At 37.6% G+C, this 427,925-nt stretch overlaps 63 protein-coding genes, 4 long non-coding RNA genes, 3 other non-coding genes and 4 pseudogenes across 147 annotated transcripts; 36 read left to right on the top strand and 38 right to left on the bottom strand.

The window, feature by feature from the left end:
• The first annotated feature begins 552 nt into the window (after positions 1-552).
• Positions 553-1,528, top strand: LOC131015530 (EG45-like domain containing protein 2). The gene is made up of 3 exons (XM_057943936.1): positions 553-755; positions 973-1,252; positions 1,362-1,528. Exons 1-3 carry the CDS (start codon positions 641-643, stop codon positions 1,366-1,368), a joined length of 402 nt encoding a protein of 133 aa, XP_057799919.1. The 5' UTR covers positions 553-640; the 3' UTR covers positions 1,369-1,528.
• Positions 1,529-4,967: 3,439 nt separating this feature from the next.
• Positions 4,968-6,550, bottom strand: LOC131015531 (probable sugar phosphate/phosphate translocator At2g25520). The gene has a single exon (XM_057943937.1). The coding sequence runs from the start codon at positions 6,334-6,336 to the stop codon at positions 5,278-5,280; it is 1,059 nt and encodes a 352-aa protein (XP_057799920.1). The 5' UTR covers positions 6,337-6,550; the 3' UTR covers positions 4,968-5,277.
• Positions 6,551-9,837: 3,287 nt separating this feature from the next.
• On the top strand, positions 9,838-9,909 carry TRNAG-UCC (transfer RNA glycine (anticodon UCC)). Its single transcript has one exon. It is a non-coding gene; the product is annotated as a tRNA-Gly (tRNA).
• Positions 9,910-9,966: 57 nt separating this feature from the next.
• Positions 9,967-12,416, bottom strand: LOC131015533 (probable L-type lectin-domain containing receptor kinase S.5). The gene is made up of 3 exons (XM_057943938.1): positions 11,789-12,416; positions 10,983-11,705; positions 9,967-10,892 (listed from the first exon to the last, which is right to left on the bottom strand). Exons 1-3 carry the CDS (start codon positions 12,174-12,176, stop codon positions 10,042-10,044), a joined length of 1,962 nt encoding a protein of 653 aa, XP_057799921.1. The 5' UTR covers positions 12,177-12,416; the 3' UTR covers positions 9,967-10,041.
• A 145-nt stretch (positions 12,417-12,561) lies between these two features.
• Positions 12,562-17,371, bottom strand: LOC131015534 (DEAD-box ATP-dependent RNA helicase 15). 2 transcript variants are annotated; one of them, XM_057943939.1, is made up of 12 exons: positions 17,183-17,371; positions 16,929-17,074; positions 16,445-16,545; positions 15,676-15,848; positions 15,283-15,514; positions 15,081-15,199; positions 14,475-14,531; positions 14,212-14,396; positions 13,792-13,936; positions 13,600-13,683; positions 13,461-13,524; positions 12,562-12,901 (listed from the first exon to the last, which is right to left on the bottom strand). In XM_057943939.1, exons 2-12 carry the CDS (start codon positions 17,042-17,044, stop codon positions 12,891-12,893), a joined length of 1,287 nt encoding a protein of 428 aa, XP_057799922.1. In that variant the 5' UTR covers positions 17,045-17,074; positions 17,183-17,371; the 3' UTR covers positions 12,562-12,890. The 2 variants fall into 2 exon arrangements, with proteins under 2 accessions (XP_057799922.1, XP_057799923.1); XM_057943940.1 differs by having other exon boundaries at positions 17,161-17,310.
• Positions 17,372-19,613: 2,242 nt separating this feature from the next.
• On the bottom strand, positions 19,614-20,849 carry LOC131015536 (probable carboxylesterase 17). The gene has a single exon (XM_057943945.1). It carries the CDS (start codon positions 20,588-20,590, stop codon positions 19,694-19,696), a length of 897 nt encoding a protein of 298 aa, XP_057799928.1. The 5' UTR covers positions 20,591-20,849; the 3' UTR covers positions 19,614-19,693.
• An 855-nt stretch (positions 20,850-21,704) lies between these two features.
• On the bottom strand, positions 21,705-21,777 carry TRNAR-CCU (transfer RNA arginine (anticodon CCU)). The gene has a single exon. It is a non-coding gene; the product is annotated as a tRNA-Arg (tRNA).
• A 1,096-nt stretch (positions 21,778-22,873) lies between these two features.
• On the top strand, positions 22,874-28,377 carry LOC131015535 (RNA-dependent RNA polymerase 6). 3 transcript variants are annotated; one of them, XM_057943943.1, is made up of 4 exons: positions 22,874-23,035; positions 23,730-23,867; positions 24,136-26,890; positions 27,237-28,377. In XM_057943943.1, exons 3-4 carry the CDS (start codon positions 24,176-24,178, stop codon positions 28,107-28,109), a joined length of 3,588 nt encoding a protein of 1,195 aa, XP_057799926.1. In that variant the 5' UTR covers positions 22,874-23,035; positions 23,730-23,867; positions 24,136-24,175; the 3' UTR covers positions 28,110-28,377. The 3 variants fall into 3 exon arrangements, with proteins under 3 accessions (XP_057799926.1, XP_057799925.1, XP_057799927.1); XM_057943942.1 differs by having other exon boundaries at positions 22,927-23,044; XM_057943944.1 differs by having other exon boundaries at positions 23,027-23,212.
• Positions 28,378-29,836: 1,459 nt separating this feature from the next.
• LOC131015537 (ethylene-responsive transcription factor WIN1-like) lies at positions 29,837-31,211 on the bottom strand. The gene is made up of 2 exons (XM_057943946.1): positions 30,847-31,211; positions 29,837-30,501 (listed from the first exon to the last, which is right to left on the bottom strand). Exons 1-2 carry the CDS (start codon positions 30,924-30,926, stop codon positions 29,988-29,990), a joined length of 594 nt encoding a protein of 197 aa, XP_057799929.1. The 5' UTR covers positions 30,927-31,211; the 3' UTR covers positions 29,837-29,987.
• LOC131015538 (uncharacterized) lies at positions 30,428-31,167 on the top strand. Its single transcript, XR_009098568.1, has 2 exons — positions 30,428-30,556; positions 30,615-31,167. It is a non-coding gene; the product is annotated as an uncharacterized LOC131015538 (long non-coding RNA).
• A 1,666-nt stretch (positions 31,212-32,877) lies between the features above and the next one.
• Positions 32,878-34,405, bottom strand: LOC131015539 (kinesin-like protein KIN-14C). The gene is made up of 4 exons (XM_057943947.1): positions 34,178-34,405; positions 33,596-33,717; positions 33,336-33,512; positions 32,878-33,249 (listed from the first exon to the last, which is right to left on the bottom strand). Exons 2-4 carry the CDS (start codon positions 33,698-33,700, stop codon positions 33,175-33,177), a joined length of 357 nt encoding a protein of 118 aa, XP_057799930.1. The 5' UTR covers positions 33,701-33,717; positions 34,178-34,405; the 3' UTR covers positions 32,878-33,174.
• A 3,980-nt stretch (positions 34,406-38,385) lies between these two features.
• Positions 38,386-41,213, top strand: LOC131015540 (uncharacterized). 4 transcript variants are annotated; one of them, XM_057943950.1, is made up of 6 exons: positions 38,386-38,604; positions 38,710-38,865; positions 40,211-40,472; positions 40,672-40,759; positions 40,831-40,897; positions 40,976-41,213. In XM_057943950.1, exons 2-6 carry the CDS (start codon positions 38,857-38,859, stop codon positions 41,027-41,029), a joined length of 480 nt encoding a protein of 159 aa, XP_057799933.1. In that variant the 5' UTR covers positions 38,386-38,604; positions 38,710-38,856; the 3' UTR covers positions 41,030-41,213. The 4 variants fall into 4 exon arrangements, with proteins under 4 accessions (XP_057799933.1, XP_057799934.1, XP_057799931.1 ...); XM_057943951.1 differs by having other exon boundaries at positions 38,433-38,604; positions 40,216-40,472; XM_057943948.1 differs by having other exon boundaries at positions 38,442-38,604; positions 38,710-39,605.
• A 3,309-nt stretch (positions 41,214-44,522) lies between these two features.
• Positions 44,523-48,199, top strand: LOC131015541 (EIN3-binding F-box protein 1-like). The gene is made up of 2 exons (XM_057943953.1): positions 44,523-45,000; positions 45,582-48,199. Exons 1-2 carry the CDS (start codon positions 44,976-44,978, stop codon positions 47,531-47,533), a joined length of 1,977 nt encoding a protein of 658 aa, XP_057799936.1. The 5' UTR covers positions 44,523-44,975; the 3' UTR covers positions 47,534-48,199.
• Positions 48,200-48,553: 354 nt separating this feature from the next.
• On the bottom strand, positions 48,554-51,778 carry LOC131015542 (protein WVD2-like 5). 4 transcript variants are annotated; one of them, XM_057943956.1, is made up of 9 exons: positions 51,477-51,778; positions 50,636-50,820; positions 50,317-50,550; positions 50,179-50,243; positions 50,001-50,072; positions 49,770-49,869; positions 49,624-49,695; positions 49,429-49,539; positions 48,554-49,152 (listed from the first exon to the last, which is right to left on the bottom strand). In XM_057943956.1, the coding sequence occupies exons 2-9, from the start codon at positions 50,813-50,815 to the stop codon at positions 48,817-48,819; spliced, it is 1,170 nt and encodes a 389-aa protein (XP_057799939.1). In that variant the 5' UTR covers positions 50,816-50,820; positions 51,477-51,778; the 3' UTR covers positions 48,554-48,816. The 4 variants fall into 4 exon arrangements, with proteins under 4 accessions (XP_057799939.1, XP_057799938.1, XP_057799940.1 ...); XM_057943955.1 differs by having other exon boundaries at positions 50,636-50,892; positions 51,477-51,738; XM_057943957.1 differs by having other exon boundaries at positions 50,636-50,965; positions 51,477-51,738.
• Positions 51,779-53,030: 1,252 nt separating this feature from the next.
• On the bottom strand, positions 53,031-56,472 carry LOC131015543 (putative L-ascorbate peroxidase 6). Its single transcript, XM_057943959.1, has 9 exons — positions 56,138-56,472; positions 55,659-55,774; positions 55,309-55,379; positions 55,131-55,173; positions 54,945-55,041; positions 54,665-54,748; positions 54,095-54,216; positions 53,937-54,003; positions 53,031-53,678 (listed from the first exon to the last, which is right to left on the bottom strand). The coding sequence occupies exons 1-9, from the start codon at positions 56,383-56,385 to the stop codon at positions 53,576-53,578; spliced, it is 951 nt and encodes a 316-aa protein (XP_057799942.1). The 5' UTR covers positions 56,386-56,472; the 3' UTR covers positions 53,031-53,575.
• Positions 56,473-57,618: 1,146 nt separating this feature from the next.
• On the top strand, positions 57,619-60,906 carry LOC131015544 (uncharacterized). Its single transcript, XM_057943960.1, has 4 exons — positions 57,619-58,128; positions 58,261-58,416; positions 58,945-59,322; positions 59,899-60,906. Exons 1-4 carry the CDS (start codon positions 57,754-57,756, stop codon positions 60,817-60,819), a joined length of 1,830 nt encoding a protein of 609 aa, XP_057799943.1. The 5' UTR covers positions 57,619-57,753; the 3' UTR covers positions 60,820-60,906.
• On the bottom strand, positions 59,826-63,667 carry LOC131015545 (uncharacterized). Of its 2 annotated transcripts, XR_009098569.1 has the most exons (5): positions 63,216-63,667; positions 63,006-63,120; positions 62,798-62,912; positions 61,758-62,618; positions 59,826-60,820 (listed from the first exon to the last, which is right to left on the bottom strand). XR_009098569.1 is itself a non-coding variant. In XM_057943961.1 (4 exons), exons 1-4 carry the CDS (start codon positions 63,314-63,316, stop codon positions 61,960-61,962), a joined length of 990 nt encoding a protein of 329 aa, XP_057799944.1. In that variant the 5' UTR covers positions 63,317-63,667; the 3' UTR covers positions 59,826-61,959. The 2 variants fall into 2 exon arrangements, 1 of the variants encoding a protein (XP_057799944.1); XM_057943961.1 differs by having other exon boundaries at positions 59,826-62,618.
• A 2,490-nt stretch (positions 63,668-66,157) lies between these two features.
• On the top strand, positions 66,158-67,806 carry LOC131015546 (glycosyltransferase BC10). The gene has a single exon (XM_057943962.1). The coding sequence runs from the start codon at positions 66,515-66,517 to the stop codon at positions 67,706-67,708; it is 1,194 nt and encodes a 397-aa protein (XP_057799945.1). The 5' UTR covers positions 66,158-66,514; the 3' UTR covers positions 67,709-67,806.
• A 1,108-nt stretch (positions 67,807-68,914) lies between these two features.
• LOC131015547 (uncharacterized) lies at positions 68,915-72,660 on the top strand. Its single transcript, XM_057943963.1, has 3 exons — positions 68,915-69,809; positions 70,740-71,592; positions 71,677-72,660. The coding sequence occupies exons 2-3, from the start codon at positions 71,197-71,199 to the stop codon at positions 72,526-72,528; spliced, it is 1,248 nt and encodes a 415-aa protein (XP_057799946.1). The 5' UTR covers positions 68,915-69,809; positions 70,740-71,196; the 3' UTR covers positions 72,529-72,660.
• Positions 72,661-76,582: 3,922 nt separating this feature from the next.
• Positions 76,583-79,526, top strand: LOC131015548 (putative clathrin assembly protein At2g25430). Of its 2 annotated transcripts, none has more exons than XM_057943965.1 (2): positions 76,583-77,104; positions 77,317-79,526. In XM_057943965.1, the coding sequence occupies exon 2, from the start codon at positions 77,349-77,351 to the stop codon at positions 79,260-79,262; it is 1,914 nt and encodes a 637-aa protein (XP_057799948.1). In that variant the 5' UTR covers positions 76,583-77,104; positions 77,317-77,348; the 3' UTR covers positions 79,263-79,526. The 2 variants fall into 2 exon arrangements, with proteins under 2 accessions (XP_057799948.1, XP_057799947.1); XM_057943964.1 differs by having other exon boundaries at positions 76,584-77,104; positions 77,312-79,526.
• A 1,185-nt stretch (positions 79,527-80,711) lies between these two features.
• On the bottom strand, positions 80,712-85,179 carry LOC131015549 (probable LRR receptor-like serine/threonine-protein kinase At1g56140). The gene is made up of 19 exons (XM_057943967.1): positions 84,326-85,179; positions 84,072-84,228; positions 83,912-83,983; positions 83,735-83,806; positions 83,585-83,656; positions 83,423-83,494; positions 83,260-83,331; positions 83,082-83,153; positions 82,933-83,004; positions 82,729-82,806; positions 82,593-82,664; positions 82,451-82,522; positions 82,303-82,368; positions 82,166-82,225; positions 82,037-82,081; positions 81,900-81,964; positions 81,454-81,833; positions 81,178-81,373; positions 80,712-81,094 (listed from the first exon to the last, which is right to left on the bottom strand). Exons 1-19 carry the CDS (start codon positions 84,405-84,407, stop codon positions 80,931-80,933), a joined length of 1,941 nt encoding a protein of 646 aa, XP_057799950.1. The 5' UTR covers positions 84,408-85,179; the 3' UTR covers positions 80,712-80,930.
• A 71-nt stretch (positions 85,180-85,250) lies between these two features.
• Positions 85,251-86,693, bottom strand: LOC131015550 (auxin-responsive protein IAA29-like). The gene is made up of 4 exons (XM_057943968.1): positions 86,274-86,693; positions 85,914-86,119; positions 85,669-85,759; positions 85,251-85,596 (listed from the first exon to the last, which is right to left on the bottom strand). The coding sequence occupies exons 1-4, from the start codon at positions 86,483-86,485 to the stop codon at positions 85,518-85,520; spliced, it is 588 nt and encodes a 195-aa protein (XP_057799951.1). The 5' UTR covers positions 86,486-86,693; the 3' UTR covers positions 85,251-85,517.
• A 2,083-nt stretch (positions 86,694-88,776) lies between these two features.
• Positions 88,777-91,619, bottom strand: LOC131015551 (uncharacterized). The gene is made up of 2 exons (XM_057943969.1): positions 90,608-91,619; positions 88,777-89,616 (listed from the first exon to the last, which is right to left on the bottom strand). Exons 1-2 carry the CDS (start codon positions 91,354-91,356, stop codon positions 88,959-88,961), a joined length of 1,407 nt encoding a protein of 468 aa, XP_057799952.1. The 5' UTR covers positions 91,357-91,619; the 3' UTR covers positions 88,777-88,958.
• Positions 91,620-96,771: 5,152 nt separating this feature from the next.
• LOC131015552 (putative F-box/FBD/LRR-repeat protein At3g49040) lies at positions 96,772-99,114 on the bottom strand. Its single transcript, XM_057943971.1, has 5 exons — positions 98,926-99,114; positions 97,808-98,677; positions 97,555-97,743; positions 97,437-97,466; positions 96,772-97,350 (listed from the first exon to the last, which is right to left on the bottom strand). The coding sequence occupies exons 1-5, from the start codon at positions 98,959-98,961 to the stop codon at positions 96,976-96,978; spliced, it is 1,500 nt and encodes a 499-aa protein (XP_057799954.1). The 5' UTR covers positions 98,962-99,114; the 3' UTR covers positions 96,772-96,975.
• An 8,670-nt stretch (positions 99,115-107,784) lies between these two features.
• On the bottom strand, positions 107,785-110,480 carry LOC131015553 (uncharacterized). 2 transcript variants are annotated; one of them, XM_057943973.1, is made up of 5 exons: positions 109,264-110,480; positions 108,950-109,067; positions 108,454-108,795; positions 108,151-108,339; positions 107,785-108,060 (listed from the first exon to the last, which is right to left on the bottom strand). In XM_057943973.1, the coding sequence occupies exons 1-5, from the start codon at positions 110,424-110,426 to the stop codon at positions 108,004-108,006; spliced, it is 1,869 nt and encodes a 622-aa protein (XP_057799956.1). In that variant the 5' UTR covers positions 110,427-110,480; the 3' UTR covers positions 107,785-108,003. The 2 variants fall into 2 exon arrangements, with proteins under 2 accessions (XP_057799956.1, XP_057799955.1); XM_057943972.1 differs by having other exon boundaries at positions 108,448-108,795.
• A 4,155-nt stretch (positions 110,481-114,635) lies between these two features.
• On the top strand, positions 114,636-117,478 carry LOC131015554 (putative F-box/FBD/LRR-repeat protein At3g49040). Its single transcript, XM_057943974.1, has 5 exons — positions 114,636-114,758; positions 114,919-115,764; positions 116,566-116,724; positions 116,813-116,842; positions 116,929-117,478. Exons 1-5 carry the CDS (start codon positions 114,723-114,725, stop codon positions 117,316-117,318), a joined length of 1,461 nt encoding a protein of 486 aa, XP_057799957.1. The 5' UTR covers positions 114,636-114,722; the 3' UTR covers positions 117,319-117,478.
• A 2,333-nt stretch (positions 117,479-119,811) lies between these two features.
• On the top strand, positions 119,812-121,940 carry LOC131015555 (putative FBD-associated F-box protein At5g56690). 2 transcript variants are annotated; one of them, XM_057943977.1, is made up of 5 exons: positions 119,812-119,972; positions 120,148-121,032; positions 121,111-121,269; positions 121,360-121,386; positions 121,474-121,940. In XM_057943977.1, the coding sequence occupies exons 1-5, from the start codon at positions 119,937-119,939 to the stop codon at positions 121,834-121,836; spliced, it is 1,470 nt and encodes a 489-aa protein (XP_057799960.1). In that variant the 5' UTR covers positions 119,812-119,936; the 3' UTR covers positions 121,837-121,940. The 2 variants fall into 2 exon arrangements, with proteins under 2 accessions (XP_057799960.1, XP_057799959.1); XM_057943976.1 differs by having other exon boundaries at positions 119,843-119,972; positions 120,145-121,032.
• Positions 121,941-125,772: 3,832 nt separating this feature from the next.
• Positions 125,773-128,047, bottom strand: LOC131015556 (uncharacterized). The gene is made up of 5 exons (XM_057943978.1): positions 127,614-128,047; positions 127,305-127,404; positions 126,858-126,957; positions 126,368-126,462; positions 125,773-126,278 (listed from the first exon to the last, which is right to left on the bottom strand). The coding sequence occupies exons 1-5, from the start codon at positions 127,846-127,848 to the stop codon at positions 125,969-125,971; spliced, it is 840 nt and encodes a 279-aa protein (XP_057799961.1). The 5' UTR covers positions 127,849-128,047; the 3' UTR covers positions 125,773-125,968.
• A 4,749-nt stretch (positions 128,048-132,796) lies between these two features.
• Positions 132,797-136,101, bottom strand: LOC131015557 (UDP-N-acetylglucosamine transporter UGNT1-like). Of its 3 annotated transcripts, XM_057943980.1 has the most exons (10): positions 135,596-136,096; positions 135,197-135,273; positions 134,950-135,102; positions 134,718-134,851; positions 134,365-134,495; positions 134,245-134,289; positions 134,068-134,165; positions 133,612-133,719; positions 133,224-133,280; positions 132,797-133,146 (listed from the first exon to the last, which is right to left on the bottom strand). In XM_057943980.1, the coding sequence occupies exons 1-10, from the start codon at positions 135,738-135,740 to the stop codon at positions 133,072-133,074; spliced, it is 1,023 nt and encodes a 340-aa protein (XP_057799963.1). In that variant the 5' UTR covers positions 135,741-136,096; the 3' UTR covers positions 132,797-133,071. The 3 variants fall into 3 exon arrangements, with proteins under 3 accessions (XP_057799963.1, XP_057799962.1, XP_057799964.1); XM_057943979.1 differs by having other exon boundaries at positions 132,797-133,280; positions 135,596-136,099; XM_057943981.1 differs by having other exon boundaries at positions 133,146-133,280; positions 134,093-134,165; positions 135,596-136,101.
• A 1,822-nt stretch (positions 136,102-137,923) lies between these two features.
• On the top strand, positions 137,924-141,176 carry LOC131015559 (E3 ubiquitin-protein ligase KEG). The gene is made up of 5 exons (XM_057943983.1): positions 137,924-138,223; positions 138,753-139,122; positions 139,225-139,316; positions 139,405-139,878; positions 140,054-141,176. Exons 2-5 carry the CDS (start codon positions 138,757-138,759, stop codon positions 140,994-140,996), a joined length of 1,875 nt encoding a protein of 624 aa, XP_057799966.1. The 5' UTR covers positions 137,924-138,223; positions 138,753-138,756; the 3' UTR covers positions 140,997-141,176.
• Positions 141,177-141,229: 53 nt separating this feature from the next.
• On the bottom strand, positions 141,230-144,470 carry LOC131015558 (uncharacterized). The gene is made up of 2 exons (XM_057943982.1): positions 144,114-144,470; positions 141,230-143,701 (listed from the first exon to the last, which is right to left on the bottom strand). Exons 1-2 carry the CDS (start codon positions 144,162-144,164, stop codon positions 141,464-141,466), a joined length of 2,289 nt encoding a protein of 762 aa, XP_057799965.1. The 5' UTR covers positions 144,165-144,470; the 3' UTR covers positions 141,230-141,463.
• Positions 144,471-144,876: 406 nt separating this feature from the next.
• LOC131015560 (PX domain-containing protein EREL2) lies at positions 144,877-150,897 on the bottom strand. 4 transcript variants are annotated; one of them, XM_057943988.1, is made up of 10 exons: positions 150,384-150,897; positions 149,620-149,730; positions 148,999-149,097; positions 148,752-148,838; positions 148,364-148,472; positions 147,440-148,236; positions 146,366-146,530; positions 146,031-146,276; positions 145,501-145,722; positions 144,877-145,380 (listed from the first exon to the last, which is right to left on the bottom strand). In XM_057943988.1, the coding sequence occupies exons 1-10, from the start codon at positions 150,471-150,473 to the stop codon at positions 145,201-145,203; spliced, it is 2,106 nt and encodes a 701-aa protein (XP_057799971.1). In that variant the 5' UTR covers positions 150,474-150,897; the 3' UTR covers positions 144,877-145,200. The 4 variants fall into 4 exon arrangements, with proteins under 4 accessions (XP_057799971.1, XP_057799969.1, XP_057799970.1 ...); XM_057943986.1 differs by having other exon boundaries at positions 144,877-145,389; XM_057943987.1 differs by having other exon boundaries at positions 146,031-146,282.
• A 2,364-nt stretch (positions 150,898-153,261) lies between these two features.
• Positions 153,262-154,085, bottom strand: LOC131015562 (14 kDa proline-rich protein DC2.15-like). Its single transcript, XM_057943990.1, has one exon. It carries the CDS (start codon positions 153,848-153,850, stop codon positions 153,473-153,475), a length of 378 nt encoding a protein of 125 aa, XP_057799973.1. The 5' UTR covers positions 153,851-154,085; the 3' UTR covers positions 153,262-153,472.
• Positions 154,086-154,673: 588 nt separating this feature from the next.
• Positions 154,674-157,768, bottom strand: LOC131015561 (vesicle-associated membrane protein 711). Its single transcript, XM_057943989.1, has 4 exons — positions 157,395-157,768; positions 155,963-156,153; positions 155,489-155,652; positions 154,674-155,075 (listed from the first exon to the last, which is right to left on the bottom strand). The coding sequence occupies exons 1-4, from the start codon at positions 157,609-157,611 to the stop codon at positions 154,988-154,990; spliced, it is 660 nt and encodes a 219-aa protein (XP_057799972.1). The 5' UTR covers positions 157,612-157,768; the 3' UTR covers positions 154,674-154,987.
• A 1,949-nt stretch (positions 157,769-159,717) lies between these two features.
• Positions 159,718-167,542, top strand: LOC131015563 (uncharacterized). Its single transcript, XM_057943991.1, has 10 exons — positions 159,718-161,373; positions 162,238-162,711; positions 162,832-163,133; positions 163,536-164,261; positions 164,342-164,620; positions 164,780-164,941; positions 165,047-165,988; positions 166,060-166,275; positions 166,587-166,847; positions 166,926-167,542. The coding sequence occupies exons 1-10, from the start codon at positions 160,020-160,022 to the stop codon at positions 167,202-167,204; spliced, it is 4,995 nt and encodes a 1,664-aa protein (XP_057799974.1). The 5' UTR covers positions 159,718-160,019; the 3' UTR covers positions 167,205-167,542.
• A 140-nt stretch (positions 167,543-167,682) lies between these two features.
• LOC131015574 (ER membrane protein complex subunit 7 homolog) lies at positions 167,683-185,956 on the top strand. Its single transcript, XM_057944003.1, has 8 exons — positions 167,683-167,686; positions 183,222-183,320; positions 183,474-183,517; positions 184,350-184,458; positions 184,722-184,785; positions 184,861-184,977; positions 185,065-185,164; positions 185,610-185,956. The coding sequence occupies exons 2-8, from the start codon at positions 183,244-183,246 to the stop codon at positions 185,702-185,704; spliced, it is 606 nt and encodes a 201-aa protein (XP_057799986.1). The 5' UTR covers positions 167,683-167,686; positions 183,222-183,243; the 3' UTR covers positions 185,705-185,956.
• On the top strand, positions 170,040-172,310 carry LOC131015570 (ACT domain-containing protein ACR2). Its single transcript, XM_057943996.1, has 8 exons — positions 170,040-170,263; positions 170,354-170,425; positions 170,516-170,567; positions 170,646-170,760; positions 170,846-170,913; positions 170,989-171,597; positions 171,691-171,795; positions 171,871-172,310. The coding sequence occupies exons 2-8, from the start codon at positions 170,355-170,357 to the stop codon at positions 172,186-172,188; spliced, it is 1,338 nt and encodes a 445-aa protein (XP_057799979.1). The 5' UTR covers positions 170,040-170,263; position 170,354; the 3' UTR covers positions 172,189-172,310.
• Positions 172,201-175,404, bottom strand: LOC131015569 (probable glycosyltransferase At5g25310). The gene is made up of 4 exons (XM_057943995.1): positions 175,020-175,404; positions 174,371-174,522; positions 173,029-173,380; positions 172,201-172,944 (listed from the first exon to the last, which is right to left on the bottom strand). Exons 1-4 carry the CDS (start codon positions 175,263-175,265, stop codon positions 172,279-172,281), a joined length of 1,416 nt encoding a protein of 471 aa, XP_057799978.1. The 5' UTR covers positions 175,266-175,404; the 3' UTR covers positions 172,201-172,278.
• On the top strand, positions 176,728-182,806 carry LOC131015567 (synaptotagmin-4-like). The gene is made up of 14 exons (XM_057943993.1): positions 176,728-177,027; positions 177,120-177,222; positions 177,312-177,364; positions 177,442-177,562; positions 177,658-177,779; positions 177,871-177,972; positions 178,056-178,130; positions 178,204-178,283; positions 178,358-178,508; positions 178,572-178,802; positions 178,880-179,170; positions 179,249-179,362; positions 179,468-180,192; positions 180,306-182,806. Exons 1-13 carry the CDS (start codon positions 176,923-176,925, stop codon positions 179,609-179,611), a joined length of 1,692 nt encoding a protein of 563 aa, XP_057799976.1. The 5' UTR covers positions 176,728-176,922; the 3' UTR covers positions 179,612-180,192; positions 180,306-182,806.
• Positions 179,993-182,806, top strand: LOC131015571 (uncharacterized transporter C405.03c). Of its 3 annotated transcripts, none has more exons than XM_057943997.1 (8): positions 179,993-180,579; positions 180,958-181,335; positions 181,423-181,640; positions 181,753-181,823; positions 181,903-182,004; positions 182,079-182,196; positions 182,269-182,404; positions 182,483-182,806. In XM_057943997.1, exons 1-8 carry the CDS (start codon positions 180,499-180,501, stop codon positions 182,543-182,545), a joined length of 1,167 nt encoding a protein of 388 aa, XP_057799980.1. In that variant the 5' UTR covers positions 179,993-180,498; the 3' UTR covers positions 182,546-182,806. The 3 variants fall into 3 exon arrangements, with proteins under 3 accessions (XP_057799980.1, XP_057799981.1, XP_057799982.1); XM_057943998.1 differs by having other exon boundaries at positions 180,046-180,579; positions 181,756-181,823; XM_057943999.1 differs by having other exon boundaries at positions 180,176-180,579; positions 180,971-181,335.
• Positions 185,957-186,157: 201 nt separating the features above from the next.
• Positions 186,158-189,543, top strand: LOC131015573 (hydroxyproline O-galactosyltransferase HPGT3-like). Of its 2 annotated transcripts, none has more exons than XM_057944000.1 (12): positions 186,158-186,681; positions 186,767-186,830; positions 187,447-187,496; positions 187,578-187,768; positions 187,866-187,926; positions 188,041-188,113; positions 188,413-188,536; positions 188,621-188,708; positions 188,778-188,828; positions 188,944-189,015; positions 189,095-189,207; positions 189,310-189,543. In XM_057944000.1, exons 1-12 carry the CDS (start codon positions 186,548-186,550, stop codon positions 189,330-189,332), a joined length of 1,044 nt encoding a protein of 347 aa, XP_057799983.1. In that variant the 5' UTR covers positions 186,158-186,547; the 3' UTR covers positions 189,333-189,543. The 2 variants fall into 2 exon arrangements, with proteins under 2 accessions (XP_057799983.1, XP_057799984.1); XM_057944001.1 differs by having other exon boundaries at positions 186,619-186,681; positions 186,767-186,825.
• Positions 189,544-189,897: 354 nt separating this feature from the next.
• On the top strand, positions 189,898-193,061 carry LOC131015566 (cysteine--tRNA ligase, chloroplastic/mitochondrial-like). Its single transcript, XM_057943992.1, is given in 12 exon segments — positions 189,898-190,369; positions 190,454-190,517; positions 190,707-190,868; positions 190,941-191,111; positions 191,253-191,534; positions 191,674-191,736; positions 191,738-191,800; positions 191,913-192,008; positions 192,010-192,117; positions 192,296-192,382; positions 192,384-192,398; positions 192,654-193,061. Coding segments are annotated over 12 exon segments (1,701 nt in total). The 5' UTR covers positions 189,898-190,001; the 3' UTR covers positions 192,876-193,061.
• LOC131015568 (heparanase-like protein 3) lies at positions 192,967-195,542 on the bottom strand. Its single transcript, XM_057943994.1, is given in 9 exon segments — positions 192,967-193,424; positions 193,500-193,599; positions 193,677-193,802; positions 193,885-194,074; positions 194,157-194,331; positions 194,333-194,537; positions 194,650-194,833; positions 194,914-194,950; positions 195,023-195,542. Coding segments are annotated over 9 exon segments (1,599 nt in total). The 5' UTR covers positions 195,260-195,542; the 3' UTR covers positions 192,967-193,079.
• A 3,713-nt stretch (positions 195,543-199,255) lies between these two features.
• On the bottom strand, positions 199,256-204,940 carry LOC131015564 (topless-related protein 1-like; annotated as a pseudogene).
• A 1,058-nt stretch (positions 204,941-205,998) lies between these two features.
• LOC131015582 (uncharacterized) lies at positions 205,999-207,326 on the top strand. The gene is made up of 3 exons (XM_057944016.1): positions 205,999-206,290; positions 206,624-206,682; positions 206,773-207,326. Exons 1-3 carry the CDS (start codon positions 206,150-206,152, stop codon positions 207,134-207,136), a joined length of 564 nt encoding a protein of 187 aa, XP_057799999.1. The 5' UTR covers positions 205,999-206,149; the 3' UTR covers positions 207,137-207,326.
• LOC131015580 (protein WHAT'S THIS FACTOR 1 homolog, chloroplastic) lies at positions 207,325-209,213 on the top strand. The gene has a single exon (XM_057944014.1). It carries the CDS (start codon positions 207,837-207,839, stop codon positions 208,971-208,973), a length of 1,137 nt encoding a protein of 378 aa, XP_057799997.1. The 5' UTR covers positions 207,325-207,836; the 3' UTR covers positions 208,974-209,213.
• A 144-nt stretch (positions 209,214-209,357) lies between these two features.
• LOC131015579 (probable anion transporter 5) lies at positions 209,358-211,632 on the bottom strand. The gene is made up of 2 exons (XM_057944013.1): positions 211,155-211,632; positions 209,358-210,797 (listed from the first exon to the last, which is right to left on the bottom strand). Exon 2 carries the CDS (start codon positions 210,790-210,792, stop codon positions 209,491-209,493), a length of 1,302 nt encoding a protein of 433 aa, XP_057799996.1. The 5' UTR covers positions 210,793-210,797; positions 211,155-211,632; the 3' UTR covers positions 209,358-209,490.
• A 152-nt stretch (positions 211,633-211,784) lies between these two features.
• LOC131015581 (uncharacterized) lies at positions 211,785-214,781 on the bottom strand. The gene is made up of 8 exons (XM_057944015.1): positions 214,242-214,781; positions 213,634-213,718; positions 213,473-213,541; positions 213,241-213,353; positions 212,674-212,785; positions 212,462-212,605; positions 212,216-212,390; positions 211,785-212,091 (listed from the first exon to the last, which is right to left on the bottom strand). The coding sequence occupies exons 1-8, from the start codon at positions 214,291-214,293 to the stop codon at positions 211,966-211,968; spliced, it is 876 nt and encodes a 291-aa protein (XP_057799998.1). The 5' UTR covers positions 214,294-214,781; the 3' UTR covers positions 211,785-211,965.
• A 153-nt stretch (positions 214,782-214,934) lies between these two features.
• LOC131015575 (protein PHOX1-like) lies at positions 214,935-218,983 on the bottom strand. 2 transcript variants are annotated; one of them, XR_009098571.1, is made up of 4 exons: positions 218,522-218,983; positions 216,285-218,316; positions 215,954-216,193; positions 214,935-215,357 (listed from the first exon to the last, which is right to left on the bottom strand). XR_009098571.1 is itself a non-coding variant. In XM_057944004.1 (3 exons), the coding sequence occupies exons 2-3, from the start codon at positions 218,287-218,289 to the stop codon at positions 216,048-216,050; spliced, it is 2,151 nt and encodes a 716-aa protein (XP_057799987.1). In that variant the 5' UTR covers positions 218,290-218,316; positions 218,522-218,983; the 3' UTR covers positions 214,935-216,047. The 2 variants fall into 2 exon arrangements, 1 of the variants encoding a protein (XP_057799987.1); XM_057944004.1 differs by having other exon boundaries at positions 214,935-216,193.
• A 384-nt stretch (positions 218,984-219,367) lies between these two features.
• On the bottom strand, positions 219,368-227,111 carry LOC131015577 (calcium uptake protein, mitochondrial). 2 transcript variants are annotated; one of them, XM_057944012.1, is made up of 7 exons: positions 226,978-227,111; positions 222,300-222,367; positions 221,432-221,655; positions 221,169-221,252; positions 220,686-220,899; positions 220,032-220,328; positions 219,368-219,807 (listed from the first exon to the last, which is right to left on the bottom strand). In XM_057944012.1, the coding sequence occupies exons 2-7, from the start codon at positions 222,318-222,320 to the stop codon at positions 219,586-219,588; spliced, it is 1,062 nt and encodes a 353-aa protein (XP_057799995.1). In that variant the 5' UTR covers positions 222,321-222,367; positions 226,978-227,111; the 3' UTR covers positions 219,368-219,585. The 2 variants fall into 2 exon arrangements, with proteins under 2 accessions (XP_057799995.1, XP_057799994.1); XM_057944011.1 differs by lacking the exon at positions 226,978-227,111 and adding an exon at positions 222,471-222,918.
• LOC131015576 (uncharacterized) lies at positions 224,146-227,498 on the top strand. 6 transcript variants are annotated; one of them, XM_057944009.1, is made up of 6 exons: positions 224,146-225,429; positions 225,628-225,733; positions 225,881-226,069; positions 226,192-226,398; positions 226,522-226,696; positions 227,047-227,498. In XM_057944009.1, the coding sequence occupies exons 1-5, from the start codon at positions 224,300-224,302 to the stop codon at positions 226,672-226,674; spliced, it is 1,785 nt and encodes a 594-aa protein (XP_057799992.1). In that variant the 5' UTR covers positions 224,146-224,299; the 3' UTR covers positions 226,675-226,696; positions 227,047-227,498. The 6 variants fall into 6 exon arrangements, with proteins under 6 accessions (XP_057799992.1, XP_057799993.1, XP_057799991.1 ...); XM_057944010.1 differs by having other exon boundaries at positions 226,522-226,683; XM_057944006.1 differs by having other exon boundaries at positions 224,198-225,429; positions 225,628-225,742.
• Positions 227,499-243,681: 16,183 nt separating this feature from the next.
• On the top strand, positions 243,682-244,661 carry LOC131015583 (uncharacterized; annotated as a pseudogene).
• A 2,819-nt stretch (positions 244,662-247,480) lies between these two features.
• Positions 247,481-250,591, bottom strand: LOC131015584 (uncharacterized; annotated as a pseudogene).
• A 1,233-nt stretch (positions 250,592-251,824) lies between these two features.
• Positions 251,825-253,632, top strand: LOC131015586 (40S ribosomal protein S11-like). 2 transcript variants are annotated; one of them, XM_057944018.1, is made up of 6 exons: positions 251,825-252,027; positions 252,121-252,161; positions 252,301-252,401; positions 252,997-253,141; positions 253,221-253,310; positions 253,397-253,632. In XM_057944018.1, the coding sequence occupies exons 1-6, from the start codon at positions 252,016-252,018 to the stop codon at positions 253,485-253,487; spliced, it is 480 nt and encodes a 159-aa protein (XP_057800001.1). In that variant the 5' UTR covers positions 251,825-252,015; the 3' UTR covers positions 253,488-253,632. The 2 variants fall into 2 exon arrangements, with proteins under 2 accessions (XP_057800001.1, XP_057800000.1); XM_057944017.1 differs by having other exon boundaries at positions 251,863-252,027; positions 253,221-253,632.
• Positions 253,633-254,617: 985 nt separating this feature from the next.
• Positions 254,618-263,734, top strand: LOC131015587 (uncharacterized). Of its 4 annotated transcripts, none has more exons than XM_057944020.1 (16): positions 254,634-255,011; positions 255,535-256,177; positions 256,264-256,352; positions 256,486-256,584; positions 257,014-257,656; positions 257,788-258,825; positions 259,232-259,289; positions 259,691-261,489; positions 261,714-261,852; positions 261,966-262,077; positions 262,401-262,550; positions 262,628-262,807; positions 262,891-263,004; positions 263,082-263,264; positions 263,385-263,429; positions 263,505-263,734. In XM_057944020.1, exons 1-16 carry the CDS (start codon positions 254,916-254,918, stop codon positions 263,637-263,639), a joined length of 5,523 nt encoding a protein of 1,840 aa, XP_057800003.1. In that variant the 5' UTR covers positions 254,634-254,915; the 3' UTR covers positions 263,640-263,734. The 4 variants fall into 4 exon arrangements, 3 of the variants coding, with proteins under 3 accessions (XP_057800003.1, XP_057800002.1, XP_057800004.1); XM_057944019.1 differs by having other exon boundaries at positions 254,635-255,011; positions 257,785-258,825; XM_057944021.1 differs by lacking the exons at positions 254,634-255,011; positions 255,535-256,177 and having other exon boundaries at positions 256,281-256,352; positions 256,493-256,584; positions 257,785-258,825.
• A 195-nt stretch (positions 263,735-263,929) lies between these two features.
• Positions 263,930-266,985, bottom strand: LOC131015589 (hydroxyproline O-arabinosyltransferase 1). The gene is made up of 8 exons (XM_057944023.1): positions 266,131-266,985; positions 265,871-265,938; positions 265,586-265,787; positions 265,411-265,508; positions 265,259-265,328; positions 264,632-264,703; positions 264,385-264,498; positions 263,930-264,292 (listed from the first exon to the last, which is right to left on the bottom strand). Exons 1-8 carry the CDS (start codon positions 266,377-266,379, stop codon positions 264,233-264,235), a joined length of 933 nt encoding a protein of 310 aa, XP_057800006.1. The 5' UTR covers positions 266,380-266,985; the 3' UTR covers positions 263,930-264,232.
• LOC131015592 (uncharacterized) lies at positions 266,822-272,347 on the bottom strand. The gene is given in 20 exon segments (XM_057944027.1): positions 266,822-267,058; positions 267,131-267,188; positions 267,458-267,621; positions 267,996-268,014; positions 268,016-268,069; positions 268,152-268,245; positions 268,363-268,473; positions 268,562-268,587; positions 268,589-268,652; positions 269,078-269,133; positions 269,206-269,309; positions 269,843-270,042; positions 270,125-270,245; positions 270,402-270,495; positions 270,632-270,727; positions 270,838-270,941; positions 271,204-271,340; positions 271,767-271,873; positions 271,875-271,933; positions 272,009-272,347. Coding segments are annotated over 20 exon segments (1,956 nt in total). The 5' UTR covers positions 272,241-272,347; the 3' UTR covers positions 266,822-267,002.
• A 765-nt stretch (positions 272,348-273,112) lies between these two features.
• LOC131015588 (homeobox protein knotted-1-like 3) lies at positions 273,113-276,150 on the bottom strand. The gene is made up of 6 exons (XM_057944022.1): positions 274,713-276,150; positions 274,397-274,517; positions 274,119-274,318; positions 273,919-274,050; positions 273,671-273,816; positions 273,113-273,469 (listed from the first exon to the last, which is right to left on the bottom strand). Exons 1-6 carry the CDS (start codon positions 275,289-275,291, stop codon positions 273,463-273,465), a joined length of 1,185 nt encoding a protein of 394 aa, XP_057800005.1. The 5' UTR covers positions 275,292-276,150; the 3' UTR covers positions 273,113-273,462.
• Positions 275,835-276,684, top strand: LOC131015593 (uncharacterized). Its single transcript, XR_009098576.1, has 2 exons — positions 275,835-275,968; positions 276,144-276,684. It is a non-coding gene; the product is annotated as an uncharacterized LOC131015593 (long non-coding RNA).
• A 1,328-nt stretch (positions 276,685-278,012) lies between these two features.
• Positions 278,013-281,310, bottom strand: LOC131015591 (vacuolar protein sorting-associated protein 55 homolog). Of its 3 annotated transcripts, none has more exons than XM_057944025.1 (5): positions 280,948-281,310; positions 279,881-279,989; positions 279,735-279,774; positions 278,542-278,626; positions 278,013-278,416 (listed from the first exon to the last, which is right to left on the bottom strand). In XM_057944025.1, the coding sequence occupies exons 2-5, from the start codon at positions 279,977-279,979 to the stop codon at positions 278,224-278,226; spliced, it is 417 nt and encodes a 138-aa protein (XP_057800008.1). In that variant the 5' UTR covers positions 279,980-279,989; positions 280,948-281,310; the 3' UTR covers positions 278,013-278,223. The 3 variants fall into 3 exon arrangements, with proteins under 3 accessions (XP_057800008.1, XP_057800007.1, XP_057800009.1); XM_057944024.1 differs by having other exon boundaries at positions 279,881-280,032; XM_057944026.1 differs by having other exon boundaries at positions 279,881-280,007; positions 280,948-281,281.
• Positions 281,311-284,735: 3,425 nt separating this feature from the next.
• On the top strand, positions 284,736-300,504 carry LOC131015594 (CHD3-type chromatin-remodeling factor PICKLE-like). 2 transcript variants are annotated; one of them, XM_057944028.1, is made up of 31 exons: positions 284,736-284,973; positions 285,094-285,248; positions 286,523-286,660; positions 286,770-286,924; positions 287,231-287,392; positions 287,947-288,188; positions 288,276-288,371; positions 288,448-288,584; positions 288,674-288,886; positions 288,977-289,084; positions 289,713-289,763; positions 289,849-289,948; positions 290,618-290,760; positions 290,837-290,934; positions 291,070-291,208; positions 291,289-291,458; positions 292,121-292,187; positions 292,275-292,397; positions 293,682-293,791; positions 293,874-293,952; positions 294,602-294,799; positions 296,415-296,565; positions 296,655-296,757; positions 296,899-296,973; positions 297,677-297,738; positions 297,841-297,917; positions 298,413-298,537; positions 298,996-299,458; positions 299,630-299,756; positions 299,951-300,024; positions 300,104-300,504. In XM_057944028.1, exons 2-31 carry the CDS (start codon positions 285,096-285,098, stop codon positions 300,362-300,364), a joined length of 4,200 nt encoding a protein of 1,399 aa, XP_057800011.1. In that variant the 5' UTR covers positions 284,736-284,973; positions 285,094-285,095; the 3' UTR covers positions 300,365-300,504. The 2 variants fall into 2 exon arrangements, with proteins under 2 accessions (XP_057800011.1, XP_057800012.1); XM_057944029.1 differs by lacking the exons at positions 284,736-284,973; positions 285,094-285,248 and having other exon boundaries at positions 287,220-287,392.
• Positions 300,505-300,861: 357 nt separating this feature from the next.
• On the top strand, positions 300,862-304,026 carry LOC131015598 (Golgi SNAP receptor complex member 1-1). Its single transcript, XM_057944032.1, has 5 exons — positions 300,862-301,304; positions 301,828-302,058; positions 302,456-302,623; positions 303,469-303,582; positions 303,703-304,026. The coding sequence occupies exons 1-5, from the start codon at positions 301,266-301,268 to the stop codon at positions 303,814-303,816; spliced, it is 666 nt and encodes a 221-aa protein (XP_057800015.1). The 5' UTR covers positions 300,862-301,265; the 3' UTR covers positions 303,817-304,026.
• A 104-nt stretch (positions 304,027-304,130) lies between these two features.
• LOC131015597 (uncharacterized protein At2g39795, mitochondrial) lies at positions 304,131-305,910 on the bottom strand. The gene is made up of 3 exons (XM_057944031.1): positions 305,535-305,910; positions 304,593-304,918; positions 304,131-304,437 (listed from the first exon to the last, which is right to left on the bottom strand). The coding sequence occupies exons 1-3, from the start codon at positions 305,763-305,765 to the stop codon at positions 304,278-304,280; spliced, it is 717 nt and encodes a 238-aa protein (XP_057800014.1). The 5' UTR covers positions 305,766-305,910; the 3' UTR covers positions 304,131-304,277.
• Positions 305,911-305,964: 54 nt separating this feature from the next.
• LOC131015595 (aspartate aminotransferase, chloroplastic) lies at positions 305,965-310,065 on the top strand. The gene is given in 13 exon segments (XM_057944030.1): positions 305,965-306,125; positions 306,289-306,351; positions 306,510-306,575; positions 306,791-306,985; positions 307,123-307,161; positions 307,252-307,341; positions 307,472-307,580; positions 307,657-307,766; positions 308,578-308,721; positions 308,985-309,008; positions 309,010-309,152; positions 309,366-309,630; positions 309,723-310,065. Coding segments are annotated over 12 exon segments (1,380 nt in total). The 5' UTR covers positions 305,965-306,125; the 3' UTR covers positions 309,855-310,065.
• A 174-nt stretch (positions 310,066-310,239) lies between these two features.
• On the bottom strand, positions 310,240-317,924 carry LOC131019177 (sister chromatid cohesion protein PDS5 homolog C-like). Its single transcript, XM_057947863.1, is given in 18 exon segments — positions 310,240-311,069; positions 311,157-311,231; positions 311,425-311,468; positions 311,573-311,659; positions 311,747-311,798; positions 311,889-311,962; positions 312,823-312,933; positions 313,020-313,995; positions 314,374-314,459; positions 314,546-314,599; positions 314,966-315,019; positions 315,218-315,312; positions 315,428-315,548; positions 315,550-315,567; positions 315,644-315,770; positions 316,063-316,244; positions 316,353-316,556; positions 317,495-317,924. Coding segments are annotated over 18 exon segments (2,919 nt in total). The 5' UTR covers positions 317,600-317,924; the 3' UTR covers positions 310,240-310,615.
• Positions 317,925-318,668: 744 nt separating this feature from the next.
• On the bottom strand, positions 318,669-320,147 carry LOC131015600 (U-box domain-containing protein 13-like; annotated as a pseudogene).
• LOC131015601 (uncharacterized) lies at positions 319,421-320,426 on the top strand. The gene is made up of 2 exons (XR_009098578.1): positions 319,421-319,558; positions 319,691-320,426. It is a non-coding gene; the product is annotated as an uncharacterized LOC131015601 (long non-coding RNA).
• A 420-nt stretch (positions 320,427-320,846) lies between these two features.
• LOC131015599 (chaperone protein ClpB4, mitochondrial) lies at positions 320,847-326,106 on the bottom strand. The gene is made up of 10 exons (XM_057944033.1): positions 325,799-326,106; positions 325,456-325,674; positions 325,151-325,388; positions 324,838-325,033; positions 324,458-324,512; positions 323,657-323,807; positions 322,993-323,301; positions 322,428-322,693; positions 321,407-322,336; positions 320,847-321,324 (listed from the first exon to the last, which is right to left on the bottom strand). Exons 1-10 carry the CDS (start codon positions 326,048-326,050, stop codon positions 321,031-321,033), a joined length of 2,910 nt encoding a protein of 969 aa, XP_057800016.1. The 5' UTR covers positions 326,051-326,106; the 3' UTR covers positions 320,847-321,030.
• A 4,539-nt stretch (positions 326,107-330,645) lies between these two features.
• LOC131015602 (uncharacterized) lies at positions 330,646-347,944 on the top strand. Of its 12 annotated transcripts, none has more exons than XM_057944035.1 (28): positions 330,646-330,873; positions 330,959-331,063; positions 332,013-332,188; positions 332,912-333,155; positions 333,239-333,306; positions 333,387-333,456; positions 333,538-333,720; positions 333,796-333,881; positions 334,688-334,767; positions 334,880-334,931; positions 335,135-335,288; positions 336,526-336,613; positions 338,786-338,888; positions 339,106-339,193; positions 339,574-339,671; positions 340,227-340,406; positions 340,493-340,744; positions 340,922-341,017; positions 341,212-341,306; positions 341,384-341,447; positions 343,324-343,414; positions 343,499-343,572; positions 344,899-345,144; positions 345,234-345,307; positions 346,449-346,555; positions 346,901-347,019; positions 347,318-347,395; positions 347,514-347,944. In XM_057944035.1, exons 8-28 carry the CDS (start codon positions 333,822-333,824, stop codon positions 347,718-347,720), a joined length of 2,406 nt encoding a protein of 801 aa, XP_057800018.1. In that variant the 5' UTR covers positions 330,646-330,873; positions 330,959-331,063; positions 332,013-332,188; positions 332,912-333,155; positions 333,239-333,306; positions 333,387-333,456; positions 333,538-333,720; positions 333,796-333,821; the 3' UTR covers positions 347,721-347,944. The 12 variants fall into 12 exon arrangements, with proteins under 12 accessions (XP_057800018.1, XP_057800019.1, XP_057800021.1 ...); XM_057944036.1 differs by having other exon boundaries at positions 333,803-333,881; XM_057944038.1 differs by having other exon boundaries at positions 332,013-332,193; positions 333,538-333,881.
• Positions 347,945-353,460: 5,516 nt separating this feature from the next.
• On the top strand, positions 353,461-354,390 carry LOC131015605 (uncharacterized). The gene is made up of 3 exons (XR_009098580.1): positions 353,461-353,867; positions 354,130-354,197; positions 354,320-354,390. It is a non-coding gene; the product is annotated as an uncharacterized LOC131015605 (long non-coding RNA).
• A 3,689-nt stretch (positions 354,391-358,079) lies between these two features.
• Positions 358,080-372,222, bottom strand: LOC131015606 (uncharacterized). 14 transcript variants are annotated; one of them, XR_009098589.1, is made up of 11 exons: positions 371,862-372,211; positions 371,170-371,766; positions 370,656-371,067; positions 369,952-370,077; positions 369,000-369,079; positions 368,395-368,533; positions 368,211-368,310; positions 367,654-367,711; positions 358,850-360,531; positions 358,498-358,730; positions 358,080-358,356 (listed from the first exon to the last, which is right to left on the bottom strand). XR_009098589.1 is itself a non-coding variant. In XM_057944047.1 (3 exons), the coding sequence occupies exons 2-3, from the start codon at positions 371,423-371,425 to the stop codon at positions 370,919-370,921; spliced, it is 405 nt and encodes a 134-aa protein (XP_057800030.1). In that variant the 5' UTR covers positions 371,426-371,766; positions 371,862-372,211; the 3' UTR covers positions 370,553-370,918. The 14 variants fall into 14 exon arrangements, 2 of the variants coding, with proteins under 2 accessions (XP_057800030.1, XP_057800031.1); XR_009098588.1 differs by having other exon boundaries at positions 358,080-358,716; positions 358,850-359,500; positions 371,862-372,221; XR_009098587.1 differs by having other exon boundaries at positions 358,080-358,730; positions 358,850-359,500.
• Positions 372,223-384,006: 11,784 nt separating this feature from the next.
• LOC131019255 (small nucleolar RNA R71) lies at positions 384,007-384,113 on the top strand. Its single transcript, XR_009100175.1, has one exon. It is a non-coding gene; the product is annotated as a small nucleolar RNA R71 (small nucleolar RNA).
• A 5,603-nt stretch (positions 384,114-389,716) lies between these two features.
• Positions 389,717-391,900, top strand: LOC131019178 (uncharacterized). The gene is made up of 3 exons (XM_057947864.1): positions 389,717-390,164; positions 390,243-391,837; positions 391,870-391,900. The coding sequence occupies exons 1-3, from the start codon at positions 389,808-389,810 to the stop codon at positions 391,898-391,900; spliced, it is 1,983 nt and encodes a 660-aa protein (XP_057803847.1). The 5' UTR covers positions 389,717-389,807.
• Positions 391,901-419,136: 27,236 nt separating this feature from the next.
• Positions 419,137-426,477, top strand: LOC131015819 (DNA gyrase subunit A, chloroplastic/mitochondrial-like). Of its 19 annotated transcripts, XR_009098689.1 has the most exons (16): positions 419,143-419,615; positions 420,039-420,176; positions 420,615-420,716; positions 420,838-420,882; positions 420,966-421,064; positions 421,156-421,242; positions 421,868-421,938; positions 422,243-422,351; positions 422,478-422,540; positions 422,854-422,919; positions 423,049-423,137; positions 424,105-424,173; positions 424,717-424,937; positions 425,154-425,316; positions 425,422-425,602; positions 425,681-425,747. XR_009098689.1 is itself a non-coding variant. In XM_057944249.1 (14 exons), the coding sequence occupies exons 3-14, from the start codon at positions 420,690-420,692 to the stop codon at positions 426,337-426,339; spliced, it is 1,035 nt and encodes a 344-aa protein (XP_057800232.1). In that variant the 5' UTR covers positions 419,137-419,615; positions 420,019-420,176; positions 420,615-420,689; the 3' UTR covers positions 426,340-426,477. The 19 variants fall into 19 exon arrangements, 10 of the variants coding, with proteins under 10 accessions (XP_057800232.1, XP_057800233.1, XP_057800230.1 ...); XR_009098688.1 differs by having other exon boundaries at positions 425,422-425,747; XR_009098691.1 differs by lacking the exon at positions 425,422-425,602.
• Positions 426,478-427,925: the final 1,448 nt, after the last annotated feature.

Here is a 427,925-nt window from a genome sequence, read left to right on the forward strand (position 1 = left end):
AACGTAATTTATATGACAACTCCATCAGCTTACTCTTAATATAATAAAATAAAAATAAAATAACTCACTTGTTTTTTCAATTTGAATAAATAAGTCAACAATTGTCACACGACACCTATATATAAATAATATTCCTCCATGGCAGATTCGATCTTCGATTTATTTCAAATATTATATTATAGCTTATAATTTAGAAGATTGTCAAACGTGTAAGTTTAACTTTACTTTTTGCTAGTCATTTTAGTGGACAACTATGAAAGTCATATTAAAATACATGTGATCATAATCTTACACTATAGAAAAAGATATAAAGCTTGAACTTGTAGCTAAGCACTAATGCTTACTTACTTACTAGTTTAACATATATTTTGACCAATCCTAACCATATTAATTGCTTTATATTTGCTCATCTAGAAAAAATGACTTTATATTTGCATTACACGTGCGCCAACTTAGGTCCAAAAAATAAATATAATTTCATTAACAAATTACAAACTTGTACATTTAATTTCTACCCACCCCCAACTATAAATATGGTCCAATCCATAACCATTTCAACCACACTTACCAAATATATATTCATTCAAGTTTGATAAACACTTCTTTGCTTCTTGATTCTTGATTCAATTTCTCAATCACTATGAGTCCAAAACTAGCCTTTGCCATTGCAACAATCCTAAGCATTTCATGCAACGAAAAAATTCTTGTTTTTGGCGACATTGGGACAGCTAGTTCCTACAACCCTCCTTACACACGTGAGTCTTGGTTCAAACGAGAACTTTCTTATCGCGAGCATTGCAGTAATTTGTACGTATTGTGCAATGTGAAGTTATTGCATAACACGTACATACAATTTACTGCACTGAACGTGTACAAGTAATTACAGTTCTCATTTGAACCCTTTCACATCTCGTTTTATTGAACGTGACCAATTTTATCGTGTTCGTGAATTTAACGTATGTTGTTGTGCAGCTACTAGGTGCAATGGCAATAGAGGCGACCAATTCCCCTCGGGCAACCTGTTTGTGCAAGTGAGCGAGGGGCTGTGGGACAACGGCGCTGCTTGCGGCCGCCGTTACAGACTCCGGTGCCTCAGCGGCAGCAACCGGCCGTGCAAGGAGGGCACGGTGGACGTGAGGGTGGTCGATTTTTGCACCCGACGGCCGTGCCCGTCGACTATAATGATGTCGACCGATGCCTTCGCCGCCGTCTCAAGATCCCCAAACGCTAAAATCAACATTGAATTTATTGAGTACGTTATTCTATCTAACATCATATAAATTCCTCTATTTTTTACTTAGTTGCCCTATAAATTGTGGAGATTGATAAACTAATTTTTAATTGTATTTTTTGTTTTGCAGGATTTGACACGAAATATGGACATTAATTTGTGGACAGACTTCACAGTTTGCTAGCATGTTTAGCTTATTAAATTTGGATGCTGATTTAATTTGTAGCATTCTTGTCGCTTATATTAAATTTGTATGAATTATTACACAAGATATATAGTATTAAATTTTATGAATTATTATACAAGATATCTCACACATTAGAGAAATGGGCTTAGGGAAAGAAATTCGGCCCAATGGGCTGCTCCAGATTCGTCATATATTAAAAGCCTTTTTCTTTTTTGGAGATGTTAACTGCTTTAAAAAAAGGCTTGATATCAAACAAAATTCAAATTAATTTGCAAAATTAAACTCATCCCTAAAATTATGTAGAACTTCAACCGATAGATTAAAATGGTGGGATATATTGAAGATTCTTAGAATCTTTCGACGTTTTAAGGTTGAAAATGGAATCTTTGTTGATTGCTGTGGTTGTGGGCCTGTGACAGTAATGGGCTTGACTATAAGCTAGGGCCCGATGGGCTTGTCTTCAATCATATGTCTATTTTTAGTTTTCGTGTAGGGTAGTTATAGAAGTTTTTCGTATTAAATACATATGAAAAAAAATGTCCAAAACTGTTACTTAACGAATTATGAAAGTAACATTACAATCGATTGTAATGTTACATTTTAAACAAGTGAGGCTTAGAGTGACATAATGTGGATTATAGATTGGAATTTCCAAATCAAGAATTTTAAAACTATATATATATATATATATATATATATATATATATATATATATAGGGTGTGGTTATAATGAGAACCACACTTATCGTGTGAACATAAGAACCATTAAAATCAATGCATCTGCTATATAAATTAATGCATTCGCTATTAAATTTAATGCATCCGAAAATAATAAAAATTTTGCTCCCTTCAGGATTCGAACCCAGGATCTGCATTCATCCACCAAGATGATGCATCCACCGTAGATCTTGATGATCGAATGGCTTAAAATGGTTATCCGTTCTAATTTTATTTAGTGGTTCTTATTTGAACCTCTCCCTATATATATATTAGCAGCCATCACTGTATAAGTTAGGTGAGAAAAACTTGGCACTATAAAATTCAAGAACGTCGCCATCAAATAATTTTCTACACAACCAAACAAAATCCAAAAAATGTGAAAAAAAGGGCGAGAAACCCTTCAAGGAAAAGTTCAAGCCTCCTTTTAAGGTCACAATCTTAATATTAATGGTAAAAAAAATGGGTTTAGATTATACCATTTACTTTTAAATTAATATATTTTGTTCCTATTCACAAATTATCGTTGTAAGTATAAGAAGTAAAGTATAATCTTTCTCTACGTTAGGAAGAATGAAAAATCATGTAGTAGATTATTAAACGGGTCAGAATTTATCGGACCAACTGTTCATATTTTCGGATCCAACATAATAAAATACTCATAAAATTATAATTATGTTTGAATCAAAATATAAGTACATCTAACTCAAATGACCTCACACAATTCTTTGTGTTATTGAAAGTACTACAAACTTAGTTGACATTTAATCACATCTTATGTACAAACCTAATTCTTAAATTTAAATTTTGTCACTTTTCAATCCCTCAAAGTTAGAATTTTAATTGCTAGAAGCATGTGGGTCGTGCTAGCCCATGTTTAATTGTACAACAATTTATGCGAATCCCATATGCAAAAGTCAACTATCCTGCCTAATTAGTACCTAATTATACTTACGAGTTAATCAAATTAAATCAAGAATAATCCCATATAGGTTGCTAGTACTTCCAAATAGTATTAATTTAATGTGTGACTGATTATGGTTCTCACTCTAGCAAGTATGAGATTTGCTTTTTTACAAATACTTATTTTTGTTTGACCTCTCAACTTATCTTGTGGAAATTTTATTTGAGAAAAAATACACCAGAATAATTATTAGATATTGTGTGTGATATTATAAAAGCATCACTCAATGTTATTGTCTATTTTTGGTTTTTGTCTATTTTACAAAAGCCCATTTTTAATATGATTATTATCATTATCATCAACCTCCGAGTTACTTCTTGGGCCTTGCATCGAATTTCATTTTTCCCTCACAGAAGAGAAAAAAAAAAAACAAAAAACAAATTTTGCCAAAACTAAATTAGAATATTTGATAGTCAAAGTATAAAATGTCAGCTAAATACATCAATGCCTATTCCTTTGGGGAAAAAACTTCCACCGTCTAAATTTTTTCTTGGCATTTTTTATCAAGACAAAATAGTTTTAATGCCACAATATATTCTTGGCTTTTTTTTTATCAAGACAAATTAGTTTTAACTCCACAAAATACAACAAAAGGAGTCTATTTCAATTTATCCAATATGAGGTGTAGCCATTTACAAACACACAAAAACACACACATAAAGCCAATCAAGAATCAGGGTACTTTGATTAAAAATTATTTAATTTTATCTATCATTTATTTTTATACTTAGGGTGTGTTTGATAGGGATTATTAGGTGAGATAGATAATATTTCTCACCATTTTTGTCTGTTTGATAGACTATCTCAATAATCTTCCAGGCCCGCAAAAAAGGTGAAGCCCGCACCAAAAACACTGTAGCCTTGAGATTATTCATCCGCCGCACCCCCCGTGATCAATAATATCACTTTGAACAGTAATAGAGATTAGGTTTTGTGTTTCCAATTTTCTCCCTCAAATAACTCCAAAATCGGTATTTGCTTATTTCACTCCAAAATCGATTTTCTCCCCGAAGAGGAGTTCTTCACTGGACGAACCAGATTTCGTGTCAAATCTCCCTAAAGTGCACCAGTCAGTGAATTTTTCTAACTTTTTCCTTTCGAAATCAAAGTTCAAATCTTTATTTTTCATACCTCGCCAAAGTAAACACATGATGTGGATTCGTCTTCTCCATCACCAGAGCCCTCATCGACCCCCGCCCTCGCTGTCCACAAAATTGAAAAAGAAATGGTGTGAAGATATTGGGGCATGGCGACGACGGTGCGATTGGAGCATGGCAGCGCAACTGAGCAGCGTGATTGGGTGGTGTAATTAAGAGACAGAAGTGTTGGCGCGGCGGCGGAGTGTTGGGGAGCGGCGGAGTCGGGAGGGATGCGGGAGGGGGTGTTGGGGCAGTTGATAATTTCTGCTATTCTTGAGAAGAATAAAGGGATGGGGGTTGGGGGTGAGCCTGTGCTGTGAAGAAGAAAGGGGAGGGGAGGGGTGGTGGGTGGGGGTACGTGTTCTAAGGGAAAAGTGGTGGGAGTAGGCTTTGGACATTTGTGTTTGTGATAGTCTGATTGGTCCTTTTTTTCTTCTTCTTAAATTAAGGTCAATAAGGTAATTTGTTAATTTAATCTTAAGTTATATATTGTCTATCAAACAAAAAAATTAGTTATGTCAAGAATTCTATTTTAACTATCAAACAACTATAAAATATTAACAATCTCATTCAATCTATATTATTTATCTAAGTTTTATTTATCATCCCTTATCTCATTTCAGCTATCAAACACACCCTTAGTATCTTGTTTCTTACATATTTCAAAGCTTACATTTTTATCCCAAGCCCAATATTCAATCCATAACAATAGTGCTCAAAAACAAAATATTTGAACTTGCAAAATATAATTAGAATTAGAACAAATTTGATGTAAAACAGAAATGGAACAAAATGGTGAAAATTAACATGAAAAAAGGGGAAATTTGGAATGAGAATTCATCCAAACACTTTTTTATGCTAATAATGTTACATATAAATGGGAGTGTGTGAGCAAGAAAAAGAAAAATATGGAAATTCAAGGAGAAATTACCAGATTGAATCTTGCCCTAATCCCCAATTTTCTTCTTCTTCTTCTTCACATTATTCCAACAAAAACCTCTGCTAATCCGTTTCCTTAATTTACATAAAAACCCCAAATTCAAGCTTGCGAATCATCCTTCTTCCCCATTCCAACCGCATCCCCTTCTCTCTCGGTCAGTAGCTTCGCTGCCTCCTCATCCGTGGCTGGAGGCTTCTTCTGCGCCTCCTTCGCCTTCAGCGCCTGCAACTTCGAGTGGTTGTAGTAGGCTACGCCCATAAACGCCAGTCCGTAGCCGATCAGATTCACCGGCGTGACCGTGTCCTTGATCACCGACCACGAGAACGCGATGAGGAGCCAGTCCTTGACGACTCCGGCGACGTTCATGGTCAGGGCCGAGGTCTTCCCGACGAGGAGGAACACGGCGAGGTTGAGGGCGAAGGCGCAGAGCGAGTTGGTGCCGAAGATGAGGAAATCGAATTGGAAGGCGGCGGTCTGCTGCCTGAGCACGGGGAATTCCACGATTAGCCACGGGATCGAGAGGAAGACCAGGCAGCTGGGGGCGACGTAGTAGAGGGACGTGATTGGATTGAGATTGATGCCTTTGGAGGTGAGGAGGATCTGGATCATGACCAGCCGCGTGGCCTCGAAGGCGACGGCGCCTAATTGGAGGAAGACGCCCCAGGAATCGTATTTCGCCTCGCCGTAGGCGGCGATGGCGACGCCGACGGAGATGGCGAGCATGTTGGACATGGTGGTGGGCTTGTAGGAGTCCTTCTTGAGGAGGATTCCGATGGAGTAGACGGCTACGGGCATTAGGGCTTTGAGCATCTGGATGAAGGAGACGGAGAGGTAGATGTAGGCGGAGTTGGAGAGCCAGAGGGAGAGGGAGTAGAGGGCGCCGATGGGGACGACGGAGGAGAGGTAGACGCGGCGTGAGAGGGCGGCGGGCTCGACGAGGCGGAGGAGGCGGACGGCGGCGAAGGCGAGGGAGGAGCAGAAGGCCATGTGGATCATGGTGAGGGAGATGGGGAAGGGCCAATTGTACAACTTGCGATCCAGGATGTACTTGTTGTAGACGATGACGGTGAAGGAGAGGAAGATCCAGATCGCCACGTACATGTATGAGAGCATGATCTTCTTCACCACGCCGTCGGAGAGGGCTCCGCCTTTCCCCATTGCTGCCGGCGGCGGTGGCGGTCGAGATTTGGAGGGGTTTTGCTTTCTAGAGAGAGAGAGAGGGAGAGGAGAGAGACTAGGTCAGCTGGAGTGTGGAGTCCAATTTGAATGGGTTTTCAAATTGGGGTTGAAATTAGGAGACGAGAGGGGTATAATTGGGATTTCACTTTAGGAGAGAGATTTTGTGGGTTAACCAATAAAATTAGTATAATAAATAAATAAATAAATGTGGATTTTGTGAACACTTGACTAAACTTAGGTGAAATTAAACAATATCAATTGAGGGAAATTAAAGCATATTTGCAAAATGAAGACTTTTTTTTTTCTTTCAGTAATGTCACATTTAATAAAAAAAATTAAATAATATCAAGAAACGTCGAGTTTGTTGGGTTTTTTACACTAATAAGTGCAATGTATGTATAATTGTGCCTTTTTAGTACCTTCTATAATGAAAGAAATTATGTGTTTAAGAAAAAAAGAAAAATTAATGACTGTACGAGCTCATTAAAATGTAATTTAAGATTTAGATTTGGCATTCAAAAGATTATTTGTATGTTATATCTTAAATGTAAACGTACATTTAGTATATTTAATTTTTTATAGTACAAAATCTATCACTAAAATTGAGTGTGTTAAGGACTAATAACATGCAAAATTTTGGGGGGTTTCTTTACCATACTAATTAAAATTAATCAACAATAATAAATATGAATATAAATGTAATAAATATAAATATAAATATAAATAGTCAATTGTGAATTTTGTGATATAGACACGGTAAAGTTGTGGGCCTATTGAAATATCAGATTATAAATATTTCTTTGTTACTTAGAATCAGACCGGATATGCTGAGAATAGGCCCATAAAATTAATGCAATCATTGTTTTTTTCCTTTCTTATTTGAAATTAATTAATTTTATTAGATCGAGAAATATGTGCATTATTTTTAAAAATTGCAAGGTGGCCATTCCATGATTTAACGTACCCCCAAGTAAAATAAAAAAATAAAAATGGTGTGTGTAAAATACTTGTATATAAAAAATTACCATTTCATTATCCAGGCAATTATATATATACTTTTCTTTATCAATAAAATAATGAAAAAGGAGATGGGAAGTAGGATTTTCATGGCAAAGTATTCACATGGTTGGCACCAAAACTTATAATTAAAATAATTTGGGGTTCACATGGCTTGGCACACTACTCTCTCTCTCTCTCTATATATATATATACTCCCTCCGTCCGCCAAAAGTGGATCACTTTGGCTAGGCACGAGATTTAATAAAATTGGTAATGATTTTGATGTAGTGGAAAAAGGGTCCCACCACTTTATGAGATGTGTGGTTGAAATTGAATTTGGGGTGGTTTTTTTTGTAAATAAAGAGTGTTTGTAAGGATAAAAGATTAAAGTGGATGGTGGGACCATTTCTATAAAAGGAAAGTGGTACACTCTTTGCGGACGCCCAATATAGTAAAAATGGTCCACTTTTGGCGGACGGAGGGAGTATATATATATATATATATATATATATATATATATATATAGGGTTAGCTTATATTGAGATTTTAAATATTTTGAGATTTTGAGATAAATGAACATATCAATAAATTCTTTGAACATAATCAATATAACTGATGAACATATGAATCTATTTAATTTATTTAAAAAACACGCCACTTGTAGGGATTGAACCCTAGACCAACGCGCGTTCATAAAAATTAATTGACAAGTTCATCAAAATGTACTTATATGTTCATTTATCTCAAAATCTCAAAATATATATAAATCTCAATTGAACCAATTCCTATATATATATATATATATATATATATATATATATATATATATATCATGAAGACAAAAAGGGCAATATAGGAGAGTTTGAAATTGCGTAATATGTATGATTTTCTGCCGAAATTATGCTAGCCTCTCTTTGTCATTTCCAACACCATACAATTTTATAATTTTATTTGCCAAAATATGCAAAAACTCATAAAAATTTACCTCTTAGGTCGAATTTGTCAAAATAATTATCTAAACTCATACCTAATTGAGTATTTGTAATATTAATGATGTTTTATATTATTTGAATCCAAAATTTGATCGAATGCACCCATGATTGTGATTTTAATTATGATTTATATTATTTTATGATTAAATTCACCACATGTGATTTATCCCGCATGACTATTTAAAGTTGCATAAATTGTGTGATTTAATTAAATACTATTACGCAATTATTTAATATGGTCTATTCGATGAAACATTTAATCATTGAATAAGCAACTTACTCATGGATTACCAAGGCCCACAATTTTCTTTAAAGATTTTTGGATAGTTATATGAAATTGAGCTCTTTGATTTGTTGTCACACTTCAAAATTCAAATCATGTATAGTAGTGAAAATTTATAGGGAGACAAAGGTGAGGCTGCCATGGAAAAGAAAGTTAGGTTAGGATCGTTGAAACTAGTAGAAAAAATGATTTTTATATGTGGTTTGTTAGAATTATACATTCATTTTATCTAGAATAAAATATAAAATAGTAGGTTTTTTGTTAGCTGGCATAAGAAAATTAGCCAAGTGAGAGAGGGACAGAAAAGGGAAGTGGTTGGAAAAGGCCAATAAAAAATTATAATGGCTGTCAGTTTTTTTTTTAAAAGTGTTTGACCACAAATTTTATCAAATTAAATGAAAATATAAAGGTTGTACTACCATTATTATCCATCAATAATCACTATATTGCTAAATTGATTTCTCCTTCTTTTTGTTAGATAATAGTTGACTCAAGAATTTAAGAGGGGAGAAAAGAAAAAGAAAAAAAAAGAGAGCTTATTTTGGAGAATTGGGTGTAAAAGACTTGGTTAGTCGTATCTAAATTTAATTTATGCGTTTACTTTATGTGATATGAAATATAATGTTTTTTTTTTAAAAAATGGTAAATATGATCAAACAAGTTGAAATTGTTCCATCAAAATAAATGAATGATAAATTTATATTATTTTTATCTGTTTACCTATCACTTAAAGTAAACGAACCAAATTATTTCTAATGCATTTAAGGATTGAAATAGTATATAGGAACTGACTACCTACTACCACATTAATGGATGTTAATTAATAAAATTTGACCCTTTATTCTTTAATTGTTTTCTCTATTTGCTCTATCAAAGATTAAGTCCAAATGGAACTTGTCTAACTTATAATGAATTTATTTTGAAAATATCAAAGTCTCCTTTTTCTTAATTTCTTCATTCAATGACAAAGAAAAAGTGAAAAGTTCTCAATTTTTACTAAAAAAGAGAGGCTAGGATAGCTTCCCTCATATGTAATAATCTCCAACCATATTAAAAAGATAAATCATACTAATAAACAATCCATATACAATTGGCTCGATTTATAAAATATTGGTAGAATTTCGACATACAACATTTCATATTTTGTCACGAAATCCTCTACTTTATTTTACATTTTAATTAAATAATGTATGTTATAACATCCATGCGTTTGTAGTCCAACGGTTAGGATAATTGCCTTCCAAGCAATAGACCCGGGTTCGACTCCCGGCAAACGCAACTTTTTGGAAAATTTTCAAGAATTTTGGTAACTTTTTTGGCAATTAATGTCATGAATTTTATGTCAAAGATGATTGTAGTATGTTTTTGGCAATTTATTTCATTGTCTATACAACACTATACTAACAAAATTCACTTGGTAAAGCATCCATCGTACTGTATCGTGATCTCATCTGGCGAATCATCCATCGAACCTCCACTGTAAACCCTAGAGCACCCGAGCTCGGCCGAGGAAGACGGCAACGACAAGCAAACCTCGGTCGGCCTTGCCAAAGGCACCTCCATTAATGGCTCATCACCATTGAGAAAAACTTGCACCACTTTCCTCATCTTAGGCCTCTCCATTTGATTAGGGTTCAAACAAGCCAACCCCACAACCAAACTCCTTCTCACTTGCTCTTCATGGCACCGGCCGCTCAACGCACGATCCACACACGAGAGCAACGCGCCCTTCTCGTGCAAATTCCACACGGTATCCACCAAACTGAACTCCTCCATCACACCTCTCGACCTCCTCCCACACACCATCTCGAGCACCACCATCCCAAAGCTGTAGACGTCCGACTCTGGGGTAGCCCGCCCTGTGTAGCTGACCTCAGGTGCCAAATAGCCAATAGTTCCAGCAACCATGGTTGCCACAAAAGCATCGTTTCCAAGCAATCTTGCTAGGCCAAAGTCGCCTAGATGAGCATTGTAGTTGGAATCAAGCATCACATTGTTTGGCTTCACATCTCTATGGACCACAGGATTCTCACACTCCTCATGAAGGTACAACAGAACTGAGGCCAACCCTGATAGAATCTTGTACCTAGTTTCCCAATTTAGAAACTCCTTGCCTATGTAACGGTCTAAGCTTCCGTTTGGCATGTATTCGTACACGAGTAGTAGTTGTTTCCGATCATGGCACCACCCTAGTAGCTGCACCAAGTTCTTATGCCTCAAACGCCCTATTGTGCAGATCTCGGCTAAGTACTCCTTCTCACCTGCAGCAGTAGTAGACGAAACAATGAATCTTGATGATCATCGGTAACTTTCCATAAATAGTAAGAAAACAGATTCAAGAAAACAACTACCTTGGCTTGAGGTTGCATTGATCTTTTTGACAGCTATGGTAGTAACAGAGTCAGAATTAGGCAAAATGCCTTTGTAAACACTTCCAAATCCACCTGTTCCAAGCAGATTCTCTTTGTTGAAGCCATGAGTAGCCTTTGCAAGCTGCTTGTATGTGAAGAATTTAGGGGCGTTTGCTGCATTCTTGGCCAGCTTTTCAATGTCTCTTACTCCCTCAAGCCTCGCCTTTCGCCTCCTTCTAGCAGCAGCCAAGGTCAGTATAGCAGCAAATGCTAGCACCACAAGAGTTGGGATTAAAATGTGCAATACTATTGTAGGCTTGTTCCCACCAATCCCTTGACCTAGAGAGCCTTCTGGCAACGCATACATAGTGAAATTCCAATCAAGAATCTGATGAGTTTCGGATATATGACCAGTTGAGCCGGTGAAGCCCACGTAGGCTTGCTGAGGGACGGTATCTTCCATGATGATCTTCTGCTTCAAGAAACTCACCATAGGTTCGTCTGCATATGCCACGTGCACTTGGAGGATCTTTTTGAGGCCATCATAGTCAATCTTGACTCTAATGTTTCTCCCACTCTTGAGATCAATTCCTACATCATTTAGGCTTCTTACAGCCACTGGATGCTCGACATCAATGGTGTCGATTGCAATGTGGTTCTTGTCTATGTCCCGAGGGTTCTTGTAGGTGTCGAACTCCACAGCTAGTTGTCGAAGAAAACCACCTGCACTTGCAAAAACAGTTAAATAACCAAAACAAAAAGGCCTAAAAAAACTAACATGTTGAAGCAAATGCTAAATCACTAACCTTCTGTTGAAGGATCCATGATGCCTATGTAGGAGCCGTAGCTCTCCGGTGGGGACGGCTTGTCATCCTGCGCGATGATGAACGCCACCCCGTCACCGGAGAGATTTGAACCCGACGTGACCCTGATGGTGAAGGAGGTGGAGAAGGATGCCGGCCATGCAAGAATAGGGTAACGGAATAGAACCCGTCCCACAAGGCTCGTCTCTTGCGCCCCGTTCGGGGTGATGGTTAGGCTTCCGTTGCTACAGCTTACTGATCCCAAACAGATCAAACTGCCTCCCTTCTCACAATTTGATGAATCAAACGTTGGGAAGGAGAAGTTTTGGGATCCCACAAAGAAGGGAGAAGCTAGATGGATTAGCAAAATAATAAGTAGAATTAACACCATTCTTGTGTGTGTGAGAAAGAGTTTGTGAGACAAGACTGTGTGCTGATAAATAAAGGAGTTCAGCAGAAGCCTAATCCATTCTTATCAGCGGAAGATTATGGCGTCGTTATCCTATAAGTGTGATTAGTGGAGTCAAAACTCTTGTTACAATGAAAGATTCTTGAATCTTGTTTGCTTATGTTTCAACACAAGACAAGACTAAGAATTCACTAGATTTGACCAATCAAATCTTGAAATCCACAGTTACCACCTCGGAATAACAAAATTGCAATCAATGATAAAATTGGCAAAATGAAAAGGGCATTAATGATATAAAATTCCTACATATATAATACACGAAAGAAAAGTAAAATCACACAAATTAGCTGCTAAAGCAAAAGAACTATGATCACCAATATCTTAGTTACTATGATAGCTATCATAAATCTCAACTAAAAACAGCTGTGAAATACACGGGATAACAGTCTACCTGACTAAATTATAAGTACATATTGATCATTCGAAACAAATATGAATTCTCTCGGTAAGGCAACAGGCCCGCAAGGAAGTTCAACGGGTCCAGCAATGCGTAGCATAGAAGAGCACACCGTCGACTATTCTAAATAATTGTGTCTCAGATAATCAGGGGAATTGAAACTAGAAGATAACAACCGGATGTGCCTCATATCTACCCTAGCAGATATCTGGTTTCTGGATTCTTGAACGGGGGGCTTCTTAGGACGGCACTGCATAAGATAGAAACCTGTAAGCTAAAGTATTGATCCCTCATATCAGTTACAGAATATATACTCGGACTTGACATCACCAGACAGCAGAGAATGCAAAGTTCAGGTAAATATAGATCAACCAGCACTCAGCAAGTTATGTTTCGGGTAGAGGAAAAGAAGATAACAAAGTAAACCAATAATCAGAAGTTTTATAACAGTGACTATAATATGGCAAATTGTCGGCATGAGAATAGCAATAGCAATTTGCCAATGTACTACTTAGCCAACACATGATCGAGTATTTGAAGGATTAACTGATCACACAAGTTCAAAATTAATCAATCCGTTGAATTAAATACTAGATTAGCCCTATATTAGTTTCATCCATCTATCTTATCACCCAAAGTAAACAATCCTTTAGAATAAAACAAGCTGACTATCATCTCAGTTCAAGTAGACAAGTGACTCAGAAGTAACAGGCTGCTTCCTCTCAAATGCCAAAAAAATTTAGGCTAAAACTTTTTGTTTTTTCAGAGGGGTTGGTTGGGGGGGGAGGTGGAGAGTGGCCAAAACTTACTGTATGTCGAAGTATCGATTTGCTCAGGAAGCTCCTTAATATCAACTTCAAACCTCTCCTGAACCTGCAACACAATAAGCTTAGCATGTTAGCAGCCAAAAGTAATATTTTCTAGAAAGTTAAGCATCAAAATACTAACTTGATTGAGAACATCTGAATCAGATGCAGACGAAACAAATGTTATGGCAAGCCCTTTTGTGCCAAACCTCCCAGCTCTACCAACCTAAAAATTGAAGAGCAAAAATGGTGAAACTCATGTTAGTAATTCAAAATCAATATGCACAAAATTGACAATGAAGGGACAAAAGGAAGAAAGAAACAAATAATATACCCTGTGCAGATAAGTGTCTGCGGAATCCGGCATATCATAGTTGATTACAATGTTAACTCGCTCTATGTCGATTCCTCTACCAACCAAATCTGTAGCTACCAAAATCCTCTTATGGCCTTCTTTGAAACCCTTGTACCGAGTTAATCTGCATGCCCAAATGTCAAATCATTATCTTTTGCTCATAAAGAACATACACTTGATATTTGTGCCTTTGAATTGTTAAAGTCATTTCCATGAAATCTTTTAACACATTATACACAACTCCCAATTGTCAACAACATAACATCTATGAGCTCAAAGAAGCATCTAAAACAAAACAGAGTAAGTGAGGCTTCTTAGAGAATCCAAAATCAATACAGTAAACCTATTAGAAAAGTGATGCAAATCAAAAGAAAGGACTTGGCAACAGAGAGCACACACCTTTCTTCCTGGGACATGCCAGAGTGAATGCATATAGATGGGAAGTTACACTCCACAAGCAACTTATTTAGCTCTGCAGCCCGGGTGACACTTTTGACAAAGATGACAACTTGATTGAAATCTAAGGCATCAAGCAGATCATTCAACTTCCGATTTTTCTCCAGCTCACTCAATTTGATGTAGTGCTGCCATGAAGAGACACCAAGTAAGCAAAATAATAATTTAAAAGTCCACATACAGCACTAGGAATATCAAATCCGAACCTGTACAAGACCATGCAGAGTCAACTTGGCTTCATCATCCACATATATTTCCATTGGCTGAAATGAAGAAATGTCACAGTAAAGCATATTAGGAGCCATCTGAAGCTAAGGTATCCACTATGAAATGAATGACGATCAAAAAAGGTCCGATTTGAGGTTCTGCGCCATCAGACACATCTCCTTGCAGATACTTCACACTACTCGTGCCAACTGAATGTCACCAAGACTGTTCAAACAACTATTGCGGAATTCATGAGGTAAGTAAACACGACTTTCACTCTGAACCCCTGCTCTCTTAAATGTCCCACTGAAAAGGGAAACTTAAAAAAAAAAAAAAAAAAAAAAAGAAGGAGGATCCCAAAATGACAAGTAAAACATCAGCAACAATGAGAGCAGTGCCTATGGAACTCAGCCACCTCTTATGCCAACCTATTCAATCTTTGAAATGAACCACCACTTCGTGTCAGTTGGACAGATTAACACGACATGCTTTAAGCATACAGTGCATCAGCCACTGCATTCAAGACCTACTGTCCACAGCAGAAATCTGGGGAAAAGGGAACATGGTAGACGTCTAAAATTCAAGGACTGGCCACAGGACATTACATCTTGCATGAATTTCTTGCAGACCGGTCGAATCTCCTTGCTGAGAGTAGCTGAAAACATCATAACTTGCTTGTCATGAGGGGTCATCTTGAAGATCTCCTGCACATCCCTCCGCATATCTGATGTTGGATTGATCAAGTTAAGAGCAATTTCCTTTCAGTGGAGATGAAGAAATAAGGTAGCTGTCATTACAGAGGCTTACCAAGAGACTCGAGCATCTTGTCACACTCATCCAGTATGAAATGCCTCACATTTTTCAGAGAAAGTTCCTTGTCTCTAGCAAGAGCAAGTATCCTTCCCGGAGTTCCCACAACAATGTGAGGACATTCATTCTTCAGAAGATCCTTGTGTATTTTGACGTTGACTCCTCCGTAGAAAACAGCTACCTTGATATCTGGTAAATATGTGCTGAATCTTTCGAACTCGTGACAAATCTGCAACCCAAACAAAATGTTTATGTAAGGAAATTGGGCTGTCAATCAATCCACAAAACAAGTGCTTCAGTATATAAATCGAATGTAGTTTAGAGGAAGACAACATAAACCAATTTTCTTTTCAAGCACGTAATCAATAGAGTCAATTGCTAAAGACATGCCTGGTAAGCTAATTCCCTCGTATGACACAGGACAAGCGCAGCAACTTGGCCTGCAATTGGTTCAATCTGCTGTAATGTTGAGAGAACAAATACAGCAGTTTTCCCCATACCAGATTTGGCTTGGCAGATTACATCCATTCCCAGAATAGCTTGAGGAATACACTCATGTTGAACTGACGAAGAACCAAAGAAATTTGATCCAAGGAAGCCTCAATTTCAATTAAAAAAGTTTTACCATGCAACTTCTCCGAGGTAGAGTGATAGTAATGATTTACCTGAAAAATATATCATTCAAAACAATTGTAAAGTCTCTTTTCAATAATCACTATTCATTTAAATAGTCAATAGTAATAGAAACAGGAAAAGGATCAAGAACCACATTGTTGAGCGAACATCAGCTAAGTACTACAGAAGTACAGATTCTACAGAATGTCAAAACTGTTGAAAGATTGCTCCATATAAATTGACAGCATTTTCATTGGAAGACAAAATTAATAATAATTAGCAATAATGCATAGCAAAAGTTGAAACATCATGCCCCTTTGACCAGGCTAGGCAGGCAGGTTTAGGAAGCCTAAGATGCATGTATAAGAAACGAAAGGATGAGGAAAATGTCTTCACTTATAAGATTCTCATGGTTTTGGCATACCCAATACTCATACAGACTACACAATATAACTCTCATTTCCAGTCAGCACATCTAGTAAAGATTGAATTATGTGAGCGATTAACCACATAGTTTCCCAAACACAAAAAAAATGTATCTTGCCTTCTGATGGATGTTCAAATCCAGAGTCCACAATAGCACGTAAAAGCTCCGGCTTCAAGAGGAAGTCCCTGAATCCTGAACTGTGGATTCCCACATATCCCCTGTACACAAAAGGAAAATAATGCATGTTAACACCTGCATAGATATAAACCCAATTGACAGAATTTGTTTACTAGTAACCACATCCTAGATTCCTTTACATAACATTTCTCCCATTTCATGGTTAGCAAAATTCATGTGTAAAAACACCCAAATTCGAGTAAAATAACTAAAACACAGCTATTTACAAAGAACATCATCTCTCTTTCATAAATCTTACTCCAAACAAAGGGCTCAAACAACTAAACAGTTTAACAAACAAATAATATACGCGAATTTTCAGAAAAGCACCACACAAACAAGCAAAAAATTGGTGCAGGGAACACAACAAACTCAGCAACAGACAATTAAATTATGAAAATCTCTTCAGTATCACGGAACTCACTTCTTCACCGACTCGCCGTTGACCTTGGCACCGACAGAATCGGGTGCTTTCTCCTCTTCTTCCTCGTAGTCGAGAAGCTCCTCCTCGTAGGCTTCGGTCTCCTTCGTCTCGCCCATTTTTTCTGCTGCTGCTTTTGCTGCTTGAAACTACAGATCGACGAACAAAATTAAACCTTTCGCACTTCATTCAGCTCAATACATATACACATAACTCGAAACACACACACACACACTTGAAGAGGCAGCTTCGCTAACCTGCTGAATTCGATTAGGAACACGCGATTGAGAACAGTTTCGGTTGGAATTTGCGATTTCTGCAGAGAAAAATGTTAGGAAATGTACGAAATGAGATATTTTGGAGGGGGAGACAGATAGGGTTTGGCAATGGATTTCTGATTTCAATGATAGAGCTACGTGATTTGACTGATTTGCCCTTGGAAGACGAGTTTGGGCTTGCTAATTTTGTGAAGACATTTATAGTATGAATGGGCTTTTTTTAGGGTAAAAAAATGGGCTTTTTTAAAACTAGTCACAACCGTGACTTTCATTGAAGGTCACGCATATAGGACAAATCAAGTGGTAAAAAAAAATAAATGGAAAGTCATGGAAATTCCTCAACCCAGCATGTCAGCCGACCCCCAAGTCACCCTTCTCTCTCTTCATCAAGTGTTGCCACATGTCAAAGTTTAATTGGTGTAGTAAATATTATGATAAATAAAATTTAATAATCATTTTTCTGTATAAAAAATATATAAAAATTATATTAAAATTTTTATTATTTTTAGCTCTATAAATAGAACCCAATTTCAACATATTTTCACACACAACCCAAATCTCTCTCTTTCTTCATTTCACATTTCGTTGAATTTTTTCCTCACAAATTTATTTCCATTTTAAGTTATGGATCCAAATCATCCCAATTATTTTTATCCAAATTCTCAAAATGATCAAAATTCCCAAGATTATCCTACCCCTCAAGATTCTGCAAATTTTTCATCTTATCCGACTCCTCATTTTTTTCCAAATTTCGAAAATCCACCAAATTCTCAATTTTATCAATCTCAATTTTCTCCAAATCTATGCCAGATTCCTACATCTCAAAGAATTTCCACATCTGAAAATGTCTCTCGTAATTTGTTTATGGGTGTTCAACGCCCAAACAAAAATCAGAAAGGGGCAAAAAATATAGCTTGGTGTGTGAAAGAAGATGTAGCCCTTATGTCATCTTGGATCTATGCTAGCGAAGATAGCGTTCGAGGAAAAAATCAAAAGGGGGAATCCCTTTGGTCACGTGTTCATAAATTGTATCACAACACTCAAGCAGAAAATCCGAATGAGCTCAACGAACGAAACATTGAATCCATGAAAGGTCGCTGGAAACGTCTTAACGAAAATGTAAACAAATGGGTTGCTGCTTGCAGGGAAGCAAACACTCGAAGAAGGAGTGGGATGAGCGACAACGATGTTGAGAAAGAAGCTCATTCTATTTTTAAATATGTAATTTGGCACTGACACTTAAATATGTAATTTGCATTTTCTAATTGTATTTTTAAATTTCACGTATTGTACTTTGATATATTTAATTTCAGTTGTGTGTTTAATTCTTGTAATCTTCCTTTGTGATTGAGTTAAATATCAATTATAATATATGACAATGTTTAATTATAATATAATTACAAGTTTTTTAAAAAAATATATTTATTTTATTTATTAAATATAATAAATAAATATTTAATTTTAATGTATATTTTATTTTAGATATTAAGATAATTTAAAAATAAAGTGAAAAGAAAAAATATGTAGGTTGAGTTGGTGTCACCATTGAGAGTAAAAATTATGTTAGGTTGTGGGTTGTGTAGGTGGATGAGAGAGAAATGAATATTTTATTAAAAAGTGGAGTAAGGTTGGGTTGGGTGAGTGTCACGACTGTGGGTAGTCTAACTGATTGTTAATTTGTTATAAATAAATTTTAGCCACAAAGTTTTTAATGAAAATGTGTACATTACAAACAAAATTATAGAGTAAAAGAAAAGGCACTTAATTACTCTCTCCTCTTCGTCTCATTAAAGTTAGCTCAGTTCTTTTAAACAAAAAAATTAAGAAAAATGTATAAATTATATAAAAGTTATAGAATTCAAAACTTTTCAAAAATTAAATAGTCTTTTATAAATAAATCAATTTTAGTGGGACATCTCAAAATGAAAAATGGGTCAAATTTTAATGGAAAGTTGGAATTACTATAATTTAGAAGTTTGGAAGCACTCAACTAGTGAATACCACTAAAACCCAATTTTTAAATTGCTACTACGGCCTTCTTGAGGAATTCTATAAAAGAGGGAATAAATACTTTGATATATTTGAATGCACGATATATCTGTCATAGTTAAAATTTAATTTGTAAGCAATACATGTTAATTAAAAATTAATCACTAAAGTTTTGCAAAGAGAAATGGAAACAGTGCAAAACAGAGAATGATAAGAAAGGCCAGATTAGATTATATCGATTAATTGAAGTAAAACATGTATATACTAACATATATAGTGAGAACTATCTATTTTACTTATTTAATTTGGGAATTATTTATAGATAAACCGATCTTAATTCATTTATTGAGAATTTTGTTATACCCAAATCAAATCTAGGCATGCATGCAGCATGCTTGTAATTTTTTGAGTGATAATTAAATTCTTTAATAAAAACAACTTTGCATATCATTTTATTTCAACTTCGGACATGACTTACATCCATTAATGAAAAAAAACAAATCACAAACTCTGCATGAATTCCTTGATCTGGTTTTGGAGCAAAACAGCAGCCTCGGAGTTAGGATTCCATGCATGAAAAACGTGGTTTTCTCCCTCAGCCTCAATTAAACGCACGTTTTTCACGCCTTTCTTCTTCAAGAAATCCGCATACATAACTCCCCTCTCTCTCAAGAAATCCAGCCCGGCGACGAACACCGCCGTCGCCGGAAACAGCCCCCACTCCGCCTCCGCGCTCTCGAAATTGCAGCCGTAGGAATCCCGGTCCGCCCCCTCCGGCAGGCTCAGCTTCCAGAACATGTCGTTCATGGCGCCCGCCGCCCGCTCCCCCTCCGTCGGCGCCTCGGCGCCGAAATACGGGTGGATCGGCAGAATCCCCCTGATCGGAATGTTCGCCGGGAAATTTCCGCCGCCGGCGAAATTCACAGCGAGGTGGTGGGCGATGTTGCCGCCGGCGCTGTCGCCGGCGAGGAAGACGCGGGAGAGGTCGGCGTTCCGGAGCCACGGCTCGCCGGCGCCGGCGCCGGAGAGCCACTCGAGGGCGGCGGAGCCGTCGTCGTAGGCCGCCGGGAGCTTGTTCTCGGGGGCGAGGCGGTAGTCGACGGAGAGGACGATGGCTCCGGCGGCGGCGGAGAGGTTCTCGAGGAAGTGGTGGTAGCCGAGCCACGTGGTGGTGCCGATGCAGAAGCCGCCGCCGTGGAAGTAGACGAGCACTGGGAGCGGCGGCGTGGAGGCGGAGGGGGCGGCGGGGAGGAAGATTCGGGCGGTGATGGGCTTCGAGGGGTCGACGGTGACGTCCTTGGAGGTGGCGGAGCACGCGGCGGTTTGGTGGGCGGCGCGGACGACGGAGCCGTCGGAGAAGACTTGGAGGAAGCGCGGCGCCTCCGCGATTAGCGACATTGTTTAGAGGGGGATTAACTAAGGTGTTTAAGTTAATTTGATTGGTGTGAGATTGTAGATTTGTGGAGTGCTTTGATTTATGAGAGGTTTTGATTAAGGAAGATTGGAGTTTGGTGTGATTAAGGGAGAGATTAGTTAATTAATTATAGGTTGGATGCTGGCGATGCATGTGGATTTCATGAGAGAAAACATGTTGTATGATGAAGACTGAAGAGATAGGGATTATTATTCTTTTTTAATTTATTTTTTTGAGGAGTAAAAGGGATGGAAATTCATAAAAAAATATTAAGAAAGTCAGAAATGATGGTCTGAGTCCACAAACAAACAAGATGCAAGCAATTATTTTTCTTTGATGAATTAGATAATTAGTTTGATAAATAAACATAGTTATAAGCGAAAGCATCGGCATAACAATATTTTTTACCTCGGTGAGTGTTTGGAATTTTATCTAATTCGAAAGGTAGAAAAATAAAATTTGATTAAATTCTATGATTTTTATTTTTTCAGTTTCAAAATATACCCATTCAAAATTTGGACAAAACTCAACTAGATATGAATCGAGAATCCGAACCAAATTTCAAATATTTGGATCAACTATTAGAATTTTAGGTTTCTTGCTCACCTCGATGTGGTACGATGGAAAACAACAATTTTTAAATATTTATTTTTAATATCGGATCTATTACAATACAAACTCTCTTGAAAAAAAAAACTTAATCTTTTTCAGTATTAGTCGATCGGAAGACAACTTCGCCATTCCCTCCCTCCAAACAAGGGAAAATCCTCAACATTCGATGGCAACTTAATTAACAAGCCGGTGAATGGGGCAAGGTAGTGGTCGAACCAAATGCAAACTCCAAACTTCATCAAAAGAAAACGAAAGAAATTCCGAACTCCCTCGATTGAAAGAAACTTCACAGCAAAAAAAAAAATGACAATATAGTAGATCTGTGCGGCGAAAGAATTTCTCTTTGATCAAACAACGACAAAGCTCTCTACCACCAAACAACAACCAAAAAAAAATACTACGTTTGGCTCGTGCGGCGAACGAAACTCTCTTCGACCAAACAACGGCAAAATCGAAACTCTTCTAAAAATAAAATACATTGAATCGCGCGCCAGGTAGGGGTCGAACCTACGACTTTCTGCTTAGGAAACAGACGCTCTATCCACTGAGCTACAGGCGCTTTTTGTCCATTTTATTTATTTGTTTATTTATTAGTTTTTGCAACAACTTGAGACGATGATGTTTGATGTATAATTAATTAATTGTTCTTTTACTTGTATCATTAATGTTTTATAATAAAGGATAGAGAAAAAACAATGAATTAAAGGGAAAAAAAATTAAAGTTACCGGTAAATTTTATAAGTTACTAACTAGGACATGATATGGAGTTTTAATTAAATATGTTGTGGTTGCTTGCTATTTATTGAACTTTGGAATTAATAAGTTCATTAGTCTGTTAACTAAGAGCATTAGAATATCAAATAGTATAAACATAGCAACACTCAATGAAACTCTATGCATAAAAAAAGGCATAAAGGTCTACAATGTGCTTTGCTTAAATAATTTAAAAGTGTCAACAACAATTTATGGGTAAAGAATAACTAGACAATCTTATGCAAAACTCGACTTGGAATTTTAATTAAAGGTATGTGTGATGAAATGTGGTGGATGTGTTCACATAGTGAAACAAATAAAGTGATTTGATAGAGATATCAATTATATTTGAAAGAAGATGGATTGACTTGAATCGACTCAAGAAGAGGGTTATATTCGAAAATTGAAGTATGAATTATTATATTTTGTCGCTATCTTATTTCTTTATTGCTTTATTTATCTATCTACTCATTTATTTGTTCTATATTTTCTTAATTTGCGTGTTCATTTTTTCGAGACGTGATTACCGCACAGAGAAAATACTAAATATGAAGTATAATATATATATATATTTATCATTAGACTGAACTACTTATATTATATTTATGGACGTAGAACATGAACACATTAAATCAATTGATTTAATAAATTAATTGTCACAATTTATTTTAAAAATTACATAAAAAATAGTGTGATTTTACATCCATTTATTCCAATCAGCCCAAAATTTTACTTTGAAATAATAAATTTCAATAATAAAGAAGCTAGTACAAATAAATAACGGTTACGACCAAAGTAGAAAAACATTTTCCCGCACAAATTATTCCATTATCACTCTCTACTCCTTTCCTTACAAAGGAGAAAGGACAAAACGATTCCCGCGTGAGGCCCCACCCCCCCCCCCCCCCCCCCCCCCCAACCCCAACTAGTAGAGGGAAAAAAAGGCGATTGATTCAAAAAAGGGAATTGCTTCACTCATTGAAAGAGTTCTCTCTCTCTCTCTCACTTTTCACTCCTCCAATCAACGCACACACTGTGAGAAAACGACGCTGATCAGCGATAAGGTAACTGAGGTATATGCAAATTGCGGGTTTCTTTTTTTGTTGGGGGATTTGATGATATGCAGCAATTGATTGATCGATTGAAATCATGAGTTTGCTTGTGCTGTCTGAGCTCACAGTCATGGGGTGTTGGTAAAAAGTAACTGAAGCAGTGGCTCAATTGGTGGATGCCTTGTAGTTGTATGAGTAAATGCATTGTTAATTTGTTACTTAATTTGGCAATTGTCTTGAAAAGTTTTGTCAAGAATAATGGGAGTGATGAGATTGATTTTGGGATGGGACATGTGGTGTTCCTTAATGTGTATTATGTCTTCTGTTATAGAGAAACTATGTATGTAGTCTGTTTTGTTTTTCTCGTGCCGTTTCCCTTTGACTGTAAGGATTTTGTGGTGTCATTGATTGGTTTGGTGGAGTTGGTTCTCAGTTCATTCAATAGGTTTGGGCTCGTTTACCTGATATGAAATGTAGCTCACATTTGATGTAGTTGTGTGATGTATACATGGTGTTTTCCATACTTTAAATTAGATTGAAGGTTAATGCTGAGTGTATCTGTGAACGACATTGAACAAGGGTTTATTTGAATAGATTTCGTGTGATGATATATTTTGGGCACAAAGGGATTTCTTCATCCTTGTTCGCTGCTGAAATTCACAAGTAATAATGGTGATTGTTGACAAGTGCTTTCTTGCTTTTGTAGGTGCTTACTTCCGGAATCTAGATACGTTTGATCTGTCAGAAAAGATTTAAGTAATTGACTCAAACTCTGGAGGCTCGCTACAGTATATTGCTACTTGTTTATTATTGACTGTACTGGACTACAGATCAATTTGATTAGGTGAGCTACTTATAGCTGGCCAAGCGTATCCATATGTATGTAATCATGCATGTTGTTTCCTTATTTAAAGGTTTTCTGGTCAGCTCTTCTGTTGTTCATTTTCTTTTCATGCCTCTGAAATACCTTGTGGTGCTCGTGCTGAAGTGATTATCACATGCCATGATATCTTTCTATCTGTTTCTCTTGATGCCACTGCACATTGCAGCTATTGATATTCTTAAGTTCTACATCCATGTCATTTTGATGATGAATGCTGTATTTCCTGCAGATTTTGTGCTACAAAGCTCCTGACTTTTACATAAAAGACAATGGGACAGGTGGGCGATAATGACATGATTGTCACTCAAATTAGCGTTGGAGGGCTTGAGGGTTATGTCACAGCTAAGCTGCTTTCAGACTACCTTGAAGACAATGTTGGACTTGTCTGGAGGTGTCGAGTGAAGACCTCCTCCACTCCCCAGGACTCGTATCCAAATTACGAGATAGACACTGAGAATGTGCAGAGAAAAGGTGAATATGAGAAGGTTGAACCACATGCTTTTGTGCATTTCGCAGTTGCACAGTCATCAGCTTCGGCGATGAAGTTATCAGGTGCTGGAGACCTTGTCTTGGGCCGGCATATTTTAAAGGTCGGTTTGGGCCCACAAAATCCTTATCGTTTGAGGGAGAGAAGAAGAACTACAACGCCCTACAAGGTACCGGGTGTCACAGTTGAGATTGGGGCTATGAAGAGCCGAGATGAGTTTGTTGTTGGTTGGAGGGGGCCTCGTACTGGGCTTGATTTTCTTGTTGATCCATTCAATGGGACGTGCCAAATTCTTTTCACAAAGGATACTGCATTCTCCATAAAAGGTGAAGCGAGGCCGGCTGTGATAAAATGCAATTTCAAGATGGAGTTCGTACCGAGGGAAATAAATCAAATCAAGCGTTACAAAGATTTTTCTTCCGTGGTAGTTTTATTTCAGCTGGCTTCATCACCCCTGCTTTACTATAGAACGGCAGATGATGATATTGAAGAATCAGTACCGTTTGATTTATTGGATGATGATGATCCCTGGATACGTACAACAGATTTCGTTCCCAGTGGGGCAATTGGTAGGTCTAACACTTACCGTATTTCTGTCCGACCTAGGCACCTTTCTCAACTCGAGAAGGCTTTGGGATATCTTCAAAACCGTAGAGTGCCGGTTGAGAATGGAAGTCCACAAGAGCGCCTCCGTGTGCAGGATGAGCCTGATTTCGGGGTGCCAATGGCAGATCCATTTTTCTGCTTTCAGTACAAGGAAGGTCTGAATTTCAAGGTTATGTTTATGGTGAATGCCGTTGTTCACAAAGGCATAATCAATCAACATCAGACGTCGAAGCAGTTTTTTGATCTGTTGAGAAGTCAGCCAGAGGAGCTCAACTTGGTTGCCCTTAAGCACATCTATTCGTACAAGCGTCCTGTTTATGATGCTTACAGGGCTTTGGATTCTGTGACAAAATGGCTAATTAAAAACCCTAAACTCCTTCAGAGGCCAGATCAGATGGATGATATTGTTGAAGTTAGAAGACTGGTCATAACTCCATCGAAAGCCTATTGTCTTCCACCTGAGGTTGAACTGTCGAACAGAGTATTAAGAAATTACAAGAATATTTCCGATCGGTTCCTTAGAGTAACTTTTATGGATGAAGCAATGCAGACCCTTAACAAAAATGTCCTCACATACTATGCGGCTCCTATTGTTAGGGAAATCACCTCAAATCTCAACCCGCAAAGGACCACCATGTTCAAACGGGTGAGAGATATCTTATACCAAGGCTTCTATTTGTGCGGTAGAAGATACTCGTTTCTGGCTTTCTCATCAAATCAACTAAGGGACCGTTCTGCCTGGTTCTTTGCTGAAGACAGAAAAACAAGTGTTGTCTGCATCAAAACCTGGATGGGGAAATTCACGAACCGTAATGTTGCAAAGTGCGCAGCAAGAATGGGGCAGTGCTTCTCTTCCACTTATGCTACAGTGGAAGTCCCTTCTGCACAAGCTAACTCAAAGTCCGACGTTGAGAGAAACGGGTATATTTTCTCTGATGGCATAGGCATGATATCTGCTGACCTTGCAAAAGAAGTTGCAGAGAAATTGCAGTTGAGAACGAAGTTGCCCTGTGCTTATCAGATAAGATATGCAGGCTACAAAGGTGTTGTTGCATGTTGGCCTGCTGAAAACAATGGACACCGCTTGCAACTCCGTCCAAGTATGAAGAAATTTGATTCAGATCACACTACTTTAGAAATTTGTTCCTGGACAAGATTCCAGCCCGGTTTCTTAAACCGTCAAATTGTCACACTACTGTCTTCTTTAGAAGTCTGTGATGAAAATTTTTGGAGAATGCAAGAACTAATGATAGCAAGACTTGATGGCATCCTCGAAGATCCTGACATGGCATTTGATGTGCTTACTGCATCATGCAGTGATCAAGGGAATACAGCAGCAATGATGTTAGCTGCTGGTTTCAGGTCTCATACCGAACCTCATCTACGAGGTATGCTGATGAGCATTAGGGTTTCCCAGCTTGGGGACCTTAGGGAAAAGTCCAGAATTTTCGTTCATTCTGGGAGGTGGTTGATGGGTTGTTTGGATGAGCTTGGTGTTCTTGAATATGGTCAGTGCTTCATCCAGGTCTCAAAGCCATCTTTAGAAGATTGTTTTGCGAATCATGGATCAGAGTTTTCTGAGACCAAAAAAGACCTTGAAGTCATCAAGGGCCTAGTTGTAATTGCAAAGAACCCATGTCTTCACCCTGGAGATGTGCGGATTCTTGAGGCAGTTGATGTTCGTGGGCTGCACCATCTTTATGATTGTCTCGTCTTCCCTCAGAAGGGAGAGAGACCACATGCAAATGAAGCATCCGGGAGTGATCTGGATGGGGATCTCTATTTTGTCACGTGGGATGATACTCTCATTCCTCCGAGCAAGAGAAGCTGGCTGCCAATGGACTATGAGCCTGGAGAAGTTAAACTAAAGCCACGTGAAGTGACACACTCAGTAATTCACTTGCCTTGATAAAATTTATACATCTATATATCTTAATTTTTTATGTTTATATCTGCATCCGTTAAGGTAGTATCGGTTCTGCTGCAATGTGATGCATATAAACAGTCTTTCTGTTCTGCAGTATTTTACTTAATTCTAATAATTCAGTATATGACTATGACAAGATATATTGTTTCATGAGGCAGACCTACTTGGCTGTGTTCAGATTCGAACTTCATTTTGTTTGTCTTGAATAATGTGGTGACTATTCATTGCTTGCTCGGTATCATTTTCTCGGTATTATTTCTGTATGTTGAAAAAACTGTATTTGTTTTAACACTGTGCTTTTTTGATGCAGGACATCATTGAATTTTTCACTAAGAACATGGTGAACGAAAGTCTGGGTACTATCTGCAATGCTCACGTGGTTCATGCTGATCTTAGTGAATATGGCGCATTGGACGAGAAGTGCATTAAATTGGCTGAGCTTGCAGCCATTGCTGTTGATTTTCCCAAAACAGGAAAGATCGTGACTATGCCTCCAGATTTGAAGCCACAGATGTATCCGGACTTCATGGGAAAGGAAGAGCTTCAATCATATAAATCCACTAAGATCTTAGGCAAGCTCTACCGCAGAGTCAGAGATGCTTACAACCTAGATTATGAAGCATCTTCTCAACTGACTTATCCTGCGGATATCTCATATGATCAAGAACTTGAAGTCACAGGTTCAAAGGATTTTATTGCCGATGCTTGGAGCTGCAAGTGTTCGTATGATGGACAGTTGGCTGGCCTCTTAGGGCAATATAAAGTGAATAGTGAAGATGAGGTTGTCACTGGACACATATGGTCCATGCCTAAGTTCAGTAGTAAAAAACAAGGGGAATTGAAGGAAAGACTGAAGCACGCCTATAACGCCCTCAGGAAGGACTATAGGAAAGTTTTCGAGTGCATGGCCCCTGGATTTGACCAGCTCCCGGATCATGAGAAGAATGTTCTTTACGAACAAAAGGCATCGGCTTGGTATCAAGTAACATACCAAGATAATTGGGTGAAAAAGTCCAAGGAGTTACAAGAGCTGGATGATTCTGGGAAGACAGTCTTGTTGAGCTTTGCTTGGATAGCTGCTGACTATCTTGCTCGGATTAAAATCAGGCGCAGAAGGATGGAGAATGCTATCTCCAGCAAGCCCATTGATTCTCTGGGCAGGTACCTGGCTGATAAAATCTGATTCGACGTTCTTGTTTCTTGATCACACGGCTGTAAGGCCATTCTGCCGCTTATGGAAGTTAGTATCTGCCCTGCACAAAACCCCAGTTTTGCACGGGCAAGCTGTCATCCTCTACTGTTTTGCTTTTGTTTCTTTCAAGCAAGTTATTTGAAGTTGCTCTTGTTAATTTAAGTTGCCCAGTAGTACAATGGATCTGTAATCTTCTCTATGTTTTCAATCACTGATCTTTATGAATTTCTTGATTATAATATGCTCTCCATTGTCTTAACATACTCTTGGCCTTTATAAGTATTTGATTTTCCGAGTTTCTATCAGAATCTTATTTTACAATCATGTGCTTTACCTGTGACCTTTTGTCAACGCGCTACTCTTCCTCTATAGTTCTGTGAAGCTCTTCAAAGAAAGGGCATACAGTTTTTAGGTATTGGATTCTATGATATACAAGAAATACTCAATCATCTTATTCAGTCAAAAAAAAAAAATAATACGAGAGAAGAAAAGTTTATTTCTGTACTTTTAGTATGTGTCGGTATTGTACTCTGCTACGTGTGCAGCTAAAGAGTAGCGGACAGATGCATGTTGTGAATGAGATCGACGGACAAGCAATTGAAGAGATGAATGAGCCCATTGGCTACCACAAAGGTATGTGATGTTAAAGCAAGCACTTGTTGTGTGCATAAAAACCCTCATGAATGCCACAGCTATGTTCAATCATCTGTTTCATCTGCCCATTTTGAATATTCCTCACTACTTATTATCAACATTTATGATCAACCATCCAATTCCTTTGGGCCTGTGTCAGTTGGTGGGCAGTGTGATTTATGGAGTATATACCAGTTAGTATCAGCCACCTGTACTATTTTCTTCTTACATAAATTTGAAATCACCTCAAATTTGTCGACATTTTATGTCATCGTTAAAGTCAACCCTGGTTGAAGTGGGACATGAACTTTTTTGTGTATGTAAAACTGTCATAACCAAACACTTGGAAAAGTCTTCCCTGTCAACCCTCTTGCCCCATTGGAAGAGAAGACGAGAGGTGTTGATAACTTGATATTTCTTTCATCTTGTGTGCTGCATTTATTGCTCTGCTTGGACACCGTTGCAGGAATTGCTCTGATTATATTGGACACGAACGTGTACAAGGTTAGCTAACTAGTCCATGATTATGTAGTAACACTGATAGAGCTGTAACTTAGGTGCACATAACAGTTCACTATGTCTGCTGATGAAGAAATTTACCGACCTGTTTAACCTTTTCACGGCTTGTGCACGCCCCGTTTAGTATACACTTACACGGCATGCATAGATAAAACGAAACGCAAGATAGGAATACGATAGGAAGTGAATTCATTTCTACCCTAAATTGCTGTCATGATTCATCTTATGACTTGGTAAACCATCACTATTTGTTGAAAAATGTGGCTTTTTTTTTTTTTTACCTTATGAAGGTGGCTGCATGTGAGTGCATTTGCTTCATATCATTTTCTTGTATACCTAACTCACCACGTGACTACTTTGAAAATCCTCAGATATTTCAATAGTAGTAGTCTTGGCCACTTCTCTTATGGTTGATTTTAGAATTTTGTTTGGATTTCACACAAAAATTCCCACATTTCTTGTCTTTTCTTGATGGCTGTGGTAGCATAAGCTCGTTTGTTATCAGTCTGTTTTAGCTGGTAATTTAGTAACAAAATGTTGCTGCCATGGAAGAGTATGTTAGCATATGCTTCAACTGTTATTTAGCACTGTCTTATTTCAATAAAACTTATAATGCAAATTGATGTTTATGAGTCGAATTTTACACCATCCTAGGTTGAACATATGTACATGAGTTTGTGTGAAACCAGATACTACATAGTATAATATCTCCCAACACTACTTGTCTTTACCTTCATCTTGCTCATTTGAAACTGCAGGTGTTGAGCCATTCCAATACAGCAGCTCCTCAACCATCTGCAATGCCACTCTATTCTCCTCATCCATCGCGTCGCCGGCTTCATCGACCTCCGATGAAGTCGACCACGACGACTGGGACGGGGATCCGTGGCTCGGCGTGGCCTTCTTGAGCTCGACCTTCATCACCCACTGGGAGCCCGAGCCCCTCCCGGCCCGCTTCTGCCACACCCCGATGTTGGAGTTGTCGTTGTCGAGCCTCAAACAAGTGATGGAGGGAGCCGGATTCTTGCAGCATTTCTTCAGCTTGGCCCCGAGCATCTCCGACAGCACGGCCTGAGCCGAGGAAGGCGCGTCCGTGCTCTGATCCGAGCCGTCGTTCCCGCTCGGGAAGTTCGTCTTCGCATTGTGGCCGTTCATCAAAATAGCTGCTTGATCGTACGCCCTCGCCGCAGCCTCCGCTGTCTCGAACGTCCCCAGCCATATTCTCTTCTTCCTGCACACACGAACCCGAAAAACATCGTTCGTTACCGAGCACAAACCAAAATGTAGTAATATATAGTGCTCGTTAACGAACAAGTGCACTCGAGCAAGGCACGACCCGAAAAGGTAATATATAGTGCTCGTTAACGAACAAGTACACGATCGTGTGTTCGTTAACGAACAAGAGCACTCGAGCGAGGCACGACCCGAAAAGGTAATATATAGTGCTCGTTAACGAACAAGTACACGATCGTGTGTTTGTTAACGAACAAGTGCACTCGAACGAGGCACAAACAAAAAGGGATAGTGCTCGTTAACGAACAAGTACATTAGAAGGGTTGTTGTCATGTTTTCTTACAATAGAGGGTGGCGGATTTCTGACACCCATGAGCCCCATTGGCGCTGCCTGACACCTCTGAACTTGTTGGGTTGTACCATGATTCTCTCAGGTAGTTACTTCTATGTAATATATATATAGAGAGAGAGAAAGAAGAGAGAGAGAAGGAGATAAATAATGCTACAATGGGTGAAAATAAACTGCAAAAGTTGGGTAAGTGAAGTTTGAGGAGAATAAGGTAGAGGGTGTTTTAATGAGAGGTGTCGGTGGTGAAGAAGAGTTGTGGGAAGAAAGTGGCAAAACTACTTAGTTTTTTGTGGTTGCAATAAAGACTTTCACCAAACCATGAGAAATTCATAACTACTTTATTTTCATTAATCAACAATACTCCAATGGCCTCTCATGAACATGATCATCTCTTTTTGAGCACTTTGAAAGAGAGTGTTTGGCTTCAAGATAAGATAGAGACTTGATATTAATGCAGGTAAAAATGTGTACAATTAACTATCTAATATTACCACAAACTATACAAGTTCTTTTTTTTTTTTAAAAGGGCATTGTTTCTTTAGTATTCTTGAAAAAAGAAAATACTTCACTACCTAAATAGAGTCAATAGACCATTGAGAATGTTATTTCATAAAAACATCATTTCATTTCATACCAAATTCCATCTTGGGAGAAGATATTTTTTTTGGGTTCTACTTGGTATGAATTTATGATAAAATGAAATTAGATAATCTAAATATTTCTCAAAAAGAATACACATATCATTGATGTGTGTTTAATGAAATTGGACTTTCTTGAGCACCTAACTTGATGGGACAAAGGTAAGACTATGCCATGTCCCATTTTTTATGGACTACCTATTTGAAATGCAATTGCCTTGATAGGTATAACACATGCACGCAGTTAAATGAAAATGACTTAAGGTTGATTTACATATGAAAAAAAAAAAAAGTCACAATCATAATCTAGCTCTCTTTGAGTGCTTAAAACTGAATTTAGAATAATCTGAAATATATTGCGACATGATAAGACAATAGTTTTTAAAACTCTTCCTATTTCAACCAAATTATTTATTGATGTGTTTTTAGAAAATGTATCTGATCTATTTTAGTATAGTCTCTTCTCTCTCTCTCTCTCTAGGTTGTTTAAATTTTCTTTAGACTTGAATGCTAACTGTATTTATGCCTCTTTCAACTCCAATGCTAATTAGTGATCATTGCTAGCTAAGCTAATGCTCCCTATATGTTATTTTGGGCTTATGGGCCAGTTTTGTAGGTTAGATATTTGGAGAAAAAAATCACATACTTCAAACTCAAAGTTATATTACAAGTATTTATTACTCCCTCCGTCCCGGCTTTTGGTATCCAGTTGAGAACGGCACGGGTTTTAATAAAATGATTGATGTGTTGTGAGTGAAATAAGGACCCCACCTACTTTTACAAAAAATAGAAATGGATACTAAAATGTGGGACGGCAATAAAAAGGAAAGTTGGATACTAAAAGCTAGGACGGAGGGAGTATTAAATTAAATGTATGCTAATAATGTTACATAGTATACAAAGTGATATGCGAATGTCTGCATGGTACGAACTATTCTAATTAGAGTGTATTTAAACTTTAATAATTACAAATTAACAAATTATAATTATAAACCAATAAACTATATTGATTTATTGATTTAAATCCAATTGCATATTTAATTTATCAACGTTTGGTCGTGTTTGAATCCGAATATAGATTTAAACCCATAGCAGATCACCTAAATGCATCACTAACTCTAAAATGAGATAAAAAATGCATCCAGCAGATCCCCTAAATTGGATGGGGCCCACAAAAAAATTTACACCTACCTAAATTCAATCTTAAATTTACACCCACCCTAAATTTATTTTAAGCTTATAATTAGTAGGACCCACACATAATTATTGTTTTTATGTAGAAAATAGGAGATCTGGTGTATGCATTTATAAAATCGAAATCCTAAAATTAAATAGGGAAGCTTTAGGAAGGAATATAGGAGCATAATTTTGAGATTTCTGCTAGGAGTGCTTAATAATAAATTACTGTCATTCTCATGTCTGAGTTTCTTCCAACCCATCACTACCAGCAAGGTCAAGAACACAAGATTTAAGTGGTTCGATCCTAAATGATATACATCCACTGCAGAGCTCTCTTCTTCACTAATTAACAAATCACAGCTCAAGATCTGGCAAAATCAGCAGACTTTTCCTCTCACTTTTACCACTCAATCACAGAGATGATCTTGAATCTAATTCGTGTAACTGAAACTACAAAATATATACAACACTAACGAAAAGAAGATGACCGGAAACTGCTGCACTTTTAATCGGCCGTCCAATCGACCACAGCCCGCTGCCCGCGCGCATACGTGCGCCAAGGTCTTGCGCTATCACATTCCTGTATAAGTAGCAAGGATTCCAATTAGAATAAAAAGTTTGAATAAGAAAAAATCTTAAATTTTCAACAATAGAAAAGTGTGGTACCGTAATAGTTTCATGCATTTTCTTGCGAATTTTTTCCCCCTCTGCCATCTCTGCTTTTACCTTCGCAAGCTCTTCAATCTCTGCCTTTACCTTCGCAAGCTCTGCATTTCCCGCCTTTACCTTCGCAAGCACTTCATTTAATCGTCGTATTTGCTCACTTTGAGCCGAGCAAATTGACTGAAAAGAATAAATTTATCTATGAAATAAAACATTTCAAGTCTTCACCAAAAAAAAAAAACATACAGTTGAAAGAAGCAAACCTCCTGTCTCCTTAGCAACTCTTGCGATAAGTCAAGCTCGGCGGCTCTTTCCATAACCCAATCTATTAGTTGCAGAATCTCGCGTGCAAGTGTTGCGTCGTCCATTTCAATCTGTAGAGAAACTTTCTCAAAATATGAAAATTGAAATCAGATAAATCCAAATATCCTTAAGCCAACAGAATGAGAAATCTCACAACATTGCCAAACTCAAAATAGGTAACAAAATTCAAATTCGTGAAAGAAAATTTCAGCTCACAAAACCAAATCTGAAGCAAACACTAAAGAATCCAAGCAAAAATGCAGAAGAACTCCAGCTCTAAATCGAAATATTTCCCTAATTACTGCCCGAATCGAGAAATCCTCAGTTCATGCGTCTCCTAGTACTAACCCGACCGCAGCATTAAACAAAATAAATGCAGAAAGTCTCATAAAAAAGAAATGATCGAAATCATTTTCCATAACACCTTTTCTCGAATCTGCTGTTGTGTTCCCACAATTAAAAATCCATTCCTAATGTTTTCATGCTAAGTCAAGTTTGCCATCTATAAATAGCTCCCACATTTGAAATTGCAGTCGATTTACCTGCTATTAGGCGCTGGGTTGGGGAGGTGTCGGCCGAGCTGCTAAAGAGTCGCCGGAGAAAACTGATAGGCTGCACAGTGAGGCGGAGCACGGCGCAGGCTGTTGCTGTAGAGATACGACAAACGGAAGAGGCGAGCGGTGTGGGCCGGAGGGGGCGAGCGCCGGAAAACAGAGAGAGAATAGGAAGAAACAGGGATTGTGAAGGCGGCGCTTGCGTTTTGAAATTATATAAGCTGTATCACGTTTTGAAATTGTAGCCCATATAATTGAAGCCCATATTATAGAAGCCCATTTTACTTTCGGCACTTCATATATACGCCCAAATATACAATTATTCCCTTTCCTTAAGGAATACATTTGTATTTTTTTTTATTCAACTTCTATGAGTTTGAGATATTTGCCGTAAAATACATGAACTTTCAACAAATTCTGGTTTTTTCCATAACCTTTAAAATTTGAAAAAAAATACACAACATGTTGATTTCTTCTGATTTTTCCCACGAGTATGAAATACTCTCAAATAGAAGCTGAGTTTAGGGCTTTTGGTTTAGATTTTTTGATACCTAAGCATGAGGGGTAATAAAGATGTCATAATAAAGTCGATTTACATGTTTAGGTATCAAAAAATCTAAATCAAAAGCCCTAAAATCGACTTCGGGGTAATAAAGATGTCATAATAAAGTCGATTTACATGTTTAGGTATCAAAAAATCTAAATCAAAAGCCCTAAAATTGACTTCTATTTTAGAGTATTTCATACAACATGGGAAAAATCAGAAGAAATCGAAAGGTTGTGTATTTTTTTCCAAATTTTAAAGGTTACGGGAAAAACCAGAATTTGTTGAAAGCTCGTGTATTTTACGGCAAATATCCCTATTAAAAATATAGTACATATTATTATTATTAACTCAACTACCAATAAATAAAGTATGTAATTTATCTTTAACAATTATACTTCCTTAAGAGAACAAATATAGAGATATAGCATATAGGATCGAATCCCACCACTCCACTACCATGCATGTAAATATAAATTGTCACTCATATATGTTTGTAGTTATGTACATAATTTTTTAATGCCTAGAGTCTAGCCCTCTAATTAAACTATATAAATGAAACTGCTGCACTTTTAATCGGCCATCGAATCGACCACAGCCCGCGGCCGCCGTGCGTCAAGGTAATGGGGTATCACATTCCTGTATTATTAGCAAGGATTCCAATTAGAATAAAAAGTTTGAATAAGAAAAAAATCTTAAATTTTCAACAATAGAAAAGTGTGGTACCATAATAGTTTCATGTATTTTCTTGCGCATTTCTTTCCCCTCTGCAAGCTTTGCTTTTGCCTCCGCAAGCTCTTCATTTAATTGTCGTATAATTGACTGAAAAAACATAAATTTATCTATTAAATAAAATATTTCAAGTCTTCACCAAAAAAATATACAGTTGAAAGAAGCAAACCTCCTGTTTCCTTATCAACTCTTCCTTAGAGTCGCGCATGGCAGCAAGCTCGGCGGCTCTTTCCACAATCCAATCTATCATTTGCAGAATCTCGCGTGTTTCGTCGTCCATTTCAATCTGTAGCCAATTAAGAACATCACTGAATTTTTTCTTCTTCAAAAGTACTACTAACAATTACTGCACAATTAACAAAAGTATGTAGAATTTCACAAGCTATAATTCTAAACCATAAAACAAAAAACGAAACCCAGAGTGATTGGAAGCAGAAATGTATAGTATGTAGAATTTAACAAGCTATAATTTTAAACCCTAAAACAAAAAACGAAACCCAGAGTGATTGGAAGCAGAAATGTATGTGCAAGTGAAACGGCACTCACATTTGAAGGACCGGAATCGCAAGGAAGCTTGTTCTTGGAAGCCTTACTGCGCGTCATCTCCTAAGTCCTAAGCCAATCCACAAATATTGCAAGTGAGTGTTTTACAAAGAAAACTCCTAACTCCTAAATCCAATCCACAATTATAAGGATACTTATTTTCTGTTCGGATCAAATCCAAATAATTTTACTTTAAACTATAAAATCAAGCTACAATTATAGGTAAATGATACAGATACATCTTATGGAGAAATCCTAACCTAACAACAAACTTAATTCATACTCCTGCGAATTATATACAACAAACGCATCCATTCAAGTCATCTTCAATGAGATAAATGGAGTATTTGTTTATAAATTTAAAAATGTTATATACAATTCGAACAAAAAAAAACAAAATAATGTCATCCGTTTTTCACTAACTTTTAAAATATACACGATCTAGTTTTCAATTCGAATCGGAGAAGAAGAAGTACCGGAGGCGGAGGCGGCGGCGTAGGGAGGGATTGGCGGAAGAAGCTTGTTCTGTTGTGGTTCTTGGCGGGAGAGGGATCGAGAATTGGCGCTGTTGTGAAGAAACGACTCAAGCCTTTGGGCTTTTATTTTTTTGAGAGGCCTTTGGGCCTTATTTAATGGGCCTGTTTTAAATATCAAGTGTTAAAACATAAGACAAATAGCGGTAAAAACCCTGAATCACTTTTTTCTTAATTTTAAAATTTCATGTTAAAATTCTTGGACTTGAGTTTTTCCATGAAAATAATTTTCCCCCAAACTAATGTTGACATGGTAATCGGAAATACAGGTAAGCTTAATTTTTCGGCGAATCAAACGATCGTGTTTAAGTGAGCACATTAAATGTCATCATTTTATATTTTGTTTGAGGATAAAATCAAATTGAATTGAAATCCCTATTCAATTAGGGTAAAAAAAAAAAAAACCCAAAACACTCTCTATCGGTTTTACAACGGCCGCCGGCCGCCTCTCTACCGCTAACTCATCTAGTCTCTCTTTACTCAAGTGAACCCTTCTTATCCCCATCAAACACACCCACACAAACGGATACACAAGCACACAAGTTTGTACTCCCTCAAACTAAACACCATCTGAATCTCCATCTTTCCGCCCTTGGCTAGGCGACGGCGGCAGGTGCCGCTGGCAAGCCCAGCCTCCATCATCTTTCTCACCAGACGTCATCTCCCTCCGACCCGAAGACTCCGCCCCTAAGTCAGATGATTGCACACAACCGTCGACCGCCTTATTCCCTCAGCCAAACCAGACACTCTCAACAAGAAAGCTGACTCGACTCAAATGCAACAGTTGACTCATCTCAACTCAACCCACAAGACCGAGTTGAAGGTGCTTAGTCCAGATGCAAAGCGACGTCTTTTTACCCTAAATTAAATGACTCAGCATAAGTGTGTCACGTAGGTGACACGTCATTCTGAATTGGGCTCAGGCCCATATTATAGAAGCCCATTTTAGTTTCGGCAGTTTATATTTATGCCCAAATATATAATTATTTCCCTTCCCTAACGAATATTTGTAATTTTTTTTATTGAACTCCTATGAGTTTATTAAAAATATAGTACTCCCTCCGTCCCGTGAACCTTAAGGCAATTATTTTTGGCACGAAAATTAAGAAAATACTAGTATTTAGTGTGTTAAGTGTGATAGGTGAAAAAAACGAAAAGATGAATAAAAAGAAATTTTTTTGCTATATAAAGAAATGACTAAAGATTCGTGGGACGGCCGAAAAAAGAAAGTGACTCAAGATTCATGGAACAGATGGAGTATATATTATTCGTTTTATATTAAATCTGGTTTCCAATATTAAACAAATCAAAGAACATACAAACACCCAAACATAATTTTTTTTAATTATTATTATTATTATTATCACTTCTAACTCAACTACCAATAAATAAATATGTAATTTCATCTTTAACAATTATACTTCCTTAAGAGAACAAATATAGAGATATAGGGATCGAATCCCACCGCTCCACTTCCCTTAATGAAAAAAACACCATGTATGTAAATATAAATTGTCACTCATCTAAGTTTGTAATTATGTACTTAACTGCGTAAAGTCTAACCCTCTATTTAAACTATATAAATCATACACCCATTGTAATTTATTCGAGAATTCGGATTTGATTGTGTTACATACAACCGTTGAGATGATATGTGTTTCATCATAAATTTGAATTCTATTCGTTTTATTATTCTAAAAGATAAAAGAAATTGAGCCTTCCAACTTCAAGATTTTGTGATTTCTACCTTAGGAGTTAAGATAGTTATGCACACAACTATAAAAAAAGGATTTTTTTTATCAATCAAACTTTATTAAAATTCAAAAGTGCAAATATATTGGAACGAAGAATTCAATAATTCAAGAGTCAACCTCAAAGGGGCAATTAAGTAATTTCAGGTGAGGACAATTCACAAGTGGGGGCGTACAGCCCATGCTCTCTCGCTTACCCACTTCACACAACTCTCTCTCTCTCTCTCTAGAGACTGTATTCGCGACGCCTTTTCTGCTGCCATATTCGAGAATCAACACCCCATGAGCTAGCGGGTTGATCAGATCAAGAGGGTAATCACTAATCAGACAACTTGTTTAGGTTTTTTGTTCAATTTCTCTGCTGTAGTGTTTGATTGAATTGATCGATTTTTTCTTTTTTGTTTGTTTGGATTGCAGAATAGTGGGCTCTATCTTGTGGTGGATGTTTAGATCTGGGCTTCGGAAAAGGAATGATTTTTCCGAGTTTTGGTTGTAGCACTAGTGTCACCTGTGGATGAAGTATTGGTGTAGATCAATTCTCCATTGGGTTTCTCAGTTTATTGCATGCATGGGGTCAGTTCTTTTAGCTCCCCCTCCCTATCTGTTTGTTTGTGTGTGTGTGTGTGAGAGAGAGAGAGAGAGAGAGATTCTTGAATGATTAATCAATTTGTGCTAGTAGAATATCCTAAAATGTTTGATTTTTTTCAGGAATGATTGGTTTATTTAGCTGTATATTTATGTTATCTCGAGTTTAAATTTGGTGGGCAGCTGAAAATTGAGTAAAATTGGACTGTTTATTTCTGTATGTGGAATTCACCTTTCTGGAATGTAGGCCAGCATGAGGAATAAAAATAGTTGTTTGCATAAGAATTGTAGGGCACTTTTTTTCTTGAGATTTTGGGTTTACTATTTTAGATAGTCTTACTTTTGTTCTTCCTTTTGTGGTTTGGAATCTTAGTTTTGCTTGTCTATTAAGCAAGCAACAATAGTGTGTGCCAACAGAAAGTTTTGTTATGTCTCTTTCTCTTGCTTCATGCTTTTGCTAGGCTGCATGGAGTTTGTTTGAGTCATGCGTAGGTGTCTCTCGAATTCTTTTTATTAGCAATAGCATGAGAAGGCATTTGTGAATGGGGAACGGGTGAGATTAGAAAGCGTTGGCAATTATGTATGATGGGTGCCGGTTGCTTGTAGAGATGGAAACTTGTGCGAAAAGGCCTTCGTATTCTCTCTCGTGGTGTTATAGAGAGTACTTTGAAGAATTCTTCGGGTTGATTATGGAAAGGTTGAAGAATAAGTGCAGGGAGTTTTTCCTTGTAAGAGGGTACAATGAGTTCTCAACATTTTTTATTTTGATAATTTGCTTTGGTTGGTTAAATTAGGTTGCTTAGTTTTGCTTCAATCCTTCGAGTGAAATTTTGCCTTGAATATTTCCTTAAATCGGCCTCAACAGATTGACTGTTTTGCATCTTGTTATCTTGGATATATGATTCACTGCCACCCATGTCATGTGTTAGTTTGTTGGATTGATCGTCATGTTCGTATTTTTCTTAGTCTCTCATGCCTAATGCTACTGCAGAGATACCATCCATACTAAATTCTGTGATATCTTCAATTCTTGCTGATCAAATTATAGTCGTTTTTCTGAAGTGATTCTTTCAAATGGTTTATTGAGCCTAACATTGCTTTCATGGACTGCCTCACTTGATTTCTAATGCTAAACGCGTGTACTATTCATGACCCAAAACCTGAATATGAATTGATTAGCATTCCAAGATCTACTTGTGTTATTTAGTTTTTGCCAAGGGGAATACGGGTGCACGGAAACCAATTTTAGGTTACAATGTATTGGAAATAGTTTCCAATAGTTTCCACTGATACACTAATCATATGTATGGTTGACAAACCTAATTTGCAACAGAGCAGAGGTTGTCTTGGATGTTGTACCAAGCCACCGCTTGTAATTTCCGTGGATGAGCCATCGAAGGGGCTCAAGATTCAAGGCCAACGCGTGAAGAAACACAGTTTAACAGAGGACTTTTGGAGCCCCAGTTCGGGTGATATGGACAACAGCGCCTTTCCATCTCATAGAAGTGTCTCATCAATCAGCACTTCGAACCAAACACTTGATACTCACAGTAGCACAGGTGGCACAAGCAACTCCTCCGAATTCGTAAATCATGGCAAGTACTTTTACAGGGCTATGCCCTTCACTCTTCACACCACGTCATTTATGCTTCGTATTAAGGATTTAGTTTATGAGGTGGTTATAAAAACTACTGTTGGCTATATGAACAACGGGCTCTTCGGTTCCAAAGTGATTTGTCATATTTTTGTTATCTGCTTCTATTTCAACTTTTTTTCGTTTTCTTTATGTTGAAGGGCTTCTTCTTTGGAACCAAACAAGGCAGCAGTGGGTAGGAAGTAAAGGATCCCAAAAACCGGGACAAGCGCAAGAGCCTAAACTGAGGTAACGAGTTGTGTTTGTAGGCTTAAAAAAGAGAAGGGGGTTAAGGTATGATGATTGTGATGATTGTGCAGTTTCAACGCGACTTATGAGAGTTTGCTCGGGACCAATAAGCCGTTCCCTCAACCCATCCCGTTGACGGTTAGTTTTCTGTTATTGTACACAGAAAAGTTGATTGTGTGAAATGGCAGAGTGTTTATGGGGGTTGAAATGGAACAGGAAATGGTGGATTTCCTAGTTGATGTGTGGGAGCAAGAAGGGCTTTATGATTGATGAGTAGTGGCAATTGAGGTTGAGTTGGATCATATATATCTATATATATATATGTTGTGAATTGAATCAAACCTATAAAAACAGAAGCTGTTTCCTCTTGTTCTATAAAAGCTCTTAACTTTGCCAAGTTTGTAATTAGCTTGTTTTCTTTTGCTCTGTTTATTCATATTCACTTTAAAGACAACCTCTCTCTCTCTCTCCTAGTTTGTGTTCTTGTGTGATGTAGTTTTAAAGGAAATATATTGGATCATGTGAAAAAAAGGAAATTTTGAATCATATTTAATAAAAATAAAAAATAAAAATAAAACTCAAAATTCAAGTTCTGGCTATGGAAATATTATGTGGCCTTTTTTGTTTTTTTGGGAAACAAATTTAGGTAGCCAAACAAAATTGTTTGACGTTAGTTCCTTTTGAATATATTTGTTATAAAATCCATATTCGCTTTGTGATTGAAAACTAAAATTTTTAGATTCTTTTGTTAGCTTTTAGATATTTGATTGTACGTTAATTGGTCAATAATTCAAATATTTAACTGTAATTTTTTTCCAAATCTCAAACTAAACCTCCTATAGATCAAGAACATATGAGACAAGTTTTTTATAATTTTATTATATAATCCACGAAGAAAATGAAATTGATTTTGGGCCAATGAATGCAAATCAATGTTAAATTATTATATAACAAGAATAAGCACTGTGAAATATAATTGTGATGGATAATGACATTTGCATTGTGACAATTAAAATAATTGTGATGGCGCATTAGGAAAAATTGGTAGTCAATGTCTCTTATCCATCATACACGATTTTACTAATTTTTACTACCACAATTGACTCAGCCATCACCATTCACACTTAATTATTTCATTTTTATTTTCTTATGTCACATCCAACTTTATTTATTTTTCCATAAAACGAGTTATATTTTTTTTTTCTGACCGGTTTATTTGTTTGACAATGTGAAAACGTGTTTTCTTTTTTTTTTTTTCCTTTTTTTTTCGTGTCTATGATTACTTTGACTTGTTATGTCTAGTCTAGATTACAAAATGTTTTTTGCATATTATTTTTTTATATTAACATTTATTATTTTTGTTGTGCGAATTTTTACATTTTAGGCAAATAGGAAAGCTAAATGATTATTGAAAAAAATATGGATGATATATTGACCGTGTAAAATCAATTTGATAATAAATAACTTATAGAAAATAACAATTTGTTAATTATTAATTAACATCCCTTTTTCACCAATTTATGACCATACGACAAGCTCGAATTAAAAGATATTTGTAGAATATAAATTCATGACTTTTATCGACACGTTCACTCAATCAATCATTAAATTATTTAAATGATCAATGATCGTTTTAATTTACGATGGCGATGTGAATAATGTGATTGAAATCAAATAGTTTGCGTGATGTATGGATGTGAAGTTTTGTCTAATTACATTGCTTAATGAGTTACGATGATTTAATTACTTAGGTGGCCGGAGGTTAATTAAAATACAATTATAATTATTTGTTCAATTATACATTGGGATTTGCTTAGATTATGGCATTATTAAACAATATCAAGTAGCTCTTAATTTAATTAGGATTGCATTATTAACTTTTTCCCACATGACCGTAGTTTGTGCAGTCTTATTTGGTTTATTGTGTTTAATTAATTGGCCAACTGGCGTGTGGAGTGAACGATTAAGATTTGAAAATAAATCAAGATTTTCAATGATCATACTTTACTTTATTGATATTTATATGAAATATATATAATAAACATAATGATTATTATCAACACATAGCTCAATAAAATAAGTCAAAAGCAATGAAAGAATGTAGCATGTATTTGTGAGTAATTAATTAAGTAGAAATAAATATAGTCTACAAATTAAATTTGTAAATTCTCATTGGCAAAAACTAAATACTAATAATTGGAGGGGTGATAATGCAAATTGGAAAAATTAATAGAGAAGAAAGAGGAATCCACGTGTTTATTTCCCAATCCAAAAGCTCTCTAAATTATTCTTTTATTGTTCATTGAATATTGTTAGGTTCCTTTCTTGGACCACATTTTTTTTCCTTTTATTTTTTCCATGTATTTATTGCCTAATTTAATTCTTCAATTATACTATAGTTCCCACCTCCAAATAAGAACTCCTTGCCTAATTTTTCTAATTCAAAATACTCCGTCCCATTTATTTATATGGTTTGATTAATTTTTTTTCTTAGAATCATTAGATATATTAATATGCAAATAAACTTATTTATATGCCATATTTATTATTTAATAATAGATTAAAGTTGGAGTCAATAAAAATTTTAAAATAGAAAAATATTAATAAATGAGTGAAAAAAATATTATCTTTTACGAACATAAGCTTATATATTTGAAAATTTGACAAAGAAAAACAAATTTATATAATTGGGACGAAGATAGTATCAATGAATGTATATTGGGTAATTCTATTCATAGCCTCCATTTTACTCTCTATAGCCTTTTATTTAAAAATAATATTAATAATTATAGTAACTATACTATTTTGCCCTTGTAATTTAAATTTAAAATTCCGATCAATACTTAAATAATAGCTTCGTCCAGTACAGCAAAATAAACCCAAAAAATATATTCCTTCACCATTGGAATAGCCGCTAGAGGAAAGAATAGAATTGCAGACGTTGAAGAAGCAAATCATTCATTAACAAAAGATCAAAGCTATATTCAGTCATCTACTGTTTTTCTTCATTTTCTAACTTTATAATTCTATTTCTAATAACGACGAGTTTTGCACAAATCCAAAATTAATCTTGTAAAATGTAAATAAAATTTTGCATCATGTTCAACCATCTACTTGTTTTCTTCACCTTCTGACTTTCTAATCATATCCCTACTAGATCGGATCCAACAAACCAGAAAGGATAAGTTAGGATTAAAAATTAGCTATCTGATTTTTCTTTTTCAATTCTCATCTTTGATTCCTTCTTTGCTTTTAAAACTCAATAAGGTTTTTTTCTTCTTCTAACTTTCCTAATCATCTCATTTTTTTCCCCATAATACGACAATCAAATTATATCTCCTCATAGATAATAGATTGTTGTTGCGTGGTGTTTCAATTTATCTTCTGCGGGGCTACACAACAAAACTAAATTAATGATAAATGGGGTTATGAATTATAGGGTAAAGTAGTAAATTTGTAATTAATTTTTATTATTATTTTAAAGAGATAGCTATGAGGAGTAAAATGGAGGCTATGAATAGAATCATTCCATAAAAATGAAAAAAAAGAAAAAGAATTTGACGGTGTGACTATGCAAGTAAGTTGAGCCAAGTAAATGAACAATATTCTAAACTGTCAAAAAAAATTGCAATATTTAATAGGCAATGCAAAATTTCGGGGAATCCACTTGCCTACTTGTGTATCGTGCAACAAATTAAATAAATAAATAAGTACATAGAAAAAGAAAGTTAAAATAAAGAAAGTTGTTTTATTTCGTTGGATTTGGTACATCTTGAACAATTCAAAAATAATGAATGAATAGAAGAAACATTGAACATAGCGAGTAGTTTGGTTCATTGTATGTATCTCTCAGCTGCAGTTTTCTTGATTTGTTAAAGAAGAGAGAGAGAGGGAGAGGGCCCCACCTATTGACAACAAAAGATATGCGTGAGATATTACACCACACCCACACACTTTAGTGTTTTTCATGTACATTAATATATGCATTTGCATTTTCCCCAGTTTGTAGTATCCATCCACCAATCTCTTATCTCCTTCTCTCTTGCCCCTTTTTGCCCTATCAATAGGGTTTCTTCGCCTTCTCTTTCCCCTTTGATCTTTTTTTCCCTCTGATGCATTCATTGTTGATTGGGGCTCTGTTGATATCGTTTTTCTTGATTGATCTCATCGTTTTTGGGCTTCAATTCGACTTCCTTGTGGCTTTCACAACTTTCCCATGTCTAAAGTCTTTGATTTCAGTGGTATGGATTCTCATCTTTGCTGGGTTTTGATAAAAATTCAGTCTTTACTTAGCTTGTGTTTTGTTTTGATGAATCTTTGTATATCATAAATCATTAATATGTATGTTAGTTTCTGTTTATGTTTGTAATTTCAAGACTGTGTGATGTTTTTGGGTGTGTTTATATATGGAGCTCAACTTTACTGGGTTTTTGATAAAAATTGAGTCTTTACTTAGTTGATATCTTTAGTCTTATGTTTTGTCTTGTTTTGATGAATCTTTGTATATCATCAATCATAATATGTATGTTAATTTATGTCTGTGTTTGTAATTTCAAGACTGTGTGATGTTTTTGGGTGTGTTTATGTATGGAGCTCATCACTATAAAGGAAAAAAATAGAAAACTCTAAATATTGTTTCTTGTGCATATTGAGATGTAACTGCAAATTGTACTTTAGTAATCTCCTGAAGAATTAGCATGTGCTTGATTTGTTAAAACTGCTGAGAATTTGATTTAGATGTGTGAGATTTGAGGGCTTTGATCACTGAGATTATGGAAAATCAATATTTTCTGATTTTGGTTGCCTACATCTCTGCTTTCAGGTGATAATGAGTTCTTTATGTTCCAAAATCCCAAGGGATCGATCCCCTTTGTGTCTCTTGGGAGTCATGTGGATGTGTATTTTCCTCCACGCAAGAGATCTCGAATCAGTGCTCCCTTTGTTGTTACTGAAGATCCGAAGGAGCTGCCTTCGATTGAAGTGCTCCCTGATGAGTGCCTGTTTGAGATATTCAGACGCCTTGGTGGAGGCGAAGAGAGGAGCGCCTGCGCCTCTGTATCCAAGCGCTGGCTCATGCTTTTGAGCAGCATCTCCGCGGATGAGATATGTGGCTCTATTGCTCAGACCGTGGAATCTGAGGTCGTATCTGATTGTAAGAAGGCTGATGAGCAGCCTGCTAAGCCTAAAGAGAAGGTTGAAATCAAGTCTGATGATGAGGAATGTGTAGATGTCGACCCTCAGGGTTATCTGTCGAGATGCTTGGAAGGAAAGAAGGCCACGGATGTGAGATTGGCCGCCATTTCTGTTGGAACTGCGAGCCGTGGAGGTTTGGGGAAGCTATCTATTCGAGGGAATGCTTCCACGCGTAGGTTGACAGACCTTGGGCTGAAGGTTGTGTCGCGTGGCTGCCCTTCTTTGAGAGCTCTTTCTCTGTGGAACTTATCTTGTGTTGGTGATGAAGGGCTGTCTGCAATTGCGACTGGTTGTCGTTCTCTTGAGAAGCTAGACCTCTCCCATTGCCCGGCTATCACTGACAAGGCCATGATTGCAGTTGCAATGAACTGCCCCAATCTGAGATCAGTTACACTAGAGTCTTGCTCGAGCATTGGTGACGAGAGCTTGAAAGCTTTGGGCCGCCACTGCCCGAATCTAGAGTGCGTGATGCTTAAAAACTGCGCCCTAGTTGGCGACCAGGGTGTCGCTGGTCTGTTTTCTTCGGCTGGCCACGTCCTAACTAAGGCTAGTCTTCAGGGGCTCAATGTCAGCGACGTGTCTCTTGCTGTGATCGGGCACTATGGGAGTGCGATGACTGCTCTTGCACTCGGTGGCCTCGACAATGTGAATGAGAGGGGCTTCTGGGTCATGGGCAAGGGTCAAGGCTTGCGAAAGCTGAGATCTTTATCGATTGCTTCTTGCCAAGGAGTTACTGACGCGGGTCTTGAAGCTATCGGTAAGGGCAGCCCGGATTTGAAGGTGTTTAGCCTCCGGAGATGTGCTCTTGTGTCCGACAATGGAGTCGTGTCGTTAGCCAAGGCTGCTTCATCGCTTGCGAGCCTGAAGCTCGACGAGACTCATAGGATCACTCAATGTGGGGTTTTCGGCATCCTTGCTAGCTGTGGAGGTTTAAAGGCTCTTGCTGTGTCCAATTGCTTAGGGCTTAAAGACATGAACTTTGGATTCCCATTGAATTCTCTCTGCACTTCTCTACGATCGTTGGCTATCCATAACTGCCCGGGGCTCGGTGATTCCGGCTTGAGCATGGTGGGCCGGTTGTGCCCTAAGCTAACCCACGTGGATCTCCGCGGCCTTCAAGGAGTAACGGATGCGGGCCTGCTGCCTCTCGTGCAGAGGCCGGAGGCTGGTCTGTCGAAGGTTAACCTGAGTGGATGCGTTAACCTAACTGACAACGTGGTTGCCGAGATCGCTAACCTCCACGGGGAAACTCTCGAGATTCTGAATCTTGAGAGATGCAGCAGCATCACTGATGTGAGCTTGATGTCAATCGCAACGAACTGCTCTGTTCTTCGTGAGCTGGACGTCTCCGGCTGCAGGGTGACGGATTCCGGTGTCGCCCTCTTGGCTAGGGCCGAGCAGCTGAGCCTGCGGGTGCTCTCCCTCGCGGGCTGCTCGTTGGTCTCGGACACGAGCTTTCCGTCGCTGAAAACTCTGGGCAGGACTCTGGTGGGGCTGAACATCCAGCTCTGCCATGGAATAAGCTCTGCTGCTGTTAATCTTCTTCTTGAGCAGCTATGGAGGTGTGACATACTTTCTTAATGATGCAGAAAAATCAAGAACTTGAATTGCTTGGGTTTTCAAGCATTTCTATCTCTAGCGTAAGGTATTTAGAAGTTTTTGGGTCCATCATCATACGTCGTCGTACGGGTTCAGGCCGGCGTCCGCTTCTTTTTTTTCCGGCAGACTACGGCGGCCACGCTTTTTTGCAGCTTCTCTTGGCTGTTTCGAAGGTCGTCTCTTCCGAGTAACGGAAGAGGCATCCGTTTTTGTGGCCGTCCGTAGTTTCCGAGAATTTCGGACGTCGGGTGCCGGATCCCTCGGCTACTTTTTTTAGGTTTCCGGTGGGAAGCTTGTTCTCAGCCGTGGATCCGGCTAGGGTTTTATCGCGTCTTTGTGTCGATGATGTTGGGGTTGTTTCTCGGTTGCTTTTGTGGCGGCGTACACCTGTTTTCGCGGGCTTTTGGCCGTGGCAGCGATGTGGTTTTCGGGTCTGCCACGACGATCTCTTCTTCTTCTTCCTCCTCTTGAGGTGTTGAAGAAGGGGTTGTTTTTTATTTTTTTCCAAAGCCCTAGTTTTGCAGGTTTCTCTTTGTTGTGAACTGTCACTTTGCAACCTTGTTATGTTATGATGTAGTTTTTCTTTCAAATCTCACTTTATGTCTTCTATGTATTGGTAATAAAATCCCCCTTTGGATTATGCTTTTATTCGTGGTACGGCGTCGTTTTGATGCTTGAATTTTATAAATTAAAATTCAATATGTATTACGAGAGACTTATAAATTAAAATACGTATAATCAAAGACTTATGTGAGATCGTCTTATATGAGATTATCTTATTAATTAAAATAAGTATAATTAGAGACTTATATGAGATCGTCTCAAGAGTAAAACTATATAAAACACATCAATAAAAACAAGAGTTTTATAGGAAATCTTGTGAACCAAAATACACCAACAAAATTGATATAGGTTTGGATTCAAATATTGAACCTATCATATTTCTTGGTATTTTTTTAGCCATTGAAGCAAAATAACTAAAAGTATAAGAAGCCAACATCATAGTAGCAAATTAAAATTCCAAAATTTTCACTTTGGAAACATATTTAGACATAAATTAGGAGCAAGTTAACCACTTAATAAGCTTGAAAAAGCAGCAACACATTTAAATTTCAAACAAAGCAAGAACTTGATTGCTGACTGACTATGAACAACAAAGGACACTTCCAACCTTAACAACATCTGTCATTGTTCGATCGATCGCAGTTTTTATTCGAACATATCTCAAGAGTTTGAGGCGACGATGCTGCTACCCGTTCCATCGCTCACACTGCGATGGCTTCTTGCACCACGACGGGGGGTTCCTCAGCTCTGCTTGCAGCCTCGGATGCCACCACAGAATCGCTTGTTTCTTTGGCTGTGGGCCTCTTCTTCTCGTTCGACGACTTGGTGTCCTCAGACGGCAACTTGGGGAGAGACTTCCTCAGCGGCTTCTTCACATGGTCGTGGCTTGGTGCTTTGGCGAGGTTATTTTGCACGAGCTTCTCGTCCAAACTTAACCTAGCCGGGCGAGCACCCCGCTCCCTGTTTTCTTTGGATTCAGCACTAGGGGAAGTCTTCTTCCGGCCAAGCTTCGGAGATTTGGGTCTCGTAATAGGTATCTACACGAAAGTTTACGGTTAAGTTCTAACACGAACCAACGGGCCGTTTACTTTGAGTGATACATTAGACTGACTTAGAAGGACTATATGATCAAATGAATTCAAAATTGTACAATCCATTAAAGTTAAGACACGGCACAAGTATCGTCGTGTAATGAACCCATTCAAGGACTAGCAACAAGGATCCTAAAACCAGAAAATGACGAACCAGAGCGACTCATTATCGAATGCTATATTCCAGATGAAAATACGGCTGCAACGAAGACAAGAAATTACCTTCTTTAGTTCCACCTTTGGAGGTGGAGGTTCTTGATAGAAGCTTGGCATAGGCATGGCTTTGAATCCCAAAGTTTTTCTCAGCATTTTGATCTCAGCATCCTGCGATTCCTATAACAGAAAACGGTAAATCCGAGTCATTGCCTTGCTCGACTACCCTTAACTCTAGAGCGATGATATGATACGAGAGTCTACCTTACTCTTTGCCTGCAGATTGTTCTTTTCTGCTTCCTTCGCCTGAATCTTTTCCTCGAGTTTCGAATAAAACTGTTGGAACAAGATTTATCACACGCGAGATTTTATCAAATCAGTCAGCACGGATGGTGGGAGGAAAGACTAACCTCTCTTCTTTTCTCGGCCCTTTCATCACATTTGAAACTGAAACCGTAGGTTGGTAGAGCACCCGATCTGCGGGCCCTGGCATCTCCGGCAGTAGGGCTTCTACAAAGCAGTTAAGGATAAACCAGACACAAGCTTCACGTCGCGATGAAGGGAATGATATGCACGTACCTTCACCCTTCGACATCAAGAGAAATGGTGTGAATCTAACGCATTACGCATACAAAGGATACGATGATGACACTGAGATTTCTTCAGTTTTACTAGAAGGGCTTTTCCTAGGAGCCTTTAGCTTTGTCTTCTCCCTGCAGTCAGGAAACCTAAGTTCATAAACACTGTGGAAGTAAAAGTAGCGAAGCGTTTGTAATGAAACGAAATATTCATCAAATTTGGCAGTGTAAAAGAGCATACAGAAGTTCTTCAGCCTGTTCTCCGCTCGTGGAAGATGATGTTGCATCGGGACGCCCGTGTTGCTCCTTGAAATCAGAAAAGAACTATTGTAAGAAATCCACACATAAAATGTACAATGCATACATTTCTTGTTTCTACCTTAGAGCCTTGATTCTCATTAGACGATTTACTTTTTGGTCTGAAAGCTGAAGTCTGTCTCTGGCTCGATTCTGAAGCATCGCTACCATTTGAAGCAACGTAAGGTTTGCTACCCTCTTTCCTGTTTCTGCTCTTAACTGGAACTGCTGCTGCCGCATTTTTGGGGCTAGATGCTTTATTGATCTTCAGTGGCTTCAAATTCTTCAAGACCCCCGTCTCTTTAACTTCAAGCTCCTACAAGTACACTGGTGTGTTAGAGGCACTTCCCGGAGAAGGTGATCGTGCTAAACAACCGAGTAACACATTGTGAAATGCTTACCGCGGGCTTGCCCGTTGATTGGCATTTTGGAGGTAAAGACTTGACAGCATCGTCAAGGATCTCAACTTCCACGCTGCCATTGGGAGCCCCGTCTACACTTGGAGAGACGGGGAGCTGTGAAGCAACGGCGTTTTCAAATCCAGTCGCTGGAATGGCACTTTCAGTGTCCATCTCTTCCATTCAACCTAACAATGTATGTTGTAACTCACATCACAAATCTTGGAGATAAATGTGCAAAGCCTCCACCAAAATTTTCCCTTCAAATTGCAACAATGCAACAAGTTTTTTCCATTTCTTGAAATCCAATCACCAGCATTGATTCCTAATTCTCTACCATGAAAGGAGCAAATAATGCATACAAAATCAAGACTCCATCTTTACCAACAACAATGCAACACATGAACACTGAGGAATTTAAATTTAACTCAAGAGCCCAAAATTCTAATTAACCTAGCTTATATGAATATAAATCAAGATTCCATTTTTAACAACAATGCAACTAAAAAATTCAACATTCCCAATCTCTTAAACCTCTTGTAACAACCAGTGAAAAAAGGGCCCCTTTTTTCAACAAACAAATCCATGCCAATAGCAACACATTAAATTAACCAGAAAGCAGCACCTGAGCTACAAATTAGTACTTCCAAAAAAAAAAAGCTACAAACTCAGATCTCCACAGTCCCACACCCACAACAAGATCCCACACCATTAAAAGAGGTAGATTTCAGAAACCCATTTCCACTACACGAAAAGAAAAAAAAAAGAAAAAAATTATCACATCCAAACAAAAAAGCACACATTTTTTTTCACGCATTTACCTTCATATTAAAAAAGCACTCACCTTTCAAAGCATTTGAAGGAGAAAACAATTAGAGAGGGAGTAAATCATTGGAGGGTAAAGAAGATCTGACTGATTCTGAAATGGGTTTCGCCTGGTTTTGGTCAGTTGGTAGTCTGAACTTTGGAATGATGATCTTGAAATTTTCGAAATTTATTTGCTTGTTTTTGGGCATATAATAATTTAGTTTGTTTTCTCCTATAAACTCTTTTCCTTTTTGTTGTTTCTTGAAATTGAAAAAGATTTTTTTTTTTATTTTGCACACACTCTCTTTATAGAGCACAAAACAGGAAAATGTGTGTGTGTGTGTGTGCCGTCGCTTTGAGCGTATGAATCAAATCCACTATGCTCCACATCAGCTTCCGCCAAAAAAAAGTTAGCAAAGATTAATAAAAAATTATTAGATCACAAATAATTGATGAAATGATGAGTAATTGTTGATATCACAAAAAAAAAATTAGGGGTGAATTATTAAATAATTAAATGGTGTTGTTTTTTATGTTATGTTATGTTATTTGTGGCAAAAACAAATCAAAGTTGATAAATTGTCGAGTAGTTTATTTAATTATATTTAGCAATCGATTGAAAAGGTGGTGTCATGATGTTCAAACTTTATAATGCTTTTTGTCAATGTTAATTTCAATAAAATCGTGATTTCTTAAGATGAATGCAAATGTAATTTTCATACCAAAGTAGTGGATTTAATGATCCAAAAAATTATCAAGATGTATGTGGAATAATCTTAAAGACATAGACAAGTGCTGCTTCAATGTGGAAAGGCGCCGAGATGGAAAGAGACTTGAAAATTAGATTTTAAATTTTTGCAAGAATATTATTTTCCCTCAATAAATTTGAAAGGGAAAGAAAAACCTCTTTCCTTTATCTACATGATGGGAGTCGCCTTCATTCTCCTTTTATTTGAAAAAAAAAATATTTATAATTTGTTAATTTTATTTATACATATTATCATTTAAAATTTAAGTAAAAGCAGCATAACAAACGTTCTTGCTCTGATTATGATGAACCAACTTGATTATCCTAACTTTAGATTCATAATTTATGATAATTGTTAGCTCGTTTTGGTTTGTTTCCTTTTTTATTTGGGTTTCATTTATATTCTGAATGTAGTCACTTTTGAGCCATATCTATATACGATTTTTGTCCGTTTCATCTCTGTTTTTCTTTGTTGATTTCGTTGGGCGCTGTAACTTTTGGATGACGTCATGTATGAGATTATTTACATACCCGTAAATTTTTTAAGACACTTTTTTTTTGCCGATAAATGATGACATTATTGAAGCATTAAAAGTTATTTAAATTATAAACTTGCAATTAGTTGATAATGGGAAATAGTTCGAGCGCACCTCCTCCATTTATAATTAACATCAATTTAGTAGTTAGGTGCCAAAAAAATAAAATAAAATAAAAAGTGAATACGAGAATGCCCAAAATTCTTAATAATATATTCCGATAAATCGTGCAAATGGGTGGTGTGGCTTAATACAAAAAAACACATATTAGAAAGAAAAAGAAAAAAATATATAAAAAAAAGATGCATTTTCAATAACAGACAATATTTGTCTTCACGTTATACCTCTGTCACTGAATTATTAGTAGTATTCAATATTCATATCCGAATTGACTCAACATAGAGTTAAATCCTCTTGCATTTCACAGCAACTTCACCACAATAGAAGGAAAGCCATCTCTCTCTCTCTCTCTCTCTAACCAGTGGTCCAAAACACCAAGAGATATGCAAGAGGGCCATCAGAGGGGTCTTCAAAGTTCAAAAATCATAGAAAGACACTAAGACTTAAATGCAACTGTCTAGACAGAGAGGGAAATAAGGGCCCTCAAGATGATGTTTCAACCATTCTTTGAAGGGTGGGGGTCTGCTCATGCTCATCTACAACATGCATCTTATATAATTCATGATAGATTGAAGAGAGATCGTGTCGATTCGACTTACTCATCTGCTAGTACTGCACGTTGGTGGGACATGAACGCGCATTTCATTCGTCTACTATATGTTGGTATTCGAATACATCTCTTAATAAGTTAAACCAGGCGTGATGACGGACCAGTGCTAGCTCTTTCTCAGCTCACGCGGAGCTCCATTTTGCACCGGTGTTCACTAGTTTGGTGTAGGCTTTCTTGAAATCTTCGAAGAATAGGCTCTGATCCTCTGCATACTTTGAGATCCATCTGTTTGAATTAAAAAAGAAAGAAAGAAAGAAAGAAAGAGAGCAGTTAAAGTTATTGAATCTGTATGTATCCAACATTAATGACATCTTTCACAGCTTCGATTCTACACCTATATCGCTGTCGTCAATCGCCATTATGAGCCTCCATCAATCATACGTCGTGTCATAGAATTAAAAGGGGACCGGTTTTTGGCATTTGTGTTCATCAGGCAAACACGGATTAAGTGCAACGGATGGTAAGAGTGAGAAAATGGCATACCTGTTGCATTCATCATCGTCGGCTAGTGCCTTGTCTGAGGGAAGGCCAATCATGCTGGACATGCCACCTACGTGTATGAGAGAAACCAATGATGATCGCTGAATTAAAGGGAAAGAAGTAAAACAAAATGGTAAAGGATATAAAACATGCTTAATCACCTGAAGATGACCATGGCTTCTTCACAAGAATCTTGTAATAAGAGTTGTCAAATACTACTGGACTTCCGAATCCTTTGGTCCCTAAAGTGTGAGCTCCGGATAGAGCAACGAGCTCCTGGGCTCTATCGATGAAACATGAACAAATATTTCAACACTTACAGTAGCTATAGTTTTGCTGTAAGAAATAGGCCATAGATTCACACTTAATAGTAATGCTGATCTTCTTTGTTGAAAGACTTAAGTTGCATATATAAGACATGTTAAAAAAAAAAGTTACTTTTTTTGTTTGGAGTGATGCTATCAATAAGCCTGCTGAATGTTATGTGAAATTCAGCTTTAGTGACAAGTAATGTCCTTTGAAAATAAGACATAAGGAGCAATATGAAAGGAGAACAAGCAATTTCAACATTACTTCATTGTTTTTTAGTTGTTCAACATTACTGCATTAATATACTAGAAATTAGAAAAGAATTCTCAAAAGGGAAAACTGTAAATGCATTGCTAATCGATGAAGGAAGGAGCGATAACAGATGTACAACAAATAAAGAGAATCTTTATATCGATACTCACGAGAAGCCTTTCTTTTGAAAACTCTGCTTCATGGCCTTTGCATCGAGCGTTTCTTCAGGAAGCTTCCCTGTGGGATCAGGTACCCTGAGTGACAATATTCGAACTTCTACGAATTAGCCTTCCTTATACTTGTAGTAACAACTAGATATATACAACTTGTGACAAACTAGTTGCTATGATAGTTTAGAGCAATTGTGATTTCCAAAGTTTGAACAAATGCACCAATTCCTAATCATTTCATGGGCAACTACATGCTATAGACAATATTCGAATCATTTACGTTGCATCTACTCTTCCCAGTCGGACAGGAATATCTGGACCTCCACATATCAAAACAGCCTCTGCTCCAGCCATAGCTATCAGGTCTGCCCAGGATACTAGCAAACACCAATAAGAAGGAATTAGTTTGGCACATGATTACTGCTATCATATCATATCATATCAAGATTCCTTTCACCAAATATACCTGGGCGTACTGATTCCATCTGATCTTTTACTTTCTCCAGAATCTAAAAACAATGCATCCATTCAGGAGTTAGCAGACTGAAATTTGTGCAAAGGTTAAAAATAGAGACATGTGTGTGTAAGCAAATATACAGTGAAAAACAAAGAGGTTAGAGATAAGAAGTATATGGGGAGCTTGCCTTCAGTGTCTTCTGAAGACCTGCGTTTTCAGGTCTCTCGAGTTCATAAACTATCGATCCATTCATGCCACCTAAAACAACGTGAGATGATTAACTAAAAAACCTATAGTTGCTAGATAAATCACAGTGATACATTACAGGATCTATTCATGACTCTCAATGCAAATCAAAATTTTCATGTATGAGAGCAGCAAGATATAGTATTTTCACTAATAAACTAACTATCACGCATATATCATATCTCCCACACTTAAACATCACATATTATCCTTATCCCAAAAGTTTTCTTCGTTCCTCGTCCAAATTTTATATTCTTGAAGAAGAAAAGGATGAAGCACTTCACATGATACCTGTTTTATCACCCTCGTCGAAAGTTCCAGCATCATGAAAAACTAAACGAAGGAAACCAGGAGCCTTAGTCTTGGTTAATACCTTCCTGATCTCTTCTTGCAACAGGGATGCTTCACTGAATTGAAAACCTCAGCATCAATAAGCCTTCTCACTAACTAAAATTGTTCTTTTTTTTTCTTTTCTTTCTATTAAAATGTGTGTGTGTGCAGCTGAAACAATTCTAATTATTTCATCAACTCTCAAAACACTACTGTCTACCAAATTCCTTTGTCTAATAATGTACAATAAGAATACACAACATTAACATTCTACAATTCCTAATAAGCTCATAAATAAACTCACAAATTATCACCAGCTCGTTGCAAAATTTGAGGATCTAACTGCAATCACAATGAGCAAAACATATACCCTAAAAAAACAAAAACTACTATTCCATGCGATGTAAGCATATGAACTGAACTACATTAATCAAGCTTACTCAGTAGCAAAGGAGGGATTGGGGAAGGGCACCAGAAACGACGTCGCTGCCATATACATTAGCGCTCGCCTCCCGAGTTGAGAAGGTGAAGAAGCCGCAGCACAGGATACAGTGAGCCTTTTCGCGGCGAACTTGACTGCCGGCGAGCTTTTCACCGAGATCTTGAGCTCCCTGCCAGCGGAAATGGAGGCTGCTGAACTGAGCAGCGCCGGATCTACGGCGGCGGCGGCGGCGGTTGTGCACCTCATTTTTCAGTAGGTTGCTCAGCTCAAAACAGTCGATGCCTTTATCTAACTGAATTTGTTAATTTAGTTAGTCTTATTAATTTTTACAATAAATGTTTTAATCATTTTCGAAGATATATTAATTGGGCCACTGAAGCATGCCGTAATTTAGCCCATTTATTGATGGGCCTTTGTGATCTTTGCTCTCAGTTTACCCATTTTTAAAGAGAAACAGCCCAAATTTTATATGATGTAGCTTTGTTTTATGTTTTTTTTCCCCACTCATTTGATTAACATTATTAAATAAAAACGTGTGAAACTAGACTATAATGTTGAACAAAATTTATTTAAATATATAATTAATGTCCAACTCAAAAAATATGAATATATATTTATAATTAATGTCTTAGGTGTTATGGCCATGCGACAAATTCGCAATGTTGAATGAATAATGATATATGGTTGAAAAATAATTATATTTGAATCCAGAACACACCTATATATGAACTCGTGAGTCAAAACAATTACGTTACAAATTCATTCATTTCATAACATAAAATTAAAGTTATTCACTAGATGAGTTCATTTCTTACTTATCTAGTGGTTTTTTGAGTAAAGTGATTATTTCTAATAATCTCTCTAAATTTTTAGGTTTGATTTCTTTTTCTTTAACTATACAACTTTATTTTGACATATCTGTTGAAAGATATTAGAAGATATAAGATATAAATAAGATAAAAGAATTTGAGCATATTACACGGAATCTACGTCAAAAGATCTATGTTGTCATAGGACTTTGAGAATTTCAATTTTGATGTAATAAAATAAATTTTAATTTCTCCCACGTTGTAAGAAACCCCCCAAATCTCTCCAAAAAATACGTATTTCTACCGCATATTTCCTCAAACATAAATTAAGCGTATCTATATTTACCCGTATCCCACCCTTCTTACCATTTCCCTAATTTCACGCCTACATCACGTGCGGAAATTCCCTCCCGCGTCCACTTGTCCTCACGCCATTGGCTCCCTGACGATCCCGACAAACTCTGCGCCAAATAGAAGTACAACTGTGTCTCGACACCCGACCAACCGCCACACGCCACGTCACATCCTGTTCCTCGTGAGGTACGACTTCCGACGTGGCGCCTCCCCATTGGCTCCATCGTCGCCTTCCAAAATTTTGTACACGGTTGCTCAGCTCCTATTTTCTTCGTAAAATCCCCTTTTCCTTAAATAAATAAACATTTCTGTTTCCTTCAATTCCGCAATTAAAAAAGATATTAGAAAGAAATAAAGAATATTTCAATCGAGCAAATCATTCAATATATTTTTTTTTTCCACAACTTCTCATTTTTGTTTTATTTAGAGAGAGAGAGGGAATTTGTCGGAGATGGCGGTGAAGATGAGGAAGTGGTCGCCGTGGCCGCCGGCGAGGAAGTTTGCCGTGGCGGTGAGGCTAATGAGGCTCGAGGTATTGGCGGAAGACGACGGCGGCGGCGGCGGAGATGATGAAGACGGCGGCTCCGGCGAGGCGCAGAAATTTGTGGCGATCAAAATCAAATGGAAAGGCGAGCCGAAGCTTTTCCCGTTGATGCCGCCGTTTCAGCCGAGGAAGAAAATCGAGCAATCGAGCCACAAAATTATGACGAAGAATTGCGGAATCGTCGAATGGGACGAGGATTTGTGGTTCGAAAACACGTGTTGTTTCTCGGTCGTATCGGATAAGAAATTCGGACCGTGGGAGATCGCCTTCAATGTTATATGCGTAAGTATGAATGATCAATGATCGTTTTTTGTTTTTGTTTTTGTTTTTGTTTTTCGTTTTTCTTTTTTTTTTGTGTGGTTTGCAAGCTATTATTAAAAATATTAAAAAAAAATCGATGATTTTTGGAAATAGGGGGAGAAGGTGGATTCGAAGGCGAAAATGTCGACGATAGGAGGAGTTTCGATTAATATATCGGAAGTTATTTGGAAAATGGAGAGTTCTTCCATAGAAGAAAAGCTTCATCTCAATTTGCAGATTGATGGAATTGCTAGAGACGCTAATCTCACGGTAAATTTGAGTTCTATATTATTTGCTTTTTTTTTTGATTGAGTTATTTAAAACGTGCTCATAGAGTAATGTCGCGGGCACAAATTATTGAAAAAATAGTTTGTTTGGATGTAATGATCGTTTTTCATTATCATTTAACTAATAATTTGGTGAAGAAATTCATGTTTAATAGTAGAAATGAGCCAAACTTGTGTTGCATGTGAACATGGTGTACTACTAGATGTAGAAATTTGGGTTGATGTAATTGATTATGAAACTTAATTAATTTTTTTGAAAGAATTAATTTCAATGCTTAATAAAATTAAATTAGATGGGTGGATAGTTAACTAGTCTTTGTTTGAAATTTAATGATTTGAGTTATTGCCTAGCTAGTTGAGATTAGCTGCGTTGTCTCGTAACATTAAGTATTCATCTTTGACTATGATATGCCTTGATGGCATATTTATCTAGATGTTTTTATTTTAATTTGTAATCAATTGTGTTAAGCAAAATTTTAGCCTAGTTTTAATATGTGAAAATGTTTTTTAGGTGATGTTCAACTTTGTTGAGATAAGAGAATCCCAAGATTCGTCGGCAATAAGCCGAACGAAATCTATCGATGTGAAATACTTGCATGCCCATGAGCGCAAAGACAACGTGAGGGCGAGGAGGAGATCGTTGAGCCTCGAAGAGGTGTGTTTGGATGAGCCGGACACGGCACATGCCAAGTCGAGGGGCCCGGTCGTCGGGCTCGAGCCGGACAAGAAAGACCGATGGTTTACTTGGAAGAGCAGGCGATTTAGTTTCAAACGAGCCAAGACTAAAGAGGATAAACTCGAGGTAAAAGTCGATAACCGCAACGATGAGGCTCGGATTCAATCACCTAACGTTTCTTCGATAGACTCCTTCAACGACTGCTCATTGCAGGTATATATATATTTCTTAATGTTGAAATTCAAAATGATCATGTGTTAAATCTAATTTTATGATGTGTATATTTGAGTTAAAAAATAGCTACTAGTATATGACTTGGTAAAAAAAATTGCATAGTTTAGCATCATGCCGTGCTTGTTCTTTCACTTGTTATAACAAAATAATTTGTACGGTTATTTTCAAATTAAAGCTCAAACATCAAATAGAATTACAAATAACCTGAAATATTTATTTTCAAAAAAAAAAAAGCCTGAAATATTTTTCTAAATGTTAAAAAAAATCTACGAAAACTCTTTTAAATTGTCTGAAAATTGTAACTCAGGCTATTAAATTTAAGTGAACAATTCAAATAAGCATGGACTATATTTGTAATATTTTTAAATTTCAATTTAATGATTACAGCCGCATTGTCTAGTTTGACTTTTCTAAGCAAGAGTATTGACTTTTAGGCAATCACAAACACAAACCAGCTCAATTCGATGATAATAATACTAATAAACAGCAAGAAAAAGTATTTACTTGATTTATTTTAATCTATTATTGAAGCATTTTAGTTGTATCTTCTTACAGAGAGATGATTCGAGTTCAGAAACAGCGTACCAAGACAAGGCAGCTTGTCTGTGGGAAGACAAGGAGGTGATGAGCAGAGATGGCCGAGCGAAGCTCAAGGCTCCGTTTTTCTTCGCGTCGTTCGACCAACGGAGCGACAAGGCGGCCGGGGCGAGCGCCTGCACGGCGCTGGTGGCCGTGATCTCCCACTGGCTCCACTCGAACGCGGGCGCCATGCCGGGGCGGTCGGAGCTCGACGACCTCATAATGCAGGGCTCCTCGGAGTGGCGGAAGCTGTGCGACGACGCCGCCTACGTCAACGACTTCCCCAACAAGCACTTCGACCTCGAGACGGTCCTGAGGGCCGACATCCGGCCCCGGCCCGTCTCGATCTCCCACGACGAGTCGTTCGTCGGGTTCTTCGGGGCCGAGGCGTTCGACTCGCTCAAGGGGGCCATGTCGTTCGACGACATATGGGACGAGATCAGCCGCGGCGGCGGCGGCGGCGGCGGTGGGGACAGGCCGAGGGTGTACATAGTGAGCTGGAACGACCATTTCTTCGTGATGAAAGCCGAGGCAGACGCGTACTACATCATCGACACGCTGGGGGAGAGGCTCCACGAGGGGTGCAACCAAGCGTACATGATAAGGTTCGACGACAAGGCCGTGATGACGCAGAAACACGAAGCCGAAGGGGACGACGAGGTGATATGCAGTGGGAAAGAATGTTGCAGAGAATTTATAAAAAGATTTCTCGCAGCCATACCGTTGAAGGAGCTCGAAGAGGAAGAGAAGAAGAGCGCCGTCTCTTACTTCTGCCTCCATCAACGGCTGCAGATAGAGTTCAACTACAGCTGCTTGGCCTCATCCTCCTCCTCCTCCTCAACATCATCTCCCCTTTCTTCCCTAACCACATCGGCATCTTCTCCTTCGTCCGATTGAACTGTAAATCAATGTTTCACCAATAAAATGTCAAAAATACTACACAATCAAGAAAGTAATAAAGGGTTCCTGTCTTAAAAGTTTGAAGATGATTTGTTCAATCGACATCGATAGAAATGGAGCTGTCACTAGCAATAAAGAAAGATGCTCAAGGAATGTAGGGACCTACAAACTCAAATACTTCAGACAAAGTGAAAAACTTTAACTATCTCAAATAATTTATATTGCTATGTCTACTTTTTTCTCTAGTGGTGTATATTGGAGATAGACTATCCCACTTGCTTCTCAGATACAATTTCTGACAAAATATTAACAAATTTCGGATAGGGTTGTTGAGTCCCTCCGAGAACATCCAAGTGGAGCGATGGGTCTAAAGATTAAAACGATAAACAGAGAAATGATTGTTCAAGCAAATTTTGCGGACATATTAGGCCCACAATGTATCCACTTGTATCAGCACAATCGAAACAAGAAACGAAAGCATGATTTAAAAACACTCATATAAATAAAAGTAAGGGTAATGAAAATGCTATCCATTCTTTCAAAATCCACTTTATCACCTTCCAACCTAATAAAGCATAATGCAGAACTTAAACTAACTATACTTTTTTTAGATGTAGGAGGGACACACTATCCCGAAGCTTCATCCCAATATATACTGTCGGCCAAACGCCGGTAGTGAAACGAATGGAATGTCGTTAGCCTCTTCTTGCAGCTTGCTTATAAAGATGTCCATTCAAAGCAAAGCAAAGAACTATAGTTGCTTCTGCAGTTCATTAGTCATCTAAATTACACATTGAGTTTTTAGGGAAATATTCGAGCTATTCTATGTCTGCTGACGAATCCTAGAACTTCATCTGAGTTAATCCCTCTCTACGGATACACACGAACTAGTAATTCACATATTCGATACACAAACTAATTAACCTAGAATGTACCTTATAAAAGCAGATTTCTAATTACAAAAGCATCGGAGATCATCATCCGCTTTTGAGCATGCTCTCTTTCCTGCCACGAACAGAGCTGCACCTGCTGATAGTAACTGCCATTCCTGCTGTATCCTTGTAATTTATACTCGTAGTCATCTCTAACGTCAGCATATTATTCTCATCAAAACAAGCCCGATCGAAAGATTGCGGTTCATTCGTTGAGATGGCTCTTGAATTTGCCATCTTCCACTTGTAGGGACCCACTATTCTCAATACTAGCACGAGGAACTACTAAAGAACCTAGCCGCAATGTTAGGTCACAGTCGACCTCCTGCTCTTTTTCTGAAGCAAGTTCACAATTGGATGGACAACGAGCGTTCAAAGCATCAAGCTTTAAGGTGGGGAAACTTCGTTGGGGACCAATTTCACCACTCTCCATAAGCTGGGGATTCGGAAATGAAGCTGAGTTCGAGCCATCAGGTTGAAGATGATCACTATAGTGCAAAGGAAACACATGCCATAGGTTCGTTGAGGTAGAAGTTTCTCCCGATGCATGATGGTTATCACTTGGACCACAATTGTTCGGCAGCATGACAAATTTCTTGACATGACCAGGATTTCTTGTCTGAAAACCACGATCGTGAGCCTTGATGCACGAAGGTAAGGGATTCTTGGTGTCGAATGTCGAGAACTGTGGGCAATGGAGGATGAGGGGGCTAATCTTAGCAAGACTCCCATAAATTTCGGAGTTCAAATTGCTGTCAGCAACAAAGGCACCCTCTACATTTTCTGGCCTAAGGTAACATCTAGGCAGATCGTTGCGTTGGCTTCTCGATGATCTCCAAGGAGTGCAACCCAAATGCAATGCAGCTGGTCGTAGCAGAAACAAGAAATAAAGATTATATTTTTATCATGATTTTCTTGAATTTCTTGGGACATTTTTCCAATACCCAAGTTGAACACTACCTCAATCTACAAACTACATATACAAAATCCACAATATCTTCTAAAAATGAACATATATATGAACATAGAGAGTGTTAGCACACCTTCAATACAAGGCTGCAAGAATTCCCCAGTTTCAGAGCTCTCATCCCTTCGGATTATGATATCAATCGCATCATTCACTCTTTCCCAAAGTGTTTCAAGATTAGAATACTCAGCCTAAACCAAGCAAAAGGGGGCAAAAATCTGAAGTGGGTGCATAATAAAAGAGCAATCTTGGATGAAATTAAGGGCCATAAATGATAAACCTACCACAGAGTTTGCTTTACAATACATGATTTCTTCAGCTTTCAACACAACAATGGGGAGTTTCTCTTGCCACTCTCTGTTCTTCCTAGTAGCTGAGCAATGGACCTCATTCACAATCCTACCAAAACAATCCCCCAAAAAATACACCTCAAGAACACCTTCAAAACACACACACACACACACACAAGAAGGAAAGGAAGAGAGAGAAAGTACCTGAAAACTTCTTGAATTAGTGAACCCCTAATGGGGTGGTGCCTATCACTATGCCAAGCTCTTCTCACACACTCAAAGGGTCTTGGGCCTGGCCTTGGCATCCTTCCAAACAATCACACCTACAAAAAGAGGCTTCTTTTGCTTCTGCTGCTTGTCTACTTTCTCTACCTAAGAAAAAGAAAAATGGGTGAGGAGGAGAAGAAGAAAAAGAAAAACACAGGGTTTAAACAGTGAGTGAAATGACCCCTCCTCCCCCATCCAGAAAAATAAATAAATTAAAAATTAAAGCTTGATTGAGAAATTATGGGCCCTTTGCTCACAGATTACACTCAAGAAAGCTTTTTTAAAATATTTTTGTAACAAATCAATTAATTTTGAAAGAGGCAGTGGTGTGGTGTGTGTCCCCCACAGAGCCACATGCCAGCTTCCTAAAGCAAGAGATGGTTCATCTCATAAAAATCATCATTTTTTGTCACTGTCGGTGCCCCCTAACCCCAGCCTCACGCTCGTCGGCGGCGATGCATTGGTGAGATTCGAAATTGTGATTTTTCGATTGCTAGAATTTGGATTTTGAGCTGAGGTGAATTTTAATAAAAAAAAAAGAGGTTCTATTCTAATTTTCCCTAATGTCATTTAAAAAAAATTGTTGCAAGTTAAGAATAAAAAAAAATTACTATATTTTAGTGTTCCTATTTTTTTTATTCGTTCATATTTTCTAGAATTGAAAAGTTATTGTCAATTAATTTTTTATAATGATAGTATCATAAATATAAATTTGAGGGAGTAGGAAAAAAAAATAAGCCGATAGGAACAATTTCCATCTTGTCATTTGCAATAATTTGGAATTTGAGATGAGGTGAGTTTCAACAATTTTATTTTTCTAATTTTCCCTAGCACTATTCTGTGTGTTTATTTGTTGCAAATTTATCATAAAAATAATAGGGATAAAAATTATTTTTTTATTTTTATCACACTAAAATTGAGTGGGTAGGGAAAAAATGGTGTAAAATTTTCCTTCATGTTTGAGAAAAAAATATTCACCCACAAAATTCAATTATAAGAACTAACTAGAATCGAAATTAAAAACAGATATATAGGTATGATACGTCAATTAAAATGATACTATTAGATTTGACAAACTATATAAATGAATTAATAGTCATCTTTGACTGTCATAATTAAAGGTATCAGTCTAATTAGCTAGTGGAGCAGTTGAGCACTAAGACAGTTCTAAATAATAAAACATGAATATCATGTTATATATGCAAATAATTCTCTCAATTGAAATTCATACCACCAATTACGAGAACACACACATCGAATATACTCCTATATGTTTATATTTTTATGAGTCTTTGAAGAAAGTAAACATAGTGTTTTACTAATATAAATATATAATCAAAGAGATATTAATCAATCAACGAGATAATATATTATTGTTGTCTAATCGAATAATTTACTTTTCTATTGTCAAGTAATGCGTGGGAGAAATTAGATGGATTAAACATATTTTAATTAAATTGAATATTTTTACGCATTATTTATTAAAAGTGGATGATTTAAATTTTACTTCTTCTAATTTTATACCTTTATTGGTGTATTTAATATACTAGTACGCTCTCCCGTGCGATGCACGGGCTACGATTACACTAAAGCATCAATATAACTAAATTAATAGCCTTCATTTAATATAATAATTTTGGCTCGTAAAAGTCCAAATCGTATATTATTAAATTGTTATATAAATAAATAAATAATTTGTACACATAATTAAATAAATATATATAATATTTTAAATTATAATTTTAAGATATATAACTAATATTTAAATTCTAATTTTAAGATATATAACTAATATTTTATTTACAGATTCATATTAAAATTAATACAAATTTCATCCTCCCTTAATTGCATTAAAAATTACTGGAGTTTAAATAATTATAATTAAAAATCTTGTAAATTTTTCTATAATGAAAAAAATGACATATGCTTATGTTTGTCTCCAATAAACGAAAATACAATGAAAATAGAGTACGATATTCAACATTATAGATAAATGAGAGCGAACAAAAATTAATTTTAATATTTTAATCGATCATAACTTAATAATCTCAAAAAACAAATTTATAATCTTTATATCAAATTAAAGACCTTTTCACAATCTTTAATTTAACATCCATTTTGAGCATTATTTTTATAATAGAAATTAATGATTTTTAAAAAAGAATTAAAAAAAAAGATAGAAAATTTGGAGGGAAAGTTTATGAGGAGAGGGAAAAATTGGAGGTAAACAAACTCCTCTTTTATATTATATATAGATTATAGTTCCATATGATTGTGGATCAATTATATTTCGAGCCCAAACAATAAATAATATTGGACCTTCGTTTTGAAATGTAACACAACATGCATTTGTACCCAAACACATTACTAAATGTATTTATGCTAAGCCCGTTTGTGTGTAATTCGATACTTTTCTATCATCAGAAATATCACAATTATTTATTTATAATTATATATCTAAAATATAAAATTTTAAAATATACACCTCTATATCAATCTTGGAAGTATAATATGATTTTATGCTTAAAATTGATGTGTAAATCCGATTCAATTTTAAATCGAGCTTGATTAAAATATAGACTCGATATTTTTTTAGCTTAAACGGCCCATTTCAAATCGATAAAACTACAATATAAATTATATTTCGGGCGATGATATTTAATATTATAAAGCATATTATAAAATACCACGATATATAATATGCTTTAGTAATTATTCGAGGCTATAAGCATGCTTTTCTTCCCATCATCACGATTTAAACCATCCATTAAAATAAGCCACATAAAAGAAGGACTATATCCATTGCTCGTGACCCCACACAATTTAAATGTTTCACTTTAATATATACATATACATTACTTTTTGCATGCAAGCCATTTGTCTTTACACACCACAAAATGCGATACAACTTGTGACCTCAAATACCATTATCCAAACATATCATATTATCCTTCTTGAAATTGAAAAAGATAAATAAATATTAATGTGCACTTAATTAATAGGAAGTAGTACAATACTAAACACAAAATCCCAAACTCCAAAACAATAATCAATACTTTTGAAAATACTAGTCTTTTCCATTAATGTTTTTTTGTTTACAAACTCATTTTGGCTGCTCGTAATTACTCTCATTTATTTCTTGTGATTTAATCTATTTTCCATCATATATAAAAAACCCCTCCAAAAACCCTCCTTCACACCACCCCCACCCCTACCCCCACCCCCTTCTAGAAACAATGCTGCCCCCCACCCCCCTCTCCCTCCTCTGCGCCATCCTCCTCTGCCTCCCCCTCGCCGTCATCTTCACTTTCACCGCCCCTACCTCCACCACCTCCGCCGCCGCCGGAGGCGGCGCCGCCATTTCCCCACTCCCTATCACTATAACTCCCACTCCAACTAAAAGAAGCCTTGCTCCAACAACAACACTTCTACACCCCAACAGCAAGAACCTCACCACGGCGGCGGCGGCAAATTATACGCCGCCGCGGGCTCCGCCGGCGGAGGACGAAGCTGAGGATCAAGCCCTGTTCAACTTGGCTTCCCGGGTCGACCCGACTCCGAGGCCGGTGAAGAAGGTGGCTTTCATGTTCCTCGCCACCACCGCGCTCCCCCTGGCGCCGCTGTGGGAGCTCTTCTTCTCGCCCGCCGCCGCGGGGAGGTACAACGTGTACGTGCACGCCGCCGCCAACTACAGCGGGGCGTTCGCGAACCGGACCATCCCGTCGGGGCCGACGCGCCGCCACACGCCGAGCCTGATCGCGGCGGCGCGCCGGCTGCTGGCCCACGCGCTCCTCGACGACGGGGCGAACGCGATGTTCGCCCTCCTCTCGCCGTCGTGCGCCCCACTCCACTCCTTCAGCTACACGCACCGCGTGCTGACGCGGTCGCGGCGGAGCTTCGTCGAGATCCTCCGCGGCGAGCCGGGCGCGCGGGAGCGGTGGGCGGCGCGTGGGGAGGACGCGATGCTGCCGGAGGTGGGGTACGACGACTTCCGGATCGGGTCCCAGTTTTGGGTGGTGCGGCGGAGGCATGCTAAGGTGATCGTGCGCGACAGGAGGCTTTGGTCAAAGTTCAGGCTGCCGTGCCTGCGCGACGACACGTGTTACCCCGAGGAGCACTACTTCCCTACGCTGCTGAGCATGGTGGACCCGCGCGGGTGCACGCCCTGCACCCTCACGCACGTGGACTGGAGGGACAGCCGCGGGGGCCACCCGCGCACCTACGCGGCGGATGAGGTGGGCCCCGAGCTCATCGGGGCCCTCCGCCGCAGTAGGCCGAGGTACGGCGACGAGAGATCCGACGACGGCTCGAATTCGTCCGTCGCCGTCGGGAGGAGGAGGCGCGACCCGTTTTTGTTCGCGAGGAAGTTCTCGCCCGGTTCACTGCACCGGTTGATAAATATTGCAAATGATGTTATCTTTAAAGATTGATTTTTTTTAAAAAAGTTTTGTAATAATGAGAGTATAAAGTATAGTGTGATCTTAATAAAGCAACCAAAGGCGGGACAAACCCGTGCTTTTGTTTTCCACCATTCTTTCAAATTTCCCTAAATGAATTCTTTATATTCATTCTATGTTAAATAAATACTCCCTCCGTCCGCCAAAAGTAGACTACTTTGGCTGGGCACGAGATTTAATAAAATTGGTGATGATTTTAATGTAGTGGAGAAAGGGTCCCACCACTTTATTAGATGTGTGGTTGAGATTGAATTTGGGGTGGTTTTTTTGTAAATAAAGAGTGTTTGTAAGGATAAAAGATTAAAGTGGGTGGTGGGACCATTTCCATAAAAGGAAAGTGGTATACTCTTTGCGGACGCCCAATATAGTAAAAATGGTCTACTTTTGGCGGACGGAGGGAGTACTACTTTAAAGAAAGTGATTCAATTCTTTATGGACATAGAAGGAAATTAAATTTTTGTTCGAGGTACAAAGTTGGGTTTCAAATTTCTTAGCTTTTGTTGGATTGGGCCAACTCAAATTACAAAATACCTAAAACCAAGCTATGATATTGTTTGGGCCATTTATAGAAGGTGGCCCATGATCATTGTACAGCTTATTTTGATGGGAATTGGACAATGGATCTACTACATAGAAAAAAATGTATATATATCATATATGTATGTATTTCTTTTAGAAAGAAAAAAAAATGTTAGTCGCTCCGTCATTCAAACATCTTTCTTTTTTTGTTAAATCCCTCAAACTTTTCTCTTTTTATTTTAATCCGTCTTCCAAACATCTTCCTAACCTAATTTTAAAAACAATTTAACTAATTATTACACTTACACTTTTCGTGGAACTATACGCAACTAGTTGAGTATTATTTTTTACTATTCCCTTCATCCCATTATTCATGACATGTTTTCCTCTTTGGGCTGTACCATTATTCATGGTCTGTTTCTATTTTTGATAATGATTTCACACTACAAATATATGTGATTTCATACACATTTACATATTTTTACACTATAATTTTATTCTCTTAAATATTCATGTCTAAAAGAAATAGGCTATGAATAGTTGGATGGAGTATATAATAAAAGTAAATTGTTGAAAGTAGAATTTATGACTCTTGTGTATACAAATTGAGTGACTCCATCACCGACAGCTACCGAAGGAGGGGAGAGTCTACACTACACCAAGTTTTTTACACTCCCACTGTAAGATGTTGCCACGTGTTTTGTCCTACCAAACCATTTATTTTTCTGAAAATTTTTGTAAACCGGACGGCTTTTACAAAACCACCGGTTCACATGGTTTGTCATTCACATACCACGTCTCGATTAAATAACATGGTTTTCGTACATTATAAAAAATTGTACCCAGTTGTAATTCGACACATCTGCTTTGTTGATTTAACGTAACAATGGGTAGTCTTAGTTACTTTTCTTTCATCCAATTTTGTTTTTATGTTATATATTAACTATAATCTTTTATTATTTCAAAGAAAAATTGAATTACTTAATAAAAATAAAGAATTCAAAAATCTCATAATGCAATTTCGAAACTGAAGAAGAAATCCCTTGCCCCAACTCACTCATCTCTTCCGGCGAGACACCTCCGCCCCAAGCCATCCTTCCGGCGGATGACCACCAAAATCAGCCGCATAACATATCCCCAACCCCCCAACCGTAACCCAGCGCCCTTCCTCCCAACAAATTAGCCGCATCCCATTCCCTCCCCCAAACAGACCAGCCGCAATCACCTTCCCCCACCTCTAAATAAATCAGCCGACGTCCTCCCCCCTCCGGTGGGGCCCCAGGAGGTCACACCCTGTGTCAGCCCCAACCCGTCCCACCGCCCAGCACTAGCAGCTGCTACTTCTTCCCTTCCGGTGGTCCTGTCCCCGGAACAGCGCCCCAGAGGCCGCCCAAAGTCGACCTCCCTCCCTGCAACAAGCCAACGAGTGACGAAGCCCTCCCTCCACGGAAAATCGATAATGAGTAGTGACACCAAATCTGAGCCAGATGAAGGGGGGAGTTCAGTGTCGGCGACGTCGGAATCAGAGAAGGAACTTGTGGAGCCGCTTCCTCCGGTTCGTAGTTTTCGACTTTTGATATTTGAACTTGTTTATCATGATTTGGTGTTGTTTATGCTTTTGAAATTAGTTTACATCTTTTAAATTAATTAATTGGCAGTGTACATTTAAGAGAACCGATTGAGCTAACTATCTCAGCAATCCCGGAAGTAGAATGGGACAAAAAAAATGTTTCATTCATTTCGTAGTCAAACTAGCATCAGAATTTCCTATGTATCTAGACTTTGATTTAAGCTGTAACAAGCACCATTAATATACATGCAATGAAGTACATAGGTAACGTGGAAACTAAGATGATGAGAAACTAGCCTTTATTTGCTTCGAGAAAACATTAGAGTGGAAGCATATATGTCTTGCTGATACATACATACGGCCATGATACAAGAATGTTATCTCAAGATAGCATGAATACTTATGTACAACCACCTGAAGAACATCATTTGCAACAAAAAACTAAAGTTATTACACCAATTTAAAACAAGGTATAAAAGTGGATTTTCAAAAAAGAAAAAAATATAAAAGATAAGGCAGGAGAGTCTGGAAATGGAGTCCACCAACTAAGCATGTTAAAATATAATTATTAAATTTACCTCATCTGGGAAGAGACTAAATATCGTTTGTAGTGGTCCATGTTTCTGAAATTAGTGCTGTTTATACTTTTGAAATTAGTTTACATGAACAATAAAATTTATAATGCTTGAATGTAGTGGGTCTTAGATCTTGAGTCTTCAGAATTGATGAAATTGAAATTTCACTATGTATATGGCATTGTTGAAGTTCTTTTTTACACAAGAGGCACATAGCAAGATACACAGTAGGGAACACAGTTGTAGAAGTTCTTTCTGTTAAATCAATAAAGTTTTGATTGCTTTCAACTCGATTAGTTTCTTACTTTCATCATATTAATACAAATGTTTTTCATTACAGCCTAGGTTTGCATGGACAAGGCCTCTACTCCAGTCGTACAGAGGAGGAGGTATTAACCTTTACGTACGATCAGAGATTCTAAATCAGATACGTCACACATTGCTTACGATCGGGGGTGATGAAAAGGCTGTTGACAAGTTTCGAGTTTCACCATTGGGTCGTTTCATTGATTTGAGGAGGTCCGGGAGTGCAAACAATGCGCTACATTATTTGTTGGCGCATGAGTTGACTGACCCCAGCTTCCCGGATCATGAGAAGTGGTTCCACGTCGGTGGAAAGGACATTCGATTTTCAATGCAAGAGTATGCTCTTGTGACTGGATTGGTATTTGGGGGGGGAGACTGGCTTCAATCCAAATCTTCCTCATGTGATTCCACAGGATGGCATTTTCTATAGACATTTTGGGGGTCGTCGTACCACGGTTCACAAGCTGCGTGATGCATTCTGTAGTTTTCAGATGGGCAGAAACATTGATGACTACCTCAAGGCAGCTCAATTATTGATGTTCTATCAGATGGTGTTGTGTCGTGATGATATTCCCATCGAACGATGGGTGTGGGCGTTAGTCGAGGACATAGAGGAGTGGAACGATTTTCCATGGGGCGCTTATTCATTCCAGGTCTTGTGCCACTACATCAGTCTCCTCCCAAAGAAGCCAGAGCATATAGCCAACAAGAAGAAGACTTACCATTTCTTTGGACCAGTATGGGCTTTGCAGATTTGGGCATACGAGGCTATTCCATATTTGGGGCACTTGTGCGGGATCCGAGATAGAGAGGTTAAGTATCCTCGATGCTTGAGGTGGACCACTACATCCTCTGCTGCTGATTATCAGCATTTCTTCGAATATGATGTAAGACTTACCATAATTTAGTTTTTATTCTTGATTGATTGCTTGTTGTATATATATTAATTGTTTTTCATTGATTTTGTTTAGCTCAAGGTGAATGCTACTTTGGAACCTGATGAGTGGGAGACAAATGAGTTGTATTTTCTTAGTCTGGATACCCAAAATCCGTTATATGTGCGGTATGTGCCTTCTCAGCGCCACGCTTTTAAGAAGGGGCCTATTGTTGATCGAATGGCGAAGACAGCCGACAAAATGAAGTGTCGTGACACTTCCAAGGTTCAAGAATCGAGACATCACACTAAGCATACACGATCTTCACAGCAGCCAATCGTTGAGTCGGTTCGTCGTCAGACCACCAGAGCTGCATCAAAACGACGACGAAAGACGTCTCCATATAATGAGCAACGACGAAGTGAGTCTGCGCAGGAGGAGCCAAAGCCTCAGTTTATTTGTTGTCAGCACGGACTTCCCTGCAAACACTCACGTGAGGATGAGGATATTTTATTATCACGGTTGGGACAGAGAGTAGTTCAACATTTACTGATGGACGATTCTGAGACCGGGTGGATAGCTCGTCTTGCTCAGAGAGTGGCTGAGCACACCAGGCACTTCGTTGCCCCTAGAAGATCGAGCCCTCCTCCAGTACATGACCAACACGTGGATGATGCTTCTCATATATCAGATCATGACCAGCAAGATCCCATTCAGGTTCGTCGCTCCAGTACTCCACAGTCTGCTCATGTCAGCCATAGACGACCTAGGGCATCTCCAGTGCGTGATCTCAATCAGCCTCGCTTATCTGTTTCTCATCATTCTGCTCGAGGTAGCCTACCTAATAATTCTGTTTCCCAACGCTCTGCTGAAGGTAGCCACATGCGTGATGCGACTTTATTGCAAGTGGATACTGCCGAGTCCCACTGTGGACGAGGTCTACCTTAGCAAGTATCGCTATCGCATTGCACGTAGATTATTTTCTCTAGGAGTAGCTCGTTGATTTGCGATTGTTTTTTTAACTATTTTTGTGCATTTCTCAAACTTTATGGTAATCAGTCTATTATTTAGTTATTATTATGTTTTGATATGTTGATTGGATGAATCGTGCAGGAAATTTGATGGGTTAAATAAATAATTATACAACGAACATGCTCAAAAAAATTTCTTCCAATCGGGTTATCAACTGTGTAACTGGCAGTGTAATTACCTGTGTATGCAACTGTGTAGCTAAGAACACTAGTAGAATGACATAACCGTGTAACTAATTGTGTAGATGTCACCTGACTGTGTAGTCAACTGTGTAACTAAGAACACCAACCTTCAAACTTCTTTATTAATATTTCGATAAAATATTCAACACGCACCTTAGATCATGTTAATCAATATATTGAAAGTTGTAATTTTACCACTTAATTATATTCCATGTTCTAACAATCAATAATTAACGATTATTTGATGTTGTAAGTATTTGAAAGAGTTATTTTGTTTCAAGAAATATCTTCAATATATTAGTGGAGAATAGGTAATAGTCTAATTATTAATAGTTGATGCACAATTCATACTTGTGATTTTTTATCAGAATCATCAACTTTAGTGATGTATACTTATAATTGTTTTAGGGTATCCATGCACGCCAATTGCTCAAACGAATCAAACAGCTATACGAGACATACACGGTAGGGGACACAATGTCCTACATAGTAGAATGACATAACCGTGTAACTAATTGTGTAGATGTCGCCTGATTGTGTAGTCAACTGTGTAACTAAGAACACCAACCTTTAGAGTTCTTTACTAAAATGATTTTTCGATAAAATATTCAATACACACCTTAGATCATGTTAAATAATATATTGAAAGTTGTAATTTTACCACTTAATTGTATCACATGTTCTAACAAATCAATAATTAACGATTATTTGATGTGTTGTAAGTATTTGAAAGAGATATCTTGCTTCAACAAATATCTTCAATATATTAGTAAAGATACAGATAATAGTCTAATTATTAATAGTTGATGCAAAATTCATACTTGTAATTGTTTATCAGTTGCATCAATTTTAGTGATGTATGCTTATAATTGTTTTAAGGTATCCATGCACGTAAATTGTTTAAACGAATCAAAACAACTATACGAGACATACACGGTAGAGGACACAATAACTTACACAGTTGACTACACAGTACCATACACGATTGCATACACAATTATATTTGCACTAATCTTACTTCGATTTCATAATCCCCAATTGATTTTCCACTAATCTTACTTCGATTTCAATACCCCCAATTGATCTCCAACTAATCTTTACTACTCCCTCCGTCCACGAAATGAGTACTCATATTTCCTTTTTCGTCCGTCCACGAAATGAGTACTCATTTCCCTTTTTGGCAAGTGTACCCCACACATCTATTTAATTAATACACTCAAAAAGTGAGACCCTTAAACTATTCACACTACACTCCATACATTTCTTAAAACCCGTGCCGTCCACAAATGGGTACTCATTTCGTGGACGGAGGGAGTATAATTTAGTAATCTTCAATTGATTTCCCAATAATCGAACTTCGATTTCATAAACCCCAATTGCATTTGCACTAATCTTATTTCGATTTCAAAATCCCACTTGCATTCCCACTAATCTTATTTTAAAGTACGATTCTCATATTATATAACTTAGAATTAAGATGAATTAACAATGTAGATGTCTCATGACCGTGTAGTCAACTGTGTAACTAAGAACACCAACCTTTAGAGTTCTTTATTAAAAAGAATTTTCGATGAAATATTCAACACACACCTTAGACCATGTTAATCAATATGTTGGAAGTTGTAATTTTACTACTTAATTATATTCCATGTTCTACCAATCAATAATTAACGATTATTTGATGTTGTAAGTATTTGAAAGAGTTATTTTGCTTCAAGAAATATCTTCAATATATTAGTGGATAATATAGGTAATAGTCTAATTATTAATAGTTGATGCACAATTCATACTTGTAATTTTTTATCAGAATCATCAACTTTAGTGATGTATACTTATAATTGTTTTAGGGTATCAATGCACGTCAATTGCTCAAACGAATCAAACAGCTATACGAGACATACACGGTAGGGGACACAATGTCTTACATAGTAGAATGACATAACCGTGTAACTAATTGTGTAGATGTCGCCTGACTGTGTAGTCAACTGTGTAACTAAGAACACCAACCTTTAAAGTTCTTTATTAAAATGATTTTTCGATAAAATATTCAATACACACCTTAGATCATGTTAAATAATATATGTTGTAAGTAAATGATTCACTTGTTATTTCAAAAATATCAAAATATAATTATAAATTTTAAACTTGTATTTGAGATGTAAGTAAACGATTCACTAGTTATTTCAAGAATATCAAATTATAAATATAAGTTTTAAACTTATATTTGAGATGTAAGTAAGTGCTTCACTTGTTATTTCAAGTATGATTAGGGTAAATTAAATTGAGATTCTCAAATTCGAGTATGATTAGTGGAAATTCAATTGGAGATTCTCAAATTCAAGTATGATTAGTTGAAATTCAATAGGGGATTCTCAAATTCAAGTATGATTAGAAGAATTTCAATTGGGGATTCTCAAATTCAAGTATAATTAGTGGAAATTCAATTGAGGATTCTCAAATTCAAGTATGATTAGTGAAAATTCAATTGGGGATTCTCAAAATCAAGTATGATTAGTGAAAATTCAATTGAGAATTCTCAAATTCAAGTATGATAATATTATTATTAAACTATATTAAATCATATACTAATATTAACATATATTTATTTGTTATCAATTAATCTAACTCATTAATATTAAATTTTTATTATATTAGTATTAATTTTATATGAATATAAAAATAAACACGGGATGCAAATGCTAGTTGGTCTCATAATCAACAATAAATAATTATATTTTCTTAAGTAATCTTTTTAAAATGTAAGCCAAATGTGATAATATTTTAAAATACTAAATTAATTATTAAAACTAACTAAATATATAATCATAATAAATACAAAATGACTAATTTGACCCAATTAATTATGGCCATTTAGCACTACCATTCTGTAAAATGTGTCCGACAGAGAGAATTTATATATGGGCGGTCATATAATGCTCCATTTTCTGACGGCCTCTGGGGCGCTGTTCCGGGGACAGGACCACAGGAAGGGAAGAAGTAGCAGCTGCTAGTGCTGGGCGGTGGGACGGGTTGGGGCTGACACAGGGTGTGACCTCCTGGGGCCCCACCGGAGGGGGGAGGACGTCGGCTGATTTATTTAGAGGTGGGGGAAGGTGATTGCGGCTGGTCTGTTTGGGGGAGGGAATGGGATGCGGCTAATTTGTTGGGAGGAAGGGCGCTGGGTTACGGTTGGGGGGTTGGGGATATGTTATGCGGCTGATTTTGGTGGTCATCCGCCGGAAGGATGGCTTGGGGCGGAGGTGTCTTGCCGGAAGAGATGAGTGAGTTGGGGCAAGGGATTTCTTCTTCAGTTTCGAAATTGCATTATGAGATTTTTGAATTCTTTATTTTTATTAAGTAATTCAATTTTTCTTTGAAATAATAAAAGATTATAGTTAATATATAACATAAAAACAAAATTGGATGAAAGAAAAGTAACTAAGACTACCCATTGTTACGTTAAATCAACAAAGCAGATGTGTCGAATTACAACTGGGTACAATTTTTTATAATGTACGAAAACCATGTTATTTAATCGAGACGTGGTATGTGAATGACAAACCATGTGAACCGGTGGTTTTGTAAAAGCCGTCCGGTTTACAAAAATTTTCAGAAAAATAAATGGTTTGGTAGGACAAAACACGTGGCAACATCTTACAGTGGGAGTGTAAAAAGTTGAGTGTAGCATAGACTCTCCCCCGAAGGAGTGCCGAACTCAAACCACATAGTGCAAAGGACAACATAAGTTTCCTCAAATGTCAGCATCACTCTTCAAGTAGTGAAACACACATTATATTTAATATCATACCATCTAAATTAACCCATCCCAAATTTTGAACTACAAGAGTGGCAGTTATAATTAATTCAACACATCAAGAATTCAAGTGAGAGAGAGAGAGAGAGAACCTAGCGGCAACTCACACCAACTGTACCACCGGCCCATCTAATTTCAGCGATATGAATATGTGTATATATATTTCCGATTAATCAAAATCGACGGCCGCGATTCTCCCGGATCTCACCCCGCCATTTAAATCCACCTTTCTATTCCCCTCTTTTCATTTTCCAATTTTTAATTTTTTCCCATTCTTATACCTTTCTCTCTCCCCAAGTTCGGAGCAAATCTAGAGAGAGAAGCGCCACCTCCGCCGCTGATTCTAGCTCCTCCCAAACCCCAAACCCCAAATTTCACACATCACACACTTTACTGCAGCTGCAGCGGACCTTTACCTCATTTTTTTGTTAATTCTGTTTGAGCTGAATTTTCGCGGTCGCCGCCGTCGGATCTGAAATAGTTTGATTTTTGGAAGGTGAATAAATTGAAGGCTCCATTTGTTTAATTTTCGTCATTTTCTTAACCGGAAGTCTGTGTTTCCGTTGAAAAACGAGCTGGAATTTTTTTATTTTTATTTTTATTTGATTTGATTGAAATTGGTTGGTTAAGTTGCTGGAAATTTGGGATCTTTTGGCGGAATTGACTATAGCGAGTGTGATTTTGTGGTTTTTGGTGTTGTTAGCGTAGGGCGTCGACGAGATCGGCCAAGGATCAGAGCCATGGCGCCGAGCACAATACGGAAAGCGATCGGGGCGGTGAAGGATCAGACGAGCATCGGGATTGCTAAGGTGGCCAGCAACATGGCGCCGGAGCTGGAGGTTGCCATAGTCAAAGCCACCAGCCACGACGACGATCCGGCTTCGGAGAAGTACATAAGGGAGATTCTCCAGCTGACCTCGTTTTCCCGCGGCTATGTCAGCGCCTGCGTCGTCGCGGTGTCTAAAAGGTTGGGGAAAACGCGTGATTGGATTGTGGCCCTCAAGTGTTTGATGCTTATTCATCGATTGCTCAATGAAGGAGATGCCGTCTTCCAGCAGGAACTCATGTACGCTACTAGGAGGGGGACGAGGTTGTTGAATATGTCTGATTTCCGCGATGAGGCCCACTCGAGTTCTTGGGATCATTCCGCTTTTGTGAGGACCTACGCGCTCTACTTGGATCAGAGGCTGGAGATGATGATTTACGAGCGGAAGCAGAGCGGGAATGGAGGTGAGATTGAGAGATCTGGAGCTAGAGATGATAGGTATAACTATCGATCACCACCGGGATCGAACAGGGGCAACGGATACGAGTATAGTCACGAGTATCGCGAGGAGCCGTATGGAATGCGCAGATCAAGGTCGTCTGGTGATGTGAGAGAGTCGGCGCAGGAGAGGAAAGATGCTACTCCTCTGAGGGATATGGCGCCCGAGAGGATCTTCGGGAAGATGGGGCATTTGCAGAGGTTGTTGGATCGGTTCTTGTCTTGCCGGCCGACGGGTTTGGCGAAGAACGAGAGGATGATTCTGGTTGCGCTGTATACTATAGTTAAGGAGAGCTTCAAGCTGTATGCTGATATCTGTGAGGTCTTGGCTGTGCTTCTGGATAAGTTCTTTGACATGGAGTATCAAGATTGTGTGAAGGCGTTTGATGCTTATGCTAGCTCGGCGAAGCAGATAGACGAGCTCGTCGGATTCTATAACTGGTGCAAGGACATTGGTGTGTCGAGATCATCCGAGTATCCGGAAGTTCAGAAGATTACTGGGAAGTTGTTGGAGACGTTGGAGGAATTTGTGAGGGATAGGGCGAAGGCGATGAAGAGTCCGGAGAGGAAGGTGGAGGCGTTGCCGGCTCCTCCTCAGGAGGAGGAGCCGGTGCTGGATATGAACGAGATTAAGGCACTGCCGCCTCCTGAGGACTATACGCCCCCGCCACCACCTGAGCCCGAGCCTCCTAAGGCTGCCGTTCAAGAGGGTGATCTTTTGGATCTAAGGGATGAGGGAGTGACTGCTGATGATCAAGGGAATAAGTTTGCTCTCGCGTTGTTTGCTGGCCCGGTGGCCGACAACGGGAATGGCTCGTGGGAGGCGTTCCATTCGAATGGGGAGTCGGAGGTGACTTCCGCTTGGCAGAATCCGGCTGCGGAGACGGGCAAGGCTGATTGGGAATTGGCTCTTGTCGAAACCGCTAGTCATCTGTCTAAGCAAAAGGCTGCGATGGGTGGTGGATTAGATCCGTTGTTGTTGAATGGCATGTATGATCAGGGAATGGTTAGGCAGCATGTGAGCACTGCTCACTTGAGCGGCGGGAGCGCCAGCAGCGTCGCGCTGCCGGGCCCCGGGGCGAGTAAAACCCCGGTTTTGGCACTCCCTGCGCCGGATGGAACGGTCCAGGCTGTCGGACAGGATCCATTCGCCGCGTCCCTAAGCATTGCGCCTCCTTCGTACGTGCAGATGGCCGACATGGAGAAGAAGCAGCAGTTGCTGGTGCAGGAGCAGATGGTGTGGCAGCAGTATCACAGGGACGGCATGCAAGGGCAGACGAGCCTAGCCAAGATCGGGGCGGGCGGATATCAGCCTCCGATGCCGTATGGAATGCCGCCGGTGAACGGAGTTGGAGTGCCACCTGCTGGTTACTACCATGCTCCGTACTGATTTTACTGATTTCTTGGTAAATTTTTCTATACAGTAGATTTTACCAGTGTTTAAAATCTTGTATTTGATGTGATTTTGCTCAAATTTGTGCATCACTTTGGGGAAGAGAGAGATTGAGGTGAAGAGATTAGTGATTGTGGGGATTTCAATGCTGAGGGTGCATCTTGTTATTATGTCTCTTGTTTTTGTAATATTATTTGGGATTTCAGGTGCTTGTTCTAGAACACTAATCCTATTCTTTTTCTAATATGGTGATTTTGTGTATATAGATGTAGCATTAAGCTTATTTCTACTAATACATTATGTTTCTAGATTAGTATATCAAAGTTTTCTTTCTTTGGAAACAATATCATGAATCACTTGGAAGCATGTAAAGCATGGAGGGATTCTCATTTTTTTGGAAGCATGTAAAGCATCTAGCAAAGTTGAAAGCTTGAAATGGACACTATTATAGAATATGGATTTGTTTTTCCATTTCAATTGAATGGGATTTTAGAAGAATTTCTTTGCTTCCATTACATGTTGACATGAATATTGTCTTAGTCGTTTGAATTATTCTTGTTGGAAATTGAATGGGCTTATTTATCCTTTTCTTTTCTGTGTTATTGGAATTCCATATTTTGAGGTGAAATCTTGGGTTGATTGTGGAAATTGATTTCAACAAAAGCTGCTATTTGGTGCCAGGTTGGAGTTGGAGTTGTACAGTACAACATCGCTGTCGTTGAATTGGTGAAAAATTAATTTAGGTTGATTAGGTGAGAGGGGTCGTCTGTTTTGGTGCTTAATTATTTTTCATTATGAATGTGACGTGTGGACGGTTTACAACTCAAAAACTAAATATCTAATTTTAAATTAATTTGGGTTTCGAAAAAAATACTCCCTCCGTCCGCAATATCGTTTTCACATTTGCCATTTCGGTCCGTCCGCGATATCGTTTCCACTTCCATTTATAGAAGTAGGGTCCACAAACTTCCACTCACAACAATTGTGGGACCCAAACTCCACTCACTACATATCCACTACAATCCACCACTTTTCTTAAAACCCGTGCCGTCCACAATGTGTAAACGATATTGCGGACGGAGGGAGTAAAAAATTCAAATTGAGTCAGTGACAATTTTATAAATAAAGACAAATCAAGGTTATAATAATTGATGCAATATTCAAAATCAATTTTAATTTAAAAATGCATGATACTAAATTAGTTTCCCATTAATCTTTTACTTTTTAAGGGAAGGTATACTACAAGAAGGCAAAAATTATGAATTTAAAGATGAATAAATTTATAAAAAAATATAAATACTTGGTATTTAAAATTAAAAAATATATATGTTTGTTATAAAGAGTTTATAATTATAGGTGGTTTTGATTGAAATTAATTTTATGTTATATTTTATATCATATCTTTATATTATTCGATTGTAAAAATTTGATGAACGTCTAAAATAATTTGTTTTTTTTACACAATTGAAAATATATATAGATTCGGCTTCAAACAAAATTATATACACACACTCATCACTATGATGAGTATGTTATGACTTATGAGTAGCTCGATCAATTAAACCAACTTAGAACGAACGTGGTTCGTTTACTATAAACATACACACAAGGGGGATAATGCAGAACACGAACACGAACACGAACACGAACATGAACACGAGCATATTAATCTTTGGGAGCTTGTGTATAAATTTTGGATTCCTTCTTCGCCCACCACAAATATGCAACACCACATATTATGAGCAAGCCTCCTGCACACCCAAACACAATCCCCACAATCCTCCCCGCCCGCTTCCCGTCGCCCTTCGACGAATCCTCGTATGTGAGCACTGCACACGTTTGCAACCTATGAGTAACGGTTAACTTAACGTTGATGTATATAATATACGATAAAATTTTCGTTATCAAGGACCTTGAGAAACCCCAACGGCCGAGACCAGAGGGCCGAACGTGCTCTGGAGAGGAATGCAGCAAGTCCCCTTCCCAGCCCACATCAGATGGATGTCGATCAGCGTGTTCGTCACGTTGGCCTCGAACGTCTTGATCAACGCCCTCTTCGAGCCCCCGGCCTCTTTCACTATGTTGAAATCTTGCAAGACTCTCTCACCCTTGCATTGTGTGTGTGCAACCACAGTCAGTTTTGGATTACCCTGCCCGGAAAGAAAACCGAACTGAAATAACCGAATACCTGAATGTAGACGTCGAAGAGACGCCTACCTAGGCCCATCCAAGAAGCAGGATCATCATCCATCACCACCTCAGCGAAATGGAGCTCGACCCGGTAGACCCCGTTTTCTAGGCCGAGGCCGTAGTATCTGAGCGAGGCGGGTGCGATTCTTGCCGTTTTGTAGAGCTCGGAATCGAGGGTGTTGGTGATTTGGGAGTCCGTTTGGGCTACATAGATTGGCCCATTTCGGTTGGAGATGAAGACTCCGGAGCTGCTCACTGCCCATTTGTTGTTGCTGCTTGTGTACAACGAGGCCGCTCCTAGCTTCTCTGAGTCGTCGTCGTATACAACCCCCTTTGCATCAGCTTGCTCTGGACCTCCACTGTTGACACCGAATGAAGCTGCAAGACAGATGATCATTAGACTACACGCAGCCGCACACGATTGGTGAGCATAACTCGGCTTACTCGAAGGAGCTTTGTTTCTGCAGTTGGTGTTCTGTTCAAGGCACTGCAGCATGGTAGAGGCCTTCCTGCAGCATAAGTAGTGAATCAAATGAATCATTTCCCTAACTTCCTCTCTCTCTCTTGATGAGTTTACTTACTGGTTGTTGAGAGTGACGTCGTTGATGGAAGTGCCGACTGTGTTTCTGCATTCCATGAAGCAAGGTCAGAAAAGTAAAGCAGTTGAATTTTGTGATGAGCAAGTTTGCAAAGGAATGGAGATGGCTTACATGGATACATGGCTCCAATCAAGAGGGATATTTCCAGTGAGAGGATTGAAAGATACGTCTCTGCATTCGTTCGAAACGTAGACATCATTTTCAAGAATCAACATGAAACCATATATATAAGTGAGTTTTGGCCTTACAATGCATTGAGTTTTGAACCTATATCAGAAGGTAGATCCCCATTGAGGTTATTACTTCCAAGATATCTGTAAATGAAGAGAGAGGAATCAATTTCTCAGAGATGTATGCAACTTTGAACTTTTTTTTGATAATCAATGGCTCACTTACAGATACTTGAGTGAAGAAAAGTCCTTGAACGAAGCCGGTATCTGCCCCGTCAGCTTATTGAAGCTCAAGTCCCTGTCGTGGCAACCCCGTTCAAATATAAGATACAAAAACTCACAAATATACATGCACGCGCAGCACTCACAAGAATGTAAGGTTGGGGAAAGTGCTCAGCCGTTCTGGAATTGGGCCGCGGATTTGACAGTTTCTCAATGATCTGTTGTTACAAGTGAAGTGTGAGAAACAGAAACAGTAAGTGAGAGAGGATTTCAAGAGCTTACAATATGGAGAGACTAGTCAGATTCTCTAGGAAATCAAGAGAGCTTTCGCTCGCGCCAACAGTCAGGTCGCCAATTCGCCTGAACAGAATGCATGTGAAACAAGTGGAAGAGAAGAAGACAAGACATTCTTGTGAATGCATGTGAAACAAGTGGAAGAGAAGAAGACAAGACATTCTTGTGATTCACAAGGGAAAATTTTCTTACAAGTTTTCCAGTTTGGTTAGAGCACTGAAACTGTTGGGAATCGGGCCCTCAAGATTCGTTCCTTCCACTCTCCTGCGAACAAGCATGATTCAGAAACAAATCGCAAAAGAAGCAATGAAAGGAAGCAAAAGAGAAACTGCAGTGCATACAGATCTTTGAGTTCAGTGAAAGTGGCCAAGAATTCAGGGAGTTTTCCAGTGAAACCATTATCCGACATCCATCTGAAACGCAACAAAAATATCATTTACACGGTTTTACCAGAATCGAGCATGGTGTAAACGAGCTTAAAAGAATGATCTACCCCAACAAAAAAGCATGAAGAAATACATTATTTGGAGGGATGTGAGATTTGAGAGTTCTTGTGGGATTGGTCCACTCAATCCACTGCTATCGATATATCTGAAGCATCAAACGAGACTGAAGCATCACAAGATGCAACACAGAAACACATACATCTGTAAGAAAAAAGTGAGAGATGATGAATACTCACAGCTGTTCTAACAAGGTCAAATTTCCCAACTCGCGAGGCAAGCTTCCCTGCAAATTGTTCGAACCAAAACTTCTGCATCACAAGAAAAACAAAGGTGGGTGAATCACGACGAGGAGCAAGCAACACCACAGCAATGGAGAGATCATCAGCTTGTAAACTCACAAAGAGCGCAATCTGGTGAGATTGCCAAGCACTGCAGGCACCGAGCCCGTGAAATTGTTAATGCCAAGAGCCCTGCATATTCAACATTGAACATATGTAGCAAATTCTTGAAAATCAAGAGATCATGCAATTCAATAGTTTGATACTAACAAGTACGCCATTTTGGACAGCTGCCCAATTTCTGGTGGGATGGATCCATTCAACACATTCTGATTCAAGTTCCTTCACCATATAAAATGATCAAAGATATCAAATTAACTGATTGAAACAATAAAGATTGATTTTTTTTTTTTTTTTTTGCATCAAACTACATTAATCTATTATTACAAGTCCATCAACTCTGTCAGCAAGAACAGTTCTTGAGGAAGTTCACCAGAGATGTCCAAAGCATATATTTTCCTAAATCAAGTCGAAAAAGGATTCGATCTTAGCTTCAATGGAAGTTAGAGAAACACATGTACAAAGTGAAGATTGAGAATTCACTAACAAGTGTGTAATGTGACAAACTGTCCCATCACAGTCACAAGCAATTCTTGGATTAGCTGAATCAGGAGCCCAAATCGCGTTTTCAATGCACGGATCATCGCTTAAATTCAGCTTACTCCTTAGATTCCAATGATCAATTATTTTGTTGATAGCATCCACTGATCACACAATATTAAAAAACCAAAAAATAAATAAAAATTAGATGAAATGTTTTACTACTATGTAAATATTTCTAAGACGCATTTCGACAAACACCTTCAGCGGGCTCAGTTTTTTGCTGTGCAGCGACAATTTGAAGAACCCAGAATACAGTGAAAGAGAAGCTAAAAAACACCATTTTACGGAGCTAGAAAAACATACAGATCACACACTGTTCCGAGCTGAATAAAGGTGAAGTTCTTGCTTGCTATAAATTGGGTAATATTTGGGCATTTTGGAAGAATCCATCTGCATAGCATCTGCAAAATTGAATTCATTGATTATCTTACTCCTTAAATTCTGCTTGACCTAATAGAATATTCAAATGCAAGAATCTGATAGCTGCATTCACACAAGCTGCCAAACTAGACTTTTCTTGCAGAATTTGGGGTTGCTTTTCATGCAATATTCTTTATATTTGATCATATCATTTATTGTATTCAAATTAATGTAAAATTAAAAATCTAAATTGATAGGAACCTAATTTATAAAATAAGTACTATTTTTATATGCAAAAACCAAGTTGTAATATTCGTTTAGGAATTAGGATATTGCTGCCGGCTTAAAGTAAAATTAATTTCATGATTTGTAATTAATTACAACCAATTGCACCTTTCATTTTCAAGGAATAGCAATGACTACAACAGAAACTACAGTAAAATAAGACAATTAATTTCAATTATATTATATAATAATCTGATATAGTCCGTGATGTTAGACTACTTGTACTTAAATATAGGTGGGAAAGTGAAATGAAATTTTTAGTGAATTTTTTACTAGAAAATCATTGGAGCATTACTTTTATAAAGTGCTCTACATCCATACAAGCTGTTGGATTTTTGTTCTAGGAATTTAGTGACACATTACTTTTCATATTGAAAATTTTCTCACAAAAAAGTCTTTTTTTTTTTGGGTTGGGGGGGGGGGGTTGCTAGATATATATATACATTATTTAGATTTAAAGTTACAATGAATAAGTTAATTGCATGAACACCCTCATGGTTTGATTGGTGCAATGTATAGTAATTACAATTTACAAGAACACCACTAATAGAAATCTCACTTCTGCACACCATGGAATTCTTCAATACGATTTTCTTCGACTAATACTTCACTAATATAAGCTATTTTATTTTTGACTTGGGAAAAGAGTGCACGATCAAGATTGAACTTTAAAACTATTTGCTAACAGAGTAGATCTTCATTGATTGAATGTTTTCGAAGAGATATATAAACTATTTTATAGAGTTTAACGTGACAATAATCGAAAGCCCATTTTATTGTTGTTCTTCAGTATCTCGACCCGCTGAACAGATTCAACAAACTCCCTGCAATTAACAAAACGAACATTAATTATATGTTAATGTAAGAGAAGTGAATATTAATTTTTGACTACTTACTCCCATTCCACATCTCCAACTAGCATCCAATCTCCATCTTTGTCTAAGTACAATAAAATGTAATCTTCTTCATTTCTCTCAATTTTACTATCTGCACATTTATACACACCTTATAGTCAAACTCATTGCATCATACCTATTCCAACGGATTACAAAATCCGTTGAAACGATAATTTTAAAATTTCGACGAATTTTGATCGTTGAAAAGCGACGAAAAAATAAAAAAAGTTTTAGTTAGGACATACATTTAGCAAACATATCGATCAATGTGTTTGTTAAAGCATGATAGGAATCGAAATCCCTAAGATCGACTTTCCTCCCTATGGCCACGCCTTCCATCTTAACCTTCACATGCATTGACTTTTTCACCGTCGCCCCACGTCGGCGGCGGTGGGACAGCGACGAGTCGGTCGGCGACCACCCCTCAATTTCTTGACAATCGTCGTCGGTACTGTTCGTTCAAATAAAATTAAAGAAAAATGATCATTAAAAGCGAAGTATATAAATAATAATAATAATAATAATAACTAAGCGCAGTTCAATTGATAAGACATTTTTTCAACCAATAGGGAGAAATTCAAGCAATTGAAGCTAATTAGTCTTACTCGTCGAGTACGCGGTGTTTCCTCCATTTCGGAGGGCGGCCATCCTCCGCCTCCGGCCAGCCGAGCAACGACAAAGTCGTGCTCTCGAGTCCGACGCCATCTTCGAGAAACACCCGTTTTTGGCTGCGATTTTCCGTCTCTAATACGTTCGAGTCAACGTCTTGAATGATTATAGGGTTGTGGTTGGGGAGAGCAAGTCCGAGGAGTTCCATCAACACTTTTAATACTATATATAACCAATAATGAAATATAAATGTAAGTTTCACTATTTCAATGCATATGTTGAAGGGCTCTATATATAGGATACATGTAACACATTACGTACTTTTCAAAATAAACCCTATGGAGAGAGAGAGAGAAAATGGAGGGGACATAACATTGAAGTTTTGGGTAGGGGAAAAGAGGGGCAGTGATTCAGACAACTAAGAAATAATTACGTGCTAATATTTAAGGACATGTTTGGCTTCTTTAGGGTTTGCTCTTCTAAATCTTATACATATTAAATATCAACCCTTCTCTAATTGTTTTTATGTCCGCCCTTACATACCCCAACATATCTAACATTATATTTCGTATTATATAACTTCATTTATACAGTGTGTATTCATCATAATATAATTATTGTGACAAAAAATATTGTGCTTTAGTTTTAAATATATATAATGAAAGATTAATACTCCCTTCGTCCCAAGTATAATGGTGCATTTCTTTTCGGCACGGGATTTAAGGAGTTAGTGTTAGGAGTTTATTGTATATGTAATAATTAATGATTTTACTTGTATTAATTTTTTAAGTTTAAAGCCAAATATTTAATTTATTAATTTTATTTTTTCTGTTTAATTTATTAAACATTTATTTTTAACTATGCAATATGCAATCACTACGTATTAAATTTAATTTTGTTAGATTAGTGGAGTCGAGGCTTCTCAATTTATTATTTCTTACTGTTTTTTGTTTCTCATCAAATTCATGTTTACCTCGTCTTAGACCTACAATATCCTCCTAACTATTCGACTTGAATTTTTTTTTTTAAATATTAGTGGCTAATTTGAATCTTTATTAATATTTTAGAAGGTCGTGATCTTGAATCACATGGTAGCTTTGCATGGGAGGAAGACATAGGAGTCCCAGGCTATCCACCACTGTTGGAACCATGCCAACATATACATACAAAACACTAATGTTCTCACAGTTTCTAGGATTAGTCGAATCCAATGCCCCATCCTTGCACGTACATGCCCATCCAACCCTAAATTATTTAACTACTTGCACTTGCCCCAATGATTCCCACCATCGAGATCCTCGATTTTGGGTTTAGGGTTTAGAATTTCACGACGGTCGACGATCTCGTTAATTAGATTATCATATTGTGATTTCCTTATTTGTATATTAATTGTCTGAAAATTTAGATATGAGGGTTTACTATAGTTGAGGACTTTGGTTAATTTGAAATAACCAATTCTATATGTGTACATTTAATAATTCAGACAACTATCTAAGTTAAAGGGTCCAAGTGATGTTGTCTATTCATAATAAATAGGGATAGGACTTGGGAGGTCCCAACAACCTAGAAATCACAAGTTGATGTAATGATAATGAATGTGGCCATATTATTCAGTCCAAACTAGTTATCTTCTTACAAAGATACCTATATAATTGATGGATTTTTGTCATCAAGTCCTATGATTTTGCTTTGAAAATCAACTTGTTCGTATGCTAGATTTTTTTTTTTGGGTGTTAATTATAATCTCTCGCCCACGTAGTCCTATATTAAGCGTCGGCATGCAATGAATCGGTGCGAGCCAGAGTGACATAATTGTCTGTATTTATCTAGGGTTTAAGTACAGGGGTGGCGACACTGGGGTAATAGCTTAGGCGCCTTAGTATTTATTTGACAATGAATGTCAGCTCAGTTGGTTTAATGTTTCTCGTCCAATTATTGGGGGTCCGAGTCATCACTGAGGGGGAAAAGAGAACTATTATTGATTCTTTCTTTTTTTAAAATAAATATTTTATATTATAATTTTATATATTTTTGGGAAACTTTTGTTTTGAATTAGCACCTTTTATAGCAAAAAAGAAATCGAACGCTTCTATGTCACATATTTTTTTATTTTAAAAAAACATCCAAGGCTCCAATGGCTATCCTCTCACCAAAAGTTTTTATTTCCCTAAAAAAGAAGACAAAAAAAAAGAAAAGAAATGGACATGTTTTCATTCATAAAAAAAACAATTATCTTGTGTATAATTAATTCTTCGATTGATCTTTTCATCAAAGTAAGATAGCTGCGCAGGTTCATGAACCAAAATGGCTTCTCAATCGAAGATTGTTTGTCTTTATGCAGTAATTGTGGTACTAATTAATCATGTGTTGTTTCTCAAGGTTCATGTACCAAAGGTTGTTTACTTTCCTCATTTGGTTTCTTTCATAATTCCAAAATCCCCCAAAAAAAAATAAAAAAAAAAATAATGTACTTGATATGAGTAGGAAAACTTCAAAGACATTTTAATTTTAAGCAAATCATGGTTACACCTCACATCCCCTTCAAAACAACACGCAGCAAAAGCCTACAAATTTGAAGCACAAAAATGACTGCTACAAAAGATTCACTAACAGTAGAATTAACATTTCCATAATTGAAGAACACAAATATACCATTTTGTGTTTAAAAAAACAAAGACTCCTTATGCAACCATTGCATTGGCTTCATCCTCTTCGTATCCCTCTCCTGTTCCCACCTCACTGAACATATACTGGCTTTGATATTCCATCAAGTACTGCGTCGACCTCTTCACGTCGTAGAAGAGCTCGTACACGCGGCTTATATCTTCCATCTCCACAACCTTCCCCTTCCTCTTCAGGCAAGACAGCGCGGCAGAGGTGATGAGATTTATCGCATATCTCAGCGATGTGTCTTCACCGATCTTTGTGAGCAGCAACTTAGCGTCTTCGGACATCTCCACGTCTTCCTCTTGGCATCTGATGTCCAAGATCTTCCGAATGTCCTCTGCTGTGTAGGGCTGCGTGGAGATGATGAGCAGGCGGTCGAGAAAATCAATTGGGATGCCGTGTGGGGACCTGTAGTTCGTGCCCCTGATGGAAGTGATTCCCCTGTTGGTGGCCACCACTAGTATAGGCGCCATGTCGTTCTCCAATGCACGATTCAGAAACGAGAAGCACTCGATGTCGAGCATGTGTACTTCGTCAATGAAGAGGACACCCGGTATGATTTCTGCTTTTCCTTCCTCTCTCCACTCTGCTACCTTTGTGTCGATTTGTTCCCTAACTTCTGCACGGATTTCGCCAGTGTCGCCCGTAAACAGAGCCAGAAATCCCTGCGTTCTGAAATTGAGACAGTGAGCTACTGAACTAGAAACAATAGGTAAATAACTTTGTGGTGCTCATTCTCAATTTATACTGTAACTTGTAAAAATGGCGTAAATACGGCGCATATCACAGCCTAAAGTTACAGAGAACACACTATGTTTCTTATACAAAGCTACTAAGCTGAGTAGTTGTTGTGGCCCTGTGCCTAGTTACGACTCGAAGGGTAGAAAAAACTAGGAAGTCCAAATATATCAACAGGTACAGAAATGAGCCAATAAATCAAGCATGCAGGCAGCCATACATATATTAACAAGACAACACTTTCAGCAAATTATAGACCATTGTATTACAAAGAACCGGTAAAATAAAACACTTGTGTCGAACCAGAAATGACATAAAACAGCATTCTAGTAGTTCATCTCAGTCCCTTCCACTTACACTGATCGGATTCGTTCTCCCAACCATGGCTAGCAGCCTTTGGCACCTAACCAAAGATCGATTATTGATGACAACTCTTAAAAGCTCTCTCTCCAGTGTCCAGATATTAACAAACTAGTCACGAGTCACGTCCTATTGCATATTCAACGTCCTAAATAAAGTAATATTTCAAGATTCTAGAATTCCACTTGAAAGCAGGCTAAAATGTGACCAGAGGAAAACAAGTACTAACTAAAGTAGTATGATTATGACTTAAATTGAAGTGTTGGAACACAAAATATAGACTCAATCACATGACCTTACCTGCTAAATTTGTCAAATACATCATTCTACATTGTTTTGAGTCTTTGATTACCTTTGGCTTACAACTTACAAGCAACAAGCAAAGCTCCCATATAATCGACTCGTTTTGACATTGACTCAATTAGCCATATACACAAAGACAGAGAATACAAAGCCAACAAATATTCCAATCACCAAGACAAGAAACACAAGCCATTGAGCATATAGGTTCACATTTTCATCACACAATTAAACAGTGCATCACAACATGATAAACAGAAACTACCTGCTGTTGATAACATCAATCTCATGAAGCGTAACGCAATGCACCACTTCCTTCCTCTTCTGCAGCTCACCATCGGGGCACTGCACGAACTTCGTCTGAGGCCCCATTGCATCGTAATCCCTCGACCTCGAGAAAGACCTCCCGAGCTTGGTGATCTTCCCCGAAGCCTTGTCAATCCCAATCACATCACCACTCTGCACTTTCTCCTTCCCCAGGGCTTCAATCATCTTCCCGCCCAAGTCGTACACCGTCTCCATATCCGTCGTCTTGAGCGTGAGCTTCCCCGTCTTCGACGCCGCCCCGGCAACAGCCGGCCGGTCAATCTGTATCTCCACGACCTCGCCCTCGATCACCTCCGTCTCCTCCTTGATTCTGACCCCAATCGCCTTCCTGAAGGCCTGCATTAGGGCCTCGGTTTTCGACATCTCCAGCGAGAAGAGCTCGCTGCCGGCGAGCATAGCGAAGGGGGTTTCCTGCCCGATGGATTTAGCCATGCCCATGGCGATGGCGGTTTTGCCCGTACCGGGCTGACCGGCGAGGAGGACTGCCCGGCCGGCGATTTTGCCTTCCTGGACCATCTTGACGATGACGCCGGCGGCTTTACGGGCTGAGGTCTGGCCCACCATGCCCTCGGAGGAGGAGCGGGCCTCGAGGGCGGAGTCGAGGCCGAGGCCGCGGATGTGGGAATGGGCGCCGATTCTTTCAATTCGCGTCAGGTCGCGCATCTCTGAGAGCTTTATCTCCGCCATGGCTGAGCTTTCGAGGAGAGAGGGAGAGAGATTTGGAGCTCAACCGAGGAAAAGGAGGAAGATGAAAGAGGGTTTAGGGTTTTGGACTTCAAGTAATTTCGAAAATTCTTACTATTTGTTTAAGTTAAAACAAAATAAAACTAGTATGTGTGACAGTGTGAGTGTGTGACGCCTAGAGCCAGAAGGTTAATGGTACTTATACCTCAAAATTTGAGATTATGATTTATGAGTTCGAGTTAGAGGTATTTGTTGCACGGTTTTTTAATTTATTTATTTATAAATATAATCTATCTATATATATATATTAAAGCAAAAAAATAAATTTTATCATATGTGGCATCTTATAATCACTCCATTTTAATTTTCCTCAATTCTCATTCATTCTTATTTTTTTCTAAATTTTAGATATATATATATATATATATAGGGTTAAGTTATACTCCCTCTGTCCACGAAAAAGTGCCCTACTTACCCCTTTTTTTTTTTCCACGAAAAAGTGCCCTGTTTACCTTTTTGTACATTCATACCCTTTACTTTTCAATTTATTTACAACTTATGTCATTAATAAATCCACACTTTTATTTAATCTATGCAATTAACCCACACAATTAATCCCATTTATTTATTTATTTTCTTAATTTTTAGTTTATTTAATTATTTTCTTAATTTTCAGTTTATTTATTTATTTATTTTCTGAATTTCAAGTTTATTTATTTATTTATTTTTGAATTTTTAGTCATTTATTTCCAGTTTATTTATTTATTTTCTGAATTTTCAGTTTATTTATTTATTTATTTATTTCCAGTTTATTTATTTTCCATTTTATTTATATATTTATTTTCTGAATTTTTCAGTTTATTTATTTATTTATTTTCTGAATTTCAAGTTTATTTATTTATTTATTTTTGAATTTTCAGTTTATTTATTTCCAGTTTATTTATTAATTTCCAGTTTATTTATTTATTTTCTGAATTTTCAGTTTATTTATTTATTTATTTTCCATTTTATTTATATATTTATTTTCTGAATTTCAGTTTATTTATTTATTTATTTTCTGAATTTCAAGTTTATTTATTTATTTAATTTTGAATTTTCAGTTTATTTATTTTCCAGTTTATTTATTTCCAGTTTATTTACTTATTTATTTATTTATTTCCAGTTTATTTATTTTCCAGTTTATTTATTTATTTATTTTCTGAATTTTCAGTTTATTTATTTTTTTATTTTCTGAATTTGAAGTTTAGTTATTTATTTATTTATGAATTTTCAGTTTATTTATTTTCCAGTTTATTTACTTATTTATTTATTTATTTCCAGTTTATTTATTTATTTTCTCAATTTTCAGTTTATTTATTTCCAGTTTATTTATTTTCCATTTTATTTATATATTTATTTTCTGAATTTTCACCTAATAAAATAATGCCAAATAGTTAGTGCAAGATTAGTAAAAGTAACTACAATACATTAACACTACCCTTTTAGTCTTTTACACCACCTTTACACCACCTTTTTCAGCTTTCTTAAAACCCGTGCCAGCACCCAAATGGGGCACTTTTTCGTGGACGGAGGGAGTATTTTTTTTTGCACCCCACTGAGTGGACATGGGTGATGGCCCAGGGCCTTAAAAAATTGAGGGCCCAATTTTTTTAATATATCTCATTAATTATAGACTTTATGTATACTAAAAAAATACTATAAGATAACATGATTTATTGTCAAAAATTCAAAGTTCAATTTAAAATCAATTTTAAATTAATTTGATGATAATTGTGTAACATAATTTTGAGGGCACAAAATTTTAAATATATCTCATTAATTATAGACTTTATATATACTAAAAATATTAGGCAATATAACTTATTGTCAAATTTATATTATATTAAAACTTCAAAGTTCAAATCAAAATATAAAATTATGCTGACAATGCCAGTTATTTGAGATCATCAATGTCCCTAAAGAGATTGAATGATTTGACAATATCTGCTGAGAGCAGCGGTTCCCGACAGACGCATGTTTGAGCTGGGATTCGATGTGGGAGCAGAGTGGAAGAGTTGCTGGGCGCCAACTGCCACGACCCATATACGGGCGGTTTTGAATTAGTGGGGCGAAAAATTGTCCGGCAGTTAGTTTCAGCTTTAGTAGCAATTTTCAACCTAGTGATGGGGGAATGTCCATCACATATATTATTGTAATAGGTTGTGAGCCGAATGGTAGGGTGGTGCACGAACCTTGGGCATAAAGATAGGTCCTTATAATTTTATTGAGGGAATAAAATTAAAGGTTGGGGCGTGGTGTTCTCGTAAATTGATGTGTGTTGCTTGAGGTTGTTCATGAATTATGTCCGCTGCGTGTGAACTTTGATTCGTGCATACATTTGTGAGCCTCATACATTCTAAGTGTCAAAAGAGTGTCGGTGAGGGAAGAAGCTGGTCGGATTGTGGGAATTCGGCGCTGCACGGGGCGAAAAATCCAGAGTGGAAGGTTGACCCTTTGACAGTAGCCCACCCCTATATATATATATATACAAATTTATATTTTAAGCTAAAGTGTTCTAAAATGAAAAAAATATAAGTTTAGTCTTAGTAAGTGCGTTAAATTGTTATAATACAAATATAAATATAAAAATAATACCATATAGTACAAATATAAAAAAACATAATAAAATAAACAAATTTAAAAATGTTATGATTTTTGATCATGACAAATTTTAAATTTCATCTTTGCTAGGTTGTACTCCCTCCGTCCCACTTGAAATGTCTTGTTTCTTTTAGGCACGGTTATTTAGGAACATGTTAATTAGATTATTAAATAGTGGGGTGTAGAGTTAAAAAAAGGTGATGTGGGCCCCAAAATTCCAACCTTTTGAGAATAACTTTTTCCATAAAAAGAAACAAGACATTTGAAGTGGGACGGAAGGAGTATTTGTTAATTTAATCAAAATACAAATTTTAAAATTAAACTATATATTCATTATATATACAGTACTGTGCATATTTCAATAGAAATTTTGTATAAGTTATTTTAATTTATTGTGTATATATTATATCATCTTTAATTTTGTCATGTATGAACAAAATTAAAATTAAGGGTAAATTCATGAATGGGCTAAAGTTTATGTATTTATATTGCAACTTTATATAGTTGAAAAAATAGTAAAATTCACTAATAGTTTGTGGATTTACAGTCAATTAATGCCTCAAAAAAAATATATTATGAAATGCAACTTAGTAAAAAGTAATTAAAAGTTCCAAAAACACTTTCAAAACTAATAGAAAATTTGAAAGAAAAATATCTAGATATTTTGGTGGAAATTTTTGAAATAGATAATAATAATCGTTAGTTAAAAAAGTTTTGTCAAGATCTTGGTCATTCATTTTATATCCTCCAATTATAAAATGGTTTTATCTTCATTTTAATTCTATTATCTTTATTAGAGCTATTTTATATAATAATATAAGTAACTTATAAAATTTTATTTTCTAAATATAATATTTTAAAAAATATATTTTTTTTACCGTGCATCGCACGGGAGTAATACTAGTTATGTATAGAAAAAGAAATTAAGGGATTTTATATTGACGGCCAATTTTTATAATTTCGCCCACGGCCTCATTTTTCTCAGGACCGGCCCTGGTTGTGGTGTAACTTTTCACTTTATAAATAAAATTTATATCAAACAGGGAATATATATTAGCCTTTATACTGCATTCCCCAGTATTATGATTACCCCAGTGGCGGCTACAAACCCCATGATCTGAATTAGCAAGCAAGATATATCTCTCCCCATGACGCAGCCAGCAGTCAAAATCCATAGGATCAAGTAGAACTGTCTGAATTAGCAAGCAAGATATATCTCTCCCCATGACGCAGCCAATAGTTAAAATTCATAGGATCAAGTAGAACTGCGCACCAGCGACTACCTTCGTTACTTATCTACTGCATCTTGTAGGGCGAGTTCTTTTTGATGAAATTTAAGGGCTCTTTAATTTTTTGAAAGAGAGGCTCTATGTCAAAAAACTTAATGTAATGCTCACAAAAATAACAATTTCATTTAGCGCATGCCTAGGTGGGTAGAATAGCGCGCGGTTATGTTTTAGCCTATATATAATTTGATTCAGCCTATATATAATTTGATTCAAATTGAAGTACAACTGTTTCCGCTGCAATATAATTTTTGAGTTATTTTAATTGTTTAAATCTTAATATTTTATTCAAAGTACATTGGGGTCTTCTCGCCGGAAGCCCCCTTCGCAATGCTCGCCGGCAGCGAGCTCTTCTCGCTGGAGATGTCGAAAACCGAGGCCCTAATGCAGGCCTTCAGGAAGGCAATTGGGGTCAGAATCAAGGAGGAGACGACGATTTTGCCTTCCCGTTCAGGGTTTTAAAATATAATATTTTATGTTTATTAAATAACGTTAAAATAAATAAAATATAGACAAAATAATCAACTAATTATTCATGTGATCATTGTTGTAAGAAAAAGTAATTAGTGAAATAATGAAAAGTAACTCTTCAAAAACATTAGTTTCTTTTTTGTGAATAATTACTTTTTGTCATAATAATAATTATTTTGGAATAATGTAAAAAAAATACAAACAAAATAATAAATTAGAAAAAGAAATTAATCGAAAAATAAAAAAATACAAACATAGAAGAATAAAATATATAAAGAAAACAGAAAAAGTAAATAGAAAAAAAATGCTCATAAAGAAAACTAAAAAGGAAATAAAAAAAATTAAAGAAAAGAGGAAATGAAAATAAAAAGTAAAAGAAAAACGTAAAAAGAAAAAAAACTAGTAACTACAAACTAACTAATTTAAATCCCACGCACACACATACATGCGTCTATCTATATCTATATACACACATATATATTATATACATGTACCTTTTTTTTTTTTTTGCTTTGCTATAGTTATAAAAATATATATCAACATTTCTTAATCAGAATCTGAAGACCTCTTGAAATTAAGTCTAGAAACAACAGATAAATATTTAGCCATCTAAATCGAGAAATAACTGAGCAACAATTCGAAAACAACCCAAGATCATATATCAGACTCCATGATAAAGAACATCATTAACTACAACAAAACTAAGCAAAAGATCAAACAACATCAAATTGTATTAGCACTTCATTAAATGACAACTAACTAAAACAACACTTCTTTGATGTTACGTTTACCATAAAATACTTCTTCACATTTACATTTACCTACAAACCGAAAACATTTAGAACAAATATGCTGCATAAAATAATTAATTCAGTTAGAACTCCCGAATTATTTCTATATTGCAATTGCCACAACTGAATTAGGCTAATAGTAAACAACAATTTAGCTAGAGCTTGTTCAGCATCAATGGCCAAACACACACACATATATATAGCATAGCATCTTATGACAAATCCATAGATCACATTCTCAATATTTCACACAAAAAGAAAGCAACTACTTATATATTTTAAGAAGCTATAAAAGTAGAAATACAAAATGATGTATCCAATTTGAAAATGAATAAAGCATTTGTCATAATAAATAAAGCATCCATCAATAATTTAAAACACAATGTATGAGACTGTAGTAATGCTCCAAAGAATCAAAATGGCAGATTCAAAATTCATGTGACAATGAATTCAAGGCGCTCCCACTGGCACTGCTTCCACTCCTGCAGACTCGGCTTCTGCTTCCGCGTTTTGGCTATGAAACGTTGGGCGCGTCCTTTTGCTTCCTCGCGTGAGGTAGCAAAATGCACGACCTCTTTACTCCGCCTGCACTTGTCAATGAAGTAGCCAACGCCAGTATTATCATAGAAATCATTCCCAATATGAATCGCAACTCTCTCAAGTGATGGACAACTCCAAATCAATGCCACCAGCAGTTCTTCTGGAGGACCAAATCCAACGTAGCTGCTCATTTCAAGCACTTTAAGATTTCTATGAACGAATTTCCCAACCTTGAATCCTTCTATACGAGGAAGTTCGTACCTACGTGCCTGCCACGATCAAGACCAACAGATTAATACTCGAATTCTTACATAAAAATAAATCAAATTGTTCAAGTAGAGTCAGAGTGTAGTACATCATAACGACGATCTACCGAGTAGCTCAGCTGTCACAAAAAAAACACAATCAGATGAGTCGAGTCAAAGGCATGAATATATGAGGATACAAAATCAATTCAACATAAGCTTATTCACCTCAATCCTAAATTCACATAAGTGTGGAGATGCCTCAATCAATGATGTGAAGATGTCGAGGGGTGTACGTGCACCATATTTTGTATGAGCATGCACTTGCAGCCGTTTGAGAGAGCATAATCGAGGCAAAGTAGGAGGAGCAACCCAATCTCTATCTCTATTCTGATAATCAAGTGTTATACTTTCACTCTGAGAAAAAGAAGTTAAGGGTCAGAAAATATATGAGCATATATATAAAAATGAAGAAGCATACCAGGAATCGAAAATCCAATACAAGCTTCTCCAGCTGAACGAAATAGCTCGAGTGTTCATTGCGCCCGAAAACAAAGAACAAACACATAAGCCTTCTAACACATAATTCACGAAGATTGGGAGCTTTTATCAGCAGCAAGCTGTTTCCGGGTCCTCCATATGTTAACGAGACGAGACTCACAGCAGAGATCTCCAAACTCCTGATACCGGGGCATCTGGTTATCTCCAAAACTCTCAAGCTTGGTGGATCAACAACTCGAAGATTTCCTCGAATGTTGTAAGAGAACTGTATGCATAACTCTTCAAGATCGGGACACGATGCTAGAAAATAATGAACCACGTTGGTGCTGATGTGAACTTGGGACAATCTAAGGCTTCTCAGGCGGCAAAATGAATGTGATCTTAACTCCTCAAGAGTTCTCAGGCGGCAAAATACACGAGTTGGGAATGCATGTCTAACCGTTGGGCTTATCCTTCCATACAAATTTTCAAATGAGAGATTCAATTCCAACCTTTGAACTTCCTTTTGCATAGCAAAATTCAACCATCTCTCAACTGCACGAGACGTAGATGCCTTCTCATGGCTCTCCACCCCTCCCTCAAAGCTAATGATCAAGCCCTCAATATATGGAGCTAGATGAAGATCCAGCACACCATTCACCCAAGACTGAAACTCTTCCTTTTTCATGTGTTTTCCATCAAATCTAAGAGTCCCATGGCCATGGGAAAACCTCCAAAGATATCTCCATCTATGCGCGAGGACACTAGTCCTCGCAGCTCTCTTGATGCTCATGTGTGACAGAATCTTAATTACTAAATCATTAGGCAACCTATCAATATCACCACCATTATTCACAGCACCATCCATTACCTGCTTTTCCACATTAAACTAAACTTAGACTCCATTATTTCACACCAAATACATACATGTAAGACTAAACTAAGCGGATGACTACTTCAATTTTTTTTCATCACAAAAATTAAAACTCATTACAGTAATGTAAACTAAGCATATTTGCATACCAAAATTACCATCTAAACATATATATTAGCACACAATTTAAACATCATTCATACAAAATAATACGATTATGTAAATACAAATAATCGGCTACTTACCATCCGTTGTTGCTTTCGATTTCTGGATTTTTCCATCGGAAAAGACGATAAATTTTCTCTTCTTAAATCACACGACGAATTCTTCCGCGTAAACTAAAAAGATATGCATGAATGAATTTAAAGAGAAATACAGAGGTATATTATATAGTCAGAGATCGATGAATGATAAGATATGGGCTTTGAATGGGCTCTTTTTTATTTGCTCTTTTTCTCTCTCGCTCTTTTTCTTTTGAAAAAGTATAATTTATGTTAATTTTAATATAAATATATAGATGTATATGAGTTGTCAAATTATTTGAAGATTTTATTTTCCAAATTTATTTATAAATGCGTTTGCAAATTCTAGTGAATATCTACTTTCCTTCCTACGAAGACCATGTAGTGGCGTTAAGCATGCTAAGGTTCAAAATTTTCAAATTATATAACCTTAATTTACAGTAAGGTTGAACACAAAAGAAGATGAAAGAAAGAAGAGTGCATTCATGAAGAGATCTCAAAGGCGAATAACGAAGATGGACAGTGGGATTTAGGAGATGATGTTGTTTCAAAACGCGATCGATCACCGGTTAAGTCTCTTAATAAAAGGGTGGTTTCCGTATCGCAAGTTCAGCGGCTCCAGCTCCCGGGCGAGGCTCGCAGAGAGAGGCTGCTCGTCAAGATCTTCGCGGAACGTGCTGGGAGGTTTCAAGAATTGCTTGAGATACCTTCAATCTCTATTATTCTTAACTCATTAATGTCATCAAACTTGTTTAATTTGAGTAGATGAACAAGATTATGATGCTCCAAACTTCTTTGTTAGATCATCTCCCACCATCTCTTTGTTGATTCATTCATACATTCTTGAATGTAAGTTTGTTCATCTCCCACCATCTTGATTCATTCATACACTTATGCCAATTTAGGATTGAGGTGAATAAGCTTTTGTTGAATTGATTTTGTATCCTTTGACTCGACTCATCTCATTGTGTTTTTTTGTGACAGCTGAGCTACTCGGTAGAACTTGTTATTGATGTACTACACTCCAACTCTACTTGTACAATTTGGTTTAGTTTTATATAAGAATTCGAGTAGGTTTAGTTTTATATAAGAATTCGAGTATTAATCTGTTGGTCTTGATCGTGGCAGGCACGTAGGTACGGACTTCCTCTTATAGTAGGATCCAAAGGTTGGGAAATTCGTTCATAGAAATCTTAAGGTGGTTGGAGTTGTCCATCACTTGAGAGGGTTCATATTCCGATTGATTTATATGATGATCCTGGCGTTCGGTATATGATTAACGCGTGCAGGCGGTATAAACACGACGTCGTGCCTTATGCAACCTCATGCGACGCCCAACGTGAATTCATCGTCGTCACATGAATTTTGTGTTGGGAATTAGACGCAACTAATTCCGCCCGGGATCTAGTGTGACGCAATATTTTGGATATCGACCGATATGAAACGAGAGAAAAAAAAAATGACACCGATATTTTTAACGTGGTTCGGCCAAACTGCCTACGTCCACGGACCCACACCAATATATTAGAGAATCTCAAAAGGAGGAGTACAACAAAAATACCACACTGTATTTTGTATCTGCCTACGCAGAGACTATCTCTCAACTCACTTTTATCACTCGTGTATAACTTCCACACTGAAATTTTCTCTCACAAGATTTTTTTCTCTCTCTATTTCTATCTCTCTCTAGATAGCTATGGTTGTGATTTTGGTGTTGTGTTGTTGTGTTTGGGATGCTGCAGAAGATGTTTATTTATAGGCAAATGATGTGGTAGGTGCAGCTAGCCATGTTTGAAATTTGAGGTAGCAAAGTTGGAATTGTTGAGGTGCTCCTATTTGACTAACAATCTCCCACTTGAAGACTGATTTCAATCTGTCTTCACACCTCGATCAACGCAGCAGCCTTTCTGTCTTTGTTATTCTAGCAAACCAATTGAAGCTGAGCACAACTTCAATTTATCAATGGTTACTGCCTTTGTAAGCATGTCGGCTGGATTTTGAGCTCCTTGGATCTTTTCAAGTATTAACACCTCATCCTCCAACAGAGATCTGATGAAATGATAACGAAGTCCAATATGTTTCGTTCTAGAATGAAATGCTGAATTCTTTGCCAGATGTATCGCACTCTGACTATCGCTGTGCAAGACATTCTTCGTCTGATCAAAACCCAATTCTGCCAACAACCCTTGTAACCAGATCATTTCTTTGCTAGCCTCGGTGATTGCCACGTACTCTGCTTCTGTAGTGGATAAAGCAACAATCTTTTGTATCTGCGAGATCCAACTAACAGCAGTCGTGCCAATAGTAAAGACATAACCGGTAGTGCTTCTCCTGCGATCTACCTCACCGGCAAAATCTGCATCTACAAAACCTTGTAGTGCTACATCACCTCGTCGAAAGCATAAGCATCTATCAGTAGATCCACGTAGATATCTCAATATCCACTTTACTGCTTCCCAATGCTGCTTTCCTGGATTTGCCATAAATCTGCTCACAACTCCCACTGCATGAGCGATATCTGGTCTAGTACAGACCATGGCATACATCAGACTTCCAATGGCTGAGGCGTAAGGAATTTTAGCCATGAAGTCTCTTTCCTCCTTAGTCTTTGGAGAGTGCTCTTTGGATAGGCGGAAATGGTTAGCTAATGCTGAGCTAACCGGCTTAGCACTGCTCATGTTGAATCTTTGCAAGATTCGATTGACGTAGTTGGCCTGAGACAACTGCAAAACACCTTTTTGCTTGTCTCTGTAAATTCTCATCCCGAGAATTTGCTTTGCTTCTCCTAAGTCCTTCATCTCGAACTCCGCTGAAAGCTGCCTTTTCAACTTCTTGATTTCGTTCAAGTCTGAGCCGGCTACTAACATGTCATCAACATAAAGTAGCAAGATGATATAGCTGGACTCGAACCTCTTGAAGTAACAACAATGGTCAGCATTGCACTTCATGTAGCCATTTTTCTGCATGAATCCATCAAACTTCTTGTACCATTGCTTCGGAGCTTGCTTCAAGCCATACAGGCTCTTTTTCAACTTGCACACCAGCTTCTCCTTTCCTTTGACAGAGAATCCATCTGGTTGTTGCATGTATATTTCCTCCTCTAAGTCACCATTGAGGAAAGCAGTTTTCACATCTAACTGCTCTAGATGCAAGTCCTCCGTTGCGACAATACTCAGGACCGATCGGATTGTTGTCAACTTTACAACCGGAGCAAAGATATCTGTGTAGTCAATTCCTTCTTCCTGTTGGAAACCTTTGACTACCAATCTTGCCTTATATCGCTTTGAACCATCATGCTCTTCTTTGATTCTGTACACCCATTTGTTGTGTAGAGCTTTCTTTCCTTTGGGCAACTCAACTAGTTCCCACGTCATATTAGAGATAAGAGATTTTATCTCTTCTTTCATTGCAAGCTCCCACTTGACAGAATCTCCGACTTGACATGCTTCTTCATAGAATTCAGGTTCACCAGCATCGGTCAGTAACATTTGATTCATGTACTTCCTGTTCGGAACATGAGGTCGAGATGACCTCCTGGGTATAGGAGTTGGAGCTGGAACTGGAGACTGTGGTGGATCAGCCTCAGAGTTGGGCTCCTCCGTCTGCAAACCTTCATCTGTTTGCTTTGATGTACTGCACTCTGCAGTATCATCTGGATCAACGTATGTTGGATCGTCACTTGTTGTGTCGGTGGACTGCACTGCATTCCTGTCCTTGTACATCACATTTTCATTGAATATGACATTCCTGCTTCGAATGACCTTCCTGTTTTTGTCATCCCAAAAACGGTACCCGAACTCATCTCCACCATATCCAATGAAAGTACATTTTAGTGATTTGGAGTCGAGCTTACTCCTGGCATTATCACTAATGTGTACATACGCGACACAACCAAATACTTTCAAGTGAGAAAGTTTAATTTCTTTGCCGCTCCAAACTTCCTCAGGTATTCTGTACTCCAATGGTACAGATGGCCCATGGTTAACGAGATATGCCGCAGTGTTGACAGCTTCTGCCCAAAATTGTGTTGGCAGTCCTGCATGTATCCTCATGCTCCTAGCTCTTTCTGTCAACGTCCGGTTCATGCGTTCTGCAACTCCATTTTGTTGTGGTGTCCCTGGCAACGTCCTTTCTAACTTGATGCCATCCTGGTAACAAAATTTCTTGAACGCCATATCTTCGTATTCTCCACCATTATCGGATCTCAACTTCTTTATCCGTAATCCAGTTTCATTTTCCACCATGGCCTTCCACTTCTTGAACGCCTCAAACACCTCTGACTTTTGTCTCAAGAAGTAAACCCACACCTTTCTCAAGTGGTCATCGATGAAAGTCACAAAGGTAAGACTTTCCGCCAATGGATGAAACTCTTGTTGGACCCCAAACATCTGTGTGGACTAACTCAAGCTTTACTTGCTTCAGAGTTCTACCACTTGTGTTGAAACTCACCCTCTTCTGGTAGTTTCCCTTTCGAATGCATATACTTGAGCCCTTTCTGGCTCATGTGCCCAAGTCTTTGGTGCCACAAATTTGCATTCTTCTTGCTATCAGCAACTGCAATTGTCACACACGCATTCATCGCTGTGTATAGGCTGCCAATATCCTTGCCACGTGCAAGAATCATTGCGCCCCTAGTGATTTTCCAATAATCACCTGAGAAGTGTGTATCACATCCTTCTCTCGACAATTGCTTGACGGAGATCAAGTTATTCCTCAACTTTGGAATATGTCTCACGTCCTTCTCCTTCAGCCACAACATTGGCTTCGGTCTTTTTCTCGTTTCCCTTTGAAGGTAATTTACACTGCGTTCTGTAGTGCCCGACCTGACCACAGTTCCAACATTCAATAGACTTTGATTTGTTGGAATTCTTGTGGATCCTGGAGCTCTGCCTGCCATTCCTTGACTTGCTCCGTCCGCGTCCTTGACTTCTGGATTTTCCTTCAAGGGCTTATACAGGTCCTTCTGGTACAAGTAATCCTCCATTTGCATTTTCCAAAAAATTCACACCGTTGAATTTATCAATTTTGGAAATTTTATCGTCTGTCGACATTGCTCCCACTCGATCTGGACTCCTTGGATCGTTTCTGATTTTTCAGCTAACCACCGTGTTTAGAACACCTTTTGTCGACAAATCGGAACCGCCGACAAATTTCACTATTCACGGAATTCACTATTCACGTGAATAGTAACAGCGAAAAACATCAGAAAATATCTGCCACCACCGTGGCTCTGATACCAGTTGTTGGGAATTAGACGCAACTAATTCCGCCCGGGATCTAGTGTGACGCAATATTTTGGATATCGACCGATATGAAACGAGAGAAAAAAAAAATGACACCGATATTTTTAACGTGGTTCGGCCAAACTGCCTACGTCCACGGACCCACACCAATATATTAGAGAATCTCAAAAGGAGGAGTACAACAAAAATACCACACTGTATTTTGTATCTGCCTACGCAGAGACTATCTCTCAACTCACTTTTATCACTCGTGTATAACTTCCACACTGAAATTTTCTCTCACAAGATTTTTTTCTCTCTCTATTTCTATCTCTCTCTAGATAGCTATGGTTGTGATTTTGGTGTTGTGTTGTTGTGTTTGGGATGCTGCAGAAGATGTTTATTTATAGGCAAATGATGTGGTAGGTGCAGCTAGCCATGTTTGAAATTTGAGGTAGCAAAGTTGGAATTGTTGAGGTGCTCCTATTTGACTAACATTTTGAATCTATTTATCTGCCATTTTGATTCTTTGGAGCATTACTACAGTCTCATACATTGTGTTTTAAGAAATTTTGATATATATTTTTATAACCATAGCAAGCAAAAAAAAAATAGGTCCATGTATATAATATATATGTGTATGTACATAGAGATAGATAGACGCATGGATGTGTGTGCGTGGGATTTAAATTAGTTAGTTTGTAGTTAGTTTTTTTTTTTTTTTTTTTTCTTTTTACGTTTTTCTTTTCCATTTTATTTTCATTTCCTCTTTCCTTTAAATTTTTTTATTTCCTTTTTAGTTTTCTTTATGTGCATTTTTTTTCTATTTACTTTTTCTGTTTTCTTTATTACTATTTGTTATGTTTTCTTTATATATTTTATTCTTCTATGTTTGTATTTTTTTTTATTTTTCGATTAATTTCTTTTTCTGTTTTATTATTTTGTTTGTATTTTTTTTCTTTTTTATTATTTCTTTTTTATGTTTTATTAATTTCTTTTTCTATTTCATTATTTCACTAATTACTTTTTCCTACAACAATGATTACATGAATAATTAGTTGATTATTTTTTTCTATATTTTATTTATTTTAACGTTATTTAATAAACATAAAATGTTATATTATAAAATCCTAAACCCTGAACGCTAAACCCTAAACACTAAATCCTAAGCTCTAATGGGAATATTTACTTTTAATAAGTATAAAATATGCATTTGTTAGCACAAATATGTTAATATAATATTTACCTTTCGTTCAATATAAAGTATTATATTTTCTAAACTCTAAATCCTGAAAACTAAACCCTAAATCATAAAATAAATGAAAAAAAATATTGACATGAAGAATTGTACTACTAATGTTTTTGAAACATTACTTTTCTTCACATCAATAGTTACTTTTTCTTACAACAATGATTATTTGAGCAAATATACAAAATTACAAGTTGTAACGAGTAAAATAAACATTACTTTTATATATATCAATGATTACTTTTTCATACAATAATAATTATTTGATTGAATAACTAAAAATATAAAATTTTTAGAATAAAAGTAACAATCATCGTGAACAAATGTAATTATCTAGAGACGTTACATTTCATTGTAATATTAATTACTTTTTATTACGACAATAATTACTGTGTGCCTGTTCTATTAGTTGTAATATTACTACATTAAAATTTTAAAATAATTAATTAATAAATAATTTTATATTTTTAAATAAATAAGAATTTTGGAAATCCCTTGAAAGTCCAAAACCCTAAACCCCTTTCATCTTCCTCATTTTCCTCTGTTGAGCTCCAAATCTCTCTCCCTCTCCTCTCCAAAGCTCAGCCATGGCGGAGATAAAGCTCTCAGAGATGCGCGACCTAACCCGAATTGAAAGAATCGGCGCCCATTCCCACATTCGCCGCCTCGACTCCGCCCTTGAGGCCCGCTCCTCCCCCGAGGGCATGGTGGGTCAGACCTAATATGTAGAAATTCCTCTTCTCCTTCGTTCGATTCCAGCCTTTTCCATATTCGCCTTTCAATTACAGCCTTCCCCATATTCACTTCACATCCACTAATGAGACTTATCTTAATCAGTCTATATGTTTTTTTCCAAATTTTTTAATATCTTCACAAAGTGTTGCTTAAAAAAATATTTTCTTTTTTTCGCACATTTGTTTTAAATTTTTTTGTGTTTATGTCATTATTTTTGGTAGATCTGTAAATATCTACACAAAATTCATATACATACAAGTTGAGATACTTTAACATTGTTTATAAATGCCGATGAGGGCACAGAGGCACTTTTTTTTTTTAGTTTTTTTTTTTTTTTTTTGCTCTAGTGGCACTGAGGCACCCCAAATACTCGTTTTTTAGAGTTTTTTTTTTTTAGTTTTTAGTTTTTTTTTTGTGTATATGTTATCATTTTGATAGATTTATGAATGAGTGCAAGAGGACTGAATTTGGCCTCTATGGACGTTCTGGAGCCTGTTCCTTATTACTAATTAAATCCATTAAATCCATGTTCAAACTTCATTCACATTCAACTCTACATCCGACTGAATATCACTAATTTTACTTCCGAGTATTTCTATTTAGTGAAACAAAAATATATTTTCTAAAAAAATAAAATTTATGACTTACTTATATTAAATAAAAATGAATTCATTTTATAGAGAGACACTTATCAAATCAATGATCAATAACTTGATAACACATTTTTTATCTAATGAGTATCATTATTTTCATGAAAATATCTAGATATTTTTCTTTTCCAAAGTTTGTATTAGTCTATATATTGTTTTTGAAAATTTTAATTATTTTTTGTAGATTCACATTTTACAATATAGTTTGCCAAAATTGAAATTGGTGTAGTATACATAGATTTGTTAATATACTATATCTATTTATAATATTTTTATATTCAATGTATATATATATATATATATATAATTACTTTTAATATTTTATATTTTGATAAAATAACTAAATACAATAAACAATTATCCTAAAATAGACGAGCAAAAATTGTGATCTCTATATTTTTTTATATCTCTTGCATTAAATAAATAAATTTATTGAAGCAAATTAGATCAACAAACAATTAAATTTACTATCGAAATAATAAGTCTTTATGCAAAAAAATTAATGCATAATTACACTTACATTTAGGCTGAAAAATAGTTTATCCTCGTGATAGAAAGGATCCTAATTTAAAAGGAGAGTTCTTGTAATAACTCATGTATGTATCCTCAATTCATCGACGCCCATTAATTGAACAATGAGATGATCAGAGACTCTCAATGTTTAAGATGGATGCAAGCTCCTTCAAATTAGTTTTTAAAAGAAAAAAAAAAAAAAAAAGGGAAGAAGAGCTGAAGCCTGAAGGGGGAAGGGGCGCACTGACGTTAGGAGGAGGAAAGAGAGTTAATTTTTTTTCTTCGAAATTTTATAATACTAAATTAAAGAATGATATTTGATGTGGGATCAATTAAGGATAATTTTATCATTTCATTTAAAAATGATTATTTGGTCATGGTTTTATGAGTGTTGTTATATAAGAATGTTTATTTATTTTTTTTGACTATATATATATATATATTTTTCTCTAATTAAAAGATGGACAAAGAGAGTAAATAATAAGACTAAATAGAGTTTTAAATATTATGTTTTCTTCTTAGACTTGTTACTCATCTTAAGCATAAAACAAACCATCGAAATCCACCTTCACAGAACATCTTAAGCATAATATGTAACTCATCTGAAGCATAAAACAAAAAAGCAAACCATCCAAATCCAGCTTCACATAATATACGAGTATCCCCCATTTCAAACAAAAACGCAAACCATCCAGATCCACCAAACCTCCTCTCATGCTTTGTTGCCCTTGAATATTTCAAGCATACTCCCACCTTTACAGTAGCTTATCTGAAAAGAGACAAAATAAAAAGGATCATCTTCTCCACATTACTTGGTTGTCCTAACAAGATATGCATAAAAAAGACAATTATCATATACCCTTTGTATGTCTCTGTTGTCACTATTGTTCTGCGATAAGGTGTGAAAACTATCCAAGTCCGACAAATCCTTTATGAAGTGCCACTTTACAGGAAAGCTTCCACTCCTTTTATCTAAATCCATATCTCTGTGGAAATCCACTGGGCCAGTCATTTCTGCCATACCACGGAACTGGCCACTCATATTAACCTTGTTTTCACAAAGAGAGAGAGAGAAAAAAAAAATGAATAAAGGGAAATAACTAGCATACTCAAGCTCATGAAAACATAATTAATTATAATGTGAGAAAATGGTTACTCTGACAAAAAAGAAGAGGAAGATGGGGCAGATTAATGGGAATCCAGCAGCAATTCTCTGGGAATCTTTATATGCATCATTAAGCTTCTTGTTCCCATAGGGACTGCATGACCACATGTTATACATAATACTCTTGTGCACATCATCCTCACTCTCTGACTTGATTACGAAGAACTTTACATCCATATAATTCACCATATGAAAATCAACTCTCTTATACTCATCTCTAGAGATAATCATGTTTCCTTGTGCATCAGGATTTTCTGCTCTTGCTGTATCAGGATTCTCATATGAGGGAAGGGTATAGTAGTGTTGTGTGCCACCAGGAAGAAAAGAATTGTGGACAACCTGTGAGAAAAGAAGCACCTATTTTTAGTATCTTTAAACAAAATTTCCTAGGATCTTGACATAAAACAGTCACCCTATCATCCATAAAACAATCACTCTATCGTGTGTGGGAGCTAAAAAGATTGAACCAGAAAACAAATTTGAACAAGAATACCTCCGCCTCCTGCGGCTCCAACTCCATAACCTCCATAACGGCATCGTATCTCCACTCTTCCTCATCCTCCTCCTCCTCCTCCTCCTCCTCCAACTCCTTATCATCAAGGACACGGAATCTGCAATCACACATGTTTACTTAGTAAAAGAAACTATATAAGAGAAAGTTGCTTTTCATTAGAAAATTAGCAATCTAAAACACAGATTATTTATGTGAGAAAACAAACATAACACCATGCATGCATCACCTATATATTCAAAATTAATCTTTATGTAATCCTCCAGTTTCAATTGTAAAATGTCAAAAAAACGTACCCATTAGCAGCAAAATCATCGAGATCTGCATCGCAGGCTTCATCCGAAGAGTTATACACCTCATAGTTGTGTTCCTCCATAGAGTCATACTCACAAGTATACTCGTGTTCGTCCTTGCCTAAATCACCATAAGTAAGAATAGGGAATCCACCGGCTAAATCACCACAAGTAAGAATAGGGAATCCACTGATTGGCATTCCATGGGGCATACAAACGGGGCTCTCAACATAACAAAAAACATCTATTATATTGTGATAATTATAAATACCAAGTTCCTTGCACTCTTTCTTAGTCCAATCATAAACTACTAGACGCCGTTGTTCAACATCCACACTAGCTCCACGAAGAAACAAAAATCCGCCGTATATTGTCCCCTCTACTTCATCTACAGCACCACCAAGAGAGACACAAAACATATTATCCCACCCCTCTCTCCATACCCAAGCCTGAAAATAATAACCAAGTTCACTATCTCCTCGTCGCCCACAGTAAACCATACCTAACAAATCTTCATCATTAAACTTGACAAGGCTAAAACGAAAGATATGAGCCTTTCGTGGTAAAGGCAAGTAAGAGAAGCTTTCCTCACTATAGTCGAACGACATAACTCCCGAGGCAGTCGCACAAAGCCAATAACACTTACCTCTAACATATATAATTTTTTCAATACCACAACGCAACATTTTGGCCATAAAAGCAGTAAGAGTCGGAATCTCCTTCCAAGAATTATTTCTTAACGAATACAACTCAAAAGTTCGGATAGCAGGCCCTGACGGGCGGTAATTACGCTCCCAAATTCCTAGGATTTTGTAATCATCAGATTTAGAATCATAGCCTACACAACCACCAAGCAAAATGTTTACATAATCTGGAGATGGAGAGGCTTCCTTGGAAGGAATGATCTGAACCTGTTGGGTTGTGGGGTTGCAAAGATAACCATGTCCAGTGTAAAGATAACCAACAGTGCCAGGATAATCGATGAAAAACAACAAACCCCCGCAACTGTTACAAAGAGTAGATGTGCTTGGATCCAGAAAAGGGAGGTCGAAACTTTCTTCAGATATTTCAGATAAATCTCGCGGAGAAAGAGGAGTTAAATAAAACATACCACCCTTTCCATGGTTACGTTTCACAAGAAGCCGTTTCTCCCCGGAATTATTCATCGTCGATCAAAAATTGATAGATTTAGAAGAAGAATAAAGGGAATGAAATGCTCGTATATATATTTCTTTCCTGTTTGAAAGAGGCAATCATCTATATATTGTTGGAATTGTGTTAAAAATGAAAGTGGGGATTTTTGTCCCACATTGGTTTTGCTATCAAAGTAGGTGGAGACCCTTAGGCTATTTAAGGAGTTCCAAGGTCTTTGATACAATGGCACCAATCACTACCTTTAGTCTTGTGATTACTTCTAGTTTGAAATTCCTTGCTCTTTGTTTTAGAGGGGTGAGAGGTTTTCAAAGGCTTGTAAGAGTGTAGTGGTTGTGAGTCGAGAGGGTGAGAAATACTGTGTGATTGTAGAAATTTATCATATAGTAATTTTTCAGTGTGTCGTGGTTTTTCTCCGGATTTGGAGTTTCCACGTTAAATTCTTGTGTTGTTAAATTGTGTCTATTTTTATTCTTATTTCTTGCTTCTACCAAGTTTGGATGGGGAACTGATTTCCCAACAATTGGTATCAGAGCCTGGCTGAGGTCTCTTGATATTCCAAGTATGCTCTGTGGTTGCAGCATTGTCTGATCTTCCACATCAGAAAGGATTTCTTGAGAAAGATCCGGGCGGGGGTGTCTCTTGCGAGACGGCTGTTCATTTTGGTGGAGAAGCGGTACGTCAAGTCAACTTCAAGTCCAAATGAAGTTCGACGTGGAGAAATTCGATGGAATAATGAATTTTGGCTTGTGGCAAGTGCAAGTCAAGGATGTGCTGATACAATCTGGGTTACACAAGGCCCTGAAAGGAAGTCCGGGTGCAGTCAAAAAGCCCGGTGCAGATGATGACGCAAACAACAAGTCCGGTATGAGTGATGAAGATTGGGAGGATCTGGATTTGAAGGCGGCAAGCACAATTCGTCTCTGTTTGGCCAAGAATGTACTTGCAAATGTACATGGGATTTCGAGTGCGAATGAGCTTTGGGAAAAGCTGGAAGCTCTGTACCAAGCAAAAGGCATCTCGAATCGGTTGTATTTGAAGGAACAATTTCATACCTTACGGATGGATGAAGGTATGAAGATTTCAGATCACTTGAGTATTCTCAATGGCATTATCTCTGAACTGGAGAGTATTGGAGCGAAAATTGAAGATGAGGATAAGGCGTTGAACTCATCTTGTCTCTTCCACGTTCCTATGAACACATGAAGCCAATATTAGTTTATGGGAAGGAAACTCTGGTCTTTGCTGAAGTCACGGGCAAACTTCTTTTGGAAGAAAGAAGGCTGATGAGTGAAGGACGTCCTTCATCGGAAAATTCAGCAATGGTGGCCTTTAGCAGAGAGAGGAAGAAAGACTCCAAGGGCGTTGTTTGTTGGAGGTGCGGAAAACCCGGCCATACGAAGCGAAACTGTCCAGGTGGAGCTTGTCAAGGTGGAGCGGATTCGGCAGAAAGCTCCGAACAATCAGCTAACATCGTGTTTGATGATGTCCTTTGAGGACATGAATATCCTTATGGCATGTCCAATGACCATGATAGAGGATGTGACGATGTTAGTTGGACCACATGTGCATGGTTTTTTGGCATGGATGCAGGTGTGTGGTGAAAAGTATGTCGATGGCTGATGACTTCTAGGAGGGCCAAAAGCTAGAAGGTTGCACCAAAAATTTGAGCAAGGTTTTTTCGACATGTGCCGAAGTAAAATTCTTAGAATGGTTTATTCTAAGTGTTCTACTCATTTGGTGGAGTAGGTTTATTCTCTTTTGAGGATGATGGTTCTTTGTGATAAGAATCATAATTGTCGGTGAAGACAATGGTGTTTTTCTTTCATTTTTAACAAGGTGAAGATTGTTGGAATTGTGTTAAAAATGAAAGTGGGGATTTTTGTCCCACATTGGTTTTGCTATCAAAGTAGGTGGAGACCCTTAGGCTATTTAAGGAGTTCCAAGGTCTTTGATACAATGGCACCAATCACTACCTTTAGTCTTGTGATTACTTCTAGTTTGAAATTCCTTGCTCTTTGTTTTAGAGGGGTGAGAGGTTTTCAAAGGCTTGTAAGAGTGTAGTGGTTGTGAGTCGAGAGGGTGAGAAATACTGTGTGATTGTAGAAATTTATCATATAGTAATTTTTCAGTGTGTCGTGGTTTTTCTCCGGATTTGGAGTTTCCACGTTAAATTCTTGTGTTGTTAAATTGTGTCTATTTTTATTCTTATTTCTTGCTTCTACCAAGTTTGGATGGGGAACTGATTTCCCAACATATATAAGAGTATATATCAACGGCGGTTCTGGGCCTCACGGGGGCCCATCCCAGAATATATATAGATAGCGTTTTTTTATATAATTACAAGTAAAAAAAAAAAAAGCATCAGTGAATAGCAGTACATGAATAAAGGGAAATAGCTAGCATACTCAAGCTCATGAAAACATATACTATCTATCTATATCTATATCTATATGTGTGATGGAGGAGTTCAGTTTGGTGGATACCGTGTGGAGTTTGCACGAGAAGGGCGTTTGGTTGTGGGGTTGGCTTGTTTGAACCCTAATCTAAGATGAGGAAAGTGGTGCAAGTTTTTCTCAATGGTGATGAGCCATTGATGGAGGTGCCCTTGGGAAGGCCGACCGAGGTTTGCTTGTCGTTGCTGTCCGAGCTCGGGTGCTCTAGGGTTTGCAGTGGAGGTTCGGTGGATGACTCGCCAGATGAGATCACGATACAGTAGGATGGGCTTTATACCAAGTGAACTCTGTTAGTATATTGTTGTATAGACAATGTAGTGTATTCAAAAAGGTAATTTGTGTAAACAATATAACCTCTTTTCGAATAATTATTAAGCATAATATAACAATTTCATGAATTTTATGTCCAAGATGATTGTTGTTATATTACAGTTTCCGCATTTTTCTCTTCAATTGTTAGGTTGGTAGAGCTGGGAGGTTTGGCACAAAAGGGCTTGCCATAACATTTGTTTCGTCTGCATCTGATTCAGATGTTCTCAATCAAGTTAGTATTTTGATGCTTAACTTTCTAGAAAGTTTTTGGCATTTGAATTCGAAGCCGAGAAGATTTTCCTCTTATTTGCATTTGTTTCTTTATCAACAACCAGCACAATGTATAATGAAATCTATGATCATAAAAGTTTGAGAAACCTCAATCAGATTTCTTAAGAAGCTTACCTGTGAATCATGCAAAGAGGCATCATATTATATATAGTTTTCAATAAAATTCTCACAGTAACACCTTCTCTTGTCAAACTTGTTCCGTTGTCCTATGAAATTGCAAAGCACATTCAATGTGGCTAAATTCTCATCACAAATTAAGTGACCAAACTCAGCTCTGTGCTTTTGTATGTGTTGCCATTACTAAGAAATGCAGCAAAAAGTTTGTGATCAAACAAAAATTATAGTAAAAAATAATAAAATAAAATATAAACTCACACAAGAAAATTTAGACCAAAACGTATTACCTCGTTGACTTGTGCTGACAAATCTAGAGAAGCTGATGAACTTAGCTATGTTGGTTGAATTGCAAATATATTGGATTGCACGAAATGGGTACAGAACAAGATGGATATATATATAAGATTCTGCAAAGTTCAAACCATGCAAAATTGGTTAGTGTGCATGTCTCAATTAAAAGAAGAAGCTATGAATTTTCAGAGCGAGAGAAGCAAGGAATTTAGTATAAACTATTTTTAACTACTTTTATTAGAAAAAAAAAAGAGAATAAATTCGGAAAAACTTGACGTATATCAAATTTTCAGTTCACAAACCCATTCAAAGCCCATTTTTTATGGATACTTTTTTTTTAACCTATTAGGTTTATATATTACTACAAAAAAATTCATAATTCGGAATGCCCTACCTCAGCTCCCTACCATAAAATCGAAGACTCAATCCAATTTCACGTATATCAAATTTTCAGCTCCCTACCAAAATGTCAACAATGTCGAATAGTGAAACCTTTTAACGCCAAATAACGGAGGAAGGAAAGTAGATATTCACTAGAATTTGCAAACGCATTTATAAATAAATTTGGAAAATAAAATCTTCAAATAATTTGACAACTCATATACATCTATATATTTATATTAAAATTAACATAAATTATACATTTTCAAAAGAAAAAGAGAGAGAGAAAAAGAGCAAATAAAAAAGAGCCCATTCAAAGCCCATATCTTATCATTCATCGATCTCTGACTATATAATATACCTCTGTATTTTTCTCTTTAAATTCATTCATGCATATCTTTTTAGTTTACGCGGAAGAATTCGTCGTGTGATTTAGGAAGAGAAAATTTATCGTCTTTTCCGATGGAAAAATCCAGAAATAGAAAGCAACAACAGATGGTAAGTAGCCGATTATTTGTATTTACATAATCGTATTATTTTGTATGAATGATGTTTAAATTTTGTGCTAATATATATGTTTAGATGGTAATTTTGGTATGCAAATATGCTTAATTAGTTTACATTACTGTAATGAGTTTAGTTTAATGTGGAAAAGCAGGTAATGGATGATGGTGTGAATAATGGTGGTGATATTGATAGGTTGCCTAATGATTTAGTAATTAAGATTCTGTCACACATGAGCATCAAGAGAGCTGCGAGGACTAGTGTCCTCGCGCATAGATGGAGATATCTTTGGAGGTTTTCCCATGGGACTCTTGGATTTGATGGAAAACTAATGGAAAAGGAAAAGTTCGAGTCTTGGGTGAATGGTGTGCTGGATCTTCATCAAGCTCCGTATATTGAGGGCATGATCATTAGCTTTGAGGGAGGGGTGGAGATCCATGAGAAGGCATCTACGTCTCGTGCAGTTGAGAGATGGTTGAATTTTGCTATGCAAAAGCAAGTTCAAAGGTTGGAATTGAATCTCTCATTTCAAGATATGTATAAAACGGAAAGCCCAACGGTTAGATATGTATTCCCAACTCCTGATGAGTTAAGATCACATTCACATTCATTTTGCCGCCTGAGAAGCCTTAGATTGTCCCATGTTCACATCAGAAACGACGTGGTTCATTATTTTCTAGCATCGTGTCCCAATCTTGAAGAGTTATGCATACAGTTCTCTGACTACATTAAGGGGAATCTTCGAGTTGCGGATCCACCGAGCTTGAGAGTTTTGGAGATAACCGGATGCACCTATGTCAAGAGTTTGGAGATATCTGCTGTGAGTCTCGTCTCGTTAACATATGGAGGACCCAAAAACAGCTTGCTTCTGAAAAAAGCTCCGAATCTTCGTGAATTATTTGTTATAAGTGATATGTGTTTGTTCTTTGTTCTCGAGCCCAAGGAACACTCGAGCTATTCAGTTCAGCTGGAGAAGCTTGTATTGGATTTTCGATTTCAGGTATGCTCAATGGCCCGAGAAATTTTTTTTGGACATTCCGTATATTTAAGGCATTATTTTATTAAAAGACAAGCATAATAGTAATAATAAAGAACAACATTTTCATAGATTATATAATTTAAATATATAACAAATTAGTTTCAATACATTACAAATTTTTTTGGGACATTCTGTATTTTTAAAGCATTTTTTATTAAAAGACGAGCATAATAGTAATTATAAGGAACTACATTTTCATATACTATATAGTTTTAATATATTACAAATTAATTTCAATGCATTACAAACTTTTTTTTTGTCATTTCGTACATTTTAGCCATTTTTTTATTAATAGACAAGCATAATAACAATAATAACGAATAATATTTTCATAAATTATATATTTTCAATAAATTACAAGCTAGAATTAATAATAATAAAAGACAAGCATAGTAATAATAGCAAACTAATTTTTTTGGGGCATTCATCCATTTTAGGCATTTTCTATTAAAAGACAAGCATAATAGTGATAATAATGTATAATATTTTTATAGATTATATAGTTTTAAATAACACAATTATCCTTAAATTAATTATAAATGGAAGAATCTAACAAGCTAATCAACTTTTGTAAAATAAATTTCTTTTATAATATAAACATATATCTATATATATATATATATTTTTTTTTTAAAAAAAAAAAAAATTGGGAGGGGGCTTCAGCCCCCCCCTAGCCCCCCCTGGCTACGCCCCTGGGTATGCTTCTCCATTTATATATATGCTATGCTCATATATTTTCTGACCCTCTTTAACTTTTTTCAGAGTGTATATAGAGGTTATGTTGCTGCTCCTCCTGATTTGCCTCGATTATGCTCTCTCAAACGGCTGCAAGTGCATGCTCATACAGGTTGGGATTCACCCCTTGACATCTTCACATCGTTGATTGAGGCATCTCCACACTTATGTGAATTTAGGATTGAGGTGAATAAGCTTTTGTTGAATTGATTTTGTATACTCATATATTCATACCTTTGACTCGACTCATCTGATTGTGTTTTTTTTGTGACAGCTGAGCTACTTGGAAGAACCTTATTATGATGTACTACACTCTGACACTACTTGAACAATTTGGTTTAGTTTTATATAAGAATTCGAATATTAATCTGTTGGTCTTGATCATGGCAGGCACGTAGGTACGAACTTCCTCGTATAGTAGGATCCAAGGTTGGGAAATTCGTTCATAGAAATCTTAAGGTGGTTGAAATGAGCAGCTACGTTGGATGTGGTCCTCCAGAAGAATTGCTGGTGGCATTGATTTGGAGTTGTCCATCACTTGAGAGGGTTGCGATTCATATTCCGACTGAGAGGGTTGTGATTCATTTTCCGACTGATTTCTATGATGATTACTTCCTTAACGAGTGCAGGTGGCGTAAAGACGTCGTGCCTTTTGCAACCTCACGCGAGGAAGCAAAAGAACGCGCCCAACGTTTCATAGCCGAAACGCGGAAGCAGAAGCCGAGTCTGCAGGAGTGGAAGCAGTGCCAGTGGGAGCGCCTTGAATTCATCGTCACATGAATTTGAATCTATTTATCTGCCATTTTGATTAATCTTTGGAGCATTACTACTACATCTCATATTATATATACATTGTGTTTTAAGTTATTGATGGATGCTTTGTTTATTATGACACCACACGTTGTTTGTGTATTTCAAACTGGATACAACATTTTGTATTAATTTCTACTTTTATAGCTTGTTAAATTATAAAAGTAGTTGCTTTCTTTTTTAGGGAATGCAATCTGTGAATTTCTCATAAGATGCTATGCTATAAACTTTTATAGTACACCAAACTTATTCCTCCTAGAAAGACTTTAAGTAAACTGCTAAAAAAGAATCCCCTCTTGTGTGTTTTTTTTCTTTTCTTCATTCTAAGTTATCTTAAGTAAGTGGTAAGGTAATAAAGGAGTGAAACTCATAGTTTTGTCCATGAATTGCATTTATTTCTTTATCAACAACCAGCACCGAATGTATAATTATGAAATCTATCATCATAAAAGTTTGAGAAAGATACAGATGATATGCCCTCAACCTCAATCAAAGAGGCATCATATTATATATAGTTTTCACAATAACACCTTCTCTTGTCAAACTTGTTCCGTTGTCCTATGAAATTGCAAAGCACATTCAATGTTGCTATATTCTCATCACAAATTAAGTGACCAAACTCAGCTCTGTGCTTTTGTATGTGTTGCCATTACTAAGAAATGCAGCAAAAAGTTTGTGATCAAACAAAAATTATAGTAAAAAATAATAAAATAAAATATAAACTCACACAAGAAAATTTAGACCAAAACGTATTACCTCGTTGACTTGTGCTGACAAATCTAGAGAAGCTGATGAACTTAGCTATGTTGGTTGAATTGCAAATATATTGGATTGCACGAAATGGGTACAGAACAAGATGGATATATATATAAGATTCTGCAAAGTTCAAACCATGCAAAATTGGTTAGTGTGCATGTCTCAATTAAAAGAAGAACCTATGAATTTTCAGAGCGAGAGAAGCAAGGAATTTAGTATAAACTATTTTTAACTACTTTTATTAGAAAAAAAGAGAGAATAAATTCGGAAAAACTTGACGTATATCAAATTTTCAGTTCACAAACCCATTCAAAGCCCATTTTTTATGGATACTTTTTTTTTAACCTATTAGGTTTATATATTACTACAAAAAAATTCATAATTCGGAATGCCCTACCTCAGCTCCCTACCATAAAATCGAAGACTCAATCCAATTATACTTGATCCATTTATCTTTCATAAATACCTCTTTAAATTCCTTCATATATATGTTTTTGGTTTAAGCAGAAGAATTCGTATATTTTTTCGGGAAGAATAAAATTATGTCTTTTTCGATGGAAAAATTCAGAAAACGAAAGCAACAGCGGATGGTACCGATTATTCGTATTTAGTTTAGTCTTACATAATCGTATTATTTTGTATGAATGATGTTTAAATTTTGTGCTAATATATATATATATGTTTAGATGGAGATACTTGTATCTATCCTCCTAGAGATTATATAATATGTTTAAATATGCACATTAAGTTGTTTTTAACATATATGATGGAAGTCCCCAAAGGGACACCAAACGGTACGCTCTCTTGTGTGTGAACAATGAGGTCACGGGTTCGAACCGCACTGCCCCCTCCCTAAGTAAAAAAAAAACATATATGATGGAATGAGGTTGAAATTATAGTAATATAGTTCAGTAACATACTAATGTGTGATATTAACTCTATGATTGATCAATTATAAGTTTATATGATTATTTAATAGTAAAAAAATCCTTCTTTTGATATAATTTATTTGTATTTGAGTCAATCACTTATTAAAGAAATTTTCTTTCATATACATAAATATAATGATTGAATACATATATATCCTAATCTATACAGGATCACATAAATCTATTTTAATTAGACTAGTCACCGAAATAATACAATAATAAATTTCTAGGATAACAATCATTTAAATGTTAACCATATATATTTCTGTAAAATCACTTTTGCCAAATATAATAATTCGAATTACTTAAAACCTTATCTTTGAACTTCAAAGATATAATTAATGAATACAACCCAAATCATAATAAATTAAAAAAAATAAAATGGCCTCATGTAAATCTCATTTAAAAAAAATCTATATAATTGTTTTGTTACTATAATAATACTCTAAATATTAGGGTGTTACAATGTAGCTGAAATGTTACTACAATGTAAATCTCATTATTATATTTGAAGCTTGAAATATGATATTTAGATTATAAATATTACCATCTAGAGCTTGAAAGAATTAAATATTGTTTACTTTTATGGCATGCTATAGGAAGGAAAGTAGATATTCACTAGAATTTGCAAACGCATTTATAAATAAATTTGGAAAATAAAATCTTAAAATAATTTGACAAGTCATATACATCTATATATTTATATTAAAATTAATATAAGTTATACTTTTTCAAAAGAAAAAGAGAGATAAAAGAGCCCATTCAAAGCCCATATCTTATTCATCGATCTCTCTTTCATGGAGTATATATATTTCTCTTTAAATTCATTCATGCATATCTTTTTAGTTTAAGCAGTAGAATTCGTCGTGTGATTTAGGAAGAGAGAATTTATCGTCTTTTCCGATGGAAAAATCCAGAAAACAAAAGCAACAACGGATGGTAAGTAGCCGATTATTCGTATTTAGTTTAGTCTTACATAATCGTATTATATTGTATGAATGATCTTTAAATTTTGTGCTAATATATATGTTTAGATGGTAATTTTTGTGATCCTAAATATATGTATTTGGTGTGAAATAATGGAGTCTAAGTTTAATTTAATGTGGAAAAGCAGGGAATATATGATGCTGTGATAAAAAATGGTGGTGATATTGATAGATTGCCTGATGATTTATTGATTAACATTCTGTCACACATGAGCATCAAGAGAGCTGCGAGGACTAGTGTCCTCTCACATAAATGGAGATATCTTTGGAGGTTTTCCCATGGGACTCTTCGATTCGATGGAAAACTAATGGAAAAGGAAAAGTTGGAGTCTTGGGTGAATGGTGTGCTGGATCTTCATCAAGCTCCATATGTTGAGGGCATGATCATTAGCGTTGAGGGAGGGGTCGAGCGCAATCAGAAGGCATATGCATCTACGTCTCGTGCAGTTGAGAGATGGTTGAATTTTGCTATGCAAAAGGAAGTGCAAAGGTTGGAATTGAATCTCTTGTATGAAGATAAATACAAGGAACACCTATGGTCTCGATATCCATTCCCAAGTCTTGAGGAGTTAAGATCATATTCACATTCACATTCATTTTGCCGCCTGAGAAGCCTTAGATTGTCCCATGTTAATATCACAACCGACGTGGTTCATCATTTTCTAGCATCGTGTCCCGATCTTGAAGAGTTATGCATACAGTTTTCTTACCACATGATGGAGGATCTTCGAGTTGTTGATCCACCAAGCTTGAGAGTTTTGGAGATAACCACATGCCCCTATGTCGAGAGTGTGGAGATATCTGCTGCGAGTCTCGTCTCGTTAACATATGGAGGACCCGCAGACAGCTTGCTGTTTAAAGATTATAGAGATGAGAAAAGCAGCTTGCTGGTGAAAAAAGCTCCGAATCTTCGTGAACTATGTATTACAGGTGATCCGTGTTTGTTCTTTGTTCTCGAGCCCCAGAGCTATTCCGTTCAGCTGGAGAAGCTTGTATTGGATATTCAATTTGAGGTATGCTTCTTCATTTATATATATATATATGTATATATATGATGCTATGCTCATATATTTTTAACTTGTTTTTCTCAGGTTGACAGTAGAATATTATTTTGGGTTGCTGCTGATTTGCCTCGATTCTGCTCTCTCAAACGGCTGCAAGTTTATGCTCATACAAGATATGATTCACTCTTTAACTTGTTCAAATCATTGATTGAGGCATCTCCACTCTTATGCGAGTTTAGGATTGAGGTTATTCAATTTTTTGTTGAATTAATTGATTTTGTATACTCATATTTGTGCCTCTGACTCGACTCATCTGATTGTGTTTTTTTGTGACAGCTGGGCTACTCGGAAGAACCTTATGATGTACTACACTCTGACTCTACTTGTACAATTTGGTTTAGTTTTATATAAGAATTGGAGTATTAATCTGTTTGGTGTTGATCATGGCAGCCAGGTAGGTACGGACTGATTCCTGGGAAATTCGTTCATAGAAATCTGAAGGTGGTTGAAGTGGGCGGCTACGCTGGATATGGTTATGCAGAAGAATTGCTGGTGGCATTGATTTGGAGCTGTCCATCACTTGAGAGGGTTGCCATTCATATTCCCACTGATTTCTTTGATAAGCCTCACGTTCGGGGCTTCATTAACAAGTGCAGGCGGTGTAAAAACGTTGTGCCTTTTGCAACCTCACGCGAGGAAGCAAAAGGACGCGCCCAACGTTTCATAGCCAAAACACGGAAGCACAAGCCGAAGCTGCAGGAGTGGAAGCAGTGGCAATGGGAGCGCCTTGAATTCATCGTAACATTAATTTGAATCTATTTATCTGCCATTTTGATTATTCTTTGGAGTATTATTACTACATCTCATACATTGTGTTTTAAGTTAATTATTCTTTGGAGTATTATTACTACATCTCATACATTGTGTTTTAAGTTATTGATGGATGCTTTGTTTATTATGACACCACACATTGTTTCTGGATTTAATTTCAAACTAGATACAACACAATAGCTAAGCTTATGGGTATAGCAGATGTTGTAGCTATAGCAGAGCTAACAATGATGGGTATAGCTATAGCAGAGTTAAGAATGATGAGTAGGGATATTGATTTCAGGATGGGATACTCTGCCAAATGTCAAGATGCAACTAGAATTGAAGAGTAAATGAACATTCTATCAGAGCAAGTCCTACCACGAATGCGACCTGTTCCGGTTGGCACAAGATGACGAATGCGACCTGTTCCGGTTGGCACAAGATGACACATTCGCAAATGAACATTCTATCGGAGCGAATGCGACCTGTTCCGGTTGGCACAAAGATGGCACATTCCAACAAAGATGGCACATTCGCTCATTCTATCGGAGCGAATGCGACCTGTTCCGGTTGGCACAAGATGGCACATTCGCTCAAATTGGAGGATGACTGCGACGTGTTCCAGTTGGCCACATTCGCTCCACATTCGCAAATGAACATTCTATCAGAGCAAGCCCTACCACGAATGCGACCTATTCCGGTTGGCACAAGATGGCACATTCGCTCAAATTGGAGGATGATTGCGACCTGTTCCAGTTGGCACAAGATGGCACATTCGCTCAAATTGGAGGATGATTGGTGAGAAGCTTTGTAGTCTATAAATGTGCTTCCAAGTATAATTTAAATACACGTGCATGTCTCAATTCAAACTCAATTTAAAATTTATTCTATAAATGTGCTTCCAAGTATAATTTAAATACACGTGCATGTCTCAATTCAAACTCAATTTAAAATTTATTTTATTGAAAATTAAGAAGTTAAATATTATATATATATATATATATATATATATATATATTTAAATTAAATAATACAGTATAATATATTGCAAAATATACATCTAATTACTAGCATTTAATTAAAATAATTTATCGTATATAAATTATAATTTTTTTCTTGTCAAACATGTAAATCTAATTTTTATTGAGATAAAATAAATGATAAAATTTATTAATTTAGATTATATGTAATGTTAATATTATGGAGTAATATATATATATATATATATATATATACATCTACATTTAATTATATTTATTAAGATTATAATTAACTAGTTTTGCTCCTCTGTGATCCACGGTAATAGTTATTAAATTTAATTATTAAAAAGTATAAGCAATTTATAATTTTTATAACTTATACTTATGATAAATCTCACTAATACTATAGTTGTTCAAATAAAGATGACTTTTATAGTTTTATGTGAGTCAAATCAATGACCAATATCAATTAACAACATATTTTTATCAACGATCATAATTAGCTGGTTAAAATATCCACCAAAATATCCATATATTTTTTATTTAAGGTTTCTACTAAGAAAAAAAAATCTAAAACTTATTTTTTATGCATATTAGCAAAAAATATTTCTATAACTTTTAATGAATCATGTTTATTCATTAAGAAAATAAGTCTATTTAATTGAGATAGATATAGAATATCTTATCAACACGGATGAGGACAATAGAGATAAGAAGAAAATTTAATATTTTATATTTGTGTATCCGAGTGACAAATTACTTTTAATAAACTAATAAGATTGCATATAGTATTAATATTATGGGTTATTTTGTTTAAACAATTATAATTTAGAATATTTAGATGTTTTTTCCCCTTCCATACTATTATTAAAGAATATACACTCATATAGTCATATTTAGCAATGAAATTCAATTTTCGGCCACACATCTGAAAAATACAAATTATGGTCACTTTTTACAATTTCGCTCCAAAGTACCTTTGACCCTGTGAACCCTACTCTACTAATCCCAACGCAATTGTTAAATCTGTATTACATACTTTTACTAAATACTCCCTCCATCTCCTAGAAATATGCATGGTTAACCGCGACACAAATTTTAAACTATACTTAAACAATGACTTGGCGCCACCCAAATGATACTTAAACGTAGACACGCCAGATACTTAAACGATGACTTGGCGCCACACAAATGATGACTTGGCGCCTTCCACGACCACGAGTTTGGTGGCGTCCGCTACGCCGATGCTCTTGAACGTGACTTCATATGACAATGGGCCTCACTGAACACCAACTTATTCGGCGAAACACTCACCTCCACCCCGGCGCCGCCGCCATCCCTACCTCGTACACCACGTCCGCCGTTTTCCCCACGTTTTTAACCGTTCTCTTGTACATCCAAAACCTCTCAACAAATGAATCTCAAACACTCAAGTCAGAACAAAATTAGGTAGATGCTCAAATTGAAAATTAATTAAATATTGATTACGGTCACAGATTTCAATTCTGATCATGTTCCCACGTGGTCACCCAAAAAAGATTTCCAGCGGTCTTTGAACTGACCAAATCCGACAAGGTTAGGTTGGGAAACGGAGGGGACGTAGCGCCGTCCTCCGACGGACCGTTTTGTCAATATTTCCCTCGTTACACGTCGGAATTGCATGATTCTTGGGCCCTTGGTTATCTTTCATGATGGGGAACATGTGGCGAAATTCCCTCGCCGAACCACTTCCGTGCCATAATCGAGATTTCAGCTTCCCGAGCCACTTAATATGGCTAAAATGACATTGGCGAACCACTCGTCCAAAAATCGACTGACACAGATTTCAATTCTGATCATGCTCCCACGTGGACACCCAAAAAATATTCTCAACGGTCTTTGAACTGACCAAATCCGACAAGGTTAGGTTGGGAAACGGAGGGGACGTAGCGCCGTCCTCCGACAGACCATTTTGCCAATATCTCCCTCGTTACACGTCTGAATTGCATGATACTTGGGCCTTTGGTTATCTTTCATGATGGGGAACATGTGGTGAAATTTCCTCGCCGAACCGCTTCCGTGCCAAAATCGAGATTTTGGCTCCCGAGCCACTTAATATAGTTAAAATGGTCTTGGCGAACCACTCGCCCAAAAATCGACCGACACGGATTTCAATTCTGATCTTGCTCCCACGTAGCCACCCTAAAAATATTTCCAACGGTCTTTGAACGGACCAAATCCGGCAAGGTTAGGTTGGGAAACGGATGGGACGTAGCGCCGTCCTCCGACAAACCAACTACTTTCAGAGCAAGAGAAGAAGGTATGAATCTACTAAAAATAATTAATAGGTTTCAATTAAAAGAAGAAGGTATGAATTTTCAGAGCAAGAGAAGCAAGGAATTTATTATAAACTAACTACTTTTATTAGAAAAAAATTTAAGAATAAATTCGAAAACCCAAACTTGACCAATACATGTATATCAAATTTTCAGCCCATTCAATGCCCATTTTTTAGGTTATTGATTGACAAATGCTTTATTCATTGGAGCATTACTACTATGTCATATGAATTTGAATCTATTTATCTGCCATTTTGATTATTTGGAGCATTACTACGTCTCATACATTGTGTTTAAGTTATTGATTGACAAATGCTTTATTCATTTCAAATTGGATACATCATTTTGTATTTCTACTTTTATAGCTTCTTAAAATATATAAGTAGTTGCTTTCTTTTTGTGTGAAATATTGAGAATGTGATCTATGGATTTGTCATAAGATGCTATGCTATATATGTGTGTGTGTTTGTCTATTGACTAATTGATGTTGAACAAAAACAAACTCTAGCTAAATTGTTGTTTACTATTAGTCTAATTCAGCTGTGGCAATTGCAATATTGAAATAATTGTGTTTGGGATGTGATAAAATTATTACTACTATCATGGTTCCTCAATAGAGATGACTGCAAAATGACAGATTAGCTCTAAAACATAAATGCAATTATCAATAATTCCTTATTGAACAAAGACAGTGCTAATTCCACAAAACTTTCCTAATCTAACAAAGATGAAGAAAGAAGCATCAAACATCTTATTTTTGGCCATTTACCATAACCCTTTATGGCTTCTTCAATCACAAGTTAATCTGCAACTGAAACTGGATAATGAGATTTTTCACTTGACCTTCCAAGTCAGCCTCCGAGACTCATACTTGCTGCCTGAAAATCTCAAGCAATTCTTGAAACCTCCCAGCACGTTCCGCGAAGACCTTGACGAGCAGCCTCTCTCTGCGAGCCTCGCCCGGGAGCTGGAGCCGCTGAACTTGCGATACGGAAACCACCCTTTTATTAAGAGACTTAACCGGTGATCGCGTTTTGAGACAACATCATCTCCTAAATCCCACTGTCCATCTTCGTTATTCGCCTCCGAGATCTCTTCATGAATGCACTCTTCTTTCTTTGATCTTCTTTTGTGTTCAACCTTACTGTAAATTAAGGTTATATAATTTGAAAATTTTGAACCTTAGCATGCTTGACATAGTCACATAGGAGATGCAGAACATGATCAACTTACTTGTGGGGTTCATCATCATCATCATCACTGTATGATCCCTTTGATTTAATCTTTGTGAAATTATTGGTACTAGAAACACGATGAATAAACTGAAGCTGAAAGTGTAATAAAGTGAAAATTGTTTAAGCACAAGACAATGTGAAACATCAAAATTCTAGTACAAAGATGTTAAAACATAAGCAACTTTTGTGGCGATACAAGAGAGAAACAGCAAATTAAAGTTCCCAAATCCTGACCTATTATGTTTCTCTCTCTCTCATTACTACAATCAAACCAAAAGGGGTTAACAGCTAGTAACTAAATTTGTTCATATTAGAGTTTACTTTTGGTTCATCTTTATGTAAGGCTAATCGCTAGTACTAAAGCATCAGCAAAATCTTTGTGTACAATGACACAAATCTATCTTACCTTCAGAAACCTTGAACTTCTATTAAACACGCAGATTGTCCACGCAGAGACAACAGTCGCATAATCGAAAAATACAACTAACCTGATCACCATCCTTGATGCCCAGCATGCTGATATAATCTCTGTCATTCAATAGCATCTCACCTTCATGACTAAGGCAAAACTGTCCCCATACATGTTCCCTGCATAAAAATTTCAAAAATTTCCATTTGCATCAGTATAAACTCAGCTACCAGTTCATGTAGAAGAAGTTAAGCTCAAAGCAATTCCATTTAGTACTCAATGCATAATTTTCTCTTGATCAAATATTTAGAATACCTAAGTTGTTGCAACAAATCACCAATAACAACTAAAATTTGAAAGGAGACAGATTGAATTAAAAAACACAATGCCACTAGAGCTTAAAGACATTAGCATCAAAGAAAGATCTTCATTCTTCAACACTCAACAAGCTGAATCACATTTTACTCCTCCTCTCTTTTCTCTCTCTCTCACACACACACACATTTTGAAGGTAGAAACTCATTACCATGAAACTCTGGCAGGCCCCTCTTTGGGCAAATGATCAAAAGCTGCTTCAACAGCTCGCTTCAGCTCCCCAACGGTCCCCTTCTTACTCACATCAACTCCTTCACAACAAAATCATTCACACTTCACTATGTCTCAAGTTCACAATTCACATTCTCACATAATCAAATCAAAGGCAAACAGCCAAACACTGGTCCATTTCTATGAAATTAACCGCAAGCAATCATAAGCATAATTGTAATCAAACAAAAAAACTGGAGAAACGCACGAACAGATCTACAAACATAAAATTGAAGTAGAAACCACATACCGAAAGAGGATCCGTCCAATTTGAGGACAGTGAGGCGGAGCGGCGGCTGCTGAAGCCTATTGTAAGAAACGCTCCGCCTCGGGCTGCCGACGTACGCCGATGGGGGAAACAAGCGCATCGCCGATCCATTCGAGAATCGAGGCTTACAGTGATCGCTCCCGCTCTCCACCATCTGCATCATTGCGAAATTCCGCCGGAATTGGTAACGTGGAAGTCGAATATCATCGATCATCATGAAGCCACCATTTATACACCTCCCCGTCGCTCACCTCTCGCGGATCGAGGCTGGTTTATGGATCCCGAAATCGAGCTATTCCTGCGATTCCTTGGCGCAGATTTGAAGGTAGGGTATGGCTTGTGTCGAGAGAGATTCTGAATACAGAAAGAGAGAAATGAGAATAGAATCGATTCGAATTTGGCTCTCTTTTTTGCCTTTTCTGTTTTCTCTCTCTGCGCAGTGATTGACAGTTAATTCGGTTAGCACCCGCCTTTTCATTTGGGCCTATTTGTGAGCCCAATAACAGATCCGCGGCCCAAATAAAGGCCTGTTACTACCTGACTAATTTTTGTTTCTTTTTCTGTTTTTTTCTTTTTATTTTTCTGTTGAAAAATGTATCCAAATTTTAACCAATAATTTGTGAAAATTGACTCCCTTCATTCTTTCTTAGTTTTGTTTTTGTACATTATTTTTTACTTAAAATACTAGATTTGTATAAAATAGATAAGTCTTATCATAATTATAAAAAATTAAATACAGAAGAATCTCATCTTATAATATATATATATATATGTATGTATATATAAATACACAAAATTACTATATTATTTATTAAAAAATTAAAATAGAAAAGGATCTCATACATACAATCCAATTTAGAAGAATACACAAGTTTATTACTAATAATATATAAATATTGTAGAGCTGTAAACAAACCAAGCCGCTCACAAATTATTCAAAGTTCGGTTCGAAAAAAGTTCGTTCAAATTCGCTTAGAGAAGTTTGATAAATAAACAAACCAAACTTGAGCTTAGTAGTATTCAGCTCATTAGCTTGTGAACATGTTCGTTAAGTAATTTAGTTTGAAAAATATAAATTATTATTAGGTACAACTTATATTTATCTACTAGAATTAATAATAATTATATTAAATCTATAATTAATTCTATTTGTTATTAAAAAAATAATTAGTATATTTATTATTTTGAATAGAATAGTTTATTTTCAAAAGAAAATAATCATTATTTAAGATACAAATATAAAATTAGAAAGTTCGTATAGACTAAATTAAGTTCGTGAGCCTTAAAATATTCTATAAATAAAGTCTGGGATTTGATTCGATATTAAACAAATTAAACCTGAACACATCACTATTCGATTCGACTCTATTCGATTGGACCCCTGTGTGTAATATTAGTAACAAATTTGAAGAACAAGGCTCTTCTAATAATAGGAAAGTAGTTAGGTCTTTCATGTTTGGGGCCCAAGTTTATTACAAATTTGAATTTTGGCTCCATGTTTGGGGCCCAAGTTTATTACAAATCAGATGCTTTTAATGCTCAAATCGTGATTATCAAGGCAGTTATAGGTTAACAAAAAAACCTCTGAATATTAGCACAATTACACAGCAGACTTCTTCACAAACAGAAATACATTGGTTAAAGAGGTGGACTATTTTCCCGCCAAAATGGATCCTAATGGCTCAGGCCCGACGTTTAATTTATATATAGATGGTTTGAGTAGCAATTTTTTTTAAACTGTGACCGATCCTATAAAAATGAATTATTTAATATAATTAACTAAGATCTCACTTTTAAAAAAAAGAATAATAATGGATATCGAGAATAAGAGACTATAGTAACTATTATTGATATACATACAACTCATTGCATTTTAGGAAACATATACAACACGACATTTTAATAGATTATTAATTTATATGTATAGATATAATAGAGTATGGCTTCACATGTATTGCATCAATTGATTGTAAAATTCAATAAGTGATGTGGTTGGATGTTTCACCTTACTAGCATTTTGAAAAGAATTGTAACAGAAAATAAGAAGATAAATAAAATGAAAATAAAAAGAAAAATATATAGTATAAACATAAACCTTCAAGTTTATTATAACTATAAAATTGCCACTTAATTTTGAAATTAATTTAAAATTGATTTCAAATTAAAAACTCCCTTTTTAATATAGTATAGATATAGATGGGAAAACCAAATTAAATACAGTAAATAATACTAACAATTTTCTTTTTGGCGAAAATTTAGTGCCTAAGAAATTACATGCATCGATGCTCATTTTATTTAATTATTAAACTCATCACTAAATAATATAAAGTGGTTTTTATAAATATTTTTATTTCTAGGGGAAATACAATATTTGATGGATAGAAATCATGACATTCGCTATCCAAATTCATTCCATGACATTCCTTATACAATATCAGATCATTCCAGATATTTAATTCGCTAAACTCTTTATTCTTGGTTTTTCTGATTTTATATCATATCATTCCAGATATTTATTTCGCTAAACTCTTCATTCTTGGTTTTTCTGATTTTTAACGAGATGTATCATTTATAAATATTGTTATTCCAATTCTTTAATTTATTTTCTGTATTTATAGTTTGCACATTTTTTATGTGGTACTTTTGTTTTTATTTTGTTTAGTTTTTTATTATCTATACATATATTAAAACATAGAATCCTAGGGGATTGTGATTCCCGCCAAGAGCAACTTCCTTTGGCCCAAAAGTTATTGCCTAATTATCCACTGGGTTTAGAGAAAATCTACAGTTTTTGTTTTTAATATTTTAATATTGTCGCCATTCACCGACGACAATAGCAACACCACCACCGCACTTTCTCTCCTCTCCTGCTTCATTTGACAATAGTAATTGCACCATCGTTCGCTGGCAACAACCGTAAAAATGAGGTTTTTATGTCTTGCTCACGTGAACTATTTTAACAGTAAATAACTGTTGAGCTTATATTTGCATTTATGTACTTAAGAATACAATTTTTTTTAGGGCAAAGAGACTTTGTATACACAGACACACGCACATTATTGTTATTGTATCTGTAATGCGAAATGGAAATTAGACGTTATTAATGGGATGAAGGGAGTATAAAAGAATTAATTTAAATGATAATTTATTGAAGGTGGATATCTTTTTTATTGAAATTATTTGAAACTTAATAAATTCGAGTTGTAATGAATTAAAACTTATTTAATGATTAATTATTTATTAATTAATATTTATTCGGTAGTTGATTTGTGATAGTATACTTTAATTAGTGTCTATAAATAATTTATAAAGAAAAAAAATTATTTTAAAAATCACCAACATTGTACAAATAGTTTCAATAAAAAAATATTTGCATTGGAAAAATTATCTTCAATTTTTTTGTATTAGTTATTACTAATTAATTGTATCAGCTATTACTAATATATTAGCGTGTGTTAGTATATTAAGTATATTAGTTAGTTTTTTTCTAATTTAAAAGTTGTAATATTTTCTTTATGAGAATAATACTTATTATTGAAAAATGTTTAAATATTTATTTTTAAATAGATATCACTGTGTAACTCATCTGAGAAAGTAAGGTTCGTCAAGTGACCAACGACGAGAACCACTATATGGTATCACATAGTATCATGCATATAATTGAAAAAGAATATGCATAAAGATAAATATAAATATGGATATCAATCGGGCCAATCCACAAGGTTTCGAACTAGCCCTATCGAGGTACATGTCATTCGGGTGCGGGCTAATTGGGTTGAAGTGTTTTTTGCTTTAGAAATTTCTAACTTTAGCCCTAAATGTTCTGATTTCGGGCTAGCCCATCGAGCTAATTGGACTCAAAAATTTATTTTAAAAAATAATTAATAAATTTTTATTTGTGGTGTATTTTTTTATCATACAACACTATATTTGTGTTCAGTGGTGGATACATGGGAGCAAGGGGGTACAAACCCAATTTTTTTTTACTATATATATATATATATATATATATATATATATATATATAAGAAAAAGTATAATATAGTATTATAATAATTATATTAGTACGTTAAATGTTTAACAATTTACGATGATTTGTTTTATTAGTTTGTTAAGTTTATGTTATTTTTGTCTCATTTTTGTTTCTAATTAGATAAGCTTTAATATTGAATTTGAGTCAATCCTCAGGTTAAACTAAATTACGAACTATTAATAATAAAATTAATTTATTTATTTAGAAGATAAAACAATCTCTAAAAAAATATACATAATATCCATCTAATATGTTGTTGATATCAATATGTAAAAATTTGAAGGATGATAATTAGTATGATTACGTCCAAAAGAATTAATAAGAATATATTTTATAGTTAGAGGGAATATAATTATAAAAAAATAAACTAAACTAATATACTAATTTACTAATACTAACACTTTCAATCTAATATACATATAGAGAAAGGTTCAACAGAGAATTCTAAATATTTAAATAATAGAAAACAAATGAGAAAAAAAACGAACAGATTTATATAACTTTGATGAACAAATCAATGTAGCTCATGAACAGCATTTTGGCCTGAGTTTGAACCCTGCTGGTGTCGAAATTTTTATTATTTTGACTAAATACGTCCGTTAATTAGTTATGTTGATCTATTTGTAAAATGTATAGATTTATTATTCTCTCGGTAAATACGTCCGTTCATTCTCTCTCTCTCTCTATATATATATATATATGTATATATATATATATATGTCCGCGTACAATACATACACGAAATTAAATATTTTCACTTAATATTTGTGTTTAATTTTTTGTCATAATATAATATATTAGATTTATTAATTATTATATTATCGATGTTCATTTATATTATATATTTCATTAAATTTTCAATTTGATTTGATTGTTCTGTATTTTTTTTTTGTATCACTTAAATACATTTATATATTTTTATAATACTCCTATTATGTATTACAAATACGTATGAATTATCGGACGTGCGGAGCACGGGTATAATTCTAGTTAGTAACAAATTTGAAGAACAAGGCTCTTCTAATAATAGGAAAGTAGTTAGGTCTTTCAAATTACAACAATCACCACTGCAGTTTAAACATGGATAGAACAGGATTTCTTCTATACAAAAAAAAAAAAAAAAGCAAAGCAATAAATAATGAAATGGTACATGAAAAGACATAGACCAAAAATTCTGTTACATCATCAACAAGCACCACACCACTATCAAAAGTAGAGTTTTAAAAAAACAAAAATGTGGACTAAGCAACTACAGATCAGCTGAAAATCCTTCCACTAAATCTAAATGTGGAGAAGTTGCTATATATATATCATCAAAGCACATGTAGCTATATCCTATCTCATCCTAAAACTTTAATGGAGTCTCTATCATCAGCCCTACATAAATACTGTTTAGGGATCACAGTGTCACTTCCCAGTGAGCTTGTAATAGGCATACATTCCCGAGCCAACGAAGCAGATGAGCTGCCCGGTCACGTTCAGCTGCAACGGGGGTTCAGTGTAAGGATAAACAGAGCTGTTAGAGAGAGCGGAGTGAGTGAATTGGAGACGAGACTTACTAAATCAAACGCCAGCCCACCAAAAATCGCCCAGCCTAAGGCAATGGTGAAGAAGTCCTACATTATAGGAAAGAATGTAGTTTAGCACAGCGTGTGAGAGTTATGTGTGGATAGTATGTTGTAGATGAGCTCCACCACATAATGTGCAGCAATTCAAACAGTGGTATAAATAATAAATGTGATAATGGAAAGCTATAGTTGACTGCATGATTTTTCCATCACTGAGATAAGATATTGATTCAAGAATGTTGACAGATTTGGATTTTGTGATGCACATCAGCTTCACTATTAAATTTGTGTAAAGATTTCATTAACCATAAAATGTAACAAACTAAAGAAAATTTAAGAGCAAATCTTCAATAAATAAGCAGAAAAGTTTGGAACAAACCTTCAAGTTACCGCAGATTGTCTGCATGAGAGCAGAATTCAGAGTCGTGTTGAGGAACACGGTGTAGTTGAGGAAGAATGCCAAAATGCAAGAAAATAGCAATACAACCTGAATTCAGAGGAGCTGGATTATGAAGGGTAACCACAACCAAAAATGAACGTTTGCATCTCCAAAACTTTCAAGACTCTATAGCAATACAATATGCTGAACGTTTGTACTTAATAGGACAGTGAGATGCCCATGGAACAGAATCCTTTCTCAATGTTCAATCTCTACACAATCATGTCATTACAGTAACGACTATTGAAACAGTAGAATACATAAACGACGCTTAGAAATATGTACATGAATCAAATCAACAGCATAATAAGTTGGCAGAAACTATAAAGTGGTAAATGTGTGCTGTAATTAATGATCAAAATCAATGTTGTGTTTCATTCAGCCACCAAATATTACCAGGAATCCCGGGGAGAGCAAATACCGGAAATTCATTGTCGTCTCAATGTCACCTTGTACAAAGGTCCAGACCAGTAAAACTGGTCCGCACAAAATTCCTGCATGTATCAGAAAAAGTAAATTACAACTTCTCCAGAAGAAGTGGCAAATAAACATTTAAAGGATGTGGTTATGCACCATTGCACCACATTAGGCCAAAGCTGTTGAGTCCACTAGATTTCCCTGCCACAGATACAACGTCAGCAAAGTCAAAGTCAAGAATGAAGCAGCAGATGACAAAGAAGGAAGAAACAGTACCAATGCGAGCTATGGTTGTGAGGTACACTGCTGTTGAGATGTTGGCTAACACAACCACTAGATAGCCATGGGGGTCGAATGCCATGTCATGGGCTCCCGCAACAAAAGCACCTAATAGAATCAATGACACACTGGCAAAACCTAAATTATTCATCAGACAGGCAAGTGACGAAGCCATATAACTTCAAGAACTTCTGTGACCGAAGAAAATCTACTGAGTTTATAAGGATGCAAGGAAAATAAGGCTACTAGTGCATATTTTTCGGTAATATGTGTATGTGAATCAATTTATCTCTTTAAGATTGTCAAAGGAGTATATGATAAAGAGTATGAAAACATCAGTCGAATAGTACCTTCCAAGAACGGGGCGACTATACCTCTGCCCCACGAAGACGAACTCAATAATCATTGTAAAGATAACTGTAGTTCTCCTTATGGTAGTATACATTGGTACATTTACTCCCCTAACAGCCTCCATGGAGGCTAGCTTTCAAAGAAACAAAGACAAAATGTGAACAACTCGTATTTTTTTCTCGTTTCCAATGAAGAAACTAACAAGTAATTATAACTGTGAAACTGTATTACCATGTAAAATAAATAGGTCAGAGAAACAGGTGAAGTGGAGATCAATGTCTTCATCGATACCAAATTATCAGTGAGCCCTCCAGATTCATTCGCACTAAACGATATAAGCTTTAAGCGCCTTAGTGCGTAGAGAAAACAGCATGAAGATGCCATCTGCAGCAGATATGTACACCAAAGAAAACAGTCTGTAAACCAATCAATCTTTGAACAAAATAAGAAATTACCAAAAACGAGCTCTCTGTATCACCTGGCAAAGGGTAATCACATTAGCACAAGGGAAGCTGTATGAAGAAAGAGCAGCTTTATTGAACATCACCAAGAGCACTGCAAAATCGAATTGAAATCACGTCTCCATTAGCGAAAATCAACGAGTATCGAATACTAATTTATCAAACTCAACATGAATCATTACTAAGGAGAAGATTTCCTGAGGTCTAATCAATGTTCAAAAACAATTCAAATCATTCCAGACTACAAACCAAATCATGATGTACGCAAGATAATCATCCTTTTCCTTTTCATATCAAATTTCTGCAATCTCTATCCACAAATTTCGCATGAAAAGAACGCAAAACATTTCCAGCTCAACCTCATCACACCTCACATTCAAATCATCAAATTAAGAGAAAAATAATAATGAAATTACCGGCGCAAGCCATATAAGAGATGGCGGCATAGGCGCCGGCCTTAGAGATGGCGGAGGCCTTCAACTGCTTCTCGTCCGCTTCCGCCGCTGAATCAGTCACGGCGATCGGCAGCAGGGCGGCGCCGCTCATCGAATTCGTCGCCATAAAAATTGCCTTGATTTCTCGATCAATTCCGATTCTAATATGCGACCAAAAACTATCTAAAATTGCAAATTCTATGCGATTGATATAAACTCAATGCCGTCTCAAACTTGATGCACAGTGATATAGCAGTTGCTTCAACTGTAATCGGTTTTGAGAAAAATGTGGGTCAATATTTATGTAGTGTCGTAATCTGCATTAAACTCATTGTGATCTGCATTTTGGAATCTGATTATGCAATAATCTGATGCGAAAAAGGGAAGAGATTTAATCGTAATCTAATAAAAAAAAATAAGCTGGCGGGAAGGAGTTCATGAAATGAGATAGCATAGTAACGGTATTACATTTTTTGTTATATTATCAAAATATAGTATGCAGTGAATAATTATAACTATTATATTTCCAAAATAAAATATATGAGAAAAACATGAAATCGAAATTAGATGCCTTATGGCATATGAATTCTAGAAGTATGTATACAAAAGGAAAAAAAAAAGAGAAAAAACAATAAATGGGTCAATTTGACCAATCATTGTAATTTTGGTATGATGGAAATTCACTTAGTCAATCCCAATTGTAAAAAAATTATTCATATCTCATATGATCTAAATCCTCATTTTGACTAAATTTTATCTTAGCCTAATAATTAACAAGGAAAATAAAAAAGAGTATCACACGGCACATGTGTCGTTCAATTTTGAGTAATTTTGGATAATATATTTTAAATAGTCGACATAAAAAAATCCACAAATTTTGAGTATATTAATATTTTATGTAATTAAGTATTTAATGTAAATATTAATTATTTGAACCAAAAATGAAATCTTATTATACACAATTTTAGATAGTGGGCTAATATGAAGTGTGATGGGCTTAAAGTTTATATTGGGCTAGGACTAGAAATTATATCTCTCTTTCCATTTTGTGAAGTAATTACTCCCTCCTATCCTTTTTGTTTGTCATTCTAGCATTCTCAATTATTTATGTTTTAATTGACGTTTTGAAATTTTATCCCAATCTTAACCTTATTTAATATCCTGCATTAATCACAAGTAAAATGACTTTTTCCTATTTCTTCTAGTTTTTGTGATGGATCGCCTCTTTTTTCACCAAATAAATGTTGGGTTAATTAATACTCCATCAAAATAAGTGATGTTTAATAAGGTTATGTTGGGCATAATATTTTTTTATTAAAAAATGTGCTTGAGCTTAGGATGACAAACAAAAAGGATAGGAGGGAGTACTAATTAAATTGTGGGCTAGTATGAGGTGTGATGGGCTTAAAGTTTATATTGAGCTTGGACCAAGAAATTATATAACTCTCTTTCTATTTTGTGGAGTAATTGCTAATTTTGATTTGAAGATTAAATTTCAAATTGGTAAATCTATACGGAGTAAAATGTTTGTGGGCTATTCGGTTCGTTTTATATTAAATAAATACTAGTATTAAAATAAAATATTTAAGTGGAAGATAAATGGGCCACAAAAATGTTGTAATTACAAATAATAGTAGCAGTAGTATTATTTTGTTTTGACTTAATATAAATATGATTGGAAGAAATGAACTGGTCAATAGTTTTGGTTGATTAAATTAGATAAGTTACAGTGACTTGCAAATTGTCTTTTAAATAAAAGCTAAACAAAAGTTGAAGATTTTCTTACTTCTAAGTTTCTTGTACGCATCGAAAGGCCGATTGATTTAGGACACATTTATAATTAAGAAAGTAGTTGTGTTAATAATTATTATGAAAAATGATGCTTTATATGTATGTGTGTGTGTGTCTATTTATATATTAATTGCTATTGATTAATTTTTAAAATTTAGGTCCCAAAAATAGGCTAGTTAGGAATTCAACACGAATCCAGCAAATAACATCACAAAAGTTAAATTAAAGTAGTTAGTAGTTTTTAGAGGAGAAAAGTTAAGCTTGATATTGAAACTAACGTTAATTGATAATGATATTTCATTATTTTTTATTACAATTAATACGTTAAAGAAAATAGGATATTTCAATGTAATATAATATTATTACTACCAAAATGATTATCCCCAAACAAAATGGAAAAGAATGAATCTTGTATTAACTTTATCCACTTGATATTTGATGATTTACACACAAAAATAAATTGTTTTTAGAGAAAACCGACAATTTTGTGTATTAAATTGAGAAAAAAAAGGAATAAAAGAGAGATAAAATATTGAAAACACAGACAACGGTGGCGTACGTAAGAAAGCCACATCGTCTCTCTCTCTCTCTCTCTCTCATATTCTATTTAGTTCTGTTTCACTTTCTTCTCTCTCTTCTCCACTCTTTTACTTTCCCATAGCTCGTAAATATTGGTTGAATTATCGGCTCCGCAACCATGAAATGATCGCTTAATACACTGATAACTTAATTTAATTCGTCGAGATTACTGTGTTTGCTTCTTACTCAATCGATATATAGTTTTCCGTTGCACAATTTTTCTTCATCTCCTGCTATTCAGTAAGTTTTCGGTTTCATTTTGTGCTTAATTTGTGTGCCTTTTGTGTTTGTTTTGACTTGTTTTCTCCATGATTGCTTGGTGCTGAGCTAATTTAGCTAAGGAATGAAATTATGGAAAAGGGGATTACTGGTTTGGTTATTCGTTTTGTTTTTCTTTGTTGCTGGATAGTGATTATACGTTCATGAACATAATTTCTGGGTGGAAAAGGACTAATATTTATGGTAGATTGAAGATTTGTTCATCTCGTGATTGGGATTTTTGGTGTTTCCAGAGATAAAAAGAGTGATTGTGATGTTTTTCTTGTGGGAATAGAAATTTAGGATTGAGGAGTTAGGGATGTTTGTCTCTCAGTAGAGATTCTATCTTTAGCAGCTCATAGCTTTTTTTTATAAAAAAAATTTGATGTATTCTGTGTTAGGCTATGCAAGCATTGTATGAATCAAGTGGATTGTTGATTTATTGGTGTACTTTTAAGCACATTTTGTGGCTGAATGGTCTCTGAGGTTAGCTTGTTGTGGGAATGTATAGGAAAATGGCAGGACAAGTTGTTGGTAATCGGCCTGCGCCTTCGTTTGATTTTGTGATGGTTGATGGAGACTCTGGTGATGTAAGCACATTAGCTGCATCATCTCACCAGATGACCCCATGGATTGATCCAACAACGATTAAGCTCAGGCACCGGATTGGGAGAGGGGCTTTTGGTGACGTTTGGCTAGCCACTCATCACCGCTCGTCTGAGGACCATGATGAGTATCATGAAGTTGCTGTGAAAATGTTGCACCCGGTCAAAGAGGAAAACATTAGAGATGTATTGAATAGGTTGAGCGATTTGATTTTTAAGTGTCAAGGGTTAGATACGGTTTGTTTGCTCTACGGGCTTTCAGTTATCAATAAGAGAGTGAGTTTTCTGATTGACCTTTTGTGATATTGTTTGGATTCGTAGGGGAAATGGGTGATGGGGATGTTAAATCTAAAGCATGATATTGTTTTGTGCTGCTAGATATGCATTGTTATGCAATTCTACGAGGGCTCAGTTGGAGACAAAATGGCTCGCCTCAATGGGGGGAAGCTGTCGCTTGGGGATGTTCTGAGGTGATATTCGTTGTTGGTTTCAGGAAGACGTGTTGTTAGGGTTTGGACTCGTTTGTGAGTACTTACTTGGGGTTTGATGTGTTTACAGGTATGGAGTGGATCTGGCTCAGGGAATAATGGACCTGCATGCGAAAGGGATCCTTATTCTCAACCTCAAACCTTATAATTTCCTGTTGAATAGTAACGACGGGGCAGTTGTTGGAGATATTGGTATCCCTTATGTGTTGTTAGGGATTCCATTGCCTAGTACAGACATGGCTCGAAGACTTGGCACTCCGACCTATATGGCTCCGGAGCAATGGCAGCCAGAAATAAGAGGTCCTATATCTGTTGAGACTGATTCGTGGGGATTTGGTTGCAGTATATTGGAGATGCTTACTGGAACACAGCCGTGGAGTGGTAAATCGGTTGAGGAGATATACAAGTTAGTCGTGACAAAGCAAGAAAAACCTCATATTCCCAGCGGCCTCCCTCCTGCAGTCGAGAATGTCATTTTTGGTTGTTTTGAGTACGACTTCAGGAGCCGCCCTGTGATGGCAGATATTTTACATGCTTTCAAGAGGTATCATCCTTTTTCGATTCTTGATGCAAGTTTCCAGTTTATCACTTAAAAAGCATCTAATGATTGTTTTCATCTGGTCCATATTTTCGTTTTCACATACGTGTGCTATACTATTGTGTTTAACTGAAAGCTAGTTTTTGCATATTCCTAAGTCGACTTTTAAATGCATTTGCAGTTCGCAGAATGCAGTTTCCCAGGACGGAAGCTGGACAGGTCTCGGAAGTAGAATGATCAGAGACAAGCCGGGTGGTGGTGGGTATACAGAGTGGTTCCTTGCGAAGGATCACCTGCAAATCGGGGATGTGGTCCGGTCTAGGAAAGCCCCAAACTCATGCAGCCCCAAAAATATGGATGTGCCCGAAGGGGCTGTGGTGGGTTTGGAACGGGATACGGACCAAGATGGATATGTCCTGGTGAGGGTGCATGGAGTTCATGATCCGATACGGGTTCATGTTTCTGCATTGGAACGAGTCACTTTTGGCCTGGCTGCAGGCGACTGGGTTCGCCTAAAGAAAGAAGAGAAGAAGCAGTCGCCCGTTGGTGTCCTTCATTCAGTACACCGCGATGGAAGTGTAGCTGTTGCGTTTATAGGACTGGAGACCCTATGGAAGGGTGAGTATTCGCAGTTGGAGATGGCGAAACCTTATTGTACGGGGCAGTTCGTGAAGCTTAAGTCGAGCGTGTTCAGCCCGCGATTCGATTGGCCTCGTAGGCGAGGGGGTGACTGGGCGACCGGCCGGGTTTGTCAAGTGCTGCCTAACGGGTGCCTCGTTGTCAAGTTCCCCGGCAGGCTGAGCATAGGGAAAGAGGACACGAGTTGCCTCGGCGATCCAGCCGAAGTCGAGCTCGTCTCGTTCGAGACCTCCCCCGGGCTGGTGAAGAAGTATCAACATCTAGAGGACTTCCACTGGGCCGTGAGGCCACTGTTGATCGCGTTGGGGCTGTTTACCGCCATGAAAATGGGACTCTTTGTCGGAAAGAAGGTCGGGAGAGGAGGCCGGTTGAAGGTAAAGGATCCTCTGTTCCAAAACGACGTTCATGTTGCCAACGCCGGCGACGGCAACGGCAGCGGAAACGCGGCGTGGCGTCCGCCGAAGGTGGCTAACATTTTCAGGTGATGGCTCTTTACCAAAGAACCCAACTGTGAAATCTGCATAGTAGCTGTACATGAACAGGAATGGAAGCAAAGTTGATGAGTTGGAAACCATCAATTTCTCTCTGAATTAGCAAATTATAGGAACTCGACTTTGTATGTGTGAATATATTTGTTGATGGATGTCTTTTCTTTTCCTTATTTACATTATCTTGCCATTATGTGCTCTAGATTCTCATTCACTTTATAAGAGGAAAATAAAGCAAACTTTCAAGTCATTTCACAATTCATTACCAAGAAACTGCCAAAACCATACAAACTCCATTTCCCAAAGAGGAAAAGGTAAACAACTACATATTAGTGCCAAAAATTTAAAGCACAACAATCATAGAAAAATCACACAATATACAAAGAAACATTTGAGCAAGCACATTCCACTCATATATAAAAGAATGGGTTAGACATACTAAGCCTCTATGAAGTCTAAGAAATTCAAACAGCTTCTATTGGTTTTCCAGCAATACTTGCCTCTTTGACAAGATGCTGAGTTAAACTGAGAAGCCGTGAAACTTCGTCCTTGACTTCCGGCGGACACTCCTCCTCCTCGGAGTCGTCGTCCTCGGCCTCGAGGCTCTGGCCAGCTTGCTGCAGAAGCTGCCTACTCAATTCTGTAATTCTCTCTAGTGCACTTGTTGCAGCTTCAACTTCGAGTTGAGCTGCTTCTAGTTGCAGTTGCTCGATCGCGAGTTCACCGACGCTTTTGTCTCCAATTCTCTCCTGTGATAATGCATAGAGCTGTTGCAGATCATCTCTATCCTGCATCAGCCCCTCTCGTAGTTCTGTTATTTCCTTCTCTTTAGCATCCAGTTTTCTGATTGCGGCATTGAGCTCTTCACCTTTCATGATGAGATGCTTGTTTACTGCAAGGATTTCCATTTCCTTTGCTCTGAGGCTTTCTCGGGTGAAGCTGAGTTCGGTTTCAAGCTGTTTCACCTGCTGCTTAGAACTATCAGCCGGCCTATCTAGCGAAGGGGATGACAGACCGTAGTTATTCTCATCAGCCGGGGTTAGTGCGTAATGGCCTTCGCGGTTGAGTGATAGAACCACTTCATTGGTGAGATCTACAATCTTTCCCACCACAGCCTCAGCTTCAGAGGATTTTGACTGTGCATTGCTTAGTTCGTGTTGCATTGTTAGGACGTGTTCATCCTTCTCCTTGAGCTTGGAGACAGCTGCAATGAGCTCCTCTTCTCGGCTGGACAAGATCCCTTTTAGTTGAGCAATCTCGTGACTGAGTTCCTCCAGCGTCTCTCTTGCATCTGAGAGTTCCAAATTTTTCTGGTCCAGTATGAGTTGAAGGGAGACGTGTTCGGACTTTAAATGCTGGATCTTTAATCTTGCTTCTACCAGTTCCGACTCTTTAGCTTCGAGAAGAGTCTGTGATTGTTCAAATGCAGCAGTCTTGCAGTCTATTTCCTGGCGGAGAGCTGAGAGTTCGGAAACTGATTGTTTCAAAGACGCGCTCTCTTTATCTAACTTCGTCTGTAGCTCAGCAACGAGCTCTTTTTCCAATGATAGATCTCTTTTAAGCTCCTCGTTTTGAGCTTCAGCCACCCTTAGCTTCGCTCTCTCACTCTCCATTTCTACTTTGGCATCTCTCAAACTTGGCAAATAAGACATAATGCTCTGCCTTAGCTCTTCGAGTTCATTAAGCTGTTTTTCCAACAGTTGATCTTGAATTTCCATTTTCTCTCTGGAGGAAACCAAAACTTTTTGAGAAGAAACTAGCTCGCATTTCACGTCCGAGATAAGTTTCTTCACTCTCCCAAACTCATCTATAGATGAATTTGCTTCCCCAACATGCTTGAATGTTTCCTCGGCCAGCTTTCTCAACTCCTCCTGTGCGATTAGCCAGTCCATTGTCTGCTTCTCAAGGTTTGCTTCGGCAATCTTCAATTTCTCAGATTCAGATTTCTGCATGAGAATGGAACTTCCAAGCTCTTCCTCTTTCTCTCGAATTACCCTCTGGAGTTGCTGGAGCTCTACTGCTTGCTTTTCCATAACTTCGTTTGCTTCATCCAGGAGCCTGGACTTGAATCGGAGTTGTGATTCAGCATTAGCAGCTCCATCAGTCTTCTCCATCAATTCCTGTTTCATCTTTGCGATTTCCTCTTCTTTGACCGACAGTGCTAATTGTGAAGCAGAAATCTCGTCATCCCTCTCCTTCAGTTGAAGCTTAAGGTCACTGATTTCCAAGGCTTGTGAGGCTAACTCTATATTTGCTAGCCTCAGCTCCTCCTCTAGCTTTCCCTGCTTCAATGTAGCAGCCGCCATTTCCTCCTCTCGTCGCTCCAAATCCTTCCTGGCAAGATTGATTTCATTGAACTCCGACACCACTTTCCTCTCTGCATCCTGCAGATCTTCTTCCTTAATCTTCAAGGCCACTAGAGCAGCTTGAAGATCCGATTCCAGCTTACCAAGATCCACACCCAGCTCTGCAACATGGGGCGAACGAGGATCCCTACCTATCTGTTCCTCAAGCTTCTGAGTCTCAGCAAACAACCTCTCCAAAAGAACCCTAGCCGGTTCACTCGCCCCATTATCACTAATACTAAAGGGCCTTCTGCTATTTAACACCGATTTTACAGTCCACCACAACTGAGGCTCTCTTCTACGTGGCTTCAGAAACTCCACTCTCTTCTGCTTCCATTTCGGACTAGAATGGCATAACTGCAGACGACAGAGACATTCAAAGTCACGCCTCATACATACACACACTAAACACAACAACTAAATAACAAGTTAACGCAGAGTTGATGACAGCTCCCTCTCACCACCAAATCCGATTTTCCAGAAAACTAGAGATATTAAGCTGCAATTGCAAATTTACAAACAACATATCTAATGAGAGATATCAGCAACAAAGTGCATCACTTCAATTTATGATACTCGCATCTTCCCCATTCAATCACAGAAGCTCACTTCTTCGCACCGTATTGGAAATGAAATCATTCAATGCGAAGGAAAATTGGGAGATATATCATTGAATTACTTCACACAAAAGCAGCAGCTGAATACCATTGCAAATCAATTCGTACAGAATAAACACGAGAGAGAGAGAGAGAGAGAGAGAGAGATGAACCTGCGAGAGCTGAGGAGACGAAGCTAGGGGAATAGAGGCAGAAAGCGCCATACTTCATCTGCCGACCACATCTGATCTCAAGCGCACCTTCAGACACATAAACTCTGCATCTACCATGGCAGGAAATGGCACCAATAGAGAGAGAGAAGAGAGAGAGAGAGAGAGAGAGAGAGTTAGGGGTTAGTATATTATATAGAAGGAGAGAGAAAGCTTGGAGGTGGAGGAAGGAATAGAAATGGAGGGAAACGGCGCAGCTTAGCAGGCAAGAACAGAAATGGTTGCGATTGGCACGTGTGAGTTTCAGATCACCACCAAAAATCCACAAGTTTATGTACACGTCACCACATCTTATTTATGGAAATGGGACCACTCTTTTTCTATTTTCCACTTTAAAACGGACCACAACCTCAAATTATTTCATTTCAATTTTCCATTAGAGGTATTAAAAATTATTTCATCAATAAAGACCACAAATTTAAGGATTAAACCTCGTCACTTTCTTCAAAATCACACCTAACCGTTTCTTTCTTCCTTTTTCAAACTCAAAATTTTTAATTTTTAGTGCATTATTTTTTGTCTCTATTATTGTCGACCATAAGAATTGATAGAAGCCTTCTTCCTTGATTCGGTATTATCCTAAATTCAAAAATTCTAATTTTGTGAATTCTTGTTTGTATTATCGTCGACATAAGATATTTCATTGTGCAATAAATCAAAGATAATAAAAAAATATCGTCTAAAAAGTAAAGATGACAAGTGCAAGTGATGAAGAATGGAACACATTCAACAAGCTTTTCTCAACTTTGAATTATGTAACAATGGATACAAATCGGACTTCAATTTATATATATACATTGTTACATACAGCACGGTGAGGGACCAAAAATCGACACGAACACGAACACGAACGCGTTCTTGCGGGTAAAACTGCAAGCATGGGATATCAAGTAGAAGAAAACTTCCCCATGTCGTATATATTTCGACTCTACACATTATTTGCATTTGTGGTGCAACGAGGTATGGTACACGGCCCGACTGAATATACATATATGTCGACGAGTTAGCTGCTGCTGCTGCTGCTGCTATGTTAGACCTCACTTCCTACATTTACATCTGACATTTCACCTTTCTCCTTTGATTTCCTCATCTTGAGACTGTTGACTATAAGGGAGTTTACCTGCTTTCTCAACGCACCATTATCGACTAGGAGGCTCGTTAGTGTCTGCCTCGACTCCTCATCTGTGTGATTGTCACCATCCCCAGCTAACTGCTGAAACTGATCACATTTAGAAGATGAAACAAGGATGCATAAGTTTCATTGAATATCGATATTTTACTATCTCTAATTCTTCATGAGGATTTTAGCCAACCAAAGCTAGGAGTGTACCTCAGCAATGAGAAGGTCTATCTGACTTTCAGATGTGCCAACAAAATCCAGCTGATCCAATAATGATGACGGAAGGCTGTCAGCTGAATCGCCTTTTGTGTTGGTTAAATTATCGATCTTGCACTCCTGAAGCTGATCCTGAAGAATCTTGCATCTATCTAGCAACTTCCTCCAAGAGGTTCTCACCTGCTCATTTCTCTCTCTTTCTTCCTGAAGAAGTTCCTGGGATTCCAGAAGCAGTTCCAAAAGTAAGAGAAGATTAACATCTCGCTTAGACGAAGTTCGTACAGATTCACACAGCGTCCAATAATACATGCAATAGAAGAGGATATACAATGACAGGGAAACTGATATGTTAAAAGAATGCATTGTACTATATGTTTTTCAAGAACCTCTCCCTACACGTCTCACACGTAAGAGTTTGATGGGACCACAGATAGAGTTCAAACATGTTATGTAGGTAGAGTGACTGACAATTTTTTATTTTTTTTGGTTATTACAAGTCAATATAGAAGTGCAACAAAGTATACCTCCATCTCAGATTTTTCTCTCAGAGACTGCTTAAGCTGTTGCGTTAATTCTGATTGGGAGCTTCTTAGAGATCTTACTTCCTTGACAAGAACTTTGATATCAGCTTTGGATTTTACTTCCAGCTCTTGATGCCGCTTCAACAAGTCCTCAAACTGCTGTTTTGCAGAGTCCAACTCTTGTCGCAACATATCCGTCTGCTGATTGCCTGGTGAAATAGAAGGCTGAGCATCCAGCGGCCTCTGATCCTGGAACTGGAATATGTTTCTATCATTATAGAATTTTTCAAGCTTTCATAAACTACCACAGTGAAGAGTCAATAAACAGGACACGAAACCTGTTGAGAATTCAACTTCAGTTCTAGTTCCATAGATCTCCGCCTAAGTTCTTCCATATCCCACTGCATTTGAGTAGTTCTTTCTCTTTCAATTAGTATAGCCTGCTCAAGATTTTCTTTACTTTTTTGTTTAGTAGTTTCAAGCTCCACTTCCAAATCCTTCACCTGGGTAGAAATGAGATGTCATGGATTATACATCTATCATACTTGATTGAATATTAAACCATGGCAGAAAAAGGCATGTAGGCAGGGAACATTTCGTACGCTTTGCAACAAATAATCGAAGAAAAGGCTACAACCAGGATAGTAGCACTATGTAAGCAATGCTAATCTCACATGAGTATTACAATTATTTTATCGTGTTTGAGTATAATTGCTAACTACTAAAGATAACAATTGAAGTACTCAAATTGGAAAAGTAAGTGTTAGCAACCCAAGTTTTGGCAATATGTAACCAATGGTAATATCATATTAGTATCAGATTTATGCTATTGTGTTTGATTTAATAACTAACTACTAAAGATAACAATTGAAGGACCCAAAATTTGAAACCGGTGTTTGAGAGAGAACCATTTTTAAAAATTCCTAAACCATACAATTCTAGGTTTGCTGGTACCCCAAAAAACATAAGTTCTCAACTCGTTTTACAGATTAACAATTAGAATCTTGAGTAACAAGTCCTCAACATTTCGTAATTCCAAGCATGAAATCTAAATTCAAGCTTTATCCTAAAAAAGGCTTCATAAGTTAAAAAATATATTCGTTCAAAAAAAAAAAGTTAATAAAATATATTAAGGCTAAAACACAATAGCTTTCTGCTACACAGATTTGCAGCTAGACATAAATTAGAATTAACTTATAATCCTAACATTTTACTTTCCAAATCTATCCTTATGCTATTTCTCATTTCACCTGTTAAATTCCTCAGATTTAAGTGATTCCTTTCAGGTTAAAAGGATCGAGTACATACTTTAATGTAATTGACCTTTTAAGTTTCATGTATCCTAGGTATTATGCCTCAACAGACCTGAAGCCAAAATATGAAATGGGTTGAAACTGTCAGCATTCAGATACCTTTGTCGCAAGATAGTCCTTCACGGCAATTTCTTGATTCAACCTTGATATAAGATCTTCCATATCAGTTTTGGCTGTAATCAACCTCCGCTGCATTGTCATAAGTACTCTATTCATCTTCTGGCGCTGATCAACAGGGACCAACAGGTGTATATCATCTGGGAGTTGATAATCAGCGTCTCCAACAGTTCCAATAGTTCGTCCAACCTCAGCCGCACTCCCAAAATCAAAAGTCCCATGTCCATTTGAATTTGGAAATGCTAAACTTGATGACTCGCTGCCTCTTAAAGAGCTCCTGTCGCTTCCAATGCTCTCATTTGACAGCTTTCGACCATGATGAACCAATGAACTACGTTCAGCCAGATGCTCTGACATGTCTTCTGCATTATGAGAGGCTTTCAAAGAACTTCCATTACTCATGTTCTGCTCTGAGTTATGATTTACTCTGGCATGCGCTTTATGTTTAGGAAAATTCTCGAGCTTCTCTAGAATAGCATGCCCCATTGACAAGCCCTCGTCAATATTTGACATACCATACTTGACAAATTTATCTACTGGACTTGTTGCATCATCATCAAATGACAGGTCCTCAGTCCCAACTTCAGAGTTGTTATCCCTCCCAAGGCTAGGAGAACCAATATCAGATATCTCATAAGCTGTATCACTGCCATAATCTGATGTCACCGATGAACTAGCTGCTGCCAACATGCTTGAATGTGGATGAATATGAGGAGATGGGTCTGTAGTAGTTACAGAAATATGTGAATCGGAACTCTGCTGACCCTCTTCTTGGAATGCTGCAAAAAAATGTAACGAAAGAGAATTTATAACTAGCTCAACTGATGGAAATCCAAACCCGTATAGTAAATGATTGATGCAAGAAAATTACTAGCACAAAACAATATCAAATCACAGCATACTCACATGACCTAGCAGCAGCTTCTAGTTCAAGAAAGGACGCAACGACAATGCTTCTTGACAAATCAATATCTGAAAGTAAGTTTGTCATCCATTCCTCCAAAGAACTCCTTCTCTGTAAGAAAACAGAAGCCTCGAATAATATTAACAGTTGATTGAAACTAGAGAAGTAGAATACGAACAAGAATTCCAGTCTCCAAGAACAATCTACAATCTCAATCCTAGGATTTATTATTCATGTTTTATCAGAGATAAGCTTGGGCTTTGGAGATATCATAAGGCCTCAAGAGAAATCACATATTATGTGCAAGCGTCATTCCGCCCCCTCCAAAAAAGCAATGTGTTTGCAATGCAAAATATGACTTTAATAATCTAAGCTATAAGCAAGCTTTACCGCTTCCAGCATTGCCCTTGTTTTCATCCGTAAGAGACCCTTTGGTGGAGCTGGTGGAATGCTTTTCCGAGGAAATGCTCGTTTAAGCTACAAGAGAAAGTTGAGAACAATACCAGAATCAGTGATTACAACTTTATAACAGAACCCATGCAAGTGTTAAGTCCGAGAAACAAATAGCAAGGCATATTCCCCCATACAAGTTTATGTATGATGATGCCACGACCCTATCTAAAATATTTGAGCTTACAGCAGCATGTAGTTTTAGGAAATCATTGAATCTCCTCAACACAGTTCTTGTGGTCGTAATCCCCTCCGGTGATTGTATGCCAACCTGAACCCTGTAAAACTGCACCTTATAATTGTTAATTCTGGAACCACTAGGAAGTGAAAAACCTGTACAAGAAAAGGTCCTGATACAACCAGAGAGAAACAGAACATTCACTAAAAAAGGGCCTGTAGTGACAATGGATATCAATGGCAATCAAAGGAGGAGAAGAGGTTCCTCCTTTCACATATAAGTAGATAAACGAGGGAACAATCAAAATAGCAAAAGCTGATTGATTATAAGAATATATGAAATATGAAAAATCTTCCATCAACTCTTGCCATAAGTAGCACAGATATTGGCTTAAATGCATAAGACTTGGCTTTCACACCAACCAGTTCATGCTAGACGATCTTAAAAGGTTTAAAGCAAGGGCACTGCCTAGATCAACTTGACTAATGTCTTGCCACCCTTTTCTGTTGATGGAATTGAAGCAATTTTTTTAAAATTTTAACTAATATCCAATTTTTGCATAATTATAACCGAGTACAGTTTATAAATCATATCATGTAATGAACATACAACAAAACATTAGATCAATACCACTGTTGGGTCAGAATCTCTTGATTTTGCAAGTACAATCCATGAAGGTACAGTGATGCAGTAACTCCATCCTGATCGAGAATCATGAGGCCAAACACTTTCTCTCCCTGCCTGCAAAGGACATTAACATTACCCATAGAAAAGTAATAATAGTCATGTCTAAGCAGTGAAATGGAATAACGTTTATCGAAAACAATCTAATCTTAGCCCCAAGGCCTATGCTCCATAATACACGCAACTTGTTTACCACAAAATGTCAAGTATGACATCTAATGTATCAACATTTCAGGAAACTACCAGTTATAGCAAATATCATAGCAGAAAATTATTACTTTTTGTGCTAAGAAACAAGCTTTCCCTTCAACCTTATCTTGAGCTCACCGGCATATATTTCTTCTTACGCTATGATCCCAGCTGTCACTCGGATTACAACATATTTTAACCAACTGAAATTATTTAACGAATCCAATTTTGGGACTGAACTCAGCAGTATCGAATAAGCAATGCATGGAACCCAAATTTTACAGGAAACAGTCTGATCTTCCTATTTTACAGAATGAGAGGTGCATATGTTGAGCTCTCTAACTCATACAGTTGAAACTTGTACACATATCGAGCTGATCACACGATGTAATTCATGAAAAAATAAATCAAACCAGCAGCTATCGAAATCGATCAAAGCATTCAGGCAAAGCGGATCAACCCCCACTAAATTAATCGAAAATTCAGAAAATTAAAAAAAAAACAAGAGAACAGAATCATACCCAAATTCGAGGCGGAGGGCTCCAATCCATTCCCAACGGCAAAGGCGAAGTCCCATCGTGGCGGTGCTTCGGTGGACTCGGCCCCTGCATCTCCGAATCCGATCACTTCACACGGTCGTAATTCAACAAAACGATCGATCACTTCGATATATTAATCACTACAATGCTACTAAATCACTAACATCCAGCAGCAATTCAAGGCGACACTGATTAATAGGCATCAAAATGAAAGTGGCTTTAGAGTGCAATTAGGGTTTTGAGAGATTGGGATCAGAGGGCGCACGATAGCCCCCGGCAGCGGGATGAGAGAAGGAGAAAGTGGGGGAGGTGGCTACAAAGCGCAGGTGGTGCGCTGCTTCGGCTTCACGATTTCTCCTCCATTTTTGTCATTTTTCTTCTGATATGCACCACGTTTTTTAGAATATCGTGCGGCTAAAATCACCTCTAACTCGCATCGGACGGTACTGGAAAGCAGGCACCGGAGAGGATCGATTGCTTCGATGGTTTTATTTTTGTCTTGTCCTTTTTCTATTTTTTACCCCAAAACAACAAAATTCCTCCCTGAAAATTACAAAATGACTGCAAAATAAAATAAAAAATGGATTTATCCACAACATAAAGCATAGTTAAATACTACTATATCGAAAATTTGGAAAAATGGAAATTGAATAGAAAAGTTGAAAAACTAGTAATTTAGTTTCCCACATAAAGTGTAATTTATTTCCCACCTCTCCATAATTTTTAATTGATCACATGTTTTCTTTTAGTAATAATTTAATTAAACATTAATTTGGCTATATCATACACCTTCGAAAATATTCAAAATTGTTGCGTGATTTATTATTAGGGTTAATAGCCGGAAAATACACGAACTATTTTCAAATTTGCATATTGCACATGACCTTAAAAATTAGCCCCATAATACATCACCTTTCAATTTGATTGCAAATTGCACACGGCGACTTTTCCGGTTAGGCTTAAGTTTGACCGGCGATGACGTGGACAATATTTAACATTACATGGCATTATTCGTGGCTTTTTTTACACGCTGGCAAGCCACGTGGGCAAAACGACGTCGTTTTGATATTTTGAATAATTTACTAAAAAAAAAAAAAACATCCTCCCTGCCGCCTCCCTCCTCCACTCAACTGCCACCTCCATCCTTCCAGATCTGAAGCCGCCCCCTGCTTCTCCGGCGAGGCCTCTCCGACATCAACCGCGACGGGAGCAGCGTCGTTCAACCGCCACCTCCACCCTTCCAGATCTGGAGCCGCCCCCTGCTTCTCCGACGAGGAACACCTCTCCGACATCAACCGCGACGGGAGCAGCGCCGTTCAACCCCCATCTCCACTCAACCGCCACCTCCACCCTTCCAGATCTGGAGCCGCCCCTTGCTTCTCAGGCGAGGAATGCCTCTCCGACATCAACCGCGACGGGAGGAACGCCTCTTCCAGATCTGGAGCCGCCTCCTCATCTCCAACAATGACGCCGCGTTCATCATTTCCCCGTCCTCCCTCCACATCCCCGTCCTCTACTTTTCTCTCTACGTTTCGCCGTCTCCCCCTCCACCCACGACTACACAGCACTGCGCCTCTGGAGAGATAGGAATAGGGCACCAGTGGCTGCGGTGCTTGGGAATGACAAAACGAGGGCACCACCACCACCTCCGCCGCCAATACCCTAGATCCCCAAATCGCAGCCCCCTGCTCGTCGATTCCCGGCGACCGCATAGCAGGAAGGCCGCCGGCGCCGAGCCCAACCCGAAGCCCCCCCTTCTCTCCACACTCCGGCTACAACAACAGCTTCTTGCCCCAAATCACTCAACAATCAACATTCAACTTCAACAACAATTTTTTTCTTTTTCAGCCCCAAATCACACTCATCAATCAACAATAATCTTCAGCCCCAAGTTCGAGTAGGACCACCCGGCGGAGGCGGCGGCGGGGGCTGCGGGGTGAAGAAGAAGGTGAGCGGCGGAGGAGACTTGGCAGAACAACGTCAACGTGAAGCTTTTTCTTTTTTCTTCTTATTTTTTTATTTAAAATATTTGACAAAACGACGTCGTTTTAGGTGTTGTAATGTAACAACAAAACGACGTCGTATTCCTACATCGGAAAACCGTCCACGTCAACAAAATCCGACAGCCACGTCACCACCGATCAAGGTGTTAGTCAACGCGGGTGCAAATTGCAATTAAATTGAAAGGTCATGTATTCTGGGGCTAATTTTGAAGGTCATGTGCAATATGCAAATCTCAAAATAGTTCGTGTATTTTCCGGCTATTAACCCTTATTATTATTATTATTTGGCTCTAGGTCATGTCATTTGTTAGCAACGAAAGTAGTAGGAAATTTCAAGTGAAAGTACATGATGTGAACTTGACAAGAATTTCAAATTGACATTTGCAAAATTGTTATTGTAGTATTTTACAATAACCATTACTCGTAGATAGAAATTTAAGTTTACTTCCACTAAATACATAGTAATTTTCATCACTACTTTTTTAAAAATATTGTACCCAATTCCTTCGTGCATTTTATAAAAGTTATGCAAAGTGTTGTACCATTTGTCGTCAAGCCCCATTCGAGGTTAAGCCAAGACATGAGGGAATGGACTAAAACGTGAATTTACAATTCAAATGAATGTTTGTAAAAATGAGTCCAATCGTTTTGGATGTTCTCGAAGAGACAAAAATATATAAACTCGAATTTGAGATTTCAACTCGTGACTATTTTAACACAAACTTATGGGACAAAGATGTCGCTTGTTTCTTAACGTAGTTTCATTCAAATTAATCCATCATTATGTGATTGGAAAATAAGATGTGACACAATTACTCGTCCTTTTCTGTAAATTTGGACACACGCAGGATCAGATCTTCACAAGAATAACAGTAATATTCGTGCACAAATACAACACTTACATTACACAAAAGGCAAACATTGGTATTGCCTAGTTTATTGCATGAAATTAAATCACCTCAAACTTAGAGAGAGGGAGAGAGAGACCTAAAACATCAATCGACAAACACACACGCAAACAAACTAAGAAGAGAAGCAGAATACAAATCAATCTTCACTTCACTCCATTCATTGGCATTTGAAGCCGGGAGGAACGGTTTTCTGGCAAGCACTGAGCAAGACGCTGAGCGCCACGGGGACGTCCAAGTTGATGCCGAGCACGTTCGCCTTGATGGCCGTGCAGAGGCACGCCGCCACCTCCAAGTCGGCCAGGCCCTCGAGCAGCGGGCAGCACTTGTCACCCGAAGGCGGCTCCCCGACCACCACATTCACCAGGCCCAGGAGGTCCGCGCAGACGCCCAGCTTCAGCGTGTCCCGGGGGCAGAACGGGTTCACCGGGGGGGCCTTGGGCGACGGCTGCGGCTTGCACGTGCCGCAGGCGGAGGTGAGGGCGGTGGAGAGGAGGAGGAAGGAGAGGACTAAGACGGCAGCTCGGGCGGCGGCCATGACTGAAGATACTACTAGACTTAAGTGAGTGTTGGAGTAGGGTTGGAGAGAGTGAGACTAGTGTGAGAAGGCCTAAGAGCAAATCTGCTCATTATATAGAAGGAAAAGAGAGGTTTATGATTGGAGAGGAATTGAGTGGAAGTAAAGGAGAGAGTGCAAGCTAGTTGGATTTTGTAAGCTTGTGACAAGTTCACCAAATGGTACAATGCTAATAGAAACATAAATATGTAAAATTAGGACAATTTTGGCATAGTTTTATGCTAATAAATAAAGGTACAATACTATAAAGCATGGGATGTTATATTTTGGTGAAGACATGAATGGGTCCCTCAATCTGGAAAACACATGCTAAAGGAGGTAAATCTGGACCAATGATTCAACTACATGTGACTGTTTTTTATTTCTTATATAAATTCTTCTATCTATCAAGATTAGGTTGCAGTCAAGGAAAGAATCCAAAAGCTACAGGATAGAAATGCACCTATTTCACTCAATTTCTATGGGGTCTATTCCACCTCTAGGATTTCTGATACCACTATGAGTGGCCAGTGATCCAACACTAACGCACATAGATTCAAATTCATAGTCAGTCGAGCTGGCATTTATCGTTCAAGTGAAAAAAACAGCAGTGAAAATATCGTTCGAGAGTTAGGGCATGGAGTTACAGCAGTTACCTCTGTGTCTTACCAGGTTTGTGTTCCAGACCAGATGGAGAGGGAAGCTCTGGCAATGCTCTAATAGCACAGAAGCAACGCCGTGATTAGACTTCAAGAAATCTATTAGTTAGCAAACAAAACGTATCCAGAAAAGAAATGACACGGTCTCAAATGAACAACACTCTGATTGAAAAATCATGAATTACACAAATATTTATATCCAGAAATGTCGATTACAAAGCAAACCAACCATTTCGAATTTGGCTGAAAACACTAGGCAATTCAAAATATCTAGGTAGAGCTGGAGCCCTACAGAGAAAGCTTTACACACAACTAAATCTCAAACCAGGGAACCAAAAACATCAAACCAACAAATTCTCCAGACATCTCAGGGAGATGTGAAGCGGAAGAATCGCGAATATACTAAATAGAAGAAAGAGAATAGAGAAATAGCAACCAGGTCTCACTCGACCAGACCTCATTACAGGCAAGACGGAAGTGTGGGTCCATGGCAAACAAAAGCCAAAACGACATAGATTATTACCAGGAGAAGGAATATCAACGCAATCCTGCACAATACCAAGAATCAGTTGTTTAGAAACAAATACGACATAATGCAAATGTAAACATGACAAACTGTTCTATTATACTGCAAAATATTATACCAAATAGAACTTTTAAATTACTATAGAAGGAGTAGGTGGTCTTTCTAGCGTAGCAATACCCCTCAAAGTGATAGAAATTGAGCTAGTATATGGTAAACAGAGTTTTCAAGATACAGTATCTTTCAAGTTATTGCAACTAATAATAAGTTAATGATGTCATTAGATTATCTTATTTATTTTTAGAATGAGAAAATATACTGTACTTCTAAAGAGATAGTGACACTTGAAGTATAAATATACAATTTATCAATCTAGTTTTATTTTTAACCAGAGTTTTCCATAATTTACAAGCACACAGATCTCAAGTTGAAACTTACGTAAGCTTGACATTTCTCCACCAGACATTGCTTCTAAAACGGCGAGCTTGCTTCCTGAAGCGAAAAGTGTTCCCTTGCATAGTGGCAGTCTTATCAACCAACAATTCTAGCCGATCGCCTCTATCTAAAACTTTATCAATGTTCTCAATCATGACATTCCGAACCTGCAACGACGACCAATAGACAGTATAGTTATATTTATTGAAAAATAGCAGCACAAAAGACTCAAACTAGGTTACCATAAATGTGATAATTGTAATTCCATTAGCAGTGCATATAAACATGTAGCAGAAAAAAAAAGCAAATACAGATCTAATGCATTTTGTAGCCAGAAACTCAAGGCACCCATTTAAAACATATCAAGCCAGATGTAAGGTGACATCATGATTGCCGAAAGTTCATATAGAATTTGGTAGCAAAAGTAAAATTAACTATAGGTCAAGAGACCAAACAGTTATCAAAGGTGATAATTACCTGGCTCATTTCACCTTTGAGCCGGTTTATCCTGTCAGCATTGGGATCACTTGAGAAATACTCCATTTGTTGGCTGAGGACCCTTGAAAATTCATCATTCATTGCATATGGCTGAGCAGACAATACAGCTCGACCATAGGTCCGGACAAATCTTTGATGAATTTCTTCGAGAAACGCAAAAGGAATTCGCCCTGTATGGATTTCAAACAACAAGAACTTTTTTGAGATATTGGAAGGAAGGGCAATCCATGTGCTCCCTCAACCACACAAGAAAGCACAAAATGATTGTATACGAGCAGGCTTCAAAACACATAATGAAATACATTCCTCAAAGCCTCCAATCTGGAACATAGTGTGTCGATGGTATTATGAATCCAATATCATGAATCTTGACAAGTCAAACTGTTTATCCTATAGAAACAAATGCCTCCATAAATAGAGGACGGCATCCAAAAGATAATATTAATTTATGAAGAACCATCAAGGTATTTTGCTGCTAGACTTAAAGATTCCACATCACTTCAAATAACAGAGGTTCTTTATAAACTAAATAAGCAGCTAAATATGGTCTCCTCACACTAGCTTAATGAAATAAACAAGACGTTGAGAACGCGTGCAGCTTCCTTGAATAACTATAATTATGAAATAGTAAGCATCTTTGCATGCAAAACAGACAAACATTTACACCATGTACTTGTATTTTAGCAAGAAAAACATGCGTTTCAGACAATTGTACTTTATTCTCTTGTTTCTGTTAATTTAACTTTTCCACCATCATCGAGATCCAATAGCTGGAAACAACATACTTGACTTCACATACTTTCAAATAATATATGTTGCTTCATATTCAGAATGATACGATAGTGATATCCTTCCCCGTTAATCAAAAGCCAAAGTGACAGTACGGGATTTCTGATCATTCACAATGCAATAGAGTGTCCCTATAAGAACGGTTAGGCAGCACAATGTAATCCAAAATTAACAAAACCAAAAGTTTTCTGAAGTAGTTCCACGATTAACAAAAACAACCTCCCTCAATCTAAACAACCACCATTAAAAGTAAACCGAATTACAAGCTGCAACACCTCATAAAGAGACCTTTTCAGATCCATAAGAAAAAGGCTAAACGATTTTTAAAAAATCAGATAACAAAATGCACAAGAGTCGATAACTCAACCAGCTACCGATGTCGATATTCAATCCGGAATCACCTTTTGACTTCCTAAAATTTCAACCTCTACTTCTCACGAGCAGCAAAAGCAACATTCATATCAATATTAAAAATCCTAATCCTAATCATATTCGCGTCCGAATTCCAGCTCTCAATTGGCGTTCAACGACCAAAACAAACAATACACAATCAAATTCTCCACAAACAGTCAAAAAAAGAGAGAGAAAAGCTAGAGAGTGAAAGAGAGAGGTGTGAACGTACTTCCGGCGGTGTCGTCGGCCATACAGAGGACGGTGAGGCCATCGGTGCGTTTGACGTGAAAAATGTAGCGATCCTGCGAGTATGAAGCGTTGGTATCATTGTTACCGGGGATTTTTTCGAGAATTTGACGCGCGATCGCATTCGCCGTGGTGGAAGTAGCGCTGTATTCCGCCAGCACGACCGAGCCACGCGCCACCAGCGCGTAAAGTATCGTCATCCCCCCTCTCTCTCTCTCTCTCCCTCAAATGCTGCCTGCCTTGATTGATGAAATACTAATCACGTCAAAAGAGAGAAAACGACGGATTCATCCCTGCAATTTCGGAGATAAGCGCTTCAAGGAAGAAGCGCTTTTACTGACATGGACAAACGCGTGTTTGGCGAATAAAAAATATCCGCAATACATTTTAGGTATTTCTAATAAAGCAAATAGCATCAAAATCTCTGTAGATTCGTCCGTTTCGCATTTTTCTCATGACCTAAAAATTTCTTATTAAAATCCTTGATAGTAAATCCATTCTTAATTTTTACTTATTGACGTTTTTCGACCACTATTTACTGACATATCACCTATGCAAACAAAAACCTACCACCATCACCACGAAAGCTGCTGCTAATACTCGGAAATCTGCATCAGTTGGGCTTCTTGCCTCACCAGAATCTCCAATCATTGCCTGTAAAACACGACCCATTTATGTTTCTCCACTTCGGCAGTGTTCCTGTGCTGATTGCGTCGACAGCGGGTTGCAACCCACGATGCAACCAATTACATAGATAATATATATACTCAAACCAACTACTTCTACTAGGTAAGAACGTTGAGTTGAGCTCTACTCCCAACAAGTTGCGGGTCGAGATATCATCTGTCGGTCAACTTTTGGCCGAAAATACAGCGATTCATAAAATGGGAAGAAAGTTTTGGAATTGTTTAGTGAATCAATGGAGTTGTTGGGAACTATTTGTATTTTAGATTTCATTTCGCGCGATGATGATGAGGAAGACATGGAAAATTTTCGTCTTCAATTGCTTACTAATTTGTGGGTTTTTTTGGATGAAGAACCCTAATTTCACAAGATAATTAAGTTCGTACTCAATTTTTCACTTTGATTTCGATATATCCCCAAATAATATATAAAACGACGACGTTTTATGTTATTACGTAAACATTGTCGTTTGTTTCATCCGAAAATTAAGCCTACGTGGATTTCCGATAGCCATATCAGCATAAGTTTAGGGGAAGATTAATTTTATTTGAAAATTAAGAATCAGGATTAAGTTCAAGGAATTTAACAAGAAATTTTTAAGTCATAGGAAATTTGAGAAATGGGCGAAGCTACGGAGATTTTAAAATTAAGTGATAATTTTGTAAATATAATAAAATTAGATGTATATTATTTTTATTTTTTATTATATTTGTTTTTTAAAATTATGAAATTCAGCCAATTATAAAACAATTGAACGCATATTAAATTAATGATCATGATAAAAAACTTTAAATGATATACTTTATGTAAATATAAAATCTAAAATATAAAAGTTAATATTTATTTAATGATTAAAACTTTAAAATGACTTTTTATCCTGACTCTTTTTTTAAAAAAAAATAAGTCCACTTTTCAATATTTTTTTCTATCTCTCTTTTTTAACTTTTTTATTTTATTTTTCACAATATCACTTTTTTTTTGCTACTTTAAGTTCAATATAGTAAGATAATTTTATATTTTTCATTGTATTTATAATTTTTTAATTATGTTAGTGTCAATTCTATATATAAAAAAAATATAAAAACATTTTATCGGGTATTGCACGAGGGCAAATGCTAATTATATAATATGAGCTTCCATCTCCATTTCGTCATGTTCGTGATCTTCTGCACAAATTACTGTTTATTCTTGTATTTTCTTAATTAAAATAAGAATATGCATATCTACACGCATACTATTATTACTTGTTGCGACACATCTCACAATATACTATATGGAGTAGTCATTCTTTCATAACCTTCTAAATGCTTAACAAAATAATAAAAAATCAAAGTTCAATTTATTTATTTTAAGTATTAGTCATTATTATGTAATAGTTCTTGATTTTTTTAAGTATAGCTTGACAATAAGATTTTTTTTTGATAGAATGGTCAAAAATCAAGAGTGATCTTAATTGCAACAAATGGAAAGATTAACATAAAGTTCATACTTTCCATGAAAAAAAAAAAAAACATAAAGCTAATACTTTTAACTAAAAATATGTACATATATTTATATTTAAATAATAAAAATTCAATCAACCCTCCTTAAAAAGAAGAAGAAGAAAACAGAAAAGTGGAAAAAATGGAAAGAATTGATGCAATCCCTGACTTTTGTTGAAGGCGAGCATGTATTGTACTGCCACAGTCTCCTACGCACATAATCCCCTCTCTCTTCTCTCTCACACACACCAGATCTCTTTCTCTCTCCACTCTCCATACACGATGATCAATCCACAATAAAACCAGAGGGAGAGAATATATATATACATATTATATACAACAGTACAACACACACACACATATATATATATAGATATATATATAAGCAGTACTCACACACACAGAGAAGGAAACCTAGACCAAGCTGCGGAGCTCAATAAGCAATGAAACACCATCACTATGCTCAAAACGACGTCGCCGTCTCCTCATCGGACTCCGCCCCGGACTCCGTCGCGGCGCCGCCCTCCTCCAGCCGAGCATCGGAGAAGCTCTCCACGGCGGTCGAGGATCCGCTGCGCGACCACGCCGCCGCCGCCGCCGCCGATTCCGTCGTCGTCGAGCGGCGCGGCGACTGCTCCGCCCTCTGCAAATGGACAATCGCCAATTTCCCCAGAATCAAATCGCGGGCGCTATGGAGCAAGTACTTCGAAGTCGGGGGTTTCGATTGCCGCCTGCTAATCTACCCTAGAGGTGATTCCCAGGCGTTGCCTGGATATCTGTCTATCTATTTGCAAATTATGGACCCTAGGAATACAGCTTCGTCCAAGTGGGATTGCTTCGCGAGCTATCGCCTCGCCATTGATAATCTGTCGGACTCCTCAAAGTCAGTGCACCGCGACAGCTGGCACCGGTTCTCGTCGAAGAAGAAGTCGCACGGATGGTGCGATTTCGCCTCGGTTAACTCTCTGTTAGACCCCAAGGTTGGGTTCCTGCATTTATCGAATGATTGCATTCTCATAACCGCGGATATACTGATACTTCACGAGTCGTTTTCTTTCTCGCGTGATAATTACGATTTGCAGGCGAGTAATGTGTCTAATCTGGGCGGGGGAGGGGTTGTAGGGCCCGTAGTTGGGGATGTTTTGAGCGGTAAGTTCACTTGGAAGGTGCATAATTTTAGTCTGTTTAAGGAGATGATTAAAACGCAAAAGATAATGAGCCCGGTGTTTCCAGCTGGTGAGTGTAACTTGCGGATTAGTGTGTATCAGAGTATAGTGAATGGTGTGGAGTATTTGTCCATGTGTTTGGAGAGCAAGGACACGGAGAAGAACGCATTGATGTCCGACAGGAGTTGTTGGTGCCTGTTTAGGATGTCCGTGTTGAATCAGAAGCCGGGCAGTGGTGCAAACCACATCCATCGTGATAGTTATGGGCGGTTTGCTGCTGATAATAAGAGCGGGGACAACACGAGTTTAGGGTGGAATGATTATATGAAGATGTCGGATTTTATAGGCCCTGACTCTGGTTTTTTGGTGGAAGACACAGCAGCGTTTAGCACATCATTTCATGTTATTAAAGAGTTGAGCAGTTTCTCAAAGAGTGGGACTTCGATTGGTGCGAGAAATGGAGGGAATGCACGGAAGTCGGATGGGCATATGGGAAAGTTCACCTGGAGAATTGAGAACTTCACCCGATTGAAGGATCTTTTGAAAAAAAGGAAGATTACTGGGCTTTGCATTAAGAGTAGGAGATTTCAGATTGGTAACCGGGATTGCCGCCTTATTGTTTACCCCAGAGGTATGTTATGTAACACTGGTAGGGAAGGCCAGAATTGCAATGCATTGTCCATTCTCATCTCCGAGTCAAACTCTGTGCACAGTGTGGATGCTCAATTGTTGTTGATGACCATAAAGATGACTTAATTTATGATTACAATTTTGAGTGATTTGGTTATTTTGGTTAAAACACAATTGAATAATTTTATAAGAAACAATAAAGAAAATCTTGTTTTGATTGTAAGGTTGTATCAGAATTGACGAACTAGAAGTTATAATTAGATAGTTTAACCCTGTCCTATAATAAAAAATGAACGAGGGAAGGGATTTTTAGGCAATGGTAATATGATGGGCCAGTTGTTTTTCTCATAGGGACACAGTAATATATGTTGATGGAACTTGTCTGTTATCATCTACCATCAAATATAGGGCTATGCGTGATTAGTCATGCTATTTATATGGATCTGTAAATCAGTTGGTTTTGGTGCTTGAAAAGTTATGAATATATGTAGTAGTTAACTGCACTTACTTTGTTTCTAGGATTCATATCAATTCTGCCTATGGATTGTTGTTGTTTGGCATAATGTGCTGGTTGAACTTCTTGGCAGAACAAGTTATGGACTATCACTCTTAAGCTGATTTCCTTTGTTTTCAAGCTGAATATGCCAAATAAAGTGATCGTTGATATGAAAGGTCGGGCTTCCAAACAATTCGAGTCCTAGACATGGTGTTGTCATACCAGCAACTGTTTTCAGGATTACATAGGAAGTGTCAAAACATTGAATTAGACATCCCTGACACATTGAACATTCCTGATGTTAGTAGTTTCTTCTTTTCAATTCGTGGAAATTTGGTCTTGAGCTAATATGAGATTTGCCTATATCAGGGCAGTCTCAGCCTCCATGCCACCTCTCAGTGTTTCTTGAGGTTACAGATTCACGAAATACTAACAGCGATTGGAGTTGTTTTGTCAGCCATCGTCTGTCAGTCGTGAATCAAAGAATGGAAGAAAAGTCCGTTACTAAAGAATCTCAAAATCGCTATTCAAAAGCTGCCAAGGACTGGGGTTGGCGTGAGTTTGTGACACTCACTAGCCTCTTCGATCAGGATTCTGGATTTTTAGTCCAGGATACTGTAGTCTTCTCTGCTGAGGTTCTTATTCTGAAAGAGACGTCCATAATGCAGGACTTCACCGGCCAAGAAGCTGACTCAGGAAGTACTCATGCTCAAGCAGAGGGAATGGAGAAAAAGAGTTCATTCACATGGAAAGTGGAGAATTTCTTGTCCTTCAAGGAAATTATGGAAACTAGAAAAATATTTAGCAAATTCTTTCAAGCTGGTGGATGTGAGCTTCGGATTGGTGGGTGGCTCTTTAAAAGTTTTCCTCATTGCATTCAAATTATTGCAGCAGCTATTGGAATTGTGATGGATGGCTAATTCTAACTTTTTGCTGCCTGTTTTTCCTGTTCTGGTTGTACAGGAGTTTATGAGTCCTTTGACACCATATGTATATATTTGGAGAGTGAACAATCAGTTGGCAGCGACTCTGAGAAGAACTTTTGGGTCAGATACAAGATGGCTATTGTGAATCAAAGGAATCCATCTAAAACTGTTTGGAAGGAGTCTTCCATTTGTACAAAGACATGGAACAATTCTGTTCTTCAATTTATGAAGGTAACTGACATGCTAGAACCTGACGCAGGATTTCTGATGCGCGATTCTGTTGTGTTTGTATGTGAGATCTTGGATTGCTGCCCATGGTTCGAGTTTTCAGACCTCGAGGTTAGTAGGTCATCTTTTAGTCTCTATCCGTGTTCTCCTCCTGTCATCCCAGAATATTAGCAATGTTTATGTTCACAGTTGACCTGCTTACTGCTGAGTGTTGCTAGTACAGATAGCATATTTTAGATTCTGCCTACTGATATTATAGTACATCTGGAACTGGTCATTCAAGCATAAGTGTGGAGCCATGTTTGTTTATTTGGAATGAAAGGCTTGACTTTTGGCCAATTCGCTTGTTTGTGGAGATTCATCTTTTCTAATGAGCAATAGTTATGATCAGTTACCAAATATGCCTATGAGATTAAAATATCAAATTCAACTATGATCCATTAACATTACACCTTTTAACATCACATGTATTTGGTATCTGTTGCTTTGTTAACTTGGTGGTTTTCATGTCAGGTTTTAGCTTCTGAAGATGATCAAGATGCCTTGACAACTGACCCTGATGAACCCATTGATTCTGATGATAGTGATGGTTTAAGTGGGGATGAAGAAGACATCTTCAGAAATCTTCTGTCCCGGGCTGGGTTTCACCTTACATATGGAGATAATTCTTCTCAACCTCTGGTTACTTTAAGAGAGAAACTGCTCATGGATGCTGGAGCAATAGCTGGTTTCCTGACTGGACTCCGTGTTTATCTTGATGACCCTGCAAAAGTGAAGCGCTTGCTGCTTCCTACAAAGATTTCGGGCAGTAATGATGTAAAGAAAAATAATACGAATGATGAGTCTTCACCTAGTTTGATGAATTTGTTGATGGGAGTCAAAGTTTTACAACAAGCAATTATTGATTTATTATTAGATATTATGGTTGAATGTTGCCAACCTTCAGAGAGTAGTTCAAGTGAAGATTCCTGCTATAATAGCTCTAAACCTTCTCCAGATGGTAGTGGTGCAATCAGTCCACTGGAATCTGATGGAGACAGTGGAGTGACAGAATCTGGGGAGGTTTCTCTGGGGGAGAGATTAAACCTAGGAATTGGCGAGACTACAAATTCATCTGCTGTACAAAGCTCTGATCTTACTGTGAGTAATTTGCATGCAAAACCAGTTCCTGGACAACCTACTTGTTCGCCAGAGACATCTGCGGCTGGTTCGCTTGAAACTCCCTCTCTTCGGTCCAAGGTATGATTGTTAAAATACTTGAACTAGTGAAACTCTTTCCTGCGTAGTTTATATATTAATCTAGGGAAACTTCAATCTAGACGAAGTGGCCAGAGCAGTCAGAGGAGCTTCTTGGGTTGATTGTGAATTCCTTGAGGGCTCTTGATGGAGCTGTTCCACAAGGTTGTCCGGAGCCAAGAAGGCGGCCGCAATCTGCTGAAAAGATCGCTCTTGTACTGGATAAAGCACCCAAGCATCTTCAACCAGATTTAGTTGCATTGGTTCCAAAGTTAGTTGAGCATTCAGAACATTCACTTGTTGCTTGCGCACTTTTAGATCGGCTGCAGAAGCCTGATGCAGAACCTGCATTGCGTTTGCCGGTAATATAAGGAGGAAATTCCTTTTATCTTATTGTTCCTTCGATTGCATTCATGATGTATCATGTGTATTAGCTACAGTTTACATTTCCATAACTAAGATAAGTTTTAGTTGTTCTTTTACTGGGTATAGCTCATCTTTGAGAACTTGTTATTTCGCAGGTTTTTGGAGCACTCAGTCAGTTGGAATGTAGCAGTGAAGTATGGGGACGCGTTCTTTTTCAATCACTGGAGCTTTTGGCTGATTCTAATGATGAACCTCTTGCTGCCACAGTGGACTTTGTATTTAAAGCTGCTTTGCATTGCCAACATCTTCCTGAAGCAGTAAGCACAAATGAGAAAATAAGATCTTTTTTGTGTGTTTCATGATATCTTCATTCTGCTTGTCGCCATTGAGCATGCTACTAACTTTTCGAACTTGTGTTTCAGGTAAGGTCTGTACGAGTAAGATTAAAAAATTTGGGCACAGATGTCTCTCCATATGTCTTAGATTATTTAAGTCGGACAGTAGCTAGTTGTGCAGATATTGCGGAATCTATTCTTAGAGATATTGACTCCGATGATGATTCTGGTGATGATTTCTCACCAACCCATCATGGGCTTTTTATATTCGGTGAAAGCAGTCCTAAGTCTGAAAGACTACACTCAGGGGAAGCTCCTCCTGCATTCTATGGTAGTTCTCATTTTTCTGATGTGTATATTTTAGTTGAGATGTTATCCATACCATGTCTTGCGGTTGAAGCTGCTCGAGTCTTTGAGAGAGCTGTAGCTCGAGGGGCTTTTGGTCCCGAGTCTGTAGCTGTGGCTTTGGAAAGACGGTTTACTAGAGCATTGAATTTCACTCCCCAGTATGTTGCTGAGACTTTTCAGCAGGCTAATGCTGTCATGGAAGGGGAAGCCATTGAGCAAATGAGAGCGGAACAAGAAGATTTCAATTCCATTCTTGGTCTTGCCGAGACATTGGCACTTTCCGGAGACTCACGGGTGAAAGGATTTGTTAAGATTCTTTATACTACGCTGTTCAAATGCTTTGCTGATGAGCCTCAGAGGTTGAGGTTGCTAAAAAGGCTTGTCGATCGTGCTACAACAACTGCAGATGCTAGCCGTGATGCTGATTTAGACATGGAGATTTTGGTGATCTTAGTGTGTGAGGAGCAGGAAACAGTAAGACCAGTTTTGAACATGATTAGGGAGGTTGTTGAACTTGCAAATGTTGACCGAGCGGCACTTTGGCATCAATTATGTGCAAGTGAAGATGATATTCTTCGTACCCGTGAAGAAAGAAAAGCTGAAATTGCTAGCATTTCTAAAGAAAAAACTGTTTTATCTCAAAGGCTAACTGAATCCGAGGCCACGAATAGCCGTCTAAAGGTAATTATTTTCCTCCACTGCTTTTCCCTGAAAATCATTCCAACTACTAAGGCTTGCATATACAATTGCAGTCTGAAATGAGGGCTGAGGCGGATCGGTTTGCCCGGGAAAGAAAAGAGATGATAGAGCAGATGCAGGAAGTTGAGACTCAACTCGAGTGGGTTCGCTCAGAAAAAGATGATGAAATCACGAAACTTACGACTGAGAAAAAGGTTCTTCAAGATCGTCTCTATGATGCAGAATCACAACTCTCCCAATTTAAATCTCGGAAACGTGATGAATTGAAGGTTTGTTGGTTAATCACCACATGGCTTTTATAGTAATTGTGTTGGTCACCAATAAAAGATTTTTGATTCAAATCCGAATCTGACTTCCATTTATAAGATACGTGTATAATTTGTCTTGCGTAGTTGTGAAAATGATGGTTGTATATATATGTATTTTTTTTGGGGGGGACAACCTTTTTCATAAAAAACCTCTCAAGGAAGCTCAATAGATTTTGCTCATTTTCTTTACTCTTTCGTATGTATATGCCACGAGTGTTATGGCTTTGGCTAATTATGAGTGTCATACTTGATTATTTTCATGTATTTTTCAGAGGGTAATGAAGGAGAAAAATGTTCTTGCTGAGAGATTAAAGAATGCAGAAGCAGCACGAAAAAGATTTGATGAAGAGTTGAAGAGATTTGCCACAGAAAACGTGACTCGAGAAGAGATACGACAATCACTAGAGGATGAAGTTCGTCGGCTAACACAAACAGTGGGGCAAACAGAAGAAGAGAAGCGCGAGAAGGAGGAACAGGTTGCTCGATGTGAGGCATATATCGACGGGATGGAGTCCAAATTACAGGCCTGCCAGGTTTGTGCTTAAACCCAAATCCTAAATTCCCTTAGGCTGTGTCGAGAAACGAACTGATTTGTTCCTATTTGGTTACAGCAATATATCCATCATTTAGAGGCTCAACTTCAGGAAGAAATGTCGCGGCACGCCCCTCTATACGGTGCTGGTTTGGAAGCTTTATCGATGAAAGAACTCGAGACAATATCTCGAATCCATGAAGAAGGGCTGAGGCAGATTCACGCCATCCAACAGCGTCCAGCCGGCACTCCTCTTGGATTGTATCCTCCTCCAATGGCTGTCGGGTTGCCGCCTCCTCTTATACCCAACGGGCACGCGAATGTCAACGGCACCGTTGGACCCTGGTTCAACCACTAGACCACGATACGCGATGAGTGTCGAGCAGGCCATCGTCGCGATTCCTATTTTTCAAGTTCGTTTTCTTTTTCTTGGCATTTTTTAGAGCATGAGAAATTTCATGCCGATGGCAACCTGAGCATACTAATTGAATGCATTGGGCATCTACACTTGCAAATGCCTTGTTTTAGTGTTAAGCTCTCTTCCTTAATCCAAAAGGCTTTTAGAGACTAGTAATATTAATAGATGTCATACCTCAAATCTCTTCATTGAGAAATCTCAAGTTTTGATCACATATCAATTTATGTCCCAATTTTGACATTCGAACATTTAATATGACCAATCTTTCGACATTTTCAGTCATACTTTCAAATGATATTTTTCACGTGAGTTGCAACAACATTATTTGATGCCAAACTCAATTTCTCTAGATTCATACAAACACAACAAACCAAATCTTACCAAAACACAATAATTAAGCATAAAAGAAATTCAAACACACATAATCCAAAAACACAAATATCATAAATCTAATCAAATTTAAACAAAATTAATAAATTAATTTAAAGACTCAAAATAAGACGAAAATACTAGACTACTTAAAAGGAATAGAAAGGTTTGTAAACAAAAGAAATTTATCTCATAAAAGTGAAATTATAAAACAAAAATACTCCACAAGAGAGTAAATACTAAATAAGTTTGTAAAGAAGAAAAGAAAGGATCCTAATTAAAACGGACGACATCGTGTTGTGTTTATGTGAGGGAGACACAAATTAATTAATGCTTAATTTGTGGCCTACTCCTATTATGACTCTACCATATACTTAACTTCCTTATCCTATTAACTCATATAACTAATAACATGTTCACTTTTTTAGATTTAGTTCAACTCCAAGTCCCTAAACACATTGGACTAGATGTTGAGATAAGAAAGAAGATCATCTCCACTTTTCTCAAACTTGCTTTTGATGATGATTCTAGTAATTAATCAAGATTTTCATACATTAAGCTCGTTTTATGAGAAAGTAAATTGAAGAAGTCGAAAATCATATCTCTCGTGGATACTAAAAAAAACAGTCGTTAACACGGTCATCGTAAACCCAAATCCTTGTAACTCTTCTAATTTCATGTATATGCTCAACAAAATATTGGATGAAAATGAGGAAGCCTTTATCTTTTTGTTCTACATCAAACCTATCTAAAGTTGTAACAATATTTGATGCCAAACTCAATCCGTCTAGATTCAGAAAAACACTACAACTTCACTCACCTTGCAAGAAAATTAGTACGACTTGAATCATGACAACTTCGGTTATATATATATATGGTTGAAGGAATTCAAACATAACATCTAATCAAATTTAAAATTTTAAACAAAATCAATAAGAAAGAAAACACTACAAATGATGCTTCTTCAAATTTCTCCACTTATCCTTCAAGTCCCCCTCCGTCCTCCCATCAAAGGCATCCGGATTGTCGTTCAAAATCATCTTCCAACGCCCTTCCTCGAACTTGGCCACCCCGGCCATCAGCGCTTCTTCCTCTTCCACCCTCCATCTCCGGCTCCTCCTCCGCTGCTTCCCGGAGGAAGACGGCGTCGTGTTCGCCGCCGCCTTCTCCATTCCCTCTCTAAACTCCCTGAAAACCCTCTCGAAGTCCGGATTGGTCTTCACCTTTTCCACCACAACCGTCAGAAACGAGGGCCCCATCTTTTCCTTCTCCTCCTTCACGTAAGCCCTAACCGCCTCCTCGGCGCGAACCGATTCAAATCTCTCAAGCGCACCCCTGCAGGCGTCGTCGTCCCACGCCGCCGCCTCCACGTCGCGTTTCCACGACGACAGCTCCTCCGACCCCAGCCCCCCCGTCTTCTCCGGCAGCTTCACCTTGTCCCATACCCGCTTCACCCTCGCGTAAAACACCGCCTCTCCCTCCTCGCCGCCGTGTTTCAGAGGCCCTAAGGCGCAATCCACCACCACCTCACGGAAAGCTCGCCTCAGCGCGTCCGAGGCCTGATCAATCTTTCCCAAGAGTATCAGCAAATCCAGGGTGGCTTCGGAGATCGAACGCCGCGACACCTCGATGTCGAGTTTGAATAATATCACCGCCTTCTGATGAGGCGTCGGATCGGCGTCGAGATCGCGGAGGAAAGGCTCCAGCAACTGCTCACTGACCGGCTGCTGGAGGAAGTGTTCGATCTCCGCGTTTGGAACGTAGGGAACCATCTCCATAGTATTTGATCAAACCCTAGTTTGATGAAGAAACTGTAAAAAAAACCCTAGTTTGATGAAGAAACTGTAAAAAACCCTAGTTTGATGAAGGAGGGGTGAGGATAATGAGATACGAAGCCCATTTTTATAAAAGAAATTAATTGAAGGTATATGATTAGGTTTAATTGTGACTTGTGATTAACCCAAATACTTATTTTGGCATCAACTTGATTAGGGTTATGAGATGAGATCTTTCTATATATAATACTCCTTAATTAATTAATTCTAGTTCTATTACGACTCTTCCATAATTAATTAAATTAATTTTGAGGGATAGGTTAAATCTTTTACATTGATTCTATAATGTGGAATAAAATGTAACTTATTAATTAATTAAATATAAAAGAGAATTATTAGGAGATGAGTAGAATTAATGCAATTTTAGTGAGACATAGATTGTTAGCAGTAGACCACGAAAAGGTATTCCTATTATTAGAGGAGACGTGTGGACGAGAAGAATGACTGTATGACTAGCAAACGACAAAGGCTGTAAATTTATGTTAGTTTTATCCTAACAAATTCAAACTCCAACATCCATTTAGTAAATGCAAATCTCTCATTAATCGCATCCAAATTCGATATATCCAAAGACAAATTAAAGGAAGAAGCTCCCTTTGCAGTTGATTTGATCTTCCTCTCTCTCTCTCTCTCTCTGCGTTGTTTCTGCTACAGTTTCATTATGTGGGAATTGCATGTTGTTGTTGATGATGATGGGCTTTGCTCATTTGCTTCATGCAAAGCTATTATCTCATCAGGGACTGCAGATTTAACTCCTTTTGATTGAGATTCAAGTCACAAAGACAAAACTCCCAGGTACAAATTTGGTTTATGCATGCATGCATGCATGCATCTTTATTCAATACTAAATGTATATTCCATGTGTTTGTGTTTGTGTTCGTGCAGAATGAACAGAGTTTGCTCGCCTTATTTTGATCCTGATTTTGATAACCTCCCAGAGAGGATACATGGGCCAGCGTAATGAAGTTTCTTGATCTTCAACTTTGGATTTTTCCTATATATATTTTTTTCTTCCCTATATATAATATTTGTGTCTGTGGATTGCAGTTTTAGAGTGAATGTAGACAATGAAAGCTTAGAGGATTGCACGATTGTTAAGGTTTGTTTTGTGCAGTTGTTGCATTAGGGGCAATTTTATGATGAGAATGGTTGGTTATGGATGGATGAAAAATCGCAGATCGACTGCGTGAACAAGCAGAGCCTCCTCTTGGATGTGGTGCAAGCTCTCACTGATTTGAACCTCACCATATCTAAAGGCTACATCTCTTCTGATGCAGGCTGGTTCATGGATGGTATGCATATATCCTTCTTCTCTCTCATTCTACCTACCTTACTCATTGGGAGAGAGAGAGAGAGTTTGATCTTGTTTTTATGCAGTTTTTCATGTGAAGAATGAGCTGGGCTTCAAAGTTACCGATCAAAGAGTGATCAGCTACATCCAGCAGGTGAGGTGACTAATGAGTGAGCTAGCTAGCTAGCCATGGAGTTGTTTAACATTGGTGTGGTGTGACTGAGCGCAGGCGATGAGCTCAGGCAACGCGTCTAGCCCGAAGGCGAAGGCGAAGGCGACGAGTAGTTTGGCGATAGAGATGACGGGGAAGGACAGGCCGGGGCTGTTCTCGGAGATCTCAGCAGCACTGGCTGACATGGGGTGCAACATCATCGAGGCGCACGCGTGGAGCCACAACGCGCTCCTCGCCTGCGTTGCTTACATATCGGGCCAGTCTGTCGACACCCCAATCGACGACCACAGGCTCCACGCCATCGAGGACCACCTCACCACGGTCCTCCGCGCCACCACTGCCACGGAGGAGAGTGCAGAGGTGAAGCCCGCAGCAGGGCTGCCCCTGCCCAAGGGGGAGCTCGGCACCACCACCAGAGTGGAGCGCCGCCTGCACCAGCTCATGCTCGAGGTGCGTGACTTCGACAGCCCGTCGGCCTCCCTCTCGGACCACCACGGGAGGACCAGCGTGGCCATCGAGAGGTGCCTTGAGAAGGGCTATTCAATTGTCACCATCCAATGCAAAGATAGGAGGAGGCTCATGTTTGACACTGTCTGCACACTTATTGATATGCACTATGTCATCTTTCATGCCTCTGTAGATGCTTGCAGAGGCTATGCATATCAAGTAATGCATATATATATATACACATACCTTCCTTTTACCTCATAAAGAGCAATACACTCATCCAATCTTGACAAGAAACATATGTTTCTGCAGGAATACTTTGTGAGGCATGCAGATGGGCGCGCATTCAACACGGAGAGTGAGAAAGATAGAGTCATAAAATGCTTGGAGGCAGCCATAGAACGCAGGGTTTGTGAGGTATCACTTCATATTTCACATTGCACAATTCTCATCCCTGTATATATGTATATAAAGTGGTGGCTTTGGGTGAAGGGGGTTCGTGTGGAGCTGTGCGCGTACAGCAGGGTGGGGTTGCTCTCGGACATAACACGGGTGCTTAGGGAGAACGGGCTAGCAGTGGTGAGGGCAGACATTGCAACACAAGGAGAGAAATCAGTGAATGCTTTCTATGTGAGGGATACCTCAGGGAACCATGTGGATTTGGAGTTCATCAAGTCCATGAAGAGAGAGATGGGTACCTCAATAGATCTTGAAGTGATGGACGACGACAGGAGGCCACCATCGTCGCCTGAAAGGCCTAAGTTCTCCATCGGGGAGATATTCGAACGCCTCTCCCATGCTATCAAATGATGTACATACATATGCATAGCTAGCTTACCTTTCTGTAGCTGAAACAGATTCATATTTTGTACATAAACATATACACACTAGTTTTGCTTATCAAATGCGTAAATTTAACCGCCGAAGCCAAACAGAGTGCAAGATCATGTGAAACATATCAAACCTCTCAGCAGGCTGGTTTAGAACAAAATGCTTCCTTATAGCTCTCAACCCTTCCTTGAGCCTCAAAAACTCGTCTTCGGTTACTGCCATCAAAATCTCTTTCAACCGCGGTATTTCTGAAATGTTCACCTGTAATGAGAAAGCCTCCCACCTCAGGACATCACTAAATGGGAGGACATAGTGATCTGATAATATGACAGGGATGCATTCAGCATAGATGGCCTCAACAATTCTGGGGCTAGCCACTTCATAACCACTGGGGCATAAGCAGAACTTTGATTTCAGCATGTAATCATAGTAGTCTAGATGTTTAGGGAGGTACTCATAGATGTGGAGGTCTGGGTCCCTGCCCTTCCAGTGGTGGAGGAGAATCGGCCTCACCGGGCCATGAAGGCCACCGGCAAAGAATGCAAGGTAGGAGGGGCTTGAGGCAGTGGGAGGAGGAGGGGTTATCAGCTTTGGATTCACATAGCCACCGTAGAGATGGATCTCGGGCAGGCTCACATCTTTCTGAGGACTGAACCCTTCGGAGGTGTTTGCATTGCACAAGGCGCGGATTGATGTGTTGTAGAGGTACGCGTTTCCTTCTGAGGCGCGAGGTCCCTGCAGCAGGAAGCAATCATGTTCAAACTACTACAGATTATAATCAACAAATTCAAGTTAGGAGGTGCTCGTGCTCGTGCTCACCCAGTCATGGCAAGAAAGCATGAAGTGGTCAGCTCCTTGAGATGTGTTCCAGAAGGGATGCTTGGTGGAGATGAGTTTGACATAATCGGAGACGAACTCTTGGAGTGGGGTGAGGTCGTAAGTGTTAGGCTTGTAGAGATACTTCACCATCCATGTCACGCTGAACGGCATGAAGTAGAGATGAGCTTCCTCACCTCTGCTTGTCCTGAATCTGTGCCTTCCATGCTCCATCTCATGGATGAATCTCCCTTCACTCGTGTATATGTCTTTGCATGGCCCATCATGCACTATTGGCACCTCTCCTTCTTCATATACATACACCTTCAATCTCCTTTCCATTTCCTTATAACTCCTGCATGCAACCATATATGTTAACTATTATTTTTAGTTCAATAATCAATAGTGTGCATGTGTCACACAAGATACTGTTAAATTTACACACTATAATATTCCACAGTGTGTACCACTCACTACTACTAAAGCTACAATCCAAATCCTCGTAAAATTGTAGTTCAAGTGATTGAGTCATAATTAATAACCAAAAGCAAATGTCTTTAACTATGCTTAACTATAACTCATCCTCTGCAATCAAGTTCCAGACAATTTCATCTTTTAAAGAAAAGGCCTTTTTGTTTTCCAAATTTAAATGATAAAAAATCAAAATCTCAGCTGTCAAAATAGAACTGAAAAGATGATTCATATCCATGATGAGCAATGTTTTGATACAGAAAGGTAATGAGTAAAAGTAGCACGGTTTCTAAATATTGAAAATAACTATAGTGTATTGATCGTGGAGGAAATAATGAGTATGCGCACTAGCTAGCCATCCTTGACCCCCTATACATGCTTCATTAAGAAGCCTCTCCCTTTCAAAAACCACACCACACAAAATGTCATTAGTAAAAAATGACATGTACGAAATGCATGATCCTATATTTTTTCGGCCGAGTATCTTAGAAGGAAAGTCACAAAAATAAGATTCCCCAATTCCAAATTCCAAATTATTATAAAACTCCACCTATTGAATTTCCATCACGTGGATTTTTAAATTTTGTAACGACTACTAAATTTTATAGCATAAAAATTAAAGAATATATATATATATATATACACGTGTAATGGCCTAAAAATGTTTGACTAAATTAATGGCGCATGTAGAGTAATTAAGTAAGTGGAATTCCAAGCTAGTTAGTGGTGGAAATGGACTGCATTGACTCGTGCGAGTACTGCTTTGCAAGTCTTCCTCGTTATTTCAATAAATTAAGCATTTTGGTGTGAAAAATCAATTTTTACACATACTAAACGGATTTTGAAGTGCTAAAAATTGTCAAAAATCACTTACTGAAGAAATGCGCTGGGGTTTCGATAGATTGATGACGAAGATATAATATGATTGCCGTCGATAATTACTGATTTGTTTCTGATTGATGCCACTCTTCTAACTGCTGCTCTTGCTCTCGCCAGTCCTTCCTCCAACTTACCACTTTCTCTTTTCTGCATTTTCAGCATTTTCATAATAAGTTCATACAATTTTTAGATATTTTAGTTTGATGCGTGAATTGTTGAATAAAATCAACGCTAAATCGTAAAAGAAAGCAGAAGCATTTCTCGTGTTTTTCAGTTAATCACACGCCGTAAACATGTATCTTATTCAAAGTAATTAAAAGAGAAAAAGTTTTTAAAAAGTACAAAAAAAAAATAAAAACGGCATGAGATTTCATATTTCGTTTATTGCCTCATAATTTAATATCATCAACGCAAACTACATACCGCAGAAGGAAAGTAAAAATGGAGCAAGTAATAACTGCATTAGCGTAAATGACAGCTTAATCCGCAAAAATCTAGAACATTAATTGAGGCGCGCCAGATTAAGCATGCAAATCTCTATTGAAGATCAGAACGTAATTAATTAGGTTTTTATCCACCAGATTTAGCCGTGCTTAATGTTCATATTCGCCAAATCATTCACAAAACGCTAAAAATCTGCTTACTCTGGAAATCGGCTTGAATCTGGACTCTATTTCAGCAGAAACCACAGCTCTCGGCTCATCGCCGCGCCTCCGTGCAGCTCCGACTAACTGAACTTTTTTGAACTCTGCTTCGGGATCAGAATACGACCGCCACAATCCGCTATCAGCTCCGCCGGAGAAGTATCCGGAGATGAAGAAGACGGCGACGATAACTGCTGAAACTACGACGATCGAAAAAGTCACGCCGCCAGCAATTCTCATCGCCATCACTTCGATGCGCGCTGCTCGCAGTTATACGTATAGATATATATGTATCTTCGCTCAGAGTTGTGATGAGTGTGTGAAGTTGTGGAAGAGACGGTTATATATATATCTAGAGAGAGAGAGGGAGAGAGAGGAGAGAGAGAGAGGGCGCGAGATGGGCTTTGAAGTGTAAAGTGGAATTAAGGGTTTAATTAATAGTAAAGATTTGTTGGTGACTGAAATCTCATCTGCTAATTACGGTAATATTAGCTACTCATTAGCCATTACGAGCAACATAATTAATTTATTTGAATAGCAATTTAGTTATTATTTTTCTTTTTTTAATTCTGGTGGCCAATTTGGAACCTAAACATTAACTGTGGAGCTATATTTGAGTAGAATTTTAGGTGAAATGTAATTGTATATCTGCAGTTACAGAAACAACAATTTTGACATAAATACAATATTTTGCCTTATTTGATCGCGTTAGTCCCACCATTTTACATTTTCATAATTACAATATTATTTATATTTACGTCATATATACCGATTCTCTAATTTGATTTTCTAATAATGTTGACTGTCACAAACCCCACGTCTGCATTAATCACGGACTTAATTTTATTTCTTCCTTGAAAATAGCACGATCGGAAACAAATTAATTAGCACGGATATAGATTAATTATAAATATTTTTTTGTGGACTTAGATTGGCAAATTTTCTCCAAATTAAATTCCACTTTTTTTTTTAATTTAAATTTAGCTAGTGCATTCTTTATTAATTTATTTTTATTTTGGTGGCAGACAGCTTGAAACCCATAAAATCGCATTTAGTGATTAAATCATGATTACTCACCAATTGAGCCATTACCTATTGCACAAACTTCTTTTAATTAAGCTCTTAATTTAACTTAGATCTTTTAATTTAGATCTATATCAATATGGATGATATGGTGCAATATTTTAGGATGAAGTTAGGGAAACCTGTTCGCTTTCATATTATCTCAAATATTGTCAAATCAAATAACATCAATAATTAATATATTGGGCCATATATTGTTAACATGATATTTACATAGCCCAATATTTTTTTTCAAAATCAAATATGACCAATAACTAATGTTATTGGGCCTTATATAGTTGACATGGTTTGGACCTAGCTCAATATTTTTTACAAAATCAAATATGGCCAATAATTAATGTTTTGGGCCATGTATTCAGTTAACATGATTTGTGCATAGCCCAATAATTTTTTAAAAATTATATTGTACCCAAATATGCTCTAACCAACTCGATTTAAAACATAATTCAAATTCTCAACTTCTTCTACTCAATAATTAAACTACTGGAAGGGCTAGTTCGTTCGTTCAATCTCACTTATTAACATGAAAGTTTTTTTTTAAAAGGAAAAAAAAACAAGTGGCAAGTAATCAAGATTGACACGTCACTAGTCGACCGGTAATACCGTTTGGCAACCGTCGCCAAAGATCCATTCGGACAACGTTCTCGATTGCTTCGGAAATCAAGAATTATTCATCCAAATTTTTTCAGGGATTCAATCCCACGTAACAAAGTCAAATAAATTCTCTTCTGCACATTGAATCAACACTGTTGAATTATACTTCCTCCACCACATTCAAACTCAAGCACAAGAAGAAAAAAAAAGATTTTTTCTGCACAAGATGGGATTTTTCCTAGGTTACTTTCTGGGTTTTGCGGTTGCCTTCGGATTGATCGTGGGATTCGCGAAATACCAGAATCTCAGATCCAAAAAACGCACCGATTTGGTATGTGTTGCATTTTGCTAATAGAAAAACCAAACTAAAAAAGAAAAAAAAAAAGAGAGAGAGAATTTAGTTTGGAATTTTCTATGTTTCAGGCAGCAGCAATAGCGGCATTGGCTCGAATAACTGTCCAAGATTCGAGGAAGCTTCTCCCAGATAAATTCTACCCTTCTTGGATTGTCTTTTCACAGAGGCAGAAGTTGAGTTAGTTATTTAATTTCTTTTGGCTTTAATATTTTTCCATATAGTAATAATCTAAAACTAGCTTTTGATTGATCTCATTTTGCAGTTAAACTGGCTTAATCAGCACCTAGACAAAATATGGCCTTATGTTGACCAGGTTTAGTATTTTGAGTCTGTCTGTTTCCAAAAGGGCTCGAGCTCGTCTCGTTTATTAATGTATGTGGTGGTGTACAGGCAGCATCACAAGTGATAAGGGAGTCAGTAGAGCCAATTCTTGAGCAATATAGACCAGCAATTTTGGCTTCTCTCAAGTTTTCTACACTTACTCTTGGAACTGTAGCACCACAATTCACAGGTTAATATTATGATCATCTTTACTAACAACTCTAATCTCATTTAACACTTTCATTTCTCATGATTAATTATGTGATGTTTTTTGATGTGAAATAGGAGTTGCAATCCTTGACAGTGAGCCTAATGAGATAGTTATGGAATTGGACATGCAGTGGGATGGGAATCCAGATATCGTGCTCGAGATCAAGACGAGAGTGGGCGTGGCACTGCCAATACAGGCACTCTCCATCTCTCAGCTCTCTGTGTGTGTGTTTGTGTGGAAAAAAAATGCAGTCTTTTTGAAATCCCAAGTCTATTTGTGGGGTGTAGGTGAAGAACATTGGATTTACAGGTGTTTTTAGGCTGATATTCAAGCCTCTAGTAGATGAGTTCCCATGTTTTGGAGCTGTCTGTTTTTCCTTGAGAGAGAAGGTGAATCTGAATCTGACTCTGAATCTGAATCTTGTGTGTGTCCTAAAATGAGGAGAAAATTAAACATGGCATTTTGAGTGCAGAGGAATCTTGATTTTACATTGAAAGTGATTGGTGGAGATTTGTCTTCAATCCCAGGAATATCTGATGCCATTGAGGTTTGAGAGTTTTCTGCCTAGAAAAATAGTTGATTTGTGATGAGGAACATGAAGTGCTTCTTTGTTTTGATAGGGTACGATACGAGATGCAATAGAAGATTCCATCACTTGGCCTGTCCGGAAAATTATACCTATACTACCTGGAGATTATAGGTGCACCTTCGCCTCGTTTTTCTTTTCTTCAAGGAAGTATAGATGTATGATTTACATATGTGGGTTGATTTCAGCTACCTAGAGGTGAAGCCAGTGGGAATGTTGGAGGTGAAGCTGATAGAGGCTAAGGAACTCACAAACAAAGACATAATAGGCAAATCTGATCCATTTGCAAAGCTCTGCATCCGCCCGTTGCCTGATAGAACCAAACACAGCAAAACAATTGTAAGAAGATAGAATCTTGGTGTGTTTTTGCCATTTCATGTTCACTGAAGGATGTTGTTTTAGGACAACCAAACGAATCCAATCTGGAACGAGCACTTTGAGTTTGAAGTTGAGGACACTTCGACTCAGCACTTGACAATCAAGATCTATGATGATGAAGGAGTCCAAGCTGCTGAGCTCATCGGGTGTGCTCTGGTGCCACTACGCGATCTGCAGCCTGGTAAGGTGAAGGACGTGTGGCTGAAGCTCGTGAAGGATCTTGACATCCAGCGAGATAACAAGAACCGGGGTCAGGTTAGAGCTACTCTTCAATTCCCATCATCTGCATTTTTGATCATTTCTTGGACTAATGTTTGTTTTGAATTTTGAAGGTGCATTTGGAGCTGCTTTACTGCCCATTCAGCACGGAGAACGTGTGGAATCCGTTTGATCCGGATTTTAGGCTAACGTCCTTAGAGAAGGCCTTGAAGCAGTTGACAGAAGATGGTGCAGATTCAAGTGGGAAATCTGCTGCACAGAAGAAGAAGGATATTATTGTGAGAGGAGTTCTCTCTGTGACTGTGGTGTCGGCAGAGGGCTTACCAGCAACCGATCTCATGGGGAAATCGGACCCTTTTGTCGTGCTAACCATGAAGAAATCCGAGCACAGGAACAAGACAAGGGTGCCTCAGCCCCCCCATTTAAAAGATCTTCACTCCCTTTTGCATTTTTTGATTAGTACTAAATGAATTTCTTTGCAGGTGCTAAATGACACATTGAATCCAGTTTGGAATCAGACATTTGATTTTGTGGTTGAGGATGGATTGCATGAGCTGCTCATGGTTGATGTTTATGACCATGACACTTTTGGGAAGGTGAGATGGTTCATTCACATGATCAAAAGGCAGTATGTGTTCCATATTTTTGAACTCATAAACAAGTTTTTTTTTTTTTTTTTTTTTTTTTGTTCAAAAATTCAGGAGAAAATGGGGAAGTGCATAATGACATTGACAAGGGCTATATTGGATGGAGAAATAACAAATGATTTTCATTTAGATGGGACTGAATCAGGAAAGGTGAAGCTGCATATCAAATGGACCTCGCAATCTATCATCAAGGAGTAGTAGGAAGTCGAGAGAAGATGAAATTAAACAAGGTCTTTTTTTATGGACGGATACACGTGGCGTGCATTGATGATGTTTATAAAACATAGATGGATAGGGAGAGCCTATTGTTGTACATTCTCATAACTATTTTGTTGAATTTTCTTTTTCCTTAGTTTTTTGGTTATGAAAAGACATTCAAGAAAGAAAAAGAAAAATTGAAAGCAAATTTGTGATGAATAATTTATTGCATATGATTGGTACTAATCAACCTCCAGCTGACATGACTTCTAATCCTTTTTTGTGAAATTCCACATCTTTGGGCTCTAAATTAACAATAATGATGAATTTATCACATTCTTTATCATTAATTTAATGCACTTCTAACTAACACACTAATTGCCAATTGGTAATGCTCAAATGAGACTAGAGAGAGACTCCTCCCCACTTGTGATATAAATTTGGTGTGTGTGAGAGAGAGAGAGAGAGAGAGGAGGATTGAGTTGAAAGCAAGTGCGAGAAGTTTGAGAGGGTTTGACAAGCTGTAATTCACACGTGAAGGCAAAAAAGTCTCCATTTTTCAAAACTAAAATCAGATTACAGTAAGAATTAAGTGGAGATTCTGTTTTCGTTTCTATCTAAGCTCTCAATTTTTTTATCCCCACTTCTTCATTTTCATTCAATTTTGTTGCTGCACTTCGCCATCAATCTACAGCTTATCGTGATGGGCACCAACCTAACTACCAAATACTGAGTGATTCACACGCCCTTTAGGTGTCGGTGGCATTATTCCCAGATTCTGCAGTTTTTTTGGCGAAACAAGATCCCCAAGTCCAGAAAGTTGAGATCTTCGTTGTTTATCTTGGTCAAGATCAAATTTTGGAATCTGGGTTTTTGTTGAATCTGTGATGGGGTGGAGATACAGAGCTGGTTTGCTTTTAATTGCTACCGTTGTCGTTATTTGGGTTGCTTCTGCTGAGGTTACACAGGTCTTGTTTCTCTCTCTCTCCCAATTTCAAGTATTTAGGAATATTTGTTTTTGCAATTTGACATATTGAAGATATTATGTCTTGGAATCATAGATGGGTAATCACAGAAGATATGCATACAAAGAAGTTTTGACGTTGTTTGTTTTTCTGCCTATACCATTTGGCATTTGTTGAGTTGAAATGTGTTCATTTGGAAAAGGTTATTAGTGAAGAGAAAGATTGTTACAGACTTGCAATTATTAGATAGTTTAACCTTAATCTTGAATGTTGTTAGATAGTTGCAATTTTTAGATAGTTTATTGACCTCTTAATCTTGAATGTTGTTACATGCTTGCAGTTATTTAGATAGTTTAATCTTGAATGTGGCTCTTTAAACAGGATATTTTTACAGACTATAAGCAGCCATTTGCTGTGACTTACCTCGGAGCTTCTTTAATGGTGATTTACATACCTATAGCATTCATCAAAGATTGGTTATGTAATATCTTGAAGAAACGTGGTAGTCGAAAGGGTCAAGTTTCGAATGATGACGTTTGTCCCGGTCTAGGCTCTGCACAGAAAATCTTTGAAATCGAAATTCAAGGACACATTAACAGGAAAGACAGCGAGGTAGACCTTTCGGAGCATGATGAGGGAAAGCCTTTGGTTCCCAGGCAAGTAGATGATTCTAGAAGTATCAAACCCGAGAAAGAAATCACGGCCAAAGAAATCGCTACTTACGGATTTTATCTCGCCCCTCTTTGGTTTATCACGGAGGTAATTACAATTACTCCCATCTCACATCATATGCTAGGAGGAAATTGTGCATTCTGATAGCTAGTCGAATCTGCCCCTGTTTTTCAGTATTTCTCGAATGCTGCTCTTGCACGCACGAGTGTTGCAAGTACCACCGTTTTATCCTCCACCTCGGGACTGTTCACTCTCTTCTTCGGGGCATTCTTGGGCCAAGATACCTTAAATATTGCAAAGATAGTTGCTGTGTTTGTCAGCATTGGCGGTGTTGTCATGACGACCCTAGGAAAAACTTGGGCTGCTGATGAGTCGGAGCTGAATATGTCTTCGTGAGTTTTCCCCCTCCGTTTTCTTGAATCTCGAATTTGAAGTGCTGTTTAAGTTTCATGTTGTAATGTATATTTCAGGACTGATGGTTCAAACTTTTTGTTTCTGTTAAAGAAGTAGCAAACGCTCTCTTTCCGGGGATGTATTTGGGCTTCTATCAGCTACGACTTACGGTTTATTCACTGGTAACGAGCTTTCTCACTCGATAATGGAACGAGTTAGGGCCATAGTTATGTTAATTTCTTTGATGATATGATGCTGCAGTGCTGCTCAAGAAGTTTTCTGGTGAGGAAGGAGAGAGGGTCGACGTGCAGAAGCTGTTCGGTTATATTGGCCTATTCACACTCGTGGCTCTTTGGTGGCTTGGTACGTTGTAGCTTTAGGTATACGTCGGTACTATCCTCATGTGTTTTTACGTGCTGAATTCGTGTTCGTTGCAGTGTGGCCATTGACAGCTTTAGGTATAGAACCCAAATTCACCATTCCTCATTCTGCTAAGATGGATGAAGTTGTGATTGCTAATGGGCTCGTTGGGAGCGTTCTTTCGGACTATTTCTGGTACGAGCTCTCAACTTTGAAACGAAACACCAACCGCGTATAATCTTATGACTTGCTGTGGCTCGTCTCTAGGGCGTTATGTGTCGTCTGGACAACACCGCTGGTGGCCACCTTGGGCATGTCTCTCACCATCCCGCTCGCCATGGTGGCCGACATGATGATCCACGGGCGGCATTACTCCGCCATCTACATTCTTGGCTCGATTCAGGTAAACGAGCACACAAAAAACTCGTGTCAGACTGTCTGATGGGTCGAGATCCGTCCAACCTGATCTCGTGCATTGCAGGTGTTTGCAGGATTCGTGATAGCCAATCTTTCCGATAGACTCTCGAAGCTGCTGGGGTTGTAGCGTTTGCACGAGTACGAGAATCGGAGATGAAACCGGAGTGAATCGACTAACGAGGAATCGATGTTCCGGCGTCTGTATATTTGTCACCACCAACGTTGATCATGAAATGTTGTTTCATGTCTTTAACTTCATTCTTGATTTATTTGCCATTGATTTTGGAGAATTTTGGATACACACATTCATTATATGTAGCCATTGTGTTGATAACTGACTTTGGCCTCAAAAGTTTTGCAATTTAATACTATTACTTTTTTGTTCTTAGATCTATCGTTATTAAATACTCCATCACGAAGGACTCGAACACAAAACCTTCGGTCTCAGATATTGAAATGTTGTGATGGATGTTTTGAGCAATATCAAAGTTATTTTTTGGAGATTGGGTTAAACTATGTGGTTTGATTTTTTAAATCTAACAAGTGTTATGGTTTTAATTAGAAAAGTTGTATTATATTTTTATAAATAGTTTTCTCTTAATTATTATCTATGAAATTCACATCTAATACTATATTGTTAACATTATAAATGTATATTCTTAAAAAGAAATTATAAATTATAATTAAAATTTTCCCCAATTTGAATAGATTGAAACTCCAAATCGACTGGAATATAAACTACTGCCAAACAGAAAACTGAATAGACTTCTCCGTATCGTCAAAACAAACACACTCTCCTCTCTCTCTCTCTCTCTAACAATTTCCATGGCAGCTCGTTACCTTTTGGTGTCTCTCTCTCTGATCTTACTTCTTCTGCCGTCGGCATTCGGGATCTCCAATAGGTGATCCTTCTCAACTTTTCGATTTAGTGGAAATTATGTTGAACTATTTATTTAATTTATTGGAATCGATCCATTCCGTTTGGGATTCCGATGCGGGGCCGATTTTCTTATCTTTCAGCGCTAATAGGTTTCCTTTTTTTTATTTTTTTGTAGGAATTCTGAGGGCTATAGTATAAATGGTAAAGTTCGATTTCCAGGTATGCTTTCTTTTGCTACTGTTGTATCAAGGGTTTTAGACTTTCAGTTTATCCAAAAACATTATGGGGAATTTGGGATTGTGCTAAAAACTCAATTTGATGGATTGTAACTTTTTGTTTTTGGGTTCTACTATTGGGGATATATGTTTCAGGATGATGACTTAGTTGCAAAATCATGGAGTGTAGCTTACACTGGGTGATGTTGGGATTGGGAATTTGTTGTAACTTGAAATTATCTAAACAAGCTGAAAGATTAGATTTGAAAGTATTAGATTCTATGTCCTTTATAGGCGAATTCTCCATCATGTGCCTTTTATGCTGCTGAAAATTACAAGAAATCTGGAGTATTTGACTGTACTTTGAGATGCATGGTCGAAGCTAGCCAGTCGGCTAAGTTTTCCCAGTTGAAGTAAAGTGCTCAAAAAGATTCAATTGAAGTTTTATAATTCTAAATTGCAACAGTTAGATTCTTAGATTGTGCACTCTTTTAATTAATCTTAGATTGTAGTTTGGATCTGCTCAAAAAGGGGATTCTTTTTTGCAGTTCGGAAGATATTTTTGAGTTCTGTGAGACTTGATAAGAAATACTGAAGTATTCAGCTAGCACCTGATAAATGTGATACAAGCCAAAAGTTTTTAACTTTTAACTTTCTCATTTAAGGATGTCTAGCTTTAATATTATGACATTAGCCTAAATTTTCTAAGAAAACATTCATCATGAAAGAACACCCCATATCTGCCATGGTATAATCAAAAGCTACTATATGTTCTGGTTGACTGGTGAACTAACTTCGCATTTCCATGTCGGTATGTCCGATTTTTGCTCAACCAGGATTCAGTACGACAGGATTTGGTCTCCCCGCCAAGGTTTCAAATATCAAGATTATACTTAATGGTGGTGAAAAAGTTACCTTTGTGAGGCCTGATGGATATTTTTCATTGTATCCTACTATTTTGGTGATTTTGCTCGACATGATGCACTGAACTTGATCTCTAAGGTTTTTGGCATGCGTAAATGTAGTTATTTTTTTCCCTTTAGCTTGCATCATTTTCTGTCCTGGAGACTGCATCAACCTTATTAGTTGCAAATGAAATCTAGAATTGCCAAATCTCCTGATTACTGACTTGAGCTAAACTATTTTTCTTACACATGATAACTGCTTGAATAATGAACCAAAAGTTTTTTCTTTAACCATTTTTCAAGTCATAACGTGCCAGCAGGAACTCATCTTATTGAAGTGGCCGCCGTTGGCTACTTCTTCTCTCCTGTAAGCCTTCTGATTCTCTTGTTCTTTGTTGGTTAATTACTGAATGAAAAGTAATCTTAGTTTCTTTGCTTCCAGGTCCGGGTTGATGTCAGCGCCAGACATGCTGGTAAGGTCCAGGCAGCTCTTACAGAGAACAGGAGATCGTTGAGTGAGCTGATCTTGGAGCCTATGGTAGAGGAACAGTACTTTGAGGTAACCTAGATCTGGGCCTGTTTTTATTATTATTTGCTTTGGGTAATTTATTCTGAAAAGTAACATTTTTAATCTCATAATTTTCAGATAAGAGAGCCATTCAACATACTGTCCGTGCTGAAAAGCCCAATGGGTCTGATGATTGGATTTATGGTGATTGTGATGTTTTTGATGCCCAAACTAGTGGGTAAGTTTGTTATTGAGCTATGTTTCCCGATTTCTTTGAAATTTTCAATTTACACAATCCACTCTTCCAATCCATATTCTTCCTTCAGCTACTTTGCATCAGTTCATTTAGATTAAGCATCTGAGATTCGTCTATATAGTAAATAAACTCTTGAATACTTGTTTTCAAGGGAACTTATGTTATGCATTTTTAGTCGGTTCTTGCCCTAAATTTTACAATAATGATTTGTTCGCAGAAATCTCCACATATTGGTTCAAATTTTTTAAAGTAGAGGCATACTATTGAATCTACCATATATTGCTGTGATGCAACACTTTTTATACGGATTTTGTGGAAAGATGGCTTAGTTTTCCAAATTCTGATATCATCATCATCATTAACCATATGCTTTTCAATAAATTTGGCGATTCAAAGATATGATGTTGTTGTGATTTTGGTGTCGCAGATCCAGAAGAGTTGAAACGAGCTCAAGAGGAAATGGGAAGCCAAGGCGGTGTTCCATCTCTTGCAAACTTGCTATCTGGAGCACAGAGGACGTAACTGACACATCTCAACGAACAAGTATGAAGACGTCTTGTGGGTGGAGAGAGGACTCAGGCAGAAATTCAAATAGCTATTTATAGGACCTTTTGTTTTCATTAGGAAGAAATTTTTGCTACATGTGAAGTTTCCCTTGTAACATACCGTTTCTTCGACTCAAAATTTATGCGTTTGAATCTGTAGGAATGCTTAACTTTGTGCTAGCAAAGACTCAAGGATTCATTCAATGGGACAAATGCATTTGCTTTGATAGTTCTGATGGATTTTTCTTTATTATTAGATCAAATGTCTCATTTTGCCTTAAAGAAGTTAAAAATCGAGTCTTCAACATTTAATGAGAGATCCTGAAAGGAATGCTGAACTTTTTGCTAGGAAAGACTCGGGTATTCATTCAATGGGACAAATGCATTTGCTTTGATAGTTCTGATGGATTTTCTTTCAAGCTGCATCCCTTAATTAATTATTAGATCAAAATATCTCATTTTGCCTTGAAAAGAAGTTAAAAATCGAGTCTTTTAACTTTTAATGAGAGATCATGTTAAATGAACCCAAGCTCACCTCAAATTTGACGTATTATCAGATATTCAGATCTCAAATCTCATGAATTCCAAAAAAATACAAAATTGGTCGAATTGAATTTTGCTGGCTGATGAAGTAAACTAACAACTGGTTTTTCCTGCTCCAATCATAACCACAGCAAACTCATCTCTCTCTCTCTCTCACTAGTCTCCCGACATTCTTCTGTTTTTTTTTTCCTCTTCATTTCTTCTCGTTTAAATGTTGGTTGATTTACCTCGATTGATCAAGAAATCTTGATAATTAATTCACTAGTGTTGGGGGAAAATGGAGGGCAGTTTACCAGTTACAAATGGGAAAGCAGAGAGGCGATCGAAATCGAAGACGGCTCACAGCACCTCCAAATCTTCTCTTCTGATGGGTTTTCTCTCTTGCCTTGCGTGGCTCTACGTCGCCGGCCGGTAACCTTTTTTTCTCCTTTGTGATTGCTTCTACTGTTCTATTTTCTCACTCTTCTTTTATTTTTTGGGTTTTTTGTCATCTCAGATTGTGGCAAGATGCACAGAACCGGACTTTGCTTGCTGGTTTATTGAAGAAGAATTCTGGTCAGGTTTGAATTTTCTGAATCTGAAACAAAAATTTCCCTTTATTATTAGGTTATAAAGAAAATGTGTTTGATTTTGGGAGCTGGGAGTTGTGAAATGGTACGATTTGAGATGCTACTAATATGAAATGGATGCTCTTTCTCTTCCATTGTTGGTTATGATATGAACTGATTTTGAAATGTGGGTGAATGAGACAACACTATATAATGTGAATGGATGAAATATGGCGGTGTAAAGGCCGGTCTTTTGGTATCAGCGCTGTGAAAAAGGCAGAGAACGTGACATATACGACACAAGAAAGACTACCCTCGTGGTGTTGTTGAAGAATATGTGTTTTAGCAATCTTGTGCAATGTGTGCTGTTTAGCTGATTAGAGTAATTCCACATGTCACTGAATGAGACACTACCTAATGTGAATGGATGAAATATGGCGGTGTAAAGGCCGGTCTTTTGGTGTCAACGCTATGAAAAGGGCAGAGAGCGTGTCATATATGACACGAGAAAGACTATCCACGTGGTGTTATTGAAGAATATGTGTTTTAGCAATCTTGTGCAATGTGTGCTGATTAGATGATTAGAGTAATTCCACATGTCACTGAATTTGTATCATTTTGTTGGCAGCGGCCTAAGGTGCTTACCATGGAAGACAAACTGACGGTCCTTGGATGCAAGTATGTATTTTCGTGGCTACATTTAGCTTTTCTGTTGGGATGTTAAGCGTATCCACACTCAGTATTGATAAACATGTATAGGGGGTTGGAGAGGAGGATAGCCGATGCTGAGATGGAATTGACATTAGCAAAGAGCCAAGGATATCTAAAGAACCAGCTGCAGCAAAGTGGAGCTTCTTCTGGTAAAAAGTTACTTGCTGTTATTGGAGTTTATACTGGTTTTGGTGGCCGGTTGCGACGCAACATCATCAGGGGGTCTTGGATGTCACGGGGTATGTTCTTTTTTCTTTTTTCCTTTTTCCTTTCTTTTTCTGACTGAGTGCTTGATCTGAAACTCATGACACCAATTGCTTTAACTGGTGATTGCAGCTGATTCTCTAAAGAATCTGGAAGAAAGAGGAATCGTTGCGCGATTTGTGATTGGAAGGAGGTTAACCACTCACCTCCGGACTTCGTTTCTGAAGCAAATCTGCTGATAGTTGCACTAGATCTTCATCTATTTATAAACTAGAAGTTGAATATTGTCAGTTGCTTGGATTTGCAGCCCAAACCGCGGTGATAGCTTGGACCGCAGTATTGCAGAGGAAAATCGTGTAAAGGAAGACTTTCTGATACTTGTAAGCCATCCGAATACCATGTCAGTTTAGTAGATTCTCAAGTCTCGGAATGCTCATGATTTTCTTATTCCTTTTGTCTGGTATATGTCTTCATCATGCCTGCGAAACCGACATGAAAAAATGTTGTTCATGCCATTTACTGCTCATGAATAGCAGAATGACAATACACCTTGCATTTTAATGTCAAGTGATTTTTGTAAAAGTTACACGAGATCTCCATTTAGTTATTTCTGAGCTCGTATGCGTGTTTTCTATGTATTAAATGGATTCAAGTGTAAAACAAATTAGTGTTTTGCTAGGATCATCACGAGGAGGCCCAGGAAGAAATGCCCAAGAAAGTGAAATTCTTCTTCAGTGCAGCAGTCCAGATGTGGGATGCAGACTTTTACATAAAAGTTGACGACAACGTTGATCTCAATTTCGGTAAATCTGGAAATCCTGCTTTGATGTTTCTATATCTAATTTCATGAGCTAATAATGATTCTATCTTATCTCTCATCTTGGCAGATGGTCTTAATGAACTTCTCCGAAGCCATCGTGATAAAGAAAGTGCTTATATTGGTTGCATGAAGTCTGGAGACGTCGTAGTGGAAGAGTAACGCTCCCTATCTTGATTGGTTTACATAGAAGTTTCATATTTATATAAATATGGTTTATTTTGCAGGGGGAAGACGTGGTACGAACCCGAATGGTGGAAATTTGGTGATCAGAAATCGTAAGTGTATATTCAAGAATTGGTATCTGCTAAGTAAACCTTCAGATGTATGAGTTTAATCTCAGAGCCATTGCATTTTCCTTTCGAATTTCCACTAAGATAACGTCGTCAACAGATACTTCCGCCACGCAGCTGGTTCTATCTTCGTGCTCTCGAAAAATTTGGCGCAGTACGTGCATATTAACAGGTTTGTGTCCATTCTTGACAGAGAACACAGATTTATTTGTAGACATTTTCGTTAGCGTTAATGATCTCTTGGTGTGCAGTGCATCCTTGAAGGCCTATGCTCACGACGATGTTTCAGTGGGGTCGTGGATGATGGGTGTTAACACGACGTACATAGATGACACCCGCCTGTGCTGTAGCTACTCGGGGCAAGGTAACGTGTTGTTGGCATATGTCGTGTGTCGTAGTTCCATCATTTTGCATCGCGTTTAACATTTCGTATTGTTGTTGTTGTTGTTGTTCCGTGGTGGTGCAGACAAGTTCTGCTCCTTGGGTTGAGAATGGTTTAGGGCGCCGCGGCGGCGGCGGCGTTTTTTGTTCTGAACTGGAGGAGTTGCAGAGCGGCATTAGTTAGCTAGATCACTCAATTCTTTTTCTTCTCTTTCTTTTTTTTACTGATAAATTGGCATTACTTATTATAGAGGAATGCTTTTTTCTTCTTGTAATTGCTACTTCACATCTTATTTTAGCATTCTGCTTAGTTCTTCAAGGCTCTCTCTCTATATCTCTCTTATTCACACTGTTAAAGAGAAAATAGAAGTCTTTTCCTTCAAGAATAATTAGATTAGATAGAAGTAGAACTCGTGCCTTGTAAGTTGTAACTTGAAATCGCAAGACCAATTTTTTTTATTTTATTTTTTTCAACGTAACGTGGAATCTGATTAATCTCACTTTCAACTATTGCATAATGTGAGAACTCTCGACGGGTTTTCGGAAAAATTCAATCTTTTTCCCTTTGAAGCCATCGAAAAATTGAATCTTGGACCTAAATAATCAATTTTTATAGAAGAAACTGTTTTTTTTTTTTTTTGTGTCGCAAAATGTGGATAAGCTTTATATATGGGAAACTAACTAATTAACAAACGCTCAAAACTTCTCTCTCACACACTACACTACACAATTTTCTGAACCCAACTGAAAGTCTAAAAGAGAGAGAGAGAGAGAGCTATGGCGACGATACTGAGATGGTACAAACCCTTGTTTCCGCTCCGCCACCGCAAACCTCTGGCATTCGCGTCGAAATCTTTCCATTGGAAGAGCAAATTCCGCCTTCGCAGCACAATCAATTGCAGCTACAACAAGTATCAATCCTTGAATACCTGCTGTGAGGAAAAAATCGATAACAAAAATCGCGATGGTAACTCGCGGGAAGCGAAGAAAGAAGTCTGGCTGTACAATACGATGAGCAAGCAACGAGAGCTGTTTAAGCCCAAGGTGGAAGGCAGAGTAGGAATGTACGTTTGCGGCGTCACCGCCTATGATCTCAGCCACATTGGCCATGCCCGCGTTTACGTTGCTTTTGATGTGCTCTACAGGTACATTCTCCTCTCCCTCTCTCTCCCTCTCATAATTAGGGTTTATTTTTGTGAAGCTCTGAACTTTATTTTGAAATTAGGCAGATACCTTAAGCACTTGGGCTATGAGGTTAACTACGTCCGCAATTTCACTGATGTTGATGACAAGGTCTGCAGTTAAGCCCTAATTTTAAGCTGTTACTTTAGTGGAAATATTTGCAGATGCTCACTGGGATCAGTTTCATATATGAGTTGTTGTGGGGATAGGTTAACTTAATGCTGTTGCTTATAAATGGCATCTACTTGGTTACAAATTTATGACAGGATAGCTGAGTGTCCCCGTTTTCGAATTCTGTAGATTATTGCCAGAGCAAATGAATTGGGTGAAGATCCAATTAGTTTGAGCAGAAGATACTGTGAGGAATTTCATCATGACATGGCATGCCTGAACTGCCTTCCTCCTTCAGTGGAACCTCGCGTCTCTGATCACATACCGCAGATTATTGCTATGATTAGACAGGTACTCGGCTGACCATTCATTCGTGTTCGTTTTTCTGTAAAGAAACTCAGCTCTGTTTCTTCACTGTGATAGATACTGGATAATGAATGTGCATACGCAATTGATGGCGACGTGTACTTCTCCATAGACAAATTCCCTGAGTATGGTCGATTATCTGGACGTAAATTGGAAGATAACAGGGCTGGACAACGTGTTGCTGTGGACTCTAGGAAGAGAAACACAGCTGACTTTGCATTATGGAAGGTGAAATCCATTTTATCAAAGTGTTCTGTGCTTATATGTGTTTTATGGAAGATTTGATCCAAATGGGGACGAGTTTTTGGGGATTTCGAGAATATTTTTTTTTATCGAGGTTTGAGGAGGCATCATTCGCTTATTCTGCAGGCAGCAAAGGAGGGAGAACCTTTCTGGGAGAGTCCATGGGGTCCTGGAAGGCCGGGATGGCATATCGAGTGCAGTGCTATGAGTGCTGCTTATTTAGGTTATTCTTTCGACATACATGGTGGTGGAATGGATCTTATTTTTCCTCATCACGAGAATGAGATTGCACAAAGCTGTGCTGCCTGCCGTGAAAGCAGTGTAAGCTATTGGATCCATAATGGATTTGTGACCATCGATTCTGAGAAGATGTCGAAATCTCTTGGCAACTTTTTCACCATTAGACAGGTACAAGGACAAGGGCTCTTTACTCTCACAGTCTGCATACGTTCGATATCTACTAGTAGTTGTTTATTGTACTAGTATATCATAACTCCATTGATAAGTTTTTATTACTTCTAATTTTAGTAGTCGAATTAATTTTCAGGTACTAGAACTTTATCATCCACTCGCTCTGAGGCTTTTCCTTATGGGAACTCACTATCGTTCCCTCTATTAATTACTCGGATCTACTGCTTGAAAGTGCATCAGACCGTGTTTTCTATATCTATCAGGTAGGTATCGCAAGCATTCAACTCATGATTAGACATGGATTCTGTACATATATATCCCTTCTCTTTCCTGAGGTCGTCGGATTCTCATTGATGTGAGTTTTTTCGGATGCAGACATTACATGATTGTGTGAGTATCACGGCCCAGCACGAAGAGGCTGATCTGAAGGATTCAATTCCATCAGAAATTGCAACGTGCATCAACAAATTTGCAGGACGAGTGTTCGATATCAATGACAGATGATCTACATACTTCTGTGGCTTTAGCTGCAATCTCCGAACCATTGAAAACCATGAATGATCTTTTACATACCCGAAAGGTACTTTGCACTGCAGTCAGAGCAAGCAATTGATAATCGTGGTTGCAATTCAATTCCAAGTCCTAATAATTTTTTCTCTCCGATTTGTAATAAGTTAATGGAGCATCAATAGTGAAAATGATACTTCTTTTGATTTCTGAACATCCTTCTCCTATATGATCTTGGGTGTTTCGTGCAGGGAAAGAAGCAACAACTGAGAATTGAGTCACTTGCTGCTTTGGAAAAGACGGTTAGAGATATTCTTGCTATTTTGGGGCTTTTGCCAGGATAGTTATTCTGAGGTAAAATAAATTATTCTCGGTCTGCGTTTGATGAATGTGAACTCGTCACTGTTTTCTCAGAAGTTTGTAATTTTGGTCAGAGAAAGTAGTAAAAGGTACAGAAATTGTGAACTAATATTGTTTGAAGCTTAATCACTAAAACAAACTCAAGAACCAATTTGCAAATGGTGTTTGAGATATATGTCAAAATGTATGATATCCGTGTGATCATCTCGAGATTTGCCTAGTAAATTTTTCTTGCGGTTTACTATGCAGGCATTGGAGCAGCTGAAGGATTACGCTCTGAGGCGTGCAAAGTTGACAGAAGATCATGTTTTGCACAAGATTGAAGAAAGAAATGCTGCAAGAGAAAATAAAGAATATGAAAAATCGGATGCAATTCGAAAAGAATTGGCAAGTGCAGGCATTGCACTCATGGACAGCCCAGAAGGCACAACTTGGAGACCAGCTATGCCTCTGGCATTGCAAGACCAATAGTTTTTCTCAATCGAGCATCCGTTTTGGAAATTATTGTCGTCTATATAGCATAGCACGAAACAGCTTCTGTCCAGGTACTTTTCACCTATGATTCTGTAACTGGAATTTTGATTCTCCGTCAATTTTATTGCTTATTACTCTGTAGGAAACTACATTTACTTATTGATACAGATTACATTCGAAATCTATATATGTTGGCTATGGTTATTTGCAAGCGGGGAGGCTGATGGGTATCCGAGCAAATAGTATGGAGTAGGGAGCAACAGTTATAGGTAGTGAGGAGTCTACTCTTCTAGGATTTAATGGAGGTATTTGCCCTGATGAATTTAGTTGCAGTATTTCCCCATTTAGAAGCATTGTTCTGCTATGCAAGTCTCCATCTTTTGCAGTTAGATGGTATTCTTCTCTGTATCTGACTGCCTTTCGTGTTAGTCGAGCAGGCTGCTCAAGCGTCAGCTTCTCGTTTGACACACCACCATTTTCAACAGAAACCCCAACTTCAACTGTAGTAGTGTTGTCCAGATTGATCAGTAGTAATATGATTCCATTCTGTAGAATTTGCCAAAACACACTGTGAGTTTACTTAGACGAGAGCTTCTATTTCAAAATGACGTTGCATCTTACCCTATTCTTGGAACAATGAGCATAGGTGCGGATCTTGCTCGTCCCGTTGAAGTTTGTTGACAGAACTCGCCTTCCCATGAGACGATGCCAAAGAAGTGCACTACACATATTCAAAAAAAGGGATTAGGACAGCACGGGGGAGGGGAGAGTCTTGTGTGAGACAGTCGGATGAACCACCTATAGTAATCGGGGTTGGGAACATAGGTGTTGGTGTCGATTAGACCGTAGTTCCCGCCAATGAAGGACTGTCTGCAGTATGTCTTGGTATCATAGGTAGCAGACATCCCCATCTGATCCAGATACCTTTTCACAATACATGCTTACTTATAGTTAAACTTCCATTTCATTTCATTTCAATCACTCCAAATATTCATCAGAAATTTACCAGAAACTAAACACAAATGCATTTGTGACAAGATTTCTGCCACTGTTATAAGCCCCTCCAGCTTCACCAACCCATGCAACACCTCTACTTGCTGAGCTCTTCACAATGCTCTCAAGATCCTTAAATGTCTCCGCTTCGCCATCAAGATACGATGGGTCGAGTATCTTTTCAATCAAATGATCGTCCACTCCTAGTTAGGAAAACATATGTAAAAAGATTTCCATTTCCATGCTCGAGAAGAGGAAACAAAAGAGATGAGAGAGCTCAGGTACCTGGCCCAAGATTGTAAATGTGGTGTGAGACGACTTGAAGTGATCCGGAGGCTGCGTTGACGAATCTTGTGAACCAAGTTTTATCAAAGAAGCCGCCCGGCCCAAGAACCAAGGGCTTGGTGTTGAAGCCCTTATAGATCTCCTGCACTTTGCGGTCAAGTGTGATCACATCAGCCTGCGTATTGATCAGCTGCAACGCTTGCTCCTACGCCGTTGCCACTCAGTTCATTCCCAAGCTCCCACCCATGGATGGTGTAGCCATTGTTGACAGTGTGCCACATTAGAGACTCTGCATTGGTAGGATCCCAAGCTCCGGTGCATACCCCACCGGCTCCAATGGTTCGACCAGTCAGCGCGTTCAGACCAAATATGACCTTGGCTCTACAGTGCAAGAAAACAGACTGTAAGTGTCTCTTTTACAGCATATATAGCATTCTTTTGATGATGAATTACCCCACCTCACCCCACCCCACCCCACCCCACCCCACCCTACCCTGCTGTTTTGAAGAAGATGTTGAGCTCGTCCCATCGCGATAAGGGCAAGCAGCCTTGAGTGAATCCAAACATCTCAGAGCTATTCCTGATGAATTGAGTGCATGGAGTTGTATCATTTGATGTTTGGTATCTGAGTTTGTCTTGCAGAGTTCCACCAAGTCTGATTTTCAGAGGAGAAAAGGCTGCAAAAATCAGAGTATGGTTTTTCAGTTCAAATGCTTTGTTTCTAGCTAGCTTAGCTACCTGCAGTTTACATATATACCTTTCATTGAGTTTAGCAGAACCTTGTTGCTCAAATCCTATAAAAAATGAAGTGCAAAGTGTTTAATATCATAAACATGGTGGAAATCTTGAAAGCAATGCATACTAACCAGATTGAGAAGTGAAGCACTTCCCCAGCTGCAAGTGCCGTAGTCGCATTTTGTAGGCGGCCACCAGTCCATTGTAGCACAGACGAAATCTTCGTCTATCTCTGCAATGGAAGAAGATCCATTGATATGCACTGTTCCATTCGCACTCTGAGAGACGACACCTGTTGAGCCTCGGCTTGCTAAGTAGAGCCAGAAGCTTACTCCAAGCAGAGAAGCAGCCATGCCAGATATCATCATTCCTTCAATAAACCATGGTAGTGTGTGTTTATAATTTGCTATATATATATATATATGTAGAGAGAGAGAGTTAGGTTGAGGGATCACTTTCTTGAAAAATAATTCAGATGAAAGCTGTGTTTTGATGAACAAAGTGGGATGGGAAAACTACTTTAATTTGTTGCCGACATTACAAGTTCAGTGTTTTGCTGCTGAGGTTTATGTGGTGCAAGTTGAGTATATCTTAAAAAAGGCAAATTAAACTACTCCTTTCTTAGATTCCTCTCTTGAGTTGGTGAAGTTTTGACTAATCAAGATAAAGTGGTATAACAAACATTTCATGGTTTAGTGTAGTACAAGGTAAGATATCCTCAGATTAATACTATGTTTGTTTGATGTGTTCAAGATTAAGACAATTTGTGGGCTGCAATCATTTGCTGATTATGTTGATAAGATTAGAAAAAATCATCATCTTATTATTTGCATGATGAAAGAGTCTTGGTCAAATTGAAATTATAATTAGGAAGAAAAGAACAAAATAGACCAATCAACTCATTCATTTTATCTTCACTCGTAGATTATGAAGGATTAGTCTGTCATATAATTATTAGTAGTGATTGATTAACTCAACTTGTCTCTTTATAATTACTAATTTGAAGGTATACTAAGCAATTTATGATTTATTTCATTTTCACCAAATCCCTGTATACGCCAACAAAAGAAACAAATGATATCCGGAGCACATTCAAAAACTACATCAAAAGATTTTATAAAAGTAAAACAAATAAAAAATTAGAAAGAAAGATGCCAAAAAATGGGGAGGTTTTTGGTGAAGTAGAAAGATAAGTGGAGGTATTTTCATCAAAGGTTTATTCTGGTTGTGGTATCATCTAATCCTATAATTGAGCTTTTGTCATTTTTAATTGTCTTTATCTAATTGAACCCTTTAATTTTTTTCTAAGATTGAGTGGTTGTTCCTATCATAGCTTGGTCACATATAGATTGTAGGTAGGTGTTCAAACAAATTTTCTTCATCATAATAATTTATATTAATTGATTCCAACTTTTCAAGGCTGCATCTATTTATTTTAATAAAAGTAATGCTTTCATATCATGGGTGTATGATAATATATTTTAAATAAATAAACTAAGAGATGGAGGTGGGCTTGGAATTTAACTGGCTGGATAAGGAAATCCTTGCATATGTACTGTGCTCCACATATTGTAATAAATAATATTATTTCTCAATAAATTTAACTAGGGAAATTCTATAGAACATGTAAATGCATGTATTACACTCACCTCTCATAAAACTTTATTAATATAATTAGCTCACTTGCAATTAATAGAGGCAAGTCCGATTCATTTACCACCTCATTCATCATAATGATTGATCTTTGATTCCAACTTTTCAAGGTTGCATCTATTTATTTAATAAAAGGTTGCATCCACATTTTGCGACGAAAAACACAGTTTCTTCTGTTAAAATTGATTGGCAACTCCTTATTCAGGAACAAGATTGAATTTTTGGATGGTTTTAAAAAAAAGATTGAATTTTTCGATGGTTTCGAAGGAAAAAAGATTGAATTTTTTGAAAACCCGTGGAGAGTTCTCATATTATGCAATAGTCGAAGGGAAAAAGATTGATTTTTCAAGTTACAAGGCACGAGTGAGTTCTACTTCTATCTAATTATTCTTGAAGAAAAGGAGTTCTATTTTCTTGTATGGTTACTCGTGAGTGTATTTTCAACACTCTATTCTCTTAAACAGTGTGCAACTCACAATGAGAGAGAGAGAGAATATATGCAGAATTTTTGTTAGAGAAAAGCATGAACTTGCTACAAATTGCAAGATCTCTTTTGTGTAAATTTATATCTTCCTCACTCAAAACAAAAACCCTCATTTAGATACTAAAATGGATTCACCTTCCATAAAGCAAAGTCAGCTGTGTTTCAGCTGAAGTCAATAGAGTTGAAGCAATATATCATACATTTCAAATCTAATCTCTAACAATACTAACAATAAGCAATAAAATTCATGAAGAATCAAAATTCCAGTTTACCGTGTCATGTTTCTCCACTTATCCTTCAAATCCACCTCCGTTCTCCCTTCAAACACACCCCGATTCTCATTCAGAATCAGTTTCCAATACCCTTTACCAAATTTGGCAACTGCCCGCCCTTAATGCATCTTCTTCTTCATTGCTCCATCTCCGATTCCTCCTCCTCTTCTTCGAAGGCGCCGTCGCGCTGCCGCTCCCCACAACAAGCTTCCTCGCCGTGATGTTCACCGGCGTTTCCTGTTTCTTCACCGGCGTCTCTTCTTCTTCTTCTTCTTCAACGGGAAGATCAACCCCAATAACTCGCGCAACTTTCCGCAAATCCTTCCGCTTCACTTTCTCCGCCACAAGGTCTTCAAACGCCGGCCCCAATTTATCCCTCTCCTCCTTCACGTAAACCCTAACCGCCTCCTCCGCGCGAACCGATTCAAACTTCTCCAGCACTATCCCCGCACACGTCGTCGTCCCACGCCGCCGCATCGATGTCGCGCTTCCAAGCCTCCAGCATCTCCGACCCCAGCGCCTTACCGTGCTTCTCCATCATCGGAATCCTCCTCTTCCACACGCGTTTCACCGCCGAGAAAAACTCCATCGGATCCTTGCGTTGCAGAGGCCTCATCGCGCTAATCCACCGCCACCGCGCAAAATGCGTGCCGCAGCGCGGCTGGAGGCTTGCCTCCCTTGCCGGAAATCGATCTCCTCCAGCTGCTCCAGCGCATGAAGCGTGCTTTTGGAAACCGGACGCCGCGATGCGAGTTCGAACAGCAGGAGGGCTTTTTGAAGGTCGAGATCGTCGTCGGGGAGCGGCAGCGCGCCGATCAGAGAGTCCAGCGCCCGCGCGCCGATCGAGCGGTGAATGAAGAATCGAATGATCCAACCTGCGGTGACTGGATCCATGTCCATGGCGTTCGCTCAAACCCTAGCTTGTCGAAGAGGAATATGATTTGCATGCCGAATTTTTGAATTAGGGAATCTGAGGATCGAATCTACAAAAGCGGTGGGCTCACATAAAATTTTGGATAAGCCCAATAACCGATTACGCACGTTCTCATCAATGTTTTATTTAAGTTTTTGCCATATTTTATATGCTTGAATAATTATGATAAGTTTTTTTTCTTTCCTTTATTTTATTTTTAGTTGGATTTATTATTTTTTTAATTTTTTGTGCTGGGATGAACAGCTGGAATTATTAATAAAATATTAATTAAATAAACTTAAAAAATTGTTGTTGAATCTACCGTACATTGAAGTTTAAGCCCAATGAGTGATGGACATAATATTTTGCAGAAGCCCAATAACCAATTATACACATTTTCACTAATAACTTAAATAGTTTTTGCCTTTTTTATATGCTTATATACATATGATAAATTTTTTTTTCTTTCCTTTATTTTATTTTTAGTTGGATTTATTATTTTTTTTAATTTTTTGAGCTGGGACGAACAGCTGGAATTATTAATAAAATATTAATTAAATAAACTTAATAAATAGTTGTTGAATCTACCGTACATTGAAGTTTAAGCCCAATGAGTGATGGACATAATATTTTGTAGAAGCCCAATAACCAATTATACACATTTTCACTGATAACTTAAATAGTTTTTGCCTTATTTATATGCTTATATACATATGATAAATTTATTTTTCTTTCCTTTATTTTATTTTTAGTTGGATTTATTAGTTTTTTAATTTTTTGAGCTGGGACGAACAGCTGAAATTATTAATAAAATAAACTTAATAAATTATTTTTGACTTTACCATACATTAAAGTTTAAGCCCAATGTGTGATGGGCTTATAGAAGTCTGCACACTGCAATATGACGAAAAACGAAAAGCCCAATACATTTTCCTAAAATTCCAATATAAATTATGTTTTCAATATTTTATTAATGTAATCGGCTCACTTGGAATAGTTCTTGGTTTTAGAAAAAGTAAATAATAGAGGTAAGTCATTCTCATAATATAAAAAATCAACTGAAATAACCATAATCCATTCAATTTGGACGAAAATTTTTGTAGTTGTACAATCATATGTTACAAAATAGAATATAATTATTGCAATAAAACTTGATAAATATTTCATCTTCAAAACTGAAAACTCATCAATAGAAATCTAGGTATATTTTCATGGATTCTTGATGGGCCATTTGCCTTGAGATTCTTGGGGTTCGATTACGACCACGCCACCATTAGACAAACCCAACGCGAACTGGTACGGCTTATGTGGATGAGCCGCAACAACAACCGGATCCACATAACAACTACATTCCATAAAAGAAAAGAAAAAAAAAAAAAAAATCAAGATTCTTGAATGGTGTTAGCATTCAACTTGATCAAAGATTGATGAAGAGAAGTTGTGGGAGTTACCTTAGACGGGGCGGAAGGTACGAAGACGGGTCGATCTCAAGGCGTGGGGCGAGGTCCAGAGCCCCGAGTATCAAGAGGATCCCGTCCCTCATGGCAGCGTACACGAGCTGGCTGTCGCAGGAGTACGTCGCGTGGGAGATGCGCGTGCAGAAGTTGGCGATAGTCCACTGACATTCAGCAACACAACCATCATTTGCTGATGAGTTTAATTTCATGTATACACGTTTATGATGAAGATATAATATTGGTTAGTGTATATATATAGAAGACCTGCTTCACGCGTCGTAGCGTCGCAGTTTCATACACGGCGAGTTGAGTCTCGTGCACTGCGAGAAAGTGGTGCTGCTCTTTGTCCAGCTCGACGTTCGTCTCTGATGAGTCCGAGGCCAGCCAGCCAACCGAGATCTGCAACACCGTGCTCTTCTTCTTCTCCCATGTCATGGAATCCCACACAACAATCTGAGTGTCGACTCCACACGAAACGAGCACGTTGAGCTTGGTCGAGAAAGCTAGCCCGCTGATTCGCTTAGAATGCCCCTCGAGCTTACTTATCAACTGCAACATGAAAAGCTCAGCAGAAGAAGCACAAAATGGTGAAAACAGAATACAATAATGAATACATAGACACCTCATCAACGCGTATGTTGTAGATGAGAATCGTTGAGTCGTCCATGCCTATAGCTATTATGTTGTTATCCGGTGGATAGAACATGAGGCACGTTGCAGCCGGCGGTGGTGGCATCACGTTTCTCATTTTCTGCGTATCCAATTACACACACAAGATCAGAACAGAGCAATCCTTATTTCAGACAAACAAAAACCTTAGTAATTGAAGTATTATTACCTTGAACACAAGCATGTTGTACAGACTAACCATCCTTCCCGAAGCTGATATCAAATAGGAGTCGTTCTTGGACAACTGAGAGGCACGGTGTAGCTACATCCACGAGCGAGCTCTCGTCAGGGACATCATTGATCATCAACAATCCCCTCCTCGGCTGCCACAACTGCGGCTCACATTTTGTTGTCGCCTCCCCACTCTTCACCCATCTCCATAGCAGATGAGTGCCGTCTTCTGCCAATGCAAGAATGCCGTTACCTGCATGAGTGTACTGCAATCTCCGTATCTGCAACCATCAAACGTCGAACCATAACTACCTAAATCATGACAAAATTCGCGAAAATGAGCTTCTCTGTCAAAACATACCATATTAGTCTTAACCTCAGAAGCGAGTAGCACGGATTGGCAGCGACAAACTTCAACAATTTTAGAAACAGATTCTTCAACGCCTTCCGGCTTTGAATTCCACATTGCATCAAGAATTTCTCCTCCCTATGAAATCACCAAAATGTGTTCATAGCAATTCTAAACGAACAACACTTAGAAACGCGACTGGAGCCATTCGAATTAGGCCACTTACTGTGGTGCCGTTGCCACTCAAAACTCCTTGATAAGGGAAACAAGGGAAAGGTGCAGAATCTACAGATTCTTGCAGCAAGAGACGGCCGCGATCATTTGCCAATATCTTGATTCGATCATCATCAGCAGAAACAGCCAACAGATTCCCTTTCTCACTGAAGCGAATATGTGGCCTCGCCTAATAATAATGCTTGATTATGATCCAAACCACAACTAAAACATCAAATAGTATAAGAAACCTACTTGCAAACCCCCATCTGCATCGATAACTGCTAACACTTCATCCCTGTCCATATCCCAGATTTTGATCAAATGCTCGTCACCAGCAGCTAAAAACCGATCAATGCAGGTATCAAATTGAACCACAGCCGAAGAGCATTTGCTTAATCCGTGGTAGTTCCTAACGATATAGCCTTCAGCCTCATTCCATTCAACAATATAGGAGTCTCCATTTTTGCTCGTCCCACATGAAAACAGCCTACAAATTTAAATGTATTAGCATAGAAAGGCCAATAATGTGGACGCACACATGTTCTCGAATCAATCACCTTCTACTGTCGCCACCATAAGCCATTCTCGTAGGACACAAACCCGGAGCATCATAAGTGACTCTTGATCCTTTGTCATCAAACAACCATGCATTTATCTCCCCACTTATTGTGACGGAAAATAAGAACTGTTTATAGGGAAAGAGGATGAACGTTAACATACTCATTTGAACGAGTTAAAAGAAAAAAGTCGACATAATGATTATACTCTCACATGGACATTTCCCTTCATACTAGGGCATACAGAGTACACGGGAGCCCCGTGACCCTCAAACGTGTACTGTTTAGTGCCAGTCACTGCATCCCAAACCTTAGGGAGAAGAAAAAAAGTCGAAGATTAAAGGTCTATTTTTACAAGTATTAACTTTGTAACTGTGTAACTTACCTGAATCAACTTGTCATCACCACAGCTTATGACAACAAATTTTTCGTAGGGTTTAGAGAATGCTAGATCATTCACACTGCCAAGATGTGCATCGATCTGGGCAGAAAAAAGTTGGGAATAAAAGATACAACGCGTATATGGAATATAACACAAGGATGGATAAGTAATAGAAGCTACGCTACCTCCCATTGTTTCTCAAAGGAATTGCCATTTATATCGTACAGATGTAGCTCGCGTTGGGAGTATGCAACCCCTGTTATCGACAAAGTTCATGTTAAGTTAATCAGCCTCAGAAAAAAGATAAATTTCAAGGGAAGATTCGTACCAAATAGAGAACCATCAGGGCTCCATCGCACACAATTAACAGAGATGCCGGGGTTTCTTGCCACTTTCTCCTGTTTACACGTAATTTCTTTCACAACGACCACAGCGAGTAAGCAGAGATTAACGAGTGGGGAAGATGAGGCGTACCGTTAGCAACTTCTTGGCAGCAGCAACGTCCCAGATTTCTACATCCCCAGAAATTTTCCCAACTAAAAGGAAAGGCCGGCAGCAGCATGAGCTATTAACACATAACGTCTCGGAAAAAATATGAAATTAGCAATGAACGTAGTGAACCTAATAGCAGAGCCTCATGAACCGGGTGGAAATCCATGGTAGTCATGGAAGAGCCTGTATTTAGAATTCGTTCAACCGTCCTAGGAAAGTCGAGAGGAAGCTCGTTTTCAGAAGCTTGACAACGTGTGGAAATATCCGTCCGTGAGTCCTCCTCCTTCATTCATTGTTTGAAAAACATGAGGACCGCGTAAATCATAAAGACAATCCAGAATGTGATGATTTATTAGGTACCTCGTCTGTATGTTCTGTTGACTTTATGTTACCCTCGCCTAAAGCTGCAGTTACCGGATTTCCAGTATAAATTTGGGAATGCAGAGACATGAAAGTGAAAAGAATAATGTGCAGGGAGTATATAACGAAGAGACCACCTAGGTTTGCAAGATTCGCAGTTGAAACAGTAACGAGGGAATCAGTTGCCAAGGACTGGTTAGAAGCCGAATCTCCCGAGAGGGACGATGCAGACACTGCAACGGGTGGGGGCAGCTGCACGAGAATTGAATCAAACACGCCATGCTCTATGAAGAAAGTAATGGAGCTATGGTAGCTATGGTCTAAATCTTACCAACGAGGTCAGTTGATCCTGCATACTGTCTGGTCCGGGGCACTTATGGTCTGTAAAGAGGGTGTCGATGTGTGGCTGCGGGTGAGGATGTGTACAGTGAATATGCTGCCAGTTCAAACTGCATAACGTAACACTGTAATCAGTTTACCACAAATGAATAGATATTACCCTAAGAAAGGCCTACCTCTGGTTAATCAGACGCCTCAACCGTGACTTGTTTATCTGAGGAAACCTCGTTCTCCCTTGGAGAAGGGGATTTGCCTCGATCACGCCCCTAAGTTCGCCTACCACACTTTTTCTCGCGGATAACGTATCTCCATATAGGGCTAGTGAATCATTTTCCCTGTGATGTTACCATATGGTTCATATACTCACTAATATCATCAACCTCTCTTTAAGGAAATTCCTTTGTGATATGATTTTGTATTTATTATTGTATTTGTACCTCAAGTCATCTAGTGCCAAGAGCTGAGCCATCTCCTTGTACAATTCTTTGTTCGACTTTGAGAAAACACGAAGATCCTTCTTAAGAATGTCGAAGGCCGTAGAAAACTCGTGCCTGTGAAAACAGATTCCACATGTGCAAATATGAGAAAAAAACCCCAAATAACAACATTGAAGAAGAAAGCATCACCATCTTACTTGTCTAGGGCCTCAAGATACTTTTGCTTCCTTATCTCAAAATATATCTTAGTCGAGTATTTGTTGTCTTCCACCACTGTGAAGCTCGAGAGATACTTCTCCGCCTCCTCCCATTCGCCATTCAGCGCCAGCTCCTCAAAATATTTCAGATCGAAGAAATAACCTGTCTCTTGCTCAAGCCTATTTATTGCACAAGTCATCACATGAGTTGTATGGGATACATACATTTATTGAGAAATCGGAACAACGAGTAGCACGAGCCCAACGGCCAACTCACACGTGTGCAGTCTTCTTAAGGTTCTCCTCCTCACAGAATTGAAGTATCAAGAAAACGAGGTCTTTACTGAGAGACATTGCCAGCCCCTTATAAGTAAGAATTCCACAATTAATCAAGAAATTAAACACCAAGAAACTAATTTGCGATTAATCAACTTTGCAAACTGCATTGCATCAAATTAACTCTCTTATACCCTTTCCCCAATGTGGATGCATCAAGCTCAAGAACACACACACACACAAAAACACACAAAGCCCTTATATATATATATATATATATATATAGTCAAATTTAAGCACGTGTTTGTATCCTAATCATGCCCAAATAGAGGAAGAAAGACCCTTAAAACAGAATTCTTGAAGAAATAAAGACAAACTTCAACCTAAACTGCTCAACACCACACTAGTTCAGTGAAATCCAGCTTCAAACTAGTTTCTGATCAAATCGATGTCAATTCAAAGTAAACTTAAAACTTCGGATTTAACAATAATCCTTGCAAATTACAACATCTAACGAATTCTGATCAAGGCCCATATCCCATCTCCTTTCATTCAAAACAGACCACAGAAATGGAAATCAAACAAGCAGGAGAAAAAGTTGCAATTAAAAAAAAAAGCTAGAGAATAGGCAATAAAAGGCAGTGAGATGCTTACTTTTTGATAGGAAGAAAAAAGAAAAAGGGCAGCTATGATTTATGAATGGAAGCGTTTGCCAAAGATCTCCACTATAGCTACCTCGACCTTCTTCTCTCTCTCTCTCTACGAAAACATAGTAATACTACTTTATTCTCTCACTAAAATTAAGAGAGAGAGTGTCTGTGTCAGTGTTGTGTTGGAGAGGCCGTCAATTAAAAGACCGAGAAAGCGACGACCAAGTTGATAAGTTGGAGTGCTTATCAGATAAGTCGTTGAAAACAAAGACGGATAAATCCGTTAAGAAATGTTTTCACGTCGTACAAGAATCTCTGTTGGATAACTATAATAAAAATCGCACCAAAAACATATATACATGCGTCATTTATTTCAGATTCTGTACATAACTTTCAATATATATTTGATGAATTTTTATTCACAGTTATTTAAGAAGTAACATTTTGAAACTTAGTGAATGCTTTTTTAATCACATTTGTTGAAAGATATAGAATTATCAATTATAGAAAGCACATGTTTGGGAAATTTTATTTATAACAAAAAAAAGTGGAATATAATTTGGGTTTTAAATTGATTTTATTTCCAATAGTATAAGTATTAAACAATACTACTATATTGAAATTTTTTTTTCTTGAGGGAATTTTAAACAATACTATATTGGAATTTTAGTAAAATGTATGGGGCTTTTCACTTTTCATCATGTTGCAATATGCAGACTATCGTATAAGCCCATCACTCATTGGGCTTAAACTTTAATATATGGTAGAATTTAACAGCAATGTATTAAGTTTATTTAATTAATATTTTATTGATCGACTTAAATAATAATAATAATAATAATAATAATAATAATAATAATAATAATAATAAAGCCAGCTAAAATTAAAATAAATGGACAAAGAATGAATTTACCATATGTATTTAACCATGTAAAAATAAAGCCAACACATTTTTTACTATTTTAAATTATATATATACATTAAATATAAAAATATTATAAATAATATAGTATATTATATACATATAGATATAGATATGTGTATATATAATCCATGTATATTGGAGTATCAATTATCAACTATAGTTTCGCTACATTAGTTTCAATCTCGACAAAATATGTTTTGTAACAATAATCTAAAATAACTTTATAAAAAATAGTAATTCAAAGTTCCAAAAAAAATATCCAACCTAATACCAACTTTGAAAAGGAAAATGTTAATTGGGATTTGGGAATGGAAATGTTTAATTTATTTACTACTAGAATCTTCGGGAGAAGTAAAGAGAAAAAGTAGAGAACTCTAAAACCCTAGCTCCATAAAACCCCCAAATTGGAATCCACTAGGGTTTTACATCACATTCGTGTATATATTTACCCACTGTATAATGTATATACAGTCAATTTCCAGAAAATCTATGCCAATTTCCATGGAGGCTGAAACTGCGGTGGCGTTCCTCACTCAGAGGCTCTCTAGCTTCGCGATTGAGGCTTTTGTGGTTCAATTTTCCACCTGCTTTCTTTCCACGGTACAATTCACCTCGTTTGCTGTTCTATAATTCGACATTCTTCGATCGTTTGATCTAAATTTCTGTGCTTTCGCAATCTTTGTTATGATTTATTGTTAATTCGGTGTCGGTTGATAATTAATGTGCAAAATTGTTGTGTAATTTTGCTGTCTAAGGCTGTTTTATCCTCTGTTGGTTTTCAAATTCATTTGAATTCTCTTCCCTTCCCGGTAATTTTGTTAATTATCTATGACTAATTCATGTTTATTGTATAATTTGGACTTTTTTCCAGTTACTGTGATTTGATTGATGAACTTTGTGTTTGAGTTGGTTCATGTTTGTTGTTTTTAATAGATAGGAGCTGTAGCAAATGCAGCTGAAGCATTCACCAGAGCGCCAACAGTGTTGGATAGGTCTGCTCTCTCTGTCCCATTTCTAAATGTTGTTCAATTTGTAGCTTATTTAGTAAGGCACTGATGGAGGGGAGCTCTTGATGTTTGAAGGCTTTTGATGGCTGAGCTCGGCATGAAGAAGCAGTCCGAGCCCGAGAATCAAGAAGCCAGCGAAGACGAGGATGATGAAGACAAGGATGAGGACGACGAGCAGGATGAAGATGCTGGAGGGGAGGAGGATGAAGGGGATGATCAAGGTGATGATGAAGAGGATCCTGAGGACATTCCCGAGGCAAACGGTGGCGGTGCTGCAAGTGGGGATGAGGAGGAAGAAGAAGACAATGACGAGGAGGAGGAGGACGACGAAGATGATGATGATGATGACGACGAGGAGGAAGAGGTCGAAGAGGAAGAAGAGGAGGAGGAGGAAGAGGAGGAGGAGACTCCACAACCACCAGCTAAAAGGAGGAAATGAGCCTAGACATAATCAATCGTTTATGTGTTTTTGTAGTTTTGAATTTTGTGTTTAATATGTTTTTGATAGTTTTGAATTTTGTGACAAGCATGTAACTTTGATACATAGGATGTGGAGTTGGTCAGTTTTGACACATAACTAGACATCTCTTCTAATATCAATGGCCTCCACTTTCTTTTCTTTGCTTCAACTACATTTCCTTTTTCTTTATATTTATAGCATGACGATTTCATCATCAAAAGAAATGATGATGAAACATATCAATTTAGAACTTGAATAATTTAACAATTGATCTAAGATTAAAAAGTTAGTACTTCATTTCTTAATATTTTTTTACCAAATTATAGATTGTTAGTTAATCAAATTAGATTGTTAGTTAATCAAATTATGATGATTTGAGACTAAACATATCAAAAGTTAAAAAAGAGAGAGACTTGAATGTAGCAACATTTTGTATACCTTTTTTTTATATACAATATTAAATAAAGAAATTAAAAGGTAGACGCACACAAATTTTGTGTACCTTTATTTATGTGGGAAGAGGAATATTTGGCAAGTAATATTTTCCAACAAGTCATAGCTATTTTTTCACATTTATTTGAAACGAGTCACAACCAATTCGCGACGTTTTTATGCAGGCGACAAAAACCCAAGCTTTAGAAGGGGTGCACTCCAAGTGCTCGACCTATTTCCTCAGAGAATGCAGAGACTGCAGAAAGCATTTGGGATGAACAAAACGAGCGAATCCGACGTCTCATCATGCTACACAAGGATTCAAATCATGCACAAATCAACCGCAGGAAGAAAACCCAAGAAGAAGATATACCACAGGGTGCAAGAGCTCGACAGAGTCATGGATCTTCAGAAGAAGCCATCGCTAATCCTCCACCTCAAATCCATCATACAATCCCAGAAAACGGCTTCCCTTCTGCTTAGGGACCTCGAGAAGGAAGTCGGCTTCGTGCAGAAATGGACTTACATGGCCGTGATCGAGAGATACCCCACCATTTTCCGCATCTTCGGTGGCCAGGCCGACAGGTCGCCGCCGGCGGTCGCATTGACCGAGACGGCTAAAAAGATCGCAGCTTTGGAGGCGGAGGCGCGGGCGGAGATGGAGCCCTTGTTGGTTAGGAATCTGAGGAAGCTGCTGATGCTTTCTGTTGATTGCAAACTGCCTTTACAAACTGTTGATTTGATCTCCAATGAGTTAGGTTTGCCGCATGATTTCAAGAACTCTTTGATTCTGAAGCACCCTCAGTTTTTCAGATTGGATGAGGTGAATGGGAGGGAGTTTCTGCATTTGGAGAATTGGGATTCTTCGCTGGCGGTAACTGCTCGCGAGGAGAGGCTGTCGTGCCAAGACATCCCGGTGAATAAACGTGTTAGGATATCGAAAGATGGCAACTTTTTGGGGCCCTTCGCGTTTCAGTTGAAGTTCCCTGCTGGTTTTAGGCCGAATGTGAGCTATCTGGAGGAGGTCGAGAGGTGGCAGAAGATGGAGTTCCCTTCTCCTTACTTGAACGCGAGGAGGCTTGAGGCGGGCGACCCTAAATCGAGAAAAAGAGCAGTGGCAGTGCTTCATGAGCTCCTCAGCTTAACCATGGAGAAGAGACTGACCTCTGCACAGATGGATGCGTTCCATTCCGAATACCGGCTGCCTCCTCGACTGCTGCTCTGCTTGATCAAGCATCACGGCATCTTTTACATCACTAATAAAGGTGTGAAGAGTAGTGTGATTCTCAAGGAGGCTTATGATGGAACAACATTGACTCATAAGACTCCTATGATTGAGTACACAGACAAATTCATGGCTCTCATAGGTAGATCAGCTGTCTGAAGATCATGGTAAGTGAGTTCTACTATGTTTGATTGTGAGCAATTAGAGTTGTCGACAACTTGCACGTCCCTCTCCGGCTTCCCTCTTGTCTGCCTCCCGCTCCTCGCTGTCTCGTTCACTACACATTCACCATATGCTGCAGTTAATTCATCAAAACAAAGAGAATCATTCTTATGCATTTGCAAAGTTTAGAGATGAAATAGAACTAATCTTGAATGCAAATGTTTGTTTGTTTCTTTATGCACAATGTGTCCCTTTTATTTCTGCATTTTCGAAATGATAGTGTTTGAAATGAGTTTACTTGTTGAGATGGAACACAAGATGGAAAATATTGCAATTGTAAGCCTCATTGTGGAGAAGCTTTATAGTTATGTTACATATACATGGTGGAAATGAGCTCTTGAAATTTTATTATATAGATAAAATGAATTTTTAAATTCTAACACTATGAATAGGTTCAAATAAGGTCGTTTTATGTGAAAGAAATTGTGCATTAATAAACAGTAGTTTGTGAGCCTCAGTCGAAAATCCTCTCTCCCGTGGATAGTAAAAGAAACACAAGAGAACTAAACACACATAGTAAACTCGGGATAACAAAAACCGGTCTCCAGCTCTCCGGCGTGGTAAGATCCATGTCCGCCGCCTTGGCCGCTTCGAGGAGTCGACCTGTTAGGCCGACTCCGACGACCCCGGCTAACGTGCCGGCCGTGTTCGAAATCCCCATCACTACCCCTGCATACCTCGGGGCCACATCCATGTGATTCACAGCAAATCCAGCTCTCCCCAGCGCCAGGAACCCCAGCGCCACCGACGAGCAAAACACGGCCCCGTCGGGCGTCCGGAACAGGGGAAGCGCCACCAGCGCGGCCGAGGCCACCGCGAACCCCGCCGTGTTGAGCGCCTTCCTCGTGGCCGTGACGGACAAGGTCTTGGTGGTGATGAGCTTATCCGCGACCACTCCACCTATGTTTGAGAATAGGAACATGTTGAGATAAGGCAGCATCTTCGACGAGCCCATTTCTTGAAGGCTATGCTGCAGCCCGAGCTCGAAGTAGGTGGGGAGCCAGTTCATGAGCACGTAGAGAGCGTAGTGGAACGTGAAATTGTTCACCACAATAGCCCAAATGGGCAAGCTCACCATGATCTTCCTCCACGGGATCCGGTTCGAGCCGACGAGGTTGGTGCTCGGGAGCGAGGAGGGCTCGCCAAAGCCGGCAGCGGCCGCCTTGGGGTGATCGGAACGGGGAGGGTCCGTGGCGTAGGCGAACCATAGTAGGGACCATATGAGACCCAATGCGGCCTCGGTGACGAACACGGATTGCGGGCCTCGAGACTTGACGAGGCCGGGGAGGACGAGGGTGCCGAGGGCGGCGCCCAAGTACATGCCGGAGGTTGTGAGGGAGACGGACCTCGAGCGCTCAGGGGGCGGGACCCACTGGGCGAGGACAGTGTGGATGGCGGGGAAGATGAAGCCCTGCGCCACGCCGACGAGGAGGCGGGCGAGGACGGTGAGGGCGACGCGGCCGGGGTCGAGGGGGACGAAGGCGGAGGCGAGGGACCAGAGGAGGAAGGAGAGGAGGAGGATACGCCGGCCCCCGAGCCTCTGAGCCGCCCAGCCGCCGGGGACTTGGGAGCAGGCGTAGCCGTAGTAGAAGGTGGAGAGGATGAGGCCCTTGCTCGACTGGGTGGCTCCGGCGGCGTCGGCGGCGGCGGTGTAGGCGATGGAGAAGCCCACCCGTTCGATGTAGCACACACAAGTGCAGATGAAGGTCAACAGCACAATGAGGTAGCGCCTAGGTAGAGATGATGCCATCTTCATTCTCACTAGATCAAGATGAACATGGAGCAATCCAACAACAATTTTCAAATTTTAATAATTACTGAAAAATACTACGACTCAAAGCAGAGACAGCATTTGATTTACTAAAAAGAATGGATGAATTTACATACATTGACAGAATGAAGAAACTCATGGGACAACATCAAATTGCATTAGCATTTTTGATTGATTTAGAAAACTATTCAAACAGGAAACACCACCAAATTCGAAACTAAATCAACCCATTTTCTTGATTTAGTCTACACACAAATACTATCATCAAGCAAATCAAAAACAATGAAATGGGGCTCAGCAAAACCATCAACCTAAATAAAAGGATCAAGAAAGGAAATTGCACTCACCTCCGATGTGAAAAGTGCTCCCTCCAAATCGATAAAGATGAGATTTTTGTTTTGACCCAGAAAAAAAGAAGGGTAAATTTAGCAGAGCTACATTTGACGGAATGAAGAAACCGTGATTTGACCAAAATTAAATAATTTTTGCCCAAACGCTCAAATATGCTGCTGCTTCATTTAATGTTAGTAATAAATTACGAGGAAAAACAAAAAAAGGCAAACAACATCGAAGTTGAACTTCTAAAAAAAAATAAAAAATCATCAAAGTTGAAATCTTGTTCACAGATATTTAGAGCACCAAGTCAACTGACACTTTATTTACGACGTCGCAATCCTATCAAACAATCGTGCTTTGAAACATTATTATTCTTTACTTAATTACTCGCCTCAAATGATTTGGGCTTTGAAACACATTTGGGCCTCAAATAATTACCACAAAATTTATGAAATCTTATAGTTCCACCACAATTTTCTGATCATGTATATATTATTATTAACCCACTTATCACCCAAACTCATTTATAGTATATCTAAATAACTAAATATAAATTGTTATGATAATTGGATATATGTGTCAATATGAAGTCTCATGCAAAATCAATATGATATTCAAAATGAAATGGACCGAAGGAGAGATTTGTGCATGTCTCGAAATTGCTAAATAATAGTAGAATCTAGTAAAAGTAAGCTTAGTTTTGACTTAGAGATAGAATGGCTAACACAATTGCCAAGTTTTGCACTATTCATCAATGCCAATATTCATCAAGTTATTGCAAGAAATTAAAAGTGGCGATGATCTTCTTCTCATTCCACAAATTCAAGCATCGATTTTGGCAGCTGCAGATGCATAACTTACACTGCTGTCCCTTGTGGATTTGCACTGGCTCGACTGTTCGTATCGAAGGAATCGAATCTTCACCTTTGTCGAGCTATTCTTCAACATCTAGTCCCATACAAAACATCAAACGCGGTTAGGGGCTTGAAATGCTAGGCGAAGAACATAACTCATAAACACGAAAGCTTTGTAAAACGACACGAAAGGGAAAAAGGGGAGGTGGAGATATTACGTGAAGGAAAACACTAATTGGGTGTCGTCCGCATATAGTATTGTCCGTCTCCAAGAGGTAGTGCTTAAAGGAATCCGGGTCGCCTGTTTCTATTATATCCATTCCCATTTTGTCTAATGCTTCAATAGACTTGTAGATGGCTCCGTGCTTCTTATCATAGTGCGTATAGTTGAACCTACACACAACGGTTTAGAAAGGAAAGTCGACATTTTCATACAAGAAAAGGTTGCTGCTTGCAAGACATACCGGGAGCCCCAGTGACAAAAATCTGAAGACACTGAGAAGAAATTTGTAGGGTCGTCCACATATTTAGCTAACAACCGGCCGTAGACAGCTTCATTTTCAGCGCTAAGAGCACCAACCAAAATGGGAACAATCTTCACCGCATAGCTGCATCAACTTCATAATATGAGCCAAAAAAAAAAGTAAAGAAAAATCGTGGTTTACCAAAATCTTACCCCTGGAATACTTTAACTAGATAAGGCAGGTGCATTTCCATGCTATGTTCAGCCTCATCTACACGAAGATCCATCATTTCAAACTTTCCCGTAGCTTTTAGCTCCTCGTTTACTGGCAAAAGAAGTCGAGCAGATACTAATTCAAGGAGGGATATCATAGAAAACACTATATCTTGTGCAAATATACGACATTAGCAAACTACTAAGCCTTGTAGGCTTGTAGCCGCTCAAATTGCTTCAACAAGCCTACACTATCCAGCTTTCATAATCCAAATTTAACTTGTCCTTGCTATCAGTCATTTCTTTTACGAATAGTCCTAGTAGGCTAGTAGTAGCAATATATTCCAAAATGTATGGTTTTTTATTCCGATATTTTCACACACCCGAAAGAGGTCCTCCCTCGATCCATCCACACCTAATATTGTTGCAAATGGTAATTTTTGGTGAACATTCTTAAGTGACTTGTTATAAAGCACCTTTTTTTGTGAAAAGAAGAAAGCATATCAAAGCATATAACATTAGGATATGCAAAGACAGAGTCAACCAGTATGCATTGCAGGAATATACCTTCCTGATCAATCGGTAGGTCGCCTATAGGCGTCTTGTAGACTGTAGCTTTCGAAAGTGCACATTTTGGAGTGTAATAGTGATGAGATGGCCCAAGAAGAAATATCCTAGTGCTGCAAATCAGAAAACGTTTCTCAATCTCCGGAGAGAAATAATTACAAGGAGTCGAACAAGAGATACGATACTTGTATATGTAACACGAAATCTCCACAGAAGTTCGCTAAAAACCCACATGTTTGAAGGATCTATGTTTCCAAAAGCATAGGCTGCTGCACGTCCCGAATAGGAGTAACCTGCATGACTAAAAGGTACGAAAACACAAAGCCATGCTCGTATCAGAGCTGCGTCGCCATTTCATTTGTGTGCCAAGAATGATAGTTCTGAATGACTTACGGTGCAATTACACCTCTTACATCGGAAGATTTGGGCAACCCGGCAGCTCGGAGCCAACCATCGAGCTCCTCAGCTAATTCTTTCGCTGGAGATCATAGACAACATGACATTGACATCAAACCTTGTGCCAAAACAAATATGTCAAAGGAATTGCAATCAATTTACTTCATACTTGCATGCTGATCAACATTTTCTCTAAATATATCAATTAACTCCTCAAGAAAAGCAATAAATCATCCATGAATAGCAAAAACAACAGGTAGTGTTAGTTATAGCATCAAAATAACAGCCTTTCTTACACTCATGTCACTACTAACTGTCCCCATTCTTGCAAAAATCAAACAACTTAATTCAGCTGAACTTTAACAAAAATGAATAAGTTGGAGCAATTAACTGAGAGAAAGAAAAAAAATCAACCAAACTCAGGAGAAAAACACACACACAGAAATATTTCAAGATCATACCTTTTGTCCCTTTCTCGGTGGGATTTTCATTTTAAGTGTTGTTAATCAAATTCCCAGCAACATACTATTACAAAATTGGGAGAATTCGAGTTTAATTAAGCAATTGGAAGGGTGTGATTAGAAGGGGAAATTGGGTGAACTTACGATTGTCGGTGTACCAAGAGCCAGCGTGAGAAGGTCTCCTAATCTTGTCCATGGCAGAAAAAGCCCTAATGCAATTACCAATCCTTGTGTAAATCGTTGCAGGATTTCTCAAATGAAGATCAGATTCTGACGCAATGTCAATTTGCCTCGAGTCTTGACTACTCTATTTTAAAACTTTGCTTTTATTTGCTGCGCCTCACCTCCACCTACGCCTACTATGTTTTTTCTCAATTTGTTGTGGAAGAATTCATAAAAAAATGTGAACTTTATTAAAAAGAAATGTAAAATTGTTATTTGTATAACCTCATTCATATTTGAGCTATATACTAAGAATTCGACTTATGAAGTATTTATGATATTTTAATCATTACATCAAAGAATTAAAATAATAAATTTTGCATTGTGGAATAATGATATACCTTAAATATACGATGACATCATTATAATATTGTTTATGTTTTTTTAGCAGCATAGTTTTGCTTGTTAGTGTTTGGTTGTATTTTGATTTGGACATTCAATCTTTAAATTTGTTAAATTTGACCTATGAAACGGTCTAAAACAAAACTATTCCAAGAGATGTGAATTTCTTATTATCAAGTTGAATATAAGAAGGAAAAAAACATCAACAATCAGCAGCAAAAATTGAAACTTTTCCACATAAAAATGAGATAAATTGAGCACAAGACAAGAATGAAGGTAAAAGGTAAAGGCAGACTACACATAGAGACACCCTCCATATGTAAAAGTAATGTAATGTAAAAAACATGAAGTTGAAAGGCCAAGAATAAAGGCAAAAGGCCAAGCTGAAAATCTAGTATCCCAAACAAATGCAATCTATTTATATACCCACCACAAAAATACTTTACAATTCAATCCCATTTCTATATGTATGCTCTCACTCTTTCTCTCTTCTCTCTCTCTCTCTCTCAACATCTCTACCCAAAAACATTGAGAATGGACTCTTCCCAAAGAGCCAAACAACAAATCAAACAACTTTGCAACTAAACCAACAAAAAGGAAACAATATTGCCACGAACCAACAGGCAATTGAGACGCTGAAGCGTGTTTTTCGTCGCTTCAACCAAACTGAAAAGACCCACAACAACTATCTGTGACCTGCAAGATAAAATGGCAATTTTCATCAGATGAGAAGGTAACTTCCCTCAACTACAAAGAATTGTTGAAATACATCTTAACACAGTTTTGGCTAAACAAGCAACCAACAAGTTTCCATCTCTCAACAACAATTTCAAATAACAAAAAGAAAAAATCAAGAAAAAGTACTTTATGTACGCTTATCATATATTCAAGAAACGGCCCAAGTCCTCTTGGCATTATGTCAAATTGAAAATTTGAAATAAGGGTAATTTCAATAGCAAAATGTCTTGCTTCTTTTCAAATTATCCATCCATTTACAGCATCATCGAGGGGCATGGTAAGAGAAATTCATCTAAATTTATACTGCTGTGGAATACTCCATGTAGAATCTCCAATTTCTATCAAAGTGCACAATTTTGCAAAAACAAGACGTGGAACTAGTAGAACTGCCTCTTTCACACACCTAGCTCTTACTAGAAATCAATTATTCGTTCTACCATAGACATGGAGCAATCATATCATACCTTAGGAGCATTCTATCAGACATTAAATGCAGCATTTGTGGCAAGAATGAAATAGACAGAGAGAAAAAAAGTTCGGCAGCATCAACTCACCTAAAGATTCTGGGGGTAAGCAAACAACCACAGGGCATTTAGAAACAATTCTGATGCTATTGCCTTCTATTTAATCACCAACAATAAGCAAAGGTCACTCAAGATTCTCCATAACTGAATGAAGTTTGGAAGAGCGTCTTCTGAAAAGTGGTTCCATGTGGGAAGATGTCACACCAGATCGCCACCTATCAGAATCATACATCTCGTTCCACGCCTGTACTAACTCATCGACCTTGAATCCTACATTAAACAAATTAGAGGGGGAGCATGAGCAAGTGTAAGAACCATTTATGGAAAACGTCAAACAAGCAAAAACAAAACCATATTCTACCTTCTAAAGCAGTTTCATTCGAGCAATGATTCTTGATCATGACAGCAATATCTGTTGCTGATGCTCCTGCAAGTTCAAACTTTTCAACTGCAACCTCAAGGCATTCTTCCCAAGATGGTAGACTCAACTTATATTCCACGACAGAACGCTCATACAGCATTGTACCCCATAAGAGATAAATCTGGGACCTCATATTTGAAGCTTGCTCAGAAGCTTCATCTGCTGAGACATCTTTGAATAAACCATCCAATCCAAATTTTTGAAACAAAGCTTTATCTTTTTCAAATTTCGAGAGTCCATTAAGGCGCTGTTCTTCCATTTCTTCCCAGATTTGCATCCCTTTCTCCATGCTATCCTCAGCCTTGTTATATAATTCCAATATCTGTGCAGATGGGCCTATCTCCAAGTCAGACTTGCTCCCGAGCACATAATACCAGCAAAGCTTCGCTTGTTCGAATTGCTGTAGGCCAAGTGCAAGATACCCTTCATAAAAGTCTGGCTTGACTTTTAGAGCTTCCTCGTACTTCATGCCCGCTTTTGTGTATTCCTTTTGTGCCCAATCATAAGCATCTTTAACCTGCTCCAGTGAGGATTCAGTGGATTCAGCTAAACTATCTTCAGCAGTAACCATCCTCTTCCTCGCCTTAGACAAGTGAACGTTTCCCCAGTTAAACAAGGCTAAAGCAGTTAACTCCTGGAACTTGGCTGCAGCTATATCAAATAACTCTTGTGCATCTTCACTTGTAACAGTATCTTCCAATGCTTCTGCATATAATTTCATTCCCATTTCATGAATATCCAAGTATGAATCACAGTCAAACCCGACATGACTCTTGAACAGCCTTGCAAACTGGACGATCCAATCCTCAATACACGTTGGCCCTTTGTCGTCTGTATGAATGTTCTTTGTCACCACCAATGGTTTCTGATGACCTTTGCTCAATGCCTCTTCAATGCCCGTTCCTTCATAAATAGGTTCTTTGTCAGGACTAACTTCAGCGATGTACAGTCTCAAATATCCTTGACGATCAGCCAGTCCCTCAGCCACCCTCAGCTCATCAGTCGTGGTGATAGTAACCAAATCGCCTTCTTGATCCTTGTACTTGATCAGCACGCCCTTCAAACTTGGGAATCTGTCCACAACTATATCCCTTACCAAACGAGCCCCACAATTCACCGGCAACTGTGCCCATCGTATATCCTCACCATGAACCAATTTCACCGACTTCATAATTACCTTCTCTTCCTTAACACTTCTTTTATCCTCTACAACCACCTTATCCTCGGTCTTCTTTTCCTCAACTTCACTGACATTCTTCACAGCAGGCTCCACTACAGTCTTCTTTTCAAACTTGATATTTTTCTTCCTTTTACCTTTCTCTTTGGCAATTCTCCCAGAAACAGGTGAAGGCGCTGGGGCAGGCGCTGGTGCTGGGGTAGGCTCGACATTGCCAGGGGGCGAAACAACTTCCTTGTCTTCAATCTGAAGACCACTTCTCTCAATCCCCCTTTTCACATTCTCGGCAATCTCCAACGCGGTGGTGTTATTGGGCTCCATGCTCAGCACACTATTGACATCTCTCAGAGCCAAGTCGAGCCTATTCAAAGCCTCGTAGCACCTCGCCCTCCTCAGCAGAGCCTTGCTGTACTTGGGAGCTACTTGAAGCGCCAAATTGCACTCGTTTACTGCTCTCGGGTACTCACCAATCCCCATTTGCATGTAGCAAGCTGCCATGTTAGTCCGCAGCGACGCAACGTCGATATGGCTCGGGGGCAGCAATTTGAGGGCCTTCTCATACTTCAACATGGCGCCCTCGTGGTCGCGCTTCTGGTACAGCTTGTTCCCTTCCTCCTTCAATTCTTGCGACATGTTGATGAAGATGGCGGTGTCTTCATCGAAAGCCGCCTTGGAGCTGCGCTCCGCAGCTTTGGCGGGCTTCGCATTTGCATCGTCGGATTTCGACCCTATCTGGAATTTCTTCCTCGCAGTAGTAGGCTTTCCCATATCTCAAATGCTCAAATGAAAACCCACCTTAAATCACATCGAATCAAATCAATCGATTGCATTCATGAAAAGGGACCTATATGTAAAACAAATGATGGAACGCTTCCAAAAAAACAATCTTTCGTTTAATAACTAGAAAATAACAACAAAGCCAATACCAGAAACTACAGATTAAAACATAACACACAGAAAACAAAATCCGAAAACGCCAAAATGGAATAAAACCGCATACCTCGGAGACAGGAGCTTCAGGAATCAAGAGTATTGATTGATTGATAATGGAGTATTGAAAAATCGGAAGAAAAAAAAAAGGGGGCAGCAAAATTTTTGCCGGTGAATAAGCAGGGGATACGCAATAAAGCCTGAAAACGAAACAAAGGCAGCTGAGAAGAATTTCTGGGAAAGGCAAAAGAAAAGGGATGTTTGTCTTTAATTTCCAAATTCCAACTCTCTCTCTAGGGTTTCTAATTTCCACTTGGTGGTCATGCCGCCTCCTCTCTCCCCCTCTCTCTCTCTATTTTTTAATTATTATTAATATTTTTGAATTAGGCGTCAACGGGTCCGCAGTTACGCGCCAGGTCCATTACACCATTATTCAATCGTGGAGGAATGTGGTAACAGCTCCACTGTCATGCATTTTCCTATTCAGCCGGAGATGGGGGCGTGGAGCTACGCGCTCTCGAGAGGGTGGCCGTCGCCGTCGACAAACATTGTGACAGCCAATTTTAAGAGGGAAATGGACAGCGCAACTACGCTGCAATAACAAATCATTTCTGGGTGGGACCCATGTTTTTTCAAATAAACGAAAAATTGGCATATTCCACATCGATAGTGCTCTTTTCTTTTCGTTTTTTATTTTTAGAATATTTTCGGTTGAGCTCATGTATATTTTAGCAAAACGTGAAGTAGACTAGGAATGAAGAAACTTTGGGAAAACTATGATTATAGAAAAGCTAAGAAAATATGAATATCCAATGAGACAAGCACGAGGTAAACTATCATTACTCATTAGTGAAATAATTGTGATTTAAATTCCCCTATTATAGAGGGAGTGAAAAGGACTAATTTATCCTTCAAATAGTTCAAAACCCAACTAAAATCGAGTCCTTATATTAATATACACCAACAAGAAGGGAACAATAATAGTGAGATGTTTATATTATACAAAACTATACATTTCGATTACGAAATCTGCTCCCTATCAGTTCAACTGGAACCAAGAATTACAATGGAGAGATGTTAGGTGTAGCAGGTTATGACAAATAAGACTTGTCGCGATGTTGGTGAAACTCGAACTCACGAGGATAACATCTTAGCAGAAATCGAGTTTGCGTTTGAACAATGCCAACAGCATGAGAGAAAGCTAAAGAAACCTGCTTCTGTGGGATGAGCTATATCCTTTTCTCGCTTTTGCAGAACTCTCACGAACTCGTCTGAACTTAGACTTCCATCTTCGTTTGTATCGAAAACGTGGAAGATCACATCCAGGACATTGTCAGTGAGATATATCCCACACACCTGCACATGATCAACAACTTTTTCAGGCGTCTGAGTTATATATTGCGCAGACCATAATCCCATTGAGAATGAAGAATGCAGGCGATTCTTACGAGCTACCATTCAACCCAAAGAAAACGAAAAAGACAGATGCCTGATTGGAAATGTAAATGGAAAGGAACAGCGGGTATAAACTTAGAAGCAAAAAGAAGAACAGGAACAGAAAGCAGAGTACGAGCACCTACTTGTTGGGCAGCTCTCTGTAGATCATTCCTCGTCAATAACCCATTGATATGTCCAAAACTAAATAGTGCCAAAGAAAAGGGCTGCAACTTTCTCCGTATCTCGGCAAAACTTTTAAATTCCTCAGGGGTAATGCGAATATTGTGAATATTTGGCTGGTTATCTAAATCATCAACACGATCAAGCAGCTTACTCAGGTGCTTCAAATCGGCTGACGCAACCATTGACAGTGCAAAGTCCTTGGCAGATATGGTCCCTCGTAATTTGTAGTCGTAATGAGCAAATTCTAATTGCACCATCTGTAAAGTGCTCAAGAAAATTAATAAATATAACATCACAAGTAGCACGAAAGGGAAAAGGGTAAGAAATATCAAGTCTGCACTAACAAGGATTTCATGATGCTTTAATTCAGTAATTCGATTGTGATTACGACAGTAGCTACAAGGATATATCATCACTATGACAAACAAGAACTCAAGTGATGATGCCAACATAATGAAGGATGCTAGCCTTTCAGGAAATTAGTGAATATTATAGCAAGTGGCACAGAGCACTTCGGCTATTAACTGTTATACCATGAGACACTAATTCTAACGAGGTAACTACTCTGTGCCAACTAATTTGTGACTTTCAGATGGAGGAGAAGATAAACTTACTTCATCATGCAAATTTCTTAGGAATTGGACGAACACATCATGTTCAAGAAGATCTTTGCCATTCTTTCCGAAGAAATACTCCAACAAGCCTCCATTTTCCAGTGATCCATGCAATTTGTGCCCTGCACGAAGTCCAGTACACTGTACAGCACCTTGCCTATTGTGAGCTCGCATCAAAGTCATCACTTTCTTAAACTCCTCTCTGTCTATTTTGCTATTACAGATAAAGCAAAAACATATCAGCCAGGAGAAGGTTGGTGCATTTTTCCACATATAATATATTACATTGATGATGGAAATATAATCCAACTTAAGAAAGTACTATTTAAGTATAGATACCAGAGCTGATATGTGGAGGAAGAGGTTTCAACGGGGCGAGGCCAAAAAATATCCATCTACATATTTGAACTGTCCATGAAAAACCTTACCAAACCTATTTTCAAATTGTGCACAGTCATGGTCAATGGTTAAATTTGTACCTACCCGTTGCAGTCCAGGTCAAACATCTTGAATGCTACCGAAAAGCTTGATTCTGGAATACTAAGAAGCGTGACAAAGAATAAGTACCTGTTGAAGAACATTAGAAAATTTAGTCATTTAGGCAGCCATTTTCCACAGAGAATGTGTATTGCTTGAAACCATATTTTCATATGAGAAGGCAAAATGGACAAACATAACTACAAGGGAGAAATCAGAAAGTGAAAAAAATAAGGAAATACATAACACAAGCAACAGTGATAACTTACTCTTTGAATGATATTAGACCATCGCTATTTGTGTCAAAAAGCATAAAAAAGTTTGATGGCGCACAATGCAATTCACCCGGACGCCTTTCCCCTCTGAGATATCCATCTCTTACAAGGTTAGATTCAGAGGGAGGAAATACAGGAACAAGTGCTCGCATCAGATCAGCTGGTGTCATAAAAACTTCTCCATCATCGGCACGAATGGAAGCAAAATATTCAAACACCTTCAGAAGGAAAGACCGGTCATATATAATTAGCTGTTTATGTAAAATCAAGCTAGCATGGAAGTTATAAATGTCTTTAAAATAATAAAACAAACGAAAAGAAGTTCGACACCTTTGTTCCACAATGTCTACAATTGCAAGACCACCAAGAGAAGACTAAATATCTAACAATTTATAGTCACATGTGTATTCTATTCAATTAGCAGCTCAATCAATTGTACTAAATCCATGTCATGCCAGTATCACCTCCAGTATTTTGTGCTAAAGAGCTCCTCTTGATATCACAAGGAAAACAATAACCTAGTGAGCTCTCGAAAACCAGGTTCTCGCAATCCGCCTAACTATCAGTCAAATGATAGAACAAAAGGGATCTGAATGAACTTCAGGACTCTTCAACTTCAATCTTCTCAGTTAAATGAGAAAGTAAAAGCACCAACACATACCGTAAAACCTTTTTGTGATTTCTATGTAGTTATTCCAATGAATGATGTGCAACCAACAGATTAAACTCGATAATCAAAATAAACAGAATATTAGGTGTGCTCCAATCAGTTTAGCACAAATTAGGCCGAACGAATACAGTGCAGACAATTCTTACAATAATTCGAATGCAGATCCTTCATTTGGCGGATCAAAATAAATACCTTCTCAGGAGGACTCCGCATTCTAATGCGTTTCTCATAATTAAAGAATATCTTCCTTCTATATGCCTCTGCACAGCACCAAAAAACGTTCTCACATCACTACTTGGTAACCAAAAAATCAAATCAAACTTCTAAAACAAATATTCATGAAAAAATCACCATTCCATTTACCTCCGAAGAAAAATTTAGATTGACTATTTTTTTGAGCTGGTGACCATTGTGAAACGGCTGTTGATGTAGTGGAGGCGGCTGGAGCCGAGCATTCAGCGAAGGATAATTGCGGCGGAGAAGAAGAAAAGGAGTGAAGAGAAAGGGCGACGGCGGAGCTGGTAACAACCCCGGCCGAAATCCATCCTAGCAAATTGATCTTTCGATCATCTCCAGGATTCTTCTGAAACTGAGCAGATTCAGGAGTTGGTTCGGCGGCGGAGAATTGACGGAAATGGAAGCGCTGAACGCCGGAGATGCGGTTGGTCAGCGGGGAAGATCGGCGGAGAGCTGACCAAGCAGACATAATTCTTATCCAATTTGTTGAAATTTTGCGTAAACGTCTAAAATAGCTGCCGCTAAAGTCGCTAATAAGATGCCACAGTAGTAAGTCGTGTTTCCGTAACTCAATTAGATTGCGAACTAATAAATACTTAGTAAATTAAATATATATATAAAAGCTAAATTAATTATAAAAAAAACTGCGTCAATATCATATTAATAATAATTAACTTAGTTTTAATTATATTATATATATATATATAGCTATATATTAATTAATTAATATGCTTAAAGAATTTTTATATTTAAATTAAATAGATTCATGCATGTTTAATAGACAAATTCATATAATTATCAATTCGATGTAACTAATTAATATTTTCATGCATCTATCTATTCATTATCTATTCATTGTATCTAAGTATCTAATTAAATATGTTCATGCATCTACAAATTTAATGTATATATATATGGATGAGTTATACTGAGAATGTTATTTTTCGGGAGAAATGAGAATGACTGCATAAGACATTATATAGTGTTGTATAAGTTGCAGTATAATATTGCATAAATTTTTTTTACCTTGGTTCGAATCTTGGAGGGAGCGAAAATTTAATCTAATTAATTAAATTTTGTTACAAACATTTTATGCAATATATATACTGGCTTATGCAATCATTCTTCATTCTCACCATATTTGTTCATTCTCGTTTGATCTTTTCCCTATATATATATATCAACTAAAACATTGTAATTAGTTGAAACCCACCTAATTTTTTATTAGATGGAATCCACCTATTTCAAGAATAACCATATATCATACTCCCTCCGTCCCGCGAAGCGTGACCCACTTTCCTTTTTGGATTGTCCCACGAAGCTTGACCTGTTTCTAAAAATAGCAAAAAATTTACCCTTTATTCACCTTTTCACTTTTTCACATACCACACTTAACACACAAAATATCAATTTCTTAATTCCCGTGCCGAAAAGAAATGGGTCACGCTTCATGGGACGGAGGGAGTAGTATATTCATAGTTTAATTGTAGTATTTTCTAGAACCGACGGGAAAAAATATTTGCAAAGGGTGGTGGAGTGGTGGAATCTGTGAAAGCGTGTGATGCCCACATTTAATTGGAAAGCAAAAGCCCAACTATAATGAAAGCAATTTATATAAAAGAGCCCTTTTTCAGATATTTGGTTTATATTATCGTCAAAGCTGGGCCATGCTCTCTAATAATGAATATAAATTGTTGTCGGCTGCGGTCGTTTTGGTTTAGGCCTCCACCAAACAATTTATTTTTATTTTCACTTTGAAATAGTAAATACCATTATATAAATACCTATAATAATCTATATTTTGGGACCCCTATTTTCTTCGGGGCCCCGTGCAGCCCAGAACCGAGTCATATATATATTGCCTCTTTCAAACAACACGAACGTTTATGCTCAAAAAAAGGTTTAGGGTTCATTCCCTTTCTTCTTCTTCGAAATCTATCAATTTTTGATCGACGATGAATAATTCCGACGAGAAACGGATTCTTGTGATGCGTAGCAATGGAAATCGTGGTATGTCTTATGTAACTCCTCTTTCTCCGCGAGATTTATCTGAAATCTCTGAAGAAAGTTTCGACCTCCCTTTTTTGGATCCAAACCAACCTATTCGTTTTAACAGTTGCGGGGGTTTGTTGTTATTCATCGATCGTACTGACCATAGTTATCTTTGCAACCCCACAACCAAACAGGTTCAGATCTTTCCTCCTAAGGAAGCCTCTCCAATTCCAAATTATCTGACCTATTTGGCTGGTGCTTGTGTTGGCTATGATTCTAAATCTGATGATTACAAAATACTAAGAATTTGGGATCGTAATTACTGTGCGTCAGGGCCTTGTTACCCGATCCGAAGTTTTGAGTTGTATTCGTTAAGAGACGATTCTTTGAAGGAGATTCCGAGTCCTGCTTTTATGTGCAATTCTGGTATTGGTAATATTACATATGTTAGAGGCAAGTGTTATTGGCTTTCTTTGCCTGGCTCCAGAGTTATATCGTTCGACTATAGTGAGGAAAGCTTCTCTTACTTGCCTTTACCACGAAAGGCGTATACCTTACGTTTTAGCCTTGTCAATTTTTATGATAAAGAAGATTTGTTAGGTATTGTTTTCTGTGGGCGACGAGGAGCTAGTTATGAAGACCCTACGCCTTTGCCTTTGGGGAGTGAAGTTGGTTATTATTTTGAGGCTTGGGTATGGAGAGAAGGGTTGGGGTGCTGGGATACAATGTTTAATGTCTCTCTTGGTGGTGCTGTAGATGGATTAGAGGGGGCGATATACGGCCGATTCTTGTTTCTTAATGGAAGGGATGACCAAAATTGTCGTCTAGTAGTTTATGATTGGACTCAGAAAGAGTGCAAGGAACTTGGTATTTATAATTATCAGAATCCAATAGAAGTTTTTTGTTATGTTGAGAGCACCGTTTATATGCGCCGTGGAAAGCCAATCAATGGATCCCCTGTTCTTACTTATGGTTATTTAGGCAAGGAGGAGGATGAGTGCCAAGGCATATACACTTCTCCTTATGACACTTTAGAGTATGACTCTTTCGATGAAGCCTGCGATGCAGATGTCGATGATTCTGCTGCTAATGGGTACGTTTCCTGACAGTTTACAATTGAAACTGGAGGACTACATAAAGATTAATTTTGAATATATCCATGGTGTTATGTTTGTATGAAGTTAGTTTGTTAAGTAGCATAAATAATACTATGTGTTTTAGATTGCTTTTCTAATGAAAGCAACTTTCTCTTATATAGTTTCTTTTACTAACTAAACATGTGTGACTGCAGAATCCGTGTCCTTAATGATATAGAGTTGGAGGAGGAGGAGCAGGAGAGGAGATACTTTGCCGTTATTGGTATGGACAAGGAGAGGAGATACCGTGCCGTTATGGAGGTTATGGAGGTATTCTTGTTCAAATTTGTTTTCTGATTCAATCTTTTTAGCTCCCACACACCCCGTTGATGATAGTGACTGTTTTATGTCAAGATCCTAGGAAATTTGGTTTAAAGATACTAAAAATATGTGCTTCTTTTCTCACAGGTTGTGACAAATGGAGACATGCCTTATGCAAATACAAAGTTTTTCTTAATCAAGTCAGATAGTGAGGATGATGTGCATAAGAGTATTAAGCATAACATGTGGTCATGCACTCCCTATGGAAACAGGAAGCTTAATGCTGCATATAACGATGCCCAGAGAATTGGCTGCCCCATCTTCCTCTTCTTTTCTGTCAGTAACCATTTTCTCACATTATAATTATGTTTTCATGAGCTTGAGTATGCTATTTCCCTTTATTCATGTACTGGTATTGACTGGTGTTTTTTTTTTGTTCTTCTCTTTGTGAAAACAAGGTTAATGTGTTTGGCCAGTTCTGTGGTATGGCAGAAATGAGTGGCCCAGTGGATTTCCACAGAGATATGGATTTAGATAAAAGGAGTGGAAGCTTTCCTGTAAAGTGGCACATCATAAAGGATTTGTCACACTTAAATCTTTTTAGGCACACCATATTGCACAACAATGAGAACATGCCAGTGACTGACAACAGAGACATACAAAGGGTATATATAATTGTCTTGTCTTTGTCCTATGTCTTTATTATGCATATCTTGTTAGAGCAACCAAAGTATGCAGCCGTGTTTATGTGGAGAAGATGATCCTTTTTATTTTGTCTCTCTTTTCAGATAAGCTTCAATAAAGGTCTGGATATGTTTAGATTATTCAAGGGCTGTACGTCAAAGACATCCCTACTCGCCCGAGAACTCTCCCCCATGGGTAGGGAGAACTCTCCCCCATGGGTAGGTAGAGGGCAACAATGCATGAGAGGAGGTTTATGACGCGTGAAGGTGGATCTGGATGGTTTGTGTTTTTGTTTGAAATGGGGCATATTCGTGTATTATGCTTAAGATTTTCTGTGAAGGTGGATTTGGATGGTTTGCGATTTTGTTTGAAATGGGGCATACTCGTGCATGTTATGCTTAAAGATGAGTAACATATCGAAGAAGAAAACATAAGATTTAAAACTCTTATGTAGTCTTATTATTTACTCCCTAGGGAATGTCACATCACTACTTGGTAACCAAAAAATCAAATCAAACTTCTAAAACAAAAAGTCATGAAAAAATCACCATTCCATTTACCTCCGAAGAAAAATTTAGATTGACTATTTTTTTGAGCTGGTGACCAGTGTGAAACGGCTGTTGATGTAGTGGCGGCGGCTGGAGCCGAGCATTCAGCGAAGGATAATTGCGGCGGAGAAGAAGAAAAGGAGTGAAGAAAAAGGGCGACGGCGGAGCTGGTAACAACCCCGGCCGAAATCCATCCTAGCAAATTGATCTTTCGATCATCTCCAGGATTCTTCTGAAACTGAGCAGATTCAGGAGATGGTTCGGCGGCGGAGAATTGACGGAAATGGAAGCGCTGCCGGAGAAGCGGTTGGTCAGCGGGGAAGATCGGCGGAGAGCTGACCAAGCAGACATAATTCTTATCCAATTTGTTGAAATTTTGCGTAGACGACTAAAATAGATGCCGCCCTCCGTACTCCAAAATTATGCATGTCTTATTTTTAGACACTAATTCTTACTCCCTCCGTCTCACAAAAATATGAACGTTTTTTCATTTTGGAGTGTCTCATAAAAATATGAACATTTCCATTTTAGTACATCATGGCCCACCACTATTTTTTCTTAATTAATTCATTACTCTCACAACACCTTTCAAAGTGGAACCCATTTTCCACTTACTTTAATTCTCAACTAACATTTCTCAAAACCCATGCATTTCTCTTTGTTCATGTTTTTGTGAGACGGAGGGAGTATAATTTTACATTTTTAACTTACACTATTTACTTATAATCTATTTAACAATATCTTCACTGTCGGACCCTTTCTCCACTATCATTACTATAAACTTCCATACATAATTTTGGGGGACGGGGAAGTATTATTTTTGTATAAATAATTATTTATATATAAATTATTTTAAAATTTATTTAATTTAAGGTAATATAGTTAAAATTATATTAATCTGAATTATATTCCTTAATTAAATATTAACATTTTGTTAGAATAATAAATATTTTTTTATATAAATTTTTATTTAATAATATTTTGGAAAAATATCAATATTGAAGATTTTATTTCATTTGAGCATCATCTCGTCTGAACCATCATGTAGGATCATATCATCATCTAAAGCTCGGAAGACGACATCTAATGTTTAAACACCAAACTTTTGAGCATCATCTCGTCTAGACCTTAAAATACAAAAAATGAACTTTTATGCGTCAATTTTTTTAACGTCACTATGTGGAGGTTTAAAAATCAAATTTGACTTGTGAGATTGTATAATTTGAAGCTTCTAATATCATAACTAACTTGTAAACATCATTTTGTATGGAACTTGAAAAAATCTTGACAAACTTTTATGCATTATTAGCTTCAAATATTATAGTTGAGTTCCAAGAATCATCTCGTTTGGAATTTGAAAGAAAAAATGTAACTTGTGAGTATCATCGTTTAATTGGGTTCCCAAAATCATCTCGCTTGGAGAAAATTCAAATTGTATTAGTCTCAATCATTCCACCAATTAAATATAGATTTTTAATTTGGAGAGCAACAAGAGCTTCTTCTTGTATAAGTTTTATTTTAGTGAAACCTTATAAAAAAAATCAATGTGAAATGGGGTGATTTATATGAATTCTTCACTCGATTGAGATTATTATAAATTTAATACATAATTAAAGATTTCTAATGTATTTTAACATCATATCCTCTATTGTTCTTTATCTAAATTCTTCAGTTATGCATTACTAATTTAATAAGTTGTTATTATTATTATTATTATTATTATTATTATTATTATTATTATTATTATTATTATTGACGAAACTGAAACAAATAAAGTTTTTAGATATGAAAAATATATTTTTCTTCCCAATACAAATAAAATGTACGGGTATAATTTATAAAATATAAAAATAGAATTTAATTATTTTGATAGATTATAAAATAAGATTTTGTTTTAAATTAATCCGGTTATAGAATTTGTGCCTTATTATTCAAACATGTAAATCAATGACCGAACTCGTTTATAATTCACATACACGTGCATGTCTCAATTCAAACCCAATTTAAAATTAATTTTATTGAAAACTAAGAAGGTATATATATATATATATATATATATATATAAATTCATACAGTATAATATATTGCAACATATACATATAATATATACGCTTTTGAGAAATATAAAATTAATAACAAATATACATCTAATCACTAACATTCAATTAAATTCATTTATTGTATATAAATTATAATTTTTTTCTTGTCACACGAGTAAATCTATTTTTTATCTAGATAAAATAATAATAAAATTTATTAATTTAGATTATATTTAAGTTAATATTATTATATATACATATATATATATACACACACACACATTTATTATTATTATTATTATATAATTATTAAAATTAATTTTTATCGAGAAAAAATAAATAATATTCCCTCCGTCCATAAAAGAACTTCCTAGGAGGGAGTGGCACGGGTTTTAAGAAAAATATTGTTGAGTGAATAAAAGGTAGTTGAGTGTATTGGGAGTGGTGAAAATGTTATAATAATTAATGTTGGGAGTTGTGAAAAGTGAAAAGTAAGAGGATTATAAGTGGTGGGGTATAGTCCAAAAATAAGAAGTGGGGAATCGTGAATGAACCAGTAGAGATTTAATTAGTGAATTATGGATTTTACCTAGTGTTGGATTGTGAGAGTTGAGAATGAAAGCTGAATTGCCGAGAACAAAGAGAGATTGTTGTAGTATTCAAGTAAAGAGAACGTAGTTTACATAAGAGAGTGCATGGGGTATTTATAGATTACACGCTAGGGGTAAAATAGTAACTTCAATTCTAAAAGCATGATCCCCGTATGTTCAAGGCATAATGGTAAATTTGCCGGTAGGCGGACGATTCCTCTGCTCTGGCGCGTGGGCAAATCATTTCTCTGCTCTTTAGTGATTTCTCTGGCGAGAGTCATTCCTCTGGTGAGGGTCATTTCTCTGGCGAGAGCCATTTCTCTTGCGAGACCCGTTTCTCTGGTTCTAATGATTCCTCTGGCGAATCGATTTCTCAGCTCCGCATATATTACTCCTCATCAAGTAAGAAGTTCTTTTGTGGACGTCCCAAAAAAGAAAGATATGGAGTTCTTTCGTGGACGGAGAGAGTAAAATTTATTAATTTAGATTATATGTAAGTTAATATTATTATTATTATTATATATATATATATATATATACACACACACACACATACATTTATTATTAATTATATTTATTAAGATTAATGAATCTTTATATGGAATGTAATAGTTAATTAATTAATAAATGATGAAGATTATATATGGTAAATTATTGAAATGGAACAATTCTAAGCATGCCACATAGATTAAGGCTTAATCCTATTATAAAGAAGATATACACACATACACATTTATTATTAACTATATTTATTAAGATTAATGAATCTTTATATGGAATATAATAGTTAATTAATTAATAAATGATGAAGATTAATGAATCTTTATATGAATTTATGTAAAACGCGTATTAATTCACTGTATAAAGGTATAAATTGTGAAAAATAAATTTTTGCTACCTTTGGGATTCGAACTCAGGACCATAAATCCATCAAACAAGGTTACGAATCAACTGTTGGGCTGAAAATGATTCTTATTTTATATTTTAAGAAGTGTACTTATTTTAGGAGTAAAAATTTAAAATGTCAACTTCCTTATCTTTTTTTGTAAAAATGTTCTCTCTTATTATACAAAACATTTTATGCCCTATTCTTTAAATACCCTTTGATTTGATGAGTTTGTTTGGTTTTTTATGAAAGTCTTACACATTTGACCGATTTGACAGCCATTGGTCATAAAAGTCAACGATTTGACAGCTATCAGTCAAGAGTACATATGACCGGTGGGTGGCTAGATCATGTGTCCGGCCGGTGAAAACATGTGTTCGGCCGGTAAAATCATGTGTCCGGCCGGCCGGACACATGATCTAGCCACCCATGACCCACCGGTCATATGTACTCTTGACTGATAGCTGTCAAATCGTTGACTTTTATGACTGATGGCTGTCAAATCGGTCAAATGTGTAAGACTTTCACAAAAAACCAAGCAAACTCATCAACATCAAAGGGTAAATTAGGCACTTCACATAATTAGGGCATAGAATGCTTTGTATGATAAGAGATGACATTTTTACAAAAAAAACTTAAGAAAGTAGACATTTTTGCCTATTAACACTTATTAAAATAAGAACGCTTCTTAAAATATAAATTATGAACCATTTTTAGCCCTTAGATCATCAAGATCTACGGTTGATTCATCACCTTGTTGGATAAATTCATGGTCCTGAGTTCGAATCCCAAAGGTAGCAAAAAATTATTTTTCGCAATTCATGCCTTTATATAGTTTATTCATGTGTGTTATACATAAAATTCATGCATTTTTTGTGGTTCGTAATTCTTAAAATAATGGTGGTTTATTGAATAACCGCCCCCTATATATATATATATATATATATATACACACATGTATATACGTATAGGGGAGGGCTAAGATAAGTACGGTTCTTAAGATATAAAATAAGAATCATTTTCATCCCTTAGATCATCAAGATCTACAGTTGATTTATCATCATGTTGGATGAATTGATGGTCTTGGGTTCGAATCCCAAAGGTAGCAAAGATTTATTTTTCGCAATTCATACCTTTATACAACGAATTCATACGTGTTCTACATAAAATTCATTCATTTTTCCTAATTCTTATTTCTTATTTTAAGAGGTATTCTCACGGTAGCCATCCCCTATACGTATATAATAGGAACTATGTTAAAAAGTAAATAATATTAGTATTATTTACATATAGATGTATATTCATAAAATATATATGTACATATATATATATATATAGTATATTGTGAGATGAAAAGAAAATAAAAAATATTTAATGTTAAATTTTGATATTATTATACTAAATTAATTATAAAGTCATGGTATAATTACAATTAAATTGAAAATTGGTGTATTTTCTGGTCAAGCTACAAAGTCATGTTATAATTGCTAATGAGATGCGAGCTTAGTAAGTCGTGTTTCCATGCTCGTAACTCAATTAGTCAATTAGATTTCGAACTACTAAAATAACTAAAATAAGTCGTGTTTTTATCCAATATAATAACTAAAACAAGTCTAATAAGTAATAATTAGCCAATTAGAATTTTTATATAATCATTTAATTATATTTCCCTATTCTGCTAGTCTTAGACTCTTAGTCTACTAATCATTAGTAAAATAGATTCTTTTCTAATTCAGCATCTTACGAACGTGATTAAGCTTTCAAACATTTTAGTGGTCCTTTTACTTTATTTCGACTTGAAAGGGAGAAATATTTTTATATGATTATTTTGGTGGTTGTTATTTGTTTCATCGAATTTGTCATCGATTTTTTTCTTTAAATTTGATTTAATTTATTAATTTTTGGAAGAATATATATATATATATATATATATATATATATATTTATTAATTAATTTATCAATTGTTTGACCCGTTTTGGCCTGATCCGCTCGGCGGCCCATATAGGGCTCGGATAGGCTTCATTTTTCGAGGCCTGCTGAAATTTTGGGCCGGGTCGGGCCGGTCCAAAAAATTGCCTAGGCCCGTTGGGTTCATATTGTGATTTTTGAGAAATTAATGTATTTTCATTCCCGTATCGTATTCGTATTGGTGCTTGTTAGGAGAAGCTACATTGAATTCCAAAAGGACATTATAAGGAGAAACTGATAAAATAAATCTCTATCTGAAACATCATATTTTGTTCCCTAAGAAAGGAAGCAAGTATCCAATCACATACTCAGATATGACAAGAAAGTACAATGTTAATTGTATTTATTTATGAATTAATGCAAAAAAAAAAAAAAACAGAAATATGCACCAACAAACAACATCGTCTCTCATTCAAAACAGAGATAAGCCGGAAAAACAGAACGATAAAGAGACCCAATAAGCACAGGCGGTACATGATTGGTCAACTGACCACAATGATCAAACATCACCTAGATCTCATGCATATTGTGGATATGCTGTTGCAAGTAACGGTTTACTCTACTTCGTAGCCTGGATGAAATCTTCACACTAACTCCAAGCCAACCCCGAACCTTATATACTACATCAAGGGCAGGAAGAGTATCACTAGATCTAAAGCCAAAGCTATGGTGATGCAAATTCAATCCTTTATAGCACTCAATCGCTAACTCAAAATATCTGCGACCACTCAATCCACTATAAGCCCCGTGCTTATCCCATTCGTGTTGCCAAAATGAGTCGTTGCTCTGCATGCCCCTGTTATGGTCCTCATCCAGATCTGGCCAGTATGCATTCATATCTAAAATCGCTAATGAGATGCGAGCTTAGTAAGTCGTGTTTCCATGCTCGTAACTCAATTAGTCAATTAGATTTCGAACTACTAAAATAATTACTAAAATAACTAAAATAAGTCTAATAACTAAAATAAGTCGTGTTTTTTTCCAATATAATAACTAAAACAAGTCTAATAAGTAATAATTATCAATTAGGATTTTTAAATAATCATTTAATTATATTTCCCTATTCTGCTAGTCTTAGACTCTTAGTCTACTAATCATTATTAAAATATATTTTTTTCTAATTCAGCATCTTACGAACGTGATTAAGCTTTCAAACATTTTGGCGGTCCTTTAACTTTATTTCGACTTGAAAGCGAGTAATATTTTTATATGATTATTTTGGTGGTTGTTATTTGTTTCATCGAATTTCTCTTCGATTTTTTTTCTTTAAATTTATTTAATTTATTGATTTTTGGAAGAAAAAAAATATAAATATATTTATTAATTTATCAATTGTTTGACCCGTTTTGGCCTGATCCGCTCGGCGGCCCGTATAGGGCTGGGATAGGCTTCATTTTTCGAGGCCTGCTGAAATTTTAGGCCGGGTTGGGAATTGGTGCCTCCAAAATCCGTTTTTCAATTGTTCACAACTATGTGGTATTTATAGGCATGAATTAGGGCTACAAAGGGCTCGGCCCAAAAGGAGTGGGCTGGAATTAGGGCTCATTCTGACAGAGATTGCATCCAGATCTGGAGGCTGATTCTTTCCTTATCCAAACCTCAAGGGATAAGGTTTTTGGATTTCTTTCATTATCTACATCCTCTGCACTCTTCTTCTCTGGCTGAATGTCCCATCTTGATCCAGCCTAAACTTCTTCTCTGGGCGCATCCTCGGAATGATACCTCCACTTATCTGCATCATCTTTTCCACTATTCTTGTGGCTTTGGCTGTGTAGCCTAGTTCGAAGTCTATGCTTCGGTGACCCATTCTTCTTATCTCTGAAATAGCAATAACATCAGCTGTGGTTATCAATTTGGCAGTTATGTTTGGTCCTAGATTATTTAGGACTCCTAGAAAAATTCTAGCTTGGTTAACACTGTTGACCCAATATGGGATCTCAATGTCTAGTTGCACAAGTCTAGCAGCATCAGCCAAGATTTGGATTAAATTTCCACCCTGTTGCTGTTCCTACCGACGTACCAAGTTGGCTCTTTCAGCCTGCCGGGAGCCTAACTGTCCTTGGACGTAGAGGAGCCGCTCGGCGAAATTTCTAGCCTCATTCCATCTCCCCTAATTGATTATGAAACACATATTTACTAATTGATTATGAAACACAGATTTACTAAATAGATTTAAATGAGAACTTATGCTTGGTCAAGTTGATAACAAATTCACACACCATTAAGTCCTCTCTCTTTCTGGATCAATTCAGACCAAGAAAAATATCAAAGCAAATATTGTTTCATCACTATCTATTTCAGAAAATACTGAAGAAAACTCAGAGAAATGAAAGTTTATTCACAACTGTCGAAATGCACACAATTGAGTCTAACTTTTCTAATCACCTACCATAACACAATTCAGTCGAACTTTTAACACTACTACTAAACAAAAGATCCTTAAGGACTTAATGTGCACATTAAGGACTAAGTGTATTTGAAAGTGCACATTAAAGACTTGACTATAAACAATTAAACTGAAACTCACCACCATTTTGAAGTCGGCTAGAGAGAGATAGCAGGGCGAGAGCTGCACATTAAGTCCTTAAAGTTAGACTACTGCGAGAGTAAATTCAAACTCATATTTCAGATACTTGAACTGCACTCTGAAATATGAGTTTGAATTTTGGCGGTCCTTTAACTTTATTTCGACTTGAAAGCGAGTAATATTTTTATATGATTATTTTGGTGGTTGTTATTTGTTTCATCGAATTTGTCTTCGATTTTTTTTCTTTAAATTTGATTTAATTTATTAATTTTTGGAAGAAAAAAAATATATATATTTATTAATTTATCAATTGTTTGACCCATTTTGGCCTGATCCACTTGGCCGCCCGTATAGGGCTGGGATACGCTTCATTTTTCGAGGCCTGCTGAAATTTTGGGTCGGGTCGGGTCGGGCCGGCCCAAAAAATTACCTAGGCCCGCTGGGTTCGTATTGTGATTTTTGAGAAATTAATGTATATTCATTCCCGTATCGTATTCGTATTGGTGCTTGTTAGGAGAAGGTACATTGAATTCCAAAACGACATTATAAGGAGAAACTCAAAAAATAAATCTCTATCTGAAAAATCATATTTTGTTCCCAAAGAAAGGAAGCAAGTATGCAATCAGATACTCAGATATGACAGGAAAGTACAATGTTAATTGTATTTATTTATGAATTAATGCAAAAAAAAAAAAAACAGAAATATGCACCAACAAACAACATCGTCTCTCACAAACAACATCGTCTCTCATTCAAAACAGAGGTAAGCCGAAAAAATAGAACGATAAAGAGACCCAATAAGCACAGGCGGTACATGATTGATCAACTGACCACGATGATCAAACATCACCTAGATGTCATGCATATTGTGGATATGCGGTTGCAAGTAACGGTTTGCTCTATTTCGTAGCCTGGATTAAATCTTCACACTAACTCCAAGCTAACCCCGAACCTTATATACTACATCAAGGGCAGGAAGAGTATCACTAGATCTAAAGCCAAAGCTATGGTGATGCAAATTCAATCCTTTATAGCACTCAATCGGTAACTCAAAATATCTGCGACCGCTCAATCCACTATAAGCCCCGTGCTTATCCCATTCGTGTTGCCAAAATGAGTCGTTGCTCTGCATGCCCCTGTAATGGTCCTCCTCCAGATCTGCCAGTATGCATTCATATCTAAAATCGCTAATGAGATGCGAGCTTAGTAAGTAGTGTTTCCATGCTCGTAACTCAATTAGTCAATTAGATTTTGAACTACTAAATACTTTGTAATTAAAATCAAAATCAAAAAATCATGTAATCCAGATTATACACAATATATTGAAACACATTATGATCGTATCAAATTCAAGTTGAGCTGAAATAATCAGATGTTACCGGAGGCATTTTTCTCTCTCTTCACAACACAGAACTCGCTGGTGTTCGTTAGAAGTAGTGCGCGGGAATATGAGGTGAACTTAGTGTATATATATATATATATATATAAACGCAAAAAGCGCAAAAACGTGCCCCTTTGTTTTATCTTTATGTTTTTTTGTTTTCTAATTTTATTTCTTTCTTTTTTTTACATTTTTTTCCTTTTCTGTTTATATATATATCTATCAACTAATACATTGTAATTAGTTGAAACCCACCTAATTTTTGATTAGGTGGAATCCACCTATTTCAAGAATAACCATATCATAGTATATTCATAGTTTAACATATAACTAAAGTATTTATAATTGTAGTATTTTGTAGAACCGACGAGCCCTATATATTTGAGTTTTAAATTATTTAAGGCTATTATTTTAAGGCGGTTTGCAATAGGCCACTATTTTTCGGACTTGCAAAAATAGGCCAATTATTTTAGTTTTTTGTATTTTTAAACCACATTTGTGCTCGATTCAGCATTTATAGGCCACTTTTCGGGGTCAAAATGTGGCCCAAAGTAGCTTGATTGGGTACATATGTGGCCTAAGAATACAAAAAATTAAAATAATTGACCTATTTTTGCAAGTTCGAGAAATAGTGGCCTATTTTTGCAAATCGCCCTAAGATAATGGCCTTAAATAATTTTGAACTCTATATATTTATAGAAAAGTTATCCAAAAATTCATTATTTTAGTAATTTAAAAAACTTGTTATTTTATTAAGTTGTAATTATTTAAAAGATATTTAATGCATATCCACTAAACTATAAATCTTGAAATTAAACAAGCCCATATTAAACAAAAAATATTTGCAAAGGGTGGTGAGGGGTGGAATCTGAGAAAGCGTGTGATGGCCACATTTAATTGGAAAGCAAAAGCCCAACTATAATGAAAGCAATTTATATAAAAGAGCACATTAAGTCCTTAAAGTTAGACTACTGCGAGAGTAAATTCAAACTCATATTTCAGATACTTGAACTGCACTCTGAAATATGAGTTTGAATTTTGTCGGTCCTTTAACTTTATTTCGACTTGAAAGCGAGTAATATTTTTATATGATTATTTTGGTGGTTGTTATTTGTTTCATCGAATTTGTCTTCGATTTTTTTCTTTAAATTTGATTTAATTTATTAATTTTTAGAAGAAAAAAATATATATATATTTATTAATTTATCAATTGTTTGACCCATTTTGGCCTGATCCGCTCGGCGGCCCGTATAGGGCTGGGATAGGCTTCATTTTTCGAGGCCTGCTGAAATTTTGGGTCGGGTCGGGTCGGGCCGGCCCAAAAAATTACCTAGGCCCGCTGGGTTCGTATTGTGATTTTTGAGAAATTAATGTATTTTCATTCCCGTATCGTATTCGTATTGGTGCTTGTTAGGAGAAGCTACATTGAATTCCAAAATGACATTATAAGGAGAAACTCAAAAAATAAATCTCTATCTGAAAAATCATATTTTGTTCCCAAAGAAAGGAAGCAAGTATGCAATCAGATACTCAGATATGAGATGAAAGTACAATGTTAATTGTATTTATTTATGAATTAATGCAAAAAAAAAAAAAAACAGAAATATGCACCAACAAACAACATCGTCTCTCACAAACAACATCGTCTCTCATTCAAATTCAAAACAGAGGTAAGCCGGAAAAACAGAACGATAAAGAGACCCAATAAGCACAGGCGGTACATGATTGGTCAACTGACCACAATGATCAAACATCACCTAGATCTCATGCATATTGTGGATATGCGGTTGCAAGTAACGGTTTGCTCTATTTCGTAGCCTGGATTAAATCTTCACACTAACTCCAAGCTAACCCCGAACCTTATATACTACATCAAGGGCAGGAAGAGTATCACTAGATCTAAAGCCAAAGCTATGGTGATGCAAATTCAATCCTTTATAGCACTCAATCGGTAACTCAAAATATCTGCGACCGCTCAATCCACTATAAGCCCCGTGCTTATCCCATTCGTGTTGCCAAAATGAGTCGTTGCTCTGCATGCCCCTGTAATGGTCCTCATCCAGATCTGCCAGTATGCATTCATATCTAAAATTGCTAATGAGATGCGAGCTTAGTAAGTAGTGTTTCCATGCTCGTAACTCAATTAGTCAATTAGATTTTGAACTACTAAATACTTTGTAATTAAAATCAAAATCAAAAAATCGTGTAATCCAGATTATACACAATATATTGAAACACATTATGATCGTATCAAATTCAAGTTGAGCTGAAATAATCAGATGTTACCGGAGGCATTTTTCTCTCTCTTCACAACACAGAACTCGCTGGTGTTCGTTAGAAGTAGTGCGCGGGAATATGAGGTGAACTTAGTGTATATATATATATATATATAAACGCAAAAAGCGCAAAAACGTGCCCCTTTGTTTTATCTTTTTGTTTTTTTGTTTTCTAATTTTATTTCTTTCTTTTTTTTACATTTTTTTCCTTTTTCTGTTTATATATATATCTATCAACTAATACATTGTAATTAGTTGAAACCCATCCTAATTTTTTATTAGGTGGAATCCACCTATTTCAAGAATAACCATATCATAGTATATTCATAGTTTAACATATAACTAAAGTATTTATAATTGTAGTATTTTGTAGAACCGACGAGCCCTATATATTTGAGTTTTAAATTATTTAAGGCTATTATTTTAAGGCGGTTTGCAATAGGCCACTATTTTTCGGACTTGCAAAAATAGGCTAATTATTTTAGTTTTTTGTATTTTTAGACCACATTTGTGCTCGATTCAGCATTTATAGGCCACTTTTCGGGGTCAAAATGTGGCCCAAAGTAGCTTGATTGGGTACATATGTGGCCTAAGAATACAAAAAATTAAAATAATTGGCCTATTTTTGCATGTTCGAGAAATAGTGGCCTATTTTTGCAAATCGCCCTAAGATAATGGCCTTAAATAATTTTGAACTCTATATATTTATATTTATAGAAAAGTTATCCAAAAATTCATTATTTTAGTAATTTAAAAAACTTGTTATTTTATTAAGTTGTAATTATTTAAAAGATATTTACTGTATATCCACTAAACTATAAATCTTGAAATTAAACAAGCCCATATTAAACAAAAAATATTTGCAAAGGGTGGTGAGTGGTGGAATTTGAGAAAGCCTGTGATGGCCACATTTAATTGGAAAGCAAAAGCCGAACTATAATGAAAGCAATTTATATAAAAGAGCCCTTTTTCAGGATATTCGGTTTATATTATCGTCAAAACTGGGCCATGCTATCTAATAATGAATATAAATGTGTTGTCGGCTGCGGTCGTTTTGGTTTAGGCCTTCACCAAACAATTTATTTTTATTTTCACAATATATTATTAAATTATTGTACTTTATGTGAATTTATACGTATAAAAGTTTATATTATCAAATCGAATAATGAAAATATTATTTCTTTAAAATCTTAAATTCATAAATTGAAAATACAGCATCTATCATGAATTTTTATTGGAACATGTCTCTATTTATGAGGTATAAACAATTGGTAGTTCTTTTTATTAAAAAAAAAAACAAAAAAACTAATTATTGAAGATAAATTATTTAAACCGGGCAGTAAATAAACCCATGTATCCCAACCGTGGTTTATCCAAACTTGTTTTTGTCAATGAAACTTCAAGAGGCTCTCGATTAAATTGATGAGTACAAATTAATTAATGTTAAATAGTCAAATATATCATAATTTATCACCCCATTTCAATAACCCAGTCCCAGACCAGACTACAAACTAACTATACAAATCTATTAAGATTAATTCAAAAAACATCGGCCTCAAAATCATGATAGAGTTGAAAAAAAACAATTAAATTGATATTATTTGAATATTTAGCCTTGAACTAAACAGAACAAAAGCCTTGAATAAATAATCCCCCACTGAATTACTCATAATCTACGGAAAATTAGACAGATTTTACATCCGACGTCGATAATTTTTAAATGGTGACCACCAATCAACATCGAATAACCCGATTTGATTTGATTTTATTTTTGATTTTGATTCCATGTATTGTGTATATACATTGCTGAATAATAAAGTTTATAAATATATGAGTGCTGCCTACGTGAAAGATACGACTCACACAAAGATATAAAAAGATCAAATTCCATTCGTATAAGTTTTATCAATGGCTAAATTACGCTTTTATAAGTCTACAAGAGAGAGAAGCTACACTAATAATATTATAATTACTACATATATGTGTGTGTAAGTGAGAGATAGTGAGTTTCATTTCTTGTATGACTCGTGAAAGATACTCTCTCTATTTGAATAAATTAAATTAAACTAAATTACGAATAAATAAAAATTACAATTTATTCGATATCGATCATATTTGAATTAATAAAACTTTAGTGCCTCGTTTAACCGAGCATATAATATTCATGAATGGCGGTAAATTTAAGCATTTACTAGCGGCACAAAAATATTGTTGCATTGAAGTTATCAACGCCCATATCTAATCTGTATAATTGTATAGTGTGTATTTATATACAAGAAACAAATTCAAATAAATTCATAATTAGCTAAATGGACTTATCCAACCATGTCTTGTCCTTATTATGTAGCTCCACGTAATTATACACGGCACGATTTGTATGATCATCCTCCTCACTAAGAAAAAAGAAAGAAATGAAAAAGATATATATACATCGAGACAAATTAAATTATTAACACGTATATATGACCTATTTTTTTTATTATAAATAAATAAATTTTGATTTAATTTTCAACTGCTTGATCGAACTACCACTAACTTACATTTCACCAAAAGGTCCAAAACGTTACATCACCATCCCCCTCTCTTAACAAACTCACAATTTACTAATTAAAGTTACATTAATTTTCACAAAAAATCAAACCAAATGTAGAAAAGATGTGGTATTGGGTATATTCGGATATACGGTACATTTGAATTGATCCATACTCAGATCTTGACCCATATTCTAATTCAAATCCGCATCCTTGACTCAAATTGTGTAAATGACACTATTCGGTTATACCAATGTCATGTGCATAACTAAATAATGTCATTTATATGATTTGGGTTGGGATGAGGGTTTGAATTAGCACGCAGATCAGGATCTAGGTACGGGTCAACTCGAATGTACGGTACACCCGGAATGTATAAGAGATTTTGTGTTTAGAAAAATAGTCAAACTTATCGAAATGAACGATCTAATTATGCATGTATTCCAGTTTCATTAAACTTATCAGCATGAAATATCAAAAGAATGCATATTTTACTAGGACATGACTATTGAAAATGAATTTATTCATCAAAATAGCATTGAAAACATATTTGGTTAGTCGCCCTATAAGAAAATGTTACAAATCATCATTCAATCTTCAATTCCCAACTGCTGCAAACAATTACATATGCTTTTTTTTTTTTCCACAAGCTTTTGATCCAAATTGAAATTCAATCAATTCTATTCTACATTTAGCAATACCAATAACTTATGAGAAGTACATAAATGGCGCCTAACAATTTTAAAGTGGATAGAAAAAATATTAGAAATAGTGTATTGAACATGGTAGGCCATAGTGTTTTAGGTGCTATCTAACCCACCACCCCCTTTTAGATAACATCAACCTCCTCATCTCATTGTGGATAACATCAACTTGTTCAAGTCAATTTGCAATATTAATTAAACTCTATCTGCACAATAAAACTTAAATGAGGCTCATATTTAATATTATATTCGTAATTTTAAATTGTTGATGTTTGATTATATTTTATCGTAAATTTTGATATGTGGTTTTTTGTTATCGCAATAATCTTACAAAAATTAATAAATTTTATCGAATAAAACTTTTTATCCGAATTTTATTTGATTCGTTACTCTAATTCTGCACTCTCACTAGAAAACTAGAAAACAATTTAATGGAATATGTACACGAATTGCGAAGGGACTGATTCATGTTGGATTATTTTAAAACTATGATTTGAATTTGTCGAGATATTTTGCATGTCAACTTTGATTAGTCCAAATCTTATTTCCCTCTAAAAAATAATTAAATAAATACGACCTCATCAAAATATTGTTTACAATTATTTTAATGAGAACTTGCGATTCATGAAAGTTATATTGCACAAGTCTAGTTATATAAACGGATGGTGCAAGTAAGAGTTGGGTTGGACGACTACTTTGATATTTATACATTTTTGTTGTATGTTATTTATTTATTTTTTAATTTGGCCTTATATCCCACCCAAAGGTTGGAGAAAGCCACAAACTTCTCAACCCCCCAACCAATATATTAAATTCGAATTTTTTATTGCTTATATCAATGTAATGGAAGACTTTGTCTAATCTAATAATAACAAAATATAAATTTCCCGCGATAATGCTTAACTCGGGCTTTGTCAAAAAAGAAAAGAAAAATTTTCAATATGTGTCGCTTAAATAATATCATAGATGCATGATACACTTGAAACGGCACGACATTATTTAAAAGGTTAATATTGAATTATAGACTAACGTTTGATTATTTTTCTTTTCTCACTAAAGACCTAGTTTCCAAAACTAGAGTTTGCCCACTTTTCAAATCTAGTACCCAATATTTTGATTTCAAATTTAGACAATGCTTGATTATTAGTATAGTATTGGATAGTTGTGTTGGCTAAGAAAAACTTGCGTAAAATAAGCTAAATGACACTATTTTTACAATTTTTTAATTCAATAATTAGTTTTGCGCAAATTTTTTTAGTAGCTACTTACAAGCCATCTTACATCGAAAAATATGACTCATACCGGCAGTACATAAATTCGTGAATGAGACCAATTTATTGAATACAACTTTATCAAAATATCGTAAATGCGGTCTATTCGTAAGAGAATGGACTAACACTATGAGATAAATTAAAATAACTTCGAATTAGCACAATAAACAAAATTCACCATTTATTTAGGATTATCCAAAAAAAATAAATATAAAATGAATCCTTAAAACTTAAGTAGGTAAATAGTAGCTATTGTTTCTCGATTGGCGAGCCGCAAATGAACCCCACATTATAATACGTGGCGGCTAGGCCGCAACGCCTCAATGGATTTCGTTGCTCGAAACGACTCCAGCTGGAGTCGTTTAGCATATTTATGTCTGTTTGCAGCCGTTGGATGAGATTCCACACAGCAACATTTACTTAATGCTGGACCCCACCTCCAGGCCAAACTTTGCCCTTCTTTTCCCCCCACTGCCCCTCTCCTCGCGTCGAATTTACGAGATGTGCCATCGCCTTCCCCACCTATAAAAAACCCCTTTGACACCAGCTAGGTTTGCCAAACTGAAGAGCCTCAGGGCACTTTAGAAAAATATTACTAAAATATTCCCTCTTGCCTTCTCTCTCCTCTCTCTAGAGAAACAATCCCCTTCTTCAGAGATGGAAACAAGGAAAAAGCAAAAGAAAAAAATACCAGCGATGGCTACATCTTCTAGAAGGTCGAGCGGGCCGGTGTTGTCGGGGCAGCGCTCCGGCGCCCTTCGGAATTCCTCGTTCATGTCGTCGGAGTCTTCGTCTTTCATGTCGTCGTCGTTCGCTTCGTCCACAAGCTACTACTCATCATCGCCCGGAGCTGGTTTCTTCAACCAGCGCCGTGCGGCGTCTCCGACGCGCGTCAACCTCCACGGCCTATCCCCGCCGCCTCCGTCGCGGTCCGTTCGATTCACGATCGACAGATCTATATCTCCGAGGCGTTCGATCGCGGCGGCGCCGCGCAACCAGGTCGTGCAGAGGAGCGCCGGCGGCGGCAATATTCAGAAGAGGACGTGCTTGTGCTCGCCGACGAGTCATCCAGGTTCGTTTCGATGTGCTTTGCACAAAAACAGCTTCGGCTGGCGGCGGTGGGAATCAATCGATTTCCTACTCGCCGAACCGGTTGAACATGAGGAGATCTGCGATGACGAATTCTCTGGTGCGGATCGGTACCGTGGAGGGAGATCTGGTGAAGCGAGCTCTCGCGGCTTTGATCCGTCCGTCGTCGCACCAGCAGCGTCGCCGAGCTGACTTCCGACCTCGGCCGAGCCGTCTCTCGGTCATGTCCAACGCCGATGACCTCTGACGACGCGAGCCGAATTTGCAGGTTTGGCTAGTTTGAGATCTCAGCCGCGCCGCGAAAGCGTCCCGATCCGCGGCGATGTAGAAGGATGCGCGGCGACACCTGAGCAATTTTTGGAAACAGGGAAGCTGATGTTTGTGTTGGTTGTACATATGATTTCCAAACTGAAGGACATATTGGATTTAAACATAGAGCATTCTCCATCCAATTAAATGAATCTAATCGAATTTGATCGGCCATCACAAAACAATTGAGGAAGAAACTATAATTGAATCTAAATTCAAGGATCAAGTTGTGTGCGTGTTGATTTTCTGTTTGGGGCTGGTTGAGATGATTATCGACGTCATTCCATTCTCATTGCAGCGTCGCCATTCCGTTACGTGTATCGTGTCGTTTCCGTTCTATTATCCGTCAGCCGTCCGTTCCGTTTCGTCCGTCGATTCGTATAAGGTAATTTCCGTTTATTCGTTTCAATTTTTCATTTATTATTATTTGTTTTCATCTTTGTGTTGAGATCTGTAGAAGCGTTGCGTGCAACGGTGCAAGGATAGGAGACGGATTATTGTCAAAATCGAAGCTCGAAGCTGTGGACTCATTTTACCTTAGCTTGGAAAGCTCGAGAATTACTAAAAATAGACTTCTGCAGATGACTCGATCGTAAAAAAAAGTTACTGCTGATATTAACGGACCATAATATATAAAATAAAATAGTAAAAAATAAACAAACGAATACGAGGTTGGATGTGATAGGGAAATGGTGTCTAGCTGGACATGCGTGGATGTGGGCCGATGAGGAAGGATTGTGAGGGCCCAGAAATACCCAACCCAGCTAGCAACCCTCATCATCATTAAAAACGCAATATTCAATAATTAATTTAATAAATTAAAAGGAAGATAAAAGAACATAGATGAATTATGCTCAATAGTAAAAGTTCATGTATAAATTGCTTCACAAGAAATAAGTAGAATTTTATTTTATAAAATTCAACAATTTTTTTAATTTTATTATTAAATCAAATTGAAGTAATAATTTATAACCGAAAAGTAGGGCGCACAAAGCTTGTTTGCATTAAATTTTTTGGTTATTGGTGGGAATAGAAAAGAAGAGAATTCGGAATTTCACAAAGAGTCTCTTTAACGGGCATTTAATATTCAATGGCGGTTGTGTTTCTCTTTTGCTCATTGAATATAATATTAGGTGTGTAATTATAGTCAATAATCAAATTGGTCAAGTCCCGTAATTTAGAAACAAGTAATTTCGTGCCTTGATTGGTTATTTCTAGAAGCTAATAAAGTATGCACAACTTGAAATTCTGCTCACATTTCTTTTTCTTCAAGTAAATTGGAATTATTCCATTCCGAATATAGAGAAATTTAAAAATCTATATTTAGCTAATAAAATCAATTGTTTAATTGCTTGGTAATTAAGTGACAGTGTCGTCTTTTTCGGACACAAGCCACGATATTGGCTAATTAGGCGTTGATATTTGTGATTTTTTTGGATCAATTGGTGAGGGGAAAGATTCTATGCCAATTTCATAATACTAATGCAGTTTTCAAGAAATATTCAATAATGTATTTCAATAAACTTGTACACCTACTATTTTTATCGAAGGAACTCGACATTTCTCAAAAAAAAAAAAAAGGAACTCGACATTTGAAACTAGTAATTATAAATAAATAAATAAAAATTGCAAAAATCATGGGTTCAATATTCAAACTTGAACGTGTAAATTGGTATATGATTGAGAAAGCCAAGTAAGACATAGCGGCGCTAGAAGACTACGTCTCTTGAAAATGTCAAAATTTTCAAATATAAATTATATAATAAAGTCATAATTAGTTTATCATGAAGCGTGCCGACCCCCTTACGCAATAATCAAACGCCTCTCTTTTTCTAATATTTTCTATGCCAACTTGCTCGAATTGCAGTTAATAATTAGATAAAAATAGGAAGGCTTCGTTGATAAATATTTTTATTAGTTGTTAACATAGGAGAAGTATTATTTTTTCGCGTGATGTCCAATTTTGGGCTAACGGCCAGCTCACTTCTGCAGAATAAACATTATAAAATAAAAACTATGTTAGAGAAAAATGATGCAAGAATAAATTTTGGATGTATTAAGAATGGTTGGCTTGTGTTTGGCTGTTGTAGTACTATCTTTGATTCCATTATCGATCTAGCTACACGTATCAAACCGCTGTTAAACATTTGTTTTTATATAGTCATATGTAAATTTTAATGTAAAACGACAATTTTGTTTCTACATTATAATTATTTGTGTCACCAACTTAAATCACTTAAGCCATGATTTCAAGTGGTCCGAAAATTCGAAATGTCTTATTTGCTACACATTGAAAATTTTAAAGGTATAGACATTATCGAAACATTTGAAAAATCATAATATATCAAAAAGACAAATTTCAATTGGAAATCAATTTCAAAATTAAATGACAATTTGTAGTTATGATAAAATTGAAGGTTTATTTGTAATTTGCTAAAATTGTAAAATTCGACTAATTATGAAATATTTAAAATGCATGTCAAATTAAAAATCACGATAAAAAATATATTTTGATATATGTTATGTAAATATTTCATTTAAAATATAAAAGTTATATTTATTTAAAAATTAAATTTTGAAATAAATTCTCTCTCATCTCTCATCTTTTATTTTTGGAATAAATCTATTTTTCCAATTCTCTTTTTATTTTTATTTTCATCTTTTCAACTTTTTTTTTGGCCTTTTCATAATATCAATTTTTATTATTGTGAATCTTTATTATTATTATTTTTTGAATACTCAATTCAAATATATTTAATTACAACTAATCTTTTTATTATATTTATAAATATGATAATTAAGTTGATACCAATTTTATATATAAATATAAAAATATAACCCTAAAACAAATGGCCACTAATGATCAACCCTATGCCCATGGCATTGAAAACTCGCTAATTAGTAGACTCGATGACTGAAATGTAAATATATATCACAAGCAAATGAAAAAAATAATAAAAAGAACTTTGTAATAAAAACAACACTATCTACACCTACAGCAACAATGCAAACACCACACACACCTAAGTTATGGTACAAATGAAGCCAAAATCATGAATGAAGCAGCAATGGCTTTGCCTCAAGATCTAAGCATGCTTGTCTTCACCGAAACCCGGTGCCTCTCGAGGCGTGTGCGCCTTTGTATACACGCGGTGGCGCCTCTCCCTCCCGTATATAACCCAAAACAGCAGAGACAGCATGACCGCGAGGGCGACCATCACGAGCCCGATGTAGATCCACTTGCTGTACTTGCGCAGCCCGGGACAATACGTCGTCTCTATTGCTGAGAATGTTTCCCTCACAAAACTACAGTCTTGAACATTAACCAGGAAAGGGCCATACCTATATAACCCATAGCTCACATTCACACTAGCAGCCATCTGGCCGTAGATGGCTGGCGTCAGACGCCCTGTTGTCGTGCATATGCCGTTTGCTGATGTTTGGCAGACGTAGCCGCCCAACACCTGCGTTAACCCGTGGTTGCTAGAGTTTTCAAATTCATTTCAATAACATCATAAACTCATCCAGTTGTGAGGAGAGTACCTGTGTGGCATTGTTGAGGTCGACCTCACCAGGGTGCACAAGCTCGACTGCTGAGGTCTGGATTGAACGGGTTGCACACGTTTGGAACGAGGGGGCCCTGATTGGTTGTAGTAGAATGGAAGGAAGCTGGGGATGTTGTTGGCGTTTGAGATGGTGGTGATCACTGTGTTCATCAAAGTGACTAGCTGTGATGTTACTTCCTTGCTTTTGGTCAACGTCTCTTGGGCAGTCGCGTTGTCCACGCAAGGCAGGATGTCGTCAAGAGCTGTACGAGCAGTCGGGTTCTGGACCCACTGCTGCATTGCTACGCAGGTGTCTCCCGTCACACTGAAATTGGAAACCAAAGACGACAAATGATCATATAATGCAAGGCTATGCAAGATTTGGATAGTCAATTAGTGATCATACATACTTGTGCAGAAGAAGAAATATCCCACAGAGTATGAATGTCCCGGTTACAAGAATCCATCCCGTGATCACCAATCTGCAACGAAGAAACGGAGACATAAGGCAGACGTTGAGGGAAGCAAGAACAACGAGGGAAGCTAGTTCAAACTCACAGGTAAACAAGAACCTGCATTCCGAAGATTGAAAACACTGAAACGAAAACATCCCAAGAGTAAGATCAGAGAAAAGTAGGGGGAATGCTAAACTTTGTGCATCGAGTTGAAGAAACTACCAAATCCAAGAAACGTTAGAAGAAGCATAACGGCAGAGAGTATGATGAGAGCCAATCTCCTGCAAGAAAACGACCATTCACTCATCTATTGCTATGTATAGTGACTAGTGAGAGTTAAAAGTAGCACTACTTCACTTACACTGATTGAATTAGATCCTTGATCTTCTCTGAATTGTCCTCGGTCTTACTTGAGAGGGTGGTGGCCGAAGAGTTTATCCTGGTTTGGATGCTAGTCAATGTCGCCTTGGACATTAGGAGGCAGGATCGCTTGATCCACATTAATCTGCTTGGCCTGCAGCCAGATATCCCGACACATTTTTAAGGCTCTCGGACGTGGTATCTGCCTGAAAGACAACGTATTCCAAAGTGTTGATGGTGCTGGTGTGAAATTTCCCTTGGCCAGTGTACAAGATGACACATCCAATGCTGAAAAAGGTACCATCACACACTAATTTCACCTCTTAACCACAAATGCAAAGCCAAAAAAACACAGAGAGAGAGAGGGTATACTAATACTATACATTGCAGCAATGGTGAAAAGGGTGAGGAGAATGAGAGATAGGGCATAAGCAACTCGAGAATAGCCATAAGGCGGCCTTCGGCAGCAGCAGAAGTAGAGGCATGTGATAGTCAAGCAAAGCCCAAAGATGACAAACCAGATTGCACCAACAACAAAGAAGGGAACAGCAGTGTAAGCCACAGACTGCAATCCAACATCAAATTCATTATTCACATGGATATGGATCACTAGAAAATCTCTTCTTTTTCAACCAAGAAAAATAGCAGCACATTATCATACATATACTGACACAAATAGCATCAATTCTTGAACTAACTCATAACAACATGAATTCAAATACTGTATTCCCAAGATAGAAAACTAGGTAGCCTTAAACTCCAAGAACATAAAGAATGAGCTCTCAAATTCTTGAACTAACTCGTAACAACATGAAATCAAATGCTGTATCCCAAGAAAGAAAACTAAGGTGGCCTAAACTCCAATAACATAAAGAAAGAGTACTCAAATTCTTGAACTAACTAACAACAACATGAAATCAAATGCTGCATCCCAAGAAAGAAAACTAAGGTGGCTCTAAACTCCAAGAACATAAAGAACTAGCTCTCAAATTCCCTAAAAACAACATGAAAAATATTGTATTCCCAAGAAAGAAAACTAAGGTAGCTTAAACTCCAAGAACATAAAGAATGAGCTCTCAAACTCATAAAATCATCTCAGCCAACAATAAAAAGAAATTAGAAAGAAACTGAGCTTACAGCCCAGTAATGGCGGTTGCTGATGTTCCAGCCTCCTCTGTATATGTGAAAATCATCAAGAGGATCTTTCCTCTGCGTTCGCTTCGCAGCCAAAATCAGACTTGTGTTCACTTGTTCATTACTCGAATTATCAGCCAGAAATCTCCCTCTCTCTCTCCTAATCACAGCTCCATCTCTCTCCTCCCCTGAAGCTGTCTGCAGACTTGGGAAAAGGGTTTCTTCCCCAAATGCAAATGCTGATGCCGTCAGACACAAGAACAGCAGCAGAGATCTCAAGCACGCCATTTTTCAAATTTTTGAAATCTAAACGCAAAGAATGAATTTTTGTGCAGATTTTCCGGAAAGTTCTTGGTTTTGAGTTACAAAATCTGTAAATTTACTACTCTGCCTCTGTCACCTCTGTCGCTTGTGTGTGTGCGGCAACTGACATGTGGCGATTCCGAAAATATTTATTTCTTACATTTTATATTTCATTGCCGCCACTTTATAAACGAATTCTACTGATAATTACGGCATTTACTAACGCCATTTTACCTAATAATCAACAAAATTTGATGAACTGGTTGAAAAATACTACCCCACCTAAAAAACTCCACTTTTGACAAAATCTCAATTTCAGTGCGCATCTCATTAAAGAGGAGTATAAAATTGCAAGAATAACTTTTTTTAAAAAAATTGAAATTAATTAATTGAGTCGAATCAAGGAGAATTGTGGATCAGAACATGCAGCATCAATAAAGATTATAGGTCCACAAATGAAGAGTTGCATAATTAAAATTAAATGCTGCATTATCTAACTGATAAATATCTCAGTCGAATCGGCTTTTTAGCTGTCGATAATACAACGCCAAAACAGTGTCATTTAAAAAATTATACTTTAACTAACTGTTACGCCTTTGTATTTGTGTATATGATTACATCTGTAAAAAAATAATTAAAAACTAGATTAGAGAATTATAATATCATATGAAATGGTGTGAGGGCATAATATTTTACAATATCTAAACTGACTAAATCAAATAGATTAATATATTTCAAAATTAATGTACAAATTTAATTGCCAAGTGTAGTTACTGAAAGGGTCACTCTAGCGATGAACGACAATGAATTCGTGTTGAATTCAAATTTGGTTTTTTGCCAAAATTTCATAAGTTTTGTACATTTAATTTCAATATCTGAGTTCAATTCAATATCATAATAGGGAAAAAAAAATTATAAGAAAATAAAAGAAAAGGAGCGTTTGCAAAGAAAATCTCACTTCCCGAAAGAGATATGAGAATTGGAAGGGCATGTGTGTGAAGGAAGATTTGACGACGCGTGTAGCTTTTCTTTAACATATAGACATATAGATTTTGATTGAAAACGAAATAATGAAAAATACCTAACTCATCAATCATACTATACATCTGTCGCACGTTTCGTCACCATATACTTTGCATAGCATGTGTTGTACTCACCTCATATTTGATTGATTTTTTTTTTTTAAGTTTAAAATCATTTATTGCATGGCCAGTCTAAAATTTGAATTTATGCTGCTTTTCATGAAACAAAACAGTGACCTATATCTATTCACAATAAGTTATTATAATAATTATAATTATAAGTTATAATAATTCAACCTCCACGGAGAGTAGCTTTTTAATTGCAAATAATTGTTATAGTAGAACATAAATTTTGACTTGTTGAGTAATTAATTTCGAACAAAATTAAACCACATTGCAGGCCCAAAAATATAATTGAATTACGAAATAAATAAACTCAAGCTATTATTGGGCTTTTGCTGTGAAAGAAAAAAACTTGAATTGGGCTTTATTTATAGGCCCGAGTGGAAATAGACCCAATTAGGAATCCAGGCACGATGTTGAAAGTATAAATAACCAAATCCAGTTTCGCAGCTTCACTCTCAGCTGCTGCGGACTAGGGTTTTTGCTGCTACCGCCCTCCACACACACGCACACACACACTTTGATAGCGCGCAGCCATGGCGGAACAGGTAAATCCTTCTAACCACAACTCGTCTGCTACCGCACTCTCTTTCTGGTCGTCGTCTGTGCTTAACTTGATTTTGATTTGAACCGATTTGCAGACCGAGAAGGCTTTTTTGAAGCAGCCTAAGGTGTTTCTTTGGTGAGTTTGTGTTTGCGTAATGTTAGATTTATTGTAGAGGATTGAATCCTGGTTACGTCTATTTGTGCTTCGTTATTGGTTTGCCTGTAACGAGATAAGAGGTGTAATGTGTTTGGTTTTATATTTTGTTTGATTGTAGCTCGAAGAAGACAGGGAAGGGTAAGGCCCCAGGAAAGGGTGGGAACCGCTACTTTAAGAGCATTGGGCTCGGATTCAAAACACCCCGCGAGGCTTCTGAAGGTGGAATTTTGTTAATTATTTTACCTGCTATATTGTCTTTTGTTTTTATGAATTATGATATCGGGCCATTGGATGTTTCTGAATTGTTTTTCTTTTTATTATGCTTACACAACTTTTGCAGCTGTTGTAATTGTTTTGAAATTTGAAGCTTGTATGAAATGTGTTGATTTGTTTAACAGTTTATATATCTCTGTGGTTTTGAGTGATGTTGGATTTCTCTGGTTAAGGTGCTATTGATTCAGTATTGGAAGCTTGCTTTCAAGCACTAGTTTTACCATTGAGCTTAAATGAGTTATTTGATGTGGCCTTGTCCTTTTGTAGTTTAACTATGCATTCTAGCAATATGATTGTTTCTTCTACTTTGTTTTGGTAGATTATTCTGTTGACGATGAATGACTGGCTCATAATAACCTGGCATTTTTTTCTTTGTTACTAGAACTTGAAGTATCATACTGTTAATTCACCTTGTCATGTGGCTTCTTTGATGTTAATTCGTTAAATTGTTTCCATCTCCTAACATGATCATCGAATCCTCTTATTTTCTTCGTTTTGTTGCTCTTAATACTTTTTACTGAGAGGATACATCTTTTTGCAGGCACATACATTGACAAGAAGTGCCCCTTCACTGGTGATGTATCCATCAGAGGTCGTATCCTTGCTGGAACTTGCCACAGTGCTAAGATGATGAGAACAATCATCGTGAGACGGAACTACCTGCACTGGGTGAAGAAGTACCAAAGGTATGGTGTTCTCTTTTATAAGTTGCTGTTATTGTTTTGGTTGTTTATCATATCCGAGAGCTTTGACATTGAATTCCAGGTATGAGAAGAGGCATTCCAACATCCCTGCACACATTTCCCCATGCTTCCGTGTGAGGGAAGGTGACCATGTCATCATCGGTCAATGCAGGCTAGTACCATATACTCATTATCAATTTCTTGTGTTATTAGGAAATCTAGAACATACAGTTTATGAGCATTGTTATTTTCTTGCAGGCCGTTGTCCAAAACCGTGAGGTTTAATGTTCTTAAGGTGATTCCGGCTGGTTCTTCTGGTCTTGGGAAGAAGGCTTTTACGGGGATGTGAGTTAGGCGATATGAAGTTTGCTCTTAGTTGTTAAGGATTTTGAATTTCTATTTTCAGTTGGAACTGTTATGATCTACCTTGTTTTGACATTCAAAATCTTGATATTTTACGAATGTTTTCTAGTTCCAGTTCCATTTTTGTGGTAGTTCTCAGATTGAGCTTGAGCTCTGTCTACATATAAACATCAATGATGTTGTGTTTTAATATTCATAATGTTCTACTTATAATCTTATATGGGTCTGAGATTGTTTTTGGAAAAAGACTTCTTGCTATAGTTAGAATTTGCAAAATCTTATGTATTCAAACTGCTGCTTACATCCTATTTACCCGTTTCAAATGTTGATTTTTCAAATTTTAATCTATATTTTATCAATTTATCAATTATCAATTATAATGGGTAAAGCAGGAGTATCGTTGAAACTTTTTACATGTCTATTGTAGTTCCTTTTGTGTTTTAAGTATTTGTGTTGTTTCAAGTAGGCTCTTTCTTTGGAGTTGTTGAATGTCTTTTCTAACAGAAAAAGTTTTAGCTATGCACATCTAGTGGTCGGATAAATTATGATTAGGTTTGTGACAAGATTTTCTTGTGATATATGGTTGGAGTAAGCCAGGCTATGTAAAATGTAGAAGAAATTGGCCAACGTAACATTTTGGTTCAATGTAATCCGTAATGATTTAGTAGGCAAATGACTAGAGCTACTTCGTCAGCTCGATTAGAATTTATTGCCAACTTGCAATCGAAGTATATAATCAACTGAAGCCGGATTTATTTGAAAATTTCATCACAATCCAATACATTTTAATTATCGATACATTTTAATTATTGATTATTGATTTCCGACTCATATTAGTTCCACATAAGTTGACTATATATTAAATTTTTAGTGAAGATAATTATTGAAAAGTCAACTCAAATTGAAAAGATATTCTTTGACTAGGTTCGTACCAGTGGTACATTTCAAAGAAAAGAATTTGGCATCTGTATCTAGTGAGTATGCTATATTAAGCTCTCCACCAATTAATGTGAATTTGGGCCTAACGCGAAGGCCCAATTAAGTGCTCTTCGATGCCAGCACCGGTGGCAGGGTAATGGGCCCCACTATCCAGTCACTTCTTCCTTCAAAATTATCACCACTCGCGCCATAAGCCTCTCATCTCATCCAACGGTCACGATCTTTTAGTGCCGCGCACGCGTCATCATCCAACAGCTTTCTTCACATATGCATTTCTCGCTCTCTATCAGACTATCCCATCATCACTATCTCTCTCTCTGCTTTTGTTTCTATGGAATGTATGTATATCTCTGTATCTATTCCTCCGGCGTTCTTTCTCTCTCACTACGCAGCCTCCTCCTCCTCTCTCCTTGCTCTCACCTCCGCTTAGCGTGTTTTGCGGCATTAATGGAGAAAAGTCCGCGGTAGCGCAACAATGGAACACTCGAGGAAACTTGGATCGTCGTGGCGGCAGCCCAACCTTCCTCCGCCTGCTCCGCCGCCCTCTGCATTGCTTGATTCTCATGCGCAGGTGTCTTTCTTTCGCACTATTAGCTTCCACATTGTGTTTTGCTGCTTGATTTTTGCTTGCATGTTGTGTGAAATTTTGGTTGGCATGAAAATGTGCTAGGGGTTCGTGCACATTACACCTTGTGGTGTTTGATTTGTTAGGGATGTTTTGCATGTGACCTAGTTCGGTTTATGGTTGATTGTATTTTTGTCACCGGAGTGGAGTTCCGTACAGTTCCAATTTTTCAGCACAACTTGCCCTTTTCTTTACTCTCTGCTCCATTACTTTGTGCCGCTTTAAGTTTGGGGATAGTGGATATTTTTTCAAATAATCAGAGATGGAGTTATCTGATTTTTTTTTAAAAACTTTTAAGGAATAGTTTAGTTCAACTTCGTGAATGTTGTGTGGATTTCTTGTATTGTAACTAGTAGGCGTTTCTTTGACTCATTGACATGTGTAATCCAATATTCATGTTATCATCTTTGAATATATTTTCGTAGATCCTTATTATTAAATATCTCCCCTAACTTTATCTCTCCAATAGCTCTCTAATGCAGATTATCGTCTTTATATGCAATTTCTGCAAGAATCAATGTCATTAACTGGTGGAATGACTCGGGATCATATGTCATCTGACATGCATGGTCTCGACAACTTGGGCCATGCTGAGCTTGGAGCTTCATTCTTATCTCTTATATCAGGTCCAACAGCCCATGTGCCATGTGATCAGCAGCAATTGTTGGATCCAAATACAGTACCGGTCTCCAATCTACTTCCTCCAAGTCGTAGGACTGCCCATGGATGTTCTGGGGGAAGCAGAGTTTCGGTCCGGCCTGCTGTCTCATGGCCGCACAAACTGGACTTGCCAAGTTTGACTTCTGGAGAGATTTTTCCACCTTTTACTTTGTCTGCTGCCAATGCAAACTGTAGCAACAATTCTGAGATACTTCAGGCTGCAATCTTGGATGTTCAAAAATCACAGATAGTAGCATGCCAGAGCTCTCATGAGAAAGACAAAGTAAATTGTTTTTATCCTCCGACTGGGAGTAATACTAGCACTAAGAAACTCGAGAAGTATTCCCACATAACACCTTCCCAGAAAATTCCTGTAGACAACAATGCTTCTGCTTGCTGTCCCAGGTTCAATCCTTCCAACAGTTTTTTCCGTGTTTCATGTTCTGGCATAAGTAAGTTTCTCATACTCTTTTAAGACTGAAGATATAGTGGTTTCCTTCCATTTGATATAGTCTAACTGCTTTACTGATTTCAATAGGTGGAAGCTTACTTCTCAGTGATATTGGGCTTCTTGGAGTCGTTTGCACTTGCCATGGTCTGTGCATGTCAATCTCTAAATTCTCAGAGGTAATCAGATCTTATTTTTCAGTTTTCCTTCTATTCTGCTAATGCCGAGCATCCCGTGACCAGTGATTGTGTTAGTGAATGTCTAAATTTTTGTTCTTGTGGAAAAGTATTTTAAAGTGAGATCGTGCATCAGCATTCAGGTTCTTGTGATGTTGACCCTGGGAATGCAGTATTTATGGATAATGGAGAGACTATAGCTCACTGGTGGAAGGCCTTCTCATCCAGAACCGGGGTAGGTCGGTTTTGCAATTTTTAGTGCATTAGCCTATGTAATTTTCTGATTCTGACATTCAGGAGATGTCCTCTTGCTCCTGAACGATTGTATGTATGCTTGCTCCTTGTGCATACTTCCCTGAGTGGATTGCCTTGTTATGGAACTATTCCTGCTAACCATCTCTGTTGGATCATCTGTGGGGTGGGTGAGGGGGAAGTGTGTAGAGAGACTTGAATATATGCAGTCGGCATGATAGCTGCAACTGACTTCAGCCTCACCGATCTTTTTGATCTGAAATATTGCTGAACAATTTGTTTGTTTGTTATTTCTTTCTGTTGTTCTTTACATACTATTTTATAAAATTAAAGCTTGTATTGGAATTTAGAGCTGAAATTGCCAAGAATTTGAAGCATTCTGACACCAAAATAATTGTTGATTGTTTATTAGATTAGAGTATTGGAAGGGCACAAAGGATGGGATTGGCCTGAAGGAATTTCAGTGGCTTCGGGTTTGACAAATCATCCTATTTCCAGCTTGTCAAACAATCCCCTCCAATTGAATCAAGTTGGCTCTTATAGACCTTCAGCAAGTTATGAGCAGAAAAATTGTGGTGTCATAAATTTAAAGGAAAATCATAGTTGCAAGAACATTGTTGATGAATATCTATACCTTGGAACAGATAGACCTTCACGAGAATGCAGCAATTCTGTTTTCAAATATTTCATGAACAATTCTCATGAAAACCCGCCGCATGCAGTTGGTCAACATGTACATGGACTACCAAACTCAATTTCTGTACATTCAGAGAAGGCTTCTCAGCCTGTTGCTCCCACACTTGATAAAACGTGTGAAAGTGCAAATTCTTTGCTTGCCCTCCCTAGTCTTCAAGATTTAAAATCATCATATAGTGGCTTCAGTGATGGTACAAAAAATAGTTTGATTTTTGAGAGACCCGGAGTTTCTTCTAGTATTGAATTGAGGCTTGGGCAGCCGTCACAGAAAAGCCTGACATTGAATACGAAATGTCAACTTGCCATCGGGTCTAATCTAAATGGTGTACATGAGGAGGCCTCAAAAGTGTTTTTCCAGGGTAAGCTTCTTCAGACAAGTATGTGGCTTTATTTTTGCCTTCTTGCTATCACATTTATATGCTTCCACCTTCCCAGAAGTTTCTGTATAATTTGCTTCTAAATAGATCTTAATGATTGTAAAATGCAGCAGCTAATGCATGGCAAGGTAGTGGGTCGACTTGTCAGTATGCTGATATTAATTCTAATCCTTCCGAAAGAAGAAGACCAACTGAATTGGAGCATTCACGTGGTGTGAGAGGGGGCTATGGTGCAACAACCAATTGCTGGAAAGATTCATCAAATATTAGCTTGGGAACAACCAACTTAAATTCTAGGTTGCTATCATTTTCCATAAACCCCGAGACAAAGTGTCAATTCAGAAATATTTATGAGCATAGCAATGACAGGAATATCGGTGAGAATAGTTGTTATGAATCTAATGCTTCTCAAAGAGACAAAATAAATCTTCCATGGAGTTTGTCGGCTGGTACTATCAAGGAATTGGGTATGGATGTTTCAAATGCCCCAAGAAATATTAATGGGGACAAAGTAGTGGAATGTGCTTTGGATGGCTTGGTTGATGCAGCTAAATCAAATATTGAAGTCTCCAGGGAACTTAAGGGAAATGTAAGAAGTTTTAACTTGGTTCTGGGCGAGAATTCCACAGCTTTTCTAGGGAAAACCCCTGATCCCCACCATATGTCTACTATGACTGCTGATAAATCATACAGGAGAGACTTCTTAAACAATTACTGGAAGATTTCTTCTCATTCTGATATTACCCACTTCAATCGTGATCATCTCAGACCTATCCAAAATCCCATAGTTTCTGAAGAGATGCCTCTGGGGCTCACCTCCAAAAATTCAGTGTCCGTCCCCAATGAAGCTCCAACATTGCCAAAAGAAAAAGTTACTGCAATAAAAACAGGTTTGCAGTACAAGAGTGTGGAAATGCCTGGTCCATGGAACATGTTGGGATTATCTGATAGAGACAACGGCCCACCTGTGAGAGGTGTTCAGGAGCCTGAGATCATAGAAAGCCCTTGTGTACAGTCTTCGGTGACAATTGCTCCGGATCCCGCACAGTTACTTGATTCTTTGGGGATGCCAAAATTTTCAGAAATGGGAGACAAGTCAAGGTTGCCTGGTTATTGGATGGGCTATAATTGTGAGAAATTTTGTGCAAAAGGTAAACATGCTGTATCTCAAGCTTATATTCCGGCATACTTTTAATCTCTTAGGATGTACCCCCTCTGGCCCGTAAGAGTGTATCATATTTCCATTTTTGTCCGTCCCATAAGAGTGTATCACTTCCATTTTGGGACATGGCCCCACTTTCTCATTTTAACTACAACCACTCATTTCTACATAACCCCACAACCAATTCAACCACAACCACTCATTCCACTCAACACTTTATCTGCCAACTTTTTTCTTAAAACCCGCACCATCCCTTATGTGATACACTCTTACGGGACGGAGGGAATATTAAATATGTTGCTTCTTGACTTCTACTAAAAAGCATTAGTAAGCATATCTGGCATTTTACGGCAATTTATATTTGAATATTCCTATATATCTTATTATTCTACCAGGAAGATCTTTGTACACAGAAGGTTCGGTACTTCCTTATATGGAGCAGCTTTATTCAAGGTAATTGTATCTACTGACCTTTCCTTTTTTCTAGTCTGACTAACGTACCCTGAAACCTTATGCTATCTTAGATCTACACATAAATGCATATATGTAATCTTGACTTCCTCTTCTCATGATCTGATGAGCATGATGTCTTCTTTTTCTTTTTGAATGATTAGCATTTTCATGATATCACATTGTATATACATTTAAAGTCCTTTAATAAGTTTAGTCATATGGAAAACTAGTTGGGGAGTGGGGCCGAAGTGCTGGCTCTATAACAATGGACTTGGAAGCTATTACTGTTAAAAGTATATTATGAAGGGAGATGCTACTATTTTCAAATCACACGTTCCATTTTTTCGCTTCTCTCTTATGATTTACTTTACTTTCTCATAATAAATAAAATGCAAACCCAGGGAAGCTGAATGCAACTTTACTCACAGAAGGAAAGAGCACTCCTCGCCAGGTTTACCATATGCCTATGTACCTGAAAAGTGCAGCTCTGCTGCCATAGAAAATTATTTGGCTGGGCAGTATGACTTGAATGACGACAACTTCGGTAATATGGTTAAGGGAGATAGAAGTGGAGCAGCTACAAGGTCACTTCACTCAAAGTTGAACACAAACTTTAGTTTTCTGGAGACAGCTAAATCTTTTGATAAAGCTGGAAGTTCCATGGCACCAAACATGAAGAGTGCCGAATCTTGCTATTTTCAGTGGAGAGATGTGCCAAAAAAAGGAACAGGGAAATGCAGTTTGACTAGGAAAGAACAGGAAGCTGTTTCACACACTCCTTTGGGATGCCCTGCTGCTGATGTTGCTAAATCATTTGCTGGATTTGCTCCGATCCTGAGTTCCGTAAGGGAGCATGAAATATCTAATATCTCTTCTGGATGTTCTGCTCCTGATGTGACTCAGTCATCCGGTGAGGTTAATAAGAAAGAGTCTTCTACCACTGAACTTAGGAATATCAATTTTGCTGAGAACCTAGTTCTGGATAAAGGATCAGGAAATGTCAGAAGCTGTTCATCTGATGATGCACTTGATTCAGAATTATGTCCTGAATTCTATGGATCAGCTTCCAATATCAACTCGATCAAGAGTGAACCATTCAGACTAGTTCCTAGAAAGGAATCGCTTAGCCTAATTGAAGAGATCAGAGTCCAAAATTCCTTTCAATCCAAAATGCCACCGTACAAGATTAAGAGAAGTTACACCTTCCATGAAGACAGTGACTACTTACAGAATTTTGAGTTGGCTCCTAAAAAGAAGAGGAAAACAATTAAATGGATGAAGCTGGACGTCTCTGGCCACTCCTCCATCAATAACAAGTCCCCAAAATGTGCTGAGGAAGTTGGGCAGAATGCTCATTCATCCTCAGACATGATGCAGATGCAACATAAATGTGATCAACGAAGTCCTAGCAATTGTGGAGATTATGTTGAGCAAAGTGGCAAGCAGAGAAATTCTGCTTTTTCTGCTGCCAAATGGGTCTCCCGTGGAAAAGACTTCATGAAAGTGTATCGACATGAAAAGCAGCAGCAAACTAACGCACATAAAAGTTTGGTGGTTGATGATACTTTAAGAGCTGCTGAAATGTGCAGAAAGAGAAGGTTAAGACTAAAGGATGCTTCTGCTAGGCCTACAGAAGTTCGAGAAATATTTTGTAGTAGTGCTGAATTGACTGAAAAATCGACATCATTAGGTGGCTGTAGCAATTCTGTCAGTAAATCCAGCTTTGAGAAACGGATAGTTAGGCCAACAGTGTGTGGGAAGTATGGAATTATTTCTAATGGAAATCCTTCAAAGCCAACAAAAATTGTTCCCTTGAGAGTGGTTCTCAAGACAGCTGCGTCTCTTGCAGATAAAAGCAACAGAAAAGCTGACAACTATAAGAAACTCAAATCCACATCAGTGAAAGAAAAGAAGATGAGGGTTAGACATGTAAATGAAACAGTTTTGGGCAAGAAAGTTCTGAAGAGTCGAGTGAACAAATGTGGAACGCACAGTTCACATTCTACTGAACTGGAATCTAGTGACTGGAGTGACGAACTAGATACCACATCCTGCTCTGAAACTAGTGGTAGTGATTATGCGTCATATGCTTTGCGGAAAGCCAAAAACCATTGTATTACTGACAGCAAACCTGAGGATAAGCTAAAAACAAAGTTCAAGGAATGTCGTAAGCGAAGCCTTCATGAACTCTTATTCAAGGGTACTTGTTCTGAGATTTTAAATATATCTGTGCATCAGGATTTTACTTATAAAATTTGTGAGCAGGTCCTCAATGAAGTTCCAAAAGATCTCTGTTGTCCAAAATAAAACTCGCAATTAGCTCTTTCTAGTCCCGAAATTGATACTATGGATGATTTATTTATCTTTTCATTGCATAGCTTCGTATTTTACAATACAGTAATGTTTTCATTTATTTTCTGCCAGGAAATAATTCCGACGTAAGCTCTTCTTTTCTGAAAAGTTCATCATCTTTATGCCAAATAACTAGCAGTTGCTGCGGGGAGGTGATGGAAAATGCTGTGGATGGTAGAGCTCAAACAAATGCAACAAACAAGGGTGTGAGGTGAGAACTCTACAGCACTTCTTAAATCGTGCCGCTTAACTTCTACTATGCTGATACATCAAATCATGGGAACAGCGATCACCTTAGTGACCTCTAACTGTGGAATGATATAGATGCTCAGAGAAACACCTACCTGAAAACTCAGACCTGTTTTGTTGTGTTTGTGGGGGCTCAGACAAAGACGAACACAATCAATTACTACAGTGCAATAGATTTTTACTTAAGGTACATACTGCTGCTGTTGTTTTGTTTACTTAATTTCATCTTCTACACATCTTGTGTATTGAAATCATTGGCATTTTGAACTTGTAGGAAGCACTTGAGAATTGTACTAAAATGATCTTTCTTAAACTCAATGAATTTGCTTGGCACGGTATTCCCAGTGATTGAAACCAATTATATAGCCTAAAATTAGCATACAGAAATAATGCTTTATGAAGTAGTATGAAATGTGCTCTAATACTGGTTATGATTGAAGGAAACTTAGTAAGTACTTAATTGTCTTATAATGGCCTCCAAGTGTAAACTCGCGGTTCTGATTATATTAGGGGCTTCGAGATGAGGCTGAAGCTGTTGACAATAAAAATGTTAGCTTTTATCAGAGATGCTTGCCCCATGTGACATCTCATGCGATAATACCTGATAGTGACAGTGAAAGCCTTCAACCTGGAGAGAAGGTCAGCTGTGCTCGAACTGAGGTATTTAGCTCATGATATCAGTGGATATATTGCTTTTCAGATATCAACTTTTTAAGCTTTAGCAATTTATGTGCTAGGGTTACAAGGGTCGAAAACGAGAAGGATTTTTGCACAATCATTCTCGTGACACAAATCGAAGTGGTGGTTGCCTTGTTCCTCAAGATCAACTCAATGCGTGGTTGCACATACATCGGCAGAAGCCACAGAGAAAAGGGCCTCCTATGCTCTTGACTTGTAATGTTGAATTAGACTGCCGGGTAGGTTTCTTTGGTACCAGTCTTATAAAATGTTTCTACTCTGTCAGTTCATGATCTATGGTGTTATCCACCTCTATTTGCAGAAAGCATACACTCGGTATAAGCAATCAAAAAGTTGGAAACATCTGGTGGTATATAAATCAGGCATACATGCTTTGGGTCTCTACACATCACAGTTCATCTCTCGTGGGGCCATGGTCTGACCTAGCAGCATCTCTTAGTTTTAAGTTGATATGAAGATCTTAAACTTCAATCTGAGTTGTTTTCTCCCTAGGTTGTGGAGTACGTGGGGGAGATAATCGGGCAGCGCGTGGCAGACAGAAGGGAGAGTGAATATCAGTCAGGAAAGAAGTTGCAGCATAAGAGTGCATGTTATTTCTTCAAGATAGATAAAGAGCACGTAATCGATGCCACTCGCAAGGGTGGCATTGCCCGATTTGTGAACCACTCATGTCAGGTAATTGTTAGTTGTTACATAACGAATATCTCTATAAGTGCAGTGTTTTCATATAGAACATATGTAGAAATATGTATATGAAACTCTAAGAAGTTGTTTATGTCCTTGTTTCTTGAGCAGCCAAACTGTGTTGCCAGAGTAATATCTGTGAGGACTGGAAAGAAGGTAATGAAAGGCTGCCTGTACTAGTCTTGATTCGATTTTTTTGCCCGTTAAACAAAACTAATGTATGGCAAACAGGTTGTGTTTTTTGCTGAAAGAGACATATATCCAGGAGAGGAGATAACCTACGACTACCATTTCAACCATGAAGATGAAGGTGAAAAAATTCCGTGCTACTGTAATTCCGAGAACTGCAGGCGATATCTCAACTGAGGCAGACAAGACCTGCTTTATCATTTTTGTGTAAGTAAATTATGATCTGCAACCATCAATCAGCAGGAAAAGAAAAAGTGAAAATCAATTGTGTTCTTCCTTTTGTTAGGCCGAAGCTGTACCGTACATATATGTTAGCAAATCAGCTTCTCATCCAACTTTTGTGTGTGTGTATGTGTGTGGATGAAACTAAAGCTTCTGATCGTTATAACCCAACTTGCATAGCATCAGCAAGTCAATTTAACATGGGAAATCCACCATAATATTAAAGCAAGCTGAGTTGAGAAAGATTTTGATAATTTCAAAGGCTTCTGTTATTCATCTCACAAAAGAAGAAAGAGTGTGTACAGCAGAAACATATTGTTCCTCATCAACGATTTACAAGCCGCAGAGCATAATCCCCGGTCGAAAGTTGAGCAAAAGACTTAACAGTGTGTAAAAACAGAGGATATACGAACGAGCTGACAACTCTCCAACGTTATTTAGAGAGAGCTCCAATGAGGAGAGAGGCTGTTTCTCTAATCCTCATCAGCATCATACCAGTATGAGGTGAGTATCTACATGTTGACACAATACATGCAAGACTTGGGAGTTTAAGAGCCCCAATTTGGAATATTTGCAGTGGCTTCATTCACCATCTTCACCAAAGTCACCTGACCATGTCCATATCATGAATTATGCCCTATTCACATATCTCAAACAAAATCCCATACATGTATTGATTAGGAATGAGAAGTGATCATACCACACTTTCTGGGACACCAGGTGGTGGCAAGGCAAGGTTTCTTGGAGGCCACACGTTGTCGTATGATCTCTTGTCAAATCTCCACTCTCCGATCTTTCCATAAGTCATCTTACCCTGAGAGAGGTGACATGTATATCTATGTAAATTCCAAGCAAAAGTAGCAAACATGGTTTCCTACTCTATTTCAAGAGACAAATGTATAACGAATAGAAAACGAAGGAGCTAATGCTGGCTTAAGAAGATATACCTGTAAATCATAATCGCATCCGTAAGTATAATGAATTATGTAAGACTTTCCAATTGCCGTATCCCAAGGAGGCTGTAGAGAATTAAACAAGATAGTCAACTTTATAGGTCATTCATGAGTGTAGAGAACTAAACAAAAAGTCAACTTTATAGGTCATTCATGGGGGTGTAAAGAATTAAATAAGATAGGACTCAACTTTATAGGTCATTCATATTCATATTACAAGCAACTAAAGTCACAAGACAATTTAACTTAACATCTCTCTATTGAAGTTTTCTAGAGATTTTTCTATGTTGTGACAATCAGGAGAGAGTAGAATGAGAGCAAAATATATCACCAAATCAGCTGTTTATTAAGAAGCACAGATGGTCTAATATTTTGAGTGTTTTCTAAGTGCATTGGTGCATACTTCAAGATGGGCAATTAGCTCTCTTATGCATCAATGAAGTAACATTGATGCAGTTAAAAGATGAGAAGATGAGAAGATGAGAAGCAACATACATGAAAAGATGAGAAGATAAGCAACAACTGCATACCCCACAAATTTCTTTGCTATCTAAACTATAAGAGAGATTTTCTTAGAGTACCGGAAAGGAATTCAAAGAAATGACAGTAAAACTAGCCCACCTGAATCATGAACTCCTTGTACAAAATGTTACCCACGCCATGAAATGCAGACGCAACAGCATATGCATACCTACATTCACAAGTAGACAACCAATTTACATGGACATGAAAATATGTGTGTTAATCTCAGTCAGCTGGGAAGCACAGCTTACATCTCAAGGACCCATCCAAAAGCTTTATCTGCTTCAGGATCTTTCTTCATGGCCAATGAAACATTCATCCAAGTCGGAGCTATCTTTTTCAGAGCATCCTAAGACATAATTTGATACAATGTAAGTTTCCAAATGGCCTTGTAGGTAATGCAGGAAACAGGGCAGCCTAAGATACCTTCCCTACAATGACTGGTGAATTCCCAATTGGATCGATGTTAGTAATCGGTCCTCTATCCTCGGGGAAAAACTTGCGCAGGACCTTCTCGTATTTCTTAGGCTCGATGTAGAAGAAAGGGAATGCAGCTCCAAGGCCATCTCTGGACAAGTTTGGGATCGGCTTGACCAGAATGTGATCCGGCTCGGACATAAGTATGTAGCTAAGGTGCAGCAATATAAACATACTCCATTAAGATGATAAGAAGTAGGCATTAGAAGAAAGAAAAAGCAAGTGGTTTCATACTCTTCTTCAATGTTTGCTTGTTGAAGCCACTGCACAAATGCCCAAGGCCTGTTTAGGACAATGTAGCCCTGCCATAAGAGGAGAGCAATCAAATCAATTTTGACCTAGGAATACGAGCGATTCTTGTTTGTGAATCAAGTTACCCTATTCTGTAATTACTCAAAGCTAATAAAATAAAGAAAAGCTGAAAGGCGTGGATGAAAAGGCAGCGAGAGAGAGTTGAATAAAAAGCCCTAAAATGAGAGAAGAAGAAGAAAAACCTGGTCCATTCCATCGGGGAGGGGCTGAGCGACGAAGGTGGGAATCTCATCCATGAATCGATCGGGCTTGCCGGAATGGAGGATGCGGGTGTAGCCGCCCATGTCGGAATCGGGGTGGCGTAATTTCTGCTGCTTGAACCAGTAGTACATCACCCTGCACTGCCAGGTGTTGTAGATCGAGTCGGAGGCGGTGACGGCGGTGTGGAAGAGGCGTCTCGGCTTCTTGGAGGCGGCCGTGGCGGTGGGCATTTTGATGATGGGGTCAAAGGAGGAGGAAGATGACTTGATTGATGGGTTTGAATCGCCCGGGAATTCTTGCTTGAGAGAGGCATTTGCGGAGATGATGATGTTGTAGGTGATGAGCGCTGCAGAGAAGCTGATCACTGCGGCGAAGAACAAATTCCTACAAGCCCATGATTATGATGAACAAATTCCTACGAGAGAAGAGATGCTCTGGTTTCGGATTTGGTAGGCAGCCTTTTTCAGCTTCTAATTTCAGTTGACTAAATCGAACATCTAACTTCAGTTGACTAAATCAAGATGACACCCTTAAATCCTAATTAATGTAGTTGTTGTCTTAAATCCTAATTAATGTAGTTGTATTGCTACCTATTTTGTCAAAACTCAAATATTGCAAGTTTAAATGTTTCTTTTGAGAGGATTGCAAGTTGAAATCAAGAACAAGAAAAGGTTTGTTGGCAATGAGACATTAATTAGTATACAAATTTACAAGAATGTACAAGACAACGCCAACATGTATTTCTAAGAGAAGAAGTTTAGAATAGAATAGCAAGTGCAACTCCACCTAAATACATATCATCTAAGTTACACAAAAGAAAGAGGCAAACTTTAATAATCACTCATCTTCAAGCTCATCTCCCAACTACTTGTTTGATATGGGGAAACCGATCAGCCCAAGAATCATATCCTGCATCCAAACCCATCATTTTCAGTCACAAAGCTAGATGCATAAACAAGGGAGAGAGACTTGTATACATACCTGAGGTGACTATCTCATGGAGATCCGCCTCCGAGTTCCCGTCACCCGACATCAAATCCTGTAGTTACATGTAACATAACAAGATATTAAAAGAAAAGAGGTAGGATGAAAAGCATCACAAGTGAAGATCTTTCATGCAGACTTAAGGTTTCACTCACAAAAGAGCTTTAAAAAATGGTTTCAATGGCAAAAACTATCTGTCATGATCATTCATCTTGAATGGTGTTGTTCCCTCAGAAAACCAACAAATGAATGAATAAAGCATGGAGCTATATAATCACTCGGCATCTTAAGATCCACTCGCATTCCCCAAACTAAGAACATTACCTGACTGCAGGTTACCAAGCTTCTCTTCATGAGCTGGGAAAGAGCAATGAGGTCATCGGCATTGAATTCTGGATAGCGCAGAAGAGCTTCCTCGGAAGTTGAATCAAGTATTAGTGAGCATATGCTAGATGCCATCATAATCGTAGATAGATCACTTGTGTTTGCTGCAAAATCATGTCAGGAATCCTTTAAATTTCGCAAAATAATGTAATGAAGCACATGGATACACTAGAATCGGTGCATTAGCATAGTACACACTTTCTTAATGCCCAATACGCTTGTTTGAAATTTCTAAAATCAATTCAAGACATCATAATACATAATTGCTCAATATCCATATATTCAACACATCTATATCATTTCTTGTTTCTCCTCTCTCTCTATTACATTCTCGGTTTTCTTGCGTCCAACTCCATCAATATGGAGTATGCCATGCATGCAAGTCAAATTTAAGACATGACTCTGATCAATAGGACAAGTCATTTTTACTACCTTATGACATAAATACATCATTGTTTAATTATGGTAAAAAAGCTACCTGTCCAGCGCACCAATGTTCTGCAGAAGCTTGACAGAACAAGAATTCTCCAGGGTCAAATGAAATTGCTCTCTCTATTACGACACAAAATCAAAAAGTTACTTCATTTACTTTGATTTCTTTGAGTTCAATAAGGAAGTACAGAACACACTATACCTTTAACAGAAAATTCAAGATTGTATCGCATGCCAATAATATGGTACCAATATTGTCAGCGCTTGAATCACTTGAATCAATCAGAGAACTGAAGGAAGCCAACAACCTGCCACTGGGAATAGGTAAAAGAATCTCAGAAGTAATGCTGATTGTGATTTGGCATAAACTAAGAGGAAATCAAATGGAAACAAAGAAAGATATATAGTTGAAGCATTGTCTTACAGCTCCAAAAGCCCCAGCAGAGGCAAACAGTTTACATCCATCATTGTTCATTGTTATTTGACACAGCATAGGAAGCAAAAAAGAGATGGACTGAAAAGGACTGACATTAAACACACGTCAATAGGTTAGTCAATATAATGTAGAGGCCTGAAGAAGTATTAACTTATGTAATACGAGGTAGGTCAAACCTAGATTCATCCTCCCCTTCAACTGACTAACATATAACCAAGAAGGTCCTTGACCTTCTCGTTGCATGCAGGAGGTGCTTCTGCCAGATAGCTGGCACAACAGTGCAATCGAAAATATCAGATATCATCACGAGTTTAGATAACTGGCACAACACATATAAGACATCTACTGCATAAAATAAAAAACAAGAAACATCTCGTCCATCAGTTAAATGCTTATGAGTTCTGCAAATTCAGAGAGCAGTCAGCCTATCTTGAAATGAGAACCACTCCTACATTGTTATTCTACTACTCTATTTCGTTGTATCACCTTTGAGATTGTTTTTCCTTATGCATGCCATAAAAAATGTACTGTTTTTATCATCTCTATCATGAGAAAACCTTTAGTATTAGTAAGTATATAACTTTTCAATAAATTTTAGAGTAGGAATATTCCAACAACTAAGATATTAACAGTTAACTAAAGTCAAACACAGTGCTACTGAAATTAGAAAGGTAAAAGGGAAATAAAGATACCTTCCAACTACTCTAACAGAGGCTAAAAGGTCATCCCCTTTTCTATCTCCATGATCCTGCAGAAAAAATGACCAAAAAGTGATCAGGTTTGAGTTAAACTTTATTGCTTATTCAAAGAAGACTCTTGCCTTTGCATCTTGCAAATAATCAAGGACCACTCCAATTGTCTCATTGAGCCCGCCAATCATCTTGACCAAAGTGCTGTCATTAATTGTTGGGGCTGAGTTTGATTCTGCAAACACTTTCTACTGTAAGATAAATGTCAAGAGAACTTTTTGGGATGGAATGTCAAAAAACTTTTTTGACACAATAGAGCAAATGCTCTGTGCAAAGAAGTAAGTTCTCTTCACCAATCTTTTTTTAGGGTCAAATGATGAACTTAATGTGTTTCAGAATCAACTAGTGGCAGAAACCAAGAGGTATAAATGGGTTCTCTTGGATAATCACATCACTACCTCTATTGAGTAATCTATATCTCTATATATCTGCCTAGAATGCACTCATAAAAGGTTAAGTTTCTCAAATACCTCTAAACTAACAGAATACAATTGTCAGCTTTCCAGGGTTGTCCTTTCATTTATGTGTGCGTGTGTGACACATATATATAGAGAGAAAGAGAAAGAGAAAGAGAAAGAGAAACAGAAACAGAAACAGAAACAGAAACAGAAACAGAAACAGAAACAGAAACAGAAACAGAAACAGAAACAGAAGCAGCAGCAGCAGCAGGTCAACAACAGAATTCTTAGAAAATTCATTATTACACACCTTCATTTTCCCCCAATTTTGCGATGAGTTTGATAATCCTTTCTACCAAAGAGAAGGCAACACCGAGGTTCCTTAGTGTTCCAAGAAAGGTTTCAGAATTTGGAGTAGAATTCTTAGAGGCTTCATATTTTAGGTATGCTAGCTCATTTAAGAGAACAGCAATCTCGACCCTGGATGACTCCAAAACAAGCAGTATGCATCTGGAAAAGAATAGAACAAAGATAAATTACAGTATGTTAAACTGCTAAGAGGTCATGTTATGAAAGAGATGACACCACTAACCTGTCAGCAGGGAAAGAACTATGCCCATCAGGTAAGTTAGTTGGTCCAATTAGCCATTCCTCGCCAACAATGGATATGGCACACTGAGCAACAACAAGAGCATGAAGTTTCTCAGCAGGACCTGCGGATAAGAGAGTCCAAACAGATAAACTTCAACTACTACTACCAGCAGTTATGCTACTTTGCTCCTGGTTGGATATAATGGTCTTCAATTGGAAGTCAGACCTCAACTTTAGCATCTCATTTACTCATAAAATGTGTTTTTATGTGAACGTACCTACTCGATTCTGTAAAACACCCATAACACCAACACGGATATTAACTGACCAATCATCACTTGATAGTGACTGTAGTGCTGAACATAACACTCCCTGAAATTCAGGTAGTTGAAGCATGATAAGATTCACAATAAATGCATTGGAAGATGAAGAACAGATGCTACAATAAAATCTTCACTACTAAAAAGAGAGTATAAAGTTTGCTAGAATGTAAACAGAACTTCCATACCGAGTAACTTGAAGAGAGTAGAGCAGAAAGGAGGTGAAGCGCTTCGAATTTTAAAGCATTGTGTAGTCGGGCAAATTGTTTTGCTATTGCAGACACCTAGAACAAAGAGGAATCAAGATCTACTGTTTTGATAAAGTAAAGATAATTCAAAGTTAAGTATCGTGTGAAGAAACATCATAGGAATGTCGAGGAGAACATAGAATCACCAGCTTTGATAGCTCTGCTGAGTGCTCTAAATAAACATTTTCGGCAGGCAGCTTGCTTATAATGAACTGAACAAGTTTCATGGCAAGCTCCATCACATGGGAACCTGCAACACATTTATCATCAGTCAACCTCAAAAGCCTAACATCTATCTCTACAAAATTGATCGAGGATCTGACTGTAGCCAAGCCTTGCAACTAATATATGATCTATCAAAACCAGCATTTGCTTTTCTATCCGTGCCAATATCACAAAACCAAGATGTGGAAATGGCTAAAACACCAAAAATGTCTGAAGTAGAACCACTCCAATAAGCTTATGAAGTTTTAGCAAATAGATTAGTCTCTTAAAAGATTGAAACTGATTACCATCTGGTAAAGCAGGCATTTGAGATGCCAAAACATTCATGCCTCCTGATCTATAAAATGTTATAGCTCCATCTTCCTGAGCAGTAGTTACCAGAAATAGAAATTCAAAGCACTGTTCGGTGAGAGACAAATTAGATCTGCAATTCAAGAAAAAAACAGTTCAGAACCAACCATGCAAAATAACATCCCTACAACCAGAAAGAGTAGTACAGTAAGAAAAACAATGGTGCAGAGAAGTACATCCTCCAAAAGAATATGTCGTTGCTTTAAACTTCATTATGATCAACTTGTTTGAAGGAGAAAATAAAGTGATCAAGAACTCGGGCACTCATGCAACAACCGATGCTACTTTATACATGATCGAAAACTAATGAACACTGAAATGTTATGAATGTGAAGATGGCATCGTCAATACCATGCTATATCCCGAATAGTTTTTAGGTGATCAAGAACTCGAACACTATTGCATTCACAAATATAGTTTTTTTTATTTTTAAAGAACAGAATTACATACTGCCTACTCATGAAATAGAGGAGAAAAAAATAACAATAGAATTACATACTGGTTAGGAAGAAGATCCAAAACAAGGGGGATTTTGGAGAGCATTTCATGAGTAGCAGCAAGCTCGGGGACTCTGGCAAAAGCAGCGAGAATAGTGACAGAGAGCTTGCAAGTAAGCATGGCGGTCGGCATTATCAATATTAGCTCCGCCGCCTCCTTTCCCCAATCCTGCGGCAAAAATTTAATTGAGAAAACGAGCGTAACGAAACGGAAGGAGAAGAGCGGCGGTGCAGAGACAGATACCGGTGAGCAAGAGGCGGTGGAGGAAAGTGGAACCGACGGCGTTGTAGACGCTGAGGATAGTAGGTTTATCGTTTTTGTCGCAGAATTTGGTGACCAGAAGAAGGCCAGCTAGCCGTTGAGAATCGGTGCTTCCTTTCAATAGTCTCATCACATCTTCCAGTGACGGCGAAGGAGAAGGAGTCGGAGACGGCGATACTTGTAGAGCAGAAGTGGAACATTGTTGCTCCATCATCACAAGCCGCAGCTAAATTAGGCGCGAGTCCGCGACGTCTTCTCAAAGTTGCAGAGAGGAGAGAAAGAGAGAGAGGCGGAAAGACTTGAGTTTTGATTCTGGTTAATTCCAGAGAGAATGGACTAGGAAACTTATTGGGCTCTGATTTTGAAAATGGAAGCCAATTTATCAAGGCTTTGCTACAAGCCCAATAAGGGTTTTCAACATTCTTGGGCTCCAATTTGACAAATGAAGCCCAATTTACCTTAGCTTTGATACAAGCCCAACATGGATTTGCAACATTAATTTACGCTCTGATTTGCAACAAACTAAGCCCAACAAGTATTTTCAACATTCACGTCCCCCATGCGACAAATATATGAAAACAATTAATTAAAAATTTAATTAAGCATATTTAGGTATCATATTTAAGTGAGGAAATCTTTTACTCCTTTCTCTTTTCTTTTTGGAAAAAAAGAAAGAAAAACAAAACTAAATGAGAAAAATAAAAAGGTGATATTTAGGTGAGACGCAACAATTTTGAAAAAATAAATGCATATGGATGTGCGTGCTTGTTATTGTAACATGCATTTCATTATTATACAAGTATAACCCATGATAACATATGCACCTTTAACTATTTCAATTTGAATCATATAGAGCCTTTTGAATTTGACAATGCATGCCTTCTTAGTGACCCGAACTTGCATGCAAAGTTTGATCATTTTTCCAACTTCAACTGAGATTTGTTTTGCCTAATGAAGTTGCCATTTGCACTTAAAATTCCTTTTAGGTTTATCAAATAAACATATTTTTTCCTTAATTATTGGAAGACGTAGTATTAAAAGGTTTATTTCAAAAGAAAATGAAGTAGAAGAGTTGAAAGATGGAGGTGTCTCACAATCCAAAGTCATATATATACATTTAAATAAATATGTTGTTGAACATGCTGAGAATCTAGTCTCTCATTAACCTTATCTGCTACTTTTCATCTGAAACGAGATAAGATTCAAAGAAGATACCAACTACTTTGCATTGCTACTACTTTACATACATCTCCAGTTGAGATGCATAAAACTGTACTATTCATAAAGGGAAAGATGCATATTCGACTGCCAACTGTCCTGTCAAGATGTGTATACCAAGCTTTCATTTGATGAATCATTTTCAAAGGAACAAACTTGTACTAAAACAACGCCTCCTTCCCGCGCATCTCCACATCAATCAACCTTTTCCCGTGTGTTTAAACCCTACAAATTAATATCTGAAAATCAGCACTATGTTGAACAAGATACAATGAATAGATAGTATATATAGTTGGTGGCAGACTTTCTTTAATTTATTACACCTCCTGCAGGGTTAATTGGTTGTTGCCGTTCTTGCTCAAATTAAAATTTGTGGGAAATTCTGTCAAAACCCTAATTAATAGTGTAAAATGAAGTTTAATTTACCTTTTGCGTTTGCTTTTCAAGGCAGTAGAAGAAGAGGAAGAAGAAGCATTGCTGTGCCAGTTCCTCTTCCTTTGATTGATGAACCAGTTATTTATCTGCTTCAGCTGCAGACCTGTTTCTTGCACCAATCGCGCCTTATCCTCTTCCTGGAAAGCGGAATTAAACCAAAATTAAGATCGATTAATCAAACCATGCATGATCTGAATTGATTATGAGGTTAGGTAATAATTAATTAAGGAAGTAATTACAGTGGGATATGGCCACTTAGAATGTGACTGCCACCAGGCTTTTAACACTGAGGTTGTATCGCCAGGAAGCTTTCCTGCTCGTCTCTTGCGTAAGATTTCCTCCCTAATGTCCACAATCTTCTCCTTGTAGCCCTGTTGCAAGAATTAATATATGAGATGAATGTGGAGAGGGTGAAGTGAATGATCGAATATATATATACATTTTTGAGTTCATGCTTCAGCTCCTGGCGCACACGCTCCATGAGTGATCTTTCAGTCTCTGTAGGGATCAAAGGCCCAAAACCCCCCATGCTGTCACTGCCATCTAAGCTTCCTTCAAACAGGCAGTTTGCATCACTATCTACTTGCTCGTCTTCATCGTCGGACATCGTCGCCCCTGTCCCTTCCCCAGGTGAAACTCCTGCATATGTATGCATATATTATGTTATATACTGATATTCATCTAAATTAATAATTAACATTAATTAATTAATTATACCAGTTAAGCTTTGTAAGGACTGCTCGATCTCCCAGCACGCCATCACTGCTTCCATCGCATGAACACGCACATGCTGCTGCAGTTGGTCTTTGAACGAACACAGCAACAGCACATAATGCGTCTATACACAGCAACAGCAAGAGCAAACAAGTAATTAGTTTCTCAGGCGTGATCTTTTTTGTTTCAATTAAACTTGGTAATTGGGGTTTTGTAGCCTAGCTCCCTAATTTTGGAATTAGTTAATATAATAATTAAAGCATCGATCGATCTGATGAGGTATATAATAAATTGATGAATGAATGATGAATTTTGTTACCATGAATTGATCGAGTTCTTTATCATCGGCGAGATTGGCATGGCCGAGGGCGGAGTATTTGTGCACAACTTGCTGCGACTGCGCGAGCTGCGCGTCGATCCTGGGCAGCTGATCCACCGGCGTCGCAATGCGCAGGCATGCCACGTGCGCCGACAGGAGCTGCTCGTACAACGGATGAGACAAAATCTCCGCCTTGTACCGCCCGTTTTGCCAATTCACTACTCCTTCGACGCCGCTCTCGCTTCTGCTGCTGTTGTTGTACTCCGCCGCCGCCGATTCCATCATCGAGTCGCCCGACACCTCGCTCACGTTATTGTTCCGCTGCAGAATCGAGCGGGAAAGCCACTGATTGTTGGAAGCCGGCGAGGATGAGCCGGAGTTGGTGTGTAGATTCAGGAAATTGGCGTGATTAGGCTGCCGAAGGATTGCGCTGTTGAGCCAGGTCGGCGGCCGCTGGTGGTGGTCGGTCGGCTTCCCGTCGGGGAGGATATTCCGGAGAACTGATGAATTATCCGGCAAGTGATCGTCGCCGAAATGCTGGAGAGCCATTTCTTGCGATAAATGGTTGGGAAACGCCATGGATATAGCTAGCTAGCTAGCGCGCGGCAGCAATATTCATCAGAATTAAACGGAATCTCTATCGCTCTATCTCTATATCTTGATCCGTATGAAGATGTGTGTCTGTGTGTGTGAGATAGAGAGAGAGAGAGTCGTTGTCTAGTTTTCTAGAAGAAGAAAATACAAATTTTCTCCACCATTTGCCTAGCCCGGAATTGAAAATGATGAAAAAGAAAAGGTGGTTGGTTGCTAGCTAGTTGCCACGCTTAGTATTTCGATGTCACGTACAATAAATAGTTAATCATATATATGTATAAATATCTGATTGTCGTGCTAGGTAAAAAATATGTGAGAGCTGAGAAGAAGTGAAGAGTTTTCCACAAAAGAAATTACAAGATCCGCAAGAGCAGGTTTTGGGGCTCACTTCACTTATCTCTCTCTCTCTAAAAGAAGAGCGACAGTTGACAGGAAGGGAAGGGAAGGGCGGCGAGAGTAATTAGGAAGACAGCGACGCCACCTAATTGCCGACGTGTCGACTCAGTGTAAACGTGGACCACAGCTCAACAGGGACCAGCAAAAGCACGCGTTTCACCCAAACCAATCACAACTCGCCGCGTGGATCATGTGTTGGATCGTGGTCCGTCTCCGGCGGCTCCAATGGATTACATATGTTCATGTGTGGTCCGCCTACTCTATAGGTAAAAATTCTCTCTTTTTTTTTCACCACGGCCCATGTTTTCTACTCATCTTTTTCACTTTTTGTTTGATTCTATATTTCTATTACCTACCCCTTCAATTCAACTATTGTAACGTATGCCATACATAGACATCGATTGTATATATATTGCAACAAGCTATAGGTTGCTTGTGCAGGTGGATATCCTCGGAAATTCCGAATGCGGTCATTATCAAAGGTAAAAAAAATACTAGTAATGTATGATAGCGCAACCGTAGATCTACCATGGAAAGATGAAAGAGGGGGACCACCGACCACTTCAACTAAGAGGTAGGGGCGACTGAGCTTGGTTGAAAGTTGAGAGAGAGAGGGAGAAGACGACGACGTAGATCGATCGACATAGAAGAAGTGGTCCCTTCACAAAAGCAAAGCTATATTGAACAAATACAAGCTTCCGTGGTCGTAATGCGTTGAGAATGGTCCCCCCCTATGATTTTGGAACTTAAATGCCAATTTGGAAAACAAAACGAAAAAGAGCCTAAACAACCACAAGAGGTGGGCGCCCACCAACAATCCACTACCACCGTTTCCATCTAACTCACAAACACAATTCGTGATTTTTACCTCAGTATACAAACGGGACAGTAGTGAGTAGTGGCTCCTCCTAGAGATAAGGTTACTTCCTTATTTTATCAACCATATATTTCAATTACACATATACCAACAGTTGCAACTTTGTCTCTTATCACGCCATGATAGAAATAGAAGCAGAAACGCTGCGGTATCAACGAAATAATACTACTCCCTCCGTCCCATTAAAGTTGGCCACATTCGTTTCGGCACGGAGATTAAGAAATTGAGTGTTATATGTTTTAATAGAGTGTGACCTACAATTATTGACCAAATTAGTGAGTAATTGTTGACTTAATTAAAGTAATTTTGGCATTTTTAAAAAGTGGCCTACAATTGTTGACCAAATTAGTGAGTGATTGTTGATTTAATTAAAATAAACTTTTGCCATTTTTAGAAAGTGGCCAACTTTAGTGGGACACCCAAAATAGAAATGTGGCCAACTTTAATGGGACGAAGGGAGTACTACTTTATTTTAAATTACAAGAAAAATATGATCACTTGTCAACCACTAATGTGGCCGTCCACCCACTCCTTAGCGCCCACGCAGCAGCAACATACTTTAAATTTGAATTTAGACTTTTTTAATGAAATTTGAGATTGGCGTTGAGACAACAATGCATGCTCAGTAAATAACTAGATTCTCCAAATAAATTAAAACGACTAATTATAGTCCGTCGTTTTCGTCACAGCCCCAAAACAAAAAGGAAAGGGGAAAACAAAAAAGAAAAAAGAAAAGAGACATGGGCGTGACGCGTGACCTTGTCATCCTTGGGATATTAATCTTGTAGTTAGCAATCAATTAATGCGCTTGGACTGCAACTATTTTTAACTGTGGGCAATCATGTCGTGCGCTTTATTTAATAATTACATCAATACTAAGTCTATAATTTAAATAGCAACACATAGCTTATATACAAAGAAGAGTTTCCTTTTGGAGATTAAATTTCTTACTGGGATTTCCAACAACATACGAGTGTGTGTAGAGAGCAAGAGCAGCAACGGATAGTGATGGTGATTGCCTCATCCATATCCATATTTCATTGAAAATGATTCCACCGCCTTGCACTCGTCGCTCTGCCTCCAATAATTCTGCTCCATTTCTCAATTGCAACTCGGTTGTAATCAATCTTATTTATATCCATGTTATAATTGGAATGTTTGGGAGGATAAGATGATGGCTAGTTTTCACTTGACTGTGTTATTAATGGATGGGACCACCACTGGTGCCATCCATGCAAAACATGGACAACCCCCCATACCTTTATTTCTACATTCTTGGACCACCCCCCCCTCTCTCTCTCTCTCTTCCCCTAAAGATTTTAGGTGGACAAACAGGATTGATTATAGGACCTAATCTTAGCAGAGTCACATGTTGGTTAAACATAAATCAGTTATTCAGAAGGGAAAGAAGCACAGGTGTATACTAGCAGGCCTACTATAATCAAAGCATATCTTCTCAATGGCTTCCAGTGTTCTTGATCCCATCAAGAACAGCGGTGTGGTTGGAAAACAAATTGTTTATATATTTACAGACCAGCGCAGGCATGGCGAAGCACATGACGACATGAAAAACAAACCAGAACTACTAACACGAGCCAATGCATCATAAGAAGAAAGGCAAGGAGGTGGCTTCTGATCTTTAGTCTAAAACATGCTGTACGCATCATCGTCGTTCGTCCCAATAAAACACAAAATGGCCATACCAAATATGAAAAAGGATGAAAGCTCCATTGCTAATGCTCCCCAACAAATTACTCCAGCATGCTTGAGAATAACTGGTATAGCAATGCTACCAACTACTGAAGCACCAGTCAGAAACTTAGTAGCATCTATCCAACTGCAACAGAGGTTAAAATACAAAGTGTAAGCCCAGAAAAGTCTTTTAGAGCCAAGTACAGCGAGATAAAAGTACGAGTGATAGCATAGTAATGTCGTCAATTGGATTGAAAAGAAAAACTTTACCCACTACTTGATTCAGAATAAAGGGAAGAGGCGTTGGATCCAGCAAAGAAGAGTAAAGGCATCGGTAAAAGTACATACATTAAAACTGCAACAAAAAGAAAATGAAACATTACATAAACACTCAGAACCTTGAACCTTCTAGCATCTTAAGAGAGAAAACTGCAAGCCCCACTCGGAATCAACTGAAAGATTAGTTCAATGTTTAGCTTCTGCAAATGTAAATTCATGGGACCAATTGACAACACATTATAAGATCACCATAAACAGAGCCACACCAATAGACATACAGTTTTGACTTCAATACATGAAAATGAAAAGTAATCAATCAAGAATCTAGCCTCCAAAAAAAATCATTAATCTAGCACACAAGATTAGGTGTAAGAGAAGAGGTTTCCACAAGCTTCTCTTAAGAGCTTCATTAGAGAATTTAGGCAAAGCACAGATGACTAGGAGTGGGAGGGGGTCATTAGCATAAAGCAATTTATACTCTTGCAACTGATCGCCAGCCAAATTTGCTCAGGTCATTACAGATCAAGTCACACTACTGCACAGCCATAATAACAATTATTTGGACACAGCCATTTTTCACAGAAACAGTTATGAAAAGCTAGGAAGAATCAATGTCAAACCAATCATAAGAATCACAGTTAATCCCAACCACCCAGGTTTGCGATGCAAGCAAGCTGAAAGAATTTCCTATGGAAAAAACTGACATCTACTGATGGTGTGGAAACATAATTTAGTTGATAACTACTCAGAGTTTCAAGCCAGCTTTGATTTAACAAGAAAATTTTCAGGATGCCTTTCTACACTTGTGAAACATACACAGTCGTATTTGAATTCCAAATTGAATCATTCTTGTGTTCTATAACTTTTTTCTATTCTCCCTACTTCCCACTCTTTTGGTCATCCCCAAGGGAATTTTATACCTAACACCCGAATTGGCCGATGGTGCTGGTGACAATCTCACAAATTAATAAGACATCTATATATTTCCTGGACTTGCGAAATGCAGATCATGTGTTAGCAACAAACAAGCAAGATTCCTATATACTAATTATGTCAGCCTCTAACAAAAACCAAAAACTCCTAAAAGATGGACTGAATATTCATACAAGCAACAATGCAAAAAAACTGGTGACTCTATAACAAAAGCATATCCATTTGAGCAAAGAAAAACTGAATAGAGATACCTGTCAACATTGGCCACCAATTATTGTATAAAGCACAAGCCTGGAGTGTTATCACACAATCAGAAAAAGTGGCTATAGTATTTAACAAGACTAAATGGCCAAAGTCAAGGTGCCATAGGCTTCGAATACATAGTATGGAAGAATACCAGTATTTGCAGTACAATCCCCCCCGAGACAAGAATCGCTAGCAAGGCAAGTTTCCCAGTATGCAAGCAAGATCTTATGTGATAAGGCAAGTCTGCCATCTTCCCCTCGCTTGCAGAAAGAAAGAGACTGAAAAATTACTGGATATTACACCCTGCAGTATAAATTTAAATTTATCAAGATGAAGGAAAAGCAGTCATGGAACATGTGTGCCTTACACTAACACTTTATCAATATTTTTTTCTAAAATAAACAAATAAATATGGACTATATATGCATATATGGCAGAGAATTGATAAGATGGGCAATAAAATGTATTCCAGCTAAAGGGGATCATTTCATGATATTTGCTCAAATATATGCCCGCCTTCTTATCCACGAAATTAAGGAAGAGCGCCCTGAGCAGCGACAGTTAAATTGTGCTGTTGGAAGACTGATAAAGAATAGTTCAACAGCTGCTACAAACATAATCCTTTTGAGCTCAAATTAACTAGTTCCTAATATTCACTAGATTGATAATTGAATAAACCGATCATCTACAACTCAGTGAACACAAATACATTACAAGTACATTATCAAACAAACATCAATGTTATGTTAGTTCCACCAGAGGCTTTTCTTCCCAGCTCTTCCTCACATGATGAACAATATATATGTTACATTTTCCCACAATACACGCATGGAGCTGAGAAGAAGAAGGTATACATATACCTCACACAAAGCCGTCAATATCTCAAAATACACGAGAAGCCACCTAAATTCAATGAATTGTCCCATAAGCACTCAAATAATACTAGCATCCTTCACCTTTTACCTAATTGGTCATTCGTATTATAAACACTAAGGATCAAATTCCAAATAGTTTACAATCTCAATATAGTTTGTGTTACCACTAAAACATCACGGCTCTCTCTAATCAGCATTAAGCTATAATTCTTATAATCAGAGAATAAATAAACACAGTGATCCGATAACGCAATTAGTACAATTAAAGTATGTGGATACGTAAGCAGATAATGAAACTGTATAACAAACATGAATTAATGATAGATTTAGCTGAAAAACGTACTAGGTCGGACGAGGACAAGTGCAGAGTTCGAATCAACTGAAGATAACTAAACGAGTTTCGCGAATTTGATCGACTGCTTCCGTTTCGTTTGCTATCAATCGTGGCAGAGGATTGGATTCATGGCGATGTGAATGATCGCGTATGAGTAATCAGAACAAATACGGAATTGCAACTAAGCAAAGAAACACAGTAGCAACAGGTATTTAGAATGGATTTGGGAGAGAGAGAGAGATTCGAGGGTTGGGTAATTGCGTAACTCAAGGATTCTCGCGGTATAATAATTATTGGAGTAGTAGGGAACTAATTTCTTTACTAACTACCGTAGCGCCGTTGCGAATACATCAATTTTCATTTGGTTAGGATATTTAACATACTTTATACTACCTTAATTTATTAGAAGTATGATTTATTTTATATTAATTAAATTAAAATTTATTAAAATATATATTCAATTTATGATATAATATGTATTTTTGAATTTTAAATAAATAAAATACATTATTTCTTTCAAGATAAGAGAGGAAGAGGAAAGACAAATTAAGTCGGAGACTCGGAATAAACAATATATCACACATTTTGCGAGAATATTATACTTGTGAATATTTTTATATTAAAAATTATAAATTAATACATACACTATTATTGTTGTTAATTATTATATTCTACACTATAGTACTCCCTCCGTCCCATTAAAGTTGGCTACATTCGTTTTGACACGGAGATTAAGAAGGGTATTTGTTATGTTTTAATTAGATGTGGTCCACCAAAATTAAAGAGTTAATTAAGGAGTTGATTAAGTGTGGTCCACCTTCTCACTGAATCTGTTCCAGCGACGGCGACGCCGGCGACAGTCGCTCCATTCTCCTCTATCAAACCACAAATCAGACACCCAAACCAGAAATTCTCCAAGAAATTCTTCAAGCCCAAACCTATTCTCCAAGAAATTCTTCCATAAATTCTTCAGACCATTGGTGGAGGCGGTCGCCGGTGACGAGGCTGGATATCTTCCGGCGAGGTGGTGGATCCAAGAGCTGCGACATCTATTTCTAAATCCCTAGATCCCCAAATCGCAAATGCACCAACTCCCCTTCAATTCACAAATTCACCAACTCCCCTTCAATTCACAAATTCACAAACCCCAAAAAATCAAATCCATGCACAAATCTACAAATTTGTGAAGGCGGTGGAGGAAGGCAGCGCTAGCTAGGTGAAGAAATGGAGGCTGTGGAGCGGCGCTGGGTTGAGGGAGGCGGAGGCGGGTGAAGGAAGGCGAAGAGGTGGAGGGAGGCGGTGGAGGGCTAGATCCTCGCCGCCGCTCCTGCTATCGACGGCAGCGGCGTCCTTGGCGACCCATCTCAGTGCGGCTAGGCACCGGGCAAAAGTCGACGGCTCTCCCATGGTGATTTTCCGCTGTGTGTGTGCGCGTGTGCAACGAGAGAGACATGAGATAGCAGAGGCGAGGGAGAGTGAGAGGGAGGTCAGGGGACGGGGCGGCCGCCGGCAACGAGGTCGGCCGCCGGAGAAGAAGAGAGAAGGGGGTGGGGCGCTGGGGGGGTGTGTGCGTGTGTTAGTGTGTGTGTTTAAATAAAGAGGGTTTAGATTTAATTAGGAAATTTTAATTAAATGAACTAATTGGACTTAACTAAAATAAATATTTTCATTTTTGAAAAGTGGCCAACTTTAGTGGGACAAACCAAAAAAAAAAATGTGACCAACTTTAATAGGACCGAGAGAGTAATACTTTAGGAGTTGTTAAAAAGTTATCATCGATAATTTTTGAACGATCATGAATACATCAGACTTGCTAGATGTCTTGTTTAAATAAGAAAGGAACAAGCTTTTTGTTTCTTAGGCATCATTGTAGTAAAAAATTGATGAACCAATCTTTTTTGTTTTTTCCCCCTTAAACCTAATAAAATTATATGCATATCATTAAGTACATTTTTAACAAAACAATGACTATTATACTCCATATAATAGCTAGGTAGTATAATAATTGAGTGTCGTGGCGACTAGGAAAAAATGACAAGTGGTAATTAAGATAATTTACTAATATGATAATGGAATTTTTAAAGTTTTTTATATCATTTGGCACGGGATGAATGTAAAAGAAATCCTTAATATGGGAGTAATAATTTTTAAACTTTAAGTTTAAACTTTTTAAAAGACATGTTTTCTTATAACTTAATTTCGTGAAGGCATTATTGTATATCAATTCACATAAAATACCAATAATTTGAAGATTTTAAAATAATATTTAAAAAATAACATTTGATGGGGGCTTAAGCCCCCTTAGAACACTCCCAGCAAATGCAACCTACAATGCATCCACTAACCTCTGAAATTTAGGCTAAAACAATTGAAAAATGAGATTAAAAAATGCATCCAACAGATCCCTAAATGGGATGGCCGGGCCCACAAAAATTTTTAGACCCTACTAAATTCAATCTTAAAATTTTACACCACAGCCCTAATTTATTTAAGCTTATAATTATAGGGCTCACACATAATTATTATTTTTATATAGAAAATAGGAGAATTCTAGTTGTATGCATTTATACAATCGAGATCCTAAATTAAATAGGGAAGCCTTTAGGGAAGAATATAGGAGCATAATTTTGGGATTTCTGCTGGGAGTGCTCTTAGCCCTTCTTGTGTCCGCTAGTGCTTTGACAATCATTGGTGGTTTCTCGACGACAATTCTTCTAGATGCCTTTGTATGCAATTATAGAAAGATTGAAGTTGTGCATTGAGAATGAGATTGGTTCAATGCATGTCTTCACATACTCTATCCCTTACAAATCGATCATCCTAAACAAAGAGACTATAAATATGAATTCTTTTTGCAATGATGTTTTGGTAGTCTTCTTGTATCCTCGACTCCTTTGTGGTGGATGTTTTTTTATGTATACCACGAGAAGCCAACGTGACAACTCGTTATTTAGCAAATTTTGCTTATAATAATTATGGTTTAATGATTTGAAAGGCGATTTTATTGTGTGGCTTCTAGCTAGATAACGTATGCTCAGATTTTATATGGTAATGAACTATTATTTTTCATATAAAGGGTTTTTTGTATTAGCGCTTGTCTTATAGACGCGTCATGTAGGTACATGTGATAACTATATGAATGTTTTGACGTGCATGGCAATATCGTAATATGATTATTTTAACCAAAAAAATTGATAGAATAACAATTTTGCGATCGAAAAAACTAAAAAGCCACAATTATAAATGTGATAACTATATGAATATTTGACGTGCATGACAATATCGTAATGATTATTTTAATCAAACAAATTGATAGAATAACAATTCTACGATCGAAAAAAAAGTAAAAGACCACAATTACTATTGCATGTGCAAAATGTAAAGAGGTAACTGGAAAAATATACTATTATATGTGCAAAATGTAAAGTGGTGACTACAAAAATATACTACTCATGATAACATATTCTTATCAGACAACATGTACGTAAAATCGAATCATATTGATATATTATTTTGATCAACAGTTACTAATATATTTTTTAGAAAGATTATAAAATTAGAAAAAAAAGTGTATAAGAAATGCTTTATCCCTAAAAGAAACATATCCAATGTATAGTTTTTGAAGAAAATTTAAACTCCAATACTAAAACATGTAAAGACAAGACTTGATAATCGATAGTAATATATGTCTTATATGCCAAAAAAAAAAAAAAAAAAAAAAATAGGGGAGGGTGAAAGAAAATGAATCGTTTTGGGCTGCAGCAAATACATTGTTATTGGGTTGGCCCTAACAAATTCACATGAAAATACAAATCGTTTTTGTAGTTGAGTGAGAGAAGTGAATTCTCACATCAGCTGCCACACCGCCACTATAAATTACAGACCGAAGCAGAAAAACTATACTCACTCTGTCTCAATCAAGCTCGCAGGTGACCGTATCCCAATAACCCCACCATTTTCTCTCTCGCCCGCTCTCACCGCTGTCTCAATTCTTCCCTCATTCTCACTTGCTGTTCTTCTCAGTGGTGTTGCCAGGTAAGCTCGCATCATGAATTAATGCAACCTTTCTCACCCCCATTTACAATTCCAATTAATTCGACTTCGGAAAACCTTTATTTGTGTCCAATTGTGTGTGTGTGCATGTTGTTGGTGCAGAAATGGCCAGCTTGGTCGAGAGACTGCGGGTTCGATCTGATCGGAGGCCCATTTACACCCTTGACGAGTCCGACGAGGAGGCTGATTTCGTGAAAAGGAAATCTGGGGTCGGCCCTTCTTCTGATAATTTTGAGAGATTTCAACGCCCCGATGTGGTAATTCTGCCTCACGCCCCTTATTTGATGCACTTTCACGTTAATTGTGATCGATTACACGTCCCTCTTCGCCCTTCCCCTATCTATGCATTTATTTGTTGCTCTATCCCTTCCCTCACTCTCTCTCTCTCTATGTGTATACATGATTGTATATATATGTTGGTGCATGCCTTGTATGCCTGTTTCCCCAAACGAGTGTGCTGCTTAGCTGACAAGCACTCCTGCTTCATATTTTTTTTTTTGGGTTCTGACTTAATGGACCTGAAAATGGCTGAATATTGGAAGAGGGGGATATTTCCTGATGTTCCGTTACTAACTTTGCGAATTCTCTTATTTATGTAAAGTAACATACACATATTATAAGCAACAACATCGTGTGAGATCGGAATTTGGATGCCATTAATTATTACGCGTAATTGTGGGAGTTTTTTCACTGAACATAGTTTGTTGCAGCATTATTAATTGAGGTGGTTGTTCTAATGCTCTAAGAAAATGCTTTAATTGTCGTACGGGAATTGCACGACATGTGCCAATGTACCCTTCAGATATTCTTTAGGGGTTTTTGGTCGTTTGACTAGTTTCTATGTATATCCTGGTTCTATTCTCCAATTTTGGATTTAATGTATTTTTTTTCATGTTTTTTTACGCCCAGTACATGAATCTCGGCACTTAGGATACGTCCAATATATAGTAGGCATCACAACAGAGATTGTTTTAATAAATGACTAATTAATATATGCTGTTTTTCGAACTATTCTCTGTCTTGGGCGTGCAGGAATAATGCTAACATGCCATGTTATTACACGTGGCACATATCGAGTTATAACTTGTTTCTTTCACTATAATTTATAAGTCTATAGATCCTAGCAAACAACCTCCACGGCAACCTTACTTTTCATTGAACAGGCTGATGAACAAAAAGGATCAATTTAAATTAGATGGACACTTACACTTTATGCAACTCAATTAAACATACAACATAGAGGAGCTACATAATGAAAGAAAGTTGCTTCGTAAGATTGGGTAGCCGTTTCTTTGCGGTATCTAACCTTCCAAATGACGACAAAATTTCAGAATATCTTTCACTGGATTTATTAGAAGCCATGTTGGTAACTGAGAGTGCATCTCATATTTTATCAATTTATGGATTAGTTGTTGAAGTACAAATTTATTTGTTGAATAACTATACAATAATGCTTAGTTCAGATACCTTTATGTTACCACTTCATTCTTTATTTCTTTTATTTACTTATTTATTTTTTAATATTTTACAGAAGGAAGGTTTATGTCAAAGTTGTGGAAAAGATGATGATCTTTGGAGCTGTGAAACATGTACCTATTCTTACCATGCCAAGTGCTTGCTGCCAGTACCAAGAGGTCCTGTTCCTAGCAGCTGGAAATGTCCTGAATGTGTATGTTGTTGTTGTTGTCGTCTTTTTTTTTTTTTTTGGGGGGGGGGGGGTGGTGGTCAGAAACACTCACTTGTGATCTGTCTCATCATGGTTTCTTGAACTTTGACAGGTGGGCCATCTGATTGAGCTTGATAAGATACTTGACTGTGAGATGCGCCCAAGCACTGTGGATGACAGTGTTGCATCTGAGCTCGGCTCTAATCAAGTTATGATGAAACATTATTTAGTAAAATGGAAAGGACGGTCCCACCTTCACTGCGTATGGTAGGTTTTTGTTCTGGCCTTCCATGTTCATGGTTCTTTTACAATTTAAGGCCTTACACTATGTCTTCTCTCCAATCACTGCACCATTGGCAGCTTCCAGCTGTCAGTTATTTGGAGGAAGACAAATGTTTCTTTCTTAGCATTTTATTTTCCTTATTGCTCACATGGCACTTGTGTAATTTCTTTGCAAAAGAAGACCAGCCTGACTTGGAAAAAAGGAATGTGCCATGTAGCGATCATTGCAGTCTAATTCTCTTCTCACATTTTTCTTAATCTCATTGTGCTGCTGTGCGAGCATGATTTCAGGGTGCCGGAGAAGGAATTTGTGAAGGCATACAAGTCTAATCCTCGTCTAAGAACTAAAGTAAACAACTTCCACAAACAAGCTTCTTCATCTAATAACGCTGATGATGAATTTGTTCCCATCAGGCCGGACTGGACAACTGTGGATCGGATTATTGCTTGCAGGTGCTTTAATCTTTCAGATTAAATCTTGTAACTTTGCCTCAACTTTATCGTGACAGTTTAGTACTGTATTTTGGTTATTCTTGTAATTTTTCCATTTTGATCTCTTTCATTGGCATTCTAGGTTAGTCATTAAAAAATTCAGAGACGTATAGAGTTGCAACATTTGATTAATCATAAGGACAAATGATTCTGCCTACAGGCTACTCATTGAATTCTGGAGTGAAAGATTTAGTCAATAGTAGACATGCCTAGACATATTTGACAACCCTACTGTTATAACTTGGGAAATTAACTTTGAATTTGCCTCCAACTTAAACTTTAGAAAGTCGGTTTTTTTAGTGGATCCTTCATCCTTGCCTTTTGGGTCAATATTTTATATGCTTTGAGGTAAGATGTAGCTGCTGTAACAAGCATAGTAGTTTTTTTTCTTTCCCGGTGAGCAACATGTTCTGTCTATACAGTCAATTGGTTGCTTCTTGTGTTACTAATGTAATTTAGTTATGTTTGGTTCATTTTTCTAATGCCATATGCTGCCGTATTATTCTGAATGCCAGGGAAGTTGAACATGGGAAAGAATATCTTGTGAAGTGGAAGGAGCTTCCATATGACGAATCCTCATGGGAAGTGGAATCTGACATTGCATCATTCCATAGTGAAATTGAGAAGTATGACAGAATTCAGTCTCAGAAGGTGTCTGCAGGAAAACAGAAGAGCAACCTTCGTGATGCCATGGAAGTAAAGAATAAGCACAAAGAGTTCCAGCAGTGTGAGAGCAGCCCTGATTTTCTTTCTGGAGGTACATTATGCTTTTCATCGAGTTGGGTATTAGGCTAACATTTCGTCATAACTAACCCTTCATTTCGACTCTCTGATCAAATTCAAGGTTCCTTGCACCCATATCAGCTTGAAGGGCTGAATTTCTTACGTTTTGCTTGGTCCAAACAGACCCATGTGATACTTGCTGATGAAATGGGACTTGGTATGCAGTATTTTACTTGCTGTTTCAATTTCCTTCCAGCTCACAAATAATTTTTTACAATTGTTCATGAGTGCAGGTAAAACAATACAGAGTATTGCCTTCTTAGCATCCCTTTTTGAGGAGAATATATCTCCTCATCTTGTGGTTGCTCCTCTTTCAACATTGAGGAACTGGGAACGTGAGTTTGCCACATGGGCTCCTCATATGAATGTTGTAAGTACTTGTGCTTTTTGGTCAGGGTAATAACAAATTGTAGCAGATTCAGTTGTGACTGTAACTAATCAAAAGTTAAACTTTTGCAGGTGATGTATGTTGGCACTTCCCAAGCACGTACAGTTATCAGAGAATATGAATTTTACTATCCCAAAAATCACAAGAAGAGCAAGAAGAAGAAAACTGGTCAATCTGTCAGTGAAAGCAAACATGATCGAATAAAATTTGACGTGCTTCTGACGTCTTATGAAATGATTAACATGGATTCAACATCTCTGAAGCCTATAAAGTGGGAATGCATGGTGAGATGATATCACCATTAATGCTGATTGGTTTTGATCTCATCTCATCTCATACTTTGCTCTGAAAGTCTGTTCATTACCTCTTTGTAGATTGTTGATGAAGGCCATAGACTTAAAAATAAGGATTCAAAATTGTTTTCTTCATTGAAGCAATACTCTAGCAGACATCGTGTCCTGCTCACTGGGACTCCTCTTCAGGTAGGCTGATTCTATAATGACATACGTCTTTCTATTCTAACAAACATCACGACTGTGAATGATGCTATAGTTGTGCAATACTGTACCAGAGATAACAATGGAGTGTGCCTAAAAAGTTTTTAGAACCTTAATGATCTTACGTCAAAGCCCCTTTTCCATTTAAGATTAGTCAATTAGATCAAGCTCCATCCTGCTGGAGAACCAGTGATGCTCTCAGCCAAGGCTGAAGCATTTTAGATGATTGTATTCATTTCCTACGTCTATGTACTTGTCTATATTTATGCTTTCTATGAATTGAGTCCCCCTCACGGGAAGGTTATTATCACACTTGATCTTCTTCAAATTTTAATCCACATCAGTCTGGAGAGACTCGTTGGATGTAGAAGCCTGCTTGTATGCAGTTTAACTGCTCGTTACTATTAGACTTTATTAATTATGCCAGCATTGCTTCCGTGGTATTTACAATTTTGACAATCATCCGTAGTCATGTATCCAAAATTGTATCTTCTAAAAAATTCTCGATAACATCGCATGAAACATGCATTTAACTAGTTGTCTAGTTTAATCAATTCAAAAAATTTATATTCCATCTTGCCACTGTAATAATTGGTGAACTCATGCATTGCAGAACAACTTAGATGAGCTTTTCATGCTTATGCATTTCCTTGATGCTGGGAAGGTTAGTGCTCATAAGTTTAATTACATTATCAATCATGACTTGTTTATGTTTCTGCTATTTGATTTGATATCAAAATCCTTTTTAGTTTGCAAGCTTAGAGGATTTCCAGGAGGAGTTCAAGGATATCAATCAGGAGGAACAAATTTCTAGGCTTCACAAGATGTTGGCTCCACATCTCCTCAGAAGTATGAACACATACTTTATGCTTTTTGAATTTATAGTTGTAATTTTTGCATTTTCATGTAATGTACTTGTGACTTCTGATGAGTCTACGATGTTGTCAGCTTTTGAGTTTGTAATCACACTCCCGTTGTATAATCATGTCATCCACTCCCTAACTAAGATGTGAACCCATGGCTGTTAGTTATACTGCAACATAAGTGTTATGCCAGGAGCATAAGAGATTTTACCAGCACCTCAAGAGATAACAAACAGTCGGTGGGTATACAATATGTGCTGGCATTTGATGAACCTCTTACCTATCAGAATCCCGGAACAGTTAAATAATGCAAATTATACACAAACCAATATTTATGGGTATTTTTCACATTGTACTTCGAAATTTGAACCCAAATTTCTACTAATCAGCTACACCTAAAGTGCTATTGTAGATTGCATAAATCAACTCTTGTACGTAGTGTATTGGAGTATATTTCAATTGGTCTACGTCTACTTTGACTTTATTAGCTGTGAAAGCGAGATGTCTGTAGGCTTTTTAATTCTCCATTTGTTATTTGTCTCTTGAGGCTTTATATGTGTCTACAACATTATAAACTTTCAGTTATTTCTTGTATTCTTTACTCTACATCATACCCTTATCTATCATCATGTGGCTGTGGACATTGAACTTGCAGGAGTGAAGAAAGATGTCATGAAGGAGCTGCCCCCTAAAAAGGAATTAATACTTCGTGTCGAATTGAGTAGCATGCAGAAAGAGTACTACAAAGCCATCTTAACTCGTAATTATCAGATACTAACTCGCAAAGGAGGTGCCCAAGTAAGATAAAACAAATCACTTATTTGTTCTTCCTGTAACAGATAACCTAACCTAGGTTAACACTTTTGTTTGCTAGATTTCCCTTATAAATGTGGTGATGGAACTGCGCAAGCTTTGTTGTCATCCATTTATGTTGGAGGGCGTCGAACCAGAAGATACTAATGAGTTTAACAAGTAAGTACCTCACTCTGGTTTGCTCTTGTTTTTTATTGGATGAATGTCAGAAGGAGTTAGTGCCTGAATATTATGTTCTTTTTTCAGTTTATATCTCTTACATTTTGCTTCGGCTCACAATGATTATTATCCCAGGCAACTGTTGGAATCCTCTGGAAAATTGCAACTCTTGGACAAGATGATGTTAAAACTCAGAGAGCAGGGCCACAGAGTTCTGATATATTCTCAGTTCCAGCACATGTTGGACTTACTAGAAGATTACTGTAACTATAGGGTATGAGTAAGCAACTCTATAACCTCAATTACCTTGACATGTGTCGGGAAACTTCTTTTGATACATGGTTCTATTTTCAGAAATGGACATATGAGAGGATTGATGGAAAAGTCGGTGGAGCAGAAAGACAAGTTCGCATTGATAGGTTCAATGCGAAGAATTCATCAAGATTTTGTTTTCTATTATCAACTAGAGCTGGGGGTTTAGGGATAAACCTTGCTACTGCTGACACAGTCATTATATATGACAGGTAATTCTGTTTTAGGGTTCAAATACATTTGGCTGCATATTATGGCATAACTTCGTATTTTATGTGTCTGCATATTATGGCATGACTTATATCCCAAGTTTTACGGGGGGCTATGCATATCCCTAATGTTGCCTGGGGATATACTCAAACCCTGATATTCTCAATCAAGCATGTACACCACTGGTTTCCTTATTTTAAAGTTTTAGCTTTACTGGCTATTTGCATACAATAATTTTCTCTCAAGATTTTAATGCCTTAATATCATACTTAACTCAGATTGCAATCTTATCGGTTTTTTTCTCCTTGCAAATAGTTTGGAGGATGCCTAGTTTATATTTTGCACCATTTCGTGTCAACTCCCACAAACAAAGTGACACTTGGCGCAGCGGTTCTTTATTGTTATGTGGCATGAGATAGATTGCATAGCTCTACTTTCATTTGAATGAATATCTTTATAAATATGTATATTTTTATGTATATTTGAGGAAAATCTCTTTAAGAATATTCTATATGTCCTAGAGTTGCGCATTGTAGTTGTGCTTTCAATAGCCATGGTTACTTAGGTGCATCTGTATATATAATTTTCTGTTCATCATGTCTGTTTTGCTTTTGTATTTTGAGAATCCATATTTTTCGTGTAATTAATCATCCAAATTTTGCAGCGACTGGAATCCTCATGCAGATCTACAGGCAATGGCAAGAGCTCACCGTCTTGGTCAAACCAATAAGGTTAATGCTCATTTTAGATAATCTCTTGGCTTCAATTGGCTATTTTCCTTTTCAATGATGAGTCTTAACTCCTTTCTATATATGCAGGTAATGATTTACAGACTAATAACACGAGGAACCATTGAAGAAAGGATGATGCAGATGACCAAAAAGAAAATGGTTTTGGAACATCTAGTTGTTGGAAGGCTCAAAGCTCAAAACATTAACCAGGTAAAATTACCCGGGTCTAATACTAGTATATGTAGTTTGAGTATCGCATTTTAAGGCATTGAAGATTATACAAGTGGACAGTTTACATTATCGGAATGGTTTATCGCAATTGAGCTTCTTTCAATTTCATACACTGCCCTCTATTTGCAAAAATCAGCTTATATGTGAACTTTCACATATAATATTGTTGATTCTAAAAGCTCTATGTATACAGATGCGTACATGCAAACACACACAAATGTAGGCATTGATCTTTTTTTTTTTTGCTGCATTTTTAATGATACTTCTAAGCAGATTTGTAGCACATTTCTCAAGTGATATTTATTCTACGCATTATTGCCTATCTTGCTCTTAGATTGATTTGTCAAGTTTGTGGTGTAATAGGTACTTCGTTTTCTTTTTCTTTTTTTAAATAAGAAAATAGTCAAAATACATTTGTTAGGTAAGTAATACTAGTAGGTATTACAAAGGAATGGGAAATGAGAAATTTCCAAAAGGTGAATTCATCCTTACTATAAATTTAACTCTAGTAATAAGCAATTTTGATCTTAAAGATTCTTGTTTATCCTAGAAGATTCTCATATTCTTTGTAACCACTATGACCGACATAAGGCTGGAATGATGATTCCCCATAGCTATCTTTATAAACTTGTACACCGATGGTTGACACAAATTTAATGTTTCTATCTTGTATTTATATCTCACTTCAACACACTATTGGGATTAGTTATGTGTGTATTATATGTATAATAATTTTCTATACATTTCTACTGCCGCGGTATCTAACTTTCAATTAAGTTTCTACCCTGGAACGGCAGCATCACATTCATTTTTGGCTCCACTTTCACCTATTTACTGTACATTTATAATGATGTTCATATCAGTCATTTCATTTGCCAGAAATCTGCCTCTAAGTACATGTGATAGTATTAAATGCTTGCATTACTTCCCTCTATATGTTTAATCATCATGCAGCGTGCATTCATTGTGAATGAATTGGTTTCCTTTAGCCACGCAGCATCTAGATATGTGGATGTTGGAAACTTTTTTTGACAGTTCATTAAGAGGTTTAGCTGTAAAATCCTATAGGAGTTCCCCAATCTTGATGGGCAAATTCTTTGTTAAAGGAACACCACCACGAGAGTGGTTCTTCATTTATTGTATTTCTTGTAGTTTATTTGTTTTTCTCAGGGATATTTGTTGCCTTGTTCCCTATCAAATGGATTTCTGGTTTGTGTACTTTTCCGAGGTTTCTTTCCTTAAGATACTTGTATTTGAATGCAGGAAGAATTAGATGACATTATTAGGTATGGCTCAATGGAGTTGTTTGCTGATGATAATGATGAATCAGTAAAATCTCGTCAAATCCATTATGATGATACTGCAATTGATCGGTAAATTAATTTTTCTCAAATATTCATTTGGATGTTATGATTCACTTTTGTTGCCAATCTGAATTTTAAATGTTCTATGTAGATTACTTAATCGAGATCAAATTGGAGAGGAAGAGGTGTTAGATGACGAAGAGGAGGATGGATTTTTAAAAGCTTTTAAGGTTCATAATTAACCCACCTCTCTATCTTATTTGCAGTGTTTCCATAACAACCATATCATTGCATTACCATAAATTCTTGGGGGAGGGGGATTTAGTCCTTTTGGTGCTTTTCTATGTACTTTTCTCTTAGGGCGTGCTTGGTTGGCAAGAAAGTAGTGTTAATTGGTTGTGGTTCACGTGGGTCTGTGCTGTTGTGTCATGCGTTCTTTGTGTTAAATTCGGTCTATTATAATGAAATGGCAGAGATTACGTTATCTGGATTACTGTTGACAATATCTGAACTTATGGCTGGATATAATATTATCCAATTTGCTGATTATATCACAGTTGTCTATTTCAAAGTTCAAATGATGGGCAATGTAATAAATGCAGAGTCGAGAGTGAGTGTTGATATAATTAATGACTTTCCTTTCTAGGTAGCTTTTAATTAGGTTATTACTCTCGTGTGGTGGGCGGGGCTTCTCTCTTATCAGGTTGCTTTAGCATTCTTAGAAGTTATTATGGGATGGGGCTGATTTTTTCATCGGAACTTTTAGTTTTTGAAGCTTTTTGACAGTTTTCGATTCTTCAGATTTGAGTTTTTATATCTCATCTGTATGTTTTTAATTTGAATCTCCATTCTAGAGGAGTTTAATGAAATCAATTGCAGGTAGCCAACTTTGAGTACGTTGATGAAGCAGAAGTGGCAGCTGAAGAGGAGATAGCTGCTCCACCATCAGAAAGTAAAGCTTCTGTAAACAATCCTGAGCGGGCAAACTATTGGGAAGATTTGTTGCGAGATAAATACGAAGTGCACAAAGTAGAAGAATTTAACGCTATGGGCAAGGGAAAGAGAAGCCGCAAGCAGGTACTCTTTGTTGCTTATGGGAATATGACCACTTAATGAAATTCAAGAATAATGATGACTCAATTAGCTGTGCTTCTCTGTGATGCCATTCCTAATTTCATCAATATGCTTACTTGATGGGAAAGAAAAAAAATAGAAATTAGAAAAGTCCTTCTCATTTCACCAGTCACAGAGGAGAGAGAGACTGCCATAATTTACCTTTTCGATGAAGATCTGTTTGTTTCATAAATCATAATGTTGGAGTTTAGAATTGGTTAAAATAAGAGCTGATATTACCATAATTCTAGGATTTGAGCATATGACACATCAAAAGTTCTGAATAAAATCAGAAACCATGTTAACAAGCGCACAGGTTTAATTTGGATCTTGATAATAATGGTGGCTATCAACTAGAATTCATGTGTTGCACCCCTAAAAAAAGAATTTAGAGTAGCACTCCTGCGATGCAAGGATAGGTATGACAATAGTGTCCATTTTTTGGGTTGCTAGTTATTCTGTCCTACTTTGAGTGGTTCAATCGAGGTGACTTGTTTGCTCCATTGTTGAAAATTGTTATTAATATAATATAGAGTATTTGATAGTTAGATTGGATTCTGTTTTATTTATGAAATATCCAATATTATATTGGCAATTCACATTACTTTTTAATCTCAATTTGTTTTGACGTAGTATAATATGTGACATTTGTAGAAATTAGATTGTCAATATATTAAATATGGATAGTAATTAATAAATTATATTAAATATTATTTCTAAAATAATACATATACATAAAAATGAAACAATTCTTATATTCTTAATACGTATAGTTCAGATTTGCAAAACTTTTCTAGGTGCTTTATACCTGATCTAACCTTTTCAAATACAATGTGATATTACATCAGATACTTGCTATATATGAAAATTTGATAATCAATATATCATAGATATAATATTATTAAGTACCTATGAATTACATTATCATCGTATATAATAAATATTTAATAGATAAGTGTATGCATATCAATACAATATACTACCTCCGTCCACGAAAGAACTTCCTATCTTTCCTTTTTGGGACGTCCACAAAAAAACTTCCTACCTATTTTTGGACTATACCCCACCACTTATAATTACTCTTACTTTTCACTTTTTCACAACTCTCAATATAATTATAACACATTTTCACCACTCCCAATACACTCAACAACCTTTTCTCCACTTTCAAAACACTCAACAATCTTTTTCTTAAAACAGGTGCCACTCCCTCCTAGGAAGTTTTTTCGTGGACGGAGGGACTAGGGAGTACTAATGATTAATAGAGATAATGTAAATTATGTAATAGTACATTAACATTTAGTGAAGGTTGGATAATAATGTACTATATTTATAAAATCAAAAGACAGCGAGTACAAGGTAGGGAAAACTATTCTTATTACTTTTGGGTGTACTTTGTAACATACACACACACATACACACATTTTTATATATATAGTTATAGTTTTGGCATCAGTTGGAGGGTCTAAGGGGTTTCGGTACCTGAAGGGAAGGGTAATGCTTCAAGTTTCTCTTAGTGGAGGAATGTTTGTAAAACTCTTGTTTATTTTTTTCATTAGATTTTATATGGTCTATACAGATGGTATCTGTTGAAGAAGATGACCTTGCTGGTTTGGAAGATGTAAGTTCTGATGGGGAAGATGATAATTATGAAGCTGAGTTAACAGATAATGAGACAGCTTCAGCTGGAGCTGCTGCTGTAAAGAAACCTTACAGAAAAAGATCGCGTGGTATTGTCTTAACTGCTTACTAACATTAGTTGATTATAAATCACAACAAGATATCATAAATTGTTTTTTTCTTTATTTTGTATCGATAGACACTTCAGAAAAACTTCCTCTCATGGAGGGTGAAGGAAGATACCTTCGAGTACTTGGGTTTAATCAGAGTCAGAGGGCTGTGTTTGTCCAAATTTTGATGAGGTATCATTTGTTGCTCATTAAATTTATTTTAGCTCCTTCTCTTGCTTCCCATCCATCAATGATCTATCTCACTAGATGATATGCAGCCACCTTGTTCTTATGTTGAAGAATAAACAAGCTATTTGAATTTCTTTTCTGCAGATTTGGTGTTGGAGACTATGATTGGGCAGAGTTCGTTGCACGTCTAAAGCAGAAGTCCTTTGACGAAATCAATGAGTACGTAATTGGTTATGCTGATTTATTCTTCTCTACATTGAACATTGAAAATGTTGGTTGAATCAGTATCCGTGTTTGATTTGCATAAATGAAGAAAAAAATGTGTTCGATGACCATACTAGTTCCTGAGAATACCAACGCTTCCTGCTTGCATTTCTCCTTATAATTTTGATGTGAATGATCACCCTAGAACTTATTATTTCTTTTCCAGTTTCTGTAGAAGATGTTATCTAAGATAATGTAACACATCTATATCTGTGTTTTGATGATCATACTGGTTCCAGAGAAGCACCAACTTTTTCTGATTGAATTTCTTTGGAGAATTGTCATGTGCATGATCACTGTGCCGTAGAACTTTGTATTTCTTGTCCAGTTGCTAGTTTATTCTTGTTAGTTTTTCTGAAAAGTGATCTGTACAAGATGTTGTTAAAGACCATATCTATTTTTATTTTGCTTTTTGCTACTACATGTTCTTCTCTATATATTAGCAACTTGACAACTTGGCAGATGTTATTTTAGTTTGATTTGAGTTTTAAAGTTGTAGTTATGCAAAAATTTAGCTTTTCATTTAGGTTGCTAACTTTGTCTGCTGGAGCTGAAATTGCTGCTGTGAAATGCTTCACAACCTTTGTGGCAAAAAATATTTCTGAGTACTTTTTACAGGTGTACACATGGTTTTAATTTGTATGTTTCTGTTATGCAGTTATGCGAAACTTTTCTTGGAGCACATGTGTGAAGATATAAATGACTCCCCTACATTTTCAGGCAATTGATTACTTTACAAGTCTTTTCAGCTTATATCTGTCCGTGCATTAAGTTTCTTGGCCTAAGCCAGATCAACTTATTCACAGTATCCCTTGGCTGCAGATAATGTACCCAAAGAGGGACTGAGAATAGAGGATGTACTCGTCAGAATAGGAACACTAAGTCTCATCAGGGACAAAGTAAGTTTTGTATCTTGGATAAGAAATACTTATTAATGACTTGTTCTATTAGTTATTCAGTAAAATGTCATACACTTGGCCCCTCTTGTTTTATTGGATATGGAGGGGAAGATTGCTTTTATCTACTGCATGTCTGAGCTAGTTGTTTTAGTTAGAAATGATTAGGTAGATAGTTGATGGGATACTTACTTTTCTTGAGGGCAACCATAGGCGCATGTAAAATGGGCTGGGGTAACGTTTATTATTGGTGTACAATTACACCTTTATTATATGTATCAGGTGTTTCATGCTCTTGAGTAACCCCTTTTTTGTTGCATTTTGAATTGTAAGAAATGGATATAAGTTCTTACCTTTCATCTTTACTTACTTGGCCCTTGGTGTGTGTGTGTGTGTGTGTGTGAGAGAGAGAGAGAGAGAGAGACTTCTTATCTTCATACTTTTTAGGTTAATCTGTACTTTCGATCTTTGTTTGAATGTTTATATTTTGGTTTACAGTTAAAGGTGTTGTCAGAGGGCTCTACTCTTTTCAAGGATGATATTATATCCCGCTATCCAGGATTGAAAGGAGGGAGAGTTTGGAAGGAGCACCATGATAAGTTGCTTTTGCGAGCAGTAATGAAGTATTCGTTTTCCCTTCCTAGAGCTTTTACATTACTTTTTTTAGTTTTATTGTACGAAAATATAGCCAATTGGGTAGATTTTAGGAGCGTTTAATCAAAAGACTAAATTGTCCAAAGGTTACCCGACTCTGAAATAAATTGTGATGGTAACTGCTGAAAAATGGTTGGGTATGTGGTGCTTTTACTTTAAGCTATGTTAACTTCCAACAAAACAAAAATTTACATAATAAAACGAAAATTCAACTCACACATGCTTAGGTGGGAAGTCAACTTATTTAAGCAGGCTGCATGCCATTTGATTGGATTAGCCGTTCTGTGACACATTCATGCTATTGGGATGGAATGGGGTGATTTATGAGGAATGTGATTGGATATGGGATGCGATTTAGGCATATTGCTGATTCTGTGTACTTGATTATGTAAACCTGATTTGATATGATTTTATCATCAAATATCAGACATGGTTATGGAAGATGGCAAGCAATTGTTGACGACAAGGACTTGAGAATACAAGAAGTGATCTGTCAGGAGTTGAACCTTCCTTTTATAAATACACCTGCCGTAGGAGCTGCTCAAGTGCAGAATGTTACGGGGAATTCTCAGGTCCAGGTCTCTGCTTCTGGAGTTCCTCCGCCTCAAGTTCCCAACCCGGGACTTTCTCAGTCAACAAATGGTGTGAACTCAGAACATGTTGAAGCACCTGGAAATGAGACAAAAGGGACTACTGCAGGGAGCGAAGCTGCTGCTGATATTGTGCCTGGAGCTACTGATACTAGTACTACAGCCCGATCCCAACTTTTTCAAGACCAGTCCATGCTGTACCATTTTAGGGAGATGCAGAGAAGACAGGTTGAATTTATCAAGAAAAGGGTTCTGCTTCTAGAGAAAGGTCTGAATGCAGAGCTCCAGAAAGATTATTATGTAAGTCCTTTTTAATGTTCCTCTAAATTTTGTTGCACTATTTGTTGCAGCTGTGGAAAATGCTCTAGTTCTAATTTTACCGTGCTTTAATACTGTGCTGATTCATCATCTAATTTTGGTTCAGTTTGATCACATATTTTGCTTCTTTAAATAAAGGGTGATTTCTTGCAGGCTGATGAGAAGCCAAATGGAGCTCCAAATGAGTACACTGCGCGTAAGGTCACAGATGCAGAAAATCCATGTTCCGAGGCAGTAGATACCAAAATGATTGATCAGTTGCCCAAAGTTGAAATAATTTGTAAGTGATTTAAGTTCCATCCACAAGAATACCAATTAATACAGAACTATTGAGTCAGTTTCAGATATTCTTAAGTTTGAGATATTTGAAATTTAACTTGTGTTTCTTGTAAAACCATTTCTGATGTATGAGAGTATTTTGTGCTCTGACTGATTGCTCAAAGGTTGACTTGTATTAATTTTGAGTGAATGCAGCTCCTTCAGAAATCTCGATATGTGCGTGTGACACAAAACCAGAGCGCTTAGACATGGCTAGGCTCTTTAACGAGGTAAATCATTGGAGAAAAGGAAGTTTGTGCATAAGCAGCGAGCAAAATAATAATTTGGTATGCGCTTTCTCTATCGCAGATGAGCATGATAGTGAAGGACAATGCGCCAGATTCAGGTGAAGCATATGCAAGTATGGAATTGAGAAAAAAGCTTGGCCCCCTCAAAGATATGAGTGAAGAGATAAACCAGATACTCTCACTAGTCCAGCCCGTCGCAGATAGCAGCCAGGCCATGGATATAGAGCCAAGTAATGCTAATGTGGCGGATGCTGCTGCAGAAGCAGAAGCATTTGGTAATGGATCTGACCATATAAAAATGGTGGAGAAATCAAACCCTTAGGCTTAGTTGGTGGTTTTGAGATTGTTGTATGTACAACTAAATTACAGTCTTTTGTCTGTCTGTTTGTCTGTAATCTTTAACTACAGTTACGGTGGTAATAGTCTACAGTAAATCCCTTGAAAACACCTATTCAGTTTCCAGCCTTGCTTACATGTCTTTTTTTTCTTTTCTTTTTATCTATTCCTGCTTTAGATATATGCTCATTTTGAAGCACCAAGCTCTGCTGATAAAGGCTTTCAAAACTGTACAATTACTTCCTAAATATTGCACGACCAATTTACAAGTTAGACACGGCTATTAAACGCTTCAATAAATCTCATTTCTTGTAAATTCGACATTTTGATAAAAAAAAAATTGGTGCCTGTAAGTTTCTTAAATCTTGTCATTGGTTTCGGCGATCGAATTTTGAGATGAGTCATGTCTTAATTGAAATGTTCCTAAAATCGTATTTAAATTGGTTAAAAATCGAACATTATATGACAATAATCCCATATGATGTAGTAATTGCAAGTATATATCAAATGAATGACAGGTCCAAATCTAATTGTAATCCAAAGCAAATCACAATTGTTTTTTAGTGTATATATTCAGATAATAAGGATTAAGGAAAATACGAGAAAGAATAAAAAGGGTTGAATTAGAGTTCAAAGAAGAGAGAGAGAGAGAGAGAGAGAGAGGGGCAACCGACGGAGAGTGGCAGCAGCAGCGAGAGTAGTTGACAATTCGCTCTCGCTGGATGTAAAACACCAAACAACACACATTTCCTTCATTTTCACGTTTCCCCTTCTCTCTGTATCGCCTCCAAGCTCCAATTTTCTTCTTCACTTCATTTCAATTCCCCTCCTGCAATTCAATTCAATTCAATTCATTCACCAGCTACAACTGTAAACTTTGAGCAAGAATGGATCCTCCCGCCTCTTGGGACTCCTTGCGCAAACAGGTATGTCACTTCTCTTTGGTTGCGCCAGTTTTTTCTTTTTCTTTGTCGCAATTCCATTTCCTCACGCCCCCAAATTCACCCGCCTTTAGATTTTAGGGCTTCAGTCGACATGATCAGATTTGTGATATGATTGTGATGATTGGTGGTGCTTGCTAAATATCCTAGTCTCCATAGGCATTTCATTTACGATGAGATCAGCATCTGTTATGTGGATATCATCTTCAATGACATCTGCTTTGTTCACTCTTATTTTCTTCCTTTCTAATTGTGATGACTCCCTGCATTATTAATATTATCATTTTGTGTAATTTTATCCTGGATCTAATTCTTCATATACCTTTTACTGCTTACTTTCTATTAGAAACCTGATCATGGTTTTGTTTCATTCAAGTAGGTTGTTAGACTCATCACTAGTGTTAGCTTCTTCATCAATTTCATAGGGATTTGTTCTTGCTACATCTATACTCCATTTTCACTTTGTTTGAGATATGATTGTTTCTGCCCTGTGCCTGCATCTAAACAGGCGAGAAAACTCGAAACTCAGCTGGACGAACAGATGCATTTGTATCGCAAGTTAGTATCAACAAAAATTGATTCATGTAACGATAATGATTTGGAGTCTGGCATCGATCAACTCCTGAAACAGCTTCAGCAAGTAAATGTGCAAATGCAAGCTTGGGTTTCATCTGGTGGATCAGAGATCTTTTCTCATACATTGACACGACATCAGGAAATCCTTCAGGATCTTACTCAGGTTAACAAATTTTTTTTCATCCCACTATTAGTAGTGTGTTATGTGTGTATGACTTGGTGTTGAATTGTGAGGTTGCTCACTGGAGCTAAGCGCTGCTGAAGACTATACCTCAAAGTTAGATGTGAAAATTTTATTTTATGTTCCATACTCTATGGAAGATGTTTCACATAATTATCTTGTCGAAGTAGTGACTTAAGAAGGTGCAGATAATACTGTAAACCTAAAACTTTACCTGTGTAATTTTCTGAGCTATTCATGTGTATTTCATATGTTCATGATTCTTACCCAGTAATATTGCCTTTCTTGAAGTCTTTTTAGCATCTTCCTCTTTCACATGGTTGATTAAAGAATTTCATGATTCATGTTGCTTAACGTGCCTTACTTTTTGGTTCCATAGGAGTTCAAGCGACTTCATTCCAGTCATAGAGCTAAGAAAGAGCATGCATCACTTCTTGAGGATTTTAGGGAGTTTGACCGTACAAGATTAGACCTTGAAGACGGTGGTGGTTCTTATGATCAAGCTCTTCTCAAGGAGCGTGCTTCTCTCCATAGAAATTCCAGCCAGGTAACGGGTAACCTTGTCTATGTAGTGTTATAGGTGAAATGATGTTGGCTTCATGAGTCATGAGCTGCCACCAAAAGAACATCAAGATAGAGTATGTAGACTTGTCCCATTACTTGTATAACAAAATAATTATATCAGAAAATGGAAACAATTTTTTTTGTTGCAACTGAAAAAGCTACTGGTTTTGGTTGAGGAACATTAATTGTTTGCCATATGGCAAGATATAGAGAGGTAAAACTTTCTCATGCTATGTTGCTAGGCATGTCTTATGGGTAAATTATGGAGGTCCTATCCTATGTACACCCAAGAATATAAGATGTAATCACACATTATATTTGGCAGCGAAAAGGAGAAGTCAGGTTTGACAGAGATGTTGAGGCATTACCAAAAGGGTCTAGGTGTAGAGGTTACCTATTCTCTAATGCATGATGCTTACTAATGGAGAACTGAACTCTGAAGATACTGTAAGTAAGAGTATCATCTGATGGTGCATATCAAATGCCTGGTTTGACTCACAATATTACCATGGGAGGGAACAACTTATTTTGTCAGAATCACCTAATACTAATAGCGGGCTTATCTTGGTTAGCATGAGTGTTAATAATTGGATCAGTCGGCAGAATGGAAACTCGGTGCACATAATTCTCAATTGTGAAGTTATAGGTTACAATCTGTGTTGGTAACTGATGGCCTTATTATATTCAAGAAGTTTTGGATATAGTGTGTGTGAGACTTGCTTGGATTTGTGGAGTTCTCTTGCTACAGTTTGTCTTCTTAAAGCTAGTGAAGTAACTAAGCGTGGAGACAAAATTGGCTCAAGGTTTATCTGTTTCTGTTTCCTGTAGGTGGACTCTGTGATATCACAAGCACAAGAAACATTGAAGTCCCTGGTCTTCCAGCGTTCCACATTTGGGGGCATCAATTCGAAGCTTAGTAATGTGGGCAGCCGCCTTCCGACGGTAAGTAACAAACCATTAAATGCGTACAGCTAGCAAAAATCACACTGCACCATTCACTTGAAATGATCTAAATCCCAAATATGCTGGAAATAAGGCCCAAGCTTGCTCGATATTGTGCAGGTGAATCACATTCTCTCTGCAATAAAGAAGAAAAAGTCCATGGACACCATCATACTCTCCTTAGTAGCATCTGTGTGCACGTTTTTAATTTTAATTTACTGGTGGACCAAGTAGGCGAGTTTTCGCCCATCGACTCGGAGATGATCTGGAGCTGGGAAAATTGTTGTACATACCTTCTTGGTCTGCTCTGGATGACTGGATCTATTGTTTGGTTACACATGTGAGATGAAATTGTATGGGCCGCATTTTGTTCAAGAATCTTGATAAGATTTGTTACTCTGTTAAAAACTCTTCCACATCTAAAAATTATACAGCATCGCAAAATCCCATCTTTCTATGTTAGCTCATGATTCATTCTCAACGCACATTCTATCTGTGTAGAACAATGTCCTTAACTTACATGTTATGTAATCTAATACAACATGATGGGAATGAGAACGAGATGAACTATAGCCATCCAAATTGATATTCCATCCTAGTCTCCAAATTATTCCAAAATTTCCCCATTACATAAAGAACCAAATCCTACATCCTAAAAATTTGGATGACAAACATGAAGGACCAACAAGACCTTCCTATTTTTCGATATATGATTGGACTTTCCCCAACCACTGTATAAGCTCAATCCTTTTCTTGTTCATCATGTATTGATGCAAGAATCTTGAAAGGTCACTGTTTATCCCCCTAGCATTCAGGAACTCGTAGAATCCAGTTCGTAGCTCATTGCTCAAATTCCTGCGAATAACAGGTGAACTAGTGAGAATTTGGTTACATAAATTGATAATACATCCCATTATACAACAATGCTGAGCAGCAAGTAACTGAAAGGAGAGATTAGGAAGTACTAATCCTCAACATATATGGACTTAAGAAAATGGCAAATTCCATACTTTATATCAGGGCCCATGAATTGAGCTGTAGGGTTATCATGCTTGTATGTGAAAACCTTTTGAATCTCCAAAGAATCAGGCCAGGCTGAGCAGACAACTCCCATGGAATCATTTTTTTTTCCTCTCTTTATATCAACTACCATGCTAATGTGAAGCAGCACAACTTCCTCAGTGTCGTCATCGTTAAATCTTGTTTCAACGGCGTAACCATCAAACATGGTTGCATCAATCTTAATATTCTCATCGTCAGCTGATTTGCCCTTCAATATAACACACTGCTGACCAGGCAGATCTTCCACCACAAATCTGTCGAACTCTGTAACAGGCTGCAAAAGAGCATGAATGATAAATACAAGTCAGGAAGCAAATCTGAAAGTTTGGGATGATGAATATAAACAACTTTAGTTGACATCAAAATTATCCATCCCCAAAGTGTGGGCACAGTAAGAAGTCTTGCAGCTCCCTCTTTTCCTCCCACAGACCAGAAAGGCATTTTCTTTGAGTTGATAGGCAATCACACAACATCTCATAAATAGGGAACTCAAAACACATAGATGCAGACATTATGGAAGAGAGATGTCCTAGTGTCCATCAATCTTCAAAATGTATCTCTCAGTAATATAAATCAGCTTATATTCGACAAGTTAACACATCACTGTGACATGATTATGCGATGGTAACATGCTCATATTGTTGAACATACACAGTGTTGGATTCATGAAGGAGTAAACACGACAACCTGAAGGAATCTGCTGTTGAGAAGTTGCTCAACTGAAGCAGCCCCTCATCACAGATACACAGTGTTGGATTCATGAATGAAATCAAATGTAGAGTAGAGTATGACATATTAACTAATCATTGGCGGAGACGTTGCGTTGAGCTATAGAAAGTAAACAAAATTGGAGCATAAACAAGTAATTAATAGTAAAGTGAGAAAAGCACCTGATGCGGAGGAGCAAAATCGTATTGGTATTGAATCTCATTGCGAAGAATCGTCCGCAGTCTGGATTCGAGGGGCGAAGAACGAGGCGGTGATGATGATTGAGATTGAAGGGCATCGGAGGAGGCGAAGCGGCGATTGCAGCTGCGACGGCGGAGAATGGAAGAATAAGAAGAAGGAGAAGAAGAAAGGGAAGAACGCAGTGACCTCAAAAGAGCTCTTCCTCCCATCATTTTTCAACACGAAGAAGAAGAAGAAGAAGAAGAAGAAGAAAAGGGGCTTTTATTTATTTTACTCTACTCATACAGTCGTACTAATACTATCACTGCATTTGCATTTTGCTCCTCCCCTTTTCCCCTCTTTCATTTCTACTACCATTTTTCATTTTTTCTTTTCTTTTTCTCAACCTATACAATTTTTCAAAATCGAGTATTACATCCAATTATTTATTCCGATAGCGCATGTCTATAAATATAGTGAGTTTGCGGTTACTGTGAAAGCCAAAACTGTGCTCGTTTTTATCGCCCTCATTTCCTTTCTCACTCTCGTTGTTGTTGTCGACGTTAGCGGATTCCATCTGCTCCGCTGAAACGGTATTTCTTTCTGCTTTCCAACTCTTTCTGTTTCGATCTACTATCGCCTGCCTATCTTATTGTTCGCATTTGCAAAAGTGATCCGTTCCATCAACTTTTTCTTTTTCTTTTTTTTTTATCTCTTTGGTTGATTGGTTCATTTCATACTTGTTGCTACACATAGATGGCTTCAGCTTTTGTCTCGCTCACTTCAACTTCTCCGATGGCTTTGCTAGATCCTCTCAAGGTAACCATACCATCATCCACTTGTTTATTTTTCTCCGAATTTTTTTTCTTTCTCACTTCTTCAGTACCATGTTCCTATCCGTGATTTAGCGGATCGGAGTTTTGGGGGAAAATTAAAGATTTGCTCAGTTTAACTCGTTATTTCCGTGGGGTTAGCAGGCAAATTCAAGGCTTGGAGCTTCCAATCAGATGACGTTTTTGGGGAAGAATTTTATCAAGGCCAAGGTACGTCGCAGCGTTTTAGCCGCATGATGCTCAACTCTAATTGCATGAATTGTTGAAATAGTTGCTGCCGCCTCTCCAATCACTTTATCTATTTTGCCTTGAATTGCAAGCTTGCTTAATTGAGTTGGTTCTGGAAGTAGCTCTCTCATGGCTTATGGCGGCACTTATTTTGGAGATATAGATTGTTCTCTCATTTTACTTGTCTCCTCTTTCAGCCTTTCACTAGGACGAGCATGGCCGTTGCCGTTGAGGTTTCCAGGTTCAATGAACTAACAATGGCTCCTCCAGATCCCATTCTTGGAGTTTCTGAAGCATTCCGAGCTGATACTCATGAAATGAAGCTTAACCTGGGTGTGGGTGCATATCGGACTGAAGATCTACAGCCGTACGTGCTTGATGTTGTCAAGAAAGTAAGTTGCTTCATCTGCTCTTGTTTACATGTTGTACAACAACTGCTTTCTTTTCTGTAAGAAACAATTATTGCATTGCATATTTGATTGTTGAGCAATTACTAAGCAAAATGATATTACTGATAAACAAAATGTAGGCAGAAAATCTTATGCTGGAAAGGGGAGAGAACAAAGAGGTACTTAATGTTTTAACTCCACAAGGCTTAGATGTGGTCATTACTGAGTTATTGATCACTTATTCTTATAATAAGCATCACAATGTGTAGTACCTACCAATCGAAGGTTTGGCTGCATTCAACAAGGCTACGGCAGAACTATTATTTGGAGCAGAAAGTGCTGTCCTTCAGCAACAAAGAGTAAGAAACATAAAGTCCTCTTCTCGTGCATAAGAATTAAAAATCTTCAATTGGCCAAGTTGCAATAAATACAACTATATAATTTGCTTTAAGACTGGAACTGTATGAAAAATCTCTTCTTTTGTCACAGGTTGCCACTGTCCAGGGTCTTTCAGGAACTGGCTCTCTGCGGCTTGCTGCAGTGCTCATAGAGAGATATTTTCCTGGTGCTACAGTTCTGATATCATCTCCAACCTGGGGTACTTGTTAAAGTTCTAATGAGCTTTCCTGGATAAAATGTTTACGTCTTTCTTCTGACCGGTAACGTCTCTACAGGAAATCACAAGAACATTTTCGGCGATGCTCGAGTTCCATGGTCCGAGTATCGCTATTATGATCCCAAAACAGTTGGTTTGGATTTTGATGGGATGATATCTGACATAAAGGTTGTGAAATCATATTGATGCCACCGTGTATCTAGAATTGCTGTACCAATTTTCAAACTGATCATACCAAACCAATTCAGCCAAACCAAATAAAAAACTATGGTTTGTGCATGTGATGCGATGCGATGCTAGAATGCTAACTGAACTTTTGGTTTAGTTTGTGGTTTCTAAAGGATAACAAATCCAAATCCACCCGTCCCTTCGGGGACATCCAAACGGCACTCCTTAGTGTAAAGAGAGAGGTCCAGGGGTCAAACCTCACTGTCCCCCCTTTCCCCAGCTATAACCAAAAACAAAAACAAAAAGTCCAAACCTGCCCATGAACACACCTGTACCTGCATATACATTTACCTTGGTAATAGTTCATGTTTCACTAGCTTCTGGTCTGACTTTCCAGCTCATTCAAATGATGTATCTTGTTTCAGTAAAATCAGTGCCCATCATTTGCTGCATTTTGCTTAATTGCTGAAGATTTTTATTGCCATGTGGATGTGGCTATCTATTGTATTTCAAAAGTCAGTTGTTAAGAATAAGATGGAACATAAAAGGCCCTTCAGTTACCACATTACCATCCTCCTAATAAGGGACATAGGGACATCTAGGATTGTGACACTGTAGCAGCTGTATAAGTTCCAATTTTTGTGTTAAATCAGGTTCATGTACATAATTTATTCAATTCTGATAGGATAATAAATCAAGTCTCTCAGTCCAATTTTTGTGCACTTTTTCCTCATTAATCAAGAGAAATTATATAGGCCAAAGTTGCACACAATTCCTCCTACAATTTTTGGGTACAACTCTTGTATTTCAGGCAGCTCCAGAAGGATCCTTTGTGTTACTTCATGGCTGTGCGCACAACCCAACTGGTATCGATCCAACTCCAGAACAGTGGGAAGTAATAGCTGATGTCATTCAGGAAAAAAACCATATTCCATTCTTTGATGTTGCTTACCAGGTGCCCTGTTGTTAAATTCACGTCTTTGTTAGCTTTATGGATATGTGGAATGTGTATTTGAGTGTGCGTGTAGGCATGGGTATGTGTTTGTATGGTCCATGGTGTGATTCATTTGTGTTCAACTCAATACTGATTGATTTCACATCTGGGGCAACAACTTTTGCAACAAATTTATGAAAAGAACAACAGTGTCTATAGATCATCAATTTGAATGTAGGCGGTATTTCTTTTTATGGGATTATCAATTATCAATTTGAATGTAGGGGTTTGCAAGTGGGAGTCTTGACTGAAGATGCATCATCAGTGAGATTGTTTGCTGACCGCGGAATGGAGCTTCTTGTAGCTCAGTCTTACAGTAAAAACTTGGGTCTGTATTCAGAAAGGATTGGAGCAATTAATGTTGTCTGCTCATCATCTGAAGTAGCACAAAGGTAATAATAAGATGTGATGTCTTTTGATTGTTTTTGTTGAGCACAATGCTAACTGCAGTTGTATTGTATTGTATTGTATTGCATCTTTCCTCATATACGAAAACGCCTATTGGGATGTCCATCGCATTGTAATGTTGAAATTGTTAACATACTAGGCATGTGTTATAAGTTAAGCTTAGGATATTGCTACGAGTGACTTGATTGTAACTGCAGGGTGAAAAGCCAATTGAAAAGGATTGCACGACCTATGTACTCAAATCCTCCCATACATGGAGCCAGGATTGTTGCTAATGTTGTGGGGAGCCCAGATCTCTTCAACGAATGGAAAGAGGAAATGGCATTAATGGCCGGAAGGATAAAGAGTGTCCGAAAGAAACTATATAGTAGCATCACTTCGAAGGAAAAAACTTCAAAGGACTGGTCCTTCATTCTGAAACAGATTGGCATGTTCTCATTCACAGGCTTGAACAAAGCTCAGGTACAGCAGATATTTGTTTAGAATGCTCAATTTGGAAAATGTAATGACTGTGTCCGTCTTGCTCTAATATTTCTACCCTTTTGTCGAAACAGAGTGAAAACATGACCAGCAAGTGGCACGTATACATGACCAAGGACGGAAGGATATCCTTAGCCGGATTGTCTGCGGCCAAGTGCGACTATCTTGCTGATGCTATTATTGATTCATACCATAATGTCAGCTGAAATAGATTATAAAGTGCTGAGAGTTTTTTGTCAGGTCTTTAGACTTAAGTAGCCAAATAATTGGTGGTGCAATTCAACTTATGCGTTATCATCATTCTTATACTTCAATTTGCAAGAGTTTCAATCCAAGGGGTATTATTTCAATAAAGTTTCTCTGAACATTGTATTTGTACCTACAGAAAGGTGTTGAATATCGCTTTTGCTTTGCATACTTGATTATGAGTGAATAGCAAGTGATGGTTACAACTTACGAATCACAAATTCCGGAGGAAGAGTTGGCAGGTAACCCGATTTATGTCAAATGAAGTATGTAGTAGATGTTTATTTAATTCTTTCTCCAACGACACTCAACACATTCAGATACCATAAAACCTTGAGGCATTGCTTTTCAATAAATTCATCCATACTCTTCTCTAATGAAAGATTCACACCCAAATATTGCACTATTTATGTTACATAAATTGGCGGAGAGTGCTGCTAAACTCTTCTGGATTACCATACTAGTAGTGGCTGAAAAATTAATTTACGACCGAACATAACTAGCACCAAAACTCCATCCATCCGAAGATAAAACACAAGACCAACAGAAATCTACCTCCGACATAACCACTACCAACTACTATGACAAATGTTAAAGCTAAGACAGTTAATAATATCCGAGCCTAATTCACCCTACAATGCTAGAGGAACTGCAGGAAAGTCTACAGAGTAACTGGACATGTGAAAACAACCCAATGGAGGGACCACACCAACATATAACTTCACTTTCTTCGCTTCTTTCCGACCTTCTCACTTTCTTGTGATTTGGCAGAATCTGCAGCTTTCCTTTTGGCTGTTTCTGATGATTTTGCAGTATCAGGTGTTTTTTCCTTCATCCGATCAGTTTCTTTCACCTTTGATGTGCTAGATTTTGTTGTTCTTGTACCACCAGAACCAATGGTTTTGCCACCAGGTGGGGTTTTACCTTTTGACTTTGGAGTCCGTAGGTTGTCTTGTTTTGAGCGACTAGAGTGTTTGCCAACATCCTCTTTAGATTTTCCAGATGCTTTGGCAGAGTCAACTTGACCTTTGCCCCCAACTTTCTGAGATTGATCTTTGGATTTGTCATCCACAGATTTTTTACTGGCCTTTGGGTAGTTTTCTTTGGACCCTGACTCTGCTTTCCCATCGTCCTTGGATTTCCCACCAGCCTTTGTTGCAGTATTCTTTTGTTTACTGGAGAAAGCGAAAACCACCTTCCATTATTCTTAAAATAATCGTAGTAAATGCTTCATAAGGAGATTGAGAGCAAGAGAACCAGACCTTTTAGGTGAACCTTCAATCTTCTGGTGTTTGCTTGTTGTTTCAGAACTCATATTACCTTTCCTCTTTACTTGTCTGGTTCAGGAAAAGCATACTTTCAGCAAAACTGGAAACTAAAGTAGAGCATACAATTCTACAGGCTATCAAATCTCAATCTCACCCTCAGTTTCTCAAACCATACCCACTATAGAAAGCTATTAATTTGAGATGACTGATGTGATCACTGAAGATACTCAAGGTTGAAGTATTTGATAGGATAGAAACTTACACGTCGGAGGAAGTATCATGACTTGAATGTTCAACATCCTGATCCTGTTCACAGAAAATGTGAAGAATAATCACAGAAAGTAGAGAATGCAACTATAATACAACTTAAGAAGTTAATCTTCTGGTCAAGAAAATAGAAAGTCACGTACCCCATTTGAAACCACATCATCTTCAACAAAAGCCCATCGTTCTTTTTTGAGGTTCAGTGTCTCTTCATCACCATCATTATACAAGACCTACTTAGGATGGAAGCATGAAGCCAAATTAGGGTTTCTAAATCAAAAAACAAAAAACAAAATGCAACATCTAACTTTTGCACTGACCTTATGCTTCTTCTTGACAGAATCAAATGCATGAATCACACCCTCATAAAACCTGGCAATAATGAACAAAAAGCAAAAGATGTTCTCACTGTATATTAAATCACATTTAAGTACTATATGAAATGTAAAGAGAATCACTCACGCCCGATCTACCGGCCACCACACTTTAACCTTTGATCCAACCAAATTCTCCCCGTACTCTAGGTTCTCAGATACCTGGACAAGCAATAATTAACCAGAATTAGTTCAATGGTCCGAGTTACATTCAGATGCAATATTCGAGGATGCGAATGTAGATTCCGATGTGCTCCATTACCCACAGGGTTATCCTATCTAGTTAAGTCAGGCTGTAAACATATTTCATCAACAGTCAAGAGCAAACATAAATGTAAAGCATAAAGATTGACAGAAAGCAGAGACAAACACCAAATGAGTTAAATCTCAAAAATATCATAGCCACCATAAAGGTTTGACTTTCTAAAACTCATAACAATCATATGGAAACATAATCTTCAACTAATCTAAGCCCATTCTAGCTGGTTTCAACTCTAACTATTACACAACAAACATTAGTCATCTAAAATTTTGCATATAACACAGATATTTTGAGCAAACTAATCATATTATAAATTGTATCTAATAATTATTGTTTTGAAGTTCTTATTCAGCATATTTAATTTTCAATGGAAGGTATTCTTAACTACATGAAAGCAGTCTGAGATAACTTGCAAAGAAAAATTTTGAAAAAAGAAATTCCAGTGCAACTATTATAAAAATCTAGGAAAGATACAGGGTAAAGTGATAGGGAAAAATTCAAGGAGAGGACTAAAGCACAATACACCAAAATGTTTCACAAATTGATCAAAATCCCTGTAAATATTCACCAATAAATGATTGCCTAATCAAGTTTGGCAACTACTGGCTGCTCCTCATGAATTACAAGTCAAGAATTAGGATCAATGTGCTCTGTCCATTTGCACTTGAACATTATATTTCGGGGATGCTGGTGAGAGAAACTGCTAAACTTCAGTTGCATGAAAAGCTGAACAGCACCAGAAGTTTTTTAAAGTTTATACCTTCTCTTTGCCTGGAGTATGTTTCCTCTTGGCACTTGTTTTTGGAGTTTCTTTCTGAACTCCTTCGTGTTTTGTGGATTTTAATTGGGATTTCCGAGGAGTAACTGTGTCCTACAATAAGAAACACAAGATAGCTGAGAAAAAGTTTGACAGGTAAAGTAGAAACTAGTGAATAGTTCTGGAAGACCCCAACTTACTTTGCCATGGTCTTCCCTTGCAGAAGATTTTGGAGTATCTTTTTCAAAGGCAGGTTTAGGTTTGCCACGTCCACTCTTTTTTACATTTTCCTTCCTTAATGTCGATCCACACTCTTTCTTATTACTAGCATCCTTCGGTTTTTCTGCCCGGTCCAGTGATCTTGCTTCTGAATCACTTGCATAGCCGTCATCATTCTTTGATGCAACTTCTTCAGTTAATGCTTTATCCTTGTCAGACGATTCATCAGTTCGCCTTTTCCCTGAACGCCGCTGCTTCTTTACTTCCGAAATGGACTCCTCTTCAGATGCACTCTGAGGAGCAGCAAAATCTTCACCGACAAGCTCTTCTTCCCTCGTTTCCTTAATATCTTTTTCAGATAGCCTCTTATCAGGGTGGCTGCCACTTTGTGCTGGAGATGCCTCATTGACAGCCTCAACAGGTTTAGATGCTTCAGTGACAGCCTCAACAGGTTTAGATGCTTCAGTGACAGCCTCAACAGGTTTAGAAGCTTCAGTGACAGCCTCAACAGGTTTAGATGCTTCAATGACAGCCTCAACGGGTTTAGATGCTTCAATGACAGCCTCAACAGGTTTAGATGCTTCAGTGACAGCCTCAACACTTCTGTCCTCTCCTTTGTCCAAAGATTCAGCAGCTTCAACAGGTTTAACCTCAGTCGGAGAAGTATGTACATCTTTAGCTGGAATGTCATGATTTTCTTCTTCCTGCTGCACTTGCTCATCTTCAGCTTCCAACTTCTCGGGTTTACGTGCATCGCAATCATCAGATTCAGCTTTGAACGTTGCGTTTGCCTCAAGTTGGCCTTCAGAATCAACCTTCTTTGAAGTATTTGCCTCATTTGTAATTTCATTGGTCCCAGTCTCATTGATACCATTGCTCACAACTGACTTTGGTGATCTGATAGCAGTGGAATCTTTATCCAGGAATGTTGGTCCCTTCCCCATCATCCTGAGCTGCCTGCTCACAACAGTAAGATATTAAAGATTATGTAGTGAATAGCAAAAACCTCCCACATTTATAAATAAAGTAAACTGGAGTAAATCTGGCATAGGTTTACAGCTATCTCTGTCTTCTTTGATAAATTATACAACTAACTGCCCAAGATAGTAACATGAATTGTGCCAGATTGTTAAAAGTTCAATTGCACAAATGACATAACAGCCATTATCTTCTCAAAAAACCTTTTAAATCCAATTCATTTTCAATTATTTCAATCAGTATACAAATCCAAAAGTATAAGATAATAGCACAGAAACCATGGTATAAGCATGGAACAAAAGCACACAAACCACAACAAGAAGAAAGTTTAAAGATCCATGGAATAAATGCTCAAACATGGAGGATATTGCAGAAAGAGAGTTTAACATGCAACTAGTCTTCATATTGTTGTGTGTTTTTGTGGAGAGGGGGAGAGGGTGGTTCTAAGAACCCGTGCATTAAATTTGAGCATGAAAATAATCTTCAGTTATTGTATTAACTAAATGTTTAAATGACTACATCAACATACCGGAGTTCCTAGATCCCGAGCAGGAGAAGCACTGGTACAGTTTCCCTCAACTACCTATAACAGAGAGTATCACAGAACATCAAGATTAATAACAAATCCCCGAACTCAAATTGCATCATCTGAAGCATTAACCAGGGGCATCAAATAAAAAATCTCAAACAAAAACCACAGGCTTTCTGCTTTGACCAAATCCAGAGGAAACAAACTCAGAGAAATATTGCTTATTCCATGGAATAAATGCTCAGCATGGAGGACATTGCGGAAAAGAGACTTTGATGTTGCAACTACTCTTCATATTGTTGTGTGTTTTTGTGGGAAGGGGGAGATGTTGGTTCTAAGAACCCATGCATTAAATTTGAGCATAAAAAGAAGCTTCAGTTATTATATTAACTAAACTTCTAAACCACTACATAAACATACCGGAGTTCCTGGATCCCGAGCTGGAGATGCACTGGTACAGTTTCCCTCAACTACCTATAACAGAGAGTATAATAGAACATCAAGATTCATAACAACACCCGAACTCAAATTGCATCATCTAAAACATTAACCAGGGGCATCAAACTAAAAAATCTCAACAAAAAGCCATAGGCTTTCTACTCAGAGACATACTGCTTTACAAACATTGAGACTTCATGCATATCGAACAGCCACAAAATGGAGGATGTGCACCATTGTGAAACAAAGAAGAAAGAGGAGGACCCAAAAGAGGATGAAAGACATCCCATTTTCAGCAAAACGGATCAACAATACAATAATTGATACAACTTAAATGATAAATTTCCATAAAAGACAAACTAAACCAATCAACAAATGGAATACCGGCTGGGTTTTCAAGATGCTCTCATTACTATGCCCGACGGTATCAGTGTTCTCTTCGGCACACAGAAGCTACAACTTCACTATATTCATCAAATGAAGTTTCTAAAGATGTTACTGCTTGTCTTAAACAAGGTCTAAGCTTGTCAGCTGCGTTCTGAATTACTCTCTCAGCCAATTTCCTTCGCAATTGGCGTAACCTCCTGTCAATGTATTTCTGTCAGCACCTCGCTATAACATGGCATATAAGAGTTGGTAAAGAACACCCAGGAAATTGACCTGATTGTTTCTTCTCAAGGTAGCCAAAATTGGAGCAAGTAGATCTGGGGAGATATCTTCACTTTCTTCTATAACAAGAGTCATAATTGTCTCCATGGATGTAAAAATCATTTCACTGTGATTAGCTCTGTGAGCATCAAAATAGCAGGGATATAAACACTTCGGGCAGGAGTAAGTTCCCATCTCAAGCATAAATCAGTAAAAACTAGAACTCTGGAAACAGAAAACTTCTATGCATAACTTAAGAAATTACTTATCAATTGCTTTCTAAAAACTTATAACCAACTGATTCCGCTTGGCATCTTTTAATATAATGAATCCCAGATCTATCACTTGCCTTGTCCCGCAGGAGAATGAAGTGAAAGAGAAGGGTCAAAAGGTGATAGTAACAGCTGATCAGCACATGACACAGAAATTACCTAATAGCTTTCAGGAAGTGTTGGAACATGTCAACAATCATCTGATCGCATTCTAAATCCAACATGATGACGCAGGACCTTACTTTGGCCACAGTTTCTAGTATAGTGACCCTCTTTTCATGAGATCTGCTGGAAACGTCTGACAAATTCTCAAAGGATGATACGATCAATTGAAAGACATCCTGTAGCCAAACGAAGTGTCACAACCAAAACCAAGACAGATGGGTAGAGTAAGAGAGTCTGTGTGGGTGCATGTGTGTGAGAGACAGAGAGGGTATCAAAGATATCACCTTCATCTTGTCATCATCATATGGAGCATCCGGGGCAGTGATCCTGGTTATCTCACTGATGCAAGAAGCTACACCTACTTTTACGTCAATATCAGAATGCTCTAAGAGCACCTCCATGACAAGAGCCTTCATCAGTGGAGTAAGTGCATTTTGCATTGTTTTGGGAGGAGACTGCTCCACTTTTGATAGAAGTTCCTCAACTCGCTTAAATCAGATAAAATAATTTGAGATTAAAAGGGAGTAGGAGAAACATTTTGGAACCACATGAAATATGCATGTGAATCAGAAAAGAATGCTAATCACTGACAGAAGACTAATATGAACCACAATTCTTCAAAAAAATTGGAAAGTAGAATAGAAGGCCATATATTTTGTTAATGCTCATTAGAACATATTCTCTACAGATCCTGCAGCCTCAGTCAACAAAAGAAAGAAGTGATAAAAGAATCTTCATTTTGAAGTTTCAGCATGTGTGATGATAATGTGGCACAAAAACTAGAGTAAAGGAGTAAATACCAGAATATTAGAGAGACAAGCAGCATTTTCAAATAGAAATGCAACTCAAAACATGCAAATGGAATGCCTTTTTAGGTTTCCGAATGCGGCTATTGCTATAACAGAGTAGGGCAAGAGGCATTTCTGTATGTTAACAGGATTAGTGAGGAGAACGTACGTATATAAGTATCAGAAAGGTGAGGGCCAACAAATTGACATTCTTCGGAGTGATAGAGGCCATTAAATTTTGGCAGGGAACTATGGTAAAGTAATTGGCAAATATTCTTGCATCCACATAAATCGTAATATAATTTAGGGTGTCAAGCCTTCCATGTAGATATAAACCTAAACCCAGGAAAATCTCTGTCTTTCTTATAGGTCATCTGTAGAACCGCACCGCATCACTCAGTTCAGGCGTGAGGTGTGATGGGCCGATATCTACCTACGTATACTAACAATGGGCAGAGAGAGAGAATTTCCAGAAAATCAACAGAGTAATATTAGAAGAACAAAAATATTTACAGAAACACGCAGTTAAGTTAATGAAAGCAGTGATTACCATAATTACTATGACTAGTAACCTCAGAAGAAACGAAACACCCTAAGATATGCAAGCCAATCAGCATGGGAGGGCGTTGAGAGCTTACATCGAGAAGCGGGAGGAGTTCATCGAGCGACGAAGGAGGCTGAGCAAGACTTTTCCCAGCTGCGGTAAGCCGCTCTTCCAGTTCTTTGTCGGAAAGTGTAGGCATCGTCACTCTGTTATCAGATCTTTCTACGCAAAAGCAAAACGGAAACTCAAATCGAAAAGCATGAACAAATGCCCAGGAAACCCTAGGCCCAAGAATACGAAGGACAATTGTATTTGGTTTGAATATTAGGAACAACTAGTGTCCCGTTGGGAATTTTGAAATTGCAATTCTCGGAAACCCTAGAATAGAGCAGGAATTGGGATTGGGAAGTAAAGCAGAATCCGGTGAGAGAGAGAGAGAGAGTGGAGAGACAGAAATTACCGCTTGTTTTTTATTTAGGTGCAGCAGCGCACCCCCGATTTGCGAATCCAGAGCAATATCCAACACCAAAACGATTTACCTTAGATATTATACATATATATATGTGTGTGTCGCGTTTGCAGAAATTATACACACTACTATTTTCACGCTTCCATATGCTTTGGCCACTCCATTAATCGAATTTAGGATAAATATAGTGTTCTTGGGAATAAATATTGCTACTTGACAAAGACTCGCCCAATGTAACTTTTTTTATATATATAATTTAATGAATTATATGTATTTGTTAGAGAATCCAAAAATCAACTTTACTCCAGAATCAGATTATATTTTAAATTATTTTATTGAATATTCAAAACATTTATAGAAAGGGAACATTAACTTTATGGAAATTCGTTAGAAGTTTTTGCATACATAAATACTAAGGGCTTGGGGCCAATAGAGATGATTCTATCACTTTTATTTATAAATTATACTACTAGAGATTTTTTAGAATCAAACTCATTATAAGCGTAAGTTGATAGGTCAAACTCATTATAACCAATGCCCCTCATCATAAGATTAAGATGTACTAATAACGGTCATAATCAATACACGAGTCTCACTTGGACATCTTAAATAACATAGGATTTTGTAGAAGAAAATTGAGTTGTTATTTGAATATTGTCATCAAATTTAAAAACTAAATACCGAGTAGAGTATAATAATGAATATCACCAAATTGTCGGTTCCTACAAGTAACGTGGACAAAATGCGAATGCAAGCACAACCACACACAAAGTGTATCAAATTCCAAGAATCAGTATTATTGAGCAACAAAAAAGGGGCTATGTATTATCTATTAATTCTGAGGTGATAACAAGTGCAAATGAAGACAAAATCTAATAGAAATGCATGAGAATCAGAAGGGCAAGCTCTTAGATGTGGAGCTAGAAGTGAGGGAGCGAAGATGGTGAGAGGGAACGAAATCATGGGGCAGATTAGCCCTTTTCACCATCCTGTTCATGTTGTTGTGCAAACTCTGCTGGACCAACTGCTTCACCGCCTTGCTCTCTTGGCTCATCATCATCTCCTCCAAGCCCAACGACTCCTCCTCCATCGAAGAGGAGGTCGACAAGCGGAGCTGAGGCGTTTCCCTTTCCCTTGAAGCTCTCCAACATTCGAGAAGCCCTCTTCTGCGCCAGTGTGCTGCCCAGTAGAGTTAGCTCCAGCAGCGACGACACAATGCCGGCCTCCATCATCGCCTGCCTATCCCCATACGACTTGTGAGCCATCACCATTAGAATGTAGCTCGCCTTCTCTTGGCACCCGGGCGAATCTATCCAGTTGAACACATCCATCAGAATCGGGAATGCATCCGCCACGCTGCTTATCCTCTTCCGCCCCTCACCTGCCGACACTAGATTCCCGAGAATCGAAAGGATTCGCTCGCTCATCTCCATGTCTCCAACCTTGCTCACCAAGTAGGGGATCACATCGCTCTCCACCATCACACCCACATTTGAAGGTGAGATGGAGAGATTGTACAGCGCTCGCAACGAATCCTGCTTGGCTTGACTTTGCTCTGTCACTCGCAGCGTTTCAACCAAGAAAGGGATAGCGCCGGAGCAACCGATGATTGGTTTGTTGGAGTCCAGCGCGCTCAGCCCCAGGAAATTAGCAACAACTGCTTCCGCGATGGCGTCGTTACCGGATTCAGTAAGCTTGAGCATTTTATGGACGGCACCTGCTTTCACAATCGCACCTTTGTTCCTGAACAAACAAACAAAGGAGTATTAGATCTACAACCAATTAAGTTGCAGCAAAACCCTAGCTAATAATGCAATGCAGGTACTGACGCATCGTTGGCAATGGCGAGGTTGAGCAGAGCATAAAGAGCAGCAATCTGAGAGCGGAAAGTGGGATCTCGGGCGTCGAGCAGAGCAACAAGCGGCGGAATGACGCCGAGAAGGGCGAGAGTGGTGCGGGCTTGGGGATCGTCCTTGGTCAACCTCCTGACATCGGCGGCGCCGTCGAGCATTGATCCATCCAGCTGCAGTTTCCGAGCCACATTTTTGAGGGTTTGGAGCAGCTGCTCTTTCCGCCTCACCTCGTCGTCGTTTTCCCACCACTCCGGCTGCTTCAGCAGCTCCGACAACTTGTCCGATCCGGCGGCATGCGATCTCTTCTTCGCCGCCTCGGGTTTCTTCCGCTGCAGACCTCCGCCGCAGCGCACACTGTCGATTATGAGAGACCAGAGCTTGAGAGGGCGCTCCAGCACCACGGATCCGCCTTCACACTTGCCCATGGCGATCACATCCGTCGCAGTCTAGGGAATATTTGAGGTGGACTACAGCGCATAGAGAAATCAATGGTACATTACACACTAGTGTTTGATGTTTCTTTCATTAATTAATGCAGACACAATTCATTAATGGGGGTGAGCGGAGGTAGTGGAGACTTGGGGGGTTGTGGCACTGGCGGCAGAGAGAGAGAGGTTTTAGTTGATCTAGGAGATTAAAATTACTACTATACTCCATGTATGTACAAGCCCGACACTAAATTATATAATGTCCCCTTTACTTTATTAGTTTTGTCATTTTACCGTTTCATAATGTTTGCATCTTTTTCTAACTTGTCAGTCCAGCTTCTTTTCTTTTTCTAACATGCCACTTCAATCACTCAAAAAAAAAAAAAAAACATGCCACTTCAAACATCTACTTTTTTTTTTTTTTACTTCACAACCTCACAAATTATATTTCTGTAAAGCAACGACAAGTACAAGTAAAGATGATTTTTGCCTACAACTTCTCCCTATGGTAAAGAAACACATCCGATGATTTTTCTTTATCAAAGAAAGGACCCTTTATCGGTACATGCATCAGTCATGACCCAAACTCCTCTTTTTTTTTCTTCTTCTCATGTACAGACAAACTCAAGACTTCTACTTTGATGTATTTATATTTTCAAAATATGTATTTCCTCACAGAAATAATAAGCATGCTTATTTGAAGACAAAATGAGATGTCCTTCTTGAACAAATATTATTGTAGCATGATGGCCCTGTCCATCTGTTTTTCCCATCCATCACCTGAATAAAAGTTTACCCACACGGAACTCAGCAAAAACCACTCGATTCTAATTTTCATCTCGAAACACAATTTATACAAATCCTCAACCCAAGCAAAACGCTAGTTGTTTGCTACCATGGCATCCTGGGCAAACTTTTCGACCTTTTTAATGCACAATCGCTTGTTACCCTGAGCGTCTGGGGTCTGATCAAGAACAATTGAATCTTCTTCCTTGATTTCACCTCTTAAGATTTCCATTGCTATCTCATTCTCAACCATTTGTTGAATCACCCGCTTCACGGGCCTCGCTCCAAAGTTAGGGTCGAACCCTAATGTTGCCAGCACTTTAACTGCATCCTCCGTGTAATGCAAGTTGATACTCCTCTGTTTCAGTCTGTCTCTCACACGATCCAGCTGCATAAATCAAACATATACTTTACTTCCATCAATTTTACTGATTTGTACCACTAAGGATAAAATCTATAAAGCAACTTACCTGAATTTCAACAATTTTACTGATTTGTTTCGAATCCAGAGGCTGGAAAACAATGTATTCATCAATCCGGTTCATGAACTCTGGCCGGAAAGTTTGTCTTGCTAATTCAACCACCTGTCTTTTCATCACATCATATACTGCATCCTTGCTATCCTCTGTGTTTCTAAGAGTTTCAAGGATGTAATGAGATCCAATGTTTGATGTCATGATTAGAACTGTATTAGTGAAACTGACAGTCCGTCCTTGAGAATCAGTTATTCTTCCGTCATCCAAGAGCTGCAACAGGATGTTGAAAACATCATGATGCGCCTTCTCAATTTCATCAAACAACACCACCGAATATGGCCTTCGCCGGACCACTTCTGTTAACTGTCCGCCCTCTTCATATCCAACATAGCCAGGTGGTGCACCAACCAGCCGCGAAACTGCATGCTTTTCCATGTATTCACTCATATCAATTCGTACAAGCGCATTCTCCGTGTTGAAAAGATACCCAGCAAGAGTTTTTGCTAGTTCAGTTTTACCAACACCTGTCGGCCCCATAAACATGAAGCTTGCAATAGGCCGATTTGGGTCAGAAAGCCCTGCCCTGGAACGTCGTATTGCATCAGCTACAGATCTCACAGCCATGTCCTGCCCAACAACCCTTCTGTGGAGAACCTCCTCTAGCAAGACGAGCTTCTCTCTCTCAGTCTGCTGGAGGTTAGATAGTGGTATGCCTGTCCATCTACTTACTATCTCAGCAATGTCGAGATCTGTAACTTCCTCCCTTAGTAGTGACTTTCCAGATATCCGATAATCAGCAATGTTTTTCTCAGCCTCTTCAAGCTGGCGCTGGAGTGCCATCAATGTGCCATACTTGAGTTCAGCAGCACGATTCAGGTTGTATTCACGCTCAGCAGCTTCCATCTCTAGGTTAACTCTGTCAATCTACTTGCAGAATAAAACAAATGAGTCCAAGGATACTCTATGATGTAGCCAAATTTAACAGCTGACACGAGAGTTTTAACAAAGCTATTACCTCTTCTTTAATTGACCGAACTCGGTTCATAAGAATTTTCTCATTTTCCCACTGTTTGTTTAACTCCCCTTGCTTTTGTTTTAGAGCCACCAAATCATGTTCCAGCTTCATCAAGCGCTCTTTTGAAGATGGGGCTGTGTCATTTTTAAGAGACAGCTTTTCCATCTCCAACTTAAGCACTGCCCGATCCACCTCATCCAACTCAGTAGGCTTTGATGTTATCTCCATTTTCAGCTTTGCAGCAGCTTCATCAACAAGGTCAATGGCTGGCATAACAAATTTCATTTGTATGAGTGTGTGGCTGAAGTTGGATTACCTAATCTGGAAACTAAACACCCAAGAACATGTTTAAATGATTTTGCAACGACTGGAGCAAGGATTAGGTCAATGGGATGAATTATAATAGTGCTAGTTCCTTTCTGCATAACAGGATAATTAATTTGAAAGAAAGGAGATAAGGGCCTTAAGTGTTATGAGAAACAAGAATAATCTATTGTTGCTCAGACCTTATGAGCAGCATGTGAAGTGTTACACCTTACATGTGTAAACAAAACCTATGGTTTACCTTTGTCTGGTAGAAAGCGCTCTGTGATGTATCTATCCGAAAGAATTGCTGCTGATACAAGAGCATTGTCTGATATTTTCACCCCATGGTGAAGTTCATAACGCTCCCGTAACCCACGCAAAATGGAAATTGTATCTTCCACAGATGGTTGTCCACAAAATACTTGTTGAAATCTACGTTCCAAAGCAGGGTCCTTCTCAATGTATTTCCTGTACTCATTCAGAGTGGTGGCCCCGATGCATCTTAGTTCTCCACGGCCAAGCATGGGTTTCAACAAATTCCCAGCATCCATCGCACCTCCAGTAGCCCCTGACATGGAGTAATCCACTCATCACAATATGTTCAGGTATGGATAATCATGGTGACAAGACACATTTTATTTCCCAAGCCTAAACATGCATCTCAAACATCTGATCCCCTCTAGGACTAGCTAGCTTAACCATATATCCAGAAGGTAACTTCTTCAGATCAGTAATAGAGAAGTATAACTTGATGTTTAATCAGACAATGAATTTACAAGGTCGAAGCATCAAGCTTATTCATAGCAAATTTTGAACATGTCAAAGTCACCACTTGAACCCAAGAAAGCAGTTGTTTATTTGATGACCAGATACAAACTTTATGCACAAGGAATCGAGATGAAACAGTAAAACTTTTCAAATACCTGCACCAACCACGGTGTGAATTTCATCAATAAACAATATGAACTGCCCATTTGAAGCGGTCACTTCCTTCAGGACAGCCTTTAACCTTTCCTCGAAATCACCTCGAAACTTCGCACCAGCAAGCAAAGAGCCCATATCCAGAGAGATCAACTAATGCACACATATGAAAGCAAATTCCACATTAGAAGGATGAGATAGGTAAGAAAATTCAGTTGAACCGAACTGTAAATTGGTAGGGGGCAGGGAGTATTTGAATCTACTTCGTAGATGCATGTTAGGAGTGTTAAAATGATGACAATTACATATGCCCCAACCCCAACAGGAGCAGATGATTCTTAAAGCCAATAGGGTGTCTGATATTTATTGTAAAAGTTGGAGACAAATTAATCTTGAGATACTAAATTATGTTGGGAAAGTGTGATGCAGAACTGGGAAAATTGGATTCTAAAGTTCTCAAGCAAACAAATACCGGAACTTGAGCAGCCCTTCATCTCAGCACCGTCCACAAAGGTGGTTTTTAAGTTCCAAACAGATTTCTAATACAAATTTCATCATCTATATGAAAAATCAGATGAAGACTACTACATTTTAGAGTTTTGACTTCTCATTTTACTCAATGAATAAAGAAAGACATACTGTTAATGCCAAATCGATCAACAAGTGCATAGTGTCATAAAGGCTTAAAAATATTTCTACTGATGACTGATGATGCTAAAAGAGGAAGTAATGAACAAATTGCTTCTTTGCAAATAATAGTTTCATCATTGCTGCAAATGGAATCACTATGACAGAGAGACTACCTTCCGATTTAGCAAAGGTTCTGGAACATCTCCACGGACAATCCTTTGAGCTAACCTGCAATATAGGTAGATGGTGAATTACTGTTAATCCTCTATCTTATATACCTTCAATTACATATTGTTTTCAGATACAATGTATGAAATTGGAAAACATTGCTAGAATTTCTCCAAGAAGTTATTGTCTACCCTAAATCCTAATACAGGAAAAAGAAAACTAAACACCCGTAAATTAAAGTAAACCGAATCAATATCCCTAGTTCTTCCAGCAATGAGTAAGCATCTTCTGATCAAAATTTATCTTATAAAATGAATTGAGATCTATTTACAGAGCACATAAAAGACCAGATACAGAAATAAGACACAGCTCCAAAAGTTTGTACCCTTCAGCAATTGCAGTTTTTCCAACTCCAGGTTCCCCAATTATAACAGGGTTGTTCTTTGTTCTACGAGATAATATTTGGATGCACCGTCGTATCTCATCATCACGTCCAATAACTGGGTCAAGCTTTCCACGTCTGGCAAGCTCAGTTAAGTCATTTCCATATTTCTCGAGTGCCTCATATTTACCTTCTGGATCTACAAAAGATGGTTTACTAGTTAGTTTGATCACATTTTCTTCCTGTGCCTAGAAACAAACTCTTGCAATATAGGTAAAGGTTATAAAAGTAGAAGTTGCAAGATGTTAGAACATACTTTGGTCAGTTACTCTTTGACTGCCACGAACGGCATCAACAGCATCCTTCAATGCCTTGTCGCTTAGTTGAAGATTGTCGAGCAGCTTTTGCCCAAATCTTTTATCCGAAGGGAATGCCAAGACTAGATGCTCAACAGACAAAAACGAATCACCCATTTGTTTTTTACATTTCCGAGCATTCTCCAACAGAGAAGTGAAGTGAGAGCCCACAATAGGTCCGGTTGTATCCCCTGAAACCTGGCAGGAAGAAAAAAAAAATGAAGGCCAATAGAAGAATTCAACCAAATATGATGAATGGGTATACCTTGGGCTGCTGAGATATGAAGTCATCAGTCGACTGCAGCAGCGATGTGTTGTCAACACCAGCCTTGGTGAATATTCTTCGAGCAAGGCCATCCTTTTGTTCCAAAAGGGCTTTCATGAGATGCTCGGTTTCCACCACTTGATGTTTGCTGTCTTTTGCTGCATCCACAGCTCCAAGAATTCCATCCCACGCCATTTCAGTAAACTCGGAGTTGCTAATCTGTCACACAATATTGCTATCATTAACATGAAAAATGGAAAAAAATCCACAAGCACGTCACCATTTCATAATTCCTCAAGCTTTCTGGGGTTAATTTACCAAAAAAAAAAACATACTCACATACCTGGCTAGAGGCAGCAGAGGAGTAAGAGCGGATGCATGATGATGATGATGAGATCGAAGCAGAAGAAATTGTATTTTGGTTATTAGTGAGGGTGGGAACGGGAGCACGGGGATAAAAAGCAGGGGAGGCGGAGGCTGAGCGCAGCGCAGGGGACGATGCTGGTAGGGTTTGAAGACCCCTGCCGGTTGCCCTAAGCGCTGCGACGGCTGACCTGCTTAGCCGCACCGCCGGCGTGCTTCTAACAATTGCCATCGTCGCTAAAGCAAAACGGCCGAGTCCAGAAGAATGTAGAGAAATCTTTTTATAACCAGTATAATATAAATATAAATAAACTTCAGTATTTTAGGCTAGTTTCCAGCAAAATCGGCCGGTTCAGTGAGAAACCACGGTCTGGTTCGGTGAAATCGGACCGGTCGGTTCAATCGAACCAGTCAACCTACGAGCCGGTCTGGTTCGATTGGACCGGCCGGCCGGACCGCCGGTTTGGTTCAAACATGCCGGTCAGACCCGGTTCAACCGGTTCAACCCGGTGCGGTCTGACCCGGTTCGATCCATTTCTCGGGCTAAACAGACCACCTGCTTCACTCGGGCTGTTGGGCCTCAAATCTAAGGTTGGGCAGCCCTTTAAGTTCTAGGATATAGTCTTTTATTTATCTCTTATAAATTTTTATTTAATAATATTGTAAATTAATATTTAAATTAAAACTAACAAAATAATATATTTAATAAAATATTTTTAAAAACAATTATGTAAATAATTTACACATAATCTTCTTCCTTTTTTAATTTAATCTTCACTGATTTTTAACTTATTTTGAAAAAATAACTACTAAGTAATCACTACCCTTTATTTTTTAAATTTAAATGCTCATAATAATTATTTTTTTGACTTATTAACTTATAAATTTTATAATATTTATTGATTTAAACAAATTATTGTTCAATTCAACAAATTTTCAATGTAAAATAAATCGAACTACATAATATGTCAAATCAATATTTCATATATACGCAAATAACGAAGAAAAAAAATAACAAAGCGTTAAAAAGATGTTTATGTGTGTTAGTAGTATCAACTTTCAAGAAAACTAATCATGATAAGCTAACCATAAGTCGTCTCTCAAGGAAGGCTCAACAGGGTGTTTGATCGTGTTGCACACAATTAACAGAATTTAAACCTAAACACTCTAATTGATTTTACACTGGCTCTCTCTTTAACTAAAACAAAAATTAAATAAAGCTCTTAAATTATCTAGGCGAGAATAAATTACTAAAAATTAACTAAAGCATAGATGAATAAGGCTTGTAAATTATCTAGACAGAATTAAACATTAAGCATGAATGAAAACAGTAAATTATCTAAGCAATGAATAAATTGATTATCTAGAATTTAAACTAGAGCGAATATGGAAATTAAATAAAAACTACATTCAAAAAGTAAATCCCAGAATTGTCACGATAATGGAAACTTACAGTACTGAAGATCTCTGAAATAAATCTTGAACTTATACGATTAATCCAGGCTATATAATTGAAATGAAAGCAGTAAACTATCTTAGACGATGAATTGAAATGAAAGCAAAGTAAAACCCTAACTAAGACTGCTTTGAGAGGGCGGAAGATGTCACAGCCCAAAACCATTTACTTCTTTTGCAAATTTTATTTGGAAATTATTATATTTTTTGAGTTATTAATATATATATCTATGAGTCGAGTTGTGATGAATGATCTAGTCGCGCCCCTATTTAGATAAATGACTTTAAATTTTAGATTATATTCTTAGCAATAGAAATTTATTTTATACTCACATACATTAATTTAAAATTTAGCCATGAATAAATATTCGCATAATATTCTTTAATTTGGGCCTAAATAATTTAAATTCAAATGTTGAACCTATTATAGTTAGTAAGAATTTTCTTTCATGGGCCAAATTCTTTTACAATGATTCTAAAACAATTATTCAAATTTCAACATTAATGATTTCAAGGATTTGGATACCTTTCGTACACTGCAAGAAACTGGGCGATTAGCGACGGAATTTTCCGTCGCTAATCCCCAATTTTTCGTCGCTATTTTCAATCAACGACGGAAGGCCGACGACGACGGAGGCCGTCTGTCGCCGTAAAACCGGTCGCTAAACCAAATACCGACGAAATTTAAGTCCGTCGCTAAGTTACCGACGGAAATAACGACGGCGCGACCGTCGGCGGAAAAACGACGACGAAGGCGTCGTCATGCAATTATTTTGGTATTTTTTTCGAAAAACTAAGTTACCGACTGAAATTCCGTCGCTATTTTTTTTTTCGAAAATATATATATATATATATATATATATATATATATTATTTTTTTAATATCAATCTAGCTTTATTCTCCACAATTATTTTGGTATTTCTAATGTGTTTTGAACTTAATTGCATATGTTAAGACGAACTTCCCAGTGGGTCACCCATCTTAGTTGTGCTCTAATTCAAGCACGCTTAACCTTGAAGTTCTTTTCGAGTGGTCACCAGTACAGAACACGCGTATTATTGATATAACTATCACCTATTAATTCATTTAAACTCTATTTTAATATACAATATCATTTATTCATGACCTTAGAATATGCTGAAGTCATATCTAAGACTTGTGGTGCCGACGAAAGAATGACGCTAAATATACGATCGAATTTAAAATAAAAAAAAATATTAATATTATAGTTAGTTAAAAAATATATATATTATTGTTGAAAATAACAATAAATTTAAAATATTCTCAATAATTTAAAAATAAGAATAAATTAGAATATTAATTAAAAAATTACTAATATTTTTAAAAAATAAAAATAACAAAAAAAATTTAAAAATTAAAAAAAAATTATATTTAGCAACGGAATATTTTCCGTCGCTATTTTTTATGAAAAATAATAAAAATATATATTTTTTAAAAAAAATAAAAAAATAAAAAAAAATAAATAAATCATATTTAGCGACGGAATATTTCTGTCGCTAATAATTCCGTCGCTATTTCCGTCGGTAAATTTAAAAAAATGATAAAAAATAAATGAAAAATAATAAATAATATTTAACTACGGATTATTTTCCGTCGCTAATAAACGAAAAATGATAAATAATACTGCCGGTTCGACCAGACCGGTTCAGACCAGTTCGACAAGACTGGACCGCCGGTTCGGCCAGACCGGTTCGATTAGACCGATTTAGACCCGGTTCGATCAGACCAATTAATTAGGGTTTCTAGGGTTTTTAGGGTTTCTAGGTTTTTTATTGTATTTAGGGTTTCTAGGGTTTTTAGTTTGGATTTACGATTTTCGTCATATCTTCTTCGTTATACGTCCGATTTGACGCGATTTTTTTTTGCGTTAGAAACCTTTTTACAAGGGCTACAATCCTGTCTGGTTGAATTTAATTTTAAAATAGTCAAAATTTTAGGGTTTACGATTTTCGTCATATCATCTTCGTTATACATTCGATTGACTCGATTCTTTTCTGCGTTAGAAACCTTATTACAAGGGCTACAATCCAGGTTGGGTTTTCAGGGTTTCTAGGTTTTTTAGGGTTTAGTGTTTAAGTAACGAGGATGATAAGGTTTCCATAAACGTGTGAATCGCCGCAATCCGATAAGTAACGAAACGGGGCTAAGACAAGAGAATTCAAGTGGCCTCCATTGGGCTCCATCGGAGCCCCTCCCAAGAAATAATCTGCAGAACCCCCAAGAAATCATCACAAAACCCCCTCCCCTTCTTCCTAAATCTACCATAGCCGCCTCCGTCTCTTCCTATTCTGGCGAAGGTTGCCGCCGATTATACCATCACCACCGTCGCCTCTCCTTCTCTCCTACTAACCGTCTCACTCTTTGAAACATTCGACCCCCAAATCTGCACACAAAGAGAATTAATTCGCGACCCAGAATTATTTGTTTCAAGGATATATACATTCTCTCTCTTTTTTCAAGAGAATAATAGCAGCATCTTTCCTGATGGCACCATCTCTCTTGGCTGCACTATGCTGAGTAATTACAAACTTTGACCATCATTTTCTCAATAACTTTTTTATTGCTTTTGTATGGGAAAGCAGTGCAAATGAAACAGATGCATTAATGTTTCGAGAAGTTAACCATCATCAAAGTGGAACCAAAAACATCCATCTTCCATTGAAACAACAACTACAAGAATATCTCAATTAAGTTATTTACTTTTTTGAATGAATGTAGAGAACGTCATTGGACTAACACACAATTTAAAGATAAACTAATTATAATGTTCACGGCGAATTAATTTGAAATCATTGCATCAAGTTGATTATGGCTCATTTAAGATTAAATAAAAAGGAAAAAAAAAATAGGAGTGCCCAAAACCTCCATGGAAGAAAACAGATTAAAAAAATCAAGGGTAAAAAATTGAAGGCCACATGTTATCCTTCTTTCTTCTCCTACCTAGTGGGGCCGCCCCCACTTTCCTGAACTATGATTACTGCATTCTAAATTAAAGTTGCTATTATTCCGGTTCTTTTCTCTTCACAGTTTTTGTTTTGGGGGGAGGGGGCTATATATTTTTTTAGGAAATTAAATGGGGGTTGCCTAAATGTTTTTGAAAATAGTAGTAATTGAAATTTTAAAAATGGCATTATAGGGGTAAATACGTACAAATATATATATTTTTTAATGAGGGGGCTATAATGAGAGTTTTAGTGGCTATATTTAAAATTACCCATTTCGAATTCATCAAATGGGCTTTGAATATTTTGACTGGGCCCATGGGCCGTATTATGTAGTGGGCTTCAAATTGAATGCTGAGGGGGCGGCAAATGTTTTATTTGTAATTAATTTGGCATTTTAGAAAATTCAATTATTTAGTTCTCACGAAATGAAAATGTAAGGCAATGTTAAATAACGGAAATCGACTTTCGATGTCGTCGTCGGCGGTGAGGTCATGGAGAACGGCGTTCCTGACCTTGAGGGACGAAAACTCGGCGTCGCCTCCTCGCGCCACCGTCATCCGCCTCTTTGACAATCTAATTTTATCCCAATCCGAATCTCTCGTCGCTGCTGCGCCGCAGTTGCCTCGGCACGAGGTACCCTTCAACTTCCTACCCTACAAAATCTGATCCGATCTAACATTTTTTCTGCTGATTGATAATTTGATACTTGCACTCACAGCTTACATCCGACTTGATGCTATTACTGGAGTTGGCTCGCGACCTCTCTTATTATCAACAAGGAATTTAAGACGTTACTCAGACATTCGTTAAATTATCTGGATTGGTACATCTTTGTAGTTGTCCTGTTTTGCTATTTTTTTAAAGCTGATTGGATTTCCATTTCATGCTTCAGTTTTGGTGTTTTTGTGAGGAGTAGAGTGAACTACTTGTAGTTCTTTCAACTGATTGCGTCTCAGCCTCTCGTTTCGAGTTCCCTTTGTTACCAAATTAAGGATTTAAACTCATTTTATACATGTTTGTTAATTTAAATCAGTACAATTCAGCTTAAGATAAGAGTGTGAACACATTAGCATCTCTCAGATCTTTTTATCAGCCAAACAACATGATTGATCTTCTTGGGTAGCTTTTATATTGGAATATTCAAGGATAAGTATCTTAATGAGAAACAAATGTAAGCCTTGTGTATGTCAATATGTTAATTCAGTTGTGGATAAGTCACCTAAACAACTATAATTAATTACCAAAGCTATTCTTGGCCGCCTTGCATATATAGGCCCATGAAATATTCAGGGGGGTTTAGGGTTGAAAGTTAGGGTTGAGGGTTTATGGTTTATGGTTTGTAATTGATAAATCTTGAAAGTTAGTGCTTTATAGCTACGAGTTAACATTCATTTTGTGATTGCAAAACTGACAGAAGTTCATATTTTTTAAGCTAATTCTTTTCTGATTCATTTATTTTTCTTAGTACAATAATAGGATACTCAGAGTAGCCAAACAAAAGACCAATCTATATTTGGCTTTGGATTGATATGTAAAACAACTAGAGTCCTTTTTCCGTTTTTAGTTCTAACACCAATGCTACCAGTTGTAGAGTTAGTTTGTTCAAATGTTTCTCATTGTTGTAAAAGGGTTGACGATAATCATATGAACCCGCATAAATAATTTTTAAGTTAGAAACAATATGAGCTTGTATTACAAAAATTAATCAGCAATCATGTTTCTCAAAAACAAGTTTATGACATGTACAGCTGAATGTTTCTTATTTGTTGCAGATCCATGGAATCAGTCATTCCTCTTTTCTGGAAATGAACTCAACAACGTGGGGCATTGTGCTTGACTCTTTCAAGTGGATAGTGCAGATTTTCCTTGGCAGTGTTGAAACAGAGAGGGCAATTATTAGAAATGTTTCTGTAATTAAACCCACCAAGCAATGCTTAGAAAGTCTAAGGTGTGGTAATTTAACTTCCTCTCTCTACATCTTCCCTCCCCTTCTTCTTTCCATACTTTTGTAGTTCCAGAGCACACGAGAGGAAGAGTTACTCCTAAAACAAGGATAAAATGCAGAACATAAAAAGTGAGAATGTTTTCTCCCAACAAGACCAATGATCTTGTCGCTCAGCTAAGCTGATTACAAATTTATTTCCTGCATACCATCTTCATAGCTAGGTATAATTTTCTAATTAGGTATGCGTCCGGGCTCAATTTAGGCTGCTACTAATCTGCTCTCCTTCAATCACTTCCCATAGTCATGCCTTCCCATTGTTTTCTCTTCCATTGCCAATTCCTTTTCTTGATTCATCTTTTGACATGAATAGACAATCCAATGGCCCATGCTGGTGTATTCCTTCATCCCTATCACGTATTCCCATAAAAGTTTCTTTCACATGCTTAGATTGTGTAATCAGAATAATCGTACTAAGGGATGCTTGTTTTGTTGGTAACATGTTTCATATCAAGGTATGCTTGCTGCTAGTGCTTTTTCTTAGCATTAGTTTAAAGCTCCTTAAGCTTATTACATTAACTCTCTCCCAAACTCTAAAACTTCACCCTACTTTCTTCCTTTGGTTTTACACCATTTTCTGGGTTGGGTTTGCATTGGATGCAATTTTTGCAAATAAATTAGTAGATATATCACCTGTAGCTAATGCACCAGGTAATTATTCAATTTCAGGTTACTTTTCAGTTTATGTCTGACAGCTGCTTCACTCTCTGAAAATGGGCAACTGCTGAATTTTGTTCTTGAAGTGGTTGAGTATTTTCATGGGGACTTAAAGCATTCTACTTATTTAAGTGACAATTGTTCAATATCTAGAGGTGTGCGTGAAGTTCTAACAATTGCATTTGCCATGATTGGTGAAGTATACTCCAGAGTAGGTGCTTCTTTGCCTGTTGAAATCTGGAAGTCAACGGTTGTGGTAAGTGTCCATGGTGATACACTTGAAAACACTGGCTAAAAATAGCAATACTGGATCTATTTAATTATTTATTTATTTTGTAGGCCCTGAGAAAAGTTATGGACATCATGGCTTCTAAAGGTCTTTTGTTGGAGGATAATACCGTTGCCACGTAACTTTCTCTTCCTTTTTAGTCACTTTTGTTTGAGAATTTCTTCATGAGAAATCAAATGGTGTTAACATATTGATCAGGTTTTATGTTGAGCTTCTCCATTGTCTGCACTTAGTTCTTGCAGAGCCTAGAGGATATCTAACAGAACATGTAAGAGGCTACCTCTTAAAATTGGTTGCACATTTTAAATTATTCTTTGCTCTGAATTCATCCTTGCATTAAATATTTTAGGTGGCTGGCTTTGTGGCATCTTTGAGAATCTTCTTCCGCTATGGCCTTGTAAACAAGCCATTGGTTATGAATCAACCAACTAATCACATGAAGGGAGTAGGTTCGACAAGCCAAAACATGCCTTTTGAAGTATCAAATCAATCAAAAAGCAGCCCTTATAGGCCTCCACACTTGCGAAAAAAGGTTGCAGGCAATCAACAAGTAAAGATGAGGAGTGCCTGGTTTCTTCTAAACATGAATTTATTTAATCGGATTCAGATTGCAGTGATAATGATGGATCAGTAATGGATAACAGCAAAGCATATTTAACTGAGGCGAGATTAGCAGCAATTATTTGTATTCAGGTTGGTTCATTTTGTCTTAATTCTCTTAACCTATGTGTTTCTAGTTGCCCATGTTCCATGATAAATTTTATGGCCTTCACGTAGAGCATTCTTTTTCTACCATTGTTAAGCAACATCAATTTCCTTCTACATTAGAGTCAACATGGTAAGTCGTACTATCAAATTAGAAAGTTCTAGTTCTCATAAATTATTTCATCCCCATTGCCTTCTAGTTCTCAAGTGAATCGCTCGACTTTCAATCCAATATCATCAAGTGATCAAACATTGCTTGAGGCAAAGGAATCAAAACCCTATGATCTTCTTTGGAAATTAATCTGCACAAGTTTCTTGAATATGCTCATTGGGAGCATGATTTCTTGAAACTTTCGAGGATTGTGTACTTGCTCATCTCTTTGTCTTCCACCTAGAGGATGAGTACAAATTAAACCATCTGCTACTAATCTTAAGCACAATTGGTTTATTTGATGTAGATTTTGAAATTCATTCCTAGTGACACCTTTAGATGCGGCTACTACATTGTAGTCTTCTTTAGCCATTATTTTAAATGACTGATTGGCTCTGAATGCCACTTGATGCAAACTAAGATAAAGCACTCTAAATACCATCACGGCTAAGAACTCGGATAGGGAAATTGAGGAACCAAGTAGAGAACTTTGATTGAGATCTTTAGATATGAAAATATGTTACGATAGTAATAGTATTACTTAATTTATAGTAGTTCCAAGTTATATTTTCTAGTCAAATAAAACTAGAATGTTTTATTTCCTCGATGGCTCTTTCATCTAACCCTTGGATTTTGCTCGAAGGATCTCTGTCGAGCTGATCCCAAATTGTTTACAGCCCAATGGACAATGCTTTTGCCATCCAATGATGTGCTGCAACACAGGTTAAGCATGTTTACCCTCATTTCGTGTTTATGATGTGGTTGTATGTACTAAAGATTCATGTCCTATTTCTTTTTTGTTCGTACCATTTATTTACTTTTTCTTTTTATGTAGGAAATATGACACTACTCTGATGAGTTGCTTTCTTTCCGACCCTTCGTTGAAGGTTTCATTATATCGGCTGCAGTTTCTATCAAATGAACCAATTCTATGCTCTTTTTATATTTGTGTATCTTTCTAAATATCTCTGCAACCATCTATCTGTCTTTTATTTATCCAAACACTCTGGTCTTATAATGTAAATTATGTTCCTCTTTCCTTATTTGAATTTATGTACTAACTACTAAGACACTGTAGACTTTTGCTTAGGTCCGGATTGCAGCTGCTTCTACTATTATGGCAATGTTGGATGGCCCTGCTTCTATTTCCTTACAGGTAGCAGAGCTTAAAGAGCACTCAAAACATGGGTCATTTACCACACTTTCTAGTTCTCTTGGGCATATCTTGATGCAACTTCATTCAGGTATTGGGATCTAAAAGTTCGTTTGATTGTTTACATTTTAATTATAATCTGGGCAATTATTTTTGTCCCAACGGAAGGATAATTGCAAAATATTACGTTTGTGTCCAAAAAACTGATTTCCGTGCCCGGAGGATAGATGTGTCTCGCCGGGGTGCAAACATGATATATCTGAGTGTAAAGCAGAGATCACATTAACATCGTTGTCCACCGCTGCATCCACCGTCACAGTACACCACTCTCTCCACATACATTCAAGGAGCAAGTTTTGTAAACCACCAAATGAGCGGGAGGTGCTATTCCTACTGCGGTGTGGTTGGTGTTTCCCAGCACGCCGTGACCTGCAACAAAGCTCCCTGCGGCGGTACTGGAAGTGGGATTCCGAGCCCTTCTTGATGAAGAAGGCGGAGGTGGCATGCAGTTTTTGCTGAACGATGGGTGGCCGGGGTAAAGCCGGTGTCAGTCACACCGATAATCACACCCTTGTTGTAGTTGGGGTCGCCAAGCGTCGTGCAGGCCCAATAAGTTGGGAACGTGAGTAGCATGAAGTGGGTAGGTGTTTTCCGGCCTTGCGGAGATGAATCCGGTGGTCACATGGCAGTAAGAGTGTATTATATGCAATGGATTGGGTGAGGCCAAAGTGTATTATACGCGATGGATCGGGTGAGGCTGCAATGATTTTTATATAATTTCCACGTGGATATGTAACATGTGTGCCTTGGTGAGACACATCATTTTTCGGGGGCCAAAAATCATTTTTGGTGCAGAAATGTGATTTATTTGAAATGTTGGGTACTTTTTTGCAATTATCCTTACGGCGGGACACTTTTGTGATTAAGCTCATAAGTCGGACGAATCTGATGTTTACCCTTGTAACTCCCTTAAAGACATTGGTTCTTTTATATTTGTTAATTTGGGTCGGCTTTTAGCAATTAGTTGCAATTTTGGCCAATTCTAATAATAGAATTTAGTTATGTGGTCATGATGGCACATAAGGGATTTTTGCTACGAAAAAGTTAAGTTTAGTCAAATTTAGTAAATCATTGTTGATTTAAGGTTTAGTTACATATTAAGGCATGATTAATCATTTGGTTCTGATCAAATTCACAAATTGACCAACCTGCGAAGAATTGTCAAATTCTTGAGTAAATCTTTTCTTCTACTAAGCCTTTCTTGAAGTATGGCGCTCTTAGAGTTAGAGCCACAGTGCAATTGATGAAATACTGTCTTTATTGAGCAGGTACTTTGTCTTTAATCAACCATGAAACCAGTGGTAGATTGCTGGCATTGTCGTTTAAAATCCTAATGCTTTTGATAGCATCTACACCGTAAGTTTAATCTACAGAACTGAAAATTATTTTTATTATTTCCATCTGCTTTTGTTGTTTTGTCACTTTCATGTGAGTCCAAATCAACCATATTAGGTTGATTCTGTCAAGAAACAATGAGTTTACCTATTCCTAGGAGGCCTCCACAATTTAGTGAAGGCTTTAAGCTCTTATTTTTATGTGTTCTATCACAACTTGTTCTTTCTTCAAGCCTTGTTGGGCATTCAGTAATTGTGAGTGCTGTGTACTGTTACTCAGTCAGAAGGCCTAATTAGTTGTGACTAGTTTTTAGCTTTTATCCTTAACTAGCATTGTACCCGTGCGGTATGTACATTTATCAATTTATAAGACAATATTTTGATTAATCAACATACATAAATGTAATGGGATGTCAATGTAGCTCGAAATCTGTAGATTGACCAGAACAAATTGAAAAGTCAGACAGCTAGGGCTAAATTGTTATAACTTGGAATAAAAAATGGGCTAGACCGATCGGGTGACAGGTTAGTCTTGCTAACCTGGTGGATTTACGGGGGTAAGTACCTTATAACTAGACATTTATTATAGTTAAAAATTACAAAAATGGGCCAGACCTATCGAGAGCCTAGCAATATTGTAACACTGTAACATCTTATAAAATAAAATGATAATCATAAATACAATGTATAATTAGACATGTATTATAGTTAAACATTACATTTATTATAGAATACAAATATATAAAAATATTATACCTTTAATATATTTAAAATGAATAATATTTATTTAAAAAAATTGGAAAAGAAATTACTCCCTTCATCCACAAAAAAAATTTGCCACATTGTGGACGGCATGGGTTTTTATAAAATGAGAGTGAAGTTGTTAGTAAAGTAAGGCTCCCACTTTAAATGTGAGTGGAGTTGTATGGATCCTACTATTATAAAATGGAAGTGACAATTTTTTTGTGGATGGACCAAAAAGGAAATTGTAGCAAATTTTTCATGGACGGGGGGAGTAGAAAATATCAATAAATTTCTAACTGGTATTAAATTATTTAATCATAGTATAATATTACACAAAATGACCAACAAAACACTAATATTTATTTTTCATCACTATAAAATTGTTATTAGATACAACTATATAGAAAACTATATATATTACTCCCTCCGTCCACGAAAGATCTTCCAACTTTTCATTTTTTGGACGTCGACAGAAAAACTTCTTACCTATTTTTGGACTATATCTTACCACTTATAATACTCTATTTACCCTTACGTTTCACCTTTTCACCACACTCCCGATACTAATTACAACACCTTTTCTCCACTCCCAATACATTCAATAACTTTTTCTCCACTCTCTCAATACACTCAACAACGTTTTCTTAAAATCCATGTCACTCCCTCCTAGGAAGGTCTTTCATGGATGGAGGGAGTATATAATAAAATATTGAATTAGTAAATATCTGATCATGTTTACTCTATATTTAAATATTAACTTATTAATTATCAATACAATAAAAATAGTAAGAACATTATTGAGTAATAAACAATTGAAATTTTATTGGACAATGCTAATGAAAAACCTATTTGACAATTGTGAGTACCTTTTGGAGGGATAATGGCATTGTTTTAAATTTTGCCAACATTGGCTTTTATATACTCCCTCCGTCCCAGCCAAGACGCTACATTTGCTTTTCGGTACGGGATTTAAGGAGTTGTAGATTAATGTTTGAAGTATGTAATAATAAAGTGATAAAGTAGGAGAGAGAAAGTAATAAAGTGATAAAGTAAGAAAGAGAAGGTAATAAAGTGATAAAGTAGGAGAGATAAGGTAATAAAGAAATATTTAATTAGTGTTAATTAAGTGTTTAAAATTCCTTATTTTTGCCAAATATAGAAATGTAGCATCTTCGTTGAGACGGTCCGAAAAGGAATATGTAGCATCTTGGGCGGGACGGAGGGAGTATGTAATAGATAAACCACAATTTTGAAAGAGAACTTCTTACTTTTTTTGTGTTCTTGGTTTTCTGGATAGAAGACATGGGGATCCTACGTTGCTAGATGGAGAGTTGACAAAAGTAGAACCTTTTATCAGAATTACTGGCATTAGCATCTAATGCTGATTCATAAATGCTTTTTCTGTTCAAACGGATATGGGTCTAACAGTTCTTCAATGTTCAATCTTTAGATATTCAAGAATGCCACCTGAGCTGCTCTGTAGGGTTATCTCTTCACTCCAATCAACAATTGAAGAGGGGTTTCCATATCATAATGATCGGAATAGCTTGCTGGTAACTATCAAGTTTTCATCCATATTCATCAATGATATGTCTCCATTCTCTAGCTTCTTTTGTTTATTTGTCTCGTGTGCAAACTCAGTCAATTTATCTAAGTTTCTATAATTTAATTTATGCTGGAGAATTTCTGCAACTGATGGCAGTTTCCTGTACTATACTCACTATTTCCTTGAAATGAAATCTACATGATAGCTTTGGTTCTATTTTGCAGGCTGCAGCAATTATTTGCTTAACCAGAGCTCTTTCTGTGTCTGCCTCATCGTGTGTCAACAATATGCTGCTGGGAGAAGTTTCAACAGGTTTGTTGCATGTAACCATATTACAACCATACCTTTTTGTGTTTGTGAAACTATTAGAATTAGATTTGTATGTATGGTACACATTGTAGTGCAAGTTAGTGCTTTCCTAGTTGTGTTAGAACTTGCATATATGTAGGTGTTTTGACCAGTATGTGAATACAAAGAAAAGTTTCCCAAACATCATGTTTTAACCTTCGATTTTCCATGTTATCAAGAGCCCCATACGAATCTAGGGCTTGAAATATCGAAGTTGAAGTTAGGATTTCAGAATTGGAAAGCTAGGGGTGTTTTGGGGTGAAAAAGGGTGCAACCTCCCATTTCAAATCCTCATGTTACTTTCAGGTTAATTGTTTTATTTGCACGATAATATTATTGACCAGGTTGTCATCTTGAAGGTCAGAAGTCTGGAGTACTGTATACCCTGTTTCGATATTCTGAACGATTATCAAACCTATCAATAAGCTTAGAGGCACTTCAGGTGACATTTTTCTCTGCTGAATAAATGAACATCTTATTCTCTTTTTCTGAGGTGCCAATAACATGTACAATTATGTTCTATCATGCCCTACTCTTAGTTTTCCAAAAATTCCACTATTGCATACTGGTGACAACTTGTGGACATGAAATTTAGTTATTAAACTAAACATTGTGGAGGACTGTGGACATGAATGGTTTTTACTATTATTTTTCTTTGTCTAACATCTCTTTTTTACTTTCTATGAAGTCTGTGTTTTCTAAATTTATTAAAGAAACTATTTAATAGCTTAGTTCCTGAAATACAAATCTTGACGCCAAGTTTTTTCATTAGTTTAGGGAATAGATTCCATTCATCTTTCGTCACTCGTGGTTTGAACTAAATCTTGAACTACTGACCACGTCTTAGGCTTGTATTCCTCAATTTCAAATGCACATATAATACAGGAACTTTATTCGATCCCACGATAGGGAGCTGAATAATTTTAGCATTAAGTATCAATTGTTTCTTTGGTTCAGATCTGTCAGACAATTATAATGTTTAATTTGTTTGCTGCAGGCTCTTAAATCTTTGTCTCATAATTATCCAAATGTAATTACCTTATGCTGGGAACATATTTCCTCCATCATTTATGGAGTATTGAGCTCATTCTCTGATGAGTCTTCAAGACTATGGAGAGGTAATGTTGAGCAGACTGCTGCACTGTTGAAGGAGAGAGTCATGACTGCTGCTGTCAAGGTGGATCCTTTTGACGTTGATGCTATTTTGTCTCTTGCGTTTCTTTGACTCATGACTTTGTTCTCACGACCTGAACCTTTGTACAGGTTTTGGATGAATGTCTTCGGGCTATTTCTGGCTTTAAAGGAACTGAAGATCTTTCAACTGATAAATCTCTTGACAGTCCATTTACGTCTGACTATGAGAAAACAAAGGCAATCTCATCAGCTCCATCATACAGTTTAGAGACCCATGTTTCAACTATTGATGGTTCTAAAACATGTATCTTGGCAAGTGAGAGATGGTTGGAAGCAACAATCAAGCATATGCCTTTTATTATTAATCATTCTTCTGCGATGGTTAGTTGAAAAAAGATTCATTTTCTTCAAGTCTTTATCTATGGGGAATGTTTTTCATTAAAAATTAAATAATTGATGATATAAAGACCTGTTATGCATAACAGGATGTATCATTGATATGTATCGCAAACTCTATAAGTTGTGCATGTGGATCTCATTCTCCTTTTTATTTTTTAGGTAAGAGCTGCATCAGTGACCTGTTTTGCTGGAATGACTTCTCCCGTTTTCTTTTCCCTTCCCGAGGATAAACAGGAATACATAATTGAATCTTCAGTAAGTCTGTTGTAAACTTGTAGCTCTGGTATTTTGTAAGTGATCAGTTACAGCTACCCACTCGGCCTGCACTTGAGAGCTCCTATTTTCTCTTCGGAATATCTATGAAAATTTGTTCCATTAAGCCTTGAAAGGGAGGGTTGGTGCTGATTAAACTTATTTTTAATGTATGTTTCATGTATTCTTTTTTGCAGATTAATGCTGCTCTAAATGATGGGGTTCCTTTAGTTAGGTCAGCTGCTTGCCGAGCCATTGGTGTCATTGGATGTTTCCCACAAATATATCATAGGTAAACAAAATCTGGTAAGTCTCACAGTTTCATGTACTGGTAACCTGAGAAATACTCAACTTTCATTCTTTTTGCAGCGCAGAGGTCCTGGAAAAGTTTATCCAGGCTGCTGAGCGCAACACTTGTGATTCACTGGTTTCTGTAAGCTCTATTCTCTCTGGTCCTAGTTCCTTTTCTTGGTTTGTTTTGTTTTTGATTTGTTTTGTTTTATTTTGTCTTATCTTATCTGCTCTCTTTCTCTCTCTCTCTCTCTCTCTTAGACGTGCACACACACAGACACACATAAGTAGTCCTGAATCATGGTTAGTTATCACGGAGAGAATAAAGGTGCTATTTTTTCTGAGGGTTAAGGGCAATGTGCAGAGAACATGGCAAGATGCTTAGACTCTTCAACAAAGCATGATATATGAAATTTCTATTCACCATCTCATATACTTAGAAAACATTGACAATTCACCAAAAACCTTGTAGCTAAGTGTTTTTAATCTCCTTTTTATGGTGAACGACTGAGGTCCAATCCCCAACTCAAAAGATAAGTTAAAACCATGACATTTTTATTTCCTTTAATAGTTTTTGGTAGTTAGTTTTTGCACTTGCAGGATGTTTCGTTCCCGTTGGTGGCTGCCAAGTGTTGGCTCCAGGCGTGGTTCCCAGACGGGCGTTTGTGCCCTTCTTAACGACCAAATGGCCCTCTGTATGTGCCTGTCGTCTCCTATAGACAAGCCCTTCTCAGACAAAAACAGTTGCATCATACATTTTAGCTTGTCTATGTCGCCACACAATTAAGCAATCAAGTCGATTTTCTCCAATCTTGGGCGCAACTGTTCCGATTCAGCCGGCACTTCTTCTTTCCCCTTCTCAGATGCCTCAAACCGGTTATTCGACTCCATTCCTTCTGCGATTCTAGTTGTGGCGTTAACTGATCTAGCAGGTTGAACCAAATTGTTAAAAGGAGAATCCAATTTAAGAACTAGAACCCAAATAGGAATTATAACTGAATAAACAATATGTGAGTTCTGCAAACAATCAGAAGAGGAATTCTCCTATGTCCAAGTGCCAACTGCGACTTCTCCTTAAAGATAAATCCTAGATGAGTCCTTCTCATATTGTGCTACTAAGATAATTACTCCTAATCTAATGATATATATGAAGCCGCAAAGGAATCCATAGCCCATAACTAAAATAACTAACTTGCTTAAAAGAATAATAACTAATGAACTAAATTAGTAAAAACCTAAGAGTTGGGCGCAGCTATGCTTGCACCTTTCCCCTTATGACATAAACTTGAGAGGTGTAACATGTAGAATCTCCAATACTTCTTTTCACATACTATACACTATTTGCAGAGAACCTTTACTGTACTTCTTTAGTTCTTTCCCTTGAATAATTGTAGGAAAATTTGGCTTGTCCAGTAACGGCTTTGTACTTTTTCGGGGTAACACTGAACTAAGGACTGACAAAGGTTCTCCAAGCTTCAATTCACCATATCTTTAGTTTCATTTAGCACATCATTATTTTAAGAAGAAATGTATAGCATCGTATCAATAGCCAAATAACTTATGAAATACTTTAAGGAACTTTTGAAACCCCACTTCTCTTGACTTTTGAAATTGATGTTGTAGTTCCTGTCGGACTCTCCAAAAATGGGAGAGTACCTGTGTCCGTTGGGTACGGCATGGATCCGGGTGCGGAATACACACCGGGTTCTTCATATTTCGTGCGAATGTGGCAGTGAAAGAAGGAGACAGAGAGAGATTAAGTTTTTTTTTTTTTTTTTTTTTTTTCTCTCTCTCTCTCTCTCTCTGAAAATGAGTGTGGTGAAGAAGAAGAAGAAGAATAGGAAATGAGTATGGAGTACAGCTGAGCTGGATATTAATTTGAATATTTTAATTTCCCATACATTGTGCGGCAAATGCCACAAATTGGTGGAGTTTAAAAAAAATTAAAATTTTTGTTATATTCATACATTTTGTGGCAACTGTATTATTAAATTAATGCATTTAATGGCAACTTTCAGGTGCGTATTACAGCTTCATGGGCATTAGCAAACATATGTGATTCTCTTAGTCATTGCTTGGATGCACTTCATGCTAGAAGAGGTTCAATTGGTGGGCCATTGTTGGAATTTCTATATTTATTTCACTGCAATTGTTGATTTTCTTTTTCTCCAATCTATTGTCTTACCTGTGCAGGATCTAGAAAATGTTATGAATTCACATCACTGCTAGTAGACAGTGCGTTGCGTCTGGCAAGGGACAATGACAAGGTAGAAAGCCAAGTGCACTTTTATGTTTGAATGAGGCCTCAACTAAGTTGGGACAATTAAAAGTCTCTTTTCTCTATTTGCTTAGCAAGCCTTGTGATGCATCTGATGGAACTGATTCTAATTGGTCACAGAGCTTTGGCATGTCCCAACTTGTGTGCTCTATGTGCTCTTGCTTTTGCATGTCCCAATCAGTGTGAGTTCATGATGGCTCTACGTGCTCTTACTTTTGCATGTCCCATACAGTGTGAGTTTATGATGTACTTACCAAAACTAAGGATATTCTCTGTCTATATAAATATCATCATTCTTATTCTCAGGGGCATAATATTAAACGTGCACAGACCAGAGAGGAAATTTAACTGATTGAGAATGTTCAGCCAAAAGTCTGCCTCTATAGTGAAAATAAAAATAAAAAAAGAATTAGTGATCTTCCATTGAGTACCCATGGAAATAGAAATCAGGCAACCAGCCAGTACCTTCTCTGCCATGTGAAAACTTGTGTTGCCAACTGTTGCATGAAGCAACCTATTTTTACTGAGAAAACTTCCACACTTGTAAGGTTAATTAAGATACAGGTATTCAACCAGCCAGTACCTTCTCTACATGTGTATCTATTTTACGGAGAAATGTAATTGCCGCACTTGTAAGGTTAGTTAAGATACAAAAGAATTGAGATCTTTTACCTTTTGCTTGCAGAAAACATCGTTCCCTGTCAAATTTAAGATGATCCTGTCTGATTCACAAGCAACCTAAAAATAGTTTCAATGTGTTATCTGCCTGGTCATATGACGCCTCATGGATTTATTTCATAAACCTTTTCTCTTATAATAAAAATAGAATATAAAGTGCATTCTTGCTCATTTCTTTGGTCATGTAGTTTTTCCTTTATGTCTTTGGTTTTATTCCATAAACTGTTTGTAATATCGCATTTCTAGATTTTTCAGTGCAATATTACATGCCAGGTCTCAGAGGATGTCCCTCTCTGCCCCCACTAGTTTGATCTGCTATACTTTATTGCATAAATGTTTCCTCTTCTAATGCCTCTGAAACCTCTAAATTATTGTCTCTGCACATTAAAGATCACAATAATTGTTAGGATCTGTTTTTTGTATAAGCTTATCAGTTATCATAGCAATTTGTTTTGTGTTCCATCTGAACTTCATCCTTTATTTTTGTATAATTACTGTTTTTGCTGTTATAATATGCTCATTAGTGGCAATCTTGATGTTGTTTTAATACCTCAAAGCATAAATTGGGGCAGTCACCTGTTCATGGTGCATCTCTTGCCCTAATTTGTAATCCTATTTTAGTTTATATGTGGTACAGGTAAAAGCAAATGCCGTTAGGGGTCTAGGAAATCTTGCAAGATCTATCACATTTACAAAACAATTACCTGTTAATGGTGATCCACTGGATTTTATGCATTCTAAAATTGAATCCCACGGCGTACAAGGATTCAAGGATCATATGAAAGAAAGGTCACAATCAGTTCAAAGTTCTTCGGGGAGTTCTGTTTGGCTTGATCAGATGGTGAAAGCATTTCTTTCTTGTGTCACGACTGGAAACATTAAGGTTTAGTTAAATTTGTGATTAGTATTGTGTCTTTTTTATCATAAGCATATTTTTTATTCGGTATTCTTGAAACCGAGCATTGCTAACAGGTTCAATGGAATGTATGTCATGCGTTGAGCAATTTATTTTTGAACAAGTCTTTGAAGCTGCAAGACATGGATTGGTGAGTGATCTGTTATTATAGTTTTATTGGAAAGAATGGGAGGACTCCATTTACATGTTGTGCATGAATGTTGGAAGTGCTAGAAGATGAAGAAGAGCTCAAATTTTCCATTTATCGCATAGGCATCACATTGCCATAATTCTACTTCATTTATTAGGGGGGTTAAAATTAATTGGTGGAGAAATCACTAAAGTTAGGGCTTCTACTGAAGTTTGCTTGCTTTTCCCTAGTTGTTAAATGCTAGATATTGAATCTCAGAGTTGTAGACATGAAGATTTGTAGTGTGGTTTTATTGTTGCTTTAGACCTACTTGGAAGTGAATGCTGACTGGAAAGTCATTTGTTTGCCACCTTGCTTAGTTTAGAAATAATTATCACTGCCATCTAATTTGTGTATACTTTCACTCTTGTTAGTTATAAATGAAAGTACTATAAAATATTCTTTATGCTATTTTCCTATTATTATTTTTATTATTTTTTATATACTTTTTCTAGTCCACATAACTAATGTGAAATAATAGTTGCTAGTGGTGCCTGTTTTGCCATCACCTCGCTTGTCACTTATCATGTGATCGTAGGGCATTCACTTGAGGGGATAAAGTCCTATATCTGTCAAAATGGAAGAAGATTGTTTTTTTTTTTTTTTTGAGATAAAAATGGAAGAAGATTGTTAATAAGTAACAATAATGGATATTCTCATAGGTGAGAAGATTTGTAAGTAAAACCTAAAAATATAACTGTTAAGGCTTAGCCGAAGTGAAGATAACATACCAATGTGGAGATTGAATGGTCGATTAGGTCGCCAAGAGTGCGCATGTGAAAAAAGAATTTTTGGCAGATTGGTTTCAGCGTCTTATAGTGAACCACCAGATGGTCTTGGGTTATCGTGTTTTTATTTTGATCTATCTAATGTGAAGCAAAATGTCCCTGACCTAGTTCATTTTTATATTCACTTCCAGCATAGTTCTTGTGATTTTCTGGGATTTTGGTTGATTAGGGGCTTAGGAGTTTGTAGTCATGAACCAAGCATCTGTGGATTATCGTGACTTAGAAGTCATCTATTTGAGTTATTATTTTGGATGTACTCATTCATTGTAATGTAAAGTTTACATATTCTAAGTCTTTACTCGCATATTTTGCAGGACCTCATCTATATTTAGTATCCTTTTGTTGCTACTTCGGGATTCTTCAAATTTTAAGATAAGGATACAAGCTGCTGCCGCCTTGGCTGTACCAGAAAATATAAATGGTGAAGTATTAGTAGTTATATAATAACTAGAATGACTCCTTTAATGATTTCTCCTTCTTTCCAACTCCATTACCCTTTCTTGTATTGTATTTGTTTGCTTGATGCATTGTTATTCCTGTAATTAGGACCTAAAACAAACAAAAGTTGTGTGGGTTATCCTGAATCTTACCATAAAAAAGAGGGATCAAAATGGCTCTTGTTTAAACCATGCATCAAATGACTTGAAAATCAATTGATTTTTTGCTTTTTCACTTGTCCTTATATCTTTCATTTTTTTATTCATGATACTGGTTTTTTTTTTTTTTTTTTTTTTTTTTTTTTTCTTGTGTTATATTGATTTTGCAGATTATGGAAAATCATATTATGATGTCGTTAAAAGTGTGGAGCATGTTGTTGAGAACTTTAAATCAGATCAGATTTCTGAACCTTCTAACTTCAAATACCGGATTGCTCTGGAAAAGCAGGTTGGCACGGCAAATTCTCATGAACTTTGTTTTTTGCTGAGTCATGAATTTGAATGTAATAAAATCGCATAATGAAAGTCAATCGCTCTATAGATGAAAGCATTTTCATGTATTATTCTTTGCTTTTTCTCTCACCTTCGCAAGGGAAATGTGTGTCTGTGTGTATGGGTTTTTTTTTTCATTTTGACTGTTCATAGTTGGCTATTAGTAACTTGTATGCTTTTCAGAGAACACATAAATATTTTAAAGTTTTTTGTATAATACTATTGTTATATTGGTATATGTTTGTTTGTTACAGTTGACTTCAACAATGCTGCATCTACTAGTTCTTGCATCAAGATGTGACCAAGGAGCTATACAAGATTTACTTGTGAAAGTAAGACGAGTAACGTTTTCTTATGTACAACTAGGGTTATGTTTCATATCATTTGTTTATTTTGAATATAGATCAATCCGTGTCAAATATAATAATTTCATTTATTTGTTTCGTACAGAAAGCATCATTCCTTGAGGTTTGGGTTGAAGAACTGTGCTCATCTGTTGGGGATACAAGTAATTCACGTGATGAGGCAAAACATGCGTCTATTGACCAGAAAAAGGATGTTATATTCAGAACAATTCAGTCACTGATTGAGGTGTATGAAATCAGTAATCATCTCATTGCTCAAAAATTTGAAAAATTGGCCAGTAGCTTGCTCTAAATGAGTGTAGTAAGAAGACAACAAGGAATAGAGAGGTGTTTATATATAGCTTGCTCTAAATGAGTGTTGTAGTAAGAAGACAGCAAGGAACAGAGAGGTGTTTATATATAGCTTGCTCTAAATGAGTGTTGTAGTAAGAAGAGGTAGGTAACAAATGAACACTACATGTTAAAACCAGCAATATGTTCATAGGTTCTTTAGCTATGAATATTGTTTATATCTCACGAGAAATGTCTTATGCGATCTACAATACATTATATGATCTATAATGTTTAAAAGTTGAGAATTATAAAAATAATTTTATATTGAGGTAGAGTTTTAATTGTCTAGAGTCGTTAGTCATAGTAGGTTTCTAGGGCTTTTAGGGTTTGTGGGGTTTATAGGATTTTTTTAGGGTTTCTAGGGTTTATATGGTTTAGGGATTAGGGTTTACTATTTTTGTTATATCTTCTCCATTATACGACCGGTTGACTTGATTCTTTTGGCGTTAGAAACCTTATTACAGTGGTTACATTCCTGGCTGGTCGAATGAGATACGGCCAAAACAGTGAGATTTGCGTTTTTCTGTCAAGGGCTATATTCCGTTCCTTATCCAATTTTTCATGCGGCAGTAAAACGCCAATTTAGACTGCATTGGAATGCCTATCCTTTGTGCTGAACAAAGTGTTTCAATTTTCGACTCGAGGATTCAGAACAAAAAAACATTCGACACAAAAATAAAAAATTTCGCACCACCGGAGCGCATACACATGTACTTATGGCTTCCAAAAGTGAGATTGCATAGTTTGGAGTCCCCGATCACGGGTAGATCGGCTGAATACGACCTCGATCACGCGTAGATATTGGCAAAACGGTCTGTCGGAGAACGACGCTACGTCCCCTCCGTTTCCCAACCTATCCTTGTCGAATTTGGTCCGTTCAATGACCGTTGGAAATATTTTTTGGGTGGCTACGTGGGAGCATAATCAGAATTGAAATCCGTATCGATCGATTTTTGGACGAGTAGTTCGCCAATGCCATTTTAGCTATATTAAGTGGGTCGGGGAGCCAAAATCTCGATTTTGGCACGGAAGCGTTTCGGCGAGGGAATTTCACCACATGTTCCCCATCATGAAAGATAACCAAGGGCCCAAGAATCATGCAATTCAGACATGTAACGAGGGAGATATTGGCAAAACGGTCCGTCGGAGGACGACGCTACGTCCCCTCTGTTTCCCAACCTATCCTTGTCGGATTTGGTCCGTTCAATGACCGTTGGGAATATTTTTTGGGTGGCTACGTGGGCGCATAATCAGAATTGAAATCCGTATCGATCGATTTTTGGACGAGTGGTTCGCCAAGGCTATTTTAGCTATATTAAGTGGGTCGGGGAGCCAAAATCTCGATTTTGGCACGGAAGTTGGCACGGAAGCGGTTCGGCGAGGGAATTTCACCACATGTTCCCCATCATGAAAGATAACCAAGGGCCCAAGAATCATGCAATTCAGACATGTAACGAGGGAGATATTGGCAAAACGGTCCGTCGGAGGACGACGCTACGTCCCCTCTGTTTCCCAACCTATCCTTGTCGGATTTGGTCCGTTCAATGACCGTTGGGAATATTTTTTGGGTGGCTACGTGGGCGCATAATCAGAATTGAAATCCGTATCGATCGATTTTTGGACGAGTGGTTCGCCAAGGCTATTTTAGCTATATTAAGTGGGTCGGGGAGCCAAAATCTCGATTTTGGCACGGAAGTTGGCACGGAAGCGGTTCGGCGAGGGAATTTCACCACATGTTCCCCATCATGAAAGATAACCAAGGGCCCAAGAATCATGCAATTCAGACATGTAACGAGGGAGATATTGGCAAAACGGTCCGTCGGAGGATGACGCTACGTCCCCTCCGTTTCCCAACCTATCCTTGTCGGATTTGGTCCGTTCAATGACCGTTGGGAATATTTTTTGGATGGCTACGTGGGAGCATTATCAGAATTGAAATCCGTATCGATCGATTTTTGGACGAGTGGTTCGCCAAGGCCATTTAAGTGGGTCGGGGAGCCAAAATCTCGATTTTGGCACGGAAGCGGTTCGGCGAGGGAATTTCACCACATGTTCCCCATCTTGAAAGATAACCAAGGGCCCAAGAATCATGCAATTCAGACATGTAACGAGGGAGATATTGGCAAAACGGTCCGTCGGAAGACGACGCTACGTCCCCTCCGTTTCCCAACCTATCCTTGTCGGATTTGGTCCGTTCAATGACCGTTGGGAATATTTTTTGGGTGGCTACGTGGGAGCATGATCAGAATTAAAATTCGTATCGATCGATTTTTGGACGAGTGGTTCGCCAAAGCCATTTTAGCTATATTAAGTGGGTCGGGGAGCCAAAATCTCGATTTTGGCACGGAAGCGGTTCGGCGAGGGAATTTCACCACATGTTCCCCATCATGAAAGATAACCAAGGGCCCAAGAATCATGCAATTCAGACATGTAACGAGGGAGATATTGGCAAAACGGTCCGTCGGAGGATGACGCTACGTCCCCTCCGTTTCCCAACCTATCCTTGTCGGATTTGGTCCGTTCAATGACCTTTGGGAATATTTTTTGGGTGGCTACGTGGGAGCATGATCAGAATTGAAATCCGTATCGATCGATTTTTGGACGAGTAGTTCGCCAATGCCATTTTAGCTATATTAAGTGGGTAGGGGAGCCAAAATTTCGATTTTGGCACGGAAGCGGTTCGGCAAGGGAATTTCACCACATGTTCCCCATCATGAAAAATAACCAAGGGCTCAAGAATCATGCAATTCAGACATGTAACGAGGGAGATATTGGCAACACGGTCCGTCGGAGGACGACGCTACGCCCCCTCCGTTTCCCAACCTATCCTTGTCGGATTTGGTCCGTTCAATGACTGTTGGGAATATTTTTTGGGTGGCTACGTGGGAGCATGATCAGAATTGAAATCCGTATCGATCGATTTTTGGACGAGTGGTTCGCCAAGGCCATTTTAGCTATATTAAGTGGGTCGGGGAGCCAAAATCTTGATTTTGGCACGGAAGCGGTTCGAGGAGGGAATTTCACCACATGTTCCCCATCATGAAAAATAACCAAGGGCTCAAGAATCATGCAATTCAGACATGTAACGAGGGAGATATTGGCAACACGGTCCGTCGGAGGACGACGCTACGCCCCCTCCGTTTCCCAACCTATCCTTGTCGGATTTGGTCCGTTCAATGACTGTTGGGAATATTTTTTGGGTGGCTACGTGGGAGCATGATCAGAATTGAAATCCGTATCGATCGATTTTTGGACGAGTGGTTCGCCAAGGCCATTTTAGCTATATTAAGTGGGTCGGGGAGCCAAAATCTTGATTTTGGCACGGAAGCGGTTCGAGGAGGGAATTTCACCACATGTTCCCCATCATGAAAGATAACCAAGGGCCCAAGAATCATGCAATTCAGACATGTAACGAGGGAGATATTGGCAAAACGGTCCGTCGGAGGACGACGCTACGTCCCCTCCGTTTCCCAACCTTTCCTTGTCGGATTTGGTCCGTTCAATGACCGTTGAGAATATTTTTTGGGTGGCTACGTGGGAGCATGATCAGAATTGAAATCCGTGTCGATCGATTTTTGGATGAGTGGTTCGCCAAGGCCATTTTAGCTATATTAAGTGGGTTGGGGAGCCAAAATCTCGATTTTGGCACGGAAGCGGTTCGGCGAGGGAATTTCACCACATGTTCCCCATCATGAATGATAACTAAGGGCCCAAGAATCATGCAATTCAGACATGTAACGAGGGAGATATTGGCAAAACGGTCCGTCGGAGGACGACGCTACGTCCCCTCCGTTTCCCAACCTTTCCTTGTCGGATTTGGTCCGTTCAATGACCGTTGAGAATATTTTTTGGGTGGCTACGTGGGAGCATGATCAGAATTGAAATCCGTGTCGATCGATTTTTGGATGAGTGGTTCGCCAAGGCCATTTTAGCTATATTAAGTGGGTCGGGGAGCCAAAATCTCGATTTTGGCACGGAAGCGGTTCGGCGAGGGAATTTCACCACATGTTCCCCATCATGAATGATAACCAAGGGCCCAAGAATCATGCAATTCAGACATGTAACGAGGGAGATATTGGCAAAACGGTCCGTCGGAGGATGACGCTACGTCCCCTACGTTTCCCAACCTATCCTTGTCGGATTTGGTCCGTTCAATGACCGTTGGGAATATTTTTTGGGTGGCTACGTGGGAGCATGATCAAAATTGAAATCCGTATCGATCGATTTTTGAACGAGTGGTTCGCCAAGGCCATTTTAGCTATATTAAGTGGGTCGGGGAGCCAAAATCTCGATTTTGGCACGGAAGCGGTTCGGCGAGGGAATTTCACCACATGTTCCCCATCTTGAAAGATAACCAAGGGCCCAAGAATCATGCAATTCAGACATGTAACGAGGGAGATATTGGCAAAACGGTCCGTCGGAGGACGACGCTACGTCCCCTCCGTTTCCCAACCTATCCTTGTCGGATTTGGTCCGTTCAATGACCGTTGGGAATAGTTTTTGGGTGGTTACGTGGGAGCATGATCAGAATTGAAATCCGTATCGATCGATTTTTGGACGAGTGGTTCGCCAAGGCCATTTTAGCTATATTAAGTGGGTCGGGGAGCCAAAATCTCAATTTTGGCACGAAAGCGGTTCAGCGAGGGAATTTCACCACATGTTCCCCATCATGAAAGATAACCAAGGGCCCAAGAATCATGAAATTCAGACATGTAACGAGGGAGATATTGGCAAAACGGTCCGTCGGAGGACGACGCTACGTCCCCTCCGTTTCCCAACCTATCCTTGTCGGATTTGGTCCGTTCAATGACCGTTGGGAATATTTTTTGGGTGGCTACGTGGGAGCATGATCAGAATTGAAATCCGTATTGATCGATTTTTGGATGAGTGGTTCGCCAAGGCCATTTTAGCTATATTAAGTGGGTCGGGGAGCCAAAATCTCGATTTTGGCACGGAAGCGGTTCGGCGAGGGAATTTCACCACATGTTCCCCATCATGAAAGATAACCAAGGGCCCAAGAATCATGCAATTCAGACATGTAACGAGGGAGATATTGGCAAAATGGTCCGTCGGAGGACAACGCTACGTCCCCTCCGTTTCCCAACCTATCCTTGTCGGATTTGGTCCGTTCAATGACCGTTGGGAATATTTTTTGGGTGGCTATGTGGGAGCATGATCAGAATTGAAATCCGTATCGATCGATTTTTGGACGAGTGGTTCGCCAAGGCCATTTTAGCTATATTAAGTGGGTCGGGGAGCCAAAATCTCGATTTTGGCACGGAAGCGGTTCGGCGAGGGAATTTCACCACATGTTTCCCATCATGAAAGATAACCAAGGGCCCAGGAATCATGTAATTCAGACATGTAACGAGGGAGATATTGGCAAAACGGTCCGTCGGAGGACGACGCTACGTCCCCTCCGTTTCCCAACCTATCCTTGTCGGATTTGGTTCGTTCAATGACCGTTGGAAATATTTTTTGGGTGGCTACGTGGGAGCATGATCAGAATTGAAATCCGTGTCGGTCGATTTTTGGACGAGTGGTTCGCCAAGGCCATTTTAGCTATATTAAGTGGGTCGGGGAGCCAAAATCTCAATTTTGGCACGGAAGCGGTTCGGCGAGGGAATTTCACCACATGTTCCCCATCATGAAAGATAACCAATGGCCCAAGAATCATGCAATTCAGACATGTAACGAGGGAGATATTGGCACACTTGAAACCTTATTTGAGATTCAGTGTTGAATGTGGATTCTGCTTGTTCCATTTATTTGATTGTGATGACTTCCTGAATTTGTTTACGTTTTGCTTGCGATCTGTGGTTATTTATGGTTTAAATGGAAAAACTGTACCTCACAGTGTTTTTCGTTTCCATTCGTTTAGGTTAAGCTAATTGACATTGGTGTCCTTATCATGGCTTCTGATGTGTAGATATGGCTCAGTTGAAAGAGACTAAAAATGGGACACGGAGACTGGGAGATTTTCCAAATTTCCAAATCTCCATCAACTGATCCCTATCTGTGTTTCTCGAAGTGACTAGTGAGTGGGTGTCTCTGTCTGTTTGGACATCTGATGGGATTTTACCAGGCATGCGAATTACTGTGTGAGGTACTTTTGATTCAATGCACTATTTGGATACTTGCCTTCTACTGAAGAAGAAATTGATACATATGAAGGGAGTGGTGCAACTGATGCTTATGGCCAATTGCCAATGATCATTTGAATGCAGCAAAAGCAGCTCGAGTGCCATCCGTTTTTGCTGAAGTTGATTTTCTATGGTCTTTGTTTAAGAATTTATGTATGCAGTTTTCAGTGTTATGCTATTCACTTAGATGATCTCCCTAATATTGATGTTTCTCTGATTGATCAGAAACTCTACAATCATAAAACTGAAGTTTTTGCTCAAAGACTTTTAAGCATCGGAAGACACTTTCTGAGGTTAGATGGCTTGGTTTGATAGATTATTATTCAATTTATATGAAGGCACAAGGGCATGCAGCATGCTGCTAACTGCCATATTACATGCAGCCGGAAAAATGTGTTGGCAGCTTGTTTGATAGTTTTGCAAGGTTGGATTCACGTATATCTAGTGCTGGCCAAACTGCTGCTAAGATAGGAGAGCACCTGTAGGTAAAGCCTGCTGCGTAAAGATTCTAAATTTTGTTTTCTCTGCTTTTGGTGTTTATTTTCTTATTATATCATGTCTTTATTTAATACACAGACTGAATATAGTCAATACTTGTTCACTTTTCCTCTACTGATGTTTTTTTTATTATTATTATAATTATAATATGTTTTCTAAACTGTTTCTGCCTGACAATCGTGCTGGATACGAATCATCAGCTCGTGTCTCTCAATAAACTAGGCAGAGACAATGGAGAAGAATAGGCATACAGTGGAGACAATCAGCCGTCTACTGGCTCATTGTAGCTGGATGAACATGCATATTGTTCGACCACATGGAAGCGTCTTCGAGATCAGGAACGATGATGGTTATGGCGCACGATGGTCTGTAGATGGAACTAAGGTATATTTTCTGTTTGAATTTGTTTCTTCATGCATTAAGTCATGAGGTGGTTGGGCAAAATCCAACGAATCTGAGATGGTTTGTTTGCAGTTTATAGGATTTCTGGAGCCGTATGCGATTGATGGATACTCCAAGGGTTGGAAACATTAGTGTCTCTTCCATTAGACCAGCCAACTTGAAATGCATTGTTTAAGAATGTACATTGAATGTACATTTGTACCAGATGAAAAAGACTCTGTATGTTGATGGAGTATGTGAAAACGAAATGCTACTAGCCTAGTATTTAGAAATTTCTACTGCAAATGAAGGTCATGAAAAATACCGAACAAGGTACTACTCTTGAAAGCCAAAAAGGGGCAGAATGCATGCTTGGTTTCAAATCAACACATAACTCATTTTTTTCACAAAGAAAACCGTTTTAAGTCTGCATAGTTCACATAGATATGGTATAACATGCTCTAGAATGCATACCGTTCATATTTGGATCCAACATCCAATGGTTCGAAATAAACACATAAACACATATTTGAGTAAGAACAACACATATAACTTCTCAAAATGGGTGGAACCTAGTACGACCCACCCTCAAGCCCTTCCTCCTAAATATATTTCCTAGATATAATTTTCTAACATGCGCAAGAATCCATGGCTGCCAATTGAGCTTTAATTTATATATTATATAATCTATATTATTAATACAAAGTGAAAAATACTTATGTTCGACATACACTTTAAACATTCAATAACTACATATGTATTTTTTTTTATTTTAATAAAATAATATTAATGTATATTTTCATGTATATTGATATCAATATAGTTAGTTATAATGAGACTATAATAACAATATTGTTAATTATAATATACTATAGGTATACAAGTATGAGGTATATAGTTATATTTATATATCAATAATTATAGTTCTAAAATAAGTCACATTTATGTTATATAACTAATTAACTATGAGATATAAATAATTATAATTCATAAGTAGATTTTGAAAAGTAAACGAATAGGATAAATATGATCCAAGATATTAAATAGAATTTTTAACTTATACTGCATATTTGTGAAAGGAACAATATGAGATTTTTATAGTATACTGACACACCCATGATACTGTAACCATAGATTATTCTAAACCCTCATTCTAGGTCTACCTAATTGTGGGTTGATTGTTAAAGTTGAAATACAGTTTCTCAAACCCTAATAGTGATATGCAACTCAAATTTCTTACCATGCATTATTCAAAATATAAATCGCGACATGCAATTGTTCAAGTACTTAATATGCAGCATAGTAGACACTTATAGAAAGGTAATTGACATGCATGTAACAATTTAGTGCACATAATTGCTTTAGCCATCAACCACCTTAATGGAATCCATATTTTTCCATTTCCTAGCTTAATCGGTTCTGTTAATCCATGTACCATACAGGATCTTCCTCTAGTTGCTTTTTTTTTGAATAACTCCAGTTGCTATTGTTACTCTAGACATATTCAAACAAAACAAGTTCAATATAGTAGTCAATCATTAATTAAGTTAATCATCCATATCAATTTCTAGGCCTTAAGTTACTTCACTCAACCATTAAGCAAGCCTACAAGATACACGAGTTGTGAGATGGATGCGAGTTGGACTTGACCTGTTCACAATAGGGTAATTTCTATTAGCATGATTATACCTATTAGGAGAATAATTATGCTTATCTAGATTCCATGAATGTCCGCATATAAACTTTTGAGACAACATACTGTAGGGTTAAATTATTAAAGAGTTGGGCACCAATCGAGCACTGAAATTACTTACCAAGTTAACTAACATGGCATTTATAGAAAATGATTCCTGCTCGCCTCATGAACAGGCCCGGTCGGACTTGGTGGGAACTACTACATGAGCCAACACATTAGTGAACAAGACCATTCATTGTAATATTGTTTATATAAATATATTTGATTATAACTTCCAACCTTTTTATTTAGATGTATATTTCTATAATTAATTTTGTACGAAGTTTTCCGTCCACCAAAACTATGGCATTTTTTGTGTAAACCGAAAGTATGAAACTTTCTTTTCTAGGACATCGCCACACATTTATTCTTATCTTTTACCCATACAAATACCTCTTATTTACGTAAAATTCACACCTGACCCATAGTCCATACTTATTCAACGTCAACCACTCAATTCATATAATGGTGGGACCATTTCTCCACTACATAGAATTCACAAAATATTGCATTAAAACTTGTTCCCAACCAAAATGCCATAGTTTTCATGGAAGGAGGAAGTATTATTGATTAACTTCTTTATTTTGTTATAAAATGTTACCATGCCTAACGTTGCATTTGGAAAAATAATTGATGCACTACGTTCTAATTTTCTATTAATAGAAGGACGAATTCGTTTAATTTTGTATTTAACATTTTAACTAATCAGCTGATTAGTATATAATACTCAATAATTTTAATTAAATACACATAATATTCTGATTAAATCAATTGATTCGTAAACTTTTTATTATATTTCATGCCCGACCCGACCCTGCCCGCACTTCCCTCCCACGTCTGTCGGAGCAAAGTCTAATTCACTAGGAAACCCTAAACATTAAACCCTAAGATATGACGATTTTGGTAAGGTATACAGTGTGCATATTGTGTTTAACATTAGGCGTGAAAAACTCATCCTTAGCAATTGGACGCGGGGCATAATTGAAAATGTTTTGTATTTATCGATATGAAACTATACTCATACCGATTTATTCTTGACATTCTTCACAACAAATGATATTATTTGGTTAAATGTGTATATTTGGTCACAATGAAAATCATACTGCCATAAACAAACATATATCCTTACTATTTTAAAGTGATTCCCAAACCCAACATTCCCAATCCCGAAAGTAAAAATCCTCTTCATTCTCAAACCAAAGATAACCCAGAAACAAACTTTGCAATGGAAGAAGCTAGGCACCTAATCAAGTTCTTAATGTTGTGAACGTCTATGATATATTCAAGCTAACTTTGCAATTGCACGATATATTCTAATATGACCAGGTTCAGCTTCAAACTAGTCAACTTAGAGGTTTATCACTTACTGAATCTAAAAACTTCAACTTAGGTTGCTATAAAAACAATTTTTTAATCCAACACTTGCATTATATTGCTCTTATATTATCACCAAGATCCAGTCTTCAGGATAAGATCAAAATCCTAATCCTTCTAAAGAACAAATAACTAATTGAAATTTATTCTCTATTAAGAGATTGATAGAGTAAAGGTGGAGGGAACGAGAACTGAACGAAAATATTATAAACAAAAGAAAATATCGGAAAACTCCTCACCGAGGCCTACAACAATAACTGTCCCTGAACAATACTATTATTCCACATAAACAACTCCAACTATGATATGCCTATAGAATAAATAACTGATTCAATTAAAAAGAAAAAGAAAAGAAAACAGAAGTGCCACGGTCTATCAGAGATCAAGGAAAATCTCTAATTATTTCTCTAGCAATTCTTGTAAGTATGCATTTGTTTCCCCACAGAGATGATGTTGAAAGTACTCTATTCAATATGAATTTGATAAGCAAAGAGTCATATGTTATCTTATACAGTAAACTGCTGGAAGGTATTAGTTCTTGAGTGTGGTTGTTTAGCATTAACTCTTCAACTAATCACAATTCACAATAGCAGATAAGTGTGTACCTCTGGTGTATTCAGAATTTCATCCAGATGTGGAAGCTGAACTGTCGTCAACCCTCCAGCTATTCTACTTTTACCCCTCCCTCTAGCTGTCTGCAGCACACTGATAGAGTAACCAGAACTGCTCCCTGTACCAAGAACTTTTATCATATTTTGGTGCATCCACCCTGATCTTTGGCAAAGTTGGTGAAGGACAGCCTTTGGAATCCTTTTTGGATCTCCCTATGGTAATACAACTTGAATTAAGCCATACGACATATTGAAGCAACAGTTAGTCAATTTGAAGGGAGATAAATAGCTACAAATAGGTTGAAACAAAAGGGTGGGACTAAATAGGAGCACAATTTATTATTACCTTCTCCCAAATCGCTTCCATTTTCTCTAAATTTTTGTCGCTACAAAGTTCTCACAGTTTCTCTCTTTTGTTCTTCCAATATCTCATGAGGTAAGACTTGATCCAATGAACTGCCTTCCAAAAAGAAATCACCAAGTTCTGCGTCGTCTGATTTCTCATCCAAAGCATCTCCGCTTTGCATATAGATGCTTACAGAAGCGGTACCAGATGACTGTTCATGTAAGTTAAAGCTATCAAGTCCTATTTGATCAAGTGAACCCTAAACTCTGTTTCATCTACAATGTCACATTTATTAGCAGCATTGCCTCCAGAGTTATCTGAATTCTTGTCCTTTATCCTCAGTAACACCATGGGAAGAACTTACGAATCCAGATTCCAAGATATCAACTGATAGTACTGATTTGAATACAAGAAAATGGATGCACCTCATATATGTATCAAACTCATGAAACTGAAGATAGAAGATAGCAGTTTCTAATACTAAGGGCTGATATCTCCTTCTTTAGTTTCCGAATGATAAAACCTGCATCTTCTTGGCTTTTCTTATTGCCTCTATCTTTGGCATTTGCAGCATGCAGCGTGCAGCCTAGTTGCCTTGTTCCTCAATAATAGACTCATAATTGCTCCTTGATATCAGGCCCCGTAATAGTTCTGATAGAAGTAAAGAGAACACAAACACAACCGAGCTAAGAAGAATTATATAGATAATCAAAAGACAAACTACAACAGAGGAGGAACTCTCTATGCTCAAATGACAATTAGCCACTGATTTTCCAGCCAAAAGATCCTAGACAAGTCCTCCTCCAAAGGAGAGACTTCTTTTATTTCCTAGCTTGACTTCTAGGGGAAGTCAATAGTAGCTTCCAAGAGAAGCTTAACTATAAAGTGGGCTTGCTAAGCCCATGCAGGAACTAGCAGCCCAAACTTATACTTAATCAAAACATACTAAGCTAACACTAAAAAGATAATAAACAAAGCAGCTACACGCTCGCTTTCGACCTTTTACGATAAAATCTCTCTGCAACAACTCCTCCCTCCTTCCAAACAGCCTTGTCCTCAAGGCTGAATTCTGGAAATTGCCCACTGAACTCATCCTCTCCCACCCAAGTTGCCTCGTTGATCTCTTATCCTTCCATTGCACCAATAATTGATGGACACGCTCATCTCCTTGCCAAATCCAACGGTCATGCAAAATCCATTCAGGAACAAATTCGGGATCAGACTGCCTCAATTATTTGGGCAACTCGGTTTCTACTGAATGATTGCCCACCATCGTCTTAAGTTGCGAGACGTGAAAAACAGGATGTAACCACGAAGAAGCTGGAAGTAGTAGCCGATAAGCAACAGGACCAATCCTTTTCAGAATTTCAAAAGGTCCATAAAATTTTGCAGCTAACTTTACACTCCCTGACCAAAATAAAGAGGATTGTCGATGTGGTCGAAGCTTGAGAAAGACTTTTTGGCCCACTGCAAACTGCACATCTCTGCGACACTTATTGGCAGCATGAATCGTACGTTGTTGAGCACGCTCAAGATGTTCCTTGAGATGACGAAGAACATCATCCCTGGTTGTTAACTCATCAACCACTGCCCTGACTCTTATCTCAGATGGTAAGAAACTCCCAAGCTTAGGCGGAGGGCGCCCATATACAACTTCAAAAAGTGTCGAACCCGCTGAGTCACTGACAATATTTAAAGTACGTTTTGTAAGGTGAAACATTTTTCTTCCGCCTCACAAGGCGTAAGTTTTGAAACGGAGTGAGGCGGAATAAAAAACGGAATTCGTAACAAAACACATAAATTATACCTAATGTTATAAAACACATAAAGACATAGCAAATATTCCAAAATACATAAAAACATAGCAAATAATTCAAAATACATAAGTTCATAGCTGCTATTAAGTGTTTAAAATCTCAAATTAAAGTCGCATACATGAAAAGGAGAGGAGCGCAGAGAGTTGACGCTAGTTGCCGCTGGGTTTTTCAATTTTTAAAACCTTCTGACCTTTTATTTTAATTTTAATATGTTAATTACACTTAAATTATAAAAGCCCATTTAAATTAGGGTTCAATTTAACTAAGCCCATCTATTTTTGCACCTAATGCCCTGAAGCCCAGTCCAATTAAGTTCAGAAAATCAGAAAACCTAACTAGGGTTTGACGCAGCGCCTTGCAGCGCCTCACACCGCCTCGGCGAGGTGGAGGCGTACGTTCAGGAGGGAGGGGGTAAACGGCGCATGAGGAACGGTATCCTGCCGCCCCGCTTGAAACGGCATATAAGTGGCGTTTTTTTTCGTTTTTTAAAACATTGCCCGCTGATGAATGAAAACTAGTATTATAACAATACTCAAATAAATTTCAACGCCACGGTTTACTAGCTCTGTTTGCCCATCTGTCTCCGGATGGTAAGCTGAACTCATGCTCAATTTAGTTCTCATAGCCTTAAATGATTCAGGCCAAAATCCACTCAAGAAAACTTTATCCCGGTCCGACACAATAGATAATGGAACTCCATGGAGCCGAACAATCTCCCTCACAAAAACAGATACTACATCGCGCACAGTAAATGGGTGTCGCAAACCCAAGAAATGTGCATATTTGCATAAACGATCCACCGCCACCAAAATACAATCATAGGGTCCCGATCGTGGCAATCCCTCAATGAAATCCATACTGACATCCTCCCAAATTCGTGTTGGAATGGGCAAAGGTTGTAGTAAGCCTCCTGGAGCATGTGCTTCATACTTTTGCTTTTGATAGATTAAGCACTCAGCCAGAAAGTTTGTCACATTCTTCATCATGCCAACCCAATATACATTTGAAGCGAGTCGCCGATATGTCCCCCTTGCGGTGAAGCATGGAACTCAGCCAACAAGCGAGGAATGAATACTGAATTCTTGTCTAGCACCAAGCGACCCTGAAAATACAAGACATCATTAATAATGGAGTACGCTGGATAGTCTGATAATCCCACGACCAATTTTGACCGAATAACTGCCAACTTCTCATCCTTTCGAGTCTCTTCACAAATCACCGTCCACCCCATCCACGGAGGTATCGATACAGTTGCACACTTTATCTCTTCATAACTTCGAGACAAGGCACCAGCAACACGGTTAGCCACCCCTGCCTTATATCGATTTGAAAATCAAAACCCAATAATTTAGCCACCCAAAATTGTTGTGTTGGTGTTGAAACTGGTTGTCCCAATAAAAAACAAAAACTACATTGATATGTTCGCACGATAAATCTCTGTCCCACTAAATAAGGCCCACTAAATAAGGCCGCCAATGTTGACCTGCTAGGACAAGTGCCATTAGTCCCGATGCATCACACTCTATGACAAAAGGTTTGAAAAAATCAGGAGTAGCTAATACCGGGGCTGTGGTCACAGCTTTCTGAAAGCTGATTGTGATTGGGCTGTGGGTGTCCAACTGAAATTGGTTACTCTATCCTTTTGAAGCAACCAGTTAGAGGGCGAGCAATTTAACCGTAATTTTGAATGAATCGGCAGTAGTGGCCGGTTAGCCCCAAGAATCCACGAACACTCTTCACTGATGAGGGGGGCACAGGCCATCAAAAGATTGCTGAAACCTTCCCTTGATCCATCTGAACCCCTTCAAATGACAAAATATGACCCAAATATTCCACCACAATTTGGCCCCAAGCACACTTCTTTGGATTATCCACATACGCGTGCTCACGCTATAGGGACATAATTGTGCATAAGTGTTGCACATGGTCCTGTTAATCACCGTTGTACATAAGAATATCATCAAAGAAAACTAGGACAAACTTAGGGAGATAATGACCAGAAAGAGTCCTGAACGCAGTCTTAGCAATATCTTCTGAAGCAACTCAAATCTGGTGGTATCCAGATGGTAGATCAAGCTTCGAAAACCATCAAGCACCATGTAATTCGTCTAGCATCTCCTGAATAACTGGAATTGGGTACTTGTCTGGCATAGTTTGCTTGTTAAACTCTCTATAGTCAACACAAAAATGCTAACTTCCATCTTTTTTTCGAACCAATAGCACTGGGCTTGAGTAAGGACTCGAACTGGGCTGTATAATTCCAGCCTCTATCATCTCTTGCACCAATCTCTCCATTTCATCTTTGGCAGCATGACTGTATCAATAAAGTCATACTGAAACTGGAGGAGCTCCCTACTTAAAAGGAATATGATAATCAACGCTCCTGTAAGGGGGAAGTCCCACCGGTGGCTGCATAACCTGAGGGAATTCCTTCTCCATTTTTTGTCGTAGATAGTCATCGGCATCTTTGCCATTAATTGATGATTCGAGCTTAGAAAACTTAATTTCGTGCTGTGTATTTCTAACCCATACTAGCCAACTTGCCTCTATTTGTCGCACTTTACAAATTCGGGCTAATGACAAGGCACGACAAACGAGGCCCAACTCGCCGCGAAGAGTAAGAATTTTGCCGTTACGGTGGAACCGCATTGTCATCTTACTCCAATCAGCTTGTACTTCTCCAAGGGTAGCTAGCCATGAGATGCCAAAGATCAAGTCAACATTTCCCAAGTCAAAGACAACATTCCGGGTCGAACTTTTCACCTCCTAATTCGAGTGACAACTCTCGGCACACCCCAATGATAGCGGCCTTACGACCATCACCAAGACGCACTGCACAGCTTTGACTAGTGTCAATTGAAAGCGCAAGCTTGGTGGCCATGTTGCGGGATATGAAGCAGTTGCTTGCTCCACTATCCACCATAACAAGCAACTCTTGATTTGAAACAGTTCCTCTTATCTTCATCGTTTGTGGCCAATCGATCTGCTACGTGGCTGATTGTAACTAGACCCGACGGAGCTATAACTTTGGGAAGTAGGTTGATTTCGATTCCCCATCCCCAAGCTACCGCTTACCGTTCCCGAACTATTTCTTTGAATGTTCTGATTATTTTGCAGATTTGATGACGAGTACCAACTCCAATTACCACCTCCCATCGCATTATTTCTGACAAGAGTTGAAATCTTAGTGTGTTCATATCCTCGAAGAGCACCAATCTCTCTCTCCACTTCTTTAGCTATATATATGGTTTCAAATAAATCTTTGGAAGTCGTGAGCGTATACGCAAACGTATTTCATCACGTAACCCATGTAAAAACATTCCAAGACAATAGTTTTCAGCGAGGCCAGTAACATGCACTAGATATGAAATAAAAGAGCTGACATATTCACTTACTGTTCCTGTTTGAGAGGTGTACATCAGGGATTCAAATGCATTAGCCATACAGTCTTTAATTGGCTCCATGTTAAATATGGCAATCGGGATCATGTGAGCTGATGATACCAGTGAAGGGCATCCCCTTCCATTGCAATAAGCGCCACTTCCACTTTACTCACTTCAGCAGTGCCATGGAGAGTAAAATATTGCTCAGCTCTAGGTATCCAACCTTCAGGATTGCTCCCATCAAACATGGGTAGATTGATGCGGGTTGGTGCCATGAACGTCTCATGAGAAGTTGGGATTTTTTGAGGCATTATCCCCGAAAAATTAAATCCTGGTGTGGTCCCATTCGAACCAAACACATAGTTTTCTAAACCTGGTGGAGGTGGAATAGCTCCGTTCAGTCGCCCGTTGGGCCGGTTGATGCCCGGATTTTTAATACCCCAGTCTTGACGTTGCTCTCCAAACTCTTGTGCAGGATTTGATTGAGGTTGACGTTCGTGCGTGAGATTCACCATTGAGGCAGCCTGTGGCTCTCCACTCCAAGCCATTTTATTCATACCCCTACTCGACGATGCCCCGTTCGGAGCTACAGACACATTCGGGTTCAGACCTTTGTGTGGGTCGACCCCATAATTCGTAGATCTGCTGCCTGCCCCATGCTCGACAAACATAGTCACGTCTGCGCGCTGTCGATTCTCAGTACAGCTCGTCCGCTCTTCCACAACATCTAGCTCTTTTTCCCACAGTAGTCGGGTCATCATCTGTCCAAGTTTTGCCATATCTTCCTTTCTTCAATCATCTCGATTTTAGGGAGCAATTGTTCCCATTCAGCCCTAATATCACCGTTCTCTTCATCTATCTCCCCGTCTTTGACGTCTGTCTCCCCACGAGTTATACTTCGAGTCTTTGGCATCCGGCGGGTCGGACCAAATTGATAGAAGTAATGAGAACACAAACACAAATACCGAACTAAGAGGAATTATATAATCAAAAGACAAACTACAACAGAGGAGGAACTCTCTCTCTACCCAAATGGCAATTAGCCACTGATTTTCCAACCAAAAGATCCTAGACAAGTCCCCCTCTGAAGGAGAGAGACTTCTTTTATTTCCTAGCTTGACTTCTAGGGGAAGTCAATAGTAGCTTCCAAGAGAAGCTTAACTATAAGTGGGCTTGCTAAGCCCAATACAAGAACTAGCAGCCCAAACTTATACTTAATTAAAACATACTATGCTAACACTAAAGAGATAATAAACAAAGCAGCTACACGCTCGCTTTCGACATTCTATGATAAAATCTCTCTGCAACAAGTACATGTAGCATCCAGCTATAAACAGCCTAAGAAGATGGTACATATATAAATTATCCAATTGAAGCAAAAAAAATGAAAGAGAAGCAAGCATTTTATTAAATTATATGAAAAATGGATGTGTGTAACTATCAATAACCATCATGTTTAATAAATTTTTTAGGCTGACAGCATGGCATAGTTGCAAAGATATCTAGAAGACTAGAACAATAGCAAAAAACAATTAATGGCTTCCTCAGATCGTTGAATAAAACAAAATTGAAAAAAGAAAGATAGATGAAAAAAAGTCATATTTTTATCTGCATTAATTGACGCATGGTTAGTATCAATGAAATATCAAAATATTTTAAACAAAAAACGCAAATGAAATGTCAAAATATCAAGAGAAAGATGAAAACACAAAAAACAACAAATTTTTTAAATTATTAGCTCAAGAGATGCTATTCAATGAATTGCTAACAGCATAGAGTTATATATCAGTAACAGAGACCTGTCCTACAACATTAAACACTCATAACGAATAGTCAAAGAAACAACGTATTTTATACCAGCCAAGCATTAGAGAAATCGAGAATAGAGCAATACCAAAATACATGACAATCAAAAGACTAAAAAGCAAGTGGTTACTGTTCAACATTCTGACACTTAATTTGATGTGTTACGAAAAAGCATATTGCATGAGTAAAAATAGATCAAAATAGGAAATTATCCTGATATCTAAGCAAATTATCCCGAATCGGTCAGCAAATACATGATATGTAATGCTCGTGGCATATCCTGCCAAGCTTATACGAACAGCTTCCAATACACCATGCAGAAAATACGAATAATATATGATGACTTGTTCATCATTACTAATGCACACTCCATGCAAAGAACCCATATCCAGAGAGATCAATTAATGCATACATGTGTAAGCAAATTCCACATTAGAATGATGAGAGAGATGAGAAAATTCAGTTGAACCGAACTGTAAATTAGTAGGGAGCAGGGCGTATTTGAATCTACTTTGTTGATGCATGTTAGAGTAGAGTGTCAAAAATGATGACAAATACATATGCCCCAGCCCCACCAGAAACAGATGATTCTTGAGGTACTAAATCATGTTGGGACCGTGTGATGCAGAACTGGGAAAATTGGCTTCCAAAGTTCTGAAGCAAACAAATATCAGAACTTAAGCGACGGCCCTTCAACTCGGCACCGTCCACAAAAATGGTTTTTAAGTTCCAAACAGATTCCTAATACAGATTTTCATCAACTATAGTTACTATATGCAAAATTAGATCAGGGCTACTACATTTTTAGAGTTTTTACATCACATTTTACTCAATGAATGAAGACATACTGTTAATGCCTTACGATCAACAAGTGCGTAGTCTCATAAAGGCTTAAAGTATTTCTGTTGATGACTGATGATACTAAAAGAGAAAGTAATGAACATATTGCTTCTTTGCAAATAATAGTTTTACCACTGCCGCAAATGGAATGACTATGACAAAGAGACTACCTTCCAGTTTAACTGTGCTCTATGCCTCTATCTTCTATACCTTCAATTACATATTGTTTTCAGACATAAGATTCGATAATGTTTGGAGTATGTACATGTCTCTTATTTGTTTTATGGTCATATCAAAGTAAACGGTCTTTATACTATAGCAATGCATCTGCATCTGATATATAAGTTGTAACCTTCCGACTTTTGATGGAAGAACTAAAACCAACTTAATACCTGGCTAAGATTTAGCCACCCACAATTGTTTATCGCGACAGAGCACGTCGACAAAACGATCATAGGTGGAACAATGTTTGGCACGAAGAGGTCAAACATATAAGTTGTATCATTTCGAATTTCGATGGAAAAACTAAAAACAACTTAATACTTGCCTAAGATTTAGCCACCTAGAATTGTTTATCGCGGCAGTGCATGTTGACAAAATGATAACAGGTGGAACAATGTTTTGCACGAGGAGGCCTAACAATATGAAAAAATAAACTTGAACTTCTCATGAAGGAGTACAAAAAATATATAAATATGTTGGCAGGATAATTTTTTTTCTCTTTGATGGAGACAAACAACAATTCAAGGTGGAAAAATAATACCTTGCAACTTGCAAGTTGCACAAAGCTGAGATCAATTTCCATTAATCAAAGCAGGATTATTAATTTCGATCTTTAGCAATGGCTCCGACACGGAATCAATAAATTCAATACCAGGAAAAACTACACATACATGAAAAGGTAAGAGCCACAAATATGAAATAATGAATGACTAAACTATTCCCCGAGCATACTTACATCATCTTTCATATTTTCTAGATCAAGAACATTCATTCTGATAAAGTCAGGGTCCTTGCTGCAAATTAGAGCCAGACACAAAGTTAGACTTGCTAGCAATCCATTAATTATACAAACATTTTTTTACATAAAATCGGCTAGAAAGATTGGAATGTTTAGGTAAGTTTTGGCAGCGCAATGACTGATAACATCATGATAATAATGACCAGAAAATAAAAATACAACACAAAATTAAAAATGTATATTAAGATCAAAGAACATAAACAACCCATTTGATTTGTAGGAATAGCTGCATTTTTCATCTAAATATCAAAGAATTTTTAGACATTATTTGAACACCATAAAGTAAATGGATATAAACATTTGCGAACAAATATGCCCACTACTACTAGGATACTTCAATTCACTAAAATAAGTTGCAGGTAGTGACATCTTAAAATATGATCCGTGTATAAATATGAAACAAGCTAAATGAACTATTCCACAAAAATACATAATGCACATAAAACCCACCAGAAAAAGAAAAAACACAAAGCACGTACAATATCTAGAGTTACCTGCTACATCTATGAAAGAAAACTAGACCTATTGATGCCAAGAACACACCCATCAAGGCAAAAAGACCAAAGCCAGCTGTTAATCTCGGCAGACTTGAAGCTGCGTAGACAACCAAGGAAAATTTTGTCAAAATACTAAATGGATTAACATAGAAATGCATGATCGAGATCGGTAGAGATATACCCATAATAACTGAATGTATATATGTTGCAAGCATCAGGAAAATTATACACCAAAGAATTGGAGCAAGTCCTAGCTTTGAAAGTCTTCCGAGAAAGCTGTTGTTATCCCATCATTTGTAAAACAACCTTCTAGCATTTCCCTGCACATCACATCCAAGAAAATCAGTAGGTCAAGATTAGTCAGATTGAAAGAGATATAGATCGAATCAACTTTCGAAGATAAGGAAAAAGTTATAGAATAAAGAGGTTTTAAAACACTGATATATTCTAGCAAAAAAATATATTTTCTAGAGAAATAGTTTCCAGAGTACCTACAAGGAAAAATGTAAGTAGTTTATGATTTTATCGCGGCAAATCAAATCTCCTTTCTCCCCTACCATCAACCAGAATAGTGCATGCTTCTAAGTTACCCCTAATGGCAGCCCAATGAGCAGGGTGCAACCTAGATGATAATGTACACATCAGATGCTTTTGAAGTAGCTAGCCGGACACATTCTTGACAAGATGAATACAGAAAAAACAATATGACAAGGAAAGCATGATTATACATCCAGTGTGGACCTTTCAAAAAAATAAATACATCAAGTGTGGAGCATTCCAACAAACCTTCTTTATCTTGCTGCATTCTATGAGCATTCAGATATAGCAGAAGGCGAATGCAGTCAGCAAATCCCTTGTAAGCAGCCCTACAGTCATATCAATCAATAATGAAATTAACAAACTGAAATTAGCAAATTAAACCACTTAAGAAGACTAACAAGCAAGAAAGAGAAATAAAATGTCAAAGATAGTAGCTGCAAGTCTTCAACAAAGACAACACATAGGATAGTTCCCTTATGAACTTAAATTTAAAATAAACAAATAATAATTACACTTCAATAAAGTTTCCTAGAAAAATAAGAAAAAAGAAATAAATATCTTTGCCAATTGCAGAGTATAGCATATATTTGGTGTATCAAATTTGGATTATTTTATGCTCTTTCGTGCATATATTAAAAAAAGCATGGTATTTAGCGAACAATTGGCGAGCTACACTCCATTTTAACACTGATAGCAATTTAATTGAGTGTTGAAGTTTCTCTTACACTATAACATAACTCAATGCATGTGATCTATCAAAAGTCACCATGAACATGGCCCAGGTTTATAAGGAAGACATTAACATTATCTTATTGAATTGATTGCTGAAAAGAACATTAAAGAAGAATAAAAGTAGCAGATATGGCAAACTTGCTGTGAACAAGTGATAAATATCTTGGCCACAAAATGAAAAAGGAGACCAAATCAAAATACTAGACAGGGAGCCCATATCCATAAAATTACAGAGCAAAGGTGCACCCTAAGAGAATTAAAAATACTAATACCAGCAAAAATGCTAATGGTCCCCAGAAAATATATCCAATAAATCACATAATTGAAACATCAACCTTGCTTCACATAATTGAAACATCAACCTTGCTTACCTACAAAACTAATGCTTCCTCAGCTAAACTCTATAATATAATCAAAGAAAGTCTATAATGGATACAAAGACATGCCAACAGAAAATTACGATTACATTTGTCAAGTACCAGTGCAATGGGCTTCTTCCATCATTACAGGAACATCAACATCAGCATTCCACTTCTGCGACAATGTGACAAAGGAAAGCCGTTTGACCATACTGTGCTGCAACATGTGTTGTCTGCAATCAGAGCAAGTGTGAGAATGAATGTTTCAGACATGCGAAAGCCTTACATTTGCAGGAGGCTAGGAGCAACAAAAAAAAAAAGAAGGAAACATCATTAAAATGAGTATAATTGGAATCCAGATGACAGAACGACGCACAAGTGCAATCCAATAGTGCAAGAGTAGGGCCAACAAAACTATACTCAAAATTCTTAATAGAACAACTATGAAAACTATGTTCTATCAATTCCACATCCAGAGGCATTGACTTCAAGTATAGAACACCAGTGCTAAAATCAAAGCTTTAAGAACTAACTGGGAATGGACGTACTTTTGTATACCTTTTGGCTCTTGCAACTTATGAATTTCATATATTGCATAACTAAAATCTTTTATGAGGACTCCAGCTAGTAATTTTTAATAATAGTTTTGTCACTTGGAAATGGAATATTGAGGTAATTTAATATCTACTTTGGACCATATAATAAATATCAATCACAATCCTCAATATAGTTTGTCGATTGTCAAGGTTTGCGAGAAATAGTAGCAAAAAATGTTATTGTCGCCATCAGACATCTATCGACCCCTACAAACCTGATAACCATTAACATCCACTGAGACGAGCACCCTCCTGCAGCAGCGAAGCGAATGCCAAGACTAGATGCTCAACAGACAAAAACGAATCACCCATTTGTTTTTTACATTTCCGAGCATTCTCCAATAGAGAAGAAGTTGTAATCTGGTTACATTTCCGAGCATTCTCCAATAGAGAAGAAATTGTAATCTGGTTAGCATTGAAATCAGGAGCAGGATCACGGGCATAAAAGCAGGGGAGGCGAGGCAGAGCGCATCGAAGTTCAGCTACCGTAGAATATATCCACATGCCCATGCCCACCAGATTGATGATGCGGCAAGAATCTTGAATACGGGCCTGTAGCACCTGGATCCAACTTAGATACAGCATCATAACCATGCCCATGGCGAGGTTTATGAAGCAACCTTGGCGCTGCATTTGAAGAAATGGAGGATCATCTCATAGAAGAGCAAAAATAAAACAACCTGAATATTACAAAGGAAACACAATTTGAATATCGTTTCAATAATTTACCTTGGTCAAAAGTGCGAGTTACCTCCCTGGGAAAAGGATTTAAATGCTCCTTGGGCATGTGATTTGAATTTTCATCTCTAGAGCCAAACGTAGAGGGGTCAGGAGCTGCACCCCCATTCATTTTCACATAATTTGGCTCGTCGGAATGAGATTTGATGAGAGGGTGCCATTCACCAGAGCCTGACATCTGATCACTCGACATTGGCCTAACAAGATGTTGGGAACCATACTGACTTTCAAATGGAGGTTTTCCCATAGTCTCACGTGCCTCACCAAGAGTATTTAGGGAAGGTCCTTGATTACCATAAAGGGATTCAAAGCTCTTAGGGAGACCACCCAGATTACCAGGCACCTTCCCTTCAGTCGAGTTAATTGATTGTCCAGAATGAGGCAAAGTTCCTGGGCGTTGCACCCCTAATGTTGATGAAGGATGCCCCTGCAAATGTGCTTGAGACCTGGCTTCAGTGGAACAAAATCTGATAATGTCCGGGCGTCTTCTTCACGGTTTTCATTTTCCGCCCCTCCAGCTTCAATGGGTTTTCACTCATTTGCTTGCTCATATTTTACTTTTATCACATAACAGAATATAATTTGATGCTGCAAATATCATGGTCAACAAAGGGAGGAAAAGCTAGTTATCAATATTAACACATTGTGAATTTGATCGAAAATCGGGTAATTGAGAAAATGACCTTGCGATAGGTGGTCCCGTCGGGCTCGGCTGTCCAGCCGGGCTAGTGGCAGAGAGCCGTAGAGGCGGAGGCCGGCGAATATCTTCACCGCCATGGCCCTCCGCCGCCGCTCCCGGCACTTGTTGTTTTCCCGCTCCTTCCATGACGACATCTGCGATCCCCCGACCATTCTTCCCTCTCCGCCGCTGCTCTTCTTCTAGTACAATTGGTTGATTCGCGACGAAAGCATCTCCATTATGTTAATTCTTGTGCATAATTCTTGTCGCGAAAGAGAGGGAAGAAGTAATTGAGAAGCACTGAAAATGTGGAGGAATTCGTTGGGGATTTTGGGATTTGAATAATGTGGGAGTGGAAGTGGGCTACAAATTTCAGAATTTTGGGTTTTTTAAAGCAAAATCAGCCGGTTCAGTCAAGAAATCCGGTCTGGCTCAGTAAATTTGGACCGGCCGATTCAATCGGACCAGTCAACTTGCGAGCCGGCCTGATTCGATCGGACCGGCCGGTCAGATCGCCAGTTCAACCGGTCGGACCCAGTCTGCCTGGTTCGAATACCGGTCCGACCCGTTTCACTCAACTCCGTCTGGCCCATTTTATTCAAGAGTTGTTGGGCTATTTTGGGCTGATGGGCAGCCCATTAAGTTCTAGGAAAAAAATTTAATTACACATTCATTTATTTCTCTTATAATTTTTATAAAATAATATTATAAATTAATATTAAAATTAAAACTTAGAAAATAATAATAATAAAATAATTTTAAAAAAATTATGTAAATAAACTTAATCTTCTTTTCTTAATTTAAATTTCACTGATTTTTTACGTATTTTGAAAAAATAAATACTAAGTAATTAATCACTACTTGCCTAAAAAAAATTTTACTACTCTTTATTTTTAAAATTTAAATGCTCATAATTACTTTCATTGACTTATTAACTTATAATTTTATTATATTTATTGATTTAATCAAATAATTATTCAGTTTAACCAATTTTCAATGTAAAATCAAATTTTCATATATACAAAAATGATGAATAGAAAAAGAATAGAAAATTGTTAAAAAAAGATGTTTATGTGTGTTAGTACTATTAACTTTCAAGAAATTAATTAAAAAACTAAAATATAAATAAATAAAATAAACAACATATAGATATTTTAAACAATCATAACTTGTTCATTTTAAATTTATTTATACATTTCATGTATCGAATTAAAGATTTTCCACCCATTCGTTATGGGTCGGATTCATGTCAAATCAACGATGATTTTAAGCTAACTCAGAGATCTACGACTATGGTCGGGCAGATCCGCACGATCCCGAGTGCATCGTGTTTGACGATCGTGCGGTTCAGAACTGCATCCGAACGATGAATCCAATTTTATGTGCAACTTTCCTTCGTTACAAGTCGGAATGCCTTGATTCTTTCACCTTTGGAATCCATATGTGATGGGGAACGTACAGTGATGTTCCAACCACGTCCCGCTTCAGGCCGGGAGGGCATGATCGCTCGGTGCGTGGATTACCTGTCAAACTATCCTGACAATTTTTCTACGGACTAGAAATGTGGTGTGGGCCGATTGGGATTATTGTGGGCCTCTGATTTAGCTTTCCAACAGCGTGAGAATTGTCCCAATTTGTCGAGTAACGAATAAGATACGGCCAAAACAGTGGGGATCTGCGTTTCCATCAAGGGCTATATCGCGTTTCTTGCCCATTTTTTTGTGCGGCAGTCGGACGTCAATTTTGACCACACCGGGCCGTAGGCTTCGGAATAAGCTTTCCACAGACGCGTGAATCCCTGCAATCCGATAAGTAACGAGTGAGATATGGCTGAAACATTATTTCGCAAGAAACGGGGCTAAGACAACGAAATCCCAAGTGGCACATTGGGCTCCGTTTTCCGATAGACGTCCACTATTTTGGCCATAACTCATTCGTTATGGGTCGGATTCATGTCAAGCCAACACTGATTTTAAGTTAACTCAGAGGACTACGACTATAGTTGGGCCGATCCGCACGATCCCGAGTGCATCGTGTTTGAAGATCGTGCGGTTCAGAATTGCATTTGAACGATAATCGGATTTTATGCGCACCTTTCCTTCGTTACAAGCCAGAATGTCTTGATTCTTTTGCCTTTAGAACCCATATGTGATGGGGAACGTATAGTGATGTTCCAACCACGTTCCAACACGATGGTAGAAAATTTTATCACAGGACTAAAAACTTCATTGAAGTCAACCCCAGCAAGTTGTTCAAACCCGCGAGCAACCAATCGAGCTTTTAACCTGTCAATATCTAGATTAGATAGAGTTTTGACCCGAAAAACCCATTTGTTTGAGATGACCTTGTAATCAGGGAAGGGAAGTATGCGAACCCAAGTACCTTTGATATTAAAAGCTTCTAATTCTTTCCTCATTGCCTCAAACCATCCAAGATCGACAAAGCTTCATCATCAGTGATAAGAAGAGAATGCATATTCTTGCCACTCATTATTAATAAAGCTTCATTTTGAGAATCCACAATTGCAAATAAAGCCTCATGTTGAGTGTCCTGCTGTGCCAGATAAGACTTAGGTTTGAAAATCTTGTTCTTAGCCCTGGTAACCATGGAATATGTATTGGAGGTGGAAGGTGCAGGCAAGGTAGTGGAGGTAGAAGGACCAGAGGGGTCTGGACTAAGGGAGGGGAGAGATGGTGATGGAGGAGGTGATGAAGGAGGTGGTGGAGGAGGAAGTGGTGGAGGAGAGAGAGGGGGAGAAGAATCTGATGAAGAGCTAGAACTGGAGGGAGATGAAGGAGAATCTGAGGAGTAAATAGGCGGATTTATTTCAGGAAATGGAAGTATAGGAAGTATAGGAGATATGGCCGTGTAATAAGGTTTCCTGGGAGACGAGAATCAATCCAAAATGACCAATAACGAAGGAGATATGGCCGAAAGAAAAACCGAATTTCTAGGGTTTTTAGGGTTTCTCACTACTACAAATTTAGGCTATCTCTACACCCTAATAACTACGGTTTTATAGAAAAACGTAGTGTATTCGTATAGACTACGCTTTTTTTGGTGAACTATAGTGTATGAGCGCCATTTTTTAATTTTAGACTACGCTGGAGAACAAAATATAGTAAAAACTGTAGTTTATAGTAGTCTATTACTACGATTCCCATAAATCCGTAGTGTATGAGCATGTTTTTGAAATTTGTCTCTACAGTTTATGAACTACCGTAGTGTATGTCTTTGTTGTGTATAAAGTTTTGACTACAGTAGTTTTCTAGAGCGTAGTATATGGCAGGTATCTTCACTTTTGTCTACATTTGCTTTTAAAATCGTAGTGTATAATAGATTGTTTGTTACTACGATTGTAGTCAAAGTGTAGAGTATGTGCGAGTTTTGACTACAATATCTAAATCTGTAGTTTATTAACGGTTAAAAAATGTAGTGAAAATTTAATGCCATTAAACTTATTATTTTAAAAAATTAAATAATTTTACATTAAATTAAATAATATTATAACTTTATAATCTTAAGAATTTAAATAATAAAATTTGAAAAATATTACAGAAAAATTTATTAATATTATATTTTAAATAATACATTTTCTACTAATACTATTAATTGAAATATCCAAAATAAAATTAATTGTTTAATTTAGCATTTAATAAATAAATATAAGAATCTTTTACTTTAAAAAAACCTTATTATTTAAAAAAAATGAAAATGATTAATATTTTTATTTTAAACTTTAAAAAATATTTGTAAAAATATTATAGAATTTTTTTTAATATATTATTCTAATCATTTTTTATTAATACTTGTTCGCTATTTTATTTAACACGCCGCAAGTGTACGGGTGCAATTGTGTACAGTAGCAAGCAAGGTCGTATTCCACAGAGACTGAATTAACCAATTCCTATCCTAAATTATTCTACTCTATCTGGACAAACGAAATTAAGAGTTTTGTTTTTAAAACTAAAAAAATTAATAAATACTGGTAACAAAATAAATCAAGCTGTGAAACAGAGAAACAGATAAGAGAAGATTTCCCAAGGCAAAGGTTTTAACAGATTCTCCTAACTAACATGTTCAATTCAATTAATAAGACGATTCCTAAGGCAATCTCAAAGCTAGTTCATACCCACTCCCGTGGCATACAAACCGTTGATTACATGCAAGGCTACCATCCCTGGATCGCACTTCTAACATGTAACTCCTAAAAGTTCCTAGGATTAACACCCTCACAGTTATCAATTCCCTTTAGAATTAAAATAAATGTGTTCTATGTTCTTAGTTCAGGTAATAATTATCATCTCCCGATCTCAAATTAAAACCTATGATTATGCTAAATTGGTGGCCAATCAATAAAGCAAACAATTAAAACAAGAACATAGAAAGGAATAACAATCCAATTAATTGAATCAAACAGTCAGAAATTCAAACCATGTTTACTCCCTAAACCCTGGGAAAAAAAGGGATTCTAGCCACACATAGACATATGAACTAGAATACAATTCTCAGTAAAACAAATAAACATCCACAAGAAAAACCGTAGTAGAATTGAGAATCTTCAGTTCTTGCTCTCGCTCCGTTCTTCCGTCTCTCTCAGCTCTCAGGAAAAGTAAAATACTGATAAAAGATGATAAAAAGTTGCAGAGAATAAGTTCTTGGGGAGTATTTATATGCCCTAGGTCTTGTAGCTCTAAAAAATACCCAAAATCGCAAAAAAAACGAATTTTGGGCGGAAATACGGCGACTCGCGCGGCCGCATGGCTGGCCCGCGTGACAAAACAGAACTCCTGACAGCTTTGCGCAGTGATTTTGTTTTGGCTCATTCTCTGTCGTCCGAACTCCGATTTATGATCCGTTTGCGCTCACGAACTTCTCTCGAGACGAACTACAACTTGTAGTTCAGCCAATTCTTCCAAATTCCGCTTCATTATTTCTGAAAATTCGTTCAAACACAAGCAAGTAACAAGTTCTTGACCATAAACGAATATAAGCTCAAATAGACCATCAAACACACAAAAACCTCATAACTAACCATCAAATATGACACACCAAGAGGTAAAAATGCATGTTTATCAATACTATTGATTGACATATCCAAAAATTAAATGAATTTTTATAGTTTAGCAATTAATAAAATAATATAAGACTATTTTATGTAAAAAATAAATCATGTCAGGGAGTCCAGAACACCCAGCGGTTCAGTATAGAGCCTTTTTAGAGAAGAGTTATGGTCACCCAAAGTCAGTCTGTTGATCATAAATTTATTGAAAAAAACTTGGCTGTGTTGGGACAATGTGAAGTAGGAAATTTTGGAGAGTAATATCTTACTAACCACTTATCATTTTAATCTGAACTTTTGTGAGCTTGTACAAATCATGGCAACGAGTCCAGAAAACCCATTGTTTCAGTATACAGATGTCGTAGACAAAAGTTATCGTCACCCAAAGTCAGTCTGTTGAACATAAATTCATTGAAAAAATTTGGCTAAGTGTTGGGACTATGTGAAGTAGGCAACTTTGGAGAGTCATATCTCACGTACCACTTGTCCTTTTTACATGAAATTTTTTGAGCTTGTAGAAATCATGTCGGGGAGTCCAGAACACCCAGCGGTTTAGTATAGAGCCTTTCTATAGAAGAGTTATGGTCACCCAAAGTCAGTTTGTTGATCATAAATTTATTGAAAAAAACTTGGCTGTGTTGGGACAATGTGAAGTAGGAAATTTTGGAGAGTAATATCTTACTAACCACTTATCATTTTAATCTGAACTTTTGTGAGCTTGTACAAATCATGGCAACGAGTCCAGAAAACTCATTGTTTCAGTATAGAGATGTCGTAGCCGAAAGTTATCGTCACCCAAAGTCAGTCTGTTGAACATAAATTCATTGAAAAAATTTGGCCAAGTGTTGGGACTGTGTGAAGTAGGCAACTTTGGAGAGTCATATCTCACGTACCACTTGTTCTTTTTACATGAAATTTTTTGAGCTTATACAAATCATGTCGGGGAGTCCAGAACACCCAGCGGTTCAGTATAGAGCCTTTTTAGAGAAGATTTATGGTCACCCAAAGTCAGTCTGTTGATCATAAATTTATTGAAAAAAACTTGGCTGTGTTGGGACAATGTGAAGTAGGAAATTTTGGAGAGTAATATCTTACTAACCACTTATCATTTTAATCTGAACTTTTGTGAGCTTGTACAAATCATGGCAACGAGTCCAGAAAACTCATTGTTTCAGTATAGAGATGTCGTAGCCGAAAGTTATCGTCACCCAAAGTCAGTCTGTTGAACATAAATTCATTGAAAAAATTTGGCTAAGTGTTGGGACTGTGTGAAGTAGGCAACTTTGGAGAGTCATATCTCACGTACCCCTTGTCCTTTTTACCTGAAATTTTTTGAGCTTGTAGAAATCATGTCGGGGAGTCCAGAACACCCAGCGGTTTAGTATAGAGCCTTTCTATAGAAGAGTTATGGTCACCCAAAGTCAGTTTGTTGATCATAAATTTATTGAAAAAAACTTGGCTGTGTTGGGACAATGTGAAGTAGGAAATTTTGGAGAGTAATATCTTACTAACCACTTATCATTTTAATCTGTACTTTTGTGAGCTTGTACAAATCATGGCAACGAGTCCAGAAAACCCATTGTTTCAGTATAGAGATGTCGTAGCCGAAAGTTATCGTCACCCAAAGTCAGTCTGTTGAACATAAATTCATTGAAAAAATTTGGCCAAGTGTTGGGACTGTGTGAAGTAGGCAACTTTGGAGAGTCATATCTCACGTACCACTTGTTCTTTTTACATGAAATTTTTTGAGCTTATACAAATCATGTCGGGGAGTCCAGAACACCCAGCGGTTCAGTATAGAGCCTTTTTAGAGAAGATTTATGGTCACCCAAAGTCAGTCTGTTGATCATAAATTTATTGAAAAAAACTTGGCTGTGTTTGGACAATGTGAAGTAGGAAATTTTGGAGAGTAATATCTTACTAACCACTTATCATTTTAATCTGTACTTTTGTGAGCTTGTACAAATCATGGCAACGAGTCCAGAAAACCCATTGTTTCAGTATAGAGATGTCGTAGCCGAAAGTTATCGTCACCCAAAGTCAGTCTGTTGAACATAAATTCATTGAAAAAATTTGGCTAAGTGTTGGGACATTGTGAAGTAGGCAACTTTGGAGAGTCATATCTCACGTACCACTTGTTCTTTTTACATGAAATTTTTTGAGCTTGTAGAAATCATGTCGGGGAGTCCAGAACACCCAGCGGTTCAATATAGAGCCTTTTTAGAGAAGAGTTATGGTCATCCAAAGTCAGTCTGTTGATTGATCACTGATTTATTAGCAACAAATTACCGCAACTAACACGGTGTAATTGTAGCACAATTAGTCAGTAACCGAGTATCGTATCTACAAGGACTATTATAACGAATCACTCCAAGTAATCCTAATTAAACTCTAGTAATATTCAGGCAACGAAAGAAGGAAGGTTTAATTAACTTAAACTAAAACGCTAATAACAATAATTAAAAGATCGTAGGAAAATTCAAATATAAAAGACAACTGATCCTAGGGTAGTAAATTCATCAATTAAATCTACGAAATAAATCTATTAATCCTATGTACCAGTTTAATCCAGTTATGATGAGAGATCACTTAATTAATCAATTACTCTCGCTAGAGCAGCAACGATCGTAGATTAGTAAATTATCTATCTCTGCTAGGTCTCAAGAAAATCTACTAACTCCCAATAGCTCCTAAGAATAGCTCCCTATGATCCACCTATATCCGCTAGGTCTCAAGGTTAAAATCATATCATACATTCCTGAATCCGCTAAACAGTTATCTCCGCTAGGTCTCAAACCGAATAGCTAAACATGCAAACTATTGGCCAAATAATTCACAAGAAATCAAGCACCAGGAATTATGAATCATAAACTGGAAGGCACAAAGGTATTAACAAATAAATCACATAAATTCAATCAACTATTTACAAACCCTAGAATCAGCTAAAGGAAACTAGCCAGACATGCTGAAATAAAACTTAAACACAATTAAGAAGAACGCAATTGTAAAAACTGAATTAAATAAAAACTGAATAAAAACTATTGTAGCGACTTGAATCTTCAATCTTGATCCAAGCCTTAAAAACTAGAAAGCAATAAAACTCTAAAGCTAAAAACTAAAGTATGAATGCTAGGGTTCTCGGGGTATATGAATAGGTCAAAAGAGGACCTATTTATAGTTTTCAGATTTCCTTCGGATCAACATAGAAGTTGCCATGCAAAGTAGAATTCTAAAGGTAATAGAATCGTGTGAAATAAAGCAACTCTCCAGCTGGGTGCGCACTCCGGAAAATACTCCCACTCTTGCCAACTTCGCAGCTCTCGCCAGAGGAATGGATGATTTCCCTGTTATCGCCAGAGGAATGGTATCGCCAGAGGAATGGTATCGCCAGCGGAATGGGTCGCCAGCGGAAGTGTCTTCCGCTCTGACGCTTTTCTGCAGAGGAATGGGTGATTCCTCTGCTCTGGCATTCTCGATTCCGCTGTAATGGACTGATGATTTCTCTGACCTGGGCGACTTCCCTGTTCAGCGGGGAAAGCGACTCCTCTGACAGCGGGGAAGATCCTCTGGCCTCGACTCCTCTGGCCTCTTATGAGTCCTCTGGCGTTTCCGTATTTCGCTGCGATTCCTCTGGCGTTCGCGGATTTCACTGCACTGAACTTTGATTTCTCTGACTCCAGAGGAATGGTGATTTCTCTACTTTGGAAATGTCGGTTCCTCTGCCCTGGAGACCAGAACACTTGGAGAACGCCAAATTCATCCAAAATTGCATTCTTCCGTCTCGAAAGCCTAAATCTCCTGCAAAGCATAGAATACACCATAAACGCACCAATTTCCAGAAGATTATCTTAAAATACGCACATACAAACCCTTAAAAATAGAGTAAATTAAGCATAAATCAACTCCTCCACACTTAGTCTTTTGCTTGTCCTCAAGCAAAATCTATATGAATCCTAGGAAGAGATTGATTTCAACAATGTTCATTTCCATCCAATCATTCACAAAGTCAATTCAAAACTTTACAATCAACACACATCTCTCGGTCATGCAAGTAACTCAAAGTTTAAGAAGCAACAAAAGAGTAATGCAAGTAATTCGATCAGACCCAATTCTCCGCTAGAAGTGAATTCCCTAATGTGATCGCCTTTATAATCAATATCACCATTTTCACACTTTGTGTGCTTTGAGATTTCGACAGTTGAGCCATAATTCATGAAATAAAACCATTTGGATGTAATCCAAAGTCTTTTCACGTGGTTTCCCATGCTCATAGTTAGACTAGAGGAGCAGAGACTCAGAGCTATCGCATTTCAGAACAGGCCAGATGTTTCAGAGCTGGCAATTTTTTAGAGTTGGCAATTCGTCCAACATTTTCACAGATTAGATACGATCGTAGGCAATCACAATGACAACACTCCTTCTAGCATCTACCGGACAAATCACGTTTTACTAACTTACAAAAATGTTGCAACAAAACTCATAATTCTTTGCACAATCAAGAAACATATATTAAAAGTAAAATAAGAATGACCACCAAACAAACACAAACCCGAAATGCACATTGAAAACCATCTTCTCTTCCACAAATTCATAAAAATTAGCAAGATTCGAGTCCAGAAACTAAGCATAGAAAAATCAATTTCGCCCAATTTTGAAAAATATTAGCAACAAAACACCCCCCCACACTTAAAGCATGCCATGTCCTCAGGGCACAAAAGAAATAAGAATAGTTGAGAAAACGTCCCTGATTATCGGCATTGAAAAACTGAAGCATCGTGAGAGGCGGTGAAAAGGTGGGTTTGCGGTCTTTTTCAGAGGGGAGAGTGGCGCGCTGGAAAGAGTAGCGAAGAGAGTGGCTGCACTGGAACATGAAGACCTCCAGAAATCTGGCAGAGAAACACCCGCCCCAAACAAAACAAAGAAACAAAAAGAAACAAAACGAAACAAAACGAAACTGAAAGAAAGGAAAAACAAAACAAAAACGGTTGGGTTACCTCCCAACAAGTGTTTAATTTAACGTCTAGAGCTCGACGATACCTCATGGCTCATGGAGGTCGGAAACAGCACTCTAACCATTGGAAAGCTTTTCTACTCTTGGGTGCCCTTTCCACCAAAACACTTCTCCTGGCTCGGACATCCTCCACAAGCATTGCCCCATTCTCATTCTTGTTCCGAAAAATCTGGAATTTCACTTTTTTCTTCTTGGGGGTATGGGTTTTCAATGACCCCTCATCATGCTCCAAAAACAAACTCATCTCAAAATTCAGAACTTCCTTTGGTTTTGGGGTCTTTTTCTTGGCTTCATTCTTGGGCAGCTCATTTTTCTCAACCTCTTCATCCTCCGAATTTGCTAGAAAACTGTCAGCCAAATTAATCACTTCGTTCTGGGGGACTTCCTTTGGTGGAGGTTTCTTGAAAATCACAGTTTCCCCATAGGCTCCCAATGTCATCGTCCCCCTTTGCAAATCTAGCTTTGCTCCACACGTGGCAAGGAAAGGTCTCCCTAACAGCAAAGGCATCTTTGGATCCTCCGGAATATCCAACACTACAAAGTCGACTGGGAAGAAAAAATCGCTCACCTTCACAAGCACATCTTCCGCAACTCCTAGAGGTTTAGAGCAAGACTTATCAATAAGCTGAATTGTCTTGTTAGTTGGCTTCAAATCCCCCAGCTGCAACTTCCTATACACTTTGAGAGGCATGACATTTATGCTTGCTCCGGTGTCACACATCACTTTCTCAAACAATGACTTTCCAATCTTCACAGGAATATTGAAGCTGCCCGGATCTTCCCTCTTTGGAGCCAACTGACACTCCTTCACCGCGAGCACCTCCTCAAATTCATTGAAAGCATTCTTCTTTTCCATCACAGCCTTCACAATTTGCACCTCATTTGGCTTATTTCTCAAGATCTCCACGGAAGGAATATTCACAGCCAACTTTTTTAATGTCTCCAAAAATTTGGAGCTTTGCTCATCTAATCTTGGCCTCGAAGATGGAAGAGGGAAATGTGCTACAGGCTTGTACTCTGGCCTGGGAAACGTAGGAGTAGGAATATGATTCTTAACAGTAGAGGTATTCGACGATACCTTAGAAGTAGGCGGCGAATCGCGCACAATCGTCTCCAGGTCATCATCCTCTATAATCTCTACATTTTTCTCCTTGCCATCCTTACCGTCCCGCTGCTCTGCACGATCTCGCTGCTCTGCAGAGGAATAGTGATTCCTCTGATATGTATGATCCCGCTGCTCTGCAGAGGAATGGTGATTCCTCTGCTCTTCATCCTTAACTGAATTATCAACCACCCAGATGGAATGACATTGCTGATTTTGCTGAGGTTGTTGATATTGGCTCTTCGGATTGAACTGAGTATTGCTAGGAAATTGGCCTGGCTTAGTTCTGCGCAGCTGCTTGGTTGGCCATCTGACCAACTTGAGTTTCTAACATCTGCACCTGCTTAGAAAGTGCTGACACATTTTGCTCCATGTTGGAAATTTTGGTCCCCATGTTTGCCGAGTTTGCCTCCATCCCGGTCACCTTCACCAACACTTACTTCATCATCTCCTCCGGTGAATCCTTCTTCGGCTCATTGATGACTCCTCCACTAGACACAGAAAACCCAGGTGGAGGCTGCACAGCATTGTTGGGATTTGAATAGGAAAAATTTGGATGATTCCTATTATTTGGATGATACGGTGGATTGCCGCCCTGATGTCCTTGATAGTTTGGTCTATTGAATTGGTACTGCCGCTGGACATAATTAGCATCTTCCAGTTGCGACACATCAGGTAAACTCGGCTGCTGAGGAATTTTAGCTAGCAGTGCCTTTCTCTCCAACTCATACTGGTTTTGAAGAGCTTCATATTTCTCCTTAAAATCATCTCTCTCCTCATTCACAGCTGCAATTCTTCTCGTGGAATTTCTGTCATTCGGCCATTGATAACTGTTGGAGGCCATCTCTTCTATCACACGATAAGCTTCCTTTGTATTTCTATGGAGAAGACATCCACCTGCAGTAGCATCCACCATACTTTTTGTCAGACCAGTCAATCCATTATAAAAGTGAATGATTTGCTGATCCTCTGTGAAGCCATGTTGTGGGCATTTCCTGAGCAGCTCACGAAATCTTTCCCAGGCATCATAAATGGTCTCATCTCCTAGCTGGGAAAAGTGAGAAATCTCCGCAATGATTTTCTGAGCTTTAGAAGCAGGAAAGTATTTTGCTAAGAAAGCTCTACACAGATCCTCCCAACCAGTAATAGCGCCTCTCCATACTCTTGAACCACTCCTTTGCTCTGTCTCTGAGAGAGAATCCAAACATCTTCATTCTGATGGCATCCGGTGCCACTCTATTCTGCTTAATAGTGTCGCAGATATCTAGAAACTGAGTGATGTGAACATGCAGATTTTCATCAGCCATTCCACGAAACTGTTCAGCTTGCACCATGTTTATCAATCCCGGCTTCAGCTCGAATGTGTTAGCCTGCACAGTTGGTCCACAGCTGCCTCCTTGAAATTGATCAACCCGAGGCTGATACATGTGATTCAGTGGTGGCTCTGGTGGAGGAGTTCGGTTGCGCTCTCTTTCTTCGTCTAGCTGCCTCTGAAGGTGTGTCACGGCTCGCACAAGAGTTTCAAGGTCCATGTTATTATGTTGCTCTGCCATTGCTTGCTTATTCTTTTCGCGGTTGTCTCTTTTATACTGCTTGCCGATGTCCAAATTCAAGGGTACAAGATGTTCCTTTCCTTTGGATCTCGTGTTCATACACGCCTGAGACAACAAACAAAAACAGAAATTTAAAAACTAAAAATAAAATAAAAACTTATAACGCCTGAAATAATGCTTAAGTCTAATCAGAAATATTAAAGTAAATTCTAAATAGTCCAAGGAAACGGCGCCAAAAAGTTCATCACTAATTTATTAGCAACAAATTACCGCAACTAACACGGTGTAATTGTAGCACAAATAATCAGTAACCGAGTATCGTATCTACAAGGACTATTATAACGAATCACTCCAAGTAATCCTAATTAAACTCTAGTAATATTCAGGCAGCGAAAGAAGGAAGGTTTAATTAACTTGAACTAAAACGCTAATAACAATAATTAAAAGATCGTAGGAAAATTCAAATATAAAAGATAACTGATCCTAGGGTAGTAAATTCATCAATTAAATCTACGAAATAAATCTATTAATCCTATGTACCAGTTTAATCCAGTTATGATGAGAGATCACTTAATTAATCAATTACTCTCGCTAGAGCAGCAACGATCGTAGATTAGTAAATTATCTATCTCCGCTAGGTCTCAAGAAAATCTACTAACTCCCAATAGCTCCTAAGAATAGCTCCCTATGATCCACCTATATCCGCTAGGTCTCAAGGTTAAAATCATATCATACATTCCTGAATCCGCTAAACAGTTATCTTCGCTAGGTCTCAAACCGAATAGCTAAACATGCAAACTATTGGCCAAATAATTCACAAGAAATCAAGCACCAGGAATTATGAATCATAAACTGGAAGGCACAAGGTATTAACAAATAAATCACATAAATTCAATCAACTATTTACAAACTCTAGAATCAGCTAAAGGAAACTAGCCAGACATGCTGAAATAAAACTTAAACATAATTAAGAAGAACGCAATTGTAAAAACTGAATTAAATAAAAACTGAATAAAAACTATTGTAGCGACTTGAATCTTCAATCTTGATCCAAGCCTTAAAAACTAGAAAGCAATAAAACTCTAAAGCTAAAAACTAAAGTATGAATGCTAGGGTTCTCGGGGTATATGAATAGGTCAAAAGAGGACCTATTTATAGTTTTCAGATTTCCTTCGGATCAACATAGAAGTTGCCATGCAAAGTAGAATTCTAAAGGTAATAGAATCGTGTGAAATAAAGCAACTCTCCAGCTGGGTGCGCGCTCCGGAAAATACTCCCACTCTTGCCAACTTCGCAGCTCTCGCCAGAGGAATGGATGATTTCCCTGTTATCGCCAGAGGAATGGTATCGCCAGCGGAATGGGTCGCCAACGAAGTGTCTTCCGCTCTGACGCTTTTCTGCAGAGGAATGGGTGATTCCTCTGCTCTGGCATTCTCGATTCCGCTGTAATGGACTGATGATTTCTCTGACCTGGGCGACTTCCCTGTTCAGCGGGGAAAGCAACTCCTCTGACAGCGGGGAAGATCCTCTGGCCTCGACTCCTCTGGCCTCTTATGAGTCCTCTGGCGTTTCCGCATTTCACTGCGATTCATCTGGCGTTCGCGGATTTCGCTGCACTGAACTTTGATTTCTCTGACTCCAGAGGAATGGTGATTTCTCTACTCTGGAAATGTCGGTTCCTCTGCTCTGGAGACCAGAACACTTGGAGAACGCCAAATTCATCCAAATTCATCCAAAATTGCATTCTTCCGTCTCGAAAGCCTAAATCTCCTGCAAAGCATAGAATACACCATAAACGCACCAATTTCCAGAAGATTATCTTAAAATACGCACATACAAACCCTTAAAAATAGAGTAAATTAAGCATAAATCAACTGATCATAAATTTATTGAAAAAAACTTGGCTGTGTTGGGACAATGTGAAGTAGGAAATTTCGGAGAGTAATATCTTACTAACCACTTATCATTTTAATCCGAACTTTTGTGAGCTTGTACAAATCATGGCAACTAGTCCAGAAAACCCATTGTTTCAGTATAGAGATGTCGTAGCCGAAAGTTATCGTCACCCAAAGTCAGTCTGTTGAACATAAATTCATTGAAAAAATTTGGCTAAGTGTTGGGACATTGTGAAGTAGGCAACTTTGGAGAGTCATATCTCACGTACCCCTTGTCCTTTTTACATGAAAGTTTTTGAGCTTGTAGAAATCATGTCGGGGAGTCCAGAACACCCAGCGGTTCAGTATAGGGCCTTTCTAGAGAAGAGTTATGGTCACCCAAAGTCAGTCTGTTGATCATAAATTTATTGCAAAAAACTTGGCTGTGTTGGGACAATGTGAAATAGGAAATTTTGGAGAGTAATATCTTACTAACCACTTATCATTTTAATTTGAACTTTTGTGAGCTTGTACAAATCATGGCAACGAGTCCAGAAAACCCATTGTTTCAGTATAGAGATGTCGTAGACGAAAGTTATCGTCAGCCAAAGTCAGTCTGTTGAACATAAATTCATTGAAAAAATTTGGCTAAGTGTTGGGACAGTGTGAAGTAGGCAACTTTGGAGAGTCATATCTCACGTACCACTTGTTCTTTTTACATGAAATTTTTTGAGCTTGTAGAAATCATGTCGGGGAGTCCAGAACACCCAACGGTTCAGTATAGAGCCTTTTTAGAGAAGAGTTATGGTCACCCAAAGTCAGTCTGTTGATAATAAATTTATTGAAAAAAACTTGGCTGTGTTGGTACAATGTGAAGTAGGAAATTTTGGAGAGTAATATCTTACTAACCACTTATCATTTTAATCTGAACTTTTGTGAGCTTGTAAAAATCTTGGCAACGAGTTCAGAAAACCCATTGTTTCAGTATAGAGATGTCGTAGACGAAAGTTATCGTCAGCCAAAGTCAGTCTGTTGAACATAAATTCATTGAAAAAATTTGGCTAAGTGTTGGGACAGTGTGAAGTAGGCAACTTTGGAGAGTCATATCTCACGTACCACTTGTTCTTTTTACATGAAATTTTTTGAGCTTGTAGAAATCATATCGGGGAGTCCAGAACACCCAACGGTTCAGTATAGAGCATTTTTAGAGAAGAGTTATGGTCACCCAAAGTCAGTCTGTTGATAATAAATTTATTGAAAAAAACTTGGCTGTGTTGGTACAATGTGAAGTAGGAAATTTTGGAGAGTAATATCTTACTAACTGATTGGGCGTATTTATACGCATTTATTTGGGGGATTTTAGAATGTTTTCAATGCTTAATTCGTGTTAAATATAATCTTTTGGATATGGATTATGGTCTTATGTGAATTTTGATGGTATTTAATAGGTTTTGAAGAAAAGACATGATTTTGAGAAGAATTTTGAAGCTTGAAGTGGTAGAGAATGAAGGCTGTGCGGACAAGGATTAATGGGCTGGATCTTTGATTATTATTAACTGATCATATTTAAATTGTTTTGGGATTGGGAATAGTTCCAAATTTGGACCTTTGCACCACTTTTCCCTATTAGCTTTTACGTCATTAGACTAGTTGCCTAGTTGCCTAATTAGACTTGTTTTAGTTGCCTTATTAGACTAAGGTTTTGATTATTAGATAGTATATATAATGGTATTCAGCACACTTTAAACACAATACAATATATCACATAGCTTCTGCAACTTTGGAGAGCAGAATTCTGGACACAAGTTTTGGAGCAATTCAAGTTTTATTTCTTTCATCTTTTTCTTGCAATTTATTTATTTATTTCTTTTGTTATTTAATTATGTTTTCTAGCTAAATTCGTTTATTCCGGCATTGATTAGGGAAGCACTAGCGAAATTATTCTGTGAGATCTAATTGTTCTTATACTTTATTTTATGCTTGCATCTGCGATTCTTCATGTTTAATGATATTAATTGTTTTAATCCATTAGATAGTTGCAAATATTTATTGGGTTAGAATTAATTATATAGCCAATTGAACCGGCCATCCGTAATTGTGGTTTAGGTTTGATTAGTGGTAAATTGACACATCAGGGTCAAAGGAAAAGCAGTCTTAATTCAATAATCCTGCGTCAGAGTTTATTGGTTTTGAATCGGGTTTCTCTAGATATTAATGCTGTCGGCTCATTAAACTTATAGAGCGTCTCTTACGGTTGTCAGTCGATTAGAGTAGTAATTAGTGAAGCGTCTTCCTGGTTACCGAATAATTAAGGAGAAATAAGATCACGTCAGAAGCGTCTTCGGTGATTATAACTGGTTTGTTTGCATGATTTAAAGTTATTTTTGCATCCATGATCGGAATAATTGAGCTAGGGTGGACTTAATTGATTGCTGGAATTCTTTTATTAATTGTTGGAATTTTTATTCATCTTTTAGCTATTGGAAAAATTGGTTTATTTGGGTTTTATTTATTTAATTTTAAGTTTAGTATTTTCTATATTTTCTTCCCAAAATTTTGTGGGTTACTTGCAGGCTTTAATTAGATAAATTCTCGCCAGTCCCTTGGGAGATGATCTTGCTTACTGCTATCTGCGCAGTGTGGGCATACCGGCTGACTGCCGGATATTTTTGGTGTAAAACGACGCACCAAATTTTGGCGCCGTTGCCGGGGATTTGGTTTTAAGCAGGATTTTACTGATTTCAGTCTGTCTTTTATTTTTAGTTATTTTATTTTTAGTTTATGCCCCGTTCTTCTCGTACAGGCATATTAGTTTTTGATCCAGAAATCGAGAAAACCGCACGAAAGTTAAAGAAGCAAGCTAAGGAGTGGAAAAAGAGATCAAATTCTGCCCCATCAAGTCTTGAGGAACAACCAAAAATAGAAGTTCCAATGGATGACCGTGATGAGGACGATAGAGAGATCGTGGATCCTCGACAGGAAAGACCTCAACTGATCAGAGAGTTAGGCCGTCATAGAAACAATCGCCCTTTGTGCATTGTCCTTCCTGCCATTAATGGCAACGCTGAAATACGGCCTGGTTTCATTCAAGTGCTACCCAAGTTCGGTGATTTACCTGGAGAGAGTGCACACAAGTATCTGGCTGAATTTGATCTAGTTTGCTCAACTCTACGCCCTCATGGTTTTACTGAAAATAATTTGAGGCTCTTGACTTTCTCTCATACTTTGCAGGGTAGAGCGAGAGATTAGCTTTTTGATCTTCCTCCTGGTTCGATTAGAACTTGGGGAGATTTAGAAGAACAATTCTTGCGAAAATTCTTTCCTGAGTCCAGAGCTGCAAATTTGAGAATGGCCATTAGCAGCATTAAACAGAAGAAGGCGGAGAGTCTAGCCGATTATTGGGAGAGATTCCAACAGCTGTGTCGCAAGTGTCCTGATCATGGATTTTCTGACTACCAATTGCTTACTAACTATTTTTATCGTGGTATGTCTTCTTTTGATAGGAAAATTGTTGACGCTGCTTGTGGTGGAAGCTTGACCAATAAAACTTTGGACGAAGCAAAGCAACTCATCGTTGACATGGTTTCAAATGGCCAACAATATGAGGATGAGGATGATGATCGTTATAGGCCAGTGCAGAAAGTAGAAGATTCCAACATGAACGAGAGAATTGATGCTCTCACCTCTTTAGTTAGAGGACTTGCTGTCTCTAAAACTCAACACGTTCAATGTGGAATTTGCTTTGAAAATAATCATCATACTGATGCATGTCCATCTCTGCAGGATAATAATACTGAGCAAGCGTGCATGGGATCCGCTGATGAGCAAGAGATGAACGCACAAAGGCAAAGGCGAAACGACCCTTTTTCCAACACCTACAATCCAGGGTGGAGAAACCACCCAAATTTTAGGTGGAGACAGCAGGAACCAGGGATGTACGCGCCAAATCCGCCGCAGGCTGGACAGTATGCCCATACCGCACGTCCTGCACCGAGTTCTGCACCCAATATGAACGATATCATGAAGAGCCTCGCCCAGAGCAGTGAAATTGTGAAGAATTTGGTGCAAAGTCAGCAGGCATTCCAGCATGAAACTCAGGCAGCGTTGAGTAATATGGGCACACAAATCACGCAGTTAGCCACTCAGGTGAACAAGCTGCAGGCGAATCAAGGTCGACTTCCTTCTGTCACGGAGATGAATCCCAAGGAAAATGCAAGTGCTGTAACTACAAGAAGTGGGAGAATTCTAGTTGAGCCACAACTTAAGCAGCAGGACAAAGAAGAAAAGCCCGATGAAGCCAAGGACGATGCAATTAGTGAGAAGTCACCAGAATCCACCGAGCCTAGCTCTTCTAAGGTAAGTGGAAAACCTAAGGTTTCAATTCCTCAATCACTGATTGCACCACCTTTTCCTTCTAGGTTGGCTCAGAACAAGAGAATTGAAGAAGAGAAGGATATTCTGGAAATATTCAAGAAGGTAGAAATAAACTTGCCCTTGCTTGATGCAATTAAGCAAGTTCCCAGGTACGCAAAGTTTTTAAAAGAGTTATGCTCTAAGAAAATGAAGTTTGGGAATGATGCGAGAATTCGAGTGAGTGAGAATGTTTCTGCTGTTCTGCAAAGAAAATTGCCCCAAAAGTGTCGAGATCCTGGTATGTTCACTATTCCATGCATTATAGGTAATAAGACTGTTGAGAGAGCCATGCTAGATTTAGGAGCATCCATAAATGTCATGCCTTATTCTATGTATAAGGATTTGCAATTAGGACCTTTGAAAGACACTCGTGTTATCATTCAGTTAGCTGATAGGTCTACTGCATATCCCGAAGGTGTTGTTGAGGATGTCCTTGTCAAGGTCAATGATTTGATTTTTCCTGTGGATTTTTATATTGTTGATATGGATGATTCTGCTAAGCAATCCTTGATTCTTTTAGGGAGACCATTCATGAAAACTGCTAAGGCAAAAATTGATGTGGATAGTGGAATGCTTAGCTTTGAATTTGATGGAGATGTTGTCACATTTAATATTTTTGAGGCTATGAAGCATGTTGAGGATCCTGAATCTGTGTTCATGATTGATGTTATTGACCATTTGGTTGAGGAATTTGTTGAGAATTTCAGGGAGGATGAGCTTGAGCATGTTATTTTCAGTTCCCTAACTGAAGAGAACTCCAAAACTGAGGAGAATGAAGCCATTAGAGAGATTATCATGCAGCTGTACTCAACGGAGGAAATTCCAGTTCGGCACCTGTCGAGCAGGATGCCCATACCGACCAGCACAGAACCGATTTTGCCCTCTGTTGTGAAGCCACCGAAGCTGGACTTGAAGGTACTGCCCCAGCATCTGAAATATGTGTTTTTAGGAGAGGATGACACGCTGCCATTAATCATCAACAATGAACTCAGTGCAGAACAAGAGGTAAGGTTGGTAAGTCTTCTTAAGATGCATAAATCTGCCATTGGATGGACTATAGCCGATATCAAAGGTATTAGTCCCTCTACTTGCATGCATAGAATCTTACTTGAGCCTAATAGTAAGCCGTCTAGGGATCCTCAAAGAAAATTGAACCCTGTCATGAAAGAAGTTGTGCTTAAAGAAATTCTTAAATTGCTTGATTTGGGGATTATTTATCCGATTTCTGATAGTACATGGGTCAGTCCTGTTCATGTGGTTCCTAAGAAGTCTGGTTTTCAATTGGTTAAGAATGAGAAGAATGAGTTGATTCCCATGAGGTTGCAAACTGGTTGGCGTATGTGCATTGATTTTAGGAAGTTGAATAATACTACTAGGAAAGATCATTTTCCATTACCTTTCATTGATGAGATGCTTGAGCGATTGGCTGGTAAGGAATTCTTTTGTTTTCTTGATGGCTACTCTGGATATTTTCAAATTTTTGTAGCTCAGGAAGATCAAGAGAAAACCACTTTTACTTGTCCTTTTGGCACTTTTGCATGGCGTCGTATGCCGTTTGGATTATGTAATGCTCCTGGTACTTTTCAGCGTTGTATGATGAGTCTATTTTCTGACATGATTGAGAGTTGCATAGAAATTTTCATGGATGATTTTACTGTGCATGGAGACTCTTTTGACCATTGCTTGACTAATCTTGAGCAAGTTTTGCAGAGATGTGTCGACACTAATTTGGTGTTGAACTTTGAAAAATGTCATTTTATGGTGAGAGAGGGGATTGTTCTTGGGCATGTGATTTCTGCAAGAGGAGTAGAAGTTGATAAGGCGAAAATTGATTTGATTGTTAAGTTACCTTATCCTTCTAATGTGAAAGAGATTCGTGCTTTCTTAGGCCATGCAGGTTTTTATAGGCGCTTCATTAAAGACTTCGCAAAGACTGCTCAACCTCTCACTAGGTTGCTTCATCAAGATGTGTCTTTTGTGATCGATGACAAGTGCAAGGAGGCCTTTGATTTGTTGAAGAGTAGACTCACTTCTGCCCCCATCATTCAGGCACCAATTTGGGGAGAGCCTTTTGAAATCATGTGCGATGCAAGTGACTTTGCCGTTGGAGCAGTGCTAGGGCAGAAAGTTGGGAAAGAGAGCCATGTGATTTACTATGCTTCCAAAACTCTCAACCCGGCTCAATGCAATTACACAACCACGGAGAAGGAGCTTTTAGCCATCGTTTTTGCTTGTGAAAAATTTAGATCTTATTTGATTGGCTCTAAAGTTGTTGTTTATTCTGACCATGCAGCTCTTAAGTATTTGCTCTCTAAAAAAGAATCTAAGCCTCGCTTGATCCGTTGGATTCTTCTTTTGCAGGAATTTGACTTGGAGATTAAAGATAAAAAGGGAGCCGAGAACTTGGTAGCTGACCATTTGAGCAGATTGCAGACTGTGTCGGACGGTATGCCCATACCAGACGATTTTCCAGACGAACAGCTGCTGCACATCGACGGTAACACTCCTTGGTATGCTGATTTGGTTAATTTTCTAACTGCTGGAATTTTTCCTAAGGGAATGGAGACAGCCCGTAAGAATAAGTTGAGGAGCCAAGCAAAATACTTCATATGGGATGATCCTTATTTGTGGAAGACTTGTGCGGATCAAGTGATACGACGTTGCATCCCTGATGAGGAGGTTCATTCTATTTTGAATTTTTGCCATGCTCATGCTTGTGGAGGTCACTTTGGTCCCAAAAGAACGGCACGTAAGATTCTTGATTGTGGTTTTTATTGGGAAAGTATTTTTAAGGATTCTTACAATTTCTGCAAAAATTGTGACAAGTGCCAAAGAACAGGTAATATCTCTTCTCGCAATGAAATGCCTCAAGTCCCTATTTTGGTTTGTGAAATCTTTGACGTTTGGGGAATGGATTTTATGGGGCCGTTTCCTAGTTCTTTTGGAAATTCTTACATTCTTTTGGCTGTTGATTATGTTTCGAAGTGGGTGGAAGTGAAGGCCACCCGCACTAATGACTCTAAAGTTGTTGCAGGGTTCCTTAAAGCTAATATTTTTAACAGATTTGGAGTGCCCCGTGCCATCATTAGCGATCAAGGAACCCATTTTTGCAACCGCACTTTGGAAGCACTTTTTAAGAAATATGGAGTCCACCATCGAGTTGCCACGGCATATCATCCCCAATCCAACGGTCAGGCTGAAGTTTCTAACCGAGAAATCAAGAGCATCCTTGAGAAAACAGTCAACCCGAGACGAAAGGATTGGAGTTTGAGACTGGACGATGCGGTATGGGCATACCGCACTGCATTCAAGTCACCGATTGGTATGTCTCCGTACAGGCTGATTTTTGGGAAGCAATGTCATTTACCTGTTGAGATGGAGCATAAAGCTTTTTGGGCCGTGAAGGAATTCTGTTTAGATGAGAAAGTTGTTGGCAAAGAGCGGAAATTTCAACTGCAAGAATTAGAGGAGATTCGATTGGAGGCGTATGATCATGCAAGTCGTTACAAGGAACGAACCAAATTTCTACATGACAAATACATTCGAAGGAAATCCTTTGAAATTGGGCAGAAGGTTCTCTTGTTTAACACACGCTTAAGGATTATGCCAGGAAAATTGAAATCTCGTTGGTTGGGCCCATTTGAAGTTGTTAGTGTGAGTCCTCATGGAGCTGTGGAAATCCAAAGCCTCGAAACACGAAAGTGTTTTAAGGTTAATGGACAATTACTCAAGCCATACTATGCTGGAGTCGAGATGGAGTCGTTCAATGCGCTCAGCCTGACGTCTCCAACCATTGTCTAAGGATTTTGAACTTCTTTTCTGTCCAGCCAAGGACGTTAAATAAAGGCGCTCATCGGGAGGCAACCCGATTTTTCTTGCCCTTGTTTTGTTTTCGTTTTTTCTCTCTTTAAAAAAAAAAAATTTATTTAAAAAAAAAATTATTTAAAAAAAAAAAATTATAAAAAAAAAAAAAAGCTTTGGGTGTGTTTTGATCATTTTCGCAGGTTTGGGGGCCGCATTGAAGTTACTTAAGAGTTGGGGGACCAATGTGCAAAATCTGGAACTAGGATTTTATTTTGACATTAGTCAAAATTCCTCCCCAACTCTCCCCACGTTTCCCCCTCCATTCCGCCGCTGCTGCAGTTCCGAACGCCCGCCCACCACTGCGTACACCGAGTACGAGTCCTCTGCCGGCGCCTCTACCCTTTCCGGTGGCCCATTCCTCATCGCCGGAAGCTACAGCCCCCTCATCCACCTACATGATTCCAGTTCAGGGAAGTTCCTTTCTTTTGCTTTTCGTTGTTGAAGCTTTCGTTTTCTTTTAGTTGTCTGCTGTTGTTTCTGTTTTGGTCTGTCATACTCTCACACAATGAGGACATTGTGTTGTCCAAGTGTGGGGGGGTGTCTTTGTTTTGTTTGCCTTTTTGCTCTGTTGGTCTGTTGGTTTGGTCTTCGAGTCAGTTTCGAGTCCTTTGGCAATGTTATGATGGATGATGTGAAGAGTTGAAATTAGGATATTGGATTTGGTATGATAGGTTGTTGCTCTTGTGATGGAATTGTGCATATGTTCGTAGGTGTTCTTGTATGAGAAAAACGTGCAAAATTTGATCAAAATACTTGAAGCCTACTAAATTGTGAGGATTGAGCCTTAATGAGCACACATGACTAGCTCCAATTGTTTCTTTGATGAGTGATTGATTCGAACTTCTATGCTGAATTTCTGGTTTGCCCTGTTGCCATAGTCAAGACTGAGTTTGAGAATTTAATGCATGAAAATGATTAAGGCATTTAGGAATAACCATTATTTTGGCCTGAACATATGATCTGAACCTTCACTATTCCCTTAGTGAGCCCGTTTGTGCCTAATTTGCTCCTCTTTTGTTTGATTAAAACCTCACATATTTTGAGCCTAAGCCTATTTCAACCTGCTTTTGTCCTTTGAAAACATGTGAATGCACTAGGTTATGACGAGATGAGTACTCCTATCATGTTAATGTGTTGTTGATGATTCATTGATTTATTGAGAATATATGTTGTTGAAAAAAAAAATAATGGTTAAAAAAAAAAAAAAAAGAGAAAAAAAAAAGAAAGAAAAATTTCAAAGAAAAGAAAGGGTTTATTGTGTATACATTCATTCATGTTTATGTCCTATATGTATATGTTAGAGTTGATGCATACTTTTTGAGGATTGTGGATATGTTAAGGAGCTACTCTAGAGTTTTATTGATGGAAGATCCAGTGTGTTGCATGTTTTCAGTCATATATTGAGCCTTTTTGATCCTTTTTCCTTGTTTATCCCACCTATACGCACCCAAGCCCCATTACAACCAAAATGCAAGACCTTTTGATTTGTGCATTGGTTCCATATTTTGGTGGAGATAGTGACATAAGGGCAAACTGTGTTTGAAGGCATAAAGTTGTGAATTGTGTGAATATATTCTGTCCATATTTGTCTTTTGAGAGAAATTGAGTGAACTTGGTGAGGCAGGATTGAATTTGCACAATTTTGACTTGAATGAAGAACATGGCATAATTTTCTGAGCAAGAGCATGGTTAGTGGTTTGTGGATGATTGTATCTTGATCAAGATTTTGAGTATAATCTATCATATTGTTGCCAAAGCTTTGTTTTTGCTGTTTTGAGTCTTCTTTTGATCCTTCCCTGTCGTTTTGTTCTTTTTGGTGCTCGAGGGCGAGCTTTGTTTAAGTGTGGGGGGATTTGATTGGGCGTATTTATACGCATTTATTTGGGGGATTTTAGAATGTTTTCAATGCTTAATTCGTGTTAAATATAATCTTTTGGATATGGATTATGGTCTTATGTGAATTTTGATGGTATTTAATAGGTTTTGAAGAAAAGACATGATTTTGAGAAGAATTTTGAAGCTTGAAGTGGTAGAGAATGAAGGCTGTGCGGACAAGGATTAATGGGCTGGATCTTTGATTATTATTAACTGATCATATTTAAATTGTTTTGGGATTGGGAATAGTTCCAAATTTGGACCTTTGCACCACTTTTCCCTATTAGCTTTTACGTCATTAGACTAGTTGCCTAGTTGCCTAATTAGACTTGTTTTAGTTGCCTTATTAGACTAAGGTTTTGATTATTAGATAGTATATATAATGGTATTCAGCACACTTTAAACACAATACAATATATCACATAGCTTCTGCAACTTTGGAGAGCAGAATTCTGGACGCAAGTTTTGGAGCAATTCAAGTTTTATTTCTTTCATCTTTTTCTTGCAATTTATTTATTTATTTCTTTTGTTATTTAATTATGTTTTCTAGCTAAATTCGTTTATTCCGGCATTGATTAGGGAAGCACTAGCGAAATTATTCTGTGAGATCTAATTGTTCTTATACTTTATTTTATGCTTGCATCTGCGATTCTTCATGTTTAATGATATTAATTGTTTTAATCCATTAGATAGTTGCAAATATTTATTGGGTTAGAATTAATTATATAGCCAATTGAACCGGCCATCCGTAATTGTGGTTTAGGTTTGATTAGTGGTAAATTGACACATCAGGGTCAAAGGAAAAGCAGTCTTAATTCAATAATCCTGCGTCAGAGTTTATTGGTTTTGAATCGGGTTTCTCTAGATATTAATGCTGTCGGCTCATTAAACTTATAGAGCGTCTCTTACGGTTGTCAGTCGATTAGAGTAGTAATTAGTGAAGCGTCTTCCTGGTTACCGAATAATTAAGGAGAAATAAGATCACGTCAGAAGCGTCTTCGGTGATTATAACTGGTTTGTTTGCATGATTTAAAGTTATTTTTGCATCCATGATCGGAATAATTGAGCTAGGGTGGACTTAATTGATTGCTGGAATTCTTTTATTAATTGTTGGAATTTTTATTCATCTTTTAGCTATTGGAAAAATTGGTTTATTTGGGTTTTATTTATTTAATTTTAAGTTTAGTATTTTCTATATTTTCTTCCCAAAATTTCGTGGGTTACTTGCAGGCTTTAATTAGATAAATTCTCGCCAGTCCCTTGGGAGACGATCTTGCTTACTGCTATCTGCGCAGTGTGGGCATACCGGCTGACTGCCGGATATTTTTGGTGTAAAACGACGCACCACTAACCACTTATCATTTTAATCTGAACTTTTGTGAGCTTGTAAAAATCTTGGCAACGAGTTCAGAAAACCCATTGTTTCAGTATAGAGATGTCGTAGACGAAAGTTATCGTCACCCAAAGTCAGTCTGATGAACATAAATTCATTAAAAAAATTTGGCTAAGTGTTGGGACTGTGTGAAGTAGGCAACTTTGGAGAGTCATATCTCACGTACCCCTTGTCCTTTTTACCTGAAATTTTTTGAGCTTGTAGAAATCATGTCGAAGAGTCCAGAACACCCAACGGTTCAGTATAGAGCCTTTCTAGAGAAGAGTTATGGTCACCCAAAGTCAGTTTGTTGATCATAAATTTATTGAAAAAAACTTGGCTGTGTTGGGACAATGTGAAGTAGGAAATTTTGGAGAGTAATATCTTACTAACCACTTATCATTTTAATCTGAACTTTTGTGAGCTTGTACAAATCATGGCAACGAGTCCAGAAAACCCATTGTTTCAGTATAGAGATGTCGTAGCCGAAAGTTATCGTCACCCAAAGTCAGTTTGTTGAACATAAATTCATTGAAAAAAATTGGCTAAGTGTTGGGACAGTGTGAAGTAGGCAAGTTTGGAGAGTCATATCTCACGTACCACTTGTCCTTTTTACATGAAAGTTTTTGAGCTTGTAGAAATCATGTCGGGGAGTCCAGAACACCCAGCGGTTCAGTATAGAGCCTTTTTAGAGAAGAGTTATGGTCACCCAAAGTCAGTCTGTTGATCATAAATTTATTGAAAAAAATTTGGCTGTGTTGGGACAATGTGAAGTAGGAAATTTTGGAGAGTAATATCTTACTAATCACTTATCATTTTAATCTGAACTTTTGTGAGCTTGTACAAATCATGGCAACGAGTCTAGAAAACCCATTGTTTCAGTATAGAGATGTCGTAGCCGAAAGTTATCGTCACCTAAAGTCAGTCTGTTGAACATAAATTCATTGAAAAAATTTGGCTAAGTGTTGGGACAGTGTGAAGTAGGCAAGTTTGGAGAGTCATATCTCACGTACCACTTGTCCTTTTTACATGAAATTTTTTGAGCTTGTAGAAATCATGTCGGGGAGTCCAGAACACCCAGCGGTTCAGTATAGGGCCTTTCTAGAGAAGAGTTATGGTCACCCAAAGTCAGTCTGTTGATCATAAATTTATTGAAAAAAACTTGGCTGTGTTGGGACAATGTGAAGTAGGAAATTTTGGAGAGTAATATCTTACTAACCACTTATCATTTTAATCTGATCTTTTGTGAGCTTGTACAAATCATGGCAACGAGTCCAGAAAACCCATTGTTTCAGTATAGAGATGTCGTAGACGAAAGTTATCGTCAGCTAAAGTCAGTCTGTTGAACATAAATTCATTGAAAAAATTTGGCTAAGTGTTGGGACAGTGTGAAGTAGGCAACTTTGGAGAGTCATATCTCACGTACCACTTGTTCTTTTTACATGAAATTTTTTGAGCTTGTTGAAATCATGTCAGGGAGTCCAGAACACCCAACGGTTCAGTATAGAGCCTTTTTAGAGAAGAGTTATGGTCACCCAAAGTCAGTCTGTTGATAATAAATTTATTGAAAAAAACTTGGCTGTGTTGGGACAATGTGAAGTAGGAAATTTTGGAGAGTAATATCTTACTAACCACTTATCATTTTAATCTGAACTTTTGTGAGCTTGTACAAATCATGGCAACGAGTCCAAAAAACCCATTGTTTCAGTATAGAGATGTTGTAGCCGAAAGTTATCGTCAGCCAAAGTCAGTCTGTTGAACATAAATTCATTGAAAAAATTTGGCTAAGTGTTGGGACAGTGTGAAGTAGGCAACTTTGGAGAGTCATATCTCACGTACCACTTGTCCTTTTTACATGAACGTTTTTGAGCTTGTAGAAATCATGTCGGGGAGTCCAGAACACCCAGCGGTTCAGTATAGAGCCTTTCTAGAGAAGAGTTATGGTCACCCAAAGTCAGTCTGTTGATCATAAATTTATTGAAAAAAACTTGGCTGTGTTGGGACAATGTGAAGTAGGAAATTTTGGAGAGTAATATCTTACTAACCACTTATCATTTTAATCTGATCTTTTGTGAGCTTGTATAAATCATGGCAACGAGTCCAAAAAACCCATTGTTTCAGTATAGAGATGTTGTAGCCGAAAGTTATCGTCAGCCAAAGTCAGTCTGTTGAACATAAATTCATTGAAAAAATTTGGCTAAGTGTTGGGACAGTGTGAAGTAGGCAACTTTGGAGAGTCATATCTCACGTACCACTTGTCCTTTTTACATGAACGTTTTTGAGCTTGTAGAAATCATGTCGGGGAGTCCAGAACACCCAGCGGTTCAGTATAGAGCCTTTCTAGAGAAGAGTTATGGTCACCCAAAGTCAGTCTGTTGATCATAAATTTATTGAAAAAAACTTGGCTGTGTTGGGACAATGTGAAGTAGGAAATTTTGGAGAGTAATATCTTACTAACCACTTATCATTTTAATCTGATCTTTTGTGAGCTTGTATAAATCATGGCAACGAGTCCAGAAAACCCATTGTTTCAGTATAGAGATGTCGTAGACGAAAGTTATCGTCAGCTAAAGTCAGTCTGTTGAACATAAATTCATTGAAAAAATTTGGCTAAGTGTTGGGACAGTGTGAAGTAGGCAACTTTGGAGAGTCATATCTCACGTACCACTTGTTCTTTTTACATGAAATTTTTTGAGCTTGTTGAAATCATGTCAGGGAGTCCAGAACACCTAACGGTTCAGTATAGAGCCTTTTTAGAGAAGAGTTATGGTCACCCAAAGTCAGTCTGTTGATAATAAATTTATTGAAAAAAACTTGGCTGTGTTGGGACAATGTGAAGTAGGAAATTTTGGAGAGTATTATCTTACTAACCACTTATCATTTTAATCTGAACTTTTGTGAGCTTGTACAAATCATGGCAACGAGTCCAGAAAACCCATTGTTTCAGTATAGAGATGTTGTAGCCGAAAGTTATCGTCAGCCAAAGTCAGTCTGTTGAACATAAATTCATTGAAAAAATTTGGCTAAGTGTTGGGACAGTGTGAAGTAGGCAACTTTGGAGAGTCATATCTCACGTACCACTTGTCCTTTTTACATGAACGTTTTTGAGCTTGTAGAAATCATGTCGGGGAGTCCAGAACACCCAGCGGTTCAGTATAGAGCCTTTCTAGAGAAGAGTTATGGTCACCCAAAGTCAGTCTGTTGATCATAAATTTATTGAAAAAAACTTGGCTGTGTTGGGACAATGTGAAGTAGGAAATTTTGGAGAGTAATATCTTACTAACCACTTATCATTTTAATTTGATCTTTTGTGAGCTTGTATAAATCATGGCAACGAGTCCAGAAAACCCATTGTTTCAGTATAGAGATGTCGTAGACGAAAGTTATCGTCAGCTAAAGTCAGTCTGTTGAACATAAATTCATTGAAAAAATTTGGCTAAGTGTTGGGACAGTGTGAAGTAGGCAACTTTGGAGAGTCATATCTCACGTACCACTTGTTCTTTTTACATGAAATTTTTTGAGCTTGTTGAAATCATGTCAGGGAGTCCAGAACACCTAACGGTTCAGTATAGAGCCTTTTTAGAGAAGAGTTATGGTCACCCAAAGTCAGTCTGTTGATAATAAATTTATTGAAAAAAACTTGGCTGTGTTGGGACAATGTGAAGTAGGAAATTTTGGAGAGTATTATCTTACTAACCACTTATCATTTTAATCTGAACTTTTGTGAGCTTGTACAAATCATGGCAACGAGTCCAGAAAACCCATTGTTTCAGTATAGAGATGTCGTAGCCGAAAGTTATCGTCACCCAAAGTCAGTTTGTTGAACATAAATTCATTGAAAAAAATTGGCTAAGTGTTGGGACAGTGTGAAGTAGGCAAGTTTGGAGAGTCATATCTCACGTACCACTTGTCCTTTTTACATGAAAGTTTTTGAGCTTGTAGAAATCATGTCGGGGAGTCCAGAACACCCAGCGGTTCAGTATAGAGCCTTTTTAGAGAAGAGTTATGGTCACCCAAAGTCAGTCTGTTGATCATAAATTTATTGAAAAAAATTTGGCTGTGTTGGGACAATGTGAAGTAGGAAATTTTGGAGAGTAATATCTTACTAATCACTTATCATTTTAATCTGAACTTTTGTGAGCTTGTACAAATCATGGCAACGAGTCTAGAAAACCCATTGTTTCAGTATAGAGATGTCGTAGCCGAAAGTTATCGTCACCCAAAGTCAGTCTGTTGAACATAAATTCATTGAAAAAATTTGGCTAAGTGTTGGGACAGTGTGAAGTAGGCAAGTTTGGAGAGTCATATCTCACGTACCACTTGTCCTTTTTACATGAAATTTTTTGAGCTTGTAGAAATCATGTCGGGGAGTCCAGAACACCCAGCGGTTCAGTATAGGGCCTTTCTAGAGAAGAGTTATGGTCACCCAAAGTCAGTCTGTTGATCATAAATTTATTGAAAAAAACTTGGCTGTGTTGGGACAATGTGAAGTAGGAAATTTTGGAGAGTAATATCTTACTAACCACTTATCATTTTAATCTGATCTTTTGTGAGCTTGTACAAATCATGGCAACGAGTCCAGAAAACCCATTGTTTCAGTATAGAGATGTCGTAGACGAAAGTTATCGTCAGCTAAAGTCAGTCTGTTGAACATAAATTCATTGAAAAAATTTGGCTAAGTGTTGGGACAGTGTGAAGTAGGCAACTTTGGAGAGTCATATCTCACGTACCACTTGTTCTTTTTACATGAAATTTTTTGAGCTTGTTGAAATCATGTCAGGGAGTCCAGAACACCCAACGGTTCAGTATAGAGCCTTTTTAGAGAAGAGTTATGGTCACCCAAAGTCAGTCTGTTGATCATAAATTTATTGAAAAAAACTTGGCTGTGTTGGGACAATGTGAAGTAGGAAATTTTGAAGAGTAATATCTTACTAACCACTTATCATTTTAATCTGAACTTTTGTGAGCTTGTACAAATCATGGCAACGAGTCTAGAAAACCCATTGTTTCAGTATAGAGATGTCGTAGCCGAAAGTTATCGTCACCTAAAGTCAGTCTGTTGAACATAAATTCATTGAAAAAATTTGGCTAAGTGTTGGGACAGTGTGAAGTAGGCAAGTTTGGAGAGTCATATCTCACGTACCACTTGTCCTTTTTACATGAAATTTTTTGAGCTTGTAGAAATCATGTCGGGGAGTCCAGAACACCCAGTGGTTCAGTATAGGGCCTTTCTAGAGAAGAGTTATGGTCACCCAAAGTCAGTCTGTTGATCATAAATTTATTGAAAAAAACTTGGCTGTGTTGGGACAATGTGAAGTAGGAAATTTTGGAGAGTAATATCTTACTAACCACTTATCATTTTAATCTGATCTTTTGTGAGCTTGTACAAATCATGGCAACGAGTCCAGAAAATCCATTGTTTCAGTATAGAGATGTCGTAGACAAAAGTTATCGTCAGCTAAAGTCAGTCTGTTGAACATAAATTCATTGAAAAAATTTGGCTAAGTGTTGGGACAGTGTGAAGTAGGCAACTTTGGAGAGTCATATCTCACGTACCACTTGTTCTTTTTACATGAAATTTTTTGAGCTTGTTGAAATCATGTCAGGGAGTCCAGAACACCCAACGGTTCAGTATAGAGCCTTTTTAGAGAAGAGTTATGGTCACCCAAAGTCAGTCTGTTGATAATAAATTTATTGAAAAAAACTTGGCTGTGTTGGGACAATGTGAAGTAGGAAATTTTGGAGAGTAATATCTTACTAACCACTTATCATTTTAATCTGATCTTTTGTGAGCTTGTACAAATCATGGCAACGAGTCCAGAAAATCCATTGTTTCAGTATAGAGATGTCGTAGACAAAAGTTATCGTCAGCTAAAGTCAGTCTGTTGAACATAAATTCATTGAAAAAATTTGGCTAAGTGTTGGGACAGTGTGAAGTAGGCAAGTTTGGAGAGTCATATCTCACGTACCACTTGTCCTTTTTACATGAAATTTTTTGAGCTTGTAGAAATCATGTCGGGGAGTCCAGAACACCCAGCGGTTCAGTATAGGGCCTTTCTAGAGAAGAGTTATGGTCACCCAAAGTCAGTCTGTTGATCATAAATTTATTGAAAAAAACTTGGCTGTGTTGGGACAATGTGAAGTAGGAAATTTTGGAGAGTAATATCTTACTAACCACTTATCATTTTAATCTGATCTTTTGTGAGCTTGTACAAATCATGGCAACGAGTCCAGAAAACCCATTGTTTCAGTATAGAGATGTCGTAGACGAAAGTTATCGTCAGCTAAAGTCAGTCTGTTGAACATAAATTCATTGAAAAAATTTGGCTAAGTGTTGGGACAGTGTGAAGTAGGCAACTTTGGAGAGTCATATCTCACGTACCACTTGTTCTTTTTACATGAAATTTTTTGACCTTGTTGAAATCATGTCAGGGAGTCCAGAACACCCAACGGTTCAGTATAGAGCCTTTTTAGAGAAGAGTTATGGTCACCCAAAGTCAGTCTGTTGATAATAAATTTATTGAAAAAAACTTGGCTGTGTTGGGACAATGTGAAGTAGGAAATTTTGGAGAGTAATATCTTACTAACCACTTATCATTTTAATCTGAACTTTTGTGAGCTTGTACAAATCATGGCAACGAGTCCAAAAAACCCATTGTTTCAGTATAGAGATGTTGTAGCCGAAAGTTATCGTCAGCCAAAGTCAGTCTGTTGAACATAAATTCATTGAAAAAATTTGGCTAAGTGTTGGGACAGTGTGAAGTAGGCAACTTTGGAGAGTCATATCTCACGTACCACTTGTCCTTTTTACATGAAAGTTTTTGAGCTTGTAGAAATCATGTCGGGGAGTCCAGAACACCTAGCGGTTCAGTATAGAGCCTTTCTAGAGAAGAGTTATGGTCACCCAAAGTCAGTCTGTTGATCATAAATTTATTGAAAAAAACTTGGCTGTGTTGGGACAATGTGAAGTAGGAAATTTTGGAGAGTAATATCTTACTAACCACTTATCATTTTAATCTGATCTTTTGTGAGCTTGTACAAATCATGGCAACGAGTCCAGAAAACCCATTGTTTCAGTATAGAGATGTCGTAGACGAAAGTTATCGTCAGCTAAAGTCAGTCTGTTGAACATAAATTCATTGAAAAAATTTGGCTAAGTGTTGGGACAGTGTGAAGTAGGCAACTTTGGAGAGTCATATCTCACGTACCACTTGTTCTTTTTACATGAAATTTTTTGAGCTTGTTGAAATCATGTCAGGGAGTCCAGAACACCCAACGGTTCAGTATAGAGCCTTTTTAGAGAAGAGTTATGGTCACCCAAAGTCAGTCTGTTGATCATAAATTTATTGAAAAAAACTTGGCTGTGTTGGGACAATGTGAAGTAGGAAATTTTGAAGAGTAATATCTTACTAACCACTTATCATTTTAATCTGAACTTTTGTGAGCTTGTACAAATCATGGCAACGAGTCTAGAAAACCCATTGTTTCAGTATAGAGATGTCGTAGCCGAAAGTTATCGTCACCTAAAGTCAGTCTGTTGAACATAAATTCATTGAAAAAATTTGGCTAAGTGTTGGGACAGTGTGAAGTAGGCAAGTTTGGAGAGTCATATCTCACGTACCACTTGTCCTTTTTACATGAAATTTTTTGAGCTTGTAGAAATCATGTCGGGGAGTCCAGAACACCCAGCGGTTCAGTATAGGGCCTTTCTAGAGAAGAGTTATGGTCACCCAAAGTCAGTCTGTTGATCATAAATTTATTGAAAAAAACTTGGCTGTGTTGGGACAATGTGAAGTAGGAAATTTTGGAGAGTAATATCTTACTAACCACTTATCATTTTAATCTGATCTTTTGTGAGCTTGTACAAATCATGGCAACGAGTCCAGAAAATCCATTGTTTCAGTATAGAGATGTCGTAGACAAAAGTTATCGTCAGCTAAAGTCAGTCTGTTGAACATAAATTCATTGAAAAAATTTGGCTAAGTGTTGGGACAGTGTGAAGTAGGCAACTTTGGAGAGTCATATCTCACGTACCACTTGTTCTTTTTACATGAAATTTTTTGAGCTTGTTGAAATCATGTCAGGGAGTCCAGAACACCCAACGGTTCAGTATAGAGCCTTTTTAGAGAAGAGTTATGGTCACCCAAAGTCAGTCTGTTGATAATAAATTTATTGAAAAAAACTTGGCTGTGTTGGGACAATGTGAAGTAGGAAATTTTGGAGAGTAATATCTTACTAACCACTTATCATTTTAATCTGAACTTTTGTGAGCTTGTACAAATCATGGCAACGAGTCCAAAAAACCCATTGTTTCAGTATAGAGATGTTGTAGCCGAAAGTTATCGTCAGCCAAAGTCAGTCTGTTGAACATAAATTCATTGAAAAAATTTGGCTAAGTGTTGGGACAGTGTGAAGTAGGCAACTTTGGAGAGTCATATCTCACGTACCACTTGTCCTTTTTACATGAACGTTTTTGAGCTTGTAGAAATCATGTCGGGGAGTCCAGAACACCCAGCGGTTCAGTATAGAGCCTTTCTAGAGAAGAGTTATGGTCACCCAAAGTCAGTCTGTTGATCATAAATTTATTGAAAAAAACTTGGCTGTGTTGGGACAATGTGATGTAGGAAATTTTGGAGAGTAATATCTTACTAATCACTTATCATTTTAATCTGAACTTTTGTGAGCTTGTACAAATCATGGCAACGAGTCCAGAAAACCCATTGTTTCAGTATAGAGATGTCGTAAACGAAAGTTATTGTCACCCAAAGTCAGTCTGTTGAACATAAATTCATTGAAAAAATTTGGCCAAGTGTTGGGACAGTGTGAAGTAGGCAACTTTGGAGAGTCATATCTCACGTACCACTTGTCCTTTTTACATGAAAGTTTTTGAGCTTGTTGAAATCATGTCAGGGAGTCCAGAACACCCAACGGTTCAGTATAGAGCCTTTTTAGAGAAGAGTTATGGTCACCCAAAGTCAGTTTGTTGATAATAAATTTATTGAAAAAAACTTGGCTGTGTTGGGACAATGTGAAGTAGGAAATTTTGGAGAGTAATATCTTACTAACCACTTATCATTTTAATCTGAACTTTTGTGAGCTTGTACAAATCATGGCAACGAGTCCAGAAAACCCATTGTTTCAGTATAGAGATGTCGTAGCCGAAAGTTATCGTCACCCAAAGTCAGTCTGTTGAACATAAATTCATTGAAAAAATTTGGCTAAGTGTTGGGACAGTGTGAAGTAGGCAACTTTGGAGAGTAATATCTCACGTACCACTTGTCCTTTTTACATGAAAGTTTTTGAGCTTGTAGAAATCATGTCGGGGAGTCCAGAACACCCAGCGGTTCAGTATAGAGCCTTTCTAGAGAAGAGTTATGGTCACCCAAAGTCAGTCTATTGATCATAAATTTATTGAAAAAAACTTGGCTGTGTTGGGACAATGTGAAGTAGGAAATTTTGGAGAGTAATATCTTACTAACCACTTATCATTTTAATCTGAACTTTTGTGAGCTTGTACAAATCATGGCAACGAGTCCAGAAAACCCATTGTTTCAGTATAGAGATGTCGTAGCCGAAAGTTATCGTCACCCAAAGTCAGTCTGTTGAACATAAATTCATTGAAAAAATTTGGCTAAGTGTTGGGACAGTGTGAAGTAGGCAAGTTTGGAGAGTCATATCTCACGTACCACTTGTCCTTTTTACATGAAATTTTTTGAGCTTGTAGAAATCATGTCGGGGAGTCCAGAACACCCAGCGGTTCAGTATAGGGCCTTTCTAGAGAAGAGTTATGGTCACCCAAAGTCAGTCTGTTGATCATAAATTTATTGAAAAAAACTTGGCTGTGTTGGGACAATGTGAAGTAGGAAATTTTGGAGAGTAATATCTTAGTAACCACTTATCATTTTAATCTGATCTTTTGTGAGCTTGTACAAATCATGGCAACGAGTCCAGAAAACCCATTGTTTCAGTATAGAGATGTCGTAGACGAAAGTTATCGTCAGCTAAAGTCAGTCTGTTGAACATAAATTCATTGAAAAAATTTGGCTAAGTGTTGGGACAGTCTGTTGATCATAAATTTATTGAATAGCTAAATTTGACTAAGTGTTGATACATTTATGTTGTTGTCTTAAATATGTGTCCTTTGCTTAAATGTTATGATTTAATGAGTATGTGTGCATCATAGCATGATTTGAAGAAATAAAATGCATATTTTTCTATTTGATGAACATTACCTAATCAGTCTCTTAGTTTAGGACCTTGACAAATTATTGCAGTATGGACAAATCATGGATGTCAATGAATAGATTGTCACGTGAATATGAGGATGGGGTAGAATCTTTCATTCAATTCGCCTTGCAAAGTGCCAAAGACTCGAGCCAAATTCTTTGTCCTTGTGTGAAGTGTGGTAATATATACACAAAAGATGTGTTTGTGGTAAGAGCACACTTGTGTTCATATGGTATAGACCTAACATACCAAACATGGGTATTTCATGGGGAAAAATCCATACCTTCAAACCAAGTCAACAAAAAAGATAACACATTGGGAGGTATTCCACATGAAGATCATAAAGAGGATCCTATTGATATGGTACGCGATGCATATGAGACTTATCAAGATAATCCCAATCAATTTATGAAGTTACTTGAGGATGCCGAGAAGCCTTTATACCCCGGTCATAAGAAGTTCACGAAGTTATCGGCAATTGTGAAACTGTACAATTTGAAGGCAAAGTATTGGTGGAGCGATGTCAGCTTTAATGACTTGTTAGATTTATTAAGGGAAATGCTTCCTAATGGCAATGAGTTACCTACATCGTTATACTATGCAAAGAAAAGCTTAGGCACATTGGGCATGAGTTATGAGAAATTTCATGCTTGCCCAAGTGATTGCATTCTATATAGAAATATGTGGGAAAATTATGACCAATGCCCTACATGTGGGTTGTCAAGATGGAAGAAGATTGGAAAGGGGGATAAGTTAAATGTTGGTGTTCCTGCAAAGGTATTGTGGTATTTTCCGCCAATCCCATGATTTTTGAGAATGTTTCGAAATAAAGAAATAGCGAAAGAGTTAACGTGGCATGCTGATAAAAGACGTGATGATGGGTATCTACGACATCCAGCTGATTCACCAGCTTGGAAATTAGTGGATAAAGAATGGCCATGATTTGCTTCGGAAACACGAAGTTTAAGATTTGCATTATCTGCTGATGGTATTAATCCACACGGTCAAATGAGCTCTTCATATAGTTGTTGGCCAGTATTAATTGTGACGTAAAATCTACCTCCTTGGTTGTGCATGAAGAGAAAGTTCATGATGTTGACGTTATTAATATCTGGTCCAAAACAACCTGGAAATGACATAGATGTCTACTTGTCACCTTTGATTGATGATTTGAAGAAGTTATGGGATATAGGCATTGAAGCATATGATGTATATCGAAAAAAAAAGTTTTCTCCTCAAAGCTGTTCTTTTATGGACAATTAATGATTTTCCCGCTTATGGGAACTTATCAGGATGCACTGTGCATGGATATCTAGCATGTCCAATATGTGGAGAGAAAACGTATTCTACTATGTTAGAACATAGTAGAAAAATTGTATATACAGGACATAGAAGATTTCCACCCGTACATCATCCGTATAGAAGGCAAAAGAAGGCTTTTGATGGTCGACAAGAGTTTGGCACAACCCCAGTACCGTTGACTGTCCATGAGGTACATGAAAAAGTCCAGAATATAAATTGTGAATGGGGAAAGAAGGACAAAAACAAATTAAATGATTATGTTGGAGAACCACATAGAAAAAGGAAGGCAAAAAGAAAATCAACGGCACCAAAAGAATCACAAAAAGATGAAAGAAAAACATGTTGGAAAAAGAAGTCGATATTCTTCGATCTTCCGTATTGGGAACGTCTACATGTACGCCATGTTCTTGATGTGATGCATATTGAGAAAAATGTGTGTGAGAGTGTAATTGGCACATTACTTAACATTTCAGGGAAGACAAAGGATGGAAAAGCAGCGAGATTAGATCTCATCAAAATGGGGGTACGAACTGAGTTAGCACCCAAGGAGGTTGGAGACCGAAAATATTTGCCTGCTGCATGTTACACGTTAAGTAAGGAAGAGAAAAGGCAAGTGTGCAAATCATTGCATGGAATGAAAGTGCCTATAGGGTATTCGTCTAATGTAACAAGCTTGATGAACATGAAGGATTTGAAATTGGTTGGCATGAAGTCTCATGATTGCCACACTTTAATGCAACATTTGCTTCCTGTTGCAATCCGCGGTGTCTTACCAAAACATGTGAGGTACACCATAACACGGTTGTGTTTATTCTTCAATGCTATATGTGAGAAAGTTATTGATGTGTCAAAGTTGGATGCAATTCAAAGAGATATTGTGACGACTTTGTGTTTGCTTGAAAAGCAATTTCCTCCATCATTTTTTGATATAATGATTCATTTGGTCGTCCATCTTGTGCGAGAAGTTGAATTATGTGGGCCAGTTTGGTATAGATGGATGTATCCATTTGAAAGATATATGAAAATCCTAAAAGGTTATGTGCGCAATCGTAATTGACCCGAATGATGCATTGCTGAATGCTATATTGCTGAAGAGGCAGTGGAATTTTGCGCCGACTATTTGTCTCATGTCCACACAATTGGAATCCGATCTAGTAGTCTGCAAACAAGCCAAGCAAAGCCTTTATCAAGTCCTGAAAACCAGATGATAAGTGAGACAGAGTGGGAGCAAGCACATCGATATGTATTGAACAATGATCTCGAGATTGATCCATATATCGAGTAAGTCCTCATTATTTTTCTTTTTAGAACTCTTATGCTTCGTTTCTCATTGATCTATCATTTGATTAGGGAGCACAAGGCAGAATTGGCGAGAACAAACCAAACAAAGTCTCGATTGTGGATACAAGATGAACATAACAAAACTTTCATTCGTTGGTTTAAAAAATGTGTAAGTATTATGGTCTATTAAATATCGAACACTTTGTCATAAGATACACAATTATTAATTATAATTTTTTACACAGCTTCTACCTTCATCAACACTTTCATCAAATCAATCGTGTTCATCATATTCAACGAATTCCACACGTCAAATCTCAAGCAAATTGAAGTGGATGGTGCAAGGACCTAGTAGAAGTGTTATCAAATATCAAAGTTATTTGATTGATGGTGTTACGTACAATACAAAACAACGTGATAGTGTACGAGTTGCTCAAAACTCTGGAGTAAGCTTAGTTGCGAAGACAATGCAGGTTTCTAGTGCTAAGGACAAAAATCCAGTTATCGCAGATATGGTATTCTATGGGGTAGTAAAGGAGATTTGGGAGCTCGATTACCAAGCCTTTCGAGTTGTAGTATTTAAGTGTGATTGGGTTGAGAATAATGGTGGCGTGAGAGTAGACGATCTTGGATTTACCTTAGTAAATTTGAAAAGAGTTGGTTTCAAACTTGATTCGTTTATTTTGGGTTGTCAAGCGAAGCAGGTTTTCTTCATCGAAGACCCTCAAAATCCTATATGGTCTGTTGTACTTTCATGTCCTAATAAAGAGTACCTTGAATTGACCAATGATTTCGAGTTGGGAGATGTTGCTCTTAATCATGAAGCTTTTGCTAAGGGGTTACCACAAATAAGTTTGAATGATGATAGTGATGAAAATGAGCCATCATGCGTTCGTGAAGATTGTGATGGAATATGGGTTAATAATGAAGCCTCATAAATTGGTAAATTCATTGTACTTGTGATATGAATTTTTTGGTGCTTGTTTTATTTGTTGATATTTTGTTGGTAAGCTGATTTTTGTTTGATATTTGTTGTCATTAGGTCTTGTGGAGAATATGGCTAGTAATGAGAGTGGTGACACCTTGAAGTCCAATAGCAGTACAAAGTCTACAAGAGCTGTTAGAGGAAAAGTGATTTTAAATGATCTTGCAAAGCGAAAGGCCAAAGGGGAAAATTTTTTTGTTGAATTTAATGCTCGAGGACAGCCTAATGGTCGAGCCGCAGCTGAAATGCAAAGTTATATTGGTGTTCTAGTTCGAGAACATGTGAAGATAAGTATTAAGTCTTGGAAGTCGGTGCGAAAATAAACGAAAGACATGCTATGGGAACATGTGACTGTAAGTACATGCATTATTTATGTTTGATTATGTGGTTATTTACAAGTGGTAGTGATTTTTAAAATTCTTCACTTTTTTATTAGATCGCATATGACGTGGATAGAAATTGGAAATCTGGATGCTTAGAATCTGCAAACACGAAATGGCGACAATGGAAATCTGCGATGTATAAGGAGCATATATTAACCAAGAAGAACAATCCTGATAAGTTGAATGATCCACCCCCTAATTGTGGTATTCTTCGTGAAGATTGGAATTTGTTCGTGACATCTAGAATAACAGAAGAATTTGATGTAAGATACTTTTGTTCATAATTTTCTTATTAGTAATTTAATTTTATTCGATTGTATTAAGTATAAATGCACTTTATCTTGTAGAAATGGAGTAACGTGCAGAAAGAGAGAGCAATGAAGAATATACACCCACACAGACTTTCACGAACGGGCTATGCGGGTTTGGCTGAAAAAATGGTACATTTATTGTTTAATTTTTGTGTTTGTATTTTATTAAGTTTGTGAAGTGTGGGTTTTTGTTCTACTGAATAAGTTTGAAGAATACAGAAATGCATAAGGTGATTGAAGAGTATGCTAACATAGTAAAGAACCTACAAGAAAGAGTTTCTCAACTTGAAACCGAAAAAGAGAAAGATAAAGATACAAAAGAAAAAGGGAGTTGTTCTATTAAGCAACCGTGTTTGTGGACGGATGAAGAAACAGACAAGGACAAAAATAATGTTGATGAAGTGGTGTTGATTGACAAAGTTGATGCAGTAAAGGTTTGTTATTTTTTTTTTTCACATATATATAATCATCAAATTTTCATTATAATTTACACTATGCAGATTAACTTGTAATTATATAGGGTGTTGCAAGATCGTTGGAGTTCACTTCTCCGCCCCAAAAAGCAGCAAACCACGAAGTAGTTAATGAAAGGAAGGTGAAGTGTTTTGATTCTTTGCATACATCATTGAAAATGTTGTGCAGATATGTTGATAAGCACTTGACGAATGGTGAAGGAATTTTTGTGCAATTTGACTTTGACATCTTTGGTAAGCCTATTGAGCTATACTTGCATGCCGATGACATCGTTGATTTATGTGAATTAGAGCCAATATCAGGAAACTGCATAGTAGTATACATGTGGTAAGTATTTGCTTTTTCGTAAGTTAATATGTAAAGCATAAGTATATGTAGTTGTGATACATTTTTTTCTTTTTATCAGGCACTTATACAAAAAATTGAAGAATAGTAGTGTTTCTCATCGGTTTTGTTTTGTGGATCCGTTTGATGTATCATATGTAAACAAGTACAAGCATGATGCACGAACACTAGCTTTGGCAAATAGGCTTGAGAATATATCCCCCGGTCAATTAGTTATATGTCCGTGCAATATAAAGTAAGTATTATTATTCCTTTGTTCTTGTCTCATTATTATTATTCTTTTTTAAATTTGTCTAATGTGTACTTTTTTATTATATATAGGGATCATTGGATTCTTACCGTGTTGGATCCTCACAAAGAGATAATTTATCATTTTGATTCTCTCGGTGAATGTATGTTTGATAATACTTGGAAGACTATTGTGAACACGTAAGGTTTCATATTTTAATATAGTTACATTTATCTTTTATTATTTGGAGAACTAATATATGTTAATATATTTTGAAGGGCGATTTATATGTTCAATGCAAAATTACAAAAAAGAGGCAAGAAACAAATCACTTGGGAACTCATGAAGGTAATATTTTTCATTATATATTATTGAGTTTTTTTTCCAATATGCTTAGGATGATTTTGATAACACTTCATATTTTGACATAGTGTCCAATACAACCGAATTTCAAACAATGTGGATTCTTTCTATTGCGATTCATGAAGGACATTATTGAAAATACTATAGAGAGTGGTTCATGCTCTCTACGTTTACTTGTAAGAAATTTATCTTTCACTTATTCAAATTTAAGTTAATTTTTTTCGTTTGTATAAAATAGTATTAATATTTAAATTTTTAATTGTGAATATATACAGGATAACCAAACTTATGATCGAAGGGATATTGATGAAGTTCGTGTTGAGTGGGCAAGCATGTTGATGGAAAACATTTAGTACGATCGATTTTTGTTTTAGTGTGATAGACTTTTTGAATCGACATAATTGTATTGATGATATGCACTTCATACTTTGTATTTTATGGTTAATTTTAGGTTTGACATTGTATTAATACTTGCTACAATATTGTTGGATGAAATATTTTAATTATGTGCAATGAAATTTATTTTATTTTAATTTCGTTTTGGATTCTCGGATTTTAAAATAGGATTGAACTACAATATGTAACTACGATTATAAAACTGTAGTAGTATGTATAAACTACAGTTTTAAAACTGTAGTAGTGATTTCATAAGGACTACGGTTTTAAAGGGTAGTGTAAAATAATGAAACTGTAGTCTTTTATACACATAGACTACGAATATTCATTAAAACCGTAGAAAAAATTGACATACACTACATTTTGCTATTAATTAACTACGGTTACACACTGTAGTCTATTGAGCATAATAGACTACGGTTGACAAATGTAGATTATGTGCGTGTAAAACCGTAGTCTATGATAACTATAGACTACAGTTTTACAACCGTAGAGAAAAAGGGGAGTCTTTCTCTACATACCTATTATCTACAGTACAGAATGCTCATACTCTACAGTTTAAAACTGTAGAGTATGAGAGAATTTGTAGTAGTGTGAGTAAGGTAGCTACAGCCACAAATGGAGCAATCGATGAATTAATGAAGATATCCATTCATGTGGAGCAGCCAGCTATTGTCGGATGATTTTTGTAATATGACAATATATAGCTTCCAAAAGCAACCAACTAATCAAGCACTTCTTTTCACTTTTTTTCAAGCTATCACATAAATCTTTTTTGTGAGTGCTACTGATTCTCGTCTTCGACCTCTATGTTACTTTTACGAAAATTCTTTGCCTTCATCACGCTGCTTCATTGTTTCCTCTCAAAGATGGAAGATAACTTCAATTTTAGGAGCAGGAGATTTCAATTTCTTTTCAAAGTAAGAGGTGATTCGAATTTATCAAATGGGCTTTGAATATTTTAAATGGGCCCAGTGGGCCGTATTATGTAGTGGACTTCAAATTGAATACTTATCGGCGGCAAATGTTTTATTTGTAATTAATTTGGCATTTAATTAATGTAAGGCAATGTTAAACGACGGAAATCGACTTTTGATGTCGTCGTCGGCGGTAAGGTCATGGAGAACGGGATGAAAACTCGGCGTCGCCTCCTCGCGCCACCGTTATCCGCCTCTTTGAGAATCTTCTTCCACTATGGCCTTGTAAGCAAGCCATTGATTATGAATCAACCAACGAATCACATGAAGGGAGTAGGTTCGACAAGCCAAAACATGCAGTATCAAATCAATCGAAAACCGGCCCTTATAGGCCTCCACACTTGCGAAAAAATGTTGCAGGTAATCAACAACGTAAACATGAGGAGTGCCTAGTTTATTCTAAACATGAATTTATATCATTGGATTCAGATTGCAATGATAATGATGGATCAGTAATGGATAACAACAAAGCATATTTAACTGAGGCGAGATTAGCTGCAATTATTTGTATTCAGGTTGGTTCATTTTGTCTTAATTCTCTTAACCTATGTGTTTCTAGTTGCCCATGTGCCATGATAAATTTTATGGCCTTCACGTAGAGCATTTCTTTTTCTACCATTGTTAAGCAACATCAATTTCCATCTACATTAGAGTCAACATGGTCAGTCGTACTATCAAATTAGAAAGTTCTAGTTCTCATAAATTATTTCATCCTCATCGAATTTTAACAAGTGTTCTTCATCCCCATTGCCTTCCAGTTCTCAAGTGAATCGCTCAACTTTCAATCCAATATCACCAAGTGATGAAACTTTGCTTGAGGCAAAGGAATGAAACCCATATGATCTTCTTTGGAAATTAATCTGCACAAGTTTCTTGAATATGCTCATTGGAAGCATGATTTCTTGAAACTTTTGAGGATTGTGTACTTGCTCATTTCTTTGTCTTCCACCTAGAGGATGAGCACAAAATAAACCATCTGCTACTAATCTTAAGCGCATGGCTAAGAACTCGGATAGGGAAATTGAGGAACCAAGTAGAGAACTTTGGTTGAGATCTTTAGAATTTAGATATGAAAATATGTTACGATAGTAATAATATTACTTAATTTATAGAAGTTCCAAGTTATATTTTCTAGTCAAATAAAACTAGAATGCTTTATTTCCTCGATGGCTCTTTCATCTAACCCTTGGATTTCGCTCGAATGATCTGTGTCGAGCTGATCCCAAATTGTTTACAGTCCAATGGACAATGCTTTTGCCATCCAATAATGTGCTGCAACACAGGTTAAGCATGTATTCCTTCATATCTTGTTATGTACTAAAGATTTCATGTCCTATTTCTTGTTTTGTTTGTATCATTTATTTACTTTTTCTATTTTATGTATGAAATATGACACTACTCTGATGAGTTGCTTTCTTTCCGACCCTTCGTTGAAGGTTTCATTATATCGGCTGTAGTTTCTATCAAATGAACCATTTCTCTGCTCTTTTTATATTTATGTATCTTTATAAATATCTCTGCAACCATCTATCTGTCTTTTATTTATCCAAACACTCTGGTCTTATAATGTAAATTATGTTCATCTTTTCTTATTTGAATTTACGTACTAACTACTAAGACACTGTAGACTTTTGCTTAGGTCCGGATCGCAGCTGCTTCAAAGAGCACTCAAAATATGGGTCATTTACCACACTTTCTAATTCTCTTGGGCATATCTTGATGCAACTTCACTCAGGTATTGGGATCTAAAAATTTGTTTGATTGTCTACATTTTAAGATCTAAGATCAATCTATTAGTAAAAACCTAAGAGTTGGGCGCAGCTATGCTTGCACCTTCCCCCTTATGACATAAATTTGAGAGGTGTAACATGTACAATCTCCAATACTTTTCTTCACATACTATACACTATTTGGAGAGAACCTTTACTGTAATTCTTTTCCTTAAATAATTGTAGGAAAATTTGGCTTGTCCAATAACGGCTTTGTACTTTTTCGGGGTAACCCTGAACTAAGCACTGGCATAGTTTCTCCAAGCTTCATATCATCATATCTTTAGTTTCATTTAGTACATCATTATTTTAAGAAGAAATGTAGAACATCATATCAATAGCCAAATAACCTTGACTTTTGAAATTGATGTTGTAGTTCCTGAATGGTGTCATTGAATTATCTTGGTTGTCTAATTATATGTTGCTCGGACTCTCCAAAAATGGGAGAGTACCCGTGTCCGTCGGGTACGACACGGATCCGGGTGCGGAATACGCACCACCGGGTTCTTCATATTTCGTGTGGACTCTACAATGAAAGAAGGGAAGAGAGAGAGATTAAGTTTGTTTTTTTCTCTGAAAATGAGTGTGGTGAAAAAGAAGAATAGAAAATGAGTATGGAGTACTGCTGGATATTAATTTGAATATTTTAATTTCCTATACATTGTGCGGCAAATGCCACAAATTGGTGTAGAGTTCAAATTTTTTGTTATATCCATACATTTTAATGGCAATTGTATTATTAAATTAATGCATTTAATTTAATGGCAACTCTCAGGTGCGTATTACAGCTTCACGGGCATTAGCAAACATATGTGATTCTCTTAGTCATTGCTTGGATGCACTTCATGCTGGAAGAGGTTCAATTGGTGGGCCATTGTTGAAATTTTTATATTTATTTCACTGCAATTGTTGATTTTCTTTTTCTCCAATCTATTGTCTTACCTGTGCAGGATCTAGAAAATGTTCTGAATTCACATCACTGCTAGTAGACAGTGCATTGCGCCTGGCAAGGGAAAATGACAAGGTAAAAAGCCAAGTGCACTTTTTTGGTTGAATGAGGCCTCAACTAAGTTGGGACAATTAAAACTCTCTCTTTTCTCTATTTGCTTAGCAAGACTTGTGATGTATCTGATGGAACTGATTCTAATTGGTCATTGTGTGCTCTTGCTTTGGCATGTCCCAACTTGTGTGCTCTATGTGCTCTTGGAATTAAAAAATGTATTTATTCCGAAAAGAAGAGAGAGATTTTTTTAAAAATTTTAATCTTTAAATAACTATATTTTTTATTATTTTAATTAAATATTTACATTAGATATATCGAATTAAAGCTCTTATCGTGATCATTAATTTGATATGCATATTAATATATATATATATATATATATTAAAATTAAAACAAAAAATAATAATATGCAATAAAATACTTTTAAGAACAATTATGTAAATAATTTACACATAATCTTCATGATTTTAATTTAAAATTCAATGATTTTCAACATATTTTGAAAAAATAAATACTAAGTAATTAATCACTACCCTTATTTTTAAAATTGACATGGTCATAATTTATTTATAATGTTTATTAACTTATTAACTTATAATTTTTATAATAGTTATTAATTTAAATAAATAAAGAGAAAAAATAACACAAAAATAGAAAATAATTGTACACTATAGAGAATAACATAATAAATTGAAACAAAATTATTCACAAGTAAAAAAATAATTAGCATTTCCACCCCGAAAATATTTTTATATTTCTGTATTTATATAAAATTTATACCATCTGAATTATCATATTTATTAATTAATGTAATAAAAATTAAATTTTAACTGACTGTATATGAGTGAATATTGAAAAAGAAAGTATAGAAGAGTTTGCAATAATAAAAATTAATATTATGAAAAGACAAAAAAAGAATTAAAAAATATATTTATTCCAAAAAGAAGATTGAGGAGAGAGAATTTTTTATTTTTAAAAAAAATAATTATGTAAATAATTTACACGTTTTTTATTTATTTATTTATTATTATTAGTTGTCTATTTAATTTGAATTTTGTTCTTATTTAAATTTAAAATAGGCTGAAGAGAAGAGAAAAAATGGGCTGAGTTAAGATGCAAATTTGGGCTGTTGGGCCGAAAATTTAAATGTTAGTAATCTTGGGCCGCTTAGAGTGCCGAACTTATGACCGTTGGGTGAACACTTGGGCTGAAGTAAAAGGAAGGGTAGGACACTAGGGTTCGAGAGACGCCTGTCGGGCGCCTTCTCCCTTCCCCTCTCTTTCGCTTGCCACCGAGGGTTTCATTTGGAGAAGGCGAATTGACGGTGCATATTGACGGGTGAAAAGCGGTCGGGTGGGAAATGAGGCAGACGCATCTGGCCCCATGGTTAGGTCCTCGTACAAGGCGGGCGAGTACTACATCAAATCCATGATAGAATCTGATCGAGCAACATCTTCTACATAGCGCTGAACATCTCTGATGATCGCTCTTGAACAAGCTCGCGGCTTAGCTTCAAGATCTCGATAAGTGTTACTGTTTTGGGCTGCTTCGGGCTCTGTTGTCAACTCCCTTTCATCGTGGAATCAGGTTAGATGTCAGCTCGAGGTTTCGTTTTGTCAAATGGAATTGAAGGCTGTTGTTATTTGTATTTGTATATCCATTTTTCTTTTTCTTTTTCTTTTTAATGTAAATTAGCACATTTGCAAAACCCCATGAGTTGGGCTTGCGATGATGATGCAAGGAAACGACATTGCATGAATAATTGTTGTCTCATTAACTTTACTCAATGATATTCATATTCTTGGTTGAACTGCAGTTTCCCATTTGGATATAAGATTTTCAAAATGTGACATTTTTTGGGTTCAAAATTGTTATACTGTCTATTTTTAATCTTTCATTTACTCGAAGTTGGTTTTGACTTTTGAGCAATCAAATGATTGCATTAAGATAAGATTGAGTGAGAAATTTAGTTAAAATCAAATCACCACAGTCCGTGGGTGTTTTTTGAAGATTGAAGGAACAAACCAGAGATCTGATCGGAGGAAGCAAGCCGGATCGATTAACAGGAAGATAAATCCACTACTCCTGTCCGGACGAGCAATTGAGTTGTCTTCACCCTCCCAAGAGCATCTGTATCAACTCACATTTGTACTCTATTTTACCTTGTCTTCATATTTATCCTTTTGTATTTCTCTCAATTAAGCAAGCCATCATAGTTAATTGGTACTACGACTTATAATTATTTCCTGACTTACCAAGTCAACCTGTTCTCTTTGTGGCTTTTTTTTGATTCTCCCCATTCATGGTATTGTTTCTATTACCATTTCAAGGTGTGTTTCTTTCCCAGGAGTGGGCAAAGAAGCAACCTAATTATGGATTTATGGCAAAGGCATATTATTTGGGGGCAAGGACCTAACTTTTTGGATTAATTTAACACCTGTGTGCGCTCTCTAGTTGCTTGGTTTGCTGATAAAATGTAGGTTTAAGTATTAGTACAGCAGCACAGCTGTACAGGTCCATGTAAGACAAGTCTGATACATATGCTTCATCTCCTCTTTCAACTATTTCTATCCACTTGCAACTTAGGATTTTTCATTGCGCTCTCCACTGATTCGTGGGCATGGGAATTTTGGCTCTATTGATGCGGATCCTGCTGCAGCAATGTGTTACACAGAGTGCAGGCTGGAGGTAGTCTACTATGATTTTTTCTGGAGCCTCACAGAGCTTTAATTTGTAGATGTTCCTTCTTCGTTTGTCTACTACTCTAATGAAACTGATGAGTACCAATATGCTGTTGTTATTCTTTCAGGCACTCACGGAGGCCATGTTATTGGCAGATTTGGAGCAAGATACGGTGTGTTATTGTTAATAAATTGTCCTATTTTTTCAGTGATTGTGTTTTATTTGCTTCTCTATTGACATGCATACATGTTGTAGGTTGATTTTGTTCCAAACTTTGATAATTCACAAAAAGAACCATCTCTGCTTCCTGTTCGCATCCCCAACTTGCTATTAAATGGTTCTTCAGGGATTGCGGTATGTTTTTGCCTGGCTCTTGACTTTTCATTTGCTTGGCTGCTTGTCTGTTATCACTTCATCTATTATGTTTGCTTCCTCCCATCCTCAGGTTGGAATGGCTACCAATATTCCACCGCATAATCTTGGGGAGTTGGTAGATGCACTTTCCGTGCTGATTCACGATCCCGATGCAACGGTATCATTTTAACCAGTCAAGCATCAGTATCTTGTGAACTTTTTCAACATGATATCTTCTGAATGATGAAAGTTGTTGCCTGTAACTAGATCTAAGCTTGCCCTGTGATCTTCTTCCCCTTCCTTAATTCCTTTCTGATTGTTCCTTAATTGATATAAGGTGGTTATTTGTTCTGTTATCCGTTAAGATTGTTGCTCTGTAATTCTGCTTATTTATTGCTACATGCTTGGAGCAGAGTGTTGAAACCAGTTCTTTATCATGAAGTAAACTGCTTAATCCTTTTCCCAGCAGTCAACTGTTGGAAAAACAAAATCACAAAAACAGTATGTATAACATATCAGTGTCCAAATTGTGTATCTTAGCCTGAATTTCACCAGTTGACTATGAACTTATTTTTCTTCAACTTTAATGTTCCTTTTGTCGATCTATATAACTTTAGAAGAATTCTATATTTGACATGATTATAAATATTGGGATCACATATGCTGTGGAATTCATCTTATAGGCAGTTGTCTCATTATTCTTTTTTAATGGTTGTGATTACTTAATGAATTTAGATGTTTCTTTTCCACCATTGATGTTTCTATGGAGATGTAAGTGTTATAGAAGTGTGTTTTTGTAACAGTTGCAAGAATTGCTTGAGTACATGCCTGGACCTGACTTCCCAACTGGAGGAATCATAATAGGAAATATTGGGTAGGTTATTGCACACCTTCTCGCTACATACTAATGGTATGGATGCACAGCAAGTTGAAGCTTTCTGCATGCTTTTTGCACACTGCACATGCTGGATATTCATGATTTTACTATAATGATTATAAATGGACTAAATGAGTTCTTCACATAACTAGAACTGAATTTTCTGGTGTGCATTTGGCAATGAAACCCTATCTCCTATAAGTTCATAAATAGATTATAAAGGTGAGCAGAAATTTATCGGCCTTTTCAATCGAACTCAACATGATATGAAGTAATTTTGACTTTTGTTTAATCCTTGAAGTATTTTGGATGCATATCGAACTGGACGAGGGCGGGTGGTGGTCAGAGGGAAGACTGATATCGAGTTGCTGGATCCCAAGAGCAAGCGCTTGGCAATTATAATAAAAGAGGTTTCATCCTCCTTACTTTCAATTATTAGCTATTCTCTTTTTATTTTTTGTTAAAAAGATTAGTAATAATCTACTTGAGCCTTTTTGTGTGTGTGTGTGTGTGCACGCACTTGCGCACCATAACAGATTCCATATCAGACCAACAAAGCTTCCCGTGTTGAGAAAATTGCTGAACTCGTGGAAAATAAGGTACTAATTAATTGGTGTGTATCATGAATGTCTTTAAATAAGCCCCGACTTATTTAAATGTGGTTATATGTACTGGAATTGTTTAAAATACACATGCATTTACTGAATTTAGTACATTGGTATTATTTGATATGTGAGTGTCTTTTGTTTTTCCATAACTAATGTATTAATATTAGGTTCCTAAATATTGTTGAATATGGATTTCTCTGTTATGTAATGATTACAAAGTTGTAGTTACTTATCTTCTTTTTCAGTTTTATGATTGTTCGTGTTATTGATACCATTTGATTATAACATTTTTCCTTTCTGTTAGAATTTGGAGGGAATAAGTGACATACGCGATGAGAGTGATCGATCTGGGATGCGCATTGTTATTGAGGTAACAATGTATTTCCTGGTTATGCGCATAAGTCTGACCCTAATTCATAAAAGCAACAATGTATTTCCTGGTTATGGTTCTCATTTTTATTTCAAGGTTTTGATTTTTTCTTGAATTCATCTTAATCAGCTCAAGAGAGGATCAAAACCCTCCATTGTCTTGAATAATCTGTATTTTCTCACGGCTCTGCAGTCAGCATTTAGCTGTAACATGGTGGGGTGAGTTATTTGAAGACAAATCATTTTGTATTTTTTTTTTCTTAATAATAAAAAAGATAGACATGAGTTCCTCATATTTAAGCATTTTCTTAGCAATAAGAGGGAAAATATTATAGGTTTTTCTTGCTGATTGCAGATGGAAGTTAATTTGTTATTATTGTTGGTTGCATACTTGCATCTTCTTAGCACTTGATCTACATCTCTTATGCTGTGACGAAATATATTTTTCTTTTAATAATATGGCTTATGCTTACATAATATATGCTTTCTTGTCCTGGATGCTGGAAATTTCTATAACCTCTATCCTTTTAGATGGGAATAGGGGATAATTCTTATCTGAAGCCATGCGTATTTTCGTACTTGATGTGCTGAATGTGGGGAAATCTGAATTAGTGTATGTATGTCTAGGCATGGTAAATATGTATTTGAGGAACATGTTTGTTAAAGTAATCTTCCTATCTCAACGTCTCATGCTTCCTCTGCATAGATGTCAGTGAAAAATAATAGAGAATTTACCTATGGGCCAAAACATGGACACTTATATATTTTGCTCATCAACTGTTTCTACATGTCTTATAGCTTCAATTTCTTTTGATTGATCAGTACTTTTTATCGGCTACTGAATGTTGTATGCAGTAACGAAACTCCAGTTTTTGTTCCATCACATTAATGTGGTCTCAATGATGTTGGTGCTCCTCTCATGGCATTCTAAAGTCCTGTAATACTTACTTAGCTTATCATAGAAATGAATAGTCTTGGGCTCGAGTTGTCATTTTCTATGGTTGGGTAGGAGCTTCTCTTGTTTAACTTGAAAAAGTAAACCGAGTGGCACATTGATGATTACTTTGTCTGGTAGCCTGATAGTGTGTTATATTTAACTAGTTCCTATATCTAAATTAGAGTCTCAAAGAATGCCAATGTACGTATTCTACTTTTAACTCGCTCTTTCTTTTTTGTTTTAGATTAGAAATATATTAAATACAAGGATGGCAGCCACAGATTCAGTTCTTGGATTTGCCTGGAACAAGGAGTTTAGGTATGTTCGAAGTGTTATGATGTTTTATGTTTCATGCTCCAGAGAAACCGAAATGTGATGGTTTGTTTTATTACGTTATGGGTTTGTTCAGGAACACTCTTGCTAGTGCAAGTGCGGACAAATTAGTTAAGATTTGGGATGTGGCAACTGAAACTTTTAATCTGACTTTGGAGAACCATATCGACAAGGCAAAGCTGAACTATTGTGTTCTTTAATACTAAAATCTAATTTAGCTCACGATTTTATATATGTTGACACTCATGCATACCGACAAGGCAAGGTTGAACTATTGTGTTCTTTAATACTAAAATCTAATTTAGCTCACGATTTTATATATGTTGACACTCGTGCATACATGCACTGCATGCAACACGAGAATGTACTAGTGCTTTCATTTATTTGGTGAAATTTGCTGAATGACGTATGAAGTTAGTTGCTTATCAACTGTTTCTACATGTCTTATAGCTTCAATTTTTTTTCTTCAATTTTCTTTTTCTTACTCTGACTCGAATTAACCTTTTGCTGACTTTTCTCTTGACTCAGGTGTAATATTAATCTTTTGCTATCCACACTTGCAACACACGTTCGATTCAAACTCGTGGAGGGTTAATTGTCAAAGTAGGCCGTCGGGGGCACTACACAAATCACATTCTGCGAATTGCACGAATTACACTACTTACACGAATCAAAGCCACTCTCTCTAGAACAACGTCCCAAGTTCTTTGCTGTGAAACTCCGCCTTGTTGGATATCGGAAGACTCGAGGTAAGCTTTGGATATCGATTTTGTGGTCTTTCTTTCCTAGTTTTTGGTTTTATTGATCTTTTTTTATTGATCAGTCATTTTCTGCCACACTTGGAACCTAATTTGCGATTCAGTGTGGAATGTGGATTCTGCTGGTTCAATTTCTGTGATTGTGGTTACTTCTTGAATTTGTTTACATTTTGTACCTCACAGTGTTTTTCGTTCCCATTTGTATAGGTTAGGCTAATTGAAATTGGTGCCCTTATCATGGCTTCTGATGTGTAGATATGGCTCAGTTGAAAACTTGAAAGAGACTAACAATGGGACAAGGACTGGGAGATTTTCCAAATCTCCATCAACTGACCCCTATTTGCTTGTTCTAGTCATTGATGACTTTAAGGTGACGATTTAAACATGTGTTTAACGCAGAGAGTGGGTGTGTGTCTGTTTGGACATCTGATGGGATTTTACCAGTAATTACTATTTGATGTATATATTACATTAGGGGGACTTCTGATTCGATGCACTATTTCGAAACTTGGTTAACGAGCTGTTACTATGGCCAATGGTCATTTGAATGCAGCAAAAGAAGCCCAAGTGCCATGGAATATGTTTTTCCAGAAGTTGATTTTCTATTATCTTTGTTTAAGAATTCATGTATGCAGTTGGTTAGTCTTAGGAAACAGGTGAATCTTTCAACTAATTTCCTTTCAGTGTTCTGCTATTCACTAGATGATCTCCCTAATATTGATGTTTGTTCTCAGATTGATCAGAAACTCTAGAATGATAAAACTGAAATTTCTGCTCAAGACTCTAAGCATCGGAAGACGCTTTCTGAGGTTAGTTAGCTTGGTTTAATAGATTATTATTCTATTTATATGAAGGCACGAGGGCATCCAGCATGTTGCTAACTGTTGCTGTTTCTTTTTCCGTATTTACATGCAGCTGGAAAAATGTCTTGATGGCTTGTTTGATAGTTTTGCAAGGTTGGATTCACGTATATATAGTGTTGGCCAAACTGCTGCTAACGTAGGAGACCACCTGCAGGTAAAGGTAAAACCTGTATAAAGATTGTAAATTTTGTTTAGTCTGCATTTGGTGTTTATTTTCTTATTATATCATGTCTTTAATATACAGAGTGAATATAGTCCAATACTAACACATCAAATTAATGTTGTAGGTCTGTGTAACTGATATATAATAACACTGCTGTTTTTTGTGTTTCCGTCTTTCTCTTGATATTTAACACTTTGGAAACTGATTGCAGATGCTTAAAATGGAACATAAAAAGGCAGAAGAATCTCATTTCCAGCACCATCACATCATCAATGCAGAGTTTTTCAGTGATGTAATTAACCGCGGAAGAAATACCATGTTTTTTTTATTACAGGAAGAAATTCAATGTAATTTGTTTTTGTTTTGAGGAAACCATGTTATTTTTTATTTACGGAGACGCCTGCTTGGTGGCATTTGTTTCTTATTTTTTTTGGGGGCAGACCGGGTGGTGTTTAGATAAATTTTCTAGATTTTTTTCAAAGTGGAGTAAATTTGATTTTGACTATACCAAGTTGTAGGATTTTAAATAAGGTTTTCAAGAGCGCAAGAATTGTTGCAATTGGAGGAGTAATGAAGAAGTTATGATTAAAATAAGATTTTAAAAGAAAATATTTTTATTTTCAGAATTTTAAAAAAAATGCCGGTTTGACCTAAAAAACCGGTCCGGTTCAATAAAATTAGACCGGCCGGTTCAGATTGACCCGGACTACCTACGAGCCGGTCTGGTTCAATTAAACCGGCTGGTCGGACCGCCGGTCCATCTAGACCGAACCCGGTTCGACCAGACCGGACCACCGGTTCGACCAGACCGGTTCAGACCCGGTTCGACCAGACCGGTCCAGACCGGTTCGATCAGCCCGGACCACCGGTTCGAGCAGACCGGTTCAGCCCCGGTTCGACCAGACCGGTCCAGACCGGTTCGACCAGACCGGACCGCCGGTTCGACCAGACCGGTTCAGCCCCGGTTCGACCAGACCGGTCCAGACCGGTTCGACCAGACCGGACCGCCGGTTCGACCAGACCGGTTCGCCGGTTCGACCAGATCGATTCAGAGCCGGTTCGAGCAGACCGGACCACCGGTTCAGACCAGACCGGTTCAGACCCGGTTCGACCAAACCCATTAATTAGGGTTTCTAGGGTTTCTAGGGTTTTTAGGGTTTCTAGGGTTTCTAGGGTTTCTAGGGTTTCTAGGGTTTTTAGGGTTTCTAGGGTTTCTAGGGTTTTTAGGGTTTCTAGGGTTTCTAGGGTTTCTAGGGTTTTAGGGTTTCTAGGGTTTCAAGGGTTTCTAGGGTTTCTAGGGTTTCTAGGGTTTCTAGGGTTTCTAGGGTTTTAGGGTTTTTAGGGTTTTTAGGGTTTTTAGGGTTTCTAGGGTTTTTAGGGTTTTTAGGGTTTCTAGGGTTTCTAGGGTTTTTAGGGTTTCTAGGGTTTTTAGGGTTGATTTACGATTTTGGTCATATCTTCTTCGTTATGCGTCCGATTGATGCGATTCTTTTTGCGTTAGAAACCTTATTACAAGGGCTACGATCCTGGCTAGTCGAATCTAGTTTTTGAAATAGTCAAAATTTTGGAGTTTACGATTTTCGTCATATCTTCTACGTTATGCGTCCGATTGACATGATTTTTTTTGCGTTAGAAACCTTATTATAATTGCTACGATCCTGGCTAGGGGTGGGCTAGAATGAAAACTCTCTTAAGGGTTTAGGGTTTAGGGTTTACGATTTTGGTCATATCTTCTTCGTTATGCGTCCGATTGATGCGATTCTTTTTGCGTTAGAAACCTTATTACAAGGGCTACGATCCTGGCTAGTCGAATCTAGTTTTTGAAATGGCTTAGGGTTAGGGTTTAGGGTTTAGGGTTTAGGGTTTAGGGTTTAGGGTTTAGGGTTTAGGGTTTAGGGTTTAGGGTTTAGGGTTTAGGGTTTAGGGTTAGGGTTTAGGTTTAGGGTTTAGGGT

The sequence above is a fragment of the Salvia miltiorrhiza genome, chromosome 3 (genome assembly GCF_028751815.1).
Source record: "Salvia miltiorrhiza cultivar Shanhuang (shh) chromosome 3, IMPLAD_Smil_shh, whole genome shotgun sequence".
NCBI lineage: Eukaryota > Viridiplantae > Streptophyta > Magnoliopsida > Lamiales > Lamiaceae > Salvia > Salvia miltiorrhiza.

Excerpts from the sequence above, each read along its gene's own strand:
- LOC131015530 (XM_057943936.1), top strand. The coding sequence starts at position 641 with ATGAGTCCAAAACTAGCCTTTGCCATTGCAACAATCCTAAGCATTTCA. Across the intron at positions 756-972 it reads CTACAACCCTCCTTACACAC|CTACTAGGTGCAATGGCAAT; the intron begins GTGAGTCTTGGT and ends GTTGTTGTGCAG.
- LOC131015531 (XM_057943937.1), bottom strand. The coding sequence starts at position 6,336 with ATGGGGAAAGGCGGAGCCCTCTCCGACGGCGTGGTGAAGAAGATCATG.
- LOC131015533 (XM_057943938.1), bottom strand. The coding sequence starts at position 12,176 with ATGGTGTTAATTCTACTTATTATTTTGCTAATCCATCTAGCTTCTCCC. Across the intron at positions 11,706-11,788 it reads CATGGATCCTTCAACAGAAG|GTGGTTTTCTTCGACAACTA; the intron begins GTTAGTGATTTA and ends TTGCAAGTGCAG. Across the intron at positions 10,893-10,982 it reads CAATGCAACCTCAAGCCAAG|GTGAGAAGGAGTACTTAGCC; the intron begins GTAGTTGTTTTC and ends CTACTGCTGCAG.
- LOC131015534 (XM_057943939.1), bottom strand. The coding sequence starts at position 17,044 with ATGGGCGAGACGAAGGAGACCGAAGCCTACGAGGAGGAGCTTCTCGAC. Across the intron at positions 13,937-14,211 it reads GGCATGTCCCAGGAAGAAAG|ATTAACTCGGTACAAGGGTT; the intron begins GTGTGTGCTCTC and ends TTGGGCATGCAG. Across the intron at positions 13,684-13,791 it reads CAGACACTTATCTGCACAGG|GTTGGTAGAGCTGGGAGGTT; the intron begins GTATATTATTTG and ends TTCAATTTTTAG.
- LOC131015536 (XM_057943945.1), bottom strand. The coding sequence starts at position 20,590 with ATGTCGCTAATCGCGGAGGCGCCGCGCTTCCTCCAAGTCTTCTCCGAC.
- LOC131015535 (XM_057943943.1), top strand. The coding sequence starts at position 24,176 with ATGGGACAGGTGGGCGATAATGACATGATTGTCACTCAAATTAGCGTT. Across the intron at positions 26,891-27,236 it reads CACGTGAAGTGACACACTCA|GACATCATTGAATTTTTCAC; the intron begins GTAATTCACTTG and ends TTTTTGATGCAG.
- LOC131015537 (XM_057943946.1), bottom strand. The coding sequence starts at position 30,926 with ATGGTACAACCCAACAAGTTCAGAGGTGTCAGGCAGCGCCAATGGGGC. Across the intron at positions 30,502-30,846 it reads GAAATCCGCCACCCTCTATT|GAAGAAGAGAATATGGCTGG; the intron begins GTAAGAAAACAT and ends TCGTGTGTGCAG.
- LOC131015539 (XM_057943947.1), bottom strand. The coding sequence starts at position 33,700 with ATGGACGACGCAACACTTGCACGCGAGATTCTGCAACTAATAGATTGG. Across the intron at positions 33,513-33,595 it reads AGTTGCTAAGGAGACAGGAG|TCAATTTGCTCGGCTCAAAG; the intron begins GTTTGCTTCTTT and ends TATTCTTTTCAG. Across the intron at positions 33,250-33,335 it reads AAATGCATGAAACTATTACG|GAATGTGATAGCGCAAGACC; the intron begins GTACCACACTTT and ends CTACTTATACAG.
- LOC131015540 (XM_057943948.1), top strand. The coding sequence starts at position 39,456 with ATGTATGATGGGTGCCGGTTGCTTGTAGAGATGGAAACTTGTGCGAAA. Across the intron at positions 40,473-40,671 it reads CTCCGAATTCGTAAATCATG|GGCTTCTTCTTTGGAACCAA; the intron begins GCAAGTACTTTT and ends TTTATGTTGAAG. Across the intron at positions 40,898-40,975 it reads CTCAACCCATCCCGTTGACG|GAAATGGTGGATTTCCTAGT; the intron begins GTTAGTTTTCTG and ends GAAATGGAACAG.
- LOC131015541 (XM_057943953.1), top strand. The coding sequence starts at position 44,976 with ATGTCTAAAGTCTTTGATTTCAGTG. Across the intron at positions 45,001-45,581 it reads TAAAGTCTTTGATTTCAGTG|GTGATAATGAGTTCTTTATG; the intron begins GTATGGATTCTC and ends CTCTGCTTTCAG.
- LOC131015542 (XM_057943956.1), bottom strand. The coding sequence starts at position 50,815 with ATGGAAGAGATGGACACTGAAAGTGCCATTCCAGCGACTGGATTTGAA. Across the intron at positions 50,244-50,316 it reads ATGAGAATCAAGGCTCTAAG|GAGCAACACGGGCGTCCCGA; the intron begins GTAGAAACAAGA and ends TCTGATTTCAAG. Across the intron at positions 49,870-50,000 it reads GAAATCTCAGTGTCATCATC|AAGCCCTACTGCCGGAGATG; the intron begins GTATCCTTTGTA and ends ACTGCTTTGTAG.
- LOC131015543 (XM_057943959.1), bottom strand. The coding sequence starts at position 56,385 with ATGAGGTGCACAACCGCCGCCGCCGCCGCCGTAGATCCGGCGCTGCTC. Across the intron at positions 55,380-55,658 it reads CGACGAGGGTGATAAAACAG|GTGGCATGAATGGATCGATA; the intron begins GTATCATGTGAA and ends ACGTTGTTTTAG. Across the intron at positions 53,679-53,936 it reads GACGATGATGAATGCAACAG|ATGGATCTCAAAGTATGCAG; the intron begins GTATGCCATTTT and ends TAATTCAAACAG.
- LOC131015544 (XM_057943960.1), top strand. The coding sequence starts at position 57,754 with ATGGCGGTGAAGATGAGGAAGTGGTCGCCGTGGCCGCCGGCGAGGAAG. Across the intron at positions 58,417-58,944 it reads CTAGAGACGCTAATCTCACG|GTGATGTTCAACTTTGTTGA; the intron begins GTAAATTTGAGT and ends AATGTTTTTTAG. Across the intron at positions 59,323-59,898 it reads TCAACGACTGCTCATTGCAG|AGAGATGATTCGAGTTCAGA; the intron begins GTATATATATAT and ends ATCTTCTTACAG.
- LOC131015545 (XM_057943961.1), bottom strand. The coding sequence starts at position 63,316 with ATGCCAAGGCCAGGCCCAAGACCCTTTGAGTGTGTGAGAAGAGCTTGG. Across the intron at positions 63,121-63,215 it reads CTAATTCAAGAAGTTTTCAG|GATTGTGAATGAGGTCCATT; the intron begins GTACTTTCTCTC and ends TTGTTTTGGTAG. Across the intron at positions 62,619-62,797 it reads CTTGCAGCCTTGTATTGAAG|CTGCATTGCATTTGGGTTGC; the intron begins GTGTGCTAACAC and ends TGCTACGACCAG.
- LOC131015546 (XM_057943962.1), top strand. The coding sequence starts at position 66,515 with ATGCTGCCCCCCACCCCCCTCTCCCTCCTCTGCGCCATCCTCCTCTGC.
- LOC131015547 (XM_057943963.1), top strand. The coding sequence starts at position 71,197 with ATGGGCAGAAACATTGATGACTACCTCAAGGCAGCTCAATTATTGATG. Across the intron at positions 71,593-71,676 it reads AGCATTTCTTCGAATATGAT|CTCAAGGTGAATGCTACTTT; the intron begins GTAAGACTTACC and ends GATTTTGTTTAG.
- LOC131015548 (XM_057943965.1), top strand. The coding sequence starts at position 77,349 with ATGGCGCCGAGCACAATACGGAAAGCGATCGGGGCGGTGAAGGATCAG.
- LOC131015549 (XM_057943967.1), bottom strand. The coding sequence starts at position 84,407 with ATGGTGTTTTTTAGCTTCTCTTTCACTGTATTCTGGGTTCTTCAAATT. Across the intron at positions 82,082-82,165 it reads GATTGGAGCCATGTATCCAT|AAACACAGTCGGCACTTCCA; the intron begins GTAAGCCATCTC and ends CATGGAATGCAG. Across the intron at positions 81,965-82,036 it reads GACGTCACTCTCAACAACCA|GAAGGCCTCTACCATGCTGC; the intron begins GTAAGTAAACTC and ends CTTATGCTGCAG.
- LOC131015550 (XM_057943968.1), bottom strand. The coding sequence starts at position 86,485 with ATGGAACTCCTCGGACTTGCTCTCCCCAACCACAACCCTATAATCATT. Across the intron at positions 86,120-86,273 it reads AAACACCGCGTACTCGACGA|TACCGACGACGATTGTCAAG; the intron begins GTAAGACTAATT and ends TTGAACGAACAG. Across the intron at positions 85,597-85,668 it reads GTTGGAGATGTGGAATGGGA|GGAGTTTGTTGAATCTGTTC; the intron begins GTAAGTAGTCAA and ends TGTTAATTGCAG.
- LOC131015551 (XM_057943969.1), bottom strand. The coding sequence starts at position 91,356 with ATGGCGGAGATAAAGCTCTCAGAGATGCGCGACCTGACGCGAATTGAA. Across the intron at positions 89,617-90,607 it reads ATTGATGTTATCAACAGCAG|AACGCAGGGATTTCTGGCTC; the intron begins GTAGTTTCTGTT and ends TCTCAATTTCAG.
- LOC131015552 (XM_057943971.1), bottom strand. The coding sequence starts at position 98,961 with ATGGAAAAATCCAGAAATCGAAAGCAACAACGGATG. Across the intron at positions 98,678-98,925 it reads ATCGAAAGCAACAACGGATG|GTAATGGATGGTGCTGTGAA; the intron begins GTAAGTAGCCGA and ends GTGGAAAAGCAG. Across the intron at positions 97,744-97,807 it reads TATTGGATTTTCGATTCCTG|AGTGAAAGTATAACACTTGA; the intron begins GTATGCTTCTTC and ends TCTTTTTCTCAG.
- LOC131015553 (XM_057943972.1), bottom strand. The coding sequence starts at position 110,426 with ATGAATAATTCCGGGGAGAAACGGCTTCTTGTGAAACGTAACCATGGA. Across the intron at positions 109,068-109,263 it reads GATGATTTTGCTGCTAATGG|ATTCCGTGTCCTTGATGATA; the intron begins GTACGTTTTTTT and ends GTGTGATTGCAG. Across the intron at positions 108,340-108,447 it reads TCCTCTTCTTTTTTGTCAGA|GTTAATATGAGTGGCCAGTT; the intron begins GTAACCATTTTC and ends TGTGAAAACAAG.
- LOC131015554 (XM_057943974.1), top strand. The coding sequence starts at position 114,723 with ATGGAAAAATCCAGAAATAGAAAGCAACAACAGATG. Across the intron at positions 115,765-116,565 it reads TATTGGATTTTCGATTTCAG|AGTGTATATAGAGGTTATGT; the intron begins GTATGCTCAATG and ends AACTTTTTTCAG. Across the intron at positions 116,725-116,812 it reads TATGTGAATTTAGGATTGAG|CTGAGCTACTTGGAAGAACC; the intron begins GTGAATAAGCTT and ends TTTTTGTGACAG.
- LOC131015555 (XM_057943976.1), top strand. The coding sequence starts at position 119,937 with ATGGAAAAATCCAGAAAACAAAAGCAACAACGGATG. Across the intron at positions 121,033-121,110 it reads TATTGGATATTCAATTTGAG|GTTGACAGTAGAATATTATT; the intron begins GTATGCTTCTTC and ends TGTTTTTCTCAG. Across the intron at positions 121,387-121,473 it reads ACTCGGAAGAACCTTATGAT|CCAGGTAGGTACGGACTGAT; the intron begins GTACTACACTCT and ends TGATCATGGCAG.
- LOC131015556 (XM_057943978.1), bottom strand. The coding sequence starts at position 127,848 with ATGATGATCGATGATATTCGACTTCCACGTTACCAATTCCGGCGGAAT. Across the intron at positions 126,958-127,304 it reads GGGCCTGCCAGAGTTTCATG|GGAACATGTATGGGGACAGT; the intron begins GTAATGAGTTTC and ends ATTTTTATGCAG. Across the intron at positions 126,463-126,857 it reads GCATCAAGGATGGTGATCAG|CTTCAGTTTATTCATCGTGT; the intron begins GTTAGTTGTATT and ends TTACACTTTCAG.
- LOC131015557 (XM_057943979.1), bottom strand. The coding sequence starts at position 135,740 with ATGGCGACGAATTCGATGAGCGGCGCCGCCCTGCTGCCGATCGCCGTG. Across the intron at positions 135,103-135,196 it reads ATGTGATTACCCTTTGCCAG|ATGGCATCTTCATGCTGTTT; the intron begins GTGATACAGAGA and ends TATCTGCTGCAG. Across the intron at positions 134,166-134,244 it reads TGGCCTAATGTGGTGCAATG|GAATTTTGTGCGGACCAGTT; the intron begins GTGCATAACCAC and ends TGATACATGCAG.
- LOC131015559 (XM_057943983.1), top strand. The coding sequence starts at position 138,757 with ATGGCAGGACAAGTTGTTGGTAATCGGCCTGCGCCTTCGTTTGATTTT. Across the intron at positions 139,317-139,404 it reads TCGCTTGGGGATGTTCTGAG|GTATGGAGTGGATCTGGCTC; the intron begins GTGATATTCGTT and ends ATGTGTTTACAG. Across the intron at positions 139,879-140,053 it reads ATTTTACATGCTTTCAAGAG|TTCGCAGAATGCAGTTTCCC; the intron begins GTATCATCCTTT and ends ATGCATTTGCAG.
- LOC131015558 (XM_057943982.1), bottom strand. The coding sequence starts at position 144,164 with ATGGCGCTTTCTGCCTCTATTCCCCTAGCTTCGTCTCCTCAGCTCTCG. Across the intron at positions 143,702-144,113 it reads CGTCTCCTCAGCTCTCGCAG|TTATGCCATTCTAGTCCGAA; the intron begins GTTCATCTCTCT and ends TGTCGTCTGCAG.
- LOC131015560 (XM_057943985.1), bottom strand. The coding sequence starts at position 150,473 with ATGCAGGGGCCGAGTCCACCGAAGCACCGCCACGATGGGACTTCGCCT. Across the intron at positions 149,098-149,619 it reads GAGATTCTGACCCAACAGTG|TTTTACAGGGTTCAGGTTGG; the intron begins GTATTGATCTAA and ends TATAAGGTGCAG. Across the intron at positions 148,839-148,998 it reads TCCTAAAACTACATGCTGCT|CTTAAACGAGCATTTCCTCG; the intron begins GTAAGCTCAAAT and ends TTTCTCTTGTAG.
- LOC131015562 (XM_057943990.1), bottom strand. The coding sequence starts at position 153,850 with ATGGCCGCCGCCCGAGCTGCCGTCTTAGTCCTCTCCTTCCTCCTCCTC.
- LOC131015561 (XM_057943989.1), bottom strand. The coding sequence starts at position 157,611 with ATGACGATACTTTACGCGCTGGTGGCGCGTGGCTCGGTCGTGCTGGCG. Across the intron at positions 156,154-157,394 it reads GGCCGACGACACCGCCGGAA|GGCGAATTCCTTTTGCGTTT; the intron begins GTACGTTCACAC and ends AAATCCATACAG. Across the intron at positions 155,076-155,488 it reads TGGAGAAATGTCAAGCTTAC|GATTGCGTTGATATTCCTTC; the intron begins GTAAGTTTCAAC and ends GGTATTGTGCAG.
- LOC131015563 (XM_057943991.1), top strand. The coding sequence starts at position 160,020 with ATGAAACACCATCACTATGCTCAAAACGACGTCGCCGTCTCCTCATCG. Across the intron at positions 164,621-164,779 it reads AACCTGCATTGCGTTTGCCG|GTTTTTGGAGCACTCAGTCA; the intron begins GTAATATAAGGA and ends GTTATTTCGCAG. Across the intron at positions 166,276-166,586 it reads GGAAACGTGATGAATTGAAG|AGGGTAATGAAGGAGAAAAA; the intron begins GTTTGTTGGTTA and ends TGTATTTTTCAG.
- LOC131015570 (XM_057943996.1), top strand. The coding sequence starts at position 170,355 with ATGAACAGAGTTTGCTCGCCTTATTTTGATCCTGATTTTGATAACCTC. Across the intron at positions 170,761-170,845 it reads TGCAGGCTGGTTCATGGATG|TTTTTCATGTGAAGAATGAG; the intron begins GTATGCATATAT and ends GTTTTTATGCAG. Across the intron at positions 171,796-171,870 it reads TAGAACGCAGGGTTTGTGAG|GGGGTTCGTGTGGAGCTGTG; the intron begins GTATCACTTCAT and ends CTTTGGGTGAAG.
- LOC131015569 (XM_057943995.1), bottom strand. The coding sequence starts at position 175,265 with ATGGCGATGAGAATTGCTGGCGGCGTGACTTTTTCGATCGTCGTAGTT. Across the intron at positions 174,523-175,019 it reads GATTCAAGCCGATTTCCAGA|AAAAGAGAAAGTGGTAAGTT; the intron begins GTAAGCAGATTT and ends CTGAAAATGCAG. Across the intron at positions 172,945-173,028 it reads TGCTTTCTTGCCATGACTGG|GGACCTCGCGCCTCAGAAGG; the intron begins GTGAGCACGAGC and ends TTCCTGCTGCAG.
- LOC131015567 (XM_057943993.1), top strand. The coding sequence starts at position 176,923 with ATGGGATTTTTCCTAGGTTACTTTCTGGGTTTTGCGGTTGCCTTCGGA. Across the intron at positions 177,365-177,441 it reads TATGGCCTTATGTTGACCAG|GCAGCATCACAAGTGATAAG; the intron begins GTTTAGTATTTT and ends GGTGGTGTACAG. Across the intron at positions 179,363-179,467 it reads ACCATGACACTTTTGGGAAG|GAGAAAATGGGGAAGTGCAT; the intron begins GTGAGATGGTTC and ends TCAAAAATTCAG.
- LOC131015571 (XM_057943997.1), top strand. The coding sequence starts at position 180,499 with ATGGGGTGGAGATACAGAGCTGGTTTGCTTTTAATTGCTACCGTTGTC. Across the intron at positions 180,580-180,957 it reads CTTCTGCTGAGGTTACACAG|GATATTTTTACAGACTATAA; the intron begins GTCTTGTTTCTC and ends CTCTTTAAACAG. Across the intron at positions 182,197-182,268 it reads GTTCTTTCGGACTATTTCTG|GGCGTTATGTGTCGTCTGGA; the intron begins GTACGAGCTCTC and ends GCTCGTCTCTAG.
- LOC131015574 (XM_057944003.1), top strand. The coding sequence starts at position 183,244 with ATGGCAGCTCGTTACCTTTTGGTGTCTCTCTCTCTGATCTTACTTCTT. Across the intron at positions 183,518-184,349 it reads TGGTAAAGTTCGATTTCCAG|GATTCAGTACGACAGGATTT; the intron begins GTATGCTTTCTT and ends TTGCTCAACCAG. Across the intron at positions 185,165-185,609 it reads TTTGATGCCCAAACTAGTGG|ATCCAGAAGAGTTGAAACGA; the intron begins GTAAGTTTGTTA and ends TTGGTGTCGCAG.
- LOC131015573 (XM_057944000.1), top strand. The coding sequence starts at position 186,548 with ATGGAGGGCAGTTTACCAGTTACAAATGGGAAAGCAGAGAGGCGATCG. Across the intron at positions 187,927-188,040 it reads CGATTTGTGATTGGAAGGAG|CCCAAACCGCGGTGATAGCT; the intron begins GTTAACCACTCA and ends TTGGATTTGCAG. Across the intron at positions 188,537-188,620 it reads CAACGTTGATCTCAATTTCG|ATGGTCTTAATGAACTTCTC; the intron begins GTAAATCTGGAA and ends TCATCTTGGCAG.
- LOC131015582 (XM_057944016.1), top strand. The coding sequence starts at position 206,150 with ATGTATATACAGTCAATTTCCAGAAAATCTATGCCAATTTCCATGGAG. Across the intron at positions 206,291-206,623 it reads CCACCTGCTTTCTTTCCACG|ATAGGAGCTGTAGCAAATGC; the intron begins GTACAATTCACC and ends TGTTTTTAATAG. Across the intron at positions 206,683-206,772 it reads GCGCCAACAGTGTTGGATAG|GCTTTTGATGGCTGAGCTCG; the intron begins GTCTGCTCTCTC and ends TGATGTTTGAAG.
- LOC131015580 (XM_057944014.1), top strand. The coding sequence starts at position 207,837 with ATGCAGAGACTGCAGAAAGCATTTGGGATGAACAAAACGAGCGAATCC.
- LOC131015579 (XM_057944013.1), bottom strand. The coding sequence starts at position 210,792 with ATGAAGATGGCATCATCTCTACCTAGGCGCTACCTCATTGTGCTGTTG.
- LOC131015581 (XM_057944015.1), bottom strand. The coding sequence starts at position 214,293 with ATGGACAAGATTAGGAGACCTTCTCACGCTGGCTCTTGGTACACCGAC. Across the intron at positions 213,542-213,633 it reads GTAAGAGGTGTAATTGCACC|TCATGCAGGTTACTCCTATT; the intron begins GTAAGTCATTCA and ends CGTACCTTTTAG. Across the intron at positions 213,354-213,472 it reads AACATAGATCCTTCAAACAT|CACTAGGATATTTCTTCTTG; the intron begins GTGGGTTTTTAG and ends TCTGATTTGCAG.
- LOC131015575 (XM_057944004.1), bottom strand. The coding sequence starts at position 218,289 with ATGGGAAAGCCTACTACTGCGAGGAAGAAATTCCAGATAGGGTCGAAA. Across the intron at positions 216,194-216,284 it reads GAATGAAACTGCTTTAGAAG|GATTCAAGGTCGATGAGTTA; the intron begins GTAGAATATGGT and ends TGTTTAATGTAG.
- LOC131015577 (XM_057944011.1), bottom strand. The coding sequence starts at position 222,813 with ATGTCTGCTTGGTCAGCTCTCCGCCGATCTTCCCCGCTGACCAACCGC. Across the intron at positions 222,368-222,470 it reads ATCTAAATTTTTCTTCGGAG|AGGCATATAGAAGGAAGATA; the intron begins GTAAATGGAATG and ends GGTGCTGTGCAG. Across the intron at positions 221,656-222,299 it reads TGCGGAGTCCTCCTGAGAAG|GTGTTTGAATATTTTGCTTC; the intron begins GTATTTATTTTG and ends TTCCTTCTGAAG.
- LOC131015576 (XM_057944005.1), top strand. The coding sequence starts at position 224,300 with ATGAATAATTCCGACGAGAAACGGATTCTTGTGATGCGTAGCAATGGA. Across the intron at positions 225,430-225,627 it reads GATGATTCTGCTGCTAATGG|AATCCGTGTCCTTAATGATA; the intron begins GTACGTTTCCTG and ends GTGTGACTGCAG. Across the intron at positions 226,399-226,521 it reads ACAACAGAGACATACAAAGG|ATAAGCTTCAATAAAGGTCT; the intron begins GTATATATAATT and ends CTCTCTTTTCAG.
- LOC131015586 (XM_057944017.1), top strand. Across the intron at positions 252,162-252,300 it reads CAGCCTAAGGTGTTTCTTTG|CTCGAAGAAGACAGGGAAGG; the intron begins GTGAGTTTGTGT and ends GTTTGATTGTAG. Across the intron at positions 252,402-252,996 it reads ACCCCGCGAGGCTTCTGAAG|GCACATACATTGACAAGAAG; the intron begins GTGGAATTTTGT and ends ATCTTTTTGCAG.
- LOC131015587 (XM_057944019.1), top strand. The coding sequence starts at position 254,916 with ATGGAACACTCGAGGAAACTTGGATCGTCGTGGCGGCAGCCCAACCTT. Across the intron at positions 262,078-262,400 it reads GCAATAGATTTTTACTTAAG|GGGCTTCGAGATGAGGCTGA; the intron begins GTACATACTGCT and ends TGATTATATTAG. Across the intron at positions 262,808-262,890 it reads ATGTTGAATTAGACTGCCGG|AAAGCATACACTCGGTATAA; the intron begins GTAGGTTTCTTT and ends CTCTATTTGCAG.
- LOC131015589 (XM_057944023.1), bottom strand. The coding sequence starts at position 266,379 with ATGCCCACCGCCACGGCCGCCTCCAAGAAGCCGAGACGCCTCTTCCAC. Across the intron at positions 264,704-265,258 it reads ACAAGGAGTTCATGATTCAG|CCTCCTTGGGATACGGCAAT; the intron begins GTGGGCTAGTTT and ends AATTCTCTACAG. Across the intron at positions 264,499-264,631 it reads GATGCGATTATGATTTACAG|GGTAAGATGACTTATGGAAA; the intron begins GTATATCTTCTT and ends CACCTCTCTCAG.
- LOC131015588 (XM_057944022.1), bottom strand. The coding sequence starts at position 275,291 with ATGGCGTTTCCCAACCATTTATCGCAAGAAATGGCTCTCCAGCATTTC. Across the intron at positions 274,051-274,118 it reads TGAAGCATGAACTCAAAAAT|GGCTACAAGGAGAAGATTGT; the intron begins GTATATATATAT and ends TTCTTGCAACAG. Across the intron at positions 273,817-273,918 it reads CTAAGTGGCCATATCCCACT|GAAGAGGATAAGGCGCGATT; the intron begins GTAATTACTTCC and ends TCCGCTTTCCAG.
- LOC131015591 (XM_057944025.1), bottom strand. The coding sequence starts at position 279,979 with ATGGCAGACTTGCCTTATCACATAAGATCTTGCTTGCATACTGGGAAA. Across the intron at positions 278,627-279,734 it reads TTGGTGGCCAATGTTGACAG|TTTTAATGTATGTACTTTTA; the intron begins GTATCTCTATTC and ends TTTTTGTTGCAG. Across the intron at positions 278,417-278,541 it reads TATTCTGAATCAAGTAGTGG|TTGGATAGATGCTACTAAGT; the intron begins GTAAAGTTTTTC and ends CCTCTGTTGCAG.
- LOC131015594 (XM_057944028.1), top strand. The coding sequence starts at position 285,096 with ATGGCCAGCTTGGTCGAGAGACTGCGGGTTCGATCTGATCGGAGGCCC. Across the intron at positions 288,585-288,673 it reads GGGCTCCTCATATGAATGTT|GTGATGTATGTTGGCACTTC; the intron begins GTAAGTACTTGT and ends AAACTTTTGCAG. Across the intron at positions 293,953-294,601 it reads GATTTTTAAAAGCTTTTAAG|GTAGCCAACTTTGAGTACGT; the intron begins GTTCATAATTAA and ends AATCAATTGCAG.
- LOC131015598 (XM_057944032.1), top strand. The coding sequence starts at position 301,266 with ATGGATCCTCCCGCCTCTTGGGACTCCTTGCGCAAACAG. Across the intron at positions 301,305-301,827 it reads GGGACTCCTTGCGCAAACAG|GCGAGAAAACTCGAAACTCA; the intron begins GTATGTCACTTC and ends GCATCTAAACAG. Across the intron at positions 303,583-303,702 it reads TGGGCAGCCGCCTTCCGACG|GTGAATCACATTCTCTCTGC; the intron begins GTAAGTAACAAA and ends GATATTGTGCAG.
- LOC131015597 (XM_057944031.1), bottom strand. The coding sequence starts at position 305,765 with ATGATGGGAGGAAGAGCTCTTTTGAGGTCACTGCGTTCTTCCCTTTCT. Across the intron at positions 304,919-305,534 it reads ATTTTGCTCCTCCGCATCAG|CCTGTTACAGAGTTCGACAG; the intron begins GTGCTTTTCTCA and ends GCTCTTTTGCAG. Across the intron at positions 304,438-304,592 it reads TTCATGGGCCCTGATATAAA|GAATTTGAGCAATGAGCTAC; the intron begins GTATGGAATTTG and ends TGTTATTCGCAG.
- LOC131015599 (XM_057944033.1), bottom strand. The coding sequence starts at position 326,050 with ATGGCAATTGTTAGAAGCACGCCGGCGGTGCGGCTAAGCAGGTCAGCC. Across the intron at positions 322,337-322,427 it reads TTCGGTCAATTAAAGAAGAG|ATTGACAGAGTTAACCTAGA; the intron begins GTAATAGCTTTG and ends TTCTGCAAGTAG. Across the intron at positions 321,325-321,406 it reads GTAAAATTGTTGAAATTCAG|CTGGATCGTGTGAGAGACAG; the intron begins GTAAGTTGCTTT and ends TGATTTATGCAG.
- LOC131015602 (XM_057944038.1), top strand. The coding sequence starts at position 333,822 with ATGGATAACAGCAAAGCATATTTAACTGAGGCGAGATTAGCAGCAATT. Across the intron at positions 339,194-339,573 it reads GCTGGGAGAAGTTTCAACAG|GTTGTCATCTTGAAGGTCAG; the intron begins GTTTGTTGCATG and ends ATTATTGACCAG. Across the intron at positions 346,556-346,900 it reads TGTACCAGAAAATATAAATG|ATTATGGAAAATCATATTAT; the intron begins GTGAAGTATTAG and ends TTGATTTTGCAG.
- LOC131015606 (XM_057944047.1), bottom strand. The coding sequence starts at position 371,425 with ATGGGAAAACCTCCATTTGAAAGTCAGTATGGTTCCCAACATCTTGTT. Across the intron at positions 371,068-371,169 it reads AACTCGCACTTTTGACCAAG|CGCCAAGGTTGCTTCATAAA; the intron begins GTAAATTATTGA and ends CTTCAAATGCAG.
- LOC131019178 (XM_057947864.1), top strand. The coding sequence starts at position 389,808 with ATGGCCATTAGCAGCATTAAACAGAAGAAGGCGGAGAGTCTAGCCGAT. Across the intron at positions 390,165-390,242 it reads CTTTAGTTAGAGGACTTGCT|GATAATAATACTGAGCAAGC; the intron begins GTCTCTAAAACT and ends CCATCTCTGCAG. Across the intron at positions 391,838-391,869 it reads TTAGGAGAGGATGACACGCT|AACAAGAGGTAAGGTTGGTA; the intron begins GCCATTAATCAT and ends AACTCAGTGCAG.
- LOC131015819 (XM_057944249.1), top strand. The coding sequence starts at position 420,690 with ATGTGTTACACAGAGTGCAGGCTGGAG. Across the intron at positions 420,717-420,837 it reads ACACAGAGTGCAGGCTGGAG|GCACTCACGGAGGCCATGTT; the intron begins GTAGTCTACTAT and ends TTATTCTTTCAG. Across the intron at positions 421,939-422,242 it reads ATCATAATAGGAAATATTGG|TATTTTGGATGCATATCGAA; the intron begins GTAGGTTATTGC and ends TAATCCTTGAAG.